This window comes from Schistocerca piceifrons, chromosome 4, assembly GCF_021461385.2.
Source record: "Schistocerca piceifrons isolate TAMUIC-IGC-003096 chromosome 4, iqSchPice1.1, whole genome shotgun sequence".
NCBI classification, from domain to species: Eukaryota; Metazoa; Arthropoda; class Insecta; order Orthoptera; family Acrididae; genus Schistocerca; species Schistocerca piceifrons.
In genome coordinates this window covers 679,855,264-680,431,979 of record NC_060141.1, presented here as the reverse complement: position 1 = coordinate 680,431,979, position 576,716 = coordinate 679,855,264, and positions in this window count along the sequence as shown.

The window sequence follows — 576,716 nt, the reverse complement described above, 5'->3', positions numbered from 1 at the left end:
TTCATGCCCCTCGACTCTTATAACTGCCATCTGGTTTCTGTACAAATTGTAAATAGCCGGTCGCTCCTTGTATTTTACCCCTGTCACCTTCAGAATTTGAAAGAGAGTATTCCAGTTAACGTTGTCAAAAGCTTTCTCTAAGTCTACAAATGCTAGAAACGTAGGTTTGCCTTTTCTCAATCTTTCTTCTAAGATAAGTTGTAAGGTTAGTATTGCTTCACATGTTCCAACATTTCTACGGAATCCAAACTGATCTTGCCCGAGGTCCGCTTCTACCAGTTTTTCCATTCGTCTGTAAAGAATTCGCGTTAGTATTTTGCAGCTGTGACTTATTAAACTGATAGTTCGGTAATTTTCACATCTGTCAACACCTGCTTTCTTTGGGATTGGAATTATTATATTCTTCTTGAAGTCTGTGGGTATTTCGCCTGTCTCATACATCTTGCTCACCAGATGGTAGAGTTTTGTCATGACTGGCTCTCCCAAGGCCATCAGTAGTTCTAATGGAATGTTGTCTACTCCCGGGGCCTTGTTTCGACTCAGGCCTTTCAGTGCTCTGTCAAACTCTTCACGCAGTATCTTATCTCCTATTTCATCTTCATTGTAAGCTTAGGGACTGATAACCTTAGCAGTTAGGTCCCATAGGATTTCACACACATTTGAACATTTGAATTGTTAAAGAACAAGACCTTTTTGTTTTCAGCTAAACATTTCAATTGGGTGGGACTGGAACAGAGGGAGCCTCATTTGGCAATGTTCGAAAGGGAGCTCGAAGTGCCAGCATTAGCCTGATGATCAAGGTAAACTTCCCAAAAACACTGATCGGAACCGGCCGGCTGATAGAATTTATTTGTGATTTACGCTGACCAGCAGAAAAAAGAAGCACTAAGAAGACATGGTAAATATAACTTAGTAAACATACATACTGCCCGAGGGTACTTAAATATTTAGAGTTTCAATTCTCTGTGGCTGGTAGAACGACCAGTTGAGCCAGGCCTTGTAGAATATACCAGGGGTGTCAACAGCCTCGATATTGATTGATCACTGTGTAGGACACGGAGTTGCCACGTGCTCGTGTGAAACAGCGCTATCAGCATCTTACACAGTTTGAGTCCATTGAGAGTCTCCAGTTGGTTGACTGGCAGGATCTGGCAATATCTAGATTTTTGTGGCACTCAGATGTGACAGTAATCCAGTGTCGGTCTGCAAGGAAACGCGAGAGCAAGCAAATTCACCATTTCGCTTCTGGTCAAATACGCCTGACCACCAAAGGGAGAGCGTCATATTGTGCACCAAGCACGTTATAACCCTTTCTAATATCTGCCCACCATTCGAGAGAATGTAACGGACTCCCTACTACATTCTGTGCAGCATGCAACACTGGTTGGAGTCGATCAGGAGCAAGACTAGGGAATCACTGTCCCATGCGTCTGCTGCGGTTAACACCACAACACAAACTGCTGCGTTCGGAGTTGTGCCGTGAACGGGAACCATAAGCTTCTGACGAGTGGCATCGCATCGTGTTCAGCGATGAACTATGGCTCGGCACTTCCCCATTGTCGCTGAGTATGGTGGGGACCTGGTGAGAGGTCCCATTCTTCTAATATTTTGGAGAGGGACACCAGTGTTATTCCCAGAGTCGTGGTGTGGGGAGCCATTGGGTATGTTCAGATGTTCAAATGTGTGTGAAATCTTATGGGACTTAACTGCTAAGGTCATCAGTCCCTAAGCTTACACACTACTTAACTTAAATTATCCTAAGGACAAGCAAACACACCCATGCCCGAGGGAAGACTCGAACCTCCGCCAGGACCAGCTGCACGGTCCACGACCACTGGGTATGACTTCAGGTCACCGCTGCCAGTGATTCAGGGAACTATGACGGCACAAAGATACATCACGAACATCCTCCGTTCTCCTATATTATTTCTCATTGAACAGTATTTTGGTGCCATTTTCCAACAGGATAATGCTCATCAGAAAGTATTTTTGGTGCCATTTCTCAATAGGACAATGCTCATCTGCACGTGGCAGGTGCCTCTATGCTTTATTTGTGTAATGGTGAGGTACTCCTGCGGCCACCAATATCATTAGATCTCTCTCTGATAGAACGTGTGTGGGATCAACTTGGAAGTCAACTCCATCCCAGTTCCAGTATCCTGCACATCACCGATAAGTTACAGAAGTATTGGGCCCGTTTGCCTAAGGAGACTCAACGGCTTTATGACAGTCTTACCAACCGAATCAGAGCATACCAGGCCAGACAGGGTGCGATGTCGTGATGATGAGTGGGTTTATGCTGCCAGGTTTTCGTAAATTTGCCTTAGTTTTGTAATCGTTGCAATAACATCATATGACCTATCAGCCAGTGAAGTTACATTTCGTTTCATCCACCCCTTATGTGTCCTTCACTTTTTTCGTTAGGCTTTGTGCTACTGGGGAAACACTGTAGACTGTCCCAGACGAAAATCCATATATTGTGTGTGGGTTTCGAATTGACTGAACACACAGTGGCCCAAAACGCTACGGTCATAATTATGAATGGCGCACACGGCCCCGAACTGAGTATCTCGAGACAAATAAACCATTGGTCGGAAACGAATATTTCGGGCATTATGAAGATGTGAACGAACAACGTGCGTGAGACATTTGTACGCAGTCATTTGTGAGCTCCCCGTGGCGATGCTTATCAGTGTTCTCGGCGACTGAGCATTACTCGTCACAGGTTCAGGCCTGGTGGTCTAGAGGTAAAGTGTGTGCCTGCAAAGGGAGAGGTAGCCAGATCGTATCGCGTTCCAACCACGTAAATTTAGCAGTTTCCTTCCACCTAGTCTTCATTTCTTAATAACGTAAAGATTGACGAGGAACGACACGTTAAACTGTATGTCCACTTTCCCCCGTATGTTCATTGGGGAATGTTAGGCACACTTCAGTCGCCATGTGGCGTCCAATTGAAAGACTCCCATACGAAATTATTATTATTATACTCGTTACATGAACTTGCATACACGTAGTTAATGTAAGGCGCATCATTATTGACACACTATTCAGAGAAATGCTTCGCGATATGAATCATCCTAACTGGAAGACTGCTCTGTGCAGAAACTTGCGAGAAACTCGGTCGTTCAAACAGAGATACCCAAGATTCATAACAGAGTGTTATTCAAAGAGTAGAAATAGAGATGGTATTACATCTTGCGGCATGCCTATTTTCCTGTCCCGCCCAATCAGCTTCGTGAGCACTGCTGCTGTGCTGACGAGAGGTCGGCATCGTTTGTGATGATGCTGGCGCTGCCTTTATAGACAGCGTCAGGTAGAAGAGAGGGAGTCACTTGCTCCGCTTTGAAGACAGGACACATCCTGGAAGCCAGAGCTGCGACTGCCGGCCGGCCGAAGTGGCCGTGCGGTTAAAGGCGCTGCAGTCTGGAACCGCAAGACTGCTACGGTCGCAGGTTCGAATCCTGCCTCGGGCATGGATGTTTGTGATGTCCTTAGGTTAGTTAGGTTTAACTAGTTCTAAGTTCTAGGGGACTAATGACCTCAGCAGTTGAGTCCCATAGTGCTCAGCGCCATTTTTTCTTGCGACTGCCGTCAAATAACCTGCTTCACGTCATCAGCAGTCAGTGGCTGACACGGATGGTTGTGGGGACAGCTAGGTAAAGTGGGAGTCTGGGACTGGCCAACACTTTGGCTGGAAATTACAGTGTAGTCAGCTGTTGACTTGAGACAAATGAGCAAGTTCTAGATAGAGACCAGAGGTAGAGCCTCGCCAAACTGTTATGCTGCTGCAGTATAGTCAGCCGAACGTCATGAGTGGTCGGTGAGAGGCGTGGTGACTGTGTGGACACAACAGCCTGGTGAAGTGCTTGCTGTCTTTTCCCGGCCAAACAGACGGCGATCCCGATGGAGGTAGAGGAAAAGGAATTTGTATGTCAAGAAAGCCCTGCGTAAGTGCTTTAGCAGATGACGGTTGCACCCTTGTGGTTCAGTGCTGGATACTGTGCCTTTTTCATATATGAGTAGCGCATTTGGTGTTTTCACTAGCAAACAAACTTATGCTCGGACGTTCGTGGTTGTTGTGTGAAAAGTTGTGGTTGTTATCTGATGGCAGGTGTGCTGTGTGGTTGTGTGCACAGAAGGTGGCAACAAATTAAAATTATATATTACATGCCGTGTGCGTAATTAATTGAATTAGACAAAATGTGACTTTGATTGAAGCCACCTGTGGGCCTAACTAATTTGTTGACACAATTGGCACTAAGGATTTACATCGTTATTTGTTATTGTAAATGATCAATGTATTACTATACTCGCACAAGAATTTAGTGAGATATACGCCTAGATAGACTAGCAGAGCTTTGTGAAAAACTAAGTGCAGTAACTATCTGGTTACTGTAGTAGTGGCAGAGCTATGAGCAGTTATGTGTTATGTAACTGATCTAAGCTAACAGACGTTTTGGCATCGTACGTGTAACTGATGAAGTAGTATCCATTATAGTTATTGTTTATGTCTGAGTGTCCACAAATCCAAGCATTTAGCATTGTGATTAAAAATACTGTCAACCAGTTGTTCAGTGAGGATTCAGGCTGGGTTTCGGGATCGTAGCAGGTTTTTGGCAGCCGGCTGGTTTAAAAGGAGGACGGGGGAAGGGAGGGGAAGGGACCAAACTCCTTGGTCATCGGTCCCAGCTGGTGTCCTGGTGGTTGTATAGCCCACGATTATTCATTCCTTGTACGTTTACGATTGTCTTATGTCTGCTTAAATAGAGTGGAGCTATGTGGCTGAGTCTTGGAAGCTAATACAATGGATTAGGCATGCAGTAACATCCTCACTGCCTTATGTAATTGGACGTCCGTTGTTTTGAAGTGAGCGCTATTCTACTGGACTTGTCCACAGTACTCTGCTACAGAAAAGACAAGGCTTAGTGCAGAAATTCGTAATGTGTTCGACGAAGCTCTCCAGGTTGTATGTATCTTCATCTTGGAGGTAGTATTTATGATATATTGTTCGAAAGGTAAGTTTATTTTACTCCTAGATGTTTAGAGAACCTTTCGTGTTTGACTGCTGTGTTAAAACGATTTCCAGTTGACGATCTGCGTCTCTGTTATTTAGTTGAAAGCAACTGCTTTCGGTCTTGTATATTGAAATATAGTGAGCTATTGTGAGCATAGCTCTGTCGTAAATGTCGCTAGCGATTCTGTATGTGTTGTAATTTCTAAATTGAGTGTAATAATGATATCAGTGAGATGTTTGTGTTTCATTTTGCTTAGTCCCTTCGCCTACTGAATTTTTGATTGTTACATAGCCAATGGCCTTGCCACAGTGGTACACAGGTTCCCGACAGATCACAGAAGTTAAGCGCAATCGGGACAGGCTTGAACTTGGATGGGTGACCATCCTGTCGGCCGAACGCTATTAGCAAGCGGGTACACTCAGCCCTTATGAGCAAACTGAAGGGCTACTTGACTGAGCAGTAGCGGCTCCGGTCTCGTAAACTACATGTGCCCGGGAGAGCCGTCTGCTCATCACACTCCCCTCCATATCCGCATCCAGTGACGCCTGTGATGAGGGTGACATGGCGGCCGGTCGGTCCCGGTGGGCCTTCACGGCCTGGTGGAGTTTAGTTTTCGTTTCAGATTTCTAAGTAACTCACAATAAAAGAATATTTGATTTAAATCACCTTCTCACGTGTAGTCGGAGGAACGAGTGACTGAATCAGTATCCTCAATGCAATCGTATTCTTGTGACCGGTATTGGGTATCGACTGTCACAGGTCCAACCCTAACGATCATTCGTCGGGAGCAGACAGCACGTTACAGCACTGGGAGCCTCGTCCTAGAGTTTATTTGCACTCCGAGCCCTGTACACCCTAGCTTTCAGTTAATGTCTGTAGTCGGCTGCATTTGTATATCGTCTTTCGCTATGACGCCGAGATACCCATTTAATGGGGCGTCTTGCCACAAAGGCATTCAGATAAACCCTACCCGAACTTCACTATTGCTGCATCTCAACCACGTTTTGCATTAAGTTCATAGGACGAAATTCCTTCTCACTCCGATATCTTGGACTTCCGTGAGACGACAGAACACCAACCGTGTCGGATATTATCGGTATCTTGTTCGATCCAAGCGTCTTGAAGAATCTGAGAGCTCGTATGAAATCCACTGCCTGCGCGATCAGCATAACCGTTTGCTGGTACTATGGAAAATTTCCCTCCCGTTTCTGTTTCAAGAGGGAAATGTTATTCGTATATCATGAAAACTAGTTAAACGCTATATAATAAATTTTCAGATCGAAACACCATCTTTACTACACGATTATGGTGTTTCACAGCAGTGTCTCAAAGCAATAACCCAATCTGATTTTCATGCGCTCTAAAGAAACAGGAAATACTCATATTAATTAAAGATAGACAGATCTTGAGTCCCGTCTGAGTTAGACGTTACTTCTTCATGGTGACACCGGCACGTAGGATTGTGCGTCTTCAGCCGAAACCTACGGTATAAACGTAAGCTTCCGCGGCCATTGTCACATTCAATTAAATTTTTGTGGTTTTGTGACCCTAAGCTTGCAACAGGGACCGAAACGTTGGTAGTTTTATATATACTGACAATGCGGTCACAAACCCAGAAAAATCTTATTGAATGGATCCTACGGCTTCATACATGCTCAGCATGTTACCATACGGTATATGTCGGAGGGCACCTTGTGCCACTGCTCGTCATTTCATTTCCTGCAACACATTAAGCTAAATGTATGTTGGCGGCAGCAGAATTGTTCGGAGTCAGCTTCAAATGCTGATTCTCTAAATTTTCTCGGAAAGAACGCCGCATTACCTCCAGGGATTCCCATTTAAGTTCCCGAAGAATCTCCGTAACACTTGTTACACTTCGAACCTACCGACAACAAATCTAGCAGGCCGCCTTCGAATTGCTTCGATAGATTCCTTCAATCTGACCTGCTCCGGAACCCAAACACTAGAGCAATATTCCAGAACAAATCACACCAGTGTGCTATACGAAGTATCCTTTGCAGGTGAACCACTCTTTCCTAAAATTCTCCCAATACACGAAATTCGACCATTCATCTTCCCTACTACAGTTCTCACATGCTCGTCCCATCTCATATTGCTTTGCAACTTTACGCCCAGATATTTAAACGACTTGACTGTGTCATGTAATACTATATCCGAACTTCACAGGTTTGAGCTTCCTACTCATCCTCATCAACTTACATTTTTCTACATTTAGAGCTAGCTGCCATTCATCGCACCAACTGGAAATTTTGTCTAAGTCTTTTGTGTGTGTACGGTATAGAGAACAAGAAGGGCCCTGTCACACTTCCCTGGGGCGCTCCTGATGATACCCTTGTCTGTGATGAACACACACAATCCAGGACAACGTACTAGGGTGTATCACTTAAAAAGTTGTGGAGTTATAAACATATCTGAGAACCTATTCCGCATGCTCTGACCATAAGTGTGGTACTGTGTCAAACACTTTCCGGAACTCGACGGAAGAAAGTCCTAACCTTATGAGTTACTACATATTGTGAGTTTGATTAAAAAGACAAGAACAGAATTATAATAATAGAAAGATATTTATATAGTAGACAGTGTGTTCCAGCGATACATGACGAACTGCTTCTTACTAGCATGTGGTGCATTCGAAAATATAACAGATTACTTGATCCGGCTAATCTTTACTAGACTGAGGATTAGCATTTTCTTCCGTCGCCTACTTCATTTGTAAATATAAGCTTTTCTTTGTCAAGAAAATTTATTATATTCCAACTTAAAATACGCTCAAAAATTCTGCAGCAAACTGAGGTTATGAATACTGATCCCCGATTTTGCAAACGTCCTCCATAAGGAAGCATTTGCGGCAGTCAAACGATGGAACATCTCTCCGATACTCCTGCGTTAATAATTTTTGAAACACAGATATAAGCATTGTCTTTTCCTTTTGCTGTCTTCTGTTGGCACGTCAGATTGGCCTATTAGTGACTGAACAGGAGCCGTCGACACGCTTCGTGATTTTTGATGTTTGACAACCGGCCAAATTGTCTCCAAATATAACGGTAACAACGTGAAGTAAACATACCGTATTTACAATCTGTGCTGCTAACCCGACATAGCAGACTACGGCCGAGCGTTATAATGTTGTAAATATTTGATGTCAGCGTCCGCTTTACGCACCAGTAAAAGGATTAATTATAATTTACAGAAGAATCTTAATTTATAGCAAGTAAAAATTTTATTTGAAGCGTTGCGTTAATAATCAGTTAATTAATATTCCAAACATGTAATTAAAATACGTGTACGCCCCTGTGATACCTGCTGCGTTATTTATAGCGTCGCCTGGAGGTACTGAAATTGATAATCCACGAACACGCTGGGTCGTGTTCATTACGAGCAGTGAGCACATACTGATTATTCGTGTGTGTGTTACACGGTTTCGTATTGAGCAGTGGCAATACAAGCAACAAATGAAAATTGCGCTTATTTCATCTTATTACAGGGAATTCCATGTCATCATTAACATTACACCCAGTGGGTTCGTTATGAAAATGTATGATAATTTTGTCTTTGGAAAAAATATTTCTATGGAGGAAAATGATAACGATTGACATGTGTTGTGTAATAAATTCCATTTCTTATAAACACAATTACAGAACACGTCCTTAATCGAGATTATTTCGGGCAACAATGAGCATCAACGAAATCTAAAATGGAAAACATTAACATCAAAGTTTTGAAATCCTTTAAACTCTTCCAGTTCTACTTGCAAGAGTTCTAAAGTGAAATAAAAGACACAGACTTATCATCTTTGTATGTAACTTCGAAACCGGAATCTTAACAAAGAGTTCAAAATTTACGGCTGAAGGTGAATTGTTGTTCACTTCAAACAAATGTATAACATCCATATATATCAGGCAGCATACGGCGAACAAAGCAAAATAAGTGGCGACTATTCACTGCGCTGGATTCGCTTGTCTTTTCTACGTCAACGTCACTCTTTTTTAACTGTTATTACTCTCTCAGGTTCTTTCCTCTTGGACCTTCCTGTATACCGGAAACGTGACATAGTGATGCTTCGACTGAATTACTTCGAGCAAAGTCTTTGTGTGTCGTCACAGCTTGTGAGCAGACCAATGACCGGGATGTAAAATTCTTGGGTAACTACACACTGTATCATTCTGTGGTTTTCGAAACGTTTATTACAGAATTATTTTACAGCCCTTAAGTTAAATCTGTGGAACTGTGTATTTTTACAGCTGTTGAGAGCGCGAGGAGACGTGGGGCCTACTAACTAATCTGTTAAGTACTATAGAATCTGTTTATCGACTTTCAGACGGAAATCCATCACTTTTTTGAAAGTTTTCGTCTGACAGATTTTATGCAGTTCGCAACGACTAACTTTCTCGTTCCAAACCGATCTGAGACTAACATTTGTACACTGCCTCCTTATTTATTGGATGTATAGTACTCTGATTTCTCATACAGTTTATCCTCTTTACTGCTCCGTCTAGCACCACTGAGGTTATTCCCAGATGTTTCAACACATTTCCTATCATGCTGTCCCTCCTTTTTGTCAATGTTTTCCTTATGTTCCTTTCTTCGCGATTCTGCGGAGAACCTGTTCATTCCTTGTGTTATCAGTCATTCCATTTTCAACATCTTTCTCTATTACCACCAGCAAACGCTTCCAATCTCTCCGTTTCCGGATTTCCCACCGTTCATGAATCACTACTTTACAATACTGTGCTACAAACGCACATTCTCAAAAACTTCTTCAGGTTAAAGCCAGTGGACTTGGCGAGGAATGTCCTCTTTTTCTGAGCTAGTCTGTCTTGCGATATCCTCCTTGCTCCGTCCGTCATGCGTTATTTTGCTTCCAAGCCAACAGAATTCCTTAACTTCGTCTACATTGTGATCCTCAATGTTGATGTTAAGTTTATAACTAACGTCGTCTGCCTCCCCATTTTCGTCTTTTTTAGGTTTACTTGCAATCCATATTCTGCACTCGTTAGATTTCATTCCATTCAATAGTTCATGCAGTACCTCTTCACATTCCGTAAGGATAGCAATGTCATCAACTAATCTCATCATTGGTAAACTATCACTCTGAATTTTATCCCACTTTTTTTTCCTCATTGTTTCTTTGATGCATAAATTGAACGGTAGGAGTGAAAGTCTGCATCCCTGTCTTGTTGCTGTGTTTTTCAGCCCGAAGACTGGTTTGATGCAGCTTTCCCCGCTACTCTATCATGTACAAGGCTCTTCATCTCCGAATAACTACTGGAACTTACATTCTTCTGACTCTGATCACTGCATTCATCTCTTGGTCTCCTACGATTTTTACCTCACACACTACCCTCCAATACTACATCCCTCGATGTCTCAGAATGTGCCCAGTTGATGGATCCCTTCTTTTAGTCAGATTGTGCCACAAATATCTTTTCTGTCCACTTCTATTCAGTACCTCCTCATAAGCTACATGATTTACCCATCTAATCTTCAGCATTCTTCAGTAGCATCGCATTAGAGGAACTGGCGTTTCTTGATTTTTCTCAAGTCTTGCTCCCATTATCAACCGCAATGTTGACTGCTTTTTTGGTGCATTTCCCTTCGTGACAGAAAAACTGCTCCTTAATTTTTCCCGAATCTGTTGTACAAGGTTATTGTAAATGATGGACACATTTTCAAAAATTCATACATACGCAAGTGGAAATCCTAAATGAACAAGCTTTATGCCAATGAAAAGAGGAAGTTTCAAAGATTTTGGGGGGCGGCGGCGGGCGGGTGGTAATCGTTTCAGAAGCGGCCGGTAGAGTTCGTGGGGGAAAAGGGCTGTCATTCCGTTTCATTGTCAGTTGTGAGTGAGATGGCGACTGTGGAGCAGAAGGTTTTCTGCGTTCTTGAGTTCACGAAAACTGAGTAGCAAATTGCAGTGCAGCAGGCATTTCGTACCAAATTCGGTATTCAACCACCAACTAGCAAAAGCATTAGCCGTTGGTTCAAGGAATTTGAACAGACTGCAAGTGTGTGCAAAGTAAAAAGCGCAGGTCGATCGCGTTTGACAGATGATGATGTTCGACGGATTCAAGAAAGTTTTGTGCGCAGTCCTAGTAAGTCTACTAATAGAGCCAGTTGAGAACTTGGAATACCCCAACCAACACTATGGAAAGTTTTGAGACGTCGTTTGCTGTACAAGCACTACCGATTACAGATTGTGCATACTCTCAACCCCAATGACAAGGAGAAGCGTCTCGCATTTTGTGGTTATGTGCTAGCAAAGATGGAGGATGACGCATTTCTACAGAGCGCATTTCTTCGCCTGTAGCGGTGAAGCGACGTTCCATCTTAGTGGAAACGTCAACAGACACAATGTTCGCGTATGGGTTTGGAATGTCCCCATTGACCACTGCAACACGAAAGAGATTCACCGACGATCAACGTGTTCTGTGCTATAACTGTAGTGGCAATCAAGTACCTAGACAAACTCTCAAGTTATGGAAGATTCACAGGATTTCATTTTCCAACAGGATGGAGCTCCATCCCATTGACACCATGATGTACGAGGCTTTTTGAATGACTCCCTTCCTCAGCACTGGATCGGTCACAGGGTACTTAAGGACTCTGCACTTCTGGCCGCAGATACCTCCTGATCTCACACCCTGTGACTACTTCTTATGGGGTTATGTGAAGGAAGCTGTTTACTTCCCGCCTGTACCAACCACTATGAATGATCTGCAGAACCGGATCACTGCTGCCATGCACTCAGTAACAGTATATATGCTTTAGCGTATGTGGGACGAGTTTGGCTACCGCATCGATGTTTGCTGTGCAGCCAACGGTGGCCACGTTGAACATTTATAACATTTATCACATTTGTAATTATTAAATAGTTATTAAAAACTAATTAATTACAAATTATTAAATTTATTAAACTAATTCAAACGTTATGAAAAAAACTTTGAAACTTCCTCTTTTCATTGGAATTAAGCTTGTTCATTTTGGATTTGTACTTGAATAAATACGAAGTTTTGCAAATGGATCCTTAATTTAGAATAGCCCTGTGTATTGTTCTTTTCTTTTTTTAAGTCATCAGTCTTCTGACTAGTTTGATACGGCCCACCATGAAATCCGCTTGTGTGCCAGCAACTTACGTCCTCAATTATCTGCTGAATGTATTCCAATCTCTGTCTTCCTCTGCAGTTTTTGCCCTCTGCAGCTCCCTATAGTACCATGGGAGTCATTCCCTGATATCTTAATAGATGTCCTTGCAACTTACGTCCTCAATTATCTGCTGAATGTATTCCAATCTCTGTCTTCCTCTGCAGTTTTTGCCCTCTGCAGCTCCCTATAGTACCATGGGAATCATTACCTGATATCTTAATAGATGTCCTTTCATTATATTCTTGCTCCTTGTCATTGTTTTCCACATATTCCTTCCTCTCCGATTCTGTGCAGAACCTCCTCATTCCTTACCTTATCAGTCCACCTAATCTTCAACATTCGTCTGTAGCACCACATCTCAAATTCTTCGATTCTCATCTGTTCCAGTTTTCCCACAGTCCATGTTTCACTACCATACAATGCTGTACTCCAGATGTTCATTCTCAGAAACTTGATGTTTGATATTTGATACTGGTAGACTTCTCTCAGGAATGCTCTTCGGCCTACTCGTCATCACTACTGTATCGTGATCTATATCTGCTCCTGGATACGCCTTACAATCCAGTATCTGATTTCGGAATCTCTAACTGACCATGACGTAGTGTAACTGAAATCTTCCAATATCACCTGTCCTTTTCCAAGTATACTTCCTCGTCTTGGGATTCTTGAACAGAGTATTCGCTATTACTAGCTGAAATTTGTTATAGAACTCAATTAGTCCTCTGTCATTCCTCGTCCCAAGCCCATACTGTGCTGACACCTTTTCTTCTATTCCTTCCCTTATAACTGCATTCCAGTCCCCCATGATTTTTAGATTTTTTTTCTTCCTTTAGATACTCTGTTACCCTTTAAATATGCTCATACACTTCCTCTATCTCTTCATCTTGAGCTTGCAACGTCGGCATGTATACCTGAACTATCGTTGTTGGTGTTGGCTTGCTGTCGATCCTGATAAGAAGAACTGTATCACTGAACTGTTCACAGTAACACTCTCTGCCCCCCCTTCCTATTCATAAAGACTCCAACTCCTATTATACCATTTTTCTGCTGCTGTTGATATTATCTTATACTCATCTGATCAGAAATCCTTGTTTTCTTTCCATTTCACTTCACTTCATTGACTCCTATTTATATCTAGATTGAGCCTTTCCATTTCCCTTTTCAGATTTTCTAGCTTCCTGCCACGTTCAAGCTTCTGACGTTCCACGCTCGAATCGTAGAACGTTATCCTTTCGTTGTTTATTCAATGTTTTTCTCATTGTCACCTTCCGCTTGGTAGCCCCCTCCCAGAGATCCGAATAGGGGACTATTGCCAATGGAGAGATCATTTCTATTACAGGCCACATGTCCTATGGATACGCGTTATATGTCTTTAACGCAGTGGTTCCATAGCCAAGCAACCTCATGCTGTCAACCATTGCTGATTCTTCCGCCTTAAGTGGCAGTTTCACAAAGACAAGAGGGAGCCCTGAACCTTTGTCCGCTCCTCCGTCGTCTTTCACTAGGCCGTTAGCAGAATGAGTGTTTCTTATGCCGGATGCATTTGGCCATCAATACTTATTATTATTGAAATTTTAAGCAGTGGCGTGTTTCAAACCCGGGACCAATGACGTTTTAATTACTAATCCAGTTCACTACCCCTAGAAGACGGGTCTTAACAACTGGAATGCATGATTTTTAAACTGGCTATGCTACTGGTTCTGCACTTATTTGCCCTTGCAGTCTTACGTGTGACTGTTTTATTTACCACTATTTTGATCGTCTAATATACTGTCGGTTTGTCGCAGACTGATACGTTGCCATCTGGGAGTGCATAACAATGCCGGGTGGGGCATCTTAGGCGAAAGTGTGCCTTCCCTGTCTGTCCACTGCTTTCTATCAGGAAGGACATTTTGTGTTACCGATTTGTAGGTATATAGAAAAAGAGGTGCCTACTAAGAACGCGAAGTCTCTGTCCTTATATTTGAAGTATTCTCTATTGAAAAATTTTTGAGACTGAGTAATTGAAACTTCCTGGCAGATTAAAACTGTGTGCCGGGCCGAGACTAGAACTCGGGACCGTTGCCTTTCTCGGGCGAGTGCTCTACCAACTGAGCTACCCAAGCACGACTCACGCCCCGTCCTCACAACTTTACTTGGGCCAGTACCTCCTCTCCTACCTTCCAAGCTTTACAGAAGCTCTCCTGCGAACCTTGCAGAACTAGCACTCCTGAAAGAAAGGGTAATAATTATTGGTACATTTTACACCCTCGGGCAGAGACAATAAAAATACGTCAATGCGAAACAATAAAAACCAGCAAGGTCTACGTAAACTACCAGAGAAATATCCTCTAATATTCTAAAAAATTCTAAGATTTCAAGTTAAACACTGACTTTAATTATGTATTTCACTGGACGACGCTGATTCCGCGCAACGTCCCAACGCAGGTGACATCAGTTGTCCGCTCCCTTCCCTTTCCTTTCTCCTCCATCTTCACCCTCAGTTTATGTATACTGAACTTTAAATTCTAAATTGTCACGTCATTTGCTGTACATTGTTTCGAGCGTCATTGAAAGGCGTGTCAAACGTTTCTCTGCTTACTGTATTTCTTACTTTTGGACAAATCATTTCACCAAACATTTGACTGTTTATTTGTTCAAATTTTGTTGAAGTTTTGTTCAGAGAGCATGATAATTCTGGCATGTCATTTGCTTTCCTAGCGTCTCTTCGATGTCCATCATCATTTTTACGTATTCCAAACGTTAGTTTCTGTCCAACCTAGAACAATTCACTTACATATCAACCTGCATAAGCAGAACAAAGTTCAAGTGATCTGATGTGTTACTTCTATTCGTAAGCTTGGCATTAACATGTTTGCGCAGGAACAAAATAGTACATAGTTATAGTGTTTGCAATTTTAAATTTAAATATGAAGGTCGTGGTCATACGAACAATTGTTTCTCACTGCAAATACTGTAACTCTGTATTATTCTATTCCTGGGAATTCATGTTAATGCCAATCTTGATTAAAATAATTACTCATAAACTGTCTGTATTATGCGTTAATATACGAATAGAAATAAGACATCAGATCACTTGAAGTTTGTTCCTGTTGTAATTCATGTATTTATTTATTTTATTTTGTGCTCTCATGTTATAGCCAGTCTCGTTAAAACATGAAAATTCCTCTGTTAAATGCAGAGGAAGGAGCGTATGGATGGAAAGAGTACATCGAAGGTCTCTACGAGAGGGAAGACTTGTCTGATGTCGTGGTAGAAGAAGAAACGGTAGTCGACACGGAAGAGATAGTGCATCCAGTGTAAGAACCTAAAGGAGTGTCGGACGACTTAAGGAAAAATAAGGCAGAAGGGATGGATAACATTCCATAGAGATTTCTGAAATAACTGGGGGAATTGGCAACATAACGACTATTCAAACTGATTTGTGTTATGTATCTGACTGGGGATATACCCACAGACTTTCGCAAAAAAAAAACTCCAGACAATTACGAATATGGTAAAAGCCGACTAGTGCGAGAATTTTCTCACAGTCAGCTTAACAACTCGTGCTTTCAAGCTGCTGACAAGAATAATTTGCAGGAGAATGGTAAGAAAGTGAGAATCTGTTAGGTAACGATCCGTTTGGCTTTGGGAAACAAAAAACCCCCAGAGGGGCAGTTCTAACGTTGTGTTTGATAAAGGAAGCAAACTGAAGAAATTTCAAGACACATTCACAGGACTTGTCGACATAGAGAAAGCGTCCAACAATATAAAGTAGTGCAAGATGTTCGAAAATCTGAGAAAGACGAGTAAAATACAAAATGTACATAAATCAAGAGGGAACAGCAAGACTAGAAGATCAAAAACGAAGTGCCCGATTAAAACGGGTGTAAGACAGGAATGTATCCTTTCACCACTACTATTCAATCTATAAATGGAAGAAGTAATGACTGAAATAAAAGAAAGGCTCAAGAGATGGATAACTATGATATGTTTCGCTGATAACATTGGTATCTTCAGTGAAAGTGAAGGAGAATTACGGAATATATCGACTGACATTAAATCGAAAAAAGACGAAAGTAAAGGAAGAAGCAGAAATGAGTACAGTGAGAAAATATCAGAATTTGGGCTTTCGTAGTAGACCAAGTTAAGGAGCTCTGCTGCTGGGCAACAAAATAACTCTGATGGACAGAGCAAGGAGAACATCGAAAGCAGTCTAGTAGTGGCAAAAAGTCCATTCCTGGCCAAGGGAAGTCTACTAGTATTAAACATAGGCACTAATTTGAGGAAGAAATTTCTGAGAATGTACATTTGGAGAAAAATAAGCATTGTATAGTAGTGAAACATGGACTGTGGGAAAACTGGAACAGGAGAAAATCGAAGCTTTTGAGATGTGGTACTAAGGACGAATGGGGAGAACCGATAAAATAAGAAATGTGAATGTTCTCTGCAGAGCCGGCGACGAAAGGAATATATAAAAATATTGACAAGAAGAAGGGACAGGACTATAGAACATCTGACAATACATCAGCTATAAATGATGTGGTGTTAGAGGGACCTGTAGAGGGTATGAATTTTAGAGGAAGACAGAGACTGGAACACATTTAGCAAATAACTGAGGACATAGGTTGCAGGTTCTAGTCTGAAACGAAGAGGTTGCCACAGGAGAGGAATTTCTGGTGGGCCTCATCTAACCGGTCAGAAGGCTTATGACTCAGAAACGTTGACTTCGAATAATAATCGTCACTTCCTCAAATTTCTCTTCAATAAACACTATTTCATTATCACATGTGTTGTTGGGAACTGTTTTGGATGCTAGCATGGAAAATGAACACCCTACCAATTCATTTGGGTTATTCCATTGGTCATAGTCGATATGTGCTGATCGTTTATTTAGGGCCATCTTGCCTTGTCAAATACGCCGGTTCCCATCAGATAGCCAAAGTAACGCAAGGTTGGGGGTGGCCAGTTATTGGATTGGTGGCTGGAGGAGTATTGTAATGTAACGGATTACTGAAAATACCGATACCACCGGCTGGCGAGGTGTGCGGTGCCGTCAATCAACTTGAAGGAGGAAGCGAACTTTAACTACGTAAACATAAACATATTTTTATTTTGTTACAAAACTGTTAATATGAGGACAATCATGAGGTATATTGCCACAGAACTATATTATAAACACTTTTCATTTTTCATACTATGTTTTTCATAAATGTATACGTGCGATGTGTAAAATGTCGATATAACACCAAGGTTGGTTGGCGGGTGTAGAGACAATGGACAGTTGTTGTTGAGACGTCTTGTAATACGCTTGCTTTGAGAATGTCAAGGATAGAGGGAACGAAATGATGTATTGGGAAATGTTACAATGAAAATTATTGAATATCGTCATGACCAGCATTTATAAAATAAAAGTTGGAAGTTTAAATATGTGTCAGTTCTTACGCAGCAGAATACACACCCTGTACCTCAAATTGATTTAATAAACAGCGGATGGCGAGATTCATCACTGGACCATGAGCGTGCAACAACGACCAATAAAGGTAAGAAAGTTATATTACTCTATATTCAAATTGTGATTATACCTTTCTCCATGTCTTCAACCCTGTATGTACTCTGTTGTTAGAGTGAACAAGGTGACGGGGACTTGTGGTCGACTAGGCACACCAGGGAGACCACACAGGTTTAAAACGATAATTTGTAGCTTAATATACTACTACTGATAATAATTAATATTTGTCCCCCGGAGAAAGAGGTGCATTACTGCATGCAACACACAATTGGCAGCATTCCTTTTGCCTTTCAGACAAATGGGAAGGAGCGGCTATGCCCTGAAGCTCTTGATCACCACACATTGCGCCAACGTCCTGAATCAAAGTCCAAATCTCCACAGTGTTTCATGAGGGAATGTAACACTGTGGATGGTGAACAGTCTGTCAACTGGGGACGTTAAGCTCGGCATCCCCAATGGTGCTATTCGAAACGTGTAGACTATGTGTTGGCACCTGGTTTCACTCTCTGCCTTCTTTCATTATTGCCCAACAGGAAGGTGGGAACACACACACACACATACACACACACACACACACACACACACACACAGTGTATGACATGCTATTCTATCTGCCGAGAACTGGTGGTATCTGCAGACTGCGTATAAGGGTGGCACGCGAACTTGTGCCAGGGGTTGTGTGAGTATAGTGGAACTCAGCCAGTGTACTGTGGACTGAAGACAATGGTGGTGGGTTTGTGCAAAGAGGAAGTTTAGCTGCAGATTACTATTTTTTTTCATTTGAGGACAGCAGTTCATACTAGAGTGATGCCAATGGCCAGTATACGCAAAGAATATGCTTTTGATCATATTCTGTTGCCTGGATAATTTATTTCACTTGGAGCTGGAGCAAGACATTGTGGTGGTCTCTGCTTATTGTGAGTGTTATTGTAAGCAGTTTGGAAAGTGTAGCGTGTTCTGCAGGCACTAATTACAGATCGGTGTCTCGAACTCTATTCTGAATGACGGATGTTGAGAGCAGTCGTTAGAAACTGATGTATCCATACTTCTGGCAGTAAAATGTATAAGAGGCTTGGTGTGCTTCAAAGCCTGTTATTCAAAGCTTTTTCGTTTCCTTTCCGGCATATAACTTAAGCCACAGGAACGATTTGTGAATAGATGTTCTTTTGCACAGTATGTTCTGGTTGGGTCTTTATTACGCCCTCCGCAATTTACACAATGGGTTTGCGCTTCACCACAGTGTGATTTGTAAGAGCAGTCGTGCGGCATTAACGCTGAGCGTGTTCACTGTTTATTTAACAATCTGTATTTTAAAGCCTCCTCGGTATACCTTTAAGTAGAGGTGCTTTGTTTTACAGTTTTTATGTTGTCATTGTAGAGGAATGTCACAAGAAATGTTTCAGTGGAGACTGGAAGGATATCATCAATACCTTTCGAAAAAAATTGGAATGAACAGACTCTTGCATCTTGCGGTCAGCTGAGATCAGAGATTTTGCACATTCAGCTTTAACATATTCAGTTTCTGTATCCTGATCACTAGGTTTGCCGAATATTGCAGGAAAATTAATTTAAATACTCGCCATGAACTTCTATTGATTTCCAACAGACAACTTATTATTTTCATTACGTCGAATAAAATAGACAGCAAGTCGATAATTGTGCTCGAGGAAATGCGCAGCAAAATGCCAGAAATTAGAGTGTCCGAAAAAGCGCAGATATTATAATGAAATATTTTTTAAAAAATGGTCTGAGTCAGGCAGTCCTATGGTGGGATTTAATTGGAAGTGTTGCACCAGAAATAAGTACATGGACGTGGCAAATTACGTTCAGTACAGCTCTCGAACAGCAAGTCATATAATTTCAGTTCTTTGAATAAAAGAGGAATTCGATTTCCAATGGCTCAAGCATAATCGATGTAATAAATATAACAGAACTGAAGTTGTGTCTGAATTTGTCTAAGTATAGCGAAAAGAATATTCAATCGATTTCAGCACGAAAAATACTGTCCAAATGTATGAAATGTATTGCAGTTGCACTATGTTGTGTGTGAAAAGGACTAAGCGGTGGAATAAGGTGAAATCACTCATGAGTCGTACTGAGTTCCACACGTGTGCCATATAATTCATCGACTGTTCGAATCAAGGTAAAGAAACACTGAAATTATCTGTCACTGATATGAGACTTGAAAAGCAAATAAGAACGTCGTTCCCAAGACACATATATAATATGACTGTGCTATACTCGACGTCAGGCGCATCTGAAAGCGTAATTTAAGCTGTGGCGAAATGCTCGTCACAGTTTTACGCCACAGTTGTTTGCCCATTGTAGTTGGCAGACGTATTACTCAAGGTAAGCTAAGCTTTTCTAGTGCTTCGGAGGAGAATTTGATTTGTTCGGCAGCGTAAAGCTGATTATTGCAATGCTTTCTTTTTTTTTGTAGGAATATGTTCATCATTCTTTGATTGCCAAGGATTCGACACCACAATAAATCATTTTGTTTCATACAGATTTGCTTCTCATATATTATCCTCGTTGAAGTGTAACTGCCTCTGGCGATTTCGTTCTACATCGCGTATCACTATATAGTGAGCTGAATGTATTCAGCAAACTGGTTAAAATGGTTAATGCGAAATCATCACTATGAAAGTTTTGACTTAACCGGTATATCACTGGAGACGGCACTGAATGGTTTACACTTAATTACAGCATTAGAGTCATGTACGTTCGAGAAACGTTTGACGAAAGCGAAGTAGCTTAAGGACTTTTTGCCAGAATATGACATACACTCCTGGAAATTGAAATAAGAACACCGTGAATTCATTGTCCCAGGAAGGGGAAACTTTATTGACACATTCCTGGGGTCAGATACATCACATGATCACACTGACAGAACCACAGGCACATAGACACAGGCAACAGAGCATGCACAATGTCGGCACTAGTACAGTGTATATCCACCTTTCGCAGCAATGCAGGCTGCTATTCTCCCATGGAGACGATCGTAGAGATGCTGGATGTAGTCCTGTGGAACGGCTTGCCATGCCATTTCCACCTGGCGCCTCAGTTGGACCAGCGTTCGTGCTGGACGTGCAGACCGCGTGAGACGACACTTCATCCAGTCCCAAACATGCTCAGTGGGGGACAGATCCGGAGATCTTGCTGGCCAGGGTAGTTGACTTACACCTTCTAGAGCACGTTGGGTGGCACGGGATACATGCGGACGTGCATTGTCCTGTTGGAACAGCAAGTTCCCTTGCCGGTCTAGGAATGGTAGAACGATGGGTTCGATGACGGTTTGGATGTACCGTGCACTATTCAGTGTCCCCTCGACGATCACCAGTGGTGTACGGCCAGTGTAGGAGATCGCTCCCCACACCATGATGCCGGGTGTTGGCCCTGTGTGCCTTGGTCGTATGCAGTCCTGATTGTGGCGCTCACCTGCACGGCGCCAAACACGCATCTGACCATCATTGGCACCAAGGCAGAAGCGACTCTCATCGCTGAAGACGACACGTCTCCATTCGTCCCTCCATTCACGCCTGTCGCGACACCACTGGAGGCGGGCTGCACGATGTTGGGGCGTGAGCGGAAGACGGCCTAACGGTGTGCGTGACCGTAGCCCAGCTTCATGGAGACGGTTGCGAATGGTCCTCGCCGATACCCCAGGAGCAACAGTGTCCCTAATTTGCTGGAAAGTGGCGGTGCGGTCCCCTACGGCACTGCGTAGGATCCTACGGTCTTGGCGTGCATCCGTTCGTCGCTGCGGTACGGTCCCAGGTCGACGGGCACGTGCACCTTCCGCCGCCCACTGGCGACAACATCGATGTACTGTGGAGACCTCACGCCCCACGTGTTGAGCAATTCGGCGGTACGTCCACCCGGCCTCCCGCATGCCCACTATACGCCCTCGCTCAAAGTCCGTCAACTGCACATACGGTTCACGTCCACGCTGTCGCGGCATGCTACCAGTGTTAAAGACTGCGATGGAGCTCCGTATGCCACGGCAAACTGGCTGACACTGACGGCGGCGGAGCACAAATGCTGCGCTGCTAGCGCCATTCGACGGCCAACACCGCGGTTCCTGGTGTGTCCGCTGTGCCGTGCGTGTGATCATTGCTTGTACAGCCCTCTCGCAGTGTCTGGAGCAAGTATGGTGGGTCTGACACACCGGTGTCAATGTGTTCTTTTTTCCATTTCCAGGAGTGTATAATACTGAGGTCTGCCTCTGGCTTTGTGCAATATGAATGAAAATAGGAGCTGATAGATATGATCCAGTGACTGCTAAGCTGAATGTGAAGTTGCTGGATTAGTGATGGTGCGATTGTTCATTGAGAGATTTTCCACTTCACACCAAGGAAGAGTATGCACCTAGTTTTTGAACGAACAAAGAAACGTCAACATGTTGTAACGTCTTTAAGAAAAATTTGTATCCAGAGTATTTTCGTTTCTCTATTTCTTGTTACCCCTGTAATATATAAAGAAATATTTCATGGTCATGCCTCATTCTGACGAGATATTGCTCTTGTTGCTCACTTCACTAACCGCTGTTATCACTGTAGAGAGTATGCAGACTGAAATAGTTGACTTTCGTTGCCCAGCACACGAATTTTATCCCTAGAGAATTGTTATTACGAAAGCAGTTGCTGAGTTTCATCAGGCTGCTTTAGTTGACCAAAGTGCATATTCCAAATACAATTTGAGGTACAAATACGTATTAACAGTGACTGGTGTGCACAGCTAATGCATACAGCTCGCCCCTCTAAACACTAAAACTGGTAGTGAGGCAGCAGATGTTGTAAGTAATTTTGCAGCACTCATTTCAAAAACCTGATGCAGAAACATGTAACTAATCACTACTAACATTTGTCCACTCTGAAAGCTTGTAAACTAGGTCTGCTTATTATAACTCCAAGGAGTGTGATGTTGATTAAGTTAAAATTAGCAAGCAGAAGACAATATTGGAAGTGGTGTTCAGCCTGAACTGGTCTACAGAGATAGTTAGAATTCAAGCAGCTAAGGAAATATATCCAACAACTTTTAATAAACCAAAGTCTTACGAAACTTTTCCAAATTACGGAAACTTACGATACCTCTATATTTTCAATCAAGCATACGCCTGTTTTCGGACATATAGTGGCTGATTCATGTGTTTGAATATTTGATGAATGTTATTGCAGTTTGGTGAAGTTCTACTGAGCTTAAAGTTATTCCTTCGCGTACATCGATGTTTTTTGCATGCTCCTGGGTTATTCTTCGGGAATTAATATTCCTATAAATGTCACAACAAATTACAATCTCACTCTCAATTTTGTTTCATAAAATCAATTTAATGCTGCTTATAGAAAATGCCATTTATTTACTAACCAATATTATACTGAACTGATGATGTTGCTTAAAATCTATATAGTTTTTTAAATATTAAATTTATTTTTTCATTTTTGCAAGTTTCATCTACTTCCATAATATTTTCAAAGAATTTTCATCACAAAAAGTTCGTCACTAGTATTTCAACTGTACTGAAGCACAGTCTTTCCTATGTAGAACAATGTTTTGTTGTGCAAACTGTAAATTTACTTGTTGTGGAAAATGTCTACTGAAGCGCTAGAATTGAAAATAAAAGGTGGATTTGTAAGAATAATGAAGCATTACTTCAGTCATCTCTGTATGAAAAATGCAGGACCAGTTTTTACTTTAGCCCGCATCTCGTGGTCGTGCGGTAGCGTTCTCGCTTCCCACGCCCGGGTTCCCGGGTTCGATTCCCGGCGGGGTCAGGGATTTTCTCTGCCTCGTGATGGCTGGGTGTTGTGTGCTGTCCTTCGGTTAGTTAGGATTAAGTAGTTCTAAGTTCTAGGGGACTGATGACCATAGATGTTAAGTCCCATAGTGCTCAGAGCCAGTTGAACCAGTTTTTACTTTCATTAAGACTTTCAACTCAAGATGCCATCTCACACCAAATGCAAGATGAGTAAAATTTTTTGTTATGATGTTTTCGTCTTGATTAATCTCTACAAATATTATCATAGTAGTGTTGGTCACTAATGCGCAAAAAATTTTAACTCCTGATACGCATCGATAAACCTTGATGGGGAACTTTATAAACATGTCTGCTCGCTTGTTACAAGTTGTCGCACGAGGTCCAGAACAAAGAACTACAGAAAAACCAATCCCAATTGAAAAAAAAAAAAATCTTATTTAGGAAGGAAAAGAATGCTTTTGTGAAATGGCTGGGTTTTGATAGAATACACATTTCTTGCATTACTTTGCAGGGGGATGCGTGTTTAAGAGCTTGCATGCATGCATAATAGCGAAATATATGTTTGGTTGAATCAGAAGGGCGGGAAATTACACAGCTACCATCACCACCGGACAAGAATGACGTGATGTGGCCCCCACTCATTCTTGTTATAGGACGCTGACTGGTTGTTTCATTTATATGACTCTAAATTATTGAACTGTGATTGAGAGCATAAAGTACACTGATCAGCCAGAACATTATGAACCTACCCTAATAGCCGGTATGTCCACCTTTGGCACGAATACTAGCGGCGACACGCCGTGGCACGGAAGCAATGACGCCGCTAGAAGGATGTGGCACCACATCTGCACACGAGTCACCAAACTCCTGTAAATTCTTGGAAGGGGACGATGAGCTCTGACGCTACGTTCAATCACATACCACAGGTGTTCCATCGGGTTCAGATCTGGCGAGATGGCGGTACAGAACAGCAGTTGGAACTCGCCACTGTAGTCCTCGAACCACTCAATCACCTCCTGGCCTTGTGACATGACGCATTGTCTTGTTGAAAAATGTCCCTGTCGTGGGGAAACATGATTGTCATGAAGGGTTAACGTGGTCTGCAGCCAGCGCACGACACTACTTGGCCGCCACTGTGTCTTGTACGAGCTCCACTGGACCCATGGATGTCCAAGTGAATGTTCTGCAGAACATAATGGAGCCATCGCCGGCTCGTCTCCGCCCCGCAGTACAGTTGTCACGTAGCTGAACTCTGGAGGGTGACGGATTCGCGCCCTCTCTTCGGCATGATGAAAAGGGTATCGGGATTTATCATACCATGCAACGCGCTGACACTATGGCAAAGTCCACTGCCGATGGTCATGTGCCCATTTCATTCACGATGTCGTGGTGTTCACATCGGCATATTCTTGGGTCGTCGGCTGCGAAGGCCTATCATTAGGAGTGTTTGGTGCACACACTTGCATTCTGCCAGCATTAAAATCAGATGTTAGTTCAGCCGCAGCTCGCCGCCTATTCTGTTTTATCAGTCTGGCCAGCTTACGATGTCCGACATCTGTAATGAGGGGTGACCGCCCAACTCCACGGCCCCCTTTACATAGATTCACTTAGTTTCACCATCCGTTGGAGACACTCACCACAGCACACCTCAAACACACAACAATTCGTGCAGTTTCCGGAATGCTCGTACCGAGCTTCTGGGCCATCGCAATATGCCCTCAGTCAAGTCAGATGGGTCACGCACCTTGCCCTTTCTAGACACGGACAGCAGGATCACTTTCTACATGCACAGTGAATGTGTATGACTAGCTATCGTTCCTCACCAGGTGACGCTGCTATCTTATCGAAAGTAGATCGGTAGTCATAATGTTCTGGCTGATCATAGTACACACGTTGGCTTAGAACCTCTGAGTGACATATTTCATAGCTTAGGAAGGTGGATGGGAAGGAAGGGCAAAGGGTATAATCCAGGCGGAGGCGGAGGACAGGGAGGGGATCGGAGGTGAGGGAGATGGGGGGCGAGGAGGATTTGCTCTCATACTCAAGAGCCAAGTTGGGCCAAAACAGTTACTCCGCAGTAGAACTGAATTCCGACCATAGCAGCACAACGAAGATGCCCAAAGCAGTTTGTCTGCATGCCCTGAGTTCGACAGTGTGTGTTCCAATAATGATGGTGCAGAAACGTGTGTGTTTTGAGGACTGGACGATGAATAAATATAGCAGGCTCTTCATAATGAAAGTCTGTTACAATTGAAGAATGATCATCGTTGCAGCATCGTCCAAAGATAGCGTTGCCAACGGTAAAACCATGGGAACGATTGGAGGATTATGAATGGTATGCTCTGGAAATGGGGTAGAACAGGTTATCGATCAGCCACACATCAAAGGAACCACTACAGGATTTGTCTTAAGCAGTTAATGTGAACATAAATCTAGAATGGGTAGAATGACTCGAGTGTCATGTGAACACATCAGTCTGGCTGAGGGATGGTAGGGTAGGGGGGGGGGGCACGGGGAGGGGCATGTGTTCTGATGTAGAATAACATCATACCGGATGCTTCATAGTGGCCGAGCCGTTCTAGGCGCTACAGTCTGGAACCGCGCGACCGCTACGGTCGTAGGTTCGAATCCTGCCTCGGGCATGGATGTGTGTGATGTCCGTAGGTTAGTTAGGTTTAAGTAGTTCTAAGTTCTAGGGGACTGATGACCTCAGAAGTTAAGTCCCATAGTGCTCAGAGCCATTTGAACCATTTTTGATGCTTCATACCTTCATTCGTGGATGTGGGAGTACTGCTAATTATCAGAGTAAGAGATCACATCTGCCATTTTTGAGACCTCCATTCACATCAGACGTTCTCTTCACGAAAGGCATTGTGATCGGTGAGTATTGTGGTGTCACCGCCAGACACCACACTTGCTAGGTGGTAGCTTAAATCGGCCGCGGTCCATTTAGTACATGTCGGACCCGCGTGTCGCCACTGGGTGATCGCAGACCGAGCGCCACCACAAGGCAGGTCTCGAGATACGATAGAGCGCTCGACCCCAGTTGTACGACGACATTGGTAGCGACTATACGGACGAAGCCTTTCCTCTCATTTGCCGAGAGACAGAATAGCCTTCAGCTAAGTCCATAGCTACGACCTAGCAAGGCGCCATTAGCCTTACATAGTTTGATAGTTATCGTATAAATGTCTCAAGAAGAACGTTGTAAACCAACAAAGAATAAAGTTAAGTATTCGAGGAGCTGCATACTTTTCTTATTAGCATTCAATAGTTATCCTGTTCCAGACTTCACGCCAGTCGGCGTGTGTGTACGCGTGCCTTTCTTTCGGCTACCCGTCACTGTGGACTGGCTGCATTGTCAGTCCACATCAAGTATCACGCAGATACAAATAATTACTCCTCCAGACCAGTGAGGTCCTCATATGTGAATATTTGAAGAGAACATCTGGAATGCATTGAGGGTAAAAAATGTAAACAGTCAACCACCATAACGGACTGTGGCAAACCACTACATATTTATCCTTCAAGATAAGGATCGCTTGCCGATAGAAATGCTGAACAGAATGGAGCAGGTTTGGCAGCTAGTGAAGCCTCATTCCCCGTTGACAGGTCCTTTATTGTAGGAGAGATTTCCTGGTTCTGTTCGTCATTTAATTTGTATCTTGCTTATCAGCAGTTAATTTTTGGATGCTGCTGTACACAAGATGCCTGTGATTGAGGTTTACCCAATGATTCATCTGTTTATCTTTTTTGCGACCGAACTTATCAGCCCAGTTTTAGATCTGCCTTAGAAAAAACAATAATTATCATCCTTCTTGAAACATGACCGCTTGGAGCCTTTGCTTCATCATCGTAATGTCCGCCTCCATAGCTGAGAGCTCTGTGTGGCAACATGCCATATGAAGGACCCGGGCTCGATTCCCGGTCAAGTCGGAGATTTTCTTGGTTCGAAAAGTGGGTCTTGTGTTGTCGTCATCACTTAATCATCATCGACATGCAAATCACCACAGCGAGGCGAATAAAAAGACCTGCACTAAGCAGCAGAACTCTCTGAATGTGGACTCCTTGCCAAATATGCCATATGCACATTCTATTACATCAATGCTGTGAGCAGATCATGAATTTATTGTGGAAAGTGTGCAATAATTTGACCAAAATTCGTTGTATCACTAGATCTAAAATCGATGCGATCATTAATGTCACAGTTTAGCGCAGAAGTTGCACGTTTGTAGACAGTTCAAGAGGATGAGCCATGGCCCTTCAAATGTCCCCGAAAGATATAAAAAGACCTTCCATTTTTGGTCTTGGCGGCATTGGGATCACAGTCATTTACTGCAGATGTGCCTTTTCAAGTGTTTACTCACATTCTCTTCAAACGGTTCAAATGGCTCTAAGCACTATGGGACTTAACATCTGAGGTCATGAGTCCCCTAGACTTAGAACTACTTAAACCTAACTAACCTAAGAACACCACACACATCCGTGCCCAAGGCAGGATTCGAACCTGCGACCATAGCAGCCACGTGGTTCCGGACTGAAGCGCCTAGAATCTCTCGACCACCGGAGCTGGCCACGTTCTCTTAAATTTACACAGTATGCATATGTATAACTGCAGTCGTAGAAGTCGAAAACCTACTTACGTTTCACATCTAGACTTAAATAATAGAATGTGAAGGTACTGTTAATCAGTGCTCAGGGTGAAGTTGTGCTCTTAATGACAATAGATTTATTCAATCTTAATATAGCAAGAGAAAAAAATGACTAAAGAAACGTCACACAAATATCTTTATTTGACAAACGCTTTCACTAACATGGGATCTATGGAGGACAAAGTGATCAGATGGGGATCGACACACGACACTGACCAGAACACTAATCGCTCTGTCTGACTTCATACACGTGAATCCGGGGTATTGCACAAGAACCACGCCACCATCAATCATCTATATTCTACTATTCCAAAAAGAAAAATATGATTCGAAAGAATAGTGTGCTGAGTAACATATATTGGATCCCTACGCCGTAGCAGCAAATGCCTTACCCTCCCGCTAGTCAGGGCGGCACACCACAATGCGCTCGGCGACTAAAGTCATGGAAGGCCGCAATCTTATTAATGGCGCATGCTCGAACAATGCAAGTACGCGGTCTCGCATTCGGTTAATTCGGAACACAGCTACTCTCCTATGAGCCTCTGAAACCCTTGTGGATCTCAGTGTGCAGGTGGATGCACTTGCTGCTCTGTTAAACCAATTTGACTCCGTGCCATGACTCTGCGTGATGGAATATGTCAAACATTTAGTCAACCAATTCAAGACAAATAAGTACACCCACACATAATACGTTGTGTGCGTGATGCTATAAGCAGTACCTCTGATGGTTCAGAAGATGACTGGCACAGGCTCTAAGTGGCACACTAACAAAGGATACAATTCTCACCATTTAGGTAGAGACCTGCAGTTCTTTACTAGCTAAGCGCCAGTACGAGAGTGAGCTCTCTCTATCTGTCCATTTCCTCCTCAGCTCGGTAACAAAGCACATTCACATCTTAGACTTCCCCCACTTTAGCACAAGCTAATCATGAGCTGGAGCCCAGCATTCGAAGCTGGGAGAGTGGCCTTTGCTCTGCATACACCGATTTGACCAATCAGAGACTGTAAAGTTAATTGGGAGAAAAGGAAAAAAAATCAGCTTTGTGGCCTCTTTCCCACGCATTTCCGTGTCTTTTACTTGACCAGGATGGAACTACATCCCTCCATAAAAGCCTGTTATCTCCCCTGTTGCACCCATTTCAAAGTTTCCAAAGAACGGCCATAAAATCGCTAAAATCCTCTTGCTTTCACAAATACGTATTTTAACGTAGTCCGCATGTCTGGGCGCCAGTGGAACTGTCCCATGGAAATTCGCAGAACGCTCACAGTTGTTTTGTCGGCTTGCTCCCTAACAAGAGCCCATCCTCTACTGTATTGCCGGTCTACAAAGCACTGACCACTGCAGCGGCGACTTCTTGGCGCTAGTCAATCTACCTGGATGCGGCTGCCTCCCAACCAACGTGCCTGCACAATGGGACTGCAGAACTCTGCCATCCAGAAATGTTTCCCCCAGGTTCCCCAGAAAAAAACGCATTTCCCTCGGCCCACCGTCGCTGTGCGCTTTTACTGCAGTCGTTTAAATGGGCACCCTATTCCTTTGAATGCAGGTAAAGCTTACTGTTATTCCTTCCCCTGAGCATACACGCAAGAGCATTAACTACTGCCCAGGATTATCATAACGTATGAAGTCAAAATTATAATAAAGATAATATTGCATAAGAACACAAAGTGCCATAACACCGAATCAGAAGTCAGAGTGCCCTGCAATCTCTCACAGCCTCTGATGAGAACAACTTTAATGACAGCAGTTATATATTTAAATGACAGATGTGCATTAGATGTGCCCCCACACAATGACTGTGTAGTGTTACATAGATAAAAGTAAGCATTTTAAATGCCATGTCACCAAAATCTGCTGATTGTGTAAAACAAATAGCTGATCATAGTACGGCCAAAGTATAAAATCGAAATTTTTAATAAATTTGTGACTCTGGCTCGCTATCTGGAAAAACTTAAAGAGATATTAATTGTAGAACTGGCTACAAGCAGATTTGGCGCTGATGGAAATCGTTGTTGCCGTATGGGGCTTGATCAATAAGGACAGCATCTGCTGTAAATGCGGTCATGTCGAAGACACAAAGTGTTTGGGAGTGATCTACTTCTCCGTTTCAGTTTACGCTTGTACTCGAAGATGCAGAAAGGTAGCAAGCCCTTCGGCTCTGTTGTGGACTGGCAAGACAGCCAATCCACAATGACGAGTAGCCGAAAGGCACGCGTTTAAGCTCACGCAGGCTGGCGTGAGGTCTGGAACAGGTAAAGTAATTATACTATCAAGAAAAGTACGTAGCTGCTGGAATACTTAACTTTAATCCATAATTGGTGAACATCGCTCTGACGGTACATGCATCACAAGATAAATAGCAAATGATAATGGCGCCTTGCTAGGTCGTAGCAAATGACGTAGCTGAAGGCTATGCTAACTATCGTCTCGGCAAATGAGAGCGTAATTTGTCAGTGAACCATCGCTAGCAAAGTCGGCTGTACAACTGGGGCGAGTGCTAGGAAGTCTCTCTAGACCTGCCGTGTGGCGGTGCTCGGTCTGCAATCACTGATAGTGGCGACACGCGGGTCCGACGGATACTACCGGACCGCGGCCGATTTAAAGGCTACCACCTAGCAAGTGTGGTGTCTGGCGGTGACACCACAGGCTCCCCTTTTTTCATTTATTCACCTTTAATAATGCCCGCCCCTGGTAGCTGAGTGGTCGGCGCGACAGAAAGTCAATCCTAAGGGCCTAGATTCGATTCCTGGTTGTGTCGGAGATTTTCCACACTCAGGTTCAAAATGGTTCAAATGGCTCTGAGCACTATGGGACTCAACATCTGTGGTCATAAGTCCCCTAGAACTTAGAACTACTTAAACCTAACTAACCTAAGGACATCACACACATCCATGCCCGAGGCAGGATTCGAACCTGCGACCGTAGCAGTCGTGCGATTCCTGACTGAGTGCCTAGAACCGCTAGACCACCACGGCCGGCCCCCGCTCAGGGACTGGGTGTTGTGTTGTCCTAGTCACCATCATTTCATCCCCATCGACGCGCAAGCGCCTGTCGGGTTTGCCGAGCGGTTCTAGGCGCTACAGTCTGGAACCACGTGACCGCTACGGTAGCAGGTTAGAATCCTGCCTCGGGCATGGATGTGTGTGATGTCCTTAGGTTAGTTAGGTTTAAGTAGTTCTAAGTTCTAGGGGACTGCTGACCTCAGAAGTTAAGTCCCATAGTGCTCAGAGCCATTTGAACCATTTTGACGCGCAAGTCGCCGAAGTGGCGTCAAATCGAAAGACTTGCACCCGGTGAACGGTCTACCCAACGGGAGGCCCTAGTCACACGACATTTACATTTTACCGTCAATAATGGTACTACATGACAGAGGTCTTGACATAACAGTGATTGTATGAGCATATTTCTCTTTCTCTTCATAACCTTCTGCAATCTAAAACCTTACTATGGATATCAGTTTTCTTTATGGGTGTACGCTGAAAGTGAGGAGCGGTGTGAGTATAAGACAGGCGAGCTCCAGCGAGACCCAACGTAATGAGCCACGGGGAGCTGTGGACACACCAGCCTTCACAGAAACATAGGGAGAAGAAGTGCAGGTATAGTGCAGGCGCAAAAGCCGCTTTGCCGATTGGTGGAGAGGCAGGTTTGCAGGACGGCTGGGATAAAAAGCCTTCGTTCCGGAAGATGAAAATCTGTCAGCAGCTGGGAGACTTTAGAAACTTGTCAAAAGTAATACTTGAACAGATAACTATCTCCTGGCTTTCCTAAAAACATGATAACACAGTTAGGACCCGCTTAACAGTTAAGAAGTTGCAGCAAAAGCGAAGACTAACATTTTCACACGACCTGTAGTGCGAGGCTAAGAGTATGGTATGTTAGAAGTGGCGTCAGGAAGACGCAACAGCTAGCAATAAGTTTTCATAGGAAGGAGTAGAAAAAATGCAATTCATTGTCTTGTTGACTTTTCGCTGTTGCTGGGCCCGATGTTTTTTGAACGCTAGAATTACGCCACTGGTGGGCTGTACTAACTTTTGATAGGACTAATGGAGGCGTTCCATTGGTGGGAAAAAAGGAGCAACTGCTTTTTGGAGACTTCGAAGATATGAGATGCGGACAATTCGGGGGCAGGTGATGGCGACGAGAGTTGCGGCTGTGCACTCAAGTGGCGCAGTCATCCGAGGTCCGACGTTCAAGTCCTCCACAGCGCGATTGTAAAACTGAACTTCAGATCATGGAGCCACGGTGTCTCCGGTATGTTCACATCACGTTTAAGATTATGGTGAGCGTTACTTACAGATCCGACATATTTGGACAAGAGAGAGTATTTTAGTTCAAGTTCCAGATAGGTCTCACTGTTTGTCACATTCGTCAGTGCTTCCGCAGATCTTTGGGATTCTTAGGTTCTTGCTGCAGGCAAACAGACACTGTTTTGTACCAGGTGGCACATCGACTCGTAGAGTCAGACTATTAAGGAACTACATCTCATTTAGTAACTTAGCCAGCTCTGAGTTTAATTTGCAAAACTGTTCAGATGACTCTGAGAAATATGGTATTTAACTTCTGAGGTCATCAGTCCCCTAGAACTTAGAACTACTTAAACCTAACTAACCTAAGGGCATCACACCCACCCATAGCCGAGGCAGGATTCGAACCTGCGACCGTAGTGGTCGCGCAGTTCACAGACTGTAGTGCCTAACCGCTCGGCCACACCGGTCGGCTTTAATTTGCAATTCTCTTCGGAAAGTACATCATCGTAAAGTTCAAATTCGCATAATTGTCTTTCCATACTTTGTAATTTCAATTGTCTTTTGCAATAAATTACTGTCACATTCAGTCCCTTTTAGTGTTACATATTATGTCAATCTCCGCACCTTCAGTTTCAGTGCCAGTGCCTAAATAAATGATAGTCTTAGTAAACCCGTTGTGTACATTAAATGCAGCACTGAATCTTCAGGGTGAGCCTGATTCATGCTTAATTCAGATTCAGTTACATTTCGCTTTCACACAAGTGGTGTCTTGCAGTTGTGGGAAGCAAATAAATAAATGTTCCACAGATATAGCTCAATAGTGGGCTGAAAAACTGTTGTTCTTGTTGTTGTTGTTGTGGTCTTCAGTCCTGAGACTGGTTTGATGCAGCTCTCCATGCTACTCTATCCTGTGCAAGCTTCTTCATCTCCCAGTACCTACTACAACCCACATCCTTCTGAATCTGCTTAGTGTATTCATCTCTTGGTCTCCCTCTACGATTTTTACCCTCCACGCTGCCCTCCAGTACTAAATTGGTGATCCCTTGATGCCTCAGAACGTGTCCTACCAACCGATCTCTTCTTCTATTCAAGTTGTGCCACAAACTCCTCTTCTCCCCAATTCTATTCAATACTTAGTCATTAGTTGTGTGATCTACCCATCTAATCTTCAGCATTCTTCTGTAGCACGACATTTCGAAAGCTTCTATTCTCTCCTTGTCAAAACTATTTGTCGTCCATGTTTCACTTCCATACGTGGCTACACTCCACACAAATACTTTCAGAAACGACTTCCTGACACTTAAATCTATACTCGATGTTATCAAATTTCTCTTCTTCAGAAACGCTTTCCTTGCCACTGCCAGCCCATATTTTATATCCTCTCTAGTTCCAGCTTCATCAGTTATTTTGCTTTCCAAATAGCAAAACTCCTTTACTAGTTCGTTTCATTTCTTAATCTAATTCCCTCAGCATCACCCAACTTAATTCGACTATACTCCATTATCCTCGTTTTGCTGTTGTTGACGTTCATATTATATCCTCCTTTCAAGACACTGTCCATTCCGTTCAACTGCTCTTCCAGGTCTTTTGCTGTCTTTGACAGAATTACAATGTCATCGGCAAACCTCAAAGTTTTTATTTCTTCTCCACGGATTTTAATTCGTATCCGAATTTTTCCTTTGTTTCCTTTACTGCTTGCTCAATATACAGATTGAATAACATCGGGGATAGGCTACAACCCTGTCTCACTCCCTTCCCAACCACTGCTTCCCTTTCATGCCCATCGACTCTTATAGCTGCCATCTGGTTTCTGTACAAATTGTAAATATCCTTTCGCTCCCTGTATTTTACCCCTGCCACCTTCAGAATTTGAAAGATAGTATTCCAGTCAACATTGTCAAAAGCTTTCTATAAGTCTTCAAACGCTAGAAACGTAGGTTTGCCTTTCCTTAATCTATTTTCTAAGATAAGCCGTAGGGTCAATATTGCCTGACGTGTTCAAATATTTCTACGGAATCCAAACTGATCTTCCCCAGGGTCCGCTTCTACCAGTTTTTCCATTCTTCTGTAAAGAATTCGTGTTAGTGTTTGCAGCCGTGACTTATTAAACTGAGAAACTGTTAATGAACGCGAAGAAGAAGAAGAGAGACTTGTTTTCTATCTCTTCTTACATATCTCTCAAGGAGTACGTGATATTCGTATGTTTTACGATTTGACATTGGTGTAATTATCACACCCTCGAATAATCGTATCTTCGCAATCATTACTGTCGTTAGAATGGAAGGATCTTAACCTGCAAGGCAGATTCTGTGGTTGTGAATATGAACGACGGGCCATATTAAATCCCCTATGATACTGACTGCCTGAATTTCTACTCCTCAGAACTGTAATGCAGATTCTGTGTGCGTTTTTCGGGCGGTACACCGTTTTAATCAATCAGTGCTGTGTAAATTTGGTGCGTAGTCGGCTGCTGATTGGCAGCTTTCCGATCGGTTCATTATTATTTTATTTTTATTTACCATGTGTGGTGAAATTATATTGCACGTCCAACTGTCTGTCCCATCTGCGCTGCAGTCCAAATTTGGAAAAACAGATATATTTGTACATCACAACAAACTGAAATACAGAGCACTGTAGCTTTATAACCATGTACCCATGAGGGCAGAAATCCGGAGGAAATAATCTGTTTTTAAAGAACACGCTCCTGAACGGCAAGAGAGTGAACTGGACGTCATGCTCTGGTTTTTCTAAAAATAATTAAGTGAAAACGCTAATTTTGAAGAGTGTTTACAGTAATGCGATGCGTATTCCTCGGTAGTGTAAAAAGATGCACATTTCCTTTTTAAGAAAAAATTTCATCTTGTATTCTTTTTATTTTATTTTATTTTGATGTCTTGTAAGGTATTCCTGCTTCTTAACTACACTTCGGCGGCAAAACTGCATTCACAAGCTAATGAAAGTATCATTCATATAAGCAACATTGGATACCTGTACACTATACAAAATACGTAATATCTGGTAATTATAACTGCTATACCTATCTTAAGTTGTGGTTTTTCATTTTTAAAAACATGTACTTCAGCAAAACCAAATAAATATAGGTATAAAATGTACAGTTAACTTTGCCTACAACTTTGCTTCTAAATAAATAAACAAATTAATGCTACGTGAGAGAGGCGGGAGTCACGACCTAGTATAGGAGCGAAGTTCTTGACTGGTAATGAAAACGATCTTGGTCCAGTGTTCGAACGTAGCAAATCCCTAAATTGTGAGTAAACATTATCAGCAATGGCGAGCGAAGAATTCCGACATCGAAGTCACCCTCATTCCGTTCAAATGTTCAAATGTGTGTGAAATCTTATGAGACTTAACTGCTAAGGTCGTCAGTCCCTAGGCATACACACTACTTAACCTAAATTATCCTAAGGACAAACACACACACCCATGCCCGAGGGAGGACTCGAACCTCCACCTTCATTCCGTCAACGGCCTTGTCAGAGAGGGCGTCCAGAGATGCAGGGCACTCTTTTGCCCTTGGGGTGGGGAAAATCCCTTCAAAGGGTGGATGAATCAACAATGAACAACGGCATGAGGATGCAGAAAGCAATGTAACACGGAACTGAAGACTCATTATCCGCTTCCACACGATATGTGGCCTCTCATTGAATAAGTGTCGTTATGATCTCTGCGTTGGGAAAAGATTCCGGATCTGTACCCCTTCGGAACTCCGCGAGACCTGAGAATAGGAAGGTGACTATGAGGAAAAGATGGAATGATCAATGACGGGGTAACGTTCTACGGGTTGGCGAGTGGAATATCAGAAGCTTGAACGTAGAAGGAACGCTAGAAAATCTGAAAAGGAAATTACAAAGGCTCAGTCTAGATGAAGTGGCGTTCACTTAAGTGAAGTGAGAGAAAAAAATGGAAAGACGCAAACATTTCCGGTCAGACGAGTATAGCATAACATCAACAGCAGCAGGTAATGGTATAACGAGAGGAGGATTCGTTATGAATAGGAAGATTCTGGAAGTTCCTGGGAATGGATCAGCGATAGGCTCGTTCCCAACAGAACCATCAGCAAACTAACGCCGTTAAGCTACACATGCCGAAGGCACAAAAAGGAAATCGAGTATGTATGTGAGGCTACTGAATACGTAGTTCAGTACGTAAAATCTAAGCATCATGGCGAATCAGAATTCGATAGCAGGGAAGGACTAGAAGGAAGGATTAGGGAAGAATATGGGCTTTGCAGTAGAAATGAAAGAGAAAAAAAAGCTAATTGAGTTTCAGCTAGTAACAGCAAGTACTCTGTTCAAGAAGCGTAAAAGGAGGAGGTATGTGTGGAAAACGCGCAGAGACCCGGATATAGACTCAAATTACAATTTTAGTAATGAAGAGTAAACTGAAGTTTAAGAGAATCGTATGGAAAAATCAGTGTGACAGGAAGTGTGACACTGAAGTAGTGAGGAATATATAGACGCCTTCGAAATACGATAAAGATGTGGATATTGCGATAATGAATAAAACATTAGGCAGTTCAGCTAAAGTGGAGTGGACATCTATAAAAAGAAAAATTACAGAGGCTGGAAAGACAAATAAAAGTTATAGGAAGGTACCTACAAAGAAACCTGTCATAAAAGAAGAAATACTTCAACTGATCGATGAGTGAAGGGAGTGCAAAAGCGTTCAGGGAAAGACAGAAATACTTCACTATAAGTCACCAATGAATGAAGTAATCAGGAAGTGCACGGAAACCAAGGGGAGATAACTGCAGGAAAAATCTGAAGACATAGAAAAATGAGTGACTGTCGGTCAGACTGACTCAGAATATAGAAAAGTCAAAACAGCCGTTGATCAGGAAAAAACAACAGCAGAAACAATAAGAGCGCAACGGGAATTACACTGTTAAACGCAAAGAGGCGTGGGGATAGGTGGAAAGCGAACACAGAAGCGCTCTGCAACGCAGAGGCCTTGTCTGATGAAGTGACTGAAGACGGATTTGCAGTCGATACGAAAGAGACAGTGCACCCACTATTAGACTCAAAATCAGGATACTTTGGATCAAATAAGGGAGGATGGACAGATAACATTACATCGAAAATTCCAAGAGGTTCAAATGGTTCAAATGGCTCTGAGCACCATGGGACTCAACTTCTGAGGTCATTAGTCCCCTAGAACTTAGAACTAGTTAAACCAAACTAACCTAAGGACATCACACACATCCATGCCCGACACATGATTCGAACCTGCGACCGTAGCGGTCTTGCGGTTCCAGACTGCAGCGCCTTTAACCGCACGGCCACTTCGGCCGGCCAAATTCCAAGAGGGTTGAGGGAAGCGGCAACTAAATAACTTTTTCAGAATGGTTTGCACAGTCTATGAGACTGGCGCTATATGATCAGCCTTTCGAAACAACATCGTCCACACAGCACCAAAGATGGTAAAATATGATAGCTGCAAAGACTGTCGCACAGTCAGCTTAACAACTCATGCGTCCAAGTTGCTGACAAGTATAACACAGAAAAATGGAAAAGGAAATTGAGGATCTGTTAGATGAATCACAGTTTGGCTTTAGGAAAGGTAAAGCCGCCAGAGAGGCATTTCTGACACTGCACTTGAAACTGAAAACAACAGTGAGGAAAAATCAAGACACGTTCATTTTTCTATTTCTTCAGGGTTTTCCTGCAGCCATCTCGCCTTGGCGTCCGTGAACTTCCTGATTATTTCATTCATTAGTGAGTTATACTGAAGTATTCCTGTCTTTCCCTGAACGTTTTTGCACTCCCTTCTTTCGTCGGTCAGCTGATGTATTTCTTGTTTTAGGCAAGGTTGCTTCGTAGTTACCTTCCTATACCTTTTTTATGTCTTTCCACGCTCTGTAATTTCCCTCTTTATAGATGTGCAGTCATCTTTAGTTCAACTGCCTAGTGTGTTATTCATTATCGCAATATCCACATCTTTAAGGTATTTCGAAGGCGCCTACACATTCCACACTACTTCAGTATCACACTTCCTGTCACATTGATTTTTCCATACGATTCTCTTAAACTTCAGTTTACTCTTCTCCATTACCAAAATTGTATTCGGAACCGCGCTGCTGCTACGGTCACAGGTTCGAATCCTGCCTCGGGCATGGATGTGTGTGATGATCTTAGGTAAGTTAGGTTTAAGTAGTTCTAAGTCTAGGGGACTGATGGCCTCAGATGTTAAGTCCCATAGAGCTTAGAGCCATTTCAACCATTTGAACTAAAACTGTAATTTGAGTCTATATCTGCGGCTGGGTACATTTTACGATATACAATCTGCTTTCGGAATTTCTGTCTAACATTGATATAAATTTGAAAAAGCGTTAGACAATGTAAAATGGCCGCGCGAGGTAGCAGCGCGGGCTGTGATGCCTTGTTGCCGCGGTTTGCGCGGCTGCCCCCCCCCCCCCCCCCCCGTCCCTCGGACATGGGTGTGTGTGTTTCCTTAGCGCAAGTTAGTTTAAATTACGAGGTGCATTCAAGTTCTAAGGCCTCCGATTTTTTTTCTCCGGACTGGAAAGAGATAGAAACATGCACATTGTTTTAAAATGAGGCCGCATTCATTGTCAATATGTCCGAGAGATGGCAGCACCGTACGGTAGATGGAATTTTACCGCCAGCGGCGAGAATGAGAGCTGTTTTAAATACTTAAAATGGCGACGTTTTCCTTACTTGAACAGCGTGCAGTCATTTGTTTTCTGGATTTGCGTGGTGTGAAACCAATTAAAATCATCGACAGTTGAAGGAGACATGTGGTGATGGAGTTATGGATGTGTCGAAAGTGCGTTCGTGGGTGCGACAGTTTAATGAAGGCAGAACATCGTGTGACAACAAGCCAAAACAACCTCGGGCTTGCACAAGCCAGTCTGACGACATGATCGAGAAAGTGGAGAGAATTGTTTTGGGGGATCGCCGAATGACTGTTGAACAGATCGCCTCCAGAGTTGGCATTTCTGTGGGCTCTGTGCTCACAATCCTGCATGACGACCTGAAAATGAGAAAAGTGTCATCCAGGTGGGTGCCACAAATGCTGACGGATGACCACACGGCTGCCCATGTGGCATGTTGCCAAGCAATGTTGACGCGCAACGACAGCATGAATGGGACTTTCTTTTCGTTGGTTGTGACAATGGATGAGACGTGGATGCCATTTTTCAAACCAGAAACAAAGCTCAAAGGAAGCACACAGATTCACCGCCACCAAAAAAATTTCAGGTAACCGCCAGTGCTGAAAAAAAGATGGTGTCCATGTTCTGGGACAGCGAGGGCGTAATCCTTACCCATTGCGCTCCAAAGGGCACTACGGTAACAGGTGCATCCTACGAAAATGTTTTGAAGAACAAATTCCTTACTGCACTGCAACAAAAACGTCCGGGAAGGGCTGCGCGTGTGCTGTTTCACCAAGGCAACGCACCCGCACATCGAGCTAACGTTACGCAACAGTTTCTTCGTGATAAGAACTTTGAAGTGATTCCTCATGCTCCCTACTCACCTGACCTGGCTCTTAGTGACTTTTGGCTTTTTCCAACAATGAAAGACACTCTCCAAGGCCGCACATTCACCAGCCGTGCTGCTATTGCCTCAGCGATTTTCCAGTGGTCAAAACAGACTCCTAAAGATGCCTTCGCCGCTGCCATGGAATCATGGCGTCAGCGTTGTGAAAAATGTGTACGTCTGCAGGGCGATTACGTCGAGAAGTAACGCCAGTTTCATCGATTTCGGGTGAGTAGTTAATTAGAAAAAAAATCGGAGGCCTTAGAACTTGAATGCACCTCGTAGATTAAGTAGTGTGTAAGCCTAGGGACCCATGTCCTCAGCAATTTGGTCTCACAGGAACTTATCACAAAAAATATAAAATGGCGCCAGATGTTCTAAATTCTGAGAAAAATGTGGCTGATCTATATGGAAAGACGGGTAATACGCTATACGTAAGGAACCAGGAGTACAAAATAAAATTGGAAGACCAAGAACGACGTGCAACGACTAAAAGGACTGTAAATCAGGATAACACTATTCGCCGTTACCGTTGAGTCTATACATCGAAATGAAATGACGGGAATAAAACAAAGACTCTGAAATGGTAGGGAGCTACGTGATGTAATGGTAAGGTGCTGGATATAATGAAAGCCAAAATAAAGTAAATTAATTGAAAACATTTAAATATGTGAAGTGTGGAAAATGATTTGACTGTTCCACTTATAATAAAACACGTCCGCTATGGAAAATAAGAAATGATAATATTGATCAGAATGAATTGAATTAAAAACTGCTTCCACTAAAAGCAATTATCAATATGACTATTAAAAAAAGCTTTACGTTATTTCCATAAATTCTTCAGCAAATGATAGTGCAAGCATTTTAAAGAATAAACCTGGTTTAAAAGACAAATAAAGGAACGAGTGTAAGTTCCAGAACATGCAGTCTCTCGTGCACAAAGTGAACACCATGTGGTAATGTGGTCACAACATACCATGTTTGTTTATTATAGTGTACGCCACGGCCTCCACGTAACTGCTTGTAGTTTCAAGGCTTTTCCAATACAATAAGTATGCTACCTCTAATACACCAAATATATATAAGCAGAAACACGGTTAATAACAGATACAATAAATTAGCCGTTCCTAATTTCAACAATCTAAAGTCCTTAGAACTTGAAGACAATCTTAATCATTACAAAACGGCCACAGCTGAAGGAGCCCCCAACTTTGATGTGCTTTGCTTGAAATAATTTTCCAACGATTCAAGAAATTTAAAAGCCAGAAACAGGAAGTACTGATTAGTGGTGCTGTAATTTAATGGTAACAGCAATCTTCCGTCAATTTGGTCACAATTACACGACAACGCCAAATAAACAACAACGCTTTCTTACGTTAGCTGCAGTCTCAGTGAGATCTTAGTAAACCACAATAGAATAGGTTGGAAACCTGTCTCATATAGATCGGTAAGCAGCCCAGAATAAAACGAATAACTTTTTAAAATAACATAGTAAGGCAGATGCTCACCATTCTAACACTGACATAATCCTCTCCGAGTTTGCTGGTCTGATACCATACTAGGAACAACAGCAAAACAGAGGTCAACTTTACATACATGGCCCAACGGTCGCAGAGGCATCCTAAGGCATATCAAGGCATACCTCGAAGAATAAAGCCTGTTGATGAAAAACTCACAAGGAAACCCTTGAGTTCGTAGTCTCAAGTTCAGTCTTTCGAAGGGTCATTTGAAAGTGTTGTGTTAACAATTGTGACCAGAAATTATTAGCTGCTAATGACTCATCACGTGCATCAGGAGGGCGACAAGAAATTAGTGTCCGGGAGGTGCAGGGTTCAACATTCTATGGGATGTATGTATTACTCTTCACAAAATGGACATCATCGACGTTCAAGAAATGTTCAAAACAAACCATTAACGTGCACCATGAACACTGAATTAAAAATGGCGAACCATAGTGGTCACAAATGTTCGAAACATCAATATCGAAGGCGAACTGTTCAGGAGTTATAAACATTCAGCTATTTATCCAATCTTAAGGAATGAATATAGAATCATATTGATGTGATGGGGTGATGAATACTGATGCAATGTGACGGAATGCAACCGAATTCCAAACAAACTGTCGTGGAGCTAATCGTGAAACAGGCTATCCCTCATGGCGTAGCTGCAGATTGTGCGGTAATATGTTTAATGGTCAGGGAAGAAGCTAGAGGCTGAATTTGTCCTGTGTTTCCAGGTGGTATGAATTGCAATGTGAAACACTTTTCAGGTGAGATAGTTTGCTATAAAGGCGTTTGATTTTCATACACAGACTAAGAATCAAGCAAATGCAATTTAATTTGACCAGCTATTGGCCAACAGCAGTGCTCATACCATTGTTATAGTTGCCTTACGATCCTTTTCCCATTCTAATTTGCTTTGACTTAAGTATTCCCTATTGTCCTTGCAAGATCACGAGCACGAAAAAGAATCGTAGGGGCAGAGCACTTCCAACTTCTCGCAACACAACAAATAACTTTCCAGCCAATTTTCCACCCATATTAATAGTCAGTATAATTTTATACGAATGATGTTAACTGGTTTCGATACAACTGTCTTAGTACCTCTGATCTCAAGGTTTCTGAACCGTGGATTTACTTTCAAATTCTTTTCTTAAAGAATTTACTTTATTTATTAGCTATTCTAACTGATGAAAACATATTCTTTCAACAAATGGAAATGAAAATTTTATTCCTAAAAACACTTTGTTTTTTAAAAAAAAAAACAGATTTAAAAATTATAATCGGAAAGCACCCCTTAAATATCAAGTTATAATTTATCCAGAGGCAGAAATAACAATTTTTAAAATTTATTTGTTATTTTTTTTATTTACCGTATGAGCTTTCGGGCTGAGAACCTTGCCGCTCCCTTTTAACACAGCCGTAGTCACGACGGCTCACAACAACCTCTGAAAGACTACACTGGTGCAAATCTGCAACACACCAGATTACTTTAAAGTAAAAATTTTAACAACTCACGCAAACACATAAACTATGCACCCTGTAGGAGGGATGGAAATGGTACGAACAGTCACATTAATAAAAATTACTTGCTTCCGAAAGTGCAACTTGTTTATAAAAGAAAACTCTTGCGGTGGAAGGGTGACAACTTTATATACTAAAATGACGATTTAAATGAAAACCCATGAAATGCAGTCATACACAAAATGTACAAACATGCTCAACGTTACTCATATACCGCCTCTCAAGATGATAGGCAAGATAAAAACATATTTCAGGAATTCGGCCTTTACACCTTAAGCAATAAATTCCTTAACACCGAATCCGACAAACATGACAGAGGCAGCTATTAAAGTAAGGCAGATTGCCAGGGGGATTACTAAACAACCCGAACCGCAGATTGCTCTAACCCGCCCCGACTCCGCAAGGAAAAAACGGACCACCTGCGGGTGGGCAAACGGAGAAGAATGGTGGGACGACCCCAAAACAAAGCGGCTGGTGACCTCACCAAGAAAACAAGTAGAATTTAACAAGTAAATGAAACAACATATTTCCAATCACTTAACTTCTAATAAACTGCGATTTCTGGCGAAGACCTGGCGCAGCACCCCCAACGCTCTCCCGAACCGTCCGCTGCCAGCCGCTTCAACGGACGCAGGAAGGCGCGCCGATTTCCCGTCTCACGGCGTCGCAGCTCGCACCGGCCAGACCGATGTCGTGGGTTGACTCCTGTTGCTCTCGTGTCGACCGTGAAGCCACTACCCCTTTCTATACGTCGCGGCCCACTGGACTCACGTGGGGACCTCACATGCGCCGACGCTCAAGGCGGACAAGTCATCTTGTGTCTCAGTGCGGGACCGACCAGCCTATCGATCCAACTGCCAATGACCGTTGCTCGAGCAAATCGAGCAGACTGGCGGCCTAACGCGCAGACTCACATGCAGGAACTCAGCCCCGACCGGGCGACCAGTAGCTGAGTTCTGTTACTGGCGGAGTGGCAAGACTCTCATTTTCTGGCTTTAAAATTTGATCCAAACGACAGACACTGACTGCCACACACTGACCCGGCTGACCAACTGGCCAGACTCGCCCCCTAGCGAGCTCATAGCGCCCCTTAAATGCACGTAAACAGGCTACCTTTCCGCTTTCCCACCAGTGGGAGACATCAAAGCTGCGATTGCCACAGCGGCGCCACCGCCAGAAACGGAGGGCGACTGCTTCACACTACGCGCTGCGGCGCGCTGTTCTAAACAGCAATTTTTACCACGGCTCAGTTCCTTTCACACGAATTTCCTCTTCAACTCTCGATTTGTCGGAGTTAAAACAAATTCGCTACTGAACGATGGGATGAGATTGTTTATCTCATCTACAAACTTTCGGGTCGATTCCTGTTTCCTTACCTTACGTCTTCCAGATTTATAGCATTGTTTGCAGTTATGCAACCAAACACTGCTGCCTTTGAAATCACTGTAACCTAAGTCGCGCATAATCTGACGTGCAGGAAGTGGTGGGTCACCATCATGCAGATCCTGTATTTAGAGTATGTGAACGACAGTGACCTACTATGTATCGAGTATCCAGTTTTTGTAACAAGTGTGTCTTGTCACCCTTTGAATATCCGTAGCTTTCCTTATGCACTTCACGGTCATATGGTGCGAACTTATTCGAAATATGTTGGTTTTTTTTTTTTTTTTACTGTTCTGTGGATGATCTTCTTCCTACGTATTTCTGTTTAGTACCCGCTCCTTGGTCAGCGATTGCCCTTTACTGTGTTTCAGTGGAGACGGGGTATGTGGCTCGCTGCCCCACAAGGATGATGAATGAATTACGTGGCTTGACATCCACTTCAGCATCAGTTTCACTTGTTACACATGATGTAGATTGTCCATATACAGCCGAGCGTATGAGCTCCTTTCTGATGGAATGCCAATTTCGGCAATTGCTGGTGTAGAGATAATGCAATGTCTGTTTTGTTTATCGTTGCCGTTGCTCTGCTTTGTATCAACACCACTGCCAAAGTAGCGCTGTTGTGAGTTACTCGTCGACTAAGCTGTTCAACTATGCTCCGTAGACTCTTCTGTGCTCACCGTGGGATACCTCCAGTGCCACCCCCTGTTGCTTTAACAGCCGATACTGTGGCAGCGTGGTAGACAATATCTGGGGCATCGAATGTCGTTAATATGATTGGCCTTTTGCGACCTCGCACTCAGGAGGTTCCTTGTGACCACTGTTACTTAGTGCCCGCTGTTAACTGCATTCCACGCTCCGCTAGGCCTATAATGGACTACGCCAAACCTGGAAACATAAATGAGCATTTTTGCTTTTAACACAGAGCGTCCGCTGCAAAGACCAGTCTACCGCTGTAAAAGCAAGGTCTTCCATCTTCTGCCAGACCCTGGTAACTACGGTAGAAAATCCACCTATCGATCAAGAGCAAATATTCCTTGCTCGCCAAAGACTCAATCGAAAAATCACAAGCCTGGGCTCAGGTTCAAGAAGGCGAAGAAAAATTACAGGATAAGTTGAACGGTATGAAAAGTCGAGTGAATACAGTATAAGGATTGAGAGTAAACCGAAGAAGACTAAAGTAACGACAAGAATCAAATCTGAGACTAGCGAGAAACTTAACATCAAAACTGATTACCACGAAGCAGACGGACTTACAGAATTCCGCTAACTTGGAATCAAAATAACCCGTGACGGACGAAGCAAAGAGAGCATAAAAAAACTAGCAAAGGCAAAGAGGGCATTCCTGTCTAAAATAAGTCAACTAATATCAAGCATAGGCCTAAATTTTAGGAAGAAATTTCTGAGAATGTTCGTTCGGTGAACAGCATTGTATGGCAGTGAATCATGGACTGTTGGAAAGCCGGAACAGACGAGAATCGAAACGTTTGAGATGTGATCTACAGAAAATTTGGCGAAGCAATGTGGTAAAGTTGTACTTTTTTTTTCAGTGTCAAAAGATATACGTAAAGTAGCCTCCCCTACCTCGTGACGTGTGACACGGCGGGTGATTCTGCAGTTACTGCCTGCACTGGATTTACTAAAATGGCGTGGCACCTTTCTCAATTTTATTGCAATGAAATACGATTCAATAATTATGCCGCTCTTATGTGACAAATTGTCTTGAATCAAACATGTGATCTGAAAAATTCTGAGCAGTTTATCGACAAATATCTAGATCGTACCAATATTTTCAATACACACACAGTCTCCGACTTTTATTCTACAACCTGTAAAGCACTGAGATCTGCAACGCTCTCACAAAAGTGTTATTAAGTAATCAATCATTCCTCAGCGTAATTAAGTAAAAGTGCACATTCTTCCGACATTTATAATTCACACATCAGCTCCTCTGTGATCGAAAATGACTTGTAGAATCTCAACAACTTCAGTCACATGGAATGACACGTTCCTTACTCTGGCTTTGTACACCAATTTCACTACCTGTGACTAGTTCAGATCCCCATATTAACACACTTGAGTTCCAGAAAATTCTTCTCTCGCTGTATAGATATTACAATCTCTGGGCATAGGCCACATGCAACACGAGATATACTTGAGCAATACAACACAACAAATTTACATAATTCAAGTTAGGTAGATATTATTAATTACAGCAAAAAAGGAAAAAAATAGTACATAATGTTGTGTCGGTATCTGGGCCGACACCGTGAAGTTTAGATGGCTGAAAATGCAAGCTACACTAACGCTGTAGCCGATAGGGCACGCAAGGCTAACGCAGACGGGCGTGAAGTCTGGAACATGAGAACTTATAAATGAATAAGAAGAAAAGTATGTAGATGCTTATTACTTATCTTTTTATTAGTCCTTGGAATACATCTCTCTTGAATACTCGTAAGCTATAGGCACTGATACAAATGGCGCCTTGCTAGTTCGTAGCCATTAACTTAGCTGATGGCTATTCTGTCTCTCGGCTAATGAGAGAGAAAGGCTTCGTACATCTGGTCGGTAGCTAGGTTCTCGTACAACTGGGCGAGTGCTCTCTCGTATCACGAGACCTGCCTTGGTGGTGGCGCTAGGTCTGCGATTACTCAGTGGCGACACGCGGGTCCGACATGTACTAATTGGACCGCGGCCGATTTAAGCTACCACCTAGCAAGTGTGGTGTCTGGCGGTGACACCACATTCCTCCCCCGCAAATCGGCGAACGGTCGTGTGATAAGGCTTCCGCCCGCCGTGGGGAGGACCACATGTTGACGTATGCGATGAGGTGGGGAGCCTAACAACAGGCGAGGCTGTGCCACCCGCACCCGGCCATTCGGTCCGAGGAGAGCTAGGAAACGCCTGAAAAACTAGTCCAGGGTGCACGTCAACATGCGGTGTATGCGCCCGTAGAGAGACAGGAGGTACCGAAGGGTCGACCTCCATTGCGTCGGGGTAGCCGACGCGCGATGACGTCATGTGGTCCGGAGCGGGCGGGAGTTCCAAGGCGGAGGACAGCTGGTCACGGGAAGCGATCGGCGGCGCGTGACCCTGGGAGGCGCTTGGCGGCTGCAGCGAAGCGTCTAATGCGGGCGACGCCGGCGGGAGAACAGGCGGCGGCGGCGGCGGCGGCTGCTGCTGCTGCGGCGGCGCGTCGCCATGGGGCAAAATGGAAGGCATCGTCGGTAACACCTGGGGATGAGGCGAGCCAGTAGATGGGTCCCCAGGGCGCTGACCGGACGGCACCGTCGCTGAAAGCAGACGGGAAGCGGCAGAACCCGAGCGACGACAGAGGCGCAGCTGATTGAGATGCCGACGCACCTCACCAGAGGCCCCCAAAACCAAATACATCGCGCTGCCGAGGCAGCGAAGAATGCGCCCTGCGAGCCAACGCCGTGAACCTCGATAGTTGCGATAAAATACAACGTCGCCTGGAGCAAAAGCAGGAGTCTGCCGCTGCACAGGAACCTGATGCGGCGGATGCAGCAAAGACATCAAGGTGCGATGAGGACGACCGTGGAGCAACTCAGCCGGCGAGCGACCATCTCGGGGCTGAGAGCGATACGAAGACAAAAAGAGCAACAATGCGTCCTCCCGAGAATGCGACTCTTTCAATTTCAACATCTGTGACTTGAAAGTCCGGACCAATCGTTCAGCGGCACCGTTGGACTGAGGCGAAAACGGCGCGGATGTCAGATGTTGAATACCATTGGCCTGGCAGAATGACTGAAATTCTGCGGACATGAATTGTGGGCCACTGTCGGAAACAATAGTCTGCGGAAGACCTTCAATGCAAAAGACAGCAGACAACGCTTGGATGGTGGCGGAGGACGTCGTGGAAGACATCCGGACAACAAAAGGAAAATTACTGAAGGCATCGACCAGAACCAACCATCGAGCATTCCAGAATGGACCAGCAAAATCAATGTGCAAGCGTTGCCAAGGGGAAGTGGCTGTTGGCCACGCAAAGACTTTCCGCGGCGGTGCGGACTGTTGTTCGGCACACGCCGGGCACGAAGAACACATATTCGTAATCGCAGCACATAAAATGTCGAAAAAGTAAGAGCAAGGCTCGTGCTCTGAGGGTTCCGCACAATCATGAAACTGGTATGTAAGTATATAATTTCGTGAGCCTCAGTAGCCTGGTGAAAGTTTTTGTATTGGACGCCACTTCGGCGACTTACGTGTTTCTAACCTACCCCAGTTACCCAATGAGAGAAAGAAGACCTACAGTTCAACGTGGAATCCGAACCACGCGTTGCTGCTGACGACTCTTCACATCGTTTAGAGGAGAAGGCTGAAAAATCCGTGGTCCGACCGAGTATGGAAAGAGGGACATCTTGGTTTCTAAGCAAACGCCTCACCGCTAGACCACCAGGCCTGACGTGTATACAAATACGAGTAGTTCATCTATCGGTTTTTAAGAGTCAGTTTGCGAGTATCAAAATATGTGACATACATGGCCGTATATTTTGATTGCGTTGATTTATAAGCTTAAATTTTTTACACTGCCATGGGACAGTAGATCATAGTGTTTGACATTAATTCATCATGAAACCTCAACCGTTTCTGAGAGAAATGGGTCTTCGCAGACGAACAGAAACCTCAACCGTTTCTGAGAGAAATGGGTCTTCGCAGACGAACAGACGGACGGATGTTGGAGTACAATTTTTTTCGTATTTTACTGCCCCTGATAATACGAAACAATAAAACGAATACCACAATACACTAATATGGGAGCACTCTGTCCAACGGCAAATAAAATAATTTTGTTTGTAACGTCAAAGAAACCGACGGTTTCCGTCCACAAGAGGCGTCCACAAGACGTGATGAGAAGTACACATATCAAAAAAAGTTTTGCATCACCTCGGTTCCGAGAGTTCCGGAACCTCTAAAGAAAATTGGAATAGGGATCAACATAAACATCATTTCCACCGTTTTTATTGCTCATCAAAACCGCACATTGTATGTTGTACCATCATACAGCGAGGCCTTAAGAGGTAGTGGTCCAAACTGATGTAGACACCGGTATCTCTAATACCCAGTAGCACGTCCTCTTGAACTGATGAATGCCTGTGTTCGTCGTGGCGTACTATCCGCAAATTCATCAAGGTACTATTGGTCCAGATTGTAACAATCCTCAACGGCGATTCGGCGTACATACCTCAGTGTGGTTGGTTGGTCACGTCGTCCATAAACAGCCCTTTTCAATCTGTCCCAGGCATGTTCGATAAGGTTCAAGTCTGGAGAACACGCTGGCCGTTCTAGTCGAGCGATGTCGTTATCCTGAAGGAAGTCATTCACAAGACGTGCACGATGGGGCGCGCTTTTCTCTTTCATTAAGACGAATGCCTTGCCAATATGCTGCCGATATGGTTGCACTAATGGTCGGAGGATGGCATTCACGTATCGTACAGCCGCTACGGCGCCTTCCATGACCACCAGCGGGGTACGCCGGCCCCACGTAATGCCACCCCAAAAAGCCGGGAACCTCCACCTTCCTGCACTCGCAGGACAGTGCGTCTAAGGCGTTCAGCCTGACCGTGTTGCCTCCAAACACGTCTCCGACGATAGCCTAGTTGAAGGCATATGTGACACTCATCGGTGAAGATGACGTGATCCAATCCTGAACGTGTTGTTGGGCCCATCTGTACCCCGCTGCATAGTGTCGTGGTTGCAAAGATGGACCTCACCATTGACGTCGGTAGTGAAGCTGCGCACCATGCAGCCTATTGCGCACAGTTTTAGTCGTCACACGACGTCCTGCGGCTGCACGAAAGGCATTATTCAATATGGCGGCATTCCTGTCAGGGTTTCTCCGAGCCATAATCCGTAGGTAGCGGTCATCCACGGCCTGAGGGAGGCACGTCATCGACAGTTCCTGTCTCTCTGTATCTCCTCCATGTCCGAACAACATCGCTTTGGTTCACTCCGAGACGGACACTTCCCTTGTGGAGAGCCCTTCCTGGCACAAAGCAACAATGCGGGCGTGATCGTACCGCGGTATTGACCGTCTAGGCATGGTTGGACTACAGACAACACTAGTTGTGTACCTCCTTGCTGGTGGAATGAGGGGAACTGATCGACTGTCGGACCCCCTCTCTCTAATAGGGGGTGGAACTGCATTATCAGACATGCAATGTTGCACGCCTTGCAGCAGTTGTTCACCTCCAGTCAGTGGTAGCCAGCTAGTTGTGGTATACGGAGATCCAGCTGTCTGCAACATTGTTAACATGATAGTGTGGATGTAAATCATTTGTGCAAGTGATGGAGTGATGGCTCTGAGCACTATGGGACTTAACATCTATGGTCATCAGTCCCCTAGAACTTAGAACTACTTAAACCTAACTAACCTAAGGACATCACACAACACCCAGTCATCACGAGGCAGAGAAAATCCCTGACCATGCGGGGAATCGAACACGGGAACCTGGGCGTGGGAAGTGAGAACGCTACCGCACGACCACGAGCTGCGGACGAAGTGATGGAGTCTCAGTAAGGGCATATAATAGGCCTGTGGGAGGCGGGGTGGTCATACCGCAGAAATGAATTACATCAGATGGTTGTTTACATCCTTATGCAGGTTTAGTGGCATCTCTGAACAGACAAAGGGACTGTGTCTGTAATACAATGTCCACAGTCAACGTCTATCTTCAGGAGTTCTGGGAACTGGGATGATGCAAAACATTTTTTGGATATATGTGTTTATTGGAACTGGCCTCAGCTTCACATAGCAAACACGAAATTGCACACACACATAAAGAGGGAGAAAGAATTAGAGGGTGAGAGTTTGAACTAGACAGAAGTTAAGTGTTGATGCTGTGGAGATGAATGAGGGTAGTTAACGTACAGGTGCGAGAAAATAGATAGAGCCCACATTAATGGATTATTGTATAGCAAACTATTCTTGCACACCTGAACTACGGTTGATTAAACCTACATTACTAAACCTTCATAAAATTTACAATTCCCGCGAATCTTATATTGCCAGTATAGGGTGTAAGGCAGCACTTTTGTATTTGACATACTACTGGAAATTTTATAACCTTAATTAATTAGTGGATAAACGATAAATTATGACTTCCTTTGAATAAAATGTAGAATAGTGAAAGTTATGATAACGGCCTTGCCGTAGTGGTAACACTGGTTCCGTCAGATCACCGAAGTTAAGCACTATCAGGCTTGACTACAACTCGGGTGAGTGACTGTCCAGGTCTGCCGAGTGCTGTTGACAGGCGGTTTGTACTCACACCAGACCTTGTGGAGCCAATTGAGGAGCTGTCTGATAGAGACGTAGCGGCGCTGGTCACAGAAACTGTCAACGGCCAGGAGATCGGTGTGCTCGCTGCAAGCCCTCCATATCCACATCCAGTGATGCCTATCATCTGAGGACGCTGCGGCGGTCGGTCGCTACCGTTGGGCCTTCCGAGGCCTGTTCAGACGCAGTAAAATTGATGACGGTTTAATAATAATATAATGTCCCCCTCCCTTTTGTGTCCATGAGGAAAGAGAGATGCAAACGATGGAGGCTAAATCATTCGAAATACCTAATGAAAAAATTAATATTGTAAATGACCTCCTACATGTACAAGGTCTGAAAAACTAGCCAATATTTCAGGGAATGATAGTAAGTATCAAAATGAGACAAAAATCTCTGAACACCATTTGTAAGTACCAAAATAAGACAAAAATTCCTAAACGCCGTGGGTCCTACAAGGCAAATGTTCTGACATGTGCCATATGAACAAGTGTTCACAGGGAGTGCTCTTGTGATGTCATCCATGACAATGCATTACTCGTCCTAATACATATGGATACCAGACAGTTAACGTTAAATACAACCCATGCCACGAAATACTGCGAGGTACGAAGGTATCACGAAAATGTGGTTTCGGATATGAGCACCGATGTTGCGTTGGCTCTCCGTGTCATGCCGGGATCAGCAGTGTGGCGGGAAACAGCCCTGCAGTATAGATGTAAACATTAATTGACTCAGTGTCTGCAGTGAGTCGTCCCATTTACCTTATGTGATTCTACAGTAGTCCTGTTACATCTGTTTACATTCGTGTGCATTTCTACGGGTGAGTAACATGATGTTTGGCTTACTTACAGCTCACGTTTAAAGTACATGTTATTGTGATGTTTGTGGTGCGGTACAACGTTTTTTCTCGATACTCTGAACCAATCTAGAAATGGGCCTTTTATTCTATAAGCGAAATGGCAGACATGGCTTACTGTTATGGTTCAGCAGATGGAGGTTATCTGAGAGCCCAGAATATGTACACTGAACATTTTATGGCACGCAGGATACTATCTATTAAGCTGTTCAGCAGATTGTTCCAACGTCTTAGGGAAACAGGTTCCGTAGCAGCCAATAAAGTAGAGTGTGGAAGGTCTCGCTCAGTTGACACGTCTGAAATGGAGGAGGGTTTTGTAGGTGCGCCAGCCTGAGTGGCCGTGCAGTTCTAGGCGCTACAGTCTGGAGCCGAGCGACCGCTGCGGTCGCAGGTTCGAATCCTGCCTCGGGCATGGATGTGTGTGATGACCTTAGGTTAGTTAGGTTTAATTAGTTCTCAGTTCTAGGCGACTGATGACCTCACCTCAGAAGTTAAGTTGCATAGTGCTCAGAGCCATTTGAACCATTTTTTTTTTTTTTTTTTTTTTTTAGGTGCAGTGGACGACACTTCTGGAACCTATGTGCGACGAATAGCAGCAACAGAAAGTGTTAGTCATCCTTTGGTCTGGGCGGTATTTCACTAGCAGTTGTTGTATCCGTACCATGTTCAGCGGGTCCAGACCCTTCGGGCAAAAGACCATCCTGCCAGAGTGCAGTTTTGCCAATGGTTCTTGCGGCAGTGAGGTGCGTATTCACAATTTTCCTCAAAAATTTTGTTTAATGATGAGGCATGGTTTACACGAGATGGCTCTGTAAATTTCCGTTATCAGAGTGTGTGGACCGATGATAATCCCCATACGGTTCAAGAAACAAGGCATCAGAATCGATTCTCAATGTACGTGAAGGTGTTCTTGACGACATGTTACAAGGCCCCTGCGTGCTACGTGCTACCGGGGGACCGTTATCATCGCTTTCTGAAGCACGTTGAAAGACGAGCACTTCATTCACCATTCAGTGCTCGTATTTCATATTTCTAATCCCAGCATTCTGGTACTCGGTAAAATAATAGTTTAGGTAATATTAATAATTTCTGTGGGTTGCCTGATTCATTTGACGATTTTTACAGCTTGCCTCACACTGATCCGTGAGAGGAGCTTGGCGCTAGAAATTTTCTTTATTTACGGGCGATGGCAGCAGTCTTCCTAGCAGCCATGATGTCTTCGTTTCCCATCCCCTTTCCGATCGCCAGGGTAGCACGTGGTGTCATTTGAACATTCAGTAGTGGCCAAAGTTTCTCCTGTTCTCAGTTCAAATGGTTCAAATGGCTCTGAGCACTATGGGACTCAACTGCTGAGGTCATTAGTCCCCTAGAACTTAGAACTAGTTAAACCTAACTAACCTAAGGACATCACACACATCCATGCCCTGTTCTCAGTTCCCCAACCTGCCTTACCAAACTTGTAACCGCCATTTCTGCTCAATTTTAACGTCACGAGGTCGCCTCCCTGTGAAACTCCGGCCCTATGATTGGCCAGTTCAGGTGCGCGTCCGTTTTTCGCGGGCGGGCGCTAACCGACCTCCGCGGATGGGTGGTGGACAAAGGGGCAGTAGGGTAGTTCTAGTGTGACCGTGGCGGAGACCGGAGGCACCGCTTCCAGGAGATGAAGTTCGGTAAGCATGAAAGCCGACGTGCACTGTAGATTCTCGCCCTGCGGCCCAGAGGGAACCTGATAGGTCATTGTGAATAGTTTCACGTCTTGAAGGTTTTATTGCTTTAGTACGGGAGGCTAGCGAGCGATTCTTCTCAGTCTTTGGCTAATTTCTGGTGGTGGTCGTTGCACGCCTGCAATCCCTTCCTTTACTAAATGGGATTCTATTTGATAATACGGCGATCGTTACTAAAATTCCTTTCCTCCTGCTATCGTGGCGTGTTATGAACGTACGTTGGGGCAGGCTGCTGATCTCGAAACTTTCTTCCCCCCACCCTCATTTGGTTGTATTATTGTTCGACTCTCAACTGTTTAATAAATGAGTCTGTAAATCTTACACTCTCTCTCTTTCCTTACGTGAACTCACCTCTAGTGTAACAGAATAATGGGGAACTATAACGGTTGCTATAAGGTCGTGCAGGTCTCGCGCCACTAACGATAGTATAAAGATTCAATATCGCGCGCCTGGCACGACCATTGCACGCTTGGCACAGATAACAGTAGTAATCACGTTCAACTGTTCCCCATAGATAAACTGGGAAGTGTTCACTGCTCAGTGTGAGCACGTGAGCACTAAATCCACTTGATGTGTTGGAAGTAGTGGCCCCTGTTTTGCCTTGCTTGTTTAGACAAAAAAATATCAAAAATCACAGCCCATACAGCAAGGAATAATAACCTGTAAAATAAAACGAGCCACCGCTTTTAACGTATTGCCTATCTTGCTGGAGGATGTGCAATGTCAGAACAGACTAAAGACGTGGTTCATGCATATTGGCGCACCAGCACATTTTCTCTGCACTGCGTATCGGCACCTGACGAGGACATTTGAAAACCAGTGGATTGGCCGACGAGGTCCCATACCTCGGCTGTGCGATCATTGGACGTTATTCCAATAGACTATTGATTATGCGGACACATGAAGGAATTGGTCTATGCCACTCCAACAGACGTTGTGCAGACACTACATAGTCGTGTCTTCCGTGCATCTCAGCTCATTCAATACCAACCGTCCGCTCCCGGTAGCTGTGCGGTCAGCACGACAGAATGTCATTCCTAAGGGCCAGGGTGCATTTCCCGGTTGGGTGGAAGGTTTTCTCCGCTCAGGGAATGGGCGTGGTGTTGTCCTAATCATCATCATTTCATCCCTATCGACGCACAAGTCGCCGAAGTGGCGTCAAACAAAAGACTTTCACGCGGCCAACGGTCTACCGACGGGAGGCCATAGTCACACGACATTTTAGTACCACCATGGTGATTTCAATGAGCGTGTGAGTCTTTACACAGAAGGGTAGAGGCATGCAATGAGATGAATGGACATCATATTGAGCACTTCCTCTGAACATGTGAATGTATTCTTTGTAGAACCCAAGGTTATAAGTCATAATTTCTGGTTCAGATGCACACAGTTATCCCCATGAAGTAATGGATACCTTTTTTAACGCCGTTTATAAGTGTATTATAGTTAATATCGTTAACAGTCGCGATTAAATGTCACCTAAAATATCCACATTGAAAAGGATAGTGTGGCGGAACCGGTTTATAGTACTTCGTGACATTAATTACTTATAAATGATATTTCAGGTAGATAAAAAAACGATAAAACCAGTTACCCATTGTCAGCGTAATAATTCGTTTGATCTCAAAAATGTGTATCCCGGCTAATATTTGTCACTCTGCTAAAGAAGTCTCCACTTGGCGTTGTGTAGAAATGTTGTCCGTAAAGTCGTGTGAGTGGCACTAAATTGCAAATCATTTATCAGATTTTACGCAACTGTTACTTAATATGGTAGCACTTTTCTCTAGCAAAGGGAACATGTAGTCACAAAATACTATCCGCGCAGCCGGAAGGGGTGACCGAGCGGATCTAAGTGCTACAGCGTGAAACCGCGCGACCGCTACGGTCGCAGGTTCGAATCCTGCCTCGGGCATGGATGTGTGTGATGTCCTTAGGTTAGTTAGGTATAAGTAGTTCTAAGTTCTAGGAACCTGATGACCACTTCAGTTAAGTCCCATAGTGCTCAGAGCCATTTGAGCTACCCGCGCACAACACTGACGTATGTCTCTTATTAAAATATTTCATGTAAATCGTCCGAAATAGTTAGGTTTCATAAATCAGCAAATAAGAAACTGATATTACGTAACGTGCTGTGAGCACTGTATGTAAGGATTCAATCTGAGTTGAATTCTGTCTTTTAAAGTAGACTCGGGACCACCAGTGCACATTTACTTCTATTCATTTATGCCTAACAACATTTAAGTTTGTTAAAATTCCCGATTCAAAACTGCCACAGAGATATTTTTTCTAAGATGGCGGCAGACAGACGATAGTCAACTTGTCTATTGTTATTCTCGATTTATTTTATATCAAGTTAATGTATTTAGATAAAATTCTCTTGTTCTCTACTCTTTAGCATTTAAAATTCTGCTCAATGAAAATGTTTCATATTTTTTATACCAGCTACTAGTAAACTCCGCTGTAAGTTACCAGCGCTAACGGCTGCGCTCCTAATTGCAGAGCTGAAAATTAACACTTAAAAACATCAATTAGATTGGATTACAATTGAAATAATTAGAAATCCACGTCTAGACAATAGCGACTCTATTTTCCAAATAATAATTAACAGTATAGTTACAGCTTTTCTCTTCACAGACCTCACACGTCTCACGTCCGAACAGTTCATCCGTTAGCACAGGAAGAACAACTGAACCGCAATTATCACAGATAACAAAAAAAGATTATAACTGCCGTTGTCTATGAATGTACTTCTCTAATAATAGTTTTAATTCACACAGAAATTAAATTATTACAGAAATAGTGAAATAATTATCGCCATTTTTACAGGATACAGTCTTTTTATATGTAGTATCGATAATATTTGTTGAAGTTTGTTCATTTTGATACCTTGTGGCTAGAACATAGTGTCGTGGATATTACTGTAACATCCACGAGATAAATTTTAGCTACAGTGCGACGAGAAGAAATTGTGCCTCTAACATTTATGAACATTATCTATCCGACATATGAAAAAACAGTAAAATAAAACGTTGATAAATAGTGATTATTTATATAATATTTTATGATGTAACTGGACATATCGATGTGTATCATACAAAGACAATGATAATTGTAAATTCCTTTTATGATCTGCGTTTGTCTTTGTTTTTACCTTTTGTTCGTTGGCTTTTGCAGGTTGCGGACGCAAGACGCATATCAAACTAAGGTCTGTTAAGAAATTGTAATTATTTGTTAATTATTACTTGAGAATAGAGTTCATTTTTATTATAAATATGAGTGAATAATTATTTGTAACTTTCATTTCTCTCTCAATAAGCATTATCTGTGTTAATTATTTCTTTCCGCTGCAAGGAGCGCAGCCATTGATGATAGCGATTTGTATCGCATTTTTATCTGTATTCCTTACGAAAGTATCAAAGGTTTGCTCGATGAAAATTAGTCTAAACAGTGTACCAAATAAACGTAAAGTTTAATAAGCATTAATTCAAATACTTATATTGTTAAAAGGAAATTTGCTCTAACAATAGAAAGTTCTGTCAATTGTCTGCCGCGATCTTAACAATTATCTCAGCGGCAAATTCAAATTACGCAGCTCTGTAGACATAAATGCCGAAGGTAATAAAAATGTGTAAAAATAAATGCGCACCGGTGGGCCCGAAATCATTTTAATGAAAATAATTCGAATCAGACTGGTTCTTTAAAAAATCAGTGCTTATTGGACGATCCATATAACAAACTTTTCTTGCTGATCTATGTAGCCGAAATTAAATATGCGCGAGTTGCGAAGAATATTGTTTCGGGTAACATACGTCAGTGTTGTGCGCGGCTGATATTCGGTGGTTTTAATGATCATTTTGCTGAAGATAACTGCTTCCATCATAATCAATAGTTGTATAGAATCTGTTGTATGAACTGTGATTTAGTGACACTTACACAGCTTACAGACAACACTTTAACACAACGTTAAGGGCTTCAAATGGCTCCGAGCACTATGCGACTTAACTTCTGAGGTCATCAGTCGCCTAGAACTTAGAAGTAATTAAACCTAACTAACCTAAGGACATCACACACATCCATGCCCGAGGCAGGATTCGAACCTGCAACCGTAGCGGTCGCTCGACTCCAGACTGTAGCGCCTAGAACCGCACAGCCACTCCGGCCGGCCAACGTTAAGAGGGGTAGGACGTCAAACGGGCCGACTTCGATCAGGAGAGGCACCACAGGCCATTTTAATTTCCATTGTCTATACTTTTACAAGTAAATTCATAAAACTTTGTCAGCATGGCCAGGAAGGATTCACGATTCACACTCGTAGCAGCGGAAGTTCAAAAAAAAAACAAAATAATTTTTTTGACATGTGAAATTTCATCATTTTTTTCACTTACTATTGGCTGCATTTGTTGCTATAGGTACACTTTTCTTCATAAGTAAGAGAGACTGTTCGATGAATTTTGCACAGCATTCAAAACATGCTTACAGGTGTCTGAAAGTCTAGAATCAATTTAATTTATGAAAAAATGAATGAGCTGTTACGTTTTAAACTTTATGTTTAGAAAAAAATCTAATTTTGTAATTAATTATCTAATTTTTTACCATAGTTTTTAATAGATTTGGAAAATTCTAGAGTTTAATACACCTGTAAGCATGGTTTGTATGCTGTGCAAAATTCATCAAAGAATCTCTCTTACTTGTGAAGAAAAATGTACCTATAGAAAGAAATGCAGCCAACAGTAAGTGAAAAAATGATGAAATTTCATATCTAAAAAAATTTATTTTGTTATGATTTTGCACTTCCACTGCTATGAGTGTGAATCCTGAATTCTTCCTGGTCATGCTGACAAAGTTTTATGAATTTATTTGTAAAAGTGTAGACAATAGAAAATAAAATGTCCTGTGGTACCTCTCCTGCTCCAAGTCGGCTCATTTGACGTCCTACCTCCCTTAATTTGGATTTCTTTAGCAACTTGACCAAATCTTTAGCCAAGAGAAAAAATTATTTTGTAATTAGTCACTCTACTGAAATAACATTATCATTTTCATTTACGAATTAGTTAAATACCCAACGATTGAATAACACAGCGAACGCCACATTACAACAGACGCTCTAAAATAAAATCTTAAATTTGCAATTTGTTTAAAGTTTAACTGTCACAGCCGGCCCTCTTCAGAATGTTAAGAGGAAAATAAGCGCGTCAAGAGCTACATTTTCCGCGCGCGTATACATCACTTTTCCCCCATTTTCGAGTGAAGAACGCCACTCGCAACGTTTCTCTCGCGCAGTATTTTGTTTCGGGTCGCGGGGCTCCCGTCGCTCCGCCGCGGAACGAAAACAAGAAGCGCGGCGCAAAATCAAATGCCGGAGGAGGGTACGAGCGCGGCGCGGCATTGGAAGTGAAGCGAGTAACGCTTTATTACAAAGCGAGGATTAGCGCTCTCACGAACGGGTCCCGCAGGGCAGCGGCGGACCTGTACCGGACTGCGGGGCAAGGTCTGGCCGGTGAGGCGGAAGCGCGGGGGCACGCAGGTGCGTGCCGCGCGCTGCGTAGTGCGTGTCGGACGCACGCGCCGCGCCATCAGTCAACCGCCCCTCACCCCCTCCCCCCCTCCACGCCCGGCCCCTTTTTTTATTTTTATTTCTTTGTAGGGCTGCTCGCTGCCACGGAGCTTAAATTACACGGCCGGCCGGAACGAGACGGACGCAAGCGAGCCAGCGAGCAACTGCGAAACAGGCGCGGCCTCTCCCTTAAATTAAAACAAACCCGAGGTTATGAATCCCGTGACAAAAAAAAAGAATAGAGAGACTGTCCACTCTCGCGCCGATTCTTTTATTCCGAAATAAAAAAAATCTCCTTTCTCATTTAATTAATTAAACGAATTATACAAATACCAATAAGCAAACGCGCACTAAATTTGAGTAATTAACGCAGAAGCTACCATAAAGAGAGAGGCGAGGGAGGGGATGCTGGAAATTGTAGGAGGATTCGGCGGTACGCGTACTGCAAATAATTTCGCTCCGATATTTCACTCACGCGCCACGTGTGTTTGATCACAATCCGATTACACTAACACAGTTTTCACGCCTCGCTAAGTTTTCATTTTCCAGATTAAATCATTTTTTCTGTTCCCACATTTTATAAGCTTACTAGTCACAGAGTTATGGTTAGAGTACGTTTGCTCGAAGTTTGTAGCGTCATCTGTCAATAGACGCAGTACCGCCGTGCTTTAGTAACTGACATTGATACGATCTTCAGCTAACATCTCCAACCAAATAACAAAGAACTGCTATTAGCGAGCAGTTCTCTTGCGTGTCTCGGCCGCACCAAAAGCAGGTAAACATCACAGCCCACTTGCCAGCTGGTATTTCTCATTCAACTTTGGTGCGTTTATTTGCTAGACAACTAGATACACACTACGGTCGCAGGTTCGAATCCTACCCCGGGCATGGATGTGTGTGATGTCATTAGGTTAGTTAGGTTTAAGTAGTTCTAAGTTCTAGGGGACTGATGACCACAGATGTTAGCCCCATACACAAAGCGCACATCGAATCCACATACTGGGCCAAAGGTCAATGTTATAGTAAACAGAGTTACAAGGCGTTTTTGAGGCTTATATAGACAAACGACAAGCTACTCCTTAATCTTCATTTGATAAAGCAACATGTTACTTCTAAGAATATATGTGACGACCAAATCGTCAGCAATGTTGCCGCTTTTAAACTTCGACAAAACAGCCAATGTGCTGAAGCAGTAAAAAGTGTGAATTGGCACTACACACAGTGTCCGAAACCTTGACGGGTGACTTCTTGATATGCACAGAAAACCAAAAAACGCAGGTAACGCTAAAAAGAATCAAAATGTGTTACCATCTTCCACACAAAAATTATTTACGAAGCTGTCCCTACTTTTCTGTTGCTCTCAAACGAGAAGTAACAAGATTATAACACTAATTTATTCATATCTAAAATTATGTTTAAAGATTATATGGATCTGGTTCGTCTAACAGAAGAACGAAGGTTGCAAGTATTTGTAGCGAACCTATCTAAAGACAGTTGTGGCTTAACGCGGTACTCCTTCTGGGTTTACCTCGCAGAGATGATAGGCTATTTTCCCCGAACAAATTTGGCGCAGTCCCCTGCATAGCTTCTTCTTCTGACATGTCCGTGCAGCGGCCTGTTGCAGTCACAAGTCGATTGGAAGAAGGCCCTAACTTTAAAATAAGGAACTAATGTTCTCATATGAGTACTGAGTTTTTTTCTTGACGTAACGAATGGACACTGCCTATCAAAATTTTGAGTGCAAATTAATTTTTTTTAAATTACTCCCTGCATGGTTCGCTTCAGAACTACATGATTCTGTGCTAAACAGCCCTTTATGCTCGCATTTGGCATCTGACATCTGGTGTAGACATCTATTCTTACATTTGGTACGGTGTGGTTAGACACTGAAGTGCCAAAGAAACTGGTTCACCTGCTTAATGTCAAGTAGGGCCCCCGCGAGCACGCAGAAGTGCCAGAACACGACGTGGCATGGACTCGACTAAAGTCTGAAGTAGTGCTGGAGGGAGTTGACATCATGAATCCTGCAGGGCTGTCCATAAATCCGTACGAGTACGAGGTGGAGATCCCTTCTGAACAGTACGTTGCAAGGCGTCCCAGATATGCTTAATAATGTTCGTGTCTGGGGAGTTTGGTGGCCACCATAAGTGTTTAAGCTCAGAAGAGTGTTCCTGGAGTAATTCTGAACGTGTGGGGTGTCGCATTGTTCTGCTGAAATGAATTGCCCGAGTCCGTCGGAATGCATAATGGACATGAGTGGATGCAGGTGATCAGACAGGATTCTTCCATACGTATCATCTGTCAGAGTCGTATCTAGACGTATCAGAGGTTCAATATCACTCTATCTGTACATGCCCCACGCCATTACAGAGACTCCAACAGCTTGAACGGTCCCCTGCTAACATACATGGTCGATGAATTCATGAGATTGTGTCCAATAAGACGGAACAGCTTGTTCCATCTCATTATAATTAGCTTGTTCCGTCGCATTATACTGAATACCATTGATGTTTGAGATACACTCATCATTTTTCCAAATTTAGGAAATGTTGTAGCTCGAGTGAAGAAATGGACTACCTGTTTTTTTAATCCGTAGTAACATAAATGCTCTTCCTTTCCTTAACCCCTCTACGTTGCCTTGGGTTAATTAACTTTGAGTTTGTATGAAGAGTTCGTCCACTGGTAGTGTCAAGGCAGAGATGTGGTCACTCTGTAGGTCGGTTAGTGCCAACAAAAATTTGGGAAAAAGGCAGCGATGATGCACCTGTTTCCCAGAGGTAGTTCGGGGTTGGTAACAAGTTCCCCTCCTCTCCAGGGCAGAGGAGAACGACAGGTGAGGGCCGCCATGACAGGGTCAGTCTGGGAGAAGCTGTTGAAATGAATGGACGGAATCGAGGGCTATCTCCGTCTTTGCCGCCAAATTCTTTGTGGGATGAGATATAATTTATTATATTGTTATTAATCCGCTCTTTTTCAGGATGGGAGTAGTTAGCAAGTCGTTACGACCAATCATTTTCCTGAGAAATTTTGCCAAAAATTTTCAGTTACGGTTTCTTTCCCATAGGTGAGCATGGGAGCACACGTTATCCTTTTATAGTAATGCAATCAGTTAGTGACGTCAGCACACGAGAGCATCAAAAGTATCAAAAATCATATACACTCCTGGAAATTGAAATAAGAACACCGTGAATTCATTGTCCCAGGAAGGGGAAACTTTATTGACACATTCCTGGGGTCAGATACATCACATGATCACACTGACAGAACCACAGGCACATAGACACAGGCAACAGAGCATGCACAATGTCGGCACTAGTACAGTGTATATCCACCTTTCGCAGCAATGCAGGCTGCTATTCTCCCATGGAGACGATCGTAGAGAGGCTGGATGTAGTCCTGTGGAACGGCTTGCCATGCCATTTCCACCTGGCGCCTCAGTTGGACCAGCGTTCGTGCTGGACGTGCAGACCGCGTGAGACGACGCTTCATCCAGTCCCAAACATGCTCAATGGGGGACAGGTCCAGAGATCTTGCTGGCCAGGGTAGTTGACTTACACCTTCTAGAGCACGTTGGGTGGCATGGGATACATGCGGACGTGCATTGTCCTGTTGGAACAGCAAGTTCCCTTGCCGGTCAAGGAATGGTAGAACGATGGGTTCGATGATGGTTTGGATGTACCGTGCACTATTCAGTGTCCCCTCGACGATCACCAGTGGTGTACGGCCAGTGTAGGAGATCGCTCCCCACACCATGATGCCGGTTGTTGGCCCTGTGTGCCTCGGTCGTATGCAGTCCTGATTGTGGCGCTCACGCATACGACCATCATTGGCACCAAGGCAGAAGCGACTCTCATCGCTGAAGACGACACGTCTCCATTCGTCCCTCCATTCACGCCTGTCGCGACACCACTGGAGGCGGGCTGCACGATGTTGGGGCGTGAGCGGAAGACGGCCTAACGGTGTGCGGGACCGTAGCCCAGCTTCATGGAGACGGTTGCGAATGGTCCTCGCCGATACCCCAGGAGCAACAGTGTCCCTAATTTGCTGGGAAGTGGCGGTGCGGTCCCCTACGGCACTGCGTAGGATCCTACGGTCTTGGCGTGCATCCGTGCGTCGCTGCGGTCCGGTCCCAGGTCGACGGGCACGTGCACCTTCCGCCGACCACTGGCGACAACATCGATGTACTGTGGAGACCTCACGCCCCACGTGTTGAGCAATTCGGCGGTACGTCCACCCGGCCTCCCGCATGCCCACTATACGCCCTCGCTCGAAGTCCGTCAACTGCACATATGGTTCACGTCCACGCTGTCGCGGCATGCTACCAGTGTTAAAGACTGCGATGGAGCTCCATATGCCACGGCAAACTGGCTGACACTGACGGCGGCGGTGCACAAATGCTGCGCAGCTAGCGCCATTCGACGGCCAACACCGCGGTTCCTGGTGTGTCCGCTGTGCCGTGCGTGTGATCATTGCTTGTACAGCCCTCTCGCAGTGTCCGGAGCAAGTATGGTGGGTCTGACACACCGGTGTCAATGTGTTCTTTTTTCCATTTCCAGGAGTGTAGTTCCACTTTTAGCAGTAGTGTTTTGCAATTTTTAAATTTCTTATTGGTCTTGCTAAAGTAACATGGAGTCTCACCGCGCCTAGTTAGCTTAAAAAGTGGTCGTAACCACTGATGAGAAATTTAGACCATGATTCCATGTGAAACCTGCTAGGATATGCACGTATTTTGTGTGAGTTACTTAAGGCTCTGAGCGTACGACGTAATTTTTTGGCAAATTGATAAATTTTGTGGCCGGATCTTTTGACCCATGACTACCCCCCTTTGCAAGCAGCAACCTACACGAGGCTCCACGTCATAACTAATTGGTAAATAATAGGTTGTGCCTGTGAATAACTGTATAGGTTGAAAACAAGAATGAACACTGGGGTGCCCTTACCACAATCTTCTTTTCAGTCACTCATTGACCATACTGGCGTCGAAACGGAAGATAACAAAGACAAGGCCGAAAAACTGAATTCGATCAACCGAAACTGTTTCATCGCGGAAGATCGTAATATGGACTCACGTAAGGTTACAGGTCTTCTCGGCGTGTTTCAGCTCTGAAATCTTCTCGGGTAATCAGCCGAGAAGCGTCGTCGTCTTGTCGCAGTGTTTCAGTGGAATCCGTATCCATTATCTTAAGGCGAACTGTTGGGATGCTCTCTGCCGCGTTTCCTTATAGCCGCTGGACCGCTGTCAGAATCCGCCCGCCTGCCAACCAAGCGCCAGCGGAGTCGCACGGCACGCTCCTGCCGAATTTTCCTAATTGCGGGATACCATGCTGAGTTGAGATGATAAACACTGTTTCGATTAATTAATTTGTCTTGTAGACGAATCTCTAACGCCTTCTTGATCACCGAATCCCAAAATCTGTTAACGCTACATAACTTATTTGTTGTCTCAAATTCGAAGGTGTTTTCTTCGCTAATGCTGTCTTCTGTCACCGGGGACTTGTCTAACAGCCCAGGACACATGTTTCTTATTTGTTCCGTTCGATGCTGTGAAATGCAGCTGCATCCTCCTCAACACACTATTAGGTGGCTTGCGGTGTAGTGATCTATGTACGAGGGTAATCCAAAATAAGGTCTATTATTTTTTTATGAGTACTTAGACCTGTTTATTTCTACAATGGTTTACATCAGTTTACAGCTTGAACACTTAGCTATTTTTCTACATAATCACCATTTCTGTCGATGCATGTTTGTAGATGCTGTGGGAGTTTTTTTATGCCCATGTCGTATCAGCTCGCCGCCATGCTGTTCAGAAAGTTGTGAACCTCTTCTTTCACCTCTTCGTCGGAGTTGAATCGCTTTCCGGCCAAATGTTCTTTTAACCTAAGGAACAAGTGATAGTCACTGGGCGCCAAGTTAGGATTATAGGGTGGGTGGGTGACTATGTTCCACTGAAACTGTTGCAGGAGAGCAAAGGTTTGCCGAGCGATGTGTGGGCGAGCGTTGTCATGGAGAATGTGTACACCCTTGCTCAACATTCCGCTTCTCCGGTTCTGAATTGCCCGTTTGAGTTTTTTCAGTCTCATAGTACCTGTCAGCGTTAACTGTGGTCCCAGTGGGCATGAAGTCAACCAAAATAGCCCTTTCCGATCCCAAAAAAAACGGATGTCTGACTTTACCGACAGACTGTGTTTGTTTGAATTTTTGCAGCGTTGGCGAAGAAGGATCGTCACCCGTGACAATTCAGTCCAGAAAGTTGTCCTGTTCGGCTGTAAGGCGGTGAAGAAATGCGCGGGAAACATCAACTCATTGCCACATGTTGTCCGACCAGCTGCAAACTCTCTACGCCACTTACAAACATTTTTTACATCCATGCACGACTCATACTGTTCCGTCAATTGGCAATGGACTTCAATCGGCGCCTGCCCTTTGTTTCAAAAACCGAATAACTGTGCGCAATTCGCACGTGGCGATGATATCCAACGGGAACTCCATTGTCAACGGCTGCCAAGCCAAGACTGAGCGCCTCAGCGCGGCGTGCGCATGGTTACACACAGACCAACTGCCACACAGACAGAGTTCTGTACTAAAAAAGTAGGAGACCTTACATTTGGGAGTACCATCACAGATGGAGAACGATGATAGTTTTTTATTAGTTCATTTAGAAAAATGTTTCTCGCGTGCTGCGACTGAGACACAAATAGTCCAGAAATAGTGGATTGTGATGGTGCTGGTTACTAACTGATTCACTGAAGCCCCATTTACTTGTAATCTGGAGGAGTTCTTGGGCTGTACATCTAGCAGCAACGTCCACACTCGTATGGGATTCGTTTACTCATTTTTATTTCTTGCTGCGCCCGCTCCTTATCAAACGTACCGTAAATTTCTACAACAGCTAAAGCTTCAGTCATAAGTTTGGAAAATTCTTGTGATTTTTTTTTCAAAGCTGTGTCTTGTTGTGACAGTTCTAGTATAAATAGCTCTATGCATTCAAACGTAGGTCGACGAACTTTTTGAATCGATAATCCAGCATCATGAGCTAGTTCTTCTGGCGTTGTTTTGTTTACCCTCTTTCTTCCTCGTCGGCCGCGGTTAATTTACTTTTAGTGCCAAAAGTAACGGCGTTGTCTGTAACTGTAGTTTTTTGCATCACTAAACATTTATTCAGGATTTTTAATTTAGCTAGTCGTTTATCCAAAGTCATTTTCCGAGACTAAAGATATTTTTGGACTAAATTTACTTCCTTCACTATTGTGTGCCAAAAGCTGAGATTGGTCAGAAAGGTAAAATCACAGAAACTGGAAGGAGGATGCTTGCTGCAGATTTATTACGAAGGTTCGCTTCAGATGGGTCCTGCGTATCATCCAAAGTGCCCACCACTGTTTTCACGTTTTCTTTTATGACTTTATCTAAGCAGTAATGATCCCTCCAGCGAGTATTCGGCAATCGTTTAAAAATTTGTCTTGTTTTTTCTGCAAGTAATATCCTTCTATACATTTACATATGCAGAAGACGAGAAGAATGAATATAACTTCTCTACAACTTCAAAATAGGTGACGCTGTAGGGAACACATGAGAATACATGAAATCCACAAAGTTTTATGGAATGTTTAGCACAGCGAGTAAACAAATATTTTGTAATGGCCTTTCATTGTACTCTCCATGTAGATCTGACATTGAGGTGACACTGACGTAACGTAGAGTCCTAAAAATCGCAAAATTCGGTCCATCTTCTTCCAGCGTTTTTCGTATATCTTTTTACATACCATCAGTTCATCTAACTTTCAATATTTTCTGTAGCATCACATATCAAGCGGTTTGATTCCCATCTTTTACGGTTTTTCGCAGACCGAGCGCCGCCACACGGCAAGTCTAGTCTAGAGAGACTCCCTAGCACTCGCACCAGTTGTACAGCCGACTTTGCTAGCGATGGTTAACTGTCTACATACGCTCTCATTTGCAGAGACGACAGTTTAGCATAGCCTTCAGCTACGTCATTTGCTACGACCTAGCAAGGCGCCATGTTCAGTTACTATAAGTAATATCTTCAAGAATGTATTCTGAACAGATAATATTGTGACTCATGTACCGTCAAGAGCGACGTTCATCATTAATTGATTAAAGTTAAGTATCAAACTAATTACGTCCACTTTCTGAATTCTCATTCCTTGTCATGTTCCAGACCTCACGTCAGTATAGTTTTTCCCTCCTCACGCCAGCCTGCGTGAGCTAAAATGCGTGCATTTCGGCCTTCACTCGTAACACGGTGTTGGCTGTTCTGCTAACACAAAATTTTCCACAGTCAAGATTCACTACTATACAATGCTGCACACGAAACGCACATTCTCAGAAATTTCTTCCACAAACTAAGGTTTATATTTGGTACCAGCAGACTTCTTTTGGTCGGGTATGCCTTCTTTGCCGCCGCTTATCTTCTTTTTCTGTCCTTCTTGCTTCGTTCATCGTGTTGTTTTGTTTTCAGGTAATAGATTTTCTTAACTTTGTCTCATGTTCACCAGTTTTGAAGTTAAACTTGTTTCTACTCTCATTTCAGCTCCTACAAATTACTTTCGTTTTTCTGCAGTTTACGATTAACTCATATTCTGTACTCATTGAACTGTTCATTCCAGTTAGCGGTTCCTGTATTTTTTCCTCCACTCAGGATAGCAACGGCATTAGCGAATCTCATCATTGGTACCTCTTCACAGGGGATTTTAATAATGGTTCAAATGCCTCTGAGCACTATGGGACTTAACTTCTTAGGTCATCAGTCCCCTATAACTTAGAACTATATAAACCTCACTAACGTAAGGACATCACACACATCCATGCCCGAGGCAGGATTCGAACCTGCGATCGTAGCGGTCGCGGGGTTCCAGATTGAAGCGCCTAGAACCGCTCGGCCACTCCGGCCGGCACAGGGGGTTTTAGTAAGACTGCTGAAACTTCCTTTATTTCCGTCTTTACCTGTTCGACGCGTACTGTGTGCAATATGGACGAAAGACTGAATCCTTGTTTTTATACCGAACACTTAGTTATTGACTTCCATTCTTACAGTTTCCTCCTGCTTCTTGTTATAGATTAGCTGTATTTCCCTGTAGCTTATTCCTATTCTTCTCAGAAATTCTGAAAATGTACAACCATTTTACGTTGTCGAACGCTTTCTCTAGGTCGACAGACCCGTTAACGCGTCTCGATTTTTCTTACGCCTTTCTTCCGTTATCAAGTGCAACAGAAACGTCCCTCCTGTGCCTCTTCTTTTCCTAAAGCTGAACTGGTCGTCACATAATATATTGTCAATTTTCTCTTCTGTGCTTCTACATATTATTCTTGTCAGAGTCTTGGATGTATTAGCTGTTGAGCGGATTTTGCAGTAGTTCCCTAAGTCATCTATCCTTTCTATCTCAGGGATCGTGAGCAGGATATTTTTCCAAAAGTCAGATGCTATGTCTTCAGACTAATAGATTCCAAACACCAGTTAGAATTACTGTCTGGTTACCACTTTCCCTAGTGATTTTAGAAATACCGATGAAAACTTATCTGTCCTGTCTGTTTGATGGGAAGTTTTTCAGAGCTGCGTTAAACTTCAACGCCAATGCTGTATCACCTGTATTTTCCACATCGACTGCCATTTTGTCATCTGTCACGTCATCATCAAGTCCTCCTCGTAGAGGCCTTCAGTGTACTCTTTCCGATATCCGCTCTCTCTTCTGGAATTCTCTCTAACGATTTCGCATTAATTTAAGTGTTGATGCCTCTGCTTTTAATTTCGGGGAAGGTTGTTTTTAATCTTCTGTACGCTAAGTCAGTTTTTCTTGTTGCGGCTTAAAGTCAAGCACCTAAACGCCAGAGGAGAGATGGCTGTGAGAAGACGTCAGCCAATCGCTCGCCGACCGACCCCTCTCCAGGACGACAATGAGACAGCAGCGGCCATAAGCACCGCACCCGACTGGTCGCGGCCAAGTTCTACAGAAGCTTCAAGACTATCAACTTGGATAGAAGCTTCAGCTCTAATTACTTGCTTGTACTGTCTATGGACTTGGGCTTTGTTATACTGAAGAGATTTCTTATTTTCTCTGTCGCCCTTTGCTTGCGACACATCTGTGTAACACAAAGTTCAGTATTGTGTTTGTCCATTTTATAATAAAACTCATTAATACCATTTGTTTGAATGTTGTCTAGCGATCCGAGAAAACCAGTTTCCTAAAAACCCCATATTTGACGACTAGGCTAGATTAAACATTTCCGACGACCATTTCTTTATCAGTTTCTTCTCATCTGTCCTGCATTCCTTTCGTCTTGGATTCCCTGCACTACCTGCTAATCTAATTTCTGAATGATCCATATTTCTGTATTCTTGGCCTGCTGTGAACTTCTTTATGCTTTCTTATTGCGTCTTTATGCTTTTTTATTGCTTCTATCTGTTAAACTATTTCATGTTACGGAAGGTTTTTTCACAGCTACCTGCTTTGTACTGTAAGATGTGTATATTTCTATTGTCTATTGTCAAACCACAATTTATGAAAGATGTTTATATTTTATTAATAGCATTAAGTAGGAATAATTAATATTTGTCATGTTGGAAATAGTTGTGGTAGCAGGGAATGTCTGGACCAAAGTATTGTTGGCAGGAGAGACCACACATTGATATAATTTTAAAAAGGGGCGAGAGAGACCTTTTATGGATACATTTTAAGAAAAGAGCGGGAAATACCGCGCATTGATACTTTTTGTAATAGTAGCAGGGATTGTCTGCACCAGAAAGCATTGTCGGCGGGAGAGACCGCACTTTAGCGTTCGTAGGAAGTCAGTAGTAAGCGAGACGTAAAGCGAGTCGGTAGCAGGTCTGAAGCGAGAGGCTGAGAGGAGCGGTGTGCCTGCCAGCCATCGGCTATCATTTAAAGAGATTATAAACGGATGTACAGAGGCATCAGCTAAGTATTATCATAAGAGGAACTAATATTATTTAATTATTTATCTTTGAGAAACTCAAGACTACTGAAGGTATGTTTGCGCAATGATAGTTGTAAGATTATTGTAAAAAGTAAGTCCCATTTGAACGTTTGTAAAATCATGTCATTCAGAATATAATTAATTTTTGCCAGAAATTACTGATTATAATCCATCCCAAAAACCACCAACGTAAAACTTTTCAAAATTTTACTGTCAAAAAAAAGTTTAACCATGAATTACGTAACTTCAGTCAAATTAATCAAAGAATAACGTCAGCTTTGCTATTACAGAATAACGTCAGCTTTGCTAATAAATATTATGGCAGCCCACCAGCAGCTAATACAGTATAGTAAAACAGAGTAAGTATATTCATGCCGCAGTTCAATGTAGCAGTCAGATGGCGATCCAGTAACAGTAAAAAAGGTGAGGAACAGTTTTGGGTTATAGCAGGTAACGACTGAGGGCCACGACGACGACACATTCTATGTTTCGTCGAAATAATCAGAAAATCACTTTCAATAAGCAGCATTTAAATTTCTATGCGTAGATTGAGAAAGAGAATTAATTTCAAAGGGAAGATTTTATTTGTTATTATTAAGCAAGAGATAGAAACCATAAGGGAAGGTTTCATAGGTTATTGTAGAAGGGAAGGTTTCGTAACAAAAGAGATATAGAGGAGACGGGAAGGTTTCAGTCCCTATGTTTGTCTCTTTAACTTCTGTGGAAGCCCTGTTTAAACATACCCATTCTTTTCCAGCTGAACCGCGTACAATGGTACTCGTTGTCACAGTATTTGCAGCCTTAGAAAACTTCAAACACATCTCATCACTCCTCACCACTTCAGTATCCAATTTCCTTTCACACTGATTCTTCCGGACGATTCTCTTAGACTTCAGTCTATTAAGTTGTGATCCGAGCTTATACCTGCTCCTTGGTAGGTTGTACAAACCAGTGTCTGTTTCGGAATCTTGTCCATGACGTTATCCAGCTGAAATCTTACCACTTCTCCAGGCTTTTCCGAAGTATACCTTTTGCCCCTGTAATTTTTGAACAATGTACTCACTATTACTAGTTTAAATTTATTGTTAAACTCAATTAGTTGCCCTCGTCTCTTATTTCTGCTTCTGAGACCATATTGTTCAAAGGTTTTAATGTCGTTATACGCATTTGGGCACTGAAATTCATCAGTGACAACTGCTGAAAATTTTTGCCGCCCTGCAACACAATGCCAGCTTTACGTGAGCTGTAGCATTGAACGCCATGGCCACCTCAGCACGCTTCCACTCTGCAGACAACTTCGTGGATAGGGTAACCACAGCTATGAATAGTCATCTAGGGTATCTCAGCACGCTTCCCCTCTGCAGACAACCTCGTAGATAGGGTAACCACAGCTGTGAGTAGTCATCTAGGGCATTAATAAAGTCTTTCATTATTGAATCACTACCGGTTTTGTGGCTCTAAAAGCCACATTTTCAAATTAACCTATAACTAAAACACTTGAGAGGTGGCATGAGCCCCCTCTCATATTTCCATCTTACTCTGAGTAATTCGATTTTCCTCTCTAATTACATGCGGTGAAAAGTCGCTATTCCTTTACACGCGGACTTCCCACGCAGTGTCTCTCGTCACCAGGGTGGTCCCATGACAGGCGGGTTCTGCTGATCTTGAAAGGGTTAAGCCGACGAGTATGAGGGAGTCGAATGGATGCCTTCCAGACGCCGACATTGTCATAAGAGCGGTGGCGACACGCCCACAGGGGCCTGACAGAGCGGCTGGGCTAGAGATTCCGTTACTTCGCAGAAACTTAGTGAAAACACTTTCTGGCAGGCTATCAGCGAGGCGTGGGAATGACTTGTGTTCCCAGGCAGTCTTGCCGGGCAAATTCCCGCGTTTTCTGCAAAATCATAACTGTGATTGGCTTGCTCAGGGAATAGCTCCGTGACGTAGCAAAATCGGCGCAGAAATTGGCGCCACGTATCTCCATTGGTGGAATAGTACTGTACCGACAATAGAGGGGAATTTTCCGCCGGTTTTCGAGTTGCTGATTCTAACGTTTAATCACGACCACTGTCATCGGGTCGGGAATGTTCTGTGTTCGACTTGTACGGGTGCTCTTGGGAGGGTCGGCTCTCGGCTTTCGGTCGGAGTAGGTTACAAGATTGAGCTCTCGCTGCTCTGGACGCCCTGCCTTCCGTTGGCTGTCTAATATGCTTTCATTTAATTGTAACTGTTTGACGAAGTTGCTGAAGTTTCGTCTTCAACGTAACTTTCCGAGTACAGTTGGCAATTGAGCGCTCTGCGTACAAGCGGCCTATGTTGTCCGCCTTGAGCAGTTTTGGCTAAAGTTGACGGTACCGGAGTTACTGTGTGATTTCTCTTGTTGAAATCTCTCACTGTAGCATCAGTGATTGTGTAGCGGGCCTTCTTCGGCTCCCTCAAAGGCGCATTTGTATTGCTAGGAAGTCTTTAGTCTGGAACAACCAGATGAGGATAATTTGTTTCGGGCTATACTCGCGACATTATCATCACCACGATGGGACGTCGAAGCAACCAGCCATCACCTCCAGTACGCCAGATCGTGTTCTTGCAGTTAAGAAGACAGCTTGGTTATGTATGTCCGCCGCACCAGCAGATTAGGGAATTTTGCTAGGTGATAATCTTTTCTAACTTTGTTCTGTCTTGGGTGTTCATTGTCTGAGTTCTCACTACTGTAACAGCAATTAATGTTGGGTTGGTTGGGTGTTTCCCTTAAGATTTGAGTCGCAAGGAATTGGCTCCACATACCACTTCGTCATAAATGTCACAATCTAGTTTATGGACAACTTCACCTTCACAGCATTTATTTGAGTATCCAGTTTGATCCAATTTGATGTAAATGTTTCATGTGTTTTTTTTATTATTTTGAGTTTAGTCATAATAAATCAAATTGTTATTTTGGACAGAACTTTCATTCTGTTAATCGGTAGAGCAACCCTTTCATTTCTCACTACTTTAACGAAACTTTCCTTCATTTAATTGATTTCTATCAAATTAAATTATTGTAGGTGCCAAACTCTTTTCTACACCACTTGGTCGCTTACAGTCAGTTCGCGTTTCTTCTTAATCCACGTGTAACAGCAAAAGTCGGAGTTAGAAAAGGGGGGGGGGGGCTTAGAGCATCATTTACATATGAAGATTCTAGAAGAATTTAGTGTTAAATACACTGCTAGCCCCAGCACCTCACACACTAGAGCGGAAAAGTTCGGAACCTCGTACCCAGAACTTTGTTGTGACGGGCAACGAATGCTGGGTACAAAGTTCCCAGATTTCCCCCTTTGACATAAATTCTCAGCGTACGTCGCCTAGTGTGTGTGTGTGTGTGTGCTCAGTAGCGAGTAAGCGGCTGGATCAAACAGGGAGTCTATTGTTTCGAACATGTCCGAAAGAACAGACATCACATCAAGCCCATATTATTGCGGACCTCTACAACCGCTTTACAATCTTCCACGTTTATTAGACTATCATCTCCCTTTTACATACTGAGTTACCCGTTCGCTATCCTCATATACTTCCCGTACCTCTCCATCTGTTGGCGACGTTGCCATGTATACCTGAACCATTGTCGTAGGCTTTGGCTTGCTGTCGATTCTGATGAAAATAACCGTATCGGTTAATTTACTCTGCCCTTCTTTCCTGCACGTAATGAATCCTTCTCCCGTGACACCATTCTCTGCAGCTGTTGATATTGCCCTAAATTCGTTTGACCCCAAATCTCTGTATTTATAAGATTTCACTTCAACTTAAGATATTTCCTTAAAAAAGGCGAGCCTACACTTACAGCAGTTGTAAATTTAGAAAACTTTCGGTTGGCAGGAATTTCGTTGAAATTCTGAATATAGCACGTGTAAAATGCAGTAAGGGCAACGTTTCTACAACTTATACGGAAAGCAGACGACATTTAAGAATCGAAGCGTAATTTGAGAATTAGATGAGGCAGTCTTAATTAGCTTCTGCCTCATGTTATGGAATCTGTAAGTTGAGAAATCAGTTAAGGAAAATAGAAATTTGGGAAGGGAATTAAAGCTCAGGAAGAATACACCAGAACTTTGAGATTTGTCATAATACTGCAAGAGACAGCAAACGACTTGCAAGAGTAGCCGAATTCTATGGGTAACTATTTGAAATGAGTTTTTATGATGCATATCAGCAAGGGTAAAGCAAATATAATGGGTAATAGTCGAATTAAATCAGATGGTGCAGACAGTATTAGAAAATGAAACCCTAAAAGGAGCGTGTGAGGTTTGTTATTTAGTAAGGAAAATAAGCTCTACAGCAGAGCGGATGAATAAATATGCAGACTGGCAATAGAAAAACAGAATGTCCGAGCAGGCTTTGGAGACCCAACGCTACCGACCGGCCGCCGTGTCATCCTCAGCCCGTAAGCGTCACCGGATTTGGATATGGAGGGGCATGTGGAGAGCACAGCGCTCTCTAGGTCATCGTCAGTTTTCGTGACCGGCGTCGCTACTTCTCAGTCACAAAGTTCCTCAAATGGCCTCCCAAGGGCTGAGTGCATCCCACTTACAAACAGCACTCAGCAGACCCAGACGGTGGGGTGCTAGCTAAGTCCGACAGCGCATAACTTCGGTGATCTGACGGGAATCGGTGTTACCACTGTGGCAAGACCGTTGGCTCAATTGCGGAAAAAAGCGTTTCTGAAAAGAAGGAATTTGATAAAATTTTCTCGACCTTTCAAACGTATCAAGTGGTTTAAAATTCACGGGTTTTCGGCGGAACACTACTTGGCGATTGTCACGTGACGACTGTCTTTTAGTTGCTTCTACCGTCATTAAATAACCGTGCTGCTTTCTGTGACATCAATGGTGCTCGCTCTAGCGCCGTATATTGTAATGTTCTCGTTGCTTCAACCTCTCTATATCTGAGTCCCAAGCTGTACTTAGCTGTGGTCGCTCCCTTTATTGAGGGTATCGTCACAAATTCTTATCTCGATCGCTTGTTTACTACGCTATTCTAGGAACTATTAGTCTGTGTAGTAACAGATGCCTCATCGAATGTAATATAGTGTCCGTTTTCTAGAGCGTGCTGTGCTACCGCCGGTTTCTCAGGATACTGTAGGCGAAAGCATCACTCGTGTTCTACAGAGGCAGCCGCACGAAGCACACAGCCATGCCGTACAGGAGGAGGAAATATACAAGAAGATCAAGGATGCCCATTTACAAGACTGTTGATACTTTTTCTTCAACGCCAGATGGCTGTGTGCGCCGCCATATTGGCGGTTGACCTTGAACGAGTTTCGCTCGGCAGCCACTAGGGCTTAGAGGATCGCGCTCTAGTTCTAACTGAGTGCGATCCGCGTTATAAAGGCACATCCGATGGCGCCATGACAGTTTATCAGCGGTTTACTTCCTGCCGCGCCCATTCTTGTCAGTAGGCTCATCCCGTAGGCAGGCAGCAGCACGCTCATTTGAGTCGAGGCAGCCGCACGAAGTACGCACAGACTGTCGGATATAAAACTGTCCGTACCCACACGGTATTTTATATACTCCTGGTGTTCTAAAGCCTACAGCCGGCCGGTGTGGCCGAGCGGTTCTAGGCGCTTCAGTCTGGAACCGCGTGATCTCTACGTTCGCAGGTTCGAATCCTGCTTCGGGCTTGGATGTGTGTGATGTCTATAGGTTAGTTAGGTTTAAGTAGCTGTAAGTTCTAGGGGTCTGATGACCTCAGATGTTAAGTCCCAATCGGGCTCAGAGCCATTTGAACCATTTTTTAAAGCCTACAGCGACTTTCACAGGCCTCATGAACTGTTGAATTTTTGCCGGAGCCCTGAAGAACGAATCGATTTTAAGCGTCTTTAGGAGCCGGCTAATCTTTCCTGTTACTGAGCCACAGAACGTCAAAAACGCAAGCTTCTTCGGCTCCTCTTCGAGGTTCTTCTGTTTACATGTTTTCAGAAAGACGGCTTGAGAAATCTGGCGATCGTTGTAGCCGTTTCCTTGAACACTTTCCGCAAGTGGCTCAGTTCCTTCGGCAGGTTTTCGGCGTCTGAGATGGCTTCCACTCGATACATCATGCTCCCAGAACAGAATGTTTCTGCGACGGAAGTTGGTATTGTCATAGATATTGTTGATGTGGTCCAAGAATTCGCGCCCATAAAACCAGACATCGAACGTGTCGTTAACCTAACGATAAAAACATTTAAGCTTTGCAGAAGTCGTGTCCAAAGAGATGTCCTCAAACTGCTCCATAAACAGGTTGGCTGTAAGTGGAGGTAATGAGCTACCCATCTCGACGCCGTCCGTCTGGTTAAAATATTATCTATCATACAAAAAATACGATGTGTCAGAGTGTGATCAAAAAACTTGGAGAGTTGGACTATCGAATACTGAGTAGGAATAATGAAATCGCGTCAAAGCTAATCTTGATATCTCCTTCTCCAAGAGGCAGGCATTTAATTCCTCTGATGAAGTCAGTTAAATTTTTTATATGCTGCATACAATTACCAATGTGCCGTCTAAGGAGGCTGGCCAGAAGTTTCACGAGTCTGTAAGTCTGCGATTCAGTGGTTCTCACGATGGGAAGTACAGTTATGTTCTTTTTCTGAACCTTTGGAAGGCTATATATGTAGGTAGTCGAGCGCCAGCAATATATAAAGTACAGTGGGCAGTTTTATGTGGGACAGACAGTGCGTACGTTTGAACAGCGTTATGTAGATCACGAGAGATGCTTCCGCCTTCAGTGCCCTGAAGAGTCAGCGGTAGCACAGCATGCTCTAGAAAACGGACATCGTATTGCACTTGACGAGACATATGTTATTTCACAAACTACTAGTTTCTGGGATAGCGTAATAAAAGAAACGCTCGAAATAAAAATTTGTGACAGCATCCTCAATAAAGACAGCGACCTGCAGCTATGCACGATTTGGGTCCCGGCCATAGGAACGTTGAAGGACGCGGCGGGCGCGCAACGAAACCTTTACCCTGTATGGCGCAGGACCGAGCACCAGTGACGTCACAGACGGTGCGCGGCTGTATAAGGGCGGCTGCAGCAATTAAAATACAGCCACCACTTGACAATGGCCGCAGAGTACTCTGCCGGAAGCTCCTGGGCTCTAAGCCACTTGATGTGGCTAGAAGTTCAAGGAAATTTTATCAGTACGTATTACCGCGGCATGCATTCGTATAAAGAAGGAATTTGTTAACATCAAACACGTACTCAAATTTCTGGAAGTATGTTATGACGGTATCTATCTCTAACGTAAACTTGAACGGAAGTGAAAAGTGGACTATAAAGCAAACCATATGTGAAGAGAAAATTCTGAATTGTGGTACTATAGGACAATGCTGAAGGTTACATGAGTACATCGAATAACTAATGAGGCGTTTCTAAAGCCGAATTGTGGTAAAAAGGGAATTTATGCCAAAGCTTAACTAAAAGAAGGTAGCGTTTGATAGATTACTGTGGTGTCACCGCCAGACACCACACTTGCTAGGTGGTAGCCTTTAAATCGGCCGCGGTCCGTTAGTATACGTCGGACCCGCGTGTCGCCACTGTCAGTGATCGCAGACCGAGCGCCACCACACGGCAGGTCTAGAGAGACGTACTAGCACTCGCCCCAGTTGTACAGCCGACTTTGCTAGGAAAGGTTCACTGAGAATTACGCTCTCATTTGCCGAGACGATAGTTAGCATAGCCTTCAGCTAAGTCAATTGCTACGACCTAACAAGGCGCCATTTATCCTTTGCTATGTATCTAATGAAGCATGTACAGTAACAAGACCAATGTTCACCAATTGTGGATTAAAGTTAAGTGTTCCAGCAGCTACGTACTTTTCTTTATAGCATTCATCACGTATCCTGTTTCAGACCTCACGCCAGCCTGCGTGAGTTTAAGCGCGTGCCTTTCGGTTACCCGTCACTGTGGATTGGCTGTCTTGCCAGTCCACAACATTTTTGGCGACTCGGATACAAACGGTCTCCTTTATATATAACTAATTTACTTGTGTCATGGCTTCGCCACAATCTCCAGATGTACTGTCCGAATTTTATCGCTTGCAGAATCAGCAGACGCAGGCCTTATTGGATGCCCTTGGACAGCTTGTCCAGGGTCAACGTGCACTGCAAACCGATGCGGCCGCCGCCGCTCCACCGCTCCCGCAGCCACAACATGCTGTTGCACCACCTTTTCGGCAATTTGACGTGGCACTGGAAAGCTGGACGGAGTGGTCACGCCAATTTGGATTTCATCTCGCCGCCTACAGAATTCAAGGTAACGAGCGGCAGCCTCACTTATTGTTGTGTGTAGGGGTGCAGACGTACCGTGTGATAGTGAAATTATTTCCCCGACGCGACGTAGCAACGCTGTCCTACGAAGAAATTTTGTTTGCATTAGATGCATATTTCAAGGAACCAGTCAATGTAGTTGCAAAACGGTATACGTTCTTTCGTACAAAACGTATGGCCGGTCAGACTAATCGGGAGTGGGTTGCAACTTTGCGAGGCCTTACCAGGGATTGTGCTTTTGAATGTGAATGTGGACTCCATTATTCAGATACTATGGTACGTGATGCAATTGCACAGAACGGTTCTGATGTTCGTACACGGGAGCAAATTTTGAAACTAGTCAATCCCTCCCTTCAACAAGTGATAGACATATTGGATAGGCAAGACACACTTGACTGTGCTCAGGAATCGTTTGAAACTTCGCCAGCAGTGTGTCACATTAACCGGCCCGCCGGACGAGCTGCACAGAACGGTAAACAGCCCTCGCGCACGTCCGCGCAGCCACGTGTCCCGCACCAGCATGCAAATGCAGTAAATTCATGCCCATGGTGTGCTACTAGACATTCGCGTGAGAATTGCCCGTCACGCCAAGCTATTTGCTTTTTCTGTAATAAAAAAGGACATGTTCAGAGTGTTTGCCAGAAAAAGCTCAGATCGGACACTAAAAACCATTCCAGGTCCTTTGCTTTGCGCCGGAATCGTAATCGAACCAAGAAAACTCAGGCTCGTGAACCTTCGCCGTGGACATTCATGTACTTAATTCCACTCTGCCCAGTGCCACTCGCTCTAACAGTGACTGTGTTCGTCCCACAAAAAGTGTGCGTCGACATCGACGGAAAACACATCAAGTCGTGAGTGCTTTTGTGCCAGTGTCTGTTCACGTTGCACATGACAGTCGCTCTTGTCGCCAGCAGGACAATTAACTTTTTGTAGACTTGGACATTAATGGCAACGTGATCCCATTCCAGCTCGATACCGGAGATGCAGTTTCATTGATCACTAAAGACACGTACAAACAACTGGGCAACCCTCCGTTGCGTGCCGCAAATGTTAAGCTCACTCGTTATTCAGGACAGCATATCCCTGTGTTAGGACAGTGCAGTCTTCTTGCAACATACAAGGGACAAACAAAACTTGTGTCTTTCTACGTCCTTCGTTCTTCTTCTGCTGTGAACTTGTTCGGTTTAGATTTATTTCAGTTGTTTACCTTGTCTATAGTCAATCATGTCCTATCAGTGAATCAGACTGTGCCTTCAGCCAGTGTTTCTCGTCTATGTGAAGAATTTGCAGACATTTTTGCACCGGGCCTTGGTTGCGCTAAGAACTATAAAGCACATTTGGAACTGAAAGTAAACGCGCAACCCAAATTTTTCTGAGCGCGCAATGTTCCCCACGCATTGCGTGATGAGGTAGCAAGAACATTACACGATTTGGAATCACAAGGCGTGATTGAACGTGTGCAGGCTTCTCTCTGGGCATCACCCTTAGTAATTTTGTCAAAACCTTCCGGAGAATTGAGACTTTGTGTGGACTTCACAGCTACAGTGAATCCACAACTAGTGATTGCAACTTTTCCTTTACCCCGCCCGGAAGATCTTTTTGACAAACTGTGCCCGGGTAAATATTTTTCGAAGTTGGACCTAGCAGATGCGTACTTGCAAATACCAGAGGACGACGAATCCGAGCGCATCCTGGTGGTTAACACGCATCTTGGTTTGTACCGATTCAAAAGACTGCCATTCGGGTGTGCATCCGCCCCTGCATTGTTTCAGCAATATCTGCAAACTGTTTGTGCCTCGGTCCCTACTGCAGCAAACTATCTGGACGATATTGTGATCTCCGTAAAGACGGAAGAAGAACATGTAGCCAATCTCAGAACATTATTTCAGGTCTTGCGACAAAATGGTCTTCGCTTGCGGAAGGACGAATGTGTGTTTTTTGCTCGTGACTTACCATATTTGGGACATGTAATCAATGCACAAGGCATACATCCCAGTCCAGAACACCTCCGTGCCATACAAGACTTGCCTTCGCCGCAGAATTTCAAGCAGCTACAGAGTGTGCTGCGTAAACTTAATTACTACCATCGATATATCCCGCATGCCTCTTCCATTTCAGCTCCGCTTCATCGCGTACGCCGTAAAGGCGTTCCGTTCGTCTGGACGACGGAATGCGAACGCGCCTTTCGCCAGTTGAAATAGGCGTTGCTTTCAAATACTTGCCTTATGCCATTCGATCCCCAGAAACCCCTTTTGTTGATGGTAGATGCATCGAATTTCGGGATCGGTGCTGTGCTTGCGCACAAAGATGGATCACACGATCGCCCTATTGCCTTTGCGTCCAAATTGCTCTCGTCTGCGCAAAGAAATTATTCTCAGATCGAGAAAGAAGCTTTGGCTCTGGTATTTGGTGTTACTAAGTTTCATGATTTCTTGTATGGTCGTCACTTTACCATCATTACAGACCACAAACCGCTTTTTCATCCGAACAAGCCTGTACCTCCACGTACAGCGCAGAAACTCATTCGCTGGTCTATTTTTCTCTCGCAGTACCGCTACGATATCTTGTATCGGTCCACTGCTAAGCACGGAAACGCCGATGCGTTGTCCCGTTTGCCTGTTGCTGAGGATAGAGCATTCGATTCCTCCGAACTTGCTTGCATGTTCATTGATGCGGAAACCGATGACGTGGTCGACTCGTTTCAGATTGATTTTCGTCGTGTAGCTACAGCCACAGCTGCTGACCCTGTCCTTGCTACCGTTTTGCGTTTTGTTGCTACGCAATGGCCCTTGTCAAAGTCACGGATCGAGGATCCGTTGGTTCGCCAATTTTTTGCTCACAAGGAGAGACTTTTTGTTCGACGTGGTGTTTTGCTGTTGCGTTCTGATAATGATCAATCCAGGGTCGTGGTCCCACGTTCGTTACAGTCCTCTATCTTAAGGCTTCTCCACCAAGGACATTGGGGTATAGTGGGAACGAAACAACTTGCTCGTCAGCACTGTACTTGGTTCGGCATCGATGCTGCGATTACGAATATGTGCTCTTCTTGCATGGCGTGTGCTGAACAACAATTCGCACCACCGCGGAAATTCTTTGCATGGCCGAAAGCCACTTCCCCTTGGCAACGCTTACACATCGATTTTGCTGGTCCATTCTGGAATGCTCGATGGTTGGTTGTGGTCGATTCTTTCAGTAATTTTCCTTTTGTTGTCCGGATGTCTTCTACGACGTCATCTGCCACCATCCAAGCGTTATCCGCTATCTTTTGCATTGAAGGTCTTCCACAGACTATTGTTTCCGACAATGGCCCACAATTCATGTCCGCAGAATTTCAGTCATTCTGCAAGGCCAATGGTATTCAACATCTGACATCTGCGCCGTTTTCGCCTCAGTCAAACGGTGCCGCTGAACGATTGGTCCGGACTTTCAAGTCACAGATGTTGAAGTTGAAAGAGCCGCATTCTCGGGAGGACGCGTTGTTGCTCTTTTTGTCTTCGTATCGCTCTCAGCCCCGAGATGGTCGCTCGCCGGCTGAGTTGCTCCACGGTCGTCCTCATTGAACCTTGATGTCTTTGCTGCATCCGCCGCATCAGGTTCCTGTGCAGCGGCAGACGCCTGCTTTTGCTCCAGGCGACGTTGTATGCTATCACAACTATCGAAGTTCACGGCGTTGGCTCGCAGGGCGCATTCTTCGCTGCCTCGGCCGCGCGATGTATTTGGTTTTGGGGGCCTCTGGTGGGGTGCGTCGGCATCTCAATCAGCTGCGCCTCTGTCGTCGCACGGGTTCTGCCGCTCCCTGTCTGCTTTCAGCGACGGTGCCGCCCGGTCAGCGCCCTAGGGACCCATCTACTAGCTCGCCTCATCCTCAGGTGTTACCGACGCTGCCGCCGCCGCCTGTTCTCCCGCCGGCGACGCCCGCAGTGAACGCTTCGCTGCAACCGCCAGGCGTCTCCCTGGGTCACGCGCCGCCGATCGCTTCCCGTGACCGGCTGTCCTCCGACATGGAACTCTTGCCCGCTCCGGACCACATGTCGTCTACGCCCGTCGGGTACCCCGACGCGATGGAGGTCGACCCTTCGGCCCCTCCTGTCTCTCTACGGGCGCATACACGGCATGTTGACGTGCACCCTGGACTAGGTTTTCAGGCGTTTCCTAGCTCCCCTCGGACCGAATGGCCGGGTGCGGGTGGCACAGCCTCGCCTGTTGTTAGGCTCCCCACCTCGTCGCATACGTCAACATGGGGTCCTCCCCACGGCGGGCGGAAGCCTTATAACACAACCGTACACCGATTTGCGGGGGAGGAATGTGGTGTCACCGCCAGACACCACACTTGCTAGGTGGTAGCCTTTAAATCGGCCGCGATCCGTTAGTATACGTCGGACCCACGTGTCGCCACTGTCAGTGATCGCAGACCGAGCGCCACCACACGGCAGGTCTAGAGAGACGTACTAGCACTCGCCCCAGTTGTACAGCCGACTTTGCTAGGAAAGGTTCACTGAGAATTACGCTCTCATTTGCTGAGACGATAGTTAGCATAGCCTTCAGCTAAGTCAATTGCTGCGACCTAACAAGGCGCCATTTATCCTTTGCTATGTATCTAATGAAGCATGCACAGTAACAAGACCAATGTTCACCAATTGTGGATTAAAATTAAGTATTCCAGCAGCTACGTACTTTTCTTTATAGCATTCATCACATATCCTGTTTCAGACCTCACGCCAGCCTGCGTGAGTTTAAGCGCGTGCCTTTCGGTTACCCGTCACTGTGGATTGGCTGTCTTGCCAGTCCACAGCAGTTACATTCTGAGGCATCAAGGAAGGGGATTGGTAGGCGTGAAAATGGGTAGGGCGGTACAAATTTTGGGTAAAGACCAGGCCTGACTACAGCAAGCAGATTCAAATGAATTCAGCAGTTGTGCAGAGTTGAAGAGGTTTGCTCAGGGTGAACTAGTGCTAAGAACTGCACCAAAATCAGTCTTTGGAGACCAGATCAACAGCAGCAAATGGCAGCCAGAAACGAAACCAGTCATGCATAAATAGTCTGTAAATCAACTCGTTTGGTATCACGATACGTACAAATAGTTTGTAGAAGATGTAAGTAACTAAATTACTCAACGCACCAGTGTAATCGAGGCGACAATTTGTCATACACCCACGATCCGAATGAAATTTAGTTTCTTGCACCGTATGACATGAATGTGTTCGGCAAACTCTACAGCTGTGGTAGTGTTAGGAGGGGGCTGTAGATAGTTTCATGGGCATTTATCTAGTATTTGGATGTCATGAATGCACAAGCACCTATGTGCTGTTTGAAATTATAAGCGCACAGTGACATCAGAGATGCTGTATCGCCTGGATGCTTGCTTGGACCATCTCAGCACCGCAAGATGCACTGGAGATGATGCACACTGTTAATGTTAAGATGAAGAGACACAATAGACCGCAGTTTTGGTACGGTTGCAGTTATATTCTAAGGACGTGGAAGATGTTGATTTACTGATTAATTACCTGTGATGAAGAAAGAAATTGAAGCATATTGAGAATAATATTTCATTATGTTATTTTGATTAGTAACAGAAGAGGAAATAATTTAAGGTAATTGATTTCAGATTTTGCACTTTATTGCGGCAGCTTGTAATTACACATTCTTCGTTCAGACATCCAGAGTCTTGAATATAGGGAAAGCAGATAAACAGCAATGCAAATCTGAAACTTGAATTTGCGAATACGAAATACTGTTAAATATTTAATGTCATTTTTACGAGTTGCAATTTTGAAAAGATATTAAAGACTACTTACGTTTGGCCACTCAAGAACTGTAATTTTTTGTCTATATATCTTTGTCAGGTAAAAAAGGATAATTTTGCAATACAGAACTTTTCTAATCAAAAAACTTATTACAACTGATGTTATAAGTTAGCCAAAGACCCAAAATAGAAGTTATCATTTTTAAAGGTAAGCCAAAATTATAGAATAAAAAAAGGGAACACCGAGTTTTTCCAGGAGAAGTGTATCAGTTTAAAAGTTTAATAATACACAGTGTTCAATTCAGACAGTATTCTTGGCATCACGAATATTTAAACTGATAGGGAACCAGATAGTTACTTTCAAGTAACTTTCTCGCACTCACATTTTGCGACATATTCCCGCAGTCGAATTTTTATGTTCAAAGTACGAATTCAAATTTTCGTTATATTTCCACAAAATTTTGGCATAAAGCATTTGATAAGTAAGTATTATTTCATGCTGTAAGTTGTTGTAACTCTGCTTTATAAATTATGTAAAAGAAAGTTACTTTCTTACTTTATATGTCACCATTACGAAGGTTAGAAAACTTTACTACTAACAAAGACACAGTAGTGGGCGGTAGGTGAAAAAAGTTGACACCCCTGGTCAGAGAGTTCTGGGAAGCCTTGAAAGGTTAGGAGGTAGCACTATATCTTTGATTAAATTGCGGTAAAAAGAAAACTTTGGAGTGTCGGTGCTTTGAAAGTAGGTGGTAAAATTGACTGAGAGCCCAGTGCGGCGAAAATCGGCTGACTTTGTAGGAAAGATAACGACATGGCGGCAGCTAATTCCGCAGATTGATTTCCACTGTCCGCAGCACGGCCGCTGCACAAAGACGCGCTGCCACGTCACTGGGAAGGTGCGCTGCCAGAACCAATCAGCGGGAGAGCGCCGCGGCAGCTGCAGTGACGTAGGCATGAGCGGGCACAGACAGTGGCGTAGCCCGTCCCAATAGGACAGAGCAGGCGGTGCGGCGATCGCCCCTGGTGAAAACACGTGCCAAACACACGGAAAAACACGCGATGTCCTAAATTTCTGCACCTTTCGCCGAGCGATAAAAAATGGCACATTTATTTATTTATTCGTATGGCTTACATGCAGTGTAAAAACATGGTTATTAACATTAGTATATGTATATAACGTGAATACAGAACGACAAAACTACACATAAGACTAGCTAAGTTCCTAATCTATATAAGAGCCGGGTGAAATGGGAGAATTTCAGTTTGATTCCATTATGGTCAGACAGAGATTCCGAAAGTAAAGAAGAATCAACATGTAAAGAAGTGGGATACCGACGTACTGAGGAATGATGAGACACACTTGAAGTTCTCTAACGCTATAGATACAGCAATAAGTAATACCGGAGTTGGAAGTCCATTTGAAGAGTAATTGACATCTCTAAAAGAGGCAATCACAGAAGTCGGAGAGAAAAACTTAGGTTGCAAAGAAACCATGAATAAAAGAAGAAATACTTCAGTTGAACGATTAAAGAAGAAAGTACAAAAATGTTAGGGAAATTCAGGAATATAGAAAAACACGTCGCTGCGAAATAAAATAAATAAGAAGTGCAGGAAGCTAAGATGAAATGGCTGCATGAAAAATGAGAAGAAATCTAAAAAGAAATGATTGTCGGAAGGACTGACTCAGCATATAGGAAAGTCAAAACAACCTCCGTTGAAATAAAAAGCATAGGTGGTAACATTAAGAGTGCAACGGGAATTCCACTGTTAAACACAGAGGAGAGAGCGTATAGTTGAAGAGGGGGGGAAAAATCTTTCTAATATGATAGAAGAAGAAACAGTAGTCAGTTTAGAGGAGATAGGGGGTTCAGTATTAGAATCAGAATTTCAGAGGACTTAACAACAAATAAGTCAGAAGGGATAGATAACATTCTATCAGAATTTCTAAAGTCATGGGGGAAATGGCAACAAAACGACTATTTACATTGGCGTGTAGAATATATGAGTCTCGTGGTATACCGTCTGACTCTCGGAAAATTATCAGACGTACAATTCCGAAGACGGCAAAGCTGAAAAATGCGAAAATTATCGCACAATCTGGTAAACAGCTCAGGCTTCCAAGTTGCTGACGAGAATAATATACAGAAAATTGGAAAAAAAATTGAAGATGTGTTAGATGACGATCAGTTTGGCTTTAGGAAGACTAAAGACGCCAGAGATGCAGTTCTGACGTTACTGCTAATAATGGAAGAAGGCTAAAGAAAAATTAAGACACGTTCGTAGGATTTGTCGACCTGCAAACGATGTTCGACAATGCAAAATTGTGCAAGATGTTCGAAATTCTGAGAAAAATAGGGATAAGCTACAGGGAGAGACGGTCAGTGTAGAATATAGAGAGGAAATAATAAGAGTTGACGACCAAGACTGAAGTGACAAAATAAGGATGTAGTGTTTTGCCCCTACTGTTCAATCTGCACATCGAAGAACCAATGACGGAAATAAAAGAAGGGTTCAGGAGTGCAATTAAAATGAAGGTGAAAGGAAATTAACGATACGATTCGCTGATGACATTGCTATCCTCTGTGAAAGTGAAGAAGAATTACGTGATCTGCTGAATGGAATGAACAGTCTAACGAGTACGTAATATAGACTGAGAGTAGACCGAAGAAAGACGAAAGTAATGAGAAGTAGCAGAAATGAGAACAGGGAGAAACTTAACATCAGGATTGATGGTCACGAAGTGGGTGAAGTTAACGTTTTCTGCTATTTAGGCTGCAAAATAACCAATGATGGACAGAGCAAGGAGGACATCAAGAGCAGACTAGCAATGTCAAAAAGGGCACTCCTGGTCAAGAGAAGTCTACGAGTATGAAACATAGCCCTTAACGGAAGGGAAAACCGGAGCAGAAGAGAATCGAAGCATTTGAGATGTGGTACTACAGACCAATGTTGAAAATTAGGTGGACTGTAGAATCGGAGAGGAAAGGAAAATGTGGGAAACACTGACAAGGGGAAAGTACAGGATGATGGTACATACATTAAGATATCGGGGAATGACTTCCATGGTGTTAGAGGGAGCTGTAGAGGGCAAAAACTGTAGGGGAAGACAAAGATTGGAATACATACAGAAGATAATTGAGGACTAGTTGCAAGTTCTACTTTGTGCAGAAGACCAATGACGCAAAAAAAGAAAAAAATGGGACTATATCGTTAGCTTTCATGTCGTCGCTCCAACTCCCAGTTAGGAACGGAAGGGGCGTTCATGTGCAATGTATGGATAATTCTCCTGTAGCTTGCGATAATCCCTAAGCAAGCATTCACTTCTACGGACTGCGGGTGGATAAACATTGCTCAGCAGAGGAAGCCAAAAAATCGGTTTTGGTCGAGTTGAGCCAGTGTGGTTCAACTGAACGTCGACCAAGTTGGGGCACAATACTTGGCTGCTGAAAAGACCAGCGCAGTGGATGTTGTGCGCAAGGTATCTGCTGAAGCTCCCTATATCATTCCACAAAATTTCTGAGTAACATTGTTACGTGTTTTTATCTTGGCAGCGGTATTTTCAAGTTGTTTCTTATATGAAATGGTGTAGTCAAGGATGATACCAACGTACATTGGGTACTTGTTATAGCAAGGAGTGTTTCCGTTGTGTTTCACTCTGAGCTTCGAGCTAGCTTTTTTTGTCGTTCAGATAGAATGTTCGTACCTCAGTTTTACTTGTACTCTGTTTATGTCGTCACTTTCTAAAATAGGAGCTGATGATGGCTAAAACTTCAGTGAGAATCGTGTCTGGTTGCCCGAGATCTTTGGTTCTATAAGCAAGATCGATATCGTACGCATAGGATAATTTTGTTGACCTGGTATTGGGAAGATCAGAGCTATATGGGTTAAATAACAGGGGGAATAAGACGGAGCCTTGCAGATCATTACTTAATTTCCTCTCCTTGCCCACATGTTCTCCAAGTAGACGCGGAAATGCCTACTGTTTATCATGGTGTTCATGAGAGTTAACAGTTTTTCGGCATTGGATTGTTTTTAGTAATATGTTATCATTCCTTTACTCCAGGCTGTGTCACAGGCCGCGGTTAGGTTTCCGAATGCCTCACATGTCTTCACCTTTCCTTGGAAACAAGCTCTGAATCGTGTGTCGTCGTAATAGGCTCATCATAGCCACACTGTGTTGTCGTATATTAACCCTTGCAATTACCTGCTAGTCTGTTACTTTATATTCTAAAATTTTGAAAAAAATATTTTTTAGTAAATTCTTTTGCCGGATGCAAACAATGTTTTTTTCAGTTGTACTGAAATCAAAGATTTAAGTATAGATAGTAGATGTCACTTTCCATTATGAACGTTATTTACTATCTTCAGGTTCAGAAGGAAACGGCCTTGCCGCAGTGGGTACAACGATTACCGTGAGGTCACCGAAGTTAGGCGCTGTTGGGCGTGGCCGGCGCTTGGATGGGTGACCATCCAGCCAGCATGATCTGTTGCCATTTTTCGGGGTGCACTCAGCGTCGTGATGCCAATTGAGGAGATACTCGACCGAACAGTAGCGGCTTCGGTCAAGAATACCATCATAACGACCAGGAGAGCGGTGTGATGACCCCACACCCTTCCTATCCGCATCCTCTTCGGAGGATGACACGGCGGTCGGATGGTCCTGGTAGGCCATTCGTAGCCTGAAGACGGAGTGCTTTCAGGTTCAGGACCTTACACATCAAAATCTCTTTAAAATGTATGTTACGAGTACAAGTCAACAAATTTGAACGAAATTTGCCTTTTTAAATTTTTTGTGGTGACTGTAATGCTGGGTTGTACACGTTTTTGAAAATTGCATTGAAGTTGCCAAGAGTGTGGCAAAATATATTTTCAGATTATGGCCCCTTCTTACACGTCGGTACTTCTTTAGAAAGTATGTAGTTTATGTAAGTCAACAAATATCACCGATTTTTTTTTTTTTTACTTTTCAAAACTTTTTTTCATGGTGGGCCTATGAGCCCTCCTCACCTTTCCCTGGTAATGTGCGTTATGAAAATGCGTTGGTGTTGCTAGGTTTAACGTCATACTACATAGTACGACGGTGTAACATGTTCTGCTGTTGTTGCATTGCGGTTTCGCGTTAGGATCCCGTAACCTGCTGGAAAGAGTTGAAAGGTGGGCGAAATGGCGCGAATGTCTTTGATAATCGCGCGCTACGTGGTCACTTCTCAACTCAAAGACGATTCGTCACCAGCTTTCTCTGTTCGCTGAAACGGCACACCTTTCCAGCAGAAAAGGGGAAGGAGATACCTGTGCTGCTCTCTCAAAGAGCAGGGCGAGTAGTTTTTGGCTGGAGGCCTCTTGCAATTTAAGCAAAAAGCATGCTCTTCTTGGTCAGCATGAAGATCAGAAGGGAATTAGTTTTATTTGTTTAACCCGATCTGATTAGGGCCGCCAGGGTTTCACAAACATAGTACCTTTTTTTGCATCATAGCTTCCTAAGAAATAAAAATTTTAATATGACAAATAGTATTAAAATGACTTGAGTGTCTGAAGTGGCAACGTGGGTAAATAATAAATGGTAAAGTTAATGCTGGTAGTACTTAAACTTAATTTAGACATCGAACGACTGAAGGAACTATCTGTTAAAGAAGCCTGTGTGATTGAAATAAATAACCGATTTACAGCATTGCAAGAAGCTGAGGAAGAAAATACTGTCGAGAAGTCTTGGGAAAGAAGAAAGACTGTAGTAAAAGATGCAGCAAAAAAAGAAAAAGAAAAAAAAAAGCACTGGGCAAGAAAAAGAAAACGAAGAAACAGAAATGGCTCAACAAAAAGTGTCAGAGAGCAGTAGAAAGGAGGAAAGAAACCAGGATGTTGTGGCTGCATAATAGGGAGAGAGAGGACAGGAGGGAGACGTTCAATGCGGTTAGAAGAGAAACATCAAGAGTTCTACGAACAGAGAAAAGGGAATATCTAACTGGAATCCTAGAATCTATAGAAGTGGAAAGCAGGAATGGAAACTCAAAGAAGTTGTTTCAGTATACAAAGAAAAGTAAGAGAGGTTATCAAAGTGAAAACCTATTCAGAAAAGATAAAAATCAAAATATTCTAACGCAGCTGGAAGGTATCCTAGAAAGATGGAAAGAGTATTTCTAAGAAATGTTAAATTGCACTGATCCGCACATAACTTTCAATTACGCAATGTCTGAGAGTGACAGCATTAATAATGAAGAAGGTAGAATCACAGAACAGGAAGTGATCCACTCCATTCAAAAGCTCAAAAACAACAAGGCAGCAGGTTAGGACCAGATATCAGCAGAGATGTTAAAAGAGGCGGAAACAAACTACACAGAGAAATTTATAACCTTATCACAATGATCTGGAAGACTGAAACACTGCCTGAAGATTGGAAAACTGCGATAATTGTCTCATACACAAGAAAGGAAACAGAATGGAATGTGGAAATTACAGAGGAATCTATTTGCTGAACATAACATACAAAATCCTATCAATGACCATTCTGGAAAAACTTAAACCTTACGCAGAAAACATTATTCAAGACTCCACAGCTGGTAATTTGTTTACTATACGACAAACCTTTGAGAAATACTGGGAATTTAACAAAAACATCCACTGTCTTTTCATTGTCTTCCAGCGATCCTACGACAGCATCCACAGAAGTAGCCTCCACAACACATTACGAGAATTTAGTATACCCAGTAAAATGATTAGGATGATACAACTGTGCATGGATGGTTCCCAGGCAGCAGTGAAGTTCAGAGGATCCATATACCCCACCTTTCCAATTAAAACAGGCTTACGACAGGCTTCAACATTGCATTAGAGGAAGTGGTTCGGGAGAGTAATTTACATCTATACAATGGTCTCCGATTCGAACACAGTGAAGCAAAACTCCTGGCATACGCAGATGATATAGTGTTGCTGAGTGAAACTTAAGAAGAAATGAAAGACATGTACAGACCTATCAGGCACAGTGCCAGCAAAATTGGGCTATTGATTAACCAAGAGAAAACCGAATGTATGGAAATAGGTCGAGTCATACTTTGAAATTGACCAACATTCTAAATTCAGAAAAGTTCTCAAGTTTAAATAGCTTGGATCACGTTTCAACAGTAAAAATACCATAACAAAGGATATAAATGAAAGAATAGCCTCATGGTCAATATGTCTGTACTCACTAAGCAACCCACTCAAAAGTAAAGCTTTGTCAGTAACCACAAAGATGAAGATATACAACACTATCATCTGCCCGATAGTACTATACGGCTCAGAAAGCTGGACGCTTACAAAAAATGAAGGAGAAAAACTGAATGTTTTCGAAAGAAAAGTAATGAGAAAAATCTGGGGACCTGTGTTGGAGAATGGTGTGCATGGAGAATTCGAAAGAACAAAGAAATATATCAGTTAATGAAGCAACCCAGTATCATTCAGAAATTAAAAAGTAGGAGACTCCAATGGGCTGGACATGTGGCCAGAATGGAAAACAACACAATCACCAAGAAAACATTTGAAGGAACTCTCCAGGCAACAAGACCATTGGGCCGACCTCGTAAAAGGTGGAAAGATGACATAGAGAAGGACATCGCAGCATTAGGAATGTCCGCAGGGTGGAGAGAGACTGCGAGAGATAGAAGGCGGCGGAAGCAGATCGTTGGTGCAGCGCATGGTCTACAGGGCCTGTGATCGCTGAGAAGGTAAATAGATAGTACTTGTACTACTGCAGCTGTTACCACTGGTAATGATAACAATAATGGTAACGAAACTAAAGGTAGTGTCAGACATAAAAGAATTTAGAGGAATACAAGATAGAAGTCTTCTAATACAGCGAGTTTTGCGAGCAGGAAATGTAGGGAGACTGCATCTACTGCGATAATACTGGGAAAAGAGGAAGATCTGGTTGGGGAGAAGGGTGTACGAGGGTAACGAGTGCGTAGAGGAACAGTGGTAATCCTGATTGTTGCTTTAGTAGGTATGTCATAAACTGTAGTAGAAATGCCGCATGCTGTCTTCTGAACCTGGAGATGTTATTCAGTTCGCTGAGATAATGTGTGGGGTTACTGCAGAGTCGGGTTTCTGATACTGAGAAGGACGTCGAGAAAGTGGCTGAAGCCCAGAGTGGGACAGAAAGGTTTTTCCTCTGAAGGGAAAGGGTGTTGCTGTCACGTCGTTCGGATAGGAGCGCTAAAATAGAGGAGAGAAATATAGTACAGTGTTCGTTTGTAAGTCAACAGAAAAGAAAAAAGGCGTGAAGAGGTGTAAGCTTGTCTGCATGCAGCTGAGATAGCTGTGCATATAATGGTTAAATATTACCCAAGAGTCAAATATCACAGTTATAACGAAAATAGGTATTCACATCCAGTTCCAGGAGACGTGAGCTTACATGTGACAGGCCTTGCAGGATAACATCGCTGTAGTCAATAAATCCAAGTATAGAGGTTTGTGCAAGATTTATTTTTCAGGTCAAGAGGGAAAAATTTTTGGTATTTTTTTGCAGGGGATGGACAGATTTGATGCCTACTTACTCACTGCAATTACGAGCTCATTCCAATTTATATTTTCATCTACTATTACTCCTAGACTCTTTGGTGAATGAGAGAAGTTGATATTTGTCCCACTCGTAATTAAAGATTATATAAATTCCAGATCATTCGGGCTAATGAGCCTAGAATGATCAACCAGTACTGCCTGAGGTTTGGAGGGCTTCTGCTTCAACAGTACATCCCACGGCCTTTTTTATAGAGCAGACAGATCGGTATTGAAATTTCTAGATAGCTGTCTTCCGGTTTGTTAGATTTCCAGTTTGATTGAACTTGAGGTCGTCACTGTGCATGTGGTATTTGCAATAGAACAAAACAGATGACACATCATTTACGTACAATGAAAAGAATGTAGGGCTAATACCGATCCCTGGGGGAAGACCGATTATGAGCTGCCTCCATTGTGACTTTATGGTGCCGGACACGACTCATTGCTGGCTAGACACCAGGTATGAGCGAAACATTTGCACTGCACTAGGCGAGAAATTTAGGCTGTTAAGTTTGGCGAGTAAAATGTCGAAGACGACAGTGACAAAGACTGCTGAAGTCCAAGTAGCACATGGTAGTTGCCTCTTTTGTATCCATCGCAAGTTTCAGATCACATCTGCTACCTTTATTAAAGCAGATTTGTGATCTGACGTTTCCATAAACCTGTTCCAGGTTGTTTGTAGGTAGGTGATTTGTTCGCTGGTTGTGATGACGATGATTTTTGGTTTGTGAGGTGCTCAACTGCGCGGTTATCAGCCCCCGTATAAAGTCCCAAACTTTACTCGGTCCTATACAGCCACTTTCACACATGATGATGATGAAATGATGAGGACAACACAAACGCCCAGTCCCTAGGCAGAGAAAATCTCCAACCCGGCCGGGAATCGAACCCGGGACCCCGTGATCCAGAGACAGCAACGCGAACTACTAGAACAGGAGCTGCAGACTTCGCTGGTTGTAGATTATATATTCTAACGTCTTGGACAGCACAGGAAGAATGCCAATAGATTGGTTGGTTGATTTTGGGGAGGGGGCCAAACAGTGATGTCATTGCCCCCATTGGTTTAGGGAAGGATGCGGAAGGAAATCGGCCATGCCCTTTCAAAGGAACCATTGCGGCATTTGCCTGAAGTGACTGGTTGCTCGCAGAGTAGTTTTACAACCCTAGACAGACCACACTCTCGTTGCTTGGGATTAGAAAATCTATTTCCTTTTCTGGCGGACACAATTTTGTGATTCTACAATTTTCGTTACTTCAGGACATTACAAGCGACCCGTCCGATTTCACACAGATGGTACTAAATATGTATGATCAGATGACTTGTCTGTTGCATCCATATTGAATTAACAGTTATAAAGCTAAGAACTGACAAAGTTATTTGTGCACTGTTATAAAGTTATCAAATTTAATAGTTTTCAGCGGTGTTTCGTGCTCTTTGGGGCGAAATAACGATTTAATAAACTTTTGGAAACGTTCGCTGACTCTTTATTTAGAGTTATCTATGCGTTGAAGTCGTTTAGTAAATTTCGTGCTTTTGTTTTCAGCTAACGATTCTTATCGTTTCTAGTGAAATATTTCAGTAAAATTTTCATTCAGCGTTTTAAATTCGTTGAGTGTTCCAGTGGCCACTAGAAATTTTGGTTTTAGCTAGTAATTTTGTGATATTTTGATGGTATTAATATTATCTGTAGTGTAGTAGTGTCAATACAAGTAGTAGCTTTCTGGGTAGACAGAGAATTTCGAGATAGCTATTGTTAGTTCTATAAATAATTCTACTGGTGTAACTGAACTTTGGTAAAGTAGACGTTTAGTTTTTTTTTCAGTAACTGTAAAATTTTACCATGAGTGAGAAGTGTGGGCTCTGTCGTAGGTTTGTGAGTAGTGAGTTACGGTGTGGGATATGTTCAAAGTATTTCCATTGGGGGGAATGCAGTGGGGAAGCCAGTGGACATTCTAGCGAGATCCTCTCCTAGGAATGTAGAATCTATAGTAGAAATAAATTGATAGCGGAGCAGGAGCGTAAGATCTGTGCCCTTCAAGTGCAGTTACAACGCGCAAAGGAGGAACTAGATAGGTTGAGGAGGGTGAATGATGGTGGAGAATGGGAACTCGCAGTTGGCAAGATTGGAGCTAGGAGGAGAAGGTATTCAGACAGGTATACTTTGCGTTTAACCAATAGATTTGACCAACTGTCAGAGTTGAGTGGAGAGGAGCCTCTTGTAGCTATAGACGTAGGGAACATGTAGCAGTCCTAGGCATTTAGGAGTCCTAGGTCAGTTGTAATGTCTAACAGAAAGAAGCGGGTTCTGCTGCTAGGTAGTTCACACAGTAGAGGTGTGGGCTAGTAGTTGCATGAAGTGTTGGGGCGTGAGTACCAGGTCACCAGCATTGTGAAGCCTAGTGCAGGGTTGGTTCAGATGAATGACAGCATAGGGAAGTTATGTAGGAATTTGACGAAGGAGGATCAGGTAGTGATAGTGGGTGGAGCAGGGAACGGACTTCATAGGGGTGGGGAATATGGTGTAGGTGAAGACCTGGTAGAGACAGCTACTCAAACTGGTGGCTCTAATGTGCATTTCGTGTAACCGTTTCAGCGTCATGATCGGCCTCATCTTAATGCGGCCGTTAGGTAAGTTAACATGGGGCTGGAGAGGGCGCTGATGGCAGAGGGCATGGGCCACACAGTGCTGCTAGTTGGGTCCATCAGTAGATCGGGTTTCACTAGGCATGGACTGCATCTCAATAGGTATTGGAATGGGAGGCTGACAAAGCTTATGGGTGACAGTGTAGTGGGTGGTGGTGGGATCACTCATGGAAAAATTCCTGTAGTTGTTGGTGTTAGAGCTGCACCGTTTTTAGACCTGCCTAAAGGAAATCCCTCTAACTAAGGGCGTCATGTTTGCATGTAGAGAAAGAATTAGCATATTTCATCAAAATATAAGAGGTATTAGAGATAAAGTTAGTGAACTGCTTATATATGTTGACTCTGAAATTATTGGTATATCGGAGCACCAGTTAAATAATTTGACAATTCAGAGGCTTCCTTTATCAGGATACCGATTATCTGGCTGTTTTTCAAGGAGTTTCTTGCGGGGTGAGGGAGTAGCTATGTACGTAAAAACCAGTATTCAATTTGAGTCCATAGACATATCACGGCACTGCACTGAACAGATATTTGAATGTTCTGCAGGGTCAGTTGAATTTAGTGAAACTAAACTTGTAATTAATGTTTTTATAGGTCTCCCACTGACTTCAGAGCATTTCTGCTCAAGCTAGAGAGAGTTCTTGATTCACTTTGTAGGAAGAACCAGAAATTAGTTATATGTGGGCACTTCAGTGTAAATTTTGTATATGACAGTGCAAGAAAAAAGATGTTAGATCTCCTAATTTCATATGATCTGATACAGACTGTGTTTCTTCCAACTAGGGTGCAGGGGAGCAGTAGCACAGCTGTACACAATATTTTTTATTCATTCTTCATTCATAGATGGACAGTCCTTACTAAAAGGGTGAATTGTCTTTCAGACCATGATTCACAAATCTAAACACTAAAAGTCTTTTGTACTCAAACATATGTCACATATAATTACAAACTATGTAGGAAAGTTAATAAAACAGCAATGGAGTCTTTTTAAAACCTTATCAAGAAACGAGAGTGGCAGGATATTTATAGTGCCGATAACATAAAATATAAATATAATGCTTTCCTTAACACCTTTCTCATGTTCTTTGAGAGTTGCTTTCCATTAGCACGTTCTAAACGGTGTACTGGCAGTGACAGGCAGCCCAGGTGGCTCAATAGTGGGATAAAGATATCATGAAGAACAAAGCGGGAATTACATCAGAATGTTAGAAGTAGTCACAAAAAAATGGCTCTGAGCACTGTGGGACTTAATATCTATGGTCATCAGTCCCCTAGAACTACTTAAACCTAACTAAGGACATCACACAACACCCAGTCATCACGAGGCAGAGAAAATCCTTGACCCCGCCGGGAATCGAACCCGGGAACCCGGGCGGAGGAAGTGAGAACGCTACCGCACGATCACGAGCTGCGGACAGATGTAGTCACAATCAGGCTCCAATAGCCCATTACAAATGTTATTAGGAAGGAAAAGGGTTTGTGGTATGCAAATAGAATAGCTAATTCACATCATAAAATTAAAACCATATGGTTGGTTGTGAAGAAAGTGTCTGGTCAGCAGCACATGGTCGATGATATAAAGTCAGTTCATAGTAAAAATATTTCTGTTTCTGATAAATCAGATATATGTACAGTATTTAACAATCTTTTCTGAGCATTGCTGGTGAATTAAATAAAAATTTAATTTCTACAGGGAATCATATAATTTTTTGGTAAATGCCTTTCAAGATTGATGTCTGAAATGCTCAACTGTGATACAGACAAGGGGGAGATAAGAGTCAATAATTCAGTCACTGTAGACTCATGACTCTCATGGATATGATGGGGTACCTAGCACATATTAGCCATGTATTTAGCCATATTTGGAATTTTTCCTTTAGGTATAGCCAGTTTCCTGAACGATCAAAGTACACAGTAGTAAAGCCGCTTTATAAAAAGGGAGAAAAGGATAATGTACACAATTTGAGGCTTATTTCTACGCCATGAGTGTTTCTTAAAGTTATTGAAAAGGCTGTGTATGTAAGGATAATTGATCATTTTATATCCCATGATTTGCTATCAAATGTACAGTTCGGTTTTAGAATTCGTTTAACAACTGAAAATGCTATATTCTCTTTTCTCTGTGAGGTACTGGACGAGTTAAACAAAAGGTTTCGAACACTAGGCATATTTTTATTTATTTAACTTTGGCGTATGATTGTATTGATCACAAAATATTGCTCCAGAAGTTGGACCATTACAGAATACGGCGAGTAGCTCATAATTGGATCATCTCCTACTTTAGCAACAGACAGCGAAAGGTCATTATTCTCTATGTTGAGAATGGCTGTGATGTGGGGTCTGAGTGGGGTACTGTCAAGTGAGAAGTGCCCCAGGGATCTGTGTTGGGGCCACTCCTGTCCCTTATTTATATAAATGACATGCCCTCTAGTATTACGGGCAACTCTAAAATATTTCTGCGTGTTGATGACGCTAGCTTGGTAGTAAAGGATGTTGTGTGCAACACTGGCGCAGTTTCAAACAGTGCAGTTCAAGACCTAAGTTCTTGTCTTGTAGAAAATAAACTAACGCTAAATCACATTACTACTCAGTTTTTACAGTTTCTAACACACAATTCAACAAAACCTGACGTTTAATTTCACTGAACGGGCATATGATTAGTGAAACTGAACAGTTAAACTTTCTAGGATCTTGTTCAAAGACTTAATGCTGCTATTTTAACTATTCGAAAGGGGTCTGAAGTGAGTGATCATTCGACACGAAAATTAGTCTACTTTGCATATTTTCATTTGCTTTTGTCGTATGGTTTTGCATTTTGGGGTAACTATTCCTATTCTAATAGCACATTTTTGGCCCTGAAGCGGGCGGTTCGGGCAGTAAGTGGTGTAAGTTCACGAAACTCTTGTCGACGCCTGTTCACGAGTCTGGGTATTTTGACATTGGCTTCTCAATATATAAATATATTCTTTACTGTCATTTCTTGTTAACTGTATTACCTTACTCCCAAGAGTAAGCAGCTTTCACGCAGTTAATACTCGACAGAAATCAAAACTGCATTTGGATCGGACTTCCTTAACTCTTGTGCAGAAAGGTGCGCAGTATACTGCTGCATCCATTTTCAATAAGCTACCGCTCCAATTCAGAAATTTTAAGAGTAATCCACGCGCTTTCAAATCGAAACTGAAGAGTTTCCTCATGGGTCACGCCTTCTATTCTGTTGAGGAGGTCCTTGAAAAATTAAGCTGATTCTTGTTGTATTGTTGACTGCGTTTACTTAAACTTATGGATTGACTTTTTTCGGGTTCATAAACATTTTACTTTTATCTCTTATTACTTTTATGTTGTAATTTTATGTACTGACATGTTCTATGACCCTGGAGATTGGCTCCTCAATTTGGTCCAATGGAACTAGACGTGTAAATAAATAAATAAATGAAACCTTTCTTGTGAATTACTTTGTGAAAACTGTTCCTGAGATTAGCGTTCACATACAAATAGAAAAATGTGGTGGAAATTAATTTAGTAGTATGTATGGAAGCGAGAATCATAAAATTGGAAGGTCAAAAAATACAAGTTCCTTTTAAGAGGACTGTTTGACAGTGTAGTAAAAAGTTTACAACTATTTTATGTCGAGGAAGCAATGAAAATTGTGAGAGACAGTTTCGGAAGAGGATTAAAAGTATGAAAGGAAAGGATTACAACGCTAAGGATTCGCAGACGTCATGGCCCTATTGACCGGCAGGAATGGAGAAATGTTGAAAGGATTTGACAGTATACTAAGAACAAAATGTAGCTTAAGGATAAATAAACCAAGGACAGAGGTGATAAAGGATAATAGAAAGAATATAACTTGCTTAACATCAACGACATAGTAGTTGGAGACATGGACGAATTCTCCTATTTAGGAATGAAAATTACATTCGATGGTAGAGGATAGGAGGTTGTCTATCACAGGTGAAAAAAATCTTTCTTCAGCAAAACAGCTCCACTCGCATTAGTTACTGATACAGAATTGCGGAGGAAGTATCTAACAAGGGGAGGCCGCCAATTGTGAAATTCGGATTCGATTCATACTGCGCATAATAAAAGCTCATGGCCAGAAGTGTAATGTGGCAAAGCACCAAGATGCACTTCTCAGCCGTTGTCGAGAAAATCGACAGTTAAAAGAAACCGTTGCGGTGAAATACTCTCTACGATTAACGATGTTCTACAGCGTCGTGGCGCAGCGGTAAGCGCCTTGGTTTGTAATCCGAAGGTTGCCGGATCGAATCTCGCGCCATGCTACTTTTTTTTGTATTTATTTCTTGTATATATATATATTGCAACAATTATGCATATAATAAGTTGTTGAAACTCATTTGTCGTGGAGAAACTGGCGACTTCGAACATCATTATGTTTTCCGCAAACAAAGTTGTATTTCACAAATGTTATTAATTGCCTTCATTATGTTAACCACGTATAGTTAACGGAAGACGTAGAAACGATATTCCGAAACGAATACGTATAGCGGAAGTCAAACGTTCGAATTAGAATAGAAACCCCACGAACACAAATTTGCTGTGGCAGGTATGATATATAAACTCCGTTACTCGCTCGTTACACTTGAAGGACAGACGTTGAATGGGCCGAAACGAGCCGCCGCATAACAGTGTAGTTGCCTGCTAACTTCGAAAGAAGGTAGATGCGGTCCCTAGCGCAACGGAAATATGGAGGCGGTACAATTGGAGAGCGATCCGCCTTCACCAACATGCATAAGCAAATCATTAATGAATTACAAAAAACTAATAATAAAAAAAATGCATTGCGCGAGATTCGATCCGGCGACCTTCGGATTACGAACCCGAGCGCTTACCGCTGCGCAACGACGCTGTAGAGACTTATTAATCGTAGAGAGTATTTCACCGCAACGGTTTCTTTTAACTGTCGATTTTCTCGACAACGGCTGAGAAGTGCATCTTGGTGCTTTGCCACATTACACTTCTGGCCATGAGCTTTTATTACGCGCAGTATGAATCGAATCTGAATTTCACAATTGGCGGCCTCCCCTTGTAAGTGTAAGTCTAGAAGACAACATTGTAAGGAAATGAAATGTGGAGCATCAGAGCATCAGTTGAAGAAACTGCAAGAATCTGATTTGTGATCAAAGGTTAGAAAAGAAATGGACAGTAAAATACGAAATAGGGGAGAGGAGAAGAGTGTTATAAGTTGAGAATGGTGAACCTACAGTTGAGTCAGTGAAAGTTGATCCTTGACAATAAATTGCTGTAGGCCGGAAACGGCAGCCTCAGGGGCCAACCTCAGCCAGTAACGTAACTCGATTTTGTAAACTTCTCTATGGCACTGCCTCAGTGTTGTCAGAGCTCTTTAGCTGGCTACTGATTTCGCCAGCAGCGGTTTGCACTTCGCACCTGAAAGCTAACAAGAGTGCTACAAGCGGTCAAGGAATACATGGTTTCCACAGTGGGTATTTCAATCTATAGAAAGATTTCAAAATCACATGAAGGAATGGTCATTACATACCGTCTAGCCAATTTACGGCGTTTTCTATTGCTTTTGTTATTGCGAGAGACGAGGTTATGCATTGCGCACCGTTTGACCATCTTTGACTTCTACACATTTAAATGCTGTATGATGTATTAAAGCTGTTTGAAAAACATTGTTAATTCTAGACTTACGGACTTTTCTTGTAAGAAAAATTCTACACCTTTTTAAAACAGTCAATATAAGGTGTGGATAGCGAAGCCTTAGTTCATTGGTCGTACACTGTTTTGAAACAGAAGAAGATCTTCTGCTGCCAACATGTGATACTTGCAAATTAAACTGAGTTTCTTTAATATCTAGCCGGCAGGAGTGGCCGAGTGGTTCAAGGTGCTACAGTCTGGAACCGCGCGACCGCTACGGTCGCAGGTTCGAATCTCGCCTCGGGCATGGATGTGTGTGATGTCATTAGGTTAGTTAGGTTTAAGTAGTTCTAAGTTCTATGAGACTGATGACCTCAGAAGTTAACTCCCATAGTGCTCAGAGCCATTTTTTAAAATATGCATTTAACTTTTATCTGGTTTCGATATCAGTTCTGTTTATTTTCATAGTAAAGAAACATTGTAAAGGATAGAGTATTAAATACGGTATTGGCAAAATTGTCTCGATTACAAAATTATTAACATTATAAATTTTGTACACAAACCTTGCTCGTGAATTAGAACATCTAGTCCCCATAGTTCTTACTGTGCAAACAGAAGAAGGTGGTGGGCATGTTCTACATTGGAACATATATTTCACTTTTGGAGAAACTACTTTCCCAGAGGAATGCTATAATTTGAAAATGGAATAAGCAAATGCAGTTAGGGCGATTAGAAATGTCCGCTTGGAGGCCATACAGTCCAGCATACACGTGCCAATCAGGAAAAATCGCCATGAGGATTGAGACAATCATCCCAGTGATACACCAGGTTGAAAATATCCAATGTTAAAACACTGTCTACTGCTGCGTGAAGAAGTTCTTAACTGCCTTCTATACATCATTGTCCTATAGGAATCGTCGACCCTTCAAGGCTATTTTTAAGGGGCTGAAAACGTGAAAACGTAAGGGGCAAGATTAGGACCATACAATGAGAGCTGGAGTGTCTTCCACTTGTTGTGCGTAATTGGTGACGTTGACTTCGCGTATCTATCGGGGTTTGTGTCGGATCGCGGCCAGCAGGAAACTTGGTGCAGCATTCCACATAGCTGGTTTTCGACAACAGACATGCTGCCCCATACACATACTTCGTTCTCCGATTTATGTCTACCGGTTTCCGTCCTTCGGCAGCTAAGAAAGGAATTGGTCCAGTGTGGATGCATTTGGCAGTAACGTCGCCATAGTTCACGTTTTCGCATGTACCGCACGCAACGTCGGAAAGACAAAAAAGCCACACGTCTAGTCCCTTGACTACAAATCGGTGTTTATACCAGCATAGGAGTCACGTTACGTTGCACAACGATGCAGCAACACCCTGAAACGGAAACTTTTTCATCGACCGTTCTAATAAACTTCTACTATAGGTGCTACAAGATACACCACTGTCCCCTACTACAAATAATAGGCGATCGAAGTAGAGTGTGGAATATCTTTACCAGAAGGGTCCCTGAGTAGTTACTTGGAGCTAGAAGACGAAACTGCCGTTCTCAGATGATAAGTTGCTCGGGAGAGACATTCATAGTGGTCAGCAACAAACTAGTCAAAACATAGGAGCACTAGAGAGGGAAAATACACTACTGGCCATTAAAATTGCTACACCAAAAAGAAATGCAGATGAGAAACGGGTATTCATTGGACAAATATTCACGTAATTTGGGTGTATAGATCCTGAGAAATCAGTACCCAGAACAACCAACTCTGGCCGTAGTAACGGCCTTGATACGCCTGGGCATTGAGTCAAACACAGCTTGGATGTCGTGTACAGGTACAGCTGCCCATGCAGTTTCAACACGATACCACAGTTCATCAAAAGTAGTGACTGGCGTATTGTGACGAACCAGTTGCTCGGCCACCATTGACCAAAGGTTTTCAGTTGGTGAGAGATCTGGAGAATGTGCTGGCCAGGGCAGCAGTCGAACATTTTCTGTATCCAGAAAGGCCCGTACAAGACCTGTAACATGCGGTCGCGCATTATCCTGCTGAAATGTAGGGTTTCGCAGGGATCGAATGAAGGGTAGATCACGGGTCGAAACACATCTCAAATGTAACATCCACTGTTCAAAGTGCCGTCAATGTGAAGAAGAAGTGACTGAGATGTGTAATCAATGGCACCCCATACTATCACGCAAGTTGATGCGCCAGTATGGCGATGACGAATACACACTTCCAACGTGCGTTCACCACGATGTCGCCAATCACGGATGCGACCATCATGATGCTGTAAACAGAACCTGGATTCATGCGAGAAAATGACGTTTTGCCATTCGTGCACCCAGGTTCGTCGTTGAGTACACCATCGCAGGCGCTCCTGTCTGTGATGCAGCGTCAAGGGTAACCGCAGCCATGGTCTCCGAGCTGGTAGTCCATGCTCCTGCATCTTCAGATGGTTGATGTCTTGCAAACGTTTCCATCCGCTGACTCAGGGGTCGAGACGTGGCTGCACGATCCGTTACAGCCATGCGGATAAGATGCCTGTCATCTCGACTGCTAATGATACGAGGCCGTTGGGATCCAGCACGGCGTTCCGTATTACCCTCCTGAACCCACCGATTCCATATTCTGCTAACAGTCATTAGATCTCGACCAACGTGAGCAGCAATGTCGCGGTACGATAATCCGCAATCGCGATAGGCTACAATACGACCTTTATGAAAGTCGGAAACGTGATGGTACGCATTTCTCCTCCTTACCCGAGGCATCACAACAACGTTTCACCAGGCAACGCCGGTCAACTGGTGTTTGTGTATGAGAAATCGGTTGGAAACTTTCCTCATGTCAGCATGTTGTAGGGGTCGCCGCCGGCACCAACCTTGTGTGAATGCTCTGAAAAGCTAATCATTTGCATATCACAGCATCTTCTTCCTGTCGGTTAAATTTCGCGTCTGTAGCACGTCATCTTCGTGGTGTAGCAATTTTAATGGCCAGTAGTGTAGTATGGGCAGTTTAAGATCAAAATATGCTAAACAATCATAGGGATTTTTAAGTTTTTTGGCTGTCGCAGTTAATCAAGAACAAAGGGAGTAAAACAAAATAAGAACAAATGGAGAAGAAATGCCGGCCGAAGTAGCCGACCGGTTCTAGGGGCTACAGTCTGGAACCGCGCGACCGCTACGGTCGCAGGTTCGAATGCTGCCTCAGGCATGGATGTGTGTGATGTCCTTAGGTTAGTTAGGTTTAAGTAGTTCTAAGTTCTAGGGGACTGATGACCACAGCAGTTAAGTCCCATAGTGCTCAGAGCGATTTTTGGAGAAGAAATAGTCGAAAATACGGATGACTTAAAACAGGTTTGAGTTATTTGAGTAGGTTTTTCCCTGATTTTTGGAAACCTCCAGTACGTGCAAATGTGATACAAGTTGTCGAAGTCGAGGGTCGAGTTCCGGAACTCGATATTCGCTGTTGTGTGTCAACATTTTGCGTCTCAGTACATTTAGCTAGCCCGATCAGATTTCGGTTTCCGAGGCTCAGTTGTTTTACACGAACAGTGTCTGTACGTCAGCTGTTCCGATTTCATGAGCACGTTAGAGAATCGACATGAGAATGCTTAAATGACCAGCGAGAAGCAGTATTGGGAGATCTGATTACGAAAAGGCTTATTTAGGATACGGGGCACAAACGCAGTGGTTGTAATGTTCGTGGAGTTAGAAATCAGAACACGGTACCTCTCACGTGCGAAGCGGGCACGGTAACACGAAACTGATGTCAACGATAAAGGCGACAGTGTAATTTCGTAAACAGGAGCCTGCGTGGCCCGGCGTGGTGCGTGCTCTTCCCACGGTCGCGGCCCCCGGAAGTTGGCGCGCCTGCAAATGCTTCGCAGCTTCGCCACTGTGGCGCAACGCCATACGACCACGTGCGGAGCCCGGCGCCGGGCTTACGGTACCGCTACCGCAGCGCACTACAGCTCTTTTCCATTACTCGCGGCTGGCGCCCGCGGCGCTGCGGTCTGACCGGGCCGCCCGACACGTCACGCGCTTTCTTCGCCTGCTAATGCCGGCCACCTGTCCTCCCATCGCTCCCCTACGCTGCCCACCACCCCTCCTTGTCCAGGAGCGAGGTAGGCGGGCTTAAAACACGTTTCTCGTACACAGCTGAAAGGTTTCAGCAACCTCAGATGAAATATTATTGCTATTTGCTTACTGTATCTTACATCATGAACAAAACTTACGGCTGGTGTCGAATGATCTACAGAAAGGCTCTGATAATGCGCTTCAGTCATTAGTGTGGCAGCCTCCGAGAGCGCACAGTCTAGCACAGGGTTTCCCAACGTGTGGTCCGCGGATCCCTTAGGGGTCCGCCGGCTCTTTCTAGGGGGTCCGCAGCCACCTTTCACCAAATCGAGTAAAAAAAAAATGAGTAAAATTATTGAATAAAAATGTGAAAGTCAAATTCATCATTATTTTTTCTTTTCGTGTGAAAAATATGTGCACTTTTACTTCAGTTCGTATTTCCAAGCAGCCTTTGCGGTTCCTAAGTGAGAACGCATACACAGTGTAGTACCGGAGAATGCAGCTTCTCTGATCGACTGTTTCGCAACAATACGGGGGTCGTGCTGAAACCTTTTACGCATGCGCGGAGCGAGTTTTGTGGACCAATCACAGCGTTCGCTGGCACGTATGAGGCCCCAGGCATCGTTAAATGTTAAACTTGCTTTGTCAGTACACTACCTATTTCATAAGTCGAATTTTGACCAGTTTATTACTTCTAACATGGATCCGTGGCTGAAGTCAGGATCACTGAAGAAGGGTGCAGTTTCTCCATCGCCTTCACAACAAGGGAAGTTTCCAGTTGAAATTAATGAGGAGGGAGGACGACCAAAGGAAGAACAATCACAAGAAGCTCCAAAAGACTATTGATACTTCGGGGACGGGGGGGAGGGGGGGGGGGAGGGGTCATTGGGAACATGGCACTTACATTAAGAAGCTTTCAGTTCCCATGGTTTTCGCTCTGAAATTTAAAGTTACTGTGCTCTTGACTGACTAGGGGCCCGCCATGGATCTTCGACTGTAGAAGGGGTCCGCCACCTGAAAAGGTTGGGATGCCCTGGTCTAGCAGAAAGTAGTGTGAACACTATTGCACATGTGTACGGTGTGGTCAGAAATATTCTGAACAGCATTTGTGGGTGTTGCAGGGTAGGTTGTGCCACGATAAAGAATAATCGACTCGGTGTGCCGTTTCCGAATTAATTGCTATTGACATTGTCCAATCGGGCCATTGCCCAGCAGATCCAAGCAGCTCCACAGATACAGATAGTGTTAGTTGTTCTCATATCGCAGATGGTAGCGCACGATACTGCTCAGATTTTGGCTCGGGTTCGATTCTTACCACTGCTATGTCCAGTTTTTGCATCGCTCTATTTTTCGGTTTCCGGAAACCAAACGAAGTACACATATAGCGACTGCGTCTCTAGCTGGGTGCCCAACGGCTTGACTGGCTAATTTCAGTGCTAATTAACTCGGAAAAGGAGCAACATATCGAAATTCTTTCTTAACAGTTATTACTCAGCATAACGTACCCCACAACACCCTTACAAGCTTTTCAGACTACCCTTTACAAAACTGCCTAGAAATGCATCTGGAACCCATCTGCAAAATTTGAGAATTTTGATGTTATGAAACCTTTCAGACACAGAGACATCAATGCATAGATATATTCTGTCACGTTTCGTCTCCTACTGCAGGCCACATCTTCGAAGGACAAACGGCAATTTATTTTATTTATTTATATATTAGATCTTTCATGTCCAAAACGTGAGAGCAAGGCGAGGACTTGTACAACTACAAATGTTCTTTTCAGCCAAATATCCCAGGAAGCCGAGAGTGGGACTTATTGAGAATGAGTGGTATTTGACTGATGGTCAAGTGAAACTTCCTGGAAACCTTGGTCAGACTTGGATTTCGGGATCAATTTGATTTCTTTCTTAGCCACTGTTCTCATTGTCCCAGAAAATATTAAAATTTCGTGTATGTATATGCGTGTGTGCGTTTTGTGGAGGACTGAATAACGGCATCAAGGGCTCGATGGTTTCTCCTGAATAACGTGATCCTATTGGTCGGTTGAGTGCAGCATGTTACTTAGACACATCTGATCTATGACAATAAGTAGTTTGGACGTCTATGGATATTGGTTTTCTTCGCGGGTCGCTTCAAGAGATAACAATAAGAAATTCAGATGGGCCTACAGCCTATCAAGTAGGACCACGGGACGCTTAAAGAAGTCAGCTGCTTCATTACGCCGTCGTAATCTCCTACATCTACATCTACATCTACATGGATACTCTGCAAATCACATTTAAGTGCCTGGCAGAGGGTTCATCTAACCACCTTCACAATTCTCTATTATTCCAATCTCGTATAGCGCGTGGAAACAATGAACACCTATGTCTTTCCGTACGAGCTCTGATTTCCCTTATTTTATCGTCGTGATCGTTTCTCCCTATGTAGGTCGGTGTCAGCAAAATATTTTCGCATTCGGAGGAGAAAGATGGTGATTGGAATTTCGTGAGAAGATTCCGTCGCAGCGAAAAACGCCTTTCTTTTAATGATTTCCAGCCAAAATCCTGCATCATTTCTGTGACACTCTCTCCCATATTTCGCGATAATACAAAGCGTGCTGCCTTTCTTTGAACTTTTTCGATGTACTCCGTCAGTCCTATCTGGTAAGGATCTTACACCGCGCAACAGTATTCTAAAAGAAGTCGGACAAGCGTAGTGTAGGCAGTCTCCTTAGTAGGTCTGTTACATTTCCTAAGTGTCCTGCCAATAAACCGCAGCCTTTGGTTAGCCTTCCCCACAACATTTTCTATGTGTTCTTTCCAATTTAAGTTGTTCGGAATTGTAATATCAAGGTATTTAGTTGAACTTATGGTTTTTAGATTAGACTGATCTGTCGTGTAACCGAAGTTTAACGAGTTCCTTTTAGCACTCATGTGGATGACCTCACACTTTTCGTTATTTAGGGTCAACTGCCAATTTTCGCACCATTCAGATATTTTTTCTAAATCGTTTTGTAGTTTGTGTTGATCTTCTGATGACTTTATTACTCGACAAACGACAGCGTCATCTGCAAACAACCGAAGACGGCTGCTCAGATTATCTCCCAAATCGTTTATATAGATGATGAACAGCAAAGGGCCTATAACACTACCTTGGGGAACGCCTGAAATCACTTCTGTTTTACTCGATAACTTTCCGTCAATTACTACGCACTATGACCTCTCTGACAGGAAATCGCAAATTCTGTCACATAACTGAGACGACATTGCATAAGCACGCAATTTCGCTACCACCCGATTGTGTGGTACAGTGTCGAAAGCCTTCCGGAAATACAGGAATACGGAATCGACCTGAAATCAAGCGAACGGTTTATATAATTGTTAAGTATGGAGCTAATGCATCAGAATACTCCGAAAGGAACCTAGTTGGTATGCAGTCTGGACCAGAAGACTTGCTTTTATTAAGTTATTTGAGTTGCTTCACTATTCCAAGGATATTTACTTCTACGTTACTCATGTTGGCAGCTGTTCTCGATTCGAATTCTGAAATATTTACTTCGTCTTCTTTTGTGAAGGCATTTCGGAAGGCTGTGTTTAGTAACTCTGCTTTGGCAGCACTGTATTCGATAGAATCTCCAATGTTATCACGCAGAGAAGGTATTGATTGTTTCTTGCCGCTAACATACTTCACATACGACCAGAATCTCTTTGGATTTTCTGCCAGGTTTCGAGACAAAGTTTCGTTGCGGAAACTGTTATAAGCATCTCGCATTGAACTCTGCGCCAGATTTCGAGCTTCTGTTAAGGATCGCCAATCTTGGAGATTTTGTGTCTGCTTAAATTTGGCATGTTTGTTTCGTTGTTTCTGCAACAGTGTTCTAACCCGTCTTTTGTACCATGTCAGGCAGCAGTAGCCGACCGCAACAGATGCAGCAGCACATAAGTAAACGCTTTCGTGTCATTTACCAGTTCCTAACCAGGAGCGAATTTTATTGTATCATCTACGTGCTTTAATAGTTTAGTTTCTTGTGTTTCTGCGTGTAAACTTAACATCTACACTCCTGGAAATTGAAATAAGAACACCGTGAATTCATTGTCCCAGGAAGGGGAAACTTTATTGACACATTCGTGGGGTCAGATACATCACATGATCACACTGACAGAACCACAGGCACATAGACACAGGCAACAGAGCATGCACAATGTCGGCACTAGTACAGTGCATATCCACCTTCCGCAGCAATGCAGGCTGCTATTCTCCCATGGAGACGATCGTAGAGATGCTGGATGTAGTCCTGTGGAACGGCTTGCCATGCCATTTCCACCTGGCGCCTCAGTTGGACCAGCGTTCGTGCTGGACGTGCAGACCGCGTGAGACGACGCTTCATCCAGTCCCAAACATGCTCAATGGGGGACAGATCCGGAGATCTTGCTGGCCAGGGTAGTTGACTTACACCTTCTAGAGCACGTTGGGTGGCACGGGATACATGCGGACGTGCATTGTCCTGTTGGAACAGCAAGTTCCCTTGCCGGTCTAGGAATGGTAGAACGATGGGTTCGATGACGGTTTGGATGTACCGTGCACTATTCAGTGTCCCCTCGACGATCACCAGTGGTGTACGGCCAGTGTAGGAGATCGCTCCCCACACCATGATGCCGGGTGTTGGCCCTGTGTGCCTCGGTCGTATGCAGTCCTGATTGTGGCGCTCACCTGCACGGCGCCAAACACGCATACGACCATCATTGGCACCAAGGCAGAAGCGACTCTCATCGCTGAAGACGACACGTCTCCATTCGTCCCTCCATTCACGCCTGTCGCGACACCACTGGAGGCGGGCTGCACGATGTTGGGGCGTGAGCGGAAGACGGCCTAACGGTGTGCGGGACCGTAGCCCAGCTTCATGGAGATGGTTGCGAATGGTCCTCGCCGATACCCCAGGAGCAACAGTGTCCCTAATTTGCTGGGAAGTGGCGGTGCGGTCCCCTACGGCACTGCGTAGGATCCTACGGTCTTGGCGTGCATCCGTGCGTCGCTGCGGTCCGGTCCCAGGTCGACGGGCACGTGCACCTTCCGCCGACCACTGGCGACAACATCGATGTACTGTGGAGACCTCACGCCCCACGTGTTGAGCAACTCGGCGGTACGTCCACCCGGCCTCCCGCATGCCCACTATACGCCCTCGCTCAAAGTCCGTCAACTGCACATACGGTTCACGTCCACGCTGTCGCGGCATGCTACCAGTGTTCAAGACTGCGATGGAGCTCCGTATGCCACGGCAAACTGGCTGACACTGACGGCGGCGGTGCACAAATGCTGCGCAGCTAGCGCCATTCGAGGGCCAACACCGCGGTTCCTGGTGTGTCCGCTGTGCCGTGCGTGTGATCATTGCTTGTACAGCCCTCTCGCACTGTCCGGAGCAAGTATGGTGGGTCTGACACACCGGTGTCAATGTGTTCTTTTTTCCATTTCCAGGAGTGTAATAGCCACAGTTCTCGCGTTTTCGTTTGCGTCAGAAAGTAAACCGATCTTGTGGCTTTCGTATGAATGCGTTTGGTGATGATTGTGTCTTCTGATACAGCTTCGTTGAGTGTTCCTGAAATCGCGGAAGTACAGGTGGTTCCTTCGCTGTCTTGTGAAGATAACGGACTGGGAAATTATGTGTACGTCCAAAATGCGTTGAAGCGATTTATTCTGGAGGCCCTGTAATTTCACCATGTGTGTGTTGGTGGCTGTACCGCCCACACTGGGCAGGCAAATTCTATGACAGTCCGGATGGAAGCTTTGTATATTCGAAGGCTACACTGGACGTACAATGTGGACCGTTCAGTCAGTAGGGGACAAAGAGCTCCGAACGCAGCTGACCTCTTCTTCCAGGTGTCGTCGACGTGATGTTTCCAAGTCAACTGCCGGTCGAAAGTGCATCGTGCACACATGTAGCATCTTGCTTTCCTTGTGGGTTCTGGCTCCGAAGATGATGAGGCAAGAGGAGTACCACCAAGTGTAACAACAACACCTCTCAGCTCACGAAAAAGGGGTAGGACATCTCGACGTTGTATGTGGGGTCTTACTAAATCCATTCCAAGCCTCTGTAGCAATACTCTTCTTTTTAAATCATCAGTTTGATCAAGTCTTTTAGTGCACTGAACTAAAACACTGGGCATCTGCATGTTCGCCGTGATACCGAATAGTTGGCGCGCATTTCGTCCAATGTGTCCACTCCTCCTTTTGTGGCATTGTAATCAATGATAATTTCAGATTTTCTCTTTTGAGTACTGATTTTCTGATCGTGGTGCATAGATGAAAGCAACACAACAGCTCGACCTTTCTGAGGAACACAAGAACAAATTGTCTTCCCTTCTTTATGCCTAAATTATCCAGATTCTACTGGGCGCTTTCTGTTTGGTTTGAATTCTTGTGGTATCTGCTGTTTATTTAGCTTTAGAGTACCCAAGACAGTAAACTTTTTGGCTTCCAGTTGATCACAGAGCTCAAGTGTCATGAACCAATTGTCTACTGTGACATATCTATAGCTTCCCTCAGCTGGTGTTATTAATTTCAAAACGTCCTGTGTTGGAATTGATAACATATTGTCCCATTGCCTGTGTAGACAAATGCATTACATAAATAGAATGTTCGTGAATCACAAAGGCACATAAATTTGAGGCCGAATTTGGCTGGCTTCTTAGGCATTTACATGCGAAATCTGCACCTACCAAGAAAGGGTGCTAACATTTCATCGATTGTCACGTTCGTTCCTGGAATATAATACTTTTGACATTTGTCTATAAAGAGTTCCCACACATCTCACATCTTTAATAGCTGCAAGTCTATCATCAGCCTTCCTAGCACCTCTTGTAGTAGCACAATCGAAGCGGAAACAAGACGAAATGAATAAAAATCTATGAACGCTCATAATGGTTTCGAAAAACATCACGACTGGTTCCACCATTAGCAAACAGTCCAACAACATTTTCGTGATTAGATTTCATTACTCCAGATAAATAAAGCAGACCTAGAAATGCCCTCAGCTCTATTATATCTAATGGCTTTATGAATGCTGGTTGATGAGCTCCGTATTTGTTTGACATGTCATGTTTCTTTACGTTTGTATTGGTGAGTATTAGTTGTAATAAATCTTCAGTAACGAACAATTCCCAAGCAGATGATATTCCAGTTGAATCAAGTGTCTTTGCTTCACGTATAGCACCTGGAAGGCGACTAACTACATTGAGAGCACGGGTACGAGTTGTAGGAGGAGCTTCTTTTGACCAATGCTTTTTTCCAAAAAAATATTTGTCAGCGGAAGGCCTACTACACGCCTCTTCATGTGATTCTTCACAACTACTTTCTGATGTAGCTTCAGAGGTGGAATCGTGATCACTTAGTATAAATTCATTCTCATCTACTATGCTCTCCTCATCAGATTACAAAAACGCAGGATCATTCACTATTCTTTCCAACTCGTCATCCGTTAATGACCTCGATCATGCCATTCTGAAAAATAATGTATACATACTCACTCAACCTTAAAAATGGACCTTATCACTGAAAATTTGCTCTTTTAGAAGTACCCTAAGACTTCAGTCGCATAAAACACTAATTAAGATAATGAAAAACAACTTACGTTAATACTCTGGTGGGGTATTCTGAGACCACTTTCTCTTTATCTCACAAAATACTACCGGAAACACATCATTCACAGCATCACTTCACTGAGGACTACAAAGAACACAGGCACCATCTGTTGTTCCGTTCACATAATACGTATTGTATTCGTATCGCCTGGGGTTCTCCGAGATCCCACTAGAGCAGTTACGGGTTAACTCAAGAGAACACTGGCAGTGAAAGCTTGCTTTCTCGACTCAGAATGGAAGCTATCCCGTTGAAACCTGAACGCTAATGATATGATGTTAATATCAGAACACAAATCAGGAACTACAAGTGACACACGAACTTCAGCGGAGCTCCTTCCTTCTCCTCGGTGCCAACTGATGTAAACTTCCGCACTTCAACAGTTCAGACAATATTTCGCGTTTCCAGTCGTTTTTAACATTCATGCCAACTGTACACAGAAGAGGGGGGGGGGGGAATAGCTGACGAAGAAACAAAATGAACATCTAATGAGGCAAGCAGCATAATGTGCTCTCCATAGCATTTATATGGAGATCCACATCAACTGATAAAATTCGATGAGTTGCAGTAGAACACATACACGGAAACCATCGCCAGTGGCTACAGCAACCATAACAATAGTAACAACCTAAATCACCGGAGTTGCTGCCACACCACTTTACTTATTTCATCAGCCCATGCGACCCCATCGAAAGACACAATAGCACCAGTGGCAGGGGGGCTCACGCTGTCTCGTATACGGCTGGCAACAGAAGTCCCGCAGGTAACAGCAGGAATGCGCAGCCATCCCTGCAGCAGAAGCCTCGTGCTAGGCCGACATCGATGCAGGAAAGTACCAGCGTGTGGCTGGGAATCACAAAACAAACTAAATACATTGTCCCTATTCAACCGACACAAGGGCTGGCAGGCTCTAACAAGCAAGACAATAGGGGCTAAGTCTGGAATATCAGCTCCAGTAGGTTGTTCTGTTCACTCAGGAAATACTGCACACGATCAGAATGGTGGGAGGGAGGCCATCTCATATAGCTTAACAGCTGTCGATATGGTACAGTGACTAAACGTGGTATTGTTTCCAGGAGGTACGCCATTATCCTTTAGGCAAATTTTGGGCTGGTGTCCGAGCCCTGCAGCAAACAAATACGATTTACAAAAGGTTCAAACACGGTTACACACAGACTAAATGTTACACTATTTGCAGGTAGGTGGAACACACTACTGTCCTATAAAATAAAATAAATTTTCCAAATCATTGAAATAGCTGACGCCGTACGACGGGATAAACGCTTGCACACACAAGCATGTGGACAATCATGGGAACAATGCCACCGAAATTGACGGTGTTGGAGGTAGAACCAATTGTAACTCTCAGTCAATAAAAAGTGGATTATAACAGATATTACAAAAAACAATTGTTGTCATCACTCCGATGAGGGTCCTTGTGTCATATGCATCTAGATTAAACCCTGTCCTAAGGCTATATGGAGACTTATTTCAGGAAAGTAGCAACTTGGAAAATGAAACTGCTGATATCAACTTACCGGGTAGTAATGGAATAAGAGTTCAACTCAAGTCCACCACTGTGTACAGTTTACATATGACATTAGACTTAACCATAGCAGTACCATCATATTTTCCGTAATTCGTACTACCAATGGGGAAAAGGCCGGCTTTATGACCACCAAATAAAGAATTTAAAAAAACGCAAATTTCTTTCATAGTTGTTAATTTTTACTAACAACATTTTTTAAGTAGGTGCAAAAAGCGTACAGAAGCTGAAAATACATTTTAGCACAATCTGAACAGTATCAATACACTGCTCATAATGTGTACACAGAGAGGAGGAGTACTTCATGACCACCACAAAAAATAAATATATTGTTATTTATCGTTAACTTTTATTCACAACATAACAAATTAACAATATATTTTTTAGTTATATATATATATATATATATATATATATATATATATATATATATATATATATATATATATATATTATGTGTGTGTGTCTGTGTCTGTAAGAATGTCCATCAACTTGAAAATGTGAATATGACACTTTTTGCAAAGAGTCACATTTATTACTAAGATTTAAACTTTTGAGTTACGTTTAGTTGCAAAATTCAAAATAATTACAGAATCTACTATAAGAAATCATTAAAAGCAATGAAATTCTTTTTAAAAACTTTAAAATATAAGTTACATTAATAGATTGCAATATTTCCAAGAGACTCGCTTAAAGTACCCTCGTTTGGTATTCTGAGGGCTAATTCCAGCGCACTTTCCATAATGCAGACTACCAATGGGGAGGAGGTACTTAAAGACAACAATAAAAAGTAGCTAATTGTTTTTAACTCATAGTTAACAACTTACTTTTTAAAGGGGTACAGATGTGTCAGTTGTGTCAAGAACATAAAAATATCTTCTAGCTCGTTCTTATCAGTATGAACACACTTTCAATACTGTACACTACCAAGGAGGATTACCTTATGCCCACTGTAAAAAAAATTTCAAAAAGCCCGAATATCGTTAATTGCTGCTGCATATTTTTTAAAAAGATGCTGATGTGAAAATGTTGGATATGAGATTCATTTTGGAAAGTAAGACTTACTACTAAGACGATATATGCATAACATCCTGAAACTGAAAATGTTGGGTATTAGATTTAATGGGTAAACTAAGTACTAAATTTTTGGGTTAAGTTTAATTGGAAGATTTAAAATATTTATGGAATCTAGTAGGAGAATTCATTAAAAACAATAAATATGATTTCAAGGTTTTAAAATATTCAGTAAGTGTACAAATTACAATATTTTCAGTTGGTGGGCAGAAAGTATCTCCGTTTCCTCCCTCCTTGGTATTGCGACGATTGATGACAGAGGAAACAATCCGAAAAGTTATCTACCAACATACATGACACAAAACCTAGCAACTTTACCCAACATAACACTCACTTGTACTGCTAAGAGTGTCTATTCAGATTCTCCTTTTCTGAATCCTCTAATGAATTCTGAATGTACTACTTTCCTGATGAAGTCTGATGGAAGCTGTAATATTGTCGCGCATATTCTTCTGTATACTAACATATGTTGTACCACTCTGTTGTTTCTCAAGCACTGTTAGAACAGATTTTCATGAAGCAGGATCAAAACTTTCCAATAATATATTCAATGCTTCGCTCCATACTTTCGTTTACGACTTGCAAATCGTCCGTATACAGGGTGAACCAGAACTTCACCGACAAAGTTTCGTAGGTAGTAATGTCGATTTAAACAATAAAAAAGGTCAAGGAGACGTATGCTCTAAAATGTACACCTTAAGAGCCATGAGCAATTGTTTATCTTCGATACCGTGAAACATATCTCTGCTACTGCAAGCTCTTTACTTTCCATACTTTGGGAGAAGGTAGTATGGATCATAACAAGAAAAAAAAGTCCAGCAAACATAGGTCCTATAATGCACACCATAATAACTATGACCATTTGTTCCGTAGAACAGATGTGTTTCAAAGCAGGGAAGGTGAACAAGCGCTCAAAGCTCTTAAGGAATGCATTTTAGAGTCCATGTTTACTGTACATTTTTTTCCATGTTTTGGTCCATACTACCATCTTTGAAACATTGTCGGTGGTGTTCTGGTTCACCCTGTGTATTAATAAACGGCTATGGTCACCCAGCAGAGATGTAATCTTACATAAAAAGTTTAATGGCAATTTAGAAACTGATACGTGTCTTGAGGTAGTGTAACTTACGGAGTGCAAATCATCCAGACTATATTCATCCAGTGTTTGAGAATTAGGGCACTTCCGACAAGCTTTATGCCTAAGTTCCAATCTTTTTCAAGTATATTCTCGTTGAGACTCACCACTCAATAAAAAAGGAAAAACGTTTATTACTGACTACACTTTCGCTCTTCTTTCGGTAAAACTTCATCAACCAAGGCGTTTTAATTTATTACTTTTTTAGTAGTAATTCTATTCGCTACACAATTTGCAGACAGTATTCACATATACTACTGATTGTAACTGGTTAATTATATCCCTGTACTACTTATAGTTCGAGAGATATAACGAAATAAAATCTGAAATGTGTGAAAAACTTGCTTTCCTATATTGTACATGCCAATTAAACAAATCGGTGGTAGGTGTTACTGGTTACATCTACATATGAATTCAGATTCTCTTTTCAATTTGTTAATTGTTGGTGTTTGTGTAGTGACTGTTCTTCAGTATTTCAGTTACGGAATCCACCTCCTGTCACTTTAATATACTATTTATTGCACACTGCGTTTCGAAGCTCGTGCTTCCTCACCAGCAATATTTTACAGGAAGTTCGTGTGTCGTGTCCCGAGAGGGAGTGAGAGTGACTTCCGGAAGGCGTTCGATACAGTTCCGCACTGTCGCCTGATAAACAAAGCAAGAGCCTACGGAATATCAGACCAGCTGTGTGGCTGGATTGAAGAGTTTTTAGCAAACAGAACACAGCATGTTGTTATCAATGGAGAGACGTCTACAGACGTTAAAGTAACCTCTGGCTTGCCACAGGGGAGTGTTATGGGGCCATTGCTTTTCACAATATATATAAATGACCTAGTAGATAGTGTCGGAAGTTCCATGCGGCTTTTCGCGGATGATGCTGTAGTATACAGAGGAGTTGCAGCATTAGAAAACTGTAGCGAAATGCAGGAAGATCTGCAGCGGATAGGCACTTGGTGCAGGGAGTGGCAACTGACCCTTAACATAGACAAATGTAATGTATTGCGAATACATAGAAAGAAGGATCCTTTATTGTATGATTATATGATAGCGGAACAAACACTGGTAGCAGTTACTTCTGTAAAATATCTGGGAGTATGCGTGCGAAACGATTTGAAGTGGAATGATCATATAAAATTAATTGATGGTAAGGCGGGTACCAGGTTGAGATTCATTGGGAGAGTGCTTAGAAAATGTAGTCCATCAACAAAGGAGGTGGCTTACAAAACACTCGTTCGACCTATACTTGAGTATTGCTCATCAGTGTGGGATCCGTACCAGATCGGTCTGACGGAGGAGATAGAGAAGATCCAAAGAAGAGCGGCGCGTTTCGTCACAGGGTTATTTGGTAACCGTGATAGCGTTACGGAGATGTTTAATAAACTCAAGTGTCAGACTCTGCAAGAGAGGCGCTCTGCATCGCGGTGTAGCTTGCTCGCCAGGTTTCGAGAGGGTGCGTTTCTGGATGAGGTATCGAATTTATTGCTTCCCCCTACTTATACCCCCCGAGGAGATCACGAATGTAAAATTAGAGAGATTAGAGCGCGCACGGAGGCTTTCATACAGTCGTTCTTCCCGCGAACCATACGCGACTGGAACCAGAAAGGGAGTTAATGACAGTGGCACGTAAAGTGCCCTCCGCCACACACCGTTGGGTGGCTTGCGGAGTATAAATGTAGATGTAGATGTAGACACGAATTGGATTCACGGGGCTTACCTCAATCGATGTTCTCGAAGAGTACAAGTAGGCGCGGGCAGCTTCTGCAACTCCGACATCTAGAAGGAGCAAGCTAATGCTAAGGCGCAGGATACGGAACTCGGTGATGAGTGATTACAGCTGCAGGGTAGAATTCATAAGAGCCGTTATAGTTTGATAACTGAGAATCCCTACTGGCACTGTCTTGCACTGCTTTCTGCCAGTTGAAGTTCTTACTCTGGAATCTATCTCCCTGGTTGTTGTGGATCCGAGGCTATCGAATCGTACTAAGTTCCCACTTCTGCCGTAGAAACGGTTCAAATGGCTCTGGGCACTATGGGACTTAACATCTATGGTCATCAGTCCCCTAGAACTTAGAACTACTTAAACCTAACTAACCTAAGGACATCACACAACACCCAGGCATCACGAGGCAGAGAAAATCCCTGACCCTGCCGGGAATCGAACCCGGGAACTCGGGCGCGGGAAGCGAGAACGCTACCGCACGACCACGAGCTGCGGACTCTGCCGTAGAACTACACGGAACTTGCGCCGTTATACTCAGCAGATCTCGACTGCCTACAGGGTCCTCGTGACCCCCTATTTATACTACCTTTGTGCATCACGGAAAACTTCTAGAATGTTCTATACCTCCTCCCTGGAGGCTGACCACGTACTTGGTATATTTCCAACATCATGTGATGTGAGAAAGCTCGATCCCTGTTACACATTCGGCTACAGCGTCGGACAAACAGTGCTCTGCTACCGCCGACTTATTTGGATATTTCAGTCGAGTGTGCCTTTGATGTTCTCGGCAACGATCTTGGACTTATATCTGACAAACAGTACACACCATCGAAGATCATTGCCGAGAACATCAAAGGCACACTCGACTGAAATATCCAAATAAGTCGGCGGTAGCCGAGCACTGTTTGTCCGAGAAACACGAGATGGATTATGAGCGTACCAAGATGCTGCCTCAGACCTCTAAATATTGCGACAGCGTTATAAGGGAGGCAACCGAAATTCGCACCAGGGAAGATCTTATCAACCGAGATTGCGGCCACAATCTCAGCAAGGCTTGGGACCCGGTATTGAACGTAATTAAGAAGACTCTCAGCAACAAGTAAGAACTGGCGACCAGGGCCGACGTAGCAAGTACATCGACGCTACAACAGATTCTGATGCCCACGTCTTCGAGAGCGCCGGTGCGCGGGCGCGGACGGAGAAGAGAGCGGTCCGCGGGGGTAGGGGATTTAAATCGGCCGCCCGCCCTCAGCAGCTCAGTTCGTCATCGAAACTGACGATTGCGACATGTCTGATCACCGAAATATTGTGCCCGTTGGACACTATGAACCGGCAGTATACCCGTGAACTGTTTCAGCATATCAAAGATGTTTTGTTGAATGGTTCGCACAATGACACTTGTCGACAGCCCAGCATTGAAATCTGCAGCAATTTGTGGAAGTTTGCACTTCCGTCATTTTGAACAATTTGAAGGTTTGAGAGGTTCCTGATGGATTTGTTACCCATGTGGCACTTAATGACTGATTTATGTGAAGTTACTGAGCTCAACTGACCCACCCATTCTGCTGTAACTAACATCAAAGTACTCCCTCCCTCATTTTATACCGGCCGGTCCGTCTTTCGTAATGTTTAGTAGTCAGTGCCACATCACATACTGGTGTTTAGACTCTTCTTTATAATATTATTATTTTCAGTTTTTTCTCCTACCATATTTCAATGTATAAAATGTGAGTTGCTGTACTCGTAAAACCGGTATCAGTCGTTCCATTCGCAAAAAGACGGCATCGAAACATTACTTTCACGGGAAAGACGTGATGGTCGTTCAAGCTGTGGTATCCGCTAACACGGCAAAGCATTTCCGCTAACCCAAGGTAGACACGAAGCACGGTTTCACTGCTGTATGTTCGTAATGCAGCAGTTACGATCTCGCCCCGGTGCTGCACGACAACGCTACAGCTCTCTCTCTCTCTCTCTCTCTCTCTCTCACACACACACACACACACACACACACACACATACATACACACGCACACACACATAAACGCGTGCGGCGAGTAGCACACGCCACGCTTATATCGTGGGACCCGATATGTCATGAATGCCGAGAGCTGCGTACCGACGTAGTGGGTCGTGACTTACGACAGGTTCACCGATGCCGTGTTAAGTTGGCCATTTAAGCTCAGCCTGGCTCGTTTATTTTTTTTTGAGCAAGCACCTTTGATGCCATAAGACGCGTTGTTCCACATGACTCATAGCAAATGTAATCTTCTTTGTGTTAAGATGTGTGATAATGTGTGTGAGATTTAGAGAAAGTTCTTCTCATTGTTTCCTTTTAGAAATTCTGAAGTTAACAGGGTCCAAAATGTAGTCGATAACTTGTGCGGGAATTAGGTTGCAGTTAAAAGACTCGAAATATATTGACACAAAATCCTAGGTGACGATCGCTAAAGCACTTTTATTTGATAATTATTTTCATCTCATTGACAAGCCATCTTGAGATCAATAAAAGGTTTATTATTTGTACCCCGAAGTACAACCCATCAAGGACTATACATCGCCAAAATCTGTACAGCTGAATCGCTCTTATTGTCGTGTACAAACCGAGGTAGGTCCTCATGGTTACAGTCTATTACTACAACCGTGACGATCTACTTTGGTTTGTACATTACAACAAGTGTGATTCAGCTGAACAGATTATGGCGGTGTGTAATTCTTGGTGGCTGTTTTTTTTTTTTTTCTTCCTTCATCGGTCTTCTGCTTGGTTTGATACAGCCCGCCACGAATTCGTCTCCTACGCCAGCCTCTTCATCTCAGAGTAGCACTTGCAGCCTTCATCCTGAACTATTTGCTGAATATATTTCATTCTTCCTCTGCAGTTTTTGCCCTCTACAGCTCCCTCTACTACTATGGAAGTTATTCGATGATGTCTTAAAAGATATCCTATTTTCCTTTGTAAGTGTTTTCCTGATATTCCTTCCTTTACGGTTCTCCACACAACCTCTTCATTCCCTACCTTATGAGTCCACATAAATTTCAACATTAATCTGTAGAACCACATCTCAAATGCATCTCCTCTGTTCCGGTTTTCCAACGATACAAATTTCACTACCATGCACTGCTGTGCTCCAAACGTATATTTCCAGAACTTTCTTCCTCAACTTAAGGCCTGTGTTTAATAGTAGTAGACGTTCTGTGCCAGGAGTGCTTTTTTTTAACAGTACTAGTCAGCTCTTGATGTCCTTCTTGCTCCGTCCATCATTGGATATTTTGCTGCCTAGGTAGCAGAATTCCTTAACTTCATCTACTTCGTGACCTTCAACCCTGATGTTCAGTTTCTGGCTGTTCTTATTCCTGCTACTTCTCATTACTTTCGTCTTGTCCATTATAATTATCCGGGCTGTTATGCCGTGGTCGGTTGATGAATTCTGTGTCGATTCCCAACGTTTCGTCCCCGACTGCGGGAGACATCTTCAAGGGGGTCCGTAGCTCAATGGAAGGTCCAACACACCCACTGGCTCGCTACTGACTGCCGCTAAATTCCGTATCCGCGCGCTCCCACGCCGCGGCGTGACGTCACGTGTTTTGAAAACGTCAGTGCAATTGGCCACTGTCCGTCGCCGTCGATCGCCGTTGCCATCACCCAGTAATGGGCGGGTGGTACACATCTTCTTTAACACCGGCATCCATATGCCGTTTAATTTCACACCCTCCTCCTTACGGTTGAAATTATTAGGGTGTTTAGCCCGGATAATTATAATGGACATGATATTCCAGGCCGTGAAAGTCTACATTTTAGTATTACTTTCTTCTGTCTTCAGCTTACTCTCATCTATATTCTGTATTCATTAGACTGTTCCATTCATGTAATTCTTCTTAACTTTCACTCAGGATAGCAATGTCGTCAGCGAATCGTATCATTGATATCCTTTCACCTTGAATTTTAATTCGCCTCCTAAACATTTCTTTTATTTCCATCATTGGTTCTTTGATATGTCGAATGAACAGTAGGACGAAAGATTACTTCACTGCCTTACGCCATTTTTAATCCGGGCTCTTCGTTCTTGCTTTTCCACTCTTATTATTCCCTCTTGGTTCTTGTACATTTTGCATATTACCCGTCTCTCCTTATAGCTTACCCCTTTTTCGAACACCTTGCACTATTTTTGATGTGTTGGCAAATGTGCCAACACCTTGTAGACAGAGGAGGCCGAAATGCACGCTATCTAACGCAGACGGGCGTGAATTCTGGAACAGGATAAGTAGTGAATTCTAATAAGAAAAGTGTGCAGCTCCTCGAATACTTATCTTTTATTCCTATGTGTGAATACAGCATTCTTGATGAGACATTTCATACGATAACTATCAAACTATGTAAGGCTAATGGCGCCTTGCTTGGTCGTAGCCATGGACTTAGCTGAAGGCTATTCTAACTGTCTCTCGGCAAATGAGAGAAGGCTTCGTCAGTGTAGTCGCTAGCAAAGTCGTCGTACAACTGGGGCGAGTGCTAGCCCGTATCTCGAGACCTGCCTTGTGGTGGCGCTCGGTCTGCGATCACACAGTGGCGACACGCGGGTCCGACATGTACTAAATGGACCGCGGCTGATTTAAACTACTACCTAGCAAGTGTGGTGTCTGGCGGTGACACCACATTCCTCCCCCGCAAATCGGCGAACGGTCGTGTTATAAGGCTTCCGCCCGCCGTGGGGAAGACCCAATGTTGACGTATGCGATGAGGTGGGGAGCCTAACAACAGGCGCGGCTGTGCCACCCGCACCCGGCCATTCGGTCCGAGGGGATCTAGGAAACGCCAGAAAACCTAGTCCAGGGTGCACGTCAACATGCGGTGTATGCGCCCGTAAAGAGACAGGAGGGGCCGAAGGGTCGACCTCCATTGCGTCGGGGTACCCGACGCGCGATGACGTCATGTGGTCCGGAGCGGGCAAGAGTTCCATGGCGGAGGACAGCTGGTCACGGGAAGCGATCGGCGGCACGAGACCCAGGGAGGCGCTTGGCGGCTGCAGCGAAGCGTCGAATGCGGGCGGCGCCGGCTGGAGGACAGGCGGCGGCGGCTGCGGCGGCGCGTCGCCATGGGGCAAAATGGAAGGCATCGTCGGTAACACCTGGGGATGAGGCGAGCCAGTAGATGGGTCCCCAGGGCGCTGACCGGACGGCACCGTCGCTGAAAGCAGACGGGGAGCGGCAGAACCCGTGCGACGACAGAGGCACAGCTGATTGAGATGCCGGCGCACCTCACCAGAGGCCCCCAAAACCAAATACATCGCGCGGCCGAGGCAGCGAAGAATGCGCCCTGCGAGCCAACGCCGTGAACCTCGATAGTTGCGATAAAATACAACGTCGCCTGGAGGAAAAGCAGGATTCTGCCGCTGCACAGGAACCTGATGCGGCGGATGCAGCAAAGACATCAAGGTTCGATGAGGACGGCCGTGGGGCAACTCAGCCGGCGAGCGACCATCTCGGGGCTGAGAGCGATACGAAGACAAAAAGAGCAACAACGCGTCCTCCCAAGAATGCGACTCTTTCAACTTCAACATCTGTGACTTGAAAGTCCGGACCAATCGTTCAGCGGCACCGTTTGACTGAGGCGAAAACGGCGCGGATGTCAGATGTTGAATACCATTGGCCTGGCAGAATGACTGAAATTCTGCGGACATGAATTGTGGGCCATTGTCGGAAACAATAGTCTGCGGAAGACCTTCAATGCAAAAGATAGCAGACAACGCTTGGATGGTGGCAGAGGACGTCGTGGAAGACATCCGGACAACAAAAGGAAATTTACTGAAGGCATCTACCAGAACCAACCATCGAGCATTCCAGAATGGACCAGCAAAATCAATGTGCAAGCGTTGCCAAGGGGAAGTGGCTTTTGGCCATGCAAAGACTTTCCGCGGTGGTGCGGATTGTTGTTCGGCACACACCATGCAAGAAGAACACAGATTCGTAATCGCAGCATCGATTCCGAACCAATTACAGTGCTGACGAGCAAGTTGTTTCGTTCGCACTATACCCCAATGTCCTTGAAGCCTTAAAACAGAGGACTGTAACGAACGTGGGACCACGACTCTGGACTGATCATTATCAGAACGCAACAACAAAACACCACGTCGAACAAAAAGTCTCTCCCTATGAGCAAAAAATCGGCGAACCAACGGATCCTCGATCCGAGACTTTGACAAAGGCCACTGCGTAGCAACAAAACGCAAAACGGTAGCAAGGACAGGGTCAGCAGCTGTGGCTGTAGCTACACAACGAAAATCAATCGGAAACGATTCGACCACTTCATCGGTTTCCGAATCAATGAACATGCAAGCAAGTTCGGAAGAATCGAATGCTTTATCCTCAGCAACAGGCAAACGGGACAACACATCGGCGTTTCCGTGCTTAGCAGTGGACCGATACAAGATATCGTAGCGGTACTGCGAGAGGAAAATAGACCAGCGAATGAATTTCTGCGCTGTACGCGGAGGTACAGGCTTGGTCGGATGAAAAAGAGACGTCAAAGGTTTGTGGTCTGTGTTGATGGTAAAGTGACGACCATACAAGAAATCATGGAACTTAGTAACACCAAAGACGAGAGCCAAAGCTTCTTTCTCTATCTGTGAATAATTGCTTTGCGCAGACGAGAGCAATTTTGATGCAAAGGCAATAGGGCGATCATGCGACCCATCTTTGTGCGCAAGCACAGCACCGATCCCGAATTCCGATGCATCTACCATCAACAAAATGGGTTTCTGGGGATCGAATGGCGTAAGGCAAGTACGTGAAAGCAACGCCGATTTCAACTGGCGAACAGCGCGTTCGCATTCCGTCGTCCAGAGAAACGGAACACCTGTACGGCGTAAGCGATGAAGCGGAGCTGAAATGGAAGAGGCATTGCGCACATTCACTCACACCTTGTGATGCTAAATCGTGTAATGTTCTTGCGACCTCAACACGCAATGCGTGAGGAACATTGCGCGCTCTGAAAAATTTTGGTTGCGCGTTTACTGTCAGTTCCAAATGTGGTTCATAGTTCTTAGCGCAACCAAGGCCTGGTGCAAAAATGTCGGCAAATTCTTCACACAGTCGAGAAACACTGTCTGAAGGCACAGTCTGATTCACTGCTAGGACCTGATTTACTACAGACATGTTAAACAACTGAAATAAATCCAAACCAAACAAGTTCACTGCATAAGAAGAACGAAGAACGTAAAATGACACAAGTTTTGTTTGTCCCTTATATGTTGCAAGAAGACTGCACTGTCCAAACACAGGAATTTGCTGTCCTGAATAACTTTTTAACTGAACATTTGCGGCATGCAACGGAGGTTTGCCCAGTTGTTTGTACGTGTCGTGATTGAGCAGTGAAACTGCAGCTCCGGTATCGAGCTGGAATGGTATGACCTTGCCATTAAAGTCCAAATCTACAAAAAGTTTATTGTCCTGCTGACTACAAGAGCGACTGTCTCGTGCAATGTGAACTGATACAGGTACAGCATCACTTGCTAATTGACGTGATTTCCGGCGACGTCGACGCACACTTTTTGTGGGACGAACACAGTCACTGGTTGAGAAAGAGGCACTGGACGAAGTGGAATTAACTACATGAATGTCCATGGGCGAAGGTCCACGAGCCTGAGTGTCCTTGGTTCGATTCCGGCGCGCAGCAAAGGGCCTGGAATGGTTGTGATTGTCTGATCTGAGCTTTTTCAGGCAAACACTTTGAACATGTCCTTTCCTATTACAGAAAAAGCAAATAGCTGGTCGTGACGGGCAATTGTCACACGAATGTCTAGTAGCACACCATGGGCATGATTTCACTGCATTTGTATGCTGGCGCGGCACACCTGGTTTAGAGCGTGGCGGCAGCGGCTCGGACGTGTGCGAGGGCAGTTTACCGGGCCGCGCAGCGCGCCTGGCGGGCCGCTGAATGTTACACACGGCTGGCGAAGTTGCAGATGATTCCTGAGCAAAGTCAAGCGTGTCTTGTCTATCCAATATGTCTATCACTTGTTGAAGGGAGGGATTAACTAGTTTCAAAATCTGTTCCCGTATGCGAACATCAGAAACGTTCTGTGCAATTGCATCACGCACCATAGTATCTGAATAAGGAAGGCCACAGTCACATTCAAACGCACAATCCCTAGTAAGGCCTTGCAAAGTTGCAACCCACTCCCTATTAGTTTGACCGGCCGTACGTTTTGTACGAAAGAAAGTATATCTCTTTGCAACTACATTAACTGTTTCTTTGAAATAGGCGTCCAATGCCGACAAAATTTCTTCGTAGGACAGAGTTGCTACGTCGCGTCGGGGAAACAATTTCACTATCACACGGTACGTTTGCACGCCGACACAAGACAATAAGTGAGGCTGCTGCTCGTTACCTCGAATTCTGTAGGCGGCGAGATGAAATCCAAACTGGCGTGACCATTCCGTCCAGGATTCGTGCGCCGCATCAAAATTGCGAAACTGCGGTGCAACTGCATGTTGTGGCTGTGGTAGCGGTGAAGCGGCGGCTGCCGCATCGTTGTGCAGTGCACGTTGACCCTGGACGAGCTGTCCAAGGGCATCCAATAACGCCTGCGTCTGCTGAGTCTGCAAGCGATAAAATTCGGACAGTACATCTGGCGAAGCCATGACAAGTAAATGTAAGCAATTAGAAAGAACAAGACCCTTTCTGTTGCCTCGTCGCCAATGATGTGTTGGTAAATGTGCCAACACCTTGTAGATAGAGGAGGCCGAAATGCACGCTATCTAACGCAGACGGGCATGAATTCTGGAACAGGATAAGTAGTGAATTCTAATAAGAAAAGTATGCAGCTCCTCGAATACTTATCTTTTATTCCTATGTGTGAATACAGCATTCTTGATGAGACATTTCATACGATAACTATCAAACTATGTAAGGCTAATGGCGCCTTGCTAGGTCGTAGCCATGGACTTAGCTGAAGGCTATTCTAACTGTCTCTCGGCAAATGAGAGAAGGCTTCGTCAGTGTAGTCGCTAGCAAAGTCGTCGTACAACTGGGGCGAGTGCTAGCCCATATCTCGAGACCTGCCTTGTGGTGGCGCTCGGTCTGCGATCACACAGTGGCGACACGCGGGTCCGACATGTACTAAATGGACCGCGGCCGATTTAAACTACCACCTAGCAAGTGTGGTGTCTGGCGGTGACACCACAATTTTACATTGTCGAACTCTTTTTCCAGGTGGAAAAATGCTATGAACATTTCTTGATTTTTCTTTAGTCTTGCTTCCATTATCAACCGCAACGTCAGAATTGTCTCTCTGGTGCCTTTACCTTTACTAAAGCCAAACTCGTCATCTAACACATCATCAGTTTTCTTTTCCATTGTTCTGTAAATTACTCCTGTCAGCAACTTGAACGCATGAGCTGTTAAGCTGACTGTGCGATAGTTCTCGGACGTCTCCGCTCTTGTAGCCTTCGGAATTGTGTGGATAACGCTTTTTCGAAAGTCAGATGGTGTATCGACAGATTATATTTCCTACACACCAACGTGAACAGGCGTTTTGCTGTCACTTCCCCCAACGATTTTTAGAAATTATGATGGAATATTATCTATCGCGTCTGCCTTACTGATCTCAAGTCTTCCAAAACTCTTTTAAATTCTAATACTGGATCCTCTATCTCTTCTAATTCGACTCCCGTTTCTTCTTCTATCACATCAGACAAATCTTCCCTCTCATAGAGGAATTCAGTGTACTCTTTAGACTTACCCGCTCCCTCCTCTGCATGTAACAGTGTAATTCCTGTTGCACTCTTAATGTTACAGCCCTTGCTTTTTTTAAATTTCACCAGATGTTATTTCGACTTTTCTCTACCCTGAGTCAATCCTTTTGACAGTAATTTCTTTATTCTATTTCCACACTTTTTTCATGCAGCCATTTCGTCTTAGCTTCTCTGTACTTCCTATTCTTTTCATTCCTGAATTTTCCTGAACATTTTGTACTCCCGTCCTTCATCGACCAAGTGAAGTTTGCTTCTGGTGCCCAAGGTTTCTTCGTAGTTGCTTTCTTTGTGACTGCGTTTTCTTCCCAAATTCTGGAATTGTCTTGTTTTAGAGATGTCTATTCCTCTTCAGCTGCACTGCATAATAAGTTATTCCTTATCGGAAAATCTATATCCTTAGAGGACTTCAAGTGTATCTCTTCATTCCTACTAAATTGTGATCTAAATATCTACTCCTAGGTACAGATTACAATCTAGTATTTGATTTCGGAATCTCTGCCTGATCAAGATGTAATCTAAACGAAATCATCTCGTATCTACCGGGCATTTCCAAGTATACCTCCTCCTGTTGTGATTCTTGAACTGAGTATTCGCTTTTACTGGCTGAACTCAATTAGTCTTTCTCCTCTGTCTTTCCTAGTACCAACCCTTTCTTGTACTCCTTCCCCTAAAACCGAATTCCAGTTCTCCCTATCAGATTTTCGTCTCCCCTTATGTATCGAATTACTCTTTCAATATCCTTATATACTTTATCTATCTCTTCATCTTCAACTTGCGACGTCGGCATGTACACCTGAACTATAGTTGTCGGTGTTAGTTTGCTGTCTATTCTGATGAGAACAACCCTGTCACTGAATTGTTTACAGTAACACACTCTCTGGCCTACCTTCCTATTCATAACGAATCCTACTTCCGTTACACCATTTAGTGGTGCTATTGATATTACCCTATACTTATCTGATAAGAAATCTTTCTCTTCTTTCCATTTCACTTTACTATATCTAGATCGTCCCCTTCTATCTCCCTTTTCACAATTTATAGCTACCCTAACACGCTCAAGCTTCTGACATTCCACGCCTCGGCACCTAGAAAGTTATCCGTTCGTTGGTTATCCATTCTTTTTCTCATGGTTACCTCCCCCTTGACAGTCTCCTCCCGGAGATCCGAATGGAGGACTTTTCCGGAATCTTTTGTCAATGGAGGTATCATTATGACACCTTTTCATTACAGGTCACATGTCCTGTGGGCACACATTGTTTGTCTTTAATGCAGTGGATTCCATTGCATTCTGCAGCTGTGATTGCTGATTTAATTTATGGCAGGTGATTCTTAACTGTTAATCAGTAATTAATAATGAATTGCGTAGATGAATTAACAGCATTGTGTATTACGTTTTCATGACATTTATTGCAATGTTTTGCTGCCCCATCCATAAGCTTCACAATCGTTTTGATATAAACCTGTCAAGCTATTGTAAGAGTTACAGTAACAGCAAATACTGTTCTTATCAAGCCCATTTACATTGCCAACGAACTAAATGACTCAAAGGCATAGCCCTCTTTGAAAGCATGAAAGGGGTTTTTCGTAATTTTTTCAAGTAAAGTAAAAATTAATACTAAATAGGAAGTCATAGTTTTATTCATTACACTTTTTTCTACAAGATATCATTTTTGCGTCTACATCAGACGCTCACTGTAACCGTTGAACCTGGTGGACGGCCTCTTGTAGCCGGAACTATTGCCATCGCCGAGAAATCCCGAAGCTCTCCCATAACAAAACAATTTTGTATGAGCATGCATAGGATAAATGAAAAATATTACGTTAACAAAGAATGAAAACCCGCAAAATTACGTACGAATAAATGATGTATGAAAAGCCTCGTCCAGCATCATTTAAATATACAGAATGTCTCTCCAAGAGTCTTCAGGCGCATTTTCTCTGATGTTTCGGTAGATGCAAAATGCAGCTGAGTCAGCCCAAAAAAATACTGTTCGTCACGTCTATCATGGAATGCCCACTGAACGACTAAAGGCGTAAATTTGCTTCCCGATACGAAAAAAATAATTTTTAAAGCGGAATTCCACCTGCCTGTTCGATAGAACCGTCCCAAATCAGTCTAGTGCGATTTCCGTTTTATCGGTATGTGTCAATTGCGATAATAACACATGAAGAGTAAGCAGTACTCCAAGAGCGACTGAACAGCGCTGCTGCGTGGCTGTAACAATCTGTGCGCACCAGGGCTGTGCTGTCGCTACTGAAGTACTGGTTATTCTCCGTGTTTTACTGTCCACGTTAATTTACATCGGTAAAACGAATATCGAACTAATTTTGGATAGCTCTATCGAATGTGCAGGCAGGTTAAATTCCGCTTTAAAAATAAATTTGTTCTTAACAGGAAAGAAATTTACGCTGTCTGTCGATACTGGGCGTCGCATGAAAGATGTGATTAACAGTACTTATTTGGGCTGACACCATCTACGTACTGGAAAGAAGAAACTGCAAATATCTCTCGAGGTATTACAGAAAATGAGCCTGGCGACCTTTAGGAGGGACGCCTTGGCAAAAGGTCTACAGCCAATGCCTTACCAGCTTGCAAGAACTACTTCCAAGTTTGTTCAATGCTAATTCTTGACATGAGCTTTCGACGCTACAGTTCGACAGGGATTACTAACAAGGGAAACTCCCCCTCCCTCAGATTTAGTGGTAAGATGGCTCAGTGGACAGCCCGCCAAAAACTGAACTAAGATCAAGCATGAAAACGAGAAGAAGGCATACTGAACAGTCCAAGCTGAAGAACGTGCAACATCGAGCGAATTGCAATAACCACGGCGTCATGGTTGTATGGTCACGGTGTATGACTAGAAAGCGGGAATCCCGTCTCCAGATTTCCCTCGGTCACTCTTTTTTTTCCAGAAAATGGCGATCTTTCCGTCCGGTCACTGACGTGTCGGTTCTCTTTCGGTTGTCTTTGCAATTGCATTGGTAACAGAATATGTGTCATGTGGTGAGAATATGTCACCATCGCAAGTAAATGTGATGGATAGTGAGAGCAGTAACATACCGCATGGACCTCTCACAGAAACGAAAACAACAAATAAGCGGTTGCGAACTATGTTACAACAAAGAAATTCAAGAATCAGAACTTCCAAAACGTAACCCAAGAGTCGTTAACATGTGATATTTGTGTAGAACAAATAGGAGGTACGTACGTCTGTAGATCCGTTTCTTACATCCCGCTGTTGCAAACTGACGTTACGCCACGATACAGACACAAATATGAATACAGCGAACAGACCCGTCACTGACCGAATGGACAGTTCATAATTGTGTGAACAAAAAATGGGACAGGAGGGGAATTAGAACACAAATCTCCCTCTTCGCAATCCAACAACGTGACCACATGACGACGACACCGTGGTTATTCAGATTCGCTCGATGTGGCAAATTTTTAAGCTTGGACCGTTCACTGTTTCTATTTTGTTGCTTTTTTTCACAGTTCAGTACACCTTCTTCCTGTTTTCATGCTTTTTCTGTGTACAGATTTTTACGGGGTATCCACTGGGCCACCTTACCACTAAATGTGAGGGGTACACGATGAGGAGCCTCCCTTGTAAGTGATGGTAAGATGAGTATACAATTTAAACACAACGCTCAAGATACTTACGCGATTCCAACCGAGTGGATCTCGAAAATAAGCCTCCGGGACCAATCTAATTTCCAAATACAATATTTCTTTGTGCACACAACTGGACAAAAATTGCGAAAAAAATAATTTAAAATACAATTCGGTTCTTTTGTGGCGGTGTTCGTAGCGACAAACAATTCGCGGTAGAAACGGCTTACGAAGTCACCGCCACACTTTTAATAGCGGGCCGACCGGTCCGCTGGAACAGTGAACAGAAAGGTGAAAACCCAAACACTCTGGTTAAATAAAAGTCGGTACTTATCTTTATTGTCGAAGATACAGAAACACAATAGTGAACTCCGTGTCTACAGAGATCTGTCTAGTTCGAGTCGGAGCGGCTAGGTCAGCGTCGGCTGACGACAAACAACAACTCTGCTGCGATGAACACACAACTGACTAGCAAGTACACAATTCGGTGGCGAGTATACAACTGAGCGGCGAATACAGAACTGTCCTAGCGCTCGCGACTCCAGCGCTTAAGAACCCAGAAGCCAGCGGTGGCGCGCGCAGACTTGCGGCGATTTGCTGTCTCGCTGGCGCTGCTTATGCGGACGGCGTCCGGACTTTGATGCTGCCAACCTTTGGCAGCGGGCTCGGGTGGCATTACAGGCTAGGATATAACACTCCTCCCCCCCAAATCGCCGCACCGTCGTTGAATAATGACGTGGCGAGCGTCGACGGCGGGGGAGGGGTCTGGCCGCAGGCGTAGCAGAAGAGACCGGGGCGGAGACTGTTGTCGGTGGCAGTCACCGGTCCGCACCCCAGCATTGGCTACGCGGGGCCTCGGGAAACACCGACTGAAAACCGAGGTCAGGGTGCACGCCTGTGACCACGGGCGCAGCTTCCGGTACTGGACGCGACGGGGCGTCGGGACCCACGAAGAGAGGCAGCGTCTCCTGACGCTGCGTCGACGGCTGCTGAGTGGGCGCCGGACAAGGCGCTGCGGTGTCAGAGTCCTTGGGGGTGCCCAAGGAAGGCGGCTGCAGGACAGGCTGCACAGCCACCGCTTGGGAAGGCGGCCCGGCTGAGGGGTCGACGTCCATCAGCTCCGAAGGCGGTGGCGACTGAAGAGGGACCGCAGGCGCCGGAGCGACCACCTGGGGCGCTCCCGGATGAAGCTGCGCGGGAGGCATCAACGGGACGGGCTGTCGGCGTGGTAGCGGCGAGGGCTGCTGCTGCTGCTGCTGCCCTGGGGGCGGCAGCGAAGTCGGAAGGCGCGGCTGGAACCCGCCGCGGACCAAATCTGTGGACAAAGAACGAGCGGCAGAATCCGGGCGGCCAGCGCGGCGCAACTGGTTCTGATGCCTCCTGTGCACCCCAGTAGCACCTTGAACAGTATAAAAACTGCGACCCTGGACACTTATCACGGTACCACGTTCCCAACGACGGCGACCGTGATAAACTCTGAAAAAAAAAAAACGGCGTCGTTGCGCTGAAAACGCGTGCGATGCTCAGAAGCGGCGGGTCGATTCGGGGGGTGCAACAACCGTAGTAGGGTGCGATGACGACGGCCGTGGAGAAGCTCCGCAGGCGAAGGGCCGTCGCGTGGCGTGGTCCGGTACGACGACAGGAACGTGATGAGGGCCTGCTGACGAGAGTGCGTAGCACGAAGGCGGTCCATATGATCCTTGAGTGTGCGTACAAAACGTTCCGCTGCACCATTCGATTGAGGGTGGAACGGCTGAGTAAGAACATGGCGAATGCCATTGGCAGAACAAAAACTTTCAAATTCAGCAGAGGTAAATTGTGGACCATTGTCAGACACTAAAACTTCTGGAAGACCCTCAATACAAAAAATTGAAGTCAACGCCTGTATAGTTTGTGCAGACGTTGTAGACTGCATGGGCACAACTAACGGAAAATTACTAAATGCATCTATCACGATGAGCCAACGAGAATTCCAATATGGACCAGCGAAATCAATATGTACTCGCTGCCAGGGACCGGCAGGGCTTGCCCACTCAAAATAGCGTTGAGGCGGAGCAGCTTGGTGTTCGGCAAACGTCGAACAATCTGTAGACATCTGCGTAATCTGCTTATCAATGCCGATCCAAGTACAATGACGGCGGGCAAGCTGCTTGGTGCGGACCACTCCCCAATGACCTTGATGCAACAAGTCGAGGACCTTGGATTGGAGCACTTGGGGAACCACTACACGAAGCTGGTCATTCTCGGTGCGTAACAGCAAAACTCCGTGCGAAACAGACAACAGATGACGTTGCGGATAATAGCGACGAACCACAGGATCCGATATGTCCTTTGCCTTGGACGGCCAACCACGTTGAACAAAACGTAATAGTAAACTCAGATGAGGATCCGTAGCTGTCTCACGTGCCACCTGACGATAATCAATCGGAAAATCCCGGAGGGATTGATCCTCATCGGCGTCAATCTGATGGCAAGAGTCTTCAGAGGAATCGAAGACATCATCCGCAGCAATCGGCAATCGAGAAAGCGCGTCAGCGTTTGCATGCTGAGCTGTAGGGCGATACAGTATCTCATACTGGTATTGTGATAACAAAAGAGCCCAACGTTATAGTCTCTGAGCTGTCCGCTGAGGAACTGGTTTAGACGGATGAAACAGTGACGTCAGGGGCTTGTGATCTGTCACTAAATAGAATGGTCTACCATAGAGATAGTGATGGAATTTTGTGACACCGAACACAATAGCCAACGCTTCCTTGTCCAATTGGCTATAATTACACTGAGCTTTGTTTAGCAATTTAGATGCGAACGCAATAGGACGTTCGGTGTTACCGACGCGGTGAGACAACACAGCACCGAGGCCGTAAGAAGAGGCATCACAAGCTAATACCAGAGGCTTGTTAGGGTCGTAATGGACCAGACAACGATCATTCAATAAAGCCTCTTGAAGCTGCTGAAAGGCTGATTGGCAATCAGCTGACCACACAAACGGAACATTTTTACGGCGGAGACGATGCAACGGTGCAGCAATCTGTGATGCATTAGGTATAAACCTAATATAATACGTCAATTTGCCAAGAACTGCTTGCAATTCATTCAGATTGCGAGGGGCGGGCAAATCACGAATAGCTGCTAAATGTGACTGGGAGGGATGAATGCCTTGAGCATTAATAACATGTCCCAGATACTCCATCTCCGTAAGGAAAAATGAACATTTATCGATGTTGCAACGTAGGCCTGCCTGAGACAACACTTGAAACAAACACTCCAAATTACGGAAATGTTCAGCAGACGTCCGACCGGACACAACAATATCGTCTAAATAGTTGCAACACGATGGCACATTAGCCAGAAGTTGTGGCAAAAAACGCTGAAAAACAGCTGGAGCTGACGCACAACCAAAAGGCAAACGCAGAAAACGGAACAACCCCAACGACGTGTTTATGACAAAATACTGTTGTGATTGCTCGTCGAGGGGCAATTGCAAATATGCTTCACGGAGATCAATTTTGGAAAAGAAACGAGCTTCCCCTAACTTATCCATCAGCTCGTCCGGTCTAGGCAAAGGAAAAGAATCAATGACAGTCTGAGGATTAACTGTCGACTTAAAATCAGCACACAAACGTAACTTGCCAGACGGTTTCTTTATAATAACTAAGGGAGAAGCCCACTGGCTCGCTGAAACGGTTTGAATAACACCGTTGTTTTGCCAACGACGAAGTTCATCTTCTACAGGTGCCCGGAGGGCGTGAGGCACTGGACGAGCACGACAAAATCGAGGCTGAGCATTATCTTTTAACGTAATATGAGCGGCAAAGTTCGCAGCACAACCTAGTTCGTCTTTAAATATGTCACTGTATCGTTTACACAAATCGGTTATGCTGTCTTGCGGAACAACAACAGAATTAATTTGCAACACATTGTCTTGGATAGACAGGCCAAACAAGTCGAAACAGTCTAATCCGAAAATGTTTACACTGTCTGTAGCGCGGAGCACTGTGAATGAAACTGTTTTTGTATTGCCACGGAATGTGGCTGGCACGCTACATACACCTAACACAGGAATTTGTTCTCCACTATAAGTTGCCAAAGAATGTTTTGCCGCTGAAAGTTTAGGGCGGCCGATAGCCGCATACGTAGCACTATTGATGAGAGTCACAGACGCACCAGTGTCTAATTGAAAATTGAAGGTCGTATCCTGGATGCGTAGCTTCACAATAGTTTATTACACTGTCTCTGGATCGGTGCAGTGGAGGCGGAAGACACAAAATCAGCGCGTTTAGCGCGTGTTCGCTGTTTACGACAACTCGTGGGTTGGGCGGGTGGAACAACAACTCCCGCTTCACTTGCAGTCTGTACATTACTTTTTACAGCGTTTGAATTACGCTTGGGTCGCATAGCAGAGGGCTGGGTGGGTGGCTTATTGCGAACAAGTTTATTACCCACACGAACCGTGGAAGAGTCTTTAAACGCGACCTTCTGGGCGGGCTGGCTTTGAAGAACATGAATATCCATGGGCTGGGCAGCACTAGAATTGTTCTTGCGTTTACGCAAACAAACAGTCTGGATGTGTCCTTTCCTTTGACAAAAGTGACAAACCGCGTTTCTTAACGGGCAACGTTCACGAGGATGAGCAAGAACACACTTAGGGCAAGACTTAACTCTATCATTTTGCACACGCGGCTGACGAATGTGTTTAACATGACGCGGCCGGCTAGTGTTTACAGTCTGACTCTGCCGGTGGGGCCGCGGGCGTGACATAACTTGCTTAGCACAGGCAATTTGAGAAATACATGGCTGATCTAACTCACAGCATAGTCAAAAGTATCTTGGGCTTCAATGATGTTCATCACAGTCTCTAATGACGGGTCAGGCAACTTTAAGATAGCAGCACGAATACGAGAATCAGCAATGTTTTGAGTAATAGCGTCTCGTAGCATGACATCACTGTAGGAAGCTCCACACGCACAATTAAATCGGCACTGACGGGTGAGGCCCCGTAAATCTGTTAACCACTGTTTATTAGATTGATGTGGCAGTTTCTTTAATCTGAAGAACTTGAATCTGGCTGCTGCCACATGAACTCGCGACTCGAAATACTCAGCAAGCTTGTTAACAACAACGTCATAGTCTACAGCTTCTGGCTGGGATTCCGGGAACAACTTACAAAGTAGTCGATAGACTTCCACGCCTGCAGTGGAAATTAAATAAAGCTGCCGCTCAGTACCTGTGATTTTGTAGACTGTCATGTGCGCCTGCAACTGCGCGAAATATTCTCGCCATTCTTCTCTTGATGCATCAAAAGCACGGAAATGTGGTGCTGCCTGTGCTTGTTCCTTTTGTGTTGGAGGATTAGCCGCTTGTTTGGCGATTGCTTCCACCAGACTTCGTATTTGCTGACTCTGTAACAAGATCAACTGTTGTAATTCGGCAGACATAGTGAACACAAATTAAACCAGCCCCCAAAATTTTATCTCTATAATTAGTATAACAAGAACAAGTTGAACCAGCCCTGCACACGAGTTCGGAAGACCTCGTCGCCAGTTTTGTGGCGGTGTTCGTAGCGACAAACAATTCGCGGTAGAAACGGCTTACGAAGTCACCAAAACACTTTAATAGCGGGCCGACCGGTCCGCTGGAACAGTGAACAGAAAGGTGAAAACCCAAACACTCTGGTTAAATAAAAGTCGGTACTTATCTTTATTGTCGAAGATACAGAAACACAATAGTGAACTCCGTGTCTACAGAGATCTGTCTAGTTCGAGTCGGAGCGGCTAGGTCAGCGTCGGCTGACGACAAACAACAACTCTGCTGCGATGAACACACAACTGACTAGCAAGTACACAATTCGGTGGCGAGTATACAACTGAGCGGCGAATACAGAACTGTCCTAGCGCTCGCGACTCCAGCGTTTAAGAACCCAGAAGCCAGCGGTGGCGCGCGCAGACTTGCGGCGATTTGCTGTCTCGCTGGCGCTGCTTATGCGGACGGCGTCCGGACTTTGATGCTGCCAACTTTTTGGCAGCGGGCTCGGGTGGCATTACAGGCTAGGATATAACAGGTTCCCCACCTAATTAGAGCACGAGTAAATTGTAGCACAGTAACAACACAAAGCTGATATTTAATTTACCCCTCGTAGTTTCAGATTGTAAAAAATTCAGCCGAAATTGCGTAGTAATTGAAACACAAATTACTTTAAACGACGCGGATTCATGTTGCTATGATCGCATGCAGACAACAATGTAGAGGTGTTTTTTTCTCGTAGCTATGCCTAACACAATAATTTAAGAGAACTAGTGCTTTTTTTAAAATATTAGATAACGTTTTATGCACTGTGCGTGTTAGAAGCATTAAGATAGCAACGCCGATACCTCCCACGACACCGTAGACGATACGACATTACTGTTACATATTGATTAGCTACATTAATTCATTTCATGGCCATCATTTAGCCCTTATGGTGGTGGTCCCTTGGGCTGTGTGCCGGGAACAAGAGGTTCGCATCTTGTTGGCGTTTTCAGAGCAGTCTGGGCATCATTTTGTGGCGGCTGAGAGCTCGTCGGTAAATCTAATTCTATCAACCACACTCTTTTTTGGGTGGTCTGACCTTGGCATAAGTCTGAACGCCTCACACTACTGCCAATGTGTGATGGAGAGCAGTATCAAAGTGGTTTGTGCCAAATTTCGTGGCATTTCTCGATCGTCACTTTGGGAATAGTACAGAATCGGCCCTTCCACCTGAGATTTTTGAGAGGTCGGAAGTTGGACAAGAGGAAGAGGTTTTTTCCCATAGCAGGGGAGAAAGTTTCCGGGGACGCAGTTCGTGACCCAGAGATAGGAGCGTCCGGCCTTTTGTGGCTCTTTATAGAATCCTGCTGACTCCTCCGATTGCGAAAATATACTGTTGGCATCCTCCTACATAGGGAGAAATGATTATCACGATAAAATAAGAGAAATCATGCCTCGCACAGAAAAATTTAAGTGCTCGTTTCTACGGCGCGCCGTTCGAGAGAGGAACATTAGAGAGACAGTTTGAAGATGGTTCACTGATGCAGTTTATTAAGAATTTCAGAGTAATCACCTAGATGTAGATGTAGAAGTAGATGGAGCAGAGCTAAATTTTGCAGTCCATGGTAGTGCGATTTGTAACCTGAGATGTTTTGGATATAAAACCTAAATTGCTGTCTCGATGTGATTTACGTGGGCGAGAAAAACAACAGTGTTCTTGGCCTACTGTTGTACAGTTTCAGTCACTGTAATTCCAGTAAAGCCAACTGGTACCCTTAAGAAGTTGTAGCAGAACTTCAGTAGTTCGTTATTAGACACGATAGAAGTCTGAATATTCTGTGCCTTTTGTGTTCCAGAGCTTTGCAGTGGAAGATTATACGTGATGTGGTTTCACTCACCACAGAGTCTACGCTTACGGACTTCTTTCTCTACACCTATCGGGTGTACGTATTTCTTAAAGTACCCATGGCCAGTCATGAGTCCTACTAACTCCTGTTCAATTTCAGGTTTCGGCATCATCAGCTTGCCATATTTTTGTTTTAGGATCGTAGTCAAATATTCTACACGCTGACTCCTGATCCAGTTAGACTTTTTTGAGTTTGCCTTCGCCTTAGTGAAGTTGGACTGTTTCCGGTCCAGTAAATGGACTCCTAGCGCCTCTCCTGGCCAGCCTATTAATTTGTTCTCTGCGTCTAGTTACTGATTGACCATGGACCCACACTAGATTCACCCTGATGCTTTCCCTTAGTCGGCCATTGGCTTCATGGCATCCTGAAATGATTTTTGATCTTATTGCAGGGGCTGATAGAGGTTTCATAGCTGCTTGGCTGTCTGAATAACTGAAGATGCTCTGGTATTTGTAGCACACACAAATTTTCCTCCACAATCACTCTGACAGCATGTATTTCCGTCTGGAATACTATGGCCAGCTTCCCTCGAGAAACTGCTCTCCGTAGTGTAGGCTGTAACTTTTATACTCCAGTCCCAACTGCAACAGTTTTCTTGGGACTAATCCCCAGATCTTGTTTCGTGCACCAGTGTCCACAACGTGCAGCGCACATTGTGCCATTATTCTAACCGTGTTAGCAAATATTCCAACAATTAGTATGACTAAATCGTCTGCATGTCCCTGGCAAAAGTAGACTCTAGTGCTGAACTCTTCAGTCAGTTCGTTCACCTTTACGTTCCACAGAAGTGCGGACAAGACTCTTCATGTAAACATCCCCTGGAGGTGATGATTGCCAGTTTCTTGTTCATCATGATGGCTTCTGCCTCCCTTCTGTTTATCGCACTCCTGATCCTCCTACTTGTAGTGGTCTCATTGCCATGCTCGTCTGCTCTCTAACCATGGATTCGAAGTTCGTATTGCTAAAGCCCCTCGTTATACAGAAAGATGCAGAGAACAGTTTACTGAAGGAGTCGAGATTCTACTGCCTTCGTGACAAGATGGTGAAGTACTGTTTCATATGGTTTACCTGGTTGCTATGCATGTTGGTTTACATACAGAGGAACTCAGTTAGCTACTTAATCAGTTTTTTCTTTCCTTTCTTTAATTTCTCATGAAGGAAGGAGGACAGAGTGATTAGTCTGACATCCTTGGCGTTGATATGATCAGTCAGAATGAAAACAACCCTTACTATCCTCCAAGCATTAGGAATGAATCCTACTGCTAGATGCTAGGCTAATCCTTAACAGTCTACCTCGGAATCTAATTAAATCCTCTCCTGTTTGTTTCATTATAGTTGGAAAGATACCATCTGGGCCTGGTGACCTGAATGCTTGAAAATTCCCCACTGTCCATTGCAACTTTTTTTAAATCAACATATTTTCTGGGCCGGACTGGGTGGACGAGCGATTCTAGGCGCTACAGTCTGGAACCGCGCGACCGCTACGGTCGCGGGTTCGAATCCTGCCTCGGTCATGGATGTGTGTGATGTCCTTGGGTTAGTTAGGTTTAAGTAGTTCTAAGTTCTAGGAGACTGATGACCTCAGAAGTTAAGTCCCATAGTGCTGAGAGCCATTTGAATATTTGAACATTTTTCCTCTGATTACATGTAAACTTGTGTCTCTTCGGGACTGACTGCTGGTCTGTGTTATCTGATGGAGTGCACTGAGGGAAGTGAGTCTTGATCAGCGCATCCAGCATCTCACTTGCTGTACTTGTATAGTCACCATCCTCCTTTCTTAAAATGCCTGCTGCGTTAGTTGGTGTACCTTTCACTTACTCACAGGATACCTTCAAGGAAGATAACTACAAAATATTGGTCGCAAGGTTGTATTTGACAAGGGCTTCCATTGTCCTCTCTTTCTTGCATGGTTCAGTGGTCTTCTTACCTGTTTCGTTTGCAGTTCCAGGTTTTTGTTCCATAAGGTACAAACACCACTTCTTGGTGATTGGGCAGTTTTTTGAATCTGAGGTCATAATGGCAGACATCACTGTGTCTGCCATTTGCTCAAAATCTTCTGATGTCCTCATCGAAGCTCTGATTCATATAAGTGTGAGTTGAGGTCTTCTCTGTACGAGTTCCAGTGTGCTTCCCGAAGATTCCTTTAGGTCACCACCTGTTTAACACTCATTTCAACCTCAAAGTTAATATACTTGTGGTCAGATAAGGATGGCTTCATCGGCACATGATATTGTTTAACATAACTACCCATTAGAGTTTAACCCCAAATTTATTTCAAGTACTTCTTGTTTTACTCCAGAAGGTAGGTTCCCTACCCCCATTCAACATTTCGGGACGGTTTTCTAGTAGAAATTGAAGTAGGTACCCACTACTGTTGTTGGTGTCGGTGCTCCTCACCAGCTCGTGGCCATTTCCATCACAACTAACAAGCAATTGTTCATTCTGCCGAGAGCAGCTCACTTCCTGCCAAAGAGACATACCATTCTGGTAAAGAAGGTAAGCTGAGGCCAATACAAGTGCGCTCATGCTTCCTTCTTCATGTTGTTTCATACTCTTTTTCCTGTGGGCCTTAGTCCCATGTGGCGCAGGATTGGCCTTGTTATTACTGATGTTAGTGGCACAGGGTGGCCGAATGCCCTTCCTGACGCCACCCCAAACCCCCGCCCAGGATGGAAGAAGTGTACCCCAGCTGTCTGCATCAAGTGTAAGTCATTGAATAAAGTGAACGTGTTCAAATGTCTGCGAGCCATGTAACTGAGGCGGAACATGGGGATCAGCACAGTATTCACCTTGCGGGATGTGGAAAACCGCCTTCCCATCCAGGCTGGCCATCAGACTGGCCCTCGTCGTTAATCCACCAGGCGAATTCGACACCAGGAAGCAGCGCAACAGCGATCTTGGCTACCCTGGCGGATCCTTCGCGTTGTTTCTTACTGATGGATTATATATCTGTCATTTGCACGAATGAAGTTCCACTATTTCCATAAATACATGTTCTGGACTTCCTTGGACTTCTAGCATAAATAAACTTACCTCCCGTCATAGAAGACGACTCAGGGCGGCAGATTCCCCTTTACGAGGTTGCCGGTTTATCTGCAACACTTACAGCCTCCAGGTCGCCGCCATGGTCGTCTCTGATGTCTTTGATTATGCTGACGGCAACCTCCAAGAACCCTAAGACCTGCCTCAGGTCTTGTTCTCATACTGCCGTCAGGCATTTTTCGCCGACGTCCACCAAAAGGCTTTGACATCCGGTACAATCTCTCTGTCGATTACTCCCCAAACCTCTGTCAAGCACCTTCTGGTTCTGTGTCTGTTTTCTGGAACGGGGGGTTAGGAGGACTAGCCTTCAGAAATTTTGGTACCCAAATTGATACCTTAGTGGTCCTGAAGAGCTCAGTCGCTGTCTTGACCAACTGCCTCGCCTCCTCCCTTGGAGATACCTCGTCCACCACCCTTTAAGCCATTCCATTGTACCCATCCTTTGATAGGGAAAGGAGTGTTGTGTCTAGACAAGACAGCCTAGACACAATGAGAGGAAGCCGAAAGGCACGCGCTAAGCTAAAGCAGGATGGCGTGAGGTCTGAAACAGGATACGTAATGAATGCTATAAAGAAAAGTACGTAGCTTCTGGAATACTTAACTTTAATCCATTCTTTTGGTACATCTGGAGATTGTGGCGATGCAAGTGAGACTCTTTAGATACATGCAATGTTACTAATGGCGCCTTGCTAGGTCGTAGCCATTGACTTAGCTGAAGGCTATTCTAACTATCTGCTCTGCTTCGTCAGTGTGCATCGCTAGCTACATCGTCCGTACAACTGGGGCGAGTGCTAGTCCGTATCTCGAGACCTGCCTTGTGGTGGCGCTCGGTCTGCGATTCCTGACAATGGTGACATGCGGGTCCGACATGTACTAATGGACCGCGGCCGATTTAAAGCTACCACCTAGCAAGTGTGGTGTCTGGCGGTGACACCACAAGGAGCACATGTGTCCAGACAGTCTCTCCTGAATTTGGATCGTGGACTTTTGTCCCCTTCCCGCCCCCCCCCCCCCCCCCCCCCCGTCTTCTGAAAAAGAGCTATCTGAACAAGCTGCTGCTTGACGTTGAGCAGCGGATGTTCCATTTGCATAACTGCATTCCTGAAACCCAAGACTGTCTTAGTATAGGTCTGTTTCCTAATTTCCTACCTCGGATTTTTCTGGTTTTGCTTATCCTGAGAACTGAGTAAGTGCAGACTGGAGAAGAAAAGACCTGGAAATTGGACGCAGTTTTTTTTATACATCCATCTTAATATTCGCCTCAACTTGTTCAGAAAAAGAAGGGAAGAAACAGCTAGACCACCACCTCTCTCTGGATGTTTGCTGCAAAACTCTCACTATAAAACCGAGTTTCCTAGCATGCTGATGTCATTGACTCATTGTGTAAGTTTGTGTTGAGCTGTCAAGATTCAGCAGATTTTCTCCCAAATAAAAGTTTGCCAAATAAAAAAAAGTTACTAGTTCCCTTGGTGACGGTAGCATGTTTCATTTACGAAATAGTGGGTAAATGCACGTAAAGGAGTTCCATAAGATGTTGGTAATCACGCAACGTAGGAGGACGCTAATGTACTCTATAGTTTCGCTCACCCCATGGCTGTCTGTCAAGAATCCAGGGGTAGAACGATTGCCATGATGGTGCTCTTAATGGAGCAGAAGTGATGGCTTTGATTCCTGATCAACAGACATTTCTGAAACGTCCTAGAAGAAATCCCCTTGTATCTCCATAGAGTACCGCTGGGCGAGGACATGACGATGTTGGAGGTACCCCTGTGGTGAAAATCGAGAGCAGAAGACAGTGTGCTAGCACCGCAACCCTGCTACCTCTGAATAGTCTTAGCCAATTACGGAGTTAACTTCAGCCCAACGTAATCTAAAACTATGCCAATGTGATATATAATGTCTTCTGCACTCACTGCATGTAATACGAAAGAGACTTCACATTTATCAAATCTTAATGACGATGGTGGAAGTTAAATCTTTAGGTTATTTGAATCAACTGAACGGGTATTATTGTCGAAAGTAAATAGTTTTCGCTTTTATTTCTTTCTAAAGAATTCTGCGGAAACAATCGCAGCTTACTAAAGCGCTGGCAGTGGAAGTGCATAATTTATGACACCCCAGCACTTCTTCTTATATCATGCTTCTGTACGTCATCACTGGAGTGTTTATCCCCAAGTCAAGCGATTCCTGTCTGACGTAATAACGTGAGCATTACGAAACTGGCTGTGAAGACTCACGCACTCGAGTTGTAGCAGTGACACTGCCGAATGACGCAGCATGGAGACCTTGCGCGACACACAGGGACGCGCAGGTGTGCCTCTGTCTTGCATTGAGGAGCTCACGCGACGTTAATAACCAGATAGTCGCTGCGTGACGCAGGCACGTAGGTGCAGCACGTTCAGTCACGCTATGAGCACTTTCTGCGTTGCGAAACGTCATTTTAATTTCACAGTTACTGGTCTTTAACATCTATGATAGCATACTGCGCATCTAAGACGATAATAATGACAAGTACTGTAGGAATATACGAATTACAAAGTAATAGCTGCTATTCTAATATGTTGTGATGGCCGGCGCGGTCTTCCGTATTGGATTAACCCTTTTGTGGGAAAAATTATTGAGCACTTTTTTTTAATGAATGGAGAGCAGATAGTAGTTAACAGATAGGTATATTTATCATACAGAATATCAAATTTGCTGCAACTGTAAAAGTGAGGTCACATAACAAGGTGGGAAGTATTCTTCCCGCTGCCCTTCCTTGGAGTTAAATGACAAAAACAACTTTTTCAATACATGTCATACTTATATGATAAATTTACTTCTCTTGTTACAATGATTGCTCACAATTACTTCCCATGAAATTTTCTGAAACATGGGTCTATACAAAGTGGTATTTGACAATATGTACAAACACAGCGAGTGCTCTTTTCCGCAGCTTTGGTACTACAATGACGGCACGTCCAGCAGGTTTCTCCTAAAATGGGTTGATGCTCCCCTACAGCCACATGACGAAAATCTTCAGGTACTTTACCCCATTTTGCCAGAAAGATAGGTCTTTGTCCACGCCTTTTTTGGGATGAGAAGCCAGCCATCAATTGCCTGGTTAGATGGATCCTGTATGTGAGCCGATCATGCTGTCCACTTTCTCTTTCACTTATTTTCCACAGGATAAAACTGTTCACTGCAGCAACGTCCACAGGAAATAAAATATTCTGTGCCACCATTTAAAAGAACGTCTGCCAATAGCATACCTTTCTCGTAATTGATCAAACTTATCGACACCACCCATTATTTTGCTGTATTCTGCCACAACTTCAGGACAAGAAATCTCTGTACTAGTACCATCCTTGTTTTTTTCTTTTCACTGTGGCTGCTTCTCATGGGCCATGAATTGAGGACAGGTAAGTGACTGGACGGTTATCCATCCATTTTACTGCAGAAATGGCTCCTTTTGTTTCAATTCTCCTCGTTCCAATTTTACGTTTTCCTTCAAAAATTTGGGTAAATCTAAAGTATTTACCTTATACTATAGCTTTGAGGAAAAAATCACGCAAACAGTACTGAAAGGCTCCTCTACAGAGTAACACTCAGCTATACAATGCCTCTACGCGAAGGTACAGCAAAAACGGTGGGAACTTCTGATTGGAAGTAGTACCCTATACTATTCACTAGGTGGTAGCACCGTACAGAGGTGGGAACTGTGAATCCCACGGGACTAGGAGCAAGTTCATTGTAGTGGGAAGCATGTTTCCCACGGCTCACGAAAGGTTCAAAATGGTTCAAATGGCACTGAGCACTATGGGATTTATCTTCTGAGGTCATCAGTCCCCTAAAACTTAGAACTACTTAAACCTAACTAACCTAAGGACATCACACACATCCATGCCTGAGGCAGGATTCGAACCTGCGACCGTAGCGGTCGCGCGGTTCCCGACTGTAGCGCCTAGAACCGCCCGGCCACCCAAGCCGGCGGCTCACGAAAGAGTTAAAAAGAAGCCAAAAAAGAGCGTTGAAGAAGTGTTTATAAGCTCCTCACTCCACACACATGAACAGAAAACATTTAAAGCGAAAAAAAATCGCCTTCATACAAGGACGCAAACAGACATGGAAATTTTCTTCTATAACAAAACAATAAAGGTCGTGTTCACTCTCCAGGAAAGTATCTCAGATAGAAAAGTGTAAGGAACCAAAGAGATACGTTTAATGACAAGAGAACTCTGACAGAAGAATATTTCCACTTCACTGACACTCTTTACAGTTGCCACGATGTCTCAGCTAATCTAGCAGCTATGTGAAAGTTGTAGCAGCCATGTTACGTACAATAAGCTGCAAAATTTAACAGAAAGTTGAGTCATTTAAGTGTTTATACAAGAGTCAATGGACACACATAAAGCATAGGAAACATAAAAAGTAATTATAAATCACAATCGATTACTTGAAAATAAAGCAAATATTAAGGTGGCCTAGCCGTGCTTCATTGAACATGCATTACATACTTGAAAATAAAAAAAAAAAATATCATAGCAAAATTACCTTCTCGTCGTATTATTATTATTTTTTGTTGGTCACTGAAGCTGAATAACAAAGCTAAGTAAAAAATTCGTATAGAAATATGGTAAAAATTCGATTGCATCTGTAAGAAGGCTGTTTAGGTTTTTACGTTGGTAACGCCACGTAGCACTCTGTATGAAAATCACTGACTGCGTTGCGTGCAGTCTGTGGCTGGTTTGCATTATTGGAATATTTGCTATTGTAGTGTTGGGCAGTTGGATGTGAGCAGCGCGTAGCGTTGCGCAGTTGGAGGTGAGCTGCCAGCAGTGGTGGATGTGGGGAGAGAGATGGCAGAATTTCGAGAGCGGAAGATCTGGAGGTGTGTCCACCAGAAAAAGGAAATTTGTAAGACTGGATGTCATGAACTGCTGTACATATATTATGACTTTTGAACACTATTAAGGTAAATACATTGTTTGTTCTCTATCAAAATCTTTCATTTGCTAAGTATGCCTATCAGTAGATAGTGACTTCAGTAGTTAGAATCTTTTATTTAGTTGGCAGTATTGGCGCTCGCTGTATTGCAGAGTTCGAGTAACCAAGATTTTTGTGAGGTAAGTGATTCATGAAAGGTATAGGTTAGTGTTAGCCAGGGCCATTCTTTTGTAGGGATTATTGAAAGTCAGACTGCATTGCGCTAAAAATATTGTGTGTCAGTTTAGTGTTGATCAGAATAAGTAAAGAGAGAAATGTCTGAGTAAGTTCAGTTTTGCTCAGCTGTTTGAAAATCAAATAACGTAAGAGGTTTACCAGCACAGTAATTTACAATTTTCAAAAGGGGACGTTTCACCTTTGATAATTCAAAGTAATTCGTATTTACAAGATAAAAATGATGTAAGTATTAGCTGAGAAACAATGGCAGTAAATATTAACAATGTAAGAAAACAATTCCGAAGAAATATTTAAATTTTTATATTAATGATTTCTTTTAATTCTTGTTGTACATCACGAGTCTTCTTTAATGTAACAGCAATTGCTTGCATGTGCACGTACACTGAAGTTATACCACACTAGTGAATAGAAGACATAAATGAAAATACTACGTCAACGAGAAAGAAGTATTTCGTGTCACCAAGAATCTGTTTGTTGTGATGTGCTAATACAAGTCTGTTTTTCAATCTTGCACCATGTCTTATGAGTTAGACAAATTTCGCCAACGACGGCCGGCTCTGTGGCAAAGGACGAATAATTTACTACACTGCCAGAAGGCATGAACGGCGGAACTACCGCACAGCCTCACTGAAAACCAAGTTTAAGCTTTTGGTTGAAGAGTAGAAGGGAATAATTTAAAAGTGTATGTACTGAACTCGGCCATGCATTGGTCTAATTGTACGAGGTGCATTCAAGTTCTAAAGTGCGTTCGTGGGTGTAACAGTCTAATGAAGGCAGAACATCGTGTGACAACGAACCGAAAGAACCTCGGCCTCACACAAGCTGCTCTGATGACGTGATCGAGAAAGTGGAGAGAATTGTTTTGGGAGATCGCCGAATGACTGTTGAACAGATCGCCTCCAGAGTTGGCATTTCTGTGGGTTCTGTGCACACAATCCTGCATGACGACCTGAAAATGCGAAAAGTGTCACCCAGGTGGGTGCCACGAATGCTGACGGACGACCACACGGCTGCCTGTGTGGCATGTTGCCAAGCAATGTTGACGCGCAACGACAGCATGAATGGGACTTTCTTTTCGTCGGTTGTGACTATGGATGAGACGTGGATGCCATTTTTCAATCCAGAAACAAAGCGCCAGTCAGGTCAATGGAAGCACACAGATTCACCGCCACCAAAAAAATTTCGGGTAACCGCCAGTGCTGAAAAAATGATGGTGTCCATGTTCTGGGACAGCGAGGGCGTAATCCTTACCCATTGCGTTCCAAAGGGCACTACGGTAACATGTGCATCCTACGAAAATGTTTTGAAGAACAAATTCCTTCCTGCACTGCAACAAAAACGTCCGGGAAGGGCTGCGAGTGTGCTGTTTCACCAAGACAACGCACCCGCACATCGAGCTAACGTTACGCAACAGTTTCTTCGTGATAACAACTTTGAAGTGATTCCTCATGCTCCCCACTCACCTGGCCTGGCTCCTAGTGACTTTTGGCTTTTTCCAACAACGAAAGACACTCTCCGTGGCCGCACATTCACCAGCTATTGCCTCAGCGATTTTCCAGTGGTCAAAACAGACTCCTAAAGGTGCCTTCGCCGCTGCCATGGAACCATGGCGTCAGCGTTGTGAAAAATGTGTACGTCTGCAAGACGATTACGTCGAGAAGTAACGCCAGTTTCATCGATTTCGGGTGAGTAGTTAATTAGAAAAAAAAATCGGAGGTCTTAGAACTTGAATGCACCTCGTAGTAGATCTAGTACTTCACATTTCCCAGCACAGCGCGTGAACACTTCTGTAGGAATGGGTCAGTGCATAGTCTACAGAAAAAGTTCTCATCTGCTGTGAAGAACTCTTGCAGGGAATACACAATTTGGATTTGAATACTTGGGGTTTATCACTCTTTTTTTTTTCAGTTCCGCTGGAAGCCAACTGAAAATGAAATCTGCTAAATAGTGCACACATTTCTGTACAGAGCATAGGTGCGTATTCTTCTTGCGCCTAGTCTCCACCGAATGAACGTTGCGGTTTCTTCTGAATAAGTCAGAATTGTCAACAATAAATCCCATGATGGACTATATGTACAGCTGGCCGGTATGGTCGAGCAGTTCTAGACGCTTCAGTCTGGAACCACGCGACCGCTACGGTCGCAGGATCGAATCCCTCCTCGGGAATGGATGTGTGTGATGTCCCTAGGTTGGTTAACTTTGAGTAGTTCTAAGTTCTAGGGGACTGATGTTAATTCCCATAGTGCTCAGAAACATTTGAACCATTTGACCTATATGTACAGTACGGCACAGCCAGAATTCAGAATAACCCGACGAACGGCGTGCAGGAAATTCGTGGCCTGATATTGCAATTTAGTCTGACGGCGATTTACTGGCCTAACGGTGTTCTTGGTGAGCGCATAGAATTATCGCATTATATAACACCATACGATATAACATAGTGAAAGAAAGGAAAGTAAACACGCCTTCAGATTTCAATGTAGGAACTGCAGAAATTATTCTTGTAGTGAAGTCAGCAGCATTCGGTTTCTGCACAAGATTTTAATGTAGAGCCAAACTTTTCATCTGTACTCACTCCTAAAAATTTATAATGTTCGACTTCACTGTTTCATCGCTAAATTTCCTCGGAACGAAAGGCATCGACGGCTGGTAATACGATTTACCCATGTCTTTATTGTAGACCTCTGCAACGTGAATTGTCCGGATGCGATGACATTACGGCTGTTAAAACTTTCCAGCCCTGGAACTTTATCGACTTTAGGCCCACGGACGAGGGCTACGGTTACCTATCCATTACCATGCTGCAGGGTACCACTGTTACTAATAGTAACGTTGAGAACTCCACCACAGAACACTGATGGACCATGCAGGACGCTTTCACAAGAGTTTCATATCATAAAGTGTAAGCATTGTTTTTTGTTCCTGTTAATCGTTAATCTGTTCTGTGAAATGCGTATTAGAGATCATTGTTATACAAAAGAAGTAACGAACCCAGAAGAGCAAACCAGTCTCTGCACGTCCCCCAGTCATCTCTTTCCTGTGATTCTTCAGTTTCTCCCGGCGTATTTGTTGCTCGAACAGTCCACGGGTATACTGCCGGTTCATAGTGTGGACACTATGAACCGGCAGTATACCCGTGGACTGTTCGAGCATCTCTTTCCTGTTTGTCGATGCTGGTCGACAACATTTGCTCCGTACTTTCCAGATATAAAGTGGGCCAATTTTGAGTTTTTCCACTGAGCTCGTAATTCTCCATCTTTTGCAAAAGTATTGCATGCTCCATACAAACAACTCGTTAAGTCAAAGCAAGGTCGACTATCCTCAACTTTTGGTTAAGCCCTTCAATAATCACACAAAAAAGAATAAACTACGTTTTCTGTGGCTACTTCTTTCCTGAAGCGAAACCGCAAGTCTACCAAAGCCCAATAACGCCCTGGCTATCAATCTACAAGGCCCCCTACTTAGATGTCGAAGATCTGCATTCGAACACTGTTTCATAGAAATTTCTTATTGCGTAAGTAAGATGAAACAAGCCGTGCACTAATAGTTCAGAAGATACAATTTATTAGTATAATTTCATTTGTGTAAATGTGGTACAGTGTGTTGGAAGGTTACTGTACAGTTACAACTTATGTTGGAAATGACACCCATGGCCGGCTGTACCAGTGTGAATCGGAAAACACATTCTGCAGCGTTGGTAGTGATACGATTCTGACGACGTACTTATTTTTGTTTTTAATTCACAAAGCCTGCGTGGGAGAATGTAATACACCACAGATTTTGCTGCTCACCAAAGAAAAACGTCCGGCAGAGTAAGGCCCGGTGAGCGTGGGCTCCATACGTCTTCTGACATGACACGTTCCCCAAAAAGCTCTTCCAGAAGTTGCTTAAGCCGTCGGCGCACGGACCGTGCATCCGAGCGTTGAGCGTACCAAGTTTCTGACGTCATAGCGTGGAATAGCACGTTCGGAGTCTTTCCAAACGAGCAGAGCAATATCTGGCATGTCAGATATTCTGAGCGTTGACCAATGAGATGGCACAAAGCCACTTCGTCACACGCACGCCGTCTCCCTTCAGTACAGAGTTGTGAGGCGCCATATTGGCGTTCATTTCAAGCCTATATGTACAGGGTTATTACAAATGATTGAAGCGATTTCACAGCTCTACAATAACTTTATTATTTGAGATATTTTCACAATGCTTTGCACACACATACAAAAACTCAAATTAGGCATTCACAAATGTTCGATATGTGCCCCTTTAGTGATTCGGCAGACATCAAGCCGATAATCGAGTTCCTCTCACACTCAGCGCAGCATGTCCCCATCAATGAGTTCGAAAGCATCGTTGATGCGAGCTCGCAGTTCTGGCACGTTTCTTGGTAGAGGAGGTTTAAACACTGAATCTTTCACATAACCCCACAGAAAGAAATCGCATGGGGTCAAGTCGGGAGAGCGTGGAGGCCATGACATGAATTGCTGATCATGATCTCCACCACGACCGATCCATCGGTTTTCCAATCTCCTGTTTAAGAAATGCCAAACATCATGATGGAAGTGCGGTGGAGCACCATCCTGTTGAAAGATGAAGTCGGCGCTGTCGGTCTTCAGTTGTGGCATGAGCCAATTTTCCAACATGTCCAGATACACGTGTCCTGTAACGTTTTTCTCGCAGAAGAAAAAGGGGCCGTAAACTTTAAACCGTGAGATTGCACAAAACACGTTAACTTTTGGTGAATTGCGAATTTGCTGCACGAATGCGTGAGGATTCTCTACCGCCCAGATTCGCACGTTGTGTCTGTTCACTTCACCATTAAGAAAAAATGTTGCTTCATCACTGAAAACAAGTTTTGCACTGAACGCACCCTCTTCCAGGAGCTGTTGCAACCGCGCCGAAAATTCAAAGCGTTTGACTTTGTCATCGGGTGTCAGGGCTTGTAGCAATTGTAAACGGTAAGGCTTCTGCTTTAGCCTTTTCCGTAAGATTTTCCAAACCGTCGGCTGTGGTACGTTTAGCTCCTTGCTTGCTTTATTCGTCGACTTCCGCGGCCTACGCGTGAAACTTGCCCGCACGCGTTCAACCGTTTCTTCGCTCACTGCAGGCCGACCCGTTGATTTCCCCTTACAGAGGCATCCAGAAGCTTTAAACTGCGCGTACCATCGCCGAATGGAGTTAGCAGTTGGTGGATCTTTGTTGAACTTCGTCCTGAAGTGTCGTTGCACTGTGCATGGGGGCTTAATTATAAATTTAATGCAAATATTTTTAATTTTTAGTAGCTAACTGTCCGGTTACGCAGTCTCGTAACTGGTTGGCCCGGACTAGTTTTAGTACGCAATCTGACTGCATAGAATAACAACAAAGAATGAAAGAAAATTTCCGTTAACACTGTTAATTAATTAAGTCCCCAGCAACTATAAAACGTACGAAACTAAAGCACAAGTGTAACTGTTCTGTGTGTGGAAGTGTGATTCAGTATACACATCTGGCACGGTTCTTCTTCAATCAGACAAGAAATTTTAAAAATAGAAATACTATAATTGCGTAAGGAAACCAGAATTACACTCTAATAGAAGAACACAAGCCAGATGCTTTGTTGACTGAACCTGTAATGACGCATTATTTAAGACATTGAAATAATGAAAAAAAAGGGTATTTTTTTTACCTTCATATATATTGACGAAAAGCACTCTGATCATTACAATATCTTCATTCGAACAACATCTGCTGTCTAGCCCATCAAACAAACTGCATAAAACATGGAACAAGCACTCCCTACTACAACATCTCAACACCGACTCACTACTACCACATCTCGATAAGCACTGACTACTGCCACATCTCAACAAGCACTGCCAGTGGAGGCGGCGGAATGAAACTCTTTGGCGCAATCTCTGGCGCTGTGGCTCAGTGCAGCCACCTTTCATATGCCCTTCCTCCACGGGCTAGAATTTGATGGTATTTTTGCCAGCATTGGTGGTGAAAATACCACCAAATTCGTCCACAAAAATACAGACAAAAATAAAAGATAATATTAATACGTAAATATCACATAATTAGATAAAATTTTGGCTTTCCACTGACCTTTCAATAACCTAATATATAAAATACAGTAAGCAATACAAATTGTTTCATACATATGACTTTACATAATAGTTTCACAATACACAAAAAAATCAGATTATACAAATGTTCACATAAAATGCTTTCAATGATTAAAAAAAAACAAGTAGTTGATAGTTCCAGCAGTAGCACCCAGCAATGGTCAACAGGTGCAAATACCAACCAGTGACATTATTTCAATAGATGCAGTCCATCAGTGGCACCCAGTAATGTTGAACAGGTGCAGACACCAACAAGTAACATCTTTCAGCAGAAGCAGTTCCATTAGTGGCACCCAGCAATGTTGAACAGGTGCAGACACCATCAAGTGACATTATTTCAATAGATGCAGTCCATCAGTGGCACCCAGTAATGTTGAACAGGTGCAGACACCAACAAGTGACATCATTTCAGTAGAAGCAGTCAATCAGTGGCACCCAGCAATGTTGAACAGGTGCAGACACCAACAAGTGACATTATTTCAGTAGAAGCAGTTCCATGTGTGGCACCCAGCAATGTTGAACAAGTGCAGACACCAACAAGTGACATTATTTCAGTAGAAGCAGTTGCATCTGTGGCACCCAGTAATGTTGAACAGGTGCGGACAGCAAGAAGTAACATCATTTCAGTAGAAGCAGTTCCAATAGTGGCACCCAGCAATTTTGAACAGGTGCAGACACCATCAAGTGACATTATTTCAATAGATGCAGTCCATCAGTGGCACCCAGAAATGTTGAACAGGTGCAGACACCAACAAGTGACATTATCTCAGTAGAAGCAGTCCATTAGTGGCACCTAGCAATGTTGAACAGGTGCAGACACCAACAAGTGACATCATCTCAGTAGAAGCAGTTCCAACAGTGGCACCCAGCAATGTTGAGCAGGTGCAGAGAGCAACAAGTGACATTATGTCAGTAGAAACAGTTTCATCAGTGGCACCCAGCAATGTTGAGCAGGTGCAGACAGCAGTCCATAATATTCACTATCACTAATCACACTGTTCATCAGAGTTTATCAGCAGAAATTAAACATGTCCTAGTGGCACCAATCATGTAGAAAAAGTGCAAGTAACAGTCCATAATATTCACTATCACTAATCACACAGTTCATCAGCAGAAATTAAACATTTCTAAGTGTCACACATCAATGTTGAACAAGTGCAGGTATGAACAACAGTTTGAATGCACACACAATTGCTTTTACAAAATTATTATCTATGCTCTTACGCTAAACATACAAATTATAAGAAACACACAAATGATATCAGATAATTGTCATATTAAATATTACAAATACACAAATATCAGTAAACCTATAATATTTATGGGTGTCAGTGCAAGCCACAACAAACAAGTAAAATAATATTTAGGAGATAGGTCGGTACCAATTATTTGGGATTAGGAAGGGAAAACACACAAAACACACTCACTCATCTTTCATCCACATTAAGTGCTACTGTGTAGTTGAATAGTGTTAACTGTGTAAATGCAATTCTGTCAAAATATGATGTTCAACTTGTGTATCAAGTAGTAGTGGCACAGTGTATAACAGTCAATAAAAGTTAGTCAACGTCATAGTCATTATGTCAAGACCAATGTTTGCCAAGCCAGATCAAAATGTACGGTTGCTGAACAACTGTCAGTGTGCCAAGATATGCGATTACTTCCTCTCTCCAGGTTATTGATTTAACAAAGTGTGTGTAGACAATCTTCCTTCCACTTTAGTGTTCTAGTCCGCCATCTTCATCCTCCTTGTTCCATATAAACCAACAAATAAAATATGCTCCTCACTTACTTTGCCTCTTATCCATCAAAACTCCAATAATCATCAGCATCACACAATCTTAATACTTCAATAATACCTCTTACGTCGATACACATAAACCTTATCATCAATATCATTTACCTTACCTCTTGTCCACCAAAACTCCAATAATCATCAACTTCACACAATCTCAATACCTCAATAATACCTCTTCAATACATCGATACATATAAACCTTATTACCAATATCATTTCACTTCCATAACAACTCTTTCCTCTAGTAAGTCTCCTCGAACAAGTACAGATAAAATCCTACTGCAAACTTCAATTCATCATCCCATGCAATCCGAAGACACAGTGTCCACACACAACCTCTGTGTAATCCATCTGATCCAAATCTTCTACTCATTATGAATTATAAGATACATTTTGGTTACCTTGTCCATCATTAAACAAAAGAAATGCATACATGACCTCTAACAGCCTTTAGTTCGAATAACTCTCAGTAAGTAAGTACGAGTACGTAGTATGAAAGATCACATAAGACTTTGAGTGAATAAATCGTAATATTTCACAGTGTGTACACCACTTCAAGAATCATGGCAAATCAGAAACAAATATGTGGAGTATTTCTTGTGTCAAGTGTCACTTGCTATTTCAATTACTCACGAAGAATGCAGTGTAATAACTGTCAATGGTCTAACCCTAGTGTTGGTATGTCATGTCGTTAGCTTCCTTCCTATTACATTTATACAGCTTCCATAAAACCTACAGCTCATGTGACTTCTATGAAGTTTCTTGTACTAATGTCGTTCGTCGAATCATAGCAGTTCATTTTCTTATCTTAAAAATATAAGGCACTGAGCGTAAGCAAAACATGCAATAGCGAGTAAATATACCAGTAGAGAACAGAATGTCAACAAGTGGATGCAGCACAGTTCCTACAACGAGGCTCTGCCAAGCAAGCAATCTATAATTAATACCATAGTGTGACCTAAACTCTATGTTTGTACACAGTATATCAGCATTTCTATATACCAAATTAAAGAGTAGCTATGACAACAAAACAGAAATGTGTAAATATGCAATCCACATGCAATGCAGCAAATATATGTCTTACATAATAAACAGGTCATTAGCATCATATGAGCATAAGCAAATAAATGTTCGTATGTAATCTTACTAAGTAAACATGAAGGCGCAAGCAGATAATTCACAAAGTATAACTTACATACATAACCATATCAGCACAACTAATCAGTTGACAATTACAATTTAAATAAATAAGCACAGCAGGCACATAAAAAAAATAATGTGACATCAGTGAAAAAGCATAGCAGCCAAGCGATGCATAATATACACAAGTAACAACCCTGTTCATTAATCAATTAAAGTCAAAATCAGTTAATGTACGCAAGCACGTCGCTTCACAAGTAAATTCATAGAACATGAAATTTTGTACAAAGTATGGATCACGTAATCGCGAGCAGCAAATTACGTTTAAAGTACGTACCTAAGTGGAAATATGTTACCTGAAAAATAAACTCAATTAATAGTTACCTTTTTAGTTTATTAGTTTCTTCTTCTAAATTACATTCTTCCTGAAATTTTCTCGATAGCAAGTCGTCTTAACGTCGGACACGCACAGAATTTACCTGACGTTCTTAAATATTTTATGGAACCGTATTCTTCATATATATTGACGAAAAGCACTCTGATCATTACAATATCTCCATTCGAACAACATCTGCTGTCTAGCCCATCAAACAAACTGCATAAAACATGGAACAAGCACTCCCTACTACAACATCTCAACACCGACTCACTACTACCACATCTCGATAAGCACTGACTACTGCCACATCTCGACAAGCACTGCCAGTGGAGGCGGCGGAATAAAACTCTTTGGCGCAATCTCTGGCGCTGTGGCTCAGTGCAGCCACCTTTCAACTGTTATGACTGACTGATGTGAGTGCATTTCAAGCACGACATACGCTTTCTCGGCTCCTGTCGCTATTTTGTCTCACTGCGCTCTGGCGGCAGAAACCTGAAGTGCGGCTTCAGCCGAACAAAACTTTATGAGTTTTTCTACGCATCTGTAGTGTGTCGTGACCATATGTCAATGACTGGAGCTACAGTGAATTTATGAAATCGCTTCAATCGTTTGTAATAGCCCTGAATATATGCCGTTTCTGAGCACCAGCAAATTGAGAATCACTGGAAAACCCGTTGTTAGTTGTGTGATTCGTTCCAATAAAATAATGAGAAACATCATATTCGTGGCAAAAGAATTAGTGTAACTGGTGTATTATGAGAGTTGGCTATTTGAAGGCAGCGACACACTGAAGCTCCACCAAAAACTCATTGTTCTTGTTGCAATTTGTTATAATTAAATTTCAGTTAGTAACATAATTATCTACGGTTAACGTTTTTAGCAAGGGGTAACACAATATGGTTAAGTACATGCAGGGAGTTGTTGGTTTAGCGTAATGAGGAGCGTGTCTGTCTACGAATGACATTTTGTTGGGGGCGGTGGTTCGCGTCTTAACACTTCCAAATTCTTTTTTCCTAACATTCGCGTTTTTAGTATTTCTGATACCTTATTATTAGTTTAATATGAGTATATGCTATAATATTTGATGTTATGTAAATATAAGTTCACCTTTTTTTGAGGGGTGACTTTGTTCGATTGGCTTAATCCACAGGACAGCTTGCGCTACTTATATAAGGATATTTTGCCCCTTTTTCTTTTACGCTTCGTAGTTCACACGTTGCAAAGATTCTGCTACTGGCTAGGGACAGTGATCAAGTAAGACTGACCTTGGGATTTTATTAAAATGTGGGAATGATGAAATAATGTTTAACTTATGCAGAGAAGTGCTCCAAATTTGTACCGCGCTGTTTGTAATGGAACTTTTATAAGCCTGTGTCCTTATTGATTGGACATGGTACTGTCCTTTTCGTGGACGATGGAGGAAATGTGCGTTTTAATAGAGCTAACGTGGAAATTTTACGCGCGCCCGTTGAATAAACAGTGCGATTTACGGACTAGAAACATCCCTCAACTGCTGCTGGAGTGCGTTGCGATCGCGTATACCACGTTGGGGCCCACGTACCGTATGCACAAGTCGAATTGTTCCTGAGCGTTTAGCAGCACGTTGTACTTGGCACGCTCAACGTTAGCGTTCGACAGCACGGTCCGTGTGCCGACGGCTTTAGTGTTGTTAGCTGTGTGTGCTGTAGTGAAATCTTGCTGAAACCGTGTCAGCTGATTTAGTCTTTCTCTAACTGACCTATGAAACCATGGATCATTAAACGATAAACTTCACGGCTACGGTTCATTAAAAAAGATAGGGATCCATTAACGCTACCAACACACTAATTTTCTGATCATGGATTGTCGTTTCAAGCACAGCATAAGGATTCTCCGTTGGTCGAAGTCGTGTGTTTTGTGCGTCAACATGACCCCCTGTGTATAGAAGGTGACATACAGAATATACTGAACTAGCCGCCTAACGCGTGGTTGCAAGTCCAATGTCTTTTTGTCGTGCAAAGTGCCGTAACGATTTTTCTGGGCTCTGCTGTGCAGAGTCATAAATATCCAACAGCTTTTGACTATTTAGTTCAGTTCTTTCGACATATAACTATGAGACTGTCTCTCGAAATTTCTCAATAAGTCGATGAACCGTATTACAATGAGTTCCAGCTACTTCCGGGATTTTTTCAGCAAATGCCTCCTGCACTAAACTGTGTATTTACCACCATGTCGAGACACATTTTCAACAAAAAAGTGCGTTGCCCAATTGAAAACAACATGATTTCAAAACAGAATAAAGATCCTAACACGTGACATTTAGTAGCTTTCATCAACTGAACCAAACAGTTATATGTTACGCAACATCAGAATGAACCATATCGGTCAATTTGCGGTCTACCAACTTTGTTCCGAACTTCCAGCATAATCTATATCTGTTGCCGTAGTCCAGAGCATAGTGACTTCTCAAACGCACGGTATTTCCCTAACAAAACAAGGTGTACTGAGGAATTCTACGGTGGGGAAGGACACAGATATACACTCATGAGCCTAAAAAGTATGAGCTCCTGCTTAATAACTTGTTTCTCCGTCTTTGGAGCGAAATACATAACTGATTCTGCGTATCAGGTATCGACGGTTTGTTGGTAGATTTGTTAAGGTATGTGGCATTAGATGTCTCCGCACATGTCATGTTATTCGTATAGATAACGGGCCGCTGATTTGCGTATGCGGTGATGGCGCCCAATAGCGACACAGATGGTTATTGTAGGACTTACATCAGGCGAATTTGATCACCGAGACGCCAACGTGAGTTCACTATAATGCTCGTCAGAGCACTGTAGCGCGATTCTGGCTCCGAGACGCGGACAGTTTTACTGCTGAAGGATGACGTCGCCGTCGGGGAAAACAATAAGTGTGAAGGGATGCAGGTGGTGCGCAGCTGTCTTCCTGTCTTCGCCTGCTATCACACGTCTCATGCAAGCGCAGGAGAATGTCTCCCATAGCACAATACTGCTCCCGCCAGCCTGCGTCAGTGGCGAACTGCACTTTTCGAGCCGCCGTTCACCTCGTTGACTGCGTTTTTGAAGACGAGCAGCGACCCAGTGTATCGAAAGTGTGTTTCACCCGAAGAGCTGACACGTTTCCAGTGATCGACAACAGAATGCCGATGGTCCCATGCTCATTGCAATCATAGCTGACGATTCATTGTGTCAATATGTGAACACATAAGGGTAGTCTGCTGCAGATATCCGTATTCAACAATGTACGACGAACGGTGTGCGCCGAATCACTTGTGCTTGCACCAGCTTTGTGTTCTTTCGCCAGAGATGACGGATCACTATCTATCCTACTCTACAGAGCAGACAAGCCCCCGAATTCCACATTCTGTGAAGAGTTCTTGACGTCAAACTATTCGGCTCCTAGTGATAACTTCACGGTCCTCCTACCATTTCCTGTAGATGCTCACGACAGTAGCACATTCAAAGATAAAAAAAAAAAAAAAGTTCAAATGTGTGTGAAATCTTATGGGACTTAACTGCTAAGGTCATCAGTCCATAAGCTTACACACTACTTAGCCTAAATTATCCTAAGGACAACCACCCACACCCATGCCCGAGGGAGGACTCGAACCTCCGCCGGGACCAGCCGCACAGTCCATGGCTGCAGCGCCTAAGACCGCTCGGTTAATCCCACGCGGCCGTTGAAAGATAACCGTACTGTTGGAATAAAACAAACTTTCTTACAATAAACATAGCAGAGGACGCCAGATAAAAGTTAACCTTATTATTGGTGAGGAGATAAAACTATGTTTTTGCCTGTACTTTCTTAAAACCCCCTGACAACGCTCGTATTTCTGCTTTACGCAGCCCTCGTGATTTTTGTGAATTTTCTTGTTTCTATACTGGTCCACAACCAGGCGGATACCGACACTTGACATCGGCATTAATAAAAGAGGTAGTCATTGCAACTAGCCCTGAATGGAAATGGCGCAACGGATAATTGTGGGAGGGGTAATTGAGGGCGCAACGTAGAGAACAGAGCGTGTCCTATTTTGTACATTACTAAACAATGCTGAAGGGCTCACACGCTGATATGTGGGTCCCTGCGTTCTATATATTTTTTATGTTATAACTCTTTTCCTTCTATAAATGAATTCTCTTTAGACTGACTTCATTGTGATTTCGGGGTATGATAAAGATTGATGATCATTCATAAGCTATTTATTTTAAACATAATTATTCCACTTTACTGCTATTACAGTAATTATTCCACTTTACAGAGATTACAGTTTTATAACGTACATCTTGGCTATCTTGCGTGCTAATCTCCTCGTACATTATTGTTTTACGGTCAAGATGGAACTACGTTTAGCCAAAATGTGTACCACCAAATACTACCATTACTTTACATAGAACATCTACTATGTGAGAGGAGGATAACAGACGGACTGAGGACCAGGCACATCAACACAGGGTGTCGAAGGAGTTTAGCGGAACGATATCCGTTTTGCCGCTATTTGAAACTCATGCACTCCAGTAACGAACGATCGACTACGTGGAATTACAGTTCATCCATCTACAAGGGGAGTGGAAATGGCAATCAATTAAACTGTGGCGGCGAATTACGATGTGACCGTTCAGTGTTATAATTTGGCTACCCAATGATCAACCACATTCACTGTTCCTAGCATGGGATATACCACGTGTTCTAAGACCCCTTTAGATCAAAGAAACACTTTTTTACGATTCAATTTTTCGACCAAAGTAAATCATTCATGTTTGAGTATACTTCGTTGCACTCGATTTGCGCGATAGAATTTATACATTGGAACTATTGATGAGACTTTGTAGCTTACAACCCCACGTGGCTTTGTACAAAGGATGAGAGCTTGCTTTGTTTCCACACAAAATTTCCGAAATAAACCAGAAAGCAATCATTGTGTAATTAATTTCCCTACATAATCTACATTGTGTGGGAGCACCCAGCCTACACATTCTTTACAAACACAACACGCAGTTTCAGAGGTTAAAGAGACCGAAAGATATACCCCTTCATGTCTGGCGTGGAGAGGGGCCACTCCTTTTTCGCTCTTGGAGCGAGAACGCGTAAAGAGAGCGTGTGCGCTCGTAGGTGTTCTCAAAGAGCGACGAACAAGTCTCTCCTCAGTACTTCACTGGGAGAGCACCTCTGTCGAGAGCGAATCGGAGTGCGACTCTATATTGAGTCCTTGCGATTAAGCGTTGTTCACTGTGTTGGCCATCACTTTTACCGCGCCGTGTGAACGGACAGAGTTATAGTTACACGCCTGCGAGCGAATTTTTGAGTGGCATTGCGGTGGACTGGTTATCTGACCGGTGTACCACGCCAATAGTTAGACTAGGGGCGAATAGGAGTCCTTGACTTCATCAAGGAGTAGGGAGAGTTTGATTGGCGAAGGTCAATCCAGATAGAACGAGAGTTATCTTATTTGTCAGCAGCGAGCGGTGCAGACAGTGGTCATCGCAGCTTACAGTATTGTGCGCTACAGCTCTTGCGAGCCCCATATTTCCTCGACAACAGTACACTTCCCTGCATTCCACACGCGACAGCCTCAACCGTACCTAGCAACATTCTAATGGATAACTATTCAAGTTGAGTAGGCACGGCTCTCAGCCATTCTGCAAGTCAATAACAATCTTAAACTTTGTATAGAAATTTCATTAGCGAATCCTATCCTTAAGAGGTAATTTCACATTCCGAAATGAACCCAGAAATAACTTGTTCACTTCATAACTAAAAGTGCCATTGTGATTTCTCAGAACTTTTGCAAAAAAAATAATCGTTAGCTTCATGTTCTTCTTACACTAACTAGCACTACTCCAGTACCCAAGTATCCCACTACTTACATAAGAAATTTTGTGAATTTTTGTGTCATTTCCTTACAGCGGACGACTCGAGAAGATATTTATTGCAGAAAGCTTTTCAGGCATTTCTCTTTAGAACGTTACGAGCGTCTGTCTGACTTCTGTAGTAGTGTGGGGGTGGAAATTGCATCTTGCAGGAGCCACAGGGTAAAGGGTACATCTCAGATCAATCCGTTGCGCAGAATGACAGAACAGCACCCACACGTCGCTCACAACCTTTCTTCCCGTGAACACCGAGACAGACGCACTGAGGACACGTCTGCTCACTTACCCGACTCTTGTAGCACTCCTAGAATATGGCGGGCACCCGGAGGTCTTCATGGGTCCCAGTGAAGGGAATGGTCGAACCACTTGGCCGTGACCAACCTCTCCACCCCAAATCTTATGATACTGGAAGGTCTTTGACTTCGACCTGCTTGTGCTGTATCTCTGATCCCCTACCCAGGAGTAAGGTTAGCACTAATACACTACAGAACTACTTCTGCTGTTTACCAACTAGTATTTGGTCACGCTTTATGGAAAGGTGGGAGGAGGATTGAGAATGGTCACATGCATGCTTCGCATTCAAGTGCAAGTAATACATGCTACACGGCATATATAAATATGTATAATGAAGCCTACCACATTCTCCATCCGTCCGCATGAGGTTCCGCTGAACTCGCGGCCGGCCGCGTCGTGCAATAAATTAGCGGCGGAGCAGCCTCAGTTTGTATTCCCGGTGCGAGCGAGCAGCGAAACCTACTGCTTATGGAGCGGTAACTACTGCACCGTTTCAACGTGTACATTCGACCAGCTTCGCCGTTTTCGATATACCCCTTTACAGACTCTGCATAACAACAATTTGCCCTTTGTCGCAGGTTCGAATCCTGCCTCTGGCATGGATGTGTGTGATGTCCTTAGGTTAGTTAGGTTTAAGTAGTTCTAAGTTATAGGGGACTGATAACCACAGATGTTAAGTCCCATAGTGCTCAGAGCCATTTGAACCATTTTTTTGCCCTTTGTCAAAGTCGCTTATCTCAATGGATTTCCCATTTGCAGCCGATATCTTCCCCACGGTAATCCCCCGTCCTTGTCTGCTCTGCTTACAAACTTTTGTTACCGCGTCACGTGCCCGAAACGCCACTGTGAGCATCCATTATCGTGGTGGGCAGTGGTCATAATGTTTTTTCTGATCAGTGTATATAATTGAATAGCAAAGTTTTCGAATGCATTCTGGAAAGAGAAACGTTGTTAATCATCTCCTGATTCTTCTATGAAGCAACGAAAGAGGTGCAGAACTTCGAGACTGAAGTAGTCAGAGGGCCTATGTAGGAGGACGGCCCTCGGCTGACCGGGTGTAGAAGAAAAGTCGGAGCTGGTGACCGTAATGTAGGGGAGAGAATTCTACCTTCGTACACTTTTCAGACTTCTGCATCTAGCCAGATATGTAATAGAAGTGTAATATATTTTCATATTTCTTCTATAAATGATGATATTTACATTATAAGTGCTGCACTGTAATTCTGAAATTACAAAAGATACAACAGACAATTAAGGTTCTTCCAAATGTGAAAAATGTTCTGAGGTCCAACATGGTTATATACCTAGGAACAAATATTCTATAGAAATTTAAAAGCGTAGCAGTCGAGAAAATCTCGTGAAGACGGTATTTACTCTTCTATCTGTTACAGTATTAATGCATTACAATCCAACTATCCGCGAGTGACATCAAGTTAAGCACATGTTTATGTAAAACCAGTTACAAGTTAAATACACTTTGAAACAGAGACCGTTGGAAACTAACATAAATTTACATGTTCAGAATGGGTAGAATTGTTAAGACATTAAAGAAACACAGTTCATGAGCAAATACGACACGTTCCACCCCAAAAGACCTCCTTCTGTTACAAGGCACAAGATGGTGCGCGACCGACTTTCCACATGTTATACAGGGTGTCTGAAAAGCTTGGCCGGCCGAAGTGGCAGAGCGGTTCTAGGCGCTTCAGTTAGGAATCGCGCGACCGCTACGGTCACAGGTTCGAATCCTGCCTCGGGCATGCATGTGTGTGATGTCCTTAGGTTAGTTAGGTTTAAGTAGCTCTAAGTTCTAGGGGACTGATGACCTCAGATGTTAAGTCCCATAGTGCTCAGAGCCATTTGAACCATTTTTGAAAAGCTTGTAAGGATGTTGCAAGGGAGGCTGTGCTGAGAAATATTTGTTAAGAAAAAAGTCTATATGTCGCGCCATTTCCGAGTTATTTAGCATTAAATTTAGCAAATCAGGTGGTTGCGTGTGCAAATTCAAGCACTTGCAATAGCTAAAATGCGGTAGTGCACAGCCATCTGTGGGTCCATGAGTTATCACTTGTTGAAGTGCTCATGAGCAATTAGAATATGCCTCTTTCTGAAATGACAAAATTAAGGCAGGTGAACAAAAGCTAAGTTTGTTCGGTTTGCGGAAAGAAAACCAAGAGCACATTGGACGACAACGCCTCTGGTACACTGCTTGAATTTGCGGACCTGATGACTGCTAAATAACTCGGAAGCGGCGCATCGTATCGGGGTGTCTTCTTAACAATTATTTCTCAGTATAGCCTCCTTTGCAATACCCTTACAAAATGTTGAGGCTGTTTCTGACCATCCTGTATAAAAAATTGTAATGTATTCAAAGTAGCTTTAATTTACCATACAGTACTTGCATATAAGGAACGCCGAATATTTACAGATATTGCACAAAACACAACCTCATGTGTGACAACTACAGACGATGGCGGAAACTGTACGACGATTTCTAATGCACTTTCCTTCATGTTATTCTAAAATCAGTGAACAAACTGAAGTAGCGCCCAAAATAAGTCATGGGTTCCTAGGTACAGTATCGTCTTGGCACAACAGTATCCCATGAGATGTGGAGAGAGGCAATCCGTCGTAAGATTGCGAGTTTAAAAGACATACGAGAGGTGACTCAAGGGCTTAGAAAGATTACAAAGAGAGAAAGAATAATTACGGTGGATAATTACCAAATGTATGAAAAAATGACATTGGTTTCAATTTAAGATAAAAGTAAAGAGGGAAAATTTTAGTAATATTGCATCGTCTTATACTGCTATAGCACGATGTAACTGTATCCTCTTAATCTACTGCGGTGTGCTGCACGCGATCGAGCGCAAAATCAACAGACTGCTTCCGATTTGATTAACCGCGAAACCGCTGGGACGACAGGCACGAGGAGCGGAGTGACGTATGCGGGATTCCCACAACACGTTGCACGCAATATTGTGCGCCCAACTCGCATTCCAAAGTTTAGCAGCGTGCTTGCGGCAGGATTTCGCAGACCGTCCGATGGCGCGGGCGAGCCGTGCAATTCGAGGAAGCAAATAAAATTATTCTGCGATTGTCGAGACAGGCAGCGGGTTGGGGAGGACAGGGAGGGGGGGAAGGGAGGGAGGGAGGGAGGCGCCGCACACACGCGGACAGAGCGACGCCTGAAAATAATTCGCGCCAGAACGCGCCGTCGGCGGTCGGGCCGATGCAATCGCGAAACGATATAAAGTTTCCAATTGTGCGCCGGCCACCAATTGTCGCGGCTTTTGTCAGCTCGACCGCTGACGCCGAGGAATGGCCCGCCAATTCCACGTCCATTCCGGCTAATGGCCAGTATTGGCGTGAAATTATTTTATTGCTCCAGCGACCGCCGTCCTAGAATTAATTGAGATAACGACGTCGCTGGGTCCCCCTTCTCTCCTCCCGCCTGTCTGCCAACGTTCCTTTTTTTTTATGTGGCTGCACAAATGGCGCTTTAAGCGGCGCGTGAGAGAGCCTCAGCACAGTAGCGTCACTGTTGGAAATGGCGATAAAAAAAAGAGAGCAAGCACTGTCCACGGCACGCATTAGGCGGACTAACAGGCCGTAAAGTGTGCCACGCCGTTTCAATCAGTCCCTGCGGACGACGCCTCGGTTCATACACTCGCGATGATTCTGTTACGTTACGTGCGTCAGACTGACGTGTGGCGCGCCGTGCTGTATAGTATATGTCCCACCGACCCCTCCCTCCCCCACTGCTACATGCTGTCGTTGTCTGCGGCAGTGGCTACACAGTGATAAACAGCGGTTTAACGGCGCCGCGTCCTCGGCTGTCGGATATCGTAGCTGTCAATTATGAAGCGACAATGTGGACACTGATAGAGCAATCTGTGATGTTGTTGCGGCCCCACTGGCGGCGAACGACAGCTGCACAAAACCTGATTAGCCGACTCTATAGTCACGCTCAACTTGATGTACTACACCTCGAGGAAATATTATATCAAATGTTTCCAAACAGCCGCTGTTATACCATTAATTAAAGACAGTTTCTACACTTCAGTTCTGTTTATCAAAGGAAATAAAGAAGCGGTCTATTGTTCAAAAATATTTCTGGCATGCAGCCGGTGGTCGTAAACTACATTGCACGCTATTTCGGCTGGACAACTGCAGGTCAGCCGAACGAGGACTGACAAAGACGTTCTCCGGTCCGTCTTATAAAGTGTGTTACAAAAAGGTACGGCCAAACTTTCAGGAAACATTCCTCACACACAAAGAAAGAAAATATGTTATGTGGACATGTGTCCGGAAACGCTTACTTTCCATGTTACAGCTCATTTTATTACTTCTCTTCAAATCACATTAATCATGGAAGGGAAACACACAGCAACAGAACGTACCAGCGTGACTTCAAACACTTTGTTACAGGAAATGTTCAAAATGTCCTCCGTTAGCGAGGATACATCCATCCACCCTCCGTCGCATGGAATACCTGATGCGCTGGAGAATGGCGTATTGTATCACAGCCGTCCAAAATACGAGCACGAAGAGTCTCTACATTTGGTACTGGGGTTGCGTAGACAAGAGCTTTCAAATGCCCCCATAAATGAAGTCAAGATGGTTGAGGTCAGGAGAGCGTGGAGGCCATGGGATTGGTCCGCCTCTACCAATCTATCGGGCACCGAATCTATTGTTGAGAAGCGTAGGAACACTTCGACTGAAATGTGCAGGAGCTCCATCATGCATGAACCACATGTTGCGTCGTACTTGTAAAGGCACATGTTCTAGCAGCACAGGTATAGTATCCCGTATGAAATCATGGCGGTGAATCGAGGAAGCACAGTACATACTGACGAAACTAAAATCAGCTCTAACATGGTAATTAAGCGATTCCAGACACATGTCTACATAACATCGTTTCTTTATTTGTGTGTGAGGAATGTTTCCTGAAAGTTTGGCCCTACCTTTTTGTAACAACCTATATAAGCAGTTCGCTTAACTTTATCTCTAATGCCTCTTATATTTTGATGAAATATGCTAATTCCTTCTCTACCTGCAAACACGACGCCCTAAGTCAGAGGGACTTCCTTTAAGCAGGTCTAAAAACGGTGCAGCTCCAACACAAACTACTACAGGAATTTTTCCGTGGGTGATCCAACCACCATCCACTACACTGTCACCTATAAGCTTTGTCAGCCTCCTATTCCAATACCTACTGAGATGCAGTCCATGCCTAGTGACACCCGATCTACTGATGGACCCAACTTGCATCACTGTGTGACACATGCCTTCTGCCATCAGCGCCCTCTCCAGCCCCATGTTAACGTACCTAACATCCGCATTAAAATGAGGCCGATCATGACGCTGAAACGGTTGCACGAAATGCACATTAGTGCCACCAGTTTGAGTAGCTATCTCTACCAGGTCACCACCTACTCTACCAGGCCACCACCTACATTATATTCCTCACCCCTATCAAGACCATTCCCTGCTCCACCCACTATCACTACCTGATCCTCCTTCACAAAATTCCTACATAACTCCACTATGCTGTTAGTCATCTGAGCCAACCCTGCACTAGGCTTCACAATGCTGGTGACCTGGTACTCACTCCCCAACACTTCCTGCAACTGCTGGCCCACACATCTGCCTCAAAAGGTTTGAGGTCAGGAGAGCGAGGAGGCCATGGAATTGGTCCGCCTCTACCAATCCATCGCTCACCGAATCTGTTGTTGAGAAGCGTAGGAACACTTCGACTGAAATGTGCAGGAGCTCCATCGTGCATGAACCACATGTTGTGTCGTACTTGTAAAGGTACATGTTCTAGCAGCACAGGTAGAGTATCACGTATGAAATCAGGATAACGTGCTCCATTGAGCGTAGGTTGAAGAATATGGGGCCCAATCAATACATAACCAACAATGACTGCCCAAACGTTCACAGAAAATCTGTGTTGATGACGTGATTGCATAATTGCGTGCGGATTCCCGTCAGCCCACACATGTTGATTGGGATAATTTACAACTTGATCGCGTTGGAATGACGAAACTAAAATGAGCTCTAACATGGACATTAAGCGTTTCCGGACAAATGTCCACATAACATCTTTTCTTTATTTGTGTGTGAGCAATGTTTCCTGAAAGTTTGGCCGTACCTTTTTGTAACACCCTGTATAGTGCGCTGATGGTACTGCCGCGCATGCGTTGCAATAGCGAAGGACCACACCGCCCCAAAAAGTTGTTGCTGTGGCCAAAATCGAAGTTTTGTCGTACTCCATTGAATGTTCGTTCGAAATACAATGTTCCGCAACTGCAGACTTACCGGGTTGCAGTAGGCGAGTACAACGTTGATGTTCCGTACAACGCTCTTCCACTGTACGTGTTGTCTGTCCTATATAGGCCATACCACATTGTTACAGTATTTTGTAAATTCCCGCTTTCTGCAGTAACAAATCATCCTTCACCGATCCCAGCAAATCCGAGAACTTAGAAGGTGGGCGAAAAATCACTTTCGCCGCCCGGGGTGGCAGAGCAGTTCTAGGTGCTACAGTCTGGAACCGCGCGACAGCTACGGTAGCAGGTTCGAATCATGCCTCGGGCATGGATGTGTGTGACGTCCTTAGGTTAGTTAGGTTTAAGTAGTTCAAAGTTCTAGGGGACTGATGACCACAGCAATTGAGTCCCATAGTGTTCAGAGCCATTTGAACCAAAAATCACTTTCACATGAAAATTATTAAGAATCCTCGCAAATTTGGAAAGGGAGATTTCCAACTAAGGGAAGAAAAGCTAGGGACTTGGTTGGCGCGTTGTCCTCTTTATCCACTTCCCGGCTCCTGGCTCTAGTAGAGAAGGCCCTGTTAATTTGCCGGGTCGAGTATCCATTGTCTCCGAACACCGTCTTTAAATTTGCAAGTTCCTTAGGCAAATTCCTTGCATCCGACACCGTATGTGCCCTGTGCACAAGGGTTTTAAGTTCACTCATGGTTTGGGATGGGTGATAGCAAATTGAAAAAAAAATGGTTCAAATGGCTCTGAGCACTATGCGACTTAACTTCTGAGGTCATCAGTCACCTAGAACTTAGAACTAATTAAACCTAACTAACCTAAGGACATCACACACATCCATGCCCGAGGCAGGATTCGAACCTGCGACCGTAGCGGTCGCTCGGTTCCAGACTGTAGCGCCTAGAACCGCACGGCCACACCGGCTGGCGATAGCAACTTGAAGAATGCAAGTACAAATCAGTGAGTGAGCTTGCGATAAAAAGAATGTCCCACCGAACCGTCACTCTTCCGTGTAACCAAAACATTCAGGAATGGACGGCAACTATCTTTCTCTAGTTCATAGTAAATGGAATATTCTCTTGGATGGACATAAGATGATGAAAAAACTCCATTAACTTTTCTTCTCCTTGGGGCCGCACTGTGAAAGTATCACGACGTGTCTCCAAAAAATAGTTGGTTTACAAAGCGCTGATTCAAGTGCTCTCTCCTCAAAATCCTTCATAAAAAAGGTAACTGTGGTGTCACCGCCAGACACCACACTTGCTAGGTGGTAGCCTTTAAATCGGCCGCGGTCCGCTAGTATACGTCGGACCCGCGTGTCGCCACTATCAGTGATTGCAGACCGAGCGCCGCCACACGGCAGGTCTAGAGACACTTCCTAGCACTCGCCCCAGTTGTACAGCCGACTTTGCTAGCGATGGTTCACTGACAAATTACGCTCTCATTTGCCGAGACGATAGTTAGCTTAGCCTTCAGCTACGTCATTTGCTACGACCTAGCAAGGCGCCATTACCAGTTACTATTGATGCTGTAAAACATGTACCGTCAAGAGCGATGTTCACCAATTATGGATTAAAGTTAAGTATTCCAACAGATACGTACTATTTTGCTAGTCTCATATCCCTGACCTGTTCCAGACCTCACGCCAGCCTGCGTGAGCTTAAACGCGTGCCTTTCGGCTTCCTCATAGTGGCTTGGCTGTCTTGCCAAGCCACAACACTAACCACCAGAGGAAACAGAAGGCTGCGCAAGGCGACCCCGTCAGACTGTTCAAAATACTACTGGTTAACCATAAAATAAATTGAGGAAAGAGCACGTTCGTTGGAAATATCTCCTTCAAAATATCGAGGATTCTTAATAATTTTCATGTGAAAGTGGTTTTTCGTACACCTTCTAAGATTTCGGATTTGTTGGGATCGGTGACAGATGATTTGTTACTGCGGAAGGCGGGAATTTACAAAATACCGTGTGAATGTGGTATGGCCTATATAGGGCAGACAACACGTACACTGGAAGAGCGTTGCACGGAACATCAACGTTTCACTCGCCTACTGCAACCCGGTAAGTCTGCAGTTGCGGAACATCGTGAGTGCTCGTTCGGCTCATCTGAAGCTGGCTGGCGGTTGTCCAGCCGAAATATCGTACAATGAAGTTTACGACGACCGGCTGCAAGCCAGAAATCTTTTTGAACAGTTTATTCTCCGCGAAACTTTCAAATTTTACGTCAAGTGGTCTATTCACATTAATGTTACCACTACCTGCGTTCGATGTCGATGCACAGTAACAACTCATACATGGCAGGTGGCAGCACTCGCAGCGGAGAGTATATAAAGCGTGTCCGGAGACGCGGGAACTGTGGAGGCGTTCTCATAATGCGGAAACTGTGCGAGTCGTGTCCAAATGCTGATGATTATTGGCTTCTGGAGCATATGTGAAGAATATCCGAAACGGCTAAGTTTGTGAACTGTTCACGAGCTGCTGTGGTTAACGTATAATATGTATGACAAACTAACTCAATAAAAATTACTCCGTTCCATCTTGGAGTGGTGGTACAGCAACCTTCTATTGCCACTATTTAAAAAAGCAGTAGTAGGCTGCAGAAGGTTTTTTATTAACTTATGCCGCGCGGGATTAGCCGAGCGGTCTAGGACGCTCCAGTCATGGACTGTGCGGCTGGTCCCGGCGGAGGTTCGAGTCCTCCCTCTGTTTGTCCTTAGGATAATTTAGGTTAAGTAGTGTGTAAGCTTAAGGACTGATGACCTTAGCAGTTAAGTCCCATAAGATCTGACACACACACATTAACTTAAGAAGGACGTGTTTCGTCTGGATAGCGCATCATCAGGTTACGTTAAAAAAACAAGAAATTTTCTGCCAAAAACATTCGTCAAGAAGACATGATACCGCATTGTTTTTTAATATTTTTTATGCTGTATCATGCATTCTAGACGGATGCTGACCCGTGCGTGGCTCGTGTCGTGCCATATCTCATTTGACAGCCTGTTTTTACTGTACTGCCACCTCGTTATGTTAATTTCAGTTACTGGTGTCACTGAGTTGCCACCTTTCCTGGCCGTGAGTGGCAGCAGCGGCGCTCATCGATATAAGCCATGGCGTATTATCTTTGCTGACTGCTATTACTTCCCGGTTGTCGTGTGTTCGGAGTTAGTTCGGATCTGACAGTGAGTTGAGAGGAGCTAGCAATGCAGTTCGGACCTGGTAGTGTTTGACTTAGGACGCGGCAGAATTTCAGTCGGGGCGCGGCTGCAGTGACAGCCATGACTCGCCCGGCGGTTGCCGATACATATCACTTCAGTGCGGACCACCTTGCCTGATCGTCGGTCAGTAGTCTTGTCGGACGTCGTATATGTTGGCCGGCGATTGCTTATGGATTGTCTGCGTGTGCCGACTCGTGATTCATCCCTGTTATTGCACAGTCGCTGCCGTTAGTATTGTCTAGTCCTTCGTGCAAGTGTTCGTGAAATTGTGTGTAGCTTCTGATGTCGAGTGCTCAGTTATTTTAGTGCTGTTTCCGTGCTGATGTGTGGCAGTCAGTCGGTTGGCTTGAAGCAGCGAGGAAATCTTCGCGGGGCGTAGTTTGGCCGGGCCGCTGGCGGTCTCTACGCAGTGTCGAAGTGTGTGGGGCTATTCCCATTGCTACGAGGTCCGTGCTCACCGACCCTGCACTCGATAATTGAGTTTGGATTTAATTTACCAGAGAGTCAATACTGTTCACATTGTGCCGTTTGGTTCTCGATGATGGCAGTTGGGACACTCCTGCGAGCAACAACGTGTGTGTTCGAGTTGGCGAAGGTTTAGCCACTGTCCGGTGGAGTCTAACTGTATTTGGTTATTTACAATTGACGTGCACCAGCGGAATTTTCTGCCTTGCGGCCGTTAACGTTCTGATTACCTGCCCTGGCTATTGACGTAAATTTAGGCATTCCTCACCGTGTTGTCGCTGTCCAGAACGGTGTGTAGTTCGACAGCTTAATCTGTGCTTGTTTCTGGGCGTCCATGCCTTTTAGGTTTGCATTGAACTCCTGGTTGTGTGCTGGTCGAATGGAGTGCAAATTACCTTGTCGGTGGGTCCATTGACTGTCTGTTGGTTGGGTTGTCGTCGGATCGAGAATGGTTGGGCCGACTGGCTGTCTCACCTAAGTGATCGTTTGTATTTCAGGTGCTGGCCGACCCCCGAAACTTCTGAGCGCCGTTAGCTGCACTGCCTTTTCTTATTTTCTGTTTTGTGTGTTTGTATGGCGCATAGCCGATGGTTTTGAATTAAAGTTCAATTGTTTTTAGTGGTGTTTTAAGTCATGGGCCTTCAGCCGCTTTAAAGTTAAAATTCCTTGCTTGTCAAGAGTTAGATTGTCTGGGCCTTCAGCCTGATTAAAATATTTTTTTCTAAAGATAAAGCCTTGGGCCTTCTGCCTACTAAAAATTATTTTAGTTGTGTTTTGACTCATGGGCCTTCAGCCGTTTTAAAATTAAGGATCTTTGTCTTTCGAGACTCAGACTGTTTGGGGCCTTCAGCCCAAAAGATAAGGTCTTCTGCCTTGTGTGTTTTATTTAATTTTACCCTGAGTCTTAAATCATGGGCCTTCAGACGTCTTTAAATTAAGGTTGTTGCTTTTCAAGTGTTAGATTTTTGGGCCTTCAGCCAAATTATAGTATATAACGTGAGGCCTTCTGCCGTCTAAATATTCCCTTCGGCGTCTGTGGTGTGCGTACTGTAAGACCTTCAGTACACACACCATCAGATTATTTGACTTGTCGCTCTAACGAAGTAGCCGAGTGTCAGCAATATGTCTTGTGGTCTTATCGTGGCGTGTTTTTCTTCTGCCGTTAGGTCAGACGACAGAAATGACACTTGCACGCTTAGAGTAGCACATTGACGGTGACCAACTTTAAACAGAACTTGATTAATTTTCACACACATTTATTAAAATAATAACAAGCCTAAAAACTACTTAACTTGGTTCTGGATGCTATTTACAATTGATAATCGGAAGTTTCTTTGCTCTTGGTACGTTAATCTCTCACATATCTCTGATACTTGACAAAGTGTCTATTCATTTATCTTCATGGCTATGTACAGGAATATGATAATCTTATTAGACGCAGACTGAAACTTGACTATAGACTGGTACAGACAAAAAAATGGTTCAAATGGCTCTGAGCACTATGGGACTCAACTGCTGAGGTCATTAGTCCCCTAGAACTTAGAACCAGTTAAACCTAACTAACCTAAGGACATCACAAACATCCATGCCCGAGGTAGGATTCGAACCTGCGACCGTAGCGGTCTTGCGGTTCCAGACTGCAGCGCCTTTAACCACACGGCCACTTCGGCCGGCTTGGTACAGACAAATGCAGACAGATGCAGACTAATATGGACTAATGCAGAATGATGTAGACTGATGCAGACTGACTAATCGGAGGTCTGTACACTCGTTATAATACCTCGAGCGTTCAGGTATCACTGCTCGAGTGTGATCCGCGAGGAGAAAAGGTTCTACGTTAGCAGCAATCTCATTGGCTGTTTGACATATTAATACGCGGATCGGCGGAAGCAGAATTTGGTCCGTCTCTAAGACAGCGCCATCTCGTAGTGCGGAGACGGACGAGCGCTGCGCCCGCGCTGTTGTGCTTAGCGGGGCGCGCTCTGGTGGGAAAGTTGTGTACGCACTGACTATGCGGAACCATGTACACAACTGCGTCTGAATTTTTTTTTTTTTAAATTAAAGTGGTTGTGCCCTTAAGCCATAAGGTAGTGTGGCGTATTCATACGATAACTAAGTTCAAGAATTTCTACTGTAATGTTCGGTCAAATAAATAAGGTTATATGTGTTCGAGTGTAACTGACAGCCGCTCATTTTGGCCCCTTTCCACAATTTCAACTACAAGTCCTGTCCTGCGGGTTTAGCAGGGAGTTTCAGATGCTTGTTTGGCAGAATATTTCAGATTTTTTAAAAACACCTGACGGTGTCCTATCCGCGCGAAACGCGTCGTTCTTAAGCTAACAAAGAGCATTCCGCAACCTCCTACTTTTGTACAAATAGTAAACTGGAGTTATCCAAACCCGACGCCGAGGCAACTATAGTGCACCATGAGCCATAGATGGCAGGGGTGAACGACGGTTGCGGAAATGAGTACAGGCGAATAGACGTACAGCAGCTGAGCAACTGAGCACCCAGCTAAACGAAGGAGCTACCAACAGTGTCTTCCCAACTACCGTTCAGCTAACGTTGTTGCGCTTGGGCCTCCGCAACAGGTATCTGGTTCATGGACCCAGTCTGAACGCTGTTGGCCGGCGACGACAGCAGGGATTGCAGACCAGTACCCAACTGGACTTCCACAGAGAGGCCCAGTAGCCAGCGTCAGTTGTGCCAGCGTGAGAACCAAAATCTGCTCTCCTCCCTGCTTCACGGAAAGCTGCGCTTTCAATGCAATATGACAGCTCGTAATAATTGCCTACGTTCCACACTCACTATGAACTGAAAGTTACTTTCAATTACTTCTGAAATTCACTTAAAGGGAAAATGATTACCACGATGCAATCTTAAGTAAACAAACGAAAAGTAATAACACACGGAATCTTTACAAAAGTGTGAGTGACAAAATGCTTATTGAAAAATTAAAATTTACGAAGCATTTAAGTCTGTTACACTAATAGATCGAATTCTTATCGCTTGGACGTCCTAGAAATACATCGAAATTATTTACAAAAATTGTTACCAAAAAATGTTTCCTACAAAATTCAAATTTTTTATTCTTTTCAACAATATAAATATACATTTGACAAAAATTGTGACAGTTGAATTGTTTTTTCAAACTCTCTTTACCTTAAGACTTTACTTTCCCATTTTCATCGTGAAAAGAAATTTCCATAATGAAAATAACCTACTAAATTACTTCACTGGAACCAACTTTATATAAAATTCACCATGTGGATGTCCATTACAAATGTAAGCTATTCCAGAAATTGGCTATGGAGAGCATTCATAAGAAAACTTTTAGAACATTACTAACCTACACTGTGTAGTGGTACTACGGGGGGGGCGTCTCTCTTTTAATTAACTACAGTTTTTCACAAACTTCTCACAAAAAACGCCATGGTTGACGTCCTTAAAAATACCTATTAGACAACAGTATGAGAAGAGAAGCCACCATTTTGTATCTTTCACAAAAATTTTTCACCGTGGTGAGCGTCTATAAAAATTATATATTTTCATCAGCTTCTTTTCGATAAAAGATCATGGAACTTCTTTTCATGTTTACTCTTACACCAGTTCCTCACCTTGTAAACATCAACGCCCACTCATCTGTCAGTTACAAGTGACTCTTATATACGTTTTACATAATGGGCATACCTGCAAAATACAGCACGTCTGAGCCAGACCATCATTACTTTGCTTCATGCAAAGAAAACTGTTACACAAGTTTCTTCCAAATATGTACGCTATTTGTGTCTTGTCATAATCGCTGCATTTACAAAAACAATTTTCTGAATCTCATTGACTTCACATATCCGGTAATAACATTACCCCACTGAAGTATTATTCAGTATAAATTCTTCTTCAGGAAAATATTTTCCAGTAAAAAGTGAACTAACTTTTAGTAATCAAAAGCAAATGGTACTCTATCCCTGTCTTTATTCAACCCAGATTTCAAAACATCAATCACTAAAAGGCGCTTTAGACTCAAATTCATTCATGCAAGTTACTGCTGAAAATCATCTCTCTTTACTATGCAAGTTCTTTGTTTCTGATCATAAGTCTTCCCAACTTGACTCTCAAATACTAGTAAACATATTTATCAACTTTAGAAAGTCTTTACATATTAAGGCTAACAACTACTGTTTCATAAGGTTTACATAATATACACAAATACACAGTGAATGAAAAATTACTGGAAACATTTCCAACAACCACCTCAGATTGCAGTCGTCATAAAATACACAACCTGTTCACCTTCATCTCTGTACAAAATCTCTTGGCTTTGTATAGTGACAATCATAACAGTACTGCTTCTATTCTGAAACATTTACATAAACAGGTAAAAGCACATTTCATCACACTTACGTTTTACGTTATCTTATCCTAAAATCTTCCAAATGCTCTCCTCACTCACTCCTCATCCACTATTTAGTCTCTTAGTACATTTTTCATTACTGAAATTTATTTAAAATTAGTTTATCAATAACTCTTATCTCGTACAAAAATTATGCGCACTATATACACAAGATAGTGAAAAAAGAACTGACGATAGCAGAAGTTCTGATTGAGGAAGAGGTAGATTAACAGTTCGAAAACGAAAAGGAAATAATATTGCCAAGAACTCGGGATGCCCAGTGTTTGTCAAACAACTGATGTCACAAACAATGCTTGTTCCCTGAGGCCAGTTAGGTACTATTGCCCTATCATCTTTTTGTATATACTTCTTTACGTCAATAGTGTCATGTAGTCCTAATGGTTTATTGAAAAAATAGCATCATCTTTTACCATTACATAACATTCTTAATCTTTGACTAGCCCTGCCTGATCTGAAAGTACATCCTGCTGTTCAATTAAAACACATTTTATCTCATTTTTCTGGGTTCCTGTCAAATCCGACAACTCCTCCACTTTTCCCTCAGTTCTGATCCTGATGTTTTCTATTTCATCGGGACCTATTTCCTTCCTGTCTCCATACTCATTGCACCACAGAACACTCCTTTTTTTCCTGTAGCAATGTATAGGTACATCATATTGCTCACCTCCTCTAAATGACACTATTAAACACTTTCCATTTATGGTAATGACAACCTCGTTATCCCCAAAATCGACTTCTCTTTTGTATTTTTGTGAAAAAATTTGCCCCAACTAACATCTCCACACTTAAACCGAAAATTATTAGCAAGTTCTTGTGCAATTGCTCATCCCGAATTTTTACAGCCAACATGACCTTGTGCCAGTGTGAGAACCAAAATCTGCTCTACTCCTGGCTCTGCAGCAAGCTACACTTTCAAAGCAAGATGACAACTTGTAATAATTTGCTACATTACAAACTCATAACAATATAGAGCTCAGCTTAAAACCTGCCTGCTGTTCGATTTAGGTTCTGCCAACTTCCTGTTCCTAGTACTACGTGCTAATAGGTGACACTGATTCAAGGGCCTTATCATGAATGCACGGTAGTTACCTACTATCACATTAGTTTTCTATTTCCAATCTGGAAATCTGAATGTTCTCTTCTGTGATTAATTTGGCGGATCTACTCCTTTCTACGACTACGGCAGGTAATTCATGACATGGAAAAACAGGGATACATACAGAATTGTTTCACAAACAGAAATATCAGTTGAAGGGGAAGAGCTGTAAATAGATGAAAAAGTGGCCGAGATGTGGGTTCAGAAGGAATCTCAGCAGTACTCATCAAATGTGGAACAAGAAAAGTATTTGAAGACTTGATCTTGTGTGTAAATGTCTTAAACAGCGATCCTGTTCCAAATCAGTGGAAGGATGTCTGAGTATTGTCCATTTACAAAAAAATAGGTGTACTGGATTACGCAAATTATAGAGACATTCCAGTGAAAAGTACGATGATTTTTATATATGGGAGGGTTCTCAGAGACCTAGTGGGGTCGGAATACAATGATCAAAAGGAAGAAGAGCAATCTGTGTTCTGAGCAAGCTTGAAGTAAGTAATAGAGAAAAGATGAAACACCGACAAATACACCCATTTCATGTTTGTTGGCCTTCATAAGGCATATGATACTGATGTTTGCATTGGCTCCAGAAAGTATTACAACACCCAGTCATCAATTACAGGGCTGTACAAAATTTGTATAGTGGTTCTGCATCAAGAACAGAAGTTGGTAACAGGTTATTTCGAAGCTCTCCTGCCTAAAAGGGTTTGCATCCCGGCTGTAGTGTGTTACATATCCTGTTTAAAAGAAATTTAGCTAAGCTCTAAATCAATGAAAAAGGAAATACAGGGGGATGGGTATAGAAAAGGGTAATATTTGGCCGTAAACAGTGCATTTTGCGGACGCTCAAGTACTGACTGGCAACGAAAAATGTGATCTGGAATATGTGACACGAAAACTACAAGAATAATATACAGAGCGTATCATAATTAATGGCGTAAATGCGTAGAGTTGAAATTACTCGATACTAGAAGCAAAAAAGTCTCGTAAACATGAGCTCTGAAATGTATAGCTGCTGTTCTGCTGCAAGCTCTTTATTTGTTATATTTTAGCGGAAGGTGCGCACATAACTCTTGAGTTACATATTTTAGACCCCATGTTTACTTGACCGAAACAAGAAGAAATTGTCTAGTAAACATGGGGTCTAAAGTATGTAACTCAAGAGTTATATGCGCTTGTCCAGTAGAAGAGCTGTGTTTCACAGTAGTGAAGATGCACGCACTTTACAGCCCAAGTTCTTTGAAATTTTTTTTCATTGTTTTGATCCATACGTACCATCTCTCAAACGATGCAAAGCAAAGAGTTTGCAGTAGACGAAATTTCTTTTACAGTATTGTAGATGAAGAATTTACCATAGATCTTCAGGTATCCATTTTAGAGCCTGTGTTTACTACTCATTTTTGCTTCCAATATCGTGTACATTTTCCAACAGTGGCAGCGCTAGCCAAAGAGCAAATTGCAGCTTGCAGTAGTTACACGTATCTAGCAAACAGAGTTTGATATCACAGGTAAAGACGGTCAACAAAACAAAACGAATAACTCTGCCTAGAAGGCTGACTTGTTGTGCAAACGAAATCCTTTGGAGTAGCGAGTAGGAATGAAATAGAAATACACTAACTAGGAAACACTAAAATTTCCTGAGAGACAAGGAGAGGTACACAGAATATCAAGAAGGAAATACAGAAATGGTTGTGGAAACGGTCATTGGGAATACCCAGAAGAGAAAACACGTAACGAAAAGGATCGATTATAAATGGGCAAAAAGGCTTATTAACAACTGAGATCGAACAAAAATGATTAATATGGTATGCCCATGTCCAACAGAGGGATGAATACAGGCTTCCTAACAAGACCAAGCTACAGATAACGTGTAAGGCAGTGGAAAACTTGGAAAGAGGGTACTATCGCGTAAAAGTAGTGAAATAAAAAAAATTGGTGAAGATTAACAGAACGATAATTAATCATCGAAACTGGGCTTCGGACAACGAATGCAGTTGATCTAAAACCGGTATAATAATAATAATAATAATAATTCATGATCGAATCTATTGACGGGTTCCTCTAACCAAAAAAAAAATAAATAAAATAAAATGAAATAAAATACTATGTACACGCCACAAGCAGGTAGCTGCTTCCTTAAGAAAGACAATTTTTCGCCTCATTGCTCTCCAGTTGTGTCAGAATGATTTAAGGAACACCCTAGATATACGAACATGTTTGAATTGATTCCACGTTATTAGACGGAAATCGTATATTTGGGATGACTCTGACCGAGTTGTACACGCGTACCGACCGATCTCTGTGGATTGAAGGTTGGTGGCTATTTTCCTCTGTGGTGTCACCGCCAGACACCACACTTGCTAGGTGGTAGCCTTTAAATCGGCCGCGGTCCATTAGTATACGTCGGACCCGCGTGTCGCCACTGTCAGTGATAGCAGACCGAGCGCCACCACACGGCAGGTCTAGAGAGACGTACTGGCACTCGCCCCAGTTGTACAGCCGACTTTGCTAGCGATGCTACACTGACGAAGACTCTCTCATTTGCCGAGAAGATAGTTAGCGTAGCCTTCAGCTAAGTCAATTGCTACGACCTAGCAAGGCGCCATCACCAAGCTATATTGAGATGATAATACTGTATCAACAAGACCAATGTTCACCAATTATGGATTAAAGTTAAGTATTACAAGAATTTCGTACTTTATTGCAATTCTCAAGACATTGTCCTGTTCCAGACCTCACGCCGGTCTGCGTGTATTTAGACGCGTGCATTTCGGCCTCCTGTAGCGACACGGTGTTGGCTCTTCTGCCAACACTACATCCTCAATGCTTTCAGTGACTCATGAAACACGTCACACGACGTATCCCAGTGATCATTCCGGTGAAACTGGGTGCTACACCCTACTACGAAGATAACTCTAAATTAATTCAGTTGTTCATTAAGAAGGTTCAGTGAAAAATAAAACATCCACTTGCAAGAACTTGGGTTTCTATGGGATTATTTTAATAAAAGAAGAATTTTCAGAATGTGCTCTTAAATTACCGATCGTAGTTTTTTCCTATGCTCATTTGCCAATTTGATACACTGCTCTGAATTTGAATTATATGAAGGAAGCCGTACGGTGGAGATCTTGAAAGTTATGCTGTGATGGCATGTGAAGTGTGTAATCATGCCACGTAAATGCCTTTCTGTTTTGCTTTCTGATCCTCGTGAGTCATCTTATCAAAGTTTGCAGTGTTGTGATTTAGCGCTCTGTGTCGTTCCACGTTCAAGGAAGTCAACACCGGTAACGCGATCTGGTTCCCAAAGCACTGTTTCAATAATTCTTCCACCTGTGAACTGAAGTTATACTTACCAGTATCGTCAGTGGAATATCAGCAGGTTCGTAACATAGTATCTGGCCGCCATCAAGTAAGCCTTCTAGAACCGCTCCACCGAGGACTTGAACATCGCTCCCCACTCTGCTAAATGAGTCCGTTGTTGCAGTTACGAGCGAAACCTGCAGCGTACCGATGCGCTCAGGGCAAAGTCCAGAGACCAAGCCCATAATTTCTCGCAATGAGTAAATTCGCTGCAGTTGTACTTGACAAATCCTTTATTTGGATAATATCGTACATGTGACCTTGGTTTCAGGATGAAAATCTCATCTTCAGCCGCTTCAGTGCGTACGAGAAAATCGTACCAGTCATGTATAAACTCCACCAAGAGCGTCAAGTAGCATGCAAGATTGCGTGCGGGTGAAGGGTGGAAAGATTCCTTGAGTCCACCAGTACCACACTGCTTGAATAGGGTCGGCGTGCTACTTACATACCTCACTCATACGGGATCTTGCACATTTTTTTAAAAATTTATTGGATTTCTTACATGACTGGCACGATTTCCTCGTATGTAGACAGCACCTGAAGATGCGACTTACGTACTGAAACCCGGGTCGTGTGTACGATTTTATCCGAGTAAAGGAGTTGTCCAGTACAACTGGAGCGACTTTAGTCATCATGAAAAATTTCCGCAACGGTTGTGGATGGATATCCCACGAAAACTATGTCATGTATATAATTTTTAGTCAGTCAAGAACTGTCTACTCTCTTGCCCCCTCTAAGAATGTTGTCAACCAATTTTCTAAATGTTATAGCAGTCCATAGTTTGACTGTTTCCTTTTCACAAAATCTCTCGCCAGTAATCTAGATTTCCTCCCCACTTTTGCTAAAAGCTTCACACAGCATGCTATGTCCTCTTGAGGTCACGTGAATTTCACCAATCAGTGCCCCCTCAAGCAGCAACTAGCTCTGCATACAGTATCATGGGAGAAGCTAAAAAACTGTTCTCGAGGCATCCCCTCAACTCTGCAATACTTCTGAACGTGTAAACGTCATACGTATTTTACTATGTTTTTGGCTATCGTCCAGGAGATGTTTTTCTGCTTAATGTTCTTTTCTTAGCACAACCCAGATGGCCTCCTCCATCCAGGTACAGCTCTGTCCAGAATGAATGCTTTTAGCTCAGCTGTCCAAAGTGTACTCGTATACATGATGTTAACTGCACAGTAATCTGGGAAATAGTATGATGCTAGCTGAGGCGACTTTCTCCAAGTCAACAGGAGGGAAGCTTCTACGTGTCAGTCCTCCCACTAGCCGTTCTGCTCCCTCTTCTGCACTTCCGGCGTTCCACTATTGCAGCTCTCCTGTTCCGTATCCTCAGCACATTTCAGTGGTGAAGGTCAGCTAGAAATGTAACTGAAATAGCCAGCATCATGTAAAAGTAAAGAATGTTAAAAAGAGAAGATGAAGTCAGCATATACAACCACCGTTATCACACTACTCCACATCAGAATTTATATTATCAGACCCTGTCTAACACAACTCGTGAACGAATTAATTATCAAATATGAATGAAAAAGGATTAGCTGAACAGCTTGCAGCTTTTCATACTGGTCGACTTTTATCAAGGGCAACCTTACGACGGACACCATTTATTGTAGTAGTGAGTGGATATTGTGTTGACATTAATTTTAATCCATTTTTATTTGCTCTAGAATGTGGCATTGGCACACTGAAAAAAGGGCTTGGGAGCCCCGTCTGCACGAAAGTGATCAGATTAGTCACAAACACTTATTTTGACAAAGAAAACTGTTAGGAATATTTAGTATTAAAAACAGTCTTGATCACGATTTATTTATTAAGGTGACCGGTTTCGACCACTACTGTGGTCATCTTCAGACCTACACATATACAAAGCTTTAATTAGAGGGCTACATACATTAAAGAAAATACATAAAGTTATAAAGCTATAAAACGATGAATTACCATTGAGTAGGAACCTCTTTCTGCTGGAGAATCACTACTGGAGAAACCAGTGCACGTCTTACTATATATAAAGGAGCCTCTGCCCAATTCTTACGGCATGATGTCATTACTAACCGATGAGTTATAAGTCGAATAACAATGTAAAATTTCTTGGTTAAAAGAACATTGTCATGAAATAAAAATAAACATACATTAAACTTAGCTTATTAAACAGCTGTTGTCAATTAAAAAGCGTTAAAAATATTTAAATATGTAGGATAAATGAACTTCGGTTTGGCAGTACATGGGTTGCCCTCTCAAGGCCTGTTAGTGAACCACTTTGAACCACTGTTTGCCATGGCGAAGTTGGACGCAGTTCCAAAGATGAGGCAGCAGGCTTCTTTCCACTGAAGTCGTTGTAAAGTCGATGGGCGAACTAGTGATTGACATGGTGAGGACAAACGCCAGTGTAAAGATGTGGCAGCAGATTTCTTTCTAACGAAGTTGTTGCGAAAGACGAAGACTGTCACGTCAGGCGATGTATTATTGAGCACCAACATGTCTTTACTTAAACAATTTCAAATGAATAGGCTGCGATAATCTTTAGCTGACATGTATACTACATGCAGCACAAATACGGCACGAAGTAGTTGTCCATATATTTTTTTTTTAGGTGCCGCGCTATAAAACGCTTTATAAATTATTCACACTAAAAATAATGGTATGCCCACTTTAATAAACAAAACACTGAGGGTCGATTGTTGTTGTTGTTGTTATTGTCCTAAGTCCTGAGACTGGTCTGATGCAGCTCTCCATGCTACTCTATCCTGTGCAAGCCTCTTCATTTCCCAGTACTTACGGCAATCTACATCCTTCTGAATCTGCTTAGTGTATTCATCTCTTGGTCTCCCTCTACGATTTTTGCCCTCCAATGCTAAATTTGTGATCCCTTGATGCCTCAGAACATGTCCTACCAACCGGTCCCTTCTTCTTGTCAAGTTGTGCCACAAACTCCTCTTCTCCCCAATTCTACTCAATACCTCGTCATTAGTTATGTGATCTACCCATCTAATCTTCAGCATTCTTCTGTAGCACCACATTTCGAAAGCTTCTATTCTCTTCTTGTCCAAACTATTTATCGTCCACGTTTCACTTCCATACATGTCTACACTCCATACAAATACTTTCAGAAACGACTTCCTGACACTTAAATCTATACTCGATGTCAACAAATTTCTCTTTTTTAGAAACGCTTTCCTTGCCATTGCCAGTCTACATTTTATATCCTCTCTACTTCGACCATCATCAGTTATTTTGCTCCCCAAGTAACAAACCTTATTTACTATTTTAAGTGTCTCATTTCCTAATCTAATTCCCTCAGCATCACCCGACTTAATTCGACTACATTCCATCATCCTCGTTTTGCTTTTGTTGATGTTCATCTTATATCCTCCTTTCAAGACACTGTCCATTCCGTTCAACTGCTCTTCCAAGTCCTTTGCTGTCACTGACAGAATTACAATGTCATCGGCGAACCTCAATGTTTTTATTTCTTCTCCATGGACTTTAATACCTACTCCGAATTTTTCTTTTGTTTCCTTTACTGTTTGCTCAATATACAGATTGAATAACATCGGGGACAGGCTACAACCCTGTCTCACTCCCTTCCCAACTGCTGCTTCCCTTTCATGCCCCTCGACTCTTATAACTGCCATCTGGTTTCTGCACAAATTGTAAATAGCCTTTCACTCCCTGTATTTTACCCCTGCCACCTTTAGAATATGAAAGAGAGTATTCCAGTCAACATTGTCAAAAGCTTTCTCTAAGTCAACAAATGCCAGAAATGTAGGTTTGCCATTCCTTAATCTTTCTTCTACGATAAGCCGTTGGGTCAGTATTGCCTCACGTGTTCCAACATTTCTGCGGAATCCAAACTGATCGTCGCCGAGATCAGCTTCTACCAGTTTTTCCATTCGTCTGTAGGGTTGGTAACAGGGCTATATTCTTTGTTGCTAAGAGACAAACCGAGCCCGCCGGTGGACTTTGATGAAAGTGCCGCTGTAGTGCAAGTCATTTACCGGACGACGGAAGCAGGTGATGGCGTGGCTTAATGAGCACTGGAGTCGGCTGGCAGTGTCGTATAGCAGGGGTGTGGGTCGTTCACGAACTAACGGGTCCAAAGGAACGTTTCACCAAGACGAACGGAAGGAGAGAGGAACGAATTCTAAGGAACGGTCGTTCATAGTTCACTACAGTCGCGGCTTTCTACTTGTGATTCCTGGGAGCGGGAAACGGTTGGTCTCGTTCCCACAACGCCACGCCGGTCTGTCTCGTTCCAGCCTCTGTCCCATTCCCGTCTGTCTCGGTCTCGGTCTCCCTCGGGCGGACTCGTCCTTCATCGCGTGGCCACTCGTCGCAGCTCCACTGCCTACTGCTCCTAGTTAGTTCAGTATCCAGTTATTCATCGTTTCAATGGCTGCGGACGTCCATTCTAGATCTGTTTCAAACGTTTTATGAACCCTCGACTTCTGGTTCTTTTCGTATTATTCAGCGTCCAAGACCGGTAATTAAAATGTATTTTATAATTATGTAAATTACATAAAAATTACGTGGTATGTAATACATGCATCTTTTCAGGCAACAAAAGGGTATATCAAGTTATTTCACTATTTCGATAAACATTAGTAGAGATACTGTCCGCGGCTCGTGGTCTTGCGTCAGTGTTCTCGCTTCCCGCACGCGGGGTCACGGGTTCGATTCCCGGCGGGGTTAGGGATTTTCTCTGTCTCGAGATGACTGGGTGTTGTGTGTCTTTCGTCATCAGCTCATCCTCATTCACTCGCAAGTCGCCGTAGTGGCGTTAAAGAACTTGTGGAGCGGCGGCCGAACCGCCCCACCAGGGGTCTCCCGGCCACCAGTGCCATACGCTCATTATTATTATTAGTAGAGATACTTATGGAAACGCAAGTTTTTATGTTACTACACATGCAAAGGAAGTTGGCACGGCATACACGAGTGGCCATTTCTCGTCTTTTTTTGATCCAAGGAAAACAGCATGTTCATTGTTACGGAGGGCAGACCGACTTACAAAAGAAATCAAGCCCGCGCTCCATAATCGAGTGTCTGGTGCCACATTTTGTAAAGGGAAAACCATTGAGATAAGAGACTTTGACAAAGGGCAGATTGTTATTACGCAAAGTTTGTGGGCGAACGTCCTGAAAACAGCGAATCTGGTCGAATGTTCGCGTGCTACAGCCGTGAGCATCTACGGAAAGAGACAGGACAGTGAAACTACCACTAGGAGCTAAATGGTTGGACGCCAACGACGCGTCACAGAACTTGGGATTCAGAGGCTTGTCTGCTATTTAAAGTAGGACAGATGGTGATCTGCGGCATCTCTGCCGAAAGAGCACAATACTGGCAAATGCACGAGTGCTGCGGAGTAGACCGTTCCTCGTACACTGTTGGACCTCCTCAGGAGACCACTCGTATGTGTTCGCATGTTGATCCACTGACATCGTCAATTACGATTGCAGTGGGCACGGGCTCGTCAGGATTCAACCGTCAATCAATGGAAACCTGTCAGTTCTTCGGGTAACGCACATCAGCGGCCCGTTATTTACGCGAATTACATGACATGTACGTAGACATCTAATGCCGTGTACCTCCACAAACCTACCAATAAACTGTCGGATCCCTGATAGGCAGAATCAGTGACGTATTTCGTTCAAAAGAAGGGCAAACAAGCTATTAAGCAGGTGATCGTAACGTACCAACAAACTATCGAATCCCTGATACGCAGAATCAGTGATGTATTTCCTTCAAAAGACGGGCAGACAAACTATTAAGCAGGTGGTCGTAATGTTTTGGCTCATCAATGTATAAAAATCCCCCGTTGTCTTTCTTGAGAAGTAAGACGTATTGGTAATAAACGGCATTTTTAGTGAAAATTTGACACCTTTATATTGGCACTAAAGAGAACCTGCTAACTTCGTAACATGATCGCTCGGGGGCAGAGACCAAGACAGCCAGTAAGAAGTGAGCAATGAGTGTCAACAGGAAGACAGAAAAATGGTTCAAATGGCTCTGAGCACTATGGGACTTAACATCTGTGGTCATCAGTCTCCTAGAACTTAGAACTACTTAAACCTAACTAACCTAAGGACATCACACACATCCATGCCCGAGGCAGGATTCGAACCTGCGACCGTAGCAGTCGCGCGGTTCCGGACTGAGCGCCTTAACCGCGAGACCACCGCGACCGGCTCAACAGGAAGACAGACTATACCATCATCATTGAGCGTTCTCAGCGTAAGTCAAACAGTCGATACATCAACAAGTATCTGTTTGAAGGTTAATGTTTATAATACTTTTTTGTAGCTTTTATAAATACTCTTCTAACAACAGAATTTATTTATTAAACTCCATGTTTACAACATTCTTCAGGCGAGTTCAGTTTACCTAGTTACATCAAAGACATCCGGTAGCACATTATCAGGATGGAAAACAAACGTAAGGATTTAGAAGCATATATCATCAGGGGCAAAACAGATACCGCATACAGGAAAATTAAAGAGTTCTTTGGAGAAAAGAGAAGCAGCTATATGAGTATCAAGAGGTAAACTGAGAAATCTGTGCTAGGTAAAGAAGGGCAATTTGAAACGTGAAAAAAGTATATAAAGGGGCTACACAAGGGAGATGAACTTGAAGGCAGTATTATAGAAAAGGAAGAGGACACGGATGTGGACGAGTTGGGAGCTGTGTTACTGAGAGAAGAATTTGACAGAGCACTGAAAGACTCAAGTCTAAACAGGGCCCTTGCAGTAGACGACGTTCCATCGGAACTACTCACTGCCCTGCGAGAGCTATCCTTGACAAAATTATTCCATCTGGCGCGCAAGTTATAAGAAAGCAGGAGAAATATCCTCAGAGTTCAAGAAAAATGTGATAATTCCAATTCCAAACAAATCCGATGCTGAAGGTGTCAATATTACAGAGCTGTTAGTTTAATAAGTTAATACTAACACCAATTCCCTACAGAAGACAGAAAAACCGGGTAGAAGTTCTGCTCGAGGAACATCAGTATCAATTTCAGAGAATTGTAGGAACACGCGGGGCAGTATTGACCCAACCACTTATCTTAGAAGATACGTTAAGGAATGGCAAACCTACGTTTACAACATTTGTAGATATGGAGAAAGCTTTTGGCAGTGTTGACTGGGATAATCTCTTTCAAATTTTTAAACTTTTTTTTTTGGTCATCAGTCTACTGACTGGTTTGATGCGGCCCGCCACGAATTCCTTTCCTCTGTTAACCTCTTCATCTCAGAGTAGCACTTGCAACCTACGTCCTCAATTGTTTGCTTGACGTATTCCAATCTCTGTCTTCCTCTACAGTTTTTGCCCTCTACAGCTCCCTCTAGTACCATGGAAGTCATTCCCTCATGTCTTAGCAGATGTCCTATCATCCTGTCCCTTCTCCTTATCAGTGTTTTCCACATATTCCTTTCCTCTCCGATTCTGCGTAGAACCTCCTCATTCCTTACCTTATCAGTCCACCTAATTTTCAACATTCGTCTATAGCACCACATCTCAAATGCTTCGATTCTCTTCTGTTCCGGTTTTCCCACAGTCCATGTTTCACTACCATACAATGCTGTACTCCAGACGTACATCCTCAGAAATTTCTTCCTCAAATTAAGGCCGGTATTTGATATTAGTAGACTTCTCTTGGCTAGAAATGCCTTTTTTGCCATAGCGAGTCTGCTTTTGATGTCCTCCTTGCTCCGTCCGTCATTGGTTATTTTACTGCCTAGGTAGCAGGATTCCTTAACTTCATTGACTTCGTGACCATCAATCCTGATGTTAAGTTCCTCGCTGTTCTCATTTCTACTACTTCTCATTACCTTCGTCTTTCTCCGATTTACTCTCAAACCACACTGTGTACTCATTAGACTGTTCATTCCGTTCAGCAGATCATTTAATTCTTCTTCACTTTCACTCAGGATAGCAATGTCATCAGCGAATCGTACCATTGATATCCTTTCACCTTGTATTTTAATTCCACTCCTGAACCTTTCTTTTATTTCCATCATTGCTTCCTCGATGTACAGATTGAAGAGTAGGGGCGAAAGGCTACAGCCTTGTCTTACACCCTTCTTAATACGAGCACTTCGTTCTTGATCGTCCACTCTTATTATTCCCTCTTGGTTGTTGTACATACTGTATATGACCCGTCTCTCCCTATAGCTTACCCCTACTTTTTTCAGAATCTCGAACAGCTTGCACCATTTTATATTGTGGAACGCTTTTTCCAGATCGACAAATCCTATGAAAGTGTCTTGATTTTTCTTTACCCTTGCTTCTATTATTAGCCGTAACGTCAGAATTGCCTCTCTCGTCCCTTTACTTTTCCTAAAGCCAAACTGACCGTCACCTAGCGCATTCTCAATTTTCTTTTCCATTCTTCTGTATACTATTCTTGTAAGCAGCTTCGATGCACGAGCTGTTAAGCTGATTGAGCGATAATTTTCGCACTTGTCAGCTCTTGCCGTCTTCGGAATTGTGTGGATGATGCTTTTCCGAAAGTCAGATGGTATGTCGCCAGACTCATATATTATACACACCAATGTGAATAGTCGTTTTGTTGCCACTTCCCCCAATGATTTTAGAAATTCTGATGGAATGTTATCTATCCCTTCTACCTTATTTGACCGTAAGTACTCCAAAGCTCTTTTAAATTCCGATTCTAATACTGGATCCTCTATCTCTTCTAAATCGACTCCTGTTTCGTCTTCTATCACATCAGACAAATCTTCACCCTCATAGAGGCTTTCAATGCATTCTTTCCACCTATCTGCTCTCTCCTCTGCATTTACAGTGGAATTCCCGTTGCACTCTTAATGTTGCCACCGTTGCTTTTAATGTCACCAAAGGTTGTTTTGACTTTCCTGTATGCTGAGTCTGTTCTTCCGACAATCATATCTTTTTCGATGTCTTCACATTTTTCCTGCAGCCATTTCGTCTTAGCTTCCCTGCGCTTCCTATTTATTTAATTCCTCAGCGACTTGTATTTCTGTATTCCTGATTTTCCCGGAACATGTTTGTACTTCCTCCTTTCATCAATCAACTGAAGTATTTCTTCTGTTACCCATGGTTTCTTCGCAGCTACCTTCTTTGTACCTATGTTTTCCTTCCCAACTTCTGTGATGGCCCTTTTTAGAGATGTCCATTCCTCTTCAACTGTACTGCCTACTGCGCTATTCCTTATTGCTGTATCTATAGCGTTAGAGAACTTCAAACTAACGGGGATAAAATACAGGGAGCGGGAGGCTCTTTACTACTTGTACGGCCACCACACGGCATTTATAAGAGTCAATGGGCAGGAAAGGGAAGCAGGGAGTTAAGCAGGCTTTTAGCCTATCCCCGTTGTTATTCAGTATGTACATTGAGGAAGTAGTAAAGGAAATCTAATAAAAATTTGTAGTAGGTTATATAGTTCAGGCAGAAGATATAAAAACTTCGAGGTTTGCCCATGATAGTGTAATTTTGTCAGGGACAGCAAAGGACGTAGAGGAGCAGTGAAATGGAGTGGACAGTGTCTTGAAAGATGAATATCAACCAAAGCAAAACAAAGATAATGGAACGTAGTCGACTTAAATCATCTGATGCTGACGGAATTATATTAGGAAACGGGGCAATTAAAGTAATAGGTAAGTTTTGCTATTTGAGCATAAAATAATTGATAATGGCTGAAGTAGAGAGGATACAAAATGTAGACTGGCAATGGCAAGAAAAGTATTTGTGAGGAGGGAGAAATTTGTTAACATCGATTACAGATTTAAGCATTTCTGAAGCGATATGTCTGCAGTGTAGGCATCTATTGAAATGAAACACGGACGATAAACAGTTTAGAAAAGAACAAAGTAGAGCCTTTTGAAATGTGGTCCTACAGAAGATGCTGAACATTGTATGGGTTAATCCCGTAACTAATGAGGAGGTACTGAATACAACTGGGGAGACAAGAAATCTGTGGTACAACTTGACTAAAAAAAAAAAAGGGAGCGATTGGTAAGACACTTTCTGACAGATAAATGGAGCACCATTTTAATGTGAGGGTAAAAATCGTAGAGGGAAAACAAGAGATGAATACAGTAAGCTGATTCCGAAGTATGTAGGTTGCAGTAATTATTGGGGATGAAGACTTCTGAACAGGATAGAACGGCATGCAGAACTCCATCAAACACTCCTTGGGACTGAAGAACATAACAACGTTATCAGATTTTCATCTTCAAGGCACTGATTACTTTAATCTTCCTTAGTGAATGAATTTTGAAAATATCGAAATCCGTGTTAAAAGTCGTACGCATAGTTTGGAGCTCCTCTGGCTACGTCTGAGTACGGTAACTTAACGCCACTTAGGGTCAATTATATCTCATTCAGGAAGACGTGTACATTTCGCAGGAGCTGCGAAGTAGCAAGGCGAGGTGATACAGAATTGTGTTCAGTACCCGTAACGCAGCATGCAACTCGGAAGGCGTGTTTTAAACAACGGGGGAACTGAATTTCCGCAAAGAACCTGTCTGAATAACTGCTGCGTCCAACAAAGAGCTGCAGTTCAAGCAAACCACAACGAGTGTGTTAACAGCGAGCCTATTGTAGCTCATGCGAGAAATGCCATTCTCCTTTAGGAACGCTTACTAGGTCTCAACGTCCTTTGAAAAGGAAAGGAAAGTGTTGTGAAAACGTAGGATAGTTACGTGTATTTTTTGTTTAAATTTTATAGCTAGCTGTTCAACACCTTTTGTCGTTTAAACAGAATGGCTTTGTACAGCAGAATATAAGCTTTAAGAACACTTCATAATACAACGTTCCGCATCTGAAACACGGATTGCGAAAGGAGGAAATACCGATCTCGCACAAAGCAGTAATTTGTCAAAAAATGTATGCCCTATCTTTTATTGTACTGAAGAAAACGGTAAATTAAATAACTGAAACTGCTGTTCATTTCTGTCCATCTCAGCCTTTGTATCGAGAACAGTAAACATATTCAAATAAAAGATTCATTTAATCCGTTAGAGCCACAAATAATATCCATTCTTCAACAAACTTATTTAACTGCGTATTTCCGTAATTACTACCACACTGTTCTTAACTACATGTCCAAATAACCATATGCTACTAATAAAGTCTTGGCACTGACCACGAAAGACAACATGTCTATCCTCCAAGGTTACCCATCCAGCTCTCACATTTACAAACTAGACATTGCAAATTAAGTCTTAACTGATAACGCGGCAGACAACATGTCCATCCTCCGAGACTGCTGAACCAGCTCCGATCTTACAGTCGAACCAATTCGCCCGCCATCCAAGTTAGGCGCGATCCGAAGATCACCGAAACGCTTCGCTGGTCTTTTCGATAAGCAGCTGTTTATTATTCTGCTGGTTGTTAATACTTGTGAAATAATGGAATGATGGCCTATTGAGAGACGCTTTAACGTGAATGCAAGTAAACACGCTGTCTATTTTGTCTGATATTAATAACAGCGGACTATAATTGTGGCACGCAACTTCCGAATGCAACAGTCAAACGCGGAAAAGGATCACAATACTCGTACCGAACAAACCATCTGTCATCGGTACCTCACACCAGATTACGTCATCTTGCCACTTCTGCCTTCTCATCAGCTCTAAGACGAGCTTTTTGTACATGAATATCATGGCTGTAAAGACAGAAATATTACAAGTGTAGAAGGAGAAGCAAAATCATGGGGAACAGAGGTCAGTAACACATGTAAAACATACAAAGAATTTGTTCAAGCATTCTTGAATCAAGACTAGTCTTGCAGCGCACAAAACAGAGAGAGAGGTGAAGTAACTGTGATCAGAGGGTTTGATGGTGAAAATGCCATTATAACACAAATGGATACAAGTAAGGTATTAGTAGGTCCAGTACCGAAGTTCAATGTCATCAAGATATCAACAAACATAGACTTGACAGCCGGCTTCTGCCAGAGGCCGCTAGCAAACAATGGTCAAATGTATACTGCATTCGTCTGTGGGAGATGAAGTTAACAGTTAAGTACTAAAAAGCATCATATGGGGTAGATTACGTGGTTGAAATTGAGGAAGTTGTGAATGAAGAGCCTCAGTCTATCACCGAAATTCCGCCACACCAATTATTAGGTGAAGTCTCAGTCACTGACAAGAAAATATATGAAGAATACTCATAGGGCAATAACGTTCTATGTATTGCTAGGTAACTGACGATTACCGGGTTCACGGGTTAACCAACAGCATACTTAATTTTCTTTTCTTGCTGTTAGTTCTTCCCCTTCTTTCATTCAGGATTACATCTGTCTTCTTTGAAATTCTTCACCATCATTGGTAGGATGAAAAAATTTTCTTACACTGAGTGTGGTAACAAAGAAACAAGTTATGACACAAACAAAGTAACGCAGCAGAATAAACATCTGCGTAGCACGGGTGAAAAGGAGACATTTGACGCAATGTGACAGGCTGGAATATACAAGATATAGGATTACTGATGCACCACAAAGAGTACACAGTATATAGTTACAACAAAACACCAGCACCACGTTAAGGCGCACAACATAACATAGTGGAAAAGTTTTTGAATGTGTACAACAACGGTACATAAACTTTTAAGTTTGATAATATTTTAAGAATAGGAAAGCAAGACGAGGGCTGTTATATATAACACAGCTGAAACAACACATAAAAATTAACTGAAGGTTGCAGAAGAAGAGGACGACACTAAACCAAGTAAGTCAATATGACACTGTACAACAGTAGAAACTCTGGTGGCAAAAATAATGGAAATAACTAAATGTTGTCTTGAGGTGATGTATAGACTGTGCCAACACAGACATATCGTTACTCATTAGTATGATTTGAAACGGCGAAGTGGTTTTTGCTGTAATGAATTAGGATACACACCTGCTAGGAAGAGTCCTGTCAAAGAGGGTTACGCTAACCGGACAGTTATGGTTATTAGGCGACAGAAAAGTCGGTCAATCGTGTACACAGAGAGAGAGAAAAGTGAAGTATTTTTATTAGGCAACAGAAAAGTCGGCTGATAGTTTATGAACAGTGAGGGTAGAAATCCAACAGGCGACGTGTTAAGTTGGTATTAAATAGTATTTACAGGCGAAGTGGTTTCCGCCAACTATTTTATGAAGTACTAGGGAATAGACATATTGCTCATATAAGACACAACAATGGCATGAACATCTCATAAGAGACATAAATGTAGTGAATCATGTTTAAACAGAAGGCCACGTAATATGAAGTATAGAGAATAATGACACACACTGATTTGAAATATGAAAGGAATGTGGTCTAAAGGCCCGTCTAAGCTAATAATAATTAGCCCCTACGCATTACAAAATCACACAATGTTCGTGTATGAAAGTCAGAAAAAACTACATAGTCATTACATGAATAGTGTTCCATTAATACTTTTTGCAAGAACAATGACACTCAAATGTAGAACGAATGAAGTAACGATTTGGTAAACGAAGGTTTGTGCATTATGAATGAAGCAAGATTCTGAAATATTCTCTCGATGTATCCGTTATTAGTTATTAGTCATTAGCGAAGCAGATGGTGCGAGCAAGCATGAAGTTCTCAAAGAGTGCGAGGGGCAATGCCCCATTGTATGTAGCTACAGCTGTGACCAAAACAAAAACGTCAATGAACCAGCGTCGTAGTAGGACGAAAACATTGGCTTCATTTATAAACACCCTAAATCAAAACAAAACATTACGTATTATGTATTTACGTTATAACAATGTATGAAAACTTGTTTATTTAAAATTTGTTTAAAATTTTTAGGATAGTAATTTAAGGTATTTTGTATTCTTTCATGGAACTGTACTGGAGCGGTATGTTGAGGTTGGAGATGGGAGAATGGACTCGTAGTTATTGAACACCACTTCGGAAAGCCCGGAGTTTCATAATGAAAGACCACATCATGGACAACAGAATCATTGGTATGGGTTGCTGCTGTGCGCTACTACTTGTTTATGTCCTGCTAAAAGGTGTGCGCTGATGTTCTTCCGTTTCCAAGTATTTGTGAAATGTTTAGTTGCTGTGATTAGTTTATTGGTAACCATTTGAAGTGGACATCTTTATGACGCATTCAATTATAAATAAGTGCAGATCTGAGGAAAAGTGTAAAGGGTATTTCACCGAATTGAAAGAACGGCAATACACCGATAGTAATTGAGTAGCAATGTAACTTCTCGAGAAATATTTTGACGAATTTAATGAACGGCAGTAGTGGTATAGCAGTTGGACAGTTTAAAGAATGGCAATGTGCCAAAAGTGAGCAACACTGTAAATTCTTCACGAGAGATGTTTTGTTGACTTTAATGGACGACAATACACCTATAGTAACTTAACAGGTGTAGAGAATTTCTGATTGATTGGAAACTGTCTAGGAGACAGCGGTCTCCTATAGAGTACTCTAGCAGAAATGACTGATTGTAAGATTAAAAAAAAGAGACCATCAACAACATCAAGGAGCAGGATAACGCTACTTTGAAAATCTTTACTATTAAAAGAGTAATGTAATTACTATAGAATGTGTTGCTTAAGATTAATGATTTTGGGATATAATGTGATACACGAATTTATTGAGGATCATAATCAGTTTTTTCTAATGGCAAAATAATTAACTCTATGATCATATAAATTATACTAATAATCTGAGAATGAAAAATTAGTAGATTCAACTTTTGAAAAAAAAAATTAGAAGTGTAGCGAAATGGTATGGCTTTTGAGACATGATAACTGCAAAACGTTTTAAAAAAATTTGAGAAAAAATTAGTTTATTTCCAAAATTGACTGTTGTCTGCAAGAACATCCCAATTTTGGGAAATCTCAGAAGGAGGGGAATGTGTAATATTTCTGGCTTTACAGCCATCACATTCAGATACAAGAAGCTCTTCTTAGAGCAGTTGAGAAGGCAGATGTGGCAAAATGACTTAATATGGTGTGAGGCACCGATGTCAGATAGTGTGCTCGGTACGGCTATGGTGAGAAATACCACCTAAATTATGGTCCTTCTCCGCGATTGGCTGCTGCGATCAGAAGTTGAGCACAAAAATGATAATCCTCTGTTATTAATATTAGACAAACTAAATACCATATTTACTTGCATGTCACATTAAAGCACCAGTCAATAGCGTGTTATCATTCCATTATTTCACAAGTATTAATAATCAGCAGAATAATAAACTCCTAAGCGAAAAGCAGACGAAGCTCTTCTGTGATCCACGGATCGCGCCTAACTTGGATGGTGGGCGAAGTGGTTCGGCTGTAAGATCAGAGCTGGTTCGGCAGTCTCGGAGGACAGACATGTTGTCTGCCGCTGTCTGTATCAGTTAAGACTGAAATATAAATGTCTAGTTGGTGTCGGAGGACAAGTATGTTGTCTGCCGTGGTAACAGATGGGACTTAATTTGCAATGCCTATGGTTTGTAAATGTGGGAGCTGGCTGGGTAGCCTCGGAGGCAGACATGATGTCTGCTGCAGTCAACATCAGGTTAAGACTTTATAAGCAATGTATGATTATATGGATATGTAGTTGGGAAGAGTGTGATAGCAATCACAGAAATACGTAGTTCATTATTTTACTGTAGAACGGAAATTATTTCTGACTCTAAAGTGGAATTTAATTGTGTAGTTTCTCGTGTTCCGCCAATAAAAAGCGAATGGCATCCCGTATAAACGAACATCAGATCAGTTCCTCGCTAAGATTTTCTTACAGCCTCAAGATAACGGATTCACGACCTACGTTCTGTTTTATGCACAGGGGACAACAACTATAGAGGACTGCAGGCTGGTGAACATTTATTAGAACTTACCCATTCCACACAGGACAGTGAAAGTAAATAGGCACCTCGCGTGTACTGCAATCTTAGTACAAATGAGATCGAGCGATTAGACCTTAATAAACGAATAGCCCTCATATAATACCCCCTCTTTAATGCAATAAGAGAGATAACGAAGAAAAAGTAATGCTGCAGTGATATGATATTTCATTACTTAAATGTGATCCTTACCAGAAAGTTTGCACTTTGGGCTTCCATTACCTATATAACTTTAGAGTTGCTTCTCATGACACGCGCAGTACTGTTGCAAAATCATTTCGTTAATTTTCTGTGTTACCAATGAGTTGTATGGACACAGTGAGAACAGGTATTTAGACACAGAATCCTTGGACGATGTTACACGCTGATGACATGTCCTTAACCAATAGAAGCCGCATAATTCTCGAATTGTGGACTCTGAGCCGAAGATAACTACGAGTATTAAGCAATGCAGACTTGAGGATCAGTATCTAAGAAACTGTAAGGAATTTGGACATTTGACCCGCAGCACCATCGTCACAAAAAATTAACTACTCTTCAAACGTACAGAGTTTAAAGGCCTCCAGTGTCAGATACATTCAGATGACGAGATGTTCACAGACGCAAGAGTACGATTACATCCTGCCAGAAGAGAGTGACAACCTGAAAGACTGATCTGGCAGGCTAATCAAAGCCAAGGTCCCACTCAGCAGACATGACGTTCTCGCGACCTGTTACTGGAAATTTTCACAACAGTTTATGCCTCAGGAACTATACCTAACGGAAAGAGAAAAACTCCAACAATGTAACAACGGAAAGGGAATACAGATGGCTAAGGAATGTAACTGACTGGAAGTGCAAAATGGCAAAGCAACAATGGCCAGATTTGAAATGCAAGAGTGCAGAAGCAAGCATCACTAGGGGTTAAGTAAATGCAGGCTATAGGAAAGTTAAATGGAAATGAATTTGAAGCCAATAGTGTAGAAAGAGAAGAGAAAGTAGATCAAGGTGAGCTAGGAGACATGAAATTGCGAGAAGAATTTGGCAGAGCTCTGAAGTAGACGACATTCCCTCAGAGGTGATGAGGTAATGAGGTAATGAGGTCTTCAGGCTCAAAACCGCAGCAATAACAAGAGGACAGTGGAAGTAGCATCAATAACATATGCCACCGCTGCAAATGAGCGCATAGTATAAGCTGAGGGAAGAGGCTTCTGAGAAGATCTTATGGCTGCTGACATTTAGGCAGAATGAGGAACTGCAGTCCAAGATGAAGTGGGAGTTAAAAGTTTCAACGAAAGTAAATGGAGATACTATATCGCAAGATAATATAATGCCCAAACTATAAATGAACTACCAACCGTATCGGAAAATATTATTAGACAGATCAAGAAAGACGCGGAAAGACCGGAAAAGTGTTTAGCGCATGCAGTAGAAGCAAATAGGAGAACGTACAGGCAAAGAACTAAAACGTAATGAAAGCAAATTGTTTTGAATGTTACTAACATGTCGTATCCGATGACTCGTCGCTGTTCAACCGGAACTCTAAACTCCGTAACATCATAACTAGATGAAAATGTCTACAAAAAACCTTGTAATTATTATTTTTACAGTCTACTGTGCCCTTATCTGATTAATATTTATGAGACGAGTGTGAAACTTCGGCAAGGAGTACCTTCGTTTACTGCGCTTCTACATTATGATTCAGCTTAAATAACTTAATTAGCGACAGTGAGATTTTAATAGCATGTCACGTAATTATCTCATAAAAACCGTGTGTAATACATCAGCAGTCTTCCTAATTTAAGCAATGACGCACCTATTAGCATGAGTTTCATTAACCAAATTTGCGTATGGACCGTACCTCACGAATTATGCATATTTTTTAATTACGCATGTCCAAATTTTTCTGTGTGAAATGAACAGGATCAATCACCGGAAGACAACGCTAACGGCGCTCTAGAAGCATTATGGAAAGCCGCAATATCAAATACATTAACGTGATTAATTTTGGACAGCTTATTTTATCGGACGATATTATATTTGCATCGCAATTCATTATCCTGATTTATTTTTTGTAGACGTGTTCCGGCTGTTGCTCTAAGCCTTTAAATCGAGTCACTTGTGCATGCACGATAAAAACGTAATTCGGAATTACTGCGACAGATTTCCCTACCGTGAACTGAACAGTTGACGCATTCAACCTCACGAATTGCTTTTCGAACGGTCCCCACATAAATAACAGAAAAGAAATTGCGATTCAGTTTTTTTGTAGCGACTTCCGTTGCTGGGTTTACGAATGATTGATTTTCCACTACTGATGCGGCCGAATTTGTCTGACGAAGATAGTTCAAATGTTCAAATGTGTGTGTATTCCTAAGGGACCAAACTGCTGAGGTCATCGGTCCCTAGACTTACACACTACTTAAACTAACTTAACGTTAAGGACAACACTCACAAACATGCGCGAGGGAGGACTCGAACCTCCGTCGGGAGGGGCCGCACGATTAGTGACATGGCGTCTCTGCCGGCCGGGTTGGTCGAGCTGTTCTAGGCGCCACAGTCTGCAACCGCGCGACCGCTACGGTCGCAGGTTCGAATCCTGCCTTGGGCATGGATGTGTGTGATGTCCGTAGGTTAGTTAGGTTTAAGTAGTTCTAAGTTCTTGGGGACTGATGACCTCAGAAGTTAAGTCACATAGTGCTCAGAGCCATTTGAACCATTTGAACCCGCTTCCTTTCTCCTCTCCCAGTCACCCTCACTCCATTTTCCCCTCCCTCTTCTCTGTCCCCTTTCCCCTACCTCACTCGTGCCTCCGCCAGATACCAATTTACTGCACTGACCGCAGCTGCAATCGTAGCAGTCTATGATGTTCTTACGCAGACAAGCGGGTTTCTGCTGTAACTAACTACGTAAATTCACATTTATGCATAATTATTTTCTACTTATTATAAAATATTAGACAGTATATATTTACGTTTCTCTTTGTTTTAGATCTGAAGATGATACAAAGGGATCTAAACATGTTATGTAATTAAAAATATGTGAATGAGACTTAAGAATAAATAGGAATTGTTTTAAATATCAGTACAGTTGCTGATTCTCTCTGGACGACTATGCGGGTTATGATAAATCATTGGAGGGTGTTGATCGATGTATGTGACCGTGGAACACAACACGCATCAGTTACATACTTCACCATTGTGTGATGTGCGTCTTCATGTAGCTGAAGTAGGACCATCACAGTAATCTTATACCTCGATTAGAGTCTGCTCTGCTGCGTGCACACCAAAACTTACAAATTCATTACTTATTATCTGTTAAATGAACATCAAACAGGAATTTGTATAACTATAAAAGGCCTCTCATCATTGTGGTTGCTAGGAAGTATGAAACGTAACAGTCCAATTAAAACTAATAAAAACGCATGAATTTTAACCATAAACAGTATTTTCTCACATAGAGATGTATGGAAATATGTACATGTGAAAAAGTTACGAAGGAAATGATTGCTGAATCTTAATTACACTAATGTTTAAAAGTCTGTTAATTGGTAGGAACATTTTATATGATCTGAATCTCCTGTAATTAGTAAAAAATAACAGGTATATTGTTAACATTAAGCGTTTATACTTGCTTCAGCTTATATAAAGATTAGAATTCAGTCATGTATTTAATATATAAGAATCTAGGTAATCTTTAAAAATGTGACATTTGTTTTAGGATGAGAGTTTTAAATGTTAATTAATCGAAAAATGATTCGAAACAGTGCCGAGGATTGTTCGGAATTGTTTAGAATATATATATAGGGATAGCCATATTGGTGTAGGAGTCAGTCTGGTTTGGGATTTTAGACAGAAAGCATGTAGCTCGTTGTTCATGATTTATTTCATTATTGTAAGTATATAACAACTTATTTCAGATTTGTCAAGATACTTTTGATTAATTTGAGATTATAATAAAATCTTCAGTGGAAACCAAAAACAGGATTAATAAAAAAATAACTAATTTTTTTTCTTTTTTTTTACTGTTTCAGGACTTAGGTTGCGACAGCTTGCCAGATACGACGAGTAAAACAACCCCATTATTACGAGTAGTTAGAGAAATGTTATAAGTAGTAATGAAAATCATCTGACAGTAACATTTAAATGATACAAAAATTTATGAACGTCTCAAATCGTTTTGTGCGTTGTAATGCTGTGAACGGTGCCACGCTGGAGTGAGTCGCTCTGGCCGTTAGATAGTCGAAGTCTTGCCGGTAGCCAATAATGTTGAGTATTGGTGGCTTAGGCAGTCAATGAGGTCTTGTTAGCGTCTTGGATTAGTAATGAAAACCTCGTGGACCCCTAGTTCTGTATAGGAAACATCATCAACGAGAGTATAAGGCTTCTAGCGTAAGGAACCGCCTTGGTCCGGTCAACGGCCTCGTCAACGACAGCGGAAGAACGGAGAAAGGTTCAGAGCGTTCACTTGCCATAGATCAATAATACGCTTCAAAGGCTGCACAATAGATAGCGTATTACGAACAGAGAGTAAAAGAAATTCAATGTTGGTATTTGTGTTTAATCCCGGAGCAGTTCTCAACCCGTGGTCATGTTTCAATCGCGCAGCGGCGGAGTCGATGCGGAATTCCCCCCTCCTCCTCTTCTCCCCCTCCCCCACCCCCTCACTGGTGCTGACAAGCGTGCCGAGGGGTAATATCCGGCTGTGGGCCGCCTCCCGCACCGCTGCCGACGACCGGCGACCGAAAATATTTTGCGCGACCCGCCAACACCGCGAACGGTGGTGCGGCGGCAGCGTTTCCGTGGCGACCGCCCGCCAGCCCACACGTAATTTCCAGCACATGGTCTGCGGAAACATATTTTCGTCAGACAACTACAATACGGTGTTGAGGTTCTTCGGGAAATGTAATACTGATGCTTGTTATTTCGAGGGAAAAATCGCCCAACTATTGACCCGATTCTTCGCGTAAAATAAGGAAATGAGATTAGTGGTCAGTGTTTCGGTGACGATGAAGTCATTAGAACCGGATCTGTAGCTCGGTTGGAATAGAACAGATGTAGGAACAGGGTCCACTCCTGGGGTTTGGCCGCCCCATGCGAAACTTCCAAGCGCTGCCCCCCATCCCCTCAAAAGCTCTCCTTACATTTTGAGACCTAGTCAACCTTTTTCAGAATGTCATTCATCCATGTCCTTTTTTTCACAAATGACACTTACTAATCAATCTTTTGAGGTCAGCAAGTCTTTCAGACCAGAGCCAAGTACAGGATACCAGTCAATGAAACGACGACAACGTTTATGATGTATAACAGTTACACACAAAAAAACAAGTGCACAGTTGTTCACTGGGTGTGAACAAGTGTTCAGCGCAGTCCTGAATGACGGCAGATCGCATATTTGATAGAAGTTGCAGAAGACACGAAATGTTCCGAATTACAACAACGCGTTCAGAGCAGCATCGTAAGTCTGAGGAACAAAAAAGGAAACAGGCTTTACAATGTCAAATAGCACATCCAACATTGGGCTTACACAGGCGAGTAGCATTTGCAACGTATTTCGCCGTTAGACAAAGCAAAAGTAGGCCTGTCTTACAACAAATCTTTATCAACTAAATAATTGAGAAAGCACAACGTTCATAAATAAATCAAAACTAAAATTAATTATGTCGATGCACACGTGCCTTACATTTCTCTTGTTCAGACGTTAGAGAACTCATGTACGACTTCGCTGTCCAGCCGATCGCTGTGGCCGAGCGGTTGTAGGCGCGTCAGTCCGGACCCGCACTGCTTCTACGGTCGCAGGTTCGAATCCTGCCTCGTGCATGGATGTGTGTGATGCCCTTAGGTTCATTAGGTTTAAGTAGTTCTAAGTCTAGGGGACTGATGACCTTAGATGTTAAGTCCCCCGACTCCACTGTCTCAAATGCTACATCACGCATTAGTTTTTTTCCCCCATGAAGGAGTCTGAGAAACAATTCTTTCATTCAGCAACGTACCTCCTGTTTTGGCTTACTGCTGTTTTCTATTACACTACACATCAGAATGAAGTCATCCGCTGCACGAGAACTGCCTATGCTATCCAAGAGTGGCGGACTGACGTATCAGCAGGCGATGAAGGGAGGACACAGAAGTGACGAACGTTTTCTGGTCTGGCACGAGCGAACTTTTTTACACGTGAAAGCCGTGCGCAGTGAATACGCGGTTTAGGAGTATTTCTCTATGGCAGCAAGTCTTAGCTCTTTTTTTTCAATATAGCGACGTCATTCGGTTACAATAAAATAAAACGGCACCGTTACCAGTCGGCTGTTGGTAGGCGGGAAAGGTGAATTCGCAGCTCCGCAGTGAAGACGGAGTGGCAGAACCGAAGGCAACCATTGCAGCGCAAGACCTGTAGCAACTAGCACAGCTGAGTACTGGATTGTCGGCGGTATGGTCGGCACATCTGCTGTGCGAAGTGGAAGGTCATAGGGCAACGAGTGGCTTGTATATAAATGTTTTATTCGTTGAGAAAAAAACTGGGCTGGTCCCCAGTGCCTGGTTATGTGTTTGAGACCTGGTGGTAGTCTAGGGAAGGCAGAATTAGATTACGAATGTGGACGGGGCCGTAATCAGTTACTATTGGTTGCCTTTACAATTACGCACAATTTATTTTAAACCAGTAATTCCAGAGTCAACAATAAATAAAAAATACCACACGTTATTAATGAAGGAATAAACAACTGTGTAAATAATAGCGTTTCCAGTGAGTTACAATTTAGCAAATCGCCAGTAAATACAGATACAACAGATAATATTTTAAAAGCAAGCCACTGTGATCTGGGCAGAAGGCGTTACACGCCAGGAATGGCAATAAATTAAGAATTGTTTAAAACTCGCTGCAACTTACAAATTACAGGTATTGAAATATTAAAGGCAAGTCACCACAAACACATCAGACGGCATCAGACGGCAGGAACGGCAGTAAATAATGTATTAAGGCTTACTGCAAAAATACAAATACCAAATTAGAGTTTTAAGGCAAATGACCACAATCACGGTTGAAGGCCTTACACGCCAGGAACGGCAATAATATAAAAAAAGATTTTGAAACCTGGTATACAACAGCAAACACAATAGCAAAAGTTAATTTACAAAAACAAGCAATTGATCCAGACGGTGCTCCAGGAATCGACCTCTGAGAAGGTCCGGCAACAAACACTTTCCGAGCGATGAGATAGGCAGCCAAGAGTTGCATTCACTTCACAAGATGGTAACTCAAACTAGTGGCAGTCTAACGAATGACTAATGATAATCTTGCTGAAGCTACCTGACGTCCTATAAACCAAATGCAACGATGGAACAATACGCCAAATCCGGAACCGGCAGCCGGCCGGAGTGGCCGAGCGGTTCTAGGCGCTTCAGTCTAAGTTCTAGGGGACTGATGACCTCAGCAGTTAATTTCCATAGTGCTCAGAGCCATTTGAACCATTTTTGAACTGGGACCGGCGGTCTGCTCTACGTCAAGAATACTGTGTTTAGAGCCCCCGGAACGAGAAAGGAATCATTACCACCAGAGTACAGAAATCACAATAAAGAAAAACTGTCAAAACTACACGCCTTACCGGAAAGCAGCGGCAAGGCGAGGAAATGTACACTGCCGTTATATACACTAACCTCAGGGCAGACAACTGGGGCGTTAGCGGCCACCAGGCAAGAAAAATTACCGCTGGTTGAACTTAACAAATTGTAAGAAGTTGAACGCAGTAAATAGTAATAAGAAGTTGAGGAAAGCTAATCAGATCCGCCTTTCCCAAGCTCTCCATCGCTGCTCTTCGCCTCGGCGGCACTACGAACAGCAACACGAACCCAAGTCCCTGGAGAATCGCGGGATATCACAATGGTGGACGTTTCTCTACTTGGCTGGAAATGCACTTTTCTTAAGGCTTGCTGGATCCGGTTTACGACGAAGATGTGCAGCCTCGTGAGCACAGTCCTTCCATTCGACAGTCCATGTGAGCTGCCAACGGCCCCGGCGTGTTCTGGCACTGCGCGGACCTGGCTCCTCCACCGAACTGGCCCACTCACATGACCCGGAAAAACAACGACGTCGCCCCAAAGATAGAGCAACAGTTACTACATGTCTATAACCGCCGCTGCTGCCCCTAGCGGACAGGCAAGGTTTGCGAAAGAAGAGATACAACTGCAACCATGCCAACTAAACGAGGGCGGAAACGTACAAACACCACCATCGCGAGCTGCGGGACGGCTCACTGTCCGTAGTACAAAAAGGTAAAAGCTTCTATGGTCGCGTATCAAGAACGCTTTCCGACACAGCACGACCACGATTTATGGCTCAAAATAAGCGATTTCGAAAGCACTCTCTTTTACTGTAGCGAAAAGTAACACTTAAATTCTTAATAAAGCTGTTGGATTGCGAACAGTGTGAAATACGACGATAGTGGTTAATTAGCGTGTAGTTCAGTTGGCCATGCTCCAAAATAAGGATTGATAGGGTTTTCCATATCATAATAACATCTGTTGATTATGCCCTCAAGATCGAGAAAGAAAAGGGAATGAGGAAAAACTTGAAAGAACTTACAGACGAAGCAGTAAAGGCAGATCGAAAGTAATGTAGACGCCACTTACTCCCAAAGTCTAGATTCAAAAGACTACAGTACACGACAGGCAGGTGTATTTATTACAAAGCGTTTTTCTGTGACCGTTATTAGTGTGTAAGCTTTTAGGCCACCATACATTGATATTAATGGCTGGTTCAAATGGCTCTGAGCACTATGGGACTTAACAGCTATGGTCATCAGTCCCCTAGAACTTAGAACTAATTAAACCTAACTAACCTAAGGACATCATGCAACACCCAGTAATCACGAGGCAGAGAAAATCCCTGACCCCGCCGGGAATCGAACCCGGGAACCCTGGCGTGGGAAGCGAGAACGCTACCGCACGACCACGAGCTGCGGACATTGATATTAATCTTTATTTCTCTGTTGCAAAATTTTTTTGTTTCTGTAGGGGCTTTCAAGATGACGTGGGTAACTACAAGTGTTGTGAAGGCGCACGGGAGAAGCTCAGTTGGCAACAGTGACTGGCAAGCTTTGACATTGTAAAAGAGGCACCCAAGGTGACTAAATCCAGCACATCATTTGTCACCTCTTTCTCAATACCGTGCATAATTTCCAGTAAGACACTAGATTTTATGAATTGTCTTCATTTCCAGCTTACTCTTGCATTTCTTCATTTAAGCAAAACTTTCATTGTTGCACTTAACTCGTCCTTTTGAAACCATATTGATATTCAAAACCCTCTGGCAGATTAAGGCTGTGTGCTGGACCGAGACTCGAACTCGGGACCTTTTCCTTTTGCCGACCAGTGCTCCACCATTGCCCGCGAAAGGCAAAGGTCCCGAGTTCGAGTCTCGGTCCGGAACACAGTTGTGACCTGCCAGGAAGTTTCATATAAGCGCTCTCTCCGCTGTAGAGTGAACATTTCGTTCTGCATATTGATATTTAAGATTTTTCCACCCCAAAACCTACCACCCTGAGTAGTTGCTTGGTTCGTCTCGTCCTCCCCCTTCCAACTACTGCCGCCCTTGCGTAAGCACTGTTGTATGGGAGGAAGGATGGTTTTGCAGATTATCAGTATACAAAGAATACAGTGGATTGGAGTCTGTAGAAAGTTCATGTGGGATGGTAGAATATAATTATAATATTGTAATGATAGCTTAGATCAGGGTTAACAATTTGCTGATTTTGAGCGTGATCACTCGCGCTACGCCTGCTCAGGCTCTTGCTCGCGAGCAGAGTAGTGGCGACGTGGTGGGGAGCGAGGGAAATGCGCGCTGACTATCTAGTCGCAGGAGAAGCGCCACTGTGAAATAGGGGAGGGTCAGTTAAGACAGAGGTGCCCAATAGTACCGGCAGTGGAGAAGCTACATCGTGTGGCACCGACAATGTCTTTGCGTTCCAGCCCGCAGTGCGAGGAATTTTTTTACAAAGAGACCTGCCGCGCGGGGTAGCCGCGCGGTCTCGGGCGCCTAGACATGGTTCACGCGGCTTCCCCAGTCGGAGGTTCGAGTCCGCCCTCAGGCATGGGTATGTGTGTTATCCTTAGCGTAAGTTAGATTAAGTAGTGTGTAAGCCTAGGAACTGATGAGCAGTTGTGTCCCATAGGAACTTGCCACAAAATAAAGAGACCAGTTCGCAAAATCTCAAATGCATTTAATGCTTTCGGTAAGTTCAATTTACAGCGATATGGTCGGCACGATTTGAACTAAGTCAGTTGGGCTATGGATCTCGCGGTGAACACAGTGGGTGCTGTCATCTTGAATACTGGTAGTTGTGCCATTATCTGACATCAGGAGAGTGGTCTCTAGTGGCACCAATATTAACTAAGCCAGTTGGGCTCTAAGGCTCGCGGTGACCTCACTGGGTGCAGCCATCTTGAATGACGGTACTTGCGTCATGATCTGACGTCATGGTGGCGTCCTCTGATGGCGATGATATGAATTAAGCCACTTGGAGTCCAGACCTAGTGGAGAACACACCTGCTTGAAATTGGTTAAATAATAAAGATAAGTCCTTTTTCCCGCCATTTTCTTTGCTTAGTAGAGATAAGTGGGATGTTTCGCATTATCATGTTGGAATTTGAACTTTGCGCCATTTTTCTGGGCAAGGGAGGTTAGGTTAGTGGAGGTAGGCCAGTTGCCCCATCTTCCCGCCAAAATTTAACCTTCCCCCCAAAATCTGCCATCTTGAATGACGTCATGGCTGTCATATAGGATGACGTCATTGCCGCCATCTTGGATGACGTCATCACCACCAAATATAAAAGCGCCGCTGGCCGAACTCTCAGGCCAAGCTGCGAGAGCCAGAATTGCGCTAATGTGGCTGGCTTGGCGAAAGGGGTCAACCATGCCGCGAAATTCAGTATTACGACCCAATAGGAATGCTTGGCATCAAGGGTGTCTACAGCGCGCTACTTTCGCGTATGGAGTCTGCGAGACTGGAAGCATAACATCAAGCGTTCGGAAAAGTATCTTCCATGAAATACCGTTTGGGTTGGGGCGAGTAAGTCGAAACTGTGCCATGCGCTATCTGTACCGATATCATTAGAGGTTAGCAGGCTGGAATATCTGTAAATGATGATGTCTGGCTGCAAGAGAGTCATGAAAGTTGTCGGGAAAATGAGATTTTAATTTGTCTGAGCGGGCTGAGTGAAGGCAGTTGGAGTTGGATGATAGGTACGCCGTAAGTGTAAACATGTGAGGCAGCGCGTGGCAGCGAGTGCAAGACCGAGGCAGTGGATGTTTATCCTTTCGGCTGAACAGTGCCGAAAGCGGCAACTGAGACTGGGTACTGTGCGGTCTGTTGTGGCTGTCAATTTTGACGTGAGGTTTGTTGAGTGGACGCACTGTGGATTCGTTCACGACTGCGCTTTCTGGATCAGCAACAGATCTGTGAATTTCGTCGGTCTCTAATGAGTCAGCATTTTGTTGACCAGGAATCGTTATTGTGTACCTACACTGAATACAGAAGTTGCATAGTCATTAGTAGCATTTCGAGATTTATTAAAATGTTTTAATGTTTTGCTATTATAAGATGCACATAATTGCAGCGAGCGGTTATATTGTTTGCATATGTGTGCAGCGATTATACCGTTTAGGACAGTCAATTTCCAGTAGCTTTGCGTTGCTTCTTTCATGTGTATGATCCACGTCATAAGTTTCAGGCAGCCACAGCGTTAAGTTTCTGAACCATCAAAACCATGGCTGGTACAATTTAGGCTTCGACAGACGACTTAAACATTTGGTGTGGAGATCTTAAACGTGTGGTGTTTTCATTGTACGTTTGCGACTATCTAACTGTTGCGACTGTCGATATCTCAGAAGGTGAATGTTTTTGTACCGTTACTATATTTAATCCTTTGTGTTCAGAGCAGTCCTTAGGTAAGTTTTACATGACTAAACTGTGTGATCCTCAGGGTCTGTCTTCATATACAGGCGGCACACAATTATTGTTATTATTATTATTATTATTATTATTATTATTAACTGTGCTTGCTGTAGACGTCATTACGTGCTTGTATTGAGGCGCGTTTTCCTCCATATCACTTCTTCACATACTATTGTACTCCTTTCATTTTAAAGGTTTTGAACCTCAAATGAAGACTTAAATTTCAACACCTTGTTATGGCGCGATTGTCTGCTGAAATCTGAGAGACCGCGTCATTAGCAGTAACCTGTTACTTCATGGCTCTAGCCGATTCTGTTGTTACTTACGATATTGGGTTACTTATTTTTCTCAAACTGAAAACCAGCAGTTCGCCGTTATTGTGAGATAGGGGTTACATGATTCAAAACAGCGTTCGATATCCCTGTGCTTGAGGTTGCTGCGCCGGCCGTTGTGGCCGTGCGGTTCTAGGCGCTTCACTTTGGAACCGCGTGACCGCTACGGCCGCAGGCTCGAATCCTGCCTCGGGCATGGATGTGTGTGATGTCCTTAGGTTAGTTAGGTTTAAGTAGTTCTAAGTTCTAGGGGACTGATGACCTCAGATGTTGAGTTCCATAGTGCTCAGAGCCATTTGAATCATTTTTGAGGTTGCTGCCTCCAAAATTAAAATTCTGTACTGTTGCTTTAGGTAATGTAAATATTTATAGCTTACTGACTGTTTACTTCCTCATATAAAGGGCGGCTATGCCGTTGTTTCAAGTGAATATTATGCACAGCTACCTGGCTATCGCATTGATTGCTTGAAGTGGCTTGCGTCATATTTAAAGCCTCGAAGATCTTCCTTCCGGTTCTGAAACGGGTCGCTGGCCGTTATAACAGTTACTTGATTACCACGTAATGAATTATTAATTTTTTTTATTACTATGATGATACCTTTGATGCAGGCCGTGGGGCCGCGACAGCTGCGATGTAGCTGCAGTATGCCGACTTATTTTCTTGCGTTAGCTTACATCTGAATGTGATTAATTGTCAGGGTATTGTACTTAAAACTGTCATAAGTCAAAAAGTCTACGTAGAGAGTTGTGTGACTGTGAGTGTTGGAGAAAAATTGTTTATCTTAACATTGTAATTAAGCTTTTCCCAGTTTCAACATTTTGCTTTCATAAAGCGCTTATTAACGAATCTGTCAAAAGTCTGACTGACCTGCTAAGGCTGTTCTGAAAGTGCCTGATCTTCAGACCTCAGCAGCCCGGGTTTGAAAACGAACCTGTAGTGTTTGAAAATAATCGCCAAATAAAAGTCCTGTAACAGTTGAGAAATTCGTTAATAAGCGTTTTATGGAAGTAACCTTTATACTAATGAGGTATGTAATAATTACTTACAAGATTTTAATATTGATACAGGGTGCATAGTAACTGTTTTAAATTTTCCATCTTGATTTTTCCTGCATTGTTTTGGGTCACTTGTTCTTTCATAAATGTTTTAACAGCGCTCAATTTCGGTGATCTGAGGAGGACCGCCGTTACCACTGCGACAAGGTCGTTGACAGTGTTTTAATAAAGAGTGCTGAATTATGTTATGAGGTTTAATGTTCCCAGCACCTAACCACTCACTGACCCCTTCCTGCCGGATTAAGAATATCATCTCATGCATTCAGGTTTCTGACAATAATAATTCATTGAAGAATCAAAGGGAAATTTGGGGATTTGTTATATGACCATCAGTTTGATTTACGGAAAGTACAGTCTCCGTAGAGATAGTTCTGACGTTGCGCTTGCTAATGGAAGCAAAAGGAGAAAGACAGGTAATAAAAGAAAGATTGAAAGCTGGGATTAAAATTTAGAGTGAAAGGTATCAGTGATAAAGTCAGTTATGGCGTAGAGAGGACGTTACGACTTTCTAAGCAGAAGGACGAAGCGAGATGGAAATACTTCTGGGTAAAACCGGAAATTTTGAAGAGACGAGGACGAGATCATCCAGTAACTACCGGTTCTCTTCAAGTGTATCTCTGCGGTTGCAACTTCCTTCGCTGCTACTTTTGGGTATTATTATCAACTAAACGTTTTGTGACTGGACATTATATTTTTCCTTGAGGCAACCGATATCGTGTTATAATCTATTTAATGTATGGTATTCGTTTCAAGGAATATTTTTATCTCATGTGCTGCGCGTTAGCGATAAGGTGTACTAATAATTTTGGCGTGCAAAACTTCAGCAAATCATCAAAGTCTTATTTTTTAAGCAAAGTTTGAGTAGATAATGATCATTACGTCCACAACCGTCTAGTAGTGATTTTTGACTTTCATTTTTTAGTTACGACACTAAATTAAAATATTTCAAAATAATTATTTCATGTGGTACAGCTAATTTTGACACTAACAGGAAAAGGCCAACCGTACCGTTACAGTAAGTACAAAACTAAATTTTGCATCCATATCGACAAATAAACTATAGTCATGTCGATACATTAAAGCATGTTCCATCTTCTTGTCACAGAGCCAGCACCCAGCATTGTGCTAGAAATAGATATGTAACTTCCGGAATATCACCTGAAGATGAACCTGAAAATGTTCCAAAACCGGTTCATGGAATAACAAATAACTATTCAAAAAGTGGCTGCTTGCAGTTTTGTGTATTTACGTTCAATATACACTCCTGGAAATGGAAAAAAGAACACATTGACACCGGTGTGTCAGACCCACCATACTTGCTCCGGACACTGCGAGAGGGCTGTACAAGCAATGATCACACGCACGGCACAGCGGACACACCAGGAACCGCGGTGTTGGCCGTCGAATGGTGCTAGCTGCGCAGCATTTGTGCACCGCCGCCGTCAGTGTCAGCCAGTTTGCCGTGGCATACGGAGCTCCATCGCAGTCTTTAACACTGGTAGCATGCCGCGACAGCGTGGACGTGAACCGTATGTGCAGTTGATGGACTTTGAGCGAGGGCATATAGTGGGCATGCGGGAGGCCGGGTGGACGTACCGCCGAATTGCTTAACATGTGGGGCGTGAGGTCTCCACAGTACATCGATGTTGTCGCCAATGGTCGGCGGAAGGTGCACGTGCCCGTCGACCTGGGACCGGACCGCAGCGACGCACGGATGCACGCCAAGACCGTAGGATCCTACGCAGTGCCGTAGGGGACCGCACCGCCACTTCCCAGCAAATTAGGGACACTGTTGCTCCTGGGGTATCGGCGAGGACCATTCGCAACCGTCTCCATGAAGCTGGGCTATGGTCCCGCACACAGTTAGGCCGTCTTCCGCTCACGCCCCAACATCGTGCAGCCCGCCTCCAGTGGTGTCGCGACAGGCGTGAATGGAGGGACGAATGGAAACGTGTCGTCTTCAGCGATGAGAGTCGCTTCTGCCTTGGTGCCAATGATGGTCGTATGCGTGTTTGGCGCCGTGCAGGTGAGCGCCACAATCAGGACTGCATACGACCGAGGCACACAGGGCCAACACCCGGCATCATGGTGTGGGGAGCGATCTCCTACACTGGCCGTACACCACTGGTGATCATCGAGGGGACACTGAATAGTGCACGGTACATCCAAACCGTCATCGAACCCATCGTTCTACCATTCCTAGACCGGCAAGGGAACTTGCTGTTCCAACAGGACAATGCACGTCCGCATGTATCCCGTGCCACCCAACGTGCTCTAGAAGGTGTAAGTCAACTACCCTGGCCAGCAAGATCTCCGGATCTGTCCCCCATTGAGCATGTTTGGGACTGGATGAAGCGTCGTCTCACGCGGTCTGCACGTCCAGCACGAACACTGGTCCAACTGAGGCGCCAGGTGGAAATGGCATGGCAAGCCGTTCCACAGGACTACATCCAGCATCTGTACGATCGTCTCCATGGGAGAATAGCAGCCTGCATTGCTGCGAAAGGTGGATATCCACTGTACTAGTGCCGACATTGTGCATGCTCTGTTGCCTGTGTCTATGTGCCTGTGGTTCTGTCAGTGTGATCATGTGATGTACCTGACCCCAGGAATGTGTCAATAAAGTTTCCCCTTCCTGGGACAATGAATTCACGGTGTTCTTATTTCAATTTCCAGGAGTGTATATAAATCCGAGTTATTGTAATAAGCATACAAAAAGAAAGACGTAGAAAAAAATTATTATTATTTGTCAACTCTCAAAAATCATATATTGTTTTTAATAATACTTTACAAATAACTATTCAAAAAAGTGACTGGCTGCAGTTTCATGTATTTATTATCAGTTAAAAAAATCCAACTTATGGTAACGCCAACGGTCTTGCCGGTTCCAGTCTCGTCACTGAATTTAAGCGCTGTCGGGCTGGGCTAGCACTTGGATGGGTGACCATCCGGTACGCCGAGCGCTGTTGGCAAGCGAGGTACACTCAGCCCTTGTGAGCCAAACTGACGAGCTACTTGATTGAGTAGAGGCTCCGCTCTCGTAAATTGACATACGGCCGGCAGAGCAGTGTGCTGACCACAAATCTCTCCCTATCCGCTTTCAGTGACGCCTGTGGGCCGAGGATGACACGACGACCAGTCGGTTCCGTTCGGTCTTCCTGGCGTGTTCTGGCGGAGTTTAATTTAGTTTTTTAAGTTATTTTAATCAGTATGTAAAGAAGAAGACGTAGAAAGAAACTTATTTTTATTTCTCAACTCACAAAAATCAAATTGCTCTGTTTTTCTAATATACATTAGACCTTTGATTGGTTTTGTATAGAATTTTGACGGGAAGTGTTGTGTCGACAGTTGTAACTTGGGAAGCAGCATGTAAAGTTGTTTCTGAGGGTGCGCTACAATGCAGTTACTCAATATTAACTGACCAAGAACTTAAGAATAAATGGAACTATTTTTCAAAATCGTACGTTGAAATAAACTGAAACTCTCAGTTCCACAAGTTGCATTCAAAATACAATGAATCGAGGCTTTTAATTGAGTGACTACAGTCAACTAGAACATTGATTCAAAAAGGTATGTTACATTCACCTTTGATTTGCTTTCTACCCTTGGGTAAATTGCAGTTACAGTTAAAAATATGTGTAAGTTCGTTAGTTGAGAACGTTAATGTGTAAAAGAAACACGGTCCAGTTCCTTGATTATATTTTATTTTTGAGCAGTGCTGCCAAATGTGTGAACAGATTGTCCCCCTAACATTGAAGCTATGTTTATCCACATATCTGCCATAATCATATGAGAAAAACAGCTAAGGGAAGTGAACGACTGAAGATGTACACAAAGTTGTTAATGTACCTTTATTTGTAGTATCGGTGAAGACAGCAATCCGTGTGTGACAGGGAACACACACACACACACACACACACACACACATACACACACACGCACGCACAATCACAGACACATTGAGAGGTTAATATCCGGACCCTGCCACAGCCTCCCCCTCAACCGCCCCTCTTCCTCCATTTGATCCGACATATGAAAACATTTCGCCCTGCCTCTGCCTTCCATCTCGTTCCACCCTGTGGTATTTCCATATTAAAAAATTGCAACGTGCTTTTTGCCCTGTTACCCTTCCTGCGAGGTTGACGCTCCTTCCTTTCATCTCTCCCCCCCCCCCCCCCCCTCTCTCTCTCTCTCTCTCTCTCATTTTCCCTATCTCCTTCGTTCTCTTTGTAGCCACTGCAGTGACTGCAGACGACAGCTGCGCCCGTGAAAAGGGTTTTTCAGGTTGCTTCTCCGTGCATTTTGTGAGGTAGATTGTGGCGGGGAGTTTTTTGGGGTGGGAAGTACGTCGTTTACATCTCGTCAATTCCACTTTTCGCCGGCTGGTTCTTTGCGCGGGGCGCCGCGATTGCTAGTGGGGGAAAGGAGAGAGAGGGGGGGGGGGTGGTAGGAGGAGGAGGGAGGGAGGGAGGGAGAGGATATGAAAGGCAGTTTGTGGTTTTAAAGAATCTCGCAGCCACTCGCGGCTTCAGGTGCGCCTCCCATCACCACATAAAGGGCCTGCGTTGCTCTCCTTTCGGCTTACGGGACTCGGTGGGGTGGTCGCGCAGGTCTGCACCGAGCGCAGCAAACCGTCTCTTTGCTCGACATTGCGCTTCTGATTTACTTGACACAGTTTTCTGTCCGTTGCTACCGATGCCCTTTTCTGTGACCCTGTCTAATTGCAGCGAAAGAAAAAAAGAATGAAACAGGCAGAGTAACAGTGGAGGGAAGGTAAGTAAAAGAAAATGTCCGCACATCTGTGCGCACTCAGCTTTGAAGACCTTTGATCTACAGAGCTTTGTGACAAATGTATCTCTGAGAATATGAATATAACACTGTGAGAGAACGAGAGAGAGGGAGAGAGAGAGGGAGAGGGAGAGGGAGAGGGGGAGAGAGAGAGAGAGAGAGAGAGCGGTGGAGGGGGGGGGGGGGGAGAGAAAAACAGTTTCAAGCGGATGAAAAAAAGTTAGCCAAGTAAAAGGAAATCCGCATTGTGGTATGAGTGTTGCCAACTGCAGCAAGGAAATTCGTGGAGCGGTGCCTTTAAACGCCAACGTTCGCCTCTCGAAAATTTAAAATTCGTACCTTGTCTTATCTGCTCGAATCAAAACTGCTGCTGCTCTCTCATTGTTTCGATTGTCGCGTGTATTAAAACGATACGGGGCCCAGCAGAGCTGGCAGCACATAGTTTCTGGTTAGAGGAGTCACTGCGCTTGCAAATACGAGGCACAAAAGTGCAACAGTAGCTTCTCGCCATACAAAATCAAAGTCGCCTTTTTTAAGCAACAATTCAAAGGGAAAAATCCGAGAATTTTTCTAATTACACTGGCCAACAGCTTTCTCGTCACAAAGAATGTGAATGTTGTTCTTAGCTAAATCGTGGTTATTAAATTACAAAATATAATCGGATTCAGTTTTCATGAAGCAGTATCCTTTAATTTGAAAATGCTGCGTTTTGGTTACTTTGGAATTGCTTGTTTAATTTCCTTTTATTTGTTTCTGGGGCATGTATTACGTTGAAGAAGTAGAGATAGAGCGTTCATATTCACAGGACGTGTACATTTGTATGTTGTGCAGAAATGATAAGCATTTCAGTCACCTCAGTTCAGTGTGTGTCCTGTTGTCTAGGGGCACAGGATTCGCCACGGGCCCTGTTAACTTGTTCCATGCGCGACTGCATCGAGGCTTGTAAGGCTCGCATGGCCTCCTGTGATATAGCCAGCCATTCTGCATTCACCTGGTTCCAAAGTTCCTCTGTGGTGGTTGGCACTGGGTCACAGTTCTGCACTCATCGTTTCACCATATCCCACACATTTTCGACAGGCGACAAGTCTGGTGATCTGGCGGGCCAGTACAAACACCTAACATCCTGTAGCACCAAGAATGCACATACTCGTGCAGGAACATGTGCTCGTGCATTGTCTTGCTGGAAAATGGTGTCTGGGGCGTTGTGAAGAAAGAGTGTGCCTACGGTTCGCAGGACGTCATTCACGTAGGTTACAGTTCCCTGCACACGCGCCAGGTGTGATTTGTGGTTGTCCCCAATAGCACCCCACACAATAAGGCCGTGAGCTGGCGCTGTATGTCTCGTGCAAATGCAGTCACTGTGATGACGCTACCCTGTCTGCAGCGAACCAAAATGCGGTCATCATTTTCAAACGAACAGAACCTGGATTCGTCCGGAAACACTGTCATTCCCGTCCCTAGTGACGTCGCTCTATACACCACTAACATGTTTCTGCACATATGTCAAAGGTAGGCAGAGAAGTGGACGACGCGCACGTAACCCATGCCTTAACAGACGGCGACAGACTCTCATCCTTGATAGTGTCCCATGTGTTACACTCTTTCTCCGTTGCGGCAGAGCCGAGGAGGATGCAGATTTGGCCAGCAATGCCATTTGGATGAGGTGTCGATCCTCTCGGGGAGTCTGGGTGGTACAGCCTGACCCATCTCTTCCTGTTCTACGGCCTTCCGTGAACCAGTCTGCACACACCCGTTGCACTGCCAAAACACTTCGTCCCATAGGAGCAGCAATTTCCTGGCTGGATGCATCACATTCTCTATGTCAATAACGCACTCTCTTTCAAAAACACTGATTTGACGGTACGGTCCGCTCATACGTCTGCGAGGCATCCCGCACATCTGCTCAAGTTACCCTGATCCACTACCTTAGCACAATGGGAGCCGCAGGCACATTTTACCGATAGGATGTCTTGCCCCGCGAAATCGTCGTTGACCTGGAACCCGCGGGCTGACATTGTTCAAATGCTAATCATTTCTGCAGAACATACTAATATATTCTGTATGTCCTGTGATTATGAACGTCCTATCTTTAGTCGTTCAAGGTGTTCTGTTTTTCTCTAATGCGAGTGTATCTGCGAGATATTCCAAACATGATCCTCAGTTCCGTCATTCATCGTAAGAATACGAAGGAGGCCGATTAGTCATGCATCATTTTGCATCGCTTCACTCTGTTGCACAATTTCAATAGTGAGAAAGCTTCGACCTTGTGGAGTGATTTGCTGCAGGTTCGTGGAGGTTTGTTTATTGTGTGAATACATAAGAAGAAATGCCTCTGACCTGTATAAATAACCCAAATTCTTTTTGTTCTATCTATGATGAGCTAACTCTGCGTTCGCAGAAACGAATACTTAATCCTCTGGTAGAAAAGAATGCTATGAACTTCTTGTCGACGAAGACCAAAAACTCCCCCCCCCCCCCCTCTGTCTCCCCACCCGGCATAGGCTGTTTGTCATGATTACACTCCTCACAGGAATCTCGTGACCTATCGTTTGGCGTCGCCATGATTTGGAGGGAATCAAGGGGTCACACAACACTGACTGTTATTTCTGTGTGATGTGTGACAAAAATACCTGGGCACACCTTTAAAACAAAGAAATTTACCCCCTACTTTAAGACCTATATGTCACAGTGAAGTATTGCCGCTACCAGTGCCCCCTGAGAATGTGAAGATGAATACAGAGACAAATGCCTAGAAAACAGAGAAGGAGGTAAGCAGGTCAACCAAACATTTCACTTCCTGTGTGAATCAGATGAGCCACATTTTTTTTTTTCTAAAGAAGATCTCAATGAGTGTATTTGAGATTAGAATTGTAGAAGCAAGAGGCTGACCTCCTAGCTTCACCACTAAAAGGAAGGAGTCTTCTTCTTCCTGATACGAAAGTGAGTGTTTATCATGACCGCCATGCTCTTTTTTCTGGATATCTCTCCAGTGAAACGGACACGGGTTTTTGTAATGACACTGAATATCTGTTATCGAGACTCCTGGCTATGATTTCAGTGCAAGTGATTGGCGCTTCTATCAAACTTAGTCTGAAAGCTGTACTTCTCCACAACGTGAACAAATTTCCTTCTGTTCCGATGGCTCATGCAGTGAACATGAGGGAGACGTATGAGAACTTTAAACTGCTACTCACACATATCAAAAATGAGAAATACAGATGCCATACATGTGGAGGTTATTGCAATTCTGCTCGACTTGCAACTCGGGTACAAAAAGTAATGCTGCTTTATATGCGATTGGGACAGCAGAGACAGAAAGCCTTGGACAAAACACCACATGGATTCATGCATTTGCGAGATAAGTTCCCAAGGATCGGTGAAGCAAAAATTAAGGAGGGAATATTTTTAATACCGCGTATATGAGAATAAATGGATGATGAACATTTCATTGATTTGTTGAATAATTTGAAAAACTGGCACAACTGTCTTGCTTGAGTGTGTTTAAGAACTTTTTATGCGACCATAACTATCGTGATATTGAACAAGAACTAGTGAGATCAAACAGACATACGGGATATAACATGTCACTTACGATGCATTACTTGAATTACCATTTGGACTTCCTCTCGGGTAGCATTGGTGGCATTAGTGACGAATATGGAGAATGGTTCCACCTGGACGTTTCTCAAATGGAAAAGCGTTATCAAAGCGGTTGGAGTACTCTAAAGTTGTCCGACAACTACGAGACCTCACTAAGAGACGTACCTGCTGCAAAGTATCGAGGGAAATCAGGAAGAAAATATTATTACATATCTTAAGTCACCTTTATTAAACTTGTGTTGCTCGATTCTTTGATTAATTTGTGTACTGACTCTGAGTTCTCTGTTCTCCCTTTGAAAAACACATGTAATGCCTATAATACAGCACACAGACTGATGTAATCATTTATAGAAACCAATATCACGTGGAAACAGAGGCCGAAGCAGAAATTATGATATTAGATCTGGATTTAGGGATGAATTATCGCCGAGAAACACCATGTTTTCTTTTTGTGACTGAATTATTTTTCTTGAACAGTGTTATATTTTTAACATGCACTGTTATTTTATGAAGAGGATTCGCGCTCGTCATTATCATCACTCTCGTTTTATAAGCTCAGTTCCACATATTTCTTTATCGAGTTAGTTGGGAAGATGGTGAGACACAGGACTGAACTCGTAATTTGATATCCAGCTCGTATTGCCAATCAAACAACTGATTGCAATAATACCAAGAACACGTATCTTTTATGCAAACGTACACGTTTTTGAATGGAACGATGACAGTAATAAACTAAAAGTAGAATAAATTAGAATGTCGGTAGTGTTCGTTGCAGGGTTCTAGTGGGAGTCGTATTTTGAAAAGTTTCCACACCGTCACTTTTTTGTGCTATTCAACCTGCGTAGTTGCTAGGTACGATGCCGTAAACTTTACTTACGGCGTGCTTGTGTGTTCCTTGAGTGCATAGCGACTTGCTAGACAGTTAGTGTCTGAAAGTCTAAGCATTACGTGGTGAGTGGACGATGTGATTTATCAATGCAGAAAAAGCTACCATGCTCATGGTTTATGGAGAGTGTAGGAAGAATGTAGTACTGTCCTATACGGTGTATGCGGCAAGATATCCTAATGGACGTCAACCATATCGGCAGTTATTTATCAACCTCTTCAAGCAGTTACGTTAAAGTGTTAGTGTAACATCTAGATAACGTACCATAGGGAAACAAGTGACGACAGAAGAGAGGAAAATTAATGTTCTTTCTGCTGTTGCAGTTGATTCCTTACCTCCCACGCAATCGAACGATGAAATGGCATGAGTCAGGCAAGTGTCTTACGAACGCTCCATCGACATAGGTTCCACATCTATCTCCAACAAGAGCTGCATGGAGGATCGCATTATCTTCTATACATGGGAATTAAGACAAGCTACTCCTCCAGATATATCTTGTTTAGCGCTGAAGACACTGACCAATCATGGCGAGGTAAACTGCCGAAACGTGCACTATTGGTCTGTTGAAAATTCCCGTTGGCTTTGTCAGTTGGAACATCAGCATCCACGTTGCTAAATGTGTGGTGTGGGGTGTGAACCATCAGCTAATTACGTTTTTCACACAGGACTCCGAATGCGCACAGACCATCTTCCACGAATGGTAGAAGACGTTCGTCTGCAGACTAAGAGGAACCTGTGGTACCAACATGATGGCAGTCCAGCCCATAGTGCACGAAGTTCTACACTATGTCTTCACTAATTGTTTCCAAATCATTGGATTGGACACTGAGGGCCTGTACCTCGGCTGGCCCTTTCCCCTGATTTGATGCCTGTAGACTTTTTTCTGTGGGGAAAGCTGGAAGGCGCTGTTTGTAAAGGCATAACAAATAAACCCGATGATATGCAACAAACGCAACCTGTAATGGTCGATTGTCTCGTTACCGGTACTGCTCAGAATCCACATAACTAGTGCGTGCACTCGTGTTGTTCTTTCATGTGTCTTACAACAAGTATTGTACAAGTGTCGGTTGGGAATTTCTCAAAATAAGACATCTTCTAAAAGACACGCACTATAATCTCGAAAAAAACACCACAGACATAGTACTTAACACTACTTTCGGTTTGTTAATGTCAATAGCCATTGTTCCATTTAAAAAAGTGTAATGTTTGCCCAAAAAAAGACATTATAAGTATTACTACAGTCTGTTGATCGGCTAACAATACAAGTCCCTGACTATCAACCCATTCTGTGAAAACTGCACATCCACAACACTTTTCCATTTTCGCAATATTTGCGGTGCAAGTTTTAAGTGATTCACTCTGTATATTTCCAAATCTAGCCAACTTTACATCTAGATCGTTTTTACTGTGTAGGCCAATTTGGCGTCCTACAGTGATTTTGGGTAGAACTGGAGATGCGCTCCAGAAACATAACACATTAGTCTTGGTTTCATAAACCTCAATATCATATTGTTTACAAAGGTAATTCGGGGGTTTCAGTGCACGTTAGGTCGCCTTCTTTTCCTGACAAAATCAAAACATCATCTACACCAAGTAGAACATTTAACAAGGTGTCTTCTGATGTTTTAATACTCTTTTGTATGTGTTGCCTCCAATTTAGGATAATAACTTTAATTATATATCGAAAAGAGTGGGATATTTTGGGCATCCTTGTCCTATTGCTTTATTTACTAACATTTCTTCTGTTCCTGTTTCAGAAGTACTTATTATAATTTTTGATTCTTTGTACAGGCTTTTTATGGTGTTTATTAATTTTCTGGGATGTCAATTGCTTTCTATTAGAGCGCAAATTTTGTTGCTGTTCACATTGTGAAACACTTTACCTGAATCGATAAGTACTATGTGTGTTTTGAAGTTCCGTTTTCTTCTTTTCTCTTTTACTTATATCAGAGTACACACATTGTCTGTGCTTGATCTTAAACACCAGTCTGCTTTTCACTAATGACAATTTTAGAAACTGTTTTAAGTCTGCCTAGTTTATTCTGAACGTGACTTATACACTGAATTGAGAAGACTACTATAATTTTATTCAATCTATCCGGCCAACCCTCTTCAACTGAGATATTACTTCCACTGTTTTCCATAGCAAGTATTTTACTTCTCTGTCAGCACTATTTGAATACTTTAAACGGCCTCGATATTATAGTAGCTCTGCTTTTATTGTATCCATTCTATTTGCTTTATTGTTTCTAATTTCTGTTAGGTATTTCTAAAGCTCTTCCATTGTAATGGGGTCAACTTCTTCATACTTGTGTCTTTTTCTTCTAATTTCTTTTCATTTTCTCTCTACTCATATCACTGGTCTTTGAAGGCAAATTAGTAAGAAAATCAGCAAATGAGGGAAAAATCTATAAAGTAAATATATTCATCGCAATATCGTACACGAAAAAGATCCTGTGCATCTTTCCATTTATACGAATGGTATTTGAAATATAAGAAGTAGAACAGAATTCTGTTAACGTAATAGTTTGCATTTCTTTATGCTTGGCAAAGTATTTAAATGAAAAGTGTAATTAATTGTATGGAGATATTTCGTAGCCTATATATATTCTACTTGATGATATTTCTTTTGCGATCAGTATTGTTGAAATCAGGAGTATGTGCCAACAATGAAAACGTCAAGTTCCCCTTCCCATTCACTCAGCGCTGCCCTACCATTTTTCTCGCTGCCGTTTCTTCCTACCCAGTGTCGAGTTTAGTTGAGATAATGTTGTGAACTGTCAAAGTAGTGCCAGATAGTTCTGTTTTGTGACATTATTCATCAGTTTGTGGTGTTACGAAATGTTTCTACTTGGTATCATTTCTTTTGCCTGGACTGAAAACAAAATAATGGTGGACCCTACTACCTGTTTTATATTGTGGTAAATCTGTTTCGGAAGGAGAGACATCAGCAGTGACAAAGGGCTTGAAAACTCTGATAAGTGTCAGTACCCGTGGTCTAGGGGTAACGTCTTTGATTCATGATCAAAACGTCTTCGGTCCCGGGTTAGATCCCCGCCACTGCCTAAATTTTGATAAATAATCAGCATTGGCGGCCGAAGACTTCCGGCATAAGAAGTCAGCCTCATTCTGCCAACGGCCTTGTCAAAGAGGGCGGAGGAGCGAATAGAGGTTCAGGGCACTCTCTTGTCCTAGGGGTGGGAAATTGCCCCTAAAGGCGGAAGAATCAGCAATGATCAACGACATGAGGATGCAGAAGGCAATGGAAACCACTGCATTAAAAACACGTAACGTGTATCCACAGGACATGTGGCCTGTAATTGAAGAAGTGTCATGATGATCTCTCCATTGGCAAAAGATTCCGGAATAGTCCCCCATTCGGATCTCCGGGAGGGGACTGCAAAGGGGGGGGGGGGTTACCATGAGAAAAAGATTAAATAATCAACGAAAAGATAACGTTCTACGAGTCGGGAATGTCAGAAGCTTGAACGTGGTAGGCAAACTAGAAAATCTGAAAAGGGAAAAGCAAAGGCTCAATCTAGATATAGTAGGGGTCAGTGAAGTGAAGTGGAAGGAAGACAAGGATTTCTGGTCAGATGAGTATCGGGTAATACCAACAGCAGCAGAAAATGGTATAACAGTTGTAGGATTCGTTATGAATAGGAAGGTAGGGCAGAGGGTGTGTTACTGTGAACAGTTCAGTGACCGGGTTGTTCTAATCAGAATCGACAGCAGACCAACACCGACAACGATAATTCAGGTATACATGTCGACGTCGCATGCTGAAGATGAACAGATAGAGAAAGTGTATGAGGATATTGAAAGGGTAATGCAGTATGTAAAGGGGGACGAAAATCTAATAGTCATGGGCGACTGGAATGCAGTTGTAGGGGAAGGAGTAGAAGAAAAGGTTACAGGAGAATATGGGCTTGGGACAAGGAATGAAAGAGGAGAAAGACTAATTGAGTTCTGTAACAAGTTTCAGCTAGTAATAGCGAATACCCTGTTCAAGAATCACAAGAGGAGGAGGTATACTTGGAAAAGGCCGGGAGATACGGGAATTAGATTACATCATGGTCAGACAGAAATTCTGAAATCAGATACTGGACTGTAAGGCGTACCCAGGAGCAGATATAGACTCAGATCACAATATAGTAGTGATGAAGAGTAGGCTGAAGTTCAAGACATTAGTCAGGAAGAATCGATACGCAGAGAAGTGGGATACGGAAGTACTAAGCAATGACGGGATACGTTTGAAGTTCTCTAACGCTATAGATACAGCAATAAGGAATAGCGCAGTAGGCAGTACAGTTGAAGAGGAATGGACATCTCTAAAAAGGGCCATCACAGAAGTTGGGAAGGATAACATAGGTACAAAGAAGGTAGCTGCGAAGAAACCATGGGTAACAGAAGAAATACTTAAGTTGATTAATGAAAGGAGGAAGTACAAACACGTTCCGGGAAAATCAGGAATACAGAAGTACACGTCGCTGAGGAATGAAATAAATAGGAAGTGCAGGGAAGCTAAGAAGAAATGGCTGCAGGAAAAATGTGAAGACATCGAAAAAGATATGATTGTCGGAAGGACAGACTCAGTATACAGGAAAGTCAAAACAACCTTTGGGGACATTAAAAGCAACGGTGGTAACATTAAGAGGACAACGGTAATTCCACTGTTAAATGCAGAGGAGAGAGCAGATAGGTGGAAAGAATACATTGAAAGACTCTATGAGGGTGAAGATTTGTCTGATGTGATAGAAGAAGAAACAGGAGTCGATTTAGAAGAGATAGTGGACCCAGTGTTAGAATCGGAATTTAAAAGAGCTTTGAAGGACTTACGGCCAAATAAGGCAGAAGGGATAGATAACATTCCATCAGAATTTCTAAAACCATTGGGGGAAGTGGCTACAAAACGACTATTCGCGTTGGTGTGTAGAATATATGAGTCTGGCAACATACCATCCGACTTTCGGAAAAGCAACATCCTCACAATTCCGAAAACGGCAAGAGCTGACAAGTGCGAGAATTATCGCACAATCAGCTTAACAGCTCATGCATCGAAGCTGCTTACAAGAATAATATACACAAGAATGGAAAAGAAAATTGAGAATGCGCTAGGTGACGATCAGTTTGGCTTTAGGAAAAGTAAAGGGACGAGAGAGGCAATTCTGACGTTACGGCTAATAATGGAAGCAAGGCTAAAGAAAAATCAAGACACTTCCATAGTATTTGTCGACCTGGAAAAAGCGTTCGACAATATAAAATGGTGCAAGCTGTTCGAGATTCTGAAAAAAGTAGGGGTAAGCTACAGGGACATACGGGTCATATACAATATGTACAACAACCAAGAGGGAATAATAAGAGTGGACGATCAGGAACGAAGTGCTCGTATTAAGAAGGGTGTAAGACAAGGCTGTAGCCTTTCGCCCCTACTCTTCAATCTGTACATCGAGGAAGCAATGATGGAAATAAAAGAAAGGTTCAGTAGTGGAATTAAAATACAAGGTGAAAGAATATCAGTGATACGATTCGCTGATGACATTGCTATCCTGAGTGAAAAGTGAAGAAGAATTAAATGATCTGCTGAACGGAATGAACAGTCTAATGAGTACACAGTATGGTTTGAGAGTCAATCGGAGAAAGACGAAGGTAATGAGAAGTAGTAGAAATGAGAACAGCGAGAAACTTAACATCAGGATTGATGGTCACGAAGTCAATGAAGTTAAGGAATTCTGCTACCTAGGCAGTAAAATAACCAATGACGGACGGAGCAAGGAGGACATCAAAAACAGACTACTAATATCAAATACCGGCCCTAATCTGAGGAAGAAATTTCTGAGGATGTACGTCTGGAGTACAGCATTGTATGGTAGTGAAACATGGACTGTGGGAAAACAGGAACAGAAGAGAATCGAAGCATTTGAGATGTGGTGGTACAGACGAATGTTGAAAATTAGGTGGACTGATAAAGTAAGGAATGAGGAGGTTCTACGCAGAATCGGAGAGGAAAGGAGTATGTGGAAAACACTGATAAGGAGAAGGGACAGGATGACAGGACATCTGCTAAGACATGAGGGAATGACTTCCATGGTAATAGAGGGAGCTGTAGAGGGCAAAAACTATAGAGGAAGACAGAGATTGGAATACGTCAAGCAAATAATTGAGGACGTAGGTTGCAAGTGCTACTCTGAGATGAAGAGGTTAGCACAGGAAAGGAATTCGTGGCGGGCCGCATCAAACCAGTCAGTAGACTGATGACCAAAAAAAAAAAGAACGGGTCATCAAGGAACGGAAAGATAGGCTCATAATCTTCTACAGAACGCTGGACTGATTGAAGAGCATAAGGTATGTCGACGTGAATATATTAAGGAACATAATACAAGGAACTAATTGATCAGAATGTTGCACAAACAGACGACAGAAGTTTGAGGTCCTCTTCCTCCTATCCATTCAATTTCAAAAAAGACTCTTCCATAAGTGCTGAAAACTGTGACATAGAGGCGGAAACAAAAAACCACTCCACAAACGCCATGCTTTGACATTCGCTCTTTAACTGTGAAACATATGCTGCTTGATAAAGCGGAGGAACGCGATTATGATTTCGGTAGAAAGGTTGCCGAGCGCATCAACAGTGTTTAGTGTTTAGTAGATGCAGAAGCCCGTCATCATCAAGATTACTTTGCCAAATGAGCGTCGAACCCCTCCTCTGTTCTAAAAAGAGGACACCCTCAAGATACCAACTTTGATCCGCTTTTCAAGAATTATGCAGAAATATTGATAATTCAGAGGAATGTTAATTTTCACTGCTCGATTTGTTGCAGAAAGTTAATGAATGTCTCCCAGAAGGAGAGACAATGCCTATAAAAACTGAAAAATAAACTGAAAAAACACTTCGGTGATGGGGTATTGTTTGCCACAACGCCACAAAATCCCCCAGCTGTATGTTTTCGTGGCAGTGGTCACAAACTTTTGAATCATTTTTACAATGAACGAGCTGTTAACGAAGAAGATGAGAGAATGAGAATAGTAGAAATAGCAGCAGTTATCTTCTGTGAAGATATAAGAATGACTCCTTCCAGTATTGCCGATTATCCAGATATCAATGACTTGACAGAGAATGCTGAAGTTATAGTTCCTGACACACTAAACGAATTTAAAAGAATGTGAAGCAATATCCCATGCGATTGTGTCAGCTACCAGGCCTCGTTCATTTATCTCCCCAGTGCAACTTGATCTTGCAGTGTACTTGTTTCGTAACGTGGGATCAAAATGGGTTTCTGATCCTCATATAGCACTGTGGCTTTATTTGAGGCTTCTGCCGTTCAGTTCTGGAAACTAAATATTTCAAATGATTCGTTCTCACAATTCGTTTTCAATAATGCTGACTTCAGTATTGCAACATTGACAGGCAAAGGTACATCCCATGCTATAGGTGGAATCAGGTGTGTAACTCCAGGGAGAGCGATAGAACATCGGAAAGTAACAAAACTCTGTCATGCCGAGCTCTACTGAAACATCAAGTGCCCAAAAAATTAGTCTGCTAACATTCCGAAGACAGAATAGAGTTCGAATTGAAAAAAACCGTTCTGGAAAATGTCTACTCAGAACAATTATTCACTAAAGCAACAGTGCCTACCAATGACGATTTTACTTGGATGATGGGAACGTTTTTACAGCTTGTCTGCATGGCAAGGTTTTATAGAGAAAATCACAACTGGAGAACCTTATACGCAATCAAATGTATTAGCGCTTCCATTCATCAACAACACGCCCACAGATTATAGCACTACTGTAGCTGATTTAACTTATGGTAAACATGAATCGTGACGTTTGGTCAACCACTCTACATGAAAGCTGAAGATATAGTTGCAGCGGAAGCTAATGGAGCGAATGAGCGATTCACTAATATTGTTATTCGATTAGGAGGCTTTCACTTGATAATGTCTTCTCCAGCAGCAATAGGATTCTTACTGAGAGACATAGGACTCTCAACTTTTGGAGACTGTATTTGCTGCAGCTTCTGTTTCCCATATATTTCTGGTCGTGCATACACTAGTGCAACTTAAGCTCTTTCTGCAATCATGTGTGCTCTTTCCATCATAATACTGGAGGATATTGCAGTCATAGAGAAGGAGAAGCAACATATTAAAGATTGTATTTCTGATATGAGTGGAAATGGTGCATCTTTCGGCGATTTGGAAAAGTTTAAGTCACTGAAAAGCTCACAAATAAATTTGTCAACACAGTGGATGATATTAAGCAAAGAGGGAAAACTTCCCTGTTACGGATACAATACATTCAGCTTGTCTTCTTAGCATTGCATTTCATCCGAGCAGAGCGTATAGGAAATTGGGAGCTCCATATAGAATGTGAGAGAGCTATGCCCCCAATATTCTTAAAACGTGTCATTTGTACCTCCAGGACATGGGAAAATTGAAAGAAAACCATGAAACCCGCAGAGTTCAATAAATTCATCAAGGACAGCTTCTTTACGTTTCGACGCTTTGATAAGTATTGACGTGGAGTATGGATCGACATGACGATAGAACAAACTCTTATGAAGAACCTGAAGAATGTTGTGTGTTTTACACGGAAGAGGTTTCACCGATAGTGTGTTGAAACGATGGATATGCGGTATACCAATAGCCAATCACATATGTGAAGCTATGGAACAGCTCTGCAATTTACATTCGGTTTCGAGTGTTCAACATGTAGAACTGAGGAGTGCCAGGATAGAAATTGACTAGAAAATTCGCAGAAGATTTCAGCTATTGTAGAAACAACACACTCCATCTACTTGTAAGGAGCAATTGTATCCATTAGGATCTGGATTAGTAGCTTCTCGTTAAGTAAACTGCTAGAAAGCTGTGTCTGTTGGTGGAGAGCTCTTCGAACAGTAGTTACTGGTTCTCTGACGCCAGGATGGTTAGGACAATGTACATGTGAACTGTTAGGCTTCAAAGAAAAAAAAAACTAAAGCAGATACAACTGAGTTATTTCAGAAAATACTGTGCACATTTCATTCAATTGATGATTTAAAGGATTGCTTCACGTACGAATTATGGAGTGTACCATTGTCTCTGTTTGACAGCAGTGAACTGATGAGGAAAAAAACAGTCGTCGCTGTACACTCTCTTCAATCAAGTACCTGAAAGGAATATTGACAATATTTGTTATAGATGGAGGGTTTCTTATCCACGACGTCGTGTGGCACGAGAATGGAAATTTTGGTGACATTAATAAAACTTTGTTTTTAAGAGACCTTATAAAGTTATGTTGCTGTTGTATTCGACGGATAGTCGGAAAGCTCTCTGAACATAAAAACTATTGCACGGCAAAGACAAACGATGAAGGGGACCTCACGAGGAATTTTCTTTAATGACGAGACGTTATGCGTTGAATCACAGTCTGCCTTTCGTAGTAGCCTCAGCAATAAGGGAATGTTTATTATACAGCTTGTGCAAAAACTAGACAGTTGTGGTACTGAAACCAGGATTGCGGATGACGACGCAGATGAAATTGTTGCAAAATCAATAAATGCTTCCGAGTTTTGCCAGCCGGTGGTTATAGTGGGTCAATATGTAGATCTTCTTGTGCTGCTTATCACACTTGCTCCAGACGACACAGTCGTAATCCTGATGAAGGAAGCTAAAGGTAGCATCAGAACAAGGTGTTACAGTTCTAAAGATATGTGTAACTCCTCATTCGTTCATGAATGCAAGAATTTAATTGTGTCTTCATGCAATAAGTGGCTGCGACAGCGCTTTAGCCTTGTTTGGGAAAGGAAAGCTGTAAGCTTTCCTGCTATTCAAGCGGTATCCCCAACTTCATAATATTCCACAGGCATTCAACGATTCTGTTTCCACTCCTAATACAATATCAAAAGCAGGAGAGAAATTTATACTCTCTCTCTACACAAAAACTGTAGAGAGTCCTGACGTTATCTTAAATGCCACTCGATTAATGTACTTGTGGGTCAGGCAAACAATGCTGTCATACTCTCTCGTTTGCTACCCACTACTTATGCAGAACGCCTCCACTGTTACCGAGTTTACCTACAAGTCCAGCTATGGCGGGGGAACAACTTTGATCCCAGAAACTGGGGCTGAAACACATGAAACGGCCACCTGCTCCAGAAAAAATACTGCTACTGATTTCATGCGGCTGCACTCAATGATGTGGAAGAAAGTGCGGATGTGTGAAGGCACATTGCACAACAATGTGTGAAAACTGTCGTGGACAAAGCTGCACTAATGTGCCTCCTAGTGATTTGACAGAATAATTGGATGATGGTTTTATGTAAAAAAAATACAAGAATTTATTTGCTTGATAGATATTATGATATTTTCATTGTCTACTTGCTGTACACATGATTGTAAGTATATTACAACAAAAGTAATTGTTTAATAGTTATAGAGTAATTCTTAATTTTCATGAAAAATGATTTTCATTCCAATAATTTAAGTTGCATAAATCTAAAGTAAAAGAGTATAAATCAAAATTGTTCCATAGAAATAAAAGCTTGTTTATAAATAAATTTCACTTTTTTTACCTACAAATTTCAGCACTCATAAATTAATTATCTTGCTTAAATATGCATTTGACCTACTCTGAGTAGAATTTCACCAGAAATATTTTCTGTTCGTTAAATGAACCGTTCTTCGTAAAGTTTGGATAAAAGAAAATAAATTATGTTAAGTGGTGGGTGAAGGGAAAGCTTCCCTGATAGGAGAGGGAACTTTTCTGTTTTTTACTTCTTCCTTCCGTAAGACAGTTTTCCCGACGTTTCAAAACGTTATAAATTTTTCCCCAACTTTTCCTAATTTGCCTGGACTGTACTTTAATTGAAAGCAATCACGAATTGTTTCATCTGATTTCAGGTACAGGAGAATAAAATTACATGACTGAATTAATATCATAACCTTAACAAAATGTCAAAGAGCATTAGTAAATCGATATCGGTATGAATGTTGGGAAGTTTTAATAACAGATGAGCGACGACACCATACCGTAGGATATAATACTCCCTTGCTTAAGTTTCAAATAAAAGCCAGCCTTTGACTGTCGAAAATGACGCTTAGGTAATGGAATCGTTAGGGATATTAAAGATATTACTGTTACACCACTATCTTAACTCGCCAATGGGTCAGATGGTCTGCAGAAATCAGCAAATGTATCTCGACTGTAGAGGGCAGATATCCGATAGAAATTAGTGGAATTGGTTACATTGAATCACGTTCGCCGTTGATGGTCCACAGGGCTAACAGGAGGCGTCACACGCTGGCTCCCTGTAGCTACAGGACTGGCTTTGTTCATTCAGTAGAAAACTTCATTACTTATGAAGTAGCTTCACGTGAACTATCACAGTGCCTTGAGAAAATGGTATGATGTCGCGTCTCATTACCGTACACTTCCACTGATTTCCACCGGGAATATAGATTTAAATTTAATTTCCGTTCGTAATTGATGGGCGTGTGTACTTTAAATATGATCCTCGCTGCGACCAGAGATAATTTAATCCCAGAGGAAATTACGTAACGACTTTTTCTTACTGCTGCTGGCGTCACGATTTGCCGCGATAACAAGAAAATTGTACTTCGTTCCGCGCGAGCTGCACCAGAAGAATTTGAGGCAATTAACTCTTCTTATCGAAAGAATAATAAGAAGCAATAAGGAAATTCTTGTAGAACGGCCACTTAGCTTTAGATGCGACTGATGTGTCTCCATTTAGCTGTTCATTTTAAGGCAGAAATGACTCTTTACCATTCCGTCTATCGGCCTTTGGTGTACACGGTATACGCCAAGAAGCCAACAACGTATTATATAGTTGGCGTGTGGCTTTTGAGCTAAAGGAGCATCTAATGATTTTAAAGCATCTGCGTGATAATGAGGGAAGGAAGATTAGTCTTTTGTGTCCTGTCAATGAAGAGGTCGTTAGAGATGTAACACTTAGACTGGACAAGATTGGAGATCATCCCACCATTCGCCTTAAGCAGTTTAGGAAATCCCGAATGTCTTTAATTCGCTTCGAGTCCTGCCATCCTTCCCTCCCTCCCCTCCTGCCTTCCCATTCGAATACAAGTATGCTAATCACGTAACCACATCGATGTGCATTAAGCTTCAGGATATGGCAAAGACTAACGGCAGCTAATTCAGAATGGTTCAAATGGCTCTAAGCCCTATGGGACTTAACATCTGAGGTCATCAGTCCCCTAGACTTAGAACCACTTAAACCTAACTAACCTAAGGACATCACACACATCCATGCCCGAGGCAGGATTCGAACCTGCGACTGCAGGAACAGCGCAGTACCGGACTGAAGCGCCTAGAATCGCTCGGCCACAGCGGCCGGTTCGGCAGCTAGTCTCTTCCCGTTGATATTAAGTAAGAAAAACCGATAAGTGAAAAGAAATATGAACATGCAGATGTGATCCAATGTGCAACTGTTATATAAATTTATTTGAGCATGATATGGCCATCATAGAGCTGAAAACTGAGCAAAGATGCCATAGCATTTACGCTGATCAGCCAGAACGTTATGACCTGTTATCAATATATATCCATCCAGGCGACAGCAGCGTCATGTGGCGAGGAACGACTGCTAGTCAGACACCTCACGTAGTGTCAGTGAGCTTGCTGCCTATTTGTAGAATGGGGAAGGGGCGCTTTGCATCTGACTCTGACCGAGGGCAAATTCTGATGGCTCCGAGGCTCGGCACGATCCTTTCAGAGACTGCACGACTTGTCGGGCGTTCAAGGAGTGCCGCAGAGAGTGTCTTGAACGCTTGGCGAAACCAAGGTAAAAACACGTCCGGGCATATAGGTGTTGGGCGGCCACTGTCGGACGTCGTAGGCTGCATAGACTAGTAAAACAGGACAGATGGCGAACTGTGGCGGAACTAACATCAGACTGTAATGCTGGGTGGTATACAAGTGAGTAGGGGGGGACAAGGCCGGCATGAGCGCTGTTTTTAGTGCGGGTTGCCTACATCAGGCGCAGGTAGGCACTCATGAGCAAACCTGTTGTTTTTCTTTGATTGAAAGGTCATTAACCTATTGTTCTCCTTTAATTAATAGACCTTTAACCTATTATTCTTATAAATGGGTCCTTCCTTCTGATGGACAGGTACTTAACCTGTTGTTCCCCCGCCCCTCTCCCTCCCCCCTACCCCTCAGGAAACCCTCACTGTTACAGGTACACTTTTAGGTCTGTGTTATTCGAATACCCCCTCTAACTCTATATCAGTTTGATTAACTATTTAATAAAAGTCATCAATTGATTAATCCTTACTCCTCTTGTAACCCCCTCCCCTTCCCAGAAATTCGTGGGGAGAAAATTCAGTTGATCGGTCATTTGGAGGGAATTCGATTGCAGTGTATGGAATATTGTTTAAACAATTTAGATAAAGTATCAAATGTTGTTTCATTATTTATGGCAGTGTATGGAGTATGGATTATTTATTTAGTTACAGAATTTGTCCACAAATCGATTGCACTGTATGGAATATTTCTTAAACAATTTAGACAAAGTGTGGAATATTGTTGATTGAGAAGGATCACAAACAGTAGATGGTGTGCTGATTGAGGTCATAAGAAATGTATACGGGCTTTTCAGATCTCTATTGTTACACCATCCAGTAGAAATTATGTCTATGATTTGGAATCAAGTCTTTCCATTCAAACACATACCTGCATTGGATCCTATAGAGAAGTCCTATAATGATTACAGAAACTAGTGAATCATATTTCTGGAACTTTCATATCTCGAAATGAGTCACCTTTCTTGAACGTATCTGCTACAGTAAAATTCCAACATGGTTTTAGGTAATCCCTATGCATCTTGCAAGTGCCCCTCAGTCTCTGCTGTACCATCCCTGCAGCTTTGCACATGTGATCATTCCAATTTAAGTTGAAACTGAGTAGAAGTTGGAGAAAGCTATATCCTCCACCTTCTTCAACATGTCTTTAAAGTATATCCCTTAAAGAATAAATAAGTTAATATTTATACCTAAAAAATAAATAAAAACAATCAACTTTAAGAAATTAAGTTTTTATTAAGAAATTAGATATCTTACAAAACAATTAACATTTCATTTCTATGAATCATTTAACAATAATTATGACACATTATCTAAAACTTATTTATAAATCAACCCAAATAGAGACAAGTAACATTAATACTAAAATTTTGATAAACCCTGATACAAAAGGTACAGCAAATAAAATCTACTTTAAAAAATTTAAAATAATATTTCATTAAATACTTATCTTACCAATACACTACACCAGTAATTTAATAAATCAGTTCCCTAAAATACACTAAGACAAAAAACAACAAAATTATTTATATTTAATGATTAAAAAACAAAAATGAATATAATAAAATCAATAATCAATATATCCTGATTTGCACAGAAAAATATTCAGTGTAAGTGCAATACATTAGTAATAAGTTATAGCTTGAACCTCTTCCTAGATACACTTTCCAGTACATCTACTATGTTTTGACTTATCTAAATTGATGCTACCTTAAAATAATTTCAATAGAATAATCAGTAATGAGAGTGATGGGTGATATGCACACACCTCGGAGCCAATATCATTAAATAAATCAAATTACTATCAAATCCACCTTCATCAACAGTATTTCCCCATCAAATCTGTTATAAAAAAAATCTATTGTAACCCACCTCCTCTTAACTATAAGCTGCACCTTGACCTGAAATATTTTGTAATTATAAATCCTGAGAATTATAACTATAAAAAATTCTCTGGTAACAAGATATACAGACAAGTAAATTAAGTAGAGTAAATCATATATTATCAATCACAGGGTAAGTTCCTCTAAATGGAATATGATACTGCCAAATTCTTTGGGTTTAAAACCTTAACTAATAGTACCCTGATAAGTATAATTAACATTTATAATAGTAGGGTATCTAATGCTAGTTTATTATTTAAATTTCACAGATTCATAACAAGAGCTATAAACAAATGTATCGTTTCATCTCACAAATTTATTTTAACCCAAATAGTATAAATAATTGTTTTAACCAATAACATTCACTTGTATCAATCGTATACTGGCAGGAATTATGTCAATACTAAATCCAAGATCACTTGATAATTAAATCAAATTACTGCAAAAAGAACATTTGGTTTAAGAAAAAAGCATAAAAAATTAAATGTAATAAGAGATAAGAATAAATACAAACATTTCAATAAAATAAAAGCAAAAAAAAAATAAATGAAAAAAGAACCATGCTCTTGTTCATGACCACAATAACTTCTCTATTATATATAACTGAAGAGAAATATGGATCCTGTATACCAATAAATGCGTTATATTATATATTTCTATTTAACCTTTCTTTTCTCTAATAATAAAGAAAGATTAAATAATATGATAAATATATAGGATACAAGTATTTACATTATTGTAATATCTTATTAATATAAAATTAACTTTGTATTGAGTTAACTTAAATAGCTAAGAATTAAATAATCTATTCATTGATAATCAAATAATTATGTTCTTATAATTAAAATAATTGATTATATTAAAATAATAATTTATATTAGATAACGTAACTTAAATATATCTAATTACACTAACATAAAATATTTAATTACATATGATTATATACTTTATAATGTAATAACCTATTTTAAGCTAAAACATAAGTAGCTATAATCCTAGGTAAATATATAAATTAAAAAATAATTTAATATTAATAAAATAACCTTATAAGTACTTACTGACTTTGACCAATAGATGGAAAAGGGAACATGTTGTCATAGCTCAACCAACTCCACCAACTGTGCATGATGTGTAAGGTCAGTGCCAAATGAAGCCCACTCCTACAACACGAGGTAGTACAAAAGACATTATGGGAACTGGTAGAAGGATGAGGATTTTGCTACTGAATTGTAGTGCTTCTTCAAACTGCAAAGAGGTACAGCACTCTTAAGCACATTCATGTCCCTCAGGACCCATCCACATTTATCACCCCAACATTATGTCATCGTTATTCTGTACATCCAACAGATAACAATTATGAACTATGAAAGCTCCACTAACTTCGTCCAATAGAGAACTCAATAAGATTTTTACCACTATTGAAAACAAATACTGTATGCATGCTGACACCAAGCGCATCTGACGATCTTATTAAATATACAGGCATTGATCCAATTCACGTACCAGTTCATAGGTTCATCACTTGTACTGTAGGAGGATGACTGTATGCCACATACTATACTGTAAATCGAAAGAGAGTCTCCTTGTGCTCCTGTGTTGATGTTTGAAACATTTCTTTTTTGTTTCTAATGTAACACGCTTTGTACACTGTGGTACATTTTGTTTTTCCGCAAAAACTTCGAGGTCTGTGTCAGGTTCTAAACTGACATTAAAATGTTCTCACAGAAAACTAAACGTTGCACAGTGTAAATATGCTGTTACTGCTGCTGCCATAACACACTACACACACTGGATGATTTTAAATAATAGACAGTGTCAACATAAGGAAACTGTAAGAGTTTTGAGATGTTGTGGAGCATTTCCAAGCTGCTGTCCGAAGGTGATTGACGAGGTCTACATTTAAACTCATCTGTGACAGTGACGGAGTAGCTGATGGCACTGCATTCCATTTCGACTGATTCCTCATATTGCAGTCATGTACACAATCAATGTTCGGTGCTAGCCATTCCCAAGTGGTGTTGCCCCTCCACCAAAACTCTTTCTCCATCTCAAACAAACAATGTCAGTCAGTCATTATATGCTAACCAACAGGCTACCAGTGGGTGGATGGGATGGAAATTACACCGTCAGTGTAGTGTAATAATGTGCATGACAGTTGATAGTGCACACAAATTTAGCAATTTTACAGTAATTTCAACAACGATAATGATGCGGCATCATGTCACCCAATTTCAGTATCATCACTAAACTGCCCATTCTTTACTTTGCGGGAACCACTGCGAATGTAGCTAGATGACTGTGCAGTATGTCCATTCATGGTTAATTCTCGAACATAGACACCATCAAAATATACCAGACAGTGCTCTACATATTTCTATCATCTCGAGCATAGTGCATAATTTACGATCTATCGGTATGCAGATGGAAGTCACAGAGCATTCTCGCAGTCTTAGCATAAAATTAGAGACCAAATAACACCCTCGATCGTCTTTGAACTTTAGATTAAGAATGAAGAAATTACATAAAAATAGGAAATTAAAAAGATGGGACCTGGATAAGTCGAAAGAGCCAGGGGATGTTACGAATTCAGAGGGAGCATTAGAGAACGGTTGACTAGAAGAGATGAAAGGGTTGAAGACGAAAGAAAGAGAGGAAAGGAATAAAGTAGAAGACGAATGGGTAGTTTTAAGAGATCAAATAGATGAAATACTGATGGCAGCAGAGGGTCAAATAGGTAAAAGGACGAGGCCTCGTAGAAATCCTTGGATAACACAAGAGATATTGAATTTAACTGATGGAAGGGTAAAATTTAAAAATGCAGCAATTGAAGCGGGCGAAAGCCAATACAAACGTTTTCCAATCAGGTTGACAAAAAGTGCAAAATGGCTAAGCAGGGACGGCTAGAAGACAAATGTAAGGGTCTAGAAGCATATTTATCTAGGGGAAAGGTAGATACAGCATACAGAAAAATTAAATATGCCTTTGGGGAAAAGAGAAGCAGCTGTATGAATTTCAAGAGCTCAGATGGAAAACCAGTCCTAAGTCGAGAAGGGAAACCTGAAAATTGGGAAGAGTATATAGAGGGCCTATACAAGAAGATGAAATTGAAAGCAATGTTGTAAAAGGGAACTGGACGCAGATGAATATGAGATGGAGATATGATACTGCAGGAAGACTCTGACAGAGGTCTGAAAGATATAAGTCGAAACAAGGCCATGGGAGTAGATGACATTCCGTCAGAAATACTGACAGCATAGGAAGAACCAGCCATGACAAAACTCTTCCATCTGGTGTGCAAGATGTATGAGATGGGCGAAATACCCTCAGCCTTCAAGAAGAATGTAGTAATTCCACTTCTGAAGAAAGCAGCTGCTGACACACGTGACAAACGCTGACTAGCAGTTATATAATTCATGGTTGCAAAATACTAACACGAAATCGTCACAGAAGAGTGGAAAAACTCGTAGAAGCTGACTTCAGGGAAGATCAGTTTGGATTATGGAGAAATGTAGGAACATGCAAGGCGGTACTGATCCTACGACTTACCTTACAAGATAGGTTAAGGATAGGCAAACCCACATTTATATCACTAGTAGACTTGGAGAAAGCTTTTGATAATACTGACTGGAATATTCTCTTTGAAACTCTGAAGGTAGCAGGGGAATAACAAAGGGATAAAAAGGCTATTCAGAGCTTGTATAAATACCAGATGGCACGTATAACAGTCAATGGACATGAAAGGGAAGCAGTGGCTGAAGTTGTAGCCCATCCTCAATGTTATTCAGTATGTACATTGAACAAGCAGTGAAGGAAACAAATGAAAAATTTTGGGTAAGAAGTTCAGGGAGAAGAAATAAAAAGTATGAGGTTTGGCATTGACATTGTAATTCTGCCAGAGACAGTAAAGAACTTGGAAGAGCAGTTGGACGGAATGGACAGTGTCTTGAAAGGAGGATATAAAATGAACATCAACAGAAACAAAACTAGGGTAATTGAATGTTGCAGAATTAAATCAGGTGACACTAAGGGTATCAGATTAGGAAACGAGGCACTTAAAGTAGTAGATGTGTTGTGTTATTTGAGCAGCAAAATAACTGATGATGGACGAAGTAGAGAGGAAGGGAAATGTAGACTGGTAATGGCAATAAAAGCATTTCTGAAGAAGAAAAACTTATTAACATCGAATATAGATTTAAGTCTTGGGAAATTTTCCTGAAGTTATTTGTCTGGAGTTCTGCCTCGAATGGGAGTGAAACATGGGCAATAAACATTTTACACAAAACGAGGAAAGGACCTTTCGAAACATGGTGCTACAGAAGAATGTTGAAGATCATATGGATCGGTGACGTAACTGATGAAGAAGTACTGAACAGAACTGAGGAGACAAAAAATTTGTGGCACAACTTGACCAAAAGAAGGGATCAGTTGATAGGTTGATAGGACACATTCTGCGATATCAAGGGATCATCAGTTTATTATTAGAGGGAGGTGTGGGAGGTAAAAATCATAGAGGGAGGCAAATAGATAAAATACAGTAAGCAGATTCACAAAGATGTTGGTTTGCAGTAGTCATTCGGTGATGAAGAGGCTCGCACAGGTTAGATTAGCTTGGACAGCTGCATCATATCAGTCTCCAGACTGAAGTCCGCAGCGACAACAACAAGTAATTTTTTAAAGATATTTTCTACCTTTATTTCACAGCCAGCCGAGAACCCAGCACTGTATGGGTGAATATTTATTCCAGTATTCTATTAGTCCATCTCCTCCTTCCCCATCTCTCTGTCCATCTTTGCCTGCCTCTCTCTCTGTCCATATACTCCTGCAAGTGTCTCTGCTCATCTCCACCTCAGCTTCCCTCTCTTAATCTGCACCTTCGCCCATCTTCCACCTCCTTCTCCCCTCTCTAATTATATTTTCTCCTCTTCCCTCTCTCTACCCATCTTCTCCCCTTTCTCTGTCCATTTCCTCCTCGCCCTCTGTCTGTCCACCATCTCGTCCTCCTCAATCTTTCTGCTTATTCCTCCTTCTATCTCTGTCCATCTCCTCCTTTTCCCTTTCTCTCTCCAACTCTTTTACCCATTATCTGTTCATTTACCCCTCATCTGTCTCTTTCAACCTCCTCCTCCTCCTGCCTATGACTATCTCATCCTTACCCTTTCTAATCTGTCCATTGCTCACTATCGCTTCTCTACATTGTCGCACTCACCCCAACAGGAGCATGGTCATTCATACTCCTATGGTATTTCTTTCCACATAGTAACTAATGTTGTTGTTCTGGTCATCAGTCCCAAGACTGGTTTGATGCAGCTCTCCATGCTACTCTATCCTGTGCAAGCTTCTTCATCTCCCAGTACTTACTGCAACCTACATCTTTCTGAATCAGCTTAATGTATTCATCTTTTGGTCTACCTCTACGATTTTTACCCTCCACACTGCCCTCCAATGCTAAATTTGTGATCCCTTGATGCCTCAGAACATATCCTACCATCCGATCCCTTCTTTTTGTCAAGTTGAGCCACACACTCCTCTTCACCCCAATTCTATTCAATACCTTCCTATTAGTTATGTGATCTACCCATCTAATCTTCAGCATTCTTCTGTAGCACCACATTTCGAAAGCTTCTATTCTCTTCTTGTCCAAACTATTTATCGACCATGTTTCACTTCCAAATATGGCTACACTCCATACAAATACTTTCAGAAACAACTTCCTCACACTTAAGTCTATACTCGATGTTAACAAATTTCTCTTCTTCAAAAACACTTTCCTTCCCATTGCCTGTCTACATTATATATCCTCTCTACTTCGACCATCATCAGTTATTTTGCTCCCTAGATAGCAAAACTCCTTTACTAATTTAAGTGTCTCATTTCCTAATCTAATTCCCTCAGCATCACTCGACTTAATTCGACTATATTCCAATATCCTCGTTTTGCTTTTGTTGATGTTCATCTAATGTCCTTCTTTCAAGACACTGTCCATTCCGTACAATTGCTCTTCCAAGTCCTTTGCTGTCTCTGACAGAATTACAATGTCATCGGCGAACCTCAAAGTTTTTATTTCTTCTCCATGGATTTTAATGCCTATTCAGAATTTTTCTTTTGTTTCCTTTACTGTTTGCTCAATATACAGATTGAATAACATCGGGGACAGGCTACAACCCTGTCTCACTCCCTTCCCAACCACTGCTTCCCTTTCATGCCCGTCGACTCTCATTGCTGCCATCTGGTGTCTGTACAAATTGTAAATAGCCTTTCGCTCCCTGTATTTTACCCCTGCCACCTTTAGAATTTGAAAGCAAGCAAGCAAGCATTGTCAAAAGCTTTCTCTAAGTCTACAAATGCTAGGAACGTAGGTTTGCCTTTCCTCAACCTTTCTTCTAAGATAAGTCGTAAGGTCGGTATTGCCTCACGTGTTCCAATATTTCTGTGGAATCCAAATTGATCTTCCCTGAGGTCGGCTTCTACCAGTTTCTCCATTCGTCTGTAAAGAATTCGCGTTAGTATTTTGCAGCTGTGACTTATTAAACTGATAGTTCGGTAAGTTTCACATCTGTCAACACCTGCTGTCTTTGGAATTGGAGTCATTATATTCTTCTTGAAGTCTGAGGGTATTTCGCCGGTCTCATACATCTTGCTCGCCAGATGGTAGAGTTTTGTCAGGACTGGCTTTCCCAATGCCATCAGTAGATCTAATGAAATATTGTCAACTCCCAGGGCCTTATTTCGACTCAGGTTTTTCTGTGCTCTGTCAAACTCATCACACAGTATCGTATCTTCCATTTCATCTTCATCTGCATCCTCTTCCATTTCCATAATACTGTCCTAAGTACATTACCCTTGTATAGACCCTCTACATTCTCCTTCCATCTTTCTGCTTTCCCTTCGTTGCTTAGAACTGGGTTTTCATCTGAGCTCTTGATATTCATAGAAGTGGTTCTCTTTTTTCCAAAGGTCTCTTTATTTTACCTGTAGGCAGTATCTATCTTACCCCTAGTGAGATAAGCCTCTACAACCTTACATTTGTCCTCTAACCATCCCTGCCTAGCCTTTTGCACTTCCTATCGATCTGATTTTTGAGACGTTTGTATTCGTTTTTCCTTGCTTCATTTATTGCATTTTTATATTTTCTCTTTTCATCTTCTTCTGTTACCCAAGGATTTCTACCAGCCCTGGTCTTTTTACCTACTTGATCCTCTGCTGCCTTCACTACTTCATCCCTCAAAGCTACCCATTCTTCTTCTACTGTATTTCTTTCCCCCATTCCTGTCAATTTTTCCATTATACTCTCCCAGAAACTCTGTACAACCTCTGGTTTAGTCAGTTTATCCAGGTCCCATCTCCTTAAATTGCCACATTTTTGCAGTTTCTTCAGTTTTAATCTACAGTTCATAACCAATAGAGTCCACATCTGCCCCTGGAAATGTCTTACAATTTAAAACCTGGTTCCTAAATCTCTGTCTTACCATTATATAATCTATCTGATACCTTTTAGTATCTCCAGGGTTCTTCCATGTATACAACCTTCATTCATGTGTTAGCTATGATTAAGTTATGCTCTGTGCAAAATTCTACCAGGCGGCTTCCTCTTTCATTTCTTCCCCCCAATCCATAATCACCTACTACGTTTCCTTCTCTTACTTTTCCTACTACCGAATTCCAGTCACCCATGACTATTAAATTTTCGTCTCACTATTTGAATAATTTCTTTTATCTCCTCATACATTTTTTCAATTTATGTGACATCTGCAGAGCTAGTTGGCATATAAACTTGTACTACTGTAGTAGGCGTGGGCTTCGTGTCTATCTTGGCCACAATAATGCGTTCACTATGCTGTTTGTAGTAGCTTACCCGCACTCCTATTTTTTTTATTCATTATTAAACCTACTCCTGCATTACCCCTATTTGATTTTGTATTTATAACTCTGTATTCACCTGACCAAAAGTCTTGTTCCTCTTGCCACCGAACTTCACTAATTCCCACTATATCTAACTTTAATCTATCCATTTCCCTTTTTAAATTTTCTAACCTACCTGCCCGATTAAGGGATCTGACAATCCACACTCCGATCCGTAGGACGCCAGTTTTATTTCTCCTGATAACGACGTCCTCTTGAGTAGTCCCCGCCCAGAGAACCGAATGGGGGACTATTTTACCTGCGGAATATTTTACCCAGGAGGAAGCCAACATCGATTAATCATACAGTAATGCTGCATGCCCTCGGGAAAAATTATGGCTGTAGTTTCCCCTTGCTTTCAGCCATTCGCAGTACCAGCACAACAAGGCCGTTTTGGTTATTGTTACAAGGCCAGATCAGTCAATCATCCAGACTGTTGACCCTGCAACTACTGAAAAGGCTGCTGCCCCTCTTCAGGAACCACACATTTGTCTGGCCTCTCAACAGATACCCCTCCGTTGTGGTTGCATCTACAGTACAGCCATCTGTATCGCTGAGGCCCGCAAGCCTCCCCACCAACATGAAGGTCTATGATTCATTTGATAGCTGTCCTTCCAGAGGCTTCGGATGAGGTTTTTACTGGTGGCTTTGCCCGCATACGCAGTTCTCAAATATATTGCACATATATTTAACGAATTTCACATATACAAATTTCTTCTGTGTGTTTAGCGGTTTTTGACCAGCAGTTCCATTTTCACGCAGCTCAAGGTTTGTGACGTCGCATCTCCTGAACAATGTGCTGTACAGTGATCTAGTTTTGCACGCACATCCAGGGGTATCGTGCTTACTGTCTGTGGAATGTGTCATGAATACAGTTTGTAGTTAAGAAGTAATAAATTAAAATGTCATGTACGATGCAGCAGTTAGTCACTTATCTCAGTGTTTATGTCATGTCTCGTGAACTGTTAGTCGTAAGTAGTAGGGAGTTGGCGGTGTCAGCACACTTTTGACGTCGAATTGATATGTAAATTAATTAAATTTATCAACTAATGACCCTCGCACCCGCCCACCCCGCCCACGACCCCTTATCATTCCGTGTTCCAAAATTGCTTGTTAAAGTAGTACAGCTGCCAACATCTAGCACAAATGCACAATTTTTCTGATCGGGAGGCGTAATATAGCACTGTACTCGACTGCGTCCAGCCGCCTCCACCCACATATTCCACATTTGCAGCACCTTTGCTCTGTTTTCTGTATGTCTGTGTATGTGCTTGTGTGGCGGATGGCTCCCAGACATACAAAAAACAGAGCAAACGTGCTGCAGCTGTAGAATATACGGTTGGGTGTGACTGGTTGCATTCAAGTACAGTGCTACACTTTGCCGCCCGACCAGAAAAATAGTGCGTTTGCGTCAGGTTTTGTCAGCTTACTACATTTACAAGCAATTTTGGAACACGGAACGATAAGTGATGGCGTGATCGTATGAACAGAAATAACATTAAAAATCGATTAAATAATGGAAAATACGTATAAATTGAGGCAAAATACGCCGAAATGCTGAGAAAATTGAGAGAGTACTTTCATGTCTTCTGACTGGTGCAGAACAATCTTGTTCATGGGACAGGGCTTACTACAGCAAGAGGAATGCGGGAAAACGGCGAGATGGAAGCACTGAGAACAGAGGATACAATCTTTTATTTTTCGTCGAGGCAGCATTCTACTGTATGCCTATTGAGATAATCGCGACACGCGCGATTTGACTGCTGTCTTCGGTGCTTTTCTAGAAAAAAGACAATCGTCTGCCTCTAAACTTACTTGGATATGAGTTAAAGAATGGCAGAGAGTGGATGAAGTGATAGGGTGAGATGGAGCTGTAACGAGGGTGGACTTAATGGTAGATTAACGATACGTTCTAGAAAGAGAGAGGGACATGTTGCTGCATGTCATTTGACCCTTTTTTCCGTTGCTCTGTCGGGATGCATCACTTGTGTGACATAACCTGCGTTCGAATCGCATACAACTGCGTGTTCTGTGGGTGGCGAAGAGCACTGTCTACATGCGATCGTTGACAGCAAACCTCTCTGTCATCAGAGGACTTCCGTCCTGTTTCGACACATTCCTCTTGACGAACCAAGATTTACGTGACGTACGAGGGCTATCCACAAAGTACATTACGTTTTGGAATTAAAAATAAATAAAGTATTGGCAATTTTTTTATTATATACAGATGAAAGCCACACTTAAATACTGCTTTTCTACATAGTTGCCATTTAAATTAAGGCACTTATCGTAGCGATGGACGAGCTTGGAAATTCCTTCGTCGTAAAATTCGACCACCTGCGCTTTCAACCACGTGGTTACTTCTTGAAGCTGTGCGTCGTCATCAAAACGCTGCATAGCCAACCACTTCTTCATTGCTGGGAATAAGTGGAAGTCGCTCGGTGCCAGGTCGGGACTGTACGGCGGATGAGGAAACAACTCCCACTTAAAAGATCCGAGAACTTCACGAGTGGCATTTGCCGTGTGGACCCGGGCGTTGTCGTGAATCAGCAAGATCTTTGAGCCCAACTTTCCCATGCGCTTGTTTTGTATTGCTCTTCTGAGGTTGTGCAGGGTTTGGTAATACCTTTGAGAGTTTATTGTAATGCCTCTTTCCAGGAAATCCACAAATATCACACCTTTTCTGTTCCAAAAGACAGTCGCCATCAACTTCCTTGCCGACATTGTCTGCATGCATTTCTTGGGTTTTTGGGGGGAATTTGTGTGCCCCCACTGCATTGACTGCAGTTTTGTCTCGCAGTTCACATGCTTAACCCATGTTTCGTCACCAGTAACGATGCGATCGAGTAATGAGTCGCCATCTTTCTCGTAAGCGTCCAAAAACGTTAACGCTGCAGCTATTCGCTGATTTTTGTGAATCTCTGTCAAGATTTTTGGTATCCATCTTGCACAAAACTTGTGGTAACCAAGCTTTTCGGTAATGATTTCGTGCAACAAACTTCGTTAAATTTGTGGAAAACTCATAGAGAGTGAAATTACGGTTTTCACGGACCGCGGCATCGACTTTTTCGACAAGTTCGGCAGTCACCATGCTGGATCTTCCACTTCGCTCTTCGTCGTGAACGTTAGTTCGGCCATTTTTAAATTTTATGACCGATTGACGCTCTCCACCTTCAGTGATCATGTTGTCCCCATACATTTCACAAAGCTGCCGATAGATTTCTATCGGTGTACAGTTTTTTGCAGTCAAAAACCTTATTACAGCATGCACTTCACACTTCGCAGCATTTTCAATTAACGCCGACATTTCAAACTGTCACAGTAACTCAACGATGTACAGCACGAACCTCTCACTAGCACGGCAGGATGCCGACCGAGCGGCGGAATGCCATGACACCAAGATGGCCGCGCTAGCCCCGCCCCTAACGGACACAAACTAAAACGTAATGTACTTTGTGGATAGCCCTCGTACTTCATTCCCCTGCCTCATCTTGAGCATAAAATCTAGTCTTCAGTTTCATAACTAAGGTGATTCTAAGTTAGCAGATTTAGTGGCGGAATGACGTGTAATTTCACATGTAAAACACCGCTCCTATGCGTTTGTCCATTTCTTTGTAAGAGACATTCCTCGTTACTAACGATCATATTATATAGGACTGATGCGAGCATAGTATAATTGCCCAACCGTTATCGGATGTGAATAGGGTGGCTATACACCTCTGGGAAGCTATCGATGGTAACCTCCCCACAAAATTAGGAGAAAGTATTATTCAAAAGTTAATGGACATAGAGCTATGTGTAACCTCCCCGTAATTATTTTTAAATGATATGAATTGAATGAGAATTGCAAATAGACCCATATGTTAGCTTCCCACAGTAATAAAAGACAATGATAATAAAAATGTGCAAAAATGTTAAGTCCCCACAAACTTAATGTTAAGATCAACCTGATAAATTGATTCTGGGAGGAAAAGCAAAGGAAGTATTGTTTCAATTGTAATGATTATTTTTTTAAAGATTGCTTTCAGAACAAAATTATTATTGGGGGAATTCTTGAACAAATTAATTACAGTTAATATACATTACATTATCAGATGTGCGCAATGCTGCTTCATTACCTTATTTAAAAAATATACCTCATCCCGAATCTTGACCAGAGACCCATGTCGACGCCCGCCGACTCCTCACACACAACTCGGACTGTCTCTCGCGCGCTACAAGCACGAACGAACTACATGCTCTCGCGACTCGCAACGTACAACTACTGCCTCGCAACTGAACTGAACTCTCGCGCGGTCAAGCGCAGACTAGCAACGATAAATAACTCTCTGGTCAGAGATTCTGTCATGCCTCGCCATCGCTGCTACTGAATACATACGTGTTTCACGATGTTCTAAGGAAGCAGTATTTCATTTTACAGTTTATCGCTAAAGTTTATCGTAGAGAAACGTGAAAGGAGAATGTGTGTCATGCGCTGGAAATATATTTCTTACATTGAGATAGTAACAGCGTTGCATTCCATATGACTAATAGGTCGGAAACCGCAACGATCTAGCATTAGAGCGTGTTTTAAGTGGACAGCATTGTAGCCTTAGGAGTGCGTATTTTTATGTTCTCTTATCAGTACCTTCTTGGTACTGACTCCAGGCACTAGAACAATGCTTTAGAATTGCAAGCGCAGTTGATTTACGTAAAACGCAGCAAACCCAGTCTGTCTGGGGCTCCATTATGCATAAAAACCACCCGTTTCTTGTTCTTAACCGTGTGTTATATCGTCATAACAGTTTCGTGTGTACTGTACAACGATAAGGGGTGCTAACTTCCTCGACATTCGCTCATCTGGAGAAATCTTGTGCTCCTGAATTGGTGCGGAACAGCAGTTACAGACTCGGTTCGCAACGTTCCTACACGAAACGTGGAATGTAGCGGTCTACTTCTGGTTAGCGGCATGGTCAAAGACAATGCGAGGAGATCTTTTGGTCTCTAACTTCATCCTAAGAACGCGAGAATGCCCTGTGACTCCCATCCATGTAGAGAAAGATCGTAAGTTACGCACTATGATCGAAGTGCTAGAGATACATATTCGCTGTCTGGTATACTTTGGTGTATGTTGTTGTTGTTGTGGTCTTCAGTCCTGAGACTGGTTTGATGCAGATCTCCATGCTACTCTATCCTGTGCAAGCTTTTTCATCTCCCAGTACCTACTGCAACCTACATCCTTCTGAATCTGCTTAGTGTATTCATCTCTTGGTCTCCCTCTACGATTTTTACCCTCCACGCTGCCCTCCAATACTAAATTGGTGATCCCTTGATGCCTCAGAACATGTCCTACCAACCGATCCCTTCTTCTGGTCAAGTTGTGCCACAAACTTCTCTTCTCCCCAATCCTATTCAGTACCTCCTCATTAGTTATGTGATCCACCCATCTAATCTTCAGCATTCTTCTGTAGCACCACATTTCGAAAGCTTCTATTATCTTCTTGTCCAAACTATTTATCGTCCATGTTTCACTTCCATACATGGCTACACTCCATACGAATACTTTCAGAAATGACTTCCTGACACTTAAATCAATACTGGATGTTAACAAATTTCTCTTCTTCAGAAACGCTTTCCTTGCCATTGCCAGCCTACATTTTATATCCTCTCTACTTCGATCATCATCAGATATTTTGCTCCCCAAATAGCAAAACTCCTTTACTACTTTAAGTGCCTCATTTCCTAATCTAATTCCCTCAGCATCACCCGACTTAATTAGACTACATTCCATTATCCTTGTTTTGCTTTTGTTGATGTTCATCTTATATCCTCCTTTCAAGACACTGTCCATTCCATTCAACTGCTCTTCCAAGTCCTTTGCTGTCTCTGACAGAATTACAATGTCATCGGCGAACCTCAAGGTTTTTATTTCTTCTCCATGAATTTTAATACCTACTCCGAATTTTTCTTTTGTTTCCTTTACTGCTTGCTCAATATACAGATTGAACAACATCGGGGAGAGGCTACAACCCTGTCTTACTCCCTTCCCAACAACTGCTTCCCTTTCATGTCCCTCGACTCTTATAACTGCCATCTGGTTTCTGTACAAATTGTAAATAGCCTTTCGCTCCCTGTATTTTACCCCTGCCACCTTTAGAATTTGAAAGAGAGTATTCCAGTCAACATTGTCAAAAGCTTTCTCTAAGTCTACAAATGCTAGAAACGTAGGTTTGCCTTTCCTTAATCTTTCTTCTAAGATAAGTCGTAAGGTCAGTTTTGCCTCACGTGTTCCAGTGTTTCTACGGAATCCAAACTGATCTTCCCCGAGGTTGGCTTCTACTAGTTTTTCCATTCGTCTGTAAAGAATTCGTGTTAGTATTTTGACTTTGGTGTATATGTTCGAGAATTAACAATGAATGAACATACTGCACAGTCATCTACTTACATCCGCGATGGTACTCACAAAGTAGTGGAGAGGCTGTTTAGCGATGATACAGAAATTGGTAAGCATGCTGCCGCTTCATTGGTCGATGTTGAAATTACAATAAAATTGCTAAAATTGATCGCACTTAGCCATGTTTCCACTAGCATTTGTGCCGTTGGTAGGTTGGCATCATGTGATAGGGATAGTGGTGCTTATTTTCTTCTTGTATTTACTGGCGCCACTGGTCGGTGTTGAAATTACAATAAAATTGCTAAAATTGATCGCACTGAGACATATTTCCACTAGCATTTGTGCCGTTGGTAGGTTGGCATCATGTGATAGGGATAGTGGTGCTTATTTTCTTCTTGTATTTACTGGCGCCACTGGTCGGTGTTGAAATTACAATAAAATTGCTAAAATTGATCGCACTGAGCCATGTTTCCACTAGCATTGGTGCCATTGGTAGGTTGGCATCATGTAATAGGGATAGTGGTGCTTATTTTCTTCTTGCATTTACTGGCGCCACTAGGTTCGGTAGCGTTGTCTGTTCGCGAGTGGCAGCAGCAGATGTTATCGATATCTAGTACCGTGGTACTCTCTTTGGAAGGACGTCAAGTGTTTTCCAGCTCGGAGTGTGTTGGACAGTTCGGTTGGGACGGAGCAGCAGTGAGGTCCGGCAGCCCGAGGACATGCCAGGACCATTGGTGGCACGCAGGCACTGCCGGATCGAGGGGCTGAAGTTGCGAGGGCCACAACCTCGTTGTCCACAGGACCTAGGACGTTTGAGATGAGTGAACATTAACCCAGTCGTGAAACCTCCACTATTTTGGGATCACGCCGTCTGATCGTGCATTGCTGTTCACAGGGTCGCTGAGACGAAGAGCAATAAGTGGAGTGTTTGGAGTTGGCGAGATTAGTTAGCCGTCCTCCAGTACTTATTATTAATAATTGAATTCCTTGTGTTTATTGGTGAAGTTCAACCAGCTGTATTTTTCTGCCTAGTGGCCGCTAACACCCCAGTTACCTGCCCTAGAGGTTAGCGTATTTTCGCGGCAGCGTACCTCTCCTCACCTTGCCGCTGCTGTCCGGTAAGGCGTGCAATTCGACAGCCTCCTTGATTGTGGTCCGGATATTTTGTTTCCTTTGGACTACTTTCGTCGTAGTGGTTCCTTCTGCTTCTGGATGTTCTAAACACCGGATTCTCAAGACGCAGTGCTGTCCGCCGGTTCCGCTTTGCCTTGGGTTATTCCATCGTTGTATTGGTTATCAGACGTTAGGTAGATTCTGCAAAAGTGTTGGTCTGCATTTAAACCGTCACTAGTTTGAGTTGCATCCGGTTAAGTGAATACAGCTCCAGGCTGCCCGTCTCATCGGTTATGAAGTTGAGCGACTTTCCCAGGCCGATCCTTGTAGTACTGTCTGAGGCCGCTTCTCGCTTGGTTTGATCAGGTTGTAATGGTTGCTTTTTTTTAAAAAAAGATGTTATAATTTTGAGTTATTACTATTGGGGCTTTCAGCTGACAAATAATTTGAATTTCTGGTCAATGAGGCCTTCAGCCGTGAATTCAATTTGTGTGAAGAATTTTTAATTAGATATTGTCTCTCAACAGTGAAATTTGGTGATTGTGTTTTTCAAAAAAATATTTTAGTATCTCTTGGAGAAGTTTAACTGTTTTTAAGAATTTGCTATCCAGGCCTTCAACTATCAATTATTTTTTAGTTATTGCTATTGGGGCCTTCAGCCGACAAATAATTTCAATTTCTGGTCAATAAGGCCTTCAGCTGTGAGTGCAACTTGCTTAAGAATTTTTTATTAGACATTGTGTCTTAACAGTCAAATTTGATAATTGTTCCTTATTGTCAACCTTATTTGAAATTGGTTCCAAATAAAGTGTACGTGATTTCTGACCACACTGAATCCTGCCTTTCCCTAGGTCCCATGTTTCATGCACTATCAACTATGATACTTATTATTGCAGTTCATCGACGATGTCTTTTCCATCCCAACAGTCCAGGTATACTCTTGATTACGACGTAATGTAATTTACACTGTGCAATGTCTAGTTCCCTTGGGGAGTCAATGGACCAAAGTGTTAATGTCAGTTTAGAATCTGACACAGACGTTGAAGTAGTGGCGGAAAAAAATGTGTGGCAGTGTACAAAGCTTGTTACAGCAGAAAAATCAAACAACGAAACAGGGTACCTCTCCTGCGACTGATAACATGTGGGAGAAGGTTCTCGTACAGCACAAGCAATGAAACTTTACATCCACCTGTGCAATTGACGTCGACCACTGGCCACCTGCTCCAGTGGACAAATACCCGTATAAATAGGATCGCCGCATATGTTCGATGCCGGCACATAGACGGTATTCGTTTTCGATATATGGGAACAAAGGGATGCGTAAAAAATCTATCGGATGAAATTAATAGAGCTTTTACAGTTCGTACAGAATAACGATGATAGAATGTTTGGGTGATAGACATGAATGGATCCTGAGGGACGCAGATCTGCTTCGATGTTGAGACTTCCTAATTTTCCCAGCAAGAAGCGCCACCGCAACTGTCAGCACTGTCATAGTGTTGCAGGAGCAGGCTACGTTTGATGCTGACCTTACACATCGTACCCAGGTGGGGGAGCTACGATAACTTGTTCTCACTTCCACCGGGTGGTGTAAACATGCTCCTGTGGCTAACTCAGCTCTCTGTTTCTAAACAGGTTGAAGAATGTGGTGCATGTTGCTCTCTCCGACTTGTGGGTAAAATTGCTAAAATTGATGTCGCTATCAACTGCAGTGTGTATTACAGTACATCGCTCCATATCAATGGCGTCTTTCCAATTATGACCGTCCACTGGGTACGCTGTTGATTACCGCATAATGACTGACTGATACCAATCCTGTGCTCATTAATGCCCACAATTAGTTTTCGATTTAGAACCAATCCTATACAAATACATTACACAAAATCGTTGATATTTACGAAGAATAAAATTTTAAGATGCATTCACTAGTGAGGTCATTTACCTTTTACATTTATTATTGTTCTATTTGTATGATCAGTCAGGACTCTCACTTATTTATTATTATTATTTTTATCAAAATTTCATGTAAAAAGTTAATGTTACTAACAAAAGAACACACCTCAACCTATGTACAGTAATCATTAAATATCTGTTGGCACCTGTATACCTAAAAAAATACACTTTTATTAGTTGTTCATACAACTGTAGCATTATACTCATCACCAGATCCAATGTTAATAATTGCAAACTACTTGTTAAACTATTTGTCACACTACTTGTTAACTACTGGCCAGTAGGATGTTTATATAAGTCTAACTACAATCCAATTCAAATTGCTACACTGTTGTTGGGTATCGCAAGGTCGTCCGATTTCATTGCTCTTGGTTTAGTCGTGGGTGTCGTCGTGAATATCTGTGAACAATAAAGTGCACGTCTGCACACACAAATCAATGATTAGGTGGGCCTCTTCTCCATTTCATGCTTCGGCTTGTTTCCCGTGGTCAATTACAAACTACATAGCAAGTTTAGTGTAAATTACTGCTTACTTCTTTAGTCATATTTTTACGTACCTTTTCTCATGGTCTTACTCAGTACTACCTTCTCTGTCACTGTTCCCCTTTTTCGAATCTGCTGCTGTTACCTTTCTCTGGTGGTCTCTTCTTTTCATCTTAATAAAATTACATTTTATTTTACTAGTGGTACCTGGAAATATAAAGATTTTAGTATACTATATAAAATCACTGCTCATTAACGCGACTGCCATGCCCTTATGTATTACCCTGAATGTCATGTGCTTTGAACGTACAGCATTCTTGTTCTCCTTTATTAAATTTTATGTGTCTATATCCAATTTGCTACACTCCCATTTCACGTCGCTATAACTCTCAAATAATATTTCGGTGCGCTCATATGGAATTCCGCAGAACTGGCTATCGTGTACACAATTATTCCGTCTCTATGAACAGCAAAAATACAACATTCCCATACAAATAGCGGTGCGCTCTCACGTAGACACGTGTAGCTGGCCACCTATTGAACTCCCGTTTCTCTGAATGGAGACAAGTCATACTTGGACGACACACCTACGTGTCACGGCAAACCCATTAGCAAGTCACTAATTTATAATCCAATTGCTAAAAAAGTAAAATAGACACTCATTTCTCAAATTTTAACTACTGACGTTCTCTCCTAATACGTTTGCCATCAGTTGGTTAACAAATTTTTTATCTGTTCAAACATCTTTACAACATTTTTGCAGTACAACACGTTCCTCAATTTCACTTTATTTCTTCATGGACAGATAGCACATCTAAAACTCTAAATACCTTCTAAAATTGTACGCTCAGCTTGCTGAGCACGTAGTTATAGCCTACACCCACGGCATCCTGCCCTTTTAAGTACTGTAGTACCTCTTTTAATATGATAATATTATAGGATATTTGATAAATCTACTAATCCCTTCAGTGAAATACTTAACTTAATTGCTAACTATATACAATATACTTTACTGTCGCCATACCAACACACTTTAATTCTTCCTACTTATTCTACACTATTTTGCCGTACTCTCCCAGATTTGGGTGGTCTAATGTCAACTGATTTTTCCCGATCCCTGTTGCTATTCATTCCACCCCATCCTTGGTCAGACCGTTGACGAATTGCTCTATTGTCGCCCCATGATGCACCATTATTTTGTGGCTCGCATCTCTGGTCATTTTGTTGCCTATATTCTCTGCCATAGTTCTTTCACTGTCCATTATTCCCACTATGATCTCTCTGGTCCCTGTTTTGGTGAGGCGGACGATTTACATTGTTTTGACAATTGTGGCCTCCATTATTCCCTCCGTTGTTCTCCCTTCTTTCACCTTGCACATCTCTCTGCCTACGTTTTTCTCGCACCTGCTGCTCGTTGAAAGCGAACTCTAACTCTCTTAGGGTACCATTGAATCCTTCTACATCACTTCCACATCGGCCGACGAGCGTTTGCTGGAAGGAAATTGGCAACTTCATGTAACATAATCTAATGATCTCAGCCGGTGTGCATGGGTCGTCCAAACACTGATTTTTCTTGGTCAAGTTTTCGAAAACCTTCACCGAACTACGGAACTATGAAGTCTCCAGGACTCTGCTCATCATTATTTCCTGCTTGATCCTATCCTGTGTCTCCTTGGACCAGTATTTGTTTAAAAATGCGTCACGAAACTCTTCGTATGACGTGCACGTTTTTGCAATATTCCGCATTCATTCGGCCGTTGTTCCCTCGATATGTGAATATACGAAGTCCAGTGTGTACATCAGAGGGCAGTGAGGAGATAATGATAAATCAAATTGACCGATAAAGGTTTTAGGGTGTAAAACATTACCCTCGTCTTCGTAATGCTGAAATTTTCGTAACGAGATAAATTACTTAAAATCTAAAATTTCATTAGAGTTTCTTCCCTCTCGGCCTATCACATTCTCACTTGGCGCTAACGTTTCCGGTCTACCATTACTTTGGGCATCCTCTCTTCTACTCCCTGTTACGTTCTCATCAGTGGAAAAATGTTGCATGGTGCGCATTATTGGGTAACAATTTGCATATGAAACAACAATTTGCATATGAAATATTTCATTGTTGTTCTACGTATTCGCAATTTGTGACCCAGTTGTGCCCTGTGAAGACGCGGGACCCCTATCTCTAGCGATATTTCGTTGCTCTGCAGATACGCTTTCAGTCTGTAGTTGGCGAGCAACTCTTACATTCGAGCACATTCAAATATTGTCTGGGCTTAGACATGATCGTGAAGAGTTTGAGCTGGCTCTTTCGGTTACTGTTGTTTCCAAGTCGCCTACTATTTCTTTTCTGAGAGGTGATTTTTGCCTTGTTTGCGATCTGACTTCTTGAGATATTTGCTTAATTTCGTTTTCTATGTTCTTTTTTAACTGGGAGAACTCCGCGGTCAATGCCTTATTTGATACAATTTCTGTGTTTTTTAGCTGCGATATTTCCACTTGTTTCATGCGCCTCTGCAGCTTCGTTAGTGCGCCTCTACCTATCTTTGTCGTGTTTTCCGTCTTCTCTAATGTTCCAATAGCAATCCGCTTTGCCCTTCTCGCTTGTAACTTGTTCACTGTTCCTCTGACCTCCGTAATCTCACGTTCTAGTTTTGTTCGGAGCATCACTACCTCATTTTTCACTTCCCTCGTTTCATGTTTTATCAACTGAATCCCGACACAAAGGTTTTGAATCTTACTTCCCATTTCAGCACTAACGTTTTGAATTTTACTTCCCATTTCTGAGCGTGTTTCATGATTTCTTTTTATTTGATCTGCCAATTCAGCGCGTACTTCATCATTCCCCCCTTTTTATTTGCTCTTCCAATTCAGAGTTGACCCCTAGAATTTTATTTCCCATTTCATTTAGGTATGCAAGGATGTCCAACACAGCTGTGTTATCTAAATCTTCTCTCATATTGTGGCTTTCACTTTCTCTACTCACAGGTGATCTTCTGCCCTTTACATTTCTTGGTATTCAAAAAAGTCTTCACTGCGTGCCCCTGAGATGCTGCCTCGTGAGGATGTCACTGCGGCGATCTACCACAATTCTTAGTTGTTCTGCGTTCACTTGGACTCCCTACATTAGCGTCCCGTATCTTGACGATTGCCTCAGTGTGTCTCCGTTCCTCATCTTCGCTATCAGGTTGCCCACCACGGGCTTGACTGTGTCTATCATCTTCACAAAATTCTCTTGGGTCGGTATTCAAAATGGTTCAAATGGCTCTGAGCACTATGGGACTTAACATCTGAGGTCATAAGTCCACTAGAACTTAGAACTACTTAAATCTAACTAACCTAAGGACATCACACACATCCATGCCCGAGGCAGGATTCGAACCTGCGACCGTAGCGGGGTCGGTATTCCCCTCGCCAGTGCCTTGTGCTGCTAACATAGCTATCTCTTTCTCATCCCATAGTCTCTCTTGACTACCCCGTGTATCTGCCATTTCTATATTGTTACAAATGGCTCTGAGCACTATGGGACTCAACTGCTGTGGTCATTAGTCCCCTAGAACTTAGAACTACTTAAACCTAACTAACCTAAGGACATCACACACATCCATGCCCGAGGCAGGATTCGAACCTGCGACCGTAGCAGTCGCACGGTTCCGGACTGCGCGCCTAGAACCGCGAGACCACCGCGGCTGGCTGTATTGTTACAACTAGGGCTCTGTTGTGCTACTAAGGGCGCTTTCGTCCTAGTTAACATGGACTGATCCCTGATAACAGCTCTCTCTTAAAGGTACACAATCAAAGCTACCCACATTTATTATGTAACAGGCATGTAACATAAAATATCTACAACAAATAAGCTAAACTAACGACAACATCGTGAACGAGTAGTGTCGTTACAATACAAGCAAAATACAATGATAAATAACATTAAAAAAAATTGCAGCGTGCGGACTTAAGCGTAACGCCTTTGAATGAAAATACATTAAAATACACAAATATTATTTTTAACGTTATCTCCTGACTTTACCACTGCAAACTATAATCGCAATCTGGTGATCACTATCAATAACACCTAAACATCATAAATGGGAAAAAAATTCTTCTTCTCATTACTTTCGTCTTTCTTCGATTTACTATCAATCCACATTCTGTACTCGTTAGACTGTTCATTCCAATCAGCAGATCGTGTAATTCTTCTTCACTTTCACTGATGATACCAATGTCATGGGCGAATCGTATCACTGATATCCTTTTACCTTGAATTTTAATTCCACTCCTGAATATTTGTTTTATTTCCATAACTGCCTCTTCGATGTACAGATTGAACGGTAGGGGTGAAAGTTTACATCTCTGTCTTACAGCCTTCTTTATCGGAGCACTTCGTTCTTCGTCGTCCACTCTTATTTTTCGCTCTTTCCTCTTGTACATGTTCACTACCCGTCTCGCCCCATAGCGTACCCCTGTCTTCCTCAGAATTTCCAACATCTTTGCCCTTTCTACATTGTGGAACGCCTTTTATAGGTCGGCAAGTCCTATGAGCCATTCTTGATTTCTCCTCAGTCTTGCTTCCATTATCAAACTGACAGAACCGTCTCTCCGATGCCTTTATCTTGCTTAAAGCCAATCTAATCGTCACCTGACAGATACCTAATTTCCTTTCCAATTCCTCTGTATATTATTCTTGACAGGAACTTCGATACATGAGATCTTAAGCTCGCATTTGTCTGCTCTCGCTATCTTCGAAGTTGTGTTGATAATGTTTCTCCTAATGCCTGATGTTATAACGCTAGTTTCATAAAGTTACACAAAAACTTAGATAAGAATTTGGTTGCCACTTCCCCCCATAATTTTAGAAATTCAGATGAAATGTTAACAATCCCTTCTGCCTTAGTTGATTTCAAGTCTTCCAGAGTTATTTTATATTCTGACTCTGTTTCTGGATCCCGTATGTATTACATATCGACTACTATTTGTTCTTCTATCACGTCGTCAGAAAAGTTCTCCACCTCGTAGAGGCCTTCAATGTTCTCTTTCCACCTATCTGCTTCCTTCTCTGCGTTTGGCAGTAACATTTTCATTGCATTCGTAATGTTACCACCCCTACTTTCATTTCAACGAAGATTCTTTTGAGTTTTCTATACGCTGAGCCTGATTCAGTGGTGTATAAAGTTGCAGATGATTGCGCCCTGACTTTCACTCCACGGTCTGTCGTCTACTATTTACAAGATAACGTGTCGGGAGGGGGGGTGGAATCATGCGAGTGTCGTTTTTTGAACTTTAGGAACGTCTTTGGCCCCGTTTTTGGAATACACTCTAAGATCCTAGAAAATAAAGACGTTAATGCTGCATAAATAAGGGGATTAAAGTTGTTGGTTCTCTTCTGATAAGTTTCTCTAGTATTACTCCATTTAACAGCGCTGCATGTAGAGAGTACCTTCAGAGTAGAGTTGGGAGCTGCTTTCGCCGGGATCAATAACGCAGTGATATTTGTTCAACTCCCGCGGCAGCCAGCGGATGGTTTCATTACAAAGGCTGCTCAGGTAATACGCAAATCAGTTCGCGAAACCCGCCTCTGCCGTTTTGTTATGTTCCGCACGCCCTCGCTGTTTGCCGCAGAAGTTCTCGACTGGAGTAAAATTCGAACCAGCACGTCACGGGCTTCTGGTAATCATGCGCAGCACATCGCGCCGCGAAGTTATCTCATTACTGGCTTTTGCGGGGCATCGCCAACTTCTGATCCTTAAATATCAGTTTCTACTGTGGCTTCACCAACGTTTATTCGTGGGGGTCGATGACACCAGAATGGAAACCCAGAATGAGATGCGCTACGGGTAGGTGAAGTAAAATACAGTTCTTGTGGAAGTGATTCGACTCTTTCGTGGTTGCATTTCATAGATGTACCCCGAACCTATTCTGTTTTTTGCCCACAGGGAATCAATCAAAAACAGCAACTGTAGTGATACTATGATCACAGTTGTCGTCTATGCTTGTGGGCACAGGTTTTATACCCATTCGTTCAGCAAATAAAACGTCGTAAATCCTGCCCTTGATGATCATAAGATTTTTTATTTTTCAATTATTTTTATACAGTTGAACCTATACATTCAGTTTGACACGCGGATATATCTTTGTACACAGATGTATCAAACCAAACTTACAATAAACGTCCGAACATCTATGCTGAACAGACTCCTGAAATTTTAATAACCATATGTTTTTCATTCGTAATCCGGAGACGACGGTTTTAGATAAACTTTAAATTACGATATATTTTTTTCAATGATGCTTGGCGATTGACGAATTGAGACCGACAAACTGGCGTGTGATTTGATTGACTTAGAAGCTTAAATTTTTCACACCGCCAAGGGGCTGTAGATTTTAGTTGTTGTTGTTGTTGTTGTTGTTCTGGCCTTCAGTCCTGAGACAGGTTTGATGCAGCTCTCCATGCTACTCTATCCTGTGCAAGCTTCTTCATTTCCCAGTAACTACTGCAGCCTACATCCTTCTGAATCTCTTTAGTGTATTCATCTCTTGGTCTCCCTCTACGATTTTTACCCTCCACGCTGCTCTCCATTACTAAATTGGTGATCCCTTGATGCCTCAGAACGTGTCCTACCAACCGATCCCTTCTCTTAGTCAAGTTGTGCCACAAACTCCTCTCGTCCCCAATCCTATTCAGTACCTCCTCGTTAGTTATGTGATCTTCCCATCTAATCTTGAGCATTCTTCGGTAGCACTACATTTCGAAAGCTTCTATTCTCTTATTGTCCAAACTATTTATCGTCCATGTTTCGCTTACATACGTGGCTACACTCCATACAAATACTTTCAGAAACGTCTTCCTGACACTGATATCTATACTCGATGGTAACAAATTTCTCTCCTTCAGAAACGCTTTCCTTGCCATTGCCAGACTGCATTTTATATCCTCTCTACTTCGACCATCATCAGTTATTTTGCTCCCCAAATAGCAAAACTCATTTACTACTTTAAGTGTCTCATTTCCTAATCTAATTCCCTCAGCATCACCCGACTTAATTCGACTACATTCCATTATCCTCGTTTTGCTTTTGTTGATGTTGATCTTATATCCTCCTTTCAAGACACTGTCCATTCCGTTCAACTGCTGTTGTCTGATAGAATTACAATGTCATCGGCGAACCTCAAAGTTTTTATTTCTTCTCCATGGATTTTAATACCTACTCCGAATTTTTCTTTTGTTGCCTTTACTGCTTGCTCAATATAGGGATTGAATAACATCGGTGAGAGGCCACAAACCTGTCTCACTCCCTTCCCAACCACTGCTTCCCTTTCATGCCCCTCGACTCTTATAACTGCCATCTTGTTTCTGTACAAATTGTAAAAAGGCTTTCGCTCCCTGTATTTTACCCTGACACCTTTAGAATTTGAAAGAGAGTATTCCAGTCAACATTGCCAAAAACTTTCTCTAAGTCTACAAATGCTAGAAACGTAGGTTTGCCTTTCCTTAACCTTTCTTCTAAGAAAAGTCGTAAGGTCAGTATTGCTTCACGTGTTCCAATATTTCTAAGGAATCCAAACTGATCTTCCTCAAGATCGGCTTTCACCATTTTGCCATTCTTCTGGAAAGAATTCGTGTTAGTATTTTGCAGCCGTGACTTATTAAACAGATAGTTCGGTAATTTTCACATCTGTCAACACCCGCTTTCTTTGGGATTGGAATTATTATATTCTTCTTGAATTCTGAGGGTATTTCGCCGGTCTTATATATCTTGCACACCAGATGGAAAAGTTTTGTCATGATTGGCTCTCACAAGGGTAGCGGTAGTTCTGACGGAATATCGTCTACTCCCAGGACTGTTTCGACTAAGGATTTTCAGTGCTCTTTCAGTTGTTCTCACAATGGTAGAGTTTTGGTAGAGTTTTGTTGAGACTGGCTCTCCCAGGGCTGTCAGTAGTTCTAATGGAATATTGTCAACTCCCGACGCCTTGTTTCGCCTTAGATCTTTCAGTGCTCCGTCAAACTCTTCACGCAGTATCATATCTCCCATTTCATCTTCATCTACATCGTCTTTCATTTGCATAATATTGTCCTCACGTACACTGCCCTTGTATAGACCCTCTATATACTGCTTCCACCTTTCTGCTTTCCCTTCTTTGCTTGGAACTGGGTTTCCGTCTGAGCTCTTGATATTCATACAAGTGATTCTCTTTTCTCCAAAGGTCTCTAATTTTCCTGTAGGCAGTGTCTATCTTACCCCTAGTGAGATAAGCCTCTACATCCTTACATTTGTCCTCTAGCCATCCCTCCTTAACCTTTTTGCACTTCCTGTCGATCTCATTTTTGAGACGTTTGTATTCCTTTTTGCCTGCACACAGTTTTAATCTGCCAAGAAGTTTCAAAGGGCATTATTGTACACACATCGAAAAAAGTTTTGCATCACCTAGCTTCCGAGAATTCCGGAACCTGTTCAGAAAATTGAATAGAGATCAACATAAACATCATTTCCGCCCTTCTTATTGCTCATGAAAACCACACATTACATGTTGTACCACCATACAGTAAGACCTTCAGAGGTCGTGGTTTAGATTGCTGTACACACCGGTATCTTTAACACCCAGTAGCACGTCCTCTAGGATCGGTGCATGCCTGTATTCATCGTGCCATAGTATCAACAAATTCATCAAGGCACTTTTGGTCCAGATTGTCCCACTCCTCAACGGCGATTCGGCGTAGATACCTCAGATTGGTTGGTGGGTCACGTCGTAGGTAAACAGCCCTTTTCAATACATCATGGGCATGTTCGATATGTTCATGTCTGGAGAACATGCTGGCCACTCTAACCGAGCCATGTCGTTACCCTGAAGGAAGTCATTCACAAGATGTGCACGTTGAGGGTGCGAATTGTCATCCATGAAAACGAATACCTAGTCGATATGATGCCGATATGGTTGCACTATCGATTGGAGGATGGCATGCACGAATCGTACAGCCGTTACGGCAACTTCCATGACCACCAGCGACGTACGTCGGCCCCACATAATGTCACCTCAAAACAGCAGGAACCTCCACCTTGCTGCACTCGCTGGACAGTGAGTGTAAGGCGTTCAGCCTGACCGGGTTGCCTCCAAACACGTCTCCGACGATTGTCTGGTTGCAACACTCATCGGTGAAGATAACATAATGCCAATCTGAGCGGTTCATTCGGCATGTTGTTGGGCCCATCTGTACCGCGCTGCATCGTGTGATGGTTGCAAAGATGGACCTCGCCATGGACGTTGGGAGTGAAGTTGCGCATCATGCAGCCCATTACGCACCCTTTGAGTCGTAACACGGCGTCCTGTGGGTGCACGAAAAGCATTATTCAACGTGGTGGCGTTGCTGTCAGGGTTCCTCCGAGCCATAATCCGCAGGTAGAGGTCATCCACTGCAGTAGTAGCCCTCGGGCGGCCTGAGCGAGGCATGTCATCGACAGTTCCTGTCTCTCTGTATCTCCTCCATGTCCAAGCAACATCGCTGTGGTTCATTACGAGACGCCTGGGCACTTCCCTTGTTGAGAGTCCTTCCTGGCACAAAGTAACAACGCGGACGCGATCGAATAGCGGTATTGACAGTCTAGCCATGGTTGAACTACAGACAACACAAGACGTGTACATCCTTCCTGTTGGAATTACTGGAACTGATCGGTTGTTGGACCCCCTCGGTCTAATAGGCTCTGCTCATGCATTGTTGTTTACATCTTTGGATGGGTTTAGTGACATCACTGAACAGTCAAAGGGACTGTGTCTGTGATACAATATCCACAGGCAACGTCTATCTTCAGGAGTTCTGGGAACCGGGATGACGCAAAACTTTTTTTGATGTGTGTGTATTAGAACAAGGCGGCTTTAGCGAGTTTAGCAGGGGGAATCTTGTTAGAAGAGATAAGCTACAATTTCATTGTAGGTTTAGTGATTTTGGACGATATACTAAATAATGTCTCAAAAGTAAGTTAAGTTCTGCAAGAAAAATCACTCAAACTTCACAACTCCCTGTACTTATTACTATAACTCTGAAAAATTCAACACACAGCGATTGCCTTTGTGACTGCAATGAACATAGTGTTGATACAAGACAGTAAATATTATTAAAGAAATGCAAGTGTACACAGCATAAATTATAGTGTAATATTCACAGACGGGAAGAAACGAACTATGAAAACTGTAAGGACGTTTGTGAAAAGTATGATTAATAAAACTAAACAGTGTTTAGTTCCACCGAGTGTGAATGTTCTAGAACTAAGTGCTTATTTTTAATGTTTTAAAACATTTCGAGAATTTAATGATAGGGCTGTAAAGAACCGTGCTTGATGTTACCACTTAAAAATGTTGACGCTATTATTGCAGCCTTCCGTTGCTGTAGGTATGTTACCTTCAATAAATTGATAGATTCGTCTTCTGATGTTGCTTGTTTTATCTTCAGGGATGACATCGGCTGTGAAGCATTAAGGACGCTTGCTGAATGACTGTTGTACAATCGTCTTTCCACATTAAGTTTAGAAAGATCATTCAACACAATGAATAGAGTTATGCAGAATTACGAGATAGGATGAGTCAGGATACGCTTCAAGCTTGAGTGAAAGTGAGAAGGAGATGAGGAACCAACAGAAACTTGCATTGATGATATCGTGAGAAGCTACGCTGTAGGAAAGGGGTTGGGTTGTTTTTTGGGAAGGAGACCAGACAGCGAGGTCATCGGTCTCATCGGATTAGGGAAGGACGGAGGAGGAAGTCGACCGGGCCCTTTGAAAGGAACCATTCCAGCATTTTCCTGGAGCGATTTAGGGAAATCACGGAAAACCTAAATCAGGGTGGCCGGACACGGGATTGAACCGTCGTCCTCCCGAATGCGATGTAGGAAAGCATCGACGCATTAGTTTGCCGTAAATGCAAGTTATTGCAGGCAATAATATTATTTTATTAATTCTCATATTTTAATCTTTAAGATAATTAGTTAACTAAGATAATTCCGAATAACACATAATTTAATTAAACATCAGAGATTAAAGGAAGTTTTTAAGTATTAGTAACGTTGCTACTATTAGTATCATATGACCAAAATTTGAAGCCTACAACAGTCCCTGCTGCCACCCCGCTATCACGGTTAATATGCCACCCCCATCCCTCCCCCCTTGCACTCGTCATTGGATGCCATTACTCCTTCCTTCTTTGCGCGATTATTGTGGAATGCTAATCATTTTTATACCTAAGAATGTAGTACACCTTACGTCAGTTTAGAATTTATTGCCTGCTACCTCCGGGACTGAAATGGCAGGGAGGATGGAGCACGGAGTGGTAAGGTGCTGCACCCAAACTGAGAGAGACTTTTAACAACATTTATTCGCCTCAGCAGAATTTAAACAACATTGACAAAAACAATACTCCAAAACTGGCGTTTTACGTACCACCATAAGATTATTCATAGCTACCTCAATGAGAGTGACACTCCAAATTACTGAACACTTAAAGAAAATTTTAAATTTTGACACTTGCGTGTTTTGAACATAATAAGCAGTAGGAGAATCAATATTAACAAAATATAAGCAATGAAAACGTTTACAATATTAAATGACATTTCATGGGGCTGAAACAAATACGTTTGGTTACTGATCTGGCGTTGACACAGTAGTCAGCTGAGTTTAACCCAATAATCACTCAATGCCTTCATCCACACACACACACAAACACGCACACGCACGCACGCACACGGAATAAAATTTAAAATGACATAGCCACAAGACGAGAACAACAGAAATGAATAAAAATTCGCACAAAAAAAACCTAAAGCTTTTTCAGGCTTTAGCGGTGACTCAGTAATTTTGAAGGTAACTGTAGCAAGTTAATACATGACTGTTTAAAAGAAAGCAAAACCTTTAAAAGAATAACCTCATAACAAATTTTATTCATGATCCCTTAGAAGAAGCACTCATTTTAAAAAGTATATATTTTTTTTTGTAAATAAATACGGTAATAAAACTTCCATAAAACAATCCAAATTATAATCTAAATTTGTTTGCTTTTTAATGCTTCGAATAACTTGGGCATTAACTACTGAATATATTGATCAACAACAGGGAGCACGTTCAATATGACCGTCACTAACCGAAGTCAGACATCATTACATACGAGAACTCAAGCCGGCCGCTGTGGCCAAGCGGTTCTAGGCGCTTCAGTCCAGAACCCCGCTGCTGCTACAGTCGCAGGTTCGAATCCTGCCTCGGGCATGGATGTGTGTGATGTCCTTAGGTTAATTAGGTTTCAGTAATTCTAAGTCTAGGGGACTGATGGCCTCAGATGTTAAGTCCCATAGCGCTTAGAGCCATGTGAACCATTTTTGAACGAGAACTCAGATCTTTAGAGAAAAGTCGCGCCCAAAATAAAAAGGGTTTTTGTGATCACAAGCAGTACTTTCGTCACACAGAACAAAAGTTGCTCATCCTTCTTCTTTCTACTCTGGTCTTTGACTGAATCGGAAATAGTAGCAGCTCAGCATACCCAAACCAAAGCAGCAGAAATAAGAAACTTGCTGACTCTCAAGACGCAAAGCCGCGACCACAGAGGCAGCGGGAAGTAATAATTCCTCGAATCTTATAAGTAAACAGTTACGGATCATCGTCCATGATAATACGAACCGGACCTGTCTTCACCGAGCAACCCAGGCTACCGTGCGGAACAGCAAGCGAACTTGGAGACCTCGAGAGAATGTATGTGCGGTTAAGTCTACTCGATGTGCAGCTACACTCCCTCTGGTGAGACGTCAATGAATTCATCGCTATGACACGAAGTACACATAAATTTAATGAGCGGCAAGTATCGTTACTAACACGTACACGATTCAGTGTTGTGGCAGTTCTATTGATTAACTTCGTACTGTAACTATTCGGTAGCACTTGTCTTTTTTATTCCTCGTCAACGAATTAATCTGAAAATTGGAGTTCAAATGATGTACTGAAAATTTTTCTGACTGATGGGATAAAGGCTACCACTGGAAGAAATTCCTCACACTAATTTTTTTGGAAAATATTTTACATGTTCCTCACAAGCGTCTTCTAACCAAATTGCGTGCCTATGGAATATCGCCTCGGTTGTGCAACTGGATTCGTGATTTCCTGTCGGAAAGGTCACAGTTCGTAGTAATAGAACTAAAGTCATCGATTAAAACAGAAGTAATATCCGGTGTTCCCCAAAGATGTATTATAGGCCCTCTACTGTTCCTGATCTATATTAAAGACATAGAAGACAATCTGAGTAGCCGTCTTAGATTGTTTGCAGACTATGCTGTCATTTACCGTCTCGTAAAGTCATCAGATGACCAAAACGAATTGCAAAATGATTTAGATAAGATATCTGTATGTTGCGAAAAGTGGCAACTGACTCTGAATAAAGAAAAGTGTGAAGTTATTCACGTGGGTGCTAAAAGAAATCCGCTAAATTTCGATTACGTGATAAGTCACACAAATCTGAAGGCTGCAAATTCAGCTAATACTTAGGGATTATAATTAGAAGTAACCCAAATTGGAACGATCACATAGATAATATTGTGGTTAGAGCAAACTAAAGGCTACGATTCGTTGGCAGAACACTTAGAAGGTGCAACAGGTCTACTACAGAGATTGCTGACAACACACTTGTCCGCCCTATTCTGGAGTATTACAGTACGGTGTGGAATCTGTATTAGGTGGGACTGACGAATGAAATCGAAAAAGTTCAAAGAAGGGCAGCTCGTTTTATACTATCGCGAAATAGGGGATAGTGCCACAGACATGATACGTGAATTGGAGTGGCAATCATTAAAACAAAGGCGTTTTTCGTTGCGACGAGATCTGCTCATGAAATTTCAACCACTAGTTTTCTCCAAGACTGCGAAAACATTCTGTTGGCACCCTACCTAGAGAGAAATGATCACCACAATAAAATAAGAGAAATCAGTGGTCGACAGAAAAATTTAAGTGTTCGTTTTTCCCGCGCGCCGTTCGAGAGTGGAGCTGTAGAGAGACAGCTTGAAGGTGGCTCATTGAATCCTCCACCAGGCACTTTATTGTGAATAGCAGAGTAATCGCCACCCTTAGGCACTTCCAGGGAAATAAGCGTCTGGACGGAAGTAGCGTAAGTGGAACAAGTTGTCAACAGTGAGCCAGGCTTCACGTAGTCTACCAATTCTGTTATCGTACCTAAAGAAGGTTTGATTGAAACTAATATCAGTTAGTCACTGTTTCCTGCTCCTTCTGACCGGACTGAATTTTTATTGCAGTATACCGAAATATTTGATTTTAATGTTTGCTGCTTTTCCTTTAAATATTATTAGCTAGCTGTTATGAAAAGGCGGAGTGAGTATAAATGTTTTTGCAAAGTATACGCAGAATCTGTTTGTTCAAAAGTTCACCTTTTTTCCTTTATATAATGTGACTATACACAGGGAGTTGAGAACAATATGGAAATTCCACAGACGCATTACCATGAATTACGGTGTAGGAAAGATCTTTGAGACGTCTCGGAATGAATAAATAGAAGTCCTGTGTGGTTTTCAAGTGCAAAATAGTGACAAGTACACGTAACGATTATAGAGATGGACAGCCATCACACCCTTCTCTCCAAAGTTGGCGAGAAAAAATAATGAGTTTTGATTAATTTGGTGGCCAGGAGAAAAGCGAAAATTCAACCTCATGCTCATAAAGCCAGTCCTGGACGATGTGAGCTTTGAACAGAGGCCCTGCCGCCTTGGAACATAGCAAGACCATTGAGAACAAAGATTGTGCCATGGACTGGACCTCCTTAGCCAAAATGGTCACTTAATCCTTGGAAATAATGCGACCCTGCACAGTGACCAAAGGGCGGATGGAATACTATGAAAACCGGCCATGTTCTCTCTTGCGAGTAAACTCGGCCAGTAGTTGGAAATAGTATGAGAAAGAATGGTTACAAATCGAGCAATTATATTCAGAGCTAACATAAGTAGATCAACATTATCCGACCAAAGGACATTGTTCCATTGCCCCATACTCCAGATTTTATAGCTTCGGTGACACATTTTGCAATTACAAGATTTTGCATCAATGAAAATTTTCTTCACTTTATTTGTTTAGTAAAATTTTTTTAAGGAAAATTAATAGAAGAGTTAAACTTCTAAGATTATTTATAGTTTTATTATTTAAGCAAAAAAACGTATTCTTCAGAAATCAGATTTATTCAGCAAGAAATTTAAAGACAGATCTTAAATTTATTATATGCTTACAATACTTTTTGTAGAAGAAAATCTGCATAAATGAATTCTAAATTCAGCACTTTAATTTGTCACAATAGTAATCAATCAATTTTAATCAATAACATAAAAATATGTTATACATAGGAATATTTATTGGTGGTTTAATAGCAACAAATTGATGTGATTGTGTAGGTTCACATTCTTTAATGGTTGATTTATGTTCTTCTGGTTTATTTTGTTTATCAAGTATTATTCGGCGTTACTACAAAGAAAATTATTACGAATGCGTGAGCTGTAATAATGACATTATAGATCTGGTCATCTCCAAATGAAAGATCCAGGCTGTCCTAGTTCAGCACGAACAAGTTTTCTGTTTTTAGCCATTGTAGGTTTATTTAACCAAATAAACTTTTTCTCTTTACAATTCCAGCTCGTCCTGCAATTCCCTGCTCATAGAGACGCATTCGTGTTCTTTTGCTGGTGACAGGCTCCCAGCGCGATATTCAGTTCTGCTGTGACTTGCAGCAGTCGTACCGTTATTTTCCTCACAGCCCTCTTCAATGACAGCCTGTCACGAACACACAGCACACATTTTCGTCCGCTTTGTGACTTAACGGAAGATATTTTTCTGCTTTCCGTGTATGCGATACAAATTTTCGATACGGTGCCTCTTGAAACACGAAAAACATTTGGCTACCTCGGCTTTGGAAGCACCCACCATACGAGTACCAAAAATGTTCCCACTTTCGAATCCACTAAGGTTCGACATAACACACACAAAGGTGATCAGAACACTTTACGGGCCACGACTGAGACTTGCAACGTACTGAGGTCATTGCACAGCTGCTGTTCGTGGTCAAACATGTCAGCGCAACCTGCAGGGTAGGCTAGCACCTGCGTTTATCTTCAACCATAAGCTTCCCGCAGTGTTTCCACGTATTTGTCCACCCCGTGCATGTGACGGTGTCATACGTATTTTCAATTGAGTGCAGTGCTGTTTTCTTGTTGTTTAGTAATTGCTACGTCAAGTTGGGAAAGTATTTTGTCTTAGGTTTGCTGCAAAGTACTCTTTGCTTTATTAGACGCTCGGAGCGGCGGAACCTTGGGCCTAATTGCCGAAGGAAGTTAAACTATAAACACAAGGTTACCCCCAGTGTGACTTTTGTACTCGAACATTTAAAAAACAGAGGATTTTTATGTTATTCTCGTAACAATGGTGTTTCACCTGAACACGCGCGCACACACACACACACACACACACGCACACACACAGTAAAATAAAAAATCGTTCACTACAATAGCAGATTCGCCCGAATATTTACTGATATGATCTTGTATTTAGCCTAGAAGCAGAAGACAGGGACGTTTGTGGAATATACGTAGGTAATGCAGTAATTAACGATCTATTGTGCATGGTTTCCTCGATATTTTGTTCCATTGTCGCTTGACTGCCAGTCGAAACAAGTGGTTATTGTTCACCTGTTGGTCATTCAACTGTCAGAAATGTATGATGATAAAGTGACAAAAGAAATATGTGTGAAAAAGAAATGCAAAATTTTCAAGCACAAATGTGCCTGACGATACTGGATCCATACGTCCGTAAATCGTGATTTATGATTTGAAGAATCAAGTGAAGAATGAAACAGTGAGAGAATTTTTTCATGAAGCTCAAAGAGCGTCTGGGAGAGAAACGTTTAGGAAATGGTGAACAATAGTATTTATTCAATTTTTTGCTTATTTTTCCAATTGTAGGCCTGTTAGTTTTGTGCAAGCTTAATAACGGTAACACACCAGTGAAGGTCCTAACTGCTAATAACGATAGCTCCAATATTTATCAGTAGCTTTTTCGCAGCTGCCTTGCTGTTCTGTAATACGACGGCTGCACTGTAACTTGTATTCAGTAGTATGGAAATAAACAAAACACTAAATAAATACTGTTGAGAATATGTTAATCCTGTATCTATGGGCAAAAGGGAAAAAGATACTTGTGATTGATAATAGTAAATCCAAGTACAAAATTGTAAAAATAACAAAAAAACTGCGTAAGAATTGCATGAACTGTGGCAACCATGACAGGATTTGTTTGGTGTGTTGTTGTTCTGTAGTATGATGCCTGTGCAACATTTGAATAAGTACGAAAGTAAAGAAACCAAAACAGTAAATAAATGCTATTTTGAGAATTCTATGCTCACAGAATTTCGCCGAAGTGCAGAATTCGTGGGAACAGCTAGCTTAATCGGGGAGTACGATACAGGAATTCTAAGGCTCGTGAGCAGATACGCCACGCTCTTATAAGATGAGACTGTCCTCCAAACAGTTGGCCATCTGGAACTCTGACTTCTGTGTCATTTTTGGGCACTGCATTGGATATACTACAAATTTGGGCGAAATCGATGATGACGAGTAGGCGCGGTCCACAACTACATTTTCACTACATGCTCTCCAAGCCACCGTACGGTACGTGGCGGAGGGTACATTGCACCACCGCTATTCATATCCCTAGCGAACTGAGGGAAAACGACAGCCTATATGCCTCCGTAAGAGCCCTAATTACTCTTATCCTACGTTCATGGTCCTTACGCGAAATGTGCGTTGGCGGCGGTAGGATAGTTCTGCAGTCAGCTGCAAAAGCCGGTTCGTTAAATTTTTATTAGCGTTCTTCGAAAAGAGCGTAGCATTCCCTCCAGAGATCCCCATTTGTATTCCCGAAGTATCTCCATAATAATTGCGTGTTGATGGAACCAACGAGGAACAAATCTAGCCGCCTGCTTCTGAGCTGCTTCGATGTCTTCTGTTAAGCGGACCTTTTGGGGATCCCAACACTCCAACAGTACTCAAGAATGGGTTGTGCTAATGTTACAAACGTGATCTCCTTTACATATGGACAATACTTTCTTAACATTCTCCGAATAAACCGTATTCGATCAATCGCCTTCTCCACTAAAATCCTTACAAGCTCGTTCCATCGAGCATCACTTCAAAACATTACGTCTAGTTATTTAATCGACCTGATTGTGTCAAGTATCACACTACTAATGCTATGTTCAAACCTTAGGGGATTATTTTCCTTGCTCGCCTGCATTAACGTACATTTTCATAAATTTATGTCTAGCTGTCATTCATCTTACCAACTAGAAATTTTGTCTAAGTCGTTTTGTATCCTCCTACAGTCACTCAACGACGACACCTCCCCATACACCACAGCAACATCAGCACATAGCCATAGATTACTGCTCATCTTGTCCATCAAATTATTTGTGTATACAAACAATAGTAGCGGTCGTATCAGACTTACCCGTGACACTCCGAAGACACCCTTGCCTGTAATGAACACTCGCCGTAGAGGACAACTGACTGGGTCCTGTTACATAGGCAACGTGCAAGACACATCTCGAAAACTGTTCCGTAAGATCGTATCTTTGTTGACAGTGATGTGCGGCACCGTGTCAAATGCATTCCGGAAATCTAGAAATATGAATCTGTCTGTTGACCTCCATAGGATATCATGTGAGAAAAGGGCAAGCTGTGTTTCGCGTGAACGATGCTTTGTAAATCCCACTAATTTATAGACAGAAGTTTTTCCATCTCAAGAAATTTTATTATATTAGATCTGAAAATATGTTAAGGAATTCTGCAGGAACTAATGTTAAGGATTGAGCCCTAAATCTGAGGGTCCATTCTTTTACCCTTATATGCATGTCACCAGTCCTTTTTTCCAGTCGCTTGGGACTCTGGACGAGAGATTCGTCATAAATGCAAGCTAAGTAAGGGTCCGATGCCGTAGAGTACCCTTTGTAAAACAGAACTGAGATTCCACTCGGACCTAGTGAAGTAACTGCTTTTTTTATTTTTTTATTTTTTTTTTATTGCTTCTCTGCGCCAGTGAAGCCTATTACTATGTCGTCCACACGTTAGTCTCTGTGGTGGTCAAACGACGGTATGTAAGTGATCCTCGTGTGTGAACAATATCTTATATGTAAAATCTTAAACGTCAGCTTTCCTTTTGTTATCTTCTGAAATCCTTTCTGAAAGCCATTTGTTGTGAAGCCTCAAAGCTTCCTGACTGCAAAAATGATATGTACATATCTAATACATACTGCATTCCTTTCTTAAGAGCATTGTGAGCAGTATGTATCTATTATAAAGTGGTACAGGGTCCCCAAAATAGGAAGCACGAGGGGCGTTAAATAAGTAATGCAACACATTTTTCTCGGCCAATTCCGGTTAACAAAAAATGCGGAATTTGCCGTTGCACATAGCGGAATATTCACGCTGCAGCCTAGCCTTTAAAATGGCGTCGGTAACGGAGGTGTGTTCCAAGTAGAGAGCTGTCATTTTCTTTTCGCGAAAAACCAAAGCGTGGCAGATATTCAAAGGTGCTTGCAGAATGTTTACTGAATCTGACAATGAACAGAAGCACAGTGAGTCGTTGAGTGAGCCGTCTGTCATCATCGCAACAAGGTCATGCAAACATTTTCTATCTGCCGCGTGCCTGTCGGCCCCACACAGGAGTGGATGCTACAATACTGGAACATTCGGACACTCTCATTCCATGTGATAGACGGATCACAACCAAACACATCGCTGCTCAACTGGACATATTTTTTGGTAATGCTGACAACACACCCATCAATTGGGGTACTCAGAGCCGTTATCCCACTTGCCTCACCGCCGCCTAACACAAGGCCGTAAACAGCAATGAAGGACCATATGTACGGAATTGCTACCGCGTTACGAGGCTGATCGTGATAATTCTTTGTCGAACATTGTCATAGGCGATGAAACTTGAGTTTATCTCTTCCAACCAGAAACAAAACGGCAATCTATGGAGTGGCGCTGCAGTACCTCCCCTCCGAAAAAAAAGTTCATAGCTGTACGGTCATTGGTAAAGTTATGGGTTTCTCCCTTTGATATCCTCCCTCATGGCGCAGCGATCAGCTCTGAATTATACGGTCCTACCTTCAGGAAACTGAAGAAACGACTTCAGCGTGTTCGTCTCCACAAAAATGTAAACGAAATTCTCCTTCTCCTTGACAACGCAAGGCCTCATGTCTGCGCACCCGAGAGGAGATCACAAAAAGTTCGTTGGACTGTTCTTCCTCATCCAACCTACAGTACGGATATCGCACCTTCCGACTTCCGGCTGTTTGGCCCAATGAAGGATGCACTCTGCTGGAAGTAGGATGTGAGTGATTGGGAGGTTACTGATGCAGCAAGGCAGTGGCTCCGACGTCACCAGTGGAATGTTACGTTGCGGGCACAAAAGCCCTCCCAGTAAGGTGGTGTATAGCCGTCGCATTGAACGGAGGTTGTGTTGAAAAATAGGAGTCTGTAGCTAGAAGAGTTGGGACTAATATGCTGTGTCGGAGTCCTGAATAAAACACACCCGCTTTCAGAAAAAGAATGTGTAGCATAACTTATTGTACACCCCTCGTATTTCATGCACCTTAAGATAGACAAAAAGACGAAAGTAATTAGAAGTATCAGAAATGAGAACAGCGAGAAACCTAACATCAGGACTGATGGTCACCAAGTAGATGAAGTTAAGGAAATCTACTACCTAGGCAGTAAAATAACCAAAGACGGACGGAGCAAGGAGGACACCAAAAGCAGACTAGCAACGGCAAGAAGGGCTTTCCTGTTCAAGAGAGGTCTACCAGTATCGAATACCAGCCTTAATTTGAGGAAGACATTTCTGAAAATGTACGTCTGGAGTACAGCATTGTGTGGTAGTGAAACGAGGTCTGTGGGAAAACCGAAACAGAAGAGAATCGAAGCGTTTGAGATGTGGTGCTACAGACGAATGTTGAAAATAAGGTGGAATAGTAAGGTAAGAAACGAAAAGGAACTGCCCAGAATCGGAGAGGAAAGGAATATGCGGAAAACATTGATAAGTAGAAGGGACAGGATGATAAGACATCTGTTAAGACGTAAGGGAATGACTTCCAAGCCGGCCGCGGTGACCGAGCGGTTCTAGGCGCTTCAGTCTGGAACCGCGCGACTGCTACGGTCGCAGGTTCGAATCCTGCCTCGGGCATGGATGTGTCTGATGTCCTTAGGTCAGTTAGGTTTAAGTAGTTCTAAGTTCTAGGGGACTGATGACCTCAGATGTTAAGTCCCATAGTGCTCAGAGCCATTTTTTTGACTTCCATGGTAGTAAAGGGTGCTGTAGAGGGCAAAAACTGTAGAGGAAGCAGAGATTGGAATACATACAACATATAATTGAGGACGTAGATTGCAAGTGCTACTCTGAGACGAAGAGGTTGACACAGTAGAGGAACACGTGGTGGGCCGCATCAAACCAGTCAGAAGACTGGTGACACGGAAAAAAACCAACCTTAGTTACATCGTCTGCTCACGCTGTATATCGTGATAAATATACACAGTTTTTCAGTGGTTTTGTTTTATTTTATAAGAAATTTGTGCTTCGTTTCCCCATACCTTCCCATTCGACAACGTCAGTGCGAGTATCCCTCCCCACTGTCGAGCTCAGATGCCGGATACGCTTTTGTATGAAAATAAATACGTGAACCTGCTGCATCAGGATGGACAAGAGCGCTATGTAAAGTGGCTACTCGTGTGCACGAATTTGCCCTGTTTCAGTCACTACAAACAGCGTGCTTCATAGCTAAAATAATTTCATACTCCATGTTCTCCCTATTCGCTTACAACATCTGAGGTACGTGAGCTCTGGCAGATATCTGAGGACTACATATCCGACATGAGGGCCAGTACCTGCTGTTGCTGACAGGTTTGCAATGTTGCGCGTTGCGCTGTCGAAACAGGTGAACCCTGCTGACGAGCCAGGGCGCAGAGCGTCTGGCTCTTGCTTGATGGCTGTCGGTGGCCTGGACAGCTGCCAGCAGCGTTCTCTCCCACTCTGGACAAGTAGGGCTAGCTGTGTTCCCGTGTTGTGTGTGTGTGCAGGAGAACAGACAGCCGTCTCCGCACCGCCGCTGCCCTTCCGGCGCCCTTGTAAGTAGCGGCTGCGGCGATCGTTTTTGCGCTCTGCGCCCCAGTTGGCTGCCTTTCCACTTTGATTATGGGCAGCTTTGTAACTGCGTGCGGCTCCCTATCCGCCAGCGCGCGCGAGACAAACTCGCCGCAGCCCGCGCGTGACCGCCGCAGTTCGCAATACCGGGCCCAACTCCCTCCCTCCCTCCCTCACGGACAGACACCGGAGCGGGCGAGATTGTGTTGCGCGCTGCTGCGGAATACTAAACGCTTTGTACTGCCTCGTCCTTTGATTTATTCAATCCGAGAGCAGTCTTTCGCGAATAAAATCGTTCGGAAATCCGACGCTTTTGTTCTTCGGCGGCGAAACCTCCACGCCGTTGTTCCTATAGTCCGGCCGAGCGAACGGGCGGAGCATTGTCTTCTTTTCTTCTTTTTTGGATGCTTTGTTTTTATTTTTGCGTATTTTTTAAGCGTTCGGCAGAACTGATAACGCTTGCGTCGTCGTGTCTAACCGAGCCTGAATAAAACTGGTCTGTTGCAACCACTGATGCGAACTACTTGAGCGACAGCAAATTGTACGATACAAATGAAACTTCACCGATGCAACGCAGTGTAGCATCGCACTTTAGAAAAACACCGTTCTGCTCCGTAGTTTGTATCCCATTTAGTTGTTTCACATCTGTCCATTTGTCTATACAATGAGCTACCGACGTATACATAACCGCTCGAGTATACACACTCAGCATAGGAACTCTCGATAGACCCCTGCGAGCTAGTGTTTCAGGCACCAGTCAGGGTATTCGTTTTAAATGGGAACAACTAACTGTCTCAAGAAACTGGCATCATACGAAAAAAATGCTTCAGATGAAAATTTAATATTTTCGAACGGGAAATCTGTTTGTGTCAAAACTGGTCACTACCAAAACTCCCTCCCCAGTCCTCCATCCCCCATCCTCCTACCCCAGACCCCTCTTGGGAGTCAACTTCATATTTTCTAATGCGAATGTAGGTTTTAATGAAAACATCTTCTTTTTATTCGTGATAAATGGCACTGTGATCGAAAAAATTCGGTTTTTCTTGTTATTGCAATTGAGGAATGACGCATTTTATTCTACATTACATTTAAGATAAAAATATAAACTTCCTTGTTAGAAACAGTTGATATTTTCGCTTTGCCGGCCGGTGTGGCCGTGCGGTTCTGTGCGCTTCAGTCTGGAACCGCGTGACCGCTACGGTCGCAGGTCCGAATCCTGCCTCGGGCATGGACGTGTGTGATGTCCTTATGTTAGTTAGGTTTAAGTAGTTCTAAGTTCTAGGGGACTGATGACCACAGATGTTAAGTCCCCACCCCCCCCTCCCTGCACTCCAACAGGAATGCAAGCATGGGTAATGGCATCCAGTCAAGCTAAGAACATCATATCTACTGACAGAAGTTTTGCTACGAATAGCTGGAGACCTTGAATACGTCTCCATTACCGCCCCATTAAATGTAACTCTCAATACAAAGAAATTACAGGACAGACTCAAAAATCAATGCGCCAGACATGGTCTCAACAGATTAATGCACGCTGGATCTACGGAATCTCACCTTCCTCAAGAACCTAGACATTTCCACGTCGGCCGGCCGTGGTGGCCGAGCGGTTCTAGGCGCTTCAGTCTGCAAGCGCGCGACCGCTACGGTCGCAGGTTAAAATCCTGCCTCAGGCATGGATGAGTGATGTCCTTAGGTTAGTTAGGTTTCAGTAGTTCTAAGTTCTAGGTGACTGATGGCCCAGATGTTAAGTCCCATAGTGCTCAGAGACATTTTTGAGCCATTTCAACTTCAAGTACATTCATCCCACTCGCGTCATTCAGACTCACTCAAGCAGTCACTCTGCAACAATGACAAAATAAACGCCATCCTTCTCGGATCAACTACGCGTAATAGAATATGGGATGATCTATCTTCAAAAAGCATGGAGCAGTTCCCGCAGCGACGGCAACCACATCAGAGTACTTTTGCATGTATACAGTGGCGTCTACGGATCCTTTTGTGTTAGATTGGTAGCTTAACAACAGGCTTTATTAATAGTGCACTAGGCTAAAGAAAATAATAAGATGCAAAATTCCATGACTCAAGTCAAACAATACCGCAAAGTTTTTTTTCTATACGAAGGTTCTTTCCCAGCCGTAAGGGGAATTCCGGGTTTAAGTAATAAGTATATGGACGTTCTTGTCCCTTTAACCTGCATTATTTCATCCAAACTATGTAAGTACCTAAATTCAAAAATAGAATATGCCAACACAACATCTCAAGAGATGGCAGAAAAAGGCTCCACCACAACGCGGTACAGAATCTCTCTCAGAGATGAAACGAAATATTTAAATATAAAGTAGTTTAATGCTCTTGAAAACTGCGTTTCTACTTCAGCTATAAGCGGCAGCAAAGTGAAAATGAGACAGATGGAAAAAGTAAGGAAACTGTTTATCCTTTAAAGAGTAATCGCCATGAATGTTCATAAATTTATCCCTCCGTGTGACAAGGCAGTCAATGGCTTCATGGAAAACTGTTTCGGTTGTCTACGGAACAATGACTGTACCCACGCGTGCACCTCTTCGTCCGAAGCAAACTAATGGCCAGGGAAGTCTTTCCCCAGTACTCCACAAATACGGAAATTGCATGCGAAGCATCGATGTATGAAGCATGTGTAAGGGCTTCCCGCGAAACTTTTGCAGCGTAGTCGAAATAACCTTTGCAACATGGCCTTGATTTGTGTCGAATGACTTCCGTAAGTTAAGGAATACGACACTCACCCGAATTCTTTTATCTGCCACCATCTGGATGTCAGAGCAAGCTGAATCTTACAAGACTTACGCTTACGGAATATATGCTTACTCCTATAACGGAGATTTCGTTCTCTTGTTAGGACCATAACTACACTACTCAGCCAGAACATTATTACAACCTACTGGTGTTTGCGTCCACCTTGGCATGGACAACAGCGGAGACGCGACCTGACATGAAGCAGTGAGGTCATGGTAGGTAGCTTGAGGAAGCTGGCACCACATCTGCACTCACAAGTCACCTAATTCCCTATAAGCTCTGACGTCATGTTCAATCACGACCCGGATGTGTTCGATCAAGTTCAAATCTGGTGAGCTGGGGCATCAGCACATCAATTGGAACTCGCCACTGTGTTCCTCGAACCACTCCATCGGATTCCTGGCGTTTTTGCTAAAAAATGCCTCTGCCTTTGAAAAACATAACCGTCAACCAGTGTACGATACTCCTTGGCCGTTATGGTGCCTTGCACGAGCTGCACTGAACCCGTGGGTGATGAATGTTACCCAGACCATAAGGGAGCCGCCGCGCAGCTTGTCTCCGTCCCGCAGTGTAGGTGTCAACGAGCTGTTCCCCTGGAAGAACACGTATTCAGGCCCTCCCATTGGCATGATGAAGAAGGTATCGGGATTCATCAGGCCATGCAACGCTCTGCCACTGCGCCAATGCCCAGTGCCGATGGTCACATGCCCATTTCATTCGTAGTTGCCGATGCCGTAATGTTAACATTGACACTTGCATTGGTCGTCCGCTGCAGAGGCCCATCGGTAGGAGTATTTGGTGTACTGTGTCTTCAGACACACTTGTACTCTGCCGATCATTAACATCTGATGTTGGTTCCGCCCCATTTCGCCTGCTGTCCTATTTTACCAGTCTGCAGAAGTTACGAAGTCTGCCATCTTAAATGAGGCCCAACCGCACATCTGGACGAGGTTTCACCTTGGTTGCGCCACGTGTTGAAGGCACTCATCATAGCGCTCCTCGAACACCTGAAAAGTCGTGCAGTTTCCGAAAAGGTCGCGCCGAGCCTCCGGATGATCACAGTCTGCCCTCGGTCAGACTCAGCTAGATCGCTCGCCTTCTCCATTATACACACTGACATCACGCTCATTGATACTACATGCACCCTACGTGTGTCTGACTAGCAGTCATTCCTCGCCATGTGACACTGCTGTCACCTGGACGAGTTTATACCGGTAGCAGGTCGGTGGTCATAATGTTCTGGTTGATCAGGGTATGGATATGTGATAAAAGTTTTTGGAAATAGGAATACCCTGTGCTTTTACAATCACTTCGATCGCTTCGTTGCTCTAGCAACCTATGATAAACTGCTGCTAGTAGGAACACAATTTCCTCTGAAAAATCTCCATCGTATCGCCTAGGTGTTTCAGCGTCCATATGCCTTTCCTCCCTTGAGCGGTTGTAGCCATTTTTCTATTCCGCAATCACTCAAAATGAGTGAGGAAGACAATAGTTTTGAAATGTTGTTGTGAAGAAAAACGCAAGAACTGAAATGAACTGACAGAATAAAAATGAAAAAGTATTTCTAACACTATGAGTGCCAATTATAAGTGGGCTAAATAAAGTTGATCCAGTAAATATTTCGTGCACCTTAAGGTAGGCAGCCCAACTTACAACTTCCACAACTGGGTAGTTGGGTTGCCTGTCTTAACGTGCATGAAATATTTTCTAGGCCAGTTGTATTTTGCCAACCCTGAGTAACTAGTGTAAATAGTGTAATAGAATGAGAAAATCATCTTGGCTGAGTCGTATTTAGTGAAGAAATTGTCTACAATGTAGAGTAACTGAAGAAAACATTGCAGGGAAGGGAGAGAGAGGAAGATGAGGATTCGGAATAGTGGATGGCACTGAAAAGGGACGAAGTTGGTAGCTAATTAAGTAAGAAGAACAGGACAGCTGAATGTGGATAGCGCCCAGTTGACGCATGATGCAAGATATACGAAAGAAAGACCGTTCAATAGTTATCGGACTGCAGTCAGATGTCAATAGCACTGCCAACCCATGCTTAGCCCAATAGCTAATTTTTACATTTATAGGATGGGCAAAATAACGATGGCCTGGAAAATGTTGCATGCACCTTGAAACGGTTCATTAGAATCCATTTTGTACGTGTTGAGTGCCTCTGGTGCTTTAGCGTGCTGTCAGTGAAAGTCTATAGTCAGTTCACGCGGCCGCAGCAATGGATGGGTAGCCTCTGGAGAAAAAAATGTTCAAATGTGTGTGAAATCTTACACACTACTTAACCTAAATTATCCTAAGGACAAACACACACATCCATGCCCGAGGGAGGACTCGAACCTCTGGAGAAAAATATAACATGTATGTTTATTTATTTTCCTTTGCACAGTACGCTTTCCTTTCCACATTACCCTATGTGAATAGTAAAATCGAAAATGGGAGTATTTTGAAGTTTTCTCCCGTATGACCTGAGTTCTCACAGGGGTGTGAAATAGTAGTACCAATTCAACTTGTGGATGGAAAACGCTGGAACAGGATAGGTTGCTCAGTGTCCAGCGGCGGAAGTTTATTTTTTCATGGATCGGACAGATAGTCGGTAACGGAAACCGCTCCCCCCCCCCCCCCCAACCTAACCCCAAAACTGCCTGCTGAGTGGTCACCCTCAGACAAGAGAACTTTGGACGTTCTCCCGTGTCCTTGGTAAATTGTGTACACTTCATTCGAAGCACCCCACTGGTATCACGATGTAGTATAAATAGTCGTTATAATTAATTCCTTTCATTTATTTGCAGAGATCAGGGAAATGTTTCACGATTCCTTATACATTTTCTTGTGTAAATCCGCATGGTTAATGTAACTTTGTATTATCCTCCTGGCGTCATTGAGGAAGCAGAGGCCGGCCGCTGTGGGCGAGCGGTTCTAGGCGTTTCAGTCTGGAACCGCGCGACTGCTACGGTCGCAGGTTCGAATCCTGCCTCGGGCATGGATGTGTGTGATGTCCTTAGATTAGTTATGTTTAAGTAGTTCTAAGTTCTAGGGGACTGATGACCTCAGATGTTAAGTCTCATAGTGCTCAGGGCCATTTGAACCATTTTTGAGGAAGCCAATAAACATGTGCTCTTGGAGTGTAATTTTAAAATATCACCAGCAGCTCTACTTGCAGTTTGTTGCTATCGTTCTGTTATTCATGTCTACAGTTCTAAACAGTATATTTTCACGGATTTTGATGCGTTTCATTTGTGATTGTTTAACTACTTCTGGTCTTCAGCCAATTATGTGCCCTCTACTTGACCTGTGGCCTAGTTTAAAAGACTGAACTTAATGCCCTGAGTGTAATGAATACTCACATGCATTTGTAATATTTGTTTGTTTCACAGATCATAATTCATTTGACTTTGCCTTAAGTCTGGTCTTAACCCTATCTGTGGCCTTTACACAAAAATGCTTGACCTGTGGCCTATTTTATGCTACCGAGCTCAAAGCCCTCATTTTGACAAACACCTTCACAGAGAATGAATTCCTTATTTCATTGCAGGCAGTCTAAATTTCGGCCCTCAGTTGGCCACCTACATTGAACTCGATCGCCGCTGCAGCACAATACAAGTAGTGTCTTGCCTACCGATACCGAAAGTTCCTTTTGGTTACCGATTTCTATATATTTGTCATTTCTGCATATTTGTCCCATTTTCTGCGACGGTCATAGACAGACCTCGCCTAGCCAGATGCATGCCACTGATAGTCCCACTCACTCTCTGATTCTCAGTAATCTTGTGTACATATAACTAGTGTTGTGTGGATCCTGCGTGTGTCAGTACATGAATAAGTGAAGATTCTCCATTCTTACCTCCCATACTGATTTACCATTCTAAAACGACGGACTGTGTTGCATAATGATAGCCTTTGTGTTCTTTCTATTTCATAAACTGTCGTTTATGAAAGATCATATTAGGTTAGTATTTTTTTATTGCGTCCATATGTAGTGGGATAATAACCCATGATTCTTTTCATTTTGTGATGAATGATAACAGGTAAATAAAAGTCACCTCGTACCTAATGGATCAGCAGGTAATTTATCCAGTTAATCCAAATCCTCTCGCCCAAATCCGTACTATCTCAGACCCTGAATTATAAGTATAAAGATGAGATTAGATGTGATTTGAGGTATATAAAGGATGGTTTCTTTAGTGAAAGGAAAATTGATAAGCGAACGAAGTATTACACTTCTCATGGGGACTCATCGCAGTTATCCATTGCGCATAAAATACATTGAATATAAGCTGACTTATTGGACCAGTTTCGTTGTTAGCGCGTAACCTATTCGACGGGCATACGGGGAATAATTGTGGCGCTCGTGAACGAAATTCTATCAACTCCTACTGGTTCCAAAACCACGATGTAAAGCAGTCGTCAAATACAAGTATCGTCTTTTCACCTTTCTGCTTTAAAATAGACAATCCTGCTTACATCATCCGCAATCGTAAGTGTTCTGGATCGGCATCATCGACAAGACGTATTCATTGCCGACATTAGGAAGCATAAAGATATCGCATAGCTAAATCATATATTTCACACATTGTTTCTCCGACGGCCGCAGACGTTAACTTCCAGTCTCCGAACGGGCATGAAACATTAAAAGAGGAGACCATCGTCTTCAGACTTCCGATTAAAACGGCGAAACATCTGGACTCGATCTCGAAAGCACTGCAGGAGGCGCGCTGAGATTTGGCGAATGAGCTTCCTCGGCAGCAGTAGTTAACTTTCAGAAACAAAACTGAATTCAATCTTCTGATGATCTTCGCTTTAGCATTAGAGGCAAAATTTGCAGTATGAAGTGCCCACTTCAGTAGCTACATTTACTGTGTTGCAAGCACTGTCGTCTTCTCTTCGTTACAGACAGCAAAGCGCTTGGGAAAGGAAACGCTATGGTTAAGAATCCGCTGACACTTCTGCCTTGAGGAGAAGCCGGTTAATAATCCCAGAGGATCGGCTAAGCTGTTTGTTTGCACGGAGCACTCGGTTGGCAAATGCACGCTGAAACATTACAATTACAGGCGACTTCTCGCCTCACTTACAGGTTTTATTAGTTGCTACTGTTCCCTGCGTTTCAACGAGTCTGTTAAGGGACTAGTAGCGCGCTATTACGCTAGTAATAACGCCACTGCAGTAGCAACTATGGATTCAACAGGTACCTGGTTTCTTTCTCCTATACTTGTAAACCACTTTCTGTAGCCTTTCACTCCGTCCATTACTTCACAAATGACGTCCGAATCACACTCTGGTACAATCATAACCGTGAATTCTATAGCAGGAATTTTAAAACCATCGTCTTAGACTCGTATTGGTTTCTGTAGTCACTTGTAAATGTCTGTAAGTCACTTAACACGGTATCACGCATGGTACACAACAACTGTGTGTAACCTTCTGTACATACACTAATTTCTCTTATAATATTCTCGTGTTCTCTACGCAGCACATGAAATATCATCGTTAGAATATTTAATCTATCCTGAGTGCTTCTTCTCCAAATTTGGTCAACAATCTTTTATGAAAACTGCTGCTCATTTGAAACTTCCTGGAAGATTAAAACTGTGTACCGGACCCTAGACTCGGACTCGGGACCTTTGCCTTTCGCGGGCAAGTGCTTTACCAACTGAGCTACCCAAGCACGACTCACGCCCCGTCCTCGCAGCTTTACTTCTGCCAGTACCTCGTCCCCTACCTTCCAAACTTCACAGAAGCTCTCCTGCGAACCTTGCAGAACTAGCACTCCTGAAAGAAAGGTCCCGAGTTCGATTCTCGGTCCGGCACACAGTTTTAATCTGCCAGGAAGTTTCATATCAGCGCAGACTCCGCTGCAGAGTGAAAATCTCATTCTGCTTCTCATTTGTTTCAACTATGTACATTCTCACAGCCAAATGCATAGAAACAACGTAGTTATAGTACAATTACAAGAATTATACACGGACCAGTCACATTACCGTGATCAGCACCTGTATTTGACGTCAGCGAGCAATAATCACCCGCAGATGGCAGGTATGAGAACTAACAGTGGAGGATCGCCTCTATAAAGCGTGTCTGGCAGATGCGGAAAAGCAGTGCAGTCTTCGTAATGCGGAAGCGGAGCGATTTATCTGATATCAAAATGAGCATGATCACTAGCATTCGGGCCAAGGGTAGAAGCATTTCCGCAAGTTTGTAAACTGTTCGCTTCCCGCCGTAGCTAAGATACAACGTGCATGGCAAAACTGCACTATTCAAAATCTGCGCCGTGGCAACCGTGGGCCATAGATGACAGGGGAAATGTGTACAGACCAACATATTTACAACTTTTGAGTAAATGTCCGCCCAGAATGAACCAATGAGCTACCAACAGCGTCTCCTCAACTACCGTACAGTGAACGTTGTTGCTTATGGACCATCGCGTAAGGCGCCTGTTTCATGCACCCATCGTGACAGCAGTTCATTGGCGACGAAAGCTGGAATATGCAAGCCAGTGCCGCAACTGTACGTCCATTGAATGGCGACAGGTGACCTTTTCAGATGAATCACGTTTTATGTTCCATGGGACTGATGACCGTTGGCGTGTATGACATGAAACGTCTGAAAGGTAACACTTTGCAACAATCGTCATATGGGTCCAGCCCGTAGGAGGGAACATTATAAAAAACGCACTCCCTCTTCAGGCCACGAGTGGCCTACCGGGACCATCCGACCGCCGTGTCATCCTCAGAGGAGGATGCGGATAGGAGGGGCGTCGGGTCAGCACACCGCTCTCCCGGACGTTACGATGGTAGTCTTGACCGAAGCCAATAGTATTCGGTCGAGTAGCTCCTCAATTGGCATCACGAGGCTGAGTGCACCCCGAAAAATGGCAAAAGCACATGGTGGCTAGTTGGTCACCCATCCAAGTGCCGGCCACGCCCAACAGCGCTTAACTTCGGTGATCTCACGGGAACCGGTGTATCCACTGCGGGAAGGCCGTAGGAGGGAGCATTGTAGTCGGAGAAATGTTTTTGTGGCATTCCGTGGTTGATCTTGTCATTATGGAACACACATCAGATCAACACAAGTATGCATCTATCCTTGGAGACCAGGTCCAGCTCCACATGCAGTTGGTTTCTCCTTGGCTCCATGGCATCTAACAGGAGGCCAACGCAGTGTGTGTGTTTCGACGAGAACCGCACTCCACTGGCCACCAAATTCTCAGGGTTTAAACCCAATGGAAAATATGTGGGATCACGTCGATCGTACCTTCGCACCACGGATTCCCAACCGTGCAACCTTGTGAAACTGGCCACGGTACGGAAGTCGGCCTGGCTCAACATACCTGTCAGTACCTTCCAGAACCTCACTGATTCCATGCCTGCATGTCTCGAGCTGAAATACGTGGTTATTGAGGCTTTTCATAGGTGGTCACATTAACGTGATGAAACTGTAACTTAAAATCCGCAATCAGGCACTGTTCTACAAACATAAAGAAAAGTTTTGCATCACCTCGGATAAGAGAGGTGGTGGTCGAGATTTCTGTACGCACCGGTACCTGTAATACGCAGTAGCACGTCCTCTTATATTGATGCATGCCTGTATTCGTCGTGGCGTACTATCCACAAGTTCATCAAGGCACCGTTGCTCCAGATTGTCCCACTCTTCAACGACGATACGGCGTACATAGCCCTACTTTACTTGTCATATTTTACTACATTTATCACCTACTAGCTATAAGCTCGTGATTCCCTGCGGAAGTTACAGAAAGGCTTTTGCATGCCGTTGCTTTTTAGGGTTTTGTACTTCAATCGCCGTGTACTTCTTTGTGTGTATGTGTGTGTGTGTGTGTGTGTGTGTGTGTGTGTGTGTGTGAGAGAGAGAGAGAGAGAGAGAGAGAGAGAGATAGAGAGAGAGAGAGAGACTGAAGTCTTACCACCGTTAGCGGTCTCCGCTTCTAGGGTGAAAAAAGGACATTTCCTCTTTATTACAACATTTTCAGAGTACACTGGGTACTCAGAAGATCAGTACTCTTCTAAGTTTTTGATGGAGCATGTACAACAGGATGCTAATATCAGCAAAAGCAGGGGTAATAGGTCCCATGAAAGAGATAAAAATGTCGGGATACTGAGGCCGTTGATGATGTTCAGGACTCGCTAGTGCCGTCGCCCGTGGTAGCTGCTGGTGTTGTTGAGACTGTCCAAATGGCTCTGAGCACTATGGGACTTAACATCGGAGGCCATCAGTCCCATAGAACGTAGAAATATTTAAACCTAACTAACCTAAGGACATCACACACATCCATGCTCGTGGCAGCATTCGTACCTGCGTCCCCAGCTGTCGCGCGGTTACAGACTGAAGCGTCTAAATCGGCCGGCCACAGCGTTGAGGCTGTGGTGGTTCTTGCGGATGCTGCTGAGTTGACTGAAGTGACTGTGAACGAAATTGGTAGATTTCCTGAGACGACAGTCTGTTGACAGCTGTGCCCCGAAGAGGCATAAAGTAAGTCTTGGTAAGCCGGAAGCGCCCTTATGAAGCAAGGTGGTCCTACTCAGAATTACGGCATTTCACCTCCTCCGTTCTTGGCAGAGTGCAGTAACCGGTACACCTCACACTCAGTGGTCGAATGTTGCAGTAGATCACCGTATGCTCATAGTGGGGAACCCTCCTTCGGTATATCATCTTCGACCCACATCCTAACATCAAGTACGTATAGCAGATGTTCCAGATTCGATCATTCGTCTCCTATGACGGTAAACGTAAGCACGAAGAGGTCGTAAGTCCTTAGACGGGTCCTCCCGTTTATTGTATTGCTACACAGTAGCCGTAGGAAAACATTTTCCTCGGACTTCTCTAGTCAGTATATCGACAGGAACTTGCGGCGGAAGACCTTTCAAGCCAAACTCTAACCGTGTTTCCTCAGGTTTATGCTGCTGAATAAAGGGGATCGCTTTCCGTTGGCTGGTAAATGTACTAAAATGATACTTGGCTCACTTGTCCTGACAGACAGCCTTGAAAGCCCTTGCAAATGTGATTTCAACATCGCACTTAATTCAAGATATTTTTCAGTAGAATAAGTGGTAACAAATAGTACTTCCATCAGGTGTTGCAGAGCAGTAGTCGCTACAGGCTCTTCGGATGCCGAGCAGGTTTTCTCCTGAGGGGCCGACGAGTTAACCTTCCCGATTCTGCAGCGGCGCATGGAGTTAGAAACGAGGGTTGGAGTCAAGTGGCGGCGAGCCAGATTTGTGGTGACGTTTAGATTTCACCGTGACAAAATCTTCGTAGTCGGTGCGTTCCTGCGCCGGCGCGTCAGTAGTGAGATCTACATTTTCGTGTTGCATGGTCTCAATCAATCCACATTCATCGTCATAGTAAGGAACAGCACCGACGTCAGGGAGGCTAACCGCTGCTAGGTGAGAGCTGGTGTCCGTGACGGAGACTGCGCAGCGAGCAGTGGTCGGTCGGTCGACAGTTGTGGTCTGACGTTTCGTTTCTTCAGGTCGAAAATGTTCATGAACAGGTTCTCGTGGGCTGGCAAAAGCGGCAACTTGCGTAGTAGTCAATTGCAATGCGTGTTTCTGTTCCCGTCGGGGCTCCCTCTTAAACGGTGTGTCGATCGTAATTTTTAGCGGTTGAACATACGACTTTTGGTCGTAGTTCGTGGTTTCGTCATGGTGGCCTTATCCTGACCCTACCCTACACTCATCGTCCATCCATCCCCCTGCGGGTCCGGGGATTAGAATATGCCCGAGGTATTCCTGCCTGTCGTAAGAGGCGAATAAAAGGAGTCCCTCCCCCTCTAGGGGGTACTTAGCGCCTGCGTCCGGAGACGGACGGTTCACCGACCTATATTTGCGGTCATTTTGGTTTTTCACTCCTTCTCGTTTCTTCCTTCCTTTGGTTGGTTCCTTACTTTGCTCTTCTCCATCTCACTGTCTTCCTTACTCTTTCCCTTGCCTTCTTTCCCTTGCCTTCTTCTCCTTGCCTTCTTCTCCTTGCCTCCTTCTCCTTGCCTTCTTCTCCTTGCCTTCTTCTCCTTGCCTTCTTCTCCTTGCCTTTTTCTCCTTGCCTTCTTCTCCTTGCCTTCTTTGATCACCGCCTCGGCGTTTGAGACAGTCTGTCCTCTCTCTCCCTCTCTCTCCCTCTCTCTCTTCTTCTTCCTCTTCTTCCTTCCTCCCTGTGCGCGCCTGAAGGCCGACCCACGCGTTCGCACGCGTAGCCGGTGACGGGGTAACGCGTAATTCCCCGGCCTGGGTAGACAAGTAAGGCACGCACGTACCCCCTGGTAAAGGCCAGGCCCAGGGAGGGGTGACTGCCTGAGCTGATACCTTCTGACCATGCCGATTGGTCCCACCGTCTGTTTCTCGGGAGGTGTGACCTGAGGTGTAAACATTCACCTAAGACGGGAGCGTCCTCTGAGAGGGTCCCCACAAGGAAGGAGCGCGCCATCGGAGACGCTGGCAATCATGGGGGATTCCTCCGCAATGGATTTCTCTTCTTCTTCTCTCTCGACTTCTGCCCATAAACGGAAACTTGACCAGCCACCAGTGACAAAAGTACTACCGCCTGCCCCACAGTACCTCGTAGTTTCTCGATCTGAGGACGGCAAGGATTTTTCCTCTGTCAACCCTTTCGTTATCCAGAAGGGCGTAGATGCCATAGCCGGATCTGTCAAATCGTGTACCAGGTTGCGTAATGGTACCCTGTTACTAGAAACTGAGAGCGCCTTTCAGGCACAAAAACTGTTTCGGGCCACACTCCTGTACACGTTCTCTGTCCGAGTGGAGGCTCACCGCACTTTGAATTCGTCTCGTGGTGTGGTATATACTCGATAACTCGACGGATTGACTGACGGGGAGATTCAGTCGTTCCTCGCTGAGCAGGGCGTGACGGCTGTCCATAGGGTCATGAAAAAGGTCAACAATGACCTTGTACTGACCTGGACACTTTTCTTGACCTTTGATAGTGTTCAGCTGCCGTCGCGTATCAAAGCGGGCTACGAGGTTATTTCTGTTCGCCCCTATGTCCCGACACCTACGCGCTGCTACCAGTGTCAGTCTTGTTCCAATGCGGCTAAATGTGTCACTTGTGGCAGGAATGCCCATGAGGGTGACTGTCCACCTCCGTCTCCTCGTTGTGTGAACTGTCAGGGTGACCATGCAGCGTCCTCCCGCTACTGTCCCATCGCTGTATCCAAGAAATTCGGGTCAAAGAGAAAGTGTCCATCTCGGCGGCTCGCAAGCCCACGTTGCTCCCAGCGGGAAAATACAGTACAGTCCTCGCCTCTCCTCGGACTACCAGGGAGGTGGCGACGCAGACATGCGATCTGACCTTCAGCACCACGGTCGTCCGTTCGGCCAGTGCTAAGATCGCGCGGTCGACGTCTCCTCTTACTCCCGTCACCCCTCAGACACAAGCACCTTCATCAGCTTCTGCCAAGACGAAGACCCAGAAGTCAGATGCACGGGCCTTCAAGAAGGAACCGTCCCGTGCAGACTTCCTACGTACCTCGAACTCCCAGCCGTCGACCAGTACTTCCACTAAACGACCTTCCAAGAAGGCTCATAGGAAGCACAGTTCTCCTTCTCCGCCACGGCGCATTTCTTCTCCTGAGCCACCCAGCGGTTGCCGCCCCAGGCCGTCATCCGTTTCGCCTGGCCGCACCGCTGGTAGCCGAACATCTGGCCGTCCACCGGCGGAGGGAGCTCCTCCTCCCATCTTAACGAGATGGCCGATGAACCTATAGAACCAATGGACGATGACTGTCCGCCCACTGACAGCGACGGCAGTGCTCGCTCGAAGCCAGGCCCTCAGCGGCCTTCGAGGTGACCCCTTCTTTCATCTTCCTTTTCTTCTCACGATGGCACTCATTCACTGGAATATTCGCAGCATTCGATCCAACCGAGAGGACTTGAAGTTGCTGCTCCGCTTGCACCGTCCGCTCGTCGTAGCCCTCCAGGAAACGAAGCTACGCCCATGTGATCACATTGCCTTGGCACACTACACCTCTGTGCGTTCTGACCTACCCCCTGTGGTAGGTATTCCAGCTCATGGAGGGGTTATGTTGCTGGTCCAGGATGATATTTACATTGCACACCGGCCTGCAGGCAGTTGCCGTCCGAATTACTCTCCCCACTTTTACATTTTCCATTTGTACCGTTTACACTCCATCGTCGTCAGCCGTTGCCAGGGCAGACATGATGCAAATTATTGCTCAGCTACCTGCACCATTTTTGTTAACTGGAGATTTCAATGCCCACCATCCCCTTTGGGGCTCTCCAGCATCCTGCCCGAGGGGCTCCCTGTTAGCAGACCTTTTCAACCAGCTCAATCTTGTCTGCCTCAATACCGGCGCCCCTACTTTTCTTTCGGACACATCTCACACATATTCCCATTTAGACCTCTCTATATGTACTACCCAACTTGCACGCCGGTTTGAGTCGTATGCCCTTTCTCATACATATTCGAGCGACCACTTCCCGTGTGTCATCCATCTCCTGCATCATACCCCCTCTCCGTGCTCAACTAGTTGGAACATCTCCAAAGCAGACTGGGTGCTCTTCTCTTCCAGGGCGACCTTTCAGGATCAAACCTTCATAAGCTGCGATAGTCAGGTCGCACACCTCACGGAAGTCATTCTCACTGCTGCTGAATATTCCATCCCTCACACTACTTCTTCTCCACGTCGCGTACCGGTCCCCTGGTGGACCGCAGCATGTAGAGACGCTTTACGTGCTCGTCGACGTGCTTTACGCACCTTTAAACGCCACCCTACAGTGGCGAATTGTATCACTTATAAACAATTACGTGCGCAGTGCCGTCGTATTATTAAAGAAAGCAAGAAAGCCAGCTGGGCTGCTTTCACAAGCACCTTCAACAGTTTTATTCCTTCTTCTGTTGTCTGGGGTAGCCTGCGCCGGCTATCTGGCACTAAGGTCCACTCACCAGTTTCTGGCTTGACGGTCGCGAATGACGTCCTTGTGGCCCCTGAGGGTGTCTCCAATGCCTTCGGCCGCTTTTTCGCAGAGGTTTCGAGCTCTGCTCATTACCACCCTGCCTTCCTCCCCCGAAAACGGGCAGAGGAGGCTAGGCCACCTAACTTCCGCTCCTCGAATCGTGAAAGTTATAATGCCCCTTTCACCATGCGGGAACTCGAAAATGCACCTGCCCGGTCACGGTCCTCCGCTCCAGGGCCTGATTCTATTCATATTCAGATGCTGAAGAACCTTTCTCCTGCGGGTAAAGGTTTCCTTCTTCGTACTTATAATCGCATCTGGATTGAGGGACATGTTCCCGCATGCTGGCGCGAGTCTATTGTTGTACCGATTCCTAAGCCGGGAAGGACAAGCACTTGCCTTCCAGTTATCGACCCATCTCGCTTACCAGCTGTGTCTGTAAGGTGATGGAGCGAATGGTTAACTCTCGTTTGGTTTGGCTGCTCGAATCTCGACGCCTACTTACCAATGTACAATGTGGATTTCGTAGGCGCCGCTCTGCTGTTGACCATCTGGTTACCTTGTCGACCTTCATTACGAATAACTTCTTGCGGAAGCGCCCGACCGCGGCTGTGTTCTTTCATTTGGAGAAGGCTTACGACATTGGAGAAGGCTTACGACAGCTGTTGGAGGGCGGGCATTCTCCGCACCATGCATACATGGGGCCTTCGCGGTCGCCTCCCTCTTTTTATTCGTTTCTTTTTAATGGATCGAGAGTTCAGGGTACGTGTGGGTTCTGTCCTGTCAGACACCTTTCGCCAGGAGAATGGGGTGCCACAGGGCTCAGTTTTGAGCGTCGCTCTCTTCGCCACAGCGATCAATCCAATAATGGATTGCCTCCCAGCTGATGTATCAGGCTCCCTTTTCGTGGACGATTTTACCATCTATTGCAGCGCGCAGCGTACATGTTTCCTGGAGCGCTGTCTTCAGCGTTTTCTTGACCATCTTTACTCCTGGAGTGTTGCCAATGGCTTCCGTTTTTCTGCCGAGAAGACGGTCTGTATTAACTTCTGGCGCTACAAAGAGTTTCTCCCACCGTCCTTACGACTCGGTCCCGTTGCTTTCCCATTCGTGGAGACAACAAAATTTTTAGGTCTTACATTTGACAGGAAATTTAGCTGGTCTCCACATGTGTCTTATTTGGCTGCCCGTTGTACCCGTTCTCTAAATGTCCTCCTTGTTCTCAGCGGTATGTCGTGGGGAGCGGATCGAACCGTCCTACTTCGCCTATATCGGTCGATCTCCTGCTCAAAGCTGGATTATGGGAGCTTCGTATACTCCTCTGCACGGCCGTCCATCTTACGCCGCCTCAACTCCATACAACATCGGGGTTTACGTCTTGCGATCGGAGCGTTTTATATTAGTCCCGCCGAGAGTCTTCATGCTGAAGGCGGTGAATTGCCACTGACCTACCGGCGCGATATACTGCTTTGTCGGTATGCCTGTCGGCTACTGTCAATGCCCGACCACACGTCTTATCGTTCCTTTTTTGACGACTCTCTCGACCGTCAATATGGGTTGTATATCTCTGCCCTGCTACCCCCTGGAGTTCGCTTTCGTCGCCTCCTTCAACACCTTGATTTTTCACTCCCTGCAACCTTTAGAGTGGGCGAGAGCCACACGCCACCTTGGCTCCAGGCTCAGGTTCGCGTTCACCTTGACCTCAGCTCGCTCCCAAAGGAGGTTACCCCCGGTTCGGTATACCACTCCCGTTTTGTCGAACTTCGTTCGAAGTTAATTAATATGACCTTCATTTATACAGAAGGCTCTAAGACCAATGACGGGGTCGGTTGTTCTTTTATTGTCGGGGCACAAAGTTTCAAATACCGGCTCCATGGCCATTGTTCGGTCTTCACAGCTGAGCTCTTTGCCCTCTACCAGGCTGTTCTTTATATCTGCCGCCACCGACATTCTCCTTATGTCATCTGCTCCGATTCCCTGAGCGCCATCCAGAGCCTCAGTGATCCGTATCCTGTTCACCCTTTCGTGCACCGGATCCAACGCTCTCTTCAGCAGCTGGTGGACGACGGTTCCCGGGTTACCTTTATGTGGGTTCCTGGCCATGTCGGCATCCCTGGGAACGAAGCTGCAGATGCCGCAGCCAAGGCTGCGGTCCTCCAGACTCGGACAGCTTCTTGTTGTGTCCCTTCATCAGATTGTAGCAGGGTCATTTGTCGGCGCATTTTATCGCTGTGGCATGACGATTGGGCTGCACTTACGGACAACAAGCTTCGGGCCTTGAAACCTCTTCCCGCGGCTTGGACGTTCTCCTCACGCCCTTCTCGGCGGGAGGAGGTAGATTTGGCCCGATTACGAATTGGACACTGCCGGTTCAGACATCGCCATCTGCTGACGGCTGCGCCGGCGCCGTTCTGCCCATGTGGGCAATTGCTAACGGTCCGCCACATTTTAACGTTCTGTCCGGATTTTACTACACTGCGTCTTGATCTTGGCCTGCCATGTACTCTCGATGCCATTTTAGCGGATGACCCAGGAGCAGCTGCTCGCGTTCTTCGTTTTATCAACTTGACACACCTGTCTAAGGACATTTGATTATGCTGTTTTTTTACCCCTATGCCTGTCAATCTTTTATCGTGTTTTCCCTTTTAGTTGCTGTTATAAACTTGTGCCTCGCGGTGCATTCCTAACGTAGTCTGGGCGCTAATGACCGTTGAAGTTGTGCGCCCTAAAACAAAAAAACAAAAAAAACTCATCGTCCATCTCTTTTTTTCTTTTTTGGGGGAGGGGGGGGGTCATTAGTCTTCTGACTAGTTTGATGCGGCCCGCCACGAATTCCTCTTTTGTATCAACCTCTTCACCTCAGAGCAGCACTTCCAACCTACGTCCTCAATTATTTGCTGGATGTATTCCAATCTCTGTCCCTCTACAGATTTTGCCCTCTGCAGCTCCCTCTAGTTCAAAATGGTTCAAATGGCTCTGAGCACTATGGGACTTAACTGCTGAGGTCATCGGTCCCTTAGAACTTAAAACTACTTAAAGCTAACTTACTTAAGGACAGCACACACATCCATGCCCGAGACAGGATTCGAACCTGCGAGCGTAGTGGTCGCGCGGCTCCAGACTGTAGCGCCTAGAACCACTCGGCCACTCCAGCCGGCAGCTCCCTCTAGTGACATGGAAGTTGTTACCTGATGTCTTAACAGATGTCTTATCATCCTGTCCTTTCTCGTTATCAGTGTTTTCCACGTATTCCTTTCCTCTCTGATTCTGCTCAGAACCTCCTCATTCCTTACCTTATCAGTCCACCTAATTTTCAACATTCGTCTGTAGCATCACATCGCAAATGCTTCGATTCTCTCATGTTCCAGTTTTCCCGCAGTCCATATTTCATACCATGCAATACTGTGCTGCTGTGGTGTGTGTAGTGTAAGACGTTTGGTACACACACCATCAGATTATTTGACTTGTCGCTCTAACGAAGTAGGTGAGTGTCAGCAATATGTCTCGTGGTCTTATCGTGGCGTGTTTATCTTCTGCCGTTAGGTCAGACGATAGAAATGCCACTTGCATGCTTTGAGTAGCATATTGACGGTGACCAACTTTAAACACAACTTGATTAATTTTCACACACATTTATGAAAGTAATAACAAGCGTAAAAATAACTTAACTTGTTCAGGATGCTATTTACAATTGACAATCTGAAGTTCCTTTGGGCTTGGTACATTAATCTTATTCTCACATATCTCTGATACTTGACAAAGTGTCTATTCATTTATCTACATGGCTATGTACAGGAATATGATAATCGTATTAGGCGCAGACTGAAACTTGACTACAGACAAATGCAGACTGGTACAGACTGGTGCAGACTAACTAATTGGAGGTCTGTACACTCGTTATAATACCTCGAGCGTTCAGGTATCACTGCGCGAGTGTGATCCGTGAGGAGAAAAGGTTCTACGTTAGCAGCAATCTCATTGGCTGCGTTACATATTAATACGCGGATCAGCGGAAGCAGAATTTGGTCCGTCTCTAAGACAGCGCCATCTCGTAGTGCGGAGTCGGACGAGCACTGCGCCTGCGCTGTTGTGCTTAGCGGGGCGCGCTCTATTGGGAAAGTTGTGTACGCGCTGACTACGTGGAACTATGTACACAACAGCTCCAAACGAACATTCTCAGAAATTTCTTCCTAAAATTAAGGCCTTTGTTTGATACTAGTAGACTTCTCTCGGCCAGAAATGGCATTTTTGCCATTGCTAGTCTGCTTTTGATGTCCTCCTTGCTCCGTTCGTCATTGATTATTTTGCTGCCCAGGTAGCAGAATTCCTTAACACTGTCTACTTCGTGATGATCAATCTTGATGAGAAGTTTCTCGCTGTTCTCATTTCTGCTACTTCTCATTACTTTCGCCTTTCTTCGATTTACTGTAAATCCATAATCTGTACTCATCAGACTGTTCATTTCATTTATCATATCATGTAATTCTTCTTTACTTTCACTCAGGATAGCAATGTCATCAGCGAACCGTATCATTGATATCCTTTCTCCTTGAATTTTTATTCCATTCCTGAAGGTTTCTAGCTAACCATACTCGATCACAAGGCACTCCGACTTTAATATCCATGGACATGTTTTAACGCAAAGTGGAAAGTATCATATTCAGTCAATAAGGACATTGGCTTTTGATTTTGCTAACGTGCTCTACAAATAGTGGGATACAAATTTACAGTAATTGTCCACATACGATAAAAATTATTTCATCATTCTCAGTTTTTAGTAAAATCTTAAGGTCATTCTTACTTGATCACTGTTCCTATTCAGTAGTAGAATATTTACAAGACGTGAATTACGAAACTTAAAAAGAAAAAGGGTCAAAATACCTTATTACATTATTACAAATAGTGGAAGCTTTCCTGTAGTTTAAGCCAATCGAACAACCTCACTTCTGAAAAAGAGTGCACTTATTTTTACATAACACTGGGTACTGTAGGATATACTCAAAATAAGAAATTATCAGAACCCAGTATAAACTCAAATGTAAGGAAAAAAATTCAGATGTACTAGGACGCGAACCAACACCCCATCACATACTTTCTTACAGGTATCTAACGCTACTTATTGAGTTTTTTTTAATCTCATTTTGTTCGTTGTGTTACGATTTCCTGAAAGCTTTAATCGTAGCTGTGTTACTAAATGGAATTTAATCATAACAATACAATTAGCTACAGGTTTTCGAGAGATTCTTAATTTACTGATGCTCAGAAGTAGCACATATACATATAGGTTTCAACTGATTGCCAATATGGGGCCTCACAGCTCTGTACTGATGGGAGATGGAGTGCATGTGTCGTAGGTAGCGTTATGCCCTTCACTGGTCAACATTTAGACCCACATTAATGTATCTGACATGCTAGATATTGTTCTCCACGTTCGTAAAGACTCCCCAACGTACTATACCACTCCATGGCGTCAGAAACTCGGCACGCTCAAAGCTCAACGATCGGACCCACGCTCCGTGTGCGGACGGCTTAAACGCAAACACGCGCGCGACTACGTCGTATCTCGCCGGATTCTGACCAAGAAGTGTGTACATCGTGTATTTCTAAATCAGCTTTCAAAGATATATTTCGAGTCTTTCGGGTATAGACTTCGAGACTCAGAGCGCGTGCTCTAAGTTGACTGGATAAATCAAAAGAATAAATCTAAAGACAATGATTTTAGAAAGAAACTAAATTATAACAGCTGTGTGTATTATGTAAGCACAATAAAATATGTATTTCCAAAGCTGATCAGGTGGAAAAAAGAAACATGGAATACACACAAATTCACATCAATCAGTTGACCCTACAAAGAATGATCGCTGACAACGTTTTGTACCTGTGAGGGAGAAAACGGAATGAACATTAATGAATAAAAAGAGTTATGTAACAGGCTGTACATGTTTTGTATAAATATGAGTAACATGCATTGCACAGCCAAATCTGGAGAGGTATGACTGAATACAGCATTAACTATTCGAACTGGGCAACATTACGTGCATTTAAATGCAAATAAAACCTTCTGGAAGTTTCTTTTCAGGCTTTCATGGCAGGTATTTGCAACGTTGATGTTTTTGTTGCAGTGAGTCTAGCCCGGGGTCTACGGTCTTCGGCTAAGATGTCATCAGAGGCTATAAAAGACTCAAATAGCATTTTCAAATTAAAACAAACTCGACAAGTCTGTTTATACGCTTCACTCGGGTCGGGACGTCATCAGTCCACTTTCTAAGATGGTGGAGTCACGCCGACGTTCATTATCGAGATAATAGAATGGAAGAGTTTGTGCCGTTTCCTTTCAGCAAAGAGGCTCACAAACTGTCTAATTATAATCGTTCTCGTTTTTCGTCAGTTCTTTTAGTGTTTTTGAATTTCTATAGTATCGTTGTACATCCCACCATAGTAATGACTGCTACCTGATAGAAGAATAGTTACGCAGAAACGACTTTGGTTGTTCCCTGCTGTCAGTGCATGATTTGCCATTGCCGACTTACCCCTATAGCCGAGATATCTTAGAAAGTGATCTGATGACCTCATTATCAGAACCTTTAGTGGGTACACAGAAACAGTTCGTCTTGCGTAGCTTGTTCGAGTTTGAAATTACTGTGTGTGACTATAGGTTCTGATGATGTCTCCAGCATTAGGAGACGAAACGTCAAGTACAGGTACATTTCTTAGACCACGGTCTAAAGCCCATATAACAAAAATAACTTACGGAATAATGTGCATAATAATGTACGCGCATTCTGTACCACAACACTAGCTTTCACATCTTCCACAATACGAAATGCCCTAGGAAGCACGTAGACATTCACATTCACGCTACTATGATAATGGTGTGAGGGATGGAATAGATTTTGTAATTGTCTTACCCTGGCATTTTTGTCCTTTTCATGACATCAGATGGTGCTAGTGACATTGCTGTTTATCGCACACCATTCTGATTTCATAAAACGGTTAGTCTCGGTCAGCTCCCTACTTCCATTATTGGTGCCACAGTTAAAGGTTTCGTGGTCGGTTATTCTCGTGCGATCACATTAGATTATTAGGATTAGGTACACGTGAGTTTACCGCTTTCATTAAAAATTTTACTCATCGCCGTCGTCTGCAGAACCGGGAACAGACGCCTCCAGGCAACAGGACACTAATAATAGTAGAGCCTGGATAACAAGAATGTTAGACGTGTCACGGTATTATACACTCCTGGAAATGGAAAAAAGAACACATTGACACCGGTGTGTCAGACCCACCATACTTGCTCCGGACACTGCGAGAGGGCTGTACAAGCAATGATCACACGCACGGCACAGCGGACACACCAGGAACCGCGGTGTTGGCCGTCGAATGGCGCTAGCTGCGTAGCATTTGTGCACCGCCGCCGTCAGTGTCAGCCAGTTTGCCGTGGCATACGGAGCTCCATCGCAGTCTTTAACACTGGTAGCATGCCGCGACAGCGTGGACGTGAACCGTATGTGCAGTTGACGGACTTTGAGCGAGGGCGTATAGTGGGCGTGCGGGAGGCCGGGTGGACGTACCGCCGAATTGCTCAACACGTGGGGCGTGAGGTCTCCACAGTACATCGATGTTGTCGCCAGTGGTCGGCGGAAGGTGCACGTGCCCGTCGACCTGGGACCGGACCGCAGCGACGCACGGATGCACGCCAAGACCGTAGGATCCTACGCAGTGCCGTAGGGGACCGCACCACCACTTCCCAGCAAATTAGGGACACTATTGCTCCTGGGGTGTCGGCGAGGACCATTCGCAACCGTCTCCATGAAGCTGGGCTACGGTCCCGCACACCGTTAGGCCGTCTTCCGCTCACGCCCCAACATCGTGCAGCCCGCCTCCAGTGGTGTCGCGACAGGCGTGAATGGAGGGACGAATGGAGACGTGTCGTCTTCAGCGATGAGAGTCGCTTCTGCCTTGGTGCCAATGATGGTCGTATGCGTGTTTGGCGCCGTGCAGGTGAGCGCCACAATCAGGACTGCATACGACCGAGGCACACAGGGCCAACACCCGGCATCATGGTGTGGGGAGCGATCTCCTACACTGGCCGTACACCACTGGTGATCGTCGAGGAGACACTGAATAGTGCACGGTACATCCAAACCGTCATCGAACCCATCGTTCTACCATTCCTAGACCGGCAAGGGAACTTGCTGTTCCAACAGGACAATGCACGTCCGCATGTATCCCGTGCCACCCAACGTGCTCTAGAAGGTGTAAGTCAACTACCCTGGCCAGCAAGATCTCCGGATCTGTCCCCCATTGAGCATGTTTGGGACTGGATGAAGCGTCGTCTCACACAGTCTGCACGTCCAGCACGAACGCTGGTCCAACTGAGGCGCCAGGTGGAAATGGCATGGCAAGCCGTTCCACAGGACTACATCCAGCATCTCTACGATCGTCTCCATGGGAGAATAGCAGCCTGCATTGCTGCGAAAGGTGGATATACACTGTACTAGTGCCGACATTGTGCATGCTCTGTTGCCTGTGTCTATGTGCCTGTGGTTCTGTCAGTGTGATCATGTGATGTATGTGACCCCAGGAATGTGTCAATAAAGTTTCCCCTTCCTGGGACAATGAATTCACGGTGTTCTTATTTCAATTTCCAGGAGTGTAGTTTAAGAAAAAAAGTCATTAATCGTACACGGGTTATTTTAAGAAGAAAAGTATACATTTATAGTAATATAGACTGAGCGGAATAACACACTTCATACACGAAAAAAAAAAAAACGCAACACAAAGAAGGGGTTGAATGACATAAACGAAAGCTCGTGTTTTTACATTTGAACACCTTTCGTGCCAGTCGCAAAATAGCGGCACTAGTAGCTCCACTATGAGGATGGAAATCAGATTTGCTTTAAATACACGCTGTAACGGCGATGAGCGTTAGTTATCTTTGAGATTGGACGTAGTGAGCTGATGTTAGTGAAGAACGCGTTTAAGCCGATGAAGACACCATTATAAACTCCTCACTGAATCTGAAGGAGGTCGTGTAATAGGGCTACGAAAAGCTGGATGTTCTGCGATATTGCAGAAAGACTTGGCAGAAATGTAGTCATTCTACATGATTTCTGGGAGCGGTGGTCACAAGAATGTACGATCGCAAGAAGACCGGGTTAAGGACGGCCACTTGGACCTATCGAGAGGGAAGACAATCGTTTTCTGCGCGCGGCTCTGGCGTATCGTGCTGCATCTGCAACAGCTACTTGAATAGCAGATAGCACCACAGGGAGACAATTAACTGTTACAAATTGGTTATTTTATCAAAAATTCTTCAGGAAGAGTATACCGGATGTGCATGTCTCTGCCCTCAGATTGAGATCCTGGTAGTGGAGGTACGTAAATTCGGTTCTTAATATACCCCACAAAGGAAAAAGTCACAAGGCGCTAGGTCAGCCGACCTTGGAGGTCAAGGGAAGAGAGCCACATCATCTTCGTCACAACGCCCAGTCCAGTGATCCCAAAGTTCGCCATTTAGGTAGCGGCGAACATCGATGGCCCAATGAGAAGGTGACCCTTATTGTTGGAAGATGAAATTCACGCAATCAGGAGTCACTTGTGGATACAACCGCAATTGCAACACAGACGTACAAATCTGAGAGGTGCCCATTACAGTCTTCCACAGAAAAAAATTGTCACGCACGGCTCGGTCAGTGACACTGCACAGAGAACATTAATATTCAAGCTGTTGTGACCATTTTTTCAAGGCATTGCACTCATATAACACCCCCTTGTGAGCACAATGTAAACTCAGTGAATTTAAGGTTCTGTTTATGCATAGCCACACACCAATGGGACAGAAAAAGGTGAATGAGAAACACATGCACACCTAAACAAATGATTAAGATGTCAGACATACTGGATAATTTATTCAAAACGAAGAACTTCATAAACTGCAGGCATTAACGCGTTAGTCCACCTCTGGCCCTTACGAAAGTAGTTATTCGCCTAGGTATTGATTGACAGAATTTTTGTACTTTCAACATTGCAGCACAATCAGCAATCGTGATAATCTGATATATAAGATACTATCAGCCTCGATTGTAGTAATGAAACCAATCTTTACCTAGGTTTCAGCCCAAATAATTGAGCCTTCTTCAGAAGTTATACCCGAATCTATAATTTGTCTAAGAGGGAATGGTCTAGAAATAAAACTAAAAGAGCCTGAATAGGCGTAGTCATATTTTAAAAATGCGGTACGTATGTACTAAGTCAACACCAAGACTTAAGCTCTGGCTCATGGCATGCACATGGGCATATTAGTAGCTATCTTTTATTTCTTTGCCGGCCGAAGTGGCCGTGCGCTTAAAGGCGCTGCAGTCTGGAACCGCAAGACCGCTACGGTCGCAGGTTCGAATCCTGCCTCGGGCATGGATGTTTGTGATGTCCTTAGGTTAGTTAGGTTTAACTAGTTCTAAGTTCTAGGGGACTAATGACCTCAGCAGTTGAGTCCCATAGTGCTCAGAGCCATTTTTTTTATTTCTTTTTAATTCTTCCCTGTGAAGAACATGCCGTTTTCCCATGTCAATTGTCCATAAAATTTTCCTGTGTGTCCTTTCGAGTCAAGCACGTTTTATCATATCCTATATATTTAACAATAGCCTTTAATATAGGAGGCGATAATTCTCTTTTGTAGCGCGTAGTGAAATTGACCTCTGTCGGCCGATAGAGTATAAGGGCCATGAAAGGGCGTTGCACGTCCGTTTACGCAGTTACCATATTTTTTACACGTAAAACATTATTTGACCTATGGTGGTCATTTGCTATTACATGGCGATGAAGTGGCGTTGTTGGTTCACTCACGCATTATTTTTAGTAATAAGATAAAAATTAATCTTGATAATATTGTCCATTCAATGCGTGTCATCAATAATAAGTATATCTACATCAACTGATTAAAACACCTACTCGACCATCTGTGTACAGATTGACCGAGATTATTGCATTATGGCGTTTACGTACTACAGTTTCGCTGTGTTTAATGTCGTATGTCATCTTTCATTAATAACGATGGGTGCGTTATGCACCATTCATTGTGAAATGGCCGATATATTCTAAGAGTGTAAGTCTGGGTAGTGTGTTCGAACTTATATAAATCCATACATAGTTTGGTACATTTTAGTCATAACCTGGTGCAGAGGCTTTATGTTTAAGATTTGCAACCTTACCATAAGTTATTTGTTTTAAGATATAGCTGCGTTGGTCTTTTATCTTTGACAGTCATGATCTCAGTTAGACATGCGCAATATTCCCGCCATGTTGACTTGCAGCGCGCTGTCTAGTCCTACTCAGTTTCACGTGAGTTCCCGAGGCGCACCGCGCGTCGTCCATGGAGACGAGGCGCGCGCCAGAGCTTAAATTAAGTCTTGGTGTTGACTTAGTACTTATGTACCGCTGTTGGATGTGACGTCCGTCAGTGATCTACCGCATTTTTAAAATGTGATTACGCCTATTCAGGCACTTTTAGTTTTATTTCTAGACCATGCCCTCTTAGACAAATTATAGATTCAGGTATATCTTCTGAAGAAGGCCTAATTAACTGGGTTGAAACCTAGGTACAGGTTGGTTTCATTACCTCGATAGAGGCTGATAGTTTCTTATACAGGCTGTTACAAAAAGGTACGACCAAACTTTCAGGAAACATTCCTCACACACAAATAAAGAAAAGATGTTATGTGGACATGTGTCCGGAAACGCTCAATTTACATGTTAGAGCTCATTTTAGTTACGTCAGTATGAACTGTACTTCCTCGATTCACCGCCATGATTTCATTCGGGATACTCTACCTGTGCTGCTAGAACATGTACCTTTACAAGTGCGACACAACATGTAGTTCATGCACGCTGGAGCTCCTGCACATTTCAGTCGATGTGTACGCTTCTCAACAACAGATTCGGTGACCGATGTATTGGTAGAGGCGGACCAATTCCATGGCCTCCACGCTCTCCTGACCTCAACCCTCTTGACTTTCATTAATGGGGGCATTTGAAAGCTCTTGTCTACGTAACCCCGGTACCAAATGTACAGACTCTTCGTGCTCGTATTGTAGACGGCTGTGATACAATACGCCATTCTGTAGGGCTGCATCAGCGCATCAGGGACTCCATGCGACGGAGGGTGGATGCATGTGTCCTCGCTAACTGAGGACAATTTGAACATTTGCTGTAACAAAGTGATTGAAGTCACGCTGGTACGTTGTGTTGCTGTGTGTTTCCATTCCATGATTAATGTAATTTGAAGAGAAGTAATAAAATGAGCTCTAACATGGAAAGTAAGCGTTTCCGGACACATGTCCACATAACATATTTTCTTTCTTTGTGTGTGAGGAATGTTTCCTGAAAGTTTGGCCGTACCTTTTTGTAACGCACTGTATATTGACAGAATTGTTGGATGTTCTCCTGAGGGATATCGTGCCAAGTTCTGTCCAGCTGGCGCGTCAGATCTTCAAAATCTTGAGATGGTTGGAGAGCCCTGCACATAATGATCGAAATGTTCTCGACTGGGGAGGGATCCGGCGACTTTGATGGACAAGGTAGGGCACGAAGACAAGCCATGTGGCGGCCGACAGTCACGTTGGTAACACACCTCTGTCCAGGGCGTCTCCAGACACATCTTCGCTTATCATCGGAGATCAATTTGAAGCTGGATTAATCACTGAAGAGAATTCCAACCCAGTCAATGAGATTCCAGGCCGAAGACGTATCTGCAGACGCCCCGAATAGTTGAGGGATACCGATATGATTGTTGCCCACCATATGGCCCGATAGCCACGAATGATGATCTGGGGTGCTTTTTTTTTCGTAGCAGGACCCCTTCGGTTGTCACAGGCGCCACCAGTACAGAACAGCAATACTCGACGATATTCAACGCCTTGCCCTTCACTGCAAGTCGTCATGGGCTTACATTTCAGTTCGGTAATGCCCGTACGCATACGGCTGCAGTTATTACTTCTTGCCTTCGTGCTCGCCGAAACCATCCATGGCTAACAAGGTCGCCGAATCTCTCCACAGCTGGGAAGGTTTGAAGCATAACCATCTCGGGATTTTGGCTATCTAACTCTTCAAATGGACAGAATTTGGCACGATACTTCTCAGGAAACATCCAACGACTATACCAGTCAATGCCAAGCCGAATAACTGCTTGCATAAGGGCTAGATGTAAACCAACACGTTACTGATTTGCTCAATTTGTGAAGATCTTTCTCTTGAATAAATCGTCAAATTTTTCCGAAATTGTAACCATTTGTTTGCCTGTATATGTACATCACATCTACCCATTTCAGCCCCATTCGGATAATTCCCTTGTCGTGCGTCGTTTTATTGTCTCACAGTGTATATTTACTGTTGTGGTTTGGCAGGAGAGCCAACCCCGTTTTACTGGAGGAAGCCGAAAGCCACGAGTTTTAGCTCACGCAGGCTGGCGTGAGGTCTGGAACAGGACAAGGAAATTAGAATTTCGAAAAAACGGACGTAGCTGGTGGAATACTTAACTTTAATCCATAAATGGTGAACGTCGCTCTGTACGGTACATTATTTACAGTATCAATAGTAACTGGTAATGGCGCCTTGCTAGGTTTTAGCAAATGACGTAGCTGAAGGCTATGCTAACTATCGTCTCGGCAAATGAGAGCGTATTTTGTCAGTGGACCATCGCTAGCAAAGTCGGTTGTACAACTGGGCGAGTGCTAGGAAGTCTCTCTAGACCTGCCGTGTGGCGGCGCTCGGTCTGCAATCACTGATAGTGGCGACACGCGGGTCCGACGTATACTAACGGACCGCGGCCGATTTAAAGGCTACCACCTAGCAAGTGTGGTGTCTGGCGGTGACACCACATTTACATTTAATACTTCGGAAAAAAATGGGTGACTTATAGTAGTCCTTTGATAACAATAGGTGAAGAACTGCTGTTGAAATGGCCAGTTCTTCTTGAAACCTGAATGGTAGGCACTCAGAGAGGGCACGGCATTAAAGAAATATTAACTTATTGCACAGCTGAAGGCCACAAACAAATCTGAAACAACGGCTGAGGGCCTGAACAACAAGTCAGACAATCAGTTTAAAATAAAAAATTTTCCTTTAAAGAATACACAAGGCTGAAGGCCTGATTGAGGAAAAAAAATTTTTTTTTTAAATCAATCTTCAAAATTTTAATGTAACTCGGCTGAAGGCCTTTATGTAAAATTTAAAAAAGAACTGAATTAATACACCGCCAAAGGCCTCACACAATACTTCAAACTAAAATGATGATCACAATCTAAAACAAATAGAACAAGTGGTGCTCAGAGATGTTCCAAGGGTCGGCCTGAGAAAATAGCTCAAACGTAAGGTGAGGTGAGAAAGGCAGCCAAGAGTTGAAGTTAAATAATCGGACGGCAACCCAAACTAGGGACGGCCCAAGGACCGACCAACAATTTAACCAATTCCGTTCCGAACGACCAACGGCACAACGATGGAAAATATCGGCCTAGGACGAGGATACGAACAGCATTATGTCTTCAGAAATTGGCATCTAAAAACAGCCAAGGGAACAATAACCAGTCTAAGAAAAATATGAACGAAACATCTTAAAAGGCTGTCGAACTACACGCCATGCTGGACAGCATCAACATGACGAGTAAAGGCACACTGCCGGAAAACTACATTAACGACGAGGGCAGGTAACTGGGGCGTTAACGGCCACAGGGCAGAAAATACCGCTGTTGCACTTCACTTGCAAGTAACAGTCAATTTAATAATTAATCACAATATAGGAAGATGGCTGTAAGATTTCGCCGACTCCAACACATCATACATTGCTGCTAGCCCGAACGGCCCAGGGAGCAACAACCCGCAAATGAACGGAGAGATGTCACAATAGTTGAGGTTTAATAACAGGTTAACTCGTCTCTCAACTTCAGCGTCCAGGTTCGGTGCGCAACGAACTTTGTCGCTCTCACAGCTAGCGCCTCACAATCCGACAGCGCGTGCACACTGCCAGTGGTTCCGGTCTGGCCTTGCACCGCAGAAATTTTCTCGCTGTTCTGTCCCAACTGATTGACTTCCACACACACCACCACCACCCGCAAATACTAGCGGTCACACCAAAGATAGTACGACAGTACTAGTATCGATAAGCAATGCTGCTGCCACTCAAGGAGGCACGCCAGCAACTTCGTTACGCCAGTAAGGAAGAAACAACACGCCACTTGATGTGACAAAATGCCAAAGAACAAACTTCATGAACGTGAGCGGCACACGGCTCACTTGTGAACGATGACGAATCGAGGTCCCTAGACCCTCGGGCGCATTCCCGCGAACTTCCGCACTAGTTGTTTCTGAGTGACGCCTACGACCTCGTGGAATATCTTTTACACCACCAACTGGACCATTTTGCGATTATTCTTTTCACAGACGACGAATTTCGAACATTGTTTCCACCGAAAGTTTGACACTTTTCACGAATCGTAGCAACCGAAGTTTCGCCATTTTGACACTAATGTTTAACAGGAAGGACACTTTGTCGCACCCTGCCGCTCTCTGAGTTTACTCCAAGTCGTAACTGTCTCGTATAGACCTGTGCCAATTATCGACGTATATATTCATGACAGTCAAAACGGCACGCTGTTTAGTTTTGCGACCTTGCTGTAACGCCTTGCAGTTTTGTTATTATGACCTACACCACAAGCCATTAAAATTGCTACACCCAGAAGAAATGCACATGATAAACAGGTATTCATTGGACAGATATACTAGAACTGACATGTGATTACATTTTCACACAATTTGGGTGCGTAGATCCTGAGTAATTAGTACCCAGAACAACCACCTCTGGCCGTAATAACGGCCTTGATACGCCTGGGCATTGAGTCAAGCAGAGCTTGGATGGCGTGTACAGGTACAGCTGCCCATGCAGCTTCAACACGATACCACAGTTCATCAAGAGTTGTGACTGGCGTATTGTGACGAGCCACTTGCTCGGGCACCATTGACCAGACGTTTTCAGTTGGTGAGAGATCTGGAGAATGTGCTGGCCAGGGCAGCAGTCGAACATTTTCTGTATCCAGAAAGGCCCGTACAGGACCTGCAACATGCGGTCGTGCATTATCCTGCTGAAATGTAGGGTTTCGCACGGATCGAATGAAGGGTAGAGCCACGGGTCGTAACACATCTGAAATGTAACGTCCACTGTTCAAAGTGCCGTCAGTGTGAACAAGAGGTGACCGAGACGCGTAACCAATGGCATCCCATACCATCACGCGGGGTGATATGCCAGTATCACGAATACACGCTTCCAATGTGCGTTCAGCGCGATGTCGCCATACACGGATGCGACCATCATGATGCTATAAACAGAACCTGGATTCATCCGAAGGAATGACGTTTTGCCATTCGTGCACCCAGGTTCGTCGTTGAGTACACCATCGCAGGCGATCCTGTCTGTGATGCAGCATCAAGGGTAACCGCAGATATGGTCTCCGAACTGATAGTCCATGCTGCTGCAAACGTCGTCGAACTGTTCGTGCAGATGGTTGTTGTCTTGTGAACGCCCCATCTATTGACTCAGGGGTCCGTTACAGACATGCGGATAAGATGCCTGTCATTTCGACTGCTAGTGATACGAGGCCGTTGGAATCCAGCATGGCGTTCCATACTACTCTCCTGAACCCACCGATTCCATATTCCATATTCATTGAATCTCGACCAACGCGAGCAGCAGTTTCGCGATACGATAAACCGCAATGGCGATAGGCTGCAATCCGACCTTTATCAAAGTCGGAAACGTGTTGGTACGCATTTATCCTCCTTACACAAGGCATCACAACGCCGGTCAACTGCTGTTTGTGTATGAGAAATCAGTTGGAAACTTTCCTCATCTCAGCACGTTGTAGGTGTCGCCACCGGCGCCAACATTGTGTGAATGCTCTGAAAAGCTAATCATTTGCATATCACAGCATCTTCTTCCTGTCGGTTAAACGTCGCGTCTGTAGCACGTCATCTTCGTGGTGTAGCAATTTTAATGAGCAGTAGTGTAATAAACTAGTCGTTCACCCCGTTTAGTTTTAGGTGCTAGGCGCCGCAGACTGCTGCGTAAGGCGAAGCACCTCTTTCAGTGAGCGGTCTCTTTCTATAAAGACGTTACTTGTCTCACAAGTTTTCTTTTATCATCTTTCCTTTCCGAAAGACTCTCGCGTTTCGGAGCCGAAAGGAAGACGCCGAGCCTGTAGGAAGGCCTGGCGGAAAAGCCAACCATCGTCAGCTATGCACAAAGGTCTCCGCCGACCGCCGGATGCCGCCGGCAGACACGTTTTTAATCTCGCCGCCTGCGCGGATCTCGCTGCGGCTCCCTGTAAACAGCGGGTCGTCAATTTTTAATTGCAATTTGCGTCGCACTGCGCGCCGCGCAACATAATACCACTCCGCTCTGGCTGCTACGGAGGAAGCTCTCGAGAGGTCGCGATAATCCCGGACCGAGACAATCACCTCATCGTCTGAGGAAGCGAGGGGGTAAGCTGCAGGGAGGGGGGGGGGGGGGGTGGAGGGGCGGGAAAGGGGTGGAGGGGGGAAAATCACAGCATTGTTTTGATTCGTTAGCGACGCCTGTCCTCCAAGCTTTCTCCTGGAAACAACAAGGAGAAATTTTAACCGATAAGCCCCTCTGTAGGCGATCAGATTTCTAATTAAAATTTCGAACCTATAAAACTCATTATTATTAAGCTCCTCTACTGGCTTGACCTATCTTTCTGAGCGTTAATGAAGTCGGTAGGCGACACATTCATTCTTCCCTCCATCCGTAAGAATCTACCGCAGCAAAGAGAGTCGCGTTCAGACAGTAAAGTCATCTATACATCTTAAATGCAAAACACGATTTTTAGATGGAGAGATGAAGAAACTTCGATCATATGCAGTATATATCACAGTTTACGAAAGGTAAAGACACCAGGTAATGGAAGCAAGAGTTAAGAAAAATTAAAATATGTACATTCCATTTAATTCGATATAAATTCGCCAAATGCGTATAACTTGGTCTCATCTGTGTTGGGTGCAGACGTGCTACCTATTGGTGACATGAAAATATCTACCAGACCGGGACTTACCGCGAGCGGTAGTCTTAGTCACTTACGCTATCCGTGCTTACCTCCCAGGCCGCCCCAAATTTCCATTTGGCACACTGCCTACATCCCTATACCATTGTCTCCTACATTCGTCAATAAATGCTCGCAACCTTATTCTGTACTCCCGCATAAACATATGGATGTTTGGGTCTGGTCGTGAATCGTGCACGGATAGTCTAAATGACAAACGGGAAATCCTGGTTGGAGGCTCGGTCCGGCACGTATTTTCATATGTCACCAATTGATAGTACAACTATACCTAATACAGGAGAGGCACAGTTATTCGCATTCAGCGAACTTATTTCAAAATAATGTAGATCTGTACTCTGTCATTATCAATGTATATTCATCCAGACATACAAGTAAATAATACATGCCGAGGCGTGCGAAAGGCGATAACATCATAGGTCTCGCTTCATAATAGCCTCATTCTCACTGGTGCAGAAATACAGGGTACAGTTGTGAGCATTTAGTAATGAATATAGGGATGTAGACAATGTGACATATGGAAGTTTTAATCCGTTCAGGAGGCGTGTACGGATGCCTAAGTATTTAAGACGAGCGTTCGCCTTAAGCGGGAAATCCGGTTTCGAATCCCGGTCCGCCACAAATTTTGATATCACCAACAGATACAATATCTATATCTAACATATCTCATGCCAAGTTATTCGATCCGATAGAGATTTTCATAGGTGATAGTCTACAGCTATAAAATAATATGTATAAAGCATATTTGTGCCATCTTTTGTACATTTTATGTTTATTCTTTGCCGGTTTCGGTATTACAGTCATCTTCAAGGAGAAAAGCATTGTACATCAATGGATCAACCACACACATCCGTCGTGTATAAGTCATACAGAACATATATAATTGCCGTAATAGTCTGTCTTAATACCATATAAACACACAGTGCCTTGGCACTATTATAGCAATGCACATTTTGTGATAACTAAAACTTAATACCTGACACACTATAACTGTCGCACTGAGCGAATTTCTTTCGAATTAATTTCGAACGACTGTCCATTGTCATCAAAGTCTGTTCATTCATACATGCAAGTAAACATTAATTCGATTTGTCGCAGAATGTACAATGATGTCAGTAGTTCAAATCCTCAGGAAAATAGACTGAAGCTTTAGGTAAAGACGGCTATTATACAATACGTACAAATACCAAAAGAAAAAAATAGTAGAAGACCATGAACGAAGCCTTCAGACTAAGAAGTGTTTAAGACAGGGATGCAGTCATTCTTCCATATTGTTCAGTTTTCACGTCGAACAAGCAATGACGGAAGTAATGGAAATGTTTAACGGTGGGATCAAAATTCAGGGTAAAAGGAAATCTATGATGAAATTCGTTGGTGACATCGCTATAATTAGGGAAAGTGAGGAAGAATTACAGGACCTGCTGAATGGAATGAACAGTCTAATGAGCACACACTATGGATTGTGAGTAAACCGAAGGAAGGCCAAGGTAATGAGGAATTTCAGAAATGAGAACAGGAAAAACATGACATAAAATTTGTGGACCACAAAGGAGACGAAATTAAGAGATTCTGGAACTCTTCAAGCAAAATAATACATGACGTGCGAAGCAAGAAGGATATAAGAAGCAGACTAGCACAGGCAATCACCACGTTACCCGCGAAAACGCGTCTATTAGTACAAAATATATAACTTAAATTGAGGAAGAAGCTTCTGAGAATGTATGTTTGGCGTACAGTATAGTACGGAGGTGAGAAAACTGGAAAATAAGAGAGTCGAAGCATCTGAGATGTAGTTCTACACTCATGGAAATTGAAATAAGAACACCGTGAATTCATTGTCCCAGGAAGGGGAAACTTTATTGACACATTTCTGGGGTCAGATACATCACATGATCACACTGACAGAACCACAGGCACATAGACGCAGGCAACAGAGCATGCACAATGTCGGCACTAGTACAGTGTATATCCACCTTTCGCAGCAATGCAGGCTGCTATTCTCCCATGGAGACGATCGTAGAGATGCTGGATGTAGTCCTGTGGAACGGCTTGCCATGCCATTTCCACCTGGCGCCTCAGTTGGACCAGCGTTCGTGCTGGACGTGCAGACCGCGTGAGACGACGCTTCATCCAGTCCCAAACATGCTCAATGGGGGACAGATCCGGAGATCTTGCTGGCCAGGGTAGTTGACTTACACCTTCTAGAGCACGTTGGGTGGCACGGGATACATGCGGACGTGCATTGTCCTGTTGGAACAGCAAGTTCCCTTGCCGGTCTAGGAATGGTAGAACGATGGGTTCGATGACGGTTTGGATGTACCGTGCACTATTCAGTGTCTCCTCGACGATCACCAGTGGTGTACGGCCAGTGTAGGAGATCGCTCCCCACACCATGATGCCGGGTGTTGGCCCTGTGTGCCTCGGTCGTATGCAGTCCTGATTGTGGCGCTCACCTGCTCGGCGCCAAACACGCATACGACCATCATTGGCACCAAGGCAGAAGCGACTCTCATCGCTGAAGACGTCTCCATTCGTCCCTCCATTCACGCCTGTCGCGACACCACTGGAGGCGGGCTGCACGATGTTGGGGCGTGAGCGGAAGACGGCCTAACGGTGTGCGGGACCGTAGCCCAGCTTCATGGAGACGGTTGCGAATGGTCCTCGCCGATACCCCAGGAGCAACAGTGTCCCTAATTTGCTGGGAAGTGGCGGTGCGGTCCCCTACGGCACTGCGTAGGATCCTACGGTCTTGGCGTGCATCCGTGCGTCGCTGCGGTCCGGTCCCAGGTCGACGGGCACGTGCACCTTCCGCCGACCACTGGCGACAACATCGATGTACTGTGGAGACCTCACGCCCCACGTGTTGAGCAATTCGGCGGTACGTCCACCCGGCCTCCCGCATGCCCACTATACGCGCTCGCTCAAAGTCCGTCAACTGCACATACGGTTCACGTCCACGCTGTCGCGGCATGCTACCAGTGTTAAAGACTGCGATGGAGCTCCGTATGCCACGGCAAACTGGCTGACACTGACGGCGGCGGTGCACAAATGCTGCGCAGCTAGCGCCATTCGACGGCCAACACCGCGGTTCCTGGTGTGTCCGCTGTGCCGTGCGTGTGATCATTGCTTGTACAGCCCTCTCGCAGTGTCCGGAGCAAGTATGGTGGGTCTGACACACCGGTGTCAATGTGTTCTTTTTTCCATTTCCAGGAGTGTATTTGGCAGGAAAGACACTTTCTGTAAGTAAACCGTTATTATGCATCTATCGTAATATGACAAAGTGCTACTTGTAGCACCGTTCTCGGTGGCCTAGAATGTCATCCCTACTTGGTAGTGATGCAACTTACTATCACGTTTTAATGATTTTGCAACACTGCAATCATGACTCTTCGATTTAATATGCAGATAATCAGGAGTTTTACTTGTGTCACCTCGTGGTTTTTGAAATGATGGGTTGGAAAGTCCTTCAACAATACTGCTCAGTAAAACTTGTATGAGATTGTTGTTGTATGACACTTTTGTTTGAACGCTTCGTAGAATCTTTTGACATTAAGATATTGGCTGAGATATTTATTTTGTGACTTATGGTGATTTTAGTGGCTCTCTGTACGAGGAAAGCTGATAATAGGTTCTTTGACAATAATTCTGTCATTATAAATGTACTTAAATTTCCTCACGCCAGCACAATTGACCTTGAAGGTTGAACTTATACCTTCTTATACCTCTTATTGTCTTAGAGTGCCGTAATCCTTTGAGGGCTTATGTCAAAAATTTCCATAAATTTATTTTTACGCTCCTTCTTATGTTTTGTTTTCCATCTGCGACCGTATAACTCACAGTGCATTGTCTTCTGCTCTCTGATGGCTCATCCTGGCTGCCGTGACGACTTCTCTGTAAAGGCAAAATGTGCATTAGACCCCTAAGGTAACTTCTTTTTTCGTTTGCTTGCAATGTGCAGACTGTTTCATATAGCTTCACCTTCATAGCTGCTACATCTTTACAGGCAAATTTTCATTTGGACCTCACCTGATACAAAAGGAACAATCAATTTATTAGTAACATGTCAGTCACATTAGCAATATGCTAGAAAGGAAGAAAGTGTTTTTTTTTTGTGATACATTACTGATGTTTAGTTACATGAAATAGAAAATTAGCAAAAACAGTCAAGGGGAAAAAGTTAAACATTGAAACAGATCGTATTCAGTAAGTCTCAACATGATAACCTCACTGGATGGCTGTCTTTAAGTTGGTTTCAGTTTTCGTGTTTTATCCATTACCTATGGCATTCCGCTCACACGAGCAGCACTTTGTTTTTATCTTTTGCGATTGGTCTCTGCATACTCAATTGCACTAAATCCTTTTCTATGCGTTTGTCACTGTAATACTCATGCACGTACAAAAGGAAAATGGCTCTCAAGACAAATGAAGAGATCATGTTATTGCTGCAGCACCAAGTGACTGCAGAACAAGGTACATAGACCAGCCTGAGCGACAGTGGATTTTGGACATAGAGCATGCACCATTTAGTGATGCTACTATCAACTAGATGTAGCATGAATTTGGAGATAGATCACATGGCACTGTATTGGTGATGGCACATAGATTACCAAGAATAAGAAAAGTGAAGTCAGAATTTCTGGCACTTACGTCACATTGCCGGCCATTCAACAATTAGTTTCTTTTGGAATTTTATTAGGTTCATTTTCATTACTTCAGATTCAGTATTTCATTAAGATTAACGCTTTTTTTCTCGACACTGTTGTCAAGCGTGCTACAGGGCCTACCGACAGTCAGTGTTATTCACCAGTTGAATACCATACCTGTATCTTAAGGCCATGTTACACGAGAAGAAAGTTTTGAAAAAGAATATTGAGTATTTCATGTATAGATAAATTACATAGAAAGCTACCAAACCTCTCCATGATGCTTCTCCTGTAACGCCACCAAAGCAGTTTTTATCAACATCAATGTAACGCTCCAGTGCTTAATGAACGAAAACTAATGAAACGCACCGTTTTTCCTAATATCTTCTTAGGCTCATCTATTAATCGAGCCTGGCAGCGTCTCACTGGTAATACTCAAGAAACAATCGAGCAACGATAAGAATTACGCGTCGTCAAGTCTCTTCTAGTGAATCTCAGCCTGGCATCTGCATTTCCAGAAATAGTTTTGTGTGGTCATTTCACTTTACTTCGTTCCAGACGATCGCTTCTAGACATTTTCTGTTGTTACTGTTCCTAGTGATTTGTCGATCATAGTGTAATAGAGCAATGATGGATCGCTTCGCATATGTACAAGCAACATTTCTTATTTATGTTAAGTATCTACGGACAGTACCTCGATCATAAGTCGTACCCTGGATCTCTTCTGGCGTTGGCATTTTTATCCAAACAGCAGTGTCGCCTGCAAGCAGCTTCTGAAGTTGTACACTAGAACATTTATACGGGTTGTAAGTGTATATAACACGCCTTTGTAATACATCCAAGAGGGGAAGTATCATTGTAGGGGGGGGGGGGAGGGGGGAGGGCAGAGAGAGCTGTCTCCTGGGGTGCATGACACACACAACTTCATTTTATTATAATCCTTACATTTTTACATATACTAAATTTATTTGGCTACCTATGGCAGAATATAGTGGCATGAAACGTAATTCATGAAAATCTCTAGAAATTAGAAACTTCGACTCTCACAGGATACTTCCCTGTTGCTTCCCAAAAGGGCTAGCATGACAGCCTGATTAACTTCAGAAAGCGTTCCAGACGGGAAAAGACACCCATTCCCTGCCCGGTCACATCTGCTGCAGTAGACACGATCCTAATGCTGTGCCCACAGGTGGAGCAAGAAAACTACAGAAGTTTGAGTAAGGCAAGAAAGATACAGGAAGACATGCCACTAACAAAGAAAGAATAACAGAGAGACTGCCATTAGCCAACGTAGGCGAAAATGATTGAAAGATACAGCATTGACCCCATTTACATGCTCACACAGCCATAATGTTCTCAGTCTTTGTTATGTAACTGACGACAGCCAGCACACATTTCCACTTATGCTATATTGCATTAAAAAAAAACTGAAATTTTGTGGCCCATTTCTTACAGTAGTGGATGCAAGCTGTTCGTGATTCGAGCCTTTAAAAAGACACGCTTCAATTGAGCAAACTACCGGATAAGTTGATAGAGGGGCAAATGGGAGACCTCAATTGGGAATAGATAGGCAGGGCTTACCAGTCCCGGCGTAAGCCTTAAAACCATGGGAAACCTTCCGATAGCCTTGGTCGGAGACGGGGGACGGGAATCATATTAATTCATTTCTGGGCAGATTGGGGATCCCTATTGGGAATAGATGGGATGGGCTTATCAGTTCCTGCATATCTTGCATATGCCTTTCAACCAAGGGAAACATACTGAAAGCGTTGGTCGGTACCGGGCGATTGGAACGATATTAGTTCATTTCTAAGACAATGACGTTCAATGGAACGCCGGAGGCCACTGTGGGCAGCAGCTGACAAGTAACGAGACTGCAGTGGGAGCTCGTACAGAGCACTGGATACACTTGTTTCATACGGCTGGGCTGGTCAACGGAGAGATTTCAGTATGAGAGAAGAAAAGCTTTGCTCAAGAAGTGGGCACGTGTGGCTGCGAGACAGCGGAGGAATCAAGCCTAGTGGGTGGAGGCACACCAGAGCAGCTGGCAGTTGGAAACACGGATCTGAACTGCTCACATCATCCGGAAGCGAGCACTAAGATCACCGTGTGGAATGGCTGACAATTCAGTGGCGCATCACCGGTGGCCAGGCTTTAGTACTATAGCCAAGGTTGCTTGAAATCGGCAGGCTGCTCCAGGATCTGTTGGGTCACAGTGCGTTGAAATTATGGGCCTGAAGCTGCGACATGGACTTAAGCCAACACCAGAGGCAACAGCTGATACGTAGTGGGGCGATACTGAGGCCCTGTTTGGTGTACTGGCTGGACTTCTTTGATTTGGCTTGGCTAGCCCAACGAGTCGTTACTGAATGCAATTTAAAATGTGGAGAGGGCTGAGAGTTCGTTGACAGTCACAGAGACAACCAGACCCTAGAAGAGCAGAAGGCTATAGAGCCTAGAGCAGCAGCGGCGAATCAACCGTATTGAAGTGCAGTGGTCAGCGTGGGGCTCTGCCAGCAGTAAAGTGGACGTCGTCAAGCTGGGGCAGAAGATGGGCACCTCTTAGGCAGCAAGGATGAATGGTGAAGAATTCTGGGAATCTGACACAGAGCAGAGCATAATGTGATGGGTACACTGTGTGTGTGTGTGTGTGTGTGTGTGTGTGTGTGTGTGTGTGTGTGCTTGTGTGTGTGTGTCATAGTTGTTGTTGGCAAGCATTGGTAGTTGTCAGTATTTTAACCACTCAGGTTACTGTATGGAAATGTGCACCAGGACCAGCGGTGCCAGCATGGTATATTTGCTGTTGTGAATTAGAAGAGCAATGCTGTGAGATATCTGATAGTTCTAAAACTGTTTTAGACATTTGCAGGACATGGCTATGGTACTATATGAGTGTGCAATTACTCTTGTGTATTTGAAAACGTGAAGGGGCGGTTTTCCGATACATGACATGTCATCTCAAAACAAAGAGATAAATAAAAATCTAGTTAACTCCTACATACAGCCCAGTTTCGTTATTACAGAGAGGTTACTCTGATAACAGAGTAACAACTTGTGCACCAGGCCATTTTTGTACATATATATTTATAAACATGTTACCCAGTAACCTCAAATAGTTTATTTATGTTGTGCTGTTGTGTCATAAGTCACTAGAAACACAGATGTACAGACATACACACACACACACACACACACACACACACACACACACACAGAAACAAAGAGAGAGAGAGAGAGACTATCAGCTGACATCAAGTCCATGACAATACTTAAGCAACTGCATCACATTTACAGTACTTTCCCATGAGTCTGCATGAAAATTCGAATCACCGTCTCTCCACATGTGAACAAAATGGTCAGCTCAGGAAAATAGAAGTAAGTTAGTATTTTATGTATCATGTATCACACATCTTAGATATAACATTTGACAGTAAGATGCATTCTATTTTGAGTGTATATTGTTGTAGAACAAACTAACGTAACAGTGCAGACATACAATTTTTGTTAATGTTTCAACAGGCGAGCTCGTAACGTTAGAACTGAAATGATGTGCTAGTCATTATGTCAACATGGCGTAATGCCAATACAGCAGACCTCATAATGGTTCAGACAGAAAAGCAAGCACTATTGTACTACTTACTGAGGCACTGTGAGGTAACATTATGTAACTCCATGTTCGAGCACCACTACGAAGTCAAAAAGCCAACAGGAACACCTAGCTCCAGTCCTAGAATCATTACTCAGATTCCGACAGTCAGGTAAGGAGCGCTGACAGGTCCGATAAATGGAGACAGATACGTCACGTTCTCAGAGTCACCTTGTTGCAGCTGGGGGCTTGGGCTCTGTAAGCAACATTCTATCCATGTTGACGAAACAGAAAAACTGACACCGTGATGAATTTCAACGACACCACAATGAGCTATTCATTGATGGCCAGCCTGCTCCATTCTTGCTTACTTCAACATCGAAGCAACCAAACCTGATGCATCCACAGCTGCGTCTGTTGTTGGTGGCCAACTGGCTCACTGCAGATGAGAAGACTGGTGAGCAGCCAGCCCTCCTCCTCCACTGGGTTACCGCAGCCATCTTCACACCACCCAGCCGAGGCACGTCGGCGCAGCCTCCTGGCTGACTCGTGAGCAACTGCTGCAGTCTTCGTCGTCCCATGACGGGTGACTAGGGCCTCTCTACATGACAACCGCCATCCTAGACCACTGTCGGCAGACTCCACTTGAGCGTATGACAGAGTTGTCTTCGACAGCCGTGAGGCAGTCACTGCAGTACGCCTGGTGGGACGCGCCTGTCTTGCGTGCTACCGCTGCCAGTATCGCACGCAGCCGAAACACTGATCTATGGCACCGACGTCACTACGTACTAACGCGTGACTGTGAGTGACTGGCCGCCGCTTGCAACTTCGAAGAATCTAAGCCTTTGTAAGCTTTGCTCTATCACCAAATGCATTTACAAATGATGCTGTATCACAGACGAGTCTGGCATGCACTGATCCACTCTCCCTCACACTTTGCTCGATTTCTTTCTTACAATGCGACCCCATGTTCCGATACGCTACATTGGTGCCAGGAAGGGGTTCTGGGTCGCTAAAATACTGTGCGATGATAGAGTTGCTTCGTCTTCTTTTTTTACAGGTCACATTTAAGCCACTCAGCTAGCTTTGTTATTTCTCCGATACTTCTTGATGTTTTCACGTAATCTTTCCTCTTCTTGTATCGATTCTATTCTATCTTTCTGGACCTGTTTTTCCCTGGAAACCTTTTCACCTTTAAATTTTGTTCCACATTTTATTCTGTGTTCAGTTTCTGGCGTAAAGCCAATTTTTTGAAGTTTTTCATACATTTTCTGAGACTTTCAACCTTTCAAAACGCTGTACAAGTTTTCTTGTTCATGTGTTAGGACTCACTCTTGGTATGTGCCCATACAACATCAATCTTCTTTTCCTACTTTCGTCCACATTTTTTCTGCAGGACTGCATACTTCTATGTGACTCCTTAATTTAATATTCAAAAATGTTCAAATGTGTGTGAAATCTTATGGGACTTGACTGCTAAGGTCATCAGTCCCTAAGCTTACACACTACTTAACCTCGATTATCCTAAGGACAAACACACACACCCATGTCCGAGGGAGGACTCGAACCTCCGTCGGGACCAGCCAAATTTAATATTTCTACTGTTTTTTTTCCTTATACTTTCCTCATGACCTTTGTTTCACTTTTCCTTTTCTTTTATTTAGCCCAAAATTAGTGTTGCTGATTCTTATGTACGTTCTGGACGATTTAATGTCTCACACTAATGCCTTTTTTGCATTTTTAGATAATTTTTATTTCAATTATATATCTTTTGTTAAGTAAAATAGTGAAGCCATCTTCCTTCATCCTGCTCAGGAGGCTTATTTTCCCCTCTAATAGGCTGGGTGACTTTTCTTACTCTGTACTCTCTAAATAATCTTGGCTGAGTAATACGTATTGTTTGAGAGGCATGCCCTGGCGGACTCCTATAGATATTATCTGGATTAAAGTGGTCTCTCTAATTTCTTTGGGCAATTCATTGTACAATGGTGTGGTAATTTTTTTTAAATCCGGAAATAATAAAGGTTATGTCTGAATGTTGTCCCACAGCTATGAACGCTACCATTCGTGTAACAATTACTCATTTTCTTTTAAATGTGCGTAAACGATTTGTAGATGTAGTCCGACTGCGCAGTTAGGATCTACAGCTACTTAAACACATCTTTATGGTAGGTACGGATATTATTTTTGATATTACGATCATACACAGATTGAAGCCTGCATGGGTCTGGGTGTTTGTTTTTCATTATCCGCTACGACATTAAGGACGCCCTAATGGCGACTCTTCGGAAACTGTTGTTAGTTGTTGGACGATAACGTTTAGAAAGAGCAAACAGAAGGCCGCTGAACAGTAATTTCTGTGGGCACGGTTATGCGAAGTGACTTACCACGAAATAATGGTTTATTGTAGTATCTGTGTAAGGCAGTCAGTGGAAAATTGTATTCAAAGCTTGAAACACGAAGCAGACGGTCACCGTTTCATGTCAACAAACACAAATCGGTTCAGTCAGTGGATGGAGGCTGTTTACGAATAATATTTGCCTGAAACTGAGTTTTACATACACGTAAGTACGCCTGCGAAGATCAAATTTAATTCTTAAAGCTACAAAAATATAAGGTCGTGGGAAAATATTTATTTTCCAGTCAGGAATCAGTAAAAAAATTTGTTCCATCCCTCTACTAATTTCTTACTTTCTTTTTCTTTCATTAATTTTGTTATTACGTTCGTTTGCAAACGTTTTTGAATCCGTGCTGGATACAGCTTGCAGCGGCAAACACAATTGGCTGGCACGTTCGGTGTTACGATGACATCAAAGCTAATAAAATGTAAAGATATAGCTACGAGTACTTAGCGATTCTGTACCGAAGAATGCAGAGCGATAGGAAACGTTTCTTTTGAAACTTCTTGGCAGATTAAAACTGTGTGCCCGACCGAGACTCGAACTCGGGACCTTTGCCTGTGTAAGGCAGTCAGTGGAAAATTGTATTCAAAGCTTGAAACACGAAGCAGACGGTCAACAAACACAAATCGGTTCAGTCAGTGGATGGAGGCTATTTACGAATAATATTTGCCTGAAACTGAGTTCGAGTCTCGGTCGGGCACACAGTTTTAATCTGCCAAAAAGTTTCATATCAGCGCACACTCCGCTGCAGAGTGAAAATCTCATTCTGGGAACGTTTCTTTTCATCACTTCTGTCCTTCTAGTGAACGTGTAACTTCTCTGCAATAGTCAACTAATTTTTATTAGGCTTTACTTTCAGAGCGCTTTCTCGCACAAGAATTTCATTTAGTGAAAATTTTTCATCTTATGTATTTGAGATTTACGAGTTACCAAAATTACACTACCGCATAGTTAACTGTAGCCATCAGCTCCAAAAAGCAGAGCGCAGATATGCTAACTCCCTGAGCGCCTTTCCAAGCCTGTTCACTTGCTGAATTACTACGGTTGTGGCGACAGGTCTGATTTGTAACTTAGATTCCTAGGACCTGGTACTTTACTGTCCCTCTTCCACTTTATCTTTAAAGACCACCGCCGGCCCAAGTGGCCGTGCGGTTAAAGGCGCTGCAGTCTGGAACCGCAAGACAGCTACGGTCGCAGGTTCGAATCCTGCCTCGGGCATGGCTATTTGTGATGTCCTTAGGTTAGTTAGGTTTAACTAGTTCTAAGTTCTAGGGGACTAATGACCTCAGCAGTTGAGTCCCATAGTGCTCAGAGCCATTTGAACCATTTTTTAAAGACCACCATGTACAGTGGTTGGAAACACCGCGAGAAGTGCACGCTTGGCCATAATTGCAGATGGTATCCAAGCCTGCAAGTTGATACGTTCTATTTGAGCATGAACGGAACCCGTGCAGTCTCCTCCATACGCTGCAAGTGTCAGTCATGGTCATAGCAGTGTATTGTGTAGTGAGTGAGTGCACTACTCGGAGCTCAATGCATTCGAATGTGTGCTAATTGTCGGTCCTCGTATCACGAGTCCTTCCATAACCAAGGTAGCAGAAGTGTCATGTATTTCAAGAGGCACCCTATCGAAGTTTTTTACAGCTTACAGGAAAAGCGGAAAAACATCATCCGGTAAGTCACATCGCAGGTGAAAGTGTTCGTTGACAGTAACAGTCAATCATGGAAGAGGATTGTGACGAAAAAGAGACTACGGCAGCTGCAAAAGTCAGTGCAGAACTGAATGTCACACTCTTGAACACTTTCAGCAGAAAAACAACACGAAGGGTAAGGAATTGCAGGGCTAGATGGAATCCAATCATAAGTGATAATACTACCAGTAAAAGGAAATGTGACGCCGAAGCGATAAAACCTGGACTATAGGGCAATGAAAGAATGTCATTTGGTCGGATGTGTCTCGTTTCACACTGTTTCCATCTTCTGGTCGAGTTAACGTTCCAAGAGGGGTTCCATTTGTTTTGGGGAGCTATATCTCGGTATTTCATGCGCTCCGTGGTCATATTATCGCCAAGGATTAAGTGACCATTTGGTGATCAGCTCCATCCCACAGTACAATGTCTGTTCTCCAACAGTAATGCTGTGTGTGCTCAGACATCTCGCACGTCCAGAACTAGTTTTGCGAGCACGAGGATGAATTTTCGCATCTCCTTCGGTCACTACAGTCACAATATCTCGGCATTGTTGAGCCTTTGTGGTTCAGTTTGGAAGGCTTTGGAGGGAAGGGTGCGTGCTCGCTACCCACCTCCATCGTTGTTAACTACAGTTGCCCGAATTTTGCATGAAGATTGGTTTAAGATTCTCTTGAAAACCATACAGGACATGCATTTATCCATTTCGACAAGACTGAAAACTATTTTCATGACAGTTTTTCTACGCCGTATTAGACATTGTAATGTGAAGTGTTTGTGCTGTTTCTATATTTTTATCCATCGCCTGTATTAATCGCTTACGAGGCAATACATAAGTTAGGCATGGTTACGTATACGATGACGTTATACTCGAAAGATATGGCTACACATATATCCAGGCAATACAGCTTTTGGCAAGATCCATGTACAGTATCCAGGGGAACCCCTGTAACCCTGTAATAGGCTGTGCGATAAATCATATGAATATTTCATCTAATATCTTAATGTGTATTACATTAAACACGGAAACCAATACCTGTTAAGATACGGGTCGTTTCAATTGTGACGACTCTTCACGTTATTTACAAATGAGGCAGGATTCACAAGAGATGGCATTTTAAATTGCTATAATATGCACGGGTGGAGAGATGCAAATCCTCGTGCAGTCATGGAGCATCAGGATCGCTTAAGCATCAATGTAGGCGCAGGAACTATCGGTGACTGACTCAAACGTCCATACACTTCACCGAACAGATGAAAGGGTGCTGCTTATCACCGATTTCTGCGTAATGAATGACTAGCACTTGAAGTTATCCAAGGCCATAGGTACTGCCACAAGGAATAGCTCAGTAGTCAGTTCAGCTGAAGAGGAATGGATATCTGTAAAAACGGCACTCACAGAAGTTGACAAGAAAAACATAGATACAAAGAAGGTAACTGCGAAGAAACCATGGGTAAGAGAAGACACTCTTCAGTTGATCGATGGATGGATGAATTACAAAAATGTTCAGCGAAATTAAGAAATACATGAATATAAATCGCTGAGGAATGAAATAAATATGCAAGGAAACTAAGACGAAATGGCTTCATGAAAAATATGAAGAAATCGAAAAGGGAATTATGTCGGAAGGACTGAATCAGCATATAGAAAGGTCAAAACAACTTTCGGTGAAACGAGAAGCAAGGGTGGTAACATTAAGAGTGCAACAGGAATTCCACAGCAAAATGCAGAAGAGAGAGAGGATGGATGGAAAGAGTACACTGAAGGTCTCTATGAGGGGCTAGATTTGTCTGATGGGAGTCGATTTAGAAGAGATAGGGGATCCAATATTAGAATCAGAATTTTAAAAATGGAAGACTTAAGATTAAATAAGGTGAATGAATTGATAACACTCCATCAAAATTTCTAACATCATTGGGGGAAGTGACAACAAAACGACTATTCATGTTGGTGTATAGAATGTATGAGTCTGGCGACATACCATCTGTCTTTCGGGCAAATATCAGTCAAACAATTCCGAAGACTGCAAGAGCTGACAAGTTCGATAAAAATCGCACAATCAGCTTAACAGCTCATGCATCCTATTTGCTGACAAGAATAATATACAGAAGAATAAAAAAGAAAATTGAGGATGTGTTAGATGACTATCAGTTTGCTTTAGAAAAGATAAAGACATCAGAGAGATAATTCTGACGTTGCTGTTTATAATGGAAGTAAGACTAAAGAAAATCAAGACACGTTCATAGGACCTGTCGACCTGTAAAAAGCGTTCGACAGTGTCAAGGGGGCAAGATGTTCGAAATTCCGCAGAAAATAGGGATAACCTATAGGGAGAGACGAGTAACATACAACAGTACAAGAGGCAAGAGGGTATTATAAGAGCGGAAGACCAAGAACGAAGAGCTCGAATTGTAAAAGGTGTAACACAGCGATGTAGTCTTTCGACCCTACAGTTAAATCTATGCATCGCAGAAGCAATGATGGAAATAAAGGTTCAAGAACGGAATTAAAATTCAAGGTGAAAGGATATCAATGATAAGATTAGGTGATGATATTACTATCCTTTTATGAAAGTGAAGACGAATTACGGGATCTGCTGAATGGAATTAACAGTCTAAAGAGTACAGATTAAGGATTGAGAGTAAATCGAAGAAAGACCATAGTAATGAGAAGCAGCAGAACTGAGAACAGCGAGAAACTTAACATCAGAATTGGTGGTCACGAAGTAGATGAAGCTGAGGAATTCTGATACCTAGGAAGCAAATTAACTAATGACGGATGGAGCAAGGAGGGCATCAAAATCAGATTAGCACTTTCAAAAAGGGCATTCCTGGTCAAGAGAAGTTTACTAGCATCAAACCTAGGCCTTAATTCGGGGAAGAAATTTCTGAGCATAGTATTGTATGGTTGTGAAACATGGACTGTGAGAAACTCGGAACATAAGAGAATCGAAGCAGTCGAAATATGGTGCTATAGACAAATGTTGATAATTAGCTGGACTGGTAAGGTAAGGAGTGAGGAGGTTCTGCGAAGGATCAGAGAGGAAAGGAATATGTGGAAAACGCTGACAAGAGCAAGGGACAGGATGATAGGACATCAGGGAATAATTTCCGTGGTGCTAGAGGGAGCTACAGAGGGTAAAACCTGGAAAGGAAAACAAAGATTGGGCTTAGGTTGCAAGCGCTAATCTGAGATGTAGAGGTTGGCACAGGAGAGGAATGCAGAAAATCCACTGAGCGATTGTTGCAGTAGGTCACAATTGATAGAAACCTCTAATTTCCGACAAGTAAAGAACCTCCAGAAAGCAAAATGCCTCTGGGAATATCAAATGGAAAAGCAGCTACATAACACTTGAACTACAGGAGAGATGTGGTGTCATGCAGAGATCTTGTCCGTATTCCGAAAGAAGAATGGATCAATGGACAGCGGAAGGTATCGTGGGCTTGCAAAATGTCGTAAAAAGGATGGATAGAGATTTGGTAAGATCCACCACTTATATGCTTCCATGCAGTAACATGAAACTTCCAGAACGTGTCAAGTCAGGTTTTCTTCGCTTAAACGAGCTGCCCTGTTTTCTAATGCCAGCGCTTTGAGTGCACCCCTCTACGGCGAAACGGAGAAACGGCTTGTGGTAAATGTGTTACGGTTGCCTACGTAGCAGCCGGCTGTTTATCTGCTCCCATGAGAGTAACTTCCTCTGCGATCACCCTGTGTGGAGTAGGAATTGCAATGTCTAACTTGCGGAAAGGAAGATACAAGAGTTTAAAACAACAAAGCGCGTCCGGTAAGGTGTGACAAAAAGATCTATAAGGTCATGCGGTCCCCACAAATCTGCTGTTTCCTTTGCTTCGGTTCTTAAGCAGTCAGTTCAGAAAACCGATGCTGCTACACAAACGGAAGTTGGTAGAGTCAGCACCAGTTCCTTGGTTTGTCAATGTACTTTTTACGAAGCCTGTATCTCTCTATAAGATCACCAGAAAAGGCCATAGCTGCAGATGTTGTGGAGTGTCCTGCCCCTCCAAAAATTCAGTCCACTTTAGAGCTCTGCTACTATCACTGATGCAGTTGTGTCTCCCAAGCCTCCCCGGGAAAAGAAAAGAAAGAAAAAAACCAAAGGCAAAGCGTCAACCACCGATGGAGACGCGTAGTAAGCAGTTCTATGATGTCGACGCCACTTAGATGTCTCTTCTGATTCGTCTTTAGAGCTGATGGACCTTGATCAGCCGGAGAACTTACATTGCCCCGACACTGAGGCTCCACCCTCTGCGTGCTGTCCGAGCCGTGGAAAGACAGGATGAAAATGCTACCTCCGTGCGAAATGGCTTCTATACTACAGTGGAACATTAATGGGTCGAGGACACATGGGAGAAACTGAAACTCCTTTCACAGAACCCCTTCTGCCCCTCACCCCCCCCCCCCCCCCCAGATTGGGTTTTCAGGAAACGCATTTTATCGTGTCTGATGCCCCTGTACTGTAGGTCATTATTGACAAACAAGACCGACCCCTCTCTTGGCCCTTTTCCAGTCAGATCATCCATCGCAAGGGACAAGAGGTGTCTTTATGCTGAGTGCTGGAGCACGTGGGTGTCGCGGGGAACGTAATGGCGAATGTAGCAGCCAAGGAGGCGCGTTGCGATCCTCATTTAGTTCAGTGTCCCATCCCCCTATAGAAAAAGACGAGTGGCTGAAAGTGACAGACAATAAGCTGCGTCTAGTTGAGTCCATAACTCGGCCACTCGTCTTTGGTCCATAAAGAGGCCACTCGTCTTCGCTTAGGCGAGAGGACCCTCCAAAGGGTGGAGCTTGTGGCGTATGGATCACGTACGCTACATTTACTAGACGGTGTTTCATTTTCAGATCAGAGGGCAGTGGCGGATTTGCTGACAGATCTGTACTCAATTTTACGTGACATTCAAAGGAACGTGTTTAGAGTTTAATGGTTTCCTAAAATTTTACCGAGTTGTACTTAATGTGTTACAAGGTGACTGGCTCACCATTTTCTTTAAATGGTCAGCCAGTCATATTTCCTTATGCCGCTGTTTTAGCTCTTCTCTCGAATTTCTTAGTTTACTTTCAGTTGTAACACATTCATGATATTTTGCAGACTGCCTCAACCTGTATGTTGTAACCCCAGGTATAACACCTTTCGCCTTTCCATCCCTTCTCCGTTGTGTGAGATGGAATGACTGTGGGGGTCAACCTGAGTGAGGTGGGAGTGAGTGAGTGAGTGATTGTCATTTTACAGGTTTACTTCTCACCGTGTGACAACATTTTTAGCTCTTTTATCCACATCTATTTCTTTTAATATTTGTAAGGGTGCTTAAAACCTCGTTGTTGAGTGACCTAAACTGTAAACACACACACTCTTTCCAGAAAGCCTTCCTGTATATAGTTTCATCTATGCTGCTTGACAGAATGACAATATTCGTTCAGTTTTGCGCAGAATACGTCTATTCGCAAGACAGAGGTTTAAATTTCTAGAGTATATTACATAATTTTTCATATTGCCCAGTGTGCATATAAGCTTAACTCGAAGATGCAAGATGATGGTAAGGTTTTTTCCGAACATACTGGTAGATGACAGCAGAGTACGTGAAAATTTTCTGGGTACTGAAGATCAATTTCTAGAATACAGCCCACATTTTATTCGCCTGATACACTCATTACATCAAAACCCTCGACTTTCGTTGATGTAAATGCAGAGTCTGATAGGTTTTGCATCATGACCTAGCTGCACTGACCATTAACATCGAGCTATATGAGACTCATCCTTATTTTCATCATAGACAGCCATGAACAAGTTGTTATTTCCGACGCTGAGCAAATACAGTTTGTTGAGTGCTGCATCAGAGATGGTATTGTTCATTGCTCACGTGGAAATGCTGTTGCTTGGAATAGGTATATGACTAATTAAGATGAAAATCAGAATGAGTCGTATATTATAAACCCTCAAGCGCCTATCTCTCTAGCCGGCCGCGGTGGCCGTGCGATTCTAGGCGCTACAGTCCGGAACCGCGGGACTGCTACGGTCGAAGGTTCGAATCCTGCATCGGGCATGGATGTGTGTGGTGTCCTTAGGTTAGTTAGGGCTAAGTAGTTCTAAGTTCTAGGGGACTGATGACCTAAGATGTTAAGTCCCATAGTGCTCAGAGCCATTTGAGATTATCTCTCTAATACTGTGCTGAGTGCGGAGCACATGTAACGGCAGTTTTATTTCTAAAGTGAGGTGAAGTACAAATAAAGTCAATGTAGTATAAGAAAAAGGGCTTTCATACATGTCAATTAACTGTCATGTGTAAATGTACAATGAAGCTTCTTTTGACCTCAACCTCTTCTTAAAACGGAGAAAAAGCCAGTGGTTGTAGAATATGTGAACAAGAGGCAAATACACCAATAACCACAGAAGATACTTTTAAGATAAAAGCTAAACGCATGTTGTGTAAAATTCTCTTTAATTAATTGCAGTAAACTTAAGACAGAGAAAGTACCTGTAACTGAAAATTGTTTTCATATTTTGAAGCCACTTATAGAGGACGCATTCAAGTAGAGAGAGGAGTGGGAGTTAGGTTGGTGCAGCTAAAATGACGTACAGGAATGTGCTTGCATACTCCTAGTCTTTTAGGTAATGCGACAATACATGATGATCCAAACCACCAGTTTAGTACTGGGCAGAAGTTTGTGTGTGTGTGTGTGTGTGTGTGCTGGGGGTGGGGGTGGGGGGGGGGGGAGGGAGAAGGGGGATGTAAAATACCGCAGAGGGAGAACAAGAGATGAATACTGTAAGCAGATTCAAAAGGTTGTAGGTTGCTATAGTAACTCGGAGACCAAGAGCCTTGCACAGGATGGAGTAGCCTGGAAAGCTACATCAACCCAGTCTACATCTACACAGATCCTCCACCAGCCACCAGCGTGGCGGTGGGTACTCTGCACCACTACTAATCGTTTCCTGTCCTGTTCCACTCGCAAACAGAACGAGAGAAAAACGACTGTCCGTATGCCTCCGTATGAGCCCTCATTTCTCGAATCTTTTCTTCTCGGTCCTCACGCGGAATGTATGTTGGCGGCGTGGAATCGTTCGGCGGTCACCTTCAAATGCTGGTTCTGTAAATTTTCTCAGCTGGATTTCTCGAAAAGAGCGTCGCCTTCCCTCCAGGGATTCCCATTTGAGTTCCCGAAGTGTCTCTGTAACACAAGCATTGTTCGAACCAATCAGTAATAAATCTAGCAGCCCACCTCTGAATTGCTTCGACGTGTTCCTTCAATCCGACCTGGTACGGATCCCAAACACTCGAGGAGTACTCAAGAATAGATCGCACCACCATCCTAAATGCCGTCTACTTTACAGGTGAACCACTCCTTCCTAAAATTTTCCCTATAAACCGAAGTCGACCTTTCGCCTTCCCTACCACAGTTCTCACATGGTGGTTCCATTTCATATTGCTTTAGAATGTTACGTCCACATATTTAAACGACTTGACTGTGTCAATAAGGACACTAGTAACACTATAACCGAATATTACAGGTTTGTTCTTCCAACTCATCAGTATGAATGTGGTGTCACAGCCAGACACCACACTTGCTAGGTGGTAGCTTAAATCGGCCGCGGTCCATTTAGTACATGTCGGACCCGCGTGTCGCCACTGTGTGATCGCAGACCGAGCGCCACCACAAGGCAGGTCTCGAGTTACGGACTAGAACTCGTCCCAGTTGTACGGACGACATTGCTAGCGACAATACGGACAAAGCCTTCCTCTCATTTGCCGAGAGACAGTTAGAATAGCCTTCTGCTGAGTCCATGGCTACAACCTAGCAAGGCGCCATTAGCCTTACCTAGTTTGAGAGTTATCGTATAAATGTCTCAAGAAGAACTTTGTAAACCAACAAAGATTAAAAGTTAAGTATATTCCAAAGCTACGTATTTTCTTTATAGCAGTCATAACGTATCCTGTTCCAGAATTGACGCCAGTCGGCGTGTGTGTACGCGTGCCTTTCTTTCGGCTCCATTCCCAGTGTGGCGTAGCAAGCTTGTTACGCCACAACAGATTGGCGACGAGAGAAGTGTTCTTTCTGATTGCTTACATTTATTTGTGTCATGGCTTTACCAGATGTACTGTCCGAATTTTATCGCTTGCAGAATCAGCAGACACAGGCGTTATTGGATGCCCTTGGACAGCTCGTCCAGGGTCAACGTGCCATTCAAACCGATGCGGCGGCCGCCGCTTCACCGCTACCGCAGCCACAACTCGCAGTTGCACCGCCTTTTAGGCACTACAATCCAGCGCAAGAATCTTGGACTGAATGGTCCCGACAGTTCGGATTTCATCTAGCCGCCTACAGAATTCAAGGTAATGAGCGGCAGCCATTTTTGCTTTCTTGTGTCGGTGTGTCCACCTACCGTGTGATAGTGAAATTGTTTCCCCGACGCGACGTAGCCACTCTGTCCTATGAAGAAATTTTGTCTGCATTAGATGCCTATTTCAAAGAAACAGTTAATGTGGTTGCAAAACGGTATACGTTTTTTCGTACAAAACGTACGGCCGGTCAAACTAATAGGGAGTGGGTTGCAACTTTGCAAGGCCTTACTAGGGACTGTGCCTTTGACTGTGACTGTGGCCTTTCTTATTCAGATACAATGATACGTGATGCAATTGCACAGAACGTTTCTGATGTTCGCATATGGGAGCAAATTTTGAAACTAGTTAATCCCTCCCTTCAACAAGTGATAGACATATTGGATAGGCAAGACACACTTGACTGTGCTCAGGAATCTTTTGAAACTTCGCCAGCAGTGTGTAACATTAACCGGCCCGCCGGGCGAGCTGCGCGGCCCAGTAACCTGCCCTCGCGCACTTCGACGCAGCTGCCGCCGCGCTCTAAATCAGGTGTGCCGCGCCAGCCCACAAATGCAGTGAAATCATGTCCGCGGTGTGCTACTAGACATTCGCGTGAACATTGCCCGTCACGCCAAGCTATTTGCTTTTTCTGCAATAGGAAAGGACATGTTCAAAGTGTTTGCCAGAAAAAGCTCAGATCAGACAATCACAACCATTCCAGGCCCTTTGCTTCGCGCCGGAATCGAACCAAGGACACTCAGGCTCGTGGACCTTCGCCCATGGACATTCATGTAGTTACTTCCACCCCGTCCAGTGCCACTTTCTCTAACAGTGACTGTGTTCGTCCCACAAAAAGTGTGCGTCGACGTCGCCGGAAATCACGTCAATTAGCAAGTGATTCTGTACAAGTGTCTGTTCAAATTGCACAAAACAGTCGCTCTTGTCGTCAGCAGGACAATAAAGGTTTTGTGGATTTGGACTTTAATGGCAAGATCATACCGTTCCAGCTCGATACCGGAGCTGCAGTTTCATTGCTCAATCACGACACGTACAAATAACTGGTCGCACCTCCGTTGCGTGCTGCAAATGTTAAGTTACATAGTTATTCAGGACAGAATATACCTGTGTTAGGACAGTGCAGCCTTCTTGCCACATACAAGGGACAAACAAAACTTGTGTCGTTTTACATTCTTCGTTCTTCTACTGCAGTGAACTTGTTTGGTTTAGATTTATTTCAGTTGTTTAACATGTCTATTGTAAATCAGGTCCTATCAGTGAATCAGACTTTGCCTTCAGACAGTGTTTCTCGTCTGTGTGAAGAATTTGCAGACATTTTTGCACCGGGCGTAGGTTGCGCTAAGAACTATGAAGCACATGTGGAACTGAAAGTAAACTCGCAACCGAAATTTTTCAGAGTGCGCAATGTTCCTCACGCATTGCGTGTTGAGGTCACAAGAACATTACATGATTTAGCATCACAAGGTGTGAGTGAATGTGCGCAATGCCTTTTCCATTTCAGCTCCGCTTCATCGCTTACGCCGTACAGGTGTTCCGTCTCTCTGGACGACGGAATGCGACCGCGCTGTTCGCCAGTTGAAATCGGCGTTGCTTTCTAATACTTGCCTTACGCCATTCGATCCCCGGAAACCCCTTTTGTTGATGGTAGATGCATCGGATTTCGGGATCGGTGCTGTGCTTGCGCACAAAGTTGGCTCGCATGATCGCCCTATTGCCTTTACGTAAAAATTGCTCTCGTCTGCACAAAGAAATTATTCCCAGATAGAAAAAGAAGCTTTGGCTCTCGTGTTTGGTGTTACTAAGTTCCATGACTTCTTGTATGGTCGTCACTTTACCATCATCACAGACCACAAACCTTTGACATCGCTTTTTCAACCGACAAAGCCTGTACCTCCACGTACGGCGCAGAAATTCATTCGCTGGTCTATTTTCCTCTCGCAGTACCGCTGCGATATCTTGTATCGGTCCACTGCTAAGCACGGAAACGCCGATGCGTTGTCCCGTTTGCCTGTTGCTGAGGATAAAGCATTCGCTTCTTCCGAACTTGCTTGCATGTTCATTGATTCGGAAACCGATGAAGTGGTCGAATCGGTTCCGATTGATTTACGTCGTGTAGCTACAGCCACAGCTGCTGACCCTGTCGTTGCTGCTGTTTTGCGTTTTGTTGCTACGCAATGGCCTTTGTCAAAGACTCGGATCGAGGATCCGTTGGTTCGCCGATTTTTTGCTCACAAGGATAGACTTTTTGTTCGACGTGATGTTTTGTTGTTGCGTTCTGATAATGATCAGTCCAGAGTCGTGGTCCCACGTTCGTTACAGTCCTCTGTCTTACGGCTTCTTCACCAAGGACATTGGGGTATTGTGCGAACGAAACAACTTGCTCGTCAGCACTGTACTTGGTTCGGAATCGATGCTGCGATTACGAATATGTGTTCTTCTTGCATGGCGTGTGCTGAACAACAATCCGCACCGCCGCGGAAAGTCTTTGCATGGCCAAAAGCCACTTCGCCTTGGCAACGCTTGCACATCGATTTTGCTGCTCCGTTCTGGAATGCTAGATGGTTGGTTCTGGTCGATGCCTTCAGTAATTTTCCTTTTGTTGTCCGGATGTCTTCCACGACGTCATCTGTCACCATCCAAGCGTTGTCTGCTATCTTTTGCATTGAAGGTCTTCCGCAGACTATTGTTTCCGACAATGGCCCACAGTTCATGTCCGCAGAATTTTAGTCATTCTGCCAGGCCAATGGTATTCAACATCTGACATCCGCGCCGTTTTCGCCTCAGTCAAACGGTGCCGCTGAACGATTGGTCCGGACTTTCAAGTCACAGATGTTGAAATTGAAAGAGTCGCATTCTCGGGAGGACGCGTTGTTGCTCTTTTTGTCGTCATATCGCTCTCAGCCCCGAGATGGTCGCTCGCCGGCCGAGTTGCTCCACGGTCGTCCTCATCGAACCTTGATGTCTTTGCTGCATCCGCCGCATCAGATTCCTGTGCAGCGGCAGACTTCTGCTTTTGCTCCAGGCGACGTTGTATTCTTTCGCAATTATCGAGGTTCACGGCGTTGGCTGGCAGGGCGCATTCTTCGCTGCCTCGGCCGCGCGATGTATTTGGTTTTGGGGGCCTCTGGTGAGGTGCGTCGGCATCTCAATCAGCTGCGCCTCTGTCGTCGCACGGGTTCTGCAGCTCCCCGTCTGCATTCAGCGACGGTGCCGTCCGGTCAGCGCCCTGGGGACCCATCTACTGGCTCGCCTCATCCCCAGATGTTACCGACGCTGCCTTCCATTTTGCCCCATGGCGACGCGCCGCCGCCGCCGCAGCCGCCGCCGCCGCAGCCGCCGCCGCCGCCGCCTGTTCTCCCGCCGGCGCCGCCCGCATTGGACGCTTCGCTACAGCCGCCAAGCGCCTCCCTGGGTCACGCGCCGCCGATCGCTTCCCGTGACCAGCCGTCCTCCGCCATGGAACTCATGCCCGCTCCGGACCGCATGACGTCATCGCGCGTCGGGTACCCCGACGCTATGGAGGTCGACCCTTCGGCCCCTCCTGTCTCTTTACGGTCGCATACACCGCATGTTGACGTGCACCCTGGACTAGGTTTTCAGGCGTTTCCTAGATCCCCTAGGACCGAATGGCCGGGTACGGGTGGCACAGCCACGCCTGTTGTTAGGCTCCCCACCTCATCGCATACGTCAACATGGGGTCCTCCCCACGGCGGGTGGAAGCCTTATCACACGACCGTTCGCCGATTTGCGGGGGAGGAATGTGGTGTCACAGCCAGACACCACACTTGCTAGGTGGTAGCTTAAATCGGCCGCGGTCTATTTAGTACATGTCGGACCCGCGTGTCGCCACTGTGTGATCGCAGACCGAGCGCCACCACAAGGCAGGTCTCGAGTTACGGACTAGAACTCGTCCCAGTTGTACGGACGACATTGCTAGCGACAATACGGACGAAGTCTTCCTCTCATTTGCCGAGAGACAGTTAGAATAGCCTTCTGCTGAGTCCATGGCTACGACCTAGCAAGGCGCCATTAGCCTTACCTAGTTTGAGAGTTATCGTATAAATGTCTCAAGAAGAACTTTGTAAACCAACAAAGATTAAAAGTTAAGTATATTCCAAAGCTACGTATTTTCTTTATAGCAGTCATAACGTATCCTGTTCCAGAATTGACGCCAGTCGGCGTGTGTGTACGCGTGCCTTTCTTTCGGCTCCCTTCCCAGTGTGGCGTAGCAAGCTTGTTACGCCACAACAATGAACTTATATTTTTTTCTTTTTCCCACATTTAGAGCCAGCTGCCGTTCATCACAGCAACTAGAAATTTTGTGTAGGTCGTATTGTTTCTTCCTACAGTCAATCAACTTCGACACCCGACCGTACGCCACAGTGTCATCAGCAAACAAACGTGATTGCTGCCCACCCTGTCCGACAAATCGTTTATTTATATAGAGAGCAACAACAGTCCTATCTCATTGCCCTGGGGCACTCCAGGCGATACTCACGTCTCTGATGAACATTAGCCGTCGAGGACAACATTCTGGGTTCTATTACTTAAGAAGTCTTCGCGCTGGCCACATATCTGTGAACCTATATCATATGCTCGTACCTTCGTTGACAGCCTGACTGAAGTCCACAGCAACAACATGAAGATCCACGGGCATGGACCAATTTTATGTTTATTTTAATGTACACTTTGTCAAGTAGAAAGCTTACGCTTTTAAAAATTTCGGGATTTTGATTTTGTTTTTATCTATATCTATATCTATATTTTCTGAAGATCCGGTCGTAAATAAATAGACGGTGTTTATAAATGAATATCGTGGTTTTAACGCTTTATAATACACTCCTGGAAATTGAAATAAGAACACTGTGAATTCATTGTCCCAGGAAGGGGAAACTTTATTGACACATTCCTGGGGTCAGATACATCACATGATCACACTGACAGAACCACAGGCACATAGACACAGGCAACAGAGCATGCACAATGTCGGCACTAGTACAGTGTATATCCACCTTTCGCAGCAATGCAGGCTGCTATTCTCCCATGGAGACGATCGTAGAGATGCTGGATGTAGTCCTGTGGAACGGCTTGCCATGCCATTTCCACCTGGCGCCTCAGTTGGACCAGCGTTCGTGCTGGACGTGCAGACCGCGTGAGACGACGCTTCATCCAGTCCCAAACATGCTCAATGGGGGACAGATCCGGAGATCTTGCTGGCCAGGGTAGTTGACTTACACCTTCTAGAGCACGTTGGGTGGCACGGGATACATGCGGACGTGCATTGTCCTGTTGGAACAGCAAGTTCCCTTGCCGGTCTAGGAATGGTAGATCGATGGGTTCGATGACGGTTTGGATGTACCGTGCACTATTCAGTGTCCCCTCGACGATCACCAGTGGCGTACGGCCAGTGTAGGAGATCGCTCCCCACACCATGATGCCGGGTGTTGGCCCTGTGTGCCTCGGTCGTATGCAGTCCTGATTGTGGCGCTCACCTGCACGGCGCCAAACACGCATACGACCATCATTGGCACCAAGGCAGAAGCGACTCTCATCGCTGAAGACGACACGTCTCCATTCGTCCCTCCATTCACGCCTGTCGCGACACCACTGGAGGCGGGCTGCACGATGTTGGGGCGTGAGCGGAAGACGGCCTAACGGTGTGCGGGACCGTAGCCCAGCTTCATGGAGACGGTTGCGAATGGTCCTCGCCGATACCCCAGGAGCAACAGTGTCCCTAATTTGCTGGGAAGTGGCGGTGCGGTCCCCTACGGCACTGCGTAGGATCCTACGGTCTTGGCGTGCATCCGTGCGTCGCTGCGGTCCGGTCCCAGGTCGACGGGCACGTGCACCTTCTGCCGACCGCTGGCGACAACATCGATGTACTGTGGAAACCTCACGCCCCACGTGTTGAGCAATTCGGCGGTACGTCCACCCGGCCTCCCGCATGCCCACTATACGCCCTCGCTCAAAGTCCGTCAACTGCACATACGGTTCACGTCCACGCTGTCGCGGCATCGCATGCGCGCGATGGAGCTCCGTATGCCACGGCAAACTGGCTGACACTGACGGCGGCGGTGCACAAATGCTGCGCAGCTAGCGCCATTCGACGGCCTACACCGCGGTTCCTGGTGTGTCCGCTGTGCCGTGCGTGTGATCATTGCTTGTACAGCCCTCTCGCAGTGGCTGGAGCAAGTATGGTGGGTCTGACACACCGGTGTCAATGTGTTCTTTTTTCCATTTCCAGGAGTGTATTTACTACATTAAATTTACAGGTATACATAATATGTCACACGAAAGAGCAACTCAAACAGTTTTACCAAGAACCTTATAAATGTTCAATGTGAGCACCATTAATCACAAGGCACACATCAAGTCTTCACTGTACCGAAGCGCTGGATAGGCCGCAAGGGGCTTGCATTGCATTGTCTCCACGTTCACCCGACCCAACGCCATATGATTTTGTCCTTGAGGGCTTCATCAAGGATGAGCAGTCCTCCCTGAATTAAGAAACCGGATTGTAGCATCTGTTGCTACAATCACTAAATACACACTTATCAACGTTTGGGACGAACTCGGCTAGAGGCTTGATGTGTGCAGTGTGACAAATGGTGCTCACATTGAACATTTATAAGGTTCTTGGCAAAACTGTTCGAGTTGCTCTTTCATTTGACATATCATTTATAACTGTAAGTTTAATATAATAAATATTATAAAGCGTTAAAGCTCCGATATTCATTTGTAAACACCCTGTATTACGTAATTGCATCAGGTGGAAATAAAACAAGTTATTATCACTTCTGCCGGCCGGTGTGGCCGTGCGGTTAAAGGCGCTTCAGTCTGCAACCGCGTGACCGCTACGGTCGCAGGTTCGAATCCTGCCTCGGGCATGGATGTGTGTGATGTCCTCAGGTTAGTTAGGTTTAATTAGTTCTAAGTTCTAGGCGACTGATGACCTCAGAAGTTAAGTCGAATAGTGCTCAGAGCCATTTGAACCATTATCACTTCTTAATGTAAAAAAATTGGGTGGTTCTGTTCTTTTTCGAGCCATCTCCTTTCCTCTTCATCTGGCACCAAGTAAGAGCCCTCGGCTCTCCATTCTTCTGGGCTGGGCAAGTTGGAGAGTTCGTACTGGGGGGGGGGGGGGGGGAGGAAGGATTAGTGAATTTTTTCTCGAGCTTCTCTGGACGCTAATATCGCTGGACGCAGTCTAAAGGGCACCGCCCTTAACACCAACAGAATTTGACTGCGCAGTTGACTGGGACGCTCGCCGTTCCGGTGAAACCGTCTGCCGGAAGAAGACCCGAAACAAAAAGTGTAGTGGCGGAGGCGCTTCTGCCAGCTGAGAACGCGGAATTCGAAACGTGACGGAGGAGTTTGCGAGCGCGAATTTCTTTTCGTGAAGAGTGGAACTTGCCTCGATAGAGGCATCAATTTACTGTGATGACGCTGCACCGAAAAGCAGACTCCGTGTCTTGGCAGAGCGGGGTAACTCCAGCAGTTACCGCACACAACTGACTGCACCGCTGCGCATGTATGCGGAAATCAGGGCTGAATAGGAAGTCCTCTTCGCTTCCGCCTATTCTCTCACCGTCTGGCACATCACAGCTGACTACCGATGGCTCATCGGGAACCTAATTTAACGGTGCCTCACAATTATGTTAAGCGTGTTGCATGTCGAGTCGATTCCGTGAACATTCGAAATTAATTAAAGAACATACAGGGGATAGGCAAAATAATGCGAACTTTGGTGCTAATGGGATGGTGGTGGTTCAAATGGTTCAAATGGCTCTGAGCACTATGGGACTTAACATCTGTGGTCATCAGTCCCCTAGAACTTAGAACTACTTAAACCTAACTAAGCTAAGGACATCACACACATCCATGCCCGAGGCAGGATTCGAACCTGCGACCGTAGCAGTCGCGCGGCTCCGGACTGAGCGCCTAGAACCGCGAGACCACCGCGGCCGGCGAATGCTTCAAGAGTAACTGTTTCAACAGTCTCAAGACACGCCTACACAGAACATGGAAAGACATCATGGTGTAAACGTAGTAGTGGGCGCAAATCAAAACTAAATGCCAGAGATCGTCGTACGCTAACACGAATTGCATCAAAACAACACAAAACTACGGCGGCTAAAGTCACTGTAGAGCTGAATAGCCAGCCATCTTCGAGACCCTGTATCTATCGACACTGTCCACCGAGATCTCCATAGAGCGAATATTCGTTGTCAAGCTGCTATACTGAAACGATTAGTGATGACAACCTACGCAAATAAGTGTAAAACATGCTGTCAGGAGCATAAATTCTGGACGACTGATCAATGGAAGCACGAATCAAAGTTTTCACTATCTCCATTGTCGCGCCGAGCTTACGTCTGGAGAACGCCAAAAGAAGATTACACTCCTGATTGCTTGATTCCAGCCGTTAAGCATGGTGGTGGAAGTGTGATGGTGTGGGCAGCCTTATCAAAAATGGTTCAAATGGTTCTGAGCACTATGGGACTCAACTTCTAAGGTCAATAGTCCCCTAGAACTTAGAACTAGTTAAACCTAACTAACCTAAGGACATACTACACATCCATTCCCGAGGCAGAATTCGAACTTGCGACCGTAGCGGTCTCGCGGTTCCAGACTGCAGCGCCTAGAACCGCACGGCCACTTCGGCCGGCGCAGCCTTATCACGGTATTCTGCTGGTTCTATCATTACTCTCAAAGGCCGTGTTACAGTCAACGGTTATATGAACATTTTAGGTGATCAGGTGCAACCCATGATTCAAATTTTGTTCCCCAATAATGATGCCGTATTTCAGGACAATAATTCACCCTTTCACACAGTCAGGACAGTACACACGTGGTATGCGGAGCATGCAGCTGAACTGCAGTATCGTCCCTGGCCAGCACAGTCCCAATCTTGAACATTTTCGAACACTTGTGGGCGGTATTGGAGCGCAGGCTCTGGAGCAGATTTCCGCCTCCCTCGTCACTGCAGGAGTTAGAAGAGGTTCTGATTGAAGAGTGGTATAACATTCCACTGGAGACAATACAATCATTGTATTGCAGTATCCCAAGAAGAATCACAGATGTATTACGGGCAGATGGGGGTCCAACCTCTTATTAATAAACCATTCCCAAGTACGTACAGGTGTGCACATCTTGACTATCCCCTGTACCTCACAAGGTATCAATAAGATTCGCTGATAACCTTTCTAACCTCAGTGAAAGTGAATAAGAATTACAGGAGATGCTGAGCAGAAGGATTACAGGTTATGGACTGAGAGTAAATCAAGGAAAGGCGAAAATAATGGGGCGTAGCAGAAATGAGATTAGCGACAAACGTAACATCAAATTTGAGAACCACAATGTAGACAAAGTTAAGGAACTCTATTACCTTGGCAGCAAAATAATACTTGACGGATAAAGAAAGAAGGACATAAAAAGCGGGTTAACACAAGTAAGGAGGCCATTCCTGGCCGAGAGAAATCTGCTATTATCAAACATCGCTCTTAAGGCCAGGTCGAAAATTCGAATTTTCTGCAAGTGCGTTTTTTGAAAGGTGTATACGTCTAGAATGTTTGGACGAAAAGGTTTTTTAATCCATGCATTACAAAAGTTTCTACAGTCCATTGTTCTAAGCATTGTCACATTGTCACGGCTGCCGTGGGACGCTCTCAGCCGGAGACACCCGGCTCAGGTGGCAAACTTGTTGTGCCGCGACGCACGTTCACAAAATGATTTATATTGCAGTATGCATGCAAAATTTGCCGAAAAAGCTGACGAGCAACGCGTGCAGGCTGCCGAACGTAGAATATCAAGCTCACTCAGATCGACTTTTGTCGCCAAGAAAAACGAAAGAACGAGGGAATTGCTCTCCAGGAACATTCGAGATAGAGAGAGGGCTGATATACGGTTCTGGAATTGTAAACTAAACGTAAGTAACCAAAATTTTCAAAACATGGTTCGCCATGTTGGATTAGCTATTTTGAATTTTGAAAATCTAACTTCAAAAATGGCTCAAATGGCTCTGAGCACTATGCGACTTAACTTCTAGGGTCATCAGTCGCCTAGAACTTAGAACTAATTAAACCTAACTAACCTAAGGACATCACACACATCCATGCCCGAGGCAGGATTCGAACCTGCGACCGTAGCGGTCGCTCGGTTCCAGACTGTAGCGCCTAGAACCGCACGGCCACTTCGGCCGGCCCATCTAACTTCAGATTCGTGTTCAGCGACACTGAAAATATAAAATAAAATGTAATTTAATCTACTTGAACTAATAGTACATATAAAAGTTTAGGGAAAACTTTAAACAGGTTTCTCTCAAGAAACGGTTTTTCATAACCGCTTACAGCATAAAATAGACTTCCACCTTTGGCTCCGAAAAGCAAACATTTGTCTTGGGAGATTATACCTATTATATATGTAAGTTGTTGTTATCAATTATTTTTTGTAAACCCATAAAGAGTCAAACAAACCCCCAAAAATCGAACTCGAAATTCGAGTTAGCACCATATCGTAAAATTTAAGGTTATTTCATCGTGGTTAGGTATAAGGTCCCACAAATTTAACGTAGTATCGACTGATGTTACCCATTTTTTATTTCAGACTACTACTTGATAGGGTAATTCTGCACGCAGCCTGCGCACTTGAAACTCGCCGTTCCTTGATAAATCGTAATTACGGTTGCCATTTTGGTTTTTGTTTTGTGTTGAAAAGTATGATCAATCATAATCCCCAAACAGCTTCAAAAAAATTTTCCAACTTTGCCTATTTATTGCTCATTTGAGTGAGAACCTGGCCTGAATTTGTGGACAACAATTCCCAGAATGTACATTTAGGGCACAGCACTGGTTGGAATTGAATCGCGGACTGTGGTGAAATCGGAAAAGAGGAGAATGGAAGCGTCCGAGATGTGGTGCTGAAGAAGTATGTTGAAAATTAGATGGACTGGTAGGGAATTAGGAGATTTTCCGCAGAAACGGCGAAGAAAGCAACATAGGGAAAACACAAGAATGGACGTGATGGAACGACATGTGTTAAGACATAGGAAACAACTTTCATGGTACGAGAAAGAGCTATAAATGGTAAAAACTGAAGGGGAAGGCAGAGTGGAATATATCAACAAATGATTGAGGACGTGGAGGGCAAGTTCTACTCTGAGGTGAAGACTTTTACACAAGAGAGGAATTCATGATGAGCGGCATAGAACCTGTCAGAAGATCGATAACGCAAAAATGTCGTACATATGGAAAAGACCAGTTTATGGAACGTTCGGATGCTCATACTGTCTGTTAACATGTTTCATCGTATTTTACGAACTATAAGATGCACTCTTTTCTTCGAAAACTTGCCTCCAAAATTCATGTGACTCTTATACTCGAAATCAATATAAAAATGTCCAGTGTTTGATTTAAAATTCCCGCCAGTCTTAAAAATATCCATATATTAGATGCCACGGGAAACTTGTCTCTATCTGGCAGCACTGGACTCAACTGGCAGCAGCAGTACATCGATGCGACGAACATGATTTGCGTGGAATCGTTTGGTGATACAGATCGTGGACTTACCATGCGAACCAAAACTAAAATATCTCAGAAAATGCCACAAGAATATGAAGAGAATACATTATCTTCCGTCGCTTTATTATTCAAGATCGAAAAAAGAAAAACAGTGTGGAACTAAGCCAGATATGAACATGGACGAAACTAATCTGACGTTTGATGTGCCGTGTAACAGAATTGTTGCCATGAAAGGCGCTAAAACTGTAACTACACTGTTGACCTTTCATGTTGTCCTGACGGTACTAAACTTAACCCAATAATCGTTTTCAACGCAAAATAATGCCAGAACTTTCTGAAATACCGCTAGGTGTCGTTGTTCACGTACTTGACAAGGGTTGGATGGACGAGGCTGGTAAAATATAAATGTCGTGTGACTGGGGCCATCCGTCGCGTAGACCGTTCGCCGGGTGCAAGTCTTTCGATTTAACGCCACTTCGGCGACATGGGCGTCGATGGGGATGAGATGATGATGCTTAGGACAACACAACATCCACTCCCTGAGCGGAGAAAATCTCCGACCCAGCCGGGAATCGAACCCAGGCCCTTAGGATGGACATTCTGTCGCGCTGACCACTCAGCTGCCAGGGGCGGGCGACGAGGCTGGTATGAAGTTATAGATTAACAGGATGAGGAAGAGAAGGGAAGGTGATTTATTGAAGAAGAGTTCTCTTCTTGTGCTAGACCAGTTTAGCATTCATTTGAAAAAATCTGTGAAAGAGAAACTGAGACAGGGAATTACAGAGCTTGCTGTTATGCTGGAAAGATTTACTTCACAATTGCAACCTCTTGATGTCTCGATAAACAAACCATTTAAAGTGTAATGAGAGAGGAATGGAACAAATGGATTACGGATGGCCGCGGTGGCCGAGCGGTTCTAAGCGCTTCAGTCCGGAACCGCGCGACTGCTACGGTCGCAGGTTCGAATCCTGCCTCGGGCATGGATGTGTGTGATGTCCTTAGGTTAGTTGGGTTTAAGTAGTTCTAAGTTCTAGGGGACTGATGACCTCAGATGTTAAGTCCCATAGTGCTCAGAGCCATTTCAACCATTTGATGATGGATGAAACCCAATATTAATTCACACCGAATGGAGCTTTAAAACGACCTACTGTCAAACAAATGTCAGTGATCTAGAGTGAGAGAAGATATTATTGTTAAACCTTTTTAGAATTGCGGCATGAGTAACGTTGTCGATGGCTTGAAGACCATCATAAACATGAAGAGGACGATGATGACGATGAAGAGGAAGAAGAAGAAATTTCAGATAACGATTTTTCGGGGTTTTAAAAGGTCAGTTCGGTTTTATAAACTAAGAATATTCTTTTTAATCTGACTTTGCAATCTTATAATAAAAATGGTAAAAATGTTATTTAAAAAAAATTAAGGTGCGTTTTATTGTCCGTAAAATACGTTATTATCTCTAATTAGTCTGCCTGCAGCAATATACAAGGGGAACACGGACTTCACCGACAAATTTCGTAGATTGTTGAGAGACATTCGATTTTTCTGAGTATTTTAGTGTGAAGGGCATGGCTCTGGAAGCCTATTCCAGAGTAATTGCATTTCTTTTTATTTCTTACTCCTTTTATCATTTTATCTGGTATCGCACAACATTTAAAAAATCGACGGCACGTTATTGATTCGTGGCGACGGTAAACTGATAACTTTACGTTCATATCTTTGCAGATAAAAGACAACGACGTATCTCCACCTTAAAAATTATCCCACCCAAATGTAGCCCACTTCACCAATTCTGTGATCTTTATTTTTACAGGCAGGTTAAAATTTTCACCAAAACATTTCAAAATGCTCCCAACCTGCTAAAGACTAGTAGAGAAATTTTTTCGAGGGAAGATTCCATAAAAATACGTTATTTAAGCCTACATAATTTAGTGAACCTGTCTGTTACAGCAGTGATCGAAACGTGTGGTTCGAATCGGATGCAATTTTAACGAACTGTGTTTTCCACCATCGCTCCTGAAAAATCTGTGTGCCCGCAAGGCAGTAACTTTCACTAAATGTGCGTGGTCCTCTAAGAATTAATGTTTCGGTTTATTCTATGATAAATACTATCCGGATTTCTGTTCTAGCAATACAAGCGATGCAAGCTATAGCGAGTGAGACGAAGCTGTGATCTATTAGGTTACAAATGTAATAGACATTTGAAGAAAGTTTGCTGTAATGATTGATTTATTAAAGAAATTACTACTGCGGAAAGGAGTATTGCTGAATAATTTTGTATGACTATTACGTTATTTAATGAAATTCTGTACAATGAAACCAAAAGTAAAGAAAATAGAAAATAGGTACACGGGCAGCTTTGAACCCTTGCCACTAGCAGGGTAGGTGTGAACCTTAGCCCCTGCACTACCCTTGCTCGTTCGATGGATATAGGAGGTATTCATGAAATTTTGACATCGGTTTTGTCGGTACGTAGGCGTCGTCGCATGGAAATCAGCTAGCCAGCTACTCGGTACAAGTTCCTCAACAACATACCTAAGGCTCACCCATGATTAGGAGATGTGATTATCCCCTGTGAGTTTAGTTGTAGTATCTATCCAGAAATTCATTGATTCTATATGGATAATATCAGCTCAAATGTTCAATTTGAGTGACCTGGACGTTAAATTGATAAACTTTTACGTTTCTACCAATAACCGCACGTTAGAAATGCCTAATTATTGTTTAGTACAGCCTTCGTGACAGTGCAGTGAGTTTTATGTTTGAAATTCAGCACCTCATTTAGCCAACGAACATAGACTTGATGTCTAGAACTAAATGAAGCACATTAACAGTCAAGAAAAATGCAATTGGGGAACACCCTCGATGCTATCAGTTTTTTTCAACTGTCCTTGATTTACAAGGGGGCCACGCCTACTCTTTACCACAGATCTCGTTTGTTGGCAGAGCTGAAAATGTACGGAACTGTAATATGACGGTCAGTGACTCCATACCTCAAGCGATAACTTTTTTATTTTTCTTAAACTGCAACTAAACTGAAATAGGGTTCAATGTATAGTATTTATTAATATTTTCATAAAATGCGAGAAAAGGAAAGACAGAGAATAATCTATTATTGCAAAGAAATTTGCAGGAAGGGTTTGTAAGGAGTACACGATAATTTCGTGTATAATATTAGACACTTTTATTTTACGATTCACCGAAAAAACAGGGGTAGCAGTGACTTTCTCGGCGTCTTGCACTCATTAAGAACGCCGCATTTTTACAGTCACATGGTTGTTTTAAAGTTTCTATAGAAAAATAACTTGTTTAAAAATAATAAAGGGTTATGTCTCACCACACAGTTTGGCAGTAAAGATTATGCGAAATAAGTTGCTCCTCTCCTAGCAGTAATTTATCGTAGATAGCTTGAGCAACGAAGGGTACCTAGCTACTGGAAAAAAGCACGGGTCATTCCAGGTTTTAAGCAAGGCGGTCGGACAGATGCACAAAATTATAGACCTATATCGTTGACGTCAATCTGTTGCAGAATTACGGAATATGTTTTACGCTCAAGAACTATGACGAAAAGAAATCCACTTCTGTATAGCTACACTATTGATGACAAACAGCTGGAAACAGTATCTGCCGTAAAATATCAGAGCGACTTTAAGTGGAATGACTACATAAAACAAATAGTGGGAAAATCAGATGCCAGACTTAGATTTTCAGGAACCGTCTTAAGGAAATGTAACTCACCCATGTAGCAAGTGGCTTATAAGGCGCTGTTCGGCATATTCTAGAGTATTGTTCATCTGTCTGGACCAAGCGAAGTGCCGAAGTGCCGCAGTGGCTAGCACACTGGGCTCGCATTCGGGAGGGCGACGGTTCAAACCTGCGTCTGGCCATCCTGATTTAGGTTTTCAGTGATTTCCCGAAATCGCTCCAGGCAAATGCCGGGATGGTTCCTTGGAAAGGGCACGGCCGACATCCTTCCCTATCCTTTCCTAATCCGACGAGACCGATGACCTCACTGTCTGGTCTCCTCCCCCAAAACAATCTAACCCATCTGTCTGGAATAAATACCAGGTAGGACTGAAGAAGAGATAGAGAAGATCCAACGAAGAGCGGCACGTTTCCTCACGGCATCATTTAGTAGGCACAAGAGCATTACAGAGAAGCTCAACAAACCATACTGGCAGACGTTACACGAGAGGCGTTGTGCATCACGGAGAGATTTACTTCTGAAATTTTGAGAGAGGACTTTCCGGGAAGAGTGGGACAACTTATTACTTCCCCCCTCACATACGTCTCGCTTAAGACCATGAGGAGAAAATTCGAGAAATTAGAGCCAATACAGAGGCTTACCGACAGTCATTCTTCCCGCGCACTGTTCGCGAGTGGAACAAGGTTGGAGGGCTCAGTTAGTGGTACAAAAATTACCCTCCGCCACACAACATAAGGTGACTTCCTGAGTATGATGTAGACGTAGGTGAAACTAGGCGTAAGGCATCATTTCCCCAAATACTGGCCCTAGCAGATGGTGCAATATGGAACGTATTTTAATGCAGTCTTTTCGGGATGTGATTTCTTTTTTTTTTTCTCAGCGAGATGAGAGCAGTCATGAAGCTTTTTGATTAACTTCTTTGCCTGACAATAAAAACAGGCATCGCCGGCGTTGCACTAGCGGAGTGCGTTTAGGGAGAATCACTTTAATACTGCACGCTTGCAGTCCATGTTGAAAAAACTCGTAGTATAATTGTGGGTTTCTTTGCCTCCGCGAGTCATTTAACAGAAGTAATTTGTTATTCTGCACGTAGGGCTTCATCAAGTCAGTCAAATAGTTGTTGTATAAGGCTGTGTAAGTTTCCCAGATTTTGATGAAGTAATGACGATATTCCTTTATTTTTCCACGTACTCATCCGCCGTTCTTTGACTCCTTGGTCCAAATGAGCACCGGAAATCTATTGTTCGCGTGCAGCTGCCATGGCTTGCTCGAAGATTAAAATGAAACTAACTGAATACGAAATCCTGTAAGCTCTAACTACAATCTCTTCTTGGAACGTCATTTGCAGAGTCCTCATGAACTCTGGAAGTACAATCGTTTCCTGGAAATTTTTTTCGTATCCCAAATTTTGCTTTGCTTCTCCTTTCAATGCTTTGTATGAAAATGTTAAAAAGTAATATGATCTGAGCGTTATTTACGTTTATTTGCCGTGTAAGTAATGAAAAATGGAAAAGGCATATGCGTTTCCAATCGCTGCATGGATCCGCTCGACCCTCACCAGAAACGCAATTTCTCTTCTGAACGCTTGGACATCTAGAGCTTCCACTCCCGTCAATTTCGTTTCTGGTCAAGTCCTCCACATGCCAAAAATCTGGAAGAAGTATACGATTAGACGCGGTCCCCTTGTAAATACCGAGCCAGGTGGCGCAGTGGTTAGCGCACTAAAGTCGCATCCGTGAGGACGACGGTTCAGACCCACGTCTAACTATCCTGATTTATTTTTTCCGTAGTTTCCCGAAATTACGTAAGATAAATGCCGGGATAATTCCTTCAACAAGAGCGTGGCCGAATTCCTTCCAATCCTTTCCTAATCCGAGCTTGTGCTCCGTCTCTAATGACTCGTTGCCAACGTGACGTTAAAAACAAATCGCCTCTTCCTCCTCCCTTGTAAGCTGCACTGTATCTCGCTCCATACCAGACGCTATCGTACGTAAACCACGTTCACATATACAAACAATGAGGCTCCTATTTACCTCCGATAAGCAAGATATGGTTCGAATAAAAGTTCTTCGTGGCATTATTTCATCTTTACAACTTCTGTTCACGCAGGTCACACGCAGTACTCGAGGAAACCTCTCCAGACGTTCTCGTGGCTAATGAAGTTTTCCCAGTTCGTTGACTTCGACTCTGAATATGCATAGGGTGTATTAAAGATCTGGCAGCGTTTCCCACTGTTTACAACTATTTTCATGTTTAGAGTCTCTGTATCCCTTTGCCACAGACTGGGTACCTTGTTTGCTTAAGTTCAACAAATTCAACTTTAGCAGCACTCCAGCTGTCCCAACTGTCGCCTCCCAAACCACCTGTGAGATGTCGTCAATATAGTACAACTGACATACTTGAGACGCCTCCAAAGCAAAGGTTACTGTGCCCGTCACACAAATAATCGGCACAGGTTGGTGGGAACAAACATTCTGCAGCAATTAGGGTGGTAACATGCTAAGGGAAGGCTGAATTCAAGTGTCAAGTGGTGCTCACTATAGACAGAAAGCGACAGCAGAACTATTTCATTCCATATGTGACGAATTCCTGGGAACAACTTGAAGTCAACGACAACGAGCGGAGCAGAGTGTCAACGAAAAGAAGCAATGGAGTCTGCTTCCGGGATGTTTAACTTTTGTAAGATAACTGTGTATTATATGTAACAAAGAATACCACAAAGTTGGGTGGAATTCGGATTATTTTTTTATTTTATTTTATTTTTTTTGTGGAAAGGAAGCACAAAGAAGAAAGAAAGCGGTTAATTTTTGTTGCTCTTAGGGTGAGCTTCATGACGAAGCTCCTTCTTCTCATAGATGAATCACGTCATTTTTCAGCAGAAAAGATCCCTCTTCTGAACTATTACCACACTCTAACCACAATTCAACAATTACGCTTTTTATTTTAATGGCCTGGTCGACTGTGTCTCTTATCGCAACTGTCGTCAGTAAACAACGTAGGAGAATCTTGCGTGTCACCTACAAATCGAGGGAACTTTACTCTGCATGCTATATTTCTGAGGTTGACACAATGAGAAACCAGCGAAACATATGCCCAGACACGGTCATTAATACATCTAGAAATCAACACCCCAACACCCAGGCTGGCCGGTAAATCACGTGACAAAGTTGTATCAATTGATTTCGGGCTATGAGAGCTGCAGAAAGCAAAAGCTTGCTTCAAACTATCAAATACCAGGAAATCAGCTAGGAAAAGACTGGAACCTATAGCATCGGTTGTTCAACAAGATTAAATACAGGATGTCAACTTTTCTAGTGAAACACTGATTAGGCATTAACTATTGCTGCTAATTCTAAAGGAGGTTTGTTTGAGAATGATACAAAGTATGTTAGTTACAGACTCGTGTCAGGAATTGGAAGTTCGGTTATGCAGGACAGTTGAAGTGTGCTCGAGCTTTTTGATAAACGAAAAACAGTTTTGTCTCTGTCTGAGTCGGGAGATATTGGATATTACGGATTTGAATCGCTTCCCTTATCCAGGTAATGCACCTGAAGATGGTGTAGTTGGCGCTCATATCAGCAGCATGTAAATTTGATAACAATAGGTGCAGTTACTTTGAAGTTTTCCAAGCTGCATTAATAACGCAGGGTAAGATCGATTTTTTCTACATGTAGTGTGGTTGACAGGAAAAAATTGGCTTTAGTTACCAGAACGAGCCCTACCGCTATCAACTTGAACGTCGTTTTCCCGCCGGACTGGGTCACGTTTCCAGGGACAAAACACAGTTGGTATACTTTGTAAGTGGCTCTTTTCGCTCACTACTGGATTACCACAGGTACCCCAGATACATCATATTAGACTACCAGTCTTATTTGCTACAGTGACACTGTACCATACGGCAAAGGAGCACCAGAACCTACGGTGAGTATTTCCAAAAGTCTTTAATCATCACCTCTTGGTTTGCGTTGACAAAGAACACAGCTCGGAAATCATTCAGTAACGACGTCACTCTTGGAATGCAGGTGGTAGTTACTGGACCAGGGCAATTATCAAAATCCCGAAGAAGGGACTTCCTTCTATTTTAAGTTTTTATTATTCATTTTGAAGATGAAGAAATTTAATTTTCGGACTTAAGATTAAATAATAAAGAAGAACAGGAGGAACCCGGAAAAGCACATTGAAAAATGCATCCTGAGTAGAAAAAAGAAAACGAAAAAAAAGTGTAGTGTTCACCTACCACGTGAGTGGCCTGATTTCGATTCCCAGTTGACATCAAATTTTAAACAAAGATCAATGTTCTACGAAAATTTGGGTGAAGCTAGTTAACACATATCTGTTATTTTTATGAAAAATGCACGTCTTCTTAATTCTAATATCATATCACACACAAAAGTCCAGATTTCATTGCAAAAATAAATTCTTAAATGCTGATCTTTTATAACAGATTGCTAATAAACATCGTTTAGATTAAAAAGCGCATTAGAGATCAGTTTTTTCATCTATATGAATTTTATTCTTCACGGAAATGCTCGTTTAACTTACACCCTTGTCTGAAAATTTGTATCAGTTGGGAAATGAACTTAGGTCGCCCATATAGTAGGTGAACACTCTACCACAGGTTGTCGACACCTATCGAAAAATATACTTCTGCTGTTAAAGGAACTTGGAAAATTTTAAAAACAATTTTCTAGAGAATTTTTGAGAGATGCATCGAACTGCTTTTAGCGACTTATATTTGAGTTCGAAACTTCACGTGCCATAAATATATAAAAAAAAACTACAAAAATACGATTAGCGTGTGATCTCCTTGTTATTTCACTAATGAACACGGCGTACAACACATATGAATACTTAAGATTTGCTTCATTGTCATGTTACAGTTGTAAGTAAATGTGTTAGGAAGTACGGAAGTGGTTGAAGTAAGGGAATATTGAACTGTTCACCAGGTTCAGTTATCTTAATTATGGTTTCATCTTTAATAGACAATTATGAAAAACTGTCCAGTGAACTCAGTACTTTTCTTCACTGTTGTTACGAGCTCATTAACCAGAATTGACAAATGTATATTTATATCAGTTTTACATTAAATAGGAAAAAAGAATCAAATCGAGGTGTGATATGTTACCAGAAATGTCATCAGACAGCCTAGCGACGTAGAAGAAGGTGAATTTGACATGTAGGTAATTTTTTTTCTAGTTATGTTCAGATATTAATCCCTTTCCACCCCTAAGCACACTGCCAGGGATGAAATGGATTCATGGCTTTCGGTCTTGCTAATGACTGGTGACAGTCCCGAAATCACTTATTTCATTCACACAGTGATTTGTTGAAGAATCCAAAGCTAAGGTTAGTGGAATAACGTTTTCAATCGATTTGCAGTGGAGAAAGTAACTGTACTGTGCTTCATAATTAATTGGAGATAGTGTGTTTGACCAATGCTAGACGTTAGGTCTCTATCACAGTTTAATACGTCCCGAATCATGAAGTGCTCTTTTGTCATGTTAGCAAACTGTTAGTGTGATAATCGTCTCATATTCGTCTTTCAATGATCTGCTCTTCTTAGAGGCATCCTTTTTAGACGATACATTAGCATTAATAAATAAATATATAATAAAAACCATGCTCTGGTACACTGATTTTCGTTCAGTGGCAATCAGTAATAATAATGAGAAATTATATTGTTAATATCTGTCTCCAGCCTTGCTAATTCAATAATGTTTATGCTGTAAATAAACTGTTGCCTGTTTATACAACAGAATTTTATTTCTCTCTTAAAAAAAACGTGTTTTATCTGCTTATTTTCACTGGAGTGCAAAGGAACAATTTTTTTTCATAGCTACAAATACTTTGTTTATAATTATTTGGTTTTACATGCAATTTTTCCCTACAAAACTTTCCGATTATCTCATGATTTTGATTAGTTATAAGTAAAATACGTATAGTGAGAAGTTACTTCTATCCCTCTCATACTTAGTGTAATAACTGTGTCTTCTGTTAGAGCATCTGGTGTGCGTCGCAGGAAGAATGGTCAGTATTTGTGTATATGACAGGAACGATCATTCGAAGCAAAAAAGCCGAGTAAATTTTGGCTCCTAAAACGCATACCTAAAGAGGAATGAGCAATTCTTCATCTTCGATACTGTGAAATACATGTCATCTACTGAAAGAAATACTCATAGCTCTTAGTACATACGCTTTAGAGTTCACGTTTACTTTACGTTCTTCGTTCCAACCAAATCCGTATATGTTGACCACTCCTCCTGTGACACCCAGCATCTATATCTTTCTTTTTTTATATTCTTGAGAGAGATGGCACATAATTAAATTACTAGACTTGCATTCGGAAGGACATCGGTTCAAATACCTGTCATGTCAACCGGAATTCGGTTTTCCGTGGTTCCTATACCTCACTTAAATCAAGTTCCAGTGTGTCCTCTGAAACGGCCGATATTCTTTCCTACTCCCCTCCCCCCTCCCAGCAATATGAGCTAGTTTTGCGTCTCTAAAGAACTTGTTGTCGGGACGTTAATCCCTAAACTTCGTTCATTCTCATGTACTTCTCTATTTAGTTTTATTCTGTTGTAAACCGTGCGTTAACGGAGATATTCTCCTTCTGCTGGTTTTGTTAGAAACAAGAGGTTAACCTCTAAGTGCTTCCTTGCAACTCTACATATTGTTGAGGTTTCAGTCAGTAGACTGTTCTGATACAGCTGTCCGTTCTATTATATGCTGTACGAGCTTTTCATCTCTGCGCAACTATTGCAGCCTGAATCCGTTGGGATCTGCTTACTGTATTCAAGTCTCCACCACCACTCTTCCTTCCATTAACAAACTGAAGATTCCTTGTTACGTCAGGATGTGACGTATCAACAGACGCCTTCTTTTACTCGAGGTTGTACACGATTTGATTGTATATTAGTACGGCAGAGATTTCGGAACCAGATTCTAAACTGTAAAACATTTCTCGGAGCAGATGTGGACTTTGACTGCAATTTACTGATTATGAACTGTAGATTAAAACTGAAGAAATTGCAAGAAAGTAGAAAATTAAAGAGACGGGACCTCGATAAGATCAAAGAACCAGAGGTTGTTGCGTCTTTTAGAAGGAGCATTACGCACGTTTGATTAGAACAGGCGAAAGGAATACAGTAGAAGACGAATGGGTAGCTATAAGAAGAGGAGTAATGAAGGCAGCAGAGGATCAAATAAGTAAAGAGACAAGGTCTCGTAGAAATCCATGGATAACAGAGGAGATACTGAATTTAACTGATGAAAGAAGAAATTATAAAAATGCAATAAATGAAGCAGGCAAAAGGGAATACAAACGACTAAAAAAGAGATTTCCAGGAAATGCAAAACGCCTAAACAGGAATGGCTTGCGAACAAATGTGAAGAGTTAGAACAATATACCACAAGAGGAAGGATAGACAACGCCAGAGAAAAATTAAAAAGATCTTTGGAGAAAAGAGAAGCATCCTTTGAATTGTAAGAGCCAACCAGTCCCATATATAGACGGTCAGTGCAAGGGAGATGAATTTGAGGGCAATGTTATAGCAATGGAAAATGACGTGGATTAAGAGGAGGTGAAGACACGATATTGTGAGAAGAACTGACAGAGCACTGAAAATCCTTAGTCGAAAGAGAGTCCTGGAAGCAGACGATATTCCGTCAGAGCTACTGTTACCCTTGTGAGAGCCAGTCGTTAGAAAACATCTGGTGTGCAAGGTATGTGAGACCGGTAGTATGCCCTCAGACTTTAAGAAGAATATAATAATTCTAATTCCAAAGAAAGCAGGCGCTGCCAGATGTGAATATTACCGAACTGTCAGTTTAATAAGTCACGGTTGCGAAATGCTAACACAAATTCTTTACAGACGAATGCAAAAACTGGCAGTAGCCGACCTCAGGTAGGATCAGTTTGGATTCCTCAGAAATATAGGAACACGCGAGGCAATACTGACCCTACGACTTGTCTTAGAAGATAGGTTAAGGAAAGGCAAAACTACGTTTATATCGAGAAAACTTTTGACAATGTTGACTGGAACACACTCTTTCAAATTCTGAAGGTGGCAGTGGTAAAATACAGGGAGCGAAAGTCTATTTACAGTTCGTACAGAATCAGATGGCAGTTATAATAGTCGAGAGGCATGAAAGGAAAGCAGAGGTTGAGAAGGGAGTGAGACAGGGTTGTAGCCTACTCCCGATGTCATTTAATCTGTATACTGAGCAAGCATTATAGGAAACAAAAAAATTTGGAATAGAAATTAAAATCCATGGAGACGGAATAAAAACTGTAAGGTTTGCCTACGACAATGTAATGTCAGAGACAGCAGAGGACCTGGAAGAGTAGCTGAGCGGAATGGACATTGTCTTGAAAGGAGGATATAAGATGAACATCAAAAAAAGCAAAACGAGGATAATGGAATGTAGTAGAATTAAATGAGATGATCCTGATAGAATTAGATTAGGAAATGAGACATTTAAAGTAGAAAATGAGTTTTGCTATTTGGGGAGTAAAATAACTGACGATGGTCGAAGTAGAGAGGATATAGCATATAGACTGGTTCTGACAACGAAAGTGTTTCTGAAACAGAGAAATTTGTTAACACCGAGTATAGATTTAAGCGTTAGGAAGTCCTTTATGAATGTATTTGTGTGGAGTGTAGCCATGTATGGAAGTGAAACATTGTCGATAAATAGTTTAGACAAGAAGAGAATCGAAACTTTCGAAATGTGGTGCTACAGAAGAATGCTGAAGATTAGATGGGTAGATCGGGTAACTAATGAGGAGGTACTGAACAGAATTGTAGAGAAGAGGAATTTTTGGCACATCATGACTAGAAGAAGAGATCGCTTGATAAGACACGTTCTGAGGCATCAAGAGATCACCAATTTAGCATTGGAAGAAAGCGTGGTGTATAAAAATCGTAGAGGGAGACCAAGAGATGAATACACTAAGCAGATTCAGATGTAGGATGCAGTAGTTATTCGGAGATGAAGAGGCTTGCACAGGATAGAGTAACATGGAGAGCTGCATCAAACCAGTCTCCGGACTGAAGACCACAACAACGACATTCTTTTTCCGTCGTCAACCTATTTGTGTATAGTGGTTATATCTGTATGCAACTGGCCTTTTTTTTTTGCTGGGATTTATCAGTTAAAAGAAGGGTATCATCCGTCTGCCTTATTTTTTTTATTTAGAACACCAACAGCAATGGCAAATGTATGAAACATTTGCTCTGTAACTTTGTTAGCTGACTGCGACACGCAGAAAACATAGAGGGAGGTGCTTAAAAATGTATGAAAGACTTATCGCTTTTCGTGTTCGCTTTGTGGAGAGCGAAGCCAGCGACCGACTCTCTGTGTGACTGGCCGATGAGGCAGCTCGTCGTCGTTCTATCGGTGCGTAAGAAAATGAGGACAGGGCTTGGAACGGGAGACCGTGCCTTTGGCATCTCAAGCGTGGCTGTTACTGCCTGTTGCAGGTAATTTCCGGGAAGCGGGAAGACTTTGCGCCCCGCTTTTGGAGGACTCTCGGGTGAAGGCGCCGATATTATGGGCCGGTGGCGGGTGGGGGAGGGGGGGTGAGGGAGGGGAGGTTGCTACCGTCGGCTCAGCGCTACGATGCAGCGTCTCGCATGATATATATTCCCCTGGCGCCAGTTATTGCGTGGGAGGAGCGGGAGCAGCGAGACGAGGAAAAAGTGTCCTCTAACGAAGCAATAAATTAGCGTCGTCGCAGCCTAGGAATAAGTTTCTTGGCGGAGCCTTGTGTGATCACCGCTAGCCGTCACGAGAACGACCGTTAATGTCCGAAACTCAAGCTGTCTGCGGGGCTTAACTTTCGCCGGCTAATTATTAATTAATTAATTACGGTGTCCGGGTGACTGCTCCTTTTGAAGCGTCTCGCAGCGACGCTAAAGGCGCGGCGGCGTCAGCGACACGGCAGGTGCTGCGCTCGGCGGAATTACATTCGCGTCGCTTGTAAGCCGGCAGACAAGTAGGCAGGCACATAAGCTGCTGAAGCGCCGCGCAAGCCTCGCTGTGCAACACACTGACGAGGAGACCAGAACCCTTGAAGTTACGTCTACCTACGCAGCTACGCAAATCTAGGAACGGACGATGATATTGAAGAACTGCTCTGCCTGTTCATGGCGGAATTGCGTCCGTAGTATCTCAAAAGTGGGAGCCTGCTTGATAACTTCTGCTCGAACACTGATACCTACTGGCAATTAAAATTACACTACTGGCCATTAAAACCGCTACACCACGAAGATGACGTGCTACAGACGCGAAATTTAACCGACTGGAAGACGGTGCTGTGATATGCAAATGATCAGCTTTTCAGAGCATTCACACAAGGTTGGCGCCGGTGGCGACACCTACAACGTGCTGACATGACGAAAGTTTCCAACAGATTTCTCATACACAAACAGCAGTTCACCGGTGTTGCCTGGTGAAACGTTGTTGTGATACCTCGTGTAAGGAGCAGAAATGCGTACCATCACGTTTCCGACTTTCATAAAGGTCGGATTGTAGCCTATCGCATTGCTGCTCGCGTTGGTCGAGATCCAGTGACCGTAAGCACAATATGGAATCGGTGGGGTCAGGAGGGTAATACGGAACGCCGTGCTGGATCCCAACGGCCTCGTGTCACTAGGAGTCGAGATGACAGGCATCTTATCCGCATGGTTGTAACGGATCGTGCAGCCACGTCTCGATCCCTGAGTCAACAGATGGGGACGTTTGCAAGACAACAACCATCTGCACGAACAGTTCGACGACGTTTACAGCAGCACGGACTATCAGCTCGGAGACCATGGCTGCGGTTACCCTTAACGCTGCATCACAGACAGGAGCGCCTGCGATGGTGTACTCAACGACAAACCTGGGTGCACGAATGGCAAAACGCAATTTTTTCGGATGAATCTAGGTTCTGTTTACAGCATCATGATGGTCGCATCCGTGTTTGGCGACATCGCGGTGAACTCACATTGGATGCGTGTATTCCTTATCGGCATACTGGCGTATCACCCGGCGTGATGGTATGGGGTGCCATTGGTTACACGTCTCGGTCACCTGTTGTTCGCATTGACGCCACTTTGAACAGTGGACGTTACATATCAGATGTGTTACGACCCGTGGCTCTACCCTTGATTCGATCCCTGCGAAACCCTACATTTCACCAGGATAATGCACGACTGCATGTTGCAGGTCCTGTACGGGCCTTTCTGGATACAGAAAATGTTCGACTGCTGCCCTGGCCAGCACATTCTCCAGATCTCTCACCAATTAAAAACGTCTGGTCAATGGTGGCCGAGCAACTGGCTCGTCACAATACGCCAGTCACTACTCTTGATGAACCGTGGTATCGTGTTGAAGCTGCATGGGCAGCTGTACCTGTACACGCCATCCAAGCTCTGTTTGACTCAATGCCCAGGCGTATCAAGGCCGTTATTACGGCCAGAGGTGGTTGTTCTGGGTACTGATTTCTCAGGATCTATGCACCCAGATTGCATGAAAATGTAATCACATGTCAGTTCTAGTATAATATATTTGTCGAATGAACAGCCGTTTATCATCTACATTTCTTCTTGGTGTAGCAATTTTAATGACCAGTAGTGTAGGCCCATTCTTTTTGCTCCGTCATATTTGACTTTACTACATATACAAGGCGTAAAAGATGTTTGTAACGTACCACCGTGATGTAGGGGAAGTCGTCAGTAACAATGTGTTGTAGGGCACTTGAGCTCTGTTAAACCAGGAAACTACCTCAAATTCGCCTACAAAAACCACCCAAGCTACAGTGTGTGAAGTGCGAGATTTTCCATGATGTTCTAAGCCGTAATTCTGACGGATGTGGTGGAATGGTGGGAAAATCACGTGCTGCAGTATCATACCTCTCAGGTGTCAAAACTTATGGGATACCTCCCATACCGTGTCAGAGCTACATTTGCCAGGTGTAGCGCAGCAGCCCCACGTGGCATCGACTTAAAAAGTCATTGGAAGTCCCCAACAGAAATACTGAGCCATGGTGCACTGTCCTAATGGATACGTTACCTGTGCGTCCCACATTGATTTCTGCGGTTATTTCAAGCAGTGTTGCTTGTCTGTCGGCACTGACAACTCCTACGCAAACGCCGCTGCTCTCGGGGGTCAAGTGAAGGCAGTCGACCAATACGTTGCCCGTGGTGAGAGGAAATGAAATTAGGTACTCTCGCGAAAGTCTTGCCACAGTGGATCTCGGTATATTGAACTCCCTAACGATTTCAGAAATGGGACGTCCAATTCGTGTAGACCCAACTACCATTCCGCATCGACTCCAAACGTCATTGGAAGCCCCCTGCGCTGACCGCTGTGGCCGAGTTGTTCTAGGCGCTTCAGTCTGGAACCGCGAGACCGCTACGGACGCTGGTTCGAATTCTGCCTCGGGCATGGATGTGTGTAGTGTCCTTAGTTAGATTTAAGTATTTCTAAGTTCTAGGGGACTGATGACCTCAGATGTTAAGTCCGATAGTGCTCAGAGCGATTTCAACCATTTTAAAAGTCCTCTGCAGAAAGTGTTGCCGGTGCACGCTTTTGTGCACAAACTGACCACTAAGTTGTGTCCCATAAATGTTCGATGGGATTCACGTCGGTAGATCTAGGTGGCCAAATCCTTCTCTTGAACTAATAATGTTTTTCCAGTCAATCGCGAATGATTGTGGCCCGTTGTCGTGGCGCATTGTCTTCCATAAGAGTTCCATCGTTGCTGGGGACATGAAGCCCGCGAATGGCTACAAATAGTTTTCAAGTAGCCGAAAATAACCATTTCCATCAATAATCGCTTCACTTGGACCAGAGGACTCAGTCCGATACCAAAGCATCGTATTTCTTTTCCTACTGGCAACCGAAATTAGGTGCAGTCTTTCCGCCCAGTCATACTTCGTGTTACTACATACACAATGTGTAAATGATGTTTGCAACGTACCGTAGTTGTGTAGGGGAAGTCGGGACGAATAATTTGATGCAGGTTACCTGCGCTCTATTAAACCATGAAACAACCTCAAATTCGCCTATAAAAACCACCCAAATTACTGTGTGTGAGGGTGCAAGATTTTTCCATGAGTTTATAAGCAATAACTCTGATGGATGTAGTGGACTGGAGGGAAAATCGCGTACTGTAGTAGCACACACTGAGGTGTCAAAAGTCATTGGATACCTCCCAGTATCACGTCACCCGGACCCTACCACTCGACTCTAAAACGTCAGTAACAAAGTAATTTTAAACGGAGAATAATGAGGTGAGACTATACAGAAACGAGAAGAGAGAAAAGTAAAAGAAGGGACCGGTTAACAGGACACATCCTGAGCGAAATGTGGGGCGTAAATAACTGTGGTGGGAGATCAAGGCATTAGTAAAGCTAGCAAGTTCAAATGGTTCAAATGGCTCTCAGCACTATGGGACTTAACATATGAGGTCATCAGTCCCCTAGACTTAGAACTACATAAACCTAACTAACCTGAGGACATCACACACTTCCATGCCCGAGGCAGGATTCGAACCTGCGACCGTAGCAGCAGCGCGGTTTCAGAAAAGCTAGCAGGTCCAAGCGGATAGAGGTGACGGTAGTTACGCAGTGATGTAGAGATCTGCGCGGGGCAAACTTTGTGGAGAGCTGAATCAAAACAGTCTTCAGGCTAAAGACCACAACAACACAAAACTAGAGCCATGTATGATAAAAAATAATTGACAAAAATAGGGAATTACCAAGCTGGGACTGGGTGAATTGATGACACACGTAAACAGCTATTCGGGAAAAAGGATGGGAGGGAGAGGAAGAGAGAGGGAGAGGGAGACAGAGGGAGGAGAGAGGGAAAGGGAGTGAGAGGGAGAGAAAGAGAGAGAGAGAGAGAGAGAGAGAAATAATAATTCGATGAGTATTGCCTGTAACGTATGTTGATCTTCGTGGAAATATGATTCACTAAATCATTAAACATGAAAGTTAAATTTTCGAAGAGAAACACCGTGCGTGGTTTCATGAGACATGGGGATATTATAGTCCGTTAATTACGATCGTTGACATTTGCTTCAGAGTGAATTTTGCTTACGCTTGACACAGTGTTAAAAATGGGTTTCCTGCAAAAAGGGAATTATTATATTCTTTTCCATTTTTGGAGTCACTTTCCCTACTGAGCCACATTTTTGAAGTCCATCCACGTTTTTAACGAATTTATAGCATGTTACCCACTTTTGCAGAAATTACTTTGACTTCTCCATATACCAGGTGATCAAAAAGTCAGTATAAATTTGAAAACTTAATAAACCACGGAATAATGTAGATAGAGAAGTAAAAATTGACACACATGCTTGGAATGACATGGGGTTTTATTAGAACTACAAAAAAAAGTATTGCTAGATGCGTGAAAGATCTATTGCGCGTTTCGTTTGGTAATGATCGTGTGCTCAGCCGCCACTTCCGTCATGCTTGGCCTCCCAGGTCCCTAGACCTCAGTCCGTGCGATTATTGGCTTTGGGGTTACCTGAAGTCGCAAGTGTATCGTGAACGACCGACATCTCTAGGGATGCTGAAAGACAACATCCGACGCCAATGTCTGACCATAACTCCGGCCATGCTTTACAGTGCTGTTCACAACATTATTCCTCGACTACAGCTGTTGTTGAGGAATGATGGTGGAGATATTGAGCATTCCCTGTAAAGAACATCATCTTTGCTTTGTCTTACTTTGTTGTGCTAATTATTGCTACTCTGATCAGATGAAGCGCCATCTGTTGGACATGTTTTGAACGTTTGTATTTTTTTGGTTTTAATAAAACCCGATATCATTCAAAGCATGTATGTCAATTTGTACCTCTCTATCTAAATTATTCCGTGATTTATTCAGTTTTCAAATTTACACTGACTTTTTCATCACCTGGTGTTTAGACGCCGCTACATGTCTCGTTCTCAGACCTTTTGGGGTGGCTCGGAGAAATGCAGCCTCAAAACGCGACCCGCAACCTGCGCTCATGTCTCTTCTTGTGTATCTCAGTCAAGAATTCAAAGTAAACTAATGCTTTATGAACACTGCGCGGATAAAGTTCCCTCTATTGGGCTGTGAAACAAGTAAAAGGCGATATCTTTTACCATTAGTGTGTAATGCCAACCACGCTCTTAGTTAACAGTCCGTAAATCACGAGTATGTAAATGTCCACTACCCTCAAACTTCATCTCTATCGGTAAAAATCAAACTTCACCTCCACCGGTAAAAATAAAGCTTTAGTCTCTAAGAAGAAGCAGTGAGGATAAAAAAAAAAAAATGCTTCTTGGCCCATAGGGCAATAGAAACTAATCATTAAAATAACTGAGCTGTACGGCATACAGTACAAGCAGATTTTGTTAGAGGAACTATCCCAGCAGTTACGTGCTCGGAAATAAGAAAATGTCTGTCAAAGCTAGTCAGAGACTTGTTGGCGAAAACCATCGAAGGTGTAGGACTGCTGATAATTTTAAAAATATAGGAAATCCGATAATTAATTATATTTTAAAAAGTGTCTTTATCAGACCCGATGTAACGAAAAAATTATCGACATATCGATGCATCGCGCGGGAGTATCGACGCACTGGCCTATAAAAATATCGCCTGCACATTGTACATACACAGCTCGTCTTACAGCTTTGTATCTGAAGATTGATTTATTATTAGATAGTCTGTACATCAACAAGCAAGCAGACTGCTTATCCCTCTTAGAGCATGTAGTGAGACGAAATTAAGCGTCACCCATCCACCAAAGTCAGCCCAGTTTGCAGGTGACTATAAGTTTAATTTAGTTTTTGCTTATGTGTTTTCTTATTATTTATAATAGATGTGAATTATCTAAAAGTTTTGTATTTTTTTTATGTGTTTCATGTACGGAGAGATCGGCGCAACGAACGGGGACAGCATCTTCGTTGCCGCGACCAGAGAGGAAATTGCTGGCCGCTATACGTCGCGGGTCGACAGCCAAGGAGCAACAGAAGATCCTGGAACCGAGTTGTTGCGTCGTGTTTCTAAAAAATTAAAAATGAATTTTTATACTCTTTTTGTACAACAATGACGTCATAATGATCTTAACCTTATTGAAAAGTTAGTCACTGTCTGTCAACGCTCAAGTTCACATCTGTATGTGTAGGAAGCTAATAAAATAGTGTATGTTACTAAAGGTGAAACACGTGTCTTGAAGATTTATTTATGAAGAGTTATGTGAACGGATTAATAATATATTTGACAAGATTATTGATTCAGACAGCGTTGGCCGAAACTTTGAATTTAAAAAGTTTATTTAAAGTATGATTCTGATATCGATTAGATCAAGATAACGTGTGTCGATATAATTTTCTGAGGAGAAACAAACGAACTTTAAATTCGAAAAAGTTACGAAATCCAATTGGCCCAAGTGATGTAATTCTCTGCACACGACTCAACTGATGTTTTACAGTTTCGTTCAAGAACCATTCTATGACAATTTAAAAAGAATATGAATCATTTTTGAAGTGGGTTGTAACTGACGTAGGTGACGAAGTCTGCACATGGTCATATATCGAAACGAAAAGTAATACGTCGTTACACACCGCACCGTGGCGACCTTAGAAACAGGACTTGTGTGCAACTAAGGCACACAGGTACGAAACGAAACATCAAGAGTCCTTCCGAAGTCAACGCGAGTTTTCGTGGAGCCTTCACCAGCCAGCGGCGACTTCGCGGGTGTGGGCATCTGACGGAGCCGCAGCCAAGCAGTACGGTCACGCAGTTGTTCCACGAGAAGGCGCATCTGTTGGGCAGCAGCTGAACGCTGCAAACCCCGACAACCTTTTTTCTCCCTAAACTAATAGGCCCAGTACGTCAGCTGCGGGGCGTTCCTCCGGCTGATATTAGAGGTGTTGCTGAGGGCTTCGCCTGTCTACGGCGGTGCCGGGCGTGGTTGCAGCCAGCGACGTTTCCGGCGTTCGACTCAGCGTCCTGCCGGTTGCGGAAGCGGGGTCGCAACATCTCAGCGGCTGCATCGACGGCTGTTACATCTGCAGCCCATAGCAGCACACTGATCATCGAGAACTACAAATAACAATATTAGTGTCCGGTGAGTTTGTTTCAAGTTGGAAGTGGAGTGTTGTACATAGGAAGTGTGCTTTTACAGGATTGTTGATTACAAGTTTGCGTGTGTAAATAGTTAATATCTTACAATAATGTCGGGAAGTGAAATGTCAGACGAAGAGCAATCTATGTCCGATAGGAGCATGAGATCCCTTTTTAGGGCGATAGCTAAATTAAAACAATCTAACGGGGATTTCCTAGCTGAATTAAAACAGTCTAACGAAGAATCTACTGCTAGATTAAAAGAGGAATTAAAACAGGCTAACGAGGAATCTACTGCTAGATTGAAACAGGAACTAAAACAGTCTAACGAAGAATCTATGGCTAGATTAAAACAGTCTAACGAGGAATCTACTGCTAGACTTAAAGGGGAGCTAACAAAATCAACAGACAGGTTGCAGGAATATCTTAATGAAACCAGTCGAGAATTAAGTGATAAAATAGAGTCTTCTAAAGTTGAAATGCAAGAAAAACTAGTAGGACTTAGTAATAAGATTGCTGATAATTGTAAAAGGTTAGAAGAACATATCCAGGAATCGCGCGAGGAAAAAGCTCGCATGCGACACGATATTACTGACTTATCCGAGAGACTAGATAGTGTCAATATCTTAGTTGTAAATGAAATACAGAAAAATAACGATATGTTACGAGATGAATTTTCTATGCAAACAGAAACTGTTCGCAGAGAATTATTGGAATCTATTAAAGAGGTCTCTACCAAACCTGTAGAGATTTCTTCAAGAGATAATGTAGAATTAGAGACATTAACTCATCAAGTAGAAAAGGACCATACCGAAATCGAAAACATGAAATTTTTAATTACTGAAATATGCAGTAATCTTGAGACTGCCAAAGATAATAACATTGATGAAGGTACAGAGCGTTCACATCGTGAGCACAGTGAAGAATCGATATTAGCTAATCGAGTATCCAATACAGAAATGCGGATACAGGAAATTACTAAACGGTTATCGGAATTAGATAATAACGAGAACATTTCAGGTAGCAGAGGTAATAACATAATCAGAGACAACAGTCGCATCGAATTTGCTAGCTCGGACGACAACAATATGAATAAAGCAATCACGGCAAGCCAATCCGATGCAACTCCGTCTCTGCAATCTAAACAAAATCCGACTATTTCTCTCGCAGAATGTCTGGATGACATAACGACAAATTCAAATGTAGCAAGTCGATTTCCTGTATTTAAACCAGGAGGCGAACTTCATCCTATAATCTTTATAAAAGCTTTTGAAACATCATTATCTTCTAAATGGAGTAATGAAAAACGCATTCAATTTGTAATAGGACATTTAGAAGCAGAAGCTGCGGAATGGGCAGTACTGCATAGAACTGAATTCAGGGATTGGGATGATTTTGTTAAGCAGTTTAAACAAAATTATTGGTCAAGACGAAAACAACAACACTTAACTTTGGAGTTGTTAGCCCCTTCTCCATATTCTAAACGGTGGAGAGGTTATAGGAATTATTTTGAATGGAATTTAAACCGTGCTAAATTAATTGAAAGTCATTTAATACGAGTCCTAATTAGTAGGTTACCGTATTACATAAAGGAAAGAAAAATGTTATTCTACGAATTATACAAAACCTTAATAATGGGGACGAAACAGTTAACACGCGGGGTGTGTGGTTATATTTTAACAACTTGTTGTATTGGAAAGCACAGAGGGAACACAAGAGACGGAAAATCTGCATTCCGAAAACTGTTGTGGACGAGTTAATTACTTATATTCATGAAGGTTACGGGCATTTTGGAATTCATAAATGTATTAAACATCTAATGAAGTATTATTATTTCAAAAATATGTCACGTATTGTGAGAAGTATTATTAGGGCTTGTGAAACCTGTCAAAAGGTTAAAGTTAATAACAAATCCAAGCGTTATAAATTATATGCTGTAATTCCTCGAGGTTTGTGGGATCTACTATCATTAGATTTTTTCGGCCCTCTGCCTCGGAGTTCAGGAGGATTAACATATGTGTTTGTTGTAATGGAATGTTGGTCCAAACATGTGAAACTATATACTTTGAAACGAGCGAATACAGCAAGCGTTATACGCTGCCTCACCCGAAATTACTTTGTTAACTGGGGCATTCCTAAACGACTTATGTCTGACAACGGTAGTGCCTTTATTAGTCAAAGATTTCAAGATATGATAAGACAATATGGAATCAAACATATCTTAATTTCGAAATATCACCCTCAAAGTAATTTAGTAGAAAGAGTCATGAAAGAATTAGGACGATTATGTAGAACTTATTGTGCACATAAACACACTCGGTGGGCCAAACTAATGCCTGAATTCGAAAAGATATTAAATGAATCGCCTCACCTAACGACGGGATTATCACCTATAGAAATTTTAGGCAAACGAATTATAGGTGAGCCTTTACTAGCTGCTTTACCTTGGCCACCAGTAAATGAGATCCAACAATGTATTCCAGACGAAAAAGTTTGCGAACAGATTGTAAAAAATGCCGAACGGAGAATTAAAAGCTATAATCAACAGGCTATAGAACCCTCATTTCAGGTAGGAGATCTTGTGTTAGTACGATCTCATCCTAAAAGTTCTAAGATCGGTAAGGAATGTAGAAAATTCTTCTTGATCTTTGAAGGTCCATATGTTGTACATAAGATTGTACATCCCAAAGCATTACTTCTTATGGAACCTTCATCAGGTGTAATTAAAGGATTATATAGTGTTGATCAAATGAAACCCTTCATTTCTAAATAAGTTAATATTTAGTATATGTTACATACGGAAGAGCGTTCATAGTTTATTCATGTGAAGTTTTTCGTGATAGTTACGTGTTATTTTAAATAAATGACAGAAAGCTTAAACATGTGTTCTACAATAATCTACTGGTACTTCAAAAAGAGAAAGATAACCAAAAGGGGGATTTATATGGAGGAAATTTTGCTCTTAGGTCTAAAGGAATTTTGCGTATTTTAAATTTACTCGGATAGTAGGAACCAAAGGGGATGGTTAATAGTTTTAGGGACCATGGGCGTCCAGAGCTATATGGCTCACGAGAACATAGCAGAGTGCCTTTAATAGAGGTTTGTAATAGTGTTAATATAGAACACACCAAACGGGGCTCTCTCGCTTGTTTCTCCTAAATAAATGGCCATTACCCAACAAGGTGTCCGAAGGTAAAGAAAGCCGTGCCGAGATTCTAAAGAAAGTTTTGCTTGATTTCTTCTTGACCTCAGGCATAAATAAGGCATTAGGGAAGAGAATGACGTAAAGTAAATAGTACTATTAGATATTGTGAGAAACTTATTAGTAATATACATTCTTGAAAAGAATAACTCTAGTAAATAAATGAAACTATAACTAATCTATCACAATTTGAATGCTCTGTCCTAATGTACAACGTTAAAGAACGTACTAAATTAGTATTTATTAGCAACTATTAACTGAAGAGGAGCAATCTCCCTATATTCGGTTACGAATTACCATAATAGCACAATTAAGAGGAAATGATAAACAGTCACAACAATATCGTATTAAAAGGATTAAATCTATCTAATAGCAAGGACTCTAGGTTACGTAAAATGTGAGGAAAATGTATTAACAGTTAAATATTGTATATTGAAAAGTTTTAATTTCGGTTAAAACCTGACAAACTGAGCTTGTGGGTGGGGTATGTAGTGGGACGAAATTAAGCGTCACCCATCCACCAAAGTCAGCCCAGTTTGCAGGTGACTATAAGTTTAATTTAGTTTTTGCTTATGTGTTTTCTTATTATTTATAATAGATGTGAATTATCTAAAAGTTTTGTATTTTTTTTATGTGTTTCATGTACGGAGAGATCGGCGCAACGAACGGGGACAGCATCTTCGTTGCCGCGACCAGAGAGGAAATTGCTGGCCGCTATACGTCGCGGGTCGACAGCCAAGGAGCAACAGAAGATCCTGGAACCGAGTTGTTGCGTCGTGTTTCTAAAAAATTAAAAATGAATTTTTATACTCTTTTTGTACAACAATGACGTCATAATGATCTTAACCTTATTGAAAAGTTAGTCACTGTCTGTCAACGCTCAAGTTCACATCTGTATGTGTAGGAAGCTAATAAAATAGTGTATGTTACTAAAGGTGAAACACGTGTCTTGAAGATTTATTTATGAAGAGTTATGTGAACGGATTAATAATATATTTGACAAGATTATTGATTCAGACAGCGTTGGCCGAAACTTTGAATTTAAAAAGTTTATTTAAAGTGTGATTCTGATATCGATTAGATCAAGATAACGTGTGTCGATATAATTTTCTGAGGAGAAACAAACGAACTTTAAATTCGAAAAAGTTACGAAATCCAATTGGCCCAAGTGATGTAATTCTCTGCACACGACTCAACTGATGTTTTACAGTTTCGTTCAAGAACCATTCTATGACAATTTAAAAAGAATATGAATCATTTTTGAAGTGGGTTGTAACTGACGTAGGTGACGAAGTCTGCACATGGTCATATATCGAAACGAAAACTAATACGTCGTTACACCGCAAGCACGAATTGAAAGGAAAACGATTCATGTTCACACTTGGCGATAACCGGTTTGCTAAACTTTGCTAGCAATGGTAGCTACATGTAATTGGCGTAATAAAAAGGCGTCCCACGGGTCCGTCGCTCGGTTTCGTCACATATCGCGTTTGTCCAGAACGCTTCATGTCGACTTCCCTGTCTTTTCATTTCTGCCATCGCTAGCGACCTAGCATTTGTAGTGTCAAAAGTGCGTGGTAAAGTTAAACGTTGCAGTTTCTGTTAGTAGCACCAAGCACCGATTGCATCAGCATTTCCCGTCACACGTCTCTGTCCAAGGCAAAGATCAATCTTGACACATGGATTTTTTTCGCCGTTTTCAGCAACTGTTTTTGAAGAAGACCTATGCGACGAAATAGCATGCTAGTTGTGTTAAAATTTGTTTCTTAACGCAACTGGTGTGCTATTTCTTCACATCGGAATCTTGTTATTCAATTCACACAACCCCCCCCCCCCTCCCCCACCCAGCGCAATCGGACTTCTTTGTGTAGTAAGATCCTTCACACAGTAAAACTAAAATAATGTTCTACTACAATTTCAAAATAACAGTCTCAAATATTTACCGAAAATTGCGAAAAAATATAATATGAAATAAAAATATCGGCACTCGATATACGCATTTCGGTTCAGATATATCGGTAGATCGGAAAATAAATACAGCCGATATATGTCGACGTTTCGGAGATGATATCGATACATCGATATACCGATTTCTAGTAGCACTAGCCAAGTGACACACGGCCTGACTAGCTAGTGTTTACAATCACGTTTGAACGATACGCAGCGTCAGATCGTGAAGAGAGTTCCATTCAGGTGTTCTCAGGCGCATTAATTGGACGGGTAGCGTAGCAGAGAAGACGGCCAATTACGCAAGTCGGTCAAGGTCGAAAGCTTGCCTGCAAGACGGGACTGCTGCATCTGTTCGCTGCAGGCTGCGTTTTCTCCCCCGCTTGACGGTCAAGGTTAGTCGCTGTGTACCGGTGTGGCCGCACTCCAATTTCCCTGACTGCCAACTTTCGCTGTTGGTAAATAGCACTACCGTCTACAGTTCCTTACCATAAAGTTAACAGTCAAATAAAAGGAGATGGTTCGTAAATTACAGTTACACGGAAACTGTGTCAGAGACGGCACAGCCGGCCGTTGTGACCGAGCGGTTCTAGGTGCTTCAGTCCGGAACCGCGTGGCTGCTACGGTCGCAGGTTCGAATCCTGCCTCGGACATGGTTGTGTGTGATGTCCTTAGGTTAGTTAGGTTTAATTAGTTCTAAATCTAGGGGACTGATGACCTCAGATGCTAAGTCCCTTAGTGCTTAGAGCCATTTGAACCAGAGACGGCACCAATACGTCGAAGGTTAGCTATATACACCATCCGAAAAAAATTAATATACCATTTTAGAGGTTTCTAATTCACTCAAGTGTTATTGGCGCAACAGTGCATATGGAGTACATTTACAGTACACATGAGTAGCACAAGCAGTTGTGAGATACCAGGTATCGATCCATGCTGAAACGTCTGTATGAGTTCGTGGTGTACCCTCCAAGGATGACAACGCAGGCGCTGACTCTGGCATCCAGATGGCGAATACTGTCCTGCGATACATTACTTGAGGCATGCTCGACCTGTTCGCGTAGTTCTGCACAAGTTGTCGGGTGAGTCGCACGAATCATTTCTCGTCCCACATGTGCTCCGTTTCAGATATCATGCTGGCCAGTGAAGTTGCTGCACGTCTTGCATTTACGGGCAGTGTGTGGGCCAGCACTGTCCTGTTGGAACAGATGTCACCTTACTGCTGCAAGAAAGGCAAAAGAATGGGTCTAACAACATTCTGCACCTACCAAGCGCTGGTTAGCGTCCTCTCCAGAAACACCAAAGATGAACGACAATTTCAGCTTATCGCTCCCCAGACCATAATCGCTGGGATGGGGCCAGTGTGTCTAGGACGAATGCACTCTATGAGACAGCGCTCACCAGGTTTACATCGTACGCGCAAATCACCATTACTTGCGTCCAAGCAGAATCTGCTTTCATCACCCAAGATCACGGCGTGCCATTCCATACTCCAAGTCATAATCAGTTAGCAACAGTTCGTGTTGCCATGTGCTGCCTCACAAGCCATGGTATGTGTGCTGTGGTAGTTGTACGATCTGCCAGTGCTGCCCATATACTACGACGACCCTGGCGGGCGCCGGCCGCAGTGGCCGAGCGGTTCTAGGTGCTTCAGTCTGGAACCGCGCGACCGCTACGGTCGCAGGTTCGAATCCTGCCTCGGGCATGGATGTGTGTGATGTACTTAGGTTAGTTAGGTTTAAGTAGTCCTAAGTTTTAGGGGACAGACGATCTCAGACGTTAAGTCCCATAGTGCTCAGAGACATTTGAACCCTGGCGGGCGTCTGCGCTGAGTGGACGTCGAGAACCTCGTCTACATGTGTGAGAACGTTCTCGTGACCACTGATGCCAGCATCGTTGCACAACTGAAGCACCACGTCCAACTTGTGAGACAGTTCTCCGAAAGGACCATCCCGCCACTCAGCAGGTCACAATTTGACGTCTTTCACTCAGTTGTCTGTAGGAATCACGAATGCGTGGCCTGCTTGCTTCACACGTTTGCCCCACTCTGAGCCTTCTGGCCGTGAGGATTCCCTATTAAAGGATGGACACAGGTGACGCTCTCGCAGCTAGGGCACTACGCTACTGGTGGACGACTTTGAAACCACTGTCATCACATCTACTCTCATTTGCCGTCATCGGATCAAAATAGACATTATCAGCACATCTACTGACCCATAGGCGGCATATACCGTCATCGGATTAAAAAAGACATGGTCTTTCCAGTTTTACTAATTTTTTTTTCCTACAATGTGCCTATCTGTAGAAACAATTTCAATATTGGTGTAGTCGTGATATTCAGACAGAAGACTGGCTTGACGCAACTGTCCACCCTAGTTTATCCGGTGGGTGCAACCCGCTTCATCTCTGGATAACTACTGCGATAGACACCCACTTGATTCTGCTTACTGCAGTCAAGTTTCAAACTATTGTCATCACTATTGGGAAGGAGCGCCTGGTCCCCGGCACGATTACGCCCGACGGACTTGTGTCGAGGTCCGGTGAGCCGGCCAGTTTGTGGATGGTTTTCAGGCGGTCTTTCATCTGTCTCGGCAAATGTGGGCTGGTTCCTCTTATTCCGCGTCAGCTACGAGTCGGCGATTCTTGCGCAAACAAGTTCTCCTCGTATGAGTAAACCACCATTACTCTACCACACAAATATAGGGGTTACACTCGTCTGGTGTGTGACGCCCCCTTGGGTGGGGGGGAGGGGGTTCCACCGGGCTTCGAACCGCACAATAACCCTGAAAGAGTGGTTCGGTGTGGGGTGGTGGAGGGGTGAAGTGGACTACGGTAGTCGTCTTGGGTTTGTGAACCACTGCGGCTGCGGCGGGGACAGAGCCTCTCCGTCGTTTCTAGGCCCCCGGTTAAAATACAATACAATACAACACAATGTCTTTAATTATTTTTATCTTTTAAACACTGACCTACAGAATTTTCCCTAACAAAGACAACTCAGGCTTAACCTATTCATTTATTACCCACAATATACAAGCCCAACGCAATCTGACTACTATACAGTGTCAGCATGACTTCCAATAATTAACACAAAAGAATGGCCCTGAATTTCAAGAAATCCTACGATGATAAAGGTCCAAAAAATATGAAATTAAAGAAATATGAAACTACCTCCAAATCTGTTAATTGCCTAGACTCATTTCAGTCACGAAAATTAAGACCTTTTTTATTTCTTAAGTCACTTACCACACAGAAAATCTTCATAACACGAACTACAGCAATTACAGCAAGCAGCAACTACAGCCAGCTAAATAAAAAGATTCTAACTACTATAGACTCTAACTACTAGGAGGCATATGGTTAGCGAAAGAAAGATTTTGTTGAAGAGCAAATAATACATTTAGAAAATTTTACCTTATTCATGTCACATCCAGTTCTAAAAATTATATAGTTGTCAATGATTCCACAAGCCAAACATTACCAATAACATCCATCCTCATTTTACATTTCCTTGTGTCTCACTTTACAATGCATGTCCGATCAACACAGAGTCTCCACTAAGAAAGAACATGTCAATACACTTCCTTATCTACTCGCTAACTGCTGGTCCGTCCAACCACAGAGTCTCTTGCCGAGGGCGCAGAGCGCTGTCAGCGATGTTAATACAGTCAGTAGCGCTGCCAACATACAAACTCGCTACTTATAAGTTTTGGTCTCCCTGTACAATTTTCATGTCCCACACTTCCTCCATTACCAAACTGCCGATTCTCTGACGCCATGGGATGTGTACTATCTGCAGATCCCTTGTTTTAGGCCCGTTGTAAGTCGTAAATGTTTCTCCGCAGTTCAGTATCACATCATTATTATCCGATGCAATCTACGTATCTACTTTTCAGTATTCTTCGGTAGCACCATATTTCGAATACTTCCCTTATCTTCTTCTCTGTAATTTTTATCTTCCATGTTTTATCTCCTTAGAAGGCTACAGTCCAAACAAATATTTTCAAAAGAGACACGCTAAACTACAATTTATTCTAAATGTTCAAAATATTGTTCTTTTTTCAAAAATGCTTTCCTTGCTATTACAATTCTGCATTTTTATGTCTTCTCTTTTCTGAACTCGATATTTTGTGACCAAAACAGCAAACTCCTCCTTCTAATCCTATTACTTCAGCAACGCTTGACTTAATTCGACTATGCTCCTATGTTGTGGTTTTAGTTTGTTCATGTTCATCTGAAAATCTATTTTCAAGACTCAATCCATTGAACTGATGTTTCAAATTTTTTACCGTCTCTGTTAGTATTACAGTATCACTGACAAACTTTTGTTTTTATGTCTTCTCCCTGAACTTTAATTCTCTAGAAAAATTCTTCTTCGATTTCCTTTAATGCTTGCTCAGTGTACAGGTTGAGTAACATGACGTTTAGTCTACAACATAATCTCACTCTCTTCTCGACTAGTGCTATCGTTTCGTGTGCTTAGATTCGTATAACTTGAATCTGGTTTCTATATAAGCTGTACATATGTGTGACAAAATGGGCACTGTAACAGTATTTGATTAGTGTTTAACGTTGTCAATTTACATAATCAACTAAGATTTTCACTCTAGGACTGAACATTTCAGATTGATCCAAAGCTGGCTCGATAGTTAGCCGAAACCGATAATCAGTAAAGAAAATTTTCAGTCTTGACGTAGGATGTTTACCCACGCATGTTTTACGTGAATCTTTATTTACTTTTTCTTTCAAACCACTCCGTTTCCTATTCAGACGTGGTTGTGCTACTTGCACCTAGCAGTCAACATACGATCACTTTATACGAAACGCGCTCCTTACCTTTAGAATTATGAATTTCGTGCTGGAACTAATATTAAAACTATTATCAGTTATAGTAAATAATACAGATCACGTACCGTGTATGACTTTCCGGCATGAAAGATATGTGTTCGTGTTGAAGCACCAGGCAGAGCCGCTATTTATACTATAAAGTGCGTATCGCACGCCGTGTATTTGTAATCTCTTATAACAGACTGGATCCACATTCAAATGGCAATGCATGGAACTATAAGCCTCATTGTAGCACATACTTTCATGCTTGGTGAGATATCAGCAACGATTACTCAGATTCACGTAAATTTTTTTCCCTGTGCCCAATAAAATTCGTTGTGCGAAGTAAGCGTTTTCTGTCTATTTAATATTCAACAATATTTGTGCCATCTAATCGTTTTACTAGTTTCCTTCGAGGTCTAAAAGTCGCATATGAGAGGGAATTTTTCTTAATTCAGAACATAAACTTAGCAGGAACCTTACAACTTTAAACTTTAGTCTCCATTCGTTTTTTCCTTCCAACAAAAGTTTGTAAATAAGAGGCTTGTGACACATTAGTGAATATATTTCCATTCTGTCGAATGTCTCATTATTATTCCACCAAATGCGTACAAGGCATCAGGTTATTTTTCTTAACCGTCGTTCCGATTTCCCAGTAGACCTGTAACAGTTTCAAACTTCCAAGACTGCATTAAATCAAAGACATACTACATTGGACTGCAATTAGAAAAGCACAGCCACATTTATGTCTCAGCTAGTATCCTAACAATTCTTACTCTGAGAATTTCTCATAGAAAAGCTTCTTCATAAGAAGGGATGTTGCAATTGCAGAATATAGTGTCAAGGTAGATAACGTTGGGAACCACAGTGCGATGCGACTGATAATAGCAAAAAAGCTATGAGAAAAATAAGCTGACACAAGGAATCTGAGCCACTTGATGGTCTTTGTCTGACATGACGAAAGATGTTTCGCCAGAGACACACTTAAGGCGTAAAAACATCTCCATACAAACACGTGTATACACATTTAGTTACGAAAAATCGCTACTTTGCCCTGATTATTAACACACAAGGTTCACGTGGAAATTTGACAATTTAAGAAATTCGTGCTTTGGAAGTAGCCGCTGAAATACCCATTGCTTCCACTAACGACCCATAACTTGCATATATCGCTGACGATATTCTGATATCCTTAGTGAGAGAACTGGTAGTTAAATATGACGTAGAATGCTGAAGTCAAAACCTCGGGTACGATTCGATTGATTGACTGCATATTGCTCTGCTCACGACGATCAATGGTACTGTAAGCTTCCTATGTAATTTATCTATATTTGAAATGCTGAATATTCTTTTTTACAAATATTTCATCCTTGTGTATCGTATTCAATTTATGTGCAAAATTGACAGTTGGTTATCCCTATGTTGCAGATGTGAATAATGTCGTGAAACAAAACTTAAATCTTAATGAAATACTGAATTTGAAATAACGAAAATGAATCTAATTAAATGCCTAAAGAAAATAATTATGTCCTGAGTGAAAACTATTTAACTGAAACTCAACACCGAAGAACGTTATGAAAGTTACGTAACATGAAATGAAAAGTCTGAGTTGAAATATCCACAAATTAAAATACTGCTCAACACCTGAAAATTCTTACGACGTACTGTTTGCTGACAAAGATCAAAGTGAAATCTCCCTTGAATGAAAAGTAACTTACTTCTTGCTCAGCACGCTATTTTGTGGATGTATACTGACGTTCTCGTAAGCAAATTGAAATAAGCAAATGCAGTAGGTAAAGAAAAATAATATAATCTAAATTTTTCCTTGCGTGTCAGAAAAAAAAAAAATTGTTCAAATGGCTCTGAGCACTATGGGACTTAACTTCTAAGGTCATCAGTCCCATAGAACTTAGAACTACTTAAACCTAACTAACCTAAGGACATCACACACATCCATGCCCGAGGCAGGATTCGAACCTGCGACCGTAGCGGTCGCGAGGTTCCAGACTGTACGCCTAGAACCGCTCGTCCACCCCGGCCGGCCGTGTTAGAAAGAATCTGTGGCTGCGTGCAGTGTAAGAGGCAAAGCACACACGACAAAATATTTTAAACTTTACTGAGAATGATGGAGAAGGGTTTCACGGTAAAGAAAGCATTCTTGAAAAATTAAATTCTGATAATTGTCAGAAAAGACTGGGCAACAGAAGAAGACCAACAATTATGAAATCCTCTCGTCACAAAAATTACAGACATTTCAACCAGTTATATAATTTGAGACATAATGAAAATGGAGGTCAAATTAATAAAAACCATGAATATTATTAGTTATCTAAAGAACAAAGATTTCCTTCAATTGAGAGTTCTGACAAACAAATATTTCATTCTTTCCCGTGCAAGGGTTACCTTGAAATATTCCTCCAAAACTCTTTTCCATCAATACGATCAATAAAATAGCTTTATAAACGAGTTTTCATCTCCATAATAAATTATTCCAGATAATTTCTCCCAGATTCACAAATATCATACCTCCTTCTCTGTAACTCAACCGCTACTACTACGCCTCTAATAAGAATGACCCAGCCTTGCACAACTGACTACAGACCAAGTTTACCATAGACCGATGTCGTACCCCGAAAGGGAGCGAGAAGGACACTTTGTAATTACAAGGGCTTACCACCATCGATTTAATCTATGGGTGAAATTCGCATAGGCAGCTTGCAAAAATCTACCCTGTAAAGAATCAACAAGCTAAAGAGGGTGTACAGCATAAGGAAACTCAGGTCTAATCAAACTCAGACTAATAAAGTTAATTGGAAGTTCACTTCTGCCACTACTGACCTCAGCCTCTAGTCAATGCACCATGTTACGATCTACGGCTTCACGTAACTCTAAGTGTCAGCTGCCTTCTATCTTCTCAGTATTATCTCGAACCCGACGTGACTCTAAATATTCTAAGTCCTCAGCCTGGAGACGTCCGGCACAGGAGTAGCGTCCCACACGACTACCAACTGTGCTCTCCCGTGGGTTGGGTCTGGTCCCCTTTTTATATCGCTAGAGTTTCTAGAACAGTCCCTGTGACGCACATCGCCAACGAGCGGTGTACATTACCATATATGGGAAACTCACAAGCCACTTGTGTCACTGTCACGAGATGCTATCCGGGACCTCGGCCACGTGCTGGCTGACCAGATGCTCTTTCCACGTGAACATAGCCTGTGTACCGACCGTCGCCAGTCTGTCGCTGTTTGAATACCGGATTGTGCCAACTCCTCCGTAGTCTCCCCAAGCAGCGCCTCGCTTATAACTTTGAATTTAATGCCGTAGTCCATATCTTAATAGTGGATTTAGCGACACCGAGTCAAGGAACTTATTCACTACTCGTGCAGCTCGTCCCAGAACAGTGAAGGTGAATTATTTGCAATAATAGAAAACATATGAAAACTTGACAGTACCATTCAAGCAACTTTTGTTTTGCACACGAGGCGCCATTGAGAAAGGTATGTTAAACACAGTGCTGTTGGGGAACGCTGGGGGATGCGTACCCCTAAACTTTTGCATCGACAAAGTAATTTTTTTACGATGTTGAGAACTTTGAAGAGTGCCAAAGATTTATTTCACGGACGTATAGTTTTATTTCATTTTTTCGTGTTGTTAATTGCAATACGAACGATACCAGTGCAGTTTTTGGTGGGAAAAGCGATGTCCTTCACTGTTTCAAGCATTTAGAAGCTGCGGCAACCATTCTCGACAAGCATGTAGTGCCCTCGCCCGCTAATAGTGAGCAATGGTAGTGTTGAACGGACATCCGTATGCTCAAACGCCAAGCTACCCATAGATGTCTCTACGGTCCCGCTACCATGATCCTTCGCGATTCATTGCCATCTTTATTTTGTTGTTCTTTATTCGTTTGCGTTTGCTGTTCCGTTCTTGTCGGTTGGTCGAAGTTTTACAGTGTGTCTTGTCTTTTATTGCAACTTGTAAGTTAAGTTGGAGGTGAGAGATGAGCAGAAAACTAAGAAACTATTTTACTTGTTCTTCTGTATCAAAAAAACCAAAAACTGTCTATAATTCGTGTGCGAGTGAAAAGCCATGCAGTTCAACATCAGTGGATGACGAAAGTGAAACTGTAAACCTGAGCACTGAACCTACGTGTGAAAATACAGTGAACGAACGTGTGCATGATAGAAAATTAAATGATCGTCCAGAGTGTTGGACTTTGCAACAATAAATTTTCGCTGCATTGTATCCGCTGCATTATATATATATATTTTTAGAAAAAAAGCACTGGTTAAACATCCGTGCAGATGGGTACCTGCATTTCTATTCCATTCGTCATCTACAGCTACGTCATCTTACTGCAATCGCTCCACTTTTAAATTACACTTAAAGAAAATCAGAGAAGAAGAACGTCTGCAAAAAGAAACGCCATAGGAGGTTCATCCCGCAGGGTTTCGAACCGGCTCAACTTGTTTTCACTCGCGCCACTCTTGTTTTAAGTGGTCAGTTTGTGACACGTCGTAATTCAAGTGGGTCGCGAACGAGGCTAATCTTTCAACATGCAATGTATTCAACCTGCTGACTAGCAGAGGCGCTAACAGCGCTTGCAAACGTACATCTATTACCTTTAGACAGGAATGAAATATTAAAAAATTGTGACTAAGAAAATCCATTTGCATTTTCCCCAGATTCTTGGGAACAAGATTGAATATTGAAATTTTAAAGTTTGAAATACATACGCTTGCAACCAGTTTTTCATTTCATGTGGTGCTACCACAGTTTTTGTGTTACACTGCCGAGAACGCTACTTGCCTTGACCTTCATGAACAAGATAGAGGAGGGGTGATGCTGCATTACATTATAACTTCATTTACACTGGATAACTGGGGCACACTAGAAATACATTATTAAATGGTTGCGAAGCAGATTGACAGATACTCAGAGCACACATGTATTATTGTAGTTTTAAGTTATACATGTGGTGAACTTGGGTACAACGGTAATTACGGAAAGTCAAGAAACAGTATACGTGGTAACCGTCCGTATCAGAGCATTAAAACGCACAAGAAGTATACTGCATAGTTGCAATATTGACATACAAATGTTCAATGTACGCATTTATTATAAAAGTATTATTAAAACTACGTGAGACAAGTCGTCCGGCTGTAGATATTTAGTGCTGTCCGTGAAAAGTGGCTAGTGCAAATTATGTATCATATAAAATAGAAGCCGACCAAGCTCAGTGCTAATACCCAGAGCTCATGCTACATGCTCTATCAATCTATATATATATATATATATATATATATATATATATATATATATATATATATATATAAACAGTGTTGTCAACCGCCTCCATTGTTTCGACATGTTATACGACTTGAATAGAAGAATCCTTTAACCTAATACTCTTCACTGATCATTTATGTCTCCTTCATTTATAAAATGTGGCCCTAATCACTCCCATTATAACGTACACGCAATGCCAAATTATTCAGCTTACTAAGTTTAGAAAAATATCACAGAAGAAAGATTAGATCTGAATATGGAAACAACAAAATGAACAATGTGTTTCAGCTTTCTGCGTGATACTTGTCCACTCACAGCTCTTCACGGTGGCTGATGCAGATTCTACTAGGCGCGTAAACGAATATCAAGAAATACTTTCACGTTTTTCCTTGGAGCTTAGAGTGAAAGCCAGAACGAAAGATTACCTTAGTACCGCTTTGCGTTCTCGCATCAAAGAATTTAGCTCAACACTGATTTACTTTCCACAACCTCAAAGGGGATGAAATTTGTCGAGTTTCAGTTTGCATATAATGGAACGATGCGAGACATGATAAAAGGAGGGAAAATGAAATAGAACCCTGAAGTCGGCGGCAAGGTTAATCAGGGAAGATTTCGCTACAGTTCACAAATTTTGAATTACAGTCGACAAGAATGAAAGATTTCTTTCTCAGAATTTCGTACAAAAACTGATGACCCTCATATTTTTTTAGTTTGGAATGCTAGAAGCATACGATTGTCATAAACTGGGGACAATTCTGAATAAAACCCTAACATAATGCAATTAATATGATAGCTGCACATTAGAGACGCATAATACCACTACGTCGAAACTATGACATGCTAGACGCATACGATTGTCATAGTCAACCATTTACCATGAATGGTTTTACCACACTTGTTTTCGTACTGATGCTTTGAGCACACTGATGTTTATGAAATTTTTGGGGCATCAGTGCACAATATTTTAAACAGATTTGTCATGGACTGTTTGTGTGCTTATGCACAATGATCTAAAACAATTTTTCAAGGACTATCGGTAAGATTTTGTGATAACCTTAAGTTTCAGACAGGGCACGATTTTCTTAGAATTCTTGCTGCTAGATTTCTGTATGAATTCTCGTAGTCCAATTTTTACACCAATGGTTAGCGTTACGCCAGCTATCAGCTTTGCGATCTGATATAAAAACACCCGTGCTTTAGGAGACGGTCAGAGGATTAGCCGCCTTATATAATTAAAAAAACCGAATTAATGGGTGACGATGAACTTGAACAAGAGTCTTGGGACGTCCGCCAGAAAAGAAAACAGAACGAACAATAACGAACAAAATTAGATTTCTTTTTTTTAAAAAAAAGGGAGGGAAGCGTCTTTGATTCATAATCAAAAAGTCTACGGCCCGGGTTCGAATCCCGCCGCTGCTTAAATTTTGATTAATAATCAGCACTGGCGGCCAAAGACTTCCATCATAAGAAGTCAACCTCATTCTGTCAACGACCTTGTCAAAGAGTGCGGAGCAGCGGACAGAGGTTCAGGGCACTCTCTTGTCCTTGGAGTGGGAAACTATCCCTAAAGGCGGAAGAATCAGCAATGATCAACGGCATGAGGATGCAGAAGGCAATGGAAACCACTGCATTAAAGAAACGTAACGTGTATCCACAGAACATGTACCCTGTAATTGAAGAAGTGTCATGATGATCTCTCCATTGGCAAAAAATTCCGGAATAGTCCCCCATTCGGATCTCCGCGAGGGGGCTGCCAAAGGGGAGCTTGCTATGAGAAAAAGATTGAATAATCAATGAAAGGATAACGTTCTACGAATCGGGGCATGGAATGTCAGAACCTTGAACGTGATAGGGAAACTAGAAAATCTGAAAAGGGAAATGCAAAGGCTCAGTCTAGATATAGTAGGGGTCAGTGAAGTGAAGCGGAAAGAAGACAAGGATTTTTGATCAGTTGAGTATATGGAAATATCAACAGCACCAAAAATTGGTATAACGGGAGTAGGATTTGTTATGAATAGTAAGGTAGGGCAGAGAGTGTGTTACTGTGAACAATTCTGTGATAGGGTTGTTCTTATCAGAATCGACAGCAAACTGTGAGTGTGGATTTGATCTGAGATTCTGTTACTCTGCGCAATGGATTAATCTGAGATGTACCCTTTACCCTGTGGCTCCTGCAAGACTACAGGAGTCAGACAGACGCTCCTAACGTTCTAAAGAGAAATGCCTGAAAAACTTTCAGCAATAAATATCTTCTGGAGTCGTCTGCTGTAAGGATACGACACAAAAATTCACAAAATTTCTTACGTAACTAGTGGGATACTTGGGTACTGGAGTAGTGCTAGCTAGTGTAAGAAAAACATGAAACTAATGAAAGTTATTGTTTATTTCGCAAAAATTCTGAGAAATCACAATGGCATTTTTAGTTATGAATTGAACAAGTTATATCCTGGTTTGTTTCTGAATGTGAAGTTACCTCTCAAGGATAGGATTCGCTAATGAAATTTCTATACAAAGTTTAAGATTGTGGTTGACTTGGCAGAATGGCTGAGAGGCGTGCCTACTCAACTTGAATAATTATCCTTTAGAATGTTTCTAGGTACGGTCGAGGCGGTCGCGTGTGAAATGCAGTGAAGTGTACTGTTGTGGAGGAAATATGGGGCTCTCAATAGAGGTAGCGCACAATACCGTAGGCTGCAATGACTGCTGTCTGCGCTGCTCGCTGCTGACAAATAAGATAACTCTCGTTCTATCTGCATTGACCTTTGCCAATCAAACTCTCCCTACGCCTTGATGAAGTCAAGGACTCCTATTCGCCCCTAGTCTAACTATTGGCGTGGTACACCGGTCAGATAACCAGACTGTAGGGAAGCAGCCTACTCACGCTGTAGTAAATTCACATCAGTTTCCATTGTGTGCCAGCCAGTCTGCTGTAACTAGCTCTGACGTCATAAATGTTGCGCAATACCTTAAAAATCAAGCAAAGAACCTAAAACTTTTCTAGCATGTCAGGAATAATACTAAATTAATGTGTGTTAAATATCAGTTCGATAACTTCAGCCATTTTCGAAATTTGGACGTTTTTCTGAAAAAATCATTGCCGCAACAGAAAAGAGCTAGAGACTTCAAAATTTATATTTAGATTCATCTTTCATAATGATTTAATAAAAACAGTACTTTGGATTTCACGAATTAAGACTTTAGTGGAAATTCATGATTTTCTGGTTTTCGTCTCAAAACTGAAGGAAGCAAGATAGATTAAGTAGGCTAATAAATAAGGCTAGGATGTTTAGATTTAAATAGGTTGGAGGTCCGCTATGACTATGAAGATGTGAAAAGTTTCTTTTGAATACCTATAAAATTATAGCGATAGCGGATCTCAAAAGGACCAGTTCAAAGCTCATCTACTGCGTGCAGTGTAATTAAATTAATTCTCTCGCCCAAAATATTTAACTTAGCCACGTCAAAAATTTATTATCAATACTTACCTGCGTGCTGAATGCACATTTAAATTAAGAGCTTCATCGGCCATCAGCAAAAGAAGCTATAATTTATTATGTAACTTGAAGTGGTGCGTTACTAGCCCAGCGGCTAGTCGGGAGAGCCGATTTGAACAGGCGTTCCCTTTGCCGTCCGCACCGCGGCTTTATATATAAGAACGTTGCGCGAGGAAGGAAGGCCCCAGTTCTCTCCAGACACTGAATGACACGCCATCTGTGTCGGGAGTCGCGTCGCATCGGTATCACTGCTACAAACAGCCTCGGGTGCCGTAATAAGTTACTAGAGATACGCGGAACCATGAAATCATTTCAAGTGAAGGGTTAATTCTGGGACGATTTTCATTATCTAGCTTCAGTTTGCGTATTGTCGTATTTTCACGTGCCGTCGCGGGACAGACATTCTACCAAATATTTAGCGTGGCGTTTGATGAAATATTTTCATTGTTTTTAACATTTAATTCGGACATTTATAGTTGCATCAGCGCATTAGACTCTGAACTGCTCTGTTAGTTAGGTTGTAGGGATACTTGTGTTTTTTATCAGTGAATTTCAGAATATACTCAACTATTTTGGAAAACCATTTTTGATTAGAAATCCCGGACAATCTCCTAATTCCTCAGAGCTATAAGCTGCAGCTATAATGGTATTCTCAGATGAAGTGGGCCCTAGGATCTGTAATTACTGGCTCCACGTTTTGTTAAATCACTTTCTGGGTGCTAAAAAGTAAATAGAGAGCCAGTGTTGAGAACGGCGAAAGACAGCATTAACAACATTCTAAAAGCCAGAAACTGATTCAACATGCAAGCATTTATACAGCAAAATAGATTTTTTTACAAATTATTCGCCGTCCCACATATGGTGCATCGGCCAGGAAATCAACTAAGTGAAAGTGATTTTTAACTATTCGGATTCGCGAGTGAAATGCGACACGCAACTGAGTATAGAACAGTGAAAGTGTTACGTGTGTATGTGGACGACGCAATTGGATTAACAACACATCTGGATTGACGGAGCTGGCACTGAGTCTAGCGGTGCTGCCGGCATCGCGAGAAGCCAGTCTCGCCGCACCGAAGTCGTCCGCTGGAGCAGCTGGCACAGCGCCTGCAATTGCGGGCCACGCAAACGCACAACAGCCGTCGGAGAGCCGGCTGCAGTTCAACGTGCCACGTCACATCAGGAATCCTGGTACGCCGCGCCGGCAACGCCATACGTCGTGCAGAAGGAACTAAGTTAAGTGAAAAGCTGTTAAAAATTTTACTAACCTGCACTAAAAGACTGTCGCCATGGAACCGCCAAAAGCAGCTGAAGTTAAACTTATATCAGAACCTATGTCTGTTGAGGGAACTGTAAATCCAGACAACGGTTCAAGTGTAAATATGCATGAAAGTAGTAATGTTAAGGTGAAACATGAAGTATTGTCTCCTGACAGTAGTGTAAAATGGGGCAATGATTCAATAATGGAAACCCCTGTAGTAAAGCAGAAATTAGAAATTGTAAATTTATTGGATGATAGTTTCTCTGTTGAATTAAAAATGAATCAGTCAACAGAGGTGGTAGAGTTTAAGAAGGAGAAGTTAGATATGACTAATCAATCAGAAGTTTCATTTAGTTTTGATGATTCTGGTGTTGGAGCTAGTTTTTCGTCACCTGAGTGTGATAAAAAGCCAGCTAGTGAGCAACCCAAAGATGCTGGGGCTGTTGATTTAAATGTTATATTACAAGCAATAGCTGCCAGTAATGCAAAAATGTCAGCCAGTAATGCTAGAATGACAGCTGATTTAAAATCTGATATAATTGAGGTAAATAACAGGATTGTGGCCAGCCAAACAAATTTTAATAAACGGTTTGAGGCAATGGACAATAAATTAGAAGCCAATAATGCTGAATTAAAGTATGAGATTGTGGCCAGCCAAACTAATTTTAATAAACGATTGGAGGTAATGGACGATACCTTCAAGGCTGGTTGCAATAAGTTGAAAGAGGATCTAGACAGTTTGAATTATAAAATTGATTACAATTATGAGGATATTAAGAAAAAGGTTGCTCAACAGTTTTCTGAAATGTATAAAACAGTTAAATCCGAAGTTGCTGAGGTTCGCAAAGACTTCCAAATGGAAGATGCGAAGCTGGAGCACAAGTTAACAGAAGAGATCGAGGCGGAATCTGAACTGTGCTCAGATAGATTTAAAGATGTTAATATAAAAGTAAACATATGTCAAGCAGACGTAGATGCAATCAAAAGTGATACTACTCATATTGCGCAAAGAGTAGATAATGTTGAAATGAAAGTAGAAAATATTAGTACTAACATTGCTAACATTGAGAGTAAAGTAGCTTCAGTAACTTCTGGTAATGGTAATATACAACAAGTGGTAGCTGCAAACGCCGCTTTTATCGGGTGTCGGCAGTTCTTGCGGTTCGATCCAGATAAAAATATCCATCCGCTAGATTTATGGAAGGATTTTGAAGATGTGATTCCACCAACTTGCTCTGAGCGAGAGAAAATCTCATTTGTTAGAAGCCATTTAGCAGGTGACGCCATCCGTTGGTCAGCTGATGTTATGTTGAAGTGTAAAACATTTGCGGAGTTTAAAACAGCTTTCATTAATGAGCATTGGTCTAGCAATAAGCAAAATGAAGTGTTGAGAGAATTTTGGAGTGGAAAACGCTTCAATGCAGGCAAGGAATCAATTAAAGAGTTTGCTAGGTCATGGATCTCACGGTTGTCACATTTGGCGGAAAAGCTAAAACCAGAAATGATAATACTAGGTCTTGAAGCCAAACTGCCATGGTATTGGCAAACTAGAATTATATCAGCCCCTAGAGACAATCTGGATCGTTTCATTGTGTATTTGGAACGTGTAGAACGTGTTGCTGCCAATGAGGAGCAAGCACGTAATAACCGAAATGCCAATAACAATAATAGTAAGTTTAGGAACGAGCAAAATGGCAATTTAAACATCAGAACAGTAGGTGTTCGCCATCCTAAGAGAGGTAGGAATTGGGGAAATAATTATCAGAACCAACAATGGCGTCCAAGGGATAATAATTTTGTTCCAAACAGAAATATGCATGTAAACAACAGTACGGAAAGTAATGCTGTGCCAGTCAACTATAATGAAAATAAAGGAAACAGTAGTAGGCCGAGGCAGGAAGACTAGTTCCCGTCTATGAGGACACTGGCGCTCACCAGGCGGTTACTTTTCCTAAGCCAGTAGTTACGGGAATTGGTAAGATAAATCAGAATACTCAAACTGAACAGGTGGATGAAGTGTCGGTAGCATCTAAGGATACAACAGAAATATTAGATCACTCACAGTATTTGATAGATACCGTATTAGAGACGCTTTCTAAGTGGGAAGAGAAAGAGAAGGCGCAGCTGTGTAACGATAGGGAAGAGCTACAAAATATTGAAGTGTCAGGTGAAGAAGCAGAAGAAATTCATGCTTATATTTACGATGAAGATGATGTGCTCTTATCTAAAGTGCCTGTGCAGGATGTTGATAATGTACTAATAGATTTAGGACAGGAGATAAGTGAGAATGCAGAGGGTAGGCTGTTGGGGGTCGATGAACCCAGTAGCTGTGACCAGTTGTCACTTGAGAAGGAAACCGACGATAATGGTGAAAGTGGTTTAGCTGTAACTAATGTTATGCCCGGTCTGGAGGCGCAGAATCGCTCAGACTACAGTAATTTGGGTCATGTTCAGCAAACTAAATGTAATGAAGTCGTGCGGTGTTTCGATTTAAAATTAATAGACCGACTGGAAAAGGCAGCTGAAAATGTAATTCAGGAAACCCCTACACACTGTGACCTAAATATAATGAAGACAGATGTCGATCACTTTAGTTGGAGACAAATCCAAAAGGAACTATTAGATGAATTTGAGGAACCACCTGTACAACCTAGAATAAGCCACCCTATAATAATAGTGAATATGTTGGGTATCAATGTACGTTGTCTCTTAGACAGTGGAAGTGCGGTGAGTGCAATATCTCAGTCCTTCTTTGACGCATTACCTGGTAAGGACAAGCGTACAGTAATGAAGGTATCAGGACTAAGAATAATTGGTGCTACTGGCAAGGTGTCAAAAACAGTAAAGCAAGAAACTTTACTGCCCTTTAACATTAATGGTAATTTAATTGATCATCCATGTTTAATTGTAAACAATCTCAGTATTGAGGTTTTAATTGGCATAGATTTCTTGTCAAAATATCAGAGTGTTGTTGACTTTGAAAAAAGCCAGTTAAGAATGGTCTTGCCAATAACCGGAGTAATTATAGTACCTTTTAGTGATAAACATGTAGTAACTGATGATGAAACTTGGGAGCTGCCTATACGAGATCTGAAAAATGGGAGGTATTGGGACGAAGGTGTTAATCTTAGTACAAGTAAGCTGAACACAGAAGAAGAAGAAGCAATTATTTTGGACAAAATAGATGCTAAATTGCAGGAAATAGATAAGATTTCAGCCAGTCAGAAGGAAGAACTGAGACAGGTTCTAAAAAGGCATCATAAGGTATTTTCAGATCGACCTGGCATGGTCAAAGGTTATGAATGAATGCTGTAGGGAGGAGGTTGTTCTGTAACCTCTACACAGTGTGGCAACTGTGCAGTCCCAGCTGTGTGAGATCTTCTTTCCTATTCAGGTCTCACTCATTCTTCCTCTTTCCTATCCACTAAAATTTTCGACCTTTTCTTTCCAAATACTAAAATTTTCCGTTATGACTATCAAGCCAGCATTAAGCTAATGAATGCTGTAGGGAGGAGGTTGTTCTGTAACCTCTACACAGTGTGGCAGCTGTGCAGTCCCAGCTGTGTGAGATCTTCTTTCCATTTCAGGTCTCACTCATTCTTCATCTTTCCTATCCACAAAAATTTCGACCTCTTCTTTCCAGACATGAAAATTTTCTGTCATGGCTATCAAGCCATGAGTTATGTAACCATTCTATCTACCGATTAGTGAAGAAAAATACCTAATGTGACAAACCTAATAGTGACAAACAATAGAGAAGTATGACGTAATTAAGATATAAATGTATTTGAGTAACAATTATGTATAGTACCCTGGCAATATAGTAACTACAAAGTGTTGTTCTTTTGGAAATGGTCCACCAACAGTAATTTAAAAAGATATATGAATTCATGTACAAGCAGGATCTGAAGTGGTAGTGAAACCTAGTGTATGCATTAGAGGTAACTAAGAAATAGTAAAAGAGATTGCTTAGTGTTGGGAAAAATATGCAGATAAGTTGTAAGATTAAACTCACCTTGTGTAGCAAGGAAAGGCAGTGTAATAGAATTGAGCAGTGTTTGTAGTTGAGACGTGAAGGACACGTCCCTGAAGTATTTATAAGGTGGGAGCTGGCCGTTATTTGGTGTAGTGTGTGACAGGACACATCTACACGTATTGAGGTTATGAGTTGGAGGCGTGAATGCGACCATAGGTACCCTTATGTTAGATGAGACAGAGCAGCTCATGGTGTCCTATAGCTTTAAGGAATTTAGCATTACGCTCGTCCATAATTACTTGATGCACTTCAGTGGTAGGTCTGAGAGAGACTACCTGAGGTTTCAGCGTCTGATCGAGTGGAAATGGATTGCCACGTGAGCAAACTAATCAGCTGCAATACACTATGAATATGAAATAAATGTGCTATCCTATGCTTTAAATATTAATAGAGTGAGTGTTAAATAAGTACATACACTAGCAAAATAAATAAATAACATACTGACAGACGTGAAACATTATCTTAGCTCAGCATAAATACACTTCAAAGTAAGTAAGTACCTAATTGCAGATGTGGAACTGACAACAGCAGAGGACCAATAAGTGGATTTTGTAGTCAACTAAACGTAGTGTGTTTTGAACACTCACAACTGTACTATTACCAAAAGTGACTCACATGTACAAAGAAGCTGAGAAAACAACCACTAATCATACTCATACTATCTCTAAGAATAAGGTAATCAAAGATGAGTCAGTTAAGTGCTTAAAATACAAATGTATCAGGAATGTACCGAGCATTGGTTCAGTATTCCGGCCCAGAAATAATAAATTCAGATTAAATATGATTTATGATTGTATGCTGTAGGAGCATACATTTTCTCTAATACATGACTAAAGGCGTTTTGAGTCATTTGTTTAACGATTTTATGACAGTTAAGTAACCACGAGAGTAATGCTGAAAAAGCACTGTTAACTTTGTTCCAGCAAAATATTGAAGGATAAAATGTATATATCCCCATTTCATTGTGACCCACCCATAGATATTAAGTGAACAGAGTCTGAGGCACTCTTTTTGTTTGTTCTACAGAACAAACCAGATAATGGCAGCCTGGTAGCTGCGTGAAAGCGTGGAGTGACTTGGACACAACTCACAGTGACCCCTCCCCTTTCCCCCATGTAATTTAGAGAGAACGTGAAGGATGCACACCATAGCAACTTCTCCTCCTCTACCCTTGTGAATTGAAGTGCAGGACGCCAGCCAAAGCGGCTACAACCACGTGTGTAAAAATTATTTGTGAACTTTTCTTTCAGGTTTAGAAAAGACTGCTAAGAGATAATCATCTGTTTATGTATCATGTTATTTTCTTTGAATTTTTGTATGTAAAAATGTATTTAATATATTTAATGGATCTAAGATTTTCATAATTTTTCAATTTGTATGTGTTTGTTTGTCTAAGGCAATATGTATGCCAAAATATTTCATTGACTTTGCTTAAAATTTTGAGTAATGACATTGTTTAAAAGGCAGTGAACTTGCCCACAATTTAAATAATTAATGTAGGTAATCAGTTTTCTTTAATGTTTCTACATGTTTATATTTCAATTTTGATTTTTCATAGGGAGTTAAACTGTACTCTTGGTTCCCTTTTTGTAATTAATTTTTTTTTAATTCATTAACATTCATAAACAAAAAAATTTAAGTAGAGGGTGATGTAGGGAAGCAGCCTACTCACGCTGTAGTAAATTCACATCAGTTTCCATTGTGTGCCAGCCAGTCTGCTGTAACTAGCTCTGACGTCATAAATGTTGCGCAATACCTTAAAAATCAAGCAAGGAACCTAAAACTTTTCTAGCATGTCAGGAATAATACTAAATTAATGTGTGTTAAATATCAGTTCGATAACTTCAGCCATTTTCGAAATTTGGACGTTTTTCTGAAAAAATCATTGGTGCAACAGAAAAGAGCCAGAGACTTCAAAATTTATATTTAGATTCATCTTTCATAATGATTTAATAAAAACAGTACTTTGGATTTCACAAATTAAGACTTTAGTGGAAATTCATGATTTTCTGGTTTTCGTCTCAAAACTGAAGGAAGCAAGATAGATTAAGTAGGCTAATAAATAAGGCTAGGATGTTTAGATTTAAATAGGTTGGAGGTCCGCTATGACTATGAAGATGTGAAAAGTTTCTTTTGAATACCTATAAAATTATAGCGATAGCGGATCTCAAAAGGGCCAGTTCAGAGCTCATCTACTGCGAGCAGTGTAATTAAATTAATTCTCTCGCCCAAAATATTTAACTTAGCCACGTCAAAAATTTATTATCAATACTTACCTGCATGCTGAATGCACATTTAAATTAAGAGCTTCATCGGCCATCAGCAAAAGAAGCTATAATTTATTATGTAACTTGAAGTGGTGCGTTACTAGCCCAGCGGCTAGTCGGGAGAGCCGATTTGAACAGGCGTTCCCTTTGCCGTCCGCACCGCGGCTTTATATATAAGAACGTTGCGCGAGGAAGGAAGGCCCCAGTTCTCTCCAGACACTGAATGACACGCCATCTGTGTCGGGAGTCGCGTTGCATCGGTATCACTGCTACAAACAGCCTCGGGTGCTGTATTAAGTTACTATAGATACGCGGAACCATGAAATCATTTCAAGTGAAGGGTTAATTCTGGGATGATTTTCATTATCTAGCTTCAGTTTGCGTATTGTCGTATTTTCACGTGCCGTCGTGGGACAGACATTCTACCAAATATTTAGCGTGGCGTTTGATGAAATATTTTCATCAAATTATGGCGAGCATTGTTTTTAACATTTAATTCGGACATTTATAGTTGCATCAGCGCATTAGACTCTGAACTGCTCTGTTAGTTAGGTTGTAGGGATACTTGTGTTTTTTATCAGTGAATTTCAGAATATACTCAACTATTTTGGAAAACTATTTTTGATTAGAAATCCCGGACAATCTCCTAATTCCTCAGAGCTATAAGCTGCAGCTATAATGGTATTCTCAGATGAAGTGGGCCCTAGGATCTCTAATTACTGGCTCCACGTTTTGTTAAATCTCTTTCTGGGTGCTAAAAAGTAAATAGAGAGCCAGTGTTGAGAACGGCGAAAGACAGCATTAACAACATTCTAAAAGCCAGAAACTGATTCAACATGCAAGCATTTATACAGCAAATTAGATTTTTTTACAAAGTATTCGGCGCCCCACAAGACCACTGCGATGCCACTAAAAAATTCGCTCGCAGGCGTTTAACTATAACTCAGCCGGTTCACACCGCACAATAAGTGTATCGGCCAACACAGTGAACAACGCTTAATCGCAAGGACTCAATATAGAGAGTTGCACCTCTGTTCGCTTTCGACAGAGGTGCTCTCCCAGTGAAGTACTGAGGAGAGACTTGTTCCTCGCTCCAAGAGCGATAACGGAACGGCGCCTCTCCTTCCCAGGCGTGAAGGGGTATATCTTTCGGTCTCTTCCATTATTCCTTCAGCTCAAGGCGTCAGAAATATCGTCTGCCAATCAGCATTGCTCTTCTAAAACGAGAGAATGACGTTTCGTTTAAGGTGACCAATCCGTAAATCTGTAGTATCGGCGTTTGCCGTTTGCTGACTCCCTGTGAAAATCTCTGAAACTGCGTGCTATGTGTAAAAATGCGTAGGGTGGCCGCTCCCACACAATGTAGCGGAATTTGCATTTAAGCCGAACATTGGGTCGTTCCTCCTTTCCCTCGGGCCAACGATGTCTGCTCCATGGGCGTCCACCGGCCGACGTAGATGGGCTGGGACTAGCCTCCTGGCATGCGGTTGCCTCTCTCGACCTATAAGCTCCTATGACCGTCGTGTTTGGAATGTATGTGTGTGCGCCAACCTCGAGTATTTCAACCACGATGTGCACTTGCGATTTATTAGTTACTTGCATATCGTTTACATGAATTCATACAACATTGACTTAATCTTATCGAGTTTGGGTTCGAATGAAGCGTCTTGATGCGCAGAATATGATTGTGAGGGCGGAATATGTAAGCAATGAATGTCAGGAGACCATGACGTCTTGCAAAACTTACACCGACAACCATAGTTCAAGTATACATGCCGACATCGCAAGGTGAAGATGAAGAGGCAGAGGAAGTGTACAAGGATATTGAAAGGGTAATACAGTATGTAAAGGGATATGAAAATCTAATGGTCATGGCAAACGGGAATGCAGTTGTAGGGGAAGGAGTAGAAGGAAAAGTTACAGCAGAATATGGGCCTGGGACAAGGAAAGGGAGAGGAGAAACACTAATTGAGTTCTGGGAAGTTTCAAGTAGTAACAGCGAATACGCTGTTCAAGAATCGTAAAAGGGGGAGGTATACTTGGAAAAGGCCAGGTGATATGGGAAGATTTAAGTTAGATTACATCATACTCAGACAGAGATTCCGAAATCACATACTGGATTGTAAGGCTTACGAGGGAACAGACATAGACTCAGATCACAATGTAGTAGTTATGAAGAGTAGGCTGAAGTATAAGACTTTAGTCAGGAAGAATCAATATGCAAAGGCAGTGGGATACGGAAGTACTAAGGAATGACTCGATACGGTTCAAGTTCTCTAAGGCTATAGATACAACAATATGGAATAGCTCAGTAGGCAGTTAAGTTGAAGAGGAATGAACATCTCTAGAAAGGGCCATCACAGAAGTTGGGAAGGAAAACATAGGTACAAAGAAGGTAACTGCGAGAAGCCATGGGTAACAGAAGAAATACTTCAATTGATCGATGATAGGAGGAGGTACAAAAATGTTCCTGAAAACTCAGGAATAGAGAAATACATGTCACTGCCGAGTGAAGTAAATAGTAACTGCAGGGAAGACGAAATCGTTGCAGGAAAAATGTGAAGACATCGAAAAAGAAATGATTGTCGGAAGGACAGAATCAGCATACAGGACAGTCAAAACAACCTTCGGTGACATTAAAAGCAACGGTGATAACATTATGAGTGTAACGGGAATTGCACTGTTAAATGCAGAGGAGAGAGCGGATAGGTGGAAAGAATACATTCAAAGCTTGTATGAGGGGGAACATTTGTCTAACGTGATCGAAAAAAAAACAGGAGTGGATTTAGAAGAGGTAGGGGATCCAGTATTAAAATCTGAATTTAAAAGAGCTTTGGAGGACTTAAGATCAAATAAGGCAGAAGGGATGGGTAACATTCCATCAGAATTTCTAAAATCATTCGGGAAAGTGCCAATGGAACGACTATTCACGTTGGTGTGTAGAATGTATGAATCTGGCGACATACCATCTGAATTTCGGAAAAGCATCAGCCACACAATTCCGAAGACGGCAAGAGCAGACAAGTGCGAGAATTACCGAACAATCAGTTTGACATCTTATTTCCACGCTGCTTGCAAGAATAATATACAGAAGATTGCAAAAGAAAATTGAGGATGTGCTAGATGCCGATCATTTTGGCCTTAGGAAAGGTAAAGGCACGAGAGAGGCAATTCTGACCTTCCGGTTGATAATTGAAACAAAAGAAAAGTCAAGACACTTTCATAGGGTTTGTCGAACGGGAAAAAGTGTTCGACACTGTAAAATGGTGAAAGATGTTCTAAATTCTGAGAAAAGTAGGGGCAAGTTATAGGGAGAGGCTGGCCATGTGCAATATGTACAACAGCCAAGAGGGAATAATAAGAGTGGACGACCAAGAACGAAGTGATCGTATTAAAAAGGTTGTAAGACAAGAATGTAGCCTTTTGCCCCTACTGTTCAATCTGTACATCAAGGAAGCAATGATGGAAATAAAAGAAAGTTTCAGAGGTGGAATTAAAATTCAAGATGAACGGATACCAATGACATAATTCGCTGATGACATTGCTATCCTGAGTGAAAGTGAAGAAGAATTACGTGATCACATGATCTGCTGAACGGAATGAACAGTCTAACATCTATGGTGTATGGGCTGAGAGTAAACCTAAGAAAGGCCAACGTAATGAGAAGTTGTAGAAAAGAGAACAGCGAGAAACTTAACATCAGGATTGATGGTCACGAAGTAGATGTAGTTATGGAATTCTGCAACCTAGGCAGTAAAATAACCAATGATGGACGGTGCAAGGAGGACATCAAAAGAAGACTAGTAAAGGCAGAAAGGAAACTCCCAGCCAAGAGAAGTCTACTCATATCAAATATCGGCCTTAATTTTAGGGAGAAGCTTCTGAGAATGTACGTCTGGAGTACAGCATACTATGATAGTGAAACATGGACTGTGGGAAAACCGGAACAGAAGAGAATCGAAGCATTTCACATGTGGTACTACAGACGAATGTTGAGAGTTAGGTGGACTGATGAGGTAAGGAATGAGGAGCATCTGTGCAGAATCAGAGAGAAAAGGAATATGAGGAAAACACTGATAAGTAGAAGGGACAGAATTACAGGACATCTGACAAGATATGAGGGAATGATTTCCATGGTACTAGCGGGAGCTGTAGAGGGCGAGAACTGTAGAGGAAGACAGAGATTGGAATTCATCCAGCAAATAATTGAGGATGTAGGCTGCATGTGCTACTCTGAGATGAAGAGGTTAGGACAGGAGAGGAATTCGTGGCGGGCAGCATCAAACCAGTCAGAAGACAATGACCAAAAAAATCACAATCAACATTACAAATCAACTTTTACTCAAATAAATTTAAACAGATAACTCTCAGTGAGTTTGTATACCCACTGAGGTAAAAAAAATCATCTCGTTTACACACCATTTATAGGGTCATTTTGGAATAATTAAGTGTGCCAGGATGGTAGGGGAATAAAGCTACTTCAACATTATGACCTGAATGTGTAGTAGTTGATGAAAAGTTGTCTGTTTTGCTAGAAGCAAAACTTCCATACACATGTATCTATCCTATCTGCAAGACTGCTACAGAAAGTAGATACTGATATCTGTGGACCACTGCCTAGGAGTAGGATCAGAGAGAAGTTTGGAGTAGACTTATATATTTTCTCTAAATACATAAAATTTTGTGGAACATGTACTCGTACCACTACAGCAGTTTTTAAAAAGGAATCAGAATGATCACATGTCTATGTTTGATCAGCCTTAATCAGACCTTTCTTAAAATGGTATTCATTCAACTAGTAATACATGGAAGAACTTTCTATAGGAAAAGAGGAAATCTGTAATATTTAAACATCACTCCGGGGCCAAATCTTCAGTGATGTTAATTAAATAATAAAATCATTTTATCGAAACCTACTTCCACAAGAAAGAGAGTATGCGATTCCAGCGTTGAAGCCCATTTGAGGTTATAACGATTGATTTACTTCACACTTCCACAAATAGCATACCACAATAACTTATTCTGTAATAAGTGCTGCTCACAGATTCTGCAGCTACCATAATGAATCAATGTGGGAACAGAACGTTACACAAGTTGGCTTCAAACTGTCATTACTCTTCCTTTGAAGACAGAGCAACGCAAACAATATTTTGATACTAAACTATCACAGGCTCACACATGTCAACCTCGAGATCAAGTACTCATACGTCGGCACCCTCATTCTTCTTTACTGATAAAATGTGATAAAAAGTTCCACCTCTTGCATTCGTATAAATTTTTGCAGCCAGAATTCCTAATCCTGGATGCTACTTCTTATTGTATACAAATTCTGGCAGTCTGGTAAAATTCCATTAGAACTGCTGACAGCTTTGGAGAGCCAGTCCTGGCAAAACTCTACCATCTGGTGAGCAAGATGTATGAGACAGGCGAAATTCCCTCAGACTTCAAGAAGAATATAATAATTCCAATTCCAAAGAAAGCAGGTGTTGACAGATGTGAAAATTACCGAACTATCAGTTTAATAAGTCACAGCTGCAAAATACAGACGAATGGAAAAACTGGTAGAAGCCGACCTCGGGGAAGATCAGTTTGGATTCCGTAGAAATGTTGGAACACGTGAGGCAATACCGACCGTACGACTTATCTTAGAAGAAAGATTGAGGAATGGCAAACCTACGTTTCTAGCATTTGTAGACTTAGAGAATGCTTTTGGCAATGTTGAGTGGAATACTCTCTTTCAAATTCTGATGATGGCAGGGGTAAAGTACAGGGAGCGAAAGGCTATTTACAACTTGTACAGAAAGCAGATGGCAGTTATAAGAGTCGAGGGACATGAAAGGGAAGCAGTGGTTGGGAAGGGTGTGAGACAGGGTTGTAGCCTCTCCCCGATGCTATTCAATCTGTATATTGAGCAAGCAGTAAAGGAAACAAAAGAAAAGTTCGGAGGAGGTATTAAAATCCATGGAGAAGAAATAAAAACTTTGAGGTTCGCCGATCACATTGTAATTCTGTCAGAGACAGCAAAGGACTTGGAAGAGCAGTTGAACGGAATGGACAGTGTCTCGAAAGGAGGGTATAAGATGAACATCAACAAAAGCAAAAGAAGGATAATGGAATGTAGTCGAATTAAGTCGGGTGATGCTGAGGTAATTAGATTAGGAAATGAGACACTTAAAGTAGTAATGGAGTTTTGCTATTTGAGGAGCAAAATAACTGATGATGGTCGAAGTAGAGAGGATATAAAATGTAGACTGGCAATGGGAAGGAAAGCGTTTCTGAAGAAGAGAAATTTGTGAACATCGAGTATTGATTTAAGTGTCAGGAAGTCGTTTATGAAAGTATTTGTATGGAGTGTAGCCATGTATAGAAGTGAAACATGGACGATAAATAGTTCAGACAAGAAGAGAATAGAAGGTTTCGAAGTGTGGTGGTACAGAAGAATGCTGAAGATTAGATGGGTAGATCACATAACTAATGAGGAAGAATTGAATAGAATTGGGGAGAAGAGGAGTTTGTGGCACAACTTGACTAGAAGAAGGGATCGGTTGGTAGGACATGTTCTGAGGCATCATGGGATCACAAATTTAGTACTGTAAGGCAGCATGGAGGGTAAAAATCGTAGAGGGAGACCAAGAGATGAATGCACTAAGCAGATTCAGAAGGATGTAGGCTGCAGTAGGTACTGGGAGATGAAGAGGCTTGCACAGGATAGAGTAGCATGGCGAGCTGCATCAAACCAGTCGCAGGACTGAAGACCACAAGAACAAAAACAACCCTTACCAGGATATAAAGGAGTTCCAAGTTAGTGTGTGAACTAATGTAATTGTAGTGACATGGCAAAATGGAGTATTGAAATACATATGAACCAACACTATCACAGTTACTGAGTAAGACAATAAGTGTACTACGTACATTAAACAGTTTTCTTGCCTTGTTAGTATAAAAAACAAATTTTTGTCAGTCTGTGCAAGTCAGTTTATGCTAGTTGGAAGGATGTTCTATTTCATGTGAGTTGACTTAAATGAGGGAAGCGTGATACCACAGTTGGTTGATGACAAGTGCTGAGGATGAATGCTGTGTTACAATGTTCTTTAAAGGTATTTCAAATGTGAGCTAGTTATGACAGAGAGACAAACTTGTTTTACTTTTGAAAGAGCAGTACATGATTATAGGTGATTGCACTTTTTTTTTGTTTTGAACTGGCTAGCAGGTGCTATGAATGTGCCTACATTAGTCACTCACCAGTTTACACCACCCTCCTGTTTCTATGACATAAAATTTGCATATTCTTACACGTATGTATTCCAGAAAATCTGTACGATTGATAGATACACTTGTTTTATTTCTCACAGAGTGTTAGACGATTATGGGTGGCAATACTTTTTAACAGGTTAGTAGGTGCTACAAATTTGCCTACACAAGTCATTCATCTGTTTTCACCACTCTCCTGTTTCTATGACACAAAATTTTCGTAGCCCTTTTCATTTGTGTGCTGGCACTTAACAGAAATTATGGCGTATTGGTGAGAAGGAAACTAAAGCCCTGAAAAAAATTGATCTAAGAAACGTGATTGATACAAGAGTATAGGTACAAGCAACATGTATAATTCTATATAATAGCCTTTTGTATGACAGAGGCTGTACATTTCCACGTAGATAATTAAATTAGTTTCAGACTTGTGCGTAGCTTACTTGTTTAATTTGAGTTGTTTATGTGTAGAGATGCACAGTTTCTTCACTAACAAATAGTAGAATTGTCTATAAAAAGCGGATGTATTGTAATAAGTGGTTCAAGACACATTAGCTCTATACAGTTATTGCAACTAATTGAACTAATCTTGCTATGGCTAACGCAGAGGCACGCCTGGAAACACTACTGTGCCTGGAAAGGAGCAATAAGTAGTACTTAACCACATTTGAACGTTCTGTGTCAGGTCAAAAGCTGGGAGGAGTGAATGAACAGGCAGTTAGCCAAAAAGACTGTAGCACATTTTCTCTTGAAGAAACACTTATCTCGTGCATCAAGTGGTACAACGAAACATATCAACAGCTGGGCTGCATCTACAATACTGGAGATTGAAATCGGTGCACCGCCAACACTGTATATACAAGAAAATGCTGTGGGAACTATAAATGTTGTTTGCAGCCCATAAAAGTGTACTGTCATGGCGATCCCAGACAACGATATTATGAATGGTATGTATTCAGGGACTTTATCTATCTAAGTTATGTGTGACAGATATAAATATGATATTGCTTAAACAGACAACTTTTGGAGTACCAGCATATTATTTTGTCTGGATGCTGAGAGAACGAAGTTTCGCCGATTCTGATAGAATAGACATGTATACGTGTATATTACTATGTTTTAAGTGTCTCTGCCTTCATATTAATGATCAAGAGGATCAGACAGAGTACCTTACCTGGTGATATCATTTCCATGACGAACTGTGTCAGTTTGATAATTATAATCCTTGTATGATTTTTTCGTTTTATCTGACCACACCACAGCTGATGAACTTCAGTGCTGTTGTTCATGATGCATTTCCTGATTTTATTTCCTGGTTATGTAGTAAATTTAATACAAAAATATAGAGGTATGGCTGATAAAATCCCAGACTGGAATGGTCAGTCCAGTTTTCTCCCTGGTTTTCTGTGCACTATAGAAAACTGCCAGGGCGTGAGCCAGTTTGGTACATTTCGGAGACTGCCTCTGCAAAGGCAGTGTTGTTTAACACATCTTGTTGATCACTTCTGAAAGAAACTTGAATTTTAAAACTTTTGTTCAACCCCCTGAATAATGAAGTGACAATCTAACACCCACATTTTAAAAGTTAAAAATGCTTAGCTGTTTAGTTGAACAAATAATATGTTATACATCATCTTTTGCGACAGTAATGAAAGTCTTATTTACATCAAACACTCATCTCAAGTGGTCACTGTAACAGTTTGGTTTTTCTTACAAATCTGTGAGTCAAGATCACGAGTAATTCCCATGTTTTATATTACTGTTCTCAAACGGTATTAAATTGCAATTATTACTCACGGTTTTTACTTCTACTCCATTCCCTGAGTTCCTCCACAGATAGGTGCTCGATTTCTAAAACATTGCACTTTGCTAGGGGCTGAGTATATTTACCTTTTCGTATTATGCAGATGCACTTACACCAAGTGCATTTTGTTTTGATGTTGCGATATACGAGCGTCGTTTGTTTTGTTTTCTATGGCTTTGGAAACGTCTGCTATTCCCCTGTGTGTGTGTGTGTGTGTGTGTGTGTGTGTGTGTGTGTGTTTATTGGGTAGAAGTATGTCCTAACTTCTGTTTGCACGAATTATTACTTCGTTGAAGTTGCTTCACTACAGCACTAAGACACTTTACTGCAGTACTGACTTGGGTGAGTGATCATGTGTGTATGTGTCGGCTTTTTTGTGTGGAACTACTTTGAGTGGTGGTTAGAGGGATTGTTATTTATCTACTATATCTTTTATTAGTTTAAATTACGTTTGGTTGCTGATGTTTCGTAGTTTTAATGGGTGGCTTTTCTGTGGTTGCCTTTAATTTGAAAGTTCTCTTGTGGCGTTAAGGGATGCTTTTTTTGTTGAGTCTAATGACTTTCACATTCGTTTCTGTTCTGGGCGACCACACAAAAATTAGCAACCACACCAGTGTGAGTGAAGAGCAATGTTCTAAAACTCGAGCACCTGTTTGTGGAAGGACGTTGAGAATGAAGTACGAACCAAAAAGTCATCAGTGTAATTGTTGTTTAATACATTTCAAGTGGTAATGCAAATACATGAGAGCTGTTTACGATATTGACAAGCAGATTTATAACAAAAACCTATTTGTTACAGTGACACTGAAATGAAGCGAAACATGTATGATATAAATAAGATTACAATGAAATGAATACCCTTAGCTGCATACAGGCGTTGATAAAAGTCAACGGGGACAGTTGAAACTGTGTGCCCCGACCGGGATCTCTTGTTTACATGGCAGATGCTCTACCCACTTTTTTATTCTCGTCATGGTTCGTTGTATTTCGTCGTAGCGGACGTCACATGACACCCGTCGAAGCTCGTTGTAGATCTTTTCACTCAGTTTTTTTTATTAAAAAAAGTTCAAATGTGTGTGAAATATTATGGGACTTAACTGCTAAGGTCATCAGCCCCTTAGCTTACACACTACTTAACCTAAATTATCCTAAGGACAAACACACGCACGCATGCCCGAGGGAGGACTCGAACCTCCGCCGGGACCAGCCGCACAGTCCATGACTGCAGCGCCTTAGACCACTCGTCTAATCCCGCGCAGTTTTTTATATTATTATTATTATTATTATTATTACAGAGGGCAGCCAGCTGTCTGACCGAACATCCTGAGCTACCGTGCCGGCGTCCATCTGAGCCACCGAGGACACAGAGGATAGTACAAACGTAGGGACTTATCTCTGACACGCTTCCCGTGAGACCCACATTAGCAACTTATTGTCCCGCACTATATCGTAGTGGCCCTGCCCATCATACTCACTTCTCGCGGCTTTACTGCCGATTCCGGACACTGTTTGTGCATCCGCACAGAAGAAGATGGTCAAATGGCCGGTGAGCCTTAACTATATATACTGTATATGAAGATGTGCAGGCCAGTCCATTACAGTGATGTTATTGTCGGGGGCAAGAAGGTGCTTAAAACATCAATGTAGGCCTGTGCTGTGATAGCGCCATTCGAAACAATAAGGGCTGCAAGCCCCCTCCAAGAAAAACGCGACCACACATAACACCATCGCCTCCGAATTTTACTGTTGGCACTTCACACGCTGGCAGATGACGTTCCCCGGCACTCGCCATACCCACACCCTGCTATCGGATCGCCACATTGTGTATCGTGATTCGTCACTCAACATAACGTTTTTCCACTGTTCAATAGTCCAATGTTTACGCACGTTACACAAAGCGAGGCGTCCTTTGGCATTTACCGGTGTGATGTGTGGCTTATGGGCAGCCGCCCGACCATGAAATCCAAGTTTTCTCACCTCTTGCCTAACTTTCATAGTACTTGCAGTGGATGCTGATGCAGTTTGCAATTCTTGCGTGATGATCTGGATAGATGTCTGCCTATTACTCACTACGATCATCTTCAACTGTCGGCGGTCTCTCTCAGTGAACAGACGAGGTCGGCCTGTACGATTTGTGCTGTATGTGTCCCTTCACGTTTCCAATTCACTATCACATCGGAAACAGTGGACCTAGGGATTTTTAGGAGTGTGGTAACTCGCGTACAAACGTATGACACATGTGACACCAAATCACCTGACTACGTTCGAAGTCCGTGAAATCAGCGGGGCGGCCCTTTCTTCTCTCTCACGATGACTAATGACTACCGAGGTCTCTGATATTGAGTACCTGGCAGTAGGTGGCAACACAATGCACCTAATATGAAAAATATATGTTTATGGGGATGTCCGGATACTTTTGATCGTATAGTGTATATTCGACATTTAACCATATGTTTCAGTTTTTAATGGGTACTTCTTTATTCCCTAAACACACTCGATTTAATTGTCATGGTGTACGTGTATGTGCGAAAAAATTTTCGTTTCAAATGTCTTATGAATTTAATGCTTTTTAAGAAAGTTGTTACAGTTTTTATCTATATTCTTATGCGTGGTTGTTACAGGACATGAGTACACGCAAGGCAGGAGTCGGGAGAAGGGGGGGGGGGGGGGGGAGGGGCAGGTTCCGCTGTAGAAAAAACTGACCATAATAGAACGAACTGCCATAAGGCTCCCCTCAGACAGATGTAGCAGGCGGCACATTTAATGGATACTGACTAGCAAGCGTATAAGCAGATACGACCTGAAGATATATACCCAGGGTATGAAACGGTTGCCATACAGGGAGAAACTCAATATACAGCTATTGCGGATTTGGACTTACACTGAGTTTAATATATACCATTTTACAGTCTCTTATTTTAAATTGTTTGATTGTCTATCACATTGTGTATGTAGAACCTCTTTTTCTGAAATTTCAAAAGAATTTAGCCATCCACCGGGAAACGCGAAACTAATATTGGTCCCTCCCCCCTCCACAGGTCAGATGGTAGGTACAATCTTGTTGCTGGGTCCAATGCTTCTAATTCTCCATTTCGACTTTCTTTTCAGCCTATGCAAAGGAAACAAAAAAGGCTCCACGTTCTAGACCATGAGAACCAATCGGTACCGATCGACCACCATATCATCCTCTTCGGATGCGTATGGAGAGGCTTGAGGTCAGCACATCGATCTCCCGGTCGTTGTCGTCTTTCAGGATCTTGACTCCCTTCTAGTAGTCCCCCCAAGGAAAAATCTTGGTCAGTTGCAGAGATCGAACCTGGGTCCTTTGCATAGCAATCAGACATTGTGACCACTGAGATACGGAGGAGCACAAACCCTATGCAGCAGGGTTTCTCAGAAAGTGTTCTCCAGAACACAGGTGTGCAGTGGGAGGTGCAAAGCTCTTATTAACATGGCGGCTTATGCGACAGTTTGACGATATTAATTCATTTTTTTTAAATTATTACGATTTCTGTATTACGATCTAAGGTTTAAAATTGAATTAATCACTGAATAAAACAAGTTTTCTCATTTTTCAATCATTTTATTCGCCTTTAGAGTAACGAAGAAGTTCCCTCGGAACACCAAGATTCTCAAAGTGCTCCGTCAGGAGAAAAATTTGGAAACCTCTGCCATACAGCAGTACATAATTCGATGAAGAAACGGAACGGTTGAACGAGGGAAAATGAATCGATTCTAAAGTTGAAAGAGTCTATTACATTGCATTACACATCTTTCGCAGAGAGGGAGTCGCTGACTGAAATACGTACTGCCTGAAACAGTGATTCCAGACCTTTCATAGACCATTAACCCTGAGTGCAATCAGACACTACCTAGTAACCCCGCCCATTCCCCCTCCACTGTTGTCTGTTGCTCCCCCCCCCCCTGCCCCCCCCAATTAACTTTAGGACCTAACCAAACTGTGGAATGAAAGAGTTTCTGTGGAACACTTTCATTTTGAAAATGACGAAAGGTAAATGACGTTTGGATTGTGTGTGTGTGAGTGTGAGTGTTGAGTGTGTGTGTGTGTGTGTGTGTGTGTGTGTGTGTGTGTGTGTGTGTGTGTATGAGTTAGAATGAATGACGAAGGAATTCATGGTGCATTGCAAGTGCTACCCAAAATTCCTTCTCAGATAAGAAAGCTTACTATCCACAGTGAGAGTAGGCACTTCTTGCAAAACACTCTTCTCCTGCTCACCATTGTGGCTCATGCTTGACCTGCACACTAAAACGCTATTCAAAATCAACCAAGTTAAAATGTGTACACTACACTTACTGTTCGTAAATAACTTGATTGCTGCACCCATACTTCTGAACTGGCGAAATTGGAAGTGTTCAGGCTGTTAATGCTTTGTATCGGACAGCAGCCTAATAGCAATAGTAATAAAATAATAATAATAATAGTAATAGTTATTATTATAACTGTGTACAGGACTATAGTGGGCCTTATGTAGTCACTGCTGTGTTGTGATGTTAATTAATTCTTTTCCCCGTTTAGAAGCGAGAAATGAAGCAGTTTCTGGACTAATGTAAGTACTATCTGCAACTTGGAGAATACATTTTCCTGAGATATTTAGCATTTGTTACATATATTTTAAGGGGGCGTGGTCTCCTGACCTTCATTTCTTATATCGAATTCTGTGTATCAAGACGTTTCATTCGATCCCAAACTCGACAGGGTAGAGTTAATTTTATATACTTCTAACATTCTGCGTGGTGTCTGTTTGTTCTATGTCGTGTCTCCCTACCACTTTCGCGCAACGACGCTCTGAGCGTGTTTTTTTAGGGAATTGACTAGTTTGAACCTGGGACCTGTTGCTGGTAAGGAGACGCCAGACCACACATGACATGTAGAATTCAGAAGAGTTCAGTGAGACTAGCGATGATATAACCAAATACTTAATGATATCAGCGTCAGCTCCACTGCACTCCCTGTAAAAGAATCTTAATACTAACTAAATTTAGTGGAAGGGGTTCAAGGCTTTCCTATTTTTAGTTAGCTGGTAAAATAACGTCGAAAAAGCAGTTAAGTTTACCACTGGAAATTTTATTCTACTCACAAAACATTGTTTATAAATTGCACTATTGATAAAAGGAAATGTTTAAATACAGGGTGGTAAAAACCAACTGCGTTCAACAAAAATGTGAACGAATATTCCCTGAATGGGTTTCCAAGTTCTATAATGGATCGAAGGATGACCTATGCCATATCACATCTATAATCTAGGTTTTAATTAAGTTCCACAAAAGAGAAAACTATCAAAATGGTCTACAGTGACCCTCAATTATCTTTAATTACTTATCTAACTTGTCGTAAATTACAGTGGGTGATGTGGCTTCTCAATAACTATATAACACAAAAATCATCGCGTTTCAGATTTTTACTTCAAGTGGCAAATGTGAACACCATGAGCTTTAATTGACGATCGACACTAGTATTTCGCAAAAAGGGAGTGTAACAGATGAAACTTCTGCAGTTCTGAGTGAAGCTTTATGCGCTGTTATGCGGCATCGCGTGCGTTCATTACCTTGTCGGTGTTCGTCAGGGGGCGGCGGACAGCACAGCTCCGCTCACCTCGCCGTCTCGGGAGCAACTCTCCGTCCTAACTTCTCCTTACTACAATTTACTGAAGTTGGTTTAAAAAAACTATCTGGCTGTGTTTTCATCTGACTAGTGAGGGTCTCAATGTTAACCTTAAGCTCCGCCCACAAAAATTCTGTCTATCCAACGAGAAACGTTATACTTTTCGTGGTGGGGCAATGTTTTTAAGGTTTGCAACGTAACAGAGACGCGAAAAAGTCTCACGCTAAAACTTGCAGCTGGTGTGGTCCTTTTAGTGTTATCGTAAGATCTATACTGTTCTTCTGGAGGGATCTATCATTTAACATGGGCTGGGGGGTGGTCCTGACGTAGCAGAGACGCGAAAAAGTCTCACGCTAAAACTTGCGGCTGGGGTGTGGTTCTTTTTGTGTTATCGTAAGATCTATACTGTTCTTCTGGATGGCTCTAGCTTTTAACATTGGCTGGGGGGTGGTCCTGACGTAACAGAGACGCGAAAAAATCTCACGCTAAAACTTGCGGCCGGGGTGTGGTCCTAGCGGTTAGCTGGCGACGTGGGTGTCCGTCCCTTATCGTAGGGCCTTCTCGCTTAACACAGTTCTGCTCTCGGCTTCTGTTCTCGTTTCTCCCTCGGAACTGCGTCTGTCTCACGGTGGGAAGGTATGACATGCATTTAGGCATTCTTGTGTTAGTCTGTGATATTCCATTTGCTCACTCGTTACTCGTATTACTTTGGTTAATTTAATGTCACGATTTATTCGGAGCTATGTGACATACTACTGGATTTGCTTATCATGTCAGGGTTTTCATGGAAGGTGTTGGATTTGCCTGACACCTCACATACTTCCATTTAATCGATATGCAAATCTAATAAATAAATTGCAAGTGTGAACCGAGATTAAAAAGTCAAGGCTGGCGTACACAAACATTCAAGACACGACGGTCACAGGAGTTTTTGTTCAGCAGAGGCAACCAGCCCACTGGAAAGTCCATAGGAGGGTGAGTTAGCACACAACTGTGCAGGTCGGCCTACTGGCCAGGGACCAAATCGGTTTTTGCCAGAGAAAAGGGACAATGGCCTGCGTGTTCACCTTAAAAGCAAAACCCGCTGTATTGTTTGGGAGATCCCCAGCATACACATTTTTTGGTGGACCTAGTGCCCAGTTTCAGAGTTCTCACAGGTGGACAGTAAATGCCCTACGCTGATGCTATATATTTCCGGATTTGTCGGCTTAAGCGGAGCGCCATTCTCCCGTTTGTAAGAGTATCGCTGATTGGTGGACTATTTCTGACGCAATGAGCCGGAGGAAAGACGGAAAGACAGCAGATGATAGAACCTTTTGCTTTTTAGGTGGAGAGGGGTCGTCCCGGTGACGCTCTTGAAGCGGGAAGATGTAGCGGGAGCGAGTGCGCTCGTCTGTGTACGCAGAGAATGAGGAACAAAGTCTCTATTCAGTACTGCACTGAGAGAGAACCTCTGTCGCTAGCGAATCGGAGTGATAGTCTATATTGAGTCACGATTAAGCGTTTGTTCGCTGTGTAGGCTGTGACACTTAATGTGCGGTGTGAACACAGCCAGAGTGTTAGTTAGCGCTTGCGAGCAAACATTGAGTGGCATCGCGGTGGACTGGTTCTCTGACCGGTACACCACGCGAATAGTTACAGAAGGGGCAGATAGGAGTCCCTGACTTCATCAAGGTGTAGTGAGAGTTCAATATGCGAAGGTCAACCCAGATAGAAAGCGATAGTTTTGTTATTTTCCAGTGGCAGGCAGCAGTTATCACATATCACGGTATTGTGTGCTACAGCTTAGGTGAGCCCCACCTTTCCTCCATTAGAAATAACATACTTCAGTCACATCACTTCATTACATTTCTCACGCGACAGCCTCGACTGTACTTAGAAAAATTCAATCGGATAATTATTCAAGTTGAGTAGGCGTGGCTCTCAGCCATTCTGCCAAGTATATAACATTCTTAAAGGAGAGGGATAAAAGAGCTTTCCCACACTTTTTGTATAAATTTCATTAACAGGATTCCTATCCAGACGTGGTAACCACCTATTACGAAAAGAACCCGGAAAGTTTCACTTGATTTTCTCAGATTTTGCAATAAATAATATTTTCCGTGTGTTTAATGTTTTTCTCAAACTTACTAGCAGTACACCAGTCTCCAAGTACCCCACTAGTTAGGTAAGAAAATAGAATATTTTTGTGTCTTTTCCTTACAGCAGACGACTCCAGAAGACATTTATTGCTGAAAGTTTTTCAGGTATTTTTGGTACGTTAGGAGTATCTGTCTGACTTCAATAGTAGTGCGGGGTGGCAAGTGCTTCTTGCAGGAGCCAAAGGGTACTTGTCAGGTCAATCCGTTGCGAAACTCGTCAACATAACACCCACATACTGACAATATGTCCCACTTTTATCATCAGCAATGTACGGTACAAAGTGCGTGGACTATGTAAGGAACCTCTAACCTCCACTGCATTAATGCTATGACCTGAGAAAATTAATTATTGGTAACATATTACTAAAGTCATAAAATTGTGATGATAGCGATATGTGTGGTTTTTTTTTTTTTTTTAAATTAACTTAGTTTCGTGACTGAAACAGAGTGAAATCATTTACTTTTTACCACTCTGAAAATTTCATTTTACACTCATTTTATCTCCACCCCGGTTGAGAACCACTGGTCTTTAACGTGTGTGTGACCGGAAAGCTGTCTGTCGATATGTGGGAGAGGGGTGCTTGAGATCAGTCGCTGTCGGCTGGCGGCGGCAGTGTACTGCGGAATGGGGAGAGCGATTATCGCGAAATCCCTGTCGACAAGGCGCGGCGTGGCGGTACAAGCCGTGCAGAGGACGGCTGCTTGTCGGCGTGTGATCTGTGCTGTGCGGAGCCGCGGCAGCCGCTTCAGAGCGAACAGAGGCCGGACATGAGCTCCGAGCGGCCGCAGCGGCAGAGGTTGACAGCTGCGCCTCTGCCGGCTCGTTAACGGCAGAGCGGAGAGCGGAGAGCGGGCGGCGCCCCAGGGCAGAGGCGTCGCTTTGTGCGCGGCCGGCGTTAGCAGGTGGCGCCGCTGTACCTCTGCTTAGTGGCCGCGGCTGACGCGTCCGCCACTGCCTGCCGGGATGTGCGCACTGCGCACAGAGCTCAAGCGGCGCGGACATCCCCCGTCTGCGCTGACAGCGGCAGGGGCCGGAGCCGCTAGCTCCGCTGCTGGCGAGACGTCGGAGCGAGCGCCGCTCGTAGTTCCCGTACTGGGGAAGGCCGCGGCATTTACCGACGAAAACTACGGTTTCAGTGCCATCTAAAAATTTTACTGGCTGGCTCTTCTAACAATACCACCACTTGCGATGTAGGTTAGAAATCAGTTTAATAATGTTGCTCACGCAGCATATTTTCACTTTATCGGGCAACAACAAAGTTATTGACTATGGATGTTGTTGTTGTTGTGGTCTTCAGTCCTGAGACTGGTTTGATGCAGCTCTCCATTCTACCCTATCCTGTGCAAGCTTCTTCATCTCCCAGTACTTACTGCAACCCACATCCTTCTGAATCTGCTTAGTGTATTCATCTCTTGGTCTACCTCTACGATTTTTACCCTCCACGCTGCCCTCCAATGCTAAATTTGTGATCCCTCGATGCCTCAGAATATGTCCTACTAACCGGTCCCTTCTTTTTGTCAAGTTGTACCACATACTCCTCTTCTACCCAATTCTATTCAATACTTCATCATTAGTTACGTGCTCTACCCATCTAATCTTCAGCATTCTTCTGTAGCACCACATTTCGAAAGCTTCTATTCTCTTCTTGTCCAAACTATTTATCGTCCATGTTTCACTTCCATACATGGCTACACTCCATACAAATACTTTCAGAAACGACTTCCTGACACTTAAATCTATACTTGAATGGAAAAACTGGTAGAAGCCGACCTCGGGGAAGATCAGTTTGGATTCCGTAGAAATATTGGAACACGTGAGGCAATACTGACCTTACGACTTATCTTAGAAGAAAGATTAAGGAAAGGCAAACCTACGTTTCTAGCATTTGTAGACTTAGAGAAAGCTTTTGACAATGTTGGCTGGAATACTCTCTTTCAAATTCTAAAGGTGGCAGGGGTAAAATACAGGGAGCGAAAGGCTATTTACAATTTGTACAGAAACCAGATGGCAGTTATTATAAGAGTCGTGGGGCATGAAAGGGAAGCAGTGGTTGGGAAGGGAGTGAGACAGGGTTGTAGCCTCTCCCCGACTATGGATGGTATCGTCAAAATGGAAGTAATGAAGTCAATGTAAAAAAGTCATTAGTATTGGCACTTATCTTGAATGGATTCCCACGTAGATTTCGTCTCAGTTGTTATGGCTCATCTTGTTGATACTAGGGTGATTCCACTTTGACTGCTAGAAGGTCCAGATCTGTATTTTAGCAATATTTGAAGACCAAACAAATGCGTTTTTCAGGAAATTCTTAATGATCAATTAATCCCAGATCAGAACAATGGTATGGTAGAAATAATTTTTGACTTGGTGTTCACGATTCACATTTTTATTAAACGTCTTGTAAATTCACATATACTTCTTGTTGTGTACATAGTTCCGCGTAGTCAGCGCGTACACAACTTTCCCACTATAGCGCGGCCCGCTAAGCACAACAGCGCAGGCGCAGCGCTCGTCCGTCTCCGCACTATGAGATCGCACTGCCTTAGAGACGGACCAAATTCTGCTTCCACCGATCCGCGTATTAATATGTAACGCAGCCAATGAGATTGCTGCTAATGTAGAACCTTTTCTCCCCGCGGATCACACTTGCGCAGTGATACCTGAACACATGAGGTATTATAACGAGTGTACAGACCTCAGTTTAGTCAGTCTGCATTAGTCTGTACCAGTCTATAGTCAAGTTTCAGTCTGCACCTACGAAGATTATCATGTTCCTATACATAGCCATGAAGATAAATGTATAGACACTTAGCGAAGTATCAGGATATGTGAGAATAACATTAACGTATCAAGACCAAAGGAACTTCAGTTTGTCAATTGAAAACAGCATCCAGAATCAAGTTACGTAATGTCTATGCTTTTTATTATTTTAATAAATGTGTGTGAAAATTAATCAGGTTCTGTTTAAAGTTGGTCACCACCAATCTGCTACTCTAAGTGTGCAAGTGGCATTTCTATCGTCTGATCTAACGGCAGAAGATAAACATGCCACGATAAGACCACGAGACATATTGCTGACTCTCGCTTACTTCGTTAGAGCGACAAGTCAAATAATCTGGTGGTGAGTGTACTGAAGGTCTTACATTACGCACACCAGCCTTCTTCTTAATTGTCACATCATCAAGAAAACAGTTTTGTATCAATCTTCATATATTTAATTTCCACTTTAACCAAACACAAGACTTGACTGTTCTTTTACAAAGCGAAATAACAACTTAACTTCTGCAAAGTGAAACAAAGGCTGCTCTGTGTGCATTCGCGCCAAATCGGTTACAAGTAAGTCATAGATTATGACAGTCTCGCAGAAATGAATACACCCAAGAACCATATCACTGTAATATATCGATACATCGGAGTGCTTATACATTAATAAAACCAAATGTGAATATTGTCACAAAAATATGCCTGTTACTTCGCAGAAAAGTAGTACGATATTACTGGTATCGAGAATTGGGGTTGGAGTGCCGTGATGGTCACGTAAACAAAGAACCATTACAGTCTCCACTCCTTTTCCGAAACAGCCGCCCAAAAACCTTAAAAGCGAACTCCAAAACTAGATCTACACTGCGAAGCACAAAGGCTCACGTTTTAGGAATTATTCTCAAAAGTGCCTAAGGCCTTCCTCTGTAATGTGCTCAGCGACGTTTCAAACAGTAAGGTATCGACACATCCGAGGAAAGGTCGGAGCTCAGGAGTACATGTGAGGTATAAGGTTGGTTAATGATGTGCTGGTACTGCGAACGGCTGAAAGCAAGGGGAAACTACAGTCGCAATTTTTCCCGTGGGCGTGCAACTTTACTGTATGACCAGATGGCAGTTATAAGATTCGAGAGGCATGAAAGCGAAGCAGTGGTTGGGAAGGGAGGTATTGAATAGAATTGGGGATAACAGGAGTTTGTGGCACAACTTGACTGGAAGAAGGGATCGGTTGGTAGGGCATATTCTGAGGCATCAAGGGATCACCAATTTAGTATTGGAGGGCAGCGTGGAGGGTAAAAATCGCAGAGGGAGACCAAGAGATGAAAACACTAAACAGATTCAGAAGGATGTAGGTTGCAGTAGGTACTGGGAGATGAAGAAGCTTGCACAGTAGCATAGAGAGCTGCATCAAACTAGTCTCTGGACTGAAGACCACAACAACAACATTTTGTTGTCAATGTCCGTTTGATTCCAATAGTTCATAATACGTCCCAGGTAACTGAAGTGATTAACTTATTAACTTGTTTTGTTTTCTGTTGTGATCTTTCTACTGAGTGGTTTTGTCCGTTTGAAAGCCACGATATTATTGTTCATAAATTTCGTGAAGTCTTTAGATGGGTCTTTGTATCGACGTTTCGATATCCTCTGTGAGTGGAAGGGCTTCTACAAAATCGGTTGTATTTAAAAAAAAAATTGGTGTTATAATATGAAGCCTGGATCAATTTTTTGTGTCCATTTCAGTCAAACCGCCAATGTACACAACGAAACAGAATTAAAGGATCACCTTTCTGAAAACTCTTAATTCCCAACCATTGCGAGCTTAAGTTTAAATGGTACAAAAGCGTGGTTCCCTGCAACGTCACCCTCGGACTTGACGTCTCTTCAAACAAAATGGGGTCGACACTTGCGAAAAAAAAGGCCACAGCCGAGAAGTTAATGAGTCGTGTAAGATGAGTTAATGATGTCACATTGGCACCATATTTCACTACAGTTCTGCTCATTGCTATCGAGAACGAGTCACTCGACCGAAAGGTTGTCACGCTCTCTCTTATCCACATTTCGTCCCGTCTGTTCCGTGATGTACAGATAGAGCCCGCGAGAAGAATACCAGGCGCCTGCAAGCAGGCTACTCTACTGCTCTTCCGTCGCTACGTTGCTGATTTTGCGCCTGAGTGCAGACCATTCGGAATCGAGGAGTGTGGAAGCGCCTGTCTACGTACCCGTATTGTTAAAATTCTCAATATTGCTGGGCGGGTGCCACCGAGGGTTTTGCTGAACAATGAGTCTTAGAGGGGTCTTTCTGCCGTTTTATTCACGAATTTGTCAATGTCGCATGCTCCTCCGTGATGCGTTCTGTCCCGTGACAACGCCACAGGAGGACACAAAATAGGAGGGCTGAAAAAACAAAACCATCGCTAGATAAAACTTTCTGGCAGATTAAAACTGTGTGCCGGACCGAGACTCGGGACATTTGCCTTTCGCGGGCAAGTGCTCTACCAACTAGGCTACCCAATCACGACTCACGCCCTGTCCTCACAGCTTTACTTCCGCCAGTACCTCGCCTCCTACCTTCCAAACTTTACAGAAGCTCTCCTGCGAACCTTGCACAACTAGCACTCCTTTCGCGGGCAAAGGTCCCGAGTTCGAGTCTCGGTCCGGAACACAGTTTTAATCTGCCAGGAAGTTTCATATCAGCGCACACTCCGCTGCAGAGTGAAAATCTCATTCTGGAAACATCCCCCAGGCTGTGGCTAAGCCATGCCTCCGCAATATCCTTTCTTTCAGGAGTGCTAGTTCTGCGAGGTACTGGCGGAAGTAAAGCTGTGAGGACGGGGCGTGAGTCGTGCTTGGGTAGCTCAGTTGGTAGAGCACTTGCCCGCGAAAGGCAAAGGTCCCGAGTTCGAGTCTCGGTCCGGCACACAGTTTTAATCTGCCAGGAAGTTTCATATCAACGCACACTCCGCTGCAGAGTGAAAATCTCATTCTGGCATCGCTAGATGATTCAGTTCACGTTCAGATTTCGTCGAATGATTTTGAACAGTCCCCATTGGTTACAATCCGTGCGGTCGCTCTGCGGTCCAAACAGGTACGATCACATTCGATGCTTATGCAACTCTTAGAGAAGGGTTGAACGCCTGAGGGTGTCAGCAATGTGAAAGGTTGTGAAGAACTTCTTCTTCTTGCTCAACGCGCTACGACGACCGTGAAATGTGTTTGACTCAACATCCCAGGGAAAGGAGTGGTTCAATAGACGCCCTTTATGCCACGACCTGCGACGTTTTCGATCCTGAGAGGCGATGTGTCTGGAATGTTTTTCGCCGGCCATTCATAATAAAACCGCGTGATTTCAGTGCTGGACATCGAGATTCTGACCTCCGTCGCAAAGGCGTCAAAAGAATGGGTGACATGTGGGTAAGAGGGGGTGTGACGACATTCACATCGCGTGACTCGTCCATGGTAGCGTTTGACAGAATTACAGCTATATTTGGTGCCAATATGACATCTTTAACCAGACGTATACGCGAGATGAATTACATAGCAGTGGCCTTCCATCGCATGTGTCGGCACCTTGCTATTTGAAGCGGTGTTGAGCCAGAAGTTGACGTTGCAGGGCGCCACGCTTTTGCAGCGTTACAGAGGAATATTGTACGCACATTCGACCGAAATTTCAAAAATAAGCATCGCAATGTGTGGGAACTACGGGGTTCTGCAAAACTGATCTTTTAATTCTGTTGCGCAGTATTTATATTAAAATGTGTGCGTCGTAAGCTACGCCCTTGTCGGAATCCTTGGTTTATAGGTATGTGTTCTGATACAGCATGCTTGGTCTTCGTAATAAATTAAAATACCTCACCTTGTCAAAGATCAAATTATGCTCTGTATATGTATTGATGTTTAGCAATCGTTGCTGTCATTTCGTTTCTCAAGTTTTTGAAATAACTGAGGCACTGAAAATCTCCTCGCCATTTCCTTTTGTATTATTCCGTCTTCATGTAAGGACGCATTCCTTTGTTACTTGTAATTTTAGCAATAATAATGTTGATATCTAAGTTCTGTTATGCTTTCATTAAGTAGCTATTTGATTAAAATACCTTTACTAATTATGTATTCTGAATTTGTTTTTCGTACAGCTATTTAATAACGCTGGGAAGCGATGGGTTTCGTGACGTATCGATTTCGCGCCATCAGCGCACCATCATATGCACATCTGCGTTTGCTATAAGCCGAAGATTGATTACTGTTTCTGAGTAACGCAAATCATTTGAGTGCGTCGTCTTCCATATTATCACGGTCCGCCGTCTCCAAGCAATTCTGCTCCCCAATGACGTCTCTGCACCTGACACTAAAATAAAACCCAAAAAATTCAGTTAAAGGAGCCATCCTTATCAAAGTGGGAGGTATAATATTATTTAACAGTGAAATTATAATTACTCGTGTTCTTTAATGTGCTCCTGCTGTGGTAACTGTGATATGTACGATTAGTTTCCTGAAGACTTAGGTTTGTATCTCTATATACGATTACTATCAACGTTGTTATTTGCTCAGGATATCCCTTTTGGTCTAATATGTTCCATAAGGTTTTTCTATCTACTTGGTCAAAGATATTCTCTAATTCCATAAATGCGACGTCTTTTTCCTTATTGAACTATTTTTGTTTCTTTATGACTTGTGTAAATGTGAGAACATTATCAGTACAGCATCTCGCTTTTCTGAAAGCATGTTGTCTTTCAGACAATAGGTTTTCAGAAACAATTTGTGGACTTTGATTTATTATCTTGGCGTAAATCATATACGATGTGTCCGCTAATCTTATATATTTTGCATTCATTTCAGTTAACTTTTTTAAAGACCCACATGCCACCTCAAACTGTCCATGGTTTTGGGATATGGCGTATTTTCTAACACATATTGTATAAATGAAGAACTCCAAGTTTTGTTCCTTGGGAACAGGAAGATAGCGCAGAAACTAAGGTACTGTAAACAATTCAGTGACTGGGTTGTTCTCGCAGAATCGGCAGCAAACCAAAACCGGCAACAGTACAGGTATACAGAAAATACAAGCATAGAGAAAGTATATGAGGATACTGAACGAGTAATTCAGTACGTAAATGGGGATGAAAATCTAATAACGATGGGGGACCGAAATGCGATTGTAGGGCAAGGATCAGACGAAGGATTACGGGGAAATATGGGCTTGGTAATAAGGATGAGAGAGGAGAAACACTACGTTCTGCAATGAATTTCAGCTAGCAGTAGCAAATAATCTGTGCAACAATCATAGGAGGAGAAGGTATATTTGGAAAAGACACGGGTATGAAAAAACCAAGATTCGTCACACGTTACCACTCTTTCCAAGAATCATTTTCGGTGGTATTCAAAGTGACGGTACAAACATTTTCATTAGATCGTGAGAATTTTCGGCACCAGTTTCGCACAGATATTTCTCATGTTAAATATGGTTATGTTAAATTCACCTTATGCGTTCTCTGTCATTTCCTACAATTTAAGCAATCTACCGAATACCCAACAGACGGCCAGATCCAATCAGATTACCTACTTTTTCGATAATTTCACTCGCTTTAAGGACGTTCTAGGCGTGAGTCATCTTCAGCGTCTTCTCGGCCAGCTAGGAAAGGCTTGAACCATCCAAAAATTAGCGTACATGATAAACGTTCTTGGACATACACGTCTTTTAGTAAAAGATGGAATTCAATAACAGTTTTCTCAAGTACCAAGTGAAATTTCACGACAATTCATTGCTCTATTATTACATTACTCATTTTTTCCGGCAAAACAAAAGAACAGCTCTCTCACGAACAAACTGAGGCCAAGGCCACGCTGATTTGTCTACAGCAGGCTCGTCCAAACTGTGCCCCTGTGGCGCTAGCGCGCCATCGCCCGCGGCCAGCGCCCCGGGCGAATTCGTGTGTTGCTGCAGTGGCCGAGCCGTGCCGCTTAGCTGGCCGTGCGGACCGCCCGAACGCCAGCCGATAGATATATTTGTTCGCCCGTTTTCCCTTCGGGCGGAGGACGTCTCACAAGTGCTTCAACTAGAGCTGATTGACCTACAGTGCCATATCCGCCTGAAGGACCGCGTTCTTATGTGTAAAACTTTGGATGACTTTTACAGCTGTCTTCCACGAGAGAAATATCCTGTTTTGCACAAGCACGCGGCCAAAGTTCTCTCAATGTTTGGTTCCACGTATATGTGTGAGCGCTTTTTCTCTCTTTTAAAGCTTGCTAAAACTAAGAACCGTTCGTTCCTTGGCGATAAAAATTTGACCAATTCTTTGAGGTTAGTAGTCTCACGGAATATTGTACCAAGCCTAGACAAAATCGTTTCCTCGAAAAAGAAAAACGTGTAAAATGTTAATTGTCTTCTTCAACAATGTTGACTGTAAGAATTAAAGAGCTTTATAACCTTAATTCTATTTTAATAAGTTTTCAAACTTGGTCAGTTAAAATTATTGCGTACAAAACAGCAAACTAAGGATCCGATTTCTAAACTCTGTAAAGGGATACAAAAAATTGTAGCACGAAGTATAACAAAAAATACTTACTTGTAACTACTAACAGTAAGAATGAGACTCTATATCCCTTACATAAAATTAATTCTAAAATAGAATATTTTGTTTACGTTAGATCTGACCGCTGGACATTCCAGCGCAGAGCAGTGCTGTGCGGTCTCACTCGCTCTGCATCTCTCTCTCTCTCTCTCTCTCTCTCTCTCTCTCTCTCTCTCGCCCGCCGGGCGCAGTTCTTGGATGAGCCTGGTCTACAGGCACCAGAGATGCAGCATTCGTCTGAGAATACTTCACGCTTCATAGCTATCGGTATTTCATCATAGGTGCATGCGGTACTCTGTGACAATACCAGTCCGGTTATTTTACGACGAGGTGACAGAAGTCATGGGGTGCTTCCCAATATCGTGTCCGACCTCCGTTTGCCCGGCGTGGGGCAGTAACTTGACGTGACGTAGACTCAAAATATCGTCGGAAGTGCCGTGCAGAATTACTGAACCAAATCATTTGCTCTAATTGTCCAGAATGTTCCTCAAACCAATCGCGAACAATTGCGGCCCGGTGACATGTTTTTTTTTGGGAACATTGAAGTCCTTGAATGCAAATAGTCTCTAAGTAGCCGAACATAACCATTTCCAGCCAATGATCAGTTTAGTTGGTCCATAGTACGCAGTCCATCCCATGTAAACACCACCCACTTCATAAAGGAGTTACCACAGCTTGCATAGTGCCTTGTTGATAACTTGAGTCCATGGCTTCTTGGAGTCTAACCACACTCGGACACTACCGTCAGCTCTTACCGATTGAGCCGGCTGGTGTGGCCGAGCTCTTCTAGGCGCATCAGTCTGGAACCGCGCGACCGCTACGGTCGCAGGTTCGAATCCTGCCTCGGGCATGGATGTGTGTGATGTGCTTAGGTTAGTTAGGTTTAAGTAGCTATAAGTTCTAGGGGACTGATGACCTCAATTGTTGAGTCCCATAGCGCTCAGAGCAATTTCTTACCAACTGAAATCGGCACTCATCTGACCAGGCTACGGTTTTCCAGTCATTTAAGGTCCAACTGATACTAGCACGAGCCCAGGAGACGCGCTGCAGGCGATATCGTGCAGTAAGCAAGGGCACTCGTGTCTATCGTCTGTTGCCATAGCCCATTAACGCCATACAGGGGATAGGCAAAATAAAGTAAACACATGTACTTACTTGGGAATGGTTTATTAACCTCCATTTGTTCATAATACATCTGCGATTCATCTTGGAATACTGGCATATAGTGACTGTATAGTCTCCAGTGGATTGTTATGCCACTCTTCGATCAGAACCTCTTCTAACTCCTGTAGTGAAGAGGGAGGCGGAAGCGTGCTCCAGAAAATGGTTCATATGGCTCTGAGCACTAAGGGACATAACATCTGACGTCATCAGTCCCCTATAACTTAGAACTACTTAAACCTAACTAACCTAAGGACATCACACACATCCATGCACGAGGCAGGGTTAGAATCTGCAACCGTAGCAGTCGCGCGGTTCCGGACTGAAGCACTTAGAACCGCTCGGCCACCGCGGCCGGCTCTGCTCCAGAGTCTGCACTCCAATACCGCCCACAAGGGTTCGATAATGTTCCAGGCAGGGGATTGTGCTGGCCAGGGAAGACGCTGCAGTCCATTTGCACGCTCCTCATACCACGACTGTACTGTCCTGGTTGTGTGAATGGGTGCATTATCGTCCAGAAATATGGCATCATTGTTGGGGAACAACATTTGAACCATTGGTGCACCTGATCACCTACAATGTTCACATAATCGTTGGCCTTTTAAAGTAGTGATAGGACCACCAGAATACCATGACATGGATCCCCACACCATCACACTTCCACCTCCATGCTTAATCGTTGGAATCAAGCAATCAGGATTGTTGGCTTGTTTTGGCGTTCTCCAGACGTAAACCCGGCCCGATGACGGAAACAACGAAAACGTTGACTCATTAGACCATATGACGTGTCTCCACTGATCAGCGGTCCAGGATTTATGTTCAAAATGTTCAAATGTGTGTGAAATCTTATGGAAATTAACTGCTAAGGTCATCAGTCCCTAAGCTTACACACTACTTAACCTAAATTATCCTAAGGACAAACACACACACCCACACCCGAGGGAGGACTCGAACCTCCACCGGGACCAGCGGTACAGTCCATGGCTGCACCGCCCTAGAACGCTCGGCTAATCCCGCGCGACAGGGTCTATGTTCTTGACACCATGTTTCACGCTTCTTTCCGTTTTCTGTCGTCACTAATGGTTTCGGTATAGCAGCTTGTCCATGAATATTCACTTTATGTAGTTCTCGGCGGACAGTGTCGATAGATACGGGGATTCTAAGATGACCATTGAGTTCTGCAGTCCCTTTAGCCACCGTAGTATTGTGTCTTCTTTTTTTTACACAATTTGTGTTAGCGTACGACGATCTCTGTCATTTAATTTTCATTTGCACCCACTATTACGTTTATAGGATGCTATGTTTCCATGTTTTGTGAAGGCTGTCATGACTGTTAAATAGTAGCTCCTGAAACACTCAGTAAGTTGACTGTCTTGGTAACTGATGTTACAGCTAATTGGGTTCCCACAATCTGCCCTCTTTGAAACTCTTGTTAGGTCTTTCACTGCACGTCGACCTGTGTCTCTGAATGCAAACAGGAAGTGCACAACCTGTACTGATGCCTAGTTCGTACTGAACATGCACAGTCCAGCACGACACGTGCCTTACTTGCGTTGTTGAACGTAAAACACAATCATCCCATTAATACCACTGTTCACATTATTTTGCCTATCCCCTGTATTTCGCCACACTGTTGGATGTACGTCCCACATTGATTTCTACGGTCTATTTCAAGTAGCGTTGTTCACGTAAGTACAAATGACAGTTCCGCCAATGCACTACCAATTTATACCCTGTGTGCGCGATGCTAGCGCCATCTCTATGTGTGCATATCGTTATTCCATGACTTTTGTTACCTCACTGTACAGCCACACGTCGCAAGTGATTCTCTGAGGTGAAGAGCTTGGCGCACGGCATCAAGCCAGAAGACTGATGCAAAAAAAGGGTGGGGGTGGCTAGCCGTTTACTATACCCACATGAACTACAGTAGCAGTACAAACGAGACCAATGGCATGGACACAGTTGTAGCATTTGTAGGAGAAAGATTACTATGAACTAAAATACACTACTGGTCATTGAAATTGCTACACCAAGATGAAATGCAGATGATAAACAGGTATTCATTGGACAAATATGTTATACTAGAACTGACATGTGACTACATTTTCACGCAATTTTGGTGCATAGATCCTGAGAAATCAGTCCCCCGAACAACCACCTCTGGCCGTAATTACGGCCTTGATACGCCTGGGCATTGAGTCGAACACAGCTGGGATGGCGTGTACAGGTACAGCTTCCCAAGCAGCTTCAACACGATACCACAGTTCATCAAGAGTAGTGACTGGCCTATTGTGACGAGCCAGTTGCACGGCCACCATTGACCAGACGTTTTCAATTGGTGAAAGATCTGGAGAATGTGCTGGGCAGGGCAGCAGTCGAACATTTTCTGTATCCAGAAAGGCCCGTACAGGACCTGCAATATGCGGTGGTGCATTATCCTGCTGAAATGTAGGGTTTCGCAGGGATCGAATGAAGGGTAGAGCCACAGGTCATAACACGTTTGAAATGTAACGTCCACAGTACAAAGTGCCATCAATGCGAACAAGAGGTGACCGAGACGTGTAACCAATAGCACACCTTACCATCGCGTCGGTTGATACGCCAGTATGGCGATGACGAATACACGCTTCCAATGTGCGTTCACCGCGATGTCGCCAAACACGGATGCGACCATCATGATGCTGTAAACAGAACCTGGATTCATCCGAAAAAATGACGTTTTGCCATTCGTGCACCCAGGTTGGTCGTTGAGTACCCCATCGCAGGCACTCCTGTCTGTGATGGAGCGTCAAGGGTAACCGCAGCCATGGTCTCCGAGCTGATAGTCCACGGCGTTGCAAACGTCGTCGAACTGTTCGTGCAGATGGTTTTTGTCTTGCAAACGTCCCCATCTGTTGACTCAGGGATCGATTCGTGGCTGCACGATCCGTTACAGCCATTCCATAAGATGTCTGTCATCTCGACTGCTAGTGGTACGAGGCCATTGGGATCCAGCACGGCGTTCCTTATTACCCTCCTGAACCCACCGATTCCGTATTCTGCTAACAGTCACTGGATCTCGACCAACGCCAGCAGCATTGTCGCGATACGATAAACCACAATCGCGATAGGCTACAACCCGACCTTTATCAAAGTCGGAAACGTGCTGGTACGCATTTCTCCTCCTTACACGAGGCATCACAACCTTTCACCAGGCAAGACGGTCAACTGCTGTTTGTGTATAAGAAATCGACTGGAAACTTTCCTCATGTCAGCACGTTGTAGGTGTCGTCACCGGTGCCAACCTTGTGTGAATGCTCTGAAAAGCTAAGCTAATCGTTTGCATATCACAGCATCTTCTTCCTGTCGCTTAAATTTCGCGTCTGTAGCTCGTCATCTTCGTGGTGTAGCAATTTTAATGGCCAATAGTGTATATAAGAAATTATAAAACTGTCGTATTAGCAATTTTGTCTGGCTCATCAAGACGTACTGGTTCTAAATGTTCAAATGTGTGCGAATTCCTAAGGGACCAAATTGCTGAGGTCATCGGTCCCTAGACTTACACACTACTTAAACTAACTTAATCTAACTTACGCTAAGGACAACAGACACACATTCGAATCTCCGGCGGGAAGGGTCGCACGTCTCGTGACACTCCGCGCGGCACGTACTGGTACATTGTTGTACCTAGTATAACAGATATACAGCTGCAAGCTTCGGATACCGGGAAAGAAACAAGTAACCCGAGATTTACGGGGACATTCGACGTCAAACGCAGCAAGGTGAGCCGCCGGCCTGCCCTGGGCAGCGCCCCCTGCTTATGCATTCGGCCCGATGCCAGGACGCTGGTCGTCCGTGTCCGGCAGTAGCTGCGCTGTGGTGTGGTGTGGCCAGCCGGCAGACCCGTAAATCTCGCGCCAGCTGAAAATGGAGCCGAGGCGAGGGCCGGAAGACGGCGCAGTTTTTCAGCGGCGGCGGCAGAGGCAGGGGTGGCGCCAGCAATTACTGCGCCATGATTTGTGGCGCGCGCGACAACAGGTAGCTGGACACCTACAGGCCCTGCCACCTCTGGCAATTTTATATCTACTGCCCTGCCCCGAGGCACACCCGCCTCCGGGACGGCTCTCGCTAAATCGCCGCAGCTCGCTCGATCCGCACTTACACTGACTCGTTATACCAGTGCGGACATCCCCCGACGCTTATAACTGCGTAAGCTTCGTGGACAGTTAACAACAAAAATTTCTGTGCGTGTTGCCACGTCATATTGTGAAACACTTTAATTGAATGTAACTAACGTTTCGCCCCTATTGCAGTGCCCATTCTCGGGGTACACTACCATACTTTGCCGTTCAAGATTCGTTATATTTCGCGACTGCTCCACTAAACACAATTTAAAAAACGTTAGTATTACTGTGCTGGAAGAAGTGAGATATACTATTTGAACTGAAAATGTTAATATTACTATGCTGGAAGAAGTGAGGTATATTATTAGAATTGCTTTCATGCGGTGGAAAGAAAGATGGTAGAGCCGTGGCTGGCTCAAGTTATGCGTTGGATTAAACCTTGGTTGCTATTCTGTGTTTAGTCTCCCGTGGTTATCGTGATTATGTTGTTATCCTCTCTCCGCGAGTGGCAGCAGCAGCTTGTACCGATATTCGCACCTTGCACTATCTTTGGCCTGGCACAGTTTCCGGCTGTGCTATGGCCGGGGCAGCTGGCGGGGTCTACGTGCTCGGAGTGTGTGCTGCTGTTCCCATTGCTACGAGGTCCGTGGCTCACCGATCATAGACACGAATGTTGAGTTTTCACTTCATCTACCAGCAAGTCACGACTGTTCACATTTTGTCATTTGGATTTCGTTGTCGGCTGTTGGGACATTCCAGCGAGCAACAACGTGTGTTTTCAAGTTGGCAAATTTTAGCCACCCTCCGGTGGAGTTTAACTGTACTTGGTTATTTTGAGCTGAAGTGCACCAGCGGAATCTTCTGCCTTGTGGCCGTTAGCGTTCCGGTTAACTGCCCTAGCCGTTGACGTAAATTCAGGCAGTGTATTTTCCTCACCGTGTTGTCACTGTCCAGCACGGTGTGTAGTTTGACAGTTCAATGTATAATTGGTTGTGGGCGCCAATACTTTCTACGTTGTTCCGTTGAACTCCCTGTTGTGTGCTGGTCGAGTGGCGCGGAAGTTATCTCGTCGGTGGATCCGTTGACTGTCTGTCGGTTGGGTTGTCGTCGGATCGAGAATGATTGGGATTTCCATCCCATGTCCCCTCCTCTGAACACCTCAACTCAATAAGCGGAAGTGGCACAGGATGACTCAGACCTCTACTTTCAGACATGGTAGTATGAACCAGCACAAGAAAAAATATGCAGTGTACGAGGGCTGTAAAATGCGTATCTAAACAGTTAGGGCAGTTAACCGGAACGTTAACGGCCAGATGGCAGAATATTCCGCTGGTGCACTTCAGCTCAAAATAACCAAGTACAGTTAAACTCCACCGAAGGGTGGCTAAAATTTGCCAACTTGAAAACACACGTTGTTGCTCGCTTACCTAAGCGAGCGTTAGTGTTTCAATTCCAGGCCGATCCTCGGAAACTTCTGAGCGCCGTTGGGTCGACTGCCTTTTCTTATTTGTTCTTGTTGTTTGTATTTGCTGCTAGCCGATTTTCAAATTAAGATTTTTTGCCCTTAACGCGTAAAATTGTTTGGGCCTTCAGCCTAATTAAAGAACTGTTTTAAGATAAGGCCTTCTGCGTTTTAAAAATTCTGATTTTGGTTTGAGTATTAAGTTATTGGCTTCCAGCCGATTTTGAATGAAAGTTGTCTGGCCCTTAAGGCATGAGACTGTATGGTTTTTCCAGCCGGTTATTAAGTTGCCAAAACTAATGCTGTGGGTTTTTTTTTAATTTTCTTGGCTCTTGTAATGTTTGATCGAAGAAATGAAGTTGTATGTTCGTTTGTAACTTACTGCCGCTTATTTTGGCCCCTTTCCACAATTTAAACTACGTGCCCTGTCCTGCGGGCTTAGCAGGGCGTCTCAGTGGTCTGCTATGACATGTTGCATATAACGTTAATCCACCTACACTTGTTTCCATCCCATATCCCCTTCTCTGAACACCTCAACTCAATAAGCGGAAGTGGCACAGGATGAATCAGACCTCTACTTTCAGACATGATAGTATGAACCAACACAAGAAAACATGTGCAGTGTACGAGGGCTGTAAAATGCGTATCTAAACAGCTATGAGCATTTATTCAGCTTCATTCTTGTGAAACACATTTCTTGCACTCAAGAAGAGCTCATATCTTAGACCATATGTCTACTGCACATTTATTTCTTGCTTTGGTTCCTAGTATTTACTCCCACAACATGTAAAGCAAAGAACTTGCAGTAAAACAGATGTGTTTCACAGTACAAAGATGAAGAAGTGCTCATAGCTTTTAAGGTATCCGGTTTATAGCCACTGGTTTTTATTTATTGCTATTTGTTTATTTTTAATGTAGCACACCACGAGTTCCTCTCCGGTGTCAACACTTTCATTTCAAAGCAGCACTTGCGACCTACGACCTCAGATATTTGCTGAATGTATTTCAATCTCTCTCTTCTTCTACAGCTGTCACTCTCTACATCTCTCTCTAGTACGATGACATTTGTTCCCTGATTCCTTGAAAGGTGTCCAACAAATGTGTCCCTTCCTCTTGTCAGTGTTTTCCACATATCCCTTCCCTCATCAGTTCTTAATAGTCCATCTAATTTTCAACATCCTTCTGTAGCACCACATCTCAAATGCTTAGAGTCTCTTCTATTCCGATTTCTCCGCAGTCCATGTTTCACTACCACAAAATGGTACTGCAAGACTGCATGTCCTCTGGCCTCCTCATGCACTTATTAAGGGCCATCTAAAATCTAAATTTGCATACATGCAAATTAATGTCATTTCGCTACCGTATAACACTGCCACACAAAGTAGGTTGTTGGGTGCTGTTTAGCTGTACACAGGGTGGTCCACTGATAGTGACCGGGCCCAATATCTCACGAAATAAGCATCAAACGAAAAAACTACAAAGAACGAAACTCGTCTACCTTGAAGGGAGAAACCAGATGGCGCTATGGCTGGCCCGCTAGATGGCGCTGCCATGGTTCAAATGGATATCAACTGCGTTTTTTTAAATAGGAATCCCCATTTTTATTAGCTACATATTCGTGTAGTACGTAAAGAAATATGAATGTTTTCGCCTTGTGATAGATGGCGCTGTAATAGTCACAAACGTATAAGTACGTGGTATCACGTAACATTCCGCCAGTTCGGACGGTATTAGCTTCGTGATACATTACCCGTGTTAAAATGGACCGTTTACCAATTGCGGAAAAGGTCGATATCTTGTTGATGTATGGCTGTTGTGATCAAAATGCCCAACGAGCGTGTACTATGTATGCTGCTCGGTATCCTGGACGACATCATCCGAGTGTCCGGACCGTTCGCCGGATAGCTACGTTATTTAAAGAAACAGGAAGTGTTCAGCCACATCTGAAACGTCAACCACGACCTGCAACAAATGATGATGCCCAAGTAGGTGTTTTAGCTGCTGTCGCGGCTAATTCGCACAATAGTAGCAAACAAATTGCGCAAGAATCGGGAATCTCAAAAACGTCTGTGTTGAGAATGCTATATCAACATGGATAGCCCCCGTACCACATTCCTATGCACCAGGTATTGCATGGCGACGACTTTGAACGTCGTATACAGTTCTGTCACTTGGCATAAGAGGAATTACGGGGCGATGACAGATTTTTTGCACTCGTTCTATGTAGCGACGAAGCGTCATTCACCAACAGCGGTAACGTAAACCGGCATAATATTCACTATTGGGCAACGGAAAATCCACGATGGCTGCGACAAGTGGAACATCAGCGACCTTGGCGGGTTAATGTATGGTGCGGCATTATGGGAGGAAGGATACTTGGCCCCATTTTATCGATGGCAATCTAAATGGTGCAATGTATGCTGCTTTCCTACGTTAATTTTCTACTGATGTTACTACAAGATGTTTCTCTGCATGAAAGAAAGGCGATGCACTTCCAACATGATGGATGTCCGGCTCGCGTGCGGTTGAAACGGTATTAAATAGCATATTTCATGACAGGTGGATTGGTCGTCGAAGCACCATACCATGGCCCGCACGTTCACCGGATCTGACGTCCCCGGATTTCTTTCTGTGGGGGAAGTTGAAGGATATTTGCTATCGTGATCCACCGACAACGCCTGACAACATGCGTCAGCGCATTGTCAATGCATGTGCGAACATTACGGAAGGCGAGCTACTCGCTGTTGAGAGGAATGTCGTTACACGTATTGCCAAATGCATTGAGGTTGACGGACATCATTTTGAGCATTCATTGCATTAATTTGTTATTTACAGGTAATCACGCTGTAACAGCATGCCTTCTCAGAAATGATAAGTTCACGAAGGTACATGTATGACATTGAAACAACCGAAATAAAATGTTCAAACATACCTACGTTCTGTGTTTTAATTTAAAAAACCTACCTGTTACCAAGTGTTCGTCTAAAATTGTGAGCCATATGTTTATGACTATTACAGCGTCATCTATCAAAAAGCGTAAAAAGTGGTCCAACTAAAACATTCATATTTCTTTACGTACTACATGAATATGTAATAAAAATGGGGGTTCCTATTTAAAAAAACGCAGTTGATATCCGTTTGACCCACGGCAGCGCCATCTAGTGGGCCAAACATAGCGCCATCTGGTTTCCCCCTTCAAGCTAGACAAGTTTCGTTCTTTGTAGTTTTTTCGTTTGACGCTTATTTCGTGAGATATTTGGCCCGGTCACGATCAATAGACCACCCTGTATATATGGTCAGGAGTAGGATGATTGTTCATTTCACCGTGGAGGTGAGTGAGAATGTCTAGGCTGTGAGGAGGCCAGTTGCTCACAGTAGCAGTGAACGAAGGTGGAGGGAACATCCGGTCATTGCGAATTGAGAACGGAGTCCCGACCCGAGCGTGGCTGCTGGATATCTAGTTTGATATCGAGTGTCAGGGGTCAGAGTGACGGACGCTCGCTATTTTTACAATGGCTAGACCAATTTTCTCGCGAAAGCTTCGTGTTTTGGGTAGCGCGGCGCCATGGCTGTGCTATTACCTGAGACGTTACGGAGAACACTAATCATCGTATTCCGCTGACGCCTGCCTCGAAAACTTTCCGTGCAAAACCGTGGCGGAGGCTGTGATAGGTTGCTCGACTGATACGTCAGCACATGTTTGCAATCATCGTCAGGAATTGGTGGGAAGGAATGGTATTGGCGTGTAGGCTGATGGAGTATGGTAGCAACAGTCTAGACGAATTTGTTGTAAGGGCATAATTGGCGAAAGCTTTATTTATCGGCGACGATTGGCCGAGTTCTGACACAGTGGAACGGTCGCTCTCATGTCGCGGGGGCGGAAGGAAATTTAAAACTGTTGGTTCCTGGATACTGCAGGAGTATGTCACCTACTTTGTTGCCCTTGCTGCAGAGTAATTTCGCTGGCAGTCTTGTCTGGGTACCTAGACAGTTTCTTCGCGCTTGCGCTTCGATCGGTCTCCAAGACAGAGCACATCTCTATGCAGCGGAGCAGACCACGAGTAGCAGCCATCATTACCACGCCGCATTGCCGCACTGTCAGTAATATACGCAACTCCGGCCTGTAGGGTTTCAGTTGATTTTTCAGCCGCTCAGTATTCAAAGTTTCCCAGCGGTGGCATCTGTAGAACCACTTTGTCTCCTTAGGTGATATCGTGCTACTTCATCGGATTGCTCACTCGTTTGTCGATATTATACATTTAACTTGTTCGCTTTGCTCTCTCTTCTCGTAGTTGAGGAGCACACTAGATTTCTTGCAGTGTCGCTTGTACTAGGTTGTGGCCAACATCTCTATCAAGTGAGGACTGTTTACATGTTTGGTGTACGCTAATATACGTGATTGCTCATTGTAAAAATTCATAGTCGATTATGTGTTCCATTTAAAGGAAATAAATGAAACTAAATTTTTAGGACGGCATTTATCCGTTATACAGTCACACTCACCAGAAGCCTTTCCCATCGTCATTTTTTGAGGAGAACTTTGAGCAGTTAATTTAATGAATAAACTGAGAGGCTAGCCACCCAAGGTAGGATGTATATTAGGTCAAATATAAGACTGAGTCTCTGATAATCCATCAAGGAAAGAGGGACTGCTGCCGGACATGTAATACTTGTATAATGATAACAAAACCAGCGGCTGTATTTGAATCTGACGTCGTTTATTCATTTTACGACATGCTACCAGTTTCAGCAGCACGTGTTGTCATATTCAGACCCCAGCATATGCATAATGCCTATGCATAATGGTAACATATGCAGGGGTCTGAAGATGATACCATGTGCTGTCGAAACTGGTAGCATGCGGTAAAATAAATAAACGACATTAGATTCAAATACAGGCACTGGTTTTGTTATCATTTATTAAGTATTTTAAAATTGTGCAGATTCAACAAAAATCCACCTGAGTGTGATTTGTATGACATCGTGATTCTGTCCCTTTAAAAATAGTTCAAGTGGCTCTAAGCACTAAGGGACTTAACAACTGAGGTTATCAGTCCCCTAGACTTAGAACTACTTAAACCTTAACTAACCTAAGGGCATCACACACATCCATGCCCGAGGCAGGATTCGAACCTGCGACCGTAGCAGCAGCACGGTTGCGGACTGAAGCGCCGAGAACCACTCGGCCACAGCGGCCGGTTCTTCCCCTTTACGTGCATATCAGTTAAGTGTCCTACGATATGGAACATGCAGCTAGTTGCCAATACTAGAAGACTTCTCCTGGCTAGGAATGTCTTTTTTGCCAATGCTAGACTGTTTTTTAACGTCTTCCTTGATCCATCTATCCTTTCACCTTGAATTTTAATCCCACTCTTGAACCTTTCTTTTATTTCTGTCTTTGTTTCTTCGATGTATAGATTGAACCAGAGGGGCGAAAGACTACGCTCTTTCTAATCCGAGCAACTTCTTTATTGGTCTTCGGTTCTTACTTTTCCCTCTTGGTTCTCGTACATATTATACATTCCGTCTTTTGCTACAGCTTACCCCTACCTTTCTCAAAGTTTCGAACATGTTGCACCATTTGACACCGTTGATCGCTTTTTCCACGTTGACAAATCAAAAGAATGTTTCTTGATTTTGCTCGAGTCTTCGTTCCATTGTCAACTTCAACGTCAGAACAGGCCTTCTGGTCCCCTTACCTTCACTGAAGCCAAACTGATGGTTATCTAACAGATTGTATATTTTCATTTCAATTCATGTGTGTATTAATCTTGTCAAAAACTTTGATGCATGAGACATTAAGCTTATTACGCGGTTATTCTCACACTTACCTGCCGTTGCTATCTTTGGGATCGTATGGTTGACATTTTTCTCAAAGTCGGATGGTATGTCTCCATACTGACAGAGTCTACTCAACAACATGAACAGTAGCATGTTTGTCCCCTCCCCAAGTTATTTCAGAAATTCCGAAGGAACGTGATCTGTACCTTTTGGCTTATTTGACCGCAAGTCTTTCACAGCTGTTAAACTCTAATTGCAATATTCAACCCGTCGACTTTCTCAATCACATCAGGCAAGTTCTCCTCCTCGCAGAGGATTTCGATGTACTCTTTCCTTTATCCGCTCTCTTCTCTGCACATAACACTATAATTCCCACAACACTCTTAACGTCAACGCCATTTCTTTTATTTCCACCATATGTTGTTTCGACTTTTCTATACGCTGAACCACGGGCATGGATGTGTGTGATGTCCTTAGGTTAGTTAGGTTTAAGTAGTTCTAAGTTCTAGGAGACTGATGACCTCAGATGTTAAATCCAATAGTGCTTAGAGCCATTGAACCATCCACGCTGAATCAGCCCTTCCGACGACGGTTTCCTCATTCAGTTTCTTCACATTTTTCATAGAGCCATTTCGCCTTCCCTATCCTGTACTTAATATTTATTTCAATCTAAAGTGACTTATATTTTTGTGTTCTTGCTCTTGACAATCAACTAAAGTATTACTGCTGATACCCACAGTTTCTTCGCATTTACATTCCTTGTGGCTATGTGTCTGTTCCACATCAGTGACTGCCGTTTCCAGAGACACCTGTTCCTCTTCAAGTCAACCACCCCCTCTTTGAGACTTCGAACAACACCTCTCATCATTCCAGTACTTCAGAATCCACCTTCTTCTACATTGATTCTTCTTGATGATTCTCTTCAGCTTCAGTCTACCCTCCATCCCAACTAAATTGTGATCCGTGTCTATATCTGCTCCTAGATACGCCTTACAACTCGATGTCTGATTTTCGATCTCTGTCTGACGATGATGTAATTCAGCTGGAATTCTCCAGTATCTCCGGGCATTGTCCATTTATACGTCTTCTCTTACGATTTTTGAACAGTTCACTCGCTACTACTAAGTGAAACATTGCAGAACTCAAATTGTTTTTCACCTCTTTAATTCAAGCTGCTTATCCCACTTTCTCCCGTAATCGTATCTTCTATTCCTTCCCTTACCTCCTCATTCCAGACCCACATGGGCGTACCGAATTACCATTTCAATATCGTCATATACTTTTGTATATCTACACCCTGTGCTTGTGACGTTGCAGGTACGTCTGAATTATTGTTGGAGGCGTTGGTTTGCCGTCAGCTCCGATGAGAACATCACCATAACTGAAGTGTTCACTGTAAGTCACTCTCTGACCTACATTCCTATTCATAATGAAAACATTTCCCGTTACGGCATTTCCTGGTACTGTTGATATTACCATGTATTTACGTGACCAGAAACATTTACCTGCTATCCTTTTCATTTCGCTATCCTCACTGTATGTCGACTGAACATTTGTGTTTCTCTTTTCACATTTTATAGCTTCCTTACCACATTCAGACTTTGAAACACGTAAAATATTATACCTTCGTTGCTTATTCAATCGTTTGCCCTCCCGTATTTATGAATCGGAGGCCAATCAGGAACTTTTGCCAGTACAGAAGTCATCTTGACAATTTTTCAATTACAGGTCTCAGGTCCTGTGGATGCAACGTATGTGTCTTTAATAAAATGGTTTCCGTTGCCTTCTGTATCTTCATGCTTTTGATCATTTCTCATTCCCCCACCGTTCAAGACTGTTTCCCCTTCACAAGGGCAAGAAGTAGCCCTGAAACTATGTTCACTCTTTCGCCCCCTTTGACAAGGCTGTTGGCAGAACGAGGGCGAAGCCTTATCCCGGACGTCTTCGGCCGTCATTGCTGATGATTTTATTCAGAATTTAAACACTGGCTGTTTCTGATCCAGATTCGAGGACGTTCAAAGACGCTACCCGTGCCATGTTGCTCCAAAGTGCTGCCTTTATCAAGTAGGTGTGTATGCATAACTTTATAGCGAACAGTTACGCACGTATTGAGTGTAACAAGCTACTTCACACCATAAAACACGTTGCAAGGCAAAACCAGACACCAGTAAACATGGACTGGAAGGGTTTGTGAGTGTCTCACATTTCTCAACAGAAACGTGAATAGACTTAGGAAACCAGTCACTCATTCGATTCGCAATTTAAGGAACATATATTTGTTTCTTCATTATCACATCCCTATAGCGTTCCAGAAAACACATTTCTTTATAATATGACATGTAGCTTTGTAGTTACTTAAACGCACAGTTATCAGGAGCGTAAGCAAGACAGTCAACTTTAAGGATAAATCATTTTTCTTTCAGTCTCCTCTGACTGACTGTAAGACATTGGAGGGCTTGTTGTTAATGAAAAGTAACTGTTACGCTAACACATGCCATCTGCATCTCTGTTGCACACCTTAATCACCATATTATCAAGGTCATAGCGACATAATTACCTGAGAGCTAAGTTGGAGTAATGTTTCACAAATCCACTAATGAAATATTATAGCACCTGTACGTCTGGAATATTGCTAGACGCTTCTGTATGACAGCCTTGTAGCTTCACCGACGAATCATAAACATCTTATTTGTAAAGAAATGACTGGCAAAACACACGAATGGATCATCTCACTAATCGAATGAAGGTGTAGTCAGGTTTCCCTTGAAATAGAAATCCTCTGATTACCGCAACAGCTCCGTAGAGAATCATCCTATATTCCCGGCTTTGGTTCGAAATGAGCGGAACTGTTGTTTCCGTGAGAAATTGTACAAAAGTAAACTAAAATGAGTTAGAGTGAACAGCGAAACAAATTAGAGGAAATATTTAAAATGGAACAAGAATTCCCAAGTGATCTTTTGGTTGGTGACTTGTGAGAGGTTTGTGCACACATCTGGGAAGAAATCGTATTTGTCACACTTCGAACATGGTTTGTATGAAGCTTAGTAAAAAGTAATGCCTCCGAATACTTCATGTGAAAACTCTTAAACCTTTTTAAATAAAACAAACTTTATTAACGTACTATATATTTATGTCTCAAGATAGCCACTCTGGTGGCGAACACATTTCTCCCAACGGGAGAAAGGTTTGTTGAACCGTCGCAGTAGAACTTTGACTTTGTTAACGGAGCCACCTCATCACCTCTGCTTGCTCCGCTTCATCACTATCAAAGTGCAGACCTCTAGGAAAACTAATAAATGTCGGATGGGGCCTAGTCAGTACTGTAAGAAGGATGATCGATGACAGTGAACGCACGGGGTCGGATATCGCAGAGCTCGTGTGTGATGTGGCAATGTCATGATGAAGGAGACGGTGCTCCATTGTGGAGACCTCTTCGGATTCGCATTTTCAGTTTTCTTGGGGATTAAAGCACGTTGTTTGCACGCACCGACACAGTTACGTTACACACCGCCATGTTGAATGCTAAAATTTAGAGCCCTTTAGCGGCAGAGGGTTGCAAATTGCGTCAGCGAAGCGAGAAAGTTGACTCACTAATATGCATGATACGTAATACTTTTATAAGAGAATATAGTAAAAACTTCGGAGGTATTACTTTCAGTACGCTCTCGTACATTCCTTGCCACATGTCGCCATCCATTGTCCTGCTGAAGTTAAGCAACTGGAATTGCCAGACCTAGGATGGTACTTCGGACTCTGAAGCGTACCAAGTGTAAGGCATGTTGTTTAGGTTGCCTTATCTACTAGTTTAGATCCCTTGCTGCTTTCTGATGTGGCTCAATCCGTCATACGGTGGCTACTCCAAAAGTAGGGAACGACAGGTCGCGAAATGGAAACCACAGTGAAAATCAAAACTGTTTTATTGGCAACAGTTAGCTACAACTTCCAACTACTTGTCTCCATAGTCGCGGATCCGACTTAGACGTTTGTCTTAGCGTCGGACCAACTTTCCAATACCTTCGTTATAGAAAGCAGCCGCCAGTGCTTTCCGCCACTTATCTACGCTGGCCTACAGCTCGTTGTCTGTGCCAAAATCTTGTCTTCATAGCCAGCGGTTCATGTGAGCAGAGATGAAACTCAGAGGGAGACAATTACGGGTTGTATTGTGGGTAATCAAACATTTCCAATTGAAAACGATGCAGGAGCATATTCATTGCCCGTGCAGAATTCGGCTGAGAATTATTTTGAAGAAGAAAACGCACAGTTATGTAATGTTGGCTGCATAGCTTGAGGCGAAATTTCTCACCAGGCCCTCGTACTTGGCGGGAGACACTGTTGATCTAGGTATCTTTATGTGCCCCCTGTGTGCTCAGAACTAAAAAAAACGACGTAACGCGATCGATGGGCATACTAGAGACATTGCTCAACACATCTGTGCAAAACTTCATCGGATTTTCACTGTGGTTTCCATTTCGCCACCGATGAATCCTTACTTTCCGAATAACCCTCGTATTTTTCATCTGTACAGTGGACGGCTACACAGTGTAGACTGTCATAAAACTTCATATAAGGGAAGTAAGATCGGCCTTTTCACTATACAGTTCATCATTGGCTGAATTCATGTGACGTGAGGCTTCCGGCGATTTTTTAACTTACAGTTTTATGTTTGGCGCGATAAGTATGATGAAGTGACACATGTTCCACGTGCAATAATTCCACGGTGCTCGGCTTTCGGCTAGACTTTGAGAGGCTCTAGGAGAGGGAAACTATATATCAATCCTATTGAAGGGAGAGGTGCAGGAAGATGACATCATTTCATTTGGCAGTTACAAGGACATTCTTGGAGACTGTTGCATACATTTCAGTCTCATTTGCTTACGGTTAGTGTGTCATTCAGAGAAAAAAGAACGTATCACACGTGCAAAACTAATCCGAAGAATTCAGTCGATTCTTTGAGTACTCGGTAATTGAGGACTGTTTCTATACCTCGTTAAGTAACGTCACAACGCATATACGAACTACAATTCACTATCTTTTAGTATTTGAAGTATTACCTTAATGTAGCCGTAATGTTATCCTAGGAAGAGATTTATTGTAGGCATCACAAGCAAATATATACATTGTGGAAGAATGCAGCTCTACTTCATTTAACGATTGCTACCACTGAAGGAACACTTACCTCATCGTTATCAAGGAGATACGCTTTAAACAACAGACTTGAAACTCAAACTGTGAAGCTCTAGTGTGGTGCAAGAAGCTGCTCATATTCATAAAAGAAATTTATAATGCAAATACTATGAAAACCTCAAATGGACATGAAGAGCTCTGGGTCACTAGCTGCCGACCAAAGCCGCATATCTTACCGAAAGGTATGTGCATGGGAATAGCTGAACTAGTGCAGCAAGGTCAGTTCATAACGATCGACGTAGAGTTGTACTACACTACTATTATTGACTATCCATCGGAACCATCACCTCTCCAGGAGTCGTACTGAGCGAGGGACAACGTCGGCGAGTGCTGGCAAATCTGCGTTAAAATATGAAGGCGCGCCACATGACCCGTAGTGAAACAACGTATCAACACTGGTATTCACATCCCATCATGCAGGGCGTCTCCAGCTGAAAAGCAGATAATTCAGTACGAAGTGCAGAAGATGCCAAGGCACATCATTCAACTGTCTTTCATTCACCTGAGTGACCTTCGTGGAAGGGAAGAAAGCATGGCGTTTGTGCGCTGAATACCCACGACTTGACAATGGACTTGTAGACTAACTATTGGCAGATGGAGACTGACAAGGCTGTCTGGCAAAATACTTCCCTCATAGCACTCGATAATCTCTGTGGGTTCAAAGTTATACCGTTTCACCTGTGCAACGCGCCAGTCAGTTCTGGACACGTGATGGACAACGTGCTTCATCTATAATACTCCATTTTCACCAGCTGCGACATAGTCGCGTAGCCAGTTGCAAAAATGACTGTGTGAACGATGTGGCCTATTCTACACTACTGGCCATCAAAATTGCTACTCCACGAAGATGAAGTGCTACAGACGCGAAATTTATCCGACAGGAAGAAGATGCTGTGATACGCAAATGATTAGCTTTTCAGAGCATTCACACAAGTTTGGTGCCGGTGGCGACACCTACAACGTGCTGATATGAGGAAAGTTTCCAACCGATTTCTCATACACCGGCGTTGCCTGGTGAAGCGTTGGTCTGATGCCTCGTGTAGGGAGGAGAAATGCGTACCATCACGTTTCCGATTTTGATAAAGGTCGGATTGTAGCCTATCGCGATTGCGGTTTTCGTATCGCGACATTGCTGTTCGCGTTGGTCGAGATCCAATGACTGTTGGCAGTATATGGGATCGGTGAGTTCAGGAGGGTAATACGGAACGCCGTGCTGGATCCCAACGGCCTCGTATCACTAGCAGTCGGGATGACAGGCATCTTATCCGCATGGTTGTAACGGATCGTGCAGTCACGTCTCGATCTCTGAGTCAACAGATAGGGGTGTTTGGAAGACAACAACCACCTGCACTAACTGTTCGACGAAGTATGCAGCAGCATGGACTATCAGCTCGGAGACCATGGCTGCGGTTACCCTTGACGCTGCATCACAGACAGGAGCGCCTGCAATGGTGTACTCAACGACGAACCTGGGTTCACGAATGGCAAAACGTCATTTTGTCGCATGAATCCAGGTTCTGTTTACAGCATTATGATGGTCGCATCTGTGTTTGGCGACATTGTGGTGAACGCACATTGGAAGCATGTATTCGACATCGCCATACTGGTGTACCACCCGGCGTGAAGGTATGGGGTGCTATTGGTTACACGTCTCGGTCACCTCTTGTTCGCATTGACGGCACTTTGAACAATGGACGTTACATTTCAGATGTGTTACGACCCGTGGCTCTACCCTTCATTCCATCCCTGTGAAACCCTACATCTCAGCAGGATAATGCCCGACCGCATGTTGCAGGTCCTGTACGGGCCTTTCTGGATACAGAAAATGTTCGATTGCTGCCCTGACCAGCACATTCTCCAGATCTCTCACCAATTGAAAACGTCTGCTCAATGCTGGCCTAGCAACTGTCTCGTCACAATTCGCCAGTCACTACTCTTGATGAATGTGGTATCGTGTTGAAGCTGCATGGGCAGCTGTACCTGTACACGCCATCCAAGCTCTGTTTGACTCAATGCCCAGGCGTATCAAGGCCGTTATTGCGCCCAGAGGTGGTTGTTCTGGGTACTGATCTCTCTGGATCTATGCACCCAAATTACTTGAAAATGTAATCACATGTCAGTTCTAGTATAATGTATTTGTCCAATGAATACCCGTTTATCATCTGCACTTGTTCTTGGTGTAGTAATTTTTATGGCCAGTTGTGTATACTTTATTTTAGATTTATGTGACGATTCTGCGCTGAGTATATTTATATGTTTTTGCGATGCCCTTATGGCCTTATTACTTTGGGACATGGCGTAGAAAACATCTGAGGATGGCCATTACTGACTGAAATCGGTCATCGTCAAAAGAATTGATATTGTGATCCAAGGCTGGAATAAAAAAACATTTATAATATTCCATGACATTTGCCAAATTTCTGTAGGAAGACTGAAGAGAAATAAGACGTTTACTGGAGAAGTGGCATCATCTTCTAGTTCTACTTTTAACACTTGATTATCAGTCTGATACTCGATGTTCATGCATTTATCTGAATGGGAAAGACGTATCGTTATTTCTTTGGATTTCTTGGCTCAACGCTTTCTTATACGGTTCGATGCGTTGGGACGGCGGCTAGCTGTCTCTTGGATGCCCGACTTGCGGCGGCCGTAAACAGGCTGGAGCCGAATGGCTGTGGGCGGGCGGCTGCCAAGTTGTGTTTCGCTACACGGCGCCTCTGTCTCCCCCCGTTGGCACCGCTTCCAGGATCCCCAGGGCAATGTATTTCTGCACCGAGCACTACCGTTTGTTCTTCCTGCAGACCTACTTCTCCTCATCCGCTCTGAGTTTATTGCGCTCGTGGTCAGTACGCTAGAGCGAGTGGCACAGGAGAATCAGTGGCGATACCTGAGTAACAGTCTAATACACTCTCTTCATGGAATTGTGGCATCAGTAAGCTGAACGAATGCCGGGAAAAATAAACGCACTCATCCTTTGATCAAGTCGGAATACCGTAAAGTTCGACAGTTTTTCCTGATAACTATTCAAATGTTGAGGCATATTCCTTCATTTTTAATTAATTACCTGCAAACAATGACAGGCGTCTAGAGTGTCTGAGAAGTCCGCGTCTCCGTAGGACAAAACGTACGCTTTGAATATTGTAGTACTTACATACACTACTGGCCATTAAAATTGCTACACCACGAAGATGAAGTGCTACAGACGCGAAATTTAACCGACAGGAAGAAGATGCTGTGATATGCAAATGATTAGCTTTTCAGAGCATTCACACAAGGTTGCCGCCGGTGGCGACACCTACTACGTGCTAACATGAGGAAAGTTTCCAACCGATGTCTCATACACAAACAGCAGTTGACCGACGTTGCCTGGTGAAACGTTGTTTTGATGCCTCATGTAAGGAGGAGAAATGCGTACCAGCACGTTTCAGACTTCGATAAAGGTCGAATTGTAGCCTATCGCGATTGCGGTTTTCGTATCGCGACACTGCTTCTCGCGTTGGTCGAGATCCAATGACTATTGGCAGTATATGGAATCGGTGGGTTCAGGAGGGTAATACGGAACGCCGTGCTGGATCCCAACGGCCTTGTGTCACTAGCAGTCGAGATGACAGGCATCTTATCCGCATGGTTGTAACGGATCGTGCAGCCACGTCTCGATCCCTGAGTCAACAGATGGGGACGTTTCCAAGACAACAAACATCTGCACGAACAGTTCGACGACGTTTGCACCAGCACGGACTATCAGCTAGGAGACCATGGCTGCGGTTACCCTTGACGCTGCATCACAGACAGGAGCGCCTGCGATGGTGTACTCAACGACGAACCTGGGTGCACGAATGGTCAAACGTCATTTTTTTCGGATGAATCCAGGTTCTGTTTACAGCATCACGATGGTCGCATCCGTGTTTGGCGATATAGCGGTGAACGCACATTGGAAACGTGTATTTGTCATCGTCATACTGGCGTATCACCCAGCGTGATGTTATGGGGTGCCATTGGTTACACGTCTCGGTCACCTCTTGTTTGCATTGACGGCACTTTGAACAGTCGACGTTACATTTCAGATGTGTTACGACCCGTGGCTCTACCCTTAATTCGATCCCTGCGAAACCCTACATTTCCGCAGGATAATGCACGACCGCATGTTGCAGGTCCTGTACGGGCCTTTCTGGGTACAGAAAATGTTCGACTGCTGCCCTGGCCAGCACAGTACCCAAATCTCTCACCAACCGAAAACGTCTGGTCAATGGTGGCCGAGCTACTGGCTCGTCACAATACGCCAGTCACTACTCTTGATGAACTGTGCTATCGTGTTGAAGCTGCATGGGTAGCTGTACCTGTACACGCCATCCAGGCTCTGTTTGACTTAAGCGTATCAAGGCCGTTATTACGGCCAGAGGTGGTTGTTCTGGGTACTGATTTCTTAGGATCTATGCACCCAAATTGCGTGTAAATGTGATCACATGTCAGTTCTAGCATAATATATTTGTCTAATGAATACCCGCTTATCATCTGTATTTCTTCTTGGAGTAGCAATTTTAATGGCCAATAGTGTATTTCGTCTCATCTCAGGAGTTATTCTTGGATGTTCCGCCTTACGCAAGACACTGTCTGAAATCATTATAATACAGTTACATTTGAAATTCAACCCAAAGTAATTTACACAGGGTGATTCAGCTAACCTTCCTATCTGTTTTATGCAAACCACCATACGTATGAATCAGGTACGTTATCCAAACAGGTGACAGCCCAGCCATGTAATCAATAAGTTCCTTTTCAGGCTTTGTTCGATTGTTGACAAACGGAATCATACCGTGAAAAATATAGAGGACAGGCCATAAGTTACATGGTATTTTCTGGACCAATATATGCCACACTTCTACAACAGTTATCCAAGTGTTTCCAATATCTCTTTATTCCGTTTGTAGTACTTAGTCTTTCGCAAATGGTTGCCTTATAAAGTGTGTTTCGTCATCGGAAACAACGAAATTAACAGAAGATATCAAAGTGGGAAGCGTGGAAGTAACAACTTTCTCGTATGTAATGCAATGTAAAGATTAATTCGCTACTGCCCATTAATATTGCTACACCAAGAAGAAATGCAGATGATAAATGGGTATTCTTTGGACAAATATATTATACTAGAACTGACATGTTATGACATTTTCACGCAATTTGGGTGCATAGATCCTTAGAAATAAGTAGCCATAACAATCGGTTCTGGCCGTAATAACGCATGTTGCAGGTCCTGTACGGGCATTTCTGGATACAGAAAATGTTCGACTGCTTTATCAAAGTCGGAAACGTGATGGTACGCATTTCTCCTCCTTACACGATGCACCACAACGACGCTTCACCATGCAACGCCGGTCAACTGCTGTTTGTGTGTGAGAAATCGGTTGTAAACTTTCCTCATGTCAGCACGTTGTAGCTCTCGCCACCAGCGCCAACCTTTTGTGAATGCTCTGAAAAGCTAATAATTTGCATATCACAGCATCTTCTTCCTGTCGGTTAAATTTCGCGTCTGTAGCACGTTATCTTCGTGTTGTAGCAATTTTAATCGCCAGTAGTGTATATGATTCACTACGTTAATGTGCTAAAGTCATTTCATAAACAAACATTGTAAAATAGATCTAAGATGTCTTCGTATACTTTACCAGTTATGCTGCGCCATTTCGTGAGTGTGTTTCACTTCTCATAGCTAATTGGGCAACAAAATTGTTCTGTCATGTGAGTTTCATAGAACGACATCACCCGATGCTTCAGAATCACCCTGTATATTAATCATTTCATTCTGTTATGTACCGGAAAGTTTTTACTTCTTGACTTTCGAAGTTGTTCGAATACTCAATCGTATGAGAACTAAATGTAGATGAAGGAAAACGTTTATAATTTTCCAGAATTGTATTTTTCTAGTACATTCCTGTTTCTTGGTTACAAAAGGACTGTGTATTTGAGAATACGTTTTCTACGTGCAGCAGTTATATCGAAATTCCCTCTTCACTAGTAGTAACACGGCAACTATAGCATTTAGCAAACTGAGAAGTCTTTCATCTGGAGAAATTTTCTCTAGTGAATGTAAGGAAGGTGTTGCTGCGAAAATATTTTATTTTTGGAAGAGACATACGGATCTTATCCACGGTCAACAAAAGGGAACACACAGTGAATCAGTAGATGTGCCTTTGTACTTATCGGATACGGTGATCCCTCTGAAATGCAGTCTTATAGAAGAATGGGAGTACATGAAGTCAGGTTTTCCTACGTTGTACAAACAGAGAAGAATTCATTTATTCATTAATTGCAGTGTCCTGTGAGCATCCGCTCTCGCCAGTTCAGGTTACAGCTATCTAACAGATAAATCAACTTTCTGGAAAACACACAAAAAAGTTAATATTTTTTGGAAACGTACCCCAACATGACTTCTGTAAGAAAAAAGTTTTGCTTGTAATAATGTCACGTTTCTGTAGAATTAATTTAACTTCAGGATCTACAATATTGTTTTGTTTGAAATATTTCTCCATTATTGGTTACATTTTTATTTGGTTTGGTACTCAAGTTGCTTCATATAAACCCTAGCAGGAAAGTAAATTTTTTCCGTTAATTCTAAATGAGTTCTTTTGCTTTCGAAGGCCGTACAGACCAGATTTGGTGTGCCAATCAGACAGAACCATCGTGAGCATTGGAGCAATCATCCCACGGACACGCCACACTGAAGTTACCCATTTGCCAAAGAACCGTATCCTGCTGCATGAAGATGTGTGTAACTGCCTGCTGCCACACATCGTCGTCCGAGACGAATGGTCGATCCTGTAAGGCCTTTTTTTTAGGACCGGAGGCGTGATAATCGCATGGGGAGGGATCGCCACTACAGTGTAGGTGCTCGAATGTCTCCTAACACCCAAGTCGACTGGCGTCTTGTGTCGAATAGCTACCAGCATTTACCACACGCACGTCGAAAAGACACGAATGCACATTAAACCCCCACCTACGTGTCTGTGCTTACATACTGGCATCGGAGTCACACTAAGTTGCGTATACGCTACAGCAACGCCCTCAAACGGAAACTTTTTTTATCGCCCCTTATATATATATAGAACAATCATTACTTTGCAATACTATCTGTTTTGAGAACTTTTAACACTGAGCGCGTCAGAAATCGTGAATAATTTAATGATTATAAAGAATCCGCCTCGATTGCAAATCGAAACCGGATGTTGACCTAGGTTTCGGCGCGGATAACCACGCCTTCTTTGGAACACACTAAAACTACAAATCTTTCTGTTTTGATACCTTAGTTCCGATAACATCGAGGTGTGTACAGAGTTTGAGGTATTAGTGTCAAATTTAATACTGGAGCGTCCCTATTAAAAACAGGACATTCCCGACGTATTCTATATTTGCGTATGTGTGAGACGTTTTCTGTGATTGCAAATGTATGTCTATCTACAACGTGTCAAAAGTTTATCATTTTTTGATGGATTACCTCGGAGTTAATAAAGGGACACTTAACTCTTGACCTGCACAGTTATTATTCATAACGTGGGCTGAAGATTCACACTATTCTGACAATGTGTGTTGACAACCACGTTTCAATACATTGGTCGCAGAATACCAGACGCCGTTAATGCGAGAACTTCACTCTCTTGCACCTAAATGGTTCTGAAGTATCTAGCTAGTCTTTTGTACCTCGTAGGAAAATGACGTCTTTAAGATTTCTTACTTCAGCTTATCCATTTTCCTTTCTAAATTACCTAACCTAACCACACGACTGAAGAATCTAACATTCTACGCTCCGACTCATAGAATGCCTGTTTCTCCTGATGACGACATTTTTCTGAGTAGTCCCCGCCATCAGATCCGAAACCCCGAGTATTTTTCCGCCGGGATATTTTAGCCAAGGGTCTGTACAATTTATTTAGAGATTACGGTTAGCAAACGAACGCGCCTAGCGGGAGGAGCAACAGAATATTTGTACTAAGAAATTAAAAATTGCGTATATGAACCAGCATTTAAAGCCCTGGGACAGCAGTAAGAAGAAGGAATATAGCTTCATACATGTTATTAAATATGATAGTTATTATTACACTGTCCAGCCACATTAATGTGTCCATCTGTCAAAAACATTAATAATCACCTTTCACAGTGGGAACTACTACGAGACATGCAGGAAGAGAATCAGTGAAGTTTGGGAACTTACTAACAGGGATGTGGAGCCAGTGTCGTGCCCAGCTGTACTAGAACTCTTTGTTTAGGATCCACGCTATAAACAGCCTGATCGACGCAGTCCCACTGATTCTCGACTGGATTCAAATCTCTGGAGTTAGGTGGCCGGGGAAGTACAATAAACCAATCCTAGTGCCCTTTGAGCATCGCATGTACAGTGCCAGCTGTGTGACACGTTGCATTGTCTTGCTGACAGATGCCATAGTGCATGTAAGTGTGGACATGGTCCCCAAGAATAGATCCATTGTGCCCTCCAAAATGACAATGCCACGAATATATTTCCCGTGCCAAGACGCTCCCTGCTCCCTTTGGGACCCTTCCGACGATTGTTGGAGTGCGTTTGCTTCCAGGCGTTCCACATCGCACACGCCAGCAGCCATTTGTCCGATGGAGCAGGGTTCAAATCCCTGGAGGTTGGTGCCTGGGGACGTTCAATAAACCAATCATAGTGCCCTTTGAGCAACGCACGTACAGTGCGAGCTGTGTGACACGTTGCATTGCCTTGCTGATAGATGCCATCGTGCTTGTAAGTGTGGACATGGTCCCTAAGGATGGATCCACTGTGCCCTTCAAAATGACAATGCCACGAATATATTTCCCATGCCAAGACGCTCGCTGCTCCCTTTGGGACCCTTCCGACGATTGTTCGAGTGCGTTTGCTTCCAGACGTTCCACAACGCACACGGCAACAGCAATCTGTCCGATGGAGCATGAAACGTGAATAATCGGAAAGGGCCACCTGTAGTCATTCAGTGGACGTTTAGTAGTGGTACAGCTGGGACATGACAGTTCTCGTCGCCGATGAACACCAGCTAGCAAGGGTGCCTGTATCAGCCGCCTATAGTAGAGGCCCATATGCAGCAACTGTCGTCGAACCGTAGTTCAGGAGACGTTGTTGGTAGACCCGTGGTTCATCTGGATGCATACAATTCCTCAGCCGTCGTTCACTGCTATCATTTATGGCCTGTGGTGAACCACAGTTGCCTCTGCCATAAACGGTATACTTTAACCACGATGGGACGCGAACAGTTTACAGACAGCCGTTTTGGAAATGCTTCCACTGCTGGCCCGAAAGGCATTTGAACCGTGAATTTACTTTCAAAACTTTTCTTAAGAGTTTACTTTATTTACTAGAACATTAACACATTTAATCACACTATGTGAGCGTGGAAGTAGTTGCCAGTGGGTAACTGATGAAAACAAATCTAATTTCTTTCAACAAACGGAAATTTTATTCCTTAAACCCCACCCCCTTTTTTTTTTTTTTTTTTTTTAAGAAACAGATTTAAAATTACAATCAGAAAGCACCCTCTAAATATCAAGTTACAATTTATTCAGAGGCAGAAAGAACAAATTTTTGACATTATGAGCTTTCGGGCTGAGAACCTTGCCACTCCATTTTGACACGGCCGTAGTCACGACCGCTCACAACAACCTCTGAAAGACTACACTGGTGCAAATCTGCAACACACCAGATTACTTTAAACTAAAAATTGTAACAATTCACACAAGCACATAAACTAGGCACCCCGCAGGAGGGATGGAAATAGTATAAAACACTAACAATAAAAGATTAACTTGCCACCGAAGGTGCAACTTGATAAAAAAACTCTTACGGTGGAAGGGTGGCAACTTTATATACTAAAATAACCATTTAAATAACAACCCATGAAATGCTGTCTTACATAAAATATACAAGATTAGCCAAACATGCTCTAGATTACACATATACCGCCTCTCAAGATGATAGGCAAGATAAAAACATATTTCAGGAATTCGGCCGTTACATTTCAAGCAATAAATTCGTTGAAACCGAATCCGACAAACATGACAAAGAAAGCTATTAACGTATGGCAGATTGACAGGGAGATTACTGAACAACCCGAACCGCAGGTTGCTCTAACCCGCCCCTACTTCACAAGGGAAAAACGGACCACCCAATTCATAAATAACCATCTTCCCGCAGGTGGGCAAATGGAGAAGAGTGGTGGGACGACCCCAAAACAAAGCGGCTGGTGACCTCACCAAGAAAATAAGTAGAATTTAACAAGTATATGAAACAACATATCTCCAATCACTTAACTTCTAATAAACTGCGATTTCTGGCGAAGACCTGGCGCAGCACCACCAACGCTCTCCCGAACCGTCCGCTGCCAGCCGCTTCAACGGACGCAGGAAGGCGCGCCGATCTCCCGCCTCACGGCGTCGCAGCTCGCACCGGCCAGACCGATGTCGTGGGTTGACTCCTGTTGCTCTCGTGTCGGCTGCGAAGCCGCTATCCCTCGCTATACGCCGCGGCCCACTGGACTCACGTGGCGACCTCACATGCGTCGTCGCTCAAGGCGGACAAGTCATCTTGTGTCTCAGTGCGCGACCGACCAACCAATCGATCCAACCGCCAATGACCGATGCCCGAGCAACTCGAGCAGACTGGCGGCCTAACGCGCAGACTCAGATGCATGAACTCAGCCCCGACCGGGTGACCACTAACTGAGTTCTGCTACTGGCGGAGTGGCAAGACTCTCATTTTGCCGGCTTTAGAGTTTGATACAAACGACAGACATACTAGGACTCTGAACGACAGACAGACACTAGCTGCCGCACAAATGCGAACGAGAGACAGACCAGCAACTGGTGACGAGTGACTGACCCAGAATCTATACGACTGACCAACTGCCCCTGGCGAGCTTATAGCGTCCCTTAAATGCACGTGAACAGGCAACCGTTCCCCTTTTCCACCAGAGGTAGACACCAAAGCTGCGATTGCCACAGCGGCACCACCGCTAGAAACGGAGGGCGTCTGCTTCACACAACGCCCTGCGGCGCGCTCTTCAAAACAGCAATTTTCTCCACGGCTCAGCAATAATCATGCCCTTTTCGACCTCAGATAAATCGCCCCGTTTCCTCATCACGATGACTGCACCATTTTCCGCATCCCTCAAGATGCTTGATATATCCTCCACAGCTAGTGCTTGCACCTAAAAAAACTAAACTTAAGTCCTCCCGAGCAGGCCATGCAAGCCCAACGGTACCGACCGGCCGCCGTGTCATCCTCAGCCCACAGGCGTCACTGGATGCAGATATGGAGGGGCATATGGTCAGCACACCGCTCTCCTGGCCGTATGTCACTTCCCGAGACCGGAGCAGCTACTTCTCAATCAAGTAGCTCCTCAGTTTGCCTCACAAGGTTTGATGCACCCCGCTTGCCAACAGCGCTCGGCGTACTGGATGTTCACCGATCCAAGTGCTAGCCCAGCCCGACAGCGCTTAACTTCGGTGATATGACGGGAACCGGTGTTACCACTGCGGCAAGGACGTTGGCTAGTGCTGGCATCTACCGTTTGTTAGTGGTTACTGCACGTTAACGTCGAACACAGGCCATGGTCACATTAATGTGATTGCAGCATGTTGTTGTTGTTCTGGTCATCAGTCCAGAGACTGGTTTGATGCACCTCTCTGTGCTACTCTATCCTGTGTAAGCTTCTTCATCTCCCAGTACCTACTGCAACCTACATCCTTCTGAATCTGTTCAGTGGATTCATCTCTTGGTCTCCCTCTACGATTTTTACCCTCCGCGCTGCCCTCCAATACTAAATTCGTGATCCCTTGATGCCTCAGAATATGCGCTACCAACCGACCCCTTCTTCTAGTCAAGTTGTGCCACCAATTTCTCTTCACCCCCAATTCTATTCAATACCTCCTCATTAGTTATGTGATCTATCCATGCAATCTTCAGCATTCTTCTGTAGCGCCCCATTTCGAAAGCTTCTGTTCTCTTCTTGTCTAAACTATTTATCGTCCACGTTTCACTTCCACACATGGCTACACTGCATACAAATACCTTTAGAAAAGAGTTCCTGACACCCAAATCCGTACTCGATATTAACAAATTTCTCTTCTTCAGTAACGCTTTCCTTGCCATTGCCAGTCTACATTTTATACCCTCTCTACTTCAACCATCATCAATTATTTTGCTCCCCAAATAGCAAAACTCATTTACTACTTTAAGCCTCTCATTTCCTAATCTAATTCCCGCAGTATCACCGGATTTATTTCGACTACATTCCATTATCCCCGTTTTACTTCTGTTGATGTGCAGTTTATATCCTCCTTTCAAGACACTGTCCATTCCGTTCAGCTGCTCTTCCAGGTCGTGTACTGTCTCTGACAGAATTACTCCGAATTTTTCTTTTGTTTCCTTTACTGCTTGCTCAATATAAGACTGAATAACCCTGTCTCACTCCCTTACCCACCACTGCTTCCCTTTCATGCCCCTCGACTCTTATAACTGCCACCTGGTTTCTGTACAAATTGTAAATAGCCTTTTGCTCCCTGTATTTTACCCCTGACACCTTCAGAATTTGAAAGAGAGTATTCCAGTCAACATTGTCAAAAGCTTTCTCTAAGTCTACAAATGCTAGAAACGTACGTTTGCCTTTTCTTAATCCAGCTTCTAAAATAAGTCGTAGAGTCAGTACTGCATCTCGTGTTCCAACATTTCTACGGAATCCAAACTGATCTTCCCCGAGGTCGGCTTCTACCAGTTTTTCCATTCGTCTGTAAAGAATTCGTGTCAGTATTTTGCAGCCGTGACTTATTAAACTGATAGTTCGGTAACTTTCACATCTGTCATCACCTGCTTTCTTTGGGATTGGAATTACTATATTCTTCTTGAAGTCTGAGGATGTTTCGCCTGTCTCATACATCTTGCTCACTAGATGGTAGAGTTTTGTTAGGCCTGGCTCTCCCGAGGCCATCAGTAGTTCTAATGGAATGTTGTCTACTCCCGGGGCCTTGTTTCGACTCAGGTCTTTCAGCGCTCTGTCAAACTCTTTACGCAGTGTCATATCTCCCATTTCATCTTCATCTACCTCCTCTTCCATTCCCACAATATTGTCCTCAAATATGTCGCCCTTGTATAGACCCTCTATATACTCCTTCCACTTTTCTGCTTTCCCTTCTTTGCTTAGAACTGCGTTTCCATCTGAGCTTTTGATATTCATGCAAGTGGTTCTCTTCCCTCCAAAGGTCTCTTTAATTTTCCTGTAGGCAGTATCTATCTTACCCATAGTGACATGCGCCTCTACATTTGTCGTCTAGCCATCCCTGCTTACCCATTTTGCCCTTCCTGTCGATCTCATTTTTTAAGACGTTTGTATTGCTTGCTTCATTTACTGCATTTTTGTATTTTCTCCTTTCATCAATTAAATTCAATATCTCTTCTGTTACCCAAGGATTTCTATTAGCCCTCGTCTTTTTACCTACGTGATCCTCTGCTGCCTTCACTACCCATTCTTCTTCTACTGTACTTCTTTCCCCCATTCTTGTCAGTCGTTCCCTAATGCTCTCCCTGAAACTCTCTACAACCTCTGGTTCTTTCAGTTTATCCAGGTTCCATGTCCTTTAATTCCCACCTTTCTGCAGTTTCTTCGGGTTTAATCTACAGTTCATAACCAAAAGATTGTGGTAGAGTTCACATCTGCACGTCGAAATGTCTTACAATTTAAAACCTGGTTCCTGAATCTCTGTCTCATTGCAGTACTGATTATTATTTAATTATCATAGTTAACTTTGAAAAACAGAACGAATGAAAATAGTGCAGTAAATTCACGAACATGATCAGATGTGAATTTCTGTGAGCACGAAGTGTTCTACGAGGTATAAATGCGATAAGTAATATTAAAATATTAAAGAATATTAATCAGTGACATGTTTTATGTTTTTTGTTAATAATCAGCTGGAATTTCAGAAGTTTTTTTGTTATAAAAAATGGCAATTTTGGAGTCTTACCTCCTCATGCATAAATTTCTACGAACGACTCTGTTTACAGTAGTTCACAGCTGAATGAATTTTTTTGTTTGACTCCTGATAGGATACCTCAGTCGTTCATTTCACAGGACGCCGCCTGCTGACACTGTTGCCAACCTCGCGGCAGAAGCAGCACCAGCAAGGAGGCAGAGTCACCAAGAGGGGCTCCATTCCATTGCGCAGGCGTGGCGTGGTGCCCCTGTAGCCGCGTGTGTGGCGGCAGCCGCCGCCGTCTCCGGCGTTGTTTACGACCCTCCATCACTCGCTATCGCCGCCACGTGGGCGCGCGGGCGCGGCCGCAATTTCACACCCGCTCCTCTATCTAATGACTTCCGAGCTATTAATTTTGTCGGCCCGTGTCCGTGCCGTTTGTTACCGATTTGCGGGCTCCCTGGTCGCGCCACGCCTCGAGCCGTTTCTTTTCGCCTCGCTTCGACGCGGGAAGTCACTGCACCGGAAAAAAATATATATCTATATATATAAAAAGAGTCCTAAATAAACTGCCGACTGGGGATTGCTGGCCTCTGCAGAAAACCACGGCTGCAGTTGGATGCTGTGCCGTTAGTCGAGATCCCTGCACTGCCAAGTCTACACCAGCTACGACTTGTAGCCACAATCTCTGGATATATCACCAAACAAAATATCTGCGACGTTGACCATTCGCCAAGGCGTGGCAAAACCAAAAATATGTATCTCTTTCGAAGACAATACAGTGAATTGACATCTTAAAAAAAAACTGTTAGAATGTAATAACACTAATTATCAGACGGCTAAATAGCTTAAATAATTAATTTTAAGAGTTTCTCTGAAGGTATTCAACAATGAAGTAGAAGAAGCTGTTCATCAAAAAGTTTTTTAATCTCGTCTTGGACTCCACCACATTACCTGTTTTACGTTTAATATGTTGTAACGTGTATCCACAGGACATGTGGCCTGTAATTGAAAAAGTGTCATGATGATCTCTCCATTGGCAAAAGATTCCGGAATAGACCCCCATTCAGATCTCCGGGAGGGGACTGCCAAGGGGGAGGTTACCATTAGAAAAAGATTGAATAATCAACGAAAGGATAACGTTCTACGAGTCGGGGCGTGGAATGTCAGAAGCTCGAACGTAGTAGGGAAACTAGAAAATCTGAAAAGGGAAATGCAAAGGCTCAATCTAGATATAGTAGGGGTCAGTGAAGTGAAGTGGAAGGAAGACAAGGATTTCTGGTCAGATGGTATAACAGGTGTAGGATTCGTTATGAATAGGAAGGTAGGGCAGAGGGAGTGTTACTGCGAACAGTTCAATGACCGGGTTGTTCTAATCAGAATCGACAGCAGACCAACACCGACAACGATAGTTCAGGTATACATGCCGACGTCGCATGCTGAAGATGAACAGATAGAGAAAGTGTATGAGGATATTGAAAGGGTAATGCAGTATGTAAAGGGGGACGAAAATCTAATAGTCATGGGCGACTGGAATGCAGTTGTAGGGGAAGGAGTAGAAGAAAAGGTTACAGGAGAATATGGGCTTCGGTGTGGCCGAGCGGTTCTAGGCGCTTCAGTCTGGGACCGCGCGACCGCTACGGTCGCAGGTTCGAATCCTGCCTCGGGCGTGGATGTGTGTCATGTCCGTAGGTTAGTTAGGTTTAAGTAGTTCTAAGTTCTAGGGGACCGATGACCTCAGACGTTAAGTCCCATAGTGCTCAGAGACATTTGAACCATTTGAATTTGGGCTTGGGACAAGGAATGAAAGAGGAGAAAGACTAATTGAGTTCTGTAACAAGTTTCAGCTAGTAATAGCGAATACCCTGTTCAAGAATCACAAGAGGAGGAGGTGTACTTGGAAAAGGCCGGGAGATACGGGAAGATTTCAAGTAGATTGCGTCATGGTCAGACAGAGATTCCGAAATCAGATACTGGATTGTAAGGCGTACCCAGGAGCAGATATAGACTCAGATCACAATATAGTACTGATGAAGAGTAGGCTGAAGTTCAAGACATTAGTCAGGAAGGATCAATATGCAAAGAAGTGGGATACGGAAGTACTAAGGAATGACGAGATACGTTTGAATTTCTCTAACGCTATAGATACAGCAATAAGGAACAGAGCAGTAGGCAGTACAGTTGAAGAGGAATGGACATCTCTAAAAAGGGCCATCACAGAAGTTGGGAAGGAAAACAGGTACAAAGAAGGTAGCTGCGAAGAAACCATGGGTAACAGAAGAAATACTTCAGTTGATTGATGAAAGGAAGAAGTACAAACACGTTCCGGGAAAATCAGGAATACAGAAATACAAGTCGCTGAGGAATGAAATAAATAGGAAGTGCAGGGAAGCTAAGACGAAATGGCTGCAGTAAAAATGTGAAGACATCGAAAAATATATGATTGTCGGAAGGACAGACTCAGCATACAGGAAAGTCAAAACAACCTTTGGTGACATTAAAAGCAACGGTGGTAACATTAAGAGTGCAACGGGAATTCCACTGTTAAATGCAGAGGAAAGAGCAGATAGGTGGAAAGAATACATTGAAAGCCTCTATGAGGGTGAAGATTTGTCTGATATGATAGAAGAAGAAACAGGAGTTGATTTAGAAGAGATAGGAGATCCCGTATTAGAATCGGAATTTAAAAGAGCTTTGGAGGACTTACGGTCAAATAACGCAGAAGGGATAGATAACATTCCATCAGAATTTCTAAAATCATTGGGGGAAGTGGCAACAAAACGACTATTCACGTTGGTGTGTAGAATATATGAGTCTGGCGACATACCATCTGACTTTCGGAAAAGCACCATCCACACAATTCCGAAGACGGCAAGAGCTGACAACTGCGAGAATTATCGCACAATCACCTTAACAGCTCATGCATCGAAGCTGCTTACAAGAATAATATACAGAAGAATGGAAAAGAAAATTGAGAATGCGCTAGGTGACGATCAGTTTGGCTTTAGGAAAAGTAAAGGAACGAGAGAGGCAACTTTCATAGGATTTGTCGACCTGGAAAAAGCGTTAGACAATATAAAATGGTGCAAGCTGTTCGAGATTCTGAAAAAAGTAGGGGTAAGCTATAGGGAGAGACGGGTCATTATGTACAACAACCAAGAGGGAATAATAAGAGTGGACGATCAAGAACGAAGTGCTAGTATTAAGAAGGGTGTAAGACAAGGCTGTAGCCTTTCGCCCCTACTCTTCAATCTGTACATCGAGGAAGCAATGATGGAAATAAAAGAAAGGTTCAGGAGTGGAATAAAAACACAGGGTGAAAGGATATCAATGATACGATTCGCTGATGACATTGCTATCCTGAGTGAAAGTGAAGAAGAATTAAATGATCTGCTGAACGGAATGAACAGTCTAATGACTACACAGTATGGTTTGAGAGTAAATCGGAGAAAGACGAAGGTAATGAGAAGTAGTAGAAATGAGAACAGTGAGAAACTTAACATCAGGATTGATGGTCACGAAGTCAATGGAGTTAAGGAATTCTGCTACCTAGGCAGTAAAATAACCAATGACGGACGGAGCAAGGAGGACATCAAAAGCAGACTCGCTATGGCAAAAAAGGCATTTCTGGCCAAGAGAATTCTACTAATATCAAATACCGGCCTTAATTTGAGGAAGAAATTTCTGAGGATGTACGTCTGGAGTACAGCATTGTATGGTAGTGAAACATGGACTGTGGGAAAACCGGAACAGAAGAGAATCGAAGCATTTGAGATGTGGTGCTATAGACGAATGTTGAAAATTAGGTGGACTGATAAGGTAAGGAATGAGGAGGTTCTACGCAGAATCGGAGAGGAAAGGAATATGTGGAAAACACTGATAAGGAGAAGGGACAGGTTGATAGGACATCTGCTAAGACATGAGGGAATGACTTCCATGGTACTAGAGGGAGCTTTAGAGGGCAAAAACTGTAGAGGAAGACAGAGATTGGAATACGTCAAGCAAATAATTGAGGACGTAGGTTGCAAGTGCAACTCTGAGATGAAGAGGTTAGCACAGGAAAGGAATTCATGGCGGGCCGCATCAAACCAGTCAGTAGACTGATGACAAAAAAAAAAAAAAAAAAAAGAAGATGTTGTATGACCACGTGACATCGTGTATGTTAATTTCTTGAAGTGTTTATAAAGGTTGTTCTTAACTACCGTTTTATGGTAATGTGTCTATTATTTTAGAAGGAAATATACAAAACACTGAAGGAGAGCAATGAATATATGTATATTGCGGAGCTGTTGCCAAAATACCTTGTTCTTAAGGGTTCCATGCAGTAGGTTCTGTAACTAACGCCAGATGTAATTCTTCCAATGCCGTTCTGTCCTGTGAAAATACGAACACTGGAAGTCGTGTTTCTCCAAAAATTATTCCCAATTGTATTTCAATCATCCATGGCAATAATCACGCACATTACAAACGAGACGTTCCCTTGACTTTAAGCAGTAGGTAGACAGTTAAGTTTGTGGTATACAAAAAGTTAATATTTTTCATTTATTTTTATTTTAAGGAGGCGATGATTACCATCTTTCAGGAAATGCTGAAAACTCATAACTGCACGTAACTATGTTACTCCAAATTTTGTTAAACGATAAGTTTCAGTCGTTGACCATAATCAAGTGTAATCTGAAATCGTAATCAGCTGTGATACAACTATGAGACCCATAATGATTTATGATACTTATGACTTGTATCCCATGTGATTATGATTTCTACAGAAGATGATCTGTTAACAACTGAAAGCGTTTGTGTAATAATTTCTGAAGTACTACAACTGTATGCCGTCATCTTGATGATGTATGATGATTATTAGTTGCATCATATGCGATTACGATTTCGCTGAAGTAGATCAGTTAAGAACTGAAACCGTTAGTGTAAAAAATTTGGAGTAATACAGTTGTATGCAATCATCAGATGATTTATGATGCTTGTGAGTTACACCATATGTGATTACGATTTCACCAGAAGATGATCTGTTAACGACTGAAACAGTTTGTCTAGTAAATTCTGGAATAATACAATAGTATGCAATCATCTTGACGATCTATATAAAGGCTGAAACCGGTTGTGTACTAAATTCTCGAGTAATACAACTGTATGCAATCATGAGTTTTCAATATTTTATATTTTTATTACACTGTCTGAGAAGACTATTTTTATAAGTTTGCAGAAGGCAATGGTAAGTACTGATGAGTAAACCCTGTGTTCAATGGTAATTCACGTGCCTTTTTTGAGATTTCCGTATATTTTGTTAACTAGCTTTTCTCTCAGGCGACTGATAATGGCATTTCATTTTATATTTGTGTTATCTGCAAAAAGGAGAAAATTTACGTTTACTGAGACAATGGAAGGTCAAAGTACAGAGGACCCAAAATAGACCCCTGTGGTATAGCTTGCCTGCTTCTAGTTCTGAGCACCTCTTGTTATATAATCGACACAGTAATGAGGTACACTGTAAAAACTAGGTAAGGACGGATGCCTAAAGCCATCATCATAGATGCTCTTTCTGTTAGTACGACCAGCGGAAATAACTGAATGTGCTGGGATTTATCAAGGGTTGGTGTTTGTCGACCAAATAAACCACATTGGAAATTGCTGTTAACTAAATAAACGTTGGAATATAATGTTGGTGGGATATAACCAGAATAAGTACGTTTGTACTGAAACTGATAAAAATTTCTTTTATTCCTAGTCTACAAAAATAATTTTGCATGGCTGCAAATAAATGCAAATTATGGAAACATTGCTGTCTTAAGCACAGTAAAACAAGAATATTCAATAAATTATACATTATTCTATCAAGTCAACAGCATCTGTAGCGGAATTCCGAATGTGACTACATACACTAAACTACTACACTCCTGGACTGCATCGAAAACAAGTCCACAACCCCTGAACGAAAGCGACATAGTGGCAGAGGCTCCAATTTCAATAGACTTTTTTTCAGAGCGCAGATAGGCCTTTAAAATAGGTCAATCATTGTGAACTGTTCCCCATCCCGCAAATTCCTTACATTTATTTCATAGAAGACTTATAAGTTAGTAAAATGTCACTTGTCTCCATGTCGCTCATACCAGGCACACTTTCTGTCACAATAAAAAAAAGAAAAAAAGAAAACATGGAACTGCTGGTCGAATGTATATAAACATGGTCTCAGAGATCTGTACTGCATCTTTGCCCAGACTAACAGTTCAGTTCTTAAATAGCAATTAAAACATCTTCTTTTAAGTAAAACTAGTTATCAGAATCGAGATAATTTGACCTGCTTTGATTGAAACACATAAATAATTTCCAAAGGCATTTCTATAAAAGTGTCAAAATTCAGAAGATCAATGTTCTTATATCAGGCTGGAAGAACTTGATGATGATGCAGGTCATCCCCAAGAAGACATATCACGTCATTACAAATAAAAGGTAGTTATGATTTTTGAAACAAGTTAATAAAACTTGGGATAATTTCCAAAAGACAAACCAAATACAAACATTTGAATTACTCAAAAGAAGCTGATAAAGTGAATAAAAGTAAAGAAGACTGAAGGTCGTCTGTTACAGACACCTTTCATACTGTCTATTCGTTCGCACTTGGGTCTCTCAAAGAACATAGATGGTGATTCACTTGCCTCTACCGATGGGAAGTATGGAACCTGCAACACCCTCAAGTACCAAACGCAAGATGTTCAGATTCTCTCGCTCCCTACACAAGGAGAATTAGTCCTATGGACCTATTTGTAGAAAATTTAAGTAAATTAAATTTTATACTACAATAGGTTTTCGTTCGACAGAACCGTGCAAAATTGACCTTCAAATGCATATTTCTTGAAAAAGTCTAAAACTCTCGCTTCCGGCAAAAAGTATCTGAGTACAGCATCCAAATACATTAAATTTCCTACAGAAAGGTCCTGTTTATTTTTTCTGTTGACTAATAGTTTACTCATAGTGGTTGAGAGACTATGTGTGGTTGTTGCATAAAACCCATCGGTAGGAGCAGCTGATTCATTCTGTATATTCAGTCTTCTGTCTGCTCAAATAGCTTAATTTTTTTCGTATCATGAACACGTTGTAAAAACTCTGAGACTAATCAGCCAAAATTATAGCTTGGCGCAGAGACTGGTTACTGAGGCCCCATTCTCCACTTTCGTGTTTGTTGGACTTGTCAAACTATTGGGTTACAGACGCTATCTTGTAATACTGGATGTGGCAAATTGAAGCGACATTGTCCAATGTGGTGGTGAGGTGGTTTATTCCTTGCACAGCTTTTGCTTGGTTATAAGTTACATGGTTTTTCAGTTTTACTGACGCGAAATACTTTTGGACTGTATTTTCATGTGAGCAATGTTGCGAGGGTCGTTCAATATGTAATGCCCCACATTTTTTTAAAGTAATTAATATACATAGACAAATGTACTTGTCGTTGCTTCACATTTGATGTTTGTTCCGTGCACGGTGAGGTTTCGAACTATTCTGGCAGAAGGCAGAGCCGTAGTACAGCGTCAAAATGGCGTCCACACGCGACTCACGTTACTAGCAGCGTGCTGTTATTGAATTCTTGTGTACAGTAAAACAAAACCGTGGTGAACATCCATAAACGTCTGTGTGCAGTGTATGGCGATGCTTTAGTTGATAGTAGTACAGTTGGGCGGTGGGTAAAGGAAGTTACAACTTCTGTAAATGCAGAAACAGAGCTTCATAATCAGCCACGCTCGGGACATCCTGTCGCAACCACTGCTCCAGACATGCTGAATCGTGCGGATGCCATTATTCGTGCCAAATGGCGCATCACAACTCGACAGTTGGCTCTACAGTTGTCGGTCAGCATTGGAAATTCGTCTGCAATGATCAAGACTCTCGAATGTTTAAAGATCTGCTGAAGATGGGTTCCACGAATGTTTACAGCGGACCAAAAGATTCGAAGAAAGGGCACACCATTTGAATTGTTGGAGCGTTTTGAGAGCGACGGAGAGGCCTTTCTGTCACGGATCGTTACGGGGGACGAAAGCTGGGTGCACTACTTCGCGCAGGACACAAAAAGGCAGTCCATGGAAAAGCATCATCCTCATTCACCACAAAAGAAGAAATTCAAAACAACCACCTCTTGCGGAAAAGTCATGATGACAGTCTTCTGGGACTGTAATAGCGTCATTATCGTGTGTGTGATGCCAAGTGGCATACCTGAAGACTCTGAATAAACTCAAGAACCGTTTCCGACGTATTCGATCGGACAATAAACCAGCAGAAACCTTGCTCCAATACGATAATGTACACCTGGCACCCTCCGACTTCCATTTCTTTGGGCCTCTTTAAGATTCTCTACGGAGAACACACTTTGAAGATGACGAGAGTTTCAGTCATGCAGTGAGAACATGGCTATGCGTACCGGACAGGAGCTTTTACCTGCAGGGGAATACATGCTCTTCCACAACGTTGGCGTACGGCCATAGAGCTTGATGGAGACTACGTAGAAAAACAGGACACGGACAAGACATGTTGATGTATATTGCCACCAAATTCCGACCCTTAACAACAATTATGGTCTGAGAAAAAAAAATGGGGCATTACTTATTGAACGACCCTCGTAGTTTCTTTGTTCATTTTCACAAATTGGTTGGAATACATGGGAATCAATATACACTTTATATTAATTGGGAGTACATTACTCCACTGCTTTTCCATTCACTAAATAATATATGGACGTTACTATGAACAGACGATTGTTTTCCTGGATTTTGTAAACGTGTTGTGATGTAAAGTCACGTGGCCCGTAGAAGGGTACTTTTACGTAAGACTTGAGGCCTTGTATTCTTTTCCTGCTTAATAAAACTGTTATTAACATTTCGCTTAATTTGAGATTCTTAAGAAGTCGTTTCTCACTCCTTTAATCTTGTTTCAGTCCTTACATGGGTTCCCTTAGAACTTCGTATCGAAGTGCATTAAATTTCATTACATTTCATGGAGAAAGTGAGTGAACCACCTTCAGCAGAGAGAACGTTTTATGTTCCAGTGCAGTTTTAAGCAAAGAAGGTAAGTGTGTTTCGCACTGGAACTTCGAGGCACGAGTCTGCACGACATGAATGTCGTCTACAAGGAAGGAATGAACAACACAGATGGGGAGTTGCTAGATGAAACTTCCTGGCAGATTAAAACTGTGTGCCGGACCGAGACTCGAACTTGGGGCCTTTGTCTTTCACGGGCAAGTGCTCTGCCAACTGAGCTACCCAAGCACGACTCACGCCCCGTCCTCACAGCTTTACTTCTGTCAGTATCTCGTCTCCTACCTTCCAAACTTCACAGAAGCTCTCCCGTGAACCTTGCAGATCTAGCACTCCTGGAAGAAAGGATATTGCGGAGACATGGCTTAGCCTGATGAAATTTGCTGAAGAGGTTATTGTGTCAAGTTATCTTGATTTAGCTTGTCTTAAATCCCTCTTGTACTGTTCTTGGTCACTAGAGCATACAAATGAAAGTTAGTCAGATTGACTTGTTTTTCTCGTACGGATCAGATTTCATTTAAAAAGGGGCATATTTCAGAACATTAAAACTGGAGTCATAACGTCTCATCAACTCTCGCGTTAAATTTTAAGATAGTGACCAGCTTTTAAGGTTGATATGGAAAAGGACGAATAATTTCAAGCATTTCTAAGTAGTGGCAGAAACAACTTCTAGTACATAGTCATCACAAAGTTCCATTCCACCTATGTATACATAGATGTTAAAGAATTGTTGTTTCGTATTGTTACAGGTGCTAATATACATCTAAATTAGGGCTGAGGAGTCCACTTCCACCGCGGAGGAAAGGATCGTGACGAGCACTTGGGCTCACGAACGACCCCGTATATGACAATCAGTGAGAGATATTCAGGATGATTTCACTGTAATGTTTCAGAAAACCATCAATGGGGCGAATGATCGGTATCTTTGCAGCTGGTGAAAGTATTTTCTCGGGGGAACGTGCAGTATATCACAGCGCAGCGCAAAAGAGAGAAAATTTATTTCTGGCGTAAAGAAATCCCACATGTTTACGAAGAACTTGAACACAACCCACCACATGTCATGATCCGGGCTGCAATGTTTGCAACCCACTTTGAAGATCCATATTTCTTTGATGCTGCTGTGAAACACATTACGTATCTCAGCATGTTACGTGACTGTTTTTGTTCCACATCTGCAAGATCGTGGGCTGCTCGGTCGCGTGGTTCCAACAGGATGGAGCATCAGCCAATTATGCTATTCCCGTTAGAAAATATCTCAATGAGGTATTTCCTGATTATAGGATTAGACGTGGTTCTGTTTATTTGACTGTATCTTTGGAGTGGCCACCCCAAAGTCGTAACCTGTCATCTTGCGACAATGCTTTATGGGGCTTCATGAAACAGAAGGTTGCTGCCACACGTTAGGGGTCAGTTGACGAACTTAAGAATCCTCTTGGCTTGACGACATTATGTCAGAAATGTTGAAGAGAATTTCACATCGTACACGGAGGAGAGTAATACTCTGTCGTGAAAACGATGTGGTACACATAGACACTCAGGCATTAATAACGAGCATAAGATGAGCTTCAACAGTCGTAAAGTATTTTGTAAAACCATTAGCTGTTTATTTGTCCCATTAATCATCTACCGGTTACGATTATTAAGCATTATCCAGGATGTAGGGTACAACAGATTAGTTAAAAGCATCCCATATTCCTTTGAAGCTGAACAATATCGCAATTGTCCAGTGAAATTGTACAAACACCTGACACAATTTGCCTTAGAACACTGACAGTCATATCTCATGTCAAATAGACAGACATCACAGGTAATACAGGACTAACAATGGTTAAAATATTCGTGTGTGAGTTATTAAGGAACCAAACTGCAGAGGTCATCGGTCCCTAGACTTACACACTACTTAAAGTAACTTAAACTAACCTATGCTAAGCACAACACACACATCCATGCCCGAGGGAGGACTCGAAACTCCGGCAGGAGGGCCCGCGCAGTCAGTCACATGGTGCCTCTAACCGCGTGGCCACAACGCGTCGCGAACAATGGTTAAAATGCATTTTGTAAAATACCTCAAAGTTGTCCTCTGCCATAGTCCCACATTAACAAAATGCGACCATCCATGAACATGTGGACAGGCGATATGGGATACTGGGAATTTGTGAATACCTTGTACATAGAATATAATGATATGCCAGAATGAGATTTTCACTCTGCAGCGGAGTGTGCGCTGATATGGAACTTCCTGGCAGATTAAAACTGTGTGCCCGACCGAGACTCGAACTCGGGACCTTTGCCTTTCGCGAGCAAGTTCTCTGCCAACTGAGCTACCGAAGCACGACTCACGCCCGGTCCTCACAGCTTTACTTCTGCCAGTATCTCGTCTCCTACCTCCCAAACTTTACAGAAGATCTCCTGTGAACCTTGCAGAACTAGCACTCCTGAAAGAAAGGATACTGCGGAGACATGGCTTAGCCACAGCCTGGGGGATGTTTCCAGAATGGAAACTTTGGGTATTAATAATTTTTAATGTTCCGCTAGCTGTGCAAGAACCCGAACACTGTTTTTGCTTCAGAGATATCGCAGTATAATTGTTTGCGCAAAAAACGAACAACTTTTGTTATTTAACTGCCAAAAACATAAATCCTTTCAATTCATACACACATCAAAAAGTTTTGCACCACCCTGGTTCCCAGAACACCTAAACATAGACGTTAACTGTGTGTATTGTATCACAGACACAGTCCCTTTGACTGTTGAGAGATATCACTAAACTCGCACATAGATGTAAACAACCATGCATGACCAGCGTCTGTTAAAACGGAGGGGGTCCGACAGTCGATCAGTTCCAATCATTCCACCAGGAAGAAAAGGACACTGCTCGTGTTATCGGTAGTTCAACCATGCCTAGACGGTCAATATCGCGGTTCGATTGCGTCCGCATCGTTACTTCTTGGCAGGAAGGGTTCTGAACAACGGAAGTGTCCAGGCGTCTCGAGTGAACCACAGCAAATGTTGTTTGGACATGCAGGAGTTACAGAAAGACAGGAACTGCCGATTACATGCCTCGCTCAGGCCGCCCGAGGGCTACTACTGCGGTAGATGACCGCTACCTACAGATAATGGCTCGGAGGAACCCTGACAGCAACTCCACCATGTTGAATAATGGTTTTTGTGCAGCCACAGGACGTCTTGTTAAGACTCAAATTGTGCACAATATGCTGCATTATGTGCAACTTCACTCCCGACGTCCATGGCGAGGTCCATCTTTGCAGCCATGACACCATGCAGCGCGGTACAGACGGGCCCAGCAACATGCCGAATGGACCGCTCAGGACGGGCATCACGTTCTCTTCACCGATGAGTGTTGCATATGCCTTCAACCAGACAATCGTAGGAGACGTGTTTGGAGGCGGTCAGGCTGATCGCCTTAGATACCCTGGCCAGCGAGTGCTGCAAGGTGTAGGTTCCCTGCTATTTTGGGATGGCATTATGTGGGGACGAAACACGCCGCTGGTGGTCATGGAAGTCGCCGTAACGGCTCTACGATACATGAATGCCATCCTCTGACCGATAGGGCAACCATATCGGCAGCATAGTGGCGCGGTATTCGTCCTCATGGACGACAATTCACGCTCCCATCGTGCACATCTTGTGAATGACTTCTTTCGGGATAACGACATCGCTCGACTAGTGTGGCCAACGTTCTCCAGACATTGTTGTTCTTGTTGTGGTCTTCAGTCCTGAGACTGGTTTGATGCAGCTCTCCATGCTACTCTATCCTGTGCAAGCTTCTTCATCTCCCAGTACCTACTGCAACCTACATCCTTTTGAATCTGTCCCCCTCTACGATTTTTACCCGCCACGCTGCCCTCCAATTGGTGATCCCTTGATGCCTCAGAATATGCCCTACCAACCGATCCCTTCTTCTAGTCAAGATGTGCCACAAACTTCTTTTCTCCCCAATCCTATTCAATACTTCCTCATTAGTTATGTGATCTACCCATCTAATCTTCAGTATTCTTCTGTAGCACCACATTTCGAAAGCTTCTATTCTCTTCTTGTCTAAACTATTTATCGTCCATGTTTCACTTCCATACATGGCTACACTCCATACAAATACTTTCAGAAACGACTTCCTGACACTTAAATCTATACTCGATATTAACAAATTTCTCTTCTTCAGAAACGCTTTCCTTGCCATTGCCAGTCTACATTTTATATCCTCTCTACTTCGACCATCATCAGTTATTTTGCTCCCCAAATAGCAAAATTCCTTTACTACTTTTAGTGTCTCATTTCCTAATCTAATATCCTCAGCATCACCCGACTTAATTCGACTACATTCCATTATCCTCGTTTTGCTTTTGTTGATGTTCATCTTATATCCTCCTTTCAAGACACTATCCATTCCGTTCAACTACTCTTCAAAGTCCTTTGCTGTCTCTGACAGAATTACAATGTCATAGGCGAACATCAATGTTTTTATTTCTTCTCCATGGATTTTAACACCTACTCCAAATTTTTCTTTTGTTTCCTTCACTGCTTGCTCAATATACAGATTGAATAACATCGGGGAGAGGCTACAATCCTGTCTCACTCCCTTCCCAACTACTGCTTCCCTTTCTTGCCCCTCAACTCTTATAACTACCATTTGGTTTCTATGCAAATTGTAAACAGCCTTTCGCTCCCTGTATTTTACCCCTGCCACCTTCAGAATTTGAAAGAGAGTTTTCCAGTCAATATTGTCAAAAGCTTTCTCTAAGTCTACAAATGCTAGAAACGTACGTTTGCCTTTTCTTAATCTAGCTTCTAAGATAAGTCGTAGGGTCAGTATTGCCTCACGTGTTCTCATATTTCTACGGAATCCAAACTAAATTCGCGTTAGTATTTTGCAGCCGTGACTTATTAAACTGATAGTTCGGTAATTTTCACATCTATCAACACCTGCTTTCTTCGGGATTGGAATTATTATATTCTTCTTGAAGTCTGAGGGTATTTCGCCTGTCTCATACATCTTGCTCACCAAATGGTAGAGTTTTGTCAGGACTGGCTCTCCCAAGGCCGTCAGCAGTTCTAATGGAATGTTGTCTACTCCCCGGGCCTTGTTTCGACTCAGGTCTTTTAGTGCTCTGTCTAACTCTTCACGCAGTATCATATCTCCCATTTCATCTTCATCTACATCCTCTTCCATTTCCATAATATTGTCCTCAAGTACATCGCCCTTGTATAGACCCTCTATATACTCCTTCCACCTTTCTGCTTTCCCTTCTTTGCTTAGAACTGGGTTTCCATCTGAGCTCTTAATATTCATACAAGTGGTCTCCAGACATTAATCCTAGCTAATATGCCTGGGATAGACTGAAAACCCACTAACCACTCTGAGTGATCTACGCCGAATCGCGGTTGAGTAGTGGGACAATCTGGACCAACATTGCCTTGATGAACTTGTGAATAGTATACCACGACGAATACAGGCATGGATCAATGCAAGAGGACGTGCTAGTGGGTCTTAGAGGTACCGATGTGTACAGCAATCTGGACCATCACCTCTGAAGGTCTTTCTGTATGGTGGTACAACACGCAATGTGTGGTTTTTTATGAGCAATAAAAAGTGCGGAAATGATGTTTATTTTGATCTCTATTCCAATTTTCTGTACAGGTTTCGGAACTCTCGGAACGGTGGTGATGCGAAACTTTTCTTGATGTGTGTATTTTAAAACTGACTTGCGGCTGACTACTCAGGATTACTGATGTCGCTCGGCCAAATACGAATTAAACTTTTGCCACGTTCGAAGAAATACTTCGATGTCAAAATTACAGTGTTAGTGAAATATATAAATTTCTCATCCGAGCCCAGCTACTTAGAGGGAGTGAATTTAGTTTCGTCTGAAATTGGTCGGATTTCTGTTATATAGTTATTCATTAACATTTACTAATAATTCACCTCCTTTAAATTCAAATACGGTATTAACACACTTGTATTTGGAATACTGTTCGTTTTACTCATCAGAAGTACTACTTTGGTTGGCGTGCTGCTGAGTCATAAAAAATGCCTTAAAATCCCACTAATTCTCTACTCATCTTCAACCTACAATTCCTGCTCAAAAGGAACAAAACGTAAATCGCAGCAGATTCTATACGATTCCGCTGGTTTTACACCAACTACAAAAAAGACACACTTTTCCCTTTTACAGCCGATTTCTTAGAACCTGTGTTCAACCCTCCCACTGATACTTTCCAAAATATGTTAGAAGTTAGATGCAAACATCCACGTCAATGTCTGAAATTCGAAGCTAGCTCCTTCTCATACCTCACCGCGTTTTAACATACAAATCCAGAATATATTACATCACTGTGCGTGATGTGCTGGCTCAGGATTAGTTCTCGCGAATAAACTCACATAGCCATTCAGATGGACAATGGACCTGTACCCTGTTTCTTTACAATCATTGCAACAATATCGGCGTTAAAATTTTGTGGTCAGTCCATTTTTTATTTATATCGGGTGACAACGTTGACTTTGTAGCGTGCCGAAAATTTGTTGTAGTAGTTATCACTAGAACTCATTGCCAGTTATCTATAAGACTATGTACTGAGAGGATATAATTATTGAGATGTACTGTTCTAGTTTTTTTAAGCGGTTGCTCATAAAAATGTTTTAGGAAGCTGGTGGATGAAACGAGCTGCCACTGTTTACGGAGAAGTGGTTCCAGCCAGGCAGGGTAGCGAGTAGCAAAGAGCTGCAGCCGGCCGCTGGAACAAAACCCGATGTCCGCAAATTCACATTGGATTAATTGTTAAAAGGGGCATTAGGGCTCTTCATTTATTCATTTTGATGGTCCCACACAGCCTTTACATGTTTTTGATGAGTAATTTGCTTGTGGATGTAGTTCCATTGAGGTCAGAGTAAGGAGAATGTTATTGGCAGTGAGTGTCTATTACTCCAGATACAGTCGGGTTTAATGATGAGGTCGGATAAAAGAATTTTTTTGTTTGACTACCTGACAATAACGAGGTTCATAAAGTGGTTGAGGCTATTCAAATAAGATTATAAGCGAAGTTCAGCTAATACTTTGTTAATATCAGGACGGAGACAAAATTAGAAATAATCGTAAATTTACCAGTTTGTCAATTAAGCAGTTTCATTGGGAACAGCTTAATGGTTGATTCCTGTATGGATTGAACTTGTTTGCTGTGTACTGACTATTCCGTTTTTTTGGTAGAAAGTGTTTGATTGTAAGATTGTAGGTAATCGGCATTGGGTTAGTTTTTGACTCCGTGTTTTTGAAATGGCCGACCCCTACAGACCCGTGTCGAGAGAGAGCGGTTTCGCCTTGTAATGTTCGGTCCTGAAGATTGCACTGAGTACGTAGAAACGTCTCACGTGGTGTTTTTTTTTTTTTTTTTTTTTTTTTGCGAGTAGGCGCCGTTCAGTTCGTTACGGAATTTAAAACTGGTGATACAGCATATACTGCCCTTAAGTGGATAAGAATTTTTCCCTATTGTCCTGTCGAGGATTGTAAAAGTGTTCATCATAAGAGGATTATTATTAGTGCTGCCTAGAGAGCATAGTCAAATATAAAACGACTTGTTCGATTACCGATATGTTAGTATTGCTAACTGTAGAAAAAAAAGAAAAGAAAAAGAAAAAACGATTTCTTAACATGATTAGCGCCCGATTGCCATAAAGAGTGAGCTAGACATGCCCATCTACACCTATATGTGGGTATGAATTTCAAGACATTTTCGAATGTTACTACTGGGTAGAAATGTGTTTATGTTAACTGAAAGTACAATTGCAGCTACACTGAAGCTTCTTGTGGTTTTAGGGCCACCTATAGCGTTGTCTCGTACCTAACATTTAAAGGAGACAGTATCACTCAGTTTCCTACTGCTAAATGTTTGACCACATTGTAGTGCTAACATTCAGAGTACCAGCAATTTAGAGGAACGTAAAGAGGCTGGAACAGTTTCACGAAAAAACCGAAGTTCGGTGCTAATGCGAGTGAAGTTTCTGGTACAAGAGATCAAACATTAACAATAAATTGTGTCGTGGAAGGAAGGAGTAGGTTTACAGTATACAGAGTGATAATTAACAAAACCGACAAAGTGCAGGTACGGATTCCTGACTGCGAATGGAGGAAAAAGGGTCCTATGAACTCACGTTCAGAAATGCATCGTTGCCACGGTAGATGGTGCTGACGAATGACATTTCCTCTGAGTACGTGCCGTGTGTTTCTTGTGTGTTGCGGGCTGCGTGATGATCCAGTGTACTGTAAGCACCAGAATGACACAGTATTCATGCTGGAAACAAGCCGAAATGGTGTTTGCTGCCAGTCAGATGGAAACGGTCAAGAGGCGGCACGTCTACACCAAAACACCTACCGTCAGAGACAGAAACCATATCTCTTTTTCGGCGTGCAGGGAGGTGGACTGTGCGTACACAAGATTTGGAAGACCAGGTTATACAGCATACTGAGACTAACCTTAATACAAGCTCCAGGCAAGTGCCCCGCCAACATGGTGTAATCCAAAGACCGATTATGTGTATCCTACATAACAACACCTACAGTGACTACCGCCTTCAACAAGTGCAAGGCTTACCAGCAGTGGATTTCCTTCTACCGGGAGGATTTTGACTATAGTTTTTGCACCAGACCATCACAATTTTGGGATTTTTGTCATAAGCTCTCTTTACCGACGAAGCAGACGTTACCAGAAGTGACGTCATCAATCTGCATAATCGTTGTCTGTGGGCTACAGACAATCCTCGACGAACGGTTGAGGCGTCTCACCAGCATCAGTTTGGCATCAATGTGTAGTCATGGATTCTTGAAGACTTCATACTTGGACCACCAGAGGAACCTACCTGGACTTCCTGCGGAAATCTCAGCCTGGGCTGCTTGAGAATGTGCCTTTGGCAATACGACAGGTTATGTGGTTTCTGCATGACGAAGAACCACTTCACATCCACATTATAGTCCGCCGACACCTCAGCAACATATTCCCCGAACGATATGATATTTCAGTACCTGTGTTATTCCGAATTACGATGCAATATTCGTTCGGGGATGCATGCATTATACAGTTGATGGCAGTGAATCGCCCAGCTTAACCCGTACGACAAGACAGGTAGTTTAAATTGTGGAAAGGGGCCAAAATAAGAGGCTGTCAGTTACACTCGAACATACAACTTTATTATTTGATCAAACATTACAAGAGCCAAAAAAAATTTTGTTAAACACACTTCTTTAATCTTTGGGGCTTAATTACTGGCTGAAAGCCACTTTAATTTAAAAACGGCGGAAGGCCAATAACTTAAAATGCAAGCATAATCAGCAATTCAAAAGGAAAGCCTTATCTCACAACAGTTCTTTATTTAGGCTGAAGGCCCAAAGAGTCTGAGATTTTAAGAACAAACAATTTGAATTCAAAATCGGCTGAAAGCCCAACACTTAAGGCTAAACAACATTAAATTTTTTTAAATAAAAAAACAAGGCCTTACTTAAAACAGTTCTTAATAACGCAAAACTCAACCAAAACAGTTCTTTAGTTAGGCTGAAGGCCCAAAGAATCAGACCAAGAACAAACAAGTTAAATTCAAATCGGCTGAAGGCCTAACACTTAAAATTCCATAACATTAATTTTTTTTAAATACGAAAGGCCTTCATGAAACAGTTTTTAATATAGGCTGAAGACTTTAAGAGTAAAACAACTCAAACTCAAAATCGGCTGAAGGCCCAACACTTAAAATTCAACAGCATTAAAACCCTTAAAATTCCAAAGGTCTAACGTGAAACAGTTCTTTAAAATATGCAAAAGGACTAAAGAATCGTACACATTAAGAGCAAAACAACCTAAATTTAAAAAAAAAAAAATTGGCTGGAAGCCATACAAGTACAAACAACAAGAACAAATAAAAAGAAATTGCGCTCGTATATTCAAGGGTCGGCCTGGAATTCGAACACTAACGCTCGCTTAGGTGAGAAAGGCAGTGGGGCCAACCATTCACGATCCGACAACAACCCAACCGACCGACAATCAACGCACCCACCGACAAGATAACTTCCATTCACCCAACCAGGGCGCAACAGGAACAACGTAGAAGATACTGGCGCCCACAACCAATCATACATGGAGCAATCAAGCTACACACAGTACTGGACAGCAACAACACGGTGAGGAAACTACAGTGCCTGAAATTTACGCCGGCCGAAGTGGCCGTGCGGTTTAAAGGCGCTGCAGTCTGGAACCGCAAGACCGCTACGGTCGCAGGTTCGAATCCTGCCTCGGGCATGGATGTTTGTGATGTCCTTAGGTTAGTTAGGTTTAACTAGTTCGAAGTTCTAGGGGACTAATGACCTCAGCAGTTCAGTCCCATAGTGCTCAGAGCCAAACAAACCAAATTTACGTCAACGGCTAGGGCAGGCTACCGGAACGTTAACGGCCACAAGGCAGAAGATTCCGCTGGTGCACTTCAATTCAAATTACCAAATACAGTGAAACTCCACTGGAGGGTCGCTAGAATGTTCCAGGTTGAAAACCACGTTGCTGCTCGTGCGAATATCCCAACAGCCGACAACGAACTCCAAACGACACAATGTGAACAGTCTTGACTGGCTGGTAGATTAAATCAAAACTCAACTTTCGTGTCCAGGGTCGGTGAGCCACGTACCTCGTAACAATGGGAACAGCCCCACACACTCCGACACGACTAGAGACCGCCAGCGGCGCCGGCCAAATTACGTCCCCTCGGAAAATTCTTCGCTGCTCCACGCCAACCGACCGACTCCCAGGCCCGGAAACGGTGAAAGGACCAAATATACGTCGGCCGATGAGACGAGCAACCGAACGACCAACCAACGGTCGTCCGGCTCCAATCCCCTCCGTCGGACAGTTCATGTGTGTCGCCAGCGGTCGGCGAGCACTGGCTGTCGGCGCTTCACCGGCGCTCCGTCCCCGACTTCACTGCTGCTGCGTCCAGACTGCACTGCTGGTCTGTCCCGAACTGACTGCCAGACACACGACGACCCAGAAATATTATCGGTCGCTCCAGAGGTGGTACGACAGTGCACTTATTGATAGGCGCTGCTGCTGCCGCTCACGGGCAAGTAAGACAGGAAGTTAATGACGCCAGTAAATGCAATAAGAAAACGAGGCTGCAGTACCGTAATGAAGATGTCAAACAATAAACGGGATAAACGCGAGCCGTGTATGGCTCAGGCAGTTTATATTAGCAAATGTGAATACATTTCATGCCTTCCACATACGTTGGACAGGACTCTAAGGCCCTGCAGCAATGGCCTGCTAGATCAGCTGACTTAGACCTCCTCGATTTTTCTCCTCTGGGGGCATCTGGAAAGCGTTGTGTATACTGAACCAGTTCATTATGTGCAGAGCCTTCAACAGCGTGTTCACGCTGTTCGGACAGAGGCCGGAACGTGCCAAAGAGTGCGGCAATCCATGATGCGGCGTGTCAACGTGTGCATCGCATCCCATGGAGGCCACTTTGAACGGCTGTTGTGCAGTGGATGCAATGCAGCTCTGTACTGTGTTCCGGGAAGTTTTGTTGTCGTTACACGCACACTATCCATTTCCGGACACATGTTAGTAGGATTTTTTTCCCCTCCATTTACGGTCGGCAATCTGACCCTGCAGTTTGCCGGTTTTATTATTGTTCACCCTGTGTAGCTGGGTTTAACCATCGCGTATTATCACAACATCCTACAGGGTCTGTGGTCCATGTTTTTATTGTTCTGCATCTGTCGTCGCATCAGCTCTCTCAAGCAGTGGAATACACATGTAACATTGCATTATAATCTCGAATAATACACATTAGATCTCACAGTTTTGTAACTTACACAATTTTTCATGCCTATATATAAAATTCTCGTGGCACAGTGTTAGTTGACATACTCCTCCGAAACGGCTAGATCGATTCTTATGAAATTTAACACGTATATTCGGTAGGTCTCAGATTCGGTCGTAATCTATTTTTCATAGCCATTAGTGATAAGGGTGGTTCATCCCAAAAAAAATTTTCTTGCTTTTTGGACAGAACTTTTTATTTTTATTTTTTATGGTGTGGCATTAAAAAATACACACAACCCTAAATTTTCACATTTCTACCACCAACCCCTATTTTTAATAGCGATTTTAGTAATTTAATAATTTTCAACTCCGGTAGATAACTGATCAATTATCACTTGATCAACGGTTCTATCGATTCTAATGAAATTTTACATGTATATTCGGTACGTCTGAGAATCTGTCGTACTCTATTTTTCATTCCTCTCAGTGATAAGGGTGGTCCTCCCCAAAAAAAAATTTCTTATTTTTTGGACAGAAAATTTTATTTTTATTTTTTGTGATGTGGCATTACAAAATACACGCAACCCTAAATTTTCACCCTTATACCACCAACCCCTATTTTTAATAGCGATTTTAGTAATTTCATAATTTTCAACTCCGGTCGTTAACTGATAAATTATAACTTGATCAGTTATCAAAATGGTTCAAATGGCTCTGAGCACTATGGGACTTAACATCTATGGTCATCAGTCCCCTAGAACTTAGAACTACTTAAACCTAACTAACCTAAGGACATCACACACATCCATGCCCGAGGCAGGATTCAAACCTGCGACCGTAGCAATCGCGCGGCTCCGGACTGAGCGCCTAGAACCGCTAGACCACCGCGGCCGGCTATCAGATCAGTTATCCCCGCCAGGTGTCTACCGGTGATAGTCTTTCACTATTCGATACATAGGCAATTGAAGAAAACGTACCAAAAGCAACGACTTGAATATTCCTCTTTGAATCGACGTAACTAGACCGAGAAGATTAACTAGGTAGCACGCGTCATTCGCCAAACTGACATTTAGGCCTAGCGCACACGCATCGATTTTTATCGTACGGAAATATATAGTAGATCAAATTATTTTAGTGGAACAAAGACTTTCCTATGCTCTCCTTTGTTCCTCTAAAAGAATTTATTCGTACAATATTTTTACGTACAATGAATATCGATGCATGTGCGCTTAGCCTTATTCATAATGCTGGCGAACACGTTTCGACACGAAATTGCCGCTATGTTTGTACGCTCATGGAAAAGCCGTGTATCGCCTGCAATTGTTAAATCCTCGCGATCTACCATAGAAATGCTAGAACTCATAGTGGCCGATACTGCCGGACTTTCCCCTAACCCTTTTCTCACTCTCTACACTGTTTTCGGCCATTATTGTTGTTTGTGTCACGATCTCCCACCAACAACGGCTATTGTGTTACACGTATACATTGTGTTTCACGTATGCATTATTCTTATAGACTAGAGATATTTTATACAGCAAAACAACGTTTGCCGGGTCAGCTATTACATATAAAGATTTTCAGAGGCGGAACGGAGTTCGCCGGCTATAACTAGTAGAAAAATATATTTCATCAGACCCTCGAAATTTTGTTTGATGAAAAAAGGGGAAATAATAAAAAAATTCTAATGAGATCCTTAGAACAAAGTGGTACCTCGCACAGTCATGAGATACAAACGAGCTTCACCGTGAACACATTAGAGATGATTGAGAACCGACTTGCATTGTAACACCACCAAGCAGTTGTTCATTATCAAACAAAAGCTGTATGTAAACCCCCGCCGAAGACGATTGTAACGGTGCAAGCAGGACAGCTGTCGATATTCAGTGTTCAACAACTTGAAAGACTTTCGCCGCCATGTCCATTGGCCGGAAAGATTATGCGGCTCGCACGACACGATTCTTATTTTGGGGGTTTCACTCGGGGAAATTACATTTTACGACGCAGACACTAAAAGCTATGGGGAAAAACAGCGCCAGGAAACCGTGAGAAGGCATTGTCGCTTTGTGTACTGCAAAGAGAGAGAGAGAGTGAGTGAGTTTGCACACGGGCTCTGGATTCAAACTAGTTAATTGGGCGGTCATTAGGAAGGCTTATTACGCAGCTAATTCTGACATATTTGCGTTTCCAAATTAGTTCATTCAAAGTAACTGCGACTTACAGAGGTGCACTTTCCAGCTAATTAGGCGCTGACTCATGGTTCATTGTGCCAAAGGGTTGGGACGTATATGAAATCATTGCAGCTTACTTTTTGGACTGAAAGTGTCTACCCAAACTGAACCGCGAAGATAGTTACGTCTTGGCTGACAACAATAACCAGTCTGCGAATCATAAGCATTTGCAATGCAGATCCAGTAGATTCAGCTGTTTCAGCTGTTAATAATACAGTCAAAAGCACATAATGCGGTGAAGCGGCTCCCTTTTGTTTATGAAACGATGATAAAGAACGCTGTTTTTGATATTAAAACAGTGTGCTGTCCCGACACCAGCACAGCTTTGCATGGTACTAGATACAATTTCACTGTATATTGCTAACTAGCTTAGTTCCCTCTGCTTCGCTCGCGCAGACCGTATGGCCTGCAAAGATTTTTATTTTTATTTATTTTTATTTATTCGAATTTTTCTGTTGTTCACAAACTGCAACACCTTCTGAGCTTTTCACGCTAATTAAGGCATGGTTTTTCCGAATTTATTTCTGACTAAAAAGCGGTTCTGATAGCTGGAGTCCAAATCATGCCTTTTGCGTTCTTGTGGAGATATTTCCATAGCAACTTTCATCCAGTAACAAATATTTCTTTATATCTAACAAATAAGAGAAATACCTATTTTCATAAATTTTACTGTAACATTTTTTTAATGTAACGAAATACATTCTTCAAAAATTTTTATCCCCTGTTGCACTATCTTAAGGATAGAAACACTGAAACATGTATTTGTTTATTTTTTTTTTACTTCTAACCGACAAGTCTAATACCAATTCCCATAGATGTAGCCTTAAGCACGTACTCTTTATTTTCTGACTGAGAAACCAAATACCAGTTTTCGTAGTTGTAGCCTCAAAATTCCCTTAAGGGCGGCGTTGTTTCAATAAGTCTTTTATCCTTTTTATGCCCTTATGAGTGGAATTTTGGAGAATTCCTTCTTAAATGATGTCTACATTATAAGATCGAAATGTCGAGTTTCTGTTCTTTGCTGTTTGGGCAGGACGGTGACCCCCTTAGGTGTTGAATTTCCATAAGCAGTGAAACATGTAATTTTTGTTTGTTTTTAACTGCGAAGCCATATTTAAATTTTGTTACATTTAGGTTTAAAAATGCGGAAGCTTATGAATTTACGCCTATAATTTTTATTTGTGAAACTGATTAGTTATGCCTGTACAGGTAAATGTTTTAGCTGCAATAGAGAGAGTTCACCGTTCATCCATTGTTATAAAGATATTTGAATTATATCCCAAATTATTACTTTTTGTTCCCCTTACTAATTTAAAAACATAACAGACATTCCTGTTCGATATTTATTGAAGTGATTCTGGTCGTTTCATCTGCAAACTATTTCGTAATCACACATTTGTTTAGATAAGTTACGTAATAATTACTTTTCTGATAACTAACTAATTTCTAATTGGATTGGCAACCGAATTTAGAAATGACTTAATTGACTTGCTGAGGTTACTCAGAATTTGGTGTTACTTTCGTTGTCTTTGTTTTGTACGATTTGCACCGGTTTATAACAAAAATTAACATTTGGAATTAGTTATTTGTAGAAGTAACTTGTGAAGTTTATTCATTTATTATACAGTAAATGATTGTCATAATATTTATGACATAATTACGCTCAAGCAGTCACTGTCATCTGCATAGCCGATTAGAGAGCTATCTGTCACCTAAAGATAGCTATCTCTTTTTCTCGCCTACAACTTTTGCTGGTCCAGTTGGAGATCGAGTCAAGCGGGTGACAACGAGGTCTGTTGGCCGAGCAGTGGGAGCCAAGGTCGTGGCGAAAGTTAGCTGTCGGTGACCCGTGCTCTCCACGGCTGGCTAACTCCGCTGCTGGGAACTCGTTAGCGTCCGTGGGAGCAGAGTCGGGCCGGGTCACGAGCGTCGAGCACTCACTTGCTGCTTACAGGTGGAGGAAAGTCGCAACCTCATCCTCTCCGTGTCTCCCGCCACTGTGCTTTGCTGGACGGCGTGTGATCTGGGCCCTGAGCATTAGCCACGAAGGTCCTTGTAGTACCTACGGTGGTTTTGGAGACAACCCTTGAACGTCCACTTCCACAGCGTAATTTCTCAAAGCAGCCGCCTGAGTTAGCAGTTTTATTTTATCCTTCTCAGTCGATAACGATGTGTCTACAACCAAACTCGCCAAGCAACTTGAAGCGCATGGTAGATGGTACTTCCCATTTCACTGGCTATTTTGGGCTTCTTCCCATTCCGTTCATGTATGCAGTACGGGAGAAATAACGACTTAAGTGTTCCAATACCTGTTGTAATTGGTCTAATCTTGTTCTAGGGAGAAGCACCTAGGGTTCTGTAGAATACTACTAGATTCTTCACTTGAATTTTTAAACTTTTTAAGTATTCTTTCTCTGGATGGTTTCCACATGTCGTCAGGCTTCTACCAGTACAGTTTTTCCAGCATCTCCTTGAAACATAGAACAAATATGCATGTGACTATTCGTGATTCCCTTCTTTGTAAATGTTCAATATGCACTCTAACTCTTATTTGCTGTAATATTGTAAACACTTCCCTTTACAGACTGCGTGCACCCCAGTACTCTGTCACAGCTTTACCTATCACTGTGGCTATGAGGTCGCTTTATATAAGAGGGTGGTCCATTGATAGTGACGGGGCCAAATATCTCACGAAATAAGCATCAAACAAAAAAACTACAAAGAACGAAACTCGTCTAGTTTGAAGGGGGAACCAGATGGCGCTATGGTTGGCCCGCTACATGGCGCTGCCATAAGTCAAACGGATATCAACTGCGTTTTATTAAACAGGAACCCCCATTTTTATTACATATTCGTGTAGTACGTAAAGATATATGAATTATTTAGTTGGACCACTTTTTTCGCATTGTGATAGATGGCGCTGTAATATTCACAAACGTATAAGTACGTGGTATCACGTAACATCCCGCCAGTGCAGACGGTATTTGCTTCGTGATACATTACCCGTGTTAAAATGGACCGTTTACCAATTGCGGAAAATGTCGATATCGTGTTGATGTATGGCTATTGTAATCAAAATGCCCAACGGGCGTGTGCTATGTGTGCTGCTCGGTATCCTGGACGACATCATCCAAGTGTCCGGACCGTTCGACGGACAGTTACGTTATTTAAGGAAACAGGAACTGTTCAGCCACAAGTGAAACGTCAACCACGAACTGCAACAAATGATGATGCCCAAGTAGGTGTTTTACCTGCTGTCGCGACTAATCCGCACATCAGTAGCAGACAAATTGCGCGAGAATCGGAAATCTCAAAATCGTCGGTGTTGAAAATGCTACATCAACATTGATTGCACCCGTACCATATTTCTACACGCCAGGAATTGCATGGCGAGGACTTTGAACGTCGTGTACAGTTCTGCCACTGGGCACAAGACAAATTAAGGGACGATGACAGATTTTTTGCACGCGTTCTATTTAGCGACGATGCGTCATTCACCAACAGCCGTAACGTAAATCTGCATAATATGCACTAATGCGCAACGGAAAATCCACGATGGCTGCGACAAGTGGAACATCAGCGACCTTGGTGGGTTAATGTATGGTGCGGATTATGGGAGGAAGGATAATTGGCCCCCTTTTTATCGATGGCAATCTAAATGGTGCAATGTATGCTGACTTCCTACGTAATGTTCTACCGATGTTACTACAAGATGTTTCACTGCATGACAGAATGACGATGTACTTCCAACATGATGGATGTCCGGCACATAGCTCGCGTGCGGTTGAAGCGGAATTGAATAGCATATTTCATGACGGGTGGATTCGTCGTCGAAGCGCCATACCATGGCCCGCACGTTCACCGGATCTGAAGTCCCCGGATTTCTTTGTGTGGGGAAAGTTGAAGGATATTTGCTATCGTGATCCACCGACAACGTCTGACAACATGCGTCAGCGCATTGTCAATGCATGTGGGAACATTACGGAAGGCGAACTACTCGTTGTTGAGAGGAATGTCGTTACACGTATTGCCAAATGCATTGAGGTTGACGGACATCATTTTGAGCATTTATTGCATTAATATGGTATTTACAGGTAATCACGCTGTAACAGCATACGTTCTCACAAATGATAAGTTCACAAAGGTACATGTATCACGTTGGAACAACCGAAATAAAATGTTCAAACGTACTACGTTCTGCATTTTAATTTAAAAAACTTACCTGTTACCAACCATTCGTCTCAAACTGTGGGTAATATGTTTGTGACTATTACAGCGCCATCTATCATAAAGCGGAAAAAGTGGTCCAACGAAAACATTCATATTTCTTTACGTGCTACACGAATATTTAATAAAAAAATGGGGGTTCCTATTTAAAAAAAAAACGCTGTTGATATCCGTTTGAACTATGGCAGCGCCTTCTAGCAGGCCAACCATAGCGCCATCTGGTTTCCCCCTTGAAGCTAGACAAGTCACGTTCTTTGTAGTTTTTTCGTTTGACGCTTATGTCGTGAGATATTTGGCCCGGTCACGATCAATGAAAAATCCTGTATATATAAAGTGAGTCACCAGTCGTCTGACTGGTTTGACGCTACCCGCCACGAATTTCTCTCCTGCGCCAAACTGTTCATCTCACAGTAGCACTTGCAACCTACGTAATTATTTGCTGGATGTATTCCAATATTTGCTTTCCTCTACAGCTTTTACCCACTACAACCACCTTTAGTGCAACGTGATGTCTTAACAGATCTCCTGCCAAGCTTTCCGTTCTTTCCTCGCCGACTCTCTGGAGAACCTTCTCAAATTAAAGCCTGTACTGACACTAGTAGACTTCTCTTGGCCAGGAATGCCCTTTTTGGCAGTGCTAGCCTGCTTTTTATGTCCTCCTTGCTCCATCCATCATGCTGCCTCGGTAGCAGAATAACTTAACTTCATCTACTTCGTGATCTTTAATCCAGATGTTATGTTTCTCGCTCTTTGACACTGTAGAACGCGTTTTCCAGGTCGACAAACCCTACGAACGTAACTTGACTTTTCTCTGATTTTGCTTCCATAATCAATCGCAACGTCAGAATTGCCTCTCTGGTGCCTTTATCTTTCCGAAAACTAAACTGATCGTCATGTATCAGGTCCTCAGTTTTCTTTTCCATTCATCTGTATATTATTCTTTTCAGCAACTAGGATACATGGGCCACTAATGTCTGCAATAATTCTCTCACTTCACCACTCTTTCAGTCTCCGTAATTGTGTAGAAGGTGGTTTTCCGCAAGTCAGATGGTGCACCGTGAGACTCATACGTTCTACAGGCTAACGTGAATAGTCGTTGTGTTGTCACTAGCACCAATGATTTTAAAAATTCGATCTTAAGTCGTCCAAACACATTTAAATTCTAATACTGAATATCCTATCTCTTCCCTATCGGCTGCTGTTTCTTCTTCTGTCACGTCACCAGACAAGTCTCCTTGCTCATCCCTTATAGAGGACATCACCGTACTACTTCCACCTATACGCACTCTTCTCTGAATTTAGTAATGGAATTACCATTGACCCCTAAAATTACCAACCCTGCTTTTAATCTCACCGAAAGATGTTGTGAGTGTTCTGTATGCTGTGTCAGTCCTGCCGACAATCTTTTCATTTTTAACTTTCTTCCCCTTTTTCTTAGCTTCCCTGTACTTCGTATTTATTTCATTCCTAAGTGACTTGTATTGTTGTATTCCTGAATTCCCCTGAACATTTTTGTACTTCCTTCTTTTATCGATCAGCTGTTAGCCATGGTTTCTTCGAAGTTACCTTCTTTTTAACTACGTTTTTCTTTGCAATTTCTGTGATAGTCCTTTTTAGAAATGGCCATTCCTCTTCATCTGAACTGCCTACTGACCTATTCCTTGTAGTAGCATCTATATAGCCTCAGAGAACTTCAAGCGTATCTCTTCATTCCTTAGTACTTCCGTGTCTCACTTCTTTGCGCAATTATTCTTCCTAAGTAGTGTTTTAAACTTCTGCTTGCTCTTCGTCACTATTAAATTGTGATATGAATCTATATCTGTTCCTGGGTACGCCTTATACCAGCGTCTGATTTCGGAGTCTTTACCTGATACTGATGTAATCTAACTGAAATCTTCCCGTATCTCCAGCCGTTTAATATAAAGAATTATCTCTAATCTTAGAAGCGTGTTCGAGGTTATGCTGTTTTCAGTCATTTATCAGCCTATAAATGGAGCAGTGATATGAACAAAAGTTTGCTGGCTGAAGGCAAAATGTTGTCTAATAACTCAATCAGAAAGTAGTTCGATGGTGTTTCCCTCATTCCTGTCTGACCAGAACTAAATTTGTCTATTGACAAGCCCATAAGACTGAAAATAGTAGATATAACGTGGTCAAGTGTTATCTGATCATAACGTTTAAAAGGACTCTCACTCTGTGAATTAACTAGATAAGGATAGTACATTATATTGCTGGTGTGACAGAGATTGCTAGTTGGTAAGGAACCAATTAGATAAAATTTAATGTGACAAAATACAAAGTTGCTTTTCGATGAAATTTGTGATCTACCTAATGTGCCACTGTTTAATTTTGTACGAGTTTAATTTCAGATTTGGAGTTAATGAAAGATTAATTATTAAGAGGTTCATTACGAGCAAAATGTATATATTCTGTATTAGAATTTCTGATTTTTGAATAGGTAATAGACATAACAGAAACTGTTTTGAAGCCATTGTAGGCTGAGTATTTTATATTCTTATTGATTGTGTTGAATGCTTACTCCTTTTTCCGATATTTTGCATAGACATACTCTGTCTTTGTTGAGAAACACTAACAGTCACCCATGTAGTCAGTATTTGATTCTTATGTCTTAGGATAATTTAGTGTGTTTACATAACGTCATCAATTGCTTAAGATGATTTCATTTATAGAATTTTTGTAATGTTATTAATGTATTTGCATAATGAGTACCAACCTGTATTGGATATAAGCGTGATCAATTGATTAAGGTAATTTTATTTATAGAATTTTTGTAATGTTATGAATAGTTGTGGCAATGGCCACTGTGTCAATGGTATTCTGTTGTGTGGTCTTGGCAAGTTAACTATTTCAAAAGATGTACTTTGAACCTTCCCAAGCATACAATTGAAAGAAGAACAGCCCTCGGTCACTATTTTTAACAAATTAACCCGGTTGCAACACTGCTAGGAGTGTCTTCTTCAGAATTTAAATCAAAGAAAGGTCTATATTCTATAACATGGTCACAGAATTATGACTAAAAACGTATGATAGGGTATAAGTACGGAATCATCGTAAAAGACTGACAGTACTTATATGTCATTTATAAAATAATAAATATGCCAAAAGGGCATTAGTCACAAAGATATTTAAGATAAAGAAAAATGTGATGTCGAGCCACTAAGGGCTGCTTGTTACTTCCGTGGTGCAGGTTGCAAAACGTATGCAGCCTGCACCACGCAAGCTCGCCATCACAGTTTGCTTTACCTTAAATATCTTTGTGACTAATGTCCTTTTGGCATAATTATTATTTCATAAGTACTGTCAGTCTTTTACGATGATTCCGTACTTATACCCTATCATACGTTTTTAGTCATAATTCTGTGACCATGTTATAGAATATAGACCTTTCTTTGATTTAAATTCTGAAGAAGACACTCCTAGCAGTGTTGCAACCGGGTTAATTTGTTAAAAATAGTGACCGAGGGCTGTTCTTCTTTCAGTTGTAACTATTCACGGTCTCTGAACGTGCAGCCATGTACAAAATTTTGCTTCCCAAGCATAACAAGAAAAATAATAATAACGGATTGGTATAGCGTGGAGATAAGGGTCTCCTCCTCATGACACCGATTAAAAAATGTCCTGTACTGTCATTCCATCGTAAAGACAGCCCTGAGTCCATTTTCTTCCAAGATACCCGAGAGTGATGAAACGGAACTGGTTGACCCGTTCCACATTTTTCCCAACAAATTTCGGTGCAGAAGAATTATAGTGAGAGTTTATTTACTCTGCAGAAGTAAGTCTGCGGGTAACAAGCGGAAGAGAATGTACAAAGTGGTGTTTATTCATTGATTTTTATTTCGTGTGTGTCATGTTTCTTGGCATCCGTTTCCTTATGCGACATTGAACTGTATGAAAGAGATATTATGTGAAGTAGCAGAAAGTTTGCATGAGTAGAGTGGTTCTGTGGTAGGATAGTACCCCTAAACGCGAACACGTTTGGCATAGATAGTGTGCAAGTCAGGTCAGATAGGTCGTGAAGGCACGAGTATTGGCTCTGTCGGGTTGGTGAACCCATCCCCTCCACCACCTTTTGAACGAACAAAGTTTAGGCGAGGTGTCCACAGGTCCACTTGTTCCTGGGTAGCGGCGCTGGGCTGACGTGGAGACGCAACTCTCGATTTTGATAATGTTAACAAAGGTATTACAATGTCTCAAATCGGCTCGGTAATATGGTCCAGATGTTGAAATCAGGTGTGATATTACCACGAAACCCCCATAAGGGAGTTTATTTTCGTAATTTAGTCAAATTTCAGCTTTGCGTTTGTGCCTTGGTCAGGCCACGCACCGTGGGCCTTAAGCTCACGGTCGCATAATTGCTCTGTCTTTAACGGATTTAAGTGTGGTCTTTCTTTTACAGTAATATTTTGGGGAATGTGTATTTATTTTTCATATGTTTTCTTTGTGTACGTGTTTTCCGCCACCTGGTCGGTTGGAGCAATGAGCACATTGGTAAACTGCAGTCTCGGTCTGAAAATGTATAGTAGTCGTATGAATAACCCTACTGTGGTGGGTGAGTGTAAGACAGAGAAGGAATAATCTTGTGTGTCCGTATTTTGTTACATTTCTGTTGGCTACCGTTACTTGGCTACGTGTGTGGAATAGAATTGATGTGATAGTTAATGTTTCTTGTGCACCCCCATAACGGTTTGATTCGTCTACAATAAAATACCCGATTTAAACCCTTGTATGTAGGAAAGTTCAGATTTTAATGCCCATTGATGGAATAAAGTCTTGCAAAATTTTCCCGCCATATGATAGGAAATGTTCTTCCCCACCAGCTCAGTAACGTGGTGTTTTTTCTGAAAGCAAGATTAAACCAAAATTGGCAGTCATGGTTAAGTGTACCATTTGCTACCCCTTCTTCAGCGTACATTGTAACGAAAATTGAAATATTTAGGCAAAAATTGGCAGTCATGGTTAAGTGTACCATTTGCTACCCCTTCTTCAGCGTACATTGTAACGAAAATTGAAATATTTAGACAAATACTCTTCTGCCGTGACCGGTTTCGCTTGGAGTGTCTTTGCTGAACTTGTTCTGCGTGACCTATAGTAATTCATTGTAATATGCATGGGTTTAAGTATGATTGTGTGCCTGCATAGAATTACATTGAAGACACGTCTGCGCTACCCTCTCCCTTTCCATAATCACATGGCGAAAGTGAATCATGCTAACTAAAGAAACCAGTTATGAAGACGTATATTCCAACAGATACACGGCTAGTTGTTGAAATGCCATCTATACCCTAGACTGATTATTTACTCCCCTCATCATAAAGAATTTGATAAACCATTACCACAGAGGGTAGCTTGCAGGAGCTGTAGGACATGATAAGCGACGGTAATCTTCCTACCCGGTCGAGTTTTAAAATTAACTACACCACCACGCCAATACAAAGCTTACGTTGCAGTGCAAACGCTTAAGCATACAATTTAAAAACAGTTTATATCCAAGTACTTCAACTCTATTCGGAGAGGTCTCTTACAGTAACTTTATATCTTTATACATAAAGTACTACACCCTACCAATCTATACATTACTCCTTTACAGCTACTCCCGGTTACTGAATTCTACGTTTGGCTGTTACAGACGAGTTCTCTGCTCACAACTCGTTTACACGATGAAATATTCTAACCTCAATAGGAGACTTGTGGGAGAGCACTTGTTCCTTTATGTATTCAGACACACAGAAAATATGAGTTATCAATCGTCGTGTTTCGCGCAGTTAGATACCTTATTCATACTAGGTGACAAGGTTCAAATGGCTCTAAGCACGATGGGACTTAACATTTGAGGTCATCAGTCCCCTAGAGTTAGAAATACTTAAACCTAACTAAACTAAGGACATCACACACATCCATGCTCGAGGCAGGATTCGAACCTGCGACCATAGCAGCCGCGTGGTTCCGGACTAGAACCGCTCCACCGCCGCGGCCGGCAGGTGACAAGGGCAAGACAATGTTTGTTCCTCTGAATATTCTGACAGAGATAAGACGGTTTTACCTGTTATGACTCATGCAAGCATTCACAGTAGGAGAAAAGTGCGAGATGGTGCATGTTCCTTCGTATATTCTTACATACGGAACATGTCAACTGCTACTCGCTGCTACTACTAGATGCAAGCTCTACAGAGATTAGAGACAGAAAATTTAAGATAATAAGTGTTACTTATTGGAAACTTACAGTGGTCAGCAAAAATATTTTGACCACTGCCCACCGCGACGCTGGATACCGCCTGGTGACGTTGCCCGCACATGTCGTGGAAGTATGTAAGTGGAGCAGACGCGGACGAATGATCACCATAGCAAAGATGTGTCAAATGGGGAAATCCACTGAAATAAGCGACTCAGAGGAACTCAGAGCCTGTGAACGAGTATCACGAGAACGGTGAAACTGGTCGAATGTTCACGTGCTACTGTCGTGACCATATACGGAAAGAGGTAGAAGACCAGTGAAAACACCACTAGGCGCTGAGTGGCTGAAAGTCGACGGCTCTCCACAGAATGTGGGGTTCAGAAACTTGTCTGCTCTGTAAAATAGGATAGATGGTGATCTATGGCATCTATGCCGAAAGAACACAATGCTGGTACATGCACAAGTGTTTCGGAGCACCGTTCATCGTACATAGCTGAACATGCATATCCGCAGCAGAACAACCATACATGTTCACATGTTGAGCCAACGACGTGTCAGTTACGTCTGTAGCGGGTATGCGACCGTTGGGATTCGATCGTTGATCAATGGAAACGTGTCGGCTCTTCTGGTGAACCAAATTTTTGTTACACTAGGTCGATGGTCATCTCTATAATGCCATCATCGAGGTGAACGGCGGCTCGAAACATGTAGCGCGCCACGGGAGGCATTCTCCGTGGGACCTGTGGCTGACAGCTGTGAACCACCTGCATCCACTCATGCCTTATGTCTTCCCCGATGGCGAAATTATCTCACAGTTTGTCACATCAGGCAACAAAATAAAACCTGTATGAGATATATCGAAGACAGAGACAAGTGGGGCCAATAAGGAAAAGGAAGAAGTAGCTCTAAAAATAAAGAGACATTGATAAAAAGTGCACATAGCGTTGCAAACCTGTTAAAAAAGTACTTTGGTTCTGTCACTGACAGCTTGGTGTTGTCAGGTTCGGTGAACAGTGCAATGGAGTATCTGAGACCATTCTTTACAAATAACTTCAGTAAAATGAGAATGATACGTCTCCCAAAGAAGTAGCATCCATCATAAAATCCTTAAAATCTAAGTATTCGAGTGGTGGTTGTGGTTGTTTCGGGGAAGGAGACCAGACAGCGAGGTCATCGGTCTCATCGGGTTAGGGAAGGACGGGGGCCGTGCCCTTTGAAAGGAACCATCCCGGCATTTGCCTGGAGCGATTTAGGGAAATCACGGAAAACCCAAATCAGGATGGCCGGACGCGGGATTGAACCGTCGTCCTCCCGAATGCGAGTGCAGTGTCTAACCACTGCGCCACTTCGCTCGGTATCTATTCGAGTGGTTATGATAATATGTCAACAAAGTTAATCGAAGAGTGCTCATGCGATTGAGCTGTGTCTTAAGTTACTTGTGTAATCAATCCATTATAAGAGGAACATTTCAATACTGGTTAAAATGACCTGACAGTAACCCTCTTTACAAGAAGGGGGTTAAAGAGATACCATCAAACTATCGACCAATTTCACTTTCAAAAATATTTGAAAAGGTTGGGGTCAAGTGTCTCCTTCAGCACTAACCGCAAATAATATATTGTCCAAGTCACAGTTTGGGTTTTTTAAGGGATTTGCTGTAGAGATAACTATTTACACATACAGTGAAAATGTACTTAAGTCATCAGATAACAAATTAGAGGCTGTAGGCATTTTCTGTGACCTGTCAAAAGCATTTGACTGTGTGAATCACAGCACCGGCAGTGCTACGGAATTGTTTGAGTCTTTCGTAAGTAATAGGAAACAAGGGGTGTCGTTGCCAAATACCTGTACATAAGCTGTTAGTCTTCATCTGACTGGGAATTAATTTCACGAGGTGTTTCTCAAGGTTTCATCTTGTGTCCGTTGCTTTTTCTTGTGTACATTAATGACCTCAATGGTACGCATCTTAGAGTAAAAATCCTCGGAAATAACCCAGCCTGCGATTTCCGAGATAACGTTTCCTCTTTCCTCTCTGCTGCGTTCAAGATTTTCAGAGTTTCCGAAGTCTTATTCCGTTATCCTTCCGGCACCGCTACAATAGCGTCCGGCTGGTGCTGTATTGCGCTTCAGCGCTAAGGTGCCCAGACCGTCCGTCTTGGCACTTCCTGTGTGAAGCAGGAACAACATTCCTGTGCGGGCTTCCCCCCCAGTGCTTGAGTTACGCCTACCATTCAATTTCCACTGGCGTTCCAACCTCTACTAGAACTGGCAATCATTCTTTACGCCGTTTTGATGATAAAGACACTCCGTCACCTCTCATGCAATAAGCGTTAACAACTATTTACAAGGTGTACGTGACAACGTGAGTCTTCTTTACATACATACGATGTATTACCTACCAAATGATACCTAATTCCGGTTGTAAACCCTGGCAAAGTATGTGGATGACTGCTTCTAAGGTGCGAAATTTTAGCCACCTTACGCACTGTGCGTAAAGAATGAGAACGCCAAAGATCACAAATTCGTTTGACTCATGAGGAACGTCACAGAAACGCTGAGAAAAAAACTGACCTGGCAGGTGCTTAAAAATAGACGTGAAATATCCTGTACAAAGTCAGTTCAAGAAAAAAATTAAGTAAATAATCTAGTAACATGCTAGGGCACGAACGGATCTCACCAGCAAGGTACATGGATATGAGATTGGACTAATTACAGCTAATACAAAGGCATTTAAGCTTCTCCAGCTCAAATTTTATGTTTCATTAGAAAAAAATTCTTCCAGAAACACTTTAAACATAATTCCAATTATTTTTTTTATGAGGGCAGGTTTTTTTTTCTAATGGGTCCGTACGGACTCAACGCTCATGGTCTTGTTGGCGCTGCCGTCTAGCGATGTAGTTTAAAAACTTAAACGCAATGGAGCCATGTAGAACGAGTGGGCTTTCAAACTGGTTCAAATGGTTCAGAGCACTATGGGACTCAACTTCTGAGGTCATCAGTCCCCTAGAACTTAGAACTACTGAAACCTAACTAACCTAAGGACATCACACACATCCATGACCGAGGCAGGATTCGAACCTGCGACCGTAGTGGTCTCGCGGTTCCAGACTGCAGCACCTAGAACCACACGGCCACTTCGGCCGGCGGGCTTTCATGGACAGTGCAGAAATATCTGTAATGGTCCCATTGGGCTGGAAAACAGTTAAGTAGCGATCCTTCCCATTCTCCATATCCATATGAGAAAGGGAAGTGAAAAATCCCTAGTATGTGGTACAATGGAGTGTATCCTCTGCCATTCACTTATCAGTGATTTCACATTGTAGAAGTAGATACTGGGTGTAATGGGTATAATTCAGTCTATTTTTATCTGTGGCATTGTAATATGTTTTCACACCAGTGTGGTGATTGTTTCCTCTCTTTGTCGATACGTTTTCCCACAAAAGTGTCACATATTTTACGACATGATGTTTTCTTGTCCATCGTACTGCACAACTTAGTGAGCTACCCCTGTCAGCATAGATCAACCGTTTTGCATCCATATGTCCATACTTCAACACTTGAACTGCTGCCCAGGGGAAATAACCAACCTATAAAACACACATCTCGTAGTGTCTATAATTATTGTCCTGAAAATGACGTGAATATTGAAATAATGTTGTTCAGCACAACGTCCTCAAGGGCGCCCATACCTATGGGGAAAGGAGGGCGGCCGAGGCACCCCCCCCCCCCCGTCTCCCCCCTTGCTCTCAGTGAAGGGTAACAATGTAGAATATTCAGGTATGTTTCTTTCAAGAAAACGATTTAGAAGTCAGTATTACACAGATTTTTAACGTGGTGGGAACTGAAAACATTTTATATCTACTTGTAAGTCGCAATTCTTTTTCCAAAATATTAAAAATATACCATAACCTCAGAACTCGCCACCCCCCGCCCCTCTCCCTAGAAACTATCGTATGGGCGCCCTTGTCTACTCCTATACCCCTTACACGCAGTACAGTTGTTCCGTACATGTAAATAAATACCTGCAAGCGATCATCATTCTGAAACGGGTTATTAACAGTAATTACACTTGTAATGTGACCTGCGAGGTGTTCAATAAAAATAGCGTGTAACAATGTACGTAGCACAGTCTCGGTTATGAGAGGCCGGCGTGGCATCAGAGAACAAAATTAATTCCGTTGTCACATATGAAAGTCCCTCGAGGGCGTTGGAATCGGGAGCAAAAGCGACCTGCAGTTAGCTGCGTTTCAAAATTTACTTCATTAGTTTTCATGTCATATTGCCGCGAGTGCAGAGCGCAAAAAACGCCCACCCTCTGTGCCAAATGAATCAAAACGATCCCGGCCGCAGCTCGCAGCGGTCGCTCTCGCGCACACACACGCGAACACACCCACACGCGAACACACCCACACGCGTATACACACACAAACCCACGATACCGTGCCTGGGCCCGAACAGCGTTGCCTGGGTGCGGGATATAAATCTGAGTGTTTATCATTCATGATTAGCAGCGGCAACAACTGCGCCTCTGATAATTTATTAAGCCGCGTGTTTGGCGTCGGTGATTAGCAGCGGGCGCCAACACGATTACAATTTATGCGACGCCTGGCAAAAAAAGGGAGCGGCGTGCTGTGCCATGCCATCTCACCTATCTTCACCCCGTGGCTGCTGTGTACCGTTTTGGCCGGAGGAGACAATCTGACGCTGCAAGTACATCTACATCCACATTCCGAGAACCACTTTGAATTGCATTTCAGTGGGTACTTTCCCCTTATTCCAGATATTAGGGCTTCTTATAACTCCCTTCATGTATGCAGCACTGGAAGAATGAACGTCTCTGAGTGCGTTATACGATGGTCGTTGAATAAGTAATGCCCCAGGTTTTTTTTTTTTTTTTTAAAGAACCCGTTAATATACATAGAGAAACGTCCTTGTTGGTGCTTCACATTTGATGTTTGTTCTGTACGCCGGTGAAGTTTCGAACCGTTCTGGGAGTTGACAGAGCCGTAGTACAGCGTCAAAGTGGAGTCTACACACGACCACTTTACAAGCAGCGTGCTGTTATTGAATTTTTGCGTACAGAAAAAAACCGTTGTGAACACTCATAAACGCTTCTGTGTAGTCTGTGGCGATGCTACAGTTGATAAGGGTACAGGTGGGCGATGGGAAAAAATGCAGAAACAGAGTTCCATGATCAGTCACGCTCGGATTGTCCTGTCGCAGCCACTGCCCCAATCATGCTGAATCGTGCTGATGCCATTAATCGTATTGACTAGCGCATCACAACTCGACAGTTGGCTCTACAGTTGTCGGCCTGGATTGGAAGTCGTCAGCAATGATCGAGACTCTCGGGTATTCAAAGATGAGCGCCACGAGTGCTCACAGCGGACTACAACATTCAAAGAAAGGCCACTTCATCTGAATTGTTGGAGCGCTTTGAGACCGACGGAGAGGCATTTCTGTCACGGATCGTTTCGGGGGACGAAAGCTAGATGCACAACTTCGTGCCGGAAACCGAAAGGCAGTCCATGGAGTGGCATCATCATCATTCATTACAAAAGAAGAAATTCAAGACAACCCCCTCTGCCGCAAAAGTCGTGATGACAGTCATCTGGGGTTGTGATGGCGTCATTCTCGTGGATGTGATGCCAAGAGGGTCAACCATCAATCAGATCCATACGTGAAGACTCTGAATAAACTCGAGAACCGTTTCCGACGTGCTCGATCGGACAAGAATCCAGCATAAATCTTGCTCCAACACGATAATGCATACCCACATACAAGTCTGAGAACCCAGGAACACATCGTCAAATTGCCTCATCCACCCTACAGTCCAGACCTGGCACCCTCGGACTTCCATCTCTTTGGGCCGCTTAAAGATTCTCTACGGGGAATACACTTTGAAGGTGACGAGAGTGTCAGTCATGCAGTGAAAATATGGCTTCGGCTAAGGGACAAGAGCTTTTACCAGCAGGGAACACATGCTCTTCCACAATGTTGGCGTACGGCCACAGAACTTGATGGAGACTACGTAGAAAAACAGGACATGGACAAGACATGTTGATCTATATTGTCACCAAATTCTGACACTTAACAATAAATATGTTCCGAGAAAAAAAAAGTGTGAGGCATTACTTATTGAACGACCCTCGTAATAAATCTAATCTTGTAGTAATAACGAGAGCGATACATAGGGGCTTCTACGTCTGTATAGACCTAACTCATTATTTAAATCTGGTTCTTAAAACTTTATAAGTAGGTTTCCTCTGGGCAGATTGCATCTGTTTTCAAGTGTTTGCCAATTCAGTTTGCTTCAGCATATCTGTGAGACTGTTCCCACGGGTCAAACAAGTCTGTACTGCCTTTTGTCCATACGTTCAATATAATCTGTTAGTCCTATCCGGTTTGGATACCGCACACGTGAACAGCATTGTAAGAAGTGTCACAGTCTCTTCGTAGAGTGATTGCATTTCACCAGTATTATAGCCATGTGATCGTTCCATTTCATACCCCATAAATTCTAACACCAAGGTAGTGGTATGAGTTGACCGATTCCAAATGTTGATACTGTAGTCGTAACATTCAACCCTTTTAAAAAATGTCATAATTACTGCTTCTTCCCCCATGAACCATGGACCTTGCCGTTGGTGGGGAGGCTTGCGTGCCTCGGCGATACAGATGGCCGTACCGTAGGAGCAACCACAACGGAGGGGTATCTGTTGAGAGACCAGACAAACATGTGGTTCCTGAAGAGGGGCAGCAGCCTTTTCAGTAGTTGCAGGGGCAACAGTCTGGATGATTGACTGATCTGGCCTTGTTACATTAACCAAAACGGCCTTGCTGTGCTGGTACTGCGAACGGCTGAAAGCAAGGGGAAACTACAGCCGTAATTTTTCCCGAGGACATGCAGCTTTACTGTATGATTAAATGATGATGGCGTTCTCTTGGGTAAAATATTCCGGAGGTAAAATAGTTCCCCATTCGGATCTCCGGGCGGGGACTACTCAAGAGGACGTCGTTGTCAGGAGAAAGAAAACTGGCATTCTACGGATCGGAGCGTGGAATGACAGATCCCTTAATCGGGCAGGTAGGTTAGAAAATTTAAAAAGGGAAATGGATAGGTTAAACTTAGATATAGTGGGCATTAATGAAGTTCGGTGGCAGGAGGAACAAGACTTTTGGTCAGGTGATTACAAGGTTATAAATACAAAATCAAATAGGGGTAATGCAGGAGTAGGTTTAATAATGAATAACAAAATAGGAGTGCGGGTTAGCTACTACAAACAGCATAGTGAACGAACTATTGTGGCCAAGATAGACACAAAGCCCATGCCTACTACAGTAGTACAAGTTTGTATGCCAACTAGCTCTGCAGATGATGAAGAAATTGATGAAATGTATGACGAGATAAAAGAAATTATTCAGGTAGTGAAGGGAGACGAAAATTTAATAGTCATGGGTGACTGGAATTCGTCAGTAGGAAAAGGGAGAGAAGGAAACATAGTAGGTGAATATGGATTGTGGGGAAGAAATGAAAGAGGAAGCCGCCTTGTAGAATTTTGCACAGAGCATAACTTAATCATAGCTAACACTTGGTTCAAGAATCATAAAAGAAGGTTGTATACCTGGAAGAATCCTGGAGATACTAAAAGGTATCAGATAGATTATATAATGGTAAGACAGAGATTTAGGAACCAGGTTTTAAATTGTAAGACATTTCCAGGGGCAGATGTGGATTCTGACCACAATCTATTGGTTATGAACTGCAGATTGAGACTGAAGAAACTGCAAAAAGGTAGGAATTTAAGGAGATGGGACATGGATAAACTGAAAGAACCAGAGGTTGTAGAGAGTTTCAGGGAGAGCATAAGGGAACAATTGACAGGAACGGGGGAAAGAAATACAGTAGAAGAAGAATGGGTAGCTCTGAGGGATGAAGTAGTGACCGCAGCAGAGCATCAAGTAGGTAAAAAGACGAGGGCTAATAGAAATCCTTGGGTAACAGAAGAAATATTGAATTTAATTGATGAAAGGAGAAAATATAAAAATGCAGTAAATGAAGCAGCCAAAAAGGAATACAAACGTCTCAAAAATGAGATCGACAGGAAGTGCAAAATGGCTAAGCAGGGATGGCTAGAGGATAAATGTAAGGATGTAGAGGCATATATCACTAGGGGTAAGATAGATACTGCCTACAGGAAAATTAAAGAGACCTTTGGAGAGAAGAGAACCACTTGAATGAATATCAAGAGCTCAGATGGAAACCCAGTTCTAAGCAAAGAAGGGAAGGCAGAAAGGTGGAAGGAGTATATAGAGGGTTTATACAAGGGCGATGTACTTGAGGACAATATTATGGAAATGGAAGAGGATGTAGATGAAGATGAAATGGGAGATAAGATACTGCGTGAAGAGTTTGACAGAGCACTGAAAGACCTGAGTCGAAACAAGGCCCCTGGAGTAGACAACATTCCATTAGAACTACTGATGGCCTTGGGAGAGCCAGTCATGACAAAACTCTACCATCTGGTGAGCAAGATGTATGAGACAGGCGAATTACCCTCAGACTTCAAGAAGAATATAATAATTCCAATCCCAAAGAAAGCAGGTGTTGACAGATGTGAAAATTACAGAACTATCAGTTTAATAAGTCACAGCTGCAAAATACTAACGCGAATTCTTTACAGACGAATGGAAAAACTGGTAGAAACGGACCTCAGGGAAGATCAGTTTGGATTCCGTAGAAATGTTGGAACACGTGAGGCAATACTAACCTTACGACTTATCTTAGAAGAAAGATAAAGAAAAGGCAAACCTACGTTTCTAGCATTTGTAGACTTAGAGAAAGCTTTTGACAACGTTAACTGGAATACCCTCTTTCAAAGTCTGAAGGTGGCAGGGATAAAATACAAGGAGCGAAAGGCTATTTACAATTTGTACAGAAACCATATGGCAGTTATAAGAGTCGAGGGGCATGAAAGGGAAGCAGTGGTTGGGAAAGGAGTGAGACAGGGTTGTAGCCTCTCCCCGATGTTATTCAATCTGTATATTGAGCAAGCAGTGAGGGAAACAAAAGAAAAATTAGGAGTAGCTATTAAAATCCATGGAGAAGAAATAAAAACTTTAAGGTTCGCCGATGACATTGTAATTCTGTCAGAGACAGCAAAGGACTTGGAAGAGCAGTTGAACGGAATGGACAGTGTCTTGAAAGGAGGATATAAGATGAACATCAACAAAAGCAAAACGAGGATAATGGAATGTAGTCAAATTAAATCGGGTGATGCTGAGGGGATTAGATTAGGAAATGAGACACTTGATGTAGTAAAGGAGTTTTGCTATTTAGGGAGTAAAATAACTGATGATGGTCGAAGTAGAGAGGATATAAAATGTAGACTGGCAATGGCAAGGAAATCGTTCCTGAAGAAGAGAAATTTGTTAACACCGAGTACAGATTTAAGTGTCGGGAAGTCGTTTCTGAAAGTATTTGTATGGAGTGTAGCCATGTATGGAAGTGAAACATGGACGATAAGCAGTTTGGACAAGAAGAGAATAGAAGCTTTCGAAATGTGGTGCTACAGAAGAATGCTGAAGATAAGGTGGGTAGATCACGTAACTAATGAGGAGGTATTGAATAGGATTGGGGAGAAGAGAAGTTTGTGGCACAACTTGACTAGAAGAAGGGATCGGTTGGTAGGACATGTTTTGAGGCATCAAGGGATCACAAATTTATCATTGGAGGGCAGCGTGGAGGGTAAAAATCGTAGAGGGAGACCAAGAGATCAATACACTTAGCATATTCAGAAGGCTGTAGGTTGCAGTACGTACTGGAATATGAAGAAGCTTGCACAGGATAGAGTAGCATGGAGAGCTGCATGAAACCAGTCTCAGGACTGAAGACCACAACAACAACAATTACTGCTTCGAACTTCTGATAGCATTCTTTATTTAACAAACGTCTTCGGTCGACAAACTATCATCTGGATCTTGTATACCAACTGAAAAGATACGTCAGTAGTAATACAAGAATGAGATTTTTACTCTGCAGCGGAGTGTGCGCTGACATGAAACTTCCTGGCAGATTAAAACTGTGTGCCGGACCGAGACTCGAACTCGGGACTTGGTTCTCAGGAGAGCTTCTGTAGAGTTTGGAAGGTAGGAGACGAGGTACTGGCAGAAGTAAAGCAACGAGGGCGGGGGGTGAGTCATGCTTGGGTAGCTCAGATGGTAGAGCACTTGCCCGCGGAAGGCAAAGGTCCCGAGATCCAGTCTCGGTCCGGCACACAGTTTTAATCTGCCAGGAAGTTTTGTAGTATTACAAGATTAAAATGTCACAATTTGTTAACTAATGTAAATGTTAATGACAACACATATGCAATAAAATGCAGCTTACTCACTTCAAAGTATTTAAAGCACCGTATTATTTAACCTGCTCTAGTTATGCCCATCAGGCCTTGTCTTACATCGGACCAGGATTTCACATTTACAACCTTACTCGTATCATAGTTACCTAACAAATAACCAAAAGACGGAAAAAATTGCAATTCCAAGAAGTAGTTTTGCGACATGAAAGAAAGTTGGTAGGTCCATTTCTACATATGCAAGGTGATGTCTATTCAAATTTCCCGCCAGTCGCGTAACATTGCTGCTAGTAGTGCCACTATCAGTATGCAAGACAGGTTTGCTTTAAATAAACGCTGTAACGCTCATGAGCGGGACCAATGATGTTAGTCAAGAATGCCTTTAAGGCGACAAAGACTCCATTATGAACACCTCAGTGAGTTTGAATGCGTTCTTGCAATAGGGCTGCGAGAAGCTGGATGTTCCTTCTGTGGTACTGCAGAAAGACTTGGCAGTACTGGAACCACTGTACATGATTGCTGGCGGCAGTCGTCACAAGAATGTACGGTCGCAAGATGACCGGGGATCCGGACGGCCACGTGGCACTACCGAGAGGGAAGACCATTGTGTTCGGCGTACGCCTGCATCTGCAGCAGCAATTCGAGCAGCAGTTGGCACCACAATGACACAAAGAACTGTTACAAATCGGTTACTCCAAGGACAGCTCCGAGCCAGACGCCCTGCAGCGTGCATTTCACTGACCCCTAACCACCATTTGCGACTTCAGTGGTGTCAACGAGAGCTCATTTGATAGCAGTTTGGAGATCTCCTGTGATACCTGGAGCTATGGTCTGGGGTGCAGTTTCGCAGGAGCATCCTGATGCATCCTGATGGCAAATTTGTAGGTCAGTCTGGCGAACTGGCATGTTGTGCTGCCATTCCTGAACAGCATTCCAGGAGGTGTTTTCCAGCAGTATAACGCTCTCCCACATGCTGCTGTCGTAACCCAACATGCTCTACGGAGTGTCGACATGTTGCTTTACCCTGTCCCATTACCATATATGTCTCCAAACGAGCCCATATGGGACATTATCGCACGACAGCTCCAGCGTCATCCACAATCAGCAATAACCGTCCCTGTATTAACTTATCTCGCGCTGTGATCTTGCAATGTTAATCACTTAAATATGTAACCTAGACAAATGTATTCCCGAAATTTCATTACTCTACATTAATTATTATTTGATGTTGAAGTTTTTTCCGCCACTGTAGTTACCTAAGAATTAACAGTTTTAATGAGAAATGTTATTATACTGATTTGAGTATCCATAATGACTAAATAAATAATACTGACTACTAGTTGATAAAGTTAATGCTGAAACGTCCCCTTTGAACAATTATACAAGACTGTGCTTAAACTGACATACAATATTTTTAGCGCAACGCAATCTGACTTTCAAAAATCCCTGCAAAAGAATGGCCCTGAGTAACATTAAACTATACCTTTCAGAAATCACTTACCTCACAAAAATCTTCATTACTCGAACTACTGCAGTACAGCGAGCGCCACTACTGCCAGCTAAATAAAAGATTCAAACTACGGAAGGCACTAACTACTGATAGGGATAGTTAGCAAATGAAAGATATTAATAGAGAACAAACAATGTATTTACCTTAGTATCATCAAAAGTCATAATACGAGATATAGCAGTTCATGACAAATTACAAAACTCCGCCATCTCTCTCCCCACATCCACCACTGCTGGCGGCTCACCTCCAACTGCGCAACGCTACGCGCTGTTAACATCCAGCTGCCGCTGCCCAACACTACAATGGCAGACAACAATGCAAACTAGCCACAGACTGCACACAGCACAGCCAGTGATTTTTATACAGAGGTGGCGTTACGAATAAAAAAACCTAAACAGCCTACTTACATAGCCCCCATGCTCCCCACAAAAAATTTTACAAATTGTTTTGGGCAGTGGCCAATAATGATTTGATAAAATTTTTCATAATTACAATAACAAAGATATCAAATGCACACACTTATTGATACAATGTTGGTCAAAAGCTAAACTTTCTCACAGTCCATAAAGACAGTCCTAATCGTTCATCGCAGTAAAACTACCGTTTCTTTTCTCAAAGTCTTAGCAGTAAAAGACAATGCACACGGAAGTAGTGGATTTTCATGCAGTCTTGAAGAAGTAGTGTTGTCCTTCCAACAGAAAGACAGGTCTGACTCTTGACATGCAGACAGGTCATGGGCTACAACAGAGCAAACCCACAGCGGAGTCAGTCGAAGTTTTGAAGAGTATTGGTGGGTTGGTCATCGCAGAGCAGACCCACTGTAGTCCTGGTAGAGATTACGGTATTGGTGGGCCACCATAGGTGCAGACCCACTGTAGTCCTTGTAGGGATAATGGTACTGGTGGGTCATCAAAGATGCAGACCCACTGTAGTCCTTGTAGAGATGGCTAGCAGCCATCCGTTGCGACTGTGCAGGTGCACATTCACCATCGAAGATTCTTGCGGAGAATATAGCAAGTCCATAACCACCACTTGTGCACTCACAAAGTTTTTGGAATTGTCCTTAGAACCAGCAATGCTGTTATCCAGTCCCTTGCTGAATTATTAACACACGTGCAAACACTAACAGTCCCTACTTCTCACGTATTGTCTATTTACTATGACCAACAGAAACGTGTGCAGTGAAATGTAACTTAATTTGAAGAACTGGTGTCTATACAATTATAAATTTACAGCATGAAAATACAATTACAAAGGTACAAAATACATCATTAGAAAACATAACAATACAGATAACATTTGTAGTAACACAGGCTTTACAAAAGCATTAAAAAACATAACAATACAGATAACATTTGTAGTAACACAGGCTTTACAAAAGAATCGAAATAACATATACATCAGTGTTACAGGAATTATGACATGAGTACATACATAAAAGATCAGAGTAACTTTCGGAACATCAACTTCACACATGAGCATTAAAACAAAACAGAATAAATAAAGTCTAAACATCTTTACAAGATAAATAACATAGTATTTGAAAAATTCTACAACATAAATCTTATTAGCTAAACACTTAAAGACAGGAAAAAGACAAAAACACAATGGTACATACACACATAGCAAAATAATACAAAAGGAAAGGACAGGGTTTGTTTTACTGCAGTATTTTGCATGGAGATCTCCTTTGGTTCATCATTATTCCGAAAAGTCCTATCTATACCTGATTTATGTACTTTTTTTTCGTATAACTTCTCAATGCATTTTTTTTTCTGTTGTCCATAGTCAGTTTCTTATGTAGTCTACCCCCTCTTAAGCTAACTTAAATCTACTGAGCTCAGATGCTAAACTAAGGGACGAGGCAATGCAGCAGCACAAAACAATTAACACACACAGCAATGATCAAAAATACAAATGGCGAAGCAAGCAGCATAAATTACAACTAATATAAGGCAATGAGCAGCAAACAAGAAAAATAAATCAGTAGTAAACTGGTTTAGCAGAGTAACACAAATTAAAATTCAGTAGCACTATGCCTGGCAAACAGCAGAAGCAAATGATATAACTAGTACCTAAACATGACAAAGCTCAAACAGAAAAAATTTTACACTAAAGACAACAATGCAGATAAGGGAAATGTCTATTCACATCTTAATATCTATGTAATTAAAGTTGTGCACCACCAGAAGTTATTCTACCAAATAGTTACCAAGTACTTCAAAAGAAAATTATGAATGCAGTTCCTGTGAAGGTAAACGTCTTTCTGTGCTCCCTCATTTTTTTTAAATTATTATTAACTCGATCTGCAGACAGAAAATATTTATATTAGTACATCTATAAAATTTTATTTTAACCAATGCTGCAGTGCAGCTAGAAACTAGATATTAAACAAAATGAGTAAATAAATACATAAAAGCAAGCCATATGGCATTTCTCTCAATTAGCAAGACAATAGCCGTGAAATGTTTCTCTGTTTCATTAGGCATTTTAGTAAATATCATAAATTAAGAGCTCCACAGTGTAATCATGTTTTCAAGTTTGAGGGTGTCGTATTTACGATGCTTTCTACAAAGGAATGTCAATAGCAAGGATAATGGCCTCCCTTTTTTTTTTCTTCTCCACCTGCACCTCTGGCACACACTAATGGCTTTTTTTTTCCAGGCGTCTGTCACGCAGCTGGGTGCTTACAGAGACCTACCTTTCAGCTGGGCGCCAAAAACGCATTACGCCAAGGTCACTTACCTTTCTTAATGAAGTATTTACGACAGCAGTTTCCGCTACAGCGACAGTCTCATATAAAAATTTCATAGGTCGTGAATTTGCGTTACAAATGTAGAAACAAAATCCTGTAAATATAACATTGTCCAAAAAATTTTCGCCGGCATTGTGATACATTCACGCATTTACACACATTTCATAACTCTTAAAGTACGATGCTTGGTTTCCAACATCCTTTTTCACAAACCAGCGCCCCTAACCACTACTCATTATTCCTTACCTTATTCGTCGACACTTCTTCAATATTTCATCATAACAGATGCGTAGCATATTCAAATAACTCATATAGCATCAGCTTATTTATCATAACCATACCGCAACAGCATAATACACATAGTCATCGTAATAATAACATCATAACACCTCAGTCAACTCTCAAAATCGTCGTAACTTCCTCCAATAATTTCTAAGCCTAAAAAAAATTCTCTGCTCATGTCAAAAGTGTCAGCTGCCTCAAACGTACTTTAAAAATCATGATCTCATACCAAATACATCATTCAAAGCTCTCATAGTATCACAATGGTTCCGAAAAAATATGAACAGTTCACAAAGTACAGACAAAATGCAATTTCATAAGTGTGAAGTTACCCAACTGTGTAATTGCGTAAACATGTGTCACTGATGTAGTAAAAAAATGTTTATCTCTCAGTTAAATGATCAGATAGCTATGTAATTTGTGTGTTAGAGAAATATGGTACCGATGTGTAAAGTTGTATAAGCAAATACCATATTAGCTAGGGCTCCTTGTGCTTGCCAAACACACGGTACACAAAGTGAGCGTGTACCCCCCTGAGGATTAATGTAATTATATCCTCAAGTGTTACAGATTACAGCAATGGAATGAAATGTATCACAGAAAACTTTCTTTGTAATTCAAAAATCTTGAAAAATAAATGGTTTAAGTACAAAATTGATCATTCAAATGCGTGTCCTGTAGCGCTAAATGTGTGTCTTGCTGTAAGATAATTCTGTGGAAGTGTCGTAGTTATCGTCCTCTGTAAGCAAAGTTCTGCTGAAGTCAATGTACTTACCTCATCACAAACGAAAGTGAAATGCTTTGTGAATAGATATCGTAGTTATTATGTTTATTGGCATGATGAAGAAATTACTGTACAGTAACGTATTGTTGTGCCACAAAAAAGGCTGTCTCATTGTTGCTGTACCACAAAAGTTACTACTAAAACATGTTTTACTTTCCAGAAGAATTCAGAAAAACTGTGCAGATATAAAACAGATACACCGCAAAAGCAACGAGGTAAATTGTGTCACACATTAGTAGCGTCGTGATATAGTCGTGTAGCTGTCACATAAACTAACCACTGTGTCATCTGGTATCTCACAGAAAGTACTTTAAATCCAGAATGTATTTTCAAGTAAACCAAAATGTTGCATTAAAATCTCATTAGCAGTACTGGTAAATGTTCTAAGTATGTAAGCCTTATAGTCGTTACATAATCGTGCAACTAACAAGCAAGAATGTACACACACAATAACACTGTGACGTCTGTTCACTATAACAATGCATTCGTCATTTCTGTTTAAATAAGTTCTCTTGGTTCTTGATTGGATATTTAACTTCAAACATTGTTCTATGTTAACAGATTCTAAGTCTGACAAAGCATATTAGTAATGTGAAGCGAAAAATTTTATGACAAAGACTAAGTTAAAAAGCAGATTATCTTTCAATAAACGGTTTTACATGTGAAATGTCATGTAACCCTTTGCTCTTCCTAGTACACAGAGTTTCAGCTTTAAAGCATTTATCATGTGGTATACGTCGGTAAAGAAAACTGGAATTTTTCTCAAGGTTAGCGTCTATGTTATTTTTTTCTGAGCCAGCGGCCGCACGTGGTTGCTTGCGGTGCGAGTCATTGTCTGTTTCTTTGTTGGCGCGCGTCGTTACTGGGATTAGGAGACCTAACTTCTACAAATTCACTCTGACGAGAAGGCCCTGCCCTGTTTAAATCCCGCCAGTTCTGATGCAATTCAGGTCTGTCGTTATGATCACATCGTCTGTCGTCATGTCGGTAGTTCCTGTAGTTTCTTTCTTGTCGGTTACGTGGTGGAGAATTTCTCCCTGAATCGTAACTGCGCGCTGGACCGTTGCATCTAAAGTTATTCTGTCTCCCCTGATAATATTTATTTTGGTTCCTATATTGTCTGTTTCTCTGTTTGTCTGTGTGATAGTCATTACCGCGGAGAGGTGATCTTTCCCTGTAATTATTACTACTCTGCCAACGGTTCTCATACAGGTGATGTCTGTTTTGGTCACGATATGTGTTGTGAGAATAGCCTTGTCGTGTCCAGTTATTATTTCTTTCATCGTGGAATTGTGACAGATGTGACCTGTAGTTGTTGTGCTCCTGTTTCCGCGTTCCCCGATTGTCAGTGTCAATTTCCAATTCTTTTAACAGACCCTGAAAAGCCTAAATGTCTTCTTTGCAACGTCCTGCTAAAATAATATGTCGTAAATGTTCAAGTAATTTGATTAAGCAAATGCGGATGAGTTCTGAGGGGCTGTATGGGTTTGACAGGTACTGACTCTTATGCAACATGTCTTCAAAATATTTCAAAAGACTGGAAAATTCAGATTGTTCAAAGTGTTTCATCATCATGATGCTATGTTTTACTCGGTCTTGTGTAGCTTGAGACCAATATGCTGAGAGGAAGGCATGGTAAAATTCTCCTTCACTGTGACAATCGTGAATGACCGATCGCATTCTTACAGCTGGTTCATTCTCTAAATAGCCACACATAAATTCTAATCTGTGTTCTAACGACCAGTTGGGAGGAAAACAATGAGAGAATTGATGGAGCCATGCTTGTGGATGAATATCGTTGCCAGAATTCTTAAATGTTTTGAATTTACGTGTAGTAATGAACAGCTTATAGTCAAAATCATCATGTCGGCGAGTCGCATATCGGTCATTGTTACGTCGTTTCGGCGGTTCCATTTCAAAATTCGGTGCACCTTGCCAATTTCTTTCATAATTTCCGAAATGCGCTGTCTCATTGTTTTGTGGCTGTTCCGTATTTCTATGTCCCTCTTCCCGTATTGGGGCGCGAGTGTCCTCTGAAATACATAATTCTTGTACTACCTGTGTCAGCTGATCTTGTACTTCGCGGATTTCTCTTTGGTGTTGCGTATTAATTTGATTCTGATTTTGTTTGAATTTCCTAATTTGTTCGCACTCTTCTGTGTCATTAAAGACTACCGGCTTTGTGTCATTCAGATTATCATCTACCTTCGTAGATAAATTATTTAGCTGATCCGAAAGTTCAACTACTTTCTCTGATAAAGTACTAATTTCCTCCATGTGTCTTTCTGAACCAAGTTTCAGAGTATTTACTGTGTCCTTTAAATTTTCCTGAGTTTTTGCAAGTTGCGTAACCGAATCGGTAGATGCAACTGAGTCAATTTTAGCTTGCAAGGTGTCGTGATTTTCATGAACAATGGTTTGCAGTTCTTTTATGGCTGCTTCGTGATTCTGTAATGCATTTTCATGCCGCGAAAAAATAGGTTGGAAATGCTCACAAATTTGTGTTTTTACGTCATTACAGACTTTTTGACATTTCGATTCGATGTTATGTAACTCAGTAGTTAAGTCTTCACGTGTTTGTTCAAGCGTATGTTCCACTGAGTCTAACTTTTGAAGCTTTTGTTCCATTGCGTCTAACTGTTGCTGAATTTGTCTCTGGTGTTGTTCCATTGTGTCTAACTTTTGAAGATTTTGTTCCATTGTGTCTAACTTTTGAGGATTTTGTCCCATTTGTTTCTGATTTTGTTCAAGTGTTGTGTCTAACTTTTGTAGCTTTTGTCCCATTTGTTGCATTAACTGTAATAACAATGCACTGGTGTCCGAAACATGTTCCTCAGTGCTTTTCGGCAGTGAATTTGCACCGGCAACATTGACATTTTGACAAGCAGAAAATGTGTCTTGACTTATTTGAGAAAACGGTGAGGACCCAAAACCTGAATCTACAGTATTTGCAAAATTGTGTCCTGTCATTTCGGATTCCTGAGGCGAGCTGTTGCCGAGCGATCGATCGATAGATAATGCTTCCCTGTTCACTAATTGTTTCACTGCCTACGCCATTGTTTGCCGCCCACTCCATTTCCCTATGCACTATTACCAAATTACTACTTTGAATGTCTGTTACTTCATTACACAGTGGTGCTGATAAGCTATGCTCGTCGTCACTATTATTTCTCAGTTTACTTTGGAGCCTAGTGTTACGTTTTTCACACGCCATTATTGTCACAATATTTCACACGATAACACAGAAAAGCACAATTTGAAGAGCGAAAATAAGAGAACACATTAACATAGCACTGAAAATAATATCTCGTTAATTGCAAGCGCAGCAGCGAAATACTTGGTGCAAATTAACATGCATGCCACAACAACAATGAAAGACTGCAACTACAGAGGAGATTCTCTCTACAATTACGCGCTAGCAATAAACAATGGCTACACTAATTACACAAACTACAAGAAAAAATCAGAAGATTCCAGTGAGGTATCCTCGGCTAAAGGTCGACATATGAAACGTCCCCTTTGAACAATTATACAAGACTGTGCTTAAACTGACACACAATATTTTTAGCGCAACGCAATCTGACTTTCAAAAATCCCTGCAAAAGAATGGCCCTGAGTAACATTAAACTATACCTTTCAGAAATCACTTACCTCACAAAAATCTTCATTACTCGAACTACTGCAGTACAGCGAGCGCCACTACTGCCAGCTAAATAAAAGATTCAAACTACGGAAGGCACTAACTACTGATAGGGATAGTTAGCAAATGAAAGATATTAATAGAGAACAAACAATGTATTTACTTAGTATCATCAAAAGTCATAATATATATAGCAGTTCATGACAAATTACAAAACTCCGCCATCTCTCTCCCCACATCCACCACTGCTGGCGGCTCACCTCCAACTGCGCAACGCTACGCGCTGTTAACATCCAGCTGCCACTGCCCAACACTACAATGGCAGACTGATGTGTCGGCAGCTGGGCCAATACCTTGTAGATCGAGATGGCTGAAAATGCACGCTAGACTAAAGCAGACGGGCGTGAAGTACTGGAACAGGTTACGTAATTAATGCTATGAAGAAAAGTCCGTACAACTGGGGCGAGTGCTTGTTCGTATCACGAGACCTGCCTTGTGGTGGCGCTAGGTCTGCGATCACACAGTGGCGACACGCGGGTCCGACATGTACTAAATGGACCGCGGCCGATTTAATCTACCACCTAGCAAGTGTGGTGTCTGGCGGTGACACCACATTCCTCCCCCGCAAATCGGCGAACGGTAGTGAGATAAGGCTTCCGCCCGCCGTGGGGAGGACCCCATGTTGACGTATGCGATGAGGTGGGGAGCCTAACAACAGGCGAGGCTGTGCCACCCGCACACGGCCATTCGGTCCGAGGGGAGCTAGGAAACGCCTGAAAACCTAGTCCAGGGTGCACGTCAACATGTGGTGTATGCGCCCGTAAAGAGACAGGAGGGGCCGAAGGGTCGTCCTCCATTGCGTCGGGGTAGCCGACGCGCGATGACGTCATGTGGTCCGGAGCGGGCGGGAGTTCCAAGGCGGAGGACAGCTGGTCACGGGAAGCGATCGGCGGCGCGTGACCCTGGGAGGCGCTGGGCGGCTGCAGCGAAGCATCGAATGCGGGCGGCGCCGGCCGGAGGACCGGCGGCGGCGGCGGCGGCGGCGGCGGCGGCGGCGGCTGCTGCTGCGGCCGCGCGTCGCCATGGGGCAAAATGGAAGGCATTGTCGGTAACACCTGGGGATGAGGCGAGCCAGTAGATGGGTCCCCAGGGCGCTGACCGGACGGCACCGTCGCTGAGAGCAGACGGGGAGCGGCAGAACCCGTGCGACGACAGAGGCGCAGCTGATTGAGATGCCGACGCACCCCACCAGAGGCCCCCATTACCAAATACATCGCGCGGCCGAGGCAGCGAAGAATGCGCCCTGCGAGCCAACGCCGTGAACCGCGATAGTTGCGATAAAATACAACGTCGCCTGGAGCAAAAGCAGGAGTCTGCCGCTGCAAAGGAACCTGATGCGGCGGATGCAGCAAAGACATCAAGGTGCGATGAGGACGACCATGGAGCAACTCAGCCGGCGAGCGACCATCTCGGGGCTGAGAGTGATACGAAGACAAAAAGAGCAACAATGCGTCCTCCCGAGAATGCGACTCTTTCAATTTCAACATCTGTGACTTGAAAGTCCGGACCAATCGTTCAGCGGCACCGTCTGACTGAGGCGAAAACGGCGCGGATGTCAGATGTTGAATACCATTGGCCTGGCAGAATGACTGAAATTCTGCGGACATGAATTGTGGGCCATTGTCGGAAACCATAGTCTGCGGAAGACCTTCAATGCAAAAGATAACAGACAACGCTTGGATGGTGGCGGAGAACGTCGTGGAAGACATCCGGACAACAAAAGGAAAATTACTGAAGGCGTCGACCAAAACCAACCATCGAGCATTCCAGTATGGACCAGCAAAATCAATGTGCAAGCGTTGCCAAGGGGAAGTAGCTTTTCGGCCATGCAAAGACTTTCCGCGGCGGTGCGGATTGTTGTTCGGCACACGCCAGGCAAGAAGAACACATATTCGTAATCGCAGCATCGATTCCGAACCAAGTACAGTGCCGACGAGCAAGTTGTTTCGTTCGCACTATACCCCAATGTCCTTGGTGAAGAAGCCGTAAAACAGAGGACTGTAACGAACGTGGGACCACGACTCTGGACTGATCATTATCAGAACGCAACAACAAAACACCACGTCGAACAAAAAGTCTCTCCTTGTGAGCAAAAAATCGGCGAACCAACGGATCCTCGATCCGAGACTTTGACAAAGGCCACTGCGTAGCAACAAAACGTAAAACAGTAGCAAGGACAGGGTCAGCAGCTGTGGCGGTAGCGACACGACGAAAATCGATCGGAAACGATTCGACCACTTCATCGGTTTCCGAATCAATGAACATGCAAGCAAGTTCGGAAGAATCGAATGCTTTATCCTCAGCAACAGGCAAACGGGACAACGCATCAGCGTTGCCGTGCGTAGCAGTGGACCGATACAAGATATCGTAGCGGTACGGCGAGAGGAAAATAGACCAGCGAATGAATTTCTGCGCTGTACGCGGAGGTACAGGCTTGGTCGGATGAAAAAGCGATGTCAAAGGTTTGTGGTCTGTGATGATGGTGAAGTGACGACCATACAAGAAATCATGGAACTTAGTAACACCAAACACGAGAGCCAAAGCTTCTTTCTCTATCTGGGCATAATTGCGTTGCGCAGACGAGAGCAATTTGGACGCAAAGGCAATAGGGCGATCATGCGAGCCAACTTTGTGCGCAAGGACAGCACCGATCCCGAAATCCGATGCATCTACCATCAACAAAAGGGGTTTCTGGGGATCGAAAGGCGTGAGGCAAGTATTAGAAAGCAACGCCGACTTCAACTGGCGAACAGCGCGTTCGCATTCCGTCGTCCAGAGAAACGGAACACCTGCACGGCGTACGCGATGAAGCGGAGCTGAAAGAGAAGAGGCATTGCGCACATTGACTCACACCTTGTGATTCTACATTGTTCAATGTTCGTGCGACCGCATGACGCAATGCGTGAGGAACATTGCGCGCTCTGAAAAATTTCGGTTGCGCGTTGACCTTCAGTTCCAAATGTGCTTCACAGTTTTTAGCGCAACCTAAGCCCGGTGCAATAATGTCTGCAAATTCTTCACATACTCTAGAAACACTGTCTGTAGGCACAGTTTGATTCACTGATAGGACCTGATTTACAATAGACATGTTAAACAACTGAAATAAATCTAAGCCAAACAAGTTCACTGCAGTAGAAGAATGAAGAACGTAAAATGACACAAGTTTCGTTTGTCCCTTAAATGTTGCAAAAAGAGTGCACTGTCCTAACACAGGAATTGTCTGTCCGGAATAACTTTTTAACTGAACATTTGCGGCACGCAAGGGAGGTGCGCCCAGTTGTTTGTACGTGTCGTGATTGAGCAATGAAACTGCAGCTCCGGTATCGAGCTGGAATGGTATCACTTTGCCTTCAAAGTCTAAGTCCACAAAAAGTTTATTGTCCTGCTGACGATAAGAGCGACTGTTTTGTGCAATTTGAATAGACACTGGTACAGAATCACTTGCTAATTGACGTGAGTTCCGGCGACGTCGACGCACAGTTTTTGTGGGACGAACACAGTCACTGTTAGAGAAAGTAGCACTGGACGAAGTGGAATTAACGACATGAATGTCCATGGGCGAAGGTCCACGATCCTGAGTGTCCTTGGGTCGATTCCGGCGCGAAGCAAAGGGCCTGGAATGATTGTGATTGTCTGATCGGAGCTTTTTCTGGCAAACACTTTGAACATGTCCTTTCCTATTACAGAAAAAGCAAATAGCTTGGCGTGACGGGCAATGTTCACGCGAATGTCTAGTAGCACACCGCGGGCATGATTTCACTGCAGTTGTGGGCTGGCGCGGCACACGTGGCTTAGAGCGCGGCGGCAGCTGCGTTTGTTTGTGCGATGGCAGTTGACCGGGCCGCGCAGCTCGCCCGGCAGGCCGGTTAATGTTACACACTGCTGGCGAAGTTTCAAAAGATTCCTGAGCACAGTCAAGTGTGTCTTGTCTATCCAATATGTCTATCACTTGTTGAAGGGAGGGATTAACTAGTTTCAATATTTGCTCCCGTATGCGAACATCAGAAACGTTCTGTGCAATAGCATCACGTACCATTGTATCTGAATAAGAAAGACCACAGTCACAGTCAAAGGCACAGTCCCTAGTAAGTCCTTGCAATGTTGCTACCCACTCCCTATTAGTTTGACCGGCCGTACGTTTTGTACGAAAAAACGTATACCGTTTTGCAACCACATTAACTGTTTCTTTGAAATAGGCATCTAAAGCAGACAAAATTTCCTCGTAGGACAGAGTTGCTACGTCGCGTCGGGGAAACAATTTCAGTATCACACGGTAGGTGGACACACCGACACAAGAAAGCAAAAACGGCTGCCGCTCATTACCTTGAATTCTGTAGGCGGCGAGACTGAAGGCGAACTGGCGGGACCATTCCCGCCAAGTCTCGTGGTTTTCATCAAAACTTCGAAATGGTGGCGCAACGGCAGGTTGTGGCTGCGGTACCGGTGAAGCGGCGGCGGCAGTAGCGGTTTGAATGGCACGTTGACCCTGGACGAGCTGTCCAAGGGCATCCAATAACGCCTGCATCTGCTGATTCTGCAAGCGATAAAATTCGGACAGTACATCTGGAGATTGTGGCGAAGCCATGACACAAATAAATTAGGGCAAAGTAAAACACAAGATCCTTTGTAGACTCGTCGCCATGTGATGTGTCGGCAGCTGGGCCAACACCTTGTAGATCGAGATGGCTGAAAATGCACGCTAGACTAACGCAGACGGGCGTGAAGTACTGGAACAGGCTACGTAATTAATGCTATGAAGAAAAGTACGTAGCTGGATTAATACTTATCTTTAATTAATCATTGTGGTACATCGCTCTTGACTATACACAGGAGACTTTAATTACAATCACTGTAAGGCTAATGGCGCCTTGCTAGTTGGTAGCCATTAACTTAGCTGAAGGCTATTCTGTCTCTCGGCTAATGAGAGAGAAAGGCTTCGTACATCTAGTCGCTAGCTAGGTCGTCCGTACAACTGGGGCGAGTGCTTGTTCGTATCACGAGACCTGCCTTGTGGTGGCGCTAGGTCTGCGATCACACAGTGGCGACACGCGGGTCCGACATGTACTAAATGGACCGCGGCCGATTTAATCTACCACCTAGCAAGTGTGGTGTCTGGCGGTGACACCACACAGACAACAATGCAAACTAGACACAGACTGCACACAGCACAGCCAGTGATTTTTATACAGAGGTGGCGTTACCAATAAAAAAACCTAAACAGCCTACTTACAATGCTAGCAGTACTTGTACTACTGCTGCTGCCGCCGTTAATAATAATAATAATAATAATAATAATAATAATAATAATATTGACAATTATGACAGTGGCAGATGTAAAAAGAATTTATATGCTTACAAAATAAGTAGCGAGTTCTGGGGCAAGGAAATTTTAGACTACTGCACCAGCTAAGAATATTGGGAAACGAGAAATACAGGGTGGTCTATGACAGTGATCGGACCAAATATCTCACGAAATAAGCACAAAAAAAAACTACAAAGAACGAAACTCGTCTAGCTTAAAGGGGGAAACCAGATGGCGGTATGGTTGGTCCGCTAGATGGTGCTGCCGTAGGTCAATCGGATATCAATTGCGTTTTTTTAAAATAGGAACCCCCATTTTTATTACATATTCGTGTAGTACGTAAAGAAATATGAATGTTTTAGTTGGACCACTTTTTTCGCTTTGTGATAGACGGCGCTGTAATAGGCACAATCGTATAAGTACGTGGTATCACTTAGCATTTCGGGACCGATGACCATCGCAGTCTGGTCCCTTTAATCCTACAAACCAACCAACTTAGCACTTCGCCAGTGCGGACGGTATTTGCTTCGTGATACATTACCCGTGTTAAAATGGACCGTTTACCAATTGCAGAAAAGGTCGATATCGTGTTGACGTATGGATATTGTGATCAAAATGCCCAACGAGCGTGTGCTATGTATGCTGTTCGCTATCCTGGACGACATCATCTGAGTCTCCGGACCGTTCGCCGGATAGTTACGTTATTTAAGGAAACAGGAAGTGTTCAGCCACATGTGAAACGTCAACCACGACCTGCAACAAATGATGTTGCCCAAGTAGGTGTTTTAGCTGCTGTCGAGGCTATTCCGCACATCAGTAGAAGACAAACTGCGCGAGAATCGGGAATCTCAAAAACGTCGGTGTTGAGAATGCTACATCAACATCGATTTCACCCGTACCATATTTCTATGCACCAGGAATTGTATGGCGACAACTTTGAACGTCGTGTACAGTTCTGCCACTGGGCACAAGAGAAATTACGGGACGATGACAGATTTTTTGCACGCGTTCTATTTAGCGATGATGCGTCATTCAGCAACAAGCGGTAACGTAAATCGGGATGATATGCACTATTGGGCAACGGAAAATCCACGATGGCTGCGACATTTGGAACATCAGCGACCTTGGCGGGTTAATGTATGTTGCGGCATTATGGGAGGAAGGATAATTGGTCCCCATTTTATCGATGGCAATCTAAATGGTGCAATGTATGCTGATTTTCTACTTAAAGTTTTACGGATGTTACTACAAAATGTTTCACTGTATAACAGAATGGCGATGTACTTCTGACATGATGGATGTCCGGCACATAGCTCGCGTGCGGTTGAAGCGGTATTGAATAGCATATTTCATGACTGGTGGATTGGTCGTCGAAGCATGGCCCGCACGTTCACCGGATCTGACGTCCCCGGATTTCTTTCTGTGGGGAAAGTTGAAGGATATTTGCCATCGTGATCCACCGACAACGTCTGCCATCATGCGACAGCGCATTGTCAATATATGTGCGAACATTACGGAAGGCGAACTACTTGCTGTTGAATGTAATTAAGCGTACTGCCAAATGCATTGAGGTTGATGGACATCATTTTTAGCATTTATTGCATTAATGTAGTATTTACAGGTAATCACGTTGTAACAGTATGCGTTCTCAGAAATCATAAGTTCATAAAGGTACATGTATCAGATTGGAACAACCGAAATAAAATGTTCAGACGTATCTACGTTCTGTATTTTAATTTAAAAAATATACCTGTTACCAACTGTTCGTCTAAAATTGTGAGCCATATGTTTGTGACTATTACAGCTCCATCTGTCACAAAGCGAAAAAAGTGGTCCAAGTAAAACATTCATATTTCTTTATGTACTACACGAAATGTAATAAAAAATGGGAGTTGACCTATGGCAGCGCCATCCAGCGGGCCAACCATAGCGCCATCTGGTTTCCCCCTTCAAGCTAGACAAGTTTCGTTCTTTGTAGTTTTTTCGTTTGATGCATATTTCGTGAGATATTTGGCCCGGTCATGATCAATGGACCACCCTGTATATGGTTGGAAAGAAGATTGCACGAGAGTAGCGAGTGTGTACACGGACGATTCTAATCATTATTGTTGCTATAGTAACATGTCATTAACAGTCTCCTGAAGCCGGAGATGTTGTCCATTTCTCTAATATAATGCGGGGTGTTATTCCATAGTCGGGTCTCTGCTACTGAGAAGGATTTCGAGAAAGTGGCTGAATGATAGAGTGAGAGAGAAAGGATTTTGCCCTGGTGGAAAAAGGTGTTTCTGCCATGTTGTTCAGACTAGAGCGTCAAGCTCCACTTGAGAGCGTATGTTGGTAAGACAGTAGAGAAGACAGAGGATATGGAAACCTCTGCGCTTGTCTGCATGCTGCCAGGATAGCTCAGCATATGATGGTGAAATATGATAATAGAGTCGAACATGATAAATACAAAGAACGCATGCATTGACCAGTTACAGACGAAAATTAAACCGTTGACAAAAGGTCATAAAACCAGGAATCTGTCGCTAAAAACGAAAGTATGACGCGCACAGTGATGTAACCACTTATGAACCATCATATAATGAAAACTTTAATGCTCCCCATTAACACAGAGTTACCTCTTTTCAGATCGTCAATGTATAAATTATGCTAGACAAGGCAATTCATCATATTACTTCAGTTGATAGTGATTTATATCTTGAGACTATGCAAGCTATGTACATGTGACAGTCATAACATTCATTTATCGTAGCATACGAATCACAGCTTGCATAATTTTAAAATATGAATCACTGTTAGTGTACGGAAAATCTTCATGACCGTGTTCAAATACCTCAGGGCAATGCAGCCAGGTGAGCCGTAGCGCCATTGAGTTAGTGGACTGTTCTGTCTGGCACTACTGGCGCAGGTCTAGTATCGACTATCCCCCTTGCGGCCCCATTGCCTGTATCTATGAGGAAGAGTTGGTATCTGTGGGTTTGCTTGCCGATATATATATATACGGGGTTTGTTGGCCCGAGAGGCACGAAGTTGGGGAATAGACCTGCAGCCGTGTAGAACAAAACTAGAATGATATATTAATACCTTCAGCTACTGACGGGCGTTGATATATATCAATGGGGACAGGTGAAAATTTGTGCCCCTGACCGGGACTCGAAACTGGGCTCTCCTGCTTACATGGCAAGAAATGTCCGAAAGAACAGACACCATATCTATATAAGTATGTAGTTCTGCCAATACCTGCTATGACCTTCCTCTTTTGTGTGGATGCACATATATTACCCGAACTCTTACGGGACATGGTAAGAATGTCTTCCACGAGTAATGAGTGTCCAGTAGGAGACGAGGTACTGGCAGAAGTAAAGCTGTAAGGACGGGACGTGAGTCGTGCTTGGGTAGCTCAGTTGGTAGAGCACTTGCCCGCGAAAGGTGAAGGTCCCGAGTTCGAGTCTAGGTCCGACACACAGTTTTAATCTGCCAGAAAGTTTCAGTAATGAGTGTGTTGGGTAGGGACACTACGAATGTAGTGTGTGGACATATAAGGTGAGAAAGTGGGTCTCGCGGGAGAAGTCCGCGAGATAGTCCCTGCAGTCGCACTATCTTCTGTGCCCTCGTGGCTCAGATGGGTATAGGGTCTGCAATGTAAGCAGGAGATGCCCGGCTCGAGGCCCGCTCGGGGCATGCATTTTCACCTGTCCCCGTTGATATATATCAACGCCTGTCAGCAGCTGAAGGTATTAATATATAATTCCAATTTATTATTTTCTGGTTTGTGCCCGACCCTCAGAGTTTTACTCGGTCGGCTCTTTGGTCGTAAATATAGGCCGCAATATTGCACTACATCTACATCTACATGATTACTATGCAATTCACATTTAAGTTCTTCGTAGAGGGTTCATCGAACCACAATCATACTATCTCTCTACCATTCCAACCCGAACAGCGCGCGGGAAAAATGAACACCTAAACCTTTCTGTTCGAGCTCTGATTTCTCTTATTTTATTTTGATGATCATTCCTACCTATGTAGGTTTGGCTCAACAAAATATTTTCACATTCGGAAGAGAAAGTTGGTGACTGAAATTTGGTAAATAGATCTCGCCGCGACGGAAAACGTCTTTGCTTTAATAACTTCCATCCCAACTCGCGTATCATATTTGCCACACTCTCTCCCCTGTTACGTGATAATACAAAACGAGCTGCCCTTTTTTGCACCCTTTCGATGTCCTCCGTCAATCCCACCTGGTAAGGATCCCACACCGCGCAGCAATATTATAACAGAGGACGAACGAGTGTAGTGTAAGCTGTCTCTTTAGTGGACTTGACAGTAGTTTCTTTGGAAGTTTGTCCCGCTATAATATTGTATTATATTGCCTTCCTTTATTATTTTCTGGTTTGTACCCGACCCTCAGAGTTTTACTCGGTCGGCTCTTTGGTCATAAATATAAGCCGTAGTATTGTACTAAGACACCAGTTTCGTTGGAGGTTTGTCCCGCTATTATATTGCTTCTCCTTTCTGGTACTTACCTGATCATTAATGCTCTAATGAATCGGCTCCTGGTCGTAAACACAGCGGGAACAATTGTACTAAGGTACAGGTTGCCGTTAAACAAAAGAGTTAGACGTTAACCGGTTCAATTCTTTGATTGTAATTGCATTTTTCAGTCATTAGTTATAATCTGAACAATCTGTTGTACTAAGCTGTTCATTGCCGTGTTTGAAAGATCGGCTCATTATTGACGTATTTTAGCTGGATCTTGTGGCTCCGCCGAGTGAGTTCTCTTGTAATAAGTGTTCACAAGTAATGTTTGTTCCTTCAGAGCGGTCTTAATAACTGACAATCAGTTTAACTTTGAAAATATTAACAACCAACTGTCACCAGGGCTTTAGTCAAAATAAAATTGTCAGAAGGGACGGGTTGGGATCCAGTCGCACCTTGGTTGCCGATTCAGATTAAGAGGTTGGTTGCATTGTCATATTGTTTCCTAATCTGTTTAACCTTTAAACACAGGTGCGTATCTTAACCCCGAACCTTTCAACATACAACCTCCAAATTAAAAGTTACGTCATCTGCTTTAAGTAAATGAGTCACTCTTGTATTCAATGATGCTTATATAGTTTTCATGTGTTGCAGAAGGGCTTTTAGTAAGACAGACTGTGTCCAGCGCGGTAGTAAACACTGCTGTTTCACCCGATAACGGGCGGGCTGCAGATTCGGCCGTCTTGTAATCATTGCCATATTGCTTACTGTTTTGCAATACAGCATTTCAGATTTCTTTGTAAAAGCTTATTCAACTGAAGGTTTAAGATCAAAAGGATTTTGCAGATTTGTTCATTTTGTTAAAGAAAATTTTATGGTTATATATCGTTAAATAAACAGCTTGTGTGAAAAGAAAGTTATGTTGGTGGGTCCTCCCTTCCACGTTTTCCTTAATTCCAGTAAGTACCGCGTCTCACTGTGTACGTTCGTTTTTTGACAAGTGAGAGAGCACGATTGCAAGCAGAATTTAAACAAAAACGACCATCTCTATTTATAGGTTTACTTGCTAATTTAATTTTAACCGCTTCCTTAATAAAAGTATCGCAATAGTTGGAAATGCATGACAGAATCTCCGTGTTGTTACTATCCATCGGACGACCGGTACCAAGACAATGTTCTGCAGCGGCGGATTCTCTGCGCTGTGGTAAGGGTCTGAGCCGCTCATGCTCAGTACAGCGGCACTCCACACGCCTGACAGTCTGAGGGAATACGCTAGAAATTCGTCTTACGAAACCTAGAAGGATCCTGATCTTAGATGGCGGTCGAAAATCAAACTTCTTCATCATATTACCACAAAATACGACCAATCCTATGCGAAATGCTGCCTGCGTAAGGCAAAAAAGGCCGTAGATTTTGGTGCTACCTCGGTATTATCATCACTCACCCGATGCATAGTTGACCGATATCGTAAAGGACGACTAATCTGTCGTGCGCTGTAGCCATTCTGACGAAAGGTTATTTCTAGGTCAGCTAACTCAGCTGACAAACTCTCGTGGTCCGGGATGACATTGGCCCTGTGAGCCAAGGTACGAAGTACCACTTCACTTTGAGCCGGATGGTAGCAGCTATCAGCCGGTACCTACAAGTCATTATGAGTAGGTTTCCTATAAACGGCAGGTCCCATCGTACCATCGCCCTCCCTCCTGAGCAATATATCAGGGAAGGGAAGACAGCCATCATTTGCCTCTACCGTCTTGGAACGAATATTCGGGTGATTTGAAATCAACTGTTCCAAAATGTCTTTCAAATTCTCACAGCCATGAGGACAAACAACGAAGATATTGTCTACATGCCTGAAAAAAACAAGCAGGTTTCAAAGGCGCCAACTCCAGGGCGCGTTCCTCAAAAGTTTCTATAAACAAAATGGCAGTAATGGGTGACAACAGGCTTGCCGTCGTACTCCATCCGTCTGCTCGCTGTAATGGTCATTGAATGAAAATTAAATGGAAGTCAAAACACGTCGAAACAGATTAGTTAATCCAGCACCAACCATATCCTCAGTCAACCGTAACGAGTCAGACAGAGGAACTTGCGTGAAGAGAGAGGTCTCATCAGCAATCTCACTCTACTGCTGCGAAGTTTATCCAACCTCCGCAAGCAACGATACATTTCCTCCCCATAAATAATGTGAGACCTTAGTCTTTGCCGGCAGAAGCAATATTCAAATAGCTTACGGCAATGCAGCCGATTGACGTCGTCGACAATCGCCAATATTTCGACAGCAGCACACCCTGCCATTTTCAAGGCAAAACTGCAGCAAGTAAGCACTGTGCGAACGAATTTAAAACCTCGGTTTTAAGAGAAACTCCCCAAAGATAGCAAAGTGGAAGCCCGTTGTCACCTATTATCGCCATTTTGTTTATGCAAGATTTTGAGGAACGTGCCTTGGAGTCGGCAGCTTTGAAACCTGCGTGTTGCGTGTATTTTTCAGTTATATAGAGAATAAATTCGTCGTTTGGTCACATGGCAATGACAATTTGAAACAGATTAGATTAGATTAGATTAGATTAGATTAGATTAATACTAGTTCCATGGATCATGAATACGATATTTCGTAATGATGTGGAACGAGTCGAATTTTCCAATACATGACATAATTAGGTTAATTCAACAACATACTTAAGTTAATATAACAACTTTATTTTTTTGTGTTTTTTTATTTTTATTTTTTTTTAATTTTTTTAATGTTTTTTTTCTTAATTTATATCTAAAAATTCCTCTATGGAGTTGAAGGAGTTGTCATTCAGAACACTTTTAGAACACCTGGTTTCAAGCCACCAGTTGTCATTCAGAACACTTTTAGAACACCTGGTTTCAAGCCACCAGAATATTACGTTTACGACGGAGGTGGAAAAGGATGGCTGCTTCCGTTGCCCGATATGTTGGTCAGGAGGAAGGTGGATGGTACAATGAATCATCCCGTTTATAGGAAGCCTACTCGCAATGACTCGCAAGTGCAATCATCCGGCTCAACGTGAAGCGGTACTTTGCTCCTTGGTTCACAGGACCCCTGTCTTCTTGGACGCCGAGAGTTTGTCAACTGTTAGCCCTTCTCGAAAGACAGACGAGATGTGCGTTACGGTGTCATCCAAGGGTGCAACGGGCGAGTGATGATAATACCGAGATGCCACCAAACTCTACAGCCCTTTTGCCTTATGCAGGGAGCATTTCGAACAGGATTTGACATATTTTGCGGAAATATGATGTGAACTGTGTTTTTCGACCACCGCTAGGATCAGGATCCTGTTAGGTCCGTAAACGATGGACTTGGTTTGCGTAAGGTCGTTGTGTGCCGTAGTCCTTCAAGTTGAAGCATGTCATGTGTTGTCCAGACTATCATGATTGTAGAGGACCGATCTACTGAGCATAAGTGGCATACATGCTTACAACAGCCGAGCAAATCCGACATTGCAGAACATTATGTTGCCGCCGGTCATCCTATAGAATATAACAACACGGCTATTGCTAAGATTTCAGAATGCTGCGAAGACTGTGAACTAGCCTTAAATGATCAGAAATGCAAAATTGTACACTTTGCAAAACGAAATAGTGTTGTATCTATTTTCAGGAAGTGGTGTCCGCAGCTCGCAAATATTTGAAAAGTATGTTGGCTACAGCCACGAGCGTTGATACAGTTCTTTATTTAACAACCAGTTTCGATTAACAGACCATCATAAGTTTCCTGTATACTAACTTAAATAAACTGTCAAAATCTCTTAACCTATGTAAACGTTAACGACGACTAGTATGTCATAAAATGTTGCTTACTCACTTAAAAGCATTTAGAGTATCATATTAGGCGATAATAAAAGGTACTATTCTATGCACACTCTGCCATGCCCCTCAAAATGGTGTACGATGCTGATACAGACCTCGCACTGGGTGCTTTGCCGAATAAACGTAGTTTCTTACAGTCAACGTACATAACTTATGACAGTTTACTTGCATCGGTAGCAGAATCCGCGTATTTGTTTAATATTCATTAACTTCCAGACTCCTGACATCAACAGAGCTGACACCGACTGACTTCTTAACTCTCCCCTATGCCACTAAATCAACCAACCCCGGCAGTGCGGCGTGGTTAGTGCAGTAACGCATGTCTAAACAGGAAGGATGTTGCAACAAGAACTATCAACTGTGCATATGAACCATCACTATGTATCGTCATTGCTAATGGCCGCTATAGGAAACGTTAGAGTAAAGCAACGGTGATTTTAAAACTTCGAGTGCAAGTCGTTTTGTGGTTCAAACGACCAATTTAAAGTACCACTACCTTTCGTGTGAAACCACCGATGCTTTCGTAAGACAGGAACTCCAGGAGGTATGATGGCGTACTTCAACAAATGTAGTGCAATGCAGCAACCGCTTATGGCGTTCACAATAACTTTTGGCGGAGAGTGTTTGCTACGTGATTGCTGGTGCTTTGTATCTGCAATTTTTTGGTGCGTAGCTTACTTGACGCGTTGTTGTTACATAATGATCTTACTGAGGAAACCATTGATATTGAAAGTGTATGTAATGTCACTGTAACGTAAATTGGAGTTTGTACTACCGCTTTTATAATCGGTTTCGACAGGAAATCATTGGGGCTGTATGTACTTCTATAATTAATTTTGGAATTGGATGCAAATTTATTAAATTTTAGTCCCGTTTTTGATTGTGAATTTGTTTTGGGCATTATGAATTCATGGAAGTTTCGAGACGTCACACATGTTCCAAAAGTCTGTCTTTTAGAAGAGGAAATTTCTAGTTATTTGGATGCAGAGATATCTGAGGCAGAAAATGACCCTGAGGATGGCAAGTACATCAAGAACTTCAACAACTCCTTTGTCAAGTTCAACTACTCATTGAAAGTGCTGCTCATGACGATTGGTGACGACAGTGAAGACCAGCACGCCATGATAAACTTACAAATAAGATTGTTTACATTGTTTCTAGAATGAAATTTTCACTCTACAGCGGAGTGTGCGCTGATATGAAACTTCCTGGCAGATTAAAACTGTGGAAGTTTCATATCAGCGCACATTCCGCTGTAGAGTGAAAATTTCATTACAGAAACACCCCCAGGCTATGGCTAAGCCATCTCTCCGCAACATCCTTTCTTCCAGGAGTGCTAGTTCTGCAAGGTTCGCAGGAGAGCTTCTGTGAAGTTTGGAAGGTAGGAGACAAGGTACTGGCGGAATTAAAGCTGTGAGGACGGGGCGTGAGTCGTGCTTGGGTAGCTCAGTTGGTAGAGTACTTGCCTGCGAAAGGCATAGGTCCCGAGTTCGAGCCTCTGTCCGCCACACAGTTTTAATCTGCCAGAAAAGTTTCATGGTTTACATTTTACATATCAGCACTAGTGCTTGCCTTCTATGGAGAGGTCGGACTAAATGTTGATGTTAGCTGCGGCTCTCTCGCGGAAGAGTTTCCGAGGCTGCTTCTAGAGGAAATGATGGAAGGTTGATTAACAGTATGTCCCATTAGTTCTGTAAGTAGGCTGTTTAGGTTTTTTATATTGGTAACGCCACGTAGCGCTCTGTATGAAAATCACTGGCTGTGCCGTGTGCAGTCAGTGGCTGGTTGGCATTGTTGTAATACTCGCCATTGTAGTGTTGGGCAGCTGGATGTTAACAGCGCGTAGCGTTGCGCAGTTGCAGGTGAGCCGCCAGCAGTGTTGGATGTGGGAAAGTGAGATGGCGGATTTTTGAGAGAGGGTGATCTGGACGTGTGTCTATCAGAAACGGTACATTTGTAAGAAGGGATGTCATTAACTGCTATATATATTATGACTTTTGAACACTATTAAGGTAAATACATTGTTTGTTCTCTATCAAAATCTTTCATTTGCTAACTATGCCTATCAGTAGTTAGTGCCTTCAGTAGTTTGAATCTTTTATTTAGCTAGCAGTATTGGCGCTCGCTGTATTGCAGTAGTTTGAGTAACGAAGATTTTTGTGAGGTAAGTGTTTTGTGAAACGTATTAGTTAATTTAGTCAGGGCCATTCTCTTGTAGGGATTATTAAAAGTCAGACTGCATTGCGCTAAAAAAATATTGTGTGTCAGTTTAAGCACAGTCATGTATAATTTTTCTAAGGGGGCGTTTCATATGTCGACCCTTAGCCGAGTATACCTCACTGGAATCTTCTGATTTTTTTCTTCTAGTTTGTGTAATTAGTGTAGCTTTTGTTTATTGCTAGCGCGAATTGTAGGGAGAATCTCCTTTGTAGTTGCAGTCTTTCATTGTTGTACAGTAAAACAGTTGTGGCATGCATGTAGATTTGCACCAAGTATTTCGCAGCTGCTCTTGCAATTAACTGGATATTATATTCAGTGCTATGTTAATGTGTTCTCTTATGTTTGATCTTCAAATTGTGTTTTTCTGTGTTATCGTGTGAAATATTGTGACAATAATGGCGTGTGAAAAACGTAACACTAGGCTCCAAAGTAAACTGAGAAATAATAGCGACGTCGAGCATAGCTTATCAGCACCACTGTGTAATGAATTAACAGACATTCTAAGTAGTAATTTGGTAATTGTGCATAGGGAAATGGAGCGGGCGGCAAATAATGGCGTAGACAGTGAAACAATTAGTGAACAGGGAAGCATTATCGATCGATCGGTCAGCAACAGCTCGCCTCAGGAATCCGAAATGACAGGACACAATCTCGCAAATACTGTAGATTCAGGTTTTGGGTCCTCACCGTTTTCTCAAATAAGTAAAGACACATTTTCCGCTTGTCAAAATGTGAATGTTCCCGGTGCAAATTCGCTGCCGAAAATCACTGAGGAACATGTTTCAGACACCAGTGCATTGTTGTTACAATTAATACAACAAATGGGACAAAAGCTTCAAAAGTTAGACACAATGCAACTAAATCTTCAAAAGTTAGACACAATGGAACAAAATCTTCAAAAGTTAGACACGATGGAACAAAATCAGAGACAACCACAGCAACAGCTTCAAAAGTTAGACTCATTGGAACAAACGCTTGAACAAACACGTGATGGTTTAACTGCTGAGTTACTTAAAATCGAATCGAAATGTCAAAAAGTTTGTAATGACGTAAAAACACAAATTTGTGAGCATTTTCAACCTATTTTTTTGCGGCATGAATATGCATTACAGAATCACGAAGAAGCCATAAAAGAACTGCAAACTATTGTTCATGAAAATCATGAGACCTTGCAAGCTAAAATTGACTCAATTGCATCTACCGATTCGGTTACACAACTTGCAAAAACTCAGGAAAACTTAAAGGACACAGTAGATACTCTGAAAATTGGTTCAGAAAGACACATGGAGGAAATTAGTTCATTATCAGATAAGGAAGTTGAACTTTCGGATCAGCTAAATAATTTATCTACGAAGGTAGATGATAATCTGAATAATACAAAACCGGTAGTCTTTAATGACACAGAAGAGTGTGAACAAATTAGGAAATTCAAACAAAATCGGAATCAAATTAATACGCAACACCAAAGAGAAATCTGGGAAGTACAAGATCAGCTGACACAGGTAATACAAGAATTACACATTTCAGAGGACACTCGCGCTCCAATACGGGAAGAGGGACATAGAAATACAGAACAGCCATAAAACAATAACACGGGGTACTTCGGGATTTATGAAAGAAATTGGCAAGGTGCACCGAATTTTGAAATGGAACCGCCGAAACGAAGTAACAATGACCGATATGCGACTCGCCGACATGATGATTTTGACTATAAGCTGTTTATTACTACACGTAAATTCAAACCATTTAAGAATTCCGGCAACGACATTCATCCGCAAGCGTGGCTTCATCAGTTCTCTCATTTTTTCCTTCCAACTGGTCATTAGAGCACAGATTAGAATTTATGTGTGGCTATTTGGAGAATGAACCAGCTGTAAGAATGCGATCGGTCATTCACGATTGCCACAGAAAAGGAGAATTTTATCATGCCTTCCTCTCAGCATATTGGTCTCAAGCTGCACAAGACCGAGTAAAACATAGCATCATAATTATGAAACATTTCGAACAATCTGAAGTCTCCAGTCTTGTGAAATATTTTGAAGACATGTTGCACAAGAATCAGTACCTGTCAAACCCATACAGCCCCTCAGAACTCATCTGCATTTGCTTAATTAAATTACCTGAACATTTACGACATATTATCTTGGCAGGACGCTGCAAAGACGACATTGAAGCTTTTCAGGGACTCTTACAAGAATTAGAAATTGACACTGACAATCGCGGAACGCGAAAACAGGAACACAACAATTACAGGTCACATCCATGGCCATTCCACAATGAAAGAAATAATAACTGGACACGACAAGGCTATTCTCACAACACAAATCGTGACCAAAACAGAAACCACCCATATGACAACCGTTGGCAGAGTAGTAATAATTACAGGGAAAGATCACCTCTCCGTGGTAGTGACTATCACGGAGATAATCAGAGAAACAGACAATATGGGAACCAAAATAATTATTATCAGGGGAGACAGAATAACTTTAGATGCAACGGTCCAGTGCGCACTTACGATTCAGGGAGAAATTCTCCACCACTTAACCGACAAGAAAGAAACTACAGGAACTACCGACATGACGACAGACGATGTGATCGTAACGACAGACCTGACTTGTATCAGAACTGGCGGGATTTAAACAGGGCAGGGCCCTCTCGTCACGGTGAATTTGTAGAAGTTAGGTCTCCAAATCCCAATAACGACGCGCGCCATCAAAGAGACAATAGGCAATGACTCATACCACTGGCAGCCACAAAACGTACTTATGAAACTGACGACGCAGCTGCCGTAGCTAGTAATTACGTAAAAATGGAAGACGTTAGGGACATCTTACTCCAGAACCACGACGTAAAATATAACAACATTGCATATCCTGTGATTCACATTACAGAAAATGACGTAAAATTTACGGCAGTACTTGACTCTGGCAGTCCCATTTCAGTAATTAGAGAAACAGCCTTTAGCAAATGCAACAAATCGAACGATTGCCCCACACTTCCGTTACGTAAGATTAAATTACAAGGTGCAATCTTTAGAAAAAGTGTAGATGTACGCCAACAAACCAACTTAGAATTCTTTAGTCAAAGCCACAGCTTCTCTATGACCTTTCTTATTGTTCCATTATTGTCGACGGAAATTATACTGGGAGTAGACTTTTTGAATGAATACAAAGCAATCTTAAACTTTCACGATGCTGAAATAAGTTTAGAGAAAGAAGGTAAGTCAATAGCTTTGAAATTTGAAGATTGGCTCTCAAACCATGACGAAGAAATTAATTGGCTTTACCTCCTGTTAGACAACAGTTCGGGATTTTCGACGGAACTTGACACTAACAATCACTCTGCAAGTACTGACAGGGATGATATCAACGGCGCATTTGATACTAACGAGTTAATTCAGAATAAAATTCAAACAATTGAGAATTGTAATGACACTGATAGGCAAGACCTTTTTGAGATTTTACAAGCACATTCCACAGTTTTCATTCACAAAACAGGAAAAATCAAGGGATTTCAATACCAATTTCGTGTTCGTGAGCATACTAAATTTTGTGTTAGACCATACGTAATTCCGGCACATTTTAGGGACCGTGTTAGAACAAAAATACAATCTATGCTTGATGACGGCATTATTGAGCCTGCAGTAAGCTCATACAACAATCCATTACATGTTGTTGAGAAGAAAAATGGATCGATCAGGCTTGTCTTAGATTCGAGACAAATCAATACTATCATCATTCCTGAAACAGACAGGCCGCAAACGCTGGAAGAACTTCTTCAAAATTTTAATGGTGTAAAAGTGTTGTCTTCTATTGATCTCAGATCCAGCTTTTATCAGATCGAACTTCATCCAGAATGTAGAAAATACACAGCTTTCCTTTGTTTCGGCGTTTGTTATCAGTTTCGGAAACTTCCTTTTGGTTTGAACATTTCTTTGGCAGCATTCATTCGCGGGCTAAATTCCATATTACCTGAGTTCTTAAAGCGTCACATCACCTTATATGTGGACGATATTCTGATAGCAGAAGCCTCATGGGAACAACATAATCGCATCCTCAACAGCGTGTTACATATTTTTGCAGAATTTGGAATTACAGTTAACTTGGAAAAGTCTGAATTCGATAGGGCAAAGGTGAAGTTTTTGGGACATATTATTTCCTTTGAAGGCATTCAGCCGGATCCTGAAAAGTTAGAAGCAATCAGAGCCATTCCAGTTCCATCCACAAAAAAACAAGTCCGCAGTTTTCTAGGTCTCGTAAATTTTTACCGTCGTTTTCTGAATATGCAAATTCTAGTTACACCAAAACTTTGTTCTCTCACTGGAAAAAATACTATTTGGAACTGGCACGAACAAGCACAGTTGGAATTCAATTCTTTGAAAGAATCGCTACTTAACGCGCCAATACTAGCTCATCCAGATCTGTCACAAGATTTCTGCCTTAGCACGGATTCTTCTAAAGTCGGTCTTGGTGCCCATTTATTTCAAGAAACCACAGAAAATGACACTACTGTTCAGGAAAACATTGCTTTTGCTAGCCGCATGCTAACAAAATCTGAAAAAAATTATTCCGTTACTGAATCAGAAGCCTTAGCTATCGTTTGGGGATTTAACAAATTCCGTTTCTTTCTTTCTGGTAAGTACGTAAAAGTATACAGTGATCATCGTGCATTACAATTTGTTATGTCTTCAAAATTAAATCATGACAGGTTAAAACGTTGGGCATTGTTTCTGCAAGAGTTCCACTTCACAAAAGTCTACATTCCCGACAAGGAGAACATTGTTGCGGACGCACTGTCATGCGCACCGGCTGGGCTTGAGAAAAGTAACACAGAAGGCAACCTCGAGAAAAATTTCAGTATTCTTTACTTTCAGAAAGTCGCCTTTGAAAACTTCATCACCACATCTTTAAAGGACATTGCTCTTGAACAAGATACAGATCCGATTTGGAAAGACATCAAAATTAAATGGCATGAAAAGACACACACTCAGATTCGGCATTATTATCTGGTTAGAAACAACATACTCTTCAAACGCTACACTGTTGATGACAAGCTATGGGTACTTTCATTCCAGATGATTTTGTTAATAAGCTCATTTGGTACATTCATTTCAGCTACGCACATTTTGGTCCACGAAAATGTTATCATATTCTTCGAACGACTTATTATTTTAACAATATGGAAAAGAGAATTCGAAGTGTCTTGTCTATTTGTAAACTTTGTCAAATGGCGAAACCATCTACTGTTTCACATCGTGCTCCGTTGTTTCCTATCATTCCTTCTAAATTAAAAGAGTTTGCTGCTGTTGATCTCTTGGGACCCCTTGTCAGAACATCGAATGGATTTTCGTACGTTCTGGTCGCTGTTGAACGTACTTCAAAATTTGTTTCTTTCACTCCGTTACATAAAGCCACTGGACAGTCTGTATCCAACGCCTTTGTTAAAAATTTCTTACGTGAAGTTGGACACGTTAGTAAAGTCATTTCAGATAACGGACCGCAATTCAGATCTGCTGTTTGGTCACGCATGCTTCGGAAACATAAATCAAACCTGTTTTTATTTCATTGTACTCACCACATTGTAACCTGTCTGAACAGATTATGAAAGAAATCAATAAGCTTTGAAGACTTTATTGTCACAGAAAGCATCAGCATTGGGACAGATATTTACACTTATTTCAAAACGTGCTGAATAAAATGCCTCATGACTTCACTGCTTTACCACCTATTCTTGTGCTGAAGAATGAAGAACCACCAAACAGAATCAAAGAGCTTGTACCTTTTCCGAATACACATAAACTTCGACACAAAGACATAATTGATTTGGCTATTAAAAATATAAATTATGCAGCAGACAAAAGGAGAAAACTACACGGTAAAGCAAATGCAAAGAAATTATATATTGGTCAGAAAGTTCTCATTAAAGCTCATTCATTGTCACATAAGAAGAAACACTTGAGTCACAAATTCTTTCTGATTTACAATGGACCTTACAGAATCTGACGTATACCAAATGATAATTGCGTTGAAGTTGAAACTCTGCGTACTGGGAAGAGTAAAGCTTTACACCACATTTCACATGTAAAACCGTTTATTGAAAGATAATCTGCTTTTTAACTCTGTCTTTGCCATAAAACTTTTCACATCACATTTATAGTATGCTTTGTCAGACTTAAACTGTTACCATGCAACAATGTTTGAAGTTAAATATCCAGTCAAGAACCAAGAGAACTTATTTAAACAGAAATTACGAATGCATTGTTATAGTGAACAGACGATACAGTGTTGTTATTTGTACATTCTTGCTTGTTAGTTGCACGATTACGTAACGACTATACCTATAACATATACTGCTAATGAGATTTTAATGCAACATTTTGGTACTTGAAAAGATACTCTTTATTTGAAGTACATTCGGTGAGATTAAAGATGACTTAGCATTTGGTTTCTTTGATAGCTACACGATTATATCACGACGCTACTAATATGTGACACAATTTACATTGTTGCTTTTGCGGTGTATCTGTTTTATATCTACACAGTTTGTCTGTATTATTCTGGAAAGTAAAACATGTTTTAGTAGTACCTTTTGTGGGATAGCTACAATGAGACAGCCTTTTTCGTAGCACAACAATACGTTACATTATAGTACTTTCTTGATCACGGTAAGGTACGTAATAACCACGATATCTATACGCAAAGCATTTCACTTTCGTTTATGATGAGGGAAGTACATTGACTTCAGCAGAACTTTGCTTACGGAGGACGATAACTACAACACTTCCACAGAATTATCTTAGAACAAGACGCACATTTAGCGCTACAGGACACGCATTTGAGTGATTAATTTTGTACTTAAACCATTTATTTTTCAAGATTTTTGAATTACAAAGAAAGTTTTCCGTGATACATTTCATTCAATTGCTGTAGTCTGTAACACCTGAGGGTATAATTACATTAATTCTCAGGGGGTACACGCCTATATTGTGTACTATATGTTTGGCAAGCACAAGGAGCCCTAGCTAATATGGTATTTGCTTATACAACTTTACACATCGGTACCATATTTCTGTAACACAGAATTACACAGCTATCTGATCATTTAACTGAGAGAGACAAACTATTTTTACTACATCAGTTACAGATGTTTACGTAATTACACAGCTGGATAACTTCACACTTATGAAATTGTATTTCACTGTACTTTGTGAACTGTTCATATTTTTTCAGAACCTTTGTGATACTATGAGAGCTTTGAATGATGTATTTGGTATGAGATCATGATTTTAAAAGTACGTTTGAGGCAGATGACACTATTGAAATGAGCATATAATATTTTTTAGGTTTTGAAATTATTGGAGGAAGCTCCGACGGTTTTTGAGATTTGACTGAGGTGTTATGATATTATTACGACGACGATGTGTATTATGCTTTTGAGGAATGTTTATTATGCTATGTATTTATTATGATGAAATACTGAAGAAGTGTCGACGAATATGTATATGTGTAATAAGGTAAGGAGTAATGAGTAGTGGTTAGGGATTCTGACTTGTGAAAAAGTATGTTGGAAACCGAGAATCGTAGAGGTGTAGGCCAGCAGTTGCAGGAAGTTTTGGGGAGTGAGTACCAGGTCACCAGCATTGTGAAGCCTAATGCAGGATTGCCTCAGGTGACTTTTAACATAGGGGGGTTATGTAGGGATTTTACTAAAGAGGATCAGGTAGTGATTGTGGGTGGGGCTGGTAATAGTATTGATAGGGATGGGGAGTATGACATAGATGGTGACCTGGAAAAGATAGCCACTCAGACTGGCAACACGAATGTGCATTTCGTGGAACTGTTTCAGCGTCACGATCGGCCTCATCTTAATACAGCCGTCAGGCGTAACAACATGAGACTTGGGGGTGCGCTGATGACAGAAGGCATGAGTCACATTTCAGTGGTGTCGGTGGAGTCTATCAGTAGGACGGGTTTCACTAGACATAGCCTGCACCTCAACAGGTATGGGGAGGGGAGGTTGGCAAAACTTATAGGTGACAGCATAGGTGGGGGTGGTGGGACCACTCATGGGAAAATTCCGGTAGTTGTGGGTGTTAGAGCTGTACCTTTTTTAGATTGAAGTCAGCTGATAGGTATTCCTGCTTAAGGGAAGTCTCTCTAACAAAAAAACCACTTTCTACAAAGCTTGGGTATCCGATTAATGAGGCAATTAGTATATTTCATCAAAATATACAAGGTATTAGAGATAAAGTTAGTGAACTGCTTATAGATGTTGACTCTGAAATTATTGGTATATCTGAACACTTCTTAAATAAGGAGATAATTCAGAGGCTTCCTTTACCAGGATACAGGTTGGCTGGTAGCTTTTCTAGGAGCTCTTTGCGGTGTGGGGGAGTAGCCATGTATGTGAAAAACGGTATCCCATTTGAGTCAATTGATGTTTCAAAGTACTGCACTGAAAAGGTGTTTGAATGTTGTGCAGGTGTGGTTAAATTTAGTGGAGCTAAACTTCTTACTGTTGTTATTTATAGATCCCCAGACTCCGATTTCACAACATTTTTGCTAAAGCTAGAGGAGGTTCTTGGTTCACTTTATAGGAAATACAAAAAGTTAGTTCTATGTGGTGACTTCAATATTAATTGTATAAGTGATTGTGCAAGGAAAAGGATGCTGGTAGACCTCCTTAATTCATATAATCTTGTGCAAACCGTATTCTTTCCAACGAGAGTGCAAGGGAACAGTAGAACAACCATAGACAATATTTTTGTTCATTCGTCATTATTAGAAGGGCATTCTGTTATCAAAAAAGTGAATGGCCTTTCAGATCATGATGCACAAATTTTAAGTCTAAAAGATTTTTGTGCTGCAACACATGTTAAATATAGTTACCAACTTTTTAGGAAAGCTGATCCAGTTGCTGTACAGACTTTTGTAAACCTTATCAAGGAACAAGAGTGGCAAGATGTTTATAGTGCTGATACAGTAGACGATAAATATAATGCTTTCCTCAAGACTTTTCTCGTGCTCTTTGAAAGTTGCTTTCCGTTAGAACGTTCAAAACAGGGTACTAGCACAAAGAGGCAGCCTGGGTGGCTGACTAAAGGGATAAGAATATCTTGTAGAACAAAGTGGCAATTATATCAAAACGTTAGAAACAGTCAAAATCTAAATGCAGCAGCCCATTACAAACAGTATTGTAAGCTGCTTAAAAAAGTTATTAGGAAGGCAAAAAGTATGTGGTATGCAGATAGAATAGCTAAGTCTCAGGATAAAATTAAAACCATATGGTCAGTCGTAAAGGAAGTGGCTGGTCTGCAGAGACAGGTCGAGAATATAGAATCAGTGCGTAGTGGGGATGTCCGTGTTACTGATAAGTCGCATATATGTACAGTACTTAATAATCACTTTCTGAATATAGCAGGTGAACTAAATAGAAACCTAGTCCCAACAGGGAATCATATAGCGCTCTTAGAAAAAAGTGTTCCGAGACTGTTACCTGAAATGCTCCTCCATGATACTGACAAGAGGGAGATTGAGTTAATAATTAAATCTCTAAAGACCAAGAACTCTCATGGATATGACGGGGTTTCTAGTAGAATACTGAAGTATTGTTCCACGTATGTTAGCTCAGTACTTAGCCATATCTGTAACTTTTCCTTTAGGAGTGGTAGGTTTCCTGACCGATTAAAGTACTCGGTAGTGAAACCACTTTATAAAAAGGGAGACAGGGATAATGTTGACAATTATAGACCTATTTCTATGCCATCGGTGTTTGCTAAAGTTATCGAGAGGGTTGTATATACAAGGTTACTGCAGCATTTAAATTCACATAATTTGCTGTCAAATGTACAGTTTGGTTTTAGAAATGGCTTAACAACTGAAAATGCTATAGTCTCTTTTCTCTGTGAGGTTTTGGACGGATTAAATAAAAGGTTGCGAACGTTAGGTGTTGTCTTTGATTTAACGAAGGCTTTTGACTGTGTTGACCACAAAATATTACTGCAGAAGTTGGAACATTATGGAGTAAGGGGAGTAGCTTACAATTGGTTCGCCTCCTACTTTAAGAACAGAAAGCAGAAGGTAATCCTCCGCAATATTGAGAGTGGTAATGATGTTCAGTCCCAATGGGGCACTGTTAAATGGGGCGTTCCCCATGGGTCGGTGCTGGGGCCACTGCTGTTTCTTATTTATGTAAATGATATGCCTTCTAGTATTACAGGTGATTCAAAAATATTTCTGTTTGCTGATGACACCACATTGGTAGTGAAGGATCTTGTGTGTAATATTGAAACATTATCAAATAATGTAGTTCATGATATAAGTTCGTGGCTTGTGGAAAATAATTTGATGCTAAATCACAGTAAGACTCAGTTTTTGCAGTTTCTAACCCACAATTCAACAAGAACTGACATTTTAATCAGACAGAATGGGCATGTTATAAGCGAGACGGACCAGTTCAAGTTCCTAGGCGTATGGATAGATAGTAAGCTGTTGTGGAAAGCCCATGTTCAGGATCTTGTTCAGAAACTAAATGCCGCTTTATTTACCATTAGAACAGTATCTGAAATAAGTGACATTTCAACACGAAAAGTAGTATACTTCGCATATTTTCATACGCTTATGTCATATGGTATTATTTTCTGGGGTAATTCTTCTGATTCAAAAAGGGTATTTTTGGCTCAAGAACGGGCTGTTCGAGCTATGTATGGTGTAAGTTCGAAAACCTCTTGTCGACCCCTATTCAATAGTCTGGGAATTTTGACATTGCCCTCACAGTATGTATTTTCTTTAATGTCGTTTGTTGTTAGCAATATTAGTTTATTCCCAAGAGTTAGCAGCTTTCACTCAGTTAATACTAGGCAGAAATCAAATCTGCATGTGGAATGCACTTCCTTGACTCTTGTGCAGAAAGGAGTGCAGTATTCTGCTGCATCCATTTTCAATAAGCTACCACAAGAACTCAAAAATCTTAGCAGTAGCCCAAACACTTTTAAGTCTAAACTGAAGAGTTTCCTCATGGCTCACTCCTTCTATTCTGTCGGGGAGCTCCTGGAAGAGCTAAAAAATTAAGCAAATTCCAGTGTTACATTCTTGATTTTCTTTATTTAAACTAACGACTTGTCACCTGAATTTGTTTCTTATATTTATTTTTATCTGTTTCTACAATCGTGTTATAATTTCATGTATTGACTCGTTCCATGACCATGGAGACTTCTCCTAAATGTGGTCCCACGGAACAATAAATAAATAAATAAATAAATAAGAGTTATGAAATGTGTCTATATGCGTAATGTATCACAATGCCGACGAAAATTCTTTGGACACTGTTATATTTATAGGATTTTGTTTCTACACATTTGTAACGCAAATTCTCAACCTGTGAAATTTTTTTATATGAGACTGCCACTGTAGCGGCAACTGCTGTCGTAAATATTTCGGTAAGAAAGGTAAGTGACCCTGACGTAATGCGTTTTGGGCGCCCAGCTGAGAGACAGTCGTCTGACAACAGAAAGCCATTTTTTTTTTTTTTTTTTGGTCATCAGTCTACTGACTGGTTTGATGCGGCCCGCCACGAATTCCTTTCCTGTACTAACCTCTTCATCTCAGAGTAGCACTTGCAACCTACGTCCTCAATTATTTGCTTGACGTATTCCAATCTCTGTCTTCCTCTACAGTTTTTGCCCTCTACAGCTCCCTCTAGTACCATGGAAGTCATTCCCTCATGTTTTAGCAGACGTCCTATCATCCTGTCCCTTCTCCTTATCAGTGTTTTCCACATATTCCTTTCCTCTCCGATTCTGCGTAGAGCCTCCTCATTCCTTACCTTATCAGTCCACCTAATTTTCAACATTCGTCTATAGCACCACATCTCAAATGCTTCTATTCTCTTCTGTTCCGGTTTTCCCACAGTCCATGTTTCACTACCATACAATGCTGTACTCCAGACGTACATCCTCAGAAATTTCTTCCTCAAATTAAGGCCGGTATTTGATATTAGTAGACTTCTCTTGGACAGTAATGCCTTTTTTGCCATATCGAGTCTGCTTTTGATGTCCTCCTTGCTCCGTCCGTCATTGGTTATTTTACTGCCTCGGTAGCAGAATTCCTTAACTTCATTGACTTCGTGACCATCAATCCTGATGTTAAGTTTCTCGCTGTTCTCATTTCTACTACTTCTCATTACCTTTGTCTTCCTCCGATTTACTCTCAAACCATAGTGTGTACTCATTAGACTGTTCATTCCGTTCAGCAGATCATTTAATTCTTCTTCACTTTCACTCAGGATAGCAATGTCATCAGCGAATCGTATCATTGATATCCTTTCATCTTGTATTTTAATTCGACTCCTGAACCTTTCTTTTTTTTCCATCATTGCTTCCTCGATGTACAGATTGAAGAGTAGGGGCGAAAGGCTACAGCCTTGTCTTACACCCTTCTTAATACGAACACTTCCTTCTTGATCGTCCACTCTTATTATTCCCTCTTGGTTGTTGTACATATTGTATGTGACCCGTCTCTCCCTATAGCTTACCCCTACTTTTTTCAGAATCTCGAACAGCTTGTACCATTTTATATTGTCGAACGCTTTTTCCAGGTCGACAAATCCTATGAAAGTGTCTTGATTTTTCTTTAGCCTTGCTTCCATTATTAGCCGTAACGTCAGAATCGCCTCTCTCGTCCCTTTACTTGTCCTAAAGCCAAACTGATCGTCACCTAGCGCATTCTCAATTTTCTTTTCCATTCTTCTGTATATTATTCTTGTAAGCAGCTTCGATGCATGAGCTGTTAAGCTGATTGTGCGATAATTCTTGCACTTGTCAGCTCTTCCCGTCTTCGGAATTGTGTAGATGATGCTTTTCTGTAAGTCAGATGGTATATCGCCAGACTCATATATTCTACACACCAACGTGAATAGTCGTTTTGTTGCCATTCCCCCAATGATTTTAGAAATTCTGTTGGAATGTTATCTATCCCTTCTGCCTTATTTGACCGTAAGTCCTCCAAAGCTCTTTTAAATTCCGATTCTAATACTGAATCCCCTATCTCTTCTAAATCGACTCCTGTTTCTTCTTCTATCACATCAGACAAATCTTCACCCTCATGGAGGCTATCAATGTATTCTTTCCACCTATCTGCTCTCTCCTCTGCATTTAACAGTGGAATTCCCATTGCACTCTTAATGTCACCACCGTTGCTTTTAATGTCACCAAAGGTTGTTTTGACTTTCTTGTGTGCTAAGTCTGTCCTTCCGACAACCATATATTTTTCGATGTCTTCACATTTTTCCTGCAGCCATTTCGTCTTAGCTTCCCTGCACTTCCTATTTATTTCATTCCTCAGCGACTTGTATTTCTGTATTCCTGATTTTCCCGGACCATGTTTGTACTTCCTCCTTTCATCAATCAACTGAAGTATTTCTTCTGTTACCCATGGTTTCTTCACAGCTACCTTCTTTGGTCCTATGTTTTCCTCCCCATCTTCTGTGATGGCCCCTTTTAGAGATGTCCATTCCTCTTCAACTGTACCACCTACTGCGCTATTCCTTATTGCTGTATCTATAGTGTTAGAGAACTTCAAATGTATCTCGTCATTTCTTAGTACTTCCGTATCCCACTTCTTTGCGTATTGATTCTTCCTGACTAATGTCTTGAACTTCAGCCTACTCTTCATCAGTACTATATTGTGATCTGAGTCTATATCTGCTCCTGGGTACGCCTTACAATCCAGTATCTGATTTCGGAATCTCTTTCTGACCATGATGTAATCTAATTGAAATCTTCCCGTATCTCCCGGCCTCTTCCAAGTATACCTCCTCCTCTTGTGATTCTTGAACAGGGTATTCGCTATTACTAGCTGAAACTGGTTATAGAACTCAATTAGTCTTTCTCCTCTGTCATTCCTTGTCCCAAGTCCATATTCTCCTGTAACCTTTTCTTCTACTCCTTCCCCTACAACTGCATTCCAGTCGCCCATGACTATTAGATTTTCGTCCCCCTTTACATACTGCATTACCCTTTCAATATCCTCATACACTTTCTCTATCTGTTCATCTTCAGCTTGCCACGTCGGCATGTATACCTGAACTATCGTTGCCGGTGTTGGTCTGCTGTCGATTCTGATTAGAACAACCCGGTCACGGAACTGTTCACAATAACACACCCTCTGCCCTACCTTCCTATTCATAACGAATCCTACACCTGTTATACCATTTTCTGCTGCTGTTGATATTACCCGATACTCATCTGACCAGAAATCCTTGTCTTCCTTCCACTTCACTTCACTGACCCCTACTATATCTAGATTGAGCCTTTGCATTTCCCTTTTCAGATTTTCGAGTTTCCCTACCACGTTCAAGCTTCTGACATTCCACGCCCCAACTCGTAGAACGTTATCCTTTCGTTGATTATTCAATCTTTTTCTCATGGTAACCTCCCCCTTGGCAGTCCCCTCCCGGAGATCCGAATGGGGGACTATTCCGGAATCTTTTGCCAATGGAGAGATCATCATGACACTTCTTCAAATACAGGCCACATGTCCTGTGGATACAGGTTACGTGTCTTTAATGCAGTGGTTTCCATTGCCTTCTGCATCCTCATGTCGTTGATCATTGCTGATTCTTCCGCCTTTAGGGGCAATTTCCCACCCCTAGGACGAGAGAGTGCCCTGAACCTCTATCCGCTCCTCTGCACTCTTTGACAAGGCCGTTGGCAGAATGAGGCTATTAGGTGGAGTAAAAAATAGGCCTTTTCCTCACTATTGACATTCCTTTGTAGAAAGCATTGCAAATACGACACGCTCATTACTTGGAAAGATACTTACATCTGCACACCTGATTATGACAAGCGTCTTTCTACGAGAGTTGAGAGAATTTCTACTAACTTATGAAATGTCACATGACTATTGAATGATATTTCTATGCTTTACTTTGTACATAGCTGCTTATTTCATTTGATATCTGGTTTCCAGCTGTGTTGCAACATTGGTTTTATAAAATAAAATTAAATGCATTTGCCAATGTGAACATTTTCTGCCAACAGATCTATTAAATAATGATTTTATGATCCACATTCTTCGAAAAAGGAGCACTTGGAATGGAAAGAACAATAAGAAGGGATTAATAACAGTAACTGCATACATAATTTTCTTTTCAACTACTTGGTAAATTTTTTGGTAGAGTAAGTTATCGTGATGCATCACTCTAGTGTTAAGATCTGACATAGTTACTAAACATTTTCTATCTTTACTGTGATACTTTTCGTGCTTGAGCTTTGTCATATTTAGATATAAGTTATAGCATTTGCTGCTGCTGTTTGCCAGGCATAGTGCTACTAAATTTCACTTTGTATTACTCTGGTAAGCCAGTTTTACTACTGATTTATTTTTCTTTTTGCTAAACATTGGCTCATATTAGTTGTAATGTTGCATTTGCTTGGTAATTTAGATTTACTGTAGCTTGCTTTGCCAATTTGCATTTTTTTGTTATTGCTGTTTGCGTTAATTGTTTTGCGCTGCTGCATTGCCTCGTACCTTAGTTTAGCATCTGAGCTCAGTAGATTTAAGTTAGCTTAAGAGGGGGTAGACTATATAAGAGAATAAGTTGCGATGAATTGGAAGAAATACATTGAGAAGTTATACGAAAAATGTACAGAAAGCAGGTATAGATAGGACTTTTTGGAAATAATGAAGAACGAAGGGAGATCTCCGAGAAGTAAAGAAACTTTTGTTTGCAAAATACTGCAGTAAAACAAACCCTGTCCTTTCCTTGTGTTATCCCACTATGTGTTTGTGTACCCTTGGGTATTTGCGTTCTTCCTGTCTTTATGTGCTTATCTGATGAGAGTTACATTGTATAATTTTTCTGATAATATGTTATTTACTTTGTAAAGATGTTTAGACATTATTTATTCTGTTTTGTTTTAATGCTCATGTGTGAAGGTGATGTTTCAAAAGTTATTCTGATCTTTTATGTATTTACTTATGTCATAATTCCTGTAACACTGATGTATATGTTTATTTCTATTCTTTTGTCAAGCCTGTGTTACTACAAATGTTATCCGTACTGTTATGTTCGTTAATGATGTATTTTGTACCTTTGTCATTGTATTCTCATGTTATAAAATTGTAATTGACACCAGTTCATCAAATTAAGTATCATTTCACTGCACACGTTTCTGTTGGTCATAATATATGCACAGTATGTGAGAAGTTGGGACTGTTAGTGCTTGCAGGTGTGTTGATAATTCCACAAGGTACTGGATAACAGCATTTCTGGTTCTAAGGGCATTTAAAAAAAAATTTTGTGAGTGCATAAGTGGTGGTTTATGGACTTACTATACTGTCCGCAAGACTCTTCGATGGTGATTGTGCACCTGCACAGTCACAACAGATGGTTGCTGGCCGTCTCTACAAGGACTAGAGTGGGTCTGCATCTTTGATGGCCCACCAATACCATTATTTCTACAAGGACTACAGTGGGTCAGCACCTCTGGTGGCCCACCAATACCGTAACCTCAACCAGGAATACAGTGGGTCTGCTCTGTGACGACCAACCTACCAATATTCTTCAAAACTTCGACTGACTCTGCTGTGGGTTTGCTCTGTTGTGGCCCATTACCTGTCTGCAAGTCAAGGGTCAGCACTGTTTTTCCGTTGGAAGGACAACACTACTTCTTCAAGACTGCATGGAAAGCCACTACTTCTGTGTGCAATTTCTTTTACTAATGAGACTTTGTGAAAAAACTGTAATTACTATTATGATGAATGATAAGGACTGTCTTTATGGACTGTGAGAAAATTTTAGCTTTGGATCAACATTGTATCAACAAGTGTGTGCATTTGATATGTTTGTTATTGTAATTATGAAAAATTTTATCAAATCATTATTGGGCACTGCCCAAAACAATTTGTAAAATTTTTGTGGGGAGCATGGGGGCTATGTAAGTAGGCTGTTTATGTTTTTTATATTGGTAACGCCACGTAGTGCTCTGTATGAAAATCACTGGCTGTGCTGTGTGCAGTCAATGGCTGGTTGGCATTGTTGTAATACTCGCCATTGTAGTGTTGGGCAGCTGGATGTTAACAGCGCGTAGCGTTGCGCAGTTGGAGGTGAGCCGCCAGCAGTGGTTGATGTGGGAAAGTGAGACGGCGGATTTTTTAGAGCGGGTGATCTGGACGTGTGTCCATCAGAAACAGTACATTTGTAAGAAGGGATGTTATGAACTGCTATATATATTATGACTTTTGAACACTATTAAGGTAAATACATTGTTTGTTCTCTATCAAAATCTTTCATTTGCTAACTATGCCTATCAGTAGTTAGTGCCTTCAGTAGTTTGAATCTTTTGTTTAGCTAGCAGTATTGGCGCTCGCTGTACTGCAGTAGTTTGAATAACGAAGATTTTTGTGAGGTAAGTGATTTGTGAAACGTATTGGTTAATTTAGTCAGGGCGATTCTCTTGTACGGATTATTAAAGTCAGATTGCGTTGCGCTAAAAAAAATATTGTGTGTCAGTTTAAGCATAGTCATGTATAATTTTTCTAAGGGGACATTTCAGTTCGGAAGTGAAAACATCTCCACAAAACAATCGGTTGTTTACTTTTTGACAGTTTCTTGTGTTCATTGCTTACAATGAGAGTTAATTTTATGGAAAATTTTAAAGTTGTATTTCTTTTCATGTCATGGGGAATCAAAGGGATAAAGGGTACAGATATATTCTGTGCAATCAGCGATTATAAAATTAGATGCAAAAATTTAAAAAAAGATAAACAGGGCAAAAAAACTAATAGTCGTCTGGATTGAACAGGTTAGGATGGACTTTGAAAGGAATAATAGAAGTAGGGTATGGGAAAGTGTGAGTTTTAGGAGAAAAGGTTTATGAGGAAGGATCCCAAGGCAGCAGGGGAAAGAAAACCAACACGAAGTGGCGAAGTGGTCTGAAGAGGGAAAAAAATAACGAAACAAATATTGGAAGAAAGAACAACAAAGCGTCAAGTATTGACACTATAATGTGTTTCCTAGAAGGTCTTAACAAAAAAAGAAGAAAAAGATGAACAGCAGATTCATACTGTTTCGCGGTCGAGCCAAGGAAGTTGCTGCAATTTCCAACGAGCTACTGAAGAGGACGTACAGTGAAACGACGCCGCCAACGAAAGTGAGTGAGTGTTCTTGTCGAGCGCCCATAAACACCGGCGGCAGCGCGGCGGGTGGGCGGCAGCGGCGTAAACGAAACGACGGCACACAGTGAAAAGAGGAAAGCGCCGTCCGGTGTGGAGAAACGGCCAGCCTGCCACGCACCGAGGTCAGCGTGGCGCTCGCTTTCTTCAGAGATACGTGAGCAGGAACGCCGGTTATCTCGGCGGGTCACGCACAAACCAGCCGGGCTCGGCCAAGGTACGAGCTGATCGCCGCGGACCAGACCTGCTTTCAGATCAGCCGCCGACAGCGCGACACGGAATTCACATCACAGCCTGTCTCACAGCTATCTTAATTTACGTCCTTATGCTAAGCACTCCGGGAAAAAAATTATTCTGTCCAGGTGACATCACACTAACACCCCGTCACAAAGTCTTCCAGATCCGTATTTACCCACAGGTAATCGAGTGTAAAGGAACGATGTAGGAACCGTTTTCAAGAACGCTGCAATCTTAGGCTTTTCTTTTCAAGCGAGGATGAGGTATTTTTCTCCTGGAAGCAGCCGTTGCATAACAGGTGCCAATTATCCTGCCATACCCTTAGCTGTCCTCGAAAGGAGGGAGATTTTGAGTGAACAGGGAAACTGTGGGAAGGGTTGTCGGCTGTTCGAGGAGTGCCGTGGTGAGGGTCTTCAACACATGGCGAAATCAAGATGAAACCACGTCTAGACGTCGTCGTGGGATTGGGCGGACGTCGTAGGCTGGGCAGACTGGTAAAACAGGACAGGCGGCAAACTGTGACGGAACTAAGATCAGACTTGAAAGCTGGGCAGAGTACAAGTGTGTCTGAACACATAGCGCACCTAACATTCTTAACGATGGTGCTCCGCAGCCGACGACCCATCCATGTGCCGGTGTTAACACCATGAAGCCTTCACTGAGAGTGAAATGGGCATGTGACCACCAGCACTGGATCTTGACGTAGAGGCAGAGCGTTGCATGGTCCGATGAATCCCGATACTTTCTTCAGCATGCCTAAGGGAGGGCTCGTATCAATCGTCATCCAGTGCAACAGCTCGTTGGCGTGGTGTCACCGCCAGACACCACACTTCCTAGGTGGTAGCTTAAATCGGCCGCGGTCCATTTAGTACATGTCGGACCCGCGTGTCGCCACTGTGTGATCGCAGACCGAGCGCCACCACAAGGCAGGTCTAGAGATACGGACTAGCACTCGCCCCAGTTGTACGGACGACATTGCTAGCGACTACACGGACGAAGCATCGCTCATTAGCCGAGCAGACAGTTAGCATGCATTGCTCATTAGCCGAGCAGACAGTTAGAATAGCCTTCAGCTAAGTCCATGGCTACGACCTAGCAAGGCGCCATTTGTAACATTGCATGTACCTCAAGATAGAGTCTCACTTGTATCACCAAGAACGTTGTGAACCAATGAAGATATAAAAGTTAAGTGTTCTAGTAGCTACATACTTTTCTTTATAACATTAATAAGTATCCTGTTTCAGACCTCTATCAAGCCTACTTAAGATTACGCGTGCCTTTCGGCTACTTCAGTGTGGCGTAGCTGTCTTGTTACGCCACAACAGTTGGCACCTTCACTACGGGTATCGTACACTGTTTGCAGACCACATACACCCCTTCATGACGAACATGTTTTCCCACAGCAGTGAACAAAATAATGCGCCATGTCTCAACCCCAAGACTGTGATGGAGTGGTTCAAAGAACACATTGGTGAGTTCCAATTGATGCGCTGCCTCCCCCCCCCCCCATCCTCCCCTCCTACAGCTCGCCAGATCTAAACCCGGTCGAACACATCTGGGATGTGATCGGACTAGGCGTCAGCGCTCGTTGCACTACTCCCAGGCATTTTCTGGAATTAGGTGACCTGTGTACGCAGATGTAGAGCCACTTCCCTCCAGCGACCTACTAAGGTCTCACTGCTTCCATACCGAGCGAGGTGACGCAGTGGTTACACACTGGACTCGCATTCGGAAGGACAACGGTTCAATCCCGCGTCCGGCCATCCTGATTTAGGTTTTCCGTGATTTCCCTGTATCACTCCAGGCAAATGGCGGGATGGTTCCTCTGAAAGGGCACGGCCGACTTCCTTCCCCATCCTTCCCTAATCCGATGAGACCGATGACCACGCTGTCTGGTCTCCTTCCCCAAACCAACCAACCAACCAACTGCTTCCATGCCACGACTCATCGCCGCTGCATCGGTGCCAAAGGTGGACATACAGGCTATTAGGTAGATGGTCATAATGTTCTGGCCGATCAGTGTATTCAGACGACACTTGCGCTCTCTTTTCGGACAAGCCAGGCGTTTTTCATGCTAAAATGTCAGTGGAATGCGCTGCAGGGGAGATCCTTCTGATAGACGGTAAAGTACCGCCAACACAGCCTCAGCGGCGGCGGCGGCAGCGGCGATAGCCTATGAACCGTGGGATTGCCTGCTCTTTTTAGTGACCTACTTGAGACGTTTCGAAAACATCCCGAGTAGACGGGTAACTGTGACGACGAGACCACAACTCTGATTGGCGTGTAGAGTTTTTCTACCGACTTCTCTGACAGAGAGGAGGGGATTTCTGACATCAGTTTTCCTTCTCCGAAAGGTCAACAAATACCCGCAAGCCCTGGTTAGCTGACGTGAGTCTTGACAATCGCTTTTTTTCGGTGGACAGCAGAATTAGACGAAAAGTGGAGAGGGTATTCTGGACCTGATTCTGTTTAAGTGTAGCTTGAGGTTCCATCTTTAGCGAGACGCTGTAACGTCTAGTAAGTTTCTCGCTTTGGAAACTGAATTTAAATAAGACTGGAACCTTGAAAATTCTAGGTGCACTACGATAACGGAGATCTTTCATGATTCTTAGTTTAGTTATTTAAATTATTTCGTAATTCGAGAATGGCTGCTTATTGCTGTAAATCTAGGGCTAACATGTCTTACTCGTTAACTTGTCGAGTGCACAAATTAGTTACTATGAATGTCCGAATACAACTTCTCTTTATGCTACATCGTTTCAGGTCATTCTGTCGTGATCTTCGGAAGTAATACCGCTTACATACTATGTTTCCTGTACCTTGAGGGCCAGTAGTATATGTCTCATGTGTAAATGAGACGATTAAATGGTTGATGTGCGTTATGTTAATATTGAACGAAGACGTCCTTTCCCCAAATGTGTGGACTCTTGTGAAATTAGCGTGCAATAATTGAATTCATGTTGCTACTACACTGTATAATGAACTGCTACGTCGTAAAATAATTTGTAAATTAGTTAACTTGCTTGATCTTTGACTTTGACAGAGATAAGACAGGTACGGCATTTAAACTCTCTTTTGATTTTTTTTCTAGATCATACATTCTAAAAAATTTTATCTGTCTAAGATAAAAATTTGTGAAAAAAAAAATTTGACTATAGATGATTGTTTTCTTCGTGGCTGCTGTAAGGCGACAACGGGTTAGGTACAGTACGAGTTGGTGGTCGGAGTTTTTTGTTTCTCCGGTTCTCAGAGAAAGCCAGGCAAATTCGGAGAAAACTGCTAAAACTCGCGATGAAGACTCCGTCTCTCTTGGCAGCTAGAGTACTCACAGCTGCCGTGACATTTTCTGGAAACACTTTCAGAATGAGAGGGTTGAACAACAGTGGCAGTGTGGTATCTTGTGACTAAGAAACCGGTCGCTTAGGGAACGTCTTGAACACACAAGCTGAAGGCAAAATACAGCGCGTCGTCCGGACCGTGATAGTAGCAGATTCGCCCAGTATTGTGAATCTGCGAAGAAATCGCTATGCACTGCATTGCTAAACGCACTAATAGTGTTTATGAAGGTCCAGGGATTCAAGACCGAATAAAAGTTCGTAGATGATATTTACCTTCTTTTACATAAGGGAAAATTTTCTACTCTTGATAACTGCGATTACAAGATGACCTCAGCACTTCAAATGACATCTATATGCAATTTATCTGACCTCAAAAATTGTCCAATCGGCCGGCCGCGGTGGTCTAGCGGTTCTAGGCGCTCAGTCCGGAACCGTGCGACTGCTACGGTCGCAGGTTCGAATCCTGCCTCGGGCATGGATGTGTTGTAGTGGGACGAAATTAAGCGTCACCCATCCACCAAAGTCAGCCCAGTTTGCAGGTGACTATAAGTTTAATTTAGTTTTGCTTATGTGTTTTCTTATTATTTATAATAGATGTGAATTATCTAAAAGTTTTGTATTTTTTTTATGTGTTTCATGTACGGAGAGATCGGCGCAACGAACGGGGACAGCATCTTCGTTGCCGCGACCAGAGAGGAAATTGCTGGCCGCTATACGTCGCGGGTCGACAGCCAAGGAGCAACAGAAGATCCTGGAACCGAGTTGTTGCGTCGTGTTTCTAAAAAATTAAAAATGAATTTTTATACTCTTTTTGTACAACAATGACGAGCTTAATCTTATTGAGATGTTAGTCACTGTCTGTCAACGCTCAAGTTCACATCTGTTTATGTGTAGGAAGCTAATAAAATAGTGTATGTTACTAAAGTTGAAACACGTGTCGTGAAGATTTATTTATGAAGAGTTATGTGAACGGATTAATAATATATTTGACAAGATTATTGATTCAGACAGCGTTGGCCGAAACTTTGAATCTAAAAAGTTTATTTAATGTGTGATTCTGATATCGATTAGATCAAGATAACGTGTGTCGATATAATTTTCTGAGGAGAAACAAACGAACTTTAAATTTGAAAAGGTTACAAAAACCAATTGGCCCAAGTGATGTAATTCTTTGCACACGACTCAACTGATGTTTTACAGTTTCGTTCAAGAACCAGTCTATGACAATTTAAAAAGAATATGAATCATTTTGAAGTGGGTTGTAACTGACGTAGGTGACGAAGTCTGCACATGGTCATACATATATCAAACGGAAAACCTAAATAAAACGTCGTTACACCGCACCGTGGCGACCTTAGAAACAGGACTTGTGTGCAACTAAGGCACACAGGTACGAAACAAAGCATCAAGAGTCCTTCGGAAGTCAACGCGAGTTTTCGTGGAGCCTTCACCAGCCAGCGGCGACTTCGCGGGTGTGGGCATCTGACGGAGTGCAGCCAAGCAGTACGGTCACGCAGTTGTTCCACGAGAAGGCGCGTCTGTTGGGCAGCAGCTGAACGCTGCAAAACCCGACAACCTTTTTTCTCACTAAACTAATAGGCCCAGTACGTTAGCTGCGAGGCGTTCCTCCGGCTGGTATTAGAGGTGTTGCTGAGGGCTTCGCCTGTCTACGGCGGTGCCGGGCGTGGTTGCAGCCGGTGACGTTTCCGGTGTTCGACTCAGCGTCCTGCCGGTTGCGGAAGCGGGGTCGCAGCATCTCTTCGGCTGCATCGACAGCTGTTACATCTGCAGCCCATAGCAGCACACTGATCATCGAGAACTACAAATTACAATATTAGTGTCCGGTGAGTTTGTTTCAAGTTGGAAGTGGAGTGTTGTACATAGGAAGTGTGCTTTTACAGGATTGTTGATTACAAGTCTGCGTGTGTAAATAGTTAATATCTTACAATAATGTCGGGAAGTGAAATGTCAGACGAAGAGCAATCTATGTCCGATAGGAGCATGAGATCCCTTTTTAGGGCGATAGCTAAATTAAAACAATCTAACGGGGATTTCCTAGCTGAATTAAAACAGTCTAACGAAGAATCTACTGCTAGATTAAAAGAGGAATTAAAACAGGCTAACGAGGAATCTACTGCTAGATTGAAACAGGAACTAAAACAGTCTAACGAAGAATCTATGGCTAGATTAAAACAGTCTAACGAGGAATCTACTGCTAGACTTAAAGGGGAGCTAACAAAATCAACAGACAGGTTGCAGGAATATCTTAATGAAACCAGTCGAGAATTAAGTGATAAAATAGAGTCTTCTAAAGTTGAAATGCAGGAAAAATTAGTAGGACTTAGTAATAAGATTGCTGATAATTGTAAAAGGTTAGAAGAACATATCCAGGAATCGCGCGAGGAAAAAGCTCGCATGCGACACGATATTACTGACTTATCCGAGAGACTAGATAGTGTCAATATCTTAGTTGTAAATGAAATACAGAAAAATAACGATATGTTACGAGATGAATTTTCTATGCAAACAGAAACTGTTCGCAGAGAATTATTGGAATCTATTAAAGAGGTCTCTACCAAACCTGGAGAGATTTCTTCAATAGATAATGTAGAATTAGAGACATTAACTCATCAAGTAGAAAAGGACCATACCGAAATCGAAAACATGAAATTTTTAATTACTGAAATATGCAGTAATCTTGAGACTGCCAAAGATAATAATATTGACGAAGGTACAGAGCGTTCACATCGTGAACACAGTGAAGAATCGATATTAGCTAATCGCGTATCCAATACAGAAATGCGGATACAGGAAATTACGAAACGGTTATCGGAATTAGATAATAACGAGAACATTTCAGGTAGCAGAGGTAATAACAGAATCAGAGACAACAGTCGCATCGAATTTGCTAGCACGGATGACAACAATATGAATAAGGCAATCACGGCAAGCCAATCCGATGCAACTCCGTCTCTGCCAGCTAAACAAATTCCGACTATTTCTCTCGCAGAATGTCTGGATGACATAACAACAAATTCACATGTAGCAAGTCGATTTCCTGTATTCAAACCTGGAGGCGAACTGCACCCTATAATCTTTATAAAAGCTTTTGAAACATCATTATCTCCTAAATGGAGTAATGAAAAACGCATTCAATTTGTAATAGGACATTTAGAAGCAGAAGCTGCGGAATGGGCAGTACTGCATAGAACTGAATTCAGGGATTGGGATGATTTTGTTAAGCAGTTTAAACAAAATTATTGGTCAAGAGGAAAACAACAACACTTAACTTTAGAGTTGTTAGACCCTCCTCCATATTCTAAACGGTGGGGAGGTTATAGGAATTATTTTGAATGGCATTTAAACCGTGCTAAATTAATTGAAGAACCAATTATTGAAAGTCATTTAATACGAGTCCTAATTAGTAGGTTACCGTATTACATAAAGGAAAGAAAAATGTTATTCTACGAATTATACAAAACCTCAATAATGGGGACGAAACAGTTAACACCCGGGGTGTGTGGTTATATTTTAACGACTTGTTGTATTGGAAAGCACAGAGGGAACACCAGAGATGGAAAATCTGCATTCCGAAAACTGTTGTGGACGAGTTAATTACTTATATTCATGAAGGTTACGGGCATTTCGGAATTCATAAATGTGTTAAACATCTAATGAAGTATTATTATTTCAAAAATATGTCACGTATTGTGAGAAGTATTATTAGGGCTTGTGAAACCTGTCAAAAGGTTAAAGTTAATAACAAATCCAAGCGTTATAAATTATATGCTGTAATTCCTCGAGGTTTGTGGGATCTACTATCATTGGATTTTTTCGGCCCTCTGCCTCGGAGTTCAGGAGGATTAACATATGTGTTTGTTGTAATGGAATGTTGGTCCAAACATGTGAAGCTATATACTTTGAAACGAGCGAATACAGCAAGCGTTATACGCTGCCTCACCCGAAATTACTTTGTTAACTGGGGCATTCCTAAACGACTTATGTCTGACAACGGTAGTGCCTTTATTAGTCAAAGATTTCAAGATATGATAAGACAATATGGAATCAAACATATCTTAATTTCGAAATATCACCCTCAAAGTAATTTAGTAGAAAGAGTCATGAAAGAATTAGGACGATTATGTAGAACTTATTGTGCACATAAACATACTCGGTGGGCCAAACTAATGCCTGAGTTCGAAAAGATATTAAATGAATTGCCTCACCTAACGACGGGATTATCACCTATAGAAATTTTAGGCAAACGAATTATAGGTGAGCCTTTACTAGCTGCTTTACCTTGGCCACCAGTAAATGAGATCCAACAATGTATCCCAGACGAAAAAGTTTGCGAACAGATTGTAAAAAATGCCGAACGGAGAATTAAAAGTTATAATCAACAGGCTATAGAACCCTCATTTCATGTAGGAGATCTTGTGTTAGTACGATCTCATCCTAAAAGTTCTAAGATCGGTAAGGAATGTAGAAAATTCTTCTTGATCTTTGAAGGTCCATATGTTGTACATAAGATTGTACATCCCAAAGCATTACTTCTTATGGAACCTTCATCAGGTATAATTAAAGGATTATATAGTGTTGATCAAATGAAACCCTTCATTCCTAAATAAGTTAATATTTAGTATATGTTACACACGGGAGAGCGTTCATAGTTTATTCATGTGAAGTTTTTCGTGATAGTTACGTATTATTTTAAAGAATGAAACAGAAAGCTTAAACAAGTGTTCTACAATAATCTACTGGTACTTCAAAAAGAGAAAGATAATCAAAAGGGGGATTTAGATGGAAGAAATTTTGCTCTTAGGTCAAAAGGAATTTTGCATATTTTAAATTTACTCGGATAGTAGGAACCAAAGGGGATGGTTAATAGTTTTAGGGACCATGGGCGTCCAGAGCTATATGGCTCACGAGAACATAGCAGAGTGCCTTTAATAGAGGTTTGCAATAGTGTTAATATAGAACACACCAAACGGGGCTCTCTCGCTTGTTTCTCCTAAATAAATGGCCATTACCCAACAGGGTGTCCGAAGGTAAAGAAAGCCGTGCCGAGATTCTAAAGAGAGTTTTGCTTGTTTTCTTCTTGACCTCAGGCATAAATAAGGCATTAGTGAAAAGAATGACGTAAAGTAAATAGTACTATTAGTTATTGTGAGAAACGTATTAGTAATATACATTCTTGGAAAGAATAACTCTAGTAAATAAATGAAACTATAACTAATCTATCACAATTTGAATGCTCTGTCCTAATGTACAACGTTAAAGAACGTACTAAATTAGTATTTATTAGCAACTATTAACTGAAGAGGAGCAATCTCCTTATATTCGGTTACGAATTACCATAAGAGCACAATTAAGAGGAAATGATAAACAGTCACAACAATATCGGATTAAAAGGATTAAATCTATCTAATAGCAAGGACTCTAGGTTACGTAAAATGTGAGGAAAATGTATTAACAGTTAAATATTGTATATTGAAAAGTTTTAATTTCGGTTAAAACCTGACAAACTGAGCTTGTGGGTGGGGTATGTAGTGGGACGAAATTAAGCGTCACCCATCCACCAAAGTCAGCCCAGTTTGCAGGTGACTATAAGTTTAATTTAGTTTTGCTTATGTGTTTTCTTATTATTTATAATAGATGTGAATTATCTAAAAGTTTTGTATTTTTTTATGTGTTTCATGTACGGAGAGATCGGCGCAACGAACGGGGACAGCATCTTCGTTGCCGCGACCAGAGAGGAAATTGCTGGCCGCTATACGTCGCGGGTCGACAGCCAAGGAGCAACAGAAGATCCTGGAACCGAGTTGTTGCGTCGTGTTTCTAAAAAATTAAAAATGAATTTTTATACTCTTTTTGTACAACAATGACGAGCTTAATCTTATTGAGATGTTAGTCACTGTCTGTCAACGCTCAAGTTCACATCTGTATGTGTAGGAAGCTAATAAAATAGTGCATGCTACTAAAGTTGAAACACGTGTCTTGAAGATTTATTTATGAAGAGTTATGTGAACGGGTTAATAATATATTTGACAAGATTATTGATTCAGACAGCGTTGGCCGAAACTTTGAATCTAAAAAGTTTATTTAATGTGTGATTCTGATATCGATTAGATCAAGATAACGTGTGTCGATATAATTTTCTGAGGAGAAACAAACGAAATTTAAATTCGAAAAAGTTACGAAAACCAATTGGCCCAAGTGATGTAATTCTCTGCACACGACTCAACTGATGTTTTACAGTTTCGTTCAAGAACCATTCTATGACAATTTAAAAAGAATATAAATAATTTTTTGAAGTGAGTGTAACTGACGTGGGTGACGAAGTCTGCACATGGTCATACATATATCAAACGAAAACTATAATAACGCGTCGTTACACCACAGTGTGTGATGTCCTTAGGTTAGTTAGGTTTAAGTAGTTCTAAGTTCTAGGGGACTGATGACCACAGATGTTTAGTCCCATAGTGCTCAGAGCCATTTGAACCATTTTGTCCAATCGGTATTCCTTATTTCCAACAATTGCAAAAAAAGCTAGATTTTTTTTTTTCGCAGCAAAGAGCGTTGTCGTCACATCAAAGACCGTTGTCGTCTCTATTGCGGTAGCGCATCAGCACTGATAGTCGCAGCCGGAATATTACAATCATATTACATTACATAGGGACATTACAACTCGCCACTCAATGTAGTGTAAGTATTGTGGTTAAATACTTTTCGGCATTCACGTTTCGCGTAGCACGCAGTCATGGGGTAGGCAAGAAAAGTGCCGGTTTGGCTCTGGAAGGCAGAGACATACGGACGAGAAGCGTAACGAGCTGTGGTAGGATCTTGTTTGAGAATAGAGGTGGTCACACGGATTATTGATTGGGTTCAAATTCAGGGAGTTTGGTGGCCAGAGGAGTAATATAAACTCATGCTGGTGCTATTCAAACACCGTACTGAAATCCTTATGACACGTTGCATTGTCCTGCTGACAGACGCAATTGTGCCGAGGAAAAACAATCTGCATGTAGGGGTGAAAATGGTCTCCTAGGACAAATACAGACCTGTATCGATCCGTTGTACCTTCCAGAATGACGAAATCACGGAATTTCACGAAAACATTACCCAGACCACAAAGCTCCCTCTTCCTTCCCGGACGATTGTTACGGATGTTTGCTCTCAGACGTTTCACACAATACATCTGTCCAATGTAACATGTAACGCCGGAAATGCATATACTCCTATTTCCATCTATTGTACTATTTTTTTTTTCCTTGTTTTGTTACCTCAAGATATGACATTTCTGTCTCTTTATATATTGTAATTGTTTTACTGTTTGTATATATATATTTATGCACTCATGTCGATGTATAATTGGTTTGTTTCGTAAATATTATTTGTATTTTTACGCTGGGTCTTGCCTAGGGAAAACTGCTATCGAACGATTACGTCGATAGGTCGTGTGACGAATCAAAGTGTGTAGGATCTTTGGTAGTGTTAACTCTGCCGCGTGGAGCGCGGGCAGGGCAGTGAGAATCTGGCGGGAGTAGCGAGTGGAGCAGGTGTGTGACGCTCCCGCGAGTTGCCGCGCTTTCGGGGTTTGGCAGCATGTAATTGCGCTCGACTCGCGATGATAGTTTCTGACATGGTGTCGCGGACGGGAAGCATTAGCTGGCGCACATCAAGAGCCCGTTTCGCCTGGTGACCATGTCGAGAAGAAGGCGCGCCAACATCCAGCTTCTGCAACAGCGACGGCCGACAATGAGTGACTGTCGCCACCTCTTCGATCGACGGCTTCAAACCTTCAATCAACCAACAAGGAAGACTAAAAGCACGTAAAGTTTCAGAACTGTATGGCAGACCTCAGCTTTTCAAATTGTTCCATTTGCCTCGCAAAATTACAGCAACTTAGCATGAACCTTTGTTGCTCATTGTCCCAATTGCATCGCCAAGCAGGGTCCCTTCCTTTTCCGAAATGAACCCGAGTGTCGTTGGAATTCAAACGCCAGCATTAAAATAATATGATTAGATTTCACTGCTTTAATTTCAAAGTTCAGTAGCTGGCTACAATATTTAGGTTACACGAGCACAAATTTAGAGTGCGAGTTTTGTTAGCATATTTTAGCTTACCGGTGACTGCAGCTCAGCTTGGTACGTACTAAATTTTACTATTGTTAATAGTTCAGAATCATTTAATTCAAGTTCAAAGTTAAATATCTTGTTTCTAAATTGCGTAGAGTCAAGTTGCTTTTGAAATGATTGTTGAGGTAGTCCAAGACTAACCGTATTTTACTGGATTTCGATGTGCTTCAGAAAGAAAGCTCACTATTAACTTCAGTCACTAAATTAATTTTCGATTTTCCGGTTTTATTAATTCTTTTGCTAAATTAAGTCAGAGTGTAGCGAAATTTATTGCTTCTGATAAACTTTCAGTTTTCACACTACACGTGTCAACCTTCAGTTGCCACGCTTCTAGTGTTAATTATATGTGTAATAACCTTTCTTTTTCGGTTACTATAGTAATTGTCCTTAGGACTGGCGACCGTGATTTCCCCCAAATCTCAAATATCTAATTACCGCTAGTTAATTGTTAACGTAACGGCCGCACATTTACTTTCTTTATTAACTTTACCCCTTTTCAAAATTAATTTCCACCAGTTTCATTTGCATTTTTCCTTTCATTTAGATGTAACCCTTTCCTCCCTCTTTACCGATAGATTAACTTCGGTGACGATTGCTTTTCCCAAACTCCCATTAGGTACACGCGGTTTCATTTTTCACTGTCATTAAGGCCGGTAAGTGAGGGGGAGGTTACACGTGGCGACCTGGTGACAGGACAATCTTCAAATTTGAGGTTGTTCTGGACACGAATTTTGCATTGTGCAAATCTCGTAACAAGGTACTGGTTACGAAATGGTCGATACGTCAGCGAGAATATTCGTGTGAGGAATCCTAATTAGAGTTGAGATTTTGCATTTATATTGAAAATTATTAAAATGAGTGAAGACAACAATTACCAAAATTTGGTAGACTTGGATAAGGAACAATCGGTCGAACAGTGGGAAACGCGCACAGCGGTACCCATTGTTCCGGGGCAGGCGGCTAGCATGAAAGATGCGACCGCCGAAACGCAACAAAGAGCAGAAATGGAATTTCAGACTTTAGAAAATGTTTCGGAATCGGAAGTGAAAATCAAATCTGAATCCCTTGATGACGAATACGGGGGGACAATGAAAGAGGAAGCCGCTACGGAAGTAAAACCGGTGGTTTCCGGGAATTTAACTGATTTATTGAATGTTTTGATTAACGAAATCAAGAGTCAATCGGCAGAAATTAAAGATCAGGCTGCCAAGCAAGAAGCTCAGGCTGCCGAGCAAGCAGCTCAGGCTGCCAAGCAAGTAGCTCAGTCTGAAAAAATTGAACGAATGGTAGACAATCAGAACAAAGCTATTAATGTTGTTAACAACAATGTTGAAGTTGTTAACACAAAAGTTGATAAAATCAAAGACGATATTGTCGTGATTAATACCGAAATCGGTAACCTTAAACAGGAAATGATAGGCGTTCAGGCGGAAATTGCGAGCATAAATACTCGTTTTGATTCCGAAATTAGCAGAATCGAGAAAAGTGTAGGAGACGCAGTTGCTCCGATCATCGAGAATAAGGTGACGGAACAAATTCAATTAGTGAGAAAAGAGGATCAACAGAAGGTGGAAACTTTAAAGGCTTTAGTATCCGAAGTAGATACCAAAGTGACGAAGCAGGCTAACACCTGCGAAGAGAAAAAGAGGGAAGTGGAAACGCTTGCGACAACCACTTGCCAAGTGATTACGAGGGTGTCGGAGTTAGAAAGGAAACTTGACGAAAAACAGAGCTATGTGCCAATCTGTGCACATAGTTCGGAGTTGTTGACGAAAGAGGAGCGGTTCGACCCCTTGAAAAAAGGCGGTATACACCCGACGGATTTCATTAAAAATTGTGAAAGAGTTTTACCCAGATCATGGACTAATGAGAGAAAAATTAATGCGGTTATTGATGTGTTGGCTGGTGATGCCAAACGTTGGGGCCTAAACCTCAACATTACGAACGTGACTTTTGACGAGTTTAAAAATTTGTTTCTGGCTGAATACTGGTCAGAGCAAAAACAGCAAAGTGTCTGGCGCGAATTTGTTGTATCGAGGCCTTTCGATGCGAATTCGCGTGGCTCGATGAAGGAGTTTTGTGAGGGCTGGATCCGCAAGTTGGAATATTTGCGTGATCGCCGCACGGAATCCGAAATAGTCTGGGAACTCTACAAAAAGCTTCCAGATGATACGAAACGCTATGTAGGAAGCAATTACAGGACAATCAATGATTTCCTGGAAAGAGTTGAGGACGAGGACAATTGGCGCAATAATCGCGACAGTGGTGGAGGCCGTGGTAACAACAACAGGAATCACAACAACGATAACTATGGGAATAATGCATACCGCAATCTTGGCAGCAATAACAAAAATGGTTCAGACCGTAATAACAATCGGTACAATGCAAATAATAACAGGAATGACGGAAACCAGTATCGTACTAACGTGATACGGGCCTCACAGAATAGTAATAACGCCAGAGGGTGTGATGAACCGCCTCAGCAGCATCCGGGGAGCGTATCTGCTGGGACGAGACAGGGAAACCATTAGCCGCGCCGGTGAGGGGCCGACCGGGCGTGGAGAAATTTTGGCGACCCAATAGCAGGAGAAAACCCAGGTGTCGTCGGTATGAAAATTCCGTGTGGAATAATCAACGGCGGGAGAGTGTGCCAGTGTTAGGAGAAAGGAGTGCGCCCACAAGTAGTAAATCAGCTGTATACATGGCAGCAGAAAATACATTCACTGTCAGTGAGAACAATTTAAGTAGTGTTCCGGAAATCGATTATAAAGTGGCAGCTGTAATACCCACAGCGGAACTGGAGATTGAGTTTAAGAATGATTCGCAATTGTTGAGAGAAGATCAGATGTCGGATAAAACGTCCGTCATCGAGCGAGGGGATGCAGAGAGGGATCAGGTCTGGTTAAGGCAGTTCGGTCGCTTATACGACGAACTAAGAGATTATAGGGGTCTGTATGGGAGAAGTGTTTATGGGGAGCGCGTGCAGTATTTGCCGCGTCTCGTCCCACAGGAAGATAGTATTTGTGAAGTGATTGAAAGTTCTGGCCCTAACCGGCAGACTTTACCAGAAATAGTTGATGTTAATGGGGAGCACGAGCAAGATTCGTCGTGTTTCGTCCCGCAGGAGTTAGATGTTGAAGGAGTAACGGAAAGTTCTGGCCCTAACCGGCAGACTTTACCGAAAGTTATAGTGGTAGAAGTAGCCGACCCATCCGACGCAAACCTCCAGTTTAAACATTGCGAGAGTATTAAGGGGAAATATTACGAAAATTTTAGTGATAGCCGGACACAATTGGTAGAAAAGCACATAGATTTCAGCGTGTATGAGGTTAGAGCTGACGTTATGCGGTCAGACGGTAGCAGTGTGGGTTGCGCAGATCCAGAGGAAGTAATTTCAGATGCGACTGGGCACATTCCTCCAGGTAGATTGGCAGATGAGATCAATCTGATTAAAGAGGAATTAACGAAGGTGACAATTAGTGAAGTGATAGCAAAGCAGCACTCACTAGTTGACGAGTTACAGGAAAAGGTTTCGGTATTGGAGGCGAAGCTACAGACTAAGCCTCAGGACAAACGTGTTGAAATTAAAACTGTATGTGAACAGAGGCTGAAAAAGCCGCCAGATAAACTGGATTTAGGATCAAAGCCGGATGGTTTTTTCTGGAATGACCTGGATATAGACGAGGATTTACTGTGGGAAAATAAAGAAACAGTCGAGGACAAGTGTAGACAGATAGTAGTGTCTGTTAATATGCACGACCTACAACTAAACGTGTTGATTGACACCGGTGCAGAATTGAGTGCTGTATCTGGGAAAATATTTGAGTTACTGAAAGACAGACCTGGCATCGTAGTTATGCCAGTAACAGGAGTGAAAATTATCGGTGCTACTGGGAAGGCCAGTAAACCGGTCACAAAACAGATTTTTGTCAGCTTCGAGATATGTGGGGCACGATTTGAACAAGAGTTTGTCGTCGTGCCAGACTTAACTACGGAAGTAATTATCGGGTTAGATTGGCTGTTAAAGTACCGTGGAGCGATTAACTGCGAAAGCAAAACGTTGACATGTACGTCCCAAGATAAAACAATAGTAGTTAGTTTTGACGAGGCAGGAGACGGTGTGCATAGGCAATACCAGCCTATACACATTGTTAACTGGCCGGATGGTATTGACGTAGGTATGAAGCTGAACTACTGTAATGTGAAGAATCTCGGCATTGACAATAATGTAGAAAGTGAATTGGAAAGTATTGTAGACGGTGTGTCAAACGTAACACACGAACAAAGACGAGGCCGACTTTCCCGTACCTATTGCCATCACAACCATAGGGCATGGGGCAAATATGTAGCAGTATTTGAGAGAATTATGAACACCTTGAGACATGAATCTACGGGATTTTCTCCAGAGGAAATCCTGTTGGGTGACAGAAGTACAAGTTTAGTGGAAGAGATAATCAAATTCCCTCCACGGATTGACATTAGTATTGGTGTGAAAAAAGATCGTTTGCGAGAAGTAATGAAGCTAAAAGCCGATGCTCGCATACGTCGTCATGACGCTAAAGCGCGTTTTGCTAAGTTTGCAATCGGAGACGTAGTACTTGTAAAAGCTCATGAGAAATCGAGCGAGATAGACAATGAAATCTCTAAATTTAAGTTTGTTTATAATGGACCATTGTAGACCTGAAATTGTACCAACCAAGGATTGATTAGTACCACAGATAGGGTAATTTGTACAGTATGTAGATATAGAGTGTAAGATTTAAGGATGTGCCATGTGGCGAGGCTTTTGCCTGACCTAGAGGTCATTAAAGAAGTTGTAATTAATAAGTAATTTATGTTGATTAAATGATTTAAGAGTTACTGAATATTAATCAATTTAAAAATCCAAGCTGCTAGTTTAAGTTTTCAGCTGAGTCACAGTAGATTAAGGAATGTAAATATGATTTTGTAAATAGCTGTAAGATTTCATGAATATGTGTTTTACTAGTCATTGCCGATGTACTTAGACGCTGTTTTAAGTTTCAGGCTAGTACATGCGTGTGATGATGGACAGTGTTGAGTTATCCACTGTGATAGTATTAAGGGACTCCTTGAGATTACTCGGGAGTGAGTTTTTCCTAAAGAATTCAGTGAAACGGACGTTCTGGAAACACCGTCACAAGGGCGAGTGAGATCAAGCGTGCCGCACACGCGGGCGCAACAATACTGGCGAGGCGAGCCGCTGTCGGCTCCTGTGCCGCTGTTGGCTCTTGTGCCGCTGTCGGCATTCTTTGTACTTGCGAGTACGAAAGGCGGAATAGTTTTTCTTCCCGGACAGCTGATGTGAAAGAATTCTGCTGTCAATATTTATGTTTTTTTCGATCTACTGAATATTATTTTCTTGTTTAGCGTTAAGTGGAATCTCATGACGAGATATTAATTATGAAAAGGTTATGTAAAAATGTGTATTCTATGTAATTAATTATTAATTTGCGTATTTTGATCTACCTGTTTTTATGACCATGTACTCTGATTAATTTTGCAAATAGTATTCCATTTCTCATAGTGTTACGAATTTTAATGATTTTGGAATAGCTAAACCATTTTCTATATCTTCTATGAATTTTAATATGTTGTCAACCTGTTTTATTTTGTGCAAGATGACAGAGTGGAATAAGATTAGGAGTGTCTCCACTCAATTATTATGGTCTAAAAATTGATTTATGATTAATTAGACGAATGCTAAATTTTGTTGATGTTTTGAGCATATGCATTTCCGCTGTTTCTTTTTTGGGACATTTTCTGAGTCTGTTTACGTTACACGAACATCCTCAGACAATGTGGGGCACGTGTAACGCCGGAAATGCATATACTCCTATTTCCATCTATTGTACTATTATTTTTTTTCCTTGTTTTGTTACCTCAAGATATGACATTTCTGTCTCTTTATATATTGTAATTGTTTTACTGTTTGTATATATATATTTATGCACTCATGTCGATGTATAATTGGTTTGTTTCGTAAATATTATTTGTATTTTTACGCTGGGTCTTGCCTAGGGAAAACTGCTATCGAACGATTACGTCGATAGGTCGTGTGACGAATCAAAGTGTGTAGGATCTTTGGTAGTGTTAACTCTGCCGCGTGGAGCGCGGGCAGGGCAGTGAGAATCTGGCGGGAGTAGCGAGTGGAGCAGGTGTGTGACGCTCCCGCGAGTTGCCGCGCTTTCGGGGTTTGGCAGCATGTAATTGCGCTCGACTCGCGATGATAGTTTCTGACATGGTGTCGCGGACGGGAAGCATTAGCTGGCGCACATCAAGAGCCCGTTTCGCCTGGTGACCATGTCGAGAAGAAGGCGCGCCAACATCCAGCTTCTGCAACAGCGACGGCCGACAATGAGTGACTGTCGCCACCTCTTCGATCGACGGCTTCAAACCTTCAATCAACCAACAAGGAAGACTAAAAGCACGTAAAGTTTCAGAACTGTATGGCAGACCTCAGCTTTTCAAATTGTTCCATTTGCCTCGCAAAATTACAGCAACTTAGCATGAACCTTTGTTGCTCATTGTCCCAATTGCATCGCCAAGCAGGGTCCCTTCCTTTTCCGAAATGAACCCGAGTGTTGTTGAAATTCAAACGCCAGCATTAAAATAATATGATTAGATTTCACTGCTTTAATTTCAAAGTTCAGTAGCTGGCTACAATATTTAGGTTACACGAGCACAAATTTAGAGTGCGAGTTTTGTTAGCATATTTTAGCTTACCGGTGACTGCAGCTCAGCTTGGTACGTACTAAATTTTACTATTGTTAATAGTTCAGAATCATTTAATTCAAGTTCAAAGTTAAATATCTTGTTTCTAAATTGCGTAGAGTCAAGTTGCTTTTGAAATGATTGTTGAGGTAGTCCAAGACTAACCGTATTTTACTGGATTTCGATGTGCTTCAGAAAGAAAGCTCACTATTAACTTCAGTCACTAAATTAATTTTCGATTTTCCGGTTTTATTAATTCTTTTGCTAAATTAAGTCAGAGTGTAGCGAAATTTATTGCTTCTGACAAACTTTCAGTTTTCACACTACACGTGTCAACCTTCAGTTGCCACGCTTCTAGTGTTAATTATATGTGTAATAACCTTTCTTTTTCGGTTACTATAGTAATTGTCCTTAGGACTGGCGACCGTGATTTCCCCCAAATCTCAAATATCTAATTACCGCTAGTTAATTGTTAACGTAACGGCCGCACATTTACTTTCTTTATTAACTTTACCCCTTTTCAAAATTAATTTCCACCAGTTTCATTTGCATTTTTCCTTTCATTTAGATGTAACCCTTTCCTCCCTCTTTACCGATAGATTAACTTCGGTGACGATTGCTTTTCCCAAACTCCCATTAGGTACACGCGGTTTCATTTTTCACTGTCATTAAGGCCGGTAAGTGAGGGGGAGGTTACAAACACTGAAAGTAATTCATCTAAAAAGATTATCTGCTGACACCTGGTGGACATACAGTCGCGTTATTAGCGTGCAGATACCACGATTCGTCGCTGATGAACAGGAGTAAGCACGACGTAGACATTTTATGACATATGTGTCGTCGTTAACGTTTACTTTGGTTAAGAGATTTTGACAGTTTAACCTGGTAATGCTACTTATATTTTATTTGAGTTAGTATACAGGCAACTTATGATGGTCTGTTAATCGAAACTGGTTGTTAAATAAAGAACTGTACCAACACTCGAGGCTGTGGCCAACATACTTCTCAAATATTTTCGAGCTGCGGACACCACTTCCTGAAAATAGATACAACTCTATTCCGTTTTGTGACGTGTACAATTTTGCATTTCTGTTAATTTAAAGCAAGTTGACAGTCTTCGCAGCATTCTGAAATGAACAGGACGCCTGCAGCAGAGGCACCCTACGCACCAACATTCGACGAACGGTTGTTGAGGAGACACTGTTGGTATCCCTCGGTTCATTGAGACACTATTGGTATCCCTCGGTTCGGTTCATCTGGATGGTCAGTAGAGCAACAATTGCACTTTTGGACCATGTACATCTCAGCAGCCGTCTTTCACCATTATCATCTATGGGTCGTGGTGCATCGTAGTTGCGCCATTTTACCACCCAGGGTATGCTGTTATAACGGCGGCAAGTGAACACTTCACAAATTTAGCCTTTTCGGAAATGCTTCCACCTTCGTCCCGAAAGCCATCCTTCGCACGCCAGGTAAATATCTCCGTTTCTTGATTACGAAAAAGAATGCACTGTTCTGCGCGTCCCCCCGCACACTTTATATACCCTCCGTTGCTATAGCTGTCACCTGCCGTCTGGGAGTAGGCGGTGGTCACGTTAATGTGACTTGGCCGCGCACTTCGGTGTTAGCACTCTTCGTCACTCTTTCTTTGTCGATTAACCAGGGCCATCAGCCATGTTTATATATCGAGGACATGTTTGGCTGGCTCAAGTGGCTCTGAGCACGATGGGACTTAACTTCTGAGGTCTTCTGAGGGACTTCTGAGGTCATCAGTCCCCTAGAACTTAGAACTACTTAAACCTAACTAACCTAAGGACATCACACACACCCATGCCCGAGGCAGGATTCGAGCCTGCGACCGTATCAGCAGCGCGGTCCCGGACTGAAGCGCCTAGAACCGTTCGGCCACAGCGGCCGGTAGATACCTTTTAAGTAGACCCGGATTCTTAAAGCTGAGGAAGACTCATTTCAGATGTGTTTATTCGTAACGATATGTTGCGGGAAACATACAAGGTGCCTTAAGACTCAAGGTGCCTGGCAACAAAAGATATGGATACGGATATGGTGTCGTGGATATGTCACGTGGCGACTATGAGCGTTTTAACGGTAAGTTGAAAAGTCAAGCAAACAAACTCAGTCTTTTTAGTGGCTGCACTCCTATAACAAATTTTGTTTTTGTTGTAATAGTTATACTACTTCTGGGACAGCTCCAAAAATTAAGCTTCATCCCTATTATAGCATTTTCAGGGCTGTAGTACTGTAGCCAATAGCACCAGTGTAACAATAAGGTAAAGCTACCACTGTAACAAGACGGTTTTTTATACTTTTCCACGTAATCCGCTATTATGGACAGGCACCAATACGAACTAATAGCCATAAAAAATAAATAAAACTCTAAAAGCAGTGTGGCTGAGTGAAAAGCCTTTTCATTTTTAAATCTCATCAAGTTATTGAATCATAAACTGTGTACTAAAAATTTATTCAGTTAAGTAAAAGCAGAAGAGACAAATGGGAACACTTTTCCATTTTTGAATCTCATCAAGTTAGGAAATCATAAACTGTGTAGTAAAACATTGTACAATTACATAATGAATCTAGAATGTCGTCCACTTAGAACGAGCGGCTTCCGCATCGCGTAGCATTACTCCGTGCACTCGGCATGTCACTGGATCACACACTTGTTTTAATCACACACGTTTAGTCACGTGTCGTCTCTTCCCGCTAGCACAAGGTATCGCTGTCACAAGCTAGAAGCTGCAGGACTATCTTACGCAGAGAAAAGAACGAAGGTAGATTGGGTTTAACGTCCCGCTGACATCGAGGTCATTGGAGCACAGTCTCAGTCTGGGTCAAGAACAGGGAAAAAAATCAGCTGTGTCGTTTCACATTAACCTTCCCGGCATTTGCACGGAGAGATTTAGGGAAATCACAGAAAATCTATATTTAGAAGACCGGAAGTGGATCTGAACAGCCATCCTCCCGAATGCGAGTCCAATATGCCAATGTGCTAGCCACTGCGTCAGCTCGCTCGGTGTTAACAAGGCACTACAGACGTGATTTAATAAGTGACGAGAAGCGTGGTGTGGCAGATATCTGGTAGTGGCGGGGCATAAGCACGGCTACGTCAATAAAAGTACCGTGGCACTATTTCTTCTTCGTACAATGAAGATGATCTGGCTTCAGTCAACTTAATTAATTTTTATGTAAATGAAGCAAAGCTAAATCCGTCTCCATAGCTAGTTTTACTTTTCACACAGAAATTAAAAACACTGTTTTAGGGTCGAGTGTGCTCTGGTATGCAATCTTTATAATTCGTGTTTTGAAGAAACTATTCCGTAAAGAGCTCGATTGTTTCGTACCTTATAGTCCGATTTGACAATGACGGCTCATAGCGATCCTGAGACTTTACTGTTTTATAAAACACAGGGCATATTTCAAAAATTTGGAGTGAAAAATGAAGTCACTGCTCAATTTACGTGTGTTACAGCAAACATATCGAAATAATTTTTAACGCTGGAAGGAGGCCTATATTGAACCAGACCCATATCCAGTATCGAGGAAATAAGTGATATACAGTATTTTTACGTTTGGCCGCAACGAGCTAAGACGCTTCATACTTCCGCTATTGCTGTGTGCTGTGTTTTCTCTTTTTATATGGCTCATAAATTCAGTCACATTTTAAGTTAACCTTGCGTTAAAGAGTTAATTTCATTTACAAAGTAGAGATAGACAATTGTAGATCCCGCAGCAACTGGCTCTTTATGCGTCTATATGCATCAGTTTTTCTTCTCTGTACAAACAGGTTCATTCACGAAACAATCAGTAAATGTGTTTGTTCACATACTGTCCAACAAATTGCCTGTGTTCCAGGGAATAATATAACTAGAACTCTTTCTTCGATAAGCAGCTTAAGTTGCAGTTAAAATTCAGTCTTCAACCTGTCACTGCCGGCCGCTGTGGCCGAGCGGTTCTAGGCGCTTCACCCCGGAACCGCGCTGCTGCTACGGCCGCAGGTTCGAATACTGCCTCTGGCATGGATGTGTGTGTTCTTAGGTTAGTTAGGTTTAAGTAGTTCTAAGTCCAGGGGACTGATGATCTCAGATGTTAACTCCCATAGTGCTTAGAGCCATTTGGAGCCAACTTGTCACCAAATACAGAAATATTTATGTATGTTGTTGATGGATGGAGTAAAATGTCACTGAAGTTCACACGACCTATTCTTCAATACCGGACACCAACACCAAGGAATTGTTGAGTTGGCTGACGGAAACTGGCTCCGATAACGAAATGAAATGGGCGCAGATCTGGAGCACACAATTGCAAACAAGCATTTGCTATAGCTGTCTTTGTTTCTTTCGGTACTGAGATTCTGTACAAAGAAAGATTCCCACACTACCGAACTCTCGTGTGTCTTGGCACGTAGGTAGGCAGTGGGCGCTATGCCGTGCTTTGCATTGTTACCAGATTGCTCCCCCTACAACACCATGCGCTTTTGACAGATGTCCCCTCTGATACGACCCCCTCTGTTACAGGCCAGTTTCCTATATATAAAATGACAAATTCAAAAGGTAGTGGGAAATTAAAAAAAATAGGGGGAACTTCAAAATTTGGCAGAAATTCAAAATAGCCCAGTTGTGTTATAGGGTTTCCTCCCGCTGTTATGGTCCGCAGCTCGTGGTCTTGCGGTAGCGTTCTCGCTTCTCGCGCAAGGGGACCCGGGTTCGATTCCGGGTGGGTTCAGGGATTTTCCCTGCCTCGAGATGATTGGATGTTGTTGTGTCGTCTTCATCATCATCATCATTCATTCGCATTACGGTCGGAGGAAGGCAATAGCAAACCGCCTCCGCTAGGACCTTGCCTAGTACGGCGGTCCCGCATAGTCCCCTACGCTCCTCGGAGTATGGGACCTCATCACCCGATCTTATGATTGTGGAAGTAGGTTTGTTGTCCAAAGAGTAACTAGGCGGAATACTAAAAAATCGAAGATCGTGCATTGTCCTGCTGGAATTCAAGATGGCTAACTTGGAATAAAAGTGGGACCTGCATTGTTGCCAGATTTCCTGGGTTTTCCTCCAAGATTACTCACCTGCGGCTAAGGATGTTTGTTTCCCCTGCAGGTCCAAGCCTGTCTGTTACACGAAAGATGTTTTTCTCTTGCCTGATGTTTTGCTTTGCCTGAGCATGTGGTCCTGGGACGAAGAGCATTGTCTCGTAAGGTTATCTGCAACCCACCTGTACCAGTTCTGGGACAAGGACATTGTCTCACCCAAGACAACGAATATTTTTCCCTCATGTAGGTGCAATCCTGACTGCTACTCACAACTGACTGCTATTCACATCGGAAACTATAAGCCTCTCTCTTGACAAAGGATGCCTCTTGGTAACTTAAACATGTTTGTCACCAATAGGTAGCAACCATTCTGAACTTGCCTGATGGCCTACTTTCAAATCAATTCAATAAGTGCTCAATTCAGTTTCACTGCAACTTTTGTGGTTGTCACTGTCACGTTTAGTAGGAACGGTTGTAACTTCGTTAAAACAAACACCACACGTGGGAGCATCTCTAAAATCCACATTATTCCTTTATCATTTTTTTGGTCCTTTCCGCCCTCGTCCCATTCCTAGTCCATGCATCTTTTCACATTCATAGCGCCAGACCTCCAGCTGGTGACTGAAATTGGAATTAATTTTTTTACAGCGTAAATAGTTTCTGTTAACGCATTAGCGTATCTACCAAGTTTCACTGCTATTCGGTAATTACAGCCCACACTGTGAGTAGCTGCACTCTAATTCTAATCACACAGGATTTAATTAGGCATCGTAATCCTTACTCTTCCTCGTGCGTTAGGATTAAGACATCCTGTCGGGTGTTGTCTTGTCTTTTCCAGAAAATTAGTAGATCAAGGTTGTTAGCTGACGACCCGACTTGGCATAGGATTTTAAAACTTATTCTGAACCTTGTATCTGCAGTTGTCGGTTTTTGATATCTGACGAAGGCAGTAGCCGAAACGGCGTGATAAATATAGAAATTTTATTCGCAAAAAATTGCTAAATCACTCACAAGGTTCGGTTTGCTCATTACCGCTACACCATGTGGATCCTCGCGTGAGAATTCAAATAGCATAATTATACAGCTGCGTACCACATGGCACTGTGTGGTGTGCGGCTGAGAAAATTTTGAGTAAATCATTTTCTTACTTTCCTTTCTCATTCGCGAATGAGTTTGCAGAAAGCGAAAAGTTTTCAAACGAGCACCAGTTTTTGATTTTACCGGCGTCATCATTTTCTGAAGTATATGTGGCAGGAGGTATTTTGCTTGACACTTCTCGGAATTTATAAGGCAATGGAATGACACTTCTTTTCTAACGTTTAATATTTACGCTGAATGAGTTCGTCAGCATTGTTCTCGCATGTAGTATGCTAACATGTGAAGAAACACATTGCTCGTCTTTGTATCTTCTCTTTTAATCCTTCCTGCCGCTGTGACGGAGAGGTTGTAGGCGCTTCAGTCCGGAACCGCGCTGCTGCTACGGTCGCAGGTTCGAATCCTGCCTCGGGTATGGACGTGTGTGATGGCCTTAGGTTAGTTTGGTTTAAGTAGTTCTAAGTCTAGGGGACTGATGATCTCAGATGTTAAGTCCCATAGTGCTTAGCGCCATTTGAACCATTTTAATCCTGCCTGGTGTGGGTTCAAAGCTCCCAGGGAACGCTCAAGAACAGGTCGAAAGAGATATCTCTAAGCCACCTTAACCGTGGGTGAATTGCAGTTCCTTAATACTCTTTCAGTGAATCTCAGTCTAACATCTGCTTACCTGTATTTACTTTTATGAGGTCGCTCCAGTCTTATACTTCACGTATTTGACAACTACAACTGATTCCAGTGATTCATCCTAAATCATGTCGTCTAAAACACTAATGAGTCTTTCTGGCTGTATTCAGGCACTGCGCTATATTTATGATGAGGGGTAACGCCCAATTTCTTGCAACAAGTATCGATTTTCTTGTAGTGTTCACTCATCTTGCAACAGTTTTCTTACGCTGCGGCTTTTCCATGTACACTCACAGACTTACAGAATCTCTGGTATTATATATCAGTGAACAGTTACAGTCGAATTTAAGCAACAGGAGGAGCTTGATACGTGTGCGAATTGAGACACGAACCACTTTAAAATTCGTACAATTTAAATAATTACACTGATGAGTCAAACATTATGACCAGGTGCTTAATAGCTTATTGCTCCGTCTTTGGAACGAAATACATCACTGATTCTGCGTATCAGAGACCCGACCGTTTGTTGATAGGTTTGTGTCTACGCACAGGTCATATAATTCGCGTAAACAACGGGCCGGTGATCTGCACACGAGCCGATGGCTCCCGACAACAACTCAGGTGGGTTCCATGGAATTTACATGAGGCGAATTTGGTCGCCGAGACATCAACATGGGTTCACTGCAATGCTCCTCAAACCACTACAGCACGGTTCTGGCTCCGAGACAAGAACAATTATGCTTCTAAAACATGACATCGCCGTCGGGGAAGATATCAGACATGAAGGGATGCAGGTGGTTCGCATCTGTTACCGTGTCTTCGATTACTACTATGGGTCCCATGCAAGGGGAGGAGAATGTCTTCGATAGTACAATACTGCTCCTACCAACCTGCGTCCGTGGCGCGTTGCACGTTTCGAGTCACCGCGATTACGGCGTTTTTGGAGACGACCATCGAACTAATGTAGCAAAAATGTGATTCACCAGAGGGGCCGATATGTTTCTATTGAGTGAAGATCGAATCCCGATGGTCCTATGCCCACTGTAGTCGTAATTGGTGATATCGCTGGGTCAACAGGTGAACACGTAGGAGTGGTCTGCTGCGCAGCTCCGTGTTCAACAATCTACGATGAAGTGTGTGCTCCGAAACGTTCGTGCTTGCCCTATAATTATACTCTTTTCGCAGAGATGCCACAGATCACCATCTATCCTACTTTACAGAGCAGACAAACTTCCGAACCCCAAGTGCTGTGAAAAGTCATGGACGATCAACCATTAAGCGCATAGTGGTAGTTTCACTGTCCTTCGACCTCTTTTCGTAAATGCTCACGACAGTAGCACGTGAACATTCGATCCGTTTCGCTATTTTCGAGATACACGTTCACAGGCTATCCCCTCTGTCAAAGTCGCTTGTTTCAATGGATTTTCCGATTTGCAGCCCATATCTTTGCTGTGGTGATCCTCCGTCCATGTCTGCTCCGGTTACATACTTCTGTTACCGCATCACGAGCTCACAACGCCAGACAGTAGTCATAATGTATTAGTGTATGTCTGATAGTGAAACCCATTTAGCATTCACTAATGTTGGAATAGAGAAAGCGGGGAGAATTAGAAGCCGGCCGGAGTGGCCGTGCGGTTCTATTCGCTACAGTCTGGAACCGAGCGACCGCTACGGTCGCAGGTTCGAATCCTGCCTCGGGCATGGATGTTTGTGATGTCCTTAGGTTAGTTAGGTTTAATTAGTTCTAAGTTCTAGGCAACTGATGTCCTCAGAAGTTAAGTCGCATAGTGCTCAGAGCCATTTGAACCATTTGAACGAACATAAGACTCTAATTTTATATGTAAAGGTACTGTGTAACACAGCCTATAACCAAACAAAAAAAATTTAAACGTTCACACACACGTTTTATTTGTTGAGGTGGTGCAATTCGCAAATAGAAGGTGATTTGTAGAGGAGGAAACAAGATGAACAGAAATTCGCGTTTGTGTTTCCTTTCATATGCGGACGACGCTACGTTGCTGGCGGGGAATGAACCAGGGAGTATATTTATTAGATAAGATTTGTGAAGAGTATCATTTCAGAAAAGAAGGCAAAATCAATTACTTTTAAAGATAAACACCATGTACTGAGGGAAGTTGCGATTAGTAATTATAATAATAGTTTGCGACGTCACATGTCAGTATTCCGAAGACATAGAAAAGGACTATGCGAAGCTTGAGGATGTATGTGGAACAACAAACAGCTGTCTAAAAAATAAAGCAAGGAAAGAACCATGATTGAAGTATTGTAAGACGATGGCAGTCGCGGCATTTTTATGATAGTGAATCGTAGGTTGGAAGTAAATGCCAAGACAACAGTCGCATACAAGCAACTTAAATGAGAATGAAATTTGCACTCTGCTTTGGAGTGTGCGCTGATATGTAACTTCTTGGCAGATTAAAACTGTGTGCCGGACCGAGACCAGAAATCGGGACCTTTGCCTTTCGCGGGCAAGTGCTCTATCGTCTGAGCTATCCAAGCACGCCCTACAGCCCGTCTTCACAGACTCCTACCTTCCAAACTAAGCCGTGTCTCCGCAATATCCTTTCTTCCAGGAGTGACAATCTTGCAAGTGTCACAAGAGAACTTCTGTGAAGTTTGAAAGGTAGGAGTTCAACACAGATGAGATTTCTAAGAGCTCATTCACAAGAGCTGACTGCATCCGGAAAGGCTTCAGAAGGCTCCGCGCTACCGACCGTTGTCAATTATCTTCACCGGACCACGACTTCTTAATCAAGTAGCTCTTCAACTAGACCCATAAGGGCTGCATGCACCCCGGTTGCCAACAGCGTTCGGCAGACCCGCAAGGTCATTCATCCAAGCGCTTAACTTTTGTGATGTGACGGGAGCCGGTGTTACCACTGCGGCAAGACCGTTTAACAAGAGCTGACAGATTTCGAAATTCAAAAGTTAGGGAGGAACAATATATTAAATATGACCAACGAAATATAATAAAATGGAAGAAACTGGAACTAACATCTCGAAAAAATGAATGGAGAAAGATAAGAAGATTAGCGCAATTAGTAAAAAACGTCGAGGAAGACCAAGGAGGATATGGGTCGTAGCATACAAAGCAAAAAACAAAGTCCAGTGCTTGAAGTGAAGGTGATGAAGAATTATGTCTGAACCGTCCTCAGTTACATCCATCTGTTAATACTGTTACTAAAAAAAATAAAAGCTTTTACAATTTTTGCAGCCTTCACCAAATCAACATTTCTAAACCAAAAGACAACTCTGAAAAAAATTTCGTTCCTTTCACCCCAAAAACTAATCACAGTAACTTCCGTCGCTGCACTTCCTTCGCTGCTCCATTGAGACACAGATTGATGTTACGTTTCGCATGCCACCACGGAATCCGTATCAAGTATAGATCCCAGAGCGTGAAGAAACAGACGTCGTGTCAGGATACACCAGACAGACAAGCACGTCTCTCTTCACCGTCTGGGATTTCAAAAGACGAGTCCAGGTTTATTAGTATACAGGTCAGTCGTCACTGTGGAGAAGCATCAGATTTTGGCCTGTCCTTCCACCTCACCTCACCACAAAATTTCCATCGTTATATGTCAAATGGTAGATAACTATGTCCTTCCAATCTGCCGTGAAATAACATTTACAGGATTTAACGTTTATTCATAAACAAACAGTCGATCAGACAACTGTATCACACGTTGAACAAGAACAGCGTTCTTATTTACAGCAGAATATCTTCGCCTCAAGATTTATGTTGATATGAAATAGTTAGGTCCTCCTTCTATCGCCGGCCGGGGTGGCCGAGCGGTTCTAGGCGCTACAGTCTGGAACCACGCGACCGCTACGGTCGCAGGTTCGAATCCTGCCTCGGGCATGGATGTGTGTTATGTCCTTAGGTTAGTTAGGTTTAAGTAGTTGTAAGTTATGCCATGAATTACGATAAGACAATAAGTGTGGCCCATACGTCTAACTTTTGGAGTTCTATTAGTAATGAATCCGTGGAAATACGGCTGTCTGACAATGAGTCTCTTATTAATCGTGACGGCGGTTACCAATTGAATGCGGCATGGAATGCAATCGTCGAAAAACTTCGTGCGCTCCGTAGCCGGCATAGTTCTGTGACGGAACTGCGGGAAGGCAATCGAACTGATATCGATGCGGCGAGTTTTCACCACGGAGGGCGCGCGGCGCAGCAGAATCGAACGCGCTCAAGTAGCGCACGCGCTACGCCAAGTGAAACCACGACGCATGTCCCGGCGGGGCCTTAAATACGAGAACTCAGGGAGTTTTCGCCAGTATCACCTGAAGATGGCCAGATGACTCTGCCCGGAATATTGTGGCAGGAAGTTGCAAACATCCGGCAGTTCGCCCGGAATTTTGTGGAGCAATATCATTCCTTGTTGAGTGAGTCAAAGCCCAATCGATATGAACTTTGTTGAAACTACATCATGAAGCGAAACGTAAAACAGTGTGATACAAGAAACACTGTCACTAAACTCTGACAAATATCGTGATATTAATGTCTTTTTTTATATTACAATGTTTACGTTAGGGTTCACGAGGTAGTTCCAACCAAAGCGCATATCGACAGGGCATTGACTTGCTCATCAAGAAATGATCCGCCTTTCTGTTCAGTGCTAGAACGTACCGGACCAGAAAGTTTGCGTTAACTGTACACAACGAATCACTCCATTTCATGTAAGACAGCGACGCTATACACTGCCCGATATTTGTAACATATGGGCCTCGGCTACGTAATATGAGTTATCGTGTCGTAAGCTGAACCTGTGAATTTATTTTATTGTATGGTGGTGCAACACATTGTACTTCCACAATTTTGAAGAAAAAGTTACATCCGACTTGTGGCTTCTCTACAATTTTAATAAATTATTGTATTTGGATATAAGCTTGGGTGGCGGCGGTGAGTTCCTATGGGACCACACTGGTGAGGTCATCAGTGCCTGCCGCGCGGGGTAGCCGCGAGGTCTGGGACGTCTTGTCACGGTCCGAGCGGCTCCCCCCCGTCGGAGGGTCTAGTCTTCCCTCGGACATGGGCGTGTGTGTGTTGTCCATAGCGTAAGTTAGTTTAAGTTAGATTGAAGTTAGATTAAGTAGTGTCTAAGCTTAACGACCGATGCCCTAAGCAGTTTGGTCCCATAAGATCTTACCACAAATTTACAATTTTTTTTCATCAGCCGCTAGGCTTACACACTACTTAATCCAACTTAAACTAACTTAGGCTAAGGAAACGGGAGCCGCGCGGACCGTGACAAAATGCCTTAGAGCGCACGGCTACCCCATGTGCCAAGTGTGCCGAGAATTATGCTGTTGGAAAACGACACCACGGTACTGTCGCATGAGAGATATGAGGACGCTGGAAAATCTGGCGTACCGTTGTATCGTCAGAGTTATGTCAGTCACTACGGAACGTCAGCTAAAGTCACATCGTATGGTTCCCCACAACATGATGCCAGGAGCGACACCACAGTACTTCTGTAAAACTTCGGAATAATGGCACCGAAGATTGTCGTCAAGGGTAGTGCAGAACCACGGTTCACGGCTGATTCCACTCGTCGACAGTCCATGAGTCCACATAACGGTATCACTCCGAACGCAACTATTAGTGTTGTGGTGTTAACGGCAGTCTGCCCATGGGATGGTACTTCCGTAGGCTCGCAACTGCTCGTCTCTGACCAATATGGAGGGTAGCAAAGAATGTTGGAGAGACTCCATTCCTTGTTCTCGAATAGCAGCCGCAGATGTGAAGGGGGTACAGGGTGCTTGGTGTACAATACGGTGAGTCTCACTTGTGGTGACCAGACGTGGTCGACGGGAACCTTGCAATGAGTCTAGCTGCCCTCACATTCTCATGCAGTCCAGCATCGTGTTGCTCTCACATCCGACAAACCTCACAAATCTCCATATTGCACATCTGGACTAAACGGCCAAAAGGAGACCGTAAATAAAGCCTCATACAAACTCTGCCAGGTGCTGGTACGGCTGTCCCACATTTGTAAGCGGCATTTCTGTGTCCATCACAACTGATGCTGTTCGCGATCGTTATACACCCTACCAGAACCAGTAACAACACTAAACATGAAGAACCCTAATCCACTAAGGTGCTCATTTCACCTGTCACAGGGAACAGTCTCTAATCATTTAAATGCCGTCTGCGAATTCGAAGTTACATTAACATCCGACTAGGTCTTCTAGGCATTTGATTGCTTTTGTCAGGCAGTGCGCTGTATTATTTTTGAAATTGAATTTCATCTTGTCTTATTTTAATTCCAGATGAAATCTGTATTTTTGACAGACAGCTATTGAACGTCGGGCGCAATCGGATGTGGTGGTAAGTGGTAAGTTCCTATGGGACCAAACTGCTAAAGTCATCGGTCCCTAGGCTTACAAACTACTTAATCTAACTTAAGCTAACGACAACACACACATCCATGCCCCAGGGAGGACACTCGAACCTCCGACGGGGGGAGCAGCGCGAACCATGGCGAGGCGCCCTAGACCGCACCGCTACCCTGCACGGCAATCAGATGTAATAACCATAAAGTAAAAATAATTGCCGGCCGGAGTGACCGAGCGCTTCTAGGCGATGCAGTCTGGAACCGCGCGACAGCTACGGTTGCACATTCGAATCCTGCCTCGGGCATGGATGTGTGTGATGTCCTTAGGTTAGTTAGGTTTAAGTAATTCTTAGTTCTAGGGCACTGATGACCTCAGATGTCAAGCCCCATAGTGCTCAGGGCCATTTGAACAATTTAAAAATAATTCATCCCGCACTGTACTTAATTTCTACCTTGAACAGTAGTCCACGATGATTCTTTAAACAATGTTCTTGTGTGTTAGTGGTTTACGTTATCATTATATAGTCCGTCGTTTCACAGGTAGCCCACACCATGCGTGAGGAGGAACCGCAGAAGCGTTACAGCCGGACATGACTCATTAAGGTAACTTGCCCCTGAATCGGATTCAAAACATCGGTTTTTTTGTTTTGCGCCTTAAATCAATGCTTAGATTTTTTTTAACAAAACTGTGCTTAAAAGCCGGCCGGAGTGGCCGAGCGTTTCTAGGCGCTACAGTGTGGAACCGCGTGACCGCTACGATCGCAGGTTCGAATCCTGCCTCGGGCATGGATGTGTGTGATGTCCTTAGGTTAGTTAGGTTTAAGAGATTCTTAGTTCTAGGGGACTGATGACCACAGCAGTTAAGTCCCATAGTGCTCATAGCCATTTATGTGCTTAAAAGAACTGAATTGGACACCAAGAAGTCGTTTAAAAATCATCTTAAATATCTCTCGATGTCCATCCACTCCACGTTTACGCTGTTTCACACTTCAGTGTTGACATTAGACTCTTGTTCGAGAAACATATACTATACGACTGTTTTTCAAGTTGGCAGTCCTGTTAGAAGATAAGCATTGAGATGCTCTTGATGTTTCCATTGTATATCTGGTTTTAGTGTTGTTGTCCTTATAAACATATCTACAGTCTGAGTTGCTGCTATTTTGTAATTTTCTAAAGTTATTAACCCTGTTATTTGTTTTAATTTGGTTTTTTTAGCAGATGTGAAGTTCTAGAGTTGCTAGGAATATATTCTGAGTTTAATATGAGACAATCACAGTTGGCAATTGATTCCGCGAGAGTGGCCAATGCAGAAAAGTGGATCCCTGAAACAACTAAAGACACCAGAATAAAAAGGAGGAACAAGAAACAGAAGAGAGATGATGTGGAACATGTAAACCAAGAAGATTATGCAACTGGAGTGCATTAGGAGCAACAGAGGTGAGTCATGGGTAAAATATAACTCTGAATTGAATTTCCAGAGAGTTAAATTTTCGAGCCTGTTTATATTATGCACAAAAAACCTATTGTGGCTAGAAGTCTGAAATTTTCTGGAATGTTTCAGGTTACAGATACTAACGTACTGTCAACAGAAAGAATTAATTATAACAAAGCACCCTTAGTTTTTATTATCGGATGTCAATATTTCTAGAACAAAAACTTGCGGCTGAAATGAACTGACTGTGGTCTACTTTTTCGATCGAGAAGTTGTTAATGTGTATTTAAAGTTTCAGACATCTAAGCAATGTAGTTGGTCAGGTCACAGATTCCATTTTCAAAATATGGTAGAAAACCCAAAGAGATTCTGGTCGTATGTAAAATACACCAATGGCAAAAAAAACAGTCAATACCGCCACTGCGCGATAGCGATGGAAATGTTACCGATGATGGTGCCACTAAAGCGGAGTTACTAAATACAGTTTTCCATAATTCCTTCACGAAAGAACACGAAGTAAATATTCCAGAATTCGAAACCAGGACAGCTCTTAGCTTGAGTGACATAAAAGTAGATATCTTAGGTGTTGCGAAACAACTCAGATCACTAAAGAAAGGCAAGTCCTCCGGTCCGGATGGTATACTAGTCAGGTTCGTTTCAGAGTATGCAGACATAATACCGCTCACTTGACGAAAGATCTGTTCCTAAACACTGGAAAGTAGCACAGTCACACCAATATTCAAGAAAGGAAATAGGAGTCACCCATTGAATTACAGACCCATATCCCTGACCCCAATTTGCTGTAGGATTTTGGAGCATATACTGTACTTGAACATTATGAATCATCTTGACGAACATGACTTCTTGTTACATAACCAACACGGATTCAGAAAATATCGTTATTGTGCAACACAACTAGCTCTTTATTCCCATGAAGTAATGAGTGCTGTCGACAAGGGATCTCAGGTCGGTTCATATTCCTAGATTTCCAGAAGGCTTTTGATACCGTTCCTCACAAGCGACTATTAATCAAATTGCGTGCATATGGAGTATCGTCTCAGTTGTGTGACTGGATTCGTGATTTCCTCTCAGAGAAGTCTGCTGTTCCTGATTTGTATAAATGATCTAGGTGATAATCTGAGCAGCCCCCTTAGACTGTTTGCAGATGACACTGTTATTTATCGTCTAGTAAAATCATCAGACAGACGATCAATTCCAATTACAAAATAATCTAAAGAGAATTTCTGTATGGTGCGAAAAGTGGCAATTAGCACTAAACAAAGAAAAGTGCGAAGTCATCCACATGGGTACTAAAAGAAATCCGATAAATTTTGGGTATACGATAAATCGCACAAATCTAAGGGCTATCAATTCGACTAAATACCAAGGAATTACAATTCCGAGCAACTTAAATTGGAAAGACCACATAGATAATATTGTGGAGAAGGCGAAACAGAGACTGCGCTTTGTTAGCAGAAAACTTAGAAGATGCGACAAAACCACTAAAGAGACAGCCTACACTACACTAGTCCGTCCTCATCGAAAAAGTGCAAAGAACGGCAGCTCGTTTTGTGTTATTGCGCAATAGGGGTGAGAGTGTCGCTGATATGATACGCGAGTTGGGGTGACATTGAAACAAAGGCGGTTTTCTTTGTGGTGAGATCTATTTACGAAATTTGAATCAACAGCTTTCTCTTCCGAACGCGAAAATATTTTGTTGACACCCACACCTACGTAGGGAGAAATGATAATAATAATAAAATAATAGAGCTCGAACGGAAAGGTTTAGGTGTTCCTTTTTCCCACGCGCCATTCGAGTGTGGATGGTAGACAAGTAGTATGAAAATGCTTCGATGAATCCTCTGCCAGGCACTTAAGTGTGAATTGCATAGTAACCATTTTGTTGTAGCTGTAGATGTAGAGCCGGCCGGAGTGGTCGAGCGGTTCTAGGCGCTACAGTCTGGAACCGCGCGACCACTACGGTAGCAGGTTCGAATCCTGCCTCGGGCATGGATGTGTGTGATGTCCTTAGGTTAGTTAGGTTTAGGTAGTTCTAAGTTCTAGGGGACTGATGACCTCAGAAGTTAAGGGGTATGGACTGGCATATAAAAAGGCATATAAAAATGTAATTTACTGATATTCACAAAAAAATTTGACAAAGTCAGTGTGAGAACTAATGTGATTATCTATGTAGCAAAATGTTCAGAAAGAAACACACCTATTGTCGTACAATTTTTTCCTACTACGAGTTCACCTTTTTTTAGTTGAAGTCATTTAAACTTTATGAAAACTGTTAATATTTCTGCAGGCGTTCACAGGCGTGTTACCTTAAGCGGATGTTAAACCACAGAGAAAGCGCAGAACTCTCAACCGCCCGGTAGCTGTGTCGAGAGGAGTGGACCCGCACGCTTTATGGAACAGGTAGCGGCGACCTCGTCCGACATTGTGCGTCCACACAGGCTAGATTAATGACACACTACTGCAGGAAGCGGACTGCTGCGTGTATAAGTTGTAGCACGGTGCAGGCAGCCCCCGCGCTATAGCGGAATGGATAGCAGCTCGCCAGCGCTAGCGCCAAGTCTCAACACATTTATCTCCGTTTTTTCTCGTTGACGGCGCCCGTAATTGGCAGTTCCGTTACTGGTGGCACTCAGCTTTCTCCATTTGGGGGTTTCGGAACCGCTTCTCCTGGCGCGGTGAACGGTGCGCAGCAGCAGCAGGAAAGCGAACCCGGGTCTGCGGAGACCGGAACAAGCGTGCAGCCCAAGCAGGAAGTGTGTTTCACATAACCGGATTACTGCCGCGCAGTCTCGAGCGCACTTTCGCGCTAGTAATAACCGATAACTGGTTACGGCATGTGGAGTCTCTCTGAAATAATATATTCCGTACGTAATCGAACAGGAAACGCAGACATCGGATACTGGTACCCTCGTATGATCAACATCAATAAAAGAAAAAAACTCTTTAATGAAGAGAGAACATTAAATATAGCGTCGGATATGCATGTAATTTGCAGACTAGTTGATAGAATACAGTATATAATCTTTAAATACGATCAAAGCCGTAGAAGGCAACGAAACAAGATATACGCTACTGGCCATTAAAATTGCTACACCACGACGATGACGTGTTGCAGACGCGAAATTTAACCGACAGGAAGGAGATGCTGTGATATGCAAATGATTAGCTTTTCAGAGCATTCACACAAGGTTGGCGCCGGTGGCGACACCTACAACGTGCTGACATAAGGAAAGTTTCCAACCGATTTCGCATACACAAACAGCAGTTGACGGGCGTTGTCTGGTGAAACGTTGCTGTGATGCCTCCTGTAAGGAGGAGAAATGCGTACCAACACGTAGCCGACTTTGATAAAAGTAGCCTATCGAGATTGCGGTTTATCGTATCGCGACATTGCTGCTCGCGTTGATCGAGATCCAATGACTGTCAGCATAATATGGAATCGGTGGGTTTAGGAGGGTAATACGGAACGCCGTGCTGGATCCTAACGGTCTCGTATCACTAGCAGTCGAGATGACAGGCATCTTACCCGCATAGCTGTAACGGATCGTGCAGTCACGTTTCCATCCCTGAGTCAACAGGTGGGGACGTCTGCAAGACAACATCCATCTGCACGAACAGTCCGACGACATCTGCAGCTGCATGGACTATCAGCTCGGAGACCATGGCTGTGCTTACCCTTTAAGCTGCATCACAGACAGGAGCTCCTGCGATGGTGTACTCGACGACGAACCTGGGTGCACGAATGGCAATATGTCATTTTTTCGGATGAATCCAGGTTGTGTTTACAGCATCACTATGGTCGCATACGTGTTTGGCGACATCGCGGTGAACGTACATTGGAAGTGTGTATTCGTCATCGCCATACTTGTGTATCACCCGGCTTGATGGTATGGGGTGCCATTGGTTACACGTCTCGGTCACCTCTTGTTCTCATTGATGGCACTTTGATCGGCGGACGTTACATTTCAGTTGTGTTACGACCCGTGGCTCTACCCTTCATTCGATCCCTGCGAAATCCTACATCTCAGCAGGATAATGCACGACCGCATGTTGAGGGTCCTGTACGGGCCTTTCTGGATACAGAAAATGTTCGACTGCTGCCCTGGCCAGCACATTCTCCACATCTCTCACCAACTGAAAACGTCTGGTCAATGGTGGCCGAGCAATTGGCTCGTCACAATACGCCAGTCACTACTCTTGATGAACTGTGGTATCGCGTTGAAGCTGCATGGGCAACTGTACCTGTGCACGCCATCCAAGCTCTGTTTGACTCAATGCCCAGGCGTATCAAGGCCGTTATTACGGCCAAAGGTGGTTGTTCTGGGTACTGATTTCTCAGGATCTATGCACGCAAATTGCGTGAAAAAGTAATCACATGTCAGTTATAGTATAACATGTTTGTCCAATGAATACCCGTTTATCATCTGCATTTCTTCTTGGTGTAGCAATTTTAATGGCCAGTAGTGTATTATGACCCGTTAGTAGGCAAAAGAGCGAATATTTTGCCATTTTGCCGTAGTCAGTTGCCATAATTAGCGACTGATTAAATTATTTTTGATATTTCGTGTTTTATCCAAGTACTATCGAACGTCTCATTTTAAAGAGGACTGTAGCGATATGAGGTTACTTACTATGTTTAGGTACACAAGCTGTGCTAAGATTGTCTAAACAAAGCCAGCATTGTTCCGTGACAACATGTGTATCTTTCACAGCAGATCATGGTTCGCAATGCCTGCTTTCTTTCTCCTATTAACGACACCTAAATTTATCCGCAACCAGTAACAAATGTTAATTCGAAAGTTAAAAGGACCTTTGGTGAAAAGAGAGGTGGCTGTATGAATACCAAGAGCTTAGATGGCAAGCCAAAGTAAAGATGAGAATGCTGATAGGAAAGTAACTTGAGGACAGTACTATGGAAATGGCAGAAGAATGAATAAAGATGAGATGGCGGATGCTTTACTACGAGTTGAGTTGACTAAACACTGTAAGACCGATGTCGGAAGAAGGCACATAGAGTCGATAATCTTCCTTAAGAGTTACTAAGAGCCTTATGAGAAACAAACGATGACAACACTGTTCTGCCTGGGATGCGGCATATATGGGGCGAACAACTGAAGGCAGAGACTGCCATGTATTACCGAGCCGTCAGTTTAATACATCTCGAGCCCAGACTCCTAATGTGAATTATACACGTAAGAATAGAACGCCTAGCAGAAGCCAACCTGGGAGAAGATCAACTGTGGTACTGCAGAATTATAGGAACACGTGAGGTAACATTGATCCCATGACTTCTCTAAGACTGAAGATAGAGAAACGTAATTTTTCTAGTTGTAGATATCGTAAAACATTTCAATAATGCTGGATGGAGTACACTGACAAATTCTGAAGGTAACAAGGATAAAATACAAGAAGTAAAAGATTATCCACAACTGTACAAAAAATTATCTGCTTCTGTCAGACGAAGGACATAAAAGGGGGCTTTAGCTGAGAAAGGACTGAGAGAGTGCTGCAGACGATCCCCGTTGTTACTAAATGTGTGTGTGTGTGTGTGTGTGTGTGTGTGTGTGTGTGTGTGTGTGTGTGTGCGTGTTTTCTACTTCCGAATAGATTTCGTCCACCTTTTTAATTTTCTTGTTCGAATTTAACATTCCGCCTTGCTAAAAGGCAACCGTCTGTGCAGACCATTACCATGGCTGTCTTTTTTGTTTATTACCATGTTACAGCCGTGCCGGCCGGAGTGGCCGAGCGGTTCTAGCCGCTACAGTCGCAGGTTCGAATCCTGCCTCGGGCATGGATGTGTGTTATGTCCTTAGGTTAGTTAGGTTTAAGTAGTTCTAAGTTCTAGGGGACTGATGACCTCAGAAGTTAAGTCCCATAGTGCTCAGAGCCATTTAAACCATTTTTTGTTACAGCCGTTGTCTAGCATACCGTACAGTCCTTTAAACATCCGATACAGATCTTGTTCACTTTCGGCGACCACGGCTATATGATCAGTGATCCATACTGTAGTGAGAACAGGATCCCAGTGGGTGCAAGTAGTGCTGGATTGAGAGGGAAATGCACAGGTTCACAAAAACATGTATTATTTTACTGGAAATCAACATCGTTCCGTCCCAGCAAAATACGAACCTACGTTGCTCAATTCATACTAAACAAGTTAGTTAAATAACTGTAATTATTTCTTTCCCACAAGAGTGTCTTCCTAGATGCATTCCACCTTGAAATTGTATCATAATGTTGTTGTCTGATTACAATACAGCGACAGAGCGTCAAGACGCCAATATACCATCAAGAAATCAATCAACAAGCGTTAAATGGCCAAGTCAGTACTCAGGTATTTACCACATAACAGAAACGAGATTTTCAAATTTTAGTGAGCTCGTAACAAATAAATCCATCGAATAATTACAATAATTCCTTCACCACAGGCGTTTACGCTTGAGTACGTCTAACGTCAAGATTGCAAAGTAAGTCCATTGTCTGATTATACAGTTCGGCAAAGCCACCACGGACAATCAAGATAGCCGGCCGTGGTGGCCGTGCGGTTCTAGGCTCTTCAGTCTGGAACCGCGTGACGCTACGGTCGGAGGTTCGAATCCTGCCTTAGGCATGGATGTGTGTGTTGCCCTTAGATTGGTTAGGTTTAAGTAATTCTAAGTTCTGGGGGAGTGATGACCTCAGATGTTAAGTCCCATAGTGCTCAGATCCATTTGAACCATTTGAACAATCAAGATATCAATCACCAGGTGTTAGTCCCCAAACACAGCTCAGGTATTTACGACGTGTCTAAATTCAGATCAGTAAAGGAACAGGATTTAACAAGACGCAGATATATAAAGACCTATTTAAATGTACCGCTCGCCAGGCCTGGTCCCTCACTGATCTGTCAATATAAAAATGTATTATTACCGATATCCTTCTTAATTCAGAAAGTAAGCGATTTTGTGGAACACTTGGGTTACAATAAAGGTCTTAATGCCCATATCTGTGCCGTTTTTCTTCCTTTTCTTTAAAGTCTTCATATCGATGAATTTTTAGCTGATCTCATTCGTCATCAATTCTCTGCACATGGACAAAGATTAAGATTTTCATTGTGCGCTTAAATGTTACAACAGTTAATATAGTATACTGTTACACATTGTCCTCTGGGTGTGACTGACCAGGTAGTGCTGCGCTATTCTGCAGTAGCTGTCCGTCGCTCGCATCTAGTGGCCTGAAAGTGCGGCGGCAGGTGCCGAAAGAGGGCAGGGGGTTTGTATAAGTTTATGGAACACTCCTAACAAGAATGTTACACGCTGACACCATTTTAAAAACGATTAATAACTGAAACTATGCTCTTCGATGCTATGGAGAGGTCTGTAATGTGCTCTACTCAGCTTCGTGAGGCGTTGCTTAAAGAAGCAGGATGATGATGATGATGATGATGTTTGCTTTGTGGGGCGCTCAACTGTGTGGTCATCAGCGCCCGTACAAAGTCCCAATTTTTTACGCAATCCAGTTTTTACCCAGCCCAATCTAGGCACTGCCACGAATAATGATGATGATGATAATGATGATGAGGATGATGATGATGATGAAATGATGAGGACAACACAAACACCCAGTACCCAGGCTGAGAAAATCCCCAATCCGGCCCGGGAATCTTCTTTCTTTTTTTTTGTATTTTTTTTTTTGAAACCATAAATATTTACTTAAATTATTAACAACGATACATTTTCAAAACATTTCTTTCTATTAAGCTATTATATTCCTACGGTTGGTTAAAATTACTGTCCTTTTTATAGGTTTTCTTTCGTATATTCTTTTCTTTTACATTTTTCTGTTGTTGTTGTTCCTCGAACCCTTCTCCATGGTTATTTCTCGTCTTTTTTGTGGATGAACCGTTGCAGCACAGGCGTAATAATTTATATCTAGCGTCAATAAATTGATTATGAGTTCTGATTTGTGTATGTGATCCATTTTGTGGTGCCACAGGCATATTGTGCATGCTGGTTTCATATCTTCCTCTAGTCAGCAGTGTTAGGTGGGACAGTATGAGAGAAAAAAATCAGCATTACCGACGGAGCAGAAGTGGAAGAAATTTTTACATAGTCTACAAACTAAAAGGTAAATTGAATATTTATTCACTTTCACTGCACACTTTCTTCTTGTGGTGAATGTGATGGGGTGGCTGGTGGCGGTGGTGAGAGTCACAGGCTGAGCAGGACTCGGCCGTTTGCTGCCTGCCGTGGAATCTGCAGAAAATTCTTCATGTTCTCGCTATAGCACCTGTGCTGCTGGACCGTCTTGTTCTCCTCCAAGAGGTCCATTAGGAAGGTCAGATGGTCCGTCTGCCTCCTCGCTACGATGGCGTGTGCGGCATGTTGAGGATCCAGAGAGTCGGCAGTCGCTTGGGTCGTGGAAATGGGTTGGGGTCTGGGGCGGTGATTGCTTCCACTGTGATACTTCCCGGCGCCGTTCTGTTGATGTGGGCCACCATCTGCTGGCACGCTTGCCACATGTTGGTGGCATTCCCGGTGAATCGGTGCTCGAGGGTGTCGGTCATGGCACATACGTCGCACTTGTCACTTGCGACGAGTTTTATCTCCGCCAGTCTTTGGTTCGTTGGTACCGTTCTGTTTACTGTTTTGTACCATGTCTCCTTTGCATTTTTAGGCAACACGTTTTCCGAGACATTTTCCCTTATTTATTTCCAGTTGTACTGCGGAAGCTTGTTTACAGTTTTCATTTTTCGCCGGTTTCCCCCTGGGGGCCCAGTATATTCTATTGGCTGTTTTGTGGCCGGAGTTCGCCACGGTGTCCATAGCGTAACTTTTATTGAGGTAATACAGCCTGACATGTCGCATTCTGTGTCGACCGGCGTTTCTTCTGATGCGCGCTTGTATCTTTAAATTACCGTGGCTGTGACGCTGTCAGGGTTTTTGTCCAGGACGGCGAGCGTTCGTTTTAATAGAAGTGCTGCACATTTGGTCTTTACATCAACTAGACCTAGTCCCCCTTCTTTCGTTGGCAGCGAGCACGTTGCTTGCGCCACTTTGAATATATTTCGACGCCACAACAGGTAGTACACTGCTCTCCCAAGTGTTCGCGCAGTTTCGGTCGGGGTGCTTAGAATTTGCGCCAGGTACCATGATTTCGACAGGATCGTCGTGTTTGTCAAGTCTGTTTTCTGGTGGATTGTTAGTTTCCGGTTCGCGTGCTGTCTGGAGGGACCTCTTATGATCTGTAGCACGTCTCTCCAGTTGTATGCGGCCATTCTAAGTGGACAAGGCTGTATAAATATTCCAAGAACTTTATGGTTTCCTGCTGTTTTATACCACTGCCCGTCTGCTTTGAGTCGTTGATTCCCTATCAGTAGTAGCACTGTTTTTCTGGGGTCGGTTTGTGCGCCTGATACTTTTTGGAATGTGTTCATGATAGTATCTACTGTCCCAAAATCTTCCTGATCTTCAATAAAGATGCCTAGGTCGTCAACGTAGGCTATACATGCTACTTTTTTGTCTCCTAAGGAGAATCCTCTGATGTCGTTTGCGAGTTTCCGCAGCAGCGGTTCCAGTGCTATAGCGAAGAGAGCTATTGACGATGGACAACCCTGCCTCACGGATCTGTCCAGTTTTATCTGTTGTCCAACTATTCACTGTTACTGCAGACCTCGCAGTACTTAGTATTTTCTGTATGATTATGATATATTTTTGCCCAAACCCCAGTCTGTTTAGTGTCTCTACGAGGTATCTGTGATCAATCCTGTCGAAAGCCTTTTTGAAGTCCACTGAAATTATGGCACATGCGCTTCTGGTGGTGCCTGCCTGTGCTATTGTGTGCCTGTAGGTACATGTGGCGTCAAATATATTTTTTCCTGGTACCGCACATGTTTTCCACGGACTCATGAGTTTCCTCATCGTCGATTTCAGGTTATTTGCGATGCATTTCGCTATTATTTTATAGTCGGTGTTGAGGAGTATAATCGGGCCCCGAACGCGGGACCCCGTGATCCAGAGGCAGCAACTCTAGCCACTAAACCACAAGCTGCGGACTAAAAAGCAAGAGGTGAAACTGTGAAAGGGCTCCGTTACATCTATCTCATATGTTTCTTTCAGTTGTGTTGCTTTTGGCTCTAGTTTCTAGAGTGTATCCGAAGCGAAACTCTAGGGAGGAAAAGAGCTGTGTTTTTATTTCCGATCATTGCGTTTATGTTTTGTTATGCTAATGGTTTGCACATCTCGTAGCTCTGTGTTTTGATTCTGTAGTCTGGTCTGAGTGTGTGAGATACGTGTGTTTCCTCGAAGGCGACGGGACTCTTGCAGTCTGCAAGGGCGTATTTTCCAACGTAGGGTGGTGAGGCAGAAGGGCAGAACAGGTGCTTTTGTATGAGAGTTTAGGCAATGTTTGGCACTGAGTAGCACCGGTGTTTGGTTTAGCGCTCTCCTCCTCTGCCTATCGGCAGCGGGCGAGCGCTTCTCAGTAAAATAGCCGGAAACTCTTGTTCGAGCTCTTGGTAAGTCAGGTGATGTCTCTCGAAGACACTCCAAGATGTGAATATAGTTATTGCAATGGTCTTGGTATACTTTAATTTGGTTCTTTAGTTAGGTTTCAGGCTTAGATTATTAGGTGAACATTTACGTTATTCGTTTTCAGAATAAGTGCGCATTTGCGCGAGTGTTTCTGGATTTACATGAACAAGGCTTTGACTGTAGATCATTTGGCTCCCATGTGGGCTTCTAA